This window comes from Aphelocoma coerulescens, chromosome 2 (genome assembly GCF_041296385.1).
Source record: "Aphelocoma coerulescens isolate FSJ_1873_10779 chromosome 2, UR_Acoe_1.0, whole genome shotgun sequence".
NCBI lineage: Eukaryota > Metazoa > Chordata > Aves > Passeriformes > Corvidae > Aphelocoma > Aphelocoma coerulescens.
Genome location: NC_091015.1, coordinates 113,359,720 through 113,936,435, shown reverse-complemented (window position 1 = coordinate 113,936,435; position 576,716 = coordinate 113,359,720). Strand labels below are relative to the sequence as shown.

The following is a 576,716-nucleotide window of genomic DNA, read 5'->3' as shown; positions in this document are numbered from 1 at the left end:
TGCATCTCCCCATAAGCTATAAGTTGGCCCAGACTGATGGCATGCCCAAATTAACATAAAATTTAAGACCTGCCTAGAGCTGCAACACCAAAAATGAGTTAGAGTGCTGCACAGTTCCATAGAAAAAAACCTGAAGAGATGAAACTGTGCCCATAACCATGATGGAAAGGGCCCTAGGAGTGTATTAGATACGTCCAAGCTACAACGGAGAGCCCTATTTAGTCATGCTGATCTCAGACTGACAGCCAAACTACCAATGGAAATGGTGGAGAAATCCATTGATGGCCAATGGCAAGGCCGCAGCACAGAGGTGTGCCCAAAGGTTTTCCACAAAGAGGTGGTAGCTGAATTTGTGGTCACAGATGGGACTAGATTTTGTGTCAGGAGGAGAACTAGTGACAGAACATTGCATCATCCCCTGCAAAGCAGATGATAGGGGTCCATGAGAACAGCATGGGAATCATTTTGTTCACACATACATTAGTACAAAGCTGGAGACTGCTTCTCCTCTACTTGTTTTCATTTATCTTTGATTTGTATCTCACAACTGCAACTTTCTGTCCAGAAAGCGGACGCTTTTCTGAGACATGCTGCTTCCTGACCTCACCCTGTGTTCATTCTGTTTCATCTGCCTAAATTTACTCACTGAGAACAAAGACATCATTGTACACCAGTGGTCCATCTGTTCTAGAGAGCTGCTTCAAGTTGTAGCTAGCACCAGATGTTTCCTAAGGAAGCGTCCTCATGGACAACATTCTGAATATCCTCAGTGAATGTTCAAATGCACTAACTGCAAGAAATACCACCGAGTATTTCTAATAAAAGCCCTTTTTTGCCTGTTTTGTTACTATACTTCCTTAAAGGTAGGATAATAGTATTTCACAGTGAACTGTAACACATTTTCTCATTCCACAGTTGTCTGTTGAAATTTTGAAATATTTAAGATGGTGTTTTATTTCACTACTCACAAAAAAAAAAACAAACCCTTAGTATTTCTTTCTGCATAGAGCACTGTACTGATTTGTCTGATGCCTTTTCCTGGTCTTAAAATCAAGAGTCAAACACGGTTAGAAGGGGAAAAGGGATTTTACCTTGGTATTTATTTTAAGGATCCTTAGGTGCACCACGTCCAGGTCAAATGCACCGAAATGCACACCGCCATGCCCCCCTCCAAAGATCTGGTATAACATTATAGGTTTTGCTAATTAGCATATCTATCAAAAATTCCCCAATGAGAGGCTCGAGTGAGCCCCCCTCCCCAAGGAACCTTCCCCTGGATGGTTCTATCTTGGTTTACAGAATGTGTTCTGGAGAGGACCTTGGGGTATGGGGCACACTGATCCCTAGCTACAAAGCTTCTAAAATGTTTCGTCTCTTAGCTTAACAAACAAGTCCAAGAATGTAGGCAAAAAGCACTAGGAATACAGAAGTTGTAAAAAAGGTGTAACAGGGGTATAAAAGAAAAGGCAAAAAATCTTCATGGCATCAGTCCAATGCTGAGAACCTGCAACAAATTGATGAATGCTCTAGGTTTTTATGCCTCAATGAAGGGTCTGGGAAGAATTCTTAAATTCATAGTCCCAAAACTTTTTAGAACCCACATTTTTCACCTTGCTGCTGTGATACTGCCATTGCTTTCAACAGTTTTGTCATAACTTAGTGGATTTTGCCATTTAATTGTACAAAATTAGTGAAATATGGGCTGTCATCTATAGCCATTTAAATACTGAGTGAAGTCATGCCCATGCAGTTCAAAATGCAGGGTAATGAAATTTTTTTATTATTTTTTAATAGGAAATTAAGAAGCAAAACTTTTTCATTATGCATTTCTTCAATTGCTATTTGCTTGTTACTGAGTTCAATTTCCACTTGTTTAATCAGCCTGTTTCTGTCTTTTGAGGCTCCCAAAAGCTTATTCCCTCAATTGTAAAACATATATTAACTGTCTCCTGAGCCATATCTGTGCCAAATAACCGTTGAGGAGCTAGTATAAAGTCCTTGTTTCATTCAAAGCAGATTTTAAATTTTAGCAATTGTTCCGAATTGCATGGAAAATGTCTCTGAGTTTACTTCCTTTTCCAAATTAATAATTTTCTTTTGTGCAAAGTATTTTTACTTTTCAGAAAGCCTGAGAAATTACAAAGCTAGTAAATGAAATCCAAATAAGCAGAGATTAAGCACATGTTGGTTTTAAAACAGAAGGCAGGTCTTTCTTAATAATTTTATCAAGCTGTCATCTCAGAGTGGCCACCTCCGAGAAGCTGTCAGCTTCACTGGTATAAATGAAGTTGGAACAAGGGAAGATTGCCAAGCACAGGCTGCTCCAAAGGACCATAAGCAACTGCAGCCACCAAGGGGCAGTGGAGTGAGCTTCAAAAGAGTATTCTGGGCACACCCCAGCACTCTCCAAAACTCTGGGGCCCCGTAGAAAACAGAAGTAGTGTTGAACATGGCGGTGGTATAGTGACCATAACACTTTACCTTGTACAAGCAGTCGAGGTCTGGGCCACTTCAAGTGTTTTTAACTCTTCTGAAGATGTATAATATTTATTTCTATTTAGAATTAGACTGCTTCCCTTTTTCCACTGCTGGATCCTGTTGCCAGTTTGGCCTGCTAACCAGAAGAGACCATTGTTAATTTTCTATTCCTCATATACCTTCCAAAATTTTCCCTTTATATCTGGTTTTTTTTTAATATTTTTTCTTTCAGTGAGAAAGAATGAATTGGTAGGCAGACTCATCTTAAAATCATGTTTTCCAATTCTTTAATAATTCCTGTAGTTACTAATAGCCTTCCTTTGAATGTGGATACCAAAACCAGAGATAGAATGCCAGGTATGCTATGCTAAAAGCCAAATGCAAGTCAAAAAGCTTCCCAAATGCTGCATTATCCACCTGCCTATGCATCTAAAGATTACATTAAACCTTTCTCCACTGTAGTGCTCCAGGAACTTCTGATTCACCACAAGCTCAATTTTTTTGGTCCCACTCTTACCACCACTTCCATATTCCTTCCATTTCTGTCTGTACATAAGCCAGAGTTCCATATTCTGGATATCTGACTTCTCTAAATTCACTGATTCAAATCACTTGCATCACTCTTCCACTCTGAGTCTTTCTGTTATTTTTTTCCAAATTTATCAGTAAGAAATCATATGCCTGTGGCCAGAGCATTTTCTTTCAGTATACAAATCCGCATCAAAATTCAAAAAAAAATCCACCAGGATTCCTGGTGTGTAATACAGGAATATGTCATTTCATGTGCATTTTGAAGCATTAACAGAAAAGTAACAGATTTCTAGAAATATTTATAATATATCTTTCTTTTCAAAAAGGTGATGGCTGGTTTTAGGTTTCCACTGCTTCAATGGTTTTTAGAAAAGCACAATTGGAAATCAAGGCTATAAACTACAGGAGCAGAGAGCTGGTAGAGCACTAACAAAAATAAGACAAAAGCTTTGACTGACCTGGAGGAAGGAAGCAAAACCACTGGAAAATGTTAAAAAGAACTGAAGCATATCTTAAAACAATTGGAGAAATTACCCCAAAGTAACAGACAAGCTGAGTTACAAGGAGGAAGAGCACGTGTTAGGAAGTTACATCCTCAGATAAATGGAAATGGAGGATAACTAGACAGCTGCATGAACTTACCACATTTCTACAGATGTTTAAAAAACCTACGCACAGATGAGTGGTTTCATGTTAGTGTACACATTTAGCCAGGATACAAAAGGATTGAGTGTTCATACAACTACACATTACACATCTACTCAGGTCTGCCACGTGTCTGCATTGGTACCTCACTTTTCATATGCCTATTCTTCTGACAGCAGTGTGATGACAAGATGTAGCAGATTCATGCATGTTTAACACCTTTGTGTGCATGTGCACAGCCACACAGTCATCCAAGACTGGACAGGAGAGGTCTGAATGACTTCAGCTAAGTAAAACCTCTGTGGTGAATTGAATTCTTTCTTTAGAGAGTTCTGAATAAGCAGTCATTATGTCATATACTATTTTTGTTTTGTTTTTTAATGGGCAGTAAAATTACACCCATATACCTAAAACATCCTTGAAAAAAGAACTGTATCACCATCATCATCATCATTTCCACATGCAAGATGGTACATTTTTGGTGGTCTCACCCTACACTTCTTCAACCAGTAAATATTTTCCAGATGCATAAGATTATGAGTGATTTAATGGAAGGCATATAATGAGGTCTCTATCTGTCAATTGTTTCATCACTTTGCAAGTCCTGAGGGTATTCGGGAGCATCTCAAAGAGTCCCTTAATAAAATAAAGTCACAATGAAAGAAATACAAGCAAAGTATCATAAAAAGAATTAACAGCTAGTGCTGGTAGATATGCACTAAAAGTGAGGCAAATGCAACATTAGGGAGAAAAGATTACTGTAATATTTAAATCTATATTTGCAGCTATTTTTAAAGCCTTCAAATTCTGGAAAACCCATTATTCACCCATTTACACACAGATGTTGACTTCAGATTGCATTTGTTTTTGTGGGATCTTCTTAGTCCCCCCAAAAAAGAGAAATTTACAATATTCACATTTAAATGCCCATAGAATGTATGTAACAGCAATTTGATGATCAGGATTGAATTTTGAAACAGTATAGTTATAATGTTTCTATTTTTGTGGCTATTCAAGAGACCATGATCAAGCCTATGATGGATTCAATATTTGTTTAATGTAGAAACTTCAACAATTAAATGAACTGCTTTTTTTTTTCAAAAGGAAATACTAGCCATTTCTGAATCTGCATTACACAGTTCCTTCAGTTTTCTGACCTTTACTTGTAGTGTCAAGGAAAACCCTTTCCTTCCATGTATTTATTGAGTAAACTAAGCAGCAGGATTTCTCATCAGATAAAATGGCAGCTGCAACCATCTTCAAACACTTCCCAGAGACCTCCCTTTGTTTTTTTAAGAAAGATTTTAATCACTCCACTAAAATCAGAGCTCTTATATAGTTGATTTTCTGCCTGGATTAAAATTTGTCCTTTCCATGCATGCCACATTAAGGACTTGCCCTTGTATGGCATTTAGATTCACAGATTAACAATATTTCATTAGAGCTACATTTCTTACTTACTGATTTATCAGTATTTCAGAGGACTTGCGTACCTATATTGGTTTTAATCCTTTTGCTTCAAATGAAATTCTTATAGAAAATAATTTACATAAATAGATTCCAGCATTAGATTACTAAATTCCAGAAGCTTTCACAAAAAAAAAAAATATTGTCCTGAGGTGTCTAAGAGTGAATAGAGAAAAACTCTTTCTACAGACCAGATATGAAGCCACTCCTCTGTGAAATCTGCAAAAATGTGTAAATAAATGTGATGTATTAAAAGCCAGGAAGGAATATTGCCTCCATTTTCAGAGAGAACAGGGCTTGAGAACGTGGCACATAAAAGCCATTGCCTAGCTTAGAGTTTGTTGCCTAGCTCATGGTTTATCCCTGCCTATCCCTCAGACTTCCAGCTTGATTTATTCCTGGCTTTATCAACATTAAACCCAGCAAGCAAGAACTTGGAAATTTACTTTGTAAAAGAAATTAGAACTAAAGGGTGGCATGAGAAAGCAAAGTGCTTTTAAAGTAGGAAAACTACTCCAATTAAAAAAAAAAAAAAAAAAAAAAAAAAAAAAAAAAAAAGCCCCAAATACTTAAAAAAAATAGGGAAAAAATAGGGACAACAGAAAATTTATGCCTGGGTTAGTTTCCTGTAAGGCCAGGAAGGCAGGTCCGGCTCTCACCCTGCGGCAGGTGCCGCAGCACCGCTGACGGCGGCTCCCTGAAGCGCCAGGAACCGAAGAGGAGCGCACAGGCGCCTCCCGGCTTGGATGTCGCTTTCTCTTGCCTGTTTCACGTCAGTGAAACAACCAAGAAACTGAGAAACAACTGAGAAACTGTTGGACTGTTGAGTAGGAAACGCTTTCCCCATCACTGTTAGCTTTGGCTGTCTGGCAGCAGGATAGCTCTCCTTTGGTGCTGCAGGTCGAAATGTCCTTCCAGCACGTTTACACACCCGCTGGGCACTGCCTCCAGTGTGAGAGAGTCCTACAAAGGCGACCAGTTCGAGCCTTGTTTCCTATTCTCATCCACCCGTAAAGCTCCACGGGGTTTCCCTCTCTCTGCCTCCTGATAGTGGGTTTCTGGGATACAAACCCCCGAAGAGCAGTTCTTCCCTGAGGACACGTCCCCCCTGCAGGCACACGGCGGCCGCTGACCGCCCTCGCCTCCCCAACAACGGGGAAGGAGCTGAGGCTGCGACCCTCCCGTCTGATGCATTCCCCTGGCCCTCAGTCCCTGCGCTCTCCGCAGTCTCACAGAGAAGCCATTCCCTGCCAATGCCGCCGACAGACCCAGGCGCTCCCCGCGCCGTGGCGGCCGCGCAGGGCACTCGCACCCTCTGCTGGTGCTCTGCGGGGCCCCGCAGGCGAACTTGGAAGCTTATTAAATAGATTTATCTGACCCTCATCCTTACCTCTAGCCGTCATACACTGACTGGCTGGACGGATAAACAACCAATTTTAAGGAAATGGATCAATAAATGAAATTTAATACATGTCTTTCTAAGATATCTCCATTTAAAACCACTTTTATTTAAAGTGTGTTTTTATTTTAAGGTCAAAAGGAAAGAAACTATTCAACATCTGATGTGGAAACAACATCCGGTTTCGAAGACATGGAAAAAGTTTATTTCAATTACAGTTTCCAATTTTTTATTAATAAATAAACTTTATAAGTATTTCCACTAGTATATTTTACCATGACGATTTTATGTTAGCTTTGTTACTTCCAGTTAACTCAGTAGGAGAAAACTACAGGGATAATATCCCAGGAAATTCCCCCTTCTCCAAGTGAAACATACTGCTATGGGTCATAATCTATAGTAGTAAGGCCTATTATAAAAAGATGCCCTAAAGAATTTCCTGCACGCTTTCTGGGACAAATCTTGGAACAGGTGGGGAAAAAAAACAGTGAAATCAGCAAGGTCAAAAGCTTCTGCCTCATCTTTTTCTTTGTCAGAAACATCTGAGTCCTTCTCATGGCATGACTGCATGGCTGTAACCCAGAGAAAAATTCAGCAGAAGCAGAATCTGTAAATGGCAGCTCATATAGACTGACAATCACTTTAACTGGGTTCACAAGTAAATATTTTGCATCCAAGAACACCCCAAGTACAGCACCCTGACACGTAAGCAAGACTTTCATTTATGGAATTCTCTGGTTGACAAACACAAGAATAAGAACATATTTTGGTTAACACTTCCACTTCAGAATGAACATTGATTCACACTCAGTAGGCTCTCTTGTTACAACAACTGAATGCAGGAAAGAGTTTAATATTTTTCTCAGCTGAAATGTATTTATATTTATTTCGAATGGTTATGTTACTAGTTGAACATTTCATGTGTAAGTCCCTGAAAAGCCACAGCATTTCCCAAGTGACTATCATACCCCAAACTGGTTTTTACATTCTCTGAAAGTCAACCACATTTAGAAGTATTTAATGTAAACCTTCAGAACTGACTGCAGTTTGTGCTATGATTGTGAAAGGCTCTGCACAAACAGGAGGCTGTTGTCCTCTGTAGGTCCTGGATTAGAAAGAGTTAAGAGGGTGAGAGTGGAATGGTCTCTACTGTCCCCTTAATTCAGCTCTAGCTGGACTCCAGGAAAAAGATGTTGCTGTTAAGGAAGACAGTCACACTGATGGATAAACGTCTCCATGGACTTTCCTGTAGGGACACAGAGCCAGTTTTAAACACAGAATTTCTAGGCAAACCTTCATAAAGTGGCTGGTTCCAGAAGAAGACTTGAAAAATGGCATCAAAGTCATTATATGTCCTCATTTTTCCTTTGATGTGAACAGGTGCCTCTTTCAGCTTGCCTTTGATGAAGAAGAGTCAGAAAAATGTTTGGTTTTTTGTAATATATTGCATTAGCACTGGTCTTGCCAGGAAGATGTCAATAGTCCAGAGACTGCTACTGAACCAATAGAGTTATAAAGAGGTATTACTAATGCACCTCTCTCAGTGGCATCAAAGCATTTGTCTTTATGACCTAAATCACTTAAATCGTTACAGCCAGGTCAGAATATCTACTATACTGTAAACCAAAAAAGTATTACTCTTTTGGAAATTCTGTTTTACACAACTCCAAATCTCAGAACCTCTTGTGTTTTTAATGAAAATTCAGGCTTTGTGTTTTTATTTTCTATTCTACTTATCAGTATTCCCAAGATGAATGGGAAAAAATAGGATGTTTATACAATATTTGAGTATTTGAATAAATAATAATCTCTACCGCTGCTTGAAAGATATTTCTCAGCCCCAGTTTTCAAAAGCGGAAGAAATCAGACACAGAAACATGATTGAAATATTTGTGTGTATAAATGTGTAATAATTTAAAATTCAAAAATAGCCACTATATTTTAAAAGTATTGAAAAGGACAATCATTAAATTCTATTATGTCAGTAAGCAACTCTGCCAACATGCAAAGTTGAATTTTTTTCCAGGTATGAATATGAATATTTTCAGGTCTTCATCCATAGACATCTGTGTTTTCTGGTGGCATAGCTTTATGATCTTTGCTCGCTATCACTAATAAATGAAAATAAGTGATAGATGTTGAAAGCAGATAATAATGGTTGTTTCATTTTACATTTCAGCCATTTGAGAAGCACTTGGTCATAGCTGATGTCAAACCACATCAAGCATTAAAGAACAGAATGTGTGTACTCAGGGAGCACAGCTCTGTAATGCTGAAAATTAGTCTTTTGTCATGGTTATGGAGGTCAGTGATTTCCAAATCACAGAGGGCAGGGGAACTATGCTAATGCTCATAATTTCTAACACTCTTTTGCTGTAGCCACATTTAATTGACCATTTTGTTAACTGTACTTCTCAGTGCAATTCTCTGGATCATAAAACTGTCCACATGCATTATCAAAGCAAATGAGGCATACTCATGTGCCCTTTAGTTCCAGTGAGTGCCTGTTTCCTCAGTGACCTCCCAACTCTCAGTCTGAGCATCCCAAGACCTACAGCACAGGCCATCATACAAAGCTGCGCTGCCTATGAGAGTTCACAGGCTATAGCACAGGGCTGAGGCCGACAAAGCCAACATCTTCTTGTTCTCCTGCAGCACTGCAGAAATACAAACATGAAATACAAAACATCCTCAGTCAAAAAAAAAAGAGTCAAGTTAATACCTTTTGCTGTGGCTGCTGAAAGAGACAGTCATTCCAAACAGGTTTGGTCTTGAAAACAGAGAAATTCAATCCATCACAAGGGCAGAAGAAACAGTTCAACCTGCACAAGAGCATCAATAGGCTGGTAATGTGCCTACCTGCTGCTAGAATGAGGTTATGAGTATTTAAGTGATAATACAGAATATGAAAGGGAGTAGAAGACAGAAGGAAAGTTTTCCGATATCTATCCTTTTTAATATGTAGTGGAGGGAACTGCAGCTCTTTTGAGGTTATTTTTTTTATGGAGATGGATTATTTCTGCATTTTTGGGGTGCTTTTTTTGTTTATTTTTCTGAGTAAGACCATTTATCTATAGTGTTGAGTAATGGAAGACCTCTTACAAAACATAATGTTGTGTCAGCAGGTTCATGGCTCTATCAAATAAAAGATCAGTGGCAACAGAGCATGATGGGAAAAGAAGTTTTCAAAAGAAAACAAGCCTTTGGATCATGTTACAAAGCCCTCCTGAAGCACACAAAATGGGGTGTTTTCAGGATAAAACTATGCAGGGACATCCATTCAGGACCACAGAAAATGCACTCCTGCTGCTAAGTGAAGGAGAGACTGCAGGCTATAGCCTTAGTTTAGCTAAGCTCTATCTTTTCCATGCCTTGTTTGCTGTCTTGGACCCAGTTATCAGCTCTGGACCAAAGGAACAGCTGCATCACTGGAGACTTTCTCTGGCATTCAGCATTACCTCTCTTAAGCAAGGCACATCTCTGAGCTCAGAGACCTTCTGTCTGTCTCAAAGCCCTTTGAACCTGGATATCTGAGCACATTCCTAACCAATTTTGGTTGGCTTTGGCTTTTGATTATTGACAGGTGAGCAACAAGCACTAAGAACAAATACTCAGGAACACAGGAACACGCAGTGTTTACTGAAATAATTCAGGGCATCTTCCACATGTATTCAGAGTTCAGAGAGTTGTCAGCAGTTGCAGCAAGACTGGAAACGAGAGGGTGGCCTTGAGAAAGGCAAAGTTTAGATGTACTTTCTCAGAAATAAGCAGGTACTGAGTGTATTTGGAGATTTGTGGCTAAAGTGGGTTGTCATGTTCTTACCCAACTCAAATACAACCATTATAGTGGATTTTAAATAACATAATGGCTTATTTGGACATAGAGGCATATGAAATATAAAATTGCTATTCTTGAAATTGCCCTTTACCCTCCCATCTCGGTCCTGTATATGAAACAGTAGTGCTCTGTTTCTAAGTTGGCTTCAAATCACTAGTGTGTTTCTCATTTATAAAATACTTTTTACAGCCTAATTGGGAGCAGTTTAATTCTCAGATTCTCAACTCCTTACTAGACCAGTTAAGAGTCCAATTGACTGTAACGACTCAGAAAGAGGCTCTTTTGGAGCTTTTACAATATGTCATGTAAATTGGTGTTCAGGGACTTTAAAAAATGATTTATATTATATTTAACTAGAACATTATTCACATGATAGGAGCCCCATGACATAATGGACAGTAGACGCTTAGAAAATTGGTCACAGTTTATGGCCTCAAGGCCAATGAACCTTTTACCCTGGAAAATGGTCCACAGTGTAATGCATAAGCCCAGTACTGTATCACCAGAAGCACCTAGAAATCTCAGATGCTCATGACTTGTTCAGTCATTGAATTCTTTCCCTACGCATTTATTAGTGTTTGTGAGTGTCCCACCTAATCATGTTGTAATTATGAAATCATACTTATTCACCATTTCCCTGTGATGACTGGACAAACTGACTTCCTAGACAGGACGTACCTTCGGGGATCCATTCTAAAAGCCCTGTTAAACTTATTTATTTCTAAATTAAAAGGTTCAAAAATTGTGAAGCTTTTCCTGTAAATATAATTGCTACACAGTTTTCAGCTGCAGCTGTCCAGTAATACAGCATGAGTTACAGCTGGAAAAAATATACAAACAGGTTTGATTTTTTTAACTATTTCTAAAATAAGTTCTTCACTATGCCCTGCACTTTGGCACTTGGATGATTCTTAGGAGATGTGTTACAGATAGAGGAACTTTTGCTGCATGGGTGAACTGCCCAGTAGGGAGAGGCAGAGCTTGTTCTGCAGAAACAATTAATACAGATAGCCTTTCTCTTGAAGGGCTTTTTGTCAGAAACAAAAATGGTGCCCGTAGGATTCAGGCATTTGAACTGAATGAGTCAAGATGCCGAGAGGTACCAGAGGCAGGATTTGGCAGGTTCTGCTGCTTTGAAGTGGCAGAACTGGACTTTTTCATTCCATTCCACTACTAATCAACTGGAAGGTTGTCATGGTCTCCAGCTTGTTGGTGCTGGATGGTGAGGTGCTGCGACCTTCCTAAAAGTGTCTCCAAGGTGAAGCTGCTCAGCAGGACCACCACACACTCACACACGCGTGTGCACACACACACGGACAGCTCCTGAGATGGGTCGACGGCAAAGATGCAGGTAGATGTGGTGGTGCAGGCAGCTCCAGCTCCTCTGTCTCCTGAGGAGAACTCAACCAGCTGTGGTGGTCAGCAACCCAAGTTTAGCATGTAACTTTCAGTCATGGTGAGAACCCATGATTCCTTTGTTCTGCTGTTTGCATGTATCCCCTGATTTGTTAATGTTTTTCCCTCCTTGCTTTATGTATGAGGTTGTGTATATTCATTTCCCAAGTTTAATATGTATCAGTTCTAGAAAGTTCTTTGTTCCTTGATGCCCCATCGGTTCTTTCCCTAAATCCCTCCTTTGTGTTATTTCCATTGGTTCCCTTGTGCTCAACCCTGCCTCCTGTCAAGTATCCCATTTGCTGTATCCCTTATCCCCGCCTTTCCTATCCCCACTATAAAATCCCTGGACCCTTGTCAGATCCTTGGCTCTCCATTTCCTCCCTCCATTGTCTCACCTCAACAAACCTTCTGCATAGAAAGAAGAGGCCTCTCTCTCTCCCTTCTTTGCCTCTGCCTGCGTGCCTCCACACCCTGTTCAGGGAGGGCCCCCTCGGGTGAGGAGCGCACCCTCGTCTGCCCGCGCCTTTGGGTGTGCCTGTGCCTGCCCTACTGCAGTTGGGTTGTGGCTCGACCTCCGGGCTCTCTTTGAGCTAGCACACAGAAACCTGACAGGCAGAGTCTTCATATAGAGTTCCATGAGAGTGGTTTATTGCAGCCACACTGGTGAAGGGTTCCAGGGACAAAGACAAAAGACAGTGGAGGGTCCAGGTTTAAGTACGGGAGCAGGGAGAGCATCAGGGACCAATGATCGGAGGGCATGAGGGCAGTACAAAGGCAGGACTAGGGAATGGGAGCCAATGGGGAAGCTCTGAGGGAGAGGCGAGGGGCAAGGGCCAATGGGGGAACTTGGAGTGGAGAACCTTCTAGGGCCGAGACATACAAGGTAACAAAGGGTAGGGTGGCCAACGGGCCAGCCAGGGAAGCAGAACTGGGACGCATTAACATAACAGAACAGAGCATCCTGGGGTAAGCCTTTTCTGTCACCCTAATCTGGGGAGGATCTTTTGGTACTAGGTACTGTCCCACCAGTGGACTCTCTTTCTCCCTTGTACCACAGGCCCAGCAGCCACCACAGAAGATTACATTAAAAAAACACCTTCATCTCTCACTCCTCCAATTCTCCACATCCACCATCTGTTTTGTCTCATTGGATTTTTAATTCTGTGGAGCAGGGTCTGTTAATGTGTAGTAATGGTTCCAGATCTTTGTAGAGGCTTCCAGCAGAACTTAGACCACAATTCATAAACAATAAAATCGGTACATTTTCCTGGGAAATCTTCTTGACATTGCTAGTACTATAAACAAAAGCATTCTTTATCTAAACAAAAATGAATGTTTTGAATACCTGTGAGAAATAAAAAGGAGATGTTATATATTTCCTGTTGTGGGAATTTCAACCCAATCCTCCTCCTGTCATGTTGATAGAAAGTCAGTCACCTATTAACTTTTTTGAAAGCAGATCTAGGTAATATATTTTTTTATTTAAAAAAATGCTAATATCACAACATGCTGCATGTGATCATTACAGTCATGTAAGGCATCCCTAGTTCCAAGGAGGGAGGAATTACCTGCCAGAATTTTCCAATCACTTATTGTGGCAATGTTTTGTAGTATCAGTTTAAAAAAAATACCTGAAAAGCAAAGAAGCATAACTTTGTAGTCCTTGGTCATAGTTCAAATGTGCAAGCATATAAATAAGTTTAGATTTCCTCTGTGTTTCAGATACAGGTAAAGCACATTTACCTGCTCTGCGACACTCAGTGTGCCATCATTTTCTAAAGGAAACAGTCATGAATGCCCAGCAGTAGCTAGAAGCCAGGAAACTTTATAAACCATTCCATGCCAGACTTTCTAGCCTGGTGGCTTCTCTTTATGGCAGGTCAAAGACACAGAAAAACCTAAAACACCAGAGGTACTTTTGAAAAATTTGGCTCATGTAGTATACCGTCAGATTCTGCTGTCCTACACCTCAAAATAAGAAAGGAGGAGTCAAGCTGATGGTGTGAAGCCCACCTTGCATTCAGTGTAAGGGCTCTAGGAGACACAGCATCAGTGCTGCAAGAACAGTCATAGAAGACACCATATTAAATTTACTGCTCAGTGTTACCTTAAAGACTAGAAACAGAAGATTCGATTGAAGCAATAGCAAAATGATGAGTTGTACCTAAGTGCAGTCTGATTTCAGAAAGCCCAAAGGGGCTACCATGCACAACAAAGTAAATGAAAAGTAAGGAAATATTGTTTAGTCCATTCTTTCAAAACAGATATCTTTGGAAAGAGGGTTGCTTATTTTACCACAGAAAGGGCAGAACTCAGAGTATATATGTAGGAAAAATGCTGAAACTAACCTTTTCATGAAAGGTAGCTTTTTCTCACAAGCTGGTGAGCACCTTCTGTAGGGACAATTACCTTAAAGTGTATTGTATTGATCTGCAATATACTTTGCAAATATCAGTATATACCTAGTCTTGCTGCCTACAGCATATGAGGAAGTGAAATAAAAATGAGTCTGGACTTAATGACATGTAACCATCTTGGATGAATAATGTATATATGGTCAATCCCCAATTCTCAGGAGACCATCAGCCTAACTTTAATGTTTGAGACAAGCAACTGTATGTTTTAGATTTATCACTTGAGTCCTAATGCACTTGCCAAAGGACATTAATATTTAAATATTGAAAAATATACTATCAGCAGAAAAATAGGCAGATTTACAGTTAGGGAGGTTTTCTTTGGTTAGCCTTTAACACATACCTTTTTTTTTTGAGAGTTTAGGAAAACTGCTAGTCTTTTAATCTGATTCCATATTATGGAAGATATTTAACTTCCTCTTTTTAGCCAAGAAATATATACAGAAGCCAGTTTTTAGGTAGTTCTGATACAATCAAGGGTCCTGTATGATCTCCCCACTAAATTCTGGTATATGTACATAAGATTTGTTTTAGAAATACATGAACATGACAAACTTCTTTTGAAGTTATGAGACCTCAAAACATAGAAAAACAGAATAATCCAAATCAAGCAATAATTAGATTAGAATCTCTGATAACACATCTGTTACCAAATAAGCAATGATTTTTGTTATTCTTCCTGAATCATCCTGGAACCTGTTAAAAATGTAATGTACTTCCTACAGATTGGATTTGGCTCACCTTTGTGTCTATTTTCTGACTAGTTAATGTGGTACTAGATGACATACTTGGGAAGTGAATTCCCATGTTATTGCTAGAACAGGTAGAGAGTGAGCAGCACAACTGTATTTGTCTCCAGGCTGCCTGGCAGACATTGATTGAGATTTTTTTAGTAGAGACTGTCATTGTTGGTGAAAATATTCAAATTGTGAACCTATTTGACATTTGGTAGTATATTAGGATTCGTGGTAGAGACATTGTTTTCATTTGGTCCATTGCTCTCCAAAGACAATAGAGATTGATTTCACCTTTAGAATATAAATTGTTATGAGGTATTTCTTCATATTTGAATTTCATGTTAGAAAAATGTGTTCCACTATGCCATGAAGTAAAAAGAGATCTTTTTGTTTGTTTCCCAATGTGATGAGTATAGTTAATAAATACTTTTGGATAGCTGACCATTCTGTTCATTAGAAGCTGAATGTAAAGAAATACTGAGCAATAACAAACAATTTAGATCAACTTCAGTGCTGGCTCTAATAAATCAAGGTCTCAGAAAGTTTATAGATGGATTCTGTTCTCATGAGCTGAATAAGAAAATAGGTTTAACAGGTGGCGAACTCTCTTGCCTCACTGTTTTTCCAAAGGTGCTCTCAGAGGGCCCATGAGCAGCAAACCCCACAGCAGATGTTGTTGTTAGGTAGCAACAGGTGGAGCGTGACTCCCAGCAACTGGCTAATCCCCCTTGAAATGACAGAGATGAAGGGATTGAGTGCACTCTCTGCAGGTTTGCAGATGGCACCAAGCTGAGCAGTGCAGTTGGCACACCCGAAGGGCAGGATGGCATCCAGAGAGACCTGGACAAGCCCAAGAAGTGGGCCCAAGGGAATCTCATGAGGTTCAACAAGACCCACTGCAAGCTGCTCTATCTAGGTCGGGGCAGCCTCCAGTATCCACACAGGCTGGGGAATGAACAGATTGAGAGCAGCCCTGCTGAGAAGAACTTGGGGTGCTGGTGGGTAAGAGGATGCTGGACATTAGCCAGAAATGTGAGCTTGCAGCCCAGAAAGCCAAACGTGTCCTGGGCTGCATCAAAATAATCAGCAGCAGCAGGCTGAGGGAGGGAATTCTGTCCCTCTTCTTCACTCTGGTGTGATCCCACCTGCAGTGCTGCATCCAGCTCTGGGGTCCCCAGCACAGGGAAGGATATTAAAGTGTTGGAGCAGGTCCAGAGGAGGCCACAAGATGGTAAGAGGGATGGAGCACCTCTCCTATGAGGAAAGGCTGAGAGAATTGGGATTGTTCAGCCTGGAGAAGTGAAGGCTTCAGGATGACCTACTTGTGGCCTTCCAGTACCTGAAAGGTGCCTATAAGAAAGATGGGGAAAACTTCTTACGAGGGCATGTAGTGACAGAAGAAGGGGGGATGGATTCAAAGTGAAAGGGAGTAGGTTTAGGTTAGATATTAGGAAGAAATTTTTCACTGTGGGATGGTGAGGCACTGGAACAGGTTGCCCAGAGAAGCTGCGGATGCTCCATCCCTGCAAGTGTTCAAGACCAGGCTGGATGAGGCTTTGAGAAACCTGGTCTAGGGGAGGTGTCCCTTTGGAAGGTCTTGCTGCCCATGGCAGAGGGTTGGAACTAGATGATCTTTAGGGCCTCTTCCAACCTAAACCATTCTATGAGTCTATGAAATTTCTTAGACATCATTCAGGGGCAGGTTTATCTAAATAATGTCTGTGGCACTATGCAGTAGTAAAATACTACCCAAAGTATATTAAAAGTATATACACATTAGATATATGTGTGTGTGGATTTTATATAGTTTTACTGAGCACAGCATAGTTTTTACAATCTCCTTTGTCCAGAAGAGAGAGATTGAAGACATCCTTCAGAATTCTTCCAAGGCAGTGAACCAAGCCTGTAGAATAAGATGAACATAGATGGACTATTACTGCATAGAACCTGGTCCATTATTGCATTTAGATGTTAGTATTCACTAAGATTTTAGGTCATTCACCAAGTCACAAGTGATCTCTGTCACTTACCTTTTCAAGGGAAATACTTCCATTTAAAACCCATATTTTATTCTCAAGCTATCCTTTTAAAAATTGTCTCCTTCATAAAGACTCTAGATCAGTTTTCTGAGATTTAACAAGAACATATTCACTACTGAGCCTTTCCTAATAACTTTTATGCTACAAATTACTAAAATGGCTGAAGCCTCCTTTCAAATGTTGAAATACAGAAGTGCAGGGCTATAAAAATTTATGCCATAATAATTTTGCACTGCAAGATTATTTAAATCAATCTAAAATTGATAGGGGAAACTTTCATCCATGAATGTTTAACTTACACCACGTCTTTTGGGAAGAGATGAATATCCACGGGAAGAAAGATGAGGCAATGATTTATTTTATAGCCATTCAAGTTTAAAGACTTTTAAAGATGCATTCTGAAACCCAAAGATTTAGTTACAGGAAAGAGGAATGTCTGGAGTCATCTGAAAGCAAATCTTAGATGGAACTGCAGAGTTATTTTATAAAATAAGCTGAGTAAAGGACAACTGACAATTTTTATCAAATATTTTTCTAGAAAAGATCCAGTTAATAATAAAATTTAAGAATTATAGAAAATTGAGTTTGAAAGGGAAGGTTAAGGTTATCCTGGGAGTTTATAGAGTCACAGAATCATAGAACCATGAAATGGTTTGGGTTGGAAGGGACCATAAAGGTCATTTAATTCCAACTCCCCTGCTGTAGGCAGGGACACCTTCCACTAGACCAGGTTTCTCAGAGCCCCATCCAGCCTGGCCTTGAACACTTCCACTGATGTGGCATCCATAGCTTCTCTGAGCAACCTGTTCCAGTGCCTCTCAGAGTAAAGAGTCCCTTCCTAATAGTCAATCTAAATCTACCCATTTTCAGTTTAAAACTCCTACTCCTTGATACATCCCTACATTCCCTGATAAAGAGTCCCTCCTGTCTTGGCAGGTCTCTAGAACAGCCCTTCATCCAGCTAAAATAGTAGGAGTTAGGCTCCTAAATAGGCTTTAAGCCAAACATTTCCAACATTTAGACTTTTTGCAGCTGAAATTGATCTCAGTATCGTAAAACACATCCTTTACTCCATTTAAATCTTGCTAGCCCAAAAGTTAATAACTTTCTTCATTGCTCAAAGCTTGGAAGAGGGAGAGAAGGGAATTAGACAGGTTTATTGATGACTAAAGAAAAAGTTTTAAAGAAACATAACTCTTCACCCATACTTAGTGTTATTTTTAGACTTACAAGAATAAAAAAACCCTTTTCATACAGTCCAGATCTCAAGACTATAGTTAAATAAGCATAGTTATACAGACACAGATCTTTTAAATAAGTTAGCTGTGTTCCTAACTTGTGAAGTCTCCTGGGGGTTCTTTTTCAGTTCTCAGAAACGTAATGGATGCGTTAATGACACTCTCATGTAGCTTGGCTGTATTTCCCTTTATTAAAGTTATATCATCCAATTTAGGCACAATTCACTCTAAATCCCAAACTTCAAGCTCTACAAAAGGTTAAAAAATGTATTTAGAATAATGAAATCCAAATTACATAGTTTCTCAAAGCCAGTGTGCTTGTAAAATGAACCCTCTCACTGCAGCAGGGATAAGTGAAGCTTAAAATGACATTATAAAGAAAATGCATTTTTGCCCTGTATGGATCAACTATTTTGTAAAATACTCCCTCTCTTCTGAAGAGAGATGGAAACCTGCTGTTTCTGTGAAAAACATGAGTGATTTCACCTAGGACAGCACAAGATGGGGCCAGTGAGGGAAAGACCATATGAACTTTCAAGTCCAGTATGGCACCATCCAAGTAATTCCCAAGTCACCAGAGAACTGACTGCAAGGAAAGGAGATGAAATGAGACACAATAATTACAGGACTTAATGCTGTTGAAATTAAAATCAATGGAAGAATGTCTTAAATTTCCTTTTTTTTTCCTATTTCCTGTTAGTAATTGTTTGTGCTACTTTTGTCTTATGAAACCCTCCTTTGTGTTCAGGCTGGCCAGTCACCAGGCTTTTATTTTGGTGACTCTCCAGTTGAAGACTTGGTTCTGTTTGAGATCCAAATCATGTCTGCCACATTTTGAACAGACCCAGAGGTCTTGCTGTCTTCTTGTGTGTTTTTTAAGCAGTTAACTTATAGTTAGAACTTTCTGGTATGTTTCCTTAAAGTGCATGAGAGAGGTGGGGTCTATATAAATTTTGCATGCGGTAGAACAAGCAAAGAAAAAATTTAACATGGAAACAAGCAAATATATGTGTGTAACATTATATGGGGAAAATGTAACTTTATCAGGGGAAAATAACCTTACCTGAAACAAAGGTAATGAATGAAAAAAGAAATTTTAAGATCTACCAAAAATTTCTAGAGGAATCAGCAAACCAGTAAATTGGACATGAATCTGTAATGAAGTAAGGTAAGAGAAAATTAGTTGTGTCTGCCCTGTATGGAGGATTCTTGTGATCTACACATTTAATCTTTGCCCCTCTGTCATGTTCTCTTTCTGAATCTGGCAAATAATTTTCAGAACTAGAAGGCTCTTTAATAAAAAAAAAAAAAGGAAATTTGTGCAGAACTGCAGAAATTTTAAAAAGGCGATAGGAGGATAGAATTTTTTAACATTGAAAACAAAATCAAGTAGGAAGATTTATATAATATGACTAAAGAACACAGGAAAGAAAAACAAATGCAATTAGGTTTTCTGAGTGTAAATTACTAGGATGTAAACTTACTAGGATGTAAAATTACTAGGATGTAAATAATGGCTGTCTTTGAGGAGAACCATTTATTCCGTGAAGTGTAAGTAAGAATAATTAGAAATCAGGATGGAGAAAAACTGCGGGCAATGCTTTTGACAAGAAGCTGTCCAAAGGTGTGAAAGCCTCCCCAAAGCAACACTGGCATCCCACCCCCTTAACCTGTACATTTGCCCTGGACAAAGCAATTGAAATTGAAAGAACAGCCTTGCTGTTTCAGTGGAAAAGTAACTACCAAGGAGAGTGTTGAGGAAAGTAAACTTCTTATCCTGTCTCAATAGCCCAAGCACAGGAAGACTGTCCACAGACTAGGAAATCCATATCCAGGGCAGCAGAAGGCAGTGCACATGGAAATGAAGAGCTTCATGAGGCAGATCTAGTACCTTCCATGCCTGATATTCTAGCACTCCAAGGCTGAAGTACCCATTACTAGACCAAGGACTGTGGATTGACTGTCCCTTCTGTTTTGGGCCATGCACATTCTTATCATTGGTCTAGACGGAAATTTAAATTTGTATGAAATATCTTTTTCAATAAGATTTTGAAAATGTTGTCCTGAGGACAGTATCAATGGTTAAGCAGTACCTTGCAGCTAACATTTTCAGCAGCACAACATCATTTGTTTAACCTATTGTTTAAGTAGAGGGGGGGAGGGGTAGGTTCTAATTCTGTATTTTTATCAGATACATCCTTATTGGAAGTTTTAAAGCAAGCCATTTTGGCTATGGCTAATGAATGGACTTTTAAATAACTTCTAATGCTAGCTTGAAGCAAAGCCCCCTTCTTCAAATACACATATACTGTTTTTTAAGTGACTAACACTGATTTAAATGGTGATACGAAAATAACAATCTAATACTCAGTATGAATTAATAGCAGTGAAAACAATGTTAGCTAAAATTCATCACAGCAGCTCAGCAAGGCGCCTGTGATGACTACAGAACTACACTCAATTACATCCTGACTGATACGTCGCCTTACAGTGAACTTGGTTTTATATAAGTTTTCATAGTTAGTTGCCCTCCATTAAAAAAAAAAAAAAACAGAGTCATCAAATTATATGTGATAGAGCACCCCAGAGCAGAATGAACATTATGACACCACAAGCAAATTTTATCTAAATATCATAAAGTATCAAAGTGATTTCAGTAGAACTACTTCATCTGTTTGTATCTCCATATGCTCACAAGTTAATGGAGGAGTTATAAGCAGAATATCCTTTGGTTTAGTGCATCTTCCAAAAAGCTTTAATTGTGAGGGCGCCAGTCCTTGAAAGCAACTTGAACATTTATTCCCTTCCAGTCTCCTTCATTCCATTATATTTTAAGTACATATGTGATTTTCATGAACAGTCTTATTGCATGGGTCAGGTTAATCAAAGACTGCCACATTAATGATTAAGTCAAGCATTATTACTGGCAGGTATTTTAATCTTTTTCTAATTGGTTTTAACTGATAAATGACAAGCTTACTCAAAGAGCTTTTATATGTTTTTGCTATGATTTTTATCCAACTCTGCTGTCTTTCCAAGTGTCATTGGCTATTAACAATAGCCTCTACACAGAGAACTGTAAAGGGCAGTTAGTGATTCACTTTAAAATATTTTCTTTTCTTTTACCAAGAAGAGATGTAATCATCCAAATAATTGTATTTATATTGCCTCTAAATCTGCTATTTATGAAATAATTTTATGTTAAGGGACTTTCATTGGGTTTTCATCCATTTTAAAAGAGGTAAAAGCTGAATTAATTCATAGATCTGGCTTTAGTTCAGTAGTAAAAGCCAAAAGAGTCCAGTTACAGAGTACTTATCCAACTCATTGGAGAAAGTGACTGAAGGCAGAAAGAAAAAGGTCTAGCTCTTTCTGACATTTGATACAATTTCATTTTTGAGAATTGGAAGCAAAAGCTAGGCTGCAGTGAGACATATTTCTATACCATATAAATATAATTGTCCTGCAGTAAAATCCTGTGGATAATACTTTGGCTTGTTCATAAATAGTACACCATGTTGTAAAGCTGCATTCATTAGCTTCACACCACTTTGAAAGCACACCAGGTGCTTTCACCAATAGTAAAAAAGACATTCTTACACATCAGATAATGGCACAGCCTCCAAGAGGAATGAAGAACAGCTTTAACAAAATAGTAAATTTAAAAAAAAAGACCATTGAAAAATAATCTGTTCATACATTCATGATATGAACCTGCATCAGAGAGCTTTCTGACAAATAATTGAAAGAAATTGAAATACGAACACACTAACAAAAGAGTTTAATTTCATACAAATGGGGTTTCTTAAGTGGCTGATTCACCGACCCTGTACAACAGGCAGCCTCACAAGTAATCTTTTGCTTCTCTCTCTTTATTCTCCATTTTTGCAGTTTAGTTATCTTATAGTAATGTTGCAAGCTGTCATCCTCTTAAGAACCATGAAGGTCTCTAGAAAGAATTAATATATTCAAGTAAATGTACTGAGAAAGAAAGGAAAGATAGTATAATTTCAACAGCAGGCCTGCTAATGGGACATAATAGAGAGAAGAAATGCAATAAAAATATGGGGAAAGGAAAAATAGAGTGAACTACACCTGTAAAACTAGAGAGATAACTGCACTTGATAAGGCAGACAAAATTCAGTCTGCAGGGAGAGCTAAAAAACAATAGAATGGAATAAAATGGAAGAGTTAATAGCACTTGGAATGCATTTGAAACTAATTAAAGGCAAAAGAGTAATGAACTGTGTTGAAAGCAAAAACTATTAAAATGTGAGGACATTACAAATGGCCTTCTGGAGCTGGCTATTTCATATTTGCAGTAATCACTCTGGCCAAAAAAAAAAAAAAAGCTAGTTAAATGCACTCATTAAAAAGTTAACCTTTAGTGCAAACACAGGGCAGGACTGCAGAATGACATAAAAATACAGATTTGAGAAATTAAGCTAGAGAAATCCAATAAAATTTAGTAAATAATGGCAACCATTTGTGTTATGAAATAAGATCTCGTCACCCAGAAAAAACACAGTAAAGGAAGATCCACTGGACCCACTCAGTATCCAATCTCAGGATAGCTGTTGGAATACAGAAAGGCATATTAGGGATATTAGGGATTGCAGTATACCAGAACAACAACTGCAAAAAGAGGTTGTTTAGCCCAGAAAAATGAAGGCTGGCAGCAAACATGAAAAGAAAAAGGTGGTTTGAAGGATGTTAAATAGGAACATAGATGTTAAAGATGGAAAATAATCATGTAAAGAAGAATTTTGTCTAAGAGAAAGTGGATAATAAGCAGCCCATGAAAATAGTCAAAGACTAGTATCTTCTTTTCATCAAAATGAAATCTTCTTGTAGGAGAAATGAGGAAAAGCAAAACCCAAATTCTGTTACAGTCACCACCAAAAGTTACATCTAAATTATAGTTCTTTTGTCCTTCTTCTGACATTTAGATATTTACCAGGAAAGGTCAGTGTTAGCATATTAATTCCTATAATCCTATTGAAATTCCTAGCATAAGACATTATTGCACCTAATTTTAAACCTCTGCAGTAGGAGTTTCCTTATCAGCTAGTTGTCTAGTTTCATTATTAATGAAGAGAAATACAAAATCCTGGAACAAGATATATCTGGTCAATTTGAGTGTTTATGTGACACAGTTTTCCCCCTCAAAATTGTTATTCCTTTCCTTCTCTGAGAAATGTCCAGGTAAGTAGATAAGATATTATCTAGAGTGTAGAAATGTATATTTGATCCATGGCAGGTACTGTAAGGAACAAAGGACTAAAATGGAAGAACTGTCTAGTCATTTTCAGGGCACCACAAGAAAATTCAGGAAAGATAAACAGAGAAAAAAGTAATTCCTTGTATAGAATCTGTTTCCCTCTTTGTCAAAGTATCTGCTTTTACAGCTGGAGAAGGACACATATTGTTTGTTGTCATTTTACACACTAAGATACTGAACTTGGAAGCACATTGTGCCACCTCTATGACAGGGTGCAAGAGAAAGATGTGAACAAGTGACTGAAGGCTGGTTTCCACAAATCTCACAAATTTGTTTTCCTTGCTGCATTTCCAGACTTAAGTGTCTTTGTCACTAGAGCAAAGACTTCATCATGGCTTTTATAGCAAATTTTTATCACTAGCTTTTAAGAAGCTTGAAACAAACCTTTCTGTGCCAGAAACGGCTCAGCTGATTTAATTTCAAAGCAGAACAAACACAGAACAATATCTTCAACATGCAAGGTGCTGTCAGGAGGTAGCACTTGTTCACCACTTAAGTGAGAAAAATATTATTTTAAATGAACACAGTCTCTTTAGTTTGATAGTTCTTGTTTCCTGGGATGGATCGAGGGACTAGAATCCCCATATGGAAAATTCATTTCACCCCAAAGATTTTCCTAGGAAAATTGATCTCCCAGGTGTATGTGTGAAGATTCCAAAAGCACATTTGCAAATGTTAGCCTAAAAAGTCAAAGTCAAAGAAATTAAAGCAATGTGGTTAAAACTTCCTCTTCAACTAGTTTGAGACAACCCCAGTAGACTGCAAAAGATTCCATGGGCAGTGTTAAAGCAATCAGGGTTAAAACAAACCCAGAAACTATTTAGTTTGACAATATTTCCTAACCAGCTTAATGGGTTTGTGTAGAGGGGATATTGGCTTTTGACATGCAAGCATTTGCCGAGCCGGTTTGTCATCCTCCTATATTGCACTGGCAGATTTCAACTAGCACTGCGTGCTTCAGCACTGCCAGGTCCCACTGCTCTGGTGGCAGCAATGGATTTAAAGACAATAAGCTCAAAAGGCTGGAAAGAAGACCAGTGACCCTGATGTGTCTGGAACTATTTCAACACAGTGCTACAAAATACTGTCCCACAGGGAGAGAAGAAATGCTCACACAACAGAGCTACATTAAGTGAATCATGTACTCCAAGACTCTAAGTCAATTTTATGAAATAAAGGGTTACCATGTTTCCTCAGGAACACCTTGAGATTATTTTAGTGCATATTTTAATGCTTGAGAACGTAACTATTTTTTGTCTGTGTACTACACTAGACAGCCTTGATTTGGTCAATGGCCCCTGGTACAACTGCAGCATAAGTGTCACATAAATCATCACATTTTACAGTGACATATCAGCTCGTGGCAAAGAAAGAAGGAGTCAAGTTCAAAGTCTGCCTGTGGGACACCCTTTTGAGTCTCTGCATAAAAGACCATCAGCACTGTGATTCACACAAGCCTTGGTAGTAAACAAAGGGCTTCCTTTGGTACTTCCAAATTCTGAGTTAATTCAAAGCTTATTTCAAGGCAGCTGCAGCTGAGGAAGGAAGTGCTGACACTGATAAGCAGTGCTGATGGAAAAAAATACATCCTCAAATGGAATTTGAAGCAAAGGACCTTTTTCTTCACTCAGCTGCTGCAAAGAAACTTAGAACTAAGTATATGCAAACCTAATGGGCTTTGCAGAGATTTAGAACTACCAAAAAGTCAAGCAACTCGGGAGGTATGAATCAATCAGAAACAAAAGATTTTCTGCATATCCTCTTCCCCTGTTTTCTATTGCCATTTTCAAGGTTATATATACTACATCCTTATTAACATATACATATGCATAAATTTCAATACTTAAATTGTAATATTTCAGCCATTTGCTAAGTAAGCTTGGATTCTATTCCATCTCACATCCTACACCTTTGACAGAGCAAAGCTTCTTGCGAAAGCACAAGACATAATAAGGAAGTTGACATTCTTTTTGTTTTCTAATTCCTGAACAGGTAACTAGAATGTATTTCTTTTAATCAGCATACAAATCTTAGGTGCTGCTAATTGCAGAATAGCACAAAACAGAAAGTACTAAGAGATCCATGATGATTCTCAGTGTACCTTCCAGGGGATTTTCTTGGATTATTTTCCAGATGAAACCCTGTAAATTGTATCCAGGGTGTTCTTAGTGTTTCCTTACATTTCACAGCCTAATTGGATCAGTAGGTAAGCCCAGTGACTCCTACCTGTTACCACACATTCTGGCATGCCTGGGGTTATAGTGCACAGACCCCATAAATGCAATTTGTTCAGGAAAACCTCAGAGTTCCAACATAACTGCACACCACGCACTCTCTTGGAAGCACTGGACTTACTGTGCTCCCGCTGCCTGAGCATGCACTACGTGTCACTGGAGGATCAGATTTACCACATCTGCAGGCCACCTGTGCTGTGCAAACACAATGAGCTAAAAAGAAATAATAGAAAGCTTATTTCTTAGCCATTTAACCCATGCTTGTGATACTGATGTCCACAAGATTATGCTTGGTAAATGTTTTCAATGTGCTGGGAAAGGGGGGAAAGCTTTAGGTGATAACACACCTTCTCCTGAGCATAGTATAATGTATTGACAGAGGGTAAAAAAAGAGTAAAGGCCTCATTAACACTTCTCAAATGAAGGGCCTTTGTTTTCCATAAAAACTCACCATCTCAAAGTGTGTCACACAGATGAAGTTACAGTATGGAAAAAATACAAGGTTTACAAGATTTTAAAGACAAGTTCACAAGCACAAGGAATTAATCTATGCTTAGGAATTAAGTTGCAAGCAGTAGTTACACCCCTAGCTCCTTTGCAGGTGGAAATGAGAGCAGAGATGCCAATGCTACCTGTCCTGCCCCGTGTGGCTCCTGGGGAACAGAGCCTCGGGCTGCTGCTCAGAGACTGCAGTGAGGAGACCAACCCACCCTCCTCCACTCCTCAGGGAGCCTCCAAAACTGGGGCTGCTGAGGTCCACAACGTTCCTTGGCTAAACCAAATACACACACCCCTCCTTAAATATGTCATTTTCCATACCTGTTTGTGTATTTTTCTCTCTATTATAGAGATCTATTTCTTTTTGTTACAGCACAACAGCTACCAGAAGGCATGAGTTTTATGCACTCCTGTGGTTAGGGAGACTGTGCTGACCATCAACTGAAGCCCCAAATCAGTTGCCATTTGTACAGTCACATAATGAAAGAACAGGCCCTGACAGTCAAGCATAGCAGACCTGAGTATCATACTCATGAATGGCCTAAATGTAGAAAATATTTCTATTAGTCACATGTTTCTGAAAAATTATGTCAATTATTTAGACTTCAACTGATTTCATAAAACTCTCCTTAATTGAATGTCTTTTGTTCTTTGTTAAGAACAAAGGCCATTAAGGCCATGATGTAATTTTGTCCCATGCAAAAATAATTTCTTTTTTTGTAAGTAAAATTTCAGCTTTACTATTTTGCTAATTACTTCCAGGTGAGGAAGCTGAGCCTTTTAGTAGAGAACATGTACCTATTGCCAAAGGTAATTCAGGAGTTCACTAGCAGGCGCAGGTATAGAGCATACAATGGCTAAAATTTCATTTTTAAAGGGCAACATGGAATAATTTTTTAGACTTTCTGAGGCTCCCTCATCTCCTAAAAGTTCAAGTTTAAGGGACTGAAGTGGTCTGTTGGCGATTGAATCACGGACACAGACCAGCAGGGAATCTGAATTGTTTATTCAAAGGAGTGAGTTGGTTTTATACACTTTTCCAAGGCACAGTATTTCCTTATATGGTGTGACCTATCCCATGTTGCCACATCAGCAACACACTTCATAGGGGTCTGCCCTGTGACACCTCCTCCCCCCAGGGCCCAGAGGAGACAAGCCTCTCTGTGCTGCCATGTGCTCCTTTGTGCTACCATGTGCCTCTGCAGGCAGGTTTTACAGCTCACAACCCAATTCTCTCTTGTAATTCCCCATAGTGGTCTGGTAATTTTTTTGAGAAGATTGCGAAAACAACTATGACTAAATTCCCAGGAGCTGTTACATGTGAAAAGCTAGACTTGACAATACCTTCTGAGCTCTCTGTAATTCTTTTATTTATCTGCAAGTCAAACCACCACTGCATCAAAAAGCAAATGCTGCACATTTTTCAACATTTAAGAACGATAAGGGGAAATAGAAAACAGGATTCATTGCACTACTTCTCATGAGGCTTCTATGGTACAGTGAGAAAAAACGTCAAAGTGTGGTCAAAAATCCTATTTCTTGTGAAAGCTGCATTTTAACTTCCCAGTCTAATCTATGCTGTACTTCATCTGGTAGCCGCCAGGACGGACCTAAAAAACAACTTTCCCAAAACCCTGCTTCCAGGTTCTTATTTGCCCTGCAGCCAGCCTGGATCAATGTGGTCACAGGGTGTTTATTTTCCTTTCCTGAAGACAACACCACAGCCTTTCAAGAAATGGTGCTGGATTGTTTGTCTGCCTGGCATCTGTTTTCTAGTGCTGTCAGACACCAGCACAAAGGCACACAGGAAAGCAGCTCACTGGGCATGGAAAGCCACAGCCCAACCAGACTGGAAATAATCTGGCCTGAGCAAAGAGCAGGCGTGCTGGAGGCTTTACCTGTAAGTGAACCAGCTTGCTAAGAGATACCCCAACAGATAAGCAGTGCAGATAGTCTGCAGATTAGTTAGTTACAAGCCTTGTCTTCAGTATTAAAAACACTACTAATAGACACTGCAGATTTAAGCATACTGTATTACACCCAACTATTTTATATGTTATCTTCATTTAAAGAACATGTGGACACAATTTGGAAATTGTTCTAAATCTAGAAAACCCTGAGAGGGTTATGGTGCAGGAGGCATTTTGTTTCCAGAAATTACTGGAACTTCTTTCAGTCATATCCTGAGACATAATAGCAGTCATGTTAAAATGAAATTGTTTTAGCTCCAAAGGACAAAGGTTTAATTTTTATATGAAAAGTGCAAGACACCTTGATAATGCTGTTGAAAGTAATTAAAAGAGATCGAGTCCTGAAGTCTCTGCTCAAAGTTTTCCTGGATTTCATTATGTGTTGTGATACAGTAGTTCTCTAACATGTATTGACTTATTCCCAGTTTTCTTGAATATTACATATTTGAATGCATTTTTAATGTTAACTGCATTTTCTAATTTTGATTTTGAACAATTCTGTATGACCCCTAAACTATAGTTTAGGGATTTCCAATATAACACATTTGAGGAGAACAAGAAAAACTAGAATTAAACACAGTTTCATCAAAAGTACTTCAATAATGTTATAAAAGAAAGCTCAGACTGGTCACCTACCTATCAATGAAATGTGGGTGGAACTGAGTTAGAATAGATTTTTTATAGCCAATTTTTACAAGGCTTATTTAGAAACCCCCATTTAATGAAACAAAACAGAAAAATATTTTCCAGTTCAAACTACCTGGAACGTGTTCTGCAGAAGGCAGGGTATAATTATTCAAATACACATTTGGCCAGTTTACAGAGTTAACATCCAGTGCCATGAAAAGAGCCATGGAATTCTGATGAAGCTGTGAGACCTTGGTTTTAACACATCTCCTGAAACACACAGCACCTCCCACGGCAGCACGCTGCTCAGTGCAGGGCTGTGCAGGCTCAAAGGGAAGAAATCTGCCCCCCAAACCCACATGAATCACCCTCCCAGCACCATGCCTCATGGTGATTTGTCTTCATCTTGGTATATTCTGGGGTTTTTTTACAGCAATATCACAAAACAGAAGCTCCAAAACCTATCAGGCTAATGTTTATGTTTTCTGCTCACAGTAAATGACAAAAAACACAAATGGCTCATTCCCTTTCCTCATAGTATTATACCACATGAAGATCTCAACAGGATACTCCACTGAAAGGATATCCAGATCACACTGGCAATATTGCTGCTTAACAGCAGCAGTTAAAAATTGACTTTAAAATTCTGTCAAATAAGCTCAGTTTTCCAATTCCCATGATTCTGCTTCTTTCTTTCTTTTTTCTTGCTTCTGTATCAGCCCTTCCTAATGCTGACACCTCTGTGCCCCCTCCTCCCCGTGCTTCCTTTCCTTCTTTCCTCTGCAGATGAAGTAGCAACCTCCTTCACCGCCTCTACACACCACTGGGGGTTTCTCTTGGAATTAGTTCTGTTTGCTTTCCTCACACTCCTGCACCGCCTTCCTGAATTTTTGTATCATCTCTTTTTAGAGAACAAAATTCTAGCAGCCTTTATGTTCAGCTAGGGCCAAGAGCTAGAGGAAGGCTCAACTACTTCTCCTTTCCCCTCCTTTTATTTACTCTGTGTGAGTCAGAAGCACAGAGCAGGCAGCTGTAAAACTGGCTGAGGGACTACTGAGGGTTTGAAATCAAAAAATTTTAATAAATGAGACTTATTCAATCAAAGCAACCGTAAGAAAAACAAATAATTTTATTTGAAAACAGTATTCAATATTCCCAATGATGGAGCAATAACAGTCCATCTCTCTCTGTTTTCTGAAACTAGGTATGAACATGTCAAATTTATCCACAAATTAGATAACTGAAGAAATATTTTTCATTATGTATGGAGGATATCACACTTTTAATGGAGAAAATAATTCCATTAACTACTCATCTATGGGCTCCTTGTTTTCATGGCACTGAATTTTTTACACATTATTCCGAATATTGTCAGACTAAAAATTCTGAGAGTGCAAGGGCATACTTCCATTTAAAAAATTATAATTACATCACAAAATTTATTTCTCACCAATAAGGCCTTGTTTTAATGACGTGCACCTCTTCAGCATAGCCTCCTTAGTTTAACACACATTGAGCAATATGAAAAAGGAAAAAATAGTTTTGTCTATTAATCTCAAAAAGTTTTGGCTGCTATTTTTTGTCATTTCTGTAGTACAAAACAAGTATAACAAACACTAATTTTTCCATTGTTATTCCTTTATTGTTATTATTTGCATATGATCTATATTCAGATTTTATTTTCTCAGCTATTTTCTATCACCTTGGTAGCATTATTTTAGTTTGATGAAACTATATATTTATTGAGAACTGACATGGCAGTTTTGTAATATAGTCAATATAGAGGGCTTTTGTTAAATAGCTGTAGTGGCCTGGTCCAAATGTCTGCTATACCTGCATACCAGTGTGGAAGAAAAGGAAAAAAATAAAGATTGTTTGTTTGTTTACTTGTTTCTTAGAAGGAGTGCTAGCAGTTCATGGAAGAAATGTTTATATCTCATTGAATCTTGGATTGAATTGGAAACTATAATTATAATGCATAGAAAGTGTGACCTAATAGCTCCTATAAATTTAAAAAATCTCTTCCTACCTGACTTCATATTTCTGATATAATTGTGAATTTCATTAAAGCTATAGTCTTTGTATATGACATAAAAGTTATGGCATTCCTCGGGCTGGAATCAGGATCAAAAATTCATTATAAATCACCTGATAGTCTCACAACTTTAGTTAAGTAAATTGATGAAAAGTCACCCATCCTGTGAGGCAGCTCTATGAAAAAGCAGTTCTTTGCTCTGTATGAAATCATTGTTACTTCGAACTTAGGTATGGCATTCAGACTGACGGCAAGAGAAAAATTCTCTTTCTTAGGGCAACATTGCCCCCTTGTGCTTTAAAGGAGCCAAGACATGTAACTTTCTGGTTCAGAAGTTAGGAGGTTTGGCTTATCTACACACGAAGGTGTAGTGAATTTTAGTACTTTTTTTTTTTTTTTTTCGTTCTTTGAATTTCCCGTTTAGAAATTTTAAAACAAAATTTCCTTCTCATAAATATTCATTCCCTTTCCAGATGATATATAGTCTCTGTCTTTAGAGACTGCTTGCACAGAAAAAGTTTTCACCACCTACGCTTTTCTATATCTCTAAGTTCCACTATCAAATGACCTGTGTAAAGATACTGGAGAAACAACAGTGGGAATCCACATAGATGTTACATGAAAGTGAAAAGAAAAATACTCATCAAACTTCTTGGGATTTCACAGCTGAAAAAAAAAAGGGCTGAATATTTTAGAAACAATATTTTAATACTGGGCAATAATAGCTAAAGCTATGTTACCACTTAGAAGAGAAATCTTGATTTTGTGCCTCTTTTAGTTTAACACATTAAGAAATTGGACTGCACTCAAAGTCTCCAGTATCAAGCATCATTCTACAAAAAAAGTCTGTAAATATTTCAAAATATTCCAAAAAAAAATGTAGCTGGAGCTATTCTTAATAATAATAGGTACTAAATGTCAACTTTCCTGACGACTTTTTTCCGGTTTCTTCCTAGAGATGCCAGGAAATCTATCCACAAACTTCCTAAGAAAGGGACCCTATCTCTTTTAACACTAGAAATAAAAAGCAAAAACCAGAATGTTCCTCTAGATTAACTAGACTGCAAAGGCAAATTAAAAGAGTGAAAACTCAATGAACCATAGAAAACCATTTGCTTTCTCCTAAGAAGTTGATATACTCATCAACCCAATGTTGTTGGGCTATTTTTAATAAATCTCAATCATCGTCCTTGTGTGGATTTAAGTCAGCTAGCAACAGTAGGCTTCTCCAGGTCTGATCACAATTGTTTTAAACCTTCTCTATCTCAGACATTTTCAATTGGTGTAATTACTGGCATATTTTCATCTGCATAAATCGGAAAACTAGGATCAAAATGTTTTGCACCAGCCCAAACCCAGATAGAGAATTTTATATTACAATACCTGGGAGAAATCTGAATCTTTATAAAACATTTAAAATCTGGGCATTCTCCTAGGCATACAAAGATAAAGTTGACTTGCAGTCACTTTTGTAAATAAAAAAATCTAGCAACTCACCTAGAGTTCAATAGCAAATATTTTTCCTAAATCCACAAAGGGAAAAGAAGAGTCAAAATTGCTTTTACTACCAATGTATTGATATTTTCTTTTCCTCGTCTATATTTGGTCATCTTCAAAGGTGTGTAACATTCACAGCATATTAATATTGACAATTTGGATGGATAAAGTTGATCCAGTGAATAAGTACGCAATAACTTTTTATTTTGGGGGTATGGTTTAATCCTGTTGCTTGAGCCATACCACTACACAGGTACACCTAAATAATTACTTCTCCCCACTTGTTCTTTAGTAATAACAGCTGCCAGTCCACTCTACCAATACTGTTCCTGCTTAGTTTCTCCTCTTTTGCTGCTTAGATCCTCCATAATATTATTGAAGCCTCTAAAGGCAGTGGTTGGATCTCAAAGGCTACTTTTAAATCATTGGACATTACCAAGAAACTTTGCAAATCTTGGAATTAGTTCATACAGAAGACTGCAATCACAAAACTGACATTTATGTGAGCATGAAATTCAAGCTAAAATGGGTATTCCATAACCAAAACAAATTAGCTAATCACCTAATTTTAAATGTGGATTCTAAATTTTGCACATGTATCTAGTAGGTTCTATTGGTTCTCACTCACACAGCTTGCTTCAGCATGATTTCTATTTTTTAGCATAACTTATCAGAGAGCGACAGAGCACCTACATACTGGAGATGAATGCACCCTACCTGAACACAGCATAGAGCACTAAGTTAACAGAGCCCAATGCTTTGTAAATTTGTACATTCTATTCTTAGACCCAGGGTTAGGTCAGAGTATCAGCTACGTTCCTTGTAAATAACCGTACCGCTGAAGCTACAAAGCACCAAGTAAAAGACATCGTTTTAAAACAGAAGCAGACCAGAATTTCTGAGCGTGATGTAATCAATGAGTTGTAAAAACTAAATGCATGTGAAAAATGGAAATTGATTCTTTCAGTCAATTAAGAAGCAACGGGGTAATGACATGCATGCGTGACCCTGTTCTTTCACTGCAGTAACAGAGCGATTACTACGATAAGATGCTGTGATATGGCATATTATGTTACAATACAATCCCTTAGTTTTGCCCTCTGACAACACTAAGTGGTGCACCTCGTGAGCTGAGGTGGACAGACCTGCAGCAGTAAGCTGACAATTCAATAAAGATTACATCATCAAAGCTGGAAGAAAGCTGGGATAGAGAAATGTCCTGAACAGCACTCACATCCAGCCATGGGGGGTGGCCAAACAGCACATCACAAAACAGATTTTTTTGCCTCTCTGACAGAAAACTCCCATTCTGGGTGGAACCGAGAGGCACGAGAGCAAGACTAAAACAAGCCCCAGCAGAATTCCAGCAGCTTTTTTCCATGTAGGATCGTACCCCCGACTTTGGAACCCTGCTGCTGCTCCAGGAAGACTGCAGGGTGCTTGCCGCTCCATCAAAGCTGAGACAGGCAAAGTGCCAAAGCACAACAGGGAGTAATTTTTTTTTTTTTTTAATTTCCTCTCTAAAGCAAAAATAAACACATTTTCTGACACAAGCTTTCAGCATGTACAAGGTTTGAAAACTTGCATCTATCCTACTCTGCTTCCTTTTGCAGAGTTGGTGTGCCTTGTCCTTGCACATCTGTTTGAATTTGAAGGAATTAAATCCCAGATTAATGGTTGTTTCTTGCACACTATAACAAAAATGATTTTTAAAATGTGACATCCAGATAGATTAAATATTTGGAGTTTTACAATACTTAAAATATATCAGTTAATAAAGAACAATATATTACATTTCACTATTAATTATATATTTAATTAATTATATTGCATCATGTTATGCATTATAATGTACAGTGATGTTATTTAGTTTCATGAGACCAATATTAATATTACTTCTTGATAAAAGTAATTGGCTTTTTATGTTTTAAGGTTTTTTAAGTTACATATTTTAAAACTGTTTGTTCTTTAATGTCATTGTAAATGTTATGGTACTGTGTGCTGACAATGTCTAAATAGCTGAGCTATGTTGTTGCAAACAAGAAAAAAAGGCAAAAGAGAGCACTATCCCTCTTTTCATTTTGTGGTGTGCCAAACAGGATTAACTGAGAATTAGGCCCAAAATCCTCATAGTGTCCACAGGTGCCAAATACACATTTTTACCACAAATAAGGTGTATAGAAAATGGCATTTGTTCTTATTAGGTTTTCCACTTTTTGTTGAAGTTGTCCCCAGATGCTTTGCATAAATTACAAGCTATAATTATTTTCCCTGAAGCTGATCAAAGGCAGCTCAGAGAATATAGAGCATGTTTCCTCTGTCTTATTTGAGTACAGGAACGGCCAAAAGCAATCCCACTGCTGTTGTGACACTGCTCCAAAGCAGAGGATTCTAACAATTCCAGCAGAATTTGGCACCTCAGAGGCTGTGGTCACTCACACCCATGGAACAATGAACATCCAGAGAAAAGATGTGTTCTTGAGCAGTGATCAGAGGCCAAGAAGCCACCTTGCTGACACAGAAACATGGACATTCATTCTATAGCTCCCTGCAGCAGCCTTGTGCCCCACGACAACTTAATCCACAAGAACAGAATAAAAAACTGTCTTGTGCACTCTACCTTGGTAGAGGTGGATGGTAGAGTTTTATCAGAGGCTGCATCCAAAAAATAACATGTTGTGTCTAAGGAGATATGGCTTTTGTCTTCTCCAACAAGGTTCTCTCACAAGCTTTCTCTGTACTTGGAATATTTAGTTGTACTCATTCTGCTGCCTATCCCAAGGTGCCTCCAGAGGTATCATCCAGTGTTCTTTTATGTCACCAATACAAAATGACCCCCAGGGCTTAGCGGAGACATCCCTTTCCCTGAGGAAGCTTTTCAATACAAAGTAAATGGTGCAGTTCAGAAGGTTTACAAAATGAGAGCTTGAAATGACCACCAACACTTGCACATCCACCTATCACTGTCAGCTTTCTCTTCTCCTTCAAATTCAGCTGCCACTGGCTGGTTCTCCCTGGCTATTGGACACTGCTTCTCATGTCCCTTCAACACCATTAGCTAGCCTTCATGAAGGGAAAGCCAGCACCAAATGCTGCTTCTTGATTTCATGGTCCAGATCAACCCTTCATCAGTTATTCAGGTTCAGCTCCCTCCTTATGACATTTAACCTAACCCATCGATTCAGCTCCTTCTCTGGAGATGTTAAATTTGACTTGGCCTTTTTTAAGAGTGACATTTACCAAACAGGAACTTAATATATTATCATAGTGGTTAAATCCTGTACAAAAATTAAGTCCTCAAGTGGCATGGTGCTTTTAGTCTTGAACTTGAGAAGTATTCACCTTTGTTGTGGACTTCCTGCATTTCATTTAAACGTGCATGAAAAGACACAGTACAACAATGCTACTTTACACAGACATATGAATAAGATTAACATATATCGGATTTCTGACAATAATCAGTCATTTCAGAGTGGCAGCGTATTCTGGATGAACTGACCTCCTCTCCCTTATTTTAGAGATATTGTGATAGATACAAAGAAACTCTTTCTCTTTACTTGTACCTCAACAATGTTTCAGAAACATCCTGTGCAGAATCTCCTGTTACCCCAAGATTTACCTTGTAAATGCACGTGTCAAGAAGAGATACTGATTCCATGATGATTTTTTGCCTTTTTTTAAACACCTTTTATATACCCTTTTATATAGCTTTTATGTATCCTTAGTGCTCTTAGAATGTATACTTGTAATTCCTTAAATCTGATAATTTAGCATAGTCCTAATATTCTGTTATGCCAGAAGACCAAACATCCTGGAGGCCTCGCAGTTAGGGCCAGAAAGTCCTATGCTATCCTGAGAAACCAAGGTCCTCTCTAGAACACATCCTGTAAACTAAGATAGGCCCATCCAGGGGGGAATTCCTCAGGATGGAGGGATATCACACTATTCATCCAAGCCTCTCATTGAGGAATATTTGATAGATATGCTAATTTGCAAGGTCTATAAAATGGTATACACAATCTACTGTGTGTGTGCATTTCAACACATTCCACCTTGCCAAAGTGGTGCACCATAAGGATCCTTATTAAACACCAAGGTAAAAACCCTTTTTCCCTTAACCATGTCTGGCTCTTAATTTTTAAGACTAGGAAAAGGCATCAATACTTGCTGAGAAATTAAGCAGCCCATTAATCCATCTAAACAGACAAAATTCTAACTAGCATCATTAAAAAGTGCAATATGGCATTATATTTACATGGTGTGCATGGGCATATTTCTGGAAAAGGCTGTGTATCTGTGTTGTGCAGCATGCTGCATAAGATATGTGATCAAAATGAGAGAAAAGTGTGAACATGAAGGGCCATTCTGTAGATGTTTTGAAAATTATCTCACAGATGGCATTTCACTCTGTGATGTAATTTTTTATGCATCAGAAGAAACAAGAGATATGGACAGCTTGGTAGTTTAGAAGTAAAGGAACTCATTGCCTCTGACAAAGGATAATCTCCAATTAAGAGTACAGTCTATCTAGGCATTTCAAGTAGGAATATATCACCCTTCTAAAGAAAATACTTTCCTTGCCATTCACAGCTTGCACTGACTGGCACTGTGCTAGCTTTAGTCACCACCCCACTGTAGAAAAATGCACATGTATAATCCTACCTCCTTCATTCTACAAAGGCCTTTCTCTGGCATTATTTAGAAGAAGAATACACCACTAACAGTATAGAGAGTTGCCATTGTCAGTTAGGATGATGTCGTTTTAGAGAGTGTGTTTGTTGGTTTGTTTGGGTTTTTTCCCCAACAAAACATCATACATGAAACGGTGTATGGAAGATTCTGGCTTTGACAATCAGGATTCAAATGATATCCAGCAACCTTTATAATAGCCCAGTACAAAGGGAAAAAAAAAAAAAGGTTTTTTTAAAGTTGATTGATTTTGAGCTCTCTCCTAATTCTCACTATGGAAACAATCTGTATGTATGAAAGCACTGCAAGTTTATGGCAAGGGATGTAACTTCAGTCTTGAGACCTACACTAGTTTTATGGCTTTCAAAGCCTTCGCATCTATTCCAGCCTCCCACACGACCTTCCAGAACACCTTCGCTTTCCATGTACTATTTTCCTTCCTTTTCCTTTGGCCCTGTGTTTGGAGGCAAGGACTCTGATAGTATCCTCCTTCATTCAGTATCCAAAACCCAACTGAGCAGTACTAGGTTCTCTGTACTGATAACTTGCATATATCTCTGTTTCCTCAAAGGCCCAGCTCTTTGCAGGATCAAGGAAATGGATAATTCATTGTAGCCCAGAGAAACTCTATTATATAAGAACTAGAAAAAGAATAATTCTGTCTTTCATAAAAGAGAAGGAAAAAACAGGGGTTTCCAATGCTACTGAGTCTCCCTTACAGATCTGGAACCTCTTATAGAAATAGTATCAGCTGCTCTCTTTCTACAAGCATACCAGACTTCCAAAATGATGGAGAAAAAAGGCAAAAGAGCTCTGACTACCTCCTTTGGAGACTATGACCATCTGTTTTTCCCAGAAGCAGGAGAGAGAGTTAATTAGAGTGCTTTTCCACATCAACACTCCCAAAACTCTTGATGCCTGTAGTTTCAAGTTCCAAAGGGACCAACATCATTCTAATCAAAGTTGTTGACTACAGTGATTGGCAAGTGCACAATGTCTTCGGCTGCAAAAAGAAGTCTATCACTGCCACAGAGGCACAGAAAAACAACTTCCCTCAGATAACAAACTCAGACAAACTAATTTGCAACCAAAACCAGTGGCCAAAACTAACAAACAAGAGGGGTGCCAATGACATATAACAAGTTACCATTTTGGTATAGCAGTTGGGAATATTGTCACTACATGGACAAAAAAAACAGATGATCCAAAGCACGCACACAGTCACTCATACACGAGGGAGGCCTCTCACTCCAGGGTACCCAGAAGCTCCTTTGCTTCACCCAGAGGGTTAAAGAATCACTCAGGAGTATCCAGAAGTAAAATGGTCACTCAGGAAGCAGGGGCACAGTGGGGGTGAGGGCACTCAATCTCAGGAAATTTGCTTGGGTAGCATTCCACCCTAAGGGCAGAGCTTCCCCTCACAGGCCCACTGCTCCAAGGAAAACCACGCCCAGGGCATTTCTGGCAGGGCACTATTTGCATGTCCAGAGAAGGGCTGTGAAGCTGGTGAAGGGTGTGGAGCAGAAGTCTTGTGAGGAGCAGCTGAGGGAGCTGGGGTTGTTTAACCTGGAGAAAAGGAGGCTCAGGGAAGACCTTATTGCTCTCCACAGCTACCCAAAAGGTTGTAGCAAGCTGGAGGCTGGATTCCTTATCCCATGTAACAAGTTACAAGACAAGAGGGTATGGACTCAAGTTGCACCAGGGGAGGATTAGATTGGATATTAGGAAAAATTTATTTGCTGAAAAGATGGCCAGGCATTGGAATAGGCTGCCCAAGGAAGTAGTTGAGTCATCAACCCTGGAAGTGTTAAAAAAATGTGTAGATGTGGCACTTGAGGACAAAGTTTAGTGGTGAACATGACAGAGTTGTGTTAATGGTTGGATTTGAGGACCTTAGAAGTCTCTTCCAACCTTAATAATTCTATAATTCCATAACCTGGTTGTGTCAAGGCTCATGGTCATACCTAGTAATGGTCCAGAAATTTCTCTGGACTGAGGCTCCTCATGGAGACCCTGTCTGTTCACCAAGAAGTCCTGGCTTCTTCATTCCTGCCACTGGGTGGGGACAGGGCAAGGAAGTGGAGGTCGTGGTGTGTGTGCCCCAGCCGTGGACTGGTGCTGTAAGGGCAGAAATACTGGCATGAAAGGCTGGCAGCCACCACATTTTGGCTGGGGGGTGTGTGCACCTGCCACAATCACAGATATGAGACCCTGTCCCAAGGTCTCCTCTGACTCCTGCATAGACACTGAGGGCTCTGTGAAGAGTTACAAACTTGTTTGAACTTCAGATCTCACCCTCATGCCCAAGTACAGCCATGAGAAGACATCAAACAAGCATGGCCAATGCATGCTATGCATTCAAGCAGCTGGGCAGCTTCAGAAATGTGTCCTAGAGGAAGGAGTGGCAGAAAAGCCCTGGGACCCATCTCTGCCTACATAATACAGGCAGCAGATCAGCAGATGAGGGACCCTTTGCTCCCTAATTGTGTTTTTAACAGCCAGATTTTACCTTACTACCAAGAAACAAAAACTAGTAATTGTAACCTAATTTTTTCAACTCATAATAATTAATAATAATGAAAATAAATGAGCTAAACAAAGGGAATATATTCCACCTGAAACTGATATATTCAATATCTTCGCTAACATCTCAGGAAACTCTCTTGGGGTTTTTTGTAGTGCTCACAGTTAAAAATGTCTAAGACACTTCCCAATGCTGGCTTGGCCACCCATCACTACTATAGAAGAGAAAATGCCTGTGATAGCACAATATGGCTGTGAGAGCCACAGTTCAAGAAATAAAATCCTGAGTCCTGCCCATGCAAGTACCACACTTTTCACCCACCTTTTCCTCCCTGCACACCCTGGTTTCAGGGTGTTGACAGCCTCAAGATCTGCATGATCCTGGACATGAGCACAGTGCTGAAAGCTGTGCACTCCACACCAAGAACAAAAATATGTCCCTTTTAGAGAAGAACGACTGAATTCTACATTTGCATTTAGATAACATTAAGGCCATCATTAAGGCCATTTATGAGTGAATAATGGAATAAGTTTTTGCAGGTTACTACTGCAAGACCCAACCTAAATAATGGTTAATTAAATCTATCTCAGGTTGGACCTGAAGTTGCTCATAATGACCACTAGAGGAAAACTAATATACAGAAAGCAGAAGTCCATTGTTATACAATTGGGAGGCTTTTTTTGTCACTGCACTGTTTTTTAGTATAGCTTAAATGAAATCAGATAGCAATTAGTGACACTTTCAGGTAAAGCAGAGTGAAATTCAGGTATAAAACCCTTTATTAAAGGTAGAAATATGTAGGGTTTTTTAATTATATATTGATAATATTTATCATCCTTTGGGATTTAAATGCCCCTCTGAAGGTACTTATGTGTAATTGCATTTTTTGTCTTTTTTTTTTCTCTTTTCCAAATATAAACATGTAAGTCCCTCTGTATATTCTCAAGAATAACGTTCTGTGCATATTTTCACATCTTCATAGCATCTCTGCTACTAGCACATAAAAATATTAAATATTACCTAATAGCAACAAAAGTTTGTGTTAATGAACTTCCACCATAAGCAGGAATCTATTCAAGATAAACTGTGGCATTCAGAGACACAGCTGCACCTTTATATTGCAGAAGTATTTAATAATAACCATGAAGATTTAATAAAAATCTTTAATAAAAAGCTACCAAACCTTTCCTTTGTATCACCTGGGTAGAACGTCTTTAAAATAAGAACTTGAAAGGTGAAAGGCTTCACTCTAGCTCACTGTAAAGCAGCTACCAACAACTGTCACTTGCAGGATTTCATTTGTGGGAGATCTTCTGCAGAGCTGAAAACCTCTCCTTCATGAGAAATTGTAGGAATTCAGTGCTGATGTCACCTGAAGCTAAGCAATGCATGGGAATGCCTGTTGTCCTGAGGAACATGTGCAGGGGATTAACAAGGCTGTATGACTATTTTTAGTAGTATTTTGACTTTAAGGACTTTTGTGTTCTTGAAAGCTGCCTGGTATTTCTATTCAAATAAGAGAATGAAGGCTAAAAGGAGAGAAAAGCATAAGATGAAGAAAGCAGATGATCCTCTCTGATTACATTTTGTGAGGAGAGGAAAGCTTGTGTCACTCTAGATTTTGGGTTTGGCATAAAGCTGCTTGAAAGGGACAGTCTCTCTCTAGCAAAGACAAATCTTGAGGTATTCAAACTTCTCTGCTGTGTCAGTCCTGAGAAGTGTGGGGAGGCTGCTGAGAATTCAGGTTCCCAATTTATTTCCTTGATAAGGAATCAAAAAACAAATAAGGGTAAGGCAAGGGAAGAAAGGAATAGGAAATTTTCTTCCATGTTAATTAAATTAAACTAGTACTGGGGATCTAGAAAACACAGGACAAAGATATTACTATTACAATTATAAAAACTGCTCTGAGGTTTCCACCATTGAATGGATTTCTCAGTAAAAAGAAATAATTAATTTCACTAGCCATAAAAATCCAAGAACATTTATCTCATCTTCTGTTAAACAACCTCAATATTTTTAACCTAAGACAAACATCATGTTAACATATTTTTATAAAGTCTGCTCTTCATTTAATATTCCTTCCTGCTTTTTCTCTTTGATTTCTACAATAAGCATTGATTAATTATTTCCCTTTTTCATTGCTTTCCCGAGTGTAAGCTATTTCAGTCCTGTTAAGTGGCTAGTCTTGGAAGGAACTGTCAATCCTGATGAAGCCTAATTTAATTTTTTGATTGAGTATTCTGATTTTAACAATTCTGTCAATTTTCACCAAAAAATGCACTGCAGAAAAGAATCATTTTATGAGCCAAATTTTATAATCTATTCCTGCTTATATTGTTGTCCTCTCTTTGTATTAGCTTCCAAAATTCACATTTGAACTACGATACCCAGAGTTCCCTTCCAAACAGCACTTTTTCATTAACCTATTATTCAGTATATTTTTACATTGATTCTCAGTTGAAATGGAAAGAATAATTTGCTTACTATTAAAATGAAAGTTAAAGTTTGTATGATGATCTGTGTGTATGCCTCAGCTCATCTGTTTTCTGTTCTCTTGCCTTAATTTAGTTTTTGCTTTAAAGCAGTAATCTAAAAGGATCTTCTAAAATAAAACCATTTTTCCAATTATTCAGAAGGTTCTAGAAGCCCCTGTTGCTTGCTAAGACTTTTTTTTACAGATCTGCTGGCTGTTCACATCAAGAGCAGAGAGTCCCCAAAACAAACAGCTTAGTCTGGAGAAGTTGTTTGTGTGAAGTTGAAGACTGCATCATGATGAATATTTATATGGAAATGAATTGAGGTTGCACAGATAAAGCATGCTTCCCTGACTTAAAAGAAATTTGGTATGCAATTGATACATACATTATTCACACGCAAAATAGGATCAGAATCTTTTAATAGAAATGTTCCCAAAGCCACGTCCTTTCCCTCTGCCTAGATCAGATCTGTAGCAAGTAGGACTGTTCCTCACAGTAAAAGCAAGCTGTGATGGCTTTTTGCTCTGTGTTTCAGATGGTGCAAGTCACATTTTAAAAGTGTCACAATTTAGTCGGGTTCGGTCAGATTTTCTCGGAGCAAAAAACCCCTGTTCAGAGCACAAAAAGTATTACAAACCCCTGATTTAATGCCATGGGTCAGCAGTTTTTAATGAAATATTTACAAAGATATTTAAAAGAGATCATTAAGAGACTTGTAAGTTTATTATTCAAATTCCTTTAGAAGTAGCAACAAACTAAATGCAACAGAGACAGCAGTAGTTATGCCTCCATAACAGTACATTATGTTATCTGGTAACACTGCTAGACATACAAAACCTCCAATTTTATTTGTTTTCCTACCACTCTTTCTTTCCCTGCTTTATGCAGTACCACAGAAAAACTACCTTATCCCACAATTTGCATTTTCAATCTTTCTAACTGTTTTCTTACTTCATTTGCTCAGAACCTAGTTTTCAAGCAAGCTGACCTACTTTATCTTATTTTGGTACTTGCAGTAAATTCCCTTAAGCTTGTCTACTCTGACATTGCTTAAAATGTCTTCTGTATCCTGGTAATCACTTCTCTTAAAGCAAAAAGGTCTACTATGACTGATATAAGAATGATAATCTATTGGCCCTTCTGAAAGCCAGTAAGATGTTTTTACATTGCAACATTATATTTCTCATTAAACTCTCTGTGAAAATGGCTGAGGTATTTTAGAAGGTAAACCAAACAAAAACATTCATATCAAGACAGATTTCAGCAGGTGCTGAAATTTAGCTGAAATCCCATTTTTGTACAGTTTTAAGCAAGGAAAAATAATGTCTAATAATGGGAGGTACAGGGCAACTTTACTACTGATGTCACTAATGGCTTGACTTTTAATAAACTCATATCAGGTTTTTTCAGCAGGGTACTTTAAGGAGGATTCTTTAAGAGCTGCTAAATTGTTTACTGTTGCAGTGGGGAACATGGAAGGAGTACTCCAAAAAGAAGTGGTAGATGGTTTTACTGCTATCTTGCTCAGATATGACAAGGCGCAAAAAATACCATGGTGATGAGTGAGAGATGATTTGATAAAATTAGGTTTGAATCACTGTTGCTCTACAACTATTACAGTTGTAGCTGAATTCCCACTATAAGGCTTGTTTTTTCCCCCTTTAAAAATCTTCAAGCAACTGGTAAAAGTGTCACGTAAAATTTGTGGTGAAGGTTAAAGTTCTGTGAAAACAGAGTGGGGGGGACAGGGAGAGAGTTTGTATCTATGTCTCTGTGTGTCTCTGTGTTTAGGATGGATGAGTTATAAATCCTGCGATGTCCTGTGAAGAAGATCAAGGGTCTTTCAGTGGTCTTCTGTCTTTGGACAAACTGAGGCTGGTAGGAGATCAGGAGACTCATCTAATCTCTGGACATTTCACATAGATATTTGTTATTGTAGCTGTGCTTACTAGCAAGTTTTCTATCAGCAGCATAGGTTTCAGCCTTTAGAGAGCAAAGCATATATCAAAGAGGAGTATTTTCCTCTTCCTGTAAACCAGCAAGGATACAGTAGGGCAGCACTGGCACACTAGTGGTCATTGTAAACTTTAAAAACAAGAATAATAGTATTTGTTCCACAAGAAGCAGGTAGATTTTTGATGAGTGCCTATCAAAGAAGATAAGAGATGTTTATTATCTGATGGCAGCTGGGTAAATCCTAGACCTTTCATCCATGAGGAAAATTAATCTCAACAGGAGGTTTGCAAATATCTAGTGGTTGTCATGGCACATGATTTTCTACTTTTTTTTTCCTTGTAGCACATAGCTTTCCTCTTTAATAAACCCAAAAATCTTGCAGCATTTTTCACTAATCATCACTGAGGCTCTGAAAAATCTCAAGGAACATATGACAAAACTGTTTAGAAATAATATCCCACTGCAGGTTCTGGATTTATAGTTTCTGAATTCATAGCAGTATTCTGACTAAGATATAGAAAAACAATATGGCAAAACTGTAGTCAGAATATGGATAAACTCATTCACTGACACAGTGACTAATCAAAGCAAAAAGAACATAAACAAATGTCCAGCCCCAAAACAGCTTCTCCTTGCTTTTAAGATCATTGCCTTATCAAAATTCTGACAGATTCATTTAGCTGGAGTCTCTTCAATTACCGCACAGTTATATTTTCAAGGCAACTGCATTTACTATATTTGTTTTAGTTTGATCACAATCATTTCCTGGTTAAAACTTAGAACATTGTATAAATCCCAAAAAGTTATATAGTATAGATAAAGATTGTCAAAGCAAAATTATTATGAAACTGGGAAAAGAAGACAAATTATTTTCATATGAGTGTACAAGAAATGCATAACTTGCACTTCTTTTTAAGAAACAGTAAAGACACATCTTCTTAGGAATAATATTTATAGATTTACTTACTAGACTTGTATTACTCCTTGGAGTAAATAAAGGCATCGCAGGGACATACCCAGCTCCTGCATATGACTGGATAGCACCTCTAATTAGTCATTTTTTAGGTAGAACTATACCTTGAAAGCAAAAAACAAAAAAGAGTTTAAAGTGGTCTACTACAAGTTTAGATCTAAAGATACTTACTTATTAACTGTCCCCACAATTCAAAAAAGATGGGGATGGACTGGAGAAGGTCCCAAAAAGGGCCAAAAAGATGATCCAGGGGCTGGAGAACCTGCCCTGTGAGGAGATTGAAAGAGTGAGATCTCTTCTCCCTGGAGAAGGCTCAGGAGTGACCTTCTTTTCTCCTTGGAAAAGCAAACGCTCAAGAGGAACCTCGTCACAGTATCCTTGTACTTAAAGGGTGGTAACAAAGACAAAAGAGCAATGCCACAAGAAGCTATGTGGAGAAGACAAGAGGCCAGGAGTGTAAGCTGCACCAGGAAATGTTTCATTTCAATGTAAGAAATAATTTTTTACAGTGAGAGCAATCATTCACTAGAACAACCTTGCCAAGGGCATGGCAGAATCCCCATCGTCAGAGGTTTTCAAGATGCAGCTAGACAAGGTACTAGATGATCTCATCTAGGCTGCCTTTCCCACAAAAGGTGGGGCCAGATGAACTTCTGAGGATCCCTTCCCCAGAGAGCAGTCCTGGGCTGTTGTATGATCCTAGGATTCTAATTTCAGTAAATACAATGAGACTCATGGCTAATTAGTGCTACTGAAACACTGAGCCCATCATTAAATCCTGGTTTGGATGACTAACCTTAGAAAATGCTGAGCATTATTCCATGAAAGATTCTTCAAAGAGAAATCAGATCAGAAAACTGCATCCTGCTGACTTTCTCGCTTTAAATTCTTGAAAATCTCATTCCATGGTAATCCGGAAGTAGCGATGATCACTATTCCTCTGGGGAAAGAGAGAAGACAGGCTGCTTACTGTTCTGTATTACAAGTTGTAAGAAAAGAATTATGGAACACTTCTTTCTCAAGACACAGTTTGCTCTTGTAGGTCACTGAAGGATCTTTCAGTGAACATACTTTATGTGACACTTTATAAGGTAGAGCATCTATTTCAGTGTTTGGCAGAGCGGTCAGTTTTTTAAGGATCCTGCCTATACATGGTTGTTAATACATGGGCTGCTATTTCAAAATTACTTACAAATCATGTGATTTTACAGTGCCATTTTTTTCTGCCTTTTCTCTAACCGTGAATGTATCATTCACCTTCCCTGTTACTCACTGAGCATACACTGTACATGCCCAGGAGCAGTTTAGCAGGAGAAATTTTACCTAATCTGAGCTGATTTCACCAGGTTATGACATTTCTTCTACCATTTGGAAAGCAGGTCATGGTTCTGCAAATGCTGTTGTATGCATCGAACTCTAAGGATCACCTTCACAAAACTAAGTATGTCCATTGACATTTGGACCCCAAATATTAAATCCCTAACTTTCACTGTTTCTTTGGGTTTTGGTTGTTGGTTGTTTTTTTTCCGTGGTTTTATTGTATTGTTGGATGAGTAGCAAATTCTCCTTTGTGGTCCAATGACACTGGAAAGTATACAGCCACTAACCCCAGGATCCCAGCTATTTAGTCCATTTAGATTCCTCTTATCCAAATTCCTGTGCTTTCTCAGACAAAAGCTGTAATCTTTCACTCCCAGCCTAAGAAATATTGCATCCTTATGGTCCATAAAGATTTTAAGCCAAGGCAGAGCAGCTCTGTAACAGTGGTGAAACATCCTCTGCTGTGATGTAACTGCTTACATGTTTTGCAGGAAGATTGCAACCAGCACACTGTAGAGTCATGTATTAAAACATACTACAGAAGCAAAAGCTGTGGGGTGGTTTCTCGGAGCTAAAGCATCTGTCTAAATAATTGGTGAGCATTTTGAAGGGTATAAGAGAACAACATCTACAATGTACTGGATCTTCCTAATATTTTCACTGGCAAAATTTCCTTTGTGTGGTGCAATCACAGACAATCGATACTTTCAGTTAAAAGGAATCTATTTATTTTATGCCTGTGTAGGGTGTTGGGGGTTTTTTTCCTAGTGAACGTTAACACACAGCTCACTGCTTGGTAAATACATATTTTATGGGACGTTTGTTAAATCATTTGACACAAATAAAACTGTCACAAAACTAATTCTGCTTCCCATGTCCAGGAACTAAAAACTGTACCCAATTTGCTCTAATTCATTAATTGTAAAGAAGTGTGGGAATTTTGCATCCCTCCATTTCTTCATACTGTGCTATATAAATAATGACATCTATTAACATAATATTGGCCACTGCAAAAAAACAGGAGACAAAACCAATGCCCTAATACAACGGGTCATTACGGAATCCAAAGTGACGCTGCATGAATAAAGAGGTTCATTAATGCAGTCCAGGTTACTGAAGTTGGAGTCTCTAAATTGTGCTAAGGTACACGTCGGTCATAATAGTGAACACACGACATGACCTTTGCTTTAAGATTCAGAGACCCAGTTTCATCCACTAGCCACGTGTCCCTGAAAAAGGACTGCTGAGCTTATGAAGAAAATGGAGGTGCATGAGGCAGAAGGAGAGCCTATTTGAGACACGTAATAAGTAACTTGAATTTTTCCAGGTCTTGTCTTGAGGAGGGCTGCCACCGCCTTGGAAGTGGCTTTCTAGTACCAGCCTTTCCTCCACAGCCCACAGCAGCACGCTGCTGGAGTACTACTGCTGCCAACACTGACTGAGACAACGAGCAAACCCCAACATTGCCTATTATTTTCTCCTACCGTCGCACCCAAAGCCTTCCTCCCACGGCATCCTTAGTCAGCGCGTGGGCGAGGAGCCGCATGTGTGTGCACAGGGGCTGAGAACCGTGTTGTAGCTGTGAGGATGCCAGGCTGGCGGGGGCTGCCTCGGCCTCTCCGGGGCCGCGATCACCGTCCGGGGTCCCTCTCAGTGAGAGGCCTCCGTCTCGGCTTCTCCCCCTGGGATGCCAGGGAAGACTTGTCTGTCAGGGGCACAGCCCTGCAGAGGGGTAGGGGTGTGTGCAGCTCCCGCGGCTCGCACAGGCGGCACGGCGGCCCTTACACGCAGGGAGGAAACAAGGAGGGCGGGAGGAAGCAAGGAGGGTGGGTGGCGTAGGGGGCGAGGGTCTCCCAGGCAGGGCGCGGAGCTGGAGTTCCGGGAGACCCTGGCCCCCTCGGGCGGGGAGGCGCGGGAGGCGGGGGGCTGCGCTCCTGTGTGCGCCTGTGTGCCGGCGCGGCGCCCCCGCCCTTCCCCCGGCGGCGCTGCGCGGTGGGCTGGCGCTGGGGTATTTACGGTAACGTGGACCCGGCGGTGGCAGCTCGGTCGGTGTCAGGTGATCGGCGCCGAGGAGCCGCCGCCACAGCCCGGGAGGAAGATGCAAGATGGCCCAGCGGGGCCGTGAGGGGCTCCGCGGCGCCCCTTCCCCGCCCGCCGCCGCCTGCCCGGCCGGCGGGAAGCGCTGAGGCCAGCGCCGCCGCGCCACAGCCCGTCCCCGGCGGGGGCACCGAGCCATGGGGCTCTGCTACAGCCTGCGCCCGCGGCTCTTCGGCGACGCCGGCGGCGGCGGCTCCATCTCCAGCGCCGGCGCCGCCTCGGAGCCCGAAGCGCCGGCGGAGCCTCACGCCGCCCCGCAGCCGCAGCCTCTCGGCGTCCCGCTCCGGCCCGGTGGTAAGCCCGGCGGGGAGGCGGACGGGCCGCCGCTGCTGCTGCTGCAGAACGGCGGCGGCGGCAATGGGGCGGCCCCCGAGCGGCAGCCGGCGCTGCCCAAGGCCGGCGGCCCCGGCCTTGGCGGCGGGGGGAAGGCGGCGCGGCAGCAGGCGCTGCACCAGCCGCCGGCGCTCCAGAGGACCTGGGAGAAGCTGCGCCTGGAGGAGCGGGAGGCGGAGAAGGAGGCGAGGAAAGTCAGTAAGAGCATCGACCGGGCGCTCAAGGAGCAGAAGCGGGAGTACAAGCAGACGCACCGCCTGCTGCTGCTCGGTACGTGTGTGTGTGTGTGTCTGTGTGTGTGTGTGTGTGTGTGTGTTTCTGTGCGGGGGTGTGCCGGGGCGGGCAGGTGCCCCGCGGGGCTCCCCGGCAGCGCCCCCTCCCCGGCTTCCCCTGTTTTCCTTGGGCACCCTCCATCCCTCCTTTGTCTCCCCGCTGCCCACCCCCCCCCCCCCCCCCGGCCCTGCCCTGCCCTGCCCTCCCCTCCCGGGCGTCTGTCCCCGGGCTCTCCCGCAGACAGGTTTACACCTTCTTTTCCCTTCCTCCTCCCCCTCATCTCTCCTCCCCGCTTCTGGCCCTGGCAGTGGTTTTGCAATGGAGAACACGATCGGCGCTTGTCGGGCGAGGGCGAGCGGCTCCACCCAGGCGAGCGGGCGGGAGCGATGCGGATGGAGGAGCAGCGGGGTCTTCCCGGGGAGAGGAGCCCTGCTCGGGCGGGGGCTGCCCCATCCCCGCGGCGGGAACTTCGCTCAGCGCTCTCGCAACTCGGAAACATTAACGAAAATAATAATAATAATAATTTTTTAAAAGCACAGTAGAAAGGAGGAAAAATGGCCATGCACATGATGTGTGTAGCCTGTGGCTGGTCCTCCTGTGCCGCGTGTGACCAGGGAAGGTTTAATGAGGAGCGGCTTGAGGCTCCCAAATGAGAGGAGTGGTGATGAGCAATAGGCTCCTTATTTAAAGAAGCAGTGAGCGGAGTAATGGGAAATAAGCGGATGTAGGTATGTACATTCCTCAGACATCGCCTCTACTACAAGATGTGTTCTTCAGCTGTTGGCTCTCAGATTTTTTAGGGATGACTTGCCAGCTTTTGTCCCCTCTTCTCTGAGGTGCTACGTGCAGTCTGCTATTGCCACTGCTCTTTCTAAGCATTAGTTAATAGTCCTCTCCAGAGGATTTGTACCAGCTGATACATTTACAGTATGAAAACCACAGGGGTATCTAATACAAGCATCTCATTTCCTGCAGGAAACAGAACAGTCATACTGCAGGGCTTTTTTTTTTTTTATGGGCTGAGCAGAGGGCTTATTTGGCCTCTTAGCTGTGGTCATAAATCTCTGTTTTCTGTTAGCGTGAAAATACTGATTTGCTTTTGCGTTAGCTTGCATTGCCTGTTCTCATAAAGTTGCATGGTACGGAGTTTTGGTGCTTATCTAAGTGCATTCCAGATTTGGGGTAGTCTTGACATCCTTCTTTATAAAATTCTGTTTCTGTTTTACTGGATTCCTTCATTCCCTTTGGTGGGTAAGGGGAGGAGAAAATATGAAATACAGCAGTGGACAAAAGGTATAAGCAATGGTTGCCAGAACGGTAGTGCTCCACTTTCAGAAAACAAATGGGCTTTATTATTACCCATAAAATACCAGCTTGTAGGATACTAGTGCAGCTGGTAAAAAGGAAGGAGGAAAAACATGTAATTCATACTCCATGGAATTATTATTAGTAGTAAAATGTCTCTTCTGATTCTTGAACTATTGCAGTATTTAACTCTTCAATACACCTTTCTTAATGAAATATTAAAAAATTTAATGTTTTTTCCTCCTGAAGCATCTGAAAGTGTGTTGTGACTAGTATGACTGCAGGAAGGCAGAGATCCTGGTTGGTGGCCTTCCTCTGGAGAGCATTGTCATTCCTTGAACAAAAGAATTCTAACAAATAGATACTGTGTGTAGTCTATAACATGGGTGGTTGTCATAGTAAACCAGAGCAGTAAACACCTATTCAGAAACAATACCGTTTGAAAAATAAATAATCTCTGACCTTTGGCACCCTAAAAGAAACTCAACACTCCCAAGATTCCCTGTGTTGAATTTTGTATAAAATTCATGTCATAATCAAAAAAGATTCTCTTGATCTCCGTATTGCTGGGAGGAAGTGTTGGATTATTGTTTCAGGCCTGGCAGATCAGGGTCTGACTTAAATGTTTCATTTGGATGTAGGGAGAGCTGCAGGTGCTTTGTGTTGCTGTTTGAAAGTAGTGGAAATGCTGCTCTAGATAAGAGGAAATTATTTAGAACAGGGAAGGGTTTGTTTGTCAGAGAAGGAGTAAAGCAAAATTGCATTGCACAAGGTAGTAGGTTTCAGTCTTGCACAGAGGAAAAGACTTAGAATGTACACAAAGATCTTTTAGAATAAAGAATATTACCAGCCTGATATTTTATAGCATTTCAAGTTGTAAATAACTGAATCCCTGTCCCTAAGGTCTTCCTGGCAGAGTGAACCTGAAAAGCGTACCTTTGCTAGAGAGAGGAGGAATATTTTTGTACATCAACATGGAGGAAATGCACAGCAGAGGCGAAATGGTGAATGCACTGACAGCAGAGCACCATCACAGAACAAACAAAGTTGAGCAACAGCGTTGGTGTGGGCTTTGTGTCTTTTTTTTAAACACAAGTTTGTAAATAATAGCCTCATTTTGGTTCGTCCTTTTATATCTCATATGTTTACTGGGGCAAGTTTAGAGGATATTATTGAAATTTTAGAGAAAAATACAGTGTATGTTATAAGGAGCTACTATTAGATATCAAAAGGGTATGCAAATAAATGCACTAGTCTAAGAATACTAAGAATGTCTAGAGTCTAAATAAGTAGTATATTAGAAGAGAAGCTTCTATAAATGTTTGAAAATGGCCTTTCCTTAAAAGCACACTCATTCTTTTATTGTGTCAAATGAAAACAATCAGCTTTGTTAACAGCTGTGCATTTAAGTTATGAAGGTATTATGAAGTCTCAAAGGCTTTTTTTAGTGTGTGTTGGTAAATATCTCTCAAAGAGCCTAATCTTGGCTGTCACAGCTTCCCCCCAACTAATGTCTCGTGGTGCACATGATGTTTTGACACTCTCCCCTAACCTGCATTCGGAAGCACTTAATGTGTTTTGTCATAACCAGTGATTGTGAAAGGGGGGGTGTGAGGTAAGTGCCCAAGATCAGCTCTCTGTCTGTGCCTCCCACATAAATAGGTGTTTCAGTATCACGTGGCTGTAGTTGTGATGCAGAGGCTTTACTGGTGTGCTGAAGTAACAGCAAACATGGTTTGGGTCTATTTGTTTTTCTTCTTCTGAAAGAAGAACCCACATAAAATGGAAACTGGCTTTCCACCACAACTGGCTGTTTCTTGCTTAACATCCACTTTAAAAATACAAGAAATTGATTGATTATTGAATTGTTTATTGGGTGCTGTATTATTTGTGGGAGTTTTTATTTCCTTTTATAAGTGAAGTGTTCATCTGTGCAGAATTCTTAGGATGCTTTTAGTAACCCTGAGATGAGGATTTTTTTTAGGCATACGTATTTATTGAACAGATTTGCAGGGCTTGATCAGTTTTGTAGCTTTGATTTCTGTCTTGTTTTCTGTTAGGTCTTTTTTTTTCCAGAGAATTGCAGTCACCTTCTTCTGCAAGACTGTTTTAGCTGCTGATTTCCTAGAAACTGTAGAAACCTTACAAGTCACTTTATAGAAGCAATTTACGTTCTCATTTCCACTCTCGTATTTTAAACTATTTTGTGAGTAAGTGGGGTGAAGGGGAATTGGCTTTAAACAGAGTGTTAACCATTGTGGTATAATTAAGGCTCATGTAATGTTGAAGTAAGCCATAGATGGAATTTTTTTTTCCTAGAGAGCTGTTGTCTTCCAACCTCTGACTCCTATTTTTTCCATTTACCCTGACTCCTGGTTGCTATCCTAACTTTGGATGACTTTCTCAAGCAGAACACATTCTTTTACACTTCCCTGCTAAACTGAAACTGAAAGTGTTCTGAGTAAAAGCTTTTCTGTTCAACAGAAACTGAAACTAATGATATAGGGATTGAGGGAGGGAAAACAGAGATAGTAATTTTCTTCACTTAAAAGGTACTGGAACTACTTATGTGATATTTAAGTAGTGACTTGATAGTGAAATTTAGATACATTTGGTGATGTTCACGTACAGAAGTATAAAAAACATACCAAAAAATGTAGTTCCTCTGAATTGATGGAAATCAAACACAAAGATGCCTTGTCAAGCTTGGGAAACTCCTACGTAGGAGATCCCAGAAAGCTCAGAGGTGTATAACAAAAGTAATGGGTTTTTTTCTTTTCTTAACTATGCGCCTAATGGCTGTTGTCAGAAATAAACTTTTTGTTGCAAAGAGTGTTTCTGGTCTGACGGTGGCTTTTGACCAAAATTGCAGTCTCATATATATTCTGCATCAGCAAATCTTTAAGTTCATCATACATCTTCAAGCCAATTTTTAATCTTAAGCCTAACAAATTTTATTTTAAAAATAACTTTAATTTTAACTTGTATATAGTGTCAACTCATGCTTTTTGATAAGTACCTGAATATAGTTTATCTTGATGTGGTGATACTTTCCCTGTGTCTGCATGAGGTTGAATGCTTGAGGTATTTTTCTCTTGCCACCAGAGATGACTCCCTCCCTGGTCTGTAAGTGAGCTTGGCATATTTAGGATCCTTACAGCCAGCTACTTCTAACATGAAGATAATGAACAGATATTTTCAGGACTTTGAAATCCCAGGCTGCAAATACTGACCAATGTAATAATGCAAATGGATTTTATAATCCCTAATCCTTTGCATAATTTGCATGTCTTTCCAAATGCTCTTCTGCTTTTGTTGTAACTTATGGCATCACAGGAAGTGGGATATGCACTCCTTACAGATGCGGAAACCAGTAGGCAGAAGTCATCAGGACATTTGGGAATCAGTTCTTAACTTGGGGGGTTTTTTAAACCTAAAAAAACTGGAAGCAATCCCTGATTTACAATACTTAGCTTTTCTTTATCTGTAAATTAAAAACTAATTAGATTTAGCCCATATTTAGGTGTTTTAAGTTATTTCCATTCTTTGATTGATTTTGCTTATCTTTAATCACTTCATATTTAAGGAAAAAAGTAACTATTTCATTTTTTCCCTGTGTTAGGTGTAGTAGTACTGGGAGGCCGCTGTGAGAGGATTCTGCAGCTGTTAATTAGAACTTTCGGTTATTAAGCAAGTTTTGTGTATCAGTGTGTATTCCATGAATGCTTATTGGAATGCAGTGTCTTAATTAAGCAAACTTTGCAGGTATGTTCTATGTCATCTTAAGGTCCCATTACCACTGTAACCTCTTGACTGCTGAAATTTTAAAGAGTATGTAAAACTCCTGGATTTGAATATTTATTTTCCCTTTCCCCATGCCTTTTCCCCCCACAACAGTTTAGAAGAAATACAATTTGAAATATTGTTACCGTGTTCATCCCTTTGTACTGCCCAACCCATACACCCAATTTCTTTTTCTTTCACTTTTTCATTTTTGACACAGTGCAACTACAAATTTGGGGAAATACTTAATGGTGGGTTTTTTTTCATAAAATCATGGCTTCCCTCCACTTATTTTTTCAAGTTCAGGTACCATTTGAGCTTGTAAAGCTGAATTAATTTTTTAAAAGTTATTCTTTTTTTTTTTTAATCTAGCAGTCTGTCTGAGCTGTGGCAGAAACCTGGCCTGCCTTCAGCTTACCAAGTTTAGTTTATTTGATAGTTATACCTGTTCTAGAAACATTTTACCTTTGCTGAGTGGTTGTGGAAATTGTTCTTCTTTGTGGATTCTTGAACAGCAGTAGAAAAACAAAATGGTGTAAATAAGATAACAGAGTTGTCGCTTAGTCGCATGTAAAAGGGATAGAATCTTATGAGTTACCATTTTGCACTGGGGAAGTCTTGACCATACCTTTTCTTAAATTCTTTGTGGTTTGGATCTCTTGTAATCTCCAATAAAAGGCTCTTATTAAAGTAGATGCTTGATGGGTTGCACAGGTTAGTAAAACAAGCATAGAGCAGTATTTACTCAGTCCATTGACTGGTGCCATGGTCCAAAAAAGTCTGAAATTGGCCCTTCATCAAAGATACAGATCTATTTTAAGAGATGGAAATGTATACCAGTAGTTATTACTTACTATAGTCTTAACAAAAAAATGCCTTTTGTAGATAGTTAAAATCAGCTGGTAATGGTTGAGATTTGCAGCCTTGAGTGGTTATTCAGCCCTGTGAGAGTTTTGTTGGGTTGGAGTCATCAACACAGCTTTCAATTCCTGGGCAGAAGCTTTGTCTTACTGTGCCATTACTTACAACTGTCTGTCACACAACTGTTCTAGGGGTTTTTTTTAATACTTTGGATGTTTTCTTTTAACTGGTAATAACATAAATCAATAGGTACGTAGGGTTTGTTTGCTTGCTTTTTAAATACCCAGGAGTGCAGAATCTGGGAGAAGTGCAGCCTTGTGTCTGGCCTGTGCACATCATACTTACGTCTTTTCCAAGAGTGGATGAGCGTGTTAAGTACACTGACTAGCATATTTCATATTATCCCTGTAGCACTGTATGAATGTATGTGTAAAACTCCTGTGTCTTGTGATTTGTCTGCACGTGGATATTAAATAAAACTAAGAACTTAAGCTGTACAAAGAAGGAAATGTGTGCTGTTTGGGACCATAATAGGTAAAAACTATGTAAGAAAGTTTTTATTATTTTCTTTTTCTGTGTTCATGTGCAGAAGATCAAAAAATCCGAGAAAAAAAGCTGCCAATTAATGTGTGTAACAGGAGACTAACATCAATCACCTGTAGTGGAACTTCTTAGCTGATAAGATCTCTTTGAAGTAAGACTTGAATTGCTTCCTCAGAATCTGGTGTTTTACATTTGTTTGGTTTTAAACTTAAGTTTGAAGAATTGTAAATCCCACTTAAATGTAAGGTAATGTTAGGTTTCAAGAATAATAAATTATTCCTTCTGAAAATACCATTACTGCAGTAAGTCAGATCCAGGTAGAATTTAAAATTCTATGCTGTTATCTTTATTTTAGAAAAGAATTTACATCATGAGGGAACAACATGCATTTTGCAGCTTAAAGCTGTTTAAAAGTAGAAGGGGTTTTTTTCCCTTAAGTATTTAAAATAGAAAAAAAACCTGAAAAGTCTTTCACTTTTTCTATGATAGACAATACACTTTTAACAGGTTTTATTTTTTAAGAGGACTTCATCCCTTTAAAGGGCAAAAAGGAAGCTCTTCTCAGGCATCAATTCAATTAAATAATCTAGTTGGTCTTCAGAAAATGAGACCATTCCTTCTGTGATTTGGGTTAGTGCATGCAATGGAGATAATGCAGGCATGCAATGTAGCAGACTGAAAAACATCTGTAATAAAAACCTGACAATAAATAGAGTCCTCACTCTCTGTGGGTATCGTTTCCTCACCCCCAGCCTCTCTTTCTTAATTTGAAAATGTGTACTTTTTGATACATATAATATACTCTTTGTTTAATTTGTCATCTGTGGGTTAAAATGGATAAGGAAGAGTTGTATTTTTCCATCAGGAAGAGTGAAGGCTATGTTAACCTGCCAAAAGTGTGGGTGAACACAGATCCTTAGTATTGTGTGCAAGTGTAATTTATATTGAGCAACTTAATCTTTTATTGAAAACTGTCGTGAATGTTGCTGAGACACTGCCAACTCTGCTATGCAATTCTCTTAACTACAGGGAATTAATCATTCTGTGTCTTGGAGCAAATGCAGAATGCACTTCATGATGTTAAGGCAATGCCTTCTTCAGAATCATCTTTATTTTCCCAAATGCCTGACATGTGGAGGACTAAACTACAACAAAAGCAAGTTCGTTTTTTTACTTAGGTGGGAGCACTCATTCCAGGTTCATATTTGAATTCATTTTTCTTGTTGATTGTAGAATCATTTTCTATTCCGAATGATACTTTTTCAGATAGATGTGCACACGTGTCTGTGCATGCACACACAGCCACTGAAGTTCTTGTAAAATGCAGGAGATCGCTCTGAGGAGTCCAGGTGACATAAACCAACCTTCAAGACTATATGGTTGGATTATGTCCTGGCATATCTCGTAGCCTTAAATCTTCATAAGCACAGGGCAAGTGTAATGGATTCTGTAACAAGATTGCTTTTTTTTCATCCTTTGACTCACTGGACGTTTGAATTACAAAATAGGCTTATGGTGTTATCTTCTGCCTGTTCTGAGCTTCCTGTATTTGTCTAATTCACTGTCTAGCAGAGATAGGAACATGATGTTAAGCACTTCTAACACGTGTCAGCCTTTGCAAAGATGTAATTTTTTTTTTTATGTTCTTATATAAACTATAAACCTTAAATGCGGAAGAATATAATAATTTGTATAGAGGACATATGCAGAATTAGTAATCTGAAAAGATATGATTAAAGAGTTTGTGGGAGGTTTTGTTTTTTGGGGGTTTTTCTAAGGTTTTGGTAGGGTTTGGTTTGTTTGCTTTTTTCTAAATCTAATTTTTAAACAGGCAAAAAGACTCTCCTTTCCTTTCTAAGTGGGAGGTATTTACATCTTGTAATGTGTCTCTTTGAATTTAATTTAGTAATTTCATCACCTAATACTAAAAACTGAATAAATTTAAAAATTCCTTGATGTGTATGAGACATTCTTCTTCTTCAGCTGTTCTTCAGAACCTGATAGTATACTATACTATACTATACATGTATATACTGTACATGTACTGTTACATGTAATGATGTGCAACTTAGTCATGTATAAACAACCAGGAAAATGGCATGAAGGACAGGCTATAACTTAAGATGACTTTCAGATCCTTTTATTCATTGGGTCTACTGACTTGTGAGCGTGTCTTAAGGCAGAAGAGTAGCTGTTCACATGTTTTGCTTTTGTTCCTTGAAAATATTTGCATGAATGAGAACAGATGGGAACTACAGGACAGTAATTCTGGTTTAGATTGAGTAGTTGGTCTTCCTTTGATTTAATGTTTTGAAAGAAGAACAGAAATCTCAAATTCTTTAGAGTATTTTCTCACACTTGGGATGGGGTGAGGGGAGCAAAAACACCCCAACCAGCCAACCAACCAACCAATTACCCATCTGTCATGTAAATTCTGATGGCTTTGTTTTGTTTAACAGAGGTGTACTTCAAATTCATATTAATCTGAATTGTCCCTGCAGATGAAATAGCACTGAGAGGGGAACACTAGCTTTTGAAACTTGGAGCAAGACTGGATAACAAGCTGTATTTAAATAACTGCCATGTATTGTTCCTTTTGATAAATACATTTTTCTTCTTAATTTTGGGAATATTTTTACACTTTCTGTGATTCTTCAGTGTTGTAAACCATTTCTTTTGTCTTAATGGAAGACCAGTAGAGAAACACTAGAGTGAGCTTGATGTCATGCTTCCTGACATCTTGCTTCCAGATCAGGAGCCATAGCAGTCCCTCTTCCATGAGGTTCCAAGTGCACCCTGAGTGCATAAAGCTGTTATTCCAAATTATAGTGTTGCTCCCTCCGGTTTTCTTATTCTATTCAGTGTGGCATCTGATTTCATGAGCTTGTCTGTTCAGTAGTGTCTTTCCAACTTAAATACTATTGAAACAGTACTGTTGGTGTGTTGCTCATTTTAGGGTTTGGGTTTTTTAAATGGGGAAACTACAGTAATATTTTAGGGGGCTACATATTCACTCTGAGGGCCTTCTACTTCTTAACTCTATGTATAGAGGTGAAAATGTTGGCTCAGCAGAGGCAGGGGAAAAGAACAAAAAAACTGAAAAAGTGCCTGCAGTATGGTTTGGCTTGTGATATGCAGAACTCTCCTCTATCAGGAGATCCTGGCTCCAGGTGTATGTCAGCTATGTCTTTGAACCACCAGAGGTAGAAGGAAAACTGTTTCACGGAAAAGCTGAAATGGAGAGAGTAGTTTTTTGATACGTGAGGTTGCTCATAATTTAATGCAGAAAGGATCACCTGAAGAGCACTCTTCTCCAAATCGACTTCCATTTGGCAGTAGTCCTTGTCTAATTAAAGCAGATTCACAGATATGTGATCTATCTGTCAGAGACTGAATTAATGCTTTCTAATATGTCAGGAAAAGCTAAAGCAATGAGTAAAAGGTCAAACAGCCTTTCAGATATGCTAGAGAAGGATTAGGGCAGGGAAGATGGGACTATCTTTTCATGCTGCTTCATACTATGAACAAGTACCACTGCTCATGATCCTGGTCCAGCTGTTTGAGGAAAAGGAAATAGGGGCTCTGATGTTCTGAAGTATAATGAGCAGTCGTTCCACACTTGGTCGGACTCCCTATACAATGCTTAAGAGCAAGTACATGTTAATACCTTGTTCTGCTCTAGGGGGAGGCCATTCATCTTAATACTACAGTTTCTCTGGGGTTTTGTGCATTAGTTGTGGCTTGAATGAAGTAACTCCACCGTTGAGCGCTGCTGTGCCGGACATGTTGGAAGTCCAGTACGAGCTGGAGTGCAAAGCAATGAAGTGGTACTCCACTATTGACATTGCCAATGCATTTTTCTCCATTCCTCTGGGATCAGAGTGCAGGCCTCAGTTTGCTTTCACCTGGAGGGGTGTGCAATACACCTGGAACCAACTGCCCCAGGGGTGGAAGCACAGTCCCACCATCTGCTGTGGACTGATCAAGGCTGCACTGGAAAAGGGTGAGGCTCCAGAACATCTCCAGTACATTGATGATATCACTGTGTGGGGGAACACAGCATCAGAGGTATTTGGGAAAGGAGAGAAGACCATCCAGATTCTCCTGGAAGTCGGTTTTGCCATCAAAAAGAACAAAGTCAAGGGACCTGCCTGAGACATCCAATTCCTAGCTGTATATATGTGTATAAACATGTGTGTTTAAAGTTGAAATGTATTAATTTGGGCTTTGAGCAGACGGTATGGAATAAGGGGTGGAATGTCCTGGGGTGATGTTATGAAGCCGCTTTATTCCTTAACCATCAGCTCAATGCCCAAGGACGCTGTGCCTTTAGGATGGACCCGAGTGTGGGGCAGTTGAACGGCCAGGGCTCAATGGCTCGGGGACTCTGGGGCTCTGGGGCTCGGCGGGGCTCGGGAGGGAGTGCGCCAGGAGCACTGTGCTGCCTTTTGGGTTTCTTTTGTGTTCCAGCTAGCTGGGAAAAGGTTCTGTTGTTTTGTTGTTTTTTTTTCTTGTCCTTTTTTTCCCTTCTCTTCCCCTTTCCTCACTGCCTCCCTTCCCTCCTCACCGGTCCAGGGAGCCTGCAGGGGCAGCCCCAGCTGGTCCAAGCCCACATGTCTGTTCCCTCTCCGGGAATTTGTTGTATTTTGATTTTGTTGTATCTCCAGGAATTTTGTTGTATTTCCCTGTTCTACCCTGTTTTGTGTGGTGTTAATAAACTGTTTTTTCCACTCTCACTTGCTGTGACCCACTTGTCTTACTGGTGGGGAAAAAGGGAAGGAAGGACCTTTTCCCTTTGGTGGAGACACTTATTCCGGAGTGTTTCCTCCTGAAGTTTTGTCTCCAAAATGGAGACAATTAGTTTTGCAAGCAATGTCACAGTCTGCCAAGGTTCTGCAGCACCTCCTGTTCTAGTACAGGTAGACTGTGTGCAGGACAGAAGAAATACATAACCTTCTCAAGCCAAAACAGCATAACATCAGTACATCCGACTATGCTGACTGCCCCTGAAATGTAACCTTTTCTTAATAACAGTATTTCCCTTAAGATAAAGATGGCTGGACGAGTGTGGGAGCAAAAGTTTTCATTTTGTTTTTCTGTTCTACCCTTAACTCTTAAAAGTAAGAACTTCAGCTGTTTTGGGATTGTTGGTAGGAGCTTTTTTTCATATGTATTCTTGTATCCTGATTCCCTGATAAAGGATGATTCGATAATCTGATAAAAGAGTAGTTAGAAACTTAAATTAATTGGCTGTTCAGATTATGTGCAAAGAAATGTTGAATTAATCTCTCTTAATTTTAGCTCAGAAAAAAACAAATTGAAGATACTACTGAGTTCCACATAAATAGACAGCATCTTTTGAGTTCAGTCCTTTATTCCCTAACACAGTTCTCTCTAAAGTTAGACTGATAAAGCCTTTGGTATTGGTAGCTGCTTCATCACCTTAAGATAAGCAATCAGACAATAGGAGTTTATGAATAATTAGACTAAAGTCCAGAAGTGACTAGTAAGATTTTTCCATTTGACTATATATGTAACCAAGACATCATTTCACTTCTTCATAGTCTCTATGCTCTAAACTAATAAGTTGCTTGAATTTTAATGTGAATATTATACTAAATGTTCAAGCAGTGTTATTGTTTTGAACCCTAGTTCAGAATAGGACATACTTTGTCCTACCCATCAACTTCAGCTTCTACTGGTTTGTAAGCTGTAACTCACATAGTTACTCCATTCCTTGAAAGAAAACAGTCTGGAATATATTCTTTAAAAGCTAAATGTGCTCATCACCTATTGCTGTTGTCTGAAGTGGGCAGTGCCCGCTTTAATGGTGTTTGTATTTCTTTTCTGTAGGAAGCATTGGTTTTATTTTTTGAATTTGTTTATCTGATGATTTATAATTAGTATATATCCAAGTGTTTCTGAAACTGGCCTATAAAAATCTTTGTACTCCGCTTCTGCTGCTTCTAGAGATATGACCTTGCAGTGGCTCATGGAAGAATACTATTGACTGTACCAGGTTTATCAGAGTTGCTGTTCTCCAACGTTGCTGCTTGTCTACACTTGAGTCTTTTGATAAGCTAACATTATTCACAGTGGTATCTTTAATCAGTGGCTGAAAGTTTACTGTAACCACTTGATGATTCACACTTGATTATTGAAATCCATGTATTATCTGATTCCTGATTCACTTAAAATGTGCTGTATTGATTGTTTGCAGAATAACATCAGGCATACATGTGCTGCTTATTTATAGTATCAAATGTCTTATATTGACATAAGCCTTCAACTTAATCAACTGTGTTTGCTGTCAATATCCCTCAGGCATTTATTTTTAATTAAGGAAATAACTTATTACTGATTCATTGGCATTAGATAGTAGATACCAGTCCTGTGCTTGATGGAATGTGATTTTTCTTAAACTGTGTGTAATCTAACTAATGGGATCTCATACCTGAAAAAATCTTGATTTTTTAATGCCCTCAGGTTATCTCATAGAGTAGCAGTAAATCTAATTGACATTCTTTACACCATTATCTGTTGTGATTTGCAGGACATGCTCAGATCCTTTCTGTAGAGAGTTATCCTGTAAATATTAAGAAAAGAACTGTTCAGCTCACGTTTGAAGACAGAGGGCAAGAATCTCTGTTTAAAGAATTAATTTGTGTTGACACACAGGGCAGTTTGCTGTTACTGTTTTAAGGTAAAGAACCTAACTTGGCATTTCTGGGTGAATGTGAATGTTTTTGTTAAACAATGAAGCTGGTTAACCAAGTCTTGGTCTAGCATGGTGCAGAAGAGGAGGCTGCTATTATGATTTCTTGTAAAACAAATAGTTTTGTTAACTTGAGATACTTTGGAAACAGCAGTACTTTGCTTGGTCCTTTTCACCTCTATTATGTAGTCTGGTTTTAGGGTGTTTGAAACTGTCCACTTCTGTGTCCTTTTCTTAAAAGAGAAACCGGCTGCTTATTTAAATTGATAGTTTCAACAAGCTGAAAATGCTTTATCAAGATCAAGTACTAGGCCAGTTAAATACTTACTGCTACTAAAGACCAGCACAGGAGAAAAAAGATAATCTCATGATGTTGGTTTTTTTGTTTTCTTCTTTTATTTGTTACTGGCTGTGGTCCAGAAGTGTCTTCTGTACCATGTTAGATCTTGCAGGCAGTTGCCTGGACCTTTTATGAACGCTGTCTTTCAAATCAGCTGACTCTTGCTACTTTTTACCTTCTTTGTTTATGCCTGGAAAATTACTTATTCAGGTTTTGAAACAATCTTTACCATAAAAGAGTCCAACTCAAAATATAAAACTCTTAAATTCAAGCATTTAGTAAACTAACACTTTTATTTTAGGTCAGGTTTTTGGTGGGTTTTTTTTATAGTAGTTAGGAAGGGTAACATCTGTTCCAAAAACTGCTTATTGCCAGAATTCTTATATGTGATACATGCTGCAAGTCAATTTTTACTCTAACCTTTTACTAAAATAAAGGAAGAATTCTTACCTTCATAGTCCTCTTCTTTATTAGTAGGTATTTGACTGATGAAGTCTCTGTGAATGCATTGGGGTAGTCTCATTTTTTAACTCATGCTAAATGTGCACTAACAATTATCTCAATTCATAAAATACCTGATTTAGTCTGTCATCCCATCATAGACAGTATGGGGTTTGATTCTACATTTTTTTCAGAGCATCAGATGGCTTGAAAATCTTTCTTGACCCCCATCCCTGGCTGACAATGTATTTAACATTTCAAAGGGTAGCCCTTCCTCTGTGGGTGTTCTGATAAATGCTCTAACTGGAGCTAGGTCTTCTAGCATTTTAATTAACTCTCCACACAGGGACCCTTCCTGTGGAGAAAACATGCATTTTCTTTTAAAAGAATTTCCAGAAAAGATCGTGAGAATAAACTGTGGAGGAGGAAAAATTACTTGTAAGTATAGGAGCAGTTGTGTTTCTGATTTTGCTGTAGTATATAAAGATCTGAAATTCTAAGTCAGTGTAATATGAAAGTATGTAAAACACATGCTTTTACACTGCAAGCATAGTAAGTTTTGCTGTGACTGCAGGAATCCCAAATGTGAGCTTAATTTTGCAGTGTCATCAGTCTGGAATTTACTGCTCAAGTTGGAAGAGGTAGCTGAGATCCAGAAGCATAGCTGAAAATTTTCTTGAGTGTCTGATTTCTCAGTTTGGTTATGGCACGTCATCAAAAGTGCTTCAGAAGTACTGAGTGGTTTTGTCTTCTACCAATTTCACTTGGAGTCAAATGGTCAGCACTGATGAAGCCTTACAAAAGTGTTTTGTTTCATAGTCTGAATGTATCAATTCCTTCAAGAAGAATATTATTTATTTTTGTTTTAGTGGTATTTTTGACACTTTGTACTTGGCTCAGTCTTTGAATATGTATTAAGTGATGTTAATAAATTCATTCATTTATTTTGTTTGAGTTGATTTTATATCTTTAAGGGCACTCTTATTCTGAGCCTTAAAACAGAAAATACAGTATCTTTTGCAAAGCCTGTAAAATGCAGCATGCAACCCCTGACTCAACAGCAGGGTGCTGACAAAATTAAGGTAGATTTCAGAACAGCAGATTTATTAAAATATTGACAGAAGCATTTCTTTTGCTTGTTTTCCTAATTTTCCCTTCTGGTCATAAATGTCTATTGGTATTAATGACAGAAAACTGAGAATCAGCTGGATAGTGTCATATAATGAATATCATTAGGAAGACTCAGCTGTAATGATCAGTAGGGTTTAATTCTACCTATAGTCAAACTGTCAAATGTACATGCAAACATTGGGCATTCCAAACTTTGGTACATGTGCTTTATTTCAACATGTGTTATGTTGTCTTGGATTAAATGACTGACTGCTTTCTTTCTGCATTCCTCATAGTATTCTCATTCCTTACAGCATGTACAGTATAGAATAAATAACAGCAAATGAATGTGACATGTTGACTGTATGTAATCTTTTTTTTTTATGTGGAATAATTCTTACACTGTATACTGAAGTCTTTGGTATCTAGTGGGGATTTTTCCAAGGAGTGGACCATTCATATATTTCCTCTTGTTCAGACAGAAAATGGAAGTAGAAGTGGATCATGTTCAAATTTAAATATCATCTAATATTCAACTATTGGTTTAGATATCTACAGCCTGGCCTACTTCTAAAATTATTTTAGAGAGCTGTTACAATGAGCTGCTACCTTTGGTGTCCAAATTATTATGTTGATATTTACTATAATTTCTGAAAACTGCTTCTCAAATTAAATAATCTTGAGAGTGGGGAAGCATAGCAATAATGCTGCAGCTGTATGGCCTCCTCTGATGGTTACACATCCAAGATGTGAAAGCCCAGCTGTAAAGAAACTGAACTTTCTGGTACTGTTTTTATGTCCCAATGCCAGCCTAATGATCTGGGCCTCTCAGGTACTGGTCAGACAGGTTCCCTGTCTTGACAGCATGAGAATGTCTTCAGGTCTTAGAAGTACAATGTTCCTGGCTTTTCTGTATGCAATCACCACTTCTAGTCCAGTGAAAAATGATAACTGGTAGCAACTGTTGGTATTCTCTTGTCTCGCTTCAGAGAAGCATGAGATGCAGTATAGTGGAGGGTGTCTTGGCAGCAGCATGCCAGGTTGGGATGACTACCCCAGGTTGTCAGGAGATTATCAGACTGCAATGCTGCTGCAGATTTCCATAACTGAAAAGTCTCCATCTGACCAGCTTTGGGAGCCAGAGGCCAAGCAAAGAATGAGTCCCTTACTGCACCGAGCAAAGGTTTCTGAGCCTAGACATATGGACAGCCAAACTCCTGTGAGGGAAAACTCTGTCCCTGCTCCTTGCTGCTAATGCATGTCAAGAGTGCATGGAAAAAAAATGAGGCAGCAGCTCGTTATTGCAGTCAGTAATCTGATTTACCCCAAGATGAAGCAGATTCCCAGTTAATGAATTGGAGGTTACCATGATTTTCTTGTATGGTCAAGTTCCTGCATCATACTCATGGCCTAAGTTTACCATCTCTGGTCATAGAACTGTTTATGTAGTGGTAGGATTTTTACTACAAAGCTTCAGTATAATTATTTGGTCTACCTTTTTTCCTTAGAAAATGTGTGTGACTGTAAAAGTAACACCACAAATATTTCTGTGTGCAGTATAAGTTATTGAACGTGTCATCAGTGGGCTTGATAACAGTGTAGATTGGAAATCCTGTATTCTTTTATTGGAACAAAATGGGATCCAAATCCCATTCAAAAAATGATGCAATTTTATCTTTTTATTTTAGATCACACATCTATTCTGTTGCTCAGTGCTTGTCTTCTATCTGTGGTACTATGCCAGAACTAATGAATCCTGTGGGATCTTATCTAAGCTGAGGTCAGTGTTGGATAAACCATGTCAGTAATTCAAAAGTAACTGAGTCACAGGGTATTGTAACTTCTGGGTATTGCCAGTTGCTCTAAAAAAGCCCGAGGAATTACCAAAAAAAGTTCAATAACTTGTTTACAAATATGGAATAAATTTAGACAGAATTTGAATGACTATCTGAACAGACACTGTGTACTCAAAAAGAAGCTGTGACACTCAAAGCTGTCTCCACCTGTGTTCCCAGTCACCTGCTGGTTCAGGTGTGAAGAACAGTGCTGCTGGATATGAAGGCGCCTGTGTGTGTGACCCTCTGTGCAGTGAAGCAAACATCCTGTGGCAAAAAAAGAGGATACCGTTCTTATTTCTCAAAGAAAACTGTAGCAGCCTCTTGGCTGTGCCAAATGTCTTCTTACACCAGTTTCAACAGTTTATAGGTATTGTACCACCTCTATTTGCTGTTTACTCACCATTTGCTTTGCACTGAATGAAGCAGGATTCTGTAGCTAAACAGCCATGGCTTATACCACAGCATAATTAGAACTGTTAATGCTGTCTTTGCAATTTGGAGAATCAGAAGTAAACTGGGATAGAAAACTTGTGTTAATTTTATTATGAAGGCAGCACTGATTTTTTTTTTTTTTTTTAAACTTGGGGGTGCATGGTAGTTAATTTCAAGATCAGCTCGTGAAATACCGTATTCTGATGACACTTCTGTACAAGACAGAGGCTGGTCTAACATTTTTATAATGGTAACCATTGTTTTTATTTCAGACTGAAGAAAATTCTCAGCTTCCTAATGGCTCTTTAGTAAAGAGATGCAACCTTCACATGGCTTAGTAGATGTTCTTTATCAGTTTCCACATCTTGCCTATGAATGAGAATATGCAAAAGTCAGCTTTTGTTTATGGTTGTTTATTTTTTAGCGCTGTATATTTTCAGTCATCTTCTGCCAAATGTAAGTTAAAACTTCTGCAAGGCATTCTCCCCACTAATGGTAGGAAATAGTTCCTTTTGGGAGGCCAAGTGGTCTTTAAGAGCACTTTGATGGAGTGAGGTGCACTGCATTGGCACTCATTCATCACACCATATTATGGTAGATGCAGATGATGGAACACTGTGGGTTTACCCCAAAAAGGCAGGTGCAGTAGTCATGGACACAGGGGTGTGAAGACAAAGGTCTAGGACCTAATGTTGGATGGTGTCTCACTGTGCAATACTCACATGTTGAGTTAACTCCTTTAAATATTTCTTAAGCTATTTTGTGACATTATATGAGGAAGACTGTTTCTTGCATCTCAAGTCCCAGATAAACCCATTGCCACCAAAACAGTAATTGCAAAGACCACTGTGAATAGTCTTAGTGAAGATCTATTCCACAGGTTGCATTCAGGCTTTGTAGTTAAACAGTGATAACTGGTCCACTGTAGACGTGGAAACAGCAGCTCTGAAGATATTTGTCAAAGTATATTACAGCTTGTGATTTACTCTTCTTCCTACTCCCACCATGCCCCCCTCCAGGTTACACCACATTTGGGATGAAATACATACATTTCCATATTAACACTTGGGTAGCAGATAGTAGCTATGCAATTCAGTTATTTCCCTCCTGTCTCACAGTTTCTCCAACCTGGCCATTTTTTAGCAACCTCTTTTAAGGAGAATCTTCTCTGGTTAAAGGTAGGTACTGAAGATATTGAGAGCTTTAAAACCAGTTCATGCACCCTTCATGTTTTCTACAACTGCTGTTCCTGAAGCCATATGGGAAAGAAGAATGATTGGTGATTGTCCTTGACTTAGTGGAAATGGTTTGAGTGGTGGCGGTATCCAGTGTTACTCAGGGTTATAACTGCATTACCCTATTTCTTGTAAAAGCAGTAAGTCTAACCAGCTTTGTCTTAGACAACACTGGTGTTGATTCAAGGTGCATCTGATTCTTCTTTTGCAAGCTGTTCACCTTTCATCTCTTGAGCTTTCCTCTCACTTTTGCACTGCTGAATGCATCAGATGTAGGTGAGATCACCTTTAATCATCCAGAAAATAAGTTGATCAAACAGACAAACTCTTCTGCTGACTGGCCTTCCATCTGATATCCTGATTTAAACCTCATAGAAGCAATGGAACTCACTGAAGGAATTATCCATTCTTTAGAGATAGTAAGATTCCCATCTGTTAAACTTTGTGTTGTAATAAATCTTAGCCAAGATGTGGTAGATGTATATGATTCTAAAATCACATCACTTTTCAAGACACATGGCTTTACTTCTGTATACACAAACGTGTTGAGCTTGAGGAAATCTTGAGTAGAAGTGTTCCCATAGCTCCATCCTCTTTCTTTTTGAGCAATGTGATGTGCACACTTACAGTACTGGCATGCATATTAACTGCAGGTATCAGTCATTTGAAACTCATTCATAATGAGTAAATAATGAACTTGCAGGTCTCCAGGTGGGTGTTTCTAACTTCTTGAAATCACCCTAACTAGTTTTCTTTAAACGTGATTTTACTTTGAATTTTGAGAAAGAACTGATTCAAACTGAAAAAGGAATGTCAGGTTTGGGGAGAAAAAGTAAAGCTGAGAAACCTTTCCATTTTCTGATGCAGAAGGCATAGCATATTATAACTGATACTTGGATTAGGAAGGTTTAAATACAAATATTTTGGGGATGTCATGTTTCCTTAAAGATGTTGGGAAAGCAGCAATCTGCCTTGGTATTTTTATGAGCGAATGAATAGTGTCATTACAAGTTCTTGTCTTCTCAGGGGATCACACATCCTCCACTACTACAGTTTTGTGTATATCAACTTACCAGCACTATAAATATAAATGTTCTGATGCAGGCTTATTCTGCTACCAAAAGCTCTAGCTGAAGAATTTAAGAGAAGTCTGTCTACCTTGATAATCTATAAAATTACCAGTGCTTTGTTCTTCTGATTTTAAAAAAACTAAGATGTGGTTGTCCTGTTATATTTTGAGAAAACTAATGACTAATTGACTGCTTGTGACTTCGTTGTTGTTGTTGTAAATTTGTGAACAGATTTGTTTATCAAAACAGCATGCATGACATTTTAATGGTGATGTTAATGAAGTAGTGCTACTGTCTCTAGGAATATTGGACTCTTTACCAAAATTTTTATGGTTGTGTGGACCACTAAGAGGATTAGGAGGAGGCCTTATCTTTCAATAAAACTTGGATGCATAAACTGTGTGTAAACATGGCAGGAGGAATGAGAGTGGTGTGGAATCTCAGCTGAAGACTCTCAGCTTAGGACATAGCCTGTTTGGAGAGTTTCCCTGCTCGACTTGTCCCTGACTTCTCCCTACTTTCACCCTTTCAAGGCTTTCAGAGGGGACTAAGAGTGATAGGCTGGAATGGGGTAACAACCCAGAAATGGGACTGACCAGAGAAAGGTTTGCAGTTGAGTGTTGCTTTTCACCAGGTGTTCTGGAGGAATTCCGGTATTCTTTGCATTTTGTCGTTAATCCTCGTGGTGGCAGCACGCACCAAGAGAAAGGGAGCCAGCCGAGTGCTGCTGACCTGGGTTTTAATTAGTTAAAATGAACGTGCTCGGACTTATATTCTTAGCTTTTGTTTCCAGTGAGGCAGCTCAAAAACAGAAGGTCAAAATTGCATCATCTGCGATTTCAGATTTTATGAACTTCTGAGAGACATTTAGTTGGGAGAAATATTTCTTCTCCTCTCCACCCTCTCACCAGCAGGTAAAGGCAGTATTTGTGAAGATCCTGAGCTGCTGAGAAAACTTACATGGCAGGGTTGGAGTTTCAGTTGTCCAAAATGTCATCCAAAGACTATTGCAGTTTTTGAATGGTGAGGGTTTTTGTTAGCCCCAGCATGAATGCCAGGACTCTTGTTGTTCTAGGCACTGCACTGCCTGAGTCTTTCCTAAATTTGCGTACAAATTCAGGGTCTGTCTGATGTATTCCAGTTGGAAGCAGAGAGACAGTGTCAGGCATCCAGTGAAACCTATCAGCACAAGGCAAAGAAAGAAGTACAGGATGTTAGTAATGAGGTACTGATAACCAAATAACTGGAAAGAAAAATCACTAATACACTGGAAAGTTGGCTGCAGATTTAACACTGCGCTAATTAAAGAAGGTAGGTAGACCTTTTGGTATCTGAAATAACCTTTTCCAAAATACCATGATAGGAAAATTTCTTACAGTAGTCTGACTTGATAATGTGAGTGAACAGTTATTTCAGAGTAGTAGTGTTGGTTTGTAAACCAGCACAGGGATGGGTTCATTTCATGTCATCTGCCTGAACTCAGAATCACACATCAGTTTTTTGAGATCTTTTTCATTTGACCAAAATTGTCAGGTATTTGCTCTGTCTTCTGTGTTTCCTTGGTGTACTGTGAAGCTCTCATCATATATCAAACTCTTGAAACCAGAGTCAGTATTACTAAAGTTCATAAATACCTAGAAGAAGAAAATAAGATAGGAAAACAAGCAGCAGTTTATGGAAAACAGGTAAATGTAGTCTGTACACACTTTTCACAGGACTACCGATATCTGACCTTCAATTGTTTAAAACTACTTCAGGTGTCCCTCACTCAAGTAAGGATGAAAATATGCTCTGTTTGCACTGTATTCCAGTTAGAAGATTTGAGACTGGAAAATGGGTAATAAACATTTAAATGAGGGCATTTCCTGTATCTCAGAAGTGGGCTAAAAGGCCAACTTAATGGCTCTACCTTCCTGAGCTGTTTAGGATAGAATGCATTTTAAAAGTAATACAAATTGAAGGGATACACCATTGTGCTTATAGACATCTGCTTCTTTATCTTTTCATCTTTATTTTAGTTATTTGAAGTCTTTTTTCAAATAAATTTGAGAGCTCAAGATGGAAGTCTTTGCAGAGCTAGTTATAGGACCAGAATAAATTGTTACTGTATGAGAATCAGGAGAAGGATTTTTTGCTTCTCATTCCATAAAGGCTGTTAAAATACTACCAGGGAAAAGAACTATATGTTCTCTGTATTCATACTGGTCTTACAGGGAGCATGCATCAAGCCCAACTCAACTAAAACAGGAGAATATTTTCTACTATAAGATAACTTGTATGTGAGCTTAGGCTGCATCCTGTAGAGTACAGGCTCGTGTGTGCAGCTTTTCATTTGCAGTCATGCAAGTTTAAGAGCTAAACCAGCAATTCTCCAGAAAATCACAGTGTTAGATCTTAAAACTACAGTGTTACTCAACAACTAGCAGATCACCTTACCTTTCCATAATACTTATTTTGCCTTCTTGCCACTGTCTCATTCAAGGAAATTTTTGAAGCTCAATAGCCTAGTTTTATGTTGTTAAATGTGGTAGATTTATGAACTTCCATTACCCAAATCACTACTTGTATTGTAAGTGTTAATGATGGGATTGCCCTTTCATGTAAATATAAATATAATACAGTCTACTGACCTTCACTGCTGAAAAAGCACTATTTTATGCAGTGTGGTTATGGAACAGAGTACAAATAAAGTATTCTTTCTTTCTTGGTGACTGAGATGGATATTCTTTTCCTTTGTTCATCCTGTTAATTACACAGTGTAAAGCAAGTTTGTGGGAAGAGAACTTATATTAGACCTATTGGGATAGTTGGAAGTGGGCAAACTGTTGTGTACATAAAGATTTGTGTGTTTTATGGTCAGAGCATTGCTTTTCTTCTACAACCCAATGTATTGCAAAAGCTGAACCACCTTTGGAAGAATGCAAGAGTGTGGGGGTTTTTTCTGTATGATCAGAAAGGGGGGAATGACTTGATATTGTTTGTTTTGTTTTCTTTGAGCATGTTGTTTGTTTTGGTTTTTTGCTGAGAGTTTTGAAAAACCTTTGAAGAACCCTGCAGGGTTCTCCCTGCAGGGCAACGTAAGACTGCATTCAAGAACATATATGGTAGTAGAAAATGCCCTGTCCAACGACTGTCTGACATGCAGTGTCCTAGAAAAAATGACAAGATGTAGGAACTCAGCAAAGCAATTGATACTTGAATTTTGGGACAATTGACTTCTCTGTGAAGCACCTTGGTACATACACTTGGTTACTTATTTTGTAGAAGGGGCTGCTGCTTTGTACGTTGGGGAAGGGAATGGTGGACACTTGTGGTTGCATTAAAACTTGGCCAGCAGTTGGTGCACTTATCAAATAGTGGGGTTTTTAATCAATGTTTGGTGTTGCGTGCAAAACTGAAAGGTGCAGAAAATAAGAGGTAATTGCTGCAGTCACTTATAGGCACTTGTATCTGTATAGTCTTTGGAAGCTGCATGGTTTCTGTAAATGGGCCATAACACTTCAGCCTTTTATATGAAATTACATACTTTTTTTTACTAGCTTCAAAATATGACTTTATTGCCCTTTGATGCTTTTATTTTGACACTGTGCAACATACGTAACATCTAATTGTTGGACAGCACTGATTCATGGTATTTGTAAAAGATAAGTAACCATTCCCAAGTACAGTAGGTGTATATTACACAAAAAGTAATTGCTTAAGAAACGGGCTGGTTGCTTCATCTGTTACATATTTTGCATTTAAAACTTTGTGGTTTTCAAACCACAATGTTTCAGTGGTATTGGCAACATTCAAAGACTAATATTGCTTATGGGTGGAGTCAAAAAGATTTCTGTACAAAATACTGGCAGCTGAGTCTGGCAAGATTCACTTTCCAGACTTAGTAAGCAAATCCTTTTAATTGGCCTATGATGTTATGTCTTTCATCACTTACAGAGTATGTTACCAAAGAGTTAAGGGCAAATACAATGATTCCCCACTTTGTTACTGTACAATAAAGTGACTGTGGACACTTTTTACTTTATGGAGTCTTGCCGTGTCCAAAAATAAGTTGTTGGACATGTTATCCTTTCTTATATGGTGTTGCATGGGGAGGAAATCTGTTCAGCTGCTGAGAGCTTTGGGGACTAAAAGTCTAAACTACATCCTCCTGCAACATGTCTGTCACTAAGTAGAAAATGGTTTTATATATAGCTATTTGACAGCATCTATAAAGTTCTCCATCACTTTCTTAGGCTATTCCTTTGGAGAGGATGAGTTGGAGTAAGTAAACAAAGACTTTGGGTCTATTTTGAAATCTCTGTATAAACATATGGTCTTCTGTGTCTTTAAGATTCTTTTAGGCATAAGTCAGGACTTTAGTGTAAGAAGTGAAAATATTTTTATTAGGTGGGAGTGGTCTTGATTTAGAATTGGAGTATTCTTTTGTCTATGGTACTGATAAATTCAGTTTGTATATCTGTAAAAGATGTGTATGTGGAAGTGTATTGGATATAGTAAACAAATTTCTGTTTAAAAATGCAGTAAAATCCTTAAAAGGCCATCTAGCTGCATCATTTTTGAAGGACAAAAAAATACTGACTAACATTAAGAAATCTGGTTTAGGTTATCTGTGTCACAGTCACTGAGCTCATGTCCTTTCCCCTTCCTTTTTGTTAATCATTCCCTCATGAGCTCCAGTCATCCATTTGGTTCCAGAGGGATCGGTCAATTCTTCCTGAGTTAAAATGCTGGATCTATAAACTGCAACTCTTAACATGTCTGTCGTGCGTCCAGATTTTTGAGACTATGTTCCTTGTAGAAGAAAGAGGATTCCTAACCCCTGACTGAAGAGTCTTTCTAAGGCACAGCATTGCCTGTTACAAAGAAAAAAAAAAAATCCTGGAGAATGTCTTTTTAAAACCGTGAACATACCTACAAGTCTGCTTGTCTCTCTTCTGGGTCGGAGAGATCAAAACAGCTTCCCTTTGCAGCCCTCTTCTTCCATGTAAAATCTGGTGGGGTGTTTTACAATCAGTACACATCATCCTGTTTTCTTTTTTTTTATTTTATTTCAGTTTCCCTGCAGAGGAACTTCTCAGCTCCAGACTCTGCTTTCTAATCTTTTTTTGGAAGAGTGCCTTTTGCAAATCCACATCGCCCTTTGCTGGAGGTAAAGCAGGGGTTTACTGAGCTCTGCAGCTTCCTTGGCACTCCTTCGCCTGTGTTTGAATGTTTGTATTTAGTAAGCCATTTTGGTAGTCTCGTGAGCAGGCTACAGTATTAGAGCATAAGAGGCTGTAAGACAGATCATTAAAATTAGCTACACGGGATGATTTGAGTAATCCATCAAAGTTTACAGAAGCTTTACCTTTTAGAGGATTATATGCACTGTTCCTAAAAATGTTGTGTTTTGGTGTTTTTCTATTATGACAGTACTAAAGCAGTCAGTCTGGTTGTATTTCTCATTAATGTTGAGTCATATATTTTAATAATAGCTGTATGTTTAGAATTTCCTAGGATTTTATACTTTCTAAAGAAAGATGAGGTAGGCGAATTAATCTTTAATTTAATTATGTGGCTATGGGCCTCAGATAAATTTGTTAGATAAACTGTATGTGTTACGAGAGTGCTGTATTTGTCTTATGTAATTATGAAGTTGCTATTAGTGCTTGTTACGAAAAGGTATTTTTAAAGACTTGATGTCTGTAGAATGAACATTCAAATAAATACATGAAAAATGCTGCAGGTACGGTTCAGCAAAGTGTGAAAGTGGATGAAGAAATGGTACCATTTTAATTTTTCTAGGTAAATTTTTCACAAAATGCCTCCCTTTTTTTCCTTTTTTTATGACACCTCCACTTTCTTCCCCTCTCCCCAATATTATAACACATGCATTTCAACTTTTTTTGGATCCTTGTAATTTGTGAACACTTGCACTATTCACACTTCCCACACTTGTCAATCTTCAGTAAGAACGCCTTCATAAGGTAGATATTATACAATTTAAAACATAAAATCCCCTTTACAATTATTTGTAATAGCTGTCTTCAGCTTCACTGGGGTAGCAGCAGTGAAATAGTTCCCACTTGCTGATTTCTCGTCATGTGGCTCTAGCAGTATCCCCAAGTGCATATTTAGCATGGGTGGCTGGGACCAGGAGAAGTGGGGAAAAGGAAGATGTCCAAGGAGCACCTGGGGTTGTAGGAGACAGCAGTGCTTCTTCATTTGGTTGAGGGGTGCTTCTTTTTTTGGTCTTGGAAAGACACAAAATTCACAGTAAATAAATTATAGTAGAGGAATGAAATGAGAGCCACGTAGGTAATATTAAAACCAGAAAAAGTCAGTCTTGTCTTTTTCCAAGGATATTGCTAAGTATGTGCTTTGTTCCTATTTCTTCACATAACGAGGAGGTGAACTGCAAGCAGAAAAGTCTCTTCTGCCTAAAAATGGTGTTTTAAAAATCCGGGTTGGCAACCCTTGAGTTCATTGCAGGTGAGAGAAAATCATCTTTACTGGTATTGGTAAAGTGAGCTCTGTTTTCTGCTACAGCCTGGGCCATTTCTTGTGCTCGCTAGAAATGTGACACTCATTGTAATGACTAAGTGAACTAATCTCTTTAATCAACCAGTCGGATTAAATCCTGCCTACTCAGGACCTTCGGGAGAATAGCATATGCTGAAACCTGTTTGTAAATGTGCAAAAAGGTGCAGTTTATAATGCTTTTCTTCATTAAAATCCATGCCAGTGAATGCAGGTGGTGTTACCCAGCTTCTTCCTCCTGTCATATGCAGCTGAGCAGCATGTTTTTTGCAACAAGGGTAACGCTGTAACCAGCACTGTGGGAATTCAGACTGTGGATCAGTTTTCCCTTCCAGACTAAATGACAGTTAAATGTACTTTCCCAAAATCTTAGCAGTGTCTTATCATAGCTGCAGGATGTTCTTTTTCTGTGTGTGTATGTGTGTGTGTGTACACCCCCTTCTTTTAAATACACTCCCATACCTTTTTACTTCACTTTCTCCACTATTACAGCCCACCTCAGGGGTATAAAAAGGGATTTCCAGAACCAGGTTTCCTATCTCTAGGATCTTCTTGCATTCACTGCTGCAAGACAACTGGCATGATTGATTCTTAGGGAGCTTGAAGGCAGTCTTGGAGCTGAAGGGGAAGTAGGTCTGTTATAAGAATAGCTTAAATATGGCAAGAAGGCTCTGAAACAGTTTTATGTTCCAGAGCACTCAGCACCAGCGATGCAAAACTGAAGGCTTAAGGATTGCGACAGCCTTGGAGAGAATAATGCGTATGGGTAGGTAGTAAGAGGATTTATAAAAGGTCATGGGAGACCCAAGGCAGTCCATCAAACAGCAGTGACTAAGGACTGTTGAGAATCCCTCTATGAAACTCATGCTCTAAATGGCTCTTCTTAACTGCTCTGCCTTCTACCCGGGGTTCCCTGAGACAGCTCAAGATGGGCTGTTAGCAACAAAATTATTCCCATGCTTTGATAATAATTAATAACTCTTATATGCAAGTGTCTGGGCTGGGGTGTGGGGGTAACAACCAAAAATGGCAGTGGGTCATCTGTATCAGGATTTCTTAACTGTTTTTTTGTGAGATGCTGCACTGTGTGAAGGGCTGACCATCAAAACTGCCCCTTAAGAGAGGCACTAGCCTATGTTAAGCCATGTACCAGCTAGAAGATGGGTTTGCATTGCGCTACATGACATACACCATTGTTTGGGAGTACTGGTCTGTGATCAAACTTTAATGTTTTACTGAAGAAAAAAATTTTCTGACCGCCCGAGAATATTCAGTTCCGCCACAAATTAGTATTGTAACTTTTAATGAATGGCTGTGCATTTGCACACTATGTGAAACTGGGGTGGTATCCTTCCATTAATTCCATGAGAAAGCTAGTATTGGTACTGTTACTGACTTTGAGTTTTGAAAATAAAGCTAGGAGCCACATCCAGTTAGCAGCATGATGGTAAATTTCCTGCCTTAGGAAGGACTCTTCTCAGGTACCAGTCCTTTATCACATTTTGGAAAAGTAGCTCATGGAAATAGTATGAAAATGAATGTTATTAAAGCTAGGGTTTGCTTTTTTGGGAAATGGTGTGTGTTTGCAGGCCCTTCATAAATATATGGTATGTCAAGTGCTGTGTTTTTGTCAGTTTTTAAAACTATGGTGTCAGTCGTGGCTAATACTCCTTTTCAATAGGAAATAAAATTATCTTTGGTACACATTTCTACTCTGACAGGTTCATCTTCATAGTCTTACAGTGTCACTTAGAAAAGCAGTAATTTATATAAAGACTGAATAATTACAAACTTTATGGTCATATTCTGCAAAGGAGAAGTTGCTAATAGTCCTCCAAGTTAATAGCTGGGGTTAATGTGTATTTTTTAATGGGACAGATTTATTTTCATGAGAGCCAAAGTTCTCTCTTGCTTAGACTGTGAATTCCATAAGGGAATAGTAAGGAGTTAAGAAGGAAACATGATGAATTGTTGGTCTTTGCATCCAAAAGAGGAGTTAAGTCATGAACTCCTGACCTTGTGATCCTCAATTACTTATCCTGGGTGAGGGAAATCTGTTCTACTTTAATGTTTTTATTAATGTGACTTGGAATGAATGCAAGCATTCCTTGCTCTTAGAATGTGTTTAAAGAAAATAACTCTGGATTAAAAAATACTAGATCTTTTAATTTTTAGTCCAAGTTTTTTTGCATAGGCAGTTTCTAACAAAAAGAGAGAGGATTGGTTGTTGTTTTACAGGGTACACTGAACTTTGACAGTGGTACACTGAGAGCTGATGGCCAAGTATATTAGAATGTTACCTAATAAAAAATATATTTAAGTCACTGTTAGGACTTGCTTCTATGAAGAGCACTGTAAAGCCTCAGTGCAAGGGTTAGCCAGTGGTTGCTTTACCCATCTTCTGCAGGTATAGGAAACCATCCAAAAACACTGCCAATTTTTACCAGATTTCCTACAAAAAGTAGGTTTTGTCTTTATTTCTAATGTATCTTCTCTTTTACCAAAAAACAGAGAAAAATCAGACCCATGTTTTGTGTTCCTAAGTGTCTTTCTGCTAGCCATTTTTGAACATCAGGGCTGTTTCCATGTACTGTGCCTTGTTTGCCTTTTTTATTTGAAACACGGAAAATTTCTGTGAAGTGTAGGAAAAGCAGTGCAGATATGTTTATGCAGCTGCAAATAAGTCCCCACTTTAGAGAACTCATTTGTAGGTCTCAGGGTTCAGAGCTTCTTCAGTAAAATGTGAACTCATATGAGGATGGAAGAAGGCAAATGGAAATGAGTGCTAGAGCGGTACACTTTAGTATCACTGAAAATTAGCTCCTGACCTAGCAAAACACCCAATTTTTAAATCTTGTTTTTCAAATGATAAATCATGCTGTTGTAAAAGCCAAATATATTTTTTGGTGGGCTGTAGCTCAAGGTCTGCTTTAAATTAAGGTTACTTAACTTGTCATTCTGAATGCTTGTGTAATGTTTTGTTAAGTGTTTAGACTTCACAAAGCATTGCAGGCATTTGCTTTACAAAGCTGTGGAAATCTCTGCAGGAAAGTAAGTGAAGAGAGAAGAGGAAATAAAATTGTCAGATCCCGGGATCTGACCTGATATCACCAATTGGTAGTTCCATCGATTAAGTTGCAGATAGGGTTTTCAAGGCAGACTATTGGATTTGGGACTGGGAATCTCATATTTTTGTGTCTAAGATGTCAAAGAATTCTTGTTTGGATTCTTTGTTTCATAATATTAATGCAGTAGATTTACATGTATTTTAGCAAATATCACTGGTCTGAAAGCTATTTTTGTCAAGTGTTGGAAATGTGTTTTAACAATTCCCAAAGATTGCTTTAGAAAAAGTTTATATAGGCTGTCATAACTCACATGTCAGTTAACAACTTAACATCCTTGAAGTCTTTCTTTAATCATTTTTGCATGAAAAACTTAACTTTCATGAACAGAAATAAGTACAATTGTTCTCATCTGAAAAGTCAAGTGAACATAAGCATGAGGAACAACTGCCTGAGAGGCAGCACATCTCTTGCAGAAGACTGCCAGTGTGCTGCTGTGAATACTCAGGGCAGTGATAAGCTCTCCCTAAGTTATTTTCCCATTCATATATTGAAGTTATTGACATTTTCTCACTTTTTTTTTTTTAAAGCGAAAGCAAAGTGTTAGGTCATTCATAACTGCTAATATTGGAAGCACGGAGCTCGTGCTCACTTAAAACATGTGAAGACTGTTCTTCATGTTTTCCTGGTTGATGCCTGCAAGGGCACTTGTTTTTATGCTTTGGCACAAGCAGCCAAAGCAGGCCTACTGCTGAATCTACTCCTGGCTACCCTTTGATAGGAAGCTCCTTACAAGCTCTCTGTATTGCTCTGATTCTGGCAGTCTGATCCTCAGGCATCATCTTTTTGCCTGAGCCAGGGCTGACTTGGTTAGGATGAGCTCTTCTGTGACTTTGCACACCACTGTTTGCACAGATTTCCCAGGTGAAAGGTGATGAACATGTGCAGTAATCCTACTTACATGGTGAGGAAGGGTGGCACATGGCCTGCATGACTGGAAGGCTGGGATATCATGCTAGGAACTGTTTAAACAGTGCTTTGGAGACTGATTTGTAGTTCTGAGGCTTCTTAGAGCACTTGCCACCATCATGTATGTGGATTTCAAAAATACCAATACACTGATGTGCATAGCAGCTAATTGACAGGAGATTTTAGTAGCATAGTCACCTGGAAACTGAATCTCATAGATTAATTATCAACTGTTTGTTAAACTGTGGTATGAGTTGAGTAGTTTGGGATTTTTTTGAGGTGAGTTATATTTATCTAGTTCAGGGCTCCTAAGACTTTCCATGCTTTCTGGTAAGCACTTTGAATTACATGTTACATTTTAAGTATTGAGCTCGTGATACCTGGATATTAGTGGCATGGCTGCCAAGTCCAGCATCTGGGACACAAAACAAAAACAAAAAAACACTCCAAAACAAACAAAACAAAAAACCAAACCAACAAAAACCCAAAAAAAACCCAACAAAAACCACCACACCCCAAAAAGCTGAGATGAGTGCTTGATTTAAAATAATTGCCTAAATTCACACTGAAATCCTATGAAATTAGAAGAGGGAGTATTTTTCACATTCTGTTTTGTTTTGAAGAAATTTTCAATTGCTTTAATGACTTTTGCAGTTCATTAACTCATTCACTACAGCTTTGCAAGGGAGGAGTCAAGAGTCCTAAAAACAAGTACCCTTTACTGCTGGGGTGTCTTCCCCTGCCATGTAGTCCTGGGAAGAGGGGCCCTGGGGGGAGGCACAGGGTTTCCCTGCCTCTGCTCAGCCTCGTTCCCCATTGGTTGTTTTGTGTTCCCCTGTGCGGGCAAAGGACCCTCGGGTCCCGTGATTGCCTCAGTTCCTCGGCAGAGCCCCGGCCATGCGACTGGAGAAATAAACATCTCTGAAACATCTACCAAGAATCAATCCATAGATATTTCTTTTCCACGGGCCTTGTTGTCTGATACACGTGTTGCAGTATCCGCACTGTAACGAATGGTGGTGAATTACGAGCAGAACAATCCCCGATCCCTAAGGACAGCGACTGATTTGTGAGTAAACTCTGGATTTCTCTTCTTGTTTTTGTTTTGCTGTTCCACCTCTAAATTATGGAGGAACCGTGGAATGATTCTTGGCTCTCAGAGCCGCATATGGACATTTATCTTATACTTTAAAAGATTCTTGAACAATGATTTGTAAATTTTAGCTTTGTTCAAGCTCAAAAGGAACTGAAACATTTCCTTTCATGGTTGTTTAAGAACTTTTTCTATGTTTCTTGGGATTTAATTCTTACCAAAGACTTTTGGAACACTGTTTGGACACAGTTAATTTCCGAGTCAAAATATATGCCGATGGAAGAATATTTTCATAAATATTATTTAATTACTGAGACTGTTGAACAATGTCAGCTGTGTCCTGGCAAAGGGAAGCCTGGCTCAGGGACCGTGCGACCCAGGCCACGTGGACTGAGCCCTCTGCGAGCAGCAGTGAGGCAATTCCCGCCCGCGGACGGAGCGATGCGAGCTGCACTGTCGGCAGCAGAGCGAGGCGTGGCGGGAGCAGCGTGACCCGGCGGTGCCCGCCCGGCCCCACGCAGCGCGTGGTGGAGCGAGCCCCGTGAGAGGAGCGGCACGGCCGGCGGCAGCTGGTGGCAGTGGTGGTGGAGCAGAGCCGAGCCCAGCCAAGACACGCGCTGGAGCAGGGCACGGGGGGGTCATCGCTCGGGGGCCCAGCCGAGACGTGGGCGCAGCCCCAGGAAGCGGCAGCGGAGCTGAGAGCAGAGGCGGCAGCACGTGGGGAGCTGAGCGGCACGGCCCGACCCGGCCCGACCCGGCCTGGCCGGCCCCGAATGCAATCCCGGGAAGAGCGCGCAGGCACAAGCAGCCCTGACAGCCCCAGCAGCACTGACAACCCTGGCAATTCCAACACGGGAATGAGCGAAAAAGAAAGCAAAAACTCAGTGAGACAGAAAACAGCAGCCACTCAGAAAAAGGAAAAAATCATTGTAGCCAAGGTTTTAGGAATAGTAAAATGGTATAATATTAAACAAAATTATGGTTTTATAACAAGATGTGACAACCAAGAAGACATATTCGTTCCTAGAACTGCTATTAAAAAGAATAACCCTGAAAAATGTATCCCAAACTTGGGAGATGGAGAGGTGGTGGAATTCAAAATTGTGCAACGTAGAAGAGGGTTACAAGCAGCAGAGGTCACTGGGCCTGATGGTGTTCCTGTAAAAGGCAGTATATATGCTAAAAATCGTAGTCATGTTAGACAATATCGCCATTATAAGCCCCCCCTACAGTCTCCCTTTCCTAGTCCCACCTTTCCCTTTACTCTATATCCTATTACCCCCAGTGTATTCCCAATCCATTTTCTCACCCATGGTTTCCCTCACAAAACCATGCCTTTGCCAATTGTTTCCCCAAAAATCTCTTTCCAATGCCAAGTGGGGGATGAAGAGGGGGAGGAAAGAAATTAACTATTGTTGTTTATAGTTCCAACAAGTACAAGTAGAATAAACCCTCTCCTGTCTCAGTTTCCTCACAAAGCATGCCCGGAGAGTCCTGTCTCCCTTCTGTCAGCCTTAAGGTGTTCCAGAGAATCTGTTTGGACATTTACAGACTCAGGAGGGTGGCTTGTTTTGTTTTGAAACTGTTCTTGTTACATTTATCCAGTTGTTTTCAATGTTACATTTTAAATCTTTTTTTGTTAAAAATAAATGGGTGAAATGTTGCAGTCCCTTCCCCCCTGCCATGTATCCCTGGGAGAGGGGCCCTGAGGGGACAGACACGGGGTTTCCCTGGCCCTGGTCAGCCTCGTTCCCCATTGGTTGTTTTGTGTTCCCCTGCGTGGGCAAGGACCCTCGGGTCCCGTGACTGAGCAGTTCCTCGGCAGAGCCCCGGCCATGCGGCTGGAGAAATAAACATCTCTGAAACATCTACCAAGAATCAATCCATAGATATTTCTTTTCCACGGGCCTCGTTGTCTGATATGCGTGTTGCAGTATCCCCACTGTAGCACTTTACAGCATAACACTTGTTAATTCCCAGAGGAAGTCAGTTTTGTGCTTAGCATGAGGAAGGAAGCCTGCTGGGAAAAACAGGGCATTGTCATTTAATTGGACCTTGCATCATAAAACAGATTCATGAGGGAGAATGGTGTGGAGAGAATTAGAGTCACACAGGTACCCGTAGTTTAGAAGAGTGTGTCTTACTAGTTCTTGTATTTGGATTAAAATAAGCTCGTGAGACATGCTAGATCTTACATCAGCTTGACATGAGCCACCAGAAAGTTTCTTGTGTTGTGCACTGTCACATCAGCATGACCAAAACACTTTCTGTTTCTACTCCTCTAACCTCCTCTAGCATTGTGCTGTCTGTGATTGCCACAAATAAATTCTGTCTCACGGGACCTTTCTGAGCTGATGTTCACTGCTTATCAAGATACTTGTCAGTCTCAGGTCCATAGTTTATCAGATTCATTTCCACTCACTTTTCCATTTGTCTCAGTTTCCTTCCAGAAATAGCCTGTCTTTCTTTGACCAAGTTCTGGCTGACATCACTCCTGCCTGATCTGTCTTCCACAGTTGCCAGTTCTAGGTTCTCTCTACTCTTTTCAACTAATCTGCAGTCCCAGTAACTTTTCTTGTAGGAGCCCCTGCTCCTGTTCTGCATTTTGGTGATACCACTTCTAAGTCCACAATGTTTGAATCTTGCACAGAAGACATGGGGAGCATATGTTTTTTCTAGACTTCCCTGGTCCCAGATGAACTGCAGTTTTGGGAATACAGAAATTCTCATAGGTTGAAGCATTCCACCTAGGGAAAGCAAGTATGTACCAAGCAGGTGCAACATTCTTATCCTTCTTGACTCCACTTCAAAAAGAAAATGCTTGGAAAATTGACTAATTTTGGCAGATTTTCACATGGATAGCAGATGGGTACCATTATCTTAAAGTTTACATTGCCCTGCAGACTTCCAAATCTTGACTTAAAGCCTATGGATGCTCAGACTTGATTATCTTGTGTTTGTGAGCTTTTTGTTTGATTTTATGATGTCATCAGAGTATGCTAAACCAGGCAAAGCAATCTATATTCTCTTTGTTCACAGAAATGACCTGTTTTGGCTAAATTTTCCAAAAAGTTCAGTCTGACATGACTCTCGGCATGGAACATTTCTGCACAGCAGCTAACATTTGGCAAAGTCACAAGCAGTTGATAGCAGGGTCTTATAATGGAAGTTGTCAGGCAATAGAATTAATAGGCAAGCTTGGAAGCACTGCTGCTGATCCATCTCAAGACCTCTTTAATTTGAGGTGCCTAGGTGTTTTCTACCCCAATATGTATATTTTCTATAAAACTTAATGTATATTTTCCATAAAACTAGTCATTCATGACAGCCACTGAACTACACAGTTACATTGCTTATGCAATGTTGTTCATGTATTGCAGGCCTCTGTTCTTTGAGACACCATGAGATTCTGTCTAAACATCATGAATTGTCCCTGCAAGTGTTTTTTTCTGATTTCTGTTTTCTTTATGAGTTACGCCTTTTTTTTCCTAGGGGCACTTCTTTCTTCATCTACTCTGTGTCCATGTCTTGAAAATTTACTTATTAAGAACATTTTTTATATCCTACTACTTCATGCCAGGGCAAAGACATGCAGTGTGGACATGTAAATGCAGTTGTCTGTCTATTTTTTAAAGTCTGAGCATTGATAAGGTTTTATTGACAGACTAAGGACCGTAAAAAGTTTAGGAGCTACTTTTAAATTTCTGCTATTGGGCAGAATTTTAATTTGAATTTTGAATTTTTCAAATTATTTTTTGTAGTTTGGTGATGAATATGTTTCATGCAGTACTGTTAGGAAGTCTGGATTTAAAAGGAGACACTATTTGGGTTGAGATGTCAGCTGTAACTTGTCAATGATGATGACAGCCTGCATATCCTCCTTAGTCTAAGAAGGACAGTCTGGACTGTTTTAAGCCAGGACACAACTTCCTGTCTGCAGAGCAATTTGGTCTTGGAAAATTTCAGGTGTTTGTCAGTAGTTGAAATAATTATCTTTGTAATAAACTTGAACCTGAGCTTACATCCATCAAAATAGAAGAAAGGTCAGGTTTGTTGTTGGAGCAATGATGATTAGGCTTATGATGATGGGCTTTCTTGATTAATTGTTGAAAAGTTCAGTTTGGTTGACATACTGCATACACTGTTATGAAATTCAAAGTATGCTCGGCAAAGACATTTGAATTGCCATGGTTGGACTTAGAGTAAAACAAGGTGTCCCTTAAAATAATAAAAATACAGGGTTAGAAAAGACCTTTCAGATGGACCTCCCTGATAAAGAGCTATATTTAAGCTCTACCTGACAAACATTTTTCCAACTTGATAATCTGCCAGTGTTAAAGATTTTGTTGATCCTCTGAATTAACCTGTTGCAGTGCTTATGTGATTCTTGTAAGTAAGCCTTTTCCTGATATCAAGCTGAACTCTCTCTCGCTACAAATTAAGGTAAATATTTCCTGTTCTCTCTGACTGAACTGATCAGTATCTTCTTTGCAATAGTCTCCTGCATTTTAAAAAGTATTTTGTATTTGTTTCAGGTTAATCTCTTCTATATTAAACGAAATTTGTTCAGTCTTTCTTTACAGATAAGGTTCTTTGTACATGCTACAGTGTCTGGACATTGTATTCCAGAACTGATTTGAGAAAATCTCATCAGTTCATCATGGTAATTCCTGTAAAGTGTATTAAAGAACTTTGTCCTCTACCTATTACTGAATATCCTCCTTTCTGTTAAAAATCTGTATGTAACAATTAGGATTAAACTTCGGGCACTATCCCACCTGTAACTACGCAACCACTCCAGTATTACCTAGATCATCCAAATGCTATGTAAACAGTGGTTTGACCTCTTGGCTCTTGTGACTTAATTTTTGACTGGCATGTTAGAGAAATTGTAAGTGAGCCTATCAAAGTGCAGAATAGAAACTTGAAAGCTTCTTACCCACCTGAACAGTGTGGATTGGGACAGCAGTCTAGTTCACAGTGAGCTTGAATTACTTTATATTGCCAAGCTTGCACAAAACCCTTTACAATGGATTAGGAAATTCCTATGAGGAAAAAACCCCATATCTGTAATATGGATCCTTATCTGTGTTGACGAATCCAATGAGTTTTGAAAGGTAGCAAGCCTGTTCATTTGTTTACTCTATAGTCCTTACATTTATCTGACATTAGTTCAGTTTCAGTATTCTTGACTGGGGAGGGAATTGCAGGGAACTTCTCTTTCCTTTTTTTAATTACACTTCGTGCATAATTGGAGTTCAGGCATGTAATTTTTTTCTTTTAAGGAAGTCTTCATGGTTGTGCAGAAGATTTGGCTAGAGACAAAATATAATTAATTACCTAATATGCTGCTGTTTGTGGTTTCTTGCCTTACTCAAGGTACTCAGCTGGTGTGTGCTGCTTGCAAGTTCATTAACACATTTCCTGCCTTGGCAGGAACCTCAGGCACTGGTGATACCCTTGACCTTGCTGTTCTTCCTGGAACAATTTAGAGTTAAGACTTTTGCTCTTTTCTGACATGCTCACATATATCAGCGTGTCATGTTTATGGCCTGTGGAGCAGAGCAAGCACTACCAGTGTACTCTGGACTCTTCTGAGCTAATTGCCTTTGAATGATTGTCTGTGATTACATGAGCTCGTAATGTTGTTCATGTATTGCAGGCCTCTGTTCTTTGAGACACCATGAGATTCTGTCTAAACATCATGAATTGTCCCTGCAAGTGTTTTTTTCTGATTTCTGTTTTCTTTATGGGTTACGCCTTTTTTTTCCTAGGGGCACTTCTTTCTTCATCTACTCTGTGTCCATGTCTTGAAAATTTACTTATTAAGAACATTTTTTATATCCTACTACTTCATGCCAGGGCAAAGAAAAAAAAATAAACACACAAAAAAAAAAAAAAACAACAAACACCTAGTAAGAATCTGAAACTTTCATGTTCCTTTAATGTTCTAACTGAAATGAAAATAGTTCACCACATTTTTAAAAAGGGCAAGATTTTAAGTAATTTTCTTTAACAGAGCAGTGACTTCCTTTATGGATGAACTTGTTTCACTGCTGCTTGAAAATTCTTAGGAACTTGGCATTGTTCCCTTCTCATTCATATTCCTTGAAAACCTTTTTCTCTCCAACTGATGGTGCAGAGCGGTGAAATGCCATTCAGAGGACTGAAGTCCAGCGTCTATTTTAGATACCAACTTAGACCAAAAAAAATAGCATTGTCCTTCTACAGTAAGGCCAGATCTTTAGATTCCAAGTATCAGAAATTGTTATGTGTGTGTGCTGTAGATTTAGACATTTTATGCAGAAGACTCTGCGTACTCGTTGTAGGACCTTTAGTTTTCACCTTGTATTGATAGACTTTATTTACACAGCACACTTTTAGTAAGCATATTTTCAAAATTACTTTGGAATTGTAATTGAGTCTAATTGAGTTTCCAAAAAAAAAAAAATACAACCAACCAGAAGTCATTAAATCTGTAGGTCTACATATATATAGTGCTCCAGTCTTACCCACTCTGAAAAGGTAAGTGGGTGTTCTTAATGCTAATACATTGTCCAGAAGTATAAGCTTATTTAAATTTTGTGGGGTTTTTTCTCTTTCTTGCAATGTCACCCACATTCATAATGAATACTGATTCTAAGTTTAAAAAGTAACATTAGTATTTGGATTCCTGAACGTAGTATGAACTGCACTTCCTGGTAGGATGTAATGTATGGATCTGTACAGAATACTGTAGCACTGCAGTTCTAGGCTGAAACCAATTTAAAAATAAACTCAAATCCAGAATAGGCTGTTCTTAGCTATACCTTTGAAATTTATTTTGGTTCAGACTGTGTTTACATTGTTAATATCTGTCTTGAAATGCTTAGCAGACTTTAAAATGCTTCTGTCCTTGCTCGCTCTAATTCATTTGGAAGAGCACGTGGCTTTAGAAGAGATTTTTTTTTTGTTGGCTTTTAATTTGGAGGAAAACGCTAAACATATTTTTGTCTATTTTTAATAGAAGCTATAATTATATCAAAAATACCACAATGAGGAAATATTGAGTATGTATAATGGGTTTTTTAATGTATTTACCATATGGTAAAAATGGAGCCTGAAAAGATTTGTACGAGGATGTATTAAATTAGTACAGAAACATGCTAAACTCCTTAAAATGGGTAACAGTAAAAGTCCTTTCTATATTTTCCCAAACCATAATGAGTAACTTGGTGAAAAAAATTTTGCTTGCACAAAAGCACTCTGAAGTGAAATAAGTATGCCAGAACTCTAGAGGATGAGTTCCTCAGTCAGCCTAGTAAGTACAGGCTTCTCAGTCATCATGTAATTTACCTGTTCTTATAACACTTGAAAATCCACAGAGTTAAAACAGTCAGAATTATCAGGGCATGTATGGTAAAATGTGCAACTGTAGTGTTTGGATTATTAGAAAATAGCTGGTTTTCAGATTTTCTGCCCATTAAATTTACTTTTCAATGAGAAAGAGTTATTCTAGGAGGGAATTAAAATTGGGAGTTAGTTTAAAGGGTTTCACCATTTTAATTTTGAAATACAGGATTATCATGATACCAAATACTTAAAATCTAAGAAATTAGTAATCAAAACTAATTTGATATATAAAGAGAATAATAAGTAATGAATAATAAACTATGTTAGAATAAGGAAACTTGATTCTGCTTTCCTAGAATTTTGGACTTGTGAGGTCCAATGAGTTTAAGCTCTTTTAAAATGTGTTACTAAGAGACAAGGCAGTATCCATAACAGCATCACAATCTAGCAAACTTGAAGGAGTTCTTCTAGCATTCAAGAAAGACTTAATCTTCAAAATGTACTCATGTCAAGCTGTGCAGGTATTTGATATTAAAAAAAAAAAGAAGCAAATGTCTGGAAAAGAAAGAATGTGAATATAAAATGCAGTGAAATTTCTGCTGAAGAACATCTATGGCAGACAATTGAACCAGAACTTCAGCAAGACAAGAAAAAGAAATTAGTAGAACACTGCAGAGATATCTGTCTCCAGAAAAACTACCGTAAATGTATTAAATTAACAGAACCAGTTTTACCTAATTAGTGATAAAATCACAGGTTAAAGGTATTTACAGTGCCTAATTTTAGACTCCTGCAATATGATATAACTTTCTCAACCATGAAACAACAACTTATATGAAGCATCTGAAATAGATTCTTCAAAGCAGTAAATGGTTCAGCAGTGTAAGTTTCATTTTCCTGTGTCACCCTTTCCCATTCAGCAATACCTTAGCAGAAATTTCACTCTTTGTTGCCAAGAGAAGGAACACAGGGAGAATCACCACATGCACTGGGTGCCAGAACAGTCTTGCCAACTGGCCTGAAGTTAGGACTCAGCCAAACTGTATATATAATTTAATTTCCTGTTACTATAATCCATAGATATGTGGTCATTTTTCTTATAGTGTGTTCTCTAACCTGTTCTAAGCAGTGTGCTGTCTGCATTTCAGCACAATCAAAAGCACCCTCAGTACTGTCCTGGGGTGCATCAGGCACAGCATCGCCAGCTGGGCAAGGGAAGGGATTGACCCCCTCTGCTCTGTGCAGCGTCACCATGAGTCCTGTGAGCAGTGCTGGGTGGTGCCATAATGTAAGAAGGATGGAGAACTGTGGGAGAGCATCCAGAGGAGGGACACGAAGATGATGAAGGGCCTTGAGGGGAAGCCACGGTCTGTTCAGCCTGGAAAAGAGGAGGCTGAGAGGAGACCTCATTGCAGTTACAACTTCCTCATAAGGGGAGAAGGAGGGGCAGACACCAATCTCTTCTCTGCACTGACTGGTGACAGGGCCAGAGAAAATTGCATGAAACTGTGTCAGAGGAAGTTTAGGTGGGATATCCAGAGCATGGTTGGACACTGGAACAGGCTCCCGGCGAAGTGGTCACAGCACCAAGCCTTTTAGAGTTCGAGAAGTGTTTGGATAATGCTCTCAGGCACGTGGTGTGACTCCTGGGGTGTCCTGTGGAAGGCCAGGAGTTGGAGTTCGATGATCCCTTTAGGATATTCTATGATATTATGACTGTTGGCTCCAAAAAGAAAGGGCTCTTTAAATTTTGCTCTCAGTTCTACCCATGAATGAAACATTTTGATGTTGGGGTTTTTTTTCTCATCTGTGTTTTCCCATCGTGGATGTTTTGAACAGATGGCTTCAGTTTTATGAAATGTGTGGCAGTACCTTCCATTAAACTCTGTGAACTAATAATTGTGTGTTTATATTTGGTAAATTGTTTAGTGTGCTACTTTTATCTGTACAAGGCATCATGTTTCCTTTCTTGAGGAAGTTTTGCCTGCATCTGAAGCTTAAGATGACTTTTTGCATTGCTATCATTGGCATGCACTATTTTTTCTAGATTTCCCTTGGTGGATCTTTATGAATCTCAGTTGTGTTAGTGCCTAAAAGTTTCAAATAAGGATTGGAACTCAGTCTTAACTTGCATTATAGGAATGTGCATAACAAAATTGATGGCTGTACCTGGTTTTATATGTGCCTACCATAGCAGAATCCTTTAAATGTTTCCCCCATATTTTTTTTTTTTAATGTATATTGGGAGATGTTGTTTAGTCATTTTAGGCAGAGGGTTGAAATCTGTATGGCCCATTAAGTGTAAACTTATATTTATGTCTTCTAAACTTATTTTATTAAAATCTTTTTGGTATAGTGTGGAATGGATTTGCACCTTTTCCTTAGAGGTGTACTAAATATGGCTTATAATAATGCACTTTATGTAACTTTCCTGCAAAATAAAAATTATGGGTTTGAAGGAAAAATTTGTCCCATCTTCAAACATGCTCTAACTTTTTCAAATATCTAAGAATAGATTTTGGTGGCTGCTGGTCCTCTGAGGGGATCAAAATCTCTTCAGGGACAGTGAGAAGCCCCTTTCACTGTAGCAGATGTTTCATCTGTCCTCTGTGTGTGTTCTGGGGCTGGATAGTTGTAGAGCAATTACTTTTTTGGAGATTGCAGCCTTTGCTGTGTAATTATGCTGACATGCCTGTTATTGTCATCTTTAACTCTTCCCCATGTAGAAATTAAGCTTTTGGGCTAAAGGATGGATGTGAAATTTCCAGACCAAGTTTGCTCAGTTGCTGCTGCGAGCAGCAACAACTATGCATTCGTGCCTGACTTCAAGAACGTTTCCCTTAGGGACTTCCAAACTTTTGGAAGCTTGTTCAAGCTATGATACAGTACTTCTAATTGGGCTGCCATAAGATGAAAAATTCCAGGCATTTCTGTGCATGGACATAAATCAGCTGTACAGTACAGCTGCAGTAAGACCAGCAGAGGAGGAAAAGCCACGTGCATTTATTTCTGTCCAGGAAATCCCAGACAAGGATGGTAGCCCAGCGTACTCACACAACATCTCCTTTCCAAAGTAGAAATTGATCCTCCTCAGAATCCCATTCATCTCCCTGATCCGGGATGCTAAGCCCCATGCTTTCCTACCTCTGGCTTCTCCAAATTTGAACCCTGTTCAAATGTGCTCTGTCACACGTCACTCTAACCTTATGTTTCCTCCCTTCCTGCTGCAGGTCCTGCTCTCTCTAAAGCAAAACAATCCTGCACTCTTCCTTTCCTTTCCCACTCCCATCTAACTGGTGCCTGCCCAGCACACATCTTCTCTGCTCTCCTATGCTGTTCCTCCCTACTGATGTGCAAACAAGGTCCCACCACAATTCCTGCCCCCACCGGTGGCACAGCCCCATGCCCTGTAGCACTGCCCATATCCCATGACAGAGCCTCCTCCTGTCTGCCCACTCGGAAGTGTGGATCCCAGGCAGGCTGGTTTAGCCTGGCTGGGTGTCTGCAGGCACCTGGGACTTGGGGCAGCTTCTCAGAGCAGGAAGTTTTGGTTGGCCAAATAATGATCCTTATCCTGCTACTCCTGTAGAAGGCTGAGCCCGGGAGGCACTGCACTGGCGCCGTGCCCTTACTGGAGGCATGTGACAGGTAGTGCAAGCACCAGGCACCGGGCACTGGATTGATGAGATCCTAAAATCACATTGTGGTAGATTTTGGTATTTGGCTCTAGCTGGGAAAGGACTATGCTAAGCTGTTGTTATTTCACCTGCTAAATTGTTTAAATTGTGGGAAAATATGTTTCTTTTTGCCTAGTAGAAAGTGGGGAAAAAACAGTGGATTTGCTGTATACACTGCACTAACTTTTTTTATTCTTGCAACTTTTGTTTTCCTGTGTTTTACAAACAATTTTTGGCAAATACATATCACAAGACATCACTGTCACCATGTCTTGCTCATCGCCTGAAGTGATCCACAAAATGATTCCTGTTCAAGGAAAGAGACTGCTAAAAAAAAAAAATTTTAATTGGACATTTGAAATATACTATGGAAACTGGTGCCAGGTGTTTACCTGGAATGAGATTAATTTTGGCAGGTGGGGAAACCTTCAGCAAGCTGATTTGTTGAAGCATGAATTTGAAGATTGCCAGGTCTGCTCTAACATTGACAAGAAGCAAACTTTGTTTCTTCATCTTTAAAAAAAAGTCAAAAAGATAAGAGTGCTCAGATATTTTCTGCCAATAGAATATAATTAAATTAAGCAAATAGTAGAACAAAATTTTTACATGGCAAATTTTTACATGTTCTTGGTGTGCTCTGCAGCCTGTCACATTCTCATAGAAGTGTGAGTGGTATTTTTTGCTTTATCTTCTACCACTTCCTGATATTTTCTTTTCCTGTCCCTCAAATAGCATTCAGGCCTTTCATATCAGACACATATTTAATATAATTTCTTAAATGAGAAATACAGTTTTTCACTAAAGAAAATTATTTTCAAAAGTGTTTTAAAGCTCCAAGGGTCTTGGATCAAATACTCATTCAAGTCTAAAAGCAGCCCTAAAATAGAGTTCAAACTCCATATTTAAATTTAAAAATACTAAATTGAGTAACTTCTTTTTATAGAAGGTATGATACCTAGAGCTTAAGTTAAACTTTGCCCTCTTTATTGCAGTGAGAGCTGCCCTTACCTGACCGTGGTCTAACTGTATTAATATATTAAGCCAAATCTAAAAATACTGAAAAGAGAAGGTAGTTTGGTATACCTTATGCTTTACGTGACTTGTTATATTTATTAACTATATATATAGTTTCTAAATAGGTAGAAAAATGTGGAAAGCAAAGCTTAAGCAGACCTAAATCCCTTGGAGATGGGATTCCAGTGAGAAAAAGATACCCTTCAAATCTCTGTCCATAAAGGTAAATATTCATTAAATATGCAGAAGTAAGACATAGTTTACCCATATGTCTGCTCTCTCAAGTTTCATGAGACTCTTTGAGCCTGGATTTTCAATGTTGGCACATAAGCTAGCAGAATTGATGTTCTTGTATGTTTAGGCTTGGTTCCTCCTTGCCTGGGAAGCAGGAGTTATTAATAGCTATTACTACTAAAATGGTTTGTGATTTCAGGCTATATCAAATGTGTGACTGTCTTCCTGCTGCACTGCATGAGGGACCAAATTATAGGCAGGACTCAGAATGTGCTGCTACAGAGGTTGCCAGATGTTTGTTGTTTGCCAAATTTTAAACAATTACAAAATTTCCACCATATCTTCAGAGCACAGCTTCCTTCCCTGCCCCCTCAGCCAACTTTCCCTCTCCCCTCCCCTTCCCTTGGCTTTGCTTGTAGCTGTGAGTGCTCGCTGTTCCTGTGGATCACAGGCACTGGTTTCTGCTGACTATGAACATTTATTTATTTTAAGGCATTTTGCACTGTTAGGTCTACAAATGCAGGCCAGTGAACAGTGGTTTTTTAAAAAGAAATTTAACTAAAGCCTCTGGAGAGGGGGAGAAATAATTTAGACCTTGAGTATGAGTGAAATGTATGTGTAACAGCACAAAGTTCATAGTTCTTGATAATGAATTGACATACATTTCAAATCCTGGTTCTTATGTGTGTTAAGTTCAGCCGTGCTTTTCTCAGAAATTTGTAAAACAATTTCAGATCACTGTGGTTCTGGTGATACACAACACAAAAGAAGTGGAGAATCACACTGTGTAAGGTACATGACCTTACATGAGGTTTTAAATGCATTAACATTTCTTCATGAATGAAATGATTTAGTGTTTAATTAGAGCTAATATCCAGGCAAGAGGCTTCTAGTATGTGGTGTTACAGAGCCAGGAGGTGGTTGCATAGTACAAGAATTAATGATTACTAATTTTGTAAGCAAATTTACAATATTTTAATAATAGAGCAAGTGCTTAGATGCTATCTCTAAATTCAGAACCTACCAAACAGGTATTCAGCCATACTATTTTTATCCAAGTGTCACTGTTTCTCAAATCAAACATCCATCCAAATACAAACTTACAAAGGGATCTAGAGATGAGAATAGACTCCAGTTGTCCAAAACAATGTTCAAATGTTTGAAATAAGATAAGCTATTTTTGTCTATCCACAGCCCTTCTCTTGTCCACATGTTTGCTCATATTATTTGACCAGGAACTTGCTTTGTGGCCATTTCCATGCTGCTGTCCTTGTATTGTATGGATGCAGTTCCACACAGCTTCTGTGAAGGTGAAGCAGGACTCAGAGAAAAGTCTTCACCTTTGCCCTGAATCACGCTGAAAGCAGTGGCTTTGCTCACTGAAAGGAGTTAGATGACCTACGGAAAAGTTGATACACCAACCTTCAATTACGATCTTAGATCTTCCTGTCCATGCTGAGGACCAAAATAAGATTGTTCTGGCATCCTCTTTGTTTTTATAATACTTACTTGTTGCTGTTTGTTTAGCAGAGTTTGTAGTTATTACTTGAGTATAGTTCTTGTAATTTAATAGTCATCTGTGATAACCAAAGGCTGTTTTTTCTGGGACAACAAATTAAACATTTCCTAGGAAAAGTGGAAGAGCATGCACAAATTGCAAGTTACTGTATTGTATTACATTTTCTAGGTGTGCAGTTATCAGTTACGTTGTTCTGGTTTTGTTAGCCATGAACTTTAGAGATTTTCAGAAGCTTAGCTTTTGTTAAGACCTGAAAGCACCTTGTGGAGAAATATTGGTATCTCATTACACTTTGCGTTGACTGGTTTCAATGTTTTTGTTCCTATTTCTAGCACCTTTGACTGTCAAATAAATTGGATTATTCTAGTACATTTCCCTCCCATTAAACCTTTGTACTTCTTCTAAAGTATTGTACACTCTCAATTAAGAGTTTGGTTTTTTATTGTTCAAGATTTAGATGTTATACGTATCTTCTTTGGAAGTACTTCTATGACTTCTAGCATCTGTTTTGAAACAAGCTTTGAAGCACATATGAGAAATACCTTGCTGTTAGCTATATGGTTTCATAACATAGATGGCCTAAACATTTACTTTGTAACAAAAGTAGACATTATCAACACTATCTGAAAAATAACTACTGGACAACTTGCAGTGTGACCAAAATCCTGAGACTTCAATGTAAGAAATCCTTTGGCTTCTAGAAGTTGGGCTTGCTTGCAGCTGACTGTCAGTGTCTCCTCTGTGACCCAGTACCGTACTTCAAGACATTCCATGAAACTTTTTCCTAGAGCTTGACTGTTGGCTGTGTGTTTGGGTAACAGGAAATCCTCTTCTCAAAGATGCCTCTGAAATGCTCTGGAGATAGTGAGGCAGCAGTGGAATGGTGAATCTACTTTGATCTTCTCAAGAACTGTTTCAGTTGACATGCATGGCAACTATCAGTTGACATGCAGTTGTTCTTTTCCTTCAAATGCATGGGTGTGTGAGAGCAGTGCTTTCTTAGGTAGAAAAACTCTAAAAGAAACAAACAAAATCTGATTTTTTGTCTTCCTCTCTTTTTCCCTCTCTTTGGCAGCTATGATACAAAAACAGAAAACCAAAACAGATAAAAAGACAAAGTATCTGGTGATCTTAAATAGATACATTTTTCTGAAGCTATATTAACTAACTACACACATTATTTGGGGGGGTTTATGAGTGTTTATATGTTTTGCCTTTCTCTTGGAAGCTAACCAAGAGCTTGAAGCTTTTTCACACTTTCAGTGCTGTGAAATCAGCAAGCATGTAGTTCCTTAGTGACTTCTTAAACAATACTTTTTTGTGTGTTGATTTTAATGTAAATTTTTCATTTTTCAACCTTCATAATGCACATCTGGAGCCTTGTTGCTGAGATGCAGGCTTTTGTGTTAGATCCCCTCACTTTTTAAGTGAGTCTACACTAGGCACGGCACAAATGCCCGTGGGACTTAGTTTTAGCTCACAGACCCCTGAGTTACTCAGTGATTGTGGCTTTAGAGATGCAGTGCAACTTGTAGGTGGCAGAGCACCAATAGCTGTGCACAAATGAGAAATTCTTAATTTAACAGTTCCTCTAATTTGGGTGTATAGAAAGGTTAAAATAACATGCACATTGGGATTATTATTAATCCAGAGACTGTAAACGTGGTCTCTTAGTAACCTGATGGTAGTAGGGAAGAAGCTCGGAGTAGAGCCACTTCAAAAATACAGTGGTTGCCCCAGTTGAACTCATGTTGACATTTAAATAGGGTGTCATGTTCCACAACAGATGAGAAACAATGCTTGGCAAGAAGACCATTTCAAGAAGTGTACAGGAAAATGGGTCTACTTTCTCTTTTCCCAGTGGTGGACGAGCTATTTTGGTGCTGGAAACTGTTCCTGTATAAAGTGTATGGGAAAGAAATAACAAAAGTACGCTGAACCTGGAGAAGGAAAAAAAACTATTTCACAGAGGGTAGCACAGAACAACCTTAAGCCTGTACTTTCGTCTGGGGAAACTAAAACCTGGCCGTGTGGCGAAAAGCAGTTTTTCAGAAGACTAGTAACTAAAATCTTAAAAAGACTGGACTTCAGGAAAGATCTCACTTGAAGGAAGTAGGAACAGTAAAAGTAGTAGCTGGACTAACTTTTGCTTCTGCAGGAGTGCTGGTGGTATTCCACAGCCAATTCCTTGGCAGTAGTAGAAACAGCAGGGATTAATTGTTAACTGGTTTGCTATTTGTCTGATTTTAACACACTGCTACCAGAGCAATGAAGTATATTTTGAATAATATAGTAAAGCAAATATTTGTAATATTTTTACTGTTAGCCTAGGTGTGTAGATATATATAACTATTCTATTACCTGCATGTGGGACACAATACTTTAAAACTATATAATTAGCCCATCACTTTAAGTAATAGTTTCTTCAAAGCTGCTTCTTTGTTTTGATTGCCTTAGATACTCAGTCGAGAGACTGGTAATTTAAAACTTGTTTTTCGAAACATACTATTTTCTCCTTGTTTTCTAAATAGATCAGTAGTAACAGTAAAATCTTGGCACACTGTGGTCAGTAGAAGTTTTTCTTCGTCTTGGGCTATGGATCCTATTTTATCTAAGCATAAGATAAATCAAAGCAAGCTATGGGAAAGACTGGCTGGAGAATCCATTTTCTAACTTTTCTTGACAGGAATACTTAGCCTCCTTGATCTTGCATCTTGTGATCTAAGAAAGCAGGATCATTAGTTAGGAAAAGCTTTCCTGAGAGTTAGAAGAGTAAGAATTCCATCTTCAGTGATTTAGAATTCTTTTTCTGTGTAAATGTATGATGTAGTAGCTCATTCCTTTCTGTTTTACACTTCACGACTTCCTTCCAGGAAGCTGATGTTCAGGTGATGAATCCATACCGTGGTAGAGCATCTGTTGTAAGTCTGTGTGGTGGGTATGGCATTCCTCTCTTTCAGGAGGAATTAGTTTGAGCTTGTCACAGAAGTAGGAGTATCCCAGCTGCCCGAGTTCTGCTCGGTAATCATACTGGGATGCTTTTAACAAGATTTAATAAATTTTGACTAGGAGCAGGTAGAGGATAAATTGGTGAGACATCCAAGAGCAGGGCTGTAAAATTGTGAGAACCTGCCATTTAGTTGGCCTGTGGTAAGAGGCACCTTTTTCATACTGATGCCTTTAAAAGCTGCCTGATTTGAGGTTATTTTCACTATCAATGAGTTTGGAGGTTTTTGCAGGTTTTCTGCACATCCCCTGTACATACTGAGTGTTGCTTCAAGTGTTGACAAGCATATTGATTTAATTTTGAATTCTTATCCTTAATTTTTTTAAATAGTTTGTATCCTCTAAAAATCAAAAAGAACCCTCCGTTTGAAAATGTATTTTTTATATTTTCTCAGCCCTGCATAAGGGATAATATTAGGATAAAAAGGGGGAGATTATGCAAAAGAAGTTCAGTAACTTGAAATCTCAGTGTTGTGAGAGTTTGCTGGGTTTGTTTTGAAAGCCAGTCCAATCAAATTAAAAGCAGACAAAACTAAATTTGGTTCAAAGTTGGCTCACCTCAGGTTTCAGCAGGAGATGTGAAAGCCAAGTTTAAATTGGGACAGGAAGGGAGGGAATGTGGTCAATAGCCTTAAAGTTGAGCATTTTAAATAGGAAATCTGTTTATGCCTCCAATAGCACTTGCTGTTCTGACTTGTTTAGAAAAGCTTAAACAATTCAGAACAGTAGAGTTGCTTGAGGCTTTTCTGGCTGGGATTGAACTAAACTTTGTCAGAAATTTAAGCTCATCTCCAGGCTTTGATTCATCCAGTTAAGTGGTGTCAGTGATTCCAGTTTTTACTCAAGGCACCATCTTGGCATTACCTTCCTCGTTTTGCAGTAATGAGCAAACATCAATATTTCCTAGTCTTAAGAATACATTGTATAACTTATTCCATGTGCTTTTCTACGAGTAGGTCTGATTTTATCATAAGTATTAAAATACTGTTTCAAGGCAGTATTAATGAGTGTAATATGGGATCACAAAAAATTTTGGAGGGTAATATTGATGTTGCTCACTGCTGAAATGTGGCAGGATTAGTGTGGCTTATTTTTGATAGGAGAAACAGAAGAAAAAGTGCTTACTCAGAGAGGTGAAAACTAAGGAGAATAAAATTGCTAGATTTCGCTGGGATAAACAACCTCTCCCTCCCAAAACCTGCACAGAATTTTCTATAGGCAAGGCCTTTGCATTATTTTTTTTACTTCTTTTCATTCTTTAGCTTAACCTCCTTCTCCTCCCCTCATTCTTGCACGTCTTCTCCCCCTGTCTCCACACCAAAATGCCAAGGTTTTCAACAGGGCAGTTCTCACAGCACTCTGCTGAACCATTGAAACACTAGTGACTTAAAGTATCATCTTTGCTGGTTCAATAATGCTCCTAGTTGGATAGTTCACTGGTTTATGTAATGCATCGTATTTCTATATGTACAATTTATATAATTTGTGCAATACATTGTATTTATGTAATTCAGGCAAATAGTGGGGACAGGGATTCTATTCAAATTACTGTATTAGAAATTCACAGACTGCTGATGTGGAAGAAAATAACCACATCCTTTACTCAAATAGCAAAACTCTAAATCTGCAACAAACAAATTTGGCAGAAAGAATACATGCATATGCAGTTGGAATTGATACATCCTTAATTTAGTTCATACCAAGTTGTTATTCATACATTTACTACATGTGATGTTCTCAATCCAAATCAGATCTTGCATCTTTGGGGTTACGTTGCAAATTACTGGTTAGAATATTTTAGATATCTGTAACACAGATAGACAGATCTCAAGACTCAGCACCTCTTTCTGATCTGACAGCTGTAATGGGAAGATGTGCTACATGTTAGGAGTCATAGCCCAGAATTCACAGTCCAGATGTGGAGCATTCAGAGGATTTGTGAAGATAGTTCATGGTTTTCTAGAGTGATGAGTTTTATAAAATTCACTGAGAAACATGTGAGACACATACACATGCCAGCTTTGCTCTGTCCCTAATAAGTGTCAGCAGCAGTTTGGACAGTTTTGTGGGAGCACTGCAGCCACCCTCCAGCCCTATTGAATGGTGTAGGGAACAACTGGAATATGTTGGCAGAGCTAGAATTGTAATGTGATGCAGAAGATCATGCATATGTTATGAGAAAGATGTGATTTCATAAATCTGTCAGCTGTGAAGGGGAGATGATGGTGATTTGTAGGCTTAATGAGACGTTTGTGAACAGTTATTGTTAGGGGCATAAGAGTGAAGAAACTGTGGAATTTGTCAGGTATTTCATTCTACAGGGAAGAACTTGGTACATATTGACAGCACTTAGATTTGTACTCCCTGAGTACCAGGACTCTAGCACCAGGATTTTCTTTGGATTTGCCCTAGATCATGAAACACGTTGATAAGGGAAAAAGTTAAAACTGCATAATGGTCAAGGCTTTTCTAAAGAATAGCCAAATTCCTTATATTTCTTCTCCCACCACAGACACCAGCTCTGCTCTCTTTCCTGGTTTTACCAGTTATAATGGCACTCACATTTGAAGAGCAGGGGAGGTGATCTTAAAGAAACTTAAAAGGAAACTTAAAGGAAAGGGTTACTCCAATCTTGAATTCAAGGGAAGGTAATATGGAGCTGACAAGCATTCCTCCCACTAATATTCCTCTTCTGTCAAATACCTATATTATTTTCTTTGTCATCTGGATTCTCTGCATCTGGATAAGGATCTTCTCTCTTCTTTCTTCTTTCCACCTGCACTAAATTTTGCTGCTACTGAGCAGCACCCTTTTTATTCCCATCATTTTTCACTACAGCTTCAATCCCCTTTTTTTATTAGCTCTTTTCTTCACTCTAATTTTCCTGGCCCTGCAATCATGCGTTCATGTATGCAGTTTCTCCTTTTAAAAGTATTTTGATTCTTAAGAATTCTGCTAACATTTCTTCGAAACAAAAACATACAAGTGCCAATTTTAGCATTTTTCTTACCATTTTTCAATTTTCTGCCAGTCATGTTATGTAAACTGATACTGTTGGAGCACAGTTTAAATTCAGTGCCTAGCCTAAATTCAGTTCCATCCTCTCTCCTCAAGTGAAAACTAACCAGCTAGAAATTAATTTGGATGTATAATTTTTTCAGATACACTGTCTTTTAAGCATAAAACATGTGCCTGGGCTAACATTTGGACTTGAAATCTTGTCTTCCCATTGCTTTTTTGACTGTACAGTGAATGCTGTACTCTAAATCCAGGGGAATGTGGTGAGACAGAGAACGTTTTCAGAGTCTAAGCCATGGTTTGAACAGTAACCTTCATATTGCAGGAAAAGAATAGCAACATTTAGAAAAGTTAATTTGGTGAGGGCAAACAAAAAAATTAGCTGTATCTCAGATTTACATATGTATTTAATTACAGACTCTCATGTTAAGAACATTAATGTTAGCTGTTTCCTCTCCTGCCCCTTGCCTCAGTCTCCATCAATGTGCCAAACTTCAGAGCAATCCAAAACAGTCCATATATTTTGCTTTGTTTTCTGTCTGTTGAAGTACCCTTTTAGATAGAAGAACATTATCTGTTTACATATCACTGTGGAAATTTGACTTTGTGGAGACAATGAGGAGGCATTTTCATTTTGGGAGGTTGGCAGCTGCCAAGTATGTTAGAAACATTCTTACTTCTAACCAAGAACAATCTCCAAAGTTTCTCTTTGTGCAATACACTTAATGATGCTTTGTTTCTGGTTAAGCAATAAACACAGATAGATTCCAGCTTGGATGTGGTGGTCTGCTCCTCTGGAAGAGGTAAGGGCTCATCTTGGCAGCACAATTTCTGCAAAGGGAAATAGTGTTTCACTCATTTTCTAGAATTCTTTGAATGTGTTTGGGGAGTAGCGAAGCAAAGACAATCAGAAGACAATTTTCTTCCTGTTTCAAAGGCCTTTCACAAATTTTATTTGGGGTGTCAGCTAAGTACTGAAACAGTCACAGGGAGACTGACAGAGTATTCTCATGATAATTGTGTTGTCTGTTTATCTGTTTTAACAATGGATTTATTGGAAATTTTATGTCTTTATATATCTGTCAGTAGGCAAAGGACATATTTTGGCTACAGAAATCAAGAAAAGGCTGAGGAACTTGGAAAGGGACCAAGCTAGGGGAATCAGCTGGAATATTTCTGCATTGTTGTCATTGGAAAGCCTATATTTTTGGCACAGTTACAGAAAATAAGGACTTCTCTTTTTTTACTTTTGAGACATGTAGTGGTATACTTGCACCTCTTTTTGGTTTGTTTTTTTTTTTTTAAGTACCAGATTTTCTCTTTTGAGTGTCCAAAAGCAGTTCAAATACCTGTAATCCCATATTAAACTCTTATTTCGAGAAGTCCATTTGCTTTTTACAGCTCTTCACAGGTTTGCTTTCGCTGGATCTCAGGCTTGTTTATCTATGCTGATCATCACTTGAACAATTTTGGCTTTGATTTATGTGGTAATTGGCATTTCAGCTACTCTCTCACAACAGTGTTCCCACTTCTGCTTGTTCAGCATCTCACTTGTTGCACATCTTCCCCAATTAATACAGTTCTGAGGTCTGGCCAGGTGCGTATTTCTTCAGTCTCTGTTCTTCTTGATGTGTTGTATTAAACCTCTTTCCATCCCACTGCTATCTGCTTACCTACCAAAGCTTTTTTGGAATTAAAGTTTTGCCTTAAATGCATATTAACACTTGCCTTCATACCTGTGCTCTTGAGTAACATGCAAGCTAGAGCTAAAACAAGGAATCAGTAAATATGTTAGAGATGCCTCTTAAAATGTCGGTAATCTAAAATTCAATACATGGGCATCCATAGATTGTGAAAGTTTGGAGCCTTTCTTTCATGTCAGTACTAGAGATTGTAGAGATGGTATTTGTAGAGACTATTTTGGGAGAGGGGATCAAAAGAATGTTGAAATAAAATATTAAATGGCATCAGGAGGCATCTAGGAAAAATTCTGCCACCTCCAGCCTCAATGGTTGTCACATATTCTTCAGAGATTGAGAAAAAATCTGGTGGCTGGTGAATGGTTTCATTTTTTTAAATTATGAAACATTGATTGATTGCAATGTTGGTTGTCTTCTTATGACCTAATTTACCTTTCATCTTTTCTAATTCAGATCTTAGTCAGAATTGCATAATTTACTAAGTATTGCAAATAGAGATCCAAAATAAATTTTTAGGTGGGCTAGCTATGTCTTAAAAAGAGATGGGAAAGAGAGATGCACTTCGTCAGGAACAGGGCAAGAGGACACAGCCTCAAGCTGTGCCAGGAGAGGTCCAGGCTGGACATGAGGAACAATTTTTTTTCACAGAAAGGATGATCAGGCATTGGGATGGGCTGCCCAGGAAGGTGTGGAGTCACCAACCCTGGAAGTGTTCCAAGAAAAAACTGGATGTGGCACTTAGCACTGTGGTCTAGCTGACGAGGTGGTGATTGGTCAGGGATTGGTCTTGATGATCTTAGGGGTCTTTTCCAACCTTAATGATTCCATGACTCTACGATCTGTGTATTCATAAGTCCATGTTTACATTAACTTGTCTTCCTCAGGTCTGCTTGAGATTCTTCATATGCTGCCTGAAGTCACCTCTGACCCATCAGTTCTTTCCCCTTCTGTAATATCATGCTTTTTAATCTCATGCCCTTTTGTTTGAAAGGAAGTCACCAGGAGCAGTGGATCATAACCTGTTTTTTAGCTGAATGTTGGTTGAGAAAATTGCCATCTTTGTGCATTTGGGGCATTTGGGCTTTTTTAGTCACAGAAGAATTTGCAGAGGACCTGACTAAATTCAAAACAATTAAATGAACTATATTTATGTTCTTAAAGGGAAGTCTGTACCTACCTGTCAGCTCTGAGTTTGCCAAATCATTGTCATCATTGGACACTCAGGTGACACTGGAGAGAAAGGATAAACCCTCAGAGGTGCAGCATGTTGGTAGGAACATTGATGACAGATAAGCTGTGCAGATTTGTGAGAGGTGGATGCATTGATGTCAGGACAATGGACAACATTAATGGCACCCTAGAGCAATGATTTTCTGCTCTTCAGTTCTTTCCATGGTATTCAGCTTTACTATTTTAAGTGAAGAAGTTATTTTTAAGCAGGGGAAAATTGAACAAGAAACAAAAACATTGCATGCAACTTGAGATCCCAGGTTTTTCTTAATGTGATCTACAGCTTGAAGCCCCTTTCATGTGTTCCTCAGAAACCACACTGCTGTGAATGGTGATGCTTATCTTCCAGCTGGAGCAGGCCACATGTCCTGAAGTGTCTGTGGAAGAGTCTTGGACATTAATCCTTCCCCATCAAAGACCGAGTCTGTGTCTTCTGTGGCCAAAATGCAGGCTCTTGCATCTCATACTAGATATGCTTTTGGTCCTGTGAAGGAAATGTGTAACAGCTTGCTGTCCTCTAACCAAAGCATGCCAAACATGTGGGGGAGGAATATTTTTGGACCCGTAAGATGTGTGGTAGTGGAGTCATTTTGGAGGAAGAAGGGAGAGAACTGCACAGAAGGGGTGATTGGAACAGGTCCTTCCTGGTTCACTCCTTGCTCCCCTGTAGGGGAGGAGAGGGGAGGGCTTCAAGGCTGGTGCCATGTGATGTCTTGAACTAGGCTTTTAGAGGAGATATCCCTTCGATGTGCTTTGCCTGCAATTCAGCAACCATACTCATACCAGTATGGCTTCACTGGAACCTTTCCTTTTAAGACAGTTTTAAAGGTGCCTGATGTTGCTCTGGTCTGAAGGCCCCTGTTAATTTTTATCATAAGTAATGCTTTAAAAGAATGATTGAGACATTTTGTGTTGTCAATCTGTAGCAAAATAGTTGATGCCATTTTGGCAGAAGCCTTTTATGCACTAATTTGGGGGAATCTGTCATCTTCTTTCTGCTGTTCTGGGGCTTGAAACTGTAAAGAATGACACAGCTAGTGATCTGCAATAAAATTCAGGTTGGTCTTTCCTTCTTTAGAGAAATTATTTATAAATGTCCTTGTTGCCAGGCACTTCATAACTATATAAGTGGGAGAACCTCTTAGTGATATACCTTAATAGCAGAATTAATGATGTTTGAACTTAAGTCTGTTTGTTGAGACTTCATTAGCTTTTCAGCTGAGAAAGCAAGTGGGGGAAAATGCACTCCAAACACATGAGCTGTGCACTGGGGCACACCTGGAGACAAGCAGCCAGCTAAGGCCCCCGTAGCACTGCTTTCTCACTATTAAACTGCTGTTGTTTCCTTCATGGATTACATCTCTTGTGGGTTCCTTTCACCTTTTAGTTTATGTCTGTGCTGGATATCTTTTGTTGTTTTAAATTCTACACACATGTGATTACCATCAGAAAAGTGTTTATGTGTGTGTGTATATGTACACCTCTTTTTTTTCAGGTTTCTGTAATGTGTTTTCATGACAGAGCATCAAACACATGAGCTATTTTTACACAGTGATGAGTCCTTAGATAATCCTGTTTAGGTTTTGCTTTGATTTTGGTTTCAAACTGTCTGAAATGGGACTGCTTGGAAGCCTGCTAACCACTACACTGTGTTGATGAAGGATAGTCCCTATATTAAACTTCTTAATGTCCTGCAGCACACTTTTTCAGTTTTTTAGAACAAGAGGATCTTGTTATAATCATAAGCATGGAATTCAGTGCTGTGTATTACAGTACTGGATTTTATTTGCAGAAGAGCCCCTTTTTAATGAGAGTGAATTCCTAGTGCTAAGAGGCAAAAATCATGTTTTACTGTTTTTACTACTTGGCATGTCCTCAGACAATTTGTTTGTTGTGCTGGATCATCACGGGGTCTGTTAGATCATCTAATTGAAAAAAAGAGAGTTTGAAGTCCTGGACCATCTCCAGAAGTTGTTTGTTCCACAGCCAAGTCCCTCCTATGCTCGAACTCTGAGGTCATCTCCATAAGTCATGTTTATTATGTTTAATTTATTTCCCTGTTACACACTTGGAATCTAAAAATTTGTAATGAAATACATGACATAAAGTGCATTTTTAAAAAAACAATGTAAACATGTCTCTAAGGTTGGTCACCTGGCCTTCAGCCTTAGGTTGAAGGTTACTCATTTGGTCCTTCAACAGAAACGCACTGATTATCATTGCTTCTGAGATACAGATAACGTACTGAACAATGGACAAAGTTTTTTAAATTGATACATATTTGTGGGGAAAAAAAATCAACATTTGCTTTTCATGTTTTCACATCTGATTTTTCAGGAGCAACATGCTCTGTCTGTTAACATCAGGCCTGCACAGTATATATACCTTTGTTTCTGTTCACAATGTCCCAAGTTCTTTGCTCATCAGCTTTAATCAAGTTTTTCTTGAAAAAGATATTTGAGGGTAGGGTGTGTCTGGTTGTTTTTTTTTTTGTTCAAGATCATTCAAAACCTAATCTGCCACTTAAAAGATGCACTGAGAAATGGGGTGGGACTTCAGAATTTTATATACTGATCTGTGAGCAGGAGTTTTCCAGGAAACAGGAGTCTTACTGCTCCTTTTGAGAGAGATTTTTATGCCCCATAAATCAGGAAGGAGAGTTTCAAAGGGCTAGTTCCTATCTTTATGTAATGACATATTCAGTCCAATTTTCTGAAATGTGTATCATCTGTATCAAAAAGGAAAAGAGACTGCTGCTGACAGCTCCTATAAGCATGAAATTTGGAGGAAGGGGGTTTTACAGTTTATATTTCTTTATATGATGGTTATGAATTGTCACACAACTTTGTGAAATCACCTATATGATTTCCTGCAAAACTGATGCTGCTGGCATTGATTGTTGCAGTGGATGGCAGGTATTGAAGAGGCCTCAAACAAGAGAGTACAGAGCAAAGGGGTGGTTTGCGGGGGGGGGGGCAGGGGGAAGAGAGAACTTTATCAAAAAAGGTATCTATAAGAATTAGAGAATGTAATCTTTCATAAAATGATAGGTTAGTCCTGAGAAAAAGATTTCTGAAGTAAGGCAGTCTTTATAGGCCTTGGATCCTATGGCAGTTGCAGGTACATTCATCAGACTTCACAGAAACTCAGCCAGTAAAGGTGAATGCCCTGTCCACAATTGGATGGTGGGGAGTCCATGAAAAAGTTGATGGATTGATTGTAACACTAACTTTAAATGGAGAGGTAACTTCATACCAAGAGACAGAAAATTTTTGTGTGTGCACATACAAAACAATAACATACCTATTACCTGAGGCTTTTAATTACATAATTATACATGGAGAAGAGGGAAGCTCTTATATGCTGCTTGCTTTTCATTTTTATTTTAAGGGAAATTCAGTCTTACCTCAGTGTGTTGACAGGTAAATGCTAATTTTCATATGTATTGGCATCAGTATACATAAGGCATTTTATTCAAATTTGTACTAGCTTGCAGTTGTGGTAGAATTTAGAGGGGAGGGAATTTAAAAGCTCAGAAAAATAATGCTAAGAATAATGTATTGTCACAATCCCTGTAGTGAATAGATACAGAGTTGTTTACGTTGGAAGCATTTTTCTTTTTCTTTTTATGTGGAGCATCACTGAAGTTGGGATTCTTTTCATGAGATGTTGAAAATATGAATTGCTTGCCCATATGGATTTTCTCATTGCTTGAGCTCATTGGGTGGCTTATGGATGAAACTGAACAACACTGTATTGAAAGAACTATTCCTTTTAGGTGAAGAAAAAAAATCCACTTAAGAAAAAAAGTGGATTCATTAATACCACTAAAAATGATGAATCATCAGCAGAGTTGTTAAACTGCATGCAAAAGCTCTGTCACTTGCTGGTGACCAGCAAGTTTGACTGGTCACCAGCTCTGCACCTTTACTTTCCAAGTTATTAACACATCACTGAGAATTTTGGCTTGCTGCCATGCAATGCAGTTGCTCAGGTGTATTTCCTGCTAATAACCTTTACTTCCATTTCACAGTGATTTCTGGGCACTGATTATTAGATATCTAGATGAAGTCATTGAATCCATTTATAGTCTGTGAAGAGAAATAGGCATTTCAAGGGAGGGATTGATCAGTTAATAATCTAATTTTTTTTTTGTAATTAGATTTTAAACATCTGTGTTAGAATTATTTTAGTTGTGGCATTGCACCCCACATTTGACTTACTATAAGATTTGATCCTTATTGCTGAATTGTTACTGATGATAGAGTTTTGCATAATGTGCACAGTTTTAACTCTTAGTGGATGTAACATCATGTCTTTACTGTGCATAATTATAGCAGATTTTCTGTGTGGCCCACAGCAGAGGTTTCTCTGCTTATCACTGGTATGTTAATATGTTGTATTAATATGTTAAAATGTTCAAGTGAACAGATTCCAAGCATAAACTTGGAATATGCGACAAAAATATTTAAATCTGGGGTCAGGATTTTTATGTGCCAGGTAAATAAAAAATTGTAAATTAAAAAAAAACCATAGTGTACATTTGTAATAGAGAAAGCTGTAAAAATTTTTTTCATCATTTTCATTTTGTATATGGATAATATAGGATTGGTTTGTTTAGTTTATAAGTAATCCAAATACTTCCAGAGTATTTCTCAGTATAAAGAATGACTTTGTAAGTTGCCATCACAATTTCAATAACAAACAGTTGGAACAATTATCTGCTAAGATTTAGTTCTTAAAATCTGATAATAGAATTTTTAAAAAAAACCCTTAATAGTTATGTAGTGTTTGTATTTTTATGTCTGTTGATACTTTGAATTTTTGAAGTGCAGTCTATCCAGGCACAGGAAAGAATCATGGAATTATTTAGGTTGGAAGTGACCTTAAAGACCATCTAGTTCCAACCCCCATGCCAGGGGGAGGGACACCTTCCACTAGACCAGGTTGTTCATGGCCCCATACTCATTCAACAAGTTCACAGCAGCAACATGCCATCAATTGTACATTGTATACTAACACTAATTCAGGATTGCATAGGCAATTGAAATTACCAAGAAACACAGAATTTGGCAGTACTGGAAGTATTTTGCCACAGCACCAGTTTTTTGTTAATCTTTGGCTGTGTGCTCTGTGCAGTTAACAGAAGGCAGCCATTGGCTCATGCTACAAATCACATAAAATTTTAGAGATAGCATATGGAAAGTATCCAAGTTAAACTGGAAAATTTAGGCACTTGACTCAGTGACATCTTATTTTCTTTTCAACTTACCTTCTCACTGGGCATACAGAGAAATAATCTGACTGTTCAGAGAGCTGTAAATAGCAGAGAAGGTAACGGGCTGGGGAAGCAGTATGGTAAAGGCATGAAGGGAGCTTGAGGAGATTCACAGATTAGCAGGAGGCTATTGTTCACTGACACAATAGAAGGAACAGGCTCCAAAAGGTGTGTGGACGCCTGCCATCTTCTGCCTCCTTTCCCTCCACTGGATGGGACTTCCAGCAGAAACAGCAGCTCACCATGATAAAATGGAAGCATAATGAAAGGGAGCTCTCCATGCTCCATCGGTGCCCTCTCTCCCCTTGGACAGTTGCACTGCTCTCTGAGCTGGACCAAGCTAGATACTGGTGGTGTTTTCTCCAGTCATGCTCTTACCAGATCCAGGCTCTTCTGGTGGCTTGAAACTCTTGATTTTTTTCTCCTGTCTCATTTACACATGGCTTGCAGCATCTCAAGCTAGAATTCTTAAATTAGGTGAAACAGTTCAGTTTGGAATATATTAAATAGTTTTCTCTAATCATGGGAAAGCTCTCTCATACTTCTCTGGAAAGCAGCAATATGCCTTTGATTTCTGTTAGGCAAAAGCAGTGGCCCACAGTTCTGGATACAACATTGCCTGCAACAGCCCTTTGCAGTGTTCATGCTGTAGTAGGAAGCTGCAGCCCTTCTGCCCAGGATGGCAAGGCAAGCCGTGGTGTGCTGTGTGCTTCTCCTGGTCATTGCAGGCAGCCACAGTGATCCCATGTCTGATAAATCCTGCTCCTCCTAGTCTCTGATACCAGTCCTCCAGTCTAACCTTCATCCCTCTTCTCTGTACCTCTGCACCTCTGCCAAATTGCGTTCATTTCTCTTTAAGGGAGGTGACCGATGTTGATCATGTTTTCCACAAATTCCTGTAACATTAACATTTTTCTCTTTGTGAGGAAGGCCATATTTTATATGTTCTGGGCCTCCAATTGGGTGGGGAGGGGAGGGCATATCCTTGTTTAGTTTTGATTTGTTTTCAGGGTCACTCTGACAGCTCACGGTCATTCTGAGATGAAATATTTCCAGAATTTAAGCTTTCAAAGGGGAGGACTCTATGACACATGCAAAAGAGCCACATCTGAGATGCATATACAACCCATATTTAGACATTTGCTATATTTTTCATAGTTTCTGCAGCCTCAATAAAATTATATAAAAATAATTACATAGAATAAACTTCTGTCGTGCACTCTGGGCCTTTTACAGATATGAACCTTGAATCCTTCTGAATGTACAGCTGTCCATTCCTAAACACACCATAAATTGTTGGATGGACCACAAGCATTTGAATGGTAGTGAGGAGTTTTAACCTAGCTTAAAGTAAGTCATTTACATGTTCAGACAGAGCATCCTTGTGTGCTTCCTCCAAGCTCTCCTCTTTGTATACAGTGTTACAGTGGTTTGTATTTCTGATAAATAGTTTGCAGGGTTAGCCTTTTTAATAGCTGGTTTTCCCTACATGAGCAAGCAGCACCCTACACGGTCTAAAGGTTAAGAACAGATTTGTCAATGACAATTTATAGTGCTTGATTTTATTTAAATCAAGTGTTCTCAATTAGTGTCCATAAAAAAGAACTATGTAAAAGAACACAATAGTCATAATGTATCTAATGATCCTTAAGTGGCAGATTATGATCATATCTTTATTAGTGGTAGTAACTGTGGTGACAGTGTTGCTGACAGATTAAACCATTTCTTACAACAATGGCTTTTGTGCTGTTGCATCGGGATCAGAAATGCAGTTCCTGAAGATTTGCATATTGTGAAGAATAGGCTGCAAAGGCATGGAAGCATAATCTTGTCATTGTGTTTAGTGATGTGGGTGGCAGATTGCTGTAGCTGATTCTGAGCAGGAAGAGTCTGCATATGGGTAGGTTTAAAGCCCTTTAAATGTTTTAGGATTGGTAGGCAAATTGGTTGACGAGGTAAGTGTTGTTGTAAGTTGTTAAATATTCCAAGCAGCTATAAGCTTTCGAAAACCCTCTCAATGTTTTAAAACATACACTGCAGTGTCTGAGCAGCTGCATTAGCTGAGATTGCTGGATTGCACTTGTACTATTGCTAACCTCAGACTCTGCTGTGATAGTTCTACATAGCATTGCACTGCATCATTGGGACATGCAGATTTAAAATTTAAGGAGGTTGTGAGGCATCAAGCTAGAATGGGTCTCCTTAAAAAACAAACAAACAAACAAACCAGAAAACCCAAAACCAAAAAACAACCAAAACCAAGCCTACAATTATGCAGATTGCACAGAAACATGTCACCATTGTTGTAAGTCTGAAACTTTAAACACAGAGAAAATGTCGCCATAGTTTAGGAAATTTTCTCACATTATGCATTTTTATTGTAAAAACAAACCTTTTGTTTCCCAAAGTATGTGAGAAAATATAGATTCCTCAGTAACTTATTAAATGGCTTGTTCCAAAATGTCTGCAAGTTCTGTGGACTTTTCAACCTTTCCCCCTTCTCCTTTGTGCACCAATGCTTTTATCACCTTTCATCCCAAGTGAAATGATCCTGTGAGAAGTATTTGCTCCGAAGAATCTAATCGATGTTATACAAGCAGCCCAGTAGATTCTAGAAAAAACTTTTGGGTTTTAGTAAAAATAAGATCAGTAAAATCATATGGGTTTGAATTTCATTAACTCATTCTGTCAGAATAGCATTTGAGACTAGCAGTGAATAAAGTGAATAAGTAAACAGAAGGAAAAAAAGAAAAAAGTAGACTTACTTTCCAGGAGATTATCGCACTTTGTTTAAGATTGTTTTTCCCCCTCTCTCACATAGGTGTGAGAAGGAATAGTCATCTATATAAGTAATGTATCTGCTTAGTCTTCATATTGACCATTTTCTCTATCCAGAGAAATAAATAAATTCATGTCATGAAAGCATGAAGTTTAATTGTAACATAAACCTGGTTGTGGAAAGGACCACATGGGTCAACAAGCCATGTCTCTTCAATTATGAGCAAATATGTGAGAGCTATTTAATCCAGAGATCATCTACTTTGTACAAATATACCATAGAAATACTTATAGGAAACTTAAGAGCTGTATCACAAAAGGCCAAGCAGAACATGACTCAACAGGTATTTGTTATAAGCAGATGTATAGCTTTAAAAAAGAGATGCATAAGGAGGAAAATACTGTGGTTTTGTTTATTCACTAAGCTTTGATATTTTATCTGGATTTGCTAGTCATGCAGTCAAGCAAAAGCTGTATTTCTGTGATAAATATTATTGATATCAATCAGGTTGTGAGTACATGAGGCTACCAATTTCTTGGCTACATTATTTCCTGAAGCGAGTTTTTAATGATTGTTCTTGTGTGTAACTGCATGTTGGGATCCTTAAACAGGGTTAAGAAACAGTTACAGAATTCCTCAGTTCATGCTAAGGTAGTTGTATGCAATGATCTTCTGAATTTGTAAGAATTTCCAGTTATATATATATATAGAATACCACTGACCATGCAGGCACTCACAAGAATTAGGGCATACCTGTTTAACCATGTAGAGACTTCCTTTTTTTTCCTGGGGTAGCTAAAACTTAATTTCTCAAGCAGAGAAGTTAAAACAACTGAGAAGAAACTAAAAATTATCTCTAAGTTTATATCAAGATAGAGGGGCAATACAGGAAATCACAGGTCAGATGTGTTTGGCGTGAATGCAGAGACAATCTAGCCCAGCAGAATGTTGTCTAAAGACCAGGGGTGGAGACAGGCATGCTGTGACTGTCAGTGCCATGCTCAGAGGTGTGCCTTGGAGTTAAAGGAGAGGTTAAGGCACATCACACATATGTTCAGCGTCTCTCAAGTTAGTTTTCTTTCCAGTTTTTTGTTCCTGTCCAAATAGTGAGATTGTGATAGTTGACCTGAGCATTTACAATTAAATGCAAAATTTTATATGACATACAAAACCTTTTACAAACTGCAGACAAATGATTTGGCTTTGCTGTTACAGCTGTGCAAGGTGTTAGTCAGCATGTTGCAGAGAATCCAGGACATGCCTCCTGTATAGATTTTACTCCTTTTTGGAAGTGGTAACTTCAGCTATAATTCTAGCTGACTTCTTTATTTATTGATAATTCACTTCAAAATTAGGGCAAAATGAGCATGTTTTGCCTGGCGTTATTTAAATCTATTTAATCCTGAGGACTCTCCTGAACAACTGATTAGAACTAATTTTCCACTGCCTTAAAATGGGAATGTATTATTTTGTTCAAGGTGGGGGGGGGGGGGGGGGTGGGAGGAAGTTGAGGAAGTGCCCCTGGAATGTCCAGCCAAGTGAAATTCTTCATAAACTGGGATACTGACGGAAAAGTGCCTCCTCTTTTGCCAAAAATGTAACACATCCTATAACAGTCTTGCAAATTCATCAAAAGAGGTGTCCCTTTTGCTTATTGCAAATGCATCCGTGTCATTTTGTTTAACAATGTTATTTCATTGTAATATGTAAGAATATTTAAACCACAGGAGGTTACTTGGTCTTTTAAATGCTATTAGGACATTGCTGGATTTATGCTAGTCTCAATCAGCTGCTTCTTCCTCTGGTACCAACAGATGGACATGTGTGGAATGCTGCCATGTGAGTCTCTCTTCATAGATAAGGAATTTCTAGTCAGAAAAGACAAGAATAAACACCAGAATTATTTTATTAATAAGGGTCTAAAGGGAAACCCTGAGCTGATGGGGATGGCCATAGCAGAAGTTTCCTGTTCCCTCTGCTTTCTTGCAGGACATGGATGAAGAGTAACTAGCTTGGATAAGGAATAACTAGCTTGAATGAATGAGGATTGTCTTCTTTCTTTGGTGTAATCATACTGCAAATCTGCTTTTCACCTGATGCTTTTCCACACAGGCTTCCTGAGGAGCATCTGGCTCCCCTTCACAAATGCTTTCTCAGGGCTAAAGGCTATCACTGTCATTTCTGTGGACTGCTGCTTGCAGTTTTTCTATGGAAAACTCTTCTTTCTCTTCAGACTATTATCTTTAGCCCACAGCCTTCTACCACATCACGTCACCTGCTTTCTCCCTTTTGCTCCCTGTGCTGCACAAAGTTAGGGTGGGTTGTGGTTTGTGGGAGAGGAGTAGGCACGGGAGAAGTTGGTTTGTCAGGTGAGTTACATGGTGGCGGCTGCCAAGTAAAGGAGTATGGCTTGGGAATGCGGACAGCAAAGTGTGTCAAGGAGCCAAGGAACTACTCAGAGCATTGCCAGGCCCCTCAGCATTGCCTGACCCTCTTCTGCATCAGTGAATTTGTCCTTAATCCATGGACATTAAGGCGATTCGGGATCAGGTCCACAGTCACTGTGGAAATGCATACCTCATCTTTTCTGGCATCTCTCCCATCCTGCTTCTTAAAACAGATGAGCCCCTCTCAAAAAATTTTTATGACTTTTTTGAGGTCATGGGTTTAAACAAAAGGATGAAGGTTAGATTTTTTTTTTTTTTAGCGTGACATTCACTTCTCTGCGAAGTATGTGCTGGGTTTTTTCTAAACCCTTAGTCAGTATTTTTAATACAGTTAGAGTCACAATTTTTTTGGTTCCTGGTTCATGTATCTTATACAACTCCAATGTAGCCTTCCAGGGAGAGTGTACTATTGTATTAATATTTGACATCTTCAGAGAGAGAAACTTACCAATAATTGATTACCAGAGAGAAAGAATTATTTTTCTTCAATACCTACACAGTTACAATTCATTTTCCTCCTTTTTTTTCCTCCCAAGTTTGATGATGAGGTGGATTAAAAACTCAACCACTAGTGAGTTGCCTATAATGATTTGCAGCAGTAGGCTACATGAAAAAGAGAGGTCAGTGAGGAGAAGCAGAGGTCAGGTCACCAGAGTGTTACCCACCTAGTGCAGTGCCCATACTTGAGGACAGTGTCAGCAGAGAGTTCGGAGCTCCCTGTGAAAGTTGAGGCAGGAAGACTGGCAAGCAGGATTAATTTCTTTACCAGCTGCTTAGTTCCCTCCTATGCTTTTGATTACCTCCATCTTTCCATTTGTTCTTTTTAAAAAAAACTGAACCAAAGCCACGAGGCTGTGTAAAGGGAAGATGGGCTGCAAATGGTCTGCAGGGTTTCTGTATAGAAACTTTCTCCACCCTTACCTAGTGTATGCAAGAAAAAGCTCTGCATCAGTCCTGCTCTGGATTGGAGGGGCAACCAGGTCTCTTGAGCTGCATCTTTAGCAGCTCCCCATTAATTCTTACTGGAGTTTTGTCCCTCCTTACCCAAACAGAACAGGCATGAGAAACAAGACTTTGTGGCAGGGGTGGCCACCCAGTCTGGCTTCAGCTGGGTTGTCAATCCTCCTCTATACAAGAATGCATATATGGCCTCAAGTCAGCAGCTTGTGCTCCCCAACATTCAGCCTGAGGCTCACAAATGGTGCATCCTGAGGCTGGAACTCACAGAGGAAGGCAGGAAATAAAGGTGTCTCCAGTTTCCTTCCAGGAGGGTTTATACTGTATTGTCTGGTTTCACGAGGAGATAGCACCAAGTTGGAGCACAAAAGTAGAAGGCAAATCTCATTTTTTGCACCGATATCCACTCAATGTGTATTTATATTTATATATATGTGCATATATAAATATGTGTATGTATACATATGTTGCCTGATATGAAGGGACAGAGGCTATGTGAAATATCTTTCAGGAGCTCAAGGAGGATCCCACATTGGTTGCCTCAGAAGAGAGGTGAAGACTAGAAAGGGTCTTCTTTCCTTTGTCCGGGATTTTGTTTTTATTCCTGTGTACAGTTTGTACTGGAATGGAAGTTGGTTAGCTGAAGCAGCACTGCTGCAACCTTTTACAGAGCTTTGGCTTTATCTGTGTGCAGAGGACACGTGTTCATATGATAGCTGTGGTTTCTCTCTGGAAAAAAAAATTGTGTCTAAAGGGGGTGAAAATTTCTCTATGGTTTATTATTGTTTCTAGGATTTTGTAGTTCAATTATGTCAGGATAAGTGCTGTGTTTGCGAAAAGCAAAGGGAGGTTTGGGAATATAATTACAGCTAAAAGTTCCTTATGGGCACAGGTTGCTTGTGCATGTCATTCTTGAACTGTGTGATCTTTTCTCAGGAGGAAGAGACCCAAAAGGGTCATGGGGTTTTTCGAGGGGGAGAGAGGAAATGAGAAACACTTTCCCTCTTTTGGAGAAGGGTAAAAGCAGGATATACCAGGATCCTGTAAAATTCTATTTATTGGCACTGAGCCGTTTCAAAGCTGGGAATAAGTCTGCACCAAAAATCCCAATGTTAGTACATGAAAGAGGAAAACTGCTGAGGAGAGAGGGGGAAGAAACAAGGCAGGTTCCTGCAGACTGACTGACACTAGCCAGATTTGGGACTTAGGTCTCAATGAGGTGTTTACATAGGTAATAAATATGGCTACACACATCTTGTGCATCATAAATTACAGCTTCTGATACTGAAGGACTATGAAAATTCAGACCCAGTTAGTGATTTCTAACCAAGCCATTTGGTTTTGAGCTCTCACAGTGCTGTGGCAGGCAGCAAACATGACTGCCCTTCACAAAAGCTGTTCCTCATATATCCTGTGTCTGACAGCCTCCGAAAACAGCAGTTCCCCTGAATTGTGCTTCAAAACCTATCTGTATCTGAGGTGCTTTTTGCCTCTCCAGACAGAAGAATGTCAATAGGAAAAAAAGCAGTCTGTCCTAAAAAAATGCAGCTCAGTAACACTTAGAAAATGCATATTTTGGCCTGGCAGATCCTGTCAATCCTGTGGTGAGTTACCTCCCCTCCCCACCCCCCAGCTCCCCCCACCTGTGTAAGACAGAAGATGAAAACAGCTTCCAGAGCCAAGCAATATCATAAAACAACGTATCTGGCACTTGAATTCCATAGTCTCCTGAAAACTCCATATACCCAAACACAGGTGGAGCAGTACCTGTTCATTTTCTGGGTCCTGCCCTTTTCACCTTCCTCTGATGTGTGCTCAGAGTAGACAGTACCAGCTTCTCTTCCTTGATTCAGTACTTTCCACCTGAGCAAGGGAGCCATTGGAAAAAAAAAAAAAAAAAACAAAACTAAACTAAATCCTTCTGCTTGTAAAATCTAGTTTCTTTTTGCCACATGCATCTCAAGGCTTTTTAGATTAAAATGCTATTTCGTTTGATTGAAGCTGATGGCAATCTCTCTTTGATTTTAGTTGGGACCAGGATTTGTATCTCTCAAAATACTAATTTTTCAATAAGCCGTCTTTGAAAGTATGGGGGACTAATAATATTTGGAGATAAAAGCCTAAAGTATTTTGGGACTCTAGAGTAATGTCCATCCTTTTTCTAGTGTTCTTGTGTCTCAATGTATCAAGCATCACGTTTGAGTAGTGCAGGTGGTTTCTACGCAGGGCTAATTTAGGAAGAGCCAGGTGCTGTACTGCTGCTTTTGCATTGAGGTGCCAGTTTGCAAGGCAAGAGGTTTGAAGCAAGAACGAATACCCACAGGGTTGTCTAGCTTGAAGTTTCACTTTAAGATCTAAAATGGAGGTAAATGAAGGAACGTTTCTTGTCGACATTGTTGTTGTACTGATATTAGACATGTATGTTATCATGTTCGGATTACACATTATCATGAGCTGTTTTGACAGCTTCATTTTCTGGTTCAGCTGATACAGTTCGGAATCTTCAAAGGGAAAAAACGGCCCGTGTGCTACCGTGACAACTTGTGGAAAGGGACATTTTGCTGGTTAAGAAGTCGAGCCAGGGTGTTTGTGCAGATGCGTGCTCTGTGTGTCGGGGTACGCGCGGGCAGAGCCCGGCCGCTCCCCCACGCCGGTGCCAGGGGCTCGCTCCCGGCGCCGCTCCCGCAGGTCAGTCACGATGGCGGCCATCACCTGTGCCAGCCTGGGATTCCAGACCCGGGAGTGCCAACCCTTGCTCTGGTAGCGGCCACGCTCTTCCAGTACCGCCGAGGAACGCGGGGAAAGGTCGGGAGAAGCCCCCGCGGCTCCCCGAGCGCCGCGTCCGCAGCTCCCTTGCCCTGCGGCAGGCCGCGGGCGGGGGGCCGGAGGCCGCAGGTCCCGCGGCGGCGATGCCAGCTCCAGGTTTTGGCGGCAGCAGCGCGGCCGGGGCGCGGGGCCGAGGCGGCCGAGAGGGGCGGGCGGGGGCGGCCCGGGGCGGGGGGCGCGGACCCCGCAGCGCCGCCTGGCCCCGGCCCCGCAGGATCCAGGTAGATCCGTCCGGCTTTTACCTTTCTCCTTCGGCTTCCCTGCGCGTAGGGCTGGTAGCGGGGCTGTTTCCTGGTCTCGCAGAAAGAGGCAGTGCTGAGTTAGGAAGACAAAAATAGACCTTTACAGAGAAATATAGGGATTGTGTGCGCGGTGGGGAGGGAGAGCGGAGAGCGGCACCCGGCTGGTTTCCAGGAGGAGCCCTTTTCTCCCTCTCGTTGCATGTTAGGCATTTTTGCACAGCCTTCTCCCCCCACCCCCTCCCCGCCGGGGCAGGGTTACCTCTGCCGCCTGCTCTCCGCATCTCTGGTGGGGAGCGAAGCAGCCAACTCCGCTGCGATCGGAAAGCGGCCAGAGACCATTTTATGTGAGCGAGCCGGGTGGGAAGAAGCGGAGAGAAACCGTCGCAGGGACACAGGCGGATATAAAGACTTGTCTTCTGCCTCCCCCCCTCTCCCTCCCCCTTGTAAATACTAAATCTGTGAAGGCAGCGATTTGACATCCACCCTGAGCAGCGGCTATGGGGTGTTTGGGCAACAGCAAAACGGAGGATCAGCGTATCGATGAGAAAGCGCAGCGAGAAGCCAACAAAAAAATAGAGAAGCAGTTGCAGAAAGAGAGGCTGGCTTATAAAGCGACACACCGCTTGCTGCTGCTGGGTAAGGAGGAAGGGGCAGAGGTGGGGGCCGGGGCGAGCAGGGCGAGGAGGGGGCAGCAGCCCCAGCCCGCGGGGCGGCGGGCGCAGCCGAGAGGGGAGATGCGGCGTGCGCCTTAGCTATGGAAAATGTAGGCTGCTGTATTGAGCAATAAGCGAGGCGTCCACAGATCGAGCTCAGCGCCTGAGCCACATGGATGCACACATACAGAAATGCTGCCGAGGTGGGAGATGCTGTCGCGTCCAAAAACAAAAAAAAACCGCTCCGATCCCCCCCCCAGGCTGAACCGTGTATCACAATGTTCTCCCTTTCCTTCTTTCTCTTTTAGGGGCTGGTGAGTCAGGAAAAAGCACTATTGTGAAACAAATGCGAATCCTACATGTCAATGGATTTAATTCAGAGTAAGAATTATTGACACTTTGTGGCTTATTTTTCCTTAAATGTTGGAAACAGGTTAACACACAGTACGCTAGGAAATTTCTCCTCTCATCCTCTGTGTTTTGGTGGCTTGACACTGTGTTTTGGGGGAGGGAGGGGAGTGAAAATAAGGAAATTGCTGCCATTGTATGTTTGCATTTTCTCCTTCTGGCCCCTTTACTGTATTTTACACTGTTGCTACTGCAGCGCTTGACAGGCCCCTGTGTAGCAACAACATGGCGACTACTTTTTACATAGAAGCAAATAACCAAATATTGCATCTGTCTGTAATATAAAAATATATGTCAAGTCATAATCAGGATGACACTCAGTGCTGTTTTTCTGGTGCTGGGGTTAACATAAAACTGAAATTAATCTTGCCTATTTGTTAGAAATCATCCTGTTTTGTGAGGCTACATAATTTTCTCTCTGAAAACTCTTTGCCAGAAATCATTATTAATCCATAGCATTCATTTTAGATATTTGTTGGCCTTCAACTACATGTTGTTAATTTAGAGCATGTTTACAGCATGCTGTAGAAATTAAAGAATGACTTCCAGTTCCATCAGGGGAGGCTTTGCAGATGTGGCTATGATTGTCTGATTTAAAAAAATTTATTAGGGATGAATGTGCATTGCTCTTCATACTATGCAAGAAAATTGATAAGGGGAAAATGTATTTGTCTTGACTTTTTTTTTTCTGTTAGTATGTTTTAATGATTGAAGAGCAGATAAACAAGCGATCAGTGAAAAAAAATTAAATGCAAGTGACTGAAGTGCTTTGGAAGAAAAAAATCAAAGTGTTAATATTTCTGTTTTAATGCAGAGAAAAGAAACAGAAAATACTGGATATTCGGAAAAATGTTAAAGATGCGATTGTGGTAAGAACACACTTTATACTGTTTAAATGCTTGGTTGTACTGGAAATTATAAGGATTATGCTCTCCAAGATTGTGATGAGAGAAATCCCATTTTGCTGATCAGATTGGATTATCTTCTATTGATCCTATATCCTAAATTTATCCAGATTAATGTGTTTGTTGTTTTTTTTTTTTATCCAATTCTAGACTATAGTTTCAGCTATGAGCACTTTAATACCCCCAGTTCCATTGGCCAACCCAGAAAACCAATTTCGAATGGACTACATCAAGAGTATAGCTCCTCTTTCTGACTTTGACTATACACAGGTAAGAATAGAAACCACTGATTTATTTTGCTTCAAGGGGGAACATGTTGCTTCACTTTAATTTACTGAAACATTGTGGATTTTTACTTTTTGGAAGATGGTCATGGAAAGATCTTATGCCACCATCGCCTCTGGTTAACTTTCTTACAAGCTTGTGGTGGTTGCACCTGTTTTGGTGGTGCAAGGTTTTGTTGTTATGGTTTTATTTGCTGCTGTTTGTAAATGCTGTTTCTGCATTTAGTTCTCTTCAAATTTTCTGATGCAATCTTACATATTGACACATCAAATAAGACTTTGTTGAAAGCTGATTTCCTACGTGGAATTAGATGCAGGATGTTAGTCTGAGGAGTTACTGTCTACCTGCAGAAAAGGATATAAAAGGAAGTAAAAGACTAGAGTGGCCTCTGTGTTGTTTCCCACACTTACTGCACTTCAGAGTGGAAACCTGCATAAGCAGTGGTCAAGTAAGGTGCTTTGCTTCCTCATGTATTGTGGTTGGCATGAGCAGTGGTTTGCTTGTATGTAAATGTTGCCTTAATTTGATATGGAATAAATGCAGGATTTCTGCGTGGAGGCTAATCTTTTGTAGACAAATGAGAGATACTTTTCAGATTAACTTGCATTGGCATGTTACATTATTTTTATCTTTTTATGTTATTATTTATAGGTACATGCATAGAATGTTTCATATTTTATGCATGACATGAAAGCAAGCGCAGAGGCATTCTGGATTTTATTTTTGCAGTAGCACAGTTTTTAATTTGCCTTAAAATGGTACTGAAAGCAATTTGTTATGGATACAGTAGGGACTTAAAAATATCTTCATTTGTTGGCTAAATGATTCTTGTGCATGAGTTGTACATGCTATCAATGCTGCCAAAGAAGCCATTTACAATAGAGTGTCTTTAGGTTGTTATAGCTTCAGGGTGCGAGGAGGAGAAGGGGAAGAGTTGTTTCTTTATTATATGACTCATATTCTCTGATGTGTGGTTTTGCCTCTGGTAAACCTACCACTTTGAAGGTTCAAGATAAAGAAAAATTATCAGACATCTTGTACAGTTAGAATTTAACATAGAATGCAGATGTTAAAAAAACCCGACTGCAAGGTACACCCACATATTGCATAATTGTTCAGTTGGTGGATGTAAGTTAGTGAAGATGAGAAACTCTTTTTAGAAATGGAATGTGAGCTTGACATGAAGTATTATGCAGGTATTACAGTTTGGAGGCATTTGTTGCTCATTTTATGTGGATTTTTTTTTTTTTGCTTGAATTTTGACCCTTAGATGTTTGAGTAAAAAAAAAATGGTGATACATATACTTTGCAGTTCTCTATAGTACATCTGTTCTTTTGAGTTTCTGGGATAAAAGAAGGCTAAACTGGATTTTCCATGGAGCTGGAGATATTTTTTATTTTTATTGCTTTCAAATTTTCTTTTTTTTTTCCCAGAAGCTGACTATATCTAGTCAAATTTGACTCATGGTTTGGTATTTTATATAGAAGAAAATGTAGCCTTCTTGGAGGGGAGAGGAATAGGACCCAGTGGACTTTGAAGCAATTAATAATTCATTTGAAATCTCAATTCAAAGTCCATTTTGGTTTAAAATAAAAATATTAATGCGTGTTTTTTTAATTAAGTAGGTTTCCTGAAAATACCATCACGTTATTTGAAATAATGGCAATGACTAGTCCTAATTTTAAAGCAAATTAAAAGTTGTTATAAGTTTAAAAGAAGAAGAGAAATGTAGTTCTGGTTTAGAAATAAATACATTTCTGTGTCACTTTCACATTTTCCCTTCTGTTTTCCTCTCAGCTCAATTCACAGGTTTAATATTTGTAAAATGCAAAGTATGCCTAGATTTTTTGGGGCTTTTAAATTTTTCTTGATTTAGAATGTTATTTATCTCCAAGAGGATTTTTGAGCAAGGCAGATTGAAAAAAATATGCTATCGTGCTTCAGGGCTTGATTTTACTCCATTTTAAGTCAATGATAAAGTAAAATTAGGTTTCCAGCTGAAATAACTTTTGACCCATTTAGTATTTTTGGATAAGGACAGATATAAAAATAAATACTTGGATAGTAATCAGTCAGGCATGCTCTGCTAAACATTACTGATTCTGTAATTAATAGCTGATGTATGGAATAAGGCCTTCTGAGCCCAAACCAATACAGTATTTAGCAGCAGACATTCAAGGTTTTAGGCCTAATCATCCTTAATTCAAAATAGTTGCAAAGGAAAAAGTGCTGACTTAGGCAACTCTGGGGCAAATTTTGGCACATTCTATAAAGTGGCAAATGTCACCCCTCTTTGAATGAGGGAAGAAGCAGCTTTAGGGTTTGTAACAGTGTGAATGGTAATGAGCTGTTAAAGACCCTTAGTGTTGCAATTTGGATTACAGATGTGTCATTTTTTTGGATGACATTAGCCATGTAATCTTTGTCATAAAAATCAATGTGTGTTAGTTGAAGATGGATTTCAGATACATTGCATGCCAAATGTGGGAAAATGACTACACCTTACTATGAGTCTTTAAAGAGAGATTGCTGATGAAATGCAGAAATTTCACTGATGGCACATTATGACCAACGCTCCTCAGGCGCTAATTTAAATATATTTGTGACATGTTGGGTGGGCTTGGACAGATATTCTTAAGCTGCATACAAATTAACTAATACACATCTAATTGTGAAAATTATCCTTAAAATAAGTGGATATGAAAATACTGATTTCCTGTGGGTGAAATCATACTCTTAATTGCAATTTATGACTGACATTCCAAGAACTTGAGTAAAGACGGGGACTTCAAATTTAGACTCTAAGAGGTTTTGAGTCTCTGTTTTTTTAAATTACATACCTCTATATGAAATGTAAGCAGAACATTTTATTTAGTAGTGATACAGATTTTAAAACAAATGGTTTTCTCTTTACAGCCTTTTAACATTACGTTAAGAGTCTGTGGAGTGCCCCTCACAGCAGTTTTACTTACTTTAAAAAGTCATAATTTAATCTGGTTAGGTTTTGCTACCTTGATGATTCATTTAGTTGATATGAAAAAAAATATGAAAGCTTTCTGGATTTCTTTTATAATTTTTATGTAGTCTTTCATTACTTTTATAAAAGACTGCAAAATTTCTACAAAGTATTTCTTGGCTGACTGATGCGGTCTAATTCTATAAATCATAAGAATTGGAGCTAGAGTTTTTACAAAATTAATAAATAGAAATAACTCAAGTGTCCACTGTATTGTCTTCCTTGAAGACATGACAGGAATCAACATAAATTTTTGTCTGACTAGATTAGGCATTATCTTTGCTCAAAGGTGGAATCAGCAGAAGTGCTTTAACACTGGAATTGTAGCATGCATGCCTATCAAAAAGGATTTTTTTATTCTTTTTGGCAAAGTGTTGATTGATATTTGCTAAAGTTAACAGGAATTGACCTGCTGCAATTTTAATCCTTTATTGATGGGGATTTCTTTTGTCCTTTGTGAATCAGGGTGAACCTATTAAGGACATATTATGCTGGTAGCTGTGGTGTATTATGTAAGTGTGTGTTTACTCAAGTTCAGTTGTCTTTATTAAAGTTTTTGAATTTTATGGGAACTACAAAGCTGCTTGGTGCATAATCCCTTTACCCTCTGTCTTCGCCAAAAATGTAGCCAAATTAAGTTGCTTTGCATAAAATATGTCTTGGATGAAGCTCATCTGATCAGTTATATGTGGGTTTATAGCAGGTAATGGTCACCTACCCCTGGGCTGTGTAGTCAAGTGTTTGACCATACAAACCAGCTACCGGTGAACGTGAATCATCTGCTTAGCAGAGAACATGTAAACACTTCACAGGTTTTAGGGAGTGAGGAGAGTTTTCAAAAAATTCATCTTCCTTTGCAAAGAATGTTTTAGGGAGGCAAAGTATTTTTTGGAAACTTCGTAAGTAGTGAATTGTGTGGATGCAGTCCCTTGTGCTGGTTTTAGTATGTAAGTTTTAAATACAATTTTTACAGCTATTTTATTAGTCAGGCAAGCTCTTTAATTTAGCTCGTAAGAGTAAAACATTAATGTGGGCATTGACTGGGAAAGTACTTTAGATTAATCAGGTCTGTGGTTTGCTTTACATTTTCAGATATTCCAATTCTATCTGATGACTTTAATTTTCCTTCAGGTTTTCTTCTTAAAAATCAGGACTTTGTATTCATAATCTAAAGACACAATAAAGAAAGGTAAATATTTTTGCTTGGAATTTGAAGTTACATAGACTTTTGTTAAGCATTTCAAGTTTTTTTGATACCTGGTATTCAAACTTGTGTTGATGCCTGGAGGTGGCTGCTTTTCACAGTGTGCATCTCAATGTTTGAAGCAACTGAAAAGCTTGCTTAGGTGAAGTGTAGTGTTGGCCCGTAGAAAATCTTTATCCTGGATTAAAAAAACCATTTGATAAGTATGGTTTATATATGGTTAAACTCGCTTGGGTTGCACAGTTAATGCTGTGACTTTATTTGACCCCAATTTGTTTAAGTTTTCCTTTAATATGTACTGCCCAAAGGAGTTACAAAATAGCATCATCTTACATTTTTTGATTTTCAGATAACTCACAATATTTCCATCATTTTGGGGAGTGTGAAAATATACAGTCTTTTATATTAAAATAACATAAATTAAGGAGAGAATGCAGTGAATATTGCCACTCAAATAGCTTCCCTTGATTTTTCTGTCGATCTAAATTTTTACCTTAGGGCTTTGTTTACCATTTTGGGGAGAATGAACACAAGTTTTTATATCTACTTGTGATGCCGATACTTAACATTACTAAGGTCAATATTAACTTTTTTAAATCAATCAGGCTTTTAAAAATTAAGTCATTTGTGGTGTTTTGTGATATAAGATGCACATTGGTAGTTTTTCACATTTACATAAATGCGTATTTTCCTATTTAAACAAACACAGAAACTATCTGAAAGGCCAGGCAATGGTAAAGTTGTGTAGGTTTGACAACATTATTACTGCCCTTTTAATTGATAACACCTGAAGAACTAATGAAGAAGGCTGTCAGGGAAGGACAGCTGAAAACATGTATGCTGTTACAGCTGTTGGCAGCTCCTTAGTCTTCGTACAAAGGTTAAAATTGTCAGAACTGACACTGGAAAGTAGTGGATATTAGGGAGAAGAAGCAATCATGAAATGTCTTTGTTGCAGTAGCAGTTGTTTTCATGCTGTACACTATCAGTTAACAGCAGATACTGAATCTGAGCTCTTTTCATGTGAAGAGCAGATTCTGCTAAAGCCCAGCAATACCTTTACTTCCGTATGAAATACCTGTCTGCATGCAGATGTAGCCTAAGTGTGTCTCCTTTTCATTAAATCAGCAAACTGAGTCCTGAATGTTCTGATTAGCCAGTGTTAAAGTTACAAGCATTTCATACATGAGATCAAAAAAATACTTCAGTGTTACTTGTTATTTTGTTCTTATTCTCTGTAAGCGGTAAGTTTGCTTTCGATGGATCAGTCAATCCTGTAGTGCTTTCAGAAATAATCAGTCATTATTTTAACTGTGTAATTTCAAAAACACAAGACTGAAACTGGGATCATACTACAAACACAATTTGGGGAGAAAAGAAGGAAAAAAAAAAACCAACAAACCCCAAAACATCTAAGCCTCTCAAATTTATAATGTATACTAGAACTGAAAAATTACTAATTCATACAATGTTTTTCTTTAATTCCTTTATTTTAATTCCTTAATAAATACTCTGACTTTACTGAAAGCAACTGGTGCTTAAAATTGGAGTGGTTTGTGTATAAAGTACAGCTCTTCTGTAAAGATCAGGATTTCTTGCTTAAAATACACAGTTTGTGTTTGGGATGGTGCTTGCTTTAGACAAAAGAGCTCCTGATGTTCAAGCATGAAATAAAGTAAGGTTTTTGCTATAGTAGAACATTATTCTGTAATAAAAGTGTAACATATTTCTTCCTCCCCTTGTTCCAAACTCACTGACCTACAAGAGCTGATACCAATGATAAGTAAAGAATTAAATTTGTATCCCAGGGAAGGAGCTCAGGGATCTACTTAGGCCCCCAACAATTAACAGTAGAAATACTGGGATTGGGAACTATAGGAAATCCTGTACATGGTCACAAATGATCCGCAGTTAATAAATAGAAGTTGTATTCAGAAAAAAAATTAAAAGAAGCAGATATTAAATTTTGAATTTGTTTCTAGCCCTTCCTATCTCAATATTTTTAAGAACACATTCAACTTTGAAATATCTGGAAAAGGTTCACCTTTTTCACAAGTACTTTGCATTTTTTAGAGTGTATTTTTTTCACAGCTTACAGTGTAAAATAATTTCATTCTGAAAAGGCAGTTATTTGAGAAAGTCTTGTGAACAATGCTGCCTGTGAATCAAGTTCAATGTTACATTTAATATTACATCATCACAGTAACACCAAATTAAATGCTTGCTATCTTATGTTGTGAGTCTGATTTCCCAGATAGTGAGGTGGTATTCACACTTTATCCAGCCTGCCTTTTTTATTATCATCACGCAACACAGAGACTTTCATTGTGAAACTAGAAAGATACTATAATTTATTATTATTATTGCTGCTAAGTAAAACAAGTCGTTTCCATCGTCTCCAAACCTGTTGACATTTTCTGGTATTACTTCCAAGTTTTGTACCTATTAATACAAATTAATTAGAGGTTTTTTAACAGTCAGTCCAGCATCAAGTCAACTACTGCAAATTATTAATAATAAATGTCACATTCTGCCTTTTTTGGATACAATTTGAGATAAGAAATTCATATACTTATATTGCATTTTACTAGGATGAAAATATTTTTACGTCTAAATTTGGGTATTATATTTGATGGCAACAGGAAGACTAATAACTTGAATTATCATTTTAAGTAGGAGTGACTGATTCTCCTCAGAGAACCAAAAATGTATGAGAGGATCATTTCTGAGCATTAGAATATTTTTGTTCTTCAGGTATTTTTCAGTGTGCACCCTAATTTTGAATTTTAGAAAGGCAGAATCAGTAGGTTAAAGCCTGGACTATCATTGTCTTTGTCGTGGGCACAGGTCTGTGAAGGACACAGATCTATTTAAAGTGTGGCTGTTTTGGGGGTCTGCTGTTTTGAATTCCTTCACAACTGTGGCTGCTGCCAGGGTATCTTCTGAGAGCGATCCTGTGATGAGGAGGTGGCAGCAGTCCTGTAAGGAGGTAAGGTTTGGAAAGACAGCCAGTGGAGTAGCACTGATCCCTAGGGTTGTGCTTGACAGAGGTATAGTAGCCTGGCCAGAATTACAAACTGATACTGATTCCCAGTCTTTCTTCAGGCAAGAAACCAAATAAATTCTTGCAGTTTTTACCACTACCATTGAGTTGTACTGAAATCTCTGTAAAAGATTTAATTACCAAGTAGTTTATATATTAAGATTTGGCATGAGCATCAAAAGATTGCAAGAAATTCCCTTGTTTTTTCCCCTTATGTGTAAATCAAACTGAATTGTAATGGAAGTAAACGTAAATAAGTGCAAAAAGTAACCACACTCTTAATGAAGACACACTGTCTTGTTTAGGCCAAGGATGATGACATTTCAGACTTTCACAAGTGGCAGTTTTCAGAAGAAGGGTATTGAAATTTTAATGAATTGCCATTGTTTATAAACTACATTTAAAACAGATTTTCCATCACAACCAACGAAAAGGTACACATAGCAGAGTATGTTTCAGAATTGTCTTTATTATCAATTAATTCTTTTAATCTCTTAAGATGAAGATCACAGGTTGATTTGCTGCTTCTGCCATTTTTGAGTGCTCTGGAAAAGTAGTGTATCTACTAGTCAGGAAGAATCTTTGTTTTTTACTTCAGTGACCATGATAAAAGCGTACAGATAATGGATAAATCATCACATGTACGCATCTTGTCACTGAAGCCAGTGGAGTCCTATGGAACAGAGACTATCACCTACTCAAATAATGTTGGTGTCATTGTTTAGAGTTCCAAAGAAGTGAGTGTTCATGTGCACAGCAGCGAAGAACTGCATTCTCTTTTCTTCAGCACCTGATGAGATCACAGCTTCTCTTACTGCAACAGTGTTGAGCATTGCCAGCTTAGACCTTTGCTTGTTTTTTTCATCACCTCCGTAGCTTCATCCATGGCTTGTACTTATTGTCAACAGCAGATTACCTCTTAATGTCAACAAAGACTGCATACACAGACAGGATATTTTCTTTGCTTGCAGAAGGTAGCAACCTGAGCTGAGGAACAGAGAACAAGCTAAACAGTGTGAACAGAAGACTATGTATACCTTGCATACACTGAGGTAAATAGGCTGAAAACCAAAAAGTATTATGAACAACTTTTTCCCCCTGAGGATTTAAGAAGCTCTTTATAATAAATATAAATAGGACTCCTAGGAAGCAGATAAAAGGCAAGAACAATGCACATTTGCAGTTAACTGCTAAAAGTTTCCATAAAACCTTTATGGTTTTGTTCCGTCACCCATGTGACATAATTTGTTTTTCTGTAGTTAAAAGAGATTCAATTCAAGTTGCAGGGCCTTCTTTTAAAAGGAGTCAGGAGGAGAATGTAATTTGTACAACACAGTTTCAAGTTCATATTGCCTTTCACTTTGGAAACTTGTAATAATTTCTTGGAACAGAGCTACCTGTGGTTGTAAGCATGCCAGCTATCACATGAAGCATGCAGATTAGGGTTTCTTGCTTTAAATCAGTAGATTAATTTTGGTTGGTGTAAAGTGTACTCTTGTAATTAATCTACTAGTATTTGTTTTAAAAACCTATGCTGGATGTTTTGAAAGGATATTTATCCTTAGGCAAGAAAAATAATTGGAATTTTTTCTGTTATGTTGACTTTAGAGATGAACTTTGCCTTTTAAATCTTCTAAAAGTAAACATTTTCTGACACTTCTGTCAATTCATTACATTTGAGTTTTCTGGGTGCTGTCAGTAGGACTTAAACATATTTTAATGCAAATAATTATCCCACTGTTTTGAACTGAAATTGTTTAGCAAGATAAAATAGGCTAAAGATATGCAAGCCCTCTTATCTCTGTTAATTTGGTGAATGCTTTTTGATCACGTCCACCCTCACTTCCATAGGATGTTAAGTGACAGAGCTGTGCAGATCATTCTTTTCTTAACATACACCCACAGACTTTCTTTCATAGGAACTAAATAATACCAAATTTAAGAACTGTCAGGTAGGAAAACAAGAAAAGGCAAAGAGTAGTTAACTAAAATAGGGGAAAGTGTGTCCTCGCTGCCCTCTGTGCAGACAATGAACTGCCCCTTGCCTGCAAACCTACAGCTGACCACAAACAGCCACAGGACCTGGTTGTCAGCCAGCTCCAGAGTGCCTTTGGTGCAGGCTGTGTGCCTTAAGGAGTTACCAACTCCAGACAAAAAAGAAACAAACAAAAAAAGGTGGAGGAGAAATGTGAATGAAAAAGCTGTGCAACAAATATACAGTCACTAGAGGAAGAGGTCAGGTGTCACCACTTGCTACCGAAACGGTGTCATTAGTTACTAGATTTTCAGCAGTTATCACAGCAGTGAGGCTTCATGGTAGGATTTGTAGCTTTTAAAATCTGAATGAGAATATTCTTTCCGGCAGGCAGGTGTCCCCTAACTTTAGCATCTCTTTCCATCTCAGGATATCAGTGCTGCCTCTTCCTTTTGGGACAAGAAGACTCACTTACTTAGGGATAGCATACTTTCAGTTAAACAGTAGAGCTTTTCTTTACCCACCCCTAGAATAAGCATTTCTAATCACTGTTGTTATCTGCTGAATTTCTCCCAAGACTTTAACATCAGCAAACTTAACATGCTAACCAACAGGAGAGTGTGGGTCTATCATGGACCAAAAGAGTAATTAGTCAGGGAATGTGTAAGTGAGAAATCATAATTTAAAAGTAATTTTGGGGACTAAAAATCATGTCAGTAGAGGAAGATGGCTGTTGACATTTCTGAGAGCCAGCCATTCAAACCGCAGAGGATCTTCACTGGATTTTGAAGAAATAAGGGATTAAATTTCGTCCTTGGCCTTCAGTTCTACAGAGCAGGTTTTGATTCTTCTCACTGATGAATGAAGGGCTGGCAAGAACTATTATATTCCATAAATACTGAAGTCATCCTAAGAAGCTATATTCCTGAGAGTCTAATCTTGCAAGGGCTTAAACATTTGGATATATATGGACCTAAATGCACAGCTAGTACTGCCAGCACAGCATTCATGCAACTGAGCTTCCGGTTATGCAGTGATATTAATATAAAAATCATAAATACTTTCAATTGAAAAACAAAACAAGCAAATCATTTTTCCCTGTTAATTTTATATTTGGGAGGTCGTTGAGCACTTTTATGGATTTTCTTGGGGGTGGGTAAAGTTGTGTAGGTTAGAGATTGGCACAGAACTTGAAATAAGCAAAATCTTTTTCAGATAAGTGACAGTTCTCTGGATGCTATTAAGCTGTGAACAGTAGGTCTTTTCAATCACTGTGATTCATTTTCATATTGTGGGGTTTTTTTAATAATAATGTCTTTAAAAGGCTTGCTGAACAGTAGGCTGCAGCAGCATAACTTTCTGTGCAGAAGGAAAGGTTTTTTGCACAGTGTCTTAGATAATTTACCTTAAATTGATTTGCACAGCTCAATAAAACCTTAAGAACGCTGTACCAGCTCAGATCACAGGTTCATTTACCACCAGATCTCATCTCTGGCCGTGACTGATAGTGAAACAGGAAAAAGGGTTTAAGGAGGGGACACATACAGTAATGTTTCCCACATTGGTTGTCCTAATCTCTACGGATTTACGGCTGAGGGTTTTTTTGACTGGCAGTGGTATTTCTGTATTTAATAATTTTGGTAGATTTTTCTTCTAGGAATTCTTTTTTTTTTTTTTTTTTGCCCTCCCAGCCTGTGTGGGCTTTTAGTTACGGCAGTGAGTTCTGCAGTTTAAGTATGTGTTGTATGAGGAAGTGCCACTTGATTGATTTGGACGTTTTTGTTTGTTTTGTTGGGTTTTTTCCTCCAAGCCTGCTGCCCACTAGTCTTCCCTAGTTTCTCTATTAGAAATATTTTGTCTTTTCTTCATTGCCCCTCTCACTGCATATCACATACCCTCAAATATTTGTCTTTCCATTTAAAGAGTCTCCTTGATTGGTTCTCACAGGGCTTGTTCCCTGTCTTTGCTCATTCTTGTTGCCCTTCTAGTTTTACTAGACCCTGTTTGCAATGAGAAACCCAAACTACAAACAGCGTTGAAGGTGTTTTCTTTTTCATTATCTAGTCTTTTTTATTGTGGGGTGGGGTTTTTTGTTGTTCTTTTGCTGTTGGTAGGGTTTGGGGAGTTTGTGTCACTTGAGTTGATATCTTTGTATAATTACAGTAGATTATTTTATAATTCCATGAGAACCTGAGCACAGTTGCAGGTAAGAGGAATATGTGTGAAGGCCTCTGTACCAACATTAGCAGAGCCCAAAGGGTACTATTAGTGATAATTATCCTCACCTCGGGTATTTTCAGGTCTGTCGTACATGTTGACTAGTCTGTTCAAAAAATCCATTTCATTCAATTTTTTATTCTTTCATGTGTAGTGACATGTCTTCTCATTTGCTATACTGCCTTGTATGACTTATGAAGACGCATTTTTAAAATTATCTACCATGACTAATATTTTCTTCCGTACAGACGGAGAACACACTTTATTTTTGTTCTTAAAATAGAAAATAAATTGCTCTTCAGCCTGCTTTTGGAGAGGCAATGTTTACAGTACCACAAAGGACATTTGTGCTTTCAAATCTGCTCATAGTTCCTTAATCGTTCATTATAGTTTGCCTGATGTAGCAGAAAAGAACACCATTGTTTGGAACCCTTCTTATTAGAGAAATAAAATGTTTAAAAATACAAAATGCCCCTTTTTTTTCTTCGCAGTTCCTAATGCTGTGTGTCACTAAGAGAAAATGATCTAAACTTTTTGATCTCCCTTGGGGAAACGCTGCAAGTAGCAGAATTTGTTATTTTTATGTCAATTTAGGTCTTACATGATTCAGCACTTGTGGTTTGTGGGAAAAAGCATTGTAGATTGTGATTAAAGAAGCAAAAATAGTGAGGAGTGGCTACTAGAGAAGGCCTCTTTTTACTGCTAAAATACTTCTTTTGTTCACTTTTTTCATTTTTAAACCTGTACCACTGTTCATCATATTTTCTCTATCAGTCGTGACTAGCACATTTCAAAGAAAATAGTCGATTCTGTTTCACTTTTCAGGTTTTTTTGGCGGTACGAAGAATTAAGAACAAGTTGCTATAGGATCTTGGTAATACTAAATCTGTACATTAAAGTCTGTCAAACATGGTTGTCTCCAGCAAGTCAACCAGTCATCCCCTTCTGGTAGCCTCTCAGGAATAAACAGAAAGTCTCTAAGGAAGGGAATGGAAGAGGATACAGGATGCAAAGAAACTGCTTGTAGTGCAGGAAAAATTCTTTGTTGTAGTAGTGGACCACAAACAATAAGTTAACTCATTCTGGGATGCATTAAGGCTGTTGTACAAAAAAGCATGAAGTAATTATGCCGTTCTCTTTGGCAATGGTGAGTCCTCAGCTGGGGTATTGTGTCTAATTTTGGGATTTGAACTTAAAAAGAAGTACACAAATGGAGTCCAGAGGAGAGCGTCAAGAGTAAGAGGAGACAAAGTAAACTGGATATGTTTACTCTTGGAAAGAGAGCACTCCAAGCTGAAGGGGAAAGGGAGCCAAATACAATTTTTAGTATTTAAAAAGCTGTAATTATATATTCTTGTGCCTGTCTTTTCAGAGGGAGGAAATGAAGTTGGGGAGAGGAGAAAATTCCTCTCTTTCATGATGTATGGTAGTCCACGTGTTTGGGATATTCAGCAACAGTGAATTTAATGAGAGCAATCTCACAAATACATGGAGATACGATTGCCCAGTTTCAGTCACGTACGTCTGTATTTTCAGTGACATGAATCACCTTATGCTCAAGAAGTTAAAAACTTCTGAAAATCTGGGAAAGTTTGGAAGACACAAGGTCATGTCAGTTGGTCTTTCACATTTGCCACTTTCTGTTGACTGAGCTTCTGTGGGCATGTTGGTTGAAAGCCCCTGGGACTTCTTTTCCAAAACTAGATCTTCTGTAATCATGTCTTGAATTAATCTAGGACTTCATTACTTATCTAACTAATTTTGTCATGGCCATGTTGTATAAACAGACAGTGATAATTTTTCTTAAAAGTGCATGTTCTCCCAGGATGCTATTTCAGACAGTGTAGCAGACTATAACATAGCATGCACAAAACTCTTCTTGTGCTTCCAAATGTTGATTGTTTTAAAACTAATTCCTGGCAAGATGCACACGAATTCGCTTCTTCTTGTGGAGAGTTACGCACATTTCCTAATTGGACAGGGCCTAAAGTTTTCCTCCCTAAAAGGAGAAAAAAATGGCTGAGGGAAGTAATGTAGTCAGGAGTATAACCTCTAAAGGCTCAAAGGAGCAAAGAGCATGCCTTCAGATATTTTCAATTAAAACCAGCAAGCAGGAGTTTTTGTTTTCATCTGTGTGTGCACTGGCATACATATGTGCATTTAAGTATAAGACTTTTCCTACTTCTGTACAAGGTTCTGACCTATTCAAGGACTAGGACATCAGGTGGCTAACAGTGGGGTGAAAAATCCAGTTCAGAGGCTGTTAGCTGTAGCCCCTGGAGCATGTAGAAGTGAAAATAGAATCTGGAGAATAAAACAAGTTTGTTTCAAGTCTCTGGCATCACTGAGGAGGTTCTCCAGGTGGAGCATGGCAGGTGAGTAGCTCTTAAGTGTTGATGACAGCTCCCAACTATCGCCTTTACAAGGAGGTAAACTTGTGAGTCCTGTGGCAAGTGCCATCCTTGGTAGTCTGCAGGCTTTTTGGAGATGTGCCTTTTGCATTTGTCTTCAGAGGAGGGCTTTGAGAGCAGAGTTAATGCAAAGCTGTTGATTTTGCTAGTGAGAAGTTTAAAGAAATACACACACAGATCACAGTATATCAGGTTTCATTAGTTCTCCTGCTTGTGATAGCAAAATCTGTAGGAAAAAAAGACACAACTTCCATTTCATATTCCCACTAGGAGTAGTTCCTACTTTCCTAATGGAGTGAGTTTAAAGGGAAAAAATGCTGACATGCATCTTGCAATGTTGTTGACTCAAAGGATTGTCACATTGAAAGGCGTATCTTTTTTTTGGTTCTGTAATTGTTAGGAGCGGTGAGCTTATTGTAAGTACAGCCACATGTCATGCTAATACCATTCCTGATCCATGCTTACATGATAAATGTGAACATACTTAAACTTTATGACTTGGAATCCTGGGGGAAATACAAGATAAAAAGTATGCAGTAAAACAAAGGTTTATTTTCTTTTACTTTTTCCCTTTCCAAAATAGAAACAATAAAACATCTTTGCAAGTAGCATAATTAGGTGGGTTTGGTTTGGGGTTTTTTTGTAAAAACATATTGTTTTTCATGCTTCCAGACACCAAGAGGGAAATTTAAAATAAAATATTTAAGCACTTTATGGAGGGTTGTTCTGTGGAATGTCAGGATGTAGTAGGGAGAAAATCCTGACTAACAGTCAGCTTGACTTGGGGGGAATTCCAGGCATTTGCTGCTAGCAAGAGAGCACAGTTTGCTCTGAGCACTCTTTGTTTGCTATAGGTAAGGACTGGCTCAGATGTGTCAATGCTTACTCTCTCTGGGCAGGTTTTTCCAGTGTGGAAAGGTTGGGTTCTTGTTGGGACCCGATGTTTCAAAACTGGAGAGTATATCACTGGCCAAGTGACTTTGGAATTCATTTACTTTTTTGAGATGCTTATGCACATGTGATACCCTTTTCATGTCTCTACATCAATTATTTTTCTCCTCAGATTTTATATTTTAAGCAAGTCATCAGTCTTTGAATCATGTCACTTCTCTGAGAGTGCCTGCTAAGGAGTGCTTACTGTTTAGTTTCATGTGCATTTGTTCCAACAATGCTGCCAGGCTAAGTCATTGTCCTCCTTCCTCCAACCCTCCCCCATCACTGTCCACTCCACTTTCCCATTTATATGGCTGCACTGTGCCCTCAGCTGTGTCCTGGTAAAGCTGTTTGTTTGGCCTGACCAAATGAGGTGGAGGGAGAGGTTATTTTTAGTGCGGATCATTTCCGTGGTTTTAACTGAGGGCGGGTGGCAAAATGGAGAAGAAGAAAGCGGAGATGGGAACAAGCAGTAGGATGTAATGGGAAGGTGATGGCTATCTAAACAAGCGCGCTTACTTCCTCCACCTCTGTATCTATGGGCAGAGATTAGAGTCAGACCAAAAGTCACTGAGAGTCTGTGTGTCAGAAGAAACCCAGTGCAATGTGTTGGTTTTGCTTCTTCTGATGTGAAGACTGACATTCCTTGCGGAGGTTAGGTGGTATAAGAACAGGTCTGTCTTGCTCACCCTTGCCCTTTTGGATAAGTAAACACAGCTACATTCACTGCAGTTTTTTCTGAACTTAACTTTGTGGACTGGAGCTTTAAGGCTTAGTCTGATGCCTTACAAAAGCAATCAACTCTCATTGAACTTGAGTGTACAGAAGACTTACATGGCTGTTTGAGCCTTATGCCACAAGAACTCTTTTCTCTTGGCTTTGTTGTGTGGAACAGTCGTGGAACTGCAAGGCACTTCCACTCTACTACTCTATTATTTTTACTGAAAATATGCTAGATAGGTATACAGAAATCCCATGAGGGGTCATTTGACCACAAAAGATGTGGCAGGGGAGGGTACCTATAGATATATACATTTAAATTCTGTTTCTATTTTCCCATGGCACTGGATCAGCCAGCGTAAGTCTTCCTGTGGTTGTAAAGTTAAGAATGGAGCATTGTTCCAGTGCACACCATGTCAGCGACAGTATGTATAATCAAAGCTATTTTATGAAGTTCACATGGCCTTTGGAGGAGATGGGATGAGTTCAGAGTTCACAAAACAGAAATCAGCTGAGGGCTCCTGAGTATGTAGAAAGCCTGTTTGGCTCAGGTTCTTCAGAAGTCTTAGAAGACTCTTGTTATATATCTTTGTCCTGACCTTGCCCATCTCTTTTTGGGCATCCACTGTTGAAAAAAGGGCTAGAAAGAGCTCTAGTGTGACCCTGCAAAAGCCTTCTTGATTTAAGAAGTCATTTCTAGAAGAGATTACTTGCCGATATATCCCGTATCAGCACTATGCTGATTCATTTTTAAATAGGTTAACTAAAAGAACAAATGAATCATAGCTGTTGATCAGGTGAGTTTTGCCTTATATACCAGTGAGATTCCCCTATTAACCCTTATTTAATTTTTCCACTTGCACCATTGCAAGTGTGAGAGACCACACTGCCTTTCTTGCCAGAAAGCGTGATGGTTTTCGTTCTGGTTTTCTTTCTGTAAGCTGCAAGAGGCTTCTATCACAAGAAAATAATCAACTCATTTCTACCAGCTTGTCCTTATAAAAGGTGTTACGTGATAACGTGAGGGAGCCTGTGGCTGTCCAGAAGGGAAAGGGCTCTCAACAGGAGCAGTGAAGCTCCTGAGGTTTCACAATGTATACACTTAAAAAGCCTGAGGGTCAATACAGATTTTAGCTGAGCTAAATTGTGTTGTTTAGGAGATAAATGGAGAGGAAATACGATACAATCTAATGTTTTGTCTTCATAAAGTCCAGTGAAGTTTTTCAGTTGAACTTTTCAACTCCTGCTAAAAATGTTAAATACAACCTCCAGTATCTGTGCCTGTGTTAACTCAAGCACTAAATTATTTCATCGCTTTTCTCATGGAGGAAAAAAAGAGGAAAAGCAAAACCTCCTTTGCATTTCAACCTGGATTTATGTAACCAGAAAAAATGGAAAGAGACTATATCAATCTTTGCAAAAATATAGACGCCATCTTAGCTGAATACTTAGTATATTAATTATTTTATAAGCTGAGTACTTAATAACAAGTACTACGTGGAGGCAAGCTGAAGGCTTCTCTGCATCTAGCAGTATTTGTAGTTTGTTTTAAATTGCATTACTGCCATCCTTTACCTTAGTTTCCATGTTCAGTTCTCCAAAATCTGAATCCTCTCTTATCACAAGGAAAATGTACCAGTGATGTTTCCTGAGCATGTAAAGAGACACTTGGAAAGGAAGTTCACTTTTTTATTATGTGAAGTAAAATATTGGCATGAGCATGTTTGTCACCAGGTTTGTTACAAAAAAAATCAAGCTGCTTTAGACTAGAATAAAATTGCTCTCCATCTGTGTCTAACAAATTATCTAAAATATAAATATACATGTTCAAAACTAGTACAATGTTATATCAATAGAAGCCAGTTTTTTTACTTTATTCTTCAAAATAAGTGCAAAACAAGAATAATGACATTTTACTCAAAGTTAAAGGTTTAATTTAAGCAGGTTTTGTTTTGTTGTTATTTTTCTTAAGATCAGAAGAAGTTTCCAAGAAAGTTTACAAAGTGGTAGATAGAAAATGTGATTGAAAACCAACCAACTTAGAATTAACCTCTGTAGCCAACTAGAACTGAAAATTAGCAGTGAGGAAGAGAAATAACTAGCTTGTTTGCTTCATTTGTATGAATGGGTGTCAAAAATACATCAAAACCAAACAGAATAAAACTTGGAACTGAATCATCAGTACCATTTTAAAAAATACCTGAAACTTGTGACTCTTCACTTTACGAGTAGAGAATGTTCAAGGAATGTAATACAATTGGTTTGCACCAGTTGCAAAAAAAAAGCAATAATATTTGGGGTTTAATGGATTTATTCTGATTTTCTAAGACCTTTATACCTTGCATGCATTAGTGAAGTGTTTACTGTAAAAATAGTATTTGACCACTACAGCAAATGTGTACACCTGAGTATTGCACCAGTTTTTGAGATGTTGTTTATTATACTGCTTATTTTATTTATAGTGTTATTATATTATCTTTCTGACAGTAGTCTGCAAGAGGTGGCAAAAAATTTCAGCATTAATTGTTGTTTAACAACAGGAATTATGTAGGTTTCTTCCTTTTTTTATGGATACACATAATCAACACTGCATACTTGAGTAATTCATCAGACTATTTCTTGCTTTATTAGTGGTTTTCACAGCATCAGAAAGGCTTTCCTGCTGTGTTTTCCCAACTCTCTCCTGCTAGATACTCTCCTCTTGTCTAGGGGCATCTGCTCTGGGATGGTTGAGGTGAAGGAAAGAGGATGCTGAAGAAGGCAGCCCAATATTTCCCTTGGTTTTCTCTTCTTTCCTTCCTATCCTTGACTTGTCCTTTCCTTCCCTGGTGGGATCTGGGCAGTGGACTCCCCTAAAGATGTCTCCTCAGCAGAAGGCCTCTCAGGAATGGCTTGGCTGTTTCTGCTTTGTGCCACCTGCAGAGACATCATGAGAGGCCAAGTTATATTTTTACCTGACACAAGCTCTCTGACATGAAAAATGAACTTTTGCCCTACATGTATGTGATACTGTCCTGTTGAATTGTTTTCTGTCTAAAGTACACATTTCTCAGTGTGAAACACTTCCAGCTAATCAAAAAGCACTGGATGAATACACTTGGGTAAAAAGAAGCGTGTTGGTAATACAAACCATATATCACTAACATCTGTATTTTAAACCTGACTGAACAAAGTAAGAACAAGTAACTACTGATATTTACTAAAACCTTTTATGCAGGTTACATAAAAGCAAACATCTTAGAGAACACAGTCACTAAGAAATAGGAGATTTTGATTAATTCTTTAAACCATTTAAATGTAGCTTTAAAATCATATGCACAATCTGGGCTGCTAAGCTTTTACTGTCTTCCTTTAAGGTTGAGATTTAATTAAAGGTCAGTGTCACACACATTTCCACAATGCATAGTAAAACCCTGGAATGAAATAAGCCTCACTTGAACATTTGATTAGACAAGATAATGTATTTCCCCCTGGAGTAGTTTGTTATTCAAAACAAGCTCTTTAGGGAAGGAAGTTCACATCAGTTGGTAACTGTTCCTGTGGATACCAAAGAACTTTGTACAGTAAATTCCACTGCAGGTCATTTAGGAGCTGGAAGTGTGTCCCATGTCTAAAAGTATCAAAATGTATTTAAAAAAAAAAAAAAAAAAAAAAAAAAAAAAAAACAACAAAAAAACCAGCTAGATAGCAAAGAAACAGCAGGCTGTTATAGTGGAAAAAAAATAGCACCCACATTTACAGAGACATTCATGTTTTTATCTAGTCAAGAAATTGCACCTTTCTAGTAGATGAATTTTAGAAATGCTGTTTTATGCCTTGTCAAAAAGAAAACAAACAAAAAATTTACTATAAACTGATACCCTTACATGTAATATGGAACTGAATAACTTCCAGCTTTAATTTCCCTGTAAACATAGTTCTAGACTTCAAAATGATTAGCTGTTCTGATTTGTAGATGGCATCTTTTCTTCTGTCATTGACCTATTTGGACCCTTCTTGTCTTCACTCACCACTTATCTTGAAAGTTATAGTGACCAGTAGCCCGTAGTGGCAGCAAGCCATGTTCATTAGGACTCAACTAAATTGTAACTTCTTGCTATTTCTGATTATCCATACTAATTGACTTTAGACAGTAAGCACAAAACTAATGTTTTGTTTTGGACTCTTAAACACTCTCTAAAACAAAGACTTTTTTTGTGGGATGGGAACATTCCATTCAGTTAATAAATGTTTGCTGCTGGAAAAGCAGTTTTCAAACATTTTGCAGTATAGCAATGTCTGCTATATCTCTGGTGGGTGCTTGAGTTTTGAAATCCAGTTTAAATCTAATTTTGACTTTATCTTGGCCATGTTGTTTGTGTCTTTGATTACAGAAGTTTCTGTAAAATAGCCTGCGCAAGAGTTATTGTGTTCTGAGGTTGCTGAAGCTGCTAAAAAAGCTGTGGTTTGTAGCTTAAATTTGTTCTGTGGAATAATGATGATGGTGATCATAAAAGTTTCTTAGATTTGGAGGAAAGGTTCTGCAAGTTTTATGTAGTATATATTATATAATATCATTATAATATATAATATTAAAGAGTGACTCAGTATAGCTATATGTGGATATTATACAAATGAGCTAAGATAGTTTTATATTGTCACCCTTGGTACGTAGTACTAGCCAGTACTATGAGTCAGTAGATAGTCCCCAATGTGAAAAATAGGCATACTCTGGCAGCCAGCTCAGATCTCTATACAATTCCAGCAAGTAACTTAAATTGCATTTCCTCCATTCCTTCTCCTGCCTTTCTTCCTAGCTAAAGCAGAATGGGGTATGTGCTTGACATAATCTGCTTTTGATCTTTACGAGGAGCTCTAAGTGAGTTTTTTCAGTGCTGTAGAGTGTAATTTGTTCTGTAAGTAATGGAGCTAATAAATTCTGATTGTCTTTGGATGTCACTTCTCCAGTGACAATAAAAAGCCTGTTTCTCCTTCAGGTCTATTGCTTGATTCTCCTCGGAGCAGTCCCAGTCCCCTTCCAGGTGGACAAGAGGCAGTGCATGTCAGGGCATTTTTGGGGAATAAGTGCTGGCTGGCTGATCTGACCATGTGTGTCCATCAGCAGCTAATTCAGCACAAACAGGTAACTTGTTAGGATCATGCTAAAAACTTCCCTTCCGTGAGGAGGTGTCAAACCAACCCCTTCCTCCAGCCAAGGGTGGTCCTGTTAGACTTGGAGGCCTTCTTTGAGTTCTCTGCTTTTTTTTGTGGCATTTGTTTGGAACTGGCCAGTGGATTGCAGAGTTAGGTGAAAGCCATGATTGCTTGTCAGACAGGTGATCTGACAGTGTCAGTCTCCACTCCTTAGGAAACAAAGCTGATGAGACAGCATAATTTGGCAGTAGGGCTGAAACAGATTGGTAAGTTAAGCCACAGCTGAAATTTAAATGTGACATGTACATTTTATGTTTATGGTCGCATTTTATGCTTACGGCTGCCAATTACCTTTCTCCTTCAAGACAGTATATTTTTTAAGAACTGTGGAGTGCTGAATAGTATTTTTCATTCTCAAGGAGAATGGAAGGTTTTCTGCTCCTAAGTTTAAAGAAATGAATTCTTATGAACAGGTGGGTGAAGTGATGGACCCAGGTGCAGAATGTTGAGTGCAACATTGCCCCAGTGTTTCGCTGCGTGAGTCTGTCTTTGTTGGATGTACAGACACTTCTGAATAATGTTCTGTATAAAAATGGATCTTGTGTCATCTTTGTTAATGTATCTTTTTTGCTCTTTCAACAAGTTGTAAAATGTTTGTATTGACTGCCTAAGGTTTCATTTCAGTCTTTTTGGGTTTTTTGTGAGAACTTTTCTGCCGGCCTGCTTCAGTCAGGCGTAACACATCTCGATTTCTGTCCTTCTAGTTAGGCACAAAGCTCAAGACTGATTTTCAGCAGTATATGCACATTCAAATTGTACACGGCTAATTTGAGAAGGAATATTTTTTTAACTACAAAAATAGTTTTTAAGTGTATTTTAGATGAGGAAGTTAATTTCCCTGAGCATGCTGTGGAAGAAGATGTTCTATGTCCTGTACTTCATCAAAAGATCCTGTCTTACAGCATAAGTATCATCAACATACAGAGTATGATTTGCTGGAGAGCAGCACAGGATTTGAGGTTGATACCTATCATCACCAGTGCCAGTGAGATCTGTAGTGGCTGTCTCATTTTTAAGGTCTCATCACTTCTCAACAACCTTTAAAATACAGTCATTACAGAAAATAACTTTTCAAATAGAAAAATGACAGATTTTTAACTATTTTTACAAATTTATGAATTCCTACATTTTAATTGGTGTCCCCGTTAATGTCATGTCATTAAGTCCACAATAAGATAGTTCTTGATGTATACATCCACATAAAAAATGTTCAGTTGAAGTGTGCACTGCTAGATAGAAATGTTCAGTGTAGCTCTTTCTTGTGGTTCATAAAATTAATATGAGGGAAAGAGGATAGCCATTGTGAAAAGTTGTTACTACAACAAATGCAGAAGATATGAGATCTAATGATGTGTTAAAAGTAACTTTCAATAGCTGTTCTAAATTAAGAGCTTAATGGCTAAACAGACATGCTTCAAGTTTTTATTTGAAAAATGATTCCACTGAGGTGCAGTTCAGCCATCTCTTTCAGTTGGAAGGCTGTGGCAGCACCTTCCAGTGACAAAACTGCCAGTGGCATCAGGAGCCAATACTTGCAACGTACCCAAGCTCTATTTTCATCCAAGAAAAGGTACACTGTCATAGGTCTGTTTCATGTATTGTGAATTCATCATTGCCTTGGGCTGGCCAAAGTGATTGTGGGTGGTACAGAATACAGAGTTGCGTAGCCATCATTCTCATGCTATGCTGTTCAAAGCAGGGGAAATTTACAGAGGGTTCCTGACAACAGAATGCTTTAAAACTTCTGTCCTGCATGGTACTGATGGTTTGATATTTTAAGGACATTGAAGAGTTTTTAAAAACTTGCTTTGATGTCTGAAATACTACATTAATAACTTCTCTTTTTTTTATTTATTTTGTGATTTAAGATCGCTGTTTTGTAAGTGAAAGTAAATAACCATTTTACAAATACAAGTGTAATGTGATATTGCTGTGTTTCAGTGAATTACAACAGAGCTCTGCTTTTCCTTACTGCAGATAAGACACGAGCAGTGTAGTGCTTTTCAGATTACTGAGCACTTAATGAATTTTGAGATGAGATTATTCAGTTCATAGCTAGGTAGTTTGAAGGTATGCTTTCTTCAAACATGATAGTTCTTCATTAAAAGTTGTAGGTATCATTTCAGTTTTCATATCATAGTCTTAAATTTCTTATGGGCAAACCTTGTTCTGAAAACACTCAGCATAGCTAGAAAAGTGAAACTATTGATTGAAAATGTGAGAAAATCTGGCGATAACATTTGAGAGTGTTTATTCAATACTGTAACTTAACAACCAAAATCCTATTAATATTTGGAGTGATTTACTCCTTCAAGGTGGACAGTGGAATTTCAACTGCACTTAGAGACGGAAAAAGGAAAAGTATGGGGTTTATATGTTTGAGCCCTTATACTGTACCAACAGTGAGTGAGTAGTGATTTGTAGCATTAGTTTTTTGCAGTACAGAATTAGTTCACGAAACATGGAGATGGATTTACACATACATGAAAATCTATTGCACCGGTCTTAGTTTAGCAGAGTTGAAAATAAATACATCAAAAGACATTGAAATACATCTTCCTTAATATGATCTTACTGTAATGGATACAAAATATATTAATATAAACAGACTTTAATGTGTGAATTTAGAAGTCCTTTAGGAAAAAAATACAAGCAAGCAGGCAGTTAAAAATTTTTGTATATGTCCCTAGTAACCTCTCAAGGACATTCCATGTCATACAGTACTTTTTTCAGTCCAGTGAGTGAATAATAAAGTGATCTCCCCCCTCCTATTCCCCTGTCAGCAGGGTTGGTTGAATTGTAAAGCTACATAAATCATTTGTAAGTATATCCTGCCATACTTTATTAATCTCTGCATTAGATTGTAGGGATGCAAACATTGTAAAATATATAGTATCATGCAGGCTTGGGCAGTCCTATGATTGCAGTACAAGAAGAGAGATTCAATTTTATGAGTTTGTATTATTCTCCCACTGAAATGCTTTCCAAGCAGTCTGGCTTATTTTTACTTTGGAAGTCTAATGCTGACTTTCCAGGACTTGGTTTAGTTGCTGCAGCCTCTGGCTATTTTTATTCCACTCCTAAGAAATGTGGATCTCAACAGAAGCCTTTTTCCAATCCACACATTGTCTGGAAAATCTTACATACTATATAAAAGTTAATCTACTTACCTGAAGGTCCAACTTCTTCCTGTAGTATCTTGGATTTCTTCCAGCATCAGCAAAGAAAGGTCATCGTTTGGACCTATCATATACAGAACCATTGTTGAAAAAATAACTCGGTGTTTAAATTTAAACTTCATTGTTACGTATTTAGTTATTGACCTGTGTATCTGTGAAAAGAAGTGCATTTCTTCCTTCCTCTCTCCCTTCCTCTCCCTCCCACCAAGGGAGGTCGGGTCCTCCTGCTGCCTTTCTGCCTTTGTCCCCCATTAAAAATAGAGCTCCTCCACTTCATTATCATTTTCCTGAGCAGCTCAGCCCCAGTGCACTCGGTCACAAGATTCACTTTCCACTCTTGCCAGCATCCCTACAGACTTCTTTGTCCTAGATAGCACTTTCCCAGTGAGACACCAGATGACATAAGGAGATTAGACAAGGGTGACCAGTTCTGTGGCAAGAAAGTGGGAAGTGTCTGGGTTCTGTTTGCGTGGGAATCCTCCTGATAGGCAGAAACTCTTTCCTTCCACTTTGTTACCACCTGTGGGAGAATACAACGAGATACTTTCAATGGGGATAGCAGGTTTTTGCTTGCAGCAGAAATTTCCCTTTTTACTCGAATAAGGGTTTGGATTAGTGCTAGTTTTTAGTCATCTGGAGATTTTCTCAAAGAGCTACTGTTCCTTGGTGGGATTATTTTTTGTTATTCCCCCATAAGGTTGATTTTGCGTTACCCTTATGGTAAATTGTCAGTGGAGTTCGGGGAAAAGAAGGCAAATCTAGCAATACATCTAAGAAAGCCTACCTACTGCTATCAGTCTGAAAGTCTGTGGGCCTCTGAACAGAGTAGGTTGGTGGTGAAGGGAATCAGCATGTCTTGTGAGTATTTATCTGGTTACTCAATTGCCTTTGTTCCCTACAGATCATTAGTTAAAGGTTCAGCAAAATGGTAAGAAATTCAGAACGCAGGAGTATTTTAGATTATCCTTTTTTCAGCTCAGTTATGGTAGTGAGCATTAGACTGGGTGTGGGGAAGGTCTGGTAAGATGTACAGATCTTCCCTTCATGTGATTGATGCACATTTTCTTCTGAAGAAGAAAAAGGGATCTCTTTATTTTAGAAATGTCCCAATTAAGAAAACTGTCCAGTTGTTTTGAAATTCTTTCAGTTTAACTCCACATGATGTACTACCTCCATTGAGGTGGTTGTAATCTTTTTGTTAATACAGGGGGCAAACTCAGATTCAAAAAATATTCCAGCAATTAACTCTGAAGGGATTATGGATAATGTAGATAAATAATCATACTACTAAAATAGTAGTAAGTGTGAATTTACTGAAGTATCAAAATTTCCTAGAGATGAGAGTAGGTTTTTTTTCTGATTTGTATATGGGCAAACTGAGCCACCAGAGGTCACAGAGAATAGTTGGCAGAGCCAGAAATAGAGCTCAGGCTTTTCTACTTTCAGCTCAGTGTTCTTGTCACTGGATACCACCAGATGGTCTCCAGATTATTCAGTAAATAAGCCTCTGCATCCTCCATAAATATTCCGCCAAAGCCAACTGGCTGTGTCTCTCGCTTGCTAGTTCCCAGTCTGTGAGAGTGGCTGACTTGGCAGGTAATGCTGTAGCTGGCCCCATTGAGCAATCCTCTACTCTGCAGGTTCTCTGGTTTTACCAGGCAGAACAATCTCTTCTTTGCCACTGCTTTGAGCAATTCTTCTCTTCATATCAAGGAACTTTTTGGTTTTTAGTGTAAGACTTTTCTGTGTATGCTTGAGGCAAACAATCTGATTTAAAGAAAAATACCAAACTGATAACTGCCTGCAGATGTCAGAAAAGCGTCTAAAGAAATATTTTATCTGCTTTTAAAATCTGGCTGACTTAATTGTTTCTGTGTGCCTTGAAATTCAGAGGGTAGAAGCATATATGCATGCACTTGTGACTCTGTGTGTCTGTGTGTGTGTAGCATAAATACCAGATGGGAGAGGAGGTTCATGACTAAAAAACAAACTGTCTCCTAGTCTCTCTTAAATCACTTTTTCACTTCCTAGTTTATAGGCCTTTTTTTTAATATCTGTTCTGCTGAGGGTTTTCAAGGATCTTCAGTTCTTCAAAATTTTTCCTATGCAGTAATGCGTGCCTCATATAGAAGTGTCCAAACTAACTTTTATGTGCCGCTGTTCTGTTGGTGAGTTTAGTAGCAGAAGTCCAAATGCTGGCCAACAGCAGCTTTTCTCAATTCACACTGCTGCTATCATTGTGCTGCCAGTATTTTGAAAAAAAATTAGTTTTTTCTAAAGTAGACAGTTGGCTGCAGGGTGGATGAGCTGGCTGACTGGAATGGACCTTTGACTGCTATTCCCCAAAACTGGGTAAAGCAGTTGACTGGCTGGAGGCAGGGCTGCCATTCACAAGGACCTTGGTACACTCTGCAGAGCTGGGCTCCCAGAAACCTCCAGGAGTTCAGCAATGAGAAGTGCTGTGTCAAGCACCTGGGACAAAAAGACCCTTGAGTACCAGTGTGGACAGGAGACCAGCTGGCCAAGTAGCATTTCCACTGAAAGTTATCTTGGAGGTCTGAGGGAGACAGAGTCATTGAGTCAGCAGTGTCTTGTGCATACTGAGCACCAGGAAGAGTGTCAGCTGGTCAGGAGAAGATATTATTCCTCTCTACACAGCACTCATGAGACCTTGTCTAGGGGTTGTGTCTAATTCTGCACCCACCCCGAAATGTCAGAAAGCTGCAGCAAGTCCAGTGGAAGAACCACTAACAAAGTGAGGAAAATGACTGAGCCTGGAAAGAGAAGGCTAAGGCAGGATTTAATAACAATCAGCCCCCATTTAAAAGAGACAGGGAGTTACAGAAACAGAGACAGACCCCTCTCAGAGGTGCACAGGGATCAAACAAGAGATAACAGACTCACATGCAACAAGGGAAGGTCATATTAGGAAAAAAAATTCACTGTGGCCAGACATGAACAGGTGGTCCAGAAAGGCTGTGACATCCCCATCCTTGGAGACTTTCAAGATTCAGCTGTAAATGTGATAGGAGTCCTGCTTTGAGCAGGAGGTTGGACTGGGTGATCCAGAAACCACTTCCAATATAAATTTCTCTGTGATTCTATGCATATAGCTGGTTCATGCCAGAAGTGTGTGTCTTTGTGGGGTGACAGACTTTGGAGCACCTGTAACCAGTGAGATTGATCTACATCTTTCCTGCAAAGAAAATACAGCTATATATAATGCACGTCACACAGTCAAGAAGTCTAAAGCAGTAAGCAGCCTGCATATATTTCTTTGTTTTCACCTAAATGTAGATCTTGAACAACTTGAAGATGGAGCTTGTACTCTTGGTTTATAAATTTCCTTGATCTTGGCAAAAGAGAAAAAACAGTTTTGAAACAACATTTGAGTTACATGGATGGAATCACCAACAGAAAGCATCCAGATCAGCATCGAATGAACTGTTGTAACTCAGCTGTGTAGATCCCAGTTGTACAAGAGCCAAGTATAGCTGTGAAGAAGTGGCCAGGGTCATGATGATATAAGGTGGTAACAGAAGGAGAAGGCATCAGCTGGTGTCAGACTTGCTCCCCTGTTTCAGGTAGCCTTGTTGAAACTGTTCCCCGCGGCAAGGACATTTCTTGTATCATCCCACCTGTTGTGGAGGTGTTGGCCACAATCCTTAACAACCTGAAGACAGCTCACCTAGAATTAAGATGCACAGTTTTACAGGGCCAGAACAATATAGTAATCACATACCACAGAAATTACAGGTCCCACTTCAAGGGACAATGTGTTGAAAAATGTAGCATGTAAAGGTGAGAGTTGAGTATTAAACTGGCTGCGTTAACAATTTCCACATTAGCGAGGTCTCCCCAGTGACCTGTCACTTCTGCTGCATTTTTTTCAGGAATGCTTGGTCTCCTCTGTTGGCTGATGGTGTCCTCAACCACTGTTTTTGTCTCTCTACAGTAAAGGAGCCAGGCTACTCTGCTATGAGTTCTGCCATCTCCATAGGCTTTAACTGAAAATTGGAAGATAGGGCAATTTGTCTGTCAGCTTCAGAGTTCATTTGGTTTAAAAATAAATCATGAGATGGAGGTCAGCTGCCTTTTCATGCAAATCGGTGTCATGGTTTCAACTTAATAATTTTGGTACTGTGCAAATTGTTGTTCATTTGTTGCAGTCTGTTCTCAAGTTTCTCTGCCTGACCTCTAGATGCCCCAAAAAGTATATGCAAACTGAAGGGAGGAGGAGGAGGAGAAGGGAGAGAGATGTTTATTGAAAACTCTTACTAGGATTTTCAGAATTTACCAGTGTTGGTTATGCAATTTTAATGCTTCAGTTTTAAATATCCTCAGTAATTGGGTCCACTTAAGATGTGAGGACAAGGTGTGAGCAAGAAATTTTATGAAACCAAATCAGTTGTTCCTTGCAGTGTGTTTCTTTGTAGGTATAGATACATATCACCATGCTCTATGATTATTTTATATATGAAACACATAGGAACAAGAGGTAGGGATTTCCTATCAATATCATCAAAACTGGCTTTGGAATCTGCTGTGTGTTGACGTTGGAAAATGTAGGCTCAAGAGAACAGGGATAATGTGTTTGTGGAATGCTGTCAAGTTTGCTAGCCTTAAAAGTAGACATTTTGATGCATGATACAGACACCCACCTGACTAATTATATTGTCCCCCTGCTCTTTTGGTTGTTTTCTAATGGCAGAATTGAAGTGCAATTTACAAGTTATTTGCAACTTCTGGAGAAGAGGATTGTTCTACATGAAGGGAGAAAGATACAACCCTCATCTACTTAGAAGAATGTGACAGAGAAAAGTGTTTACACAGGCTTATGTCACGCTCAGCTGTACGCTAAAACAGCTGCTTGCTCTAATTTAAGACTAAGAGCATTGACAGTGTCCACTAAAAACAGTGGGCCTATTGTGTTAGCAGTCCAGATAACCAGTAGTTGGCATCTAGGCTACTATTTTCTTTCTTTTTTGTTTTTCTTTTCTTTTTTCTGGTCCTCTCCATGATCCTAGTTGCAGAGCCTTTCAAAAGCAGTTTTCATTTTCGTGTTTTTACACAAATATATACATGCATGCCCTATTTGCCTTACTTTTCACTGTTCCCAGACATTTTTAATCTGAGGCCATAAAGGAAGATGAAATCATAACCTCATTGGTTTCTTCCTACAACATCTCATGGATTAAAAAATCCCCTAAGGATTCTAAATTGTAACCTTTACCTTCAAGTGTTCTTTGCTTTAAGCTCAGATTTTTGGTTTTAGGGATTCACCAGTTAGTGTGAGGTTTTATTTCTAGAGAAATGTTAGGAGCATAGTTTCAGGTATTTTCTTCAGCTACCAAAATCCTATGCCTGATTGTATAGGGTCAAGAGCTTCTCACCTTTTTAAAATGTCTGGTTCTGTTTGGCAGCTGATGCCTCTGGAAAATACACAGGCTGGCTTGAAGGGGAACACTTCATTGAAAATGCTGAGTTCACAGAACTTTTGAGCAGAGGGCACAAAGCTCAAAGGGTTGTTTGAAAGAGATTTTGATAGCAAGGTCTCCTGAATCTGCTTCTTTACTTAGGTCTGCCACATTCATAATTTTTTTACTTCTTTTCCTTGAAAATAATAGAGGTAATGCAGGTTTTTGCGTGGTTTCTTCTTTATTACTGATCTCCAAAGATCTCAAAGATCTCCTATCTAAAAGGATCCTTGCACCCTGCATGTGAAAAAAAATCTGAGGGATTCCACTGACCAGGCTTCAACAAATGAGAATGCTCTGTCCAAAACTTTTAACTCATCTTGAGAAACTGAACTCTCATCTGACTGAAAAACAAACCAACTTCCACATCTCTCTCATTTAAAATAATATTAAAAAAAACTTTCTTAAAAGTACTTTCCTTTCTCTGTGGGAAGGCAGCAATGATATGCTACTGAAAGTCATCCTAACTTAAAGGACCACACAGCCTGAAAAAACAAGTCCCGCTTCCCTCATCCCTTCAAAGGACCTCCCCTGCTTTTTGGGTTAAATGGAAAGAAAATCAGATGGAGTCAGGGCTCAATCTCCAAGGTTTTCCAGTCAAGGTGATCCCAGCTTCTCATTCCAACATCAACATCACATTTTTATTTCTGGAGAAATGCAAGAAACAAGGGAAACCAATCCTTCTCACTCCTGCACATGTAGAAAAAGTAATCAGGAACCCAGATAAATGACACCAAATATAGTATATTATTTTTCAGTTCTCTCAGATGGTGTGGCCCTAGTTGATATGTGTGACTCTTCAGAGAGGGAGGTGAACAACTGGAATTTAAACCATTGTGCAGAGAAGTCTATGGACAGGAAGATACTTTACTAACAGTATTGGTCAGAAGCAGATCAAATCTTTAAGCTGTTGTATTATTCTTTATGTTGTCTTCAAGGGAAAAAAAAGGCAATGCAAAACTCTCCGTAGAAGAAAGCAAAAGAAATTTAGCTGGTGCTTTCATTTTTGCCTAGTGGACTGGTTGCACAAGTTGCCTCCACAGTGTTTCAAGGTTTTCTGATTCCCATAAGGTTTTTATAGTGTAAGTTTGAGGGTTTTTCTCTGTTAGGTATCCTTTTTTGCAAAGTTACTTTGCAGAACCTAAGATAGCTGTAAGAAGTTCCAGTTGATGGAGATGATCTGAACAGCAAATGCAAAGAAAATATTTAGAAAAAAATGAAAACCTATAAGATATTATCAAAAACATCTGAAGAAAAACAACTGTAAATAACAAAAAGAAGTTGAGCAGTACTTTGCTAAACAGCATTGCAGCAGCAATCAAGAGGATCTCTCTGCAGAACTGCTCCAGACGGAGTAAACGCTGGTGCACAGCTTAAACGTGATGTTAGTCTGAAGTTAAACGGTTGGAAAACAAACTCTGTGAGTTTATCTCAATGTGTTCAGGACATCTTTTGCTATGGGAAGTAATCTGAACTGGGTGGCAAGGGAATGCAAAAAAAATTTTTTTTTTACCTAAGAGACAAAGTTCGTATTCTAAAATCAAGTGTTGGACAACTGGACCGTCTGCAGACTCTACCCAGTGAGAGGATAGGTACCCATGAAGACAGAAAATCAGTCTCCAGATGCTTTTTGAAGGCATAGGAAAACTCTCAGTGAAATGTAAAATAAATTTCCCACTACTCTCAGGTCATATATGGACCTCATGACACTCTGTTGCTTTGACAAAACTTAAAAGAAGTAGAGATCACCTACAACTGAATATAAAGGAGAAAATTTGAATCATCTGAGACCATTATTTTAGTAATTGTGAAAAAGAAGAGGAATTTCTTGCCCAGATCATAAAGAAAGATACAGAGATCAGAGACAACACTTACTTTGAATATGTTTGTTTATTTACTTCTTCATGGTTGTGTTTCATTTTATGTTTATAGGACCTTAGTGTTTAAAGTCCAGAAGCAGTAATCAGGCTATCAGTGTGTATTGTTGGGAAAAGAAACTCCACTTCTAATGAAAGTATTTTTTTTTAATCTTTCCACTATAGGAAATAAGTGCAAGGTAAAATGTGTTGGTGACCATTTGAAGAAAAATTTTGACTGTAGTAGTTTATTATGTTTATCCTTATGATAAATTTCCATTTACTGTGAGGGATGAACATAGACGTATTTTTTAGCTCTTTTAAAAGACACTGTGAAAAATGAAGATGTATAATGATGTAAAGATGCATGACGTAAAAAACACTGCAGCTACAGGGCAGTACATTTGTACATAGTAGCACAATAAAAACATGTTTATCCTGTGACATTTCCCCTTATTTCTGTGAGATGATTACTGAGAATTACCAAAAAAAAAAAAATTCAGCTTTAAATCTCAAAACTCTAGAATACAGGAGGTGACGCAGAATTCAGTGGATTGGAATGGATCAGACAGTATCCACAGACAGTGCAGAGCAGATTCTTGCAGAGACCTAAAGCTGCAAAATGCTCAGGGATCCTCCAAACAAAGGAGACCAACTGGTTCTTTAAGGGAAGGGCCCTTCCAGTTTGAACTATTTGCTGTTACTCACTGGTGCTGGCACCCAGACAAAGTATCCCTCCCTCATACATTCCTTTCTCACTAGATATATAATTATTCCTTTACAAGTTGTCATAGTTTTAAGCTCCTGACTCAGGTTTCTTAAATACCATCTAAGACAACTGTGTATTCCCTTCTCAGAAACAAGAGTTAGGGGTAGCCTGCAAGGAGACACAGTTGCTCTCCACTCTGAACTTCTTTTTCACCGTGGCTTGCAGCTCGGTGCACAAGTAGACATTCTCTTCAATAGGAGGTTTTTGAAGGATTTCTTAATGATTTCTATTAACAAGAAGTTCCTTCTTTCGGACTTCAGTGGCACTTTGCATCTGTGGAGTCAGATGGTCACTTCTTTTGAGCCAGGATGACACAGTTGGTTCTCAGCTGCATTTTAAGTGTTACTTCATTCACGTCTCCTGCCACAACATTTCCAGGCTTGGCAAGATTTGAGAGAAAGCTGCTGCCAAGTCAAACCTTTTTACCTCATCTCCACCACTGCAGAGCCTGGAGTGTTGTGGGCAACCCCAGGAGAGCAGTACATGGTGGAAGTGGTTAGGGAGGAGTGTCCTCTAGTCAGCTGTGCAAACAGATGGTGCTGTGCTGGACGTGGCACACTCCTCAAGGCGTGGAATCTACGTCTTGTGAACCAAGTACACAGGGAATCGTAAGATGCCCAGGTAAATAGCAGACTGTTCATGTGGGTGTGTTGTCTGACACACACCTCTGCACACGTGGAAGTGCATGTTCTCTCTGTTTTTACTCAGGCTGGAAAGAGTTGATCTAATTATTTGGAATTCCTGACAGAACATGGGCAAAGTCCTTCACGTGCCTCTTACTGCCCTTCTTTTTCTCCATCAGATACTGCTCTTTCAAGTGATTTTTTTATACTTAAAGCCTGTTCCTCTGTAGGAAAGAGAAACTGGACTTGCTGGGCTTTCTTACAAAGATTTTTGTGAATTAGTGGATTTTAATTAAGAGTTCATTAGAAATCTGTAAGAAGAGTTTTGCTTATTTTGAAAGACAGTTTATAGTTGTTCTGTATTAATGCTAACGTTTTGAAAAGGGGCATCTGCATCCTCATTGTTATTTTTTTATTTTCATTTAGTTATGCTCTTTTTTAAAGCTAGAATTTTGAGTGAGATGGAGTAAACAGTATCTAAGTAGATTAATTATTACAGAAGCTGTTACAACATGAGAAATTTTAGATTTATTCTGCAAGGCACAGTCACATGGAATGGCGCAGCCAGTAAAAAACTGCATCAGGTTTTTTGACTTTATTTTCTTTTCCCTGTCTTCTATAGGTCCTTCTTATTGGAAAAAACCCCAAATGCTGTCTGTGAGCCCACATGTCTGTGACGTGTACCTGCTGAAAGGGTTACAGCTATGGCAAAAGATATTTTAGTCAAGTCTTCAAATAGGAATCAGGCAAGATTGAGTTGGGGTCATGAATACAGGAGTGTGCAGTCACCTCACTGTTTTGAGCAGAGGTTTTGGTAGCATTTCTCATCAGGAGGTCTGTGATCTTTTGCCGGTGCCCATGGACACAGAGCTGCTTCTGCTGCTTCCAGGTTCAAGAGTTCGCCACTGGCATTCACAGTGTGAGGCAAACAGAGTCTGTACTCAGAATTGGTCTAGAAGCTGGCTAGTCAGCTTTGTCATCTGACTTCAAAAGCACCACACTGCGCTTGGTTTGGGAGGGTTGCTTCGTTCATTTTTCCTTCAAGTAAAGGTAGACTTCTTCAGAAATTGTTACAAATTAGGTTTCAAGAGTGTTACACAGTTTTTTGTTTTGCTTTCTGTTTCTCCTGGGAAGAACCTTTTCTTTCAGGCTTTGAAAATGAATAGCTGCAAATTTCAGTTGTTTGTGTACACCTGAAATAATCTTATTTCAATTGTTTCATGATGCCAAATAAGAGTAAGTTTCTCACTTTCATTTTGATTGTGAAAAAGTTTGCTTTGGTGGTCTGCATGGATATAGTAATTTTTAGTGATCATTTAATGTTCCAGCACAATGCAAATCTTTCATTTTTTCAATTTTTTAAAATGTGCTTATGTTTAATTAAGTAGAGCAAAACTTTGTATTCTTTCTCTTTAAAATGGAAACTTAAATCTCTTAGTTTGCATTCTGTTTGTTGTAACATTATTAGCCAAGTACAGATATGGTGTGATCAAGTATGGAGCTATTTCAGGAGCTAAGACTCAGGAAAATTAATCTGGGACAGTTTGCAAAAGAAAAGATTAAGATCTGAGCATAAATTTTTGTGAGTTTAACTTCCCTGGGAGGTGGAAAACTTGGGAAAATCACGTTGCTTGCATCAAATATCCCTTTTCCACAGAAATCCATTAAGTACTGTGGCTGAAGTGTTCTGTGGGATCATTTGAAAATCAGGTGATATATTTGTGTTGATTAAGGGAATCTGTGTTAGGAATCTGAAGAAAACATTGTAAGGTTAGGAATTACAATAATTGCTTTAGTCTGATAAATGCAGTTAGATCAATGAAAGCAATACCATATATGTGCGGTTTTTTCTGCTGCATCCATCAGAACAGAGAGGAGTTGGATAGACAGGAGTTTTTAGGAATACTCTTGAGTCTTTCTAAAATAAATCAAGTCTTTTCTTTTTGTGTGTATCTGTGTGTGTGTGAAAAACTACTGGGCTTTTCCATGGTACTTCTCTGAATGACTTTTTATTGTTTTCTTAATACAATGTAAGCTGGTATCCTTTGTGTGGGTACTGGGTGTTTCTTTTAGACTTGGATGTCAGTTAGACTTAGTGTCACACTTGTGCTTTGCAGACAGTGCATGCTCTGAGAATACTTCATAAAAAACAGTATGTGCCACTGCAGTTGAAGGACACTTGAAACCCGAACATGATTTTGCTGCATGAGGCTATTTTAGTAGTAAAGAAACCTTTGTAAGAAACTGTGGCTTTGTGTACCTACATTTGCTTTCAGAAATTCAGCTGTTGAAAAAACATTGTGCTGTCTTGAGAGGAAAGTCATATGGGAAAGTGCAAGAGTGTTTTTATGTGCCATGACACAATATTAATTTTTTTTTCTTTCCTCTTAAGTGAAGTGTAAGAATAAATATTTGTACTTGGAAGGATTTTTTCCATAGAAGTGTGTTGGACAGATTTTGGTTTTGTAGTAGTGTATTCCAAGTTTCGGAATACTCTGATTTAATATATAATTAAAAATATATATTTAAAAGTTATGTGATAACAGATGTTTCAGAGATACAAGCTACACTTAGCTACTATAACCTGATTTAACTTAGTTTGAAAGGATTACTGCGGCTTAAGGAATTGGTTTCCTGTGGTAACATGAGAACACATGGTAGCATGAGAACACATGTATTACATGCAATTACAACTTACCAGGGATTGTGTTTATCCATGTCCATCTTAGCAATGATGGAAAAGTAATACTGTAGTGACTTACTTTGTTCTTATCATAAAGCACCAACCAGTTTCCAGATGATTACTGTATATTCAGTGTGGATGGGACTCTATAAAAATGTATTATCTGTATGCCAGTTATCACTAATTTTTAAGTAGTATTTTGAAATTGCCACACTTTTTTTCTCCTTGAATTAGTCGTGGCACAAATAGTAGGTTTCATGAGCTGCAGGTGTAGAGAGGTGGGTTTGTATCACGTTTGGAGGTGTCTGTTCTTGCCTGCCACTTACACTGCCGGTGCATTGCCCTCTTGCCGCAGCAAACAGGAGCTTTTGCTTGGATCTTCAAAGCAGCAGAAGGCTGAATGCCTTAACACAGTCCCAGTGGGTCTTCTGACAGTCCACAAATGGCATTCTGAAGTCCACAAAAAAATTATGTTCAGGCTTTAATCTTCGGTATTTACACAGGTCTTTGGGCATGATCAGAAAATACTGTTAACCATATCCAAAATAAATATACTGTAAAGCGAGAAAACTATGAGTAAGCATTCTTCTGTGGATCTTGATTTACAACAACAACAAGAAGTATATATACTTTCAATGAAGCATTCTAATGATTTAAGTCCCTTACAGTTTATCTGTATTTAAATGTTACAAAATTAAAGAGTATGGTTTCATCATTCTAAACATACCTTGATTGTTTATCGCAGTGGGGTATCTTCTTCTGTGAGGTTCCTTATTTTGCAGCCATGAAGAAGCTACTGATTTCATATTGAAGTTGTAGTTCTCCCCTTTTCCATAATGGCACAAATACATCAACAGCATAAGAATACGCATTCTTGATAGAACAGTTTATTTGGATCAGTAAAATTTTAAAGTACTTAATAACTTACTGATTTAAGTCCTAAGTGCATTTGGAGGGGAGGAGGGCATGTTCTAGCAGTCAAGTTAGCAGCTAATACACAGCTAACACAGTTCAGTCAGAACTACAGAACTGATAAATATCATCTCAGTGGTTATTATAAATAGAGCTGCTCATTAATTTTTTCCGTACAGCAGCCTTTCGTCTGGAAATGCTGACTCATTGAAACCAAAAGTTTTTAAGAATCCAAGAAAACTTGGAAGAGTGTTTCCTAACAAAACTCTCTGCTAAATGTGCAGCCAGGGAGAGCTTCCAAGGCAGACAGTCAGAACACTCATCTGGGAAATTCAGGTTTCTGCTCTGCCTGGTTCTCAGTCAGAGGGCAGAGCGAGATAGCTCTTTTCCCAGAGAACTGACAGGACCACCAACTCACTGGACTTGCAGGAATTCTCTTTGGTTTAGATACTAAGGATAGGTTTAACTGATGTATGTTAAGACGTACATACTGGACTTTTAAGCGCATGTATCTTAAAGAACTTGGTTGTGGGAAAAGTGAACGAACTCAGCAGCAATTCATGGTGTTGTCATTTTACTGTCCAAACAGAAAACTAAGGTCTCTCTATAAGGAAAAGGTACCTAAATCCGTTAAAAAACAGACAATCTCAGCTTGCTTGAGCTGATGGTGCTAAAATGCTTCTTTCCTCAGCACAAAGAGTAATAACCAGGAAATAACAAGGTCAGCTATCATGCTCTTCGTCCCTTTCACTTGCTAGAAAACACTTTCACCCTCAGCTAGTTTCCTTCCAGAATCACAGCTGGCACACCAGGGCCTTTGGTTGGAAAAGGGTGGGGTCTTGGCTCCTGTGCTGCATGGCTGGATGCTGATGTGTTGTGCTGATTTGTAATCATTTACATGCTGCATACTTCCATACATGATTCCATAATTTCAACTACTGCTGTATTAAGTACTGTAACAACTTGTAAAGGGTGGGGTGAAAAACGACTGTTCTGGACTTCATTCTTGCAGAGAAGTTAGAAAATTAGAAGAACAAAAGAACATCTATGCAGGGATGTAGAAAAGACATGGTACATTTTTCAGAATGAGGCTATGAGTGTTGGATCTAGGGTATGCTGGGAGGATAATGTGAAAAAATGTAAGAGCATTCCTGTTTCTGTATCTCAAGAAAAACATAGCCTTAAATAAAACTACCACATAAATAAAGTCTCAAGTCTTGTATGAGAAACTGAATAAAAATAAATAATTTATGTTCATATAAAGAATAGTTTCAAAATTCCTTGACCATAGAAAATACTAATTCTTATAAACGGAGTATCTCTTAGGAATTTTGTTGAAATAAATAGATGCCTAAAATGGGGATTCATGATTTTATTTGACAATTGTACCAGCTCCTCATCAATCCTTTAAGGCAAAGCCAGAATCAAGTTATAAAAATCGACCTTCTATTTATCTTTGAAGTTTAATCATTTGCAAATTATCATTCTTACTGATAGCATTCATAATAATCTACTTGTGTAAGCATGTGTGCATTCCACTGGGTGCATTTTTTCAGTTCATTTAGGATGATTAGAAATTGCTGGGTTGAGTATTCTGTGAAAGTTTTACAAAATGTTTGCCTTGTCTTTATGCAAGCGTGTATAGAAACCAAGATATTGCTTACATTCTTCTCATGCAGTGGTGTTACTAAATTGAAAAAATGTCATGTTTAGCTGCAGCTGAATTTCGATTTATTTTGTATTAAATAATTCTAACTTTTGAAATGGCAAGTCGAAAGGGGGAAAATAGTTCAATGTTAAATAATGAAGGAATATTTTTTAATTAGCATTTCAGGAGTGAGATAAAATTTGGCTGTAGAAAGAAAACATAATAGATACATTTTGGCTTTTAGGATTAGTTACAGAGACTATTGCATAAAGTCATTCTCTGTTATCTCTATTGTTACAAAACCAAGGATCATTTTTTAATTTGATTAATGATGATACAAGTTAGAAAGTAAAAATACCTTAAAGCCCAACTGACAAAATGAAGGTACATTAAAATATGTGAGCTAAGGTAAAAAAAAAGCTTCCTTAAAAAACCCACAGCACAGGGAGAGCAGAACACTGCGGGTACAAATGTTTGGGTTTGTTGGGTTTTTTTACAGAAAAAACTTTACTGCTGTTAAGAGTCATAGGCAGAAATGAATGTAGATGTTTTAGTCCCTCTCAACTAGAGTGTTTTCATTAATAACACTTCTTTTCTGCTGCTTTGCCATAGAGGAACTAGAAAGATGATTCTAGTGCTAAATCTCTAAGGTCAAACACCATTCTTCCTGTTACCTGCCATGCTAATTCCAGAGAACCAATGGGTCCTATGTGTACTTTTCCCATATTTACTATAAGGGTGATGCTTAGGGTAGGTGCTGAGGCTGATTTACAGAGCAAAGATTAATTTCCATGATAAATGTTGGAAATCACAGAATGTCTGCATTTTTTTTTATTTTCTTTATTTTAACTACTGCAAATTTTCTCCTTTTTTATCAGCAAGGAAGCAGAGTTATGACATTCTCTACCAGATTAATTGGGTGTCCGATTTGAAATTGTGAAGAAAGAGGAAAACAAATTTTCAGTGACTACATTCACTCTTGACATATTCTGAGATGCTTTTGCTTGTCTCTTGCTGTCCATTTGTTTTCTCCTCAGTACTTTACATTGTTAAAATCTGAAGATAAACCATCGTAACCAAATTTACATATTTGTTCCCCTGCCCTTTAAAATAATCAGAACGTCTGCTGCAGATTTTAAGTGAGTTACACACACTGATGTATTTCGCTCAAGTGAAATACTTTCCACATTAAAACTTTTTGCTGGTTGAGAGGTCTTTAGGATATCAGAAATCGAATTAGGAAACGAAAGGTTTTAGACTGCCAGAGAAAAATAATTTTAAATCACTCTTTTATGTAATACTTTTTTGCAAAATACAGTCGAAGTCACAAGACAGCATCTGTCAGGGCATTTTTATAATTGCTGGAGGGTTAGCTGAGGTGGTTGTAAATTCTTGTCAAGTGAAGAAATTAGTCATTAAAACTGACCTTTTTTCCTTCAAGTTTCCAAAGTTTCTCTTAAGAATGCCTAATTTCCTGTTAAGGATATTTATTTTATTTTCTCCTATTCAGATTATTTGGAATGCTTTATTTCTCTCCAAACTCTCCTTTCTTCTTCTCCTCCCAGCTGTATAGTGGAATAGATAACCAATTTAGAATAAAAAATGACCTCCCATCTACTCCTGATGTTAGAGTAAGCTGGATCTTAACAGTACACCAAGTAAAATCACTTTGAAAACATGTCCCTTGCTTGCGAGCTAGTGTGATAAGGAGAGGGAGCTCCCCACCAGAGACTTCCAGGGATTTTTATTTTTTTTCCTACAGCTTGACTGGAAGGTAAGAGCCTCTTTTCTGGTGCAAAAGATCTAGTCATAGCCTAGATCTAAACCATATCATAGGAGCTTTACAAATAGGAGAGAAATCAAATATTCTGGAGGTTGAAATATGCCGCTGATTCAAAACTTCAGTGTTGCTCAAGTGTGGAACCTAAGACCATTCTTGAGGAGTGTTTCAAAAATGTCTCTTTCTCTAAATGTGGCAATGTTGCATCTGATATTAACTGAAGTACAGCCATGGTCTTCAGGCAGTTTCTCAAAGAGGGTGCATATGTAGATCTAAGAAGATTTTTCCCCACAACCTGTACTTTCAGCATTTAAAAAAAAAGGAAAAAAAACCAGAGCTGGACCAAAACAGTCATTGTAGTGAGCGCATTCCCATCAGGCGTCCTTACCTGTTCTGGAGGATTTGCTCAGCTGAAGGCAGATGGTTGTAAGGTTGTTGCTCCTCCTTCTGCTGTCCTTGTTGGTGGCTTATCCTCCAGAAAGGAAGGAATCATTCCCCCGCAGCACCTTCCTTGTTTGCTGTTTCTCTTTGTCACGTATGCTACCTACCCTTGTCCTTAAGAAGCCAGTGAGAAACTTCTCTTTACAGCTTCTACCCCTTTTGTCAGGCAAAATCTCCAATTAGGCAATCCTCCACTCCCCAGGATATTTGGGTTAGAAAAGCTGATTTATCGTTGGCAATAGCTAATTTGTTTTTGTCCTAGTACACCACAGTCTTAAGTGTTATGATTCCCTTTCATTAGCCTGATGCCTGTAGTTTCAGTGGTTTGGGGAATCTGGCTCAAATATATAACGTTTAATACAAAAAAATTTCATAAGCAGAACTTGTTTTCCAGATCATCTCCAAAAACCATTATTGTTACAGTTGAAAGTTTCTTAGGGAGTTTGTTAGTATTATTGCATAAAAATTTGCAGGCAAACTAACATTCACAGTGTATTTCATATTTTTTTCATCATTCATATGACTATAATTGCTTTTTTATGTTTATACGGGAGAAATATTCTCAATTCATATTTGCACTGTTCTTGAATTGCAAAAAATAACACAACATCTCGCCATATACTTGACCTACTCGTGTTGAATGTGCCTACAGGTACTTGTATAATTTCTGTCCAAAGTGTTACCCAATTGCTCAATCCAAATCACCTCCATGAACAGGTATTTCCACTAGTGTGCTGTACTTCTGGAATGACAATTAGCTTATTACAGTGTTACTTATGTTAAATACTGAAATAGAAGTGTTACCAAAATCCCCCATTTAAAAAGAAATCATAGCAGTAATATAGCAAATTCATAGACTGTGTAGTCCAAACTGTTCAGAAAAAGCAAGATGGAACACTGGAACTGATTGCCTCGATAGAGTATTTAATAGTTTTCAGCTAACATAGAATAGTTAATTAAATGGATAGCAATACACTGGTTTTCCCTCTTTTTATAATTCTGTGGTGATCCAGGTAAGACTGATTGCTTATTTTTTTAAGCAACAGTCTCAAAGAGAAAATGAAACTCTTGAAGAAAAGGCAAAGGCATGCTGTATTTCTTTCAGCAAAGAATTGAGTTGTATGCTGGAAAACATGCATTTGGACTCTATTATGTGCTCGCCCTGGCTCTCTGAGTGGTGTAAGCAAGATATATAATCCCAGATAAATTTAACCATCTGAAAAGTGAGGGTAATGATTCAGTATAGACCTATGACATGCTTCAGTTGCAGCTGAAGTACTTTGTGATCTGTGCTTGAGTCATTTCAGAAGAGCACATCAGTTTTTCTTACTGTTTATACTTAGAAAGAGATATGGAAAACACTTGTTTTCCATGGGATACCAGTATCGAACTTAAATAACTTCCTAAAAATAGGGTGGGTTTTTTTTCATACATCATAAGAATTCTGACTGGTTTTGTAAAGCCAAACAGAATGGGATCTCTTGTCCTGTTATTTAGTGATGTGTGTGGTTTATCTCTGTTAACAAAGTTTTAAGTCAAAGTCAGTTAAAGCATAGTCTGTGCATGTGCATCAGCTGGTGTTTTCCTTGGGCACTGTCAGTGCCCCGGGAAAGCTTGGACCCCATCCCTGTGGTGTCTCCATCTCTCCTCGCACTGCCCCCAGCTGGGCTCCCACCCCAAGACTGAGGCAGGCAGGAAGGGTGTCTGTGCAGGGCGCTGCCTTTCCTGGGCAGTGGCCCTTGGAAGCAGGGAGAGAGTGACCATTTTCAGGGAGCTGCTCCATGTATGTGGGGAGTGGGCGATTGCCTCCGGGGAGAGCCAGGAATGGCCTCTGTTGTCCTCTGGCTCGGGCATCCCAGTGATTTGGCACGACAGCATGGGAGCCCTGAGTAGACAAGAGGTGACTGGTTGGTTTTACAAGCCATTAGGGAACAGTAGTGCGTCCGCAAATAAAGTGCATGCTTTTCTTAGAAGAGTTTTTAAGTTGTTAGTGCTGACACTAAATGCTCTGGATGTGGAAGAACAGTTTGGATGCTGTATATGCAAATAGATGTGCTAATAATGCACGTGCTAATGTTATTTTACAGTACATTTTATTTCTGATTTTTCTTCAGGTCTGAGATAGTAGCAAAATATGAATGATGAGGGAAAAACTTTCATATTTCAACACTTTATCTGTTGACTTAATGTTTTAACTAAAGGACTCAAAGATGGATGTGTCTATGTCTATGGTTTATGACATACAATCTTACATCTAGTTTATGACTTGTAATCTAATTATATGGTCACACAGCAGCTGTTTTCTGGGAGGTGTGTTAGATAATCTGTAGTTTTCTAACTTTGTTCCTGGAAATCTTCATTATGAGCAGGTAAGTGTTAGTTGCTACATACAAATACAGTATCTATAGTAGTAAATTACATTTGGAAGTTGCTGATGTGGCTGTAAATCTGCAAACAGAAATTTCCAAGTCAGGGAGAGGATTGACTCGGCATTTTGGAATGTACCAGATTTATACTGCACTAATGAAGAATAATTTTGTATATTCAGAAGAATGTTGTAATTGTTCTAAAAGTTGCCATTAGCATTTCTTGATTTCAATTACCAGTCAAATACATAGTTCAATAACATTTAAAAACTGGCAGCTATGCATTATGTTTGCAAAGAGATATATTTTGAGAACTGAAATTAAAGAAGGATCAGTTGTTTTTATATGTTCATCTATATATATCAACATATAAAATATATAAATATATATCAAGATATAAAAACAATATATAAATATCAAATTAAAATTGCAAGATGTGGAACTCATGAGTGAGCTTGATAAATGTCACAATTTCACCAAAAGGTTTAATAACCATTTTGTTTTAGTCACGGGGAGCATAATATCTGAAAATGTGGTGCCAATTAAATTACATCTCTTAAATTCATACAGCATATGAATGCAGTGTATCTGCACTCATCTATCAAGGTAGCATAGGTATTCTGACCTAAGGAGTTTTTTCCACCATTGTAATCATGCTTTTTGAATGATGCAGTTAAGCTATCAGATGCTCAATCCTTTGAAAATATTCGCATCACATTAGTTTTTTGCTCTTACACTGCTGCTATTCACAGGTTTGAATTTCTCACACACTGATCAGGTGCAATTAATCCTGCCAAACTTTGTGATATACAACTCATATCTGTGTCTAAGCAAAATTAAAAAAAAAAGAAAAAAGAACTGTTTACAATTTTGCTATAAAAATTCTTGGGTTTTTTTTTAATATGTAGCAACTGTCTTCTTGTGACTGTTACCTAACAAAGATACCTATTTTATTTCAAATAACATATTTATTTAATGATATTCCATCATACCTTTGTTGCTCTCTTCTGTGCACATTGTTGTCTACAGTATTTTTAGGAACTTAATGCAGTTTTCCTTTTGGAAATGTTTAGTTCAGTCATCTTATCTGGAGTAATGGGAACCACTTAGCATATTTGGTGAACTATATTAAGTCAGTTCAGTTATCTGTCCAATATTTGGCATCTATTTTTGAACAAGTCTTCATAATTTATATAATTGAAACATGGCAAATACAACAATACATACTCTGGCTGTTGCTTTACCAAAAACCTGAAATGTATCTTGAATCATGCTAGCCAGTTTACTTTAGTAGAAGCAGATATGTTTATTTTGTTGCTTGCTTCTAAAGGGAAAAGCACTTCTCAGTATTCTCTTGATAATAAGGATCTTGTAGTTTACCAGCTCGTACCACTAGAAGTATATGTAGTGATGAACCAGATAATAACTGTGCATCAAGGGGCTATTACCATTGACTTGTAATCTAAAAGCATATAATAAACAAGATGGTCATGGATCAATTACTGATGATAGAACTATGTTTACTTATGCTACTTTAGGGTTTCCTTGCAGACCTACATTTCATCTTCACATGTGGTGTAGCTATATGGATCCTGTAACTATTGTTAATCAACTGGGGCAATGTGTTTTCCATCTTGTTTCTACTGAAAATGTAGAAAAAAGGTGTTAATAGTTCTTCACAACAGTCACCATCAACAGAAGTGCAACTGTTGTTGTGCTGTTTTAAGAAGCCAGCATTTTCTCTTCATTTTTAATAATTGTTCAAGGGACCAGCAGCCTGCTCAGGCTGTGTTGAGAGTACAGTTCTGCCAGCCTGCTCACCAGGAGCAAATGAGGTCAAAGCCTTGCCCCAGGGGGCATGTCTGAAGATGCTGATGGCCATTGGAGCCTGGCATGGGAGTTACAGTTTATGTACTTTAAAAGTTCAGATTAACATCAGGGTCCCAAGCAGAATGTCCTCTAACCTTGCTGAGGTTTGCTGCAGCCTACGTGTGCTCAGTGAAGTCTTTTTATGTGGGAAACATCCAGCACCCAAGGACAGCGCTGAATACTCAGCTGTGTGGGTAAACATTAAGAAGCAGAAATTGTATAAATACAGTGCATTGAAGATCCAGGTAATTAAAATATTTGCTTATTGTCAGGTTTCAATATGGTTTCTAAAAGTCAATGAACGTGTTAGAGAATTAATTTACATTTGTATAATGATTCTGAGCAACAAAAACCGTAGCTTATGTAGAGGATGTAGGTGTCTTTTAGTTTGGAGTAGAAAAGTAACAAAACTTTGGTTTGTGGATCACTATTCTCCTGTGAAGATCACTCTGCTCTTTATACACATTTTATTATAGTTTCGTGTAAAGAAATCTTTGTGAAAAATCATCACACTAATGAAAGTATAGTAGGCAAAAGGTTTTATTATTTAGTTGCCTTTTTAAGTGCAGCATAAATACAATTTCTAAGCATGGTCCTATAGAAGACAAATCCTGAAAAGCAAAGTTCTTACACGAATTTGCTCATCTTACACACTGAATCTGTTGTGAATTTATCTGTATAAATAGCTTAAAAATGTATATCAAGTGTTTAATTAAATTATATTGTATTAAAAATAAACCTCGATCTTTAAAAGGTAGATAAGAAAGCCACAGCTTGAAAACAGAAACAGCTCCATATGAAGAAGGCATTTATGTTTAACCAAATGTGTCATACACCCAGTGTGACAGATTGAAGTACTGTTTTGAGTCTTGAGTTCTCCAAGTCAATACCTTTTTTTTTCTGGAAATAAACAGCTTTTCCATTGTATATTTAAGTATTTATTGTTTGCTTTAAATATAGATATTGGATTATTTCATAGTGTTAAGGTTTGGACTTCCTGCAACTGATCAAGAATTTCACTTCTAGTGCTTACATACATTTTCTGGTTTGACTGCCAAAAAAGTCTTTGATGGAATTAATGAAGAAAGCTCTTTCCCTCACTAATATATTTCAGCTTGGAAAATTGAAAAGGGTATGGATTAATAAACAATGGATCAGTGAGAAAATAGAGAGGAAGAGAAGCTTGGGTTGTATTTGTTTGTTTAATTTAAAGTAACTACTGGTGATGAACTACCTTCAGTTTTCTCAAAAATTTATGGTTGCTAAAAGGCTATAGTCTACAGTGGACCTGTTCCTGGCATTCTTCAAGGAGATATTTAGAGAGTTCATAATAACCTGTGTGCTTTTCTTGCCCAGCTGTCTCTTTCAGTCATTCACAGGAAGCAAGAGATCTGAAAAGATTGAATGTCTGTGGAATGGAGTTTCCCTAGAAATTCAGAGTGCTTGCTGCTAGAAGACATTAGTTATTTCTCTGTTCCATTCTGAAGTCAATTGGTTGGGTTTTGTAACAGAAGGCAGCAAAAGTCCTTGTCTGACTTATCTTCACATTGTTTCAAGGCCTTGCTCACAACTGGCACATATCCGTCAGGTTTTCTCTCCAGATCCAGCTGAATTAAGTTCGTTCACCAGGTGCAATGTCCAATAGGTCCTTTTTGTTTGTGTGCAACCACTCATCTTGCAGGGAGATTGCTGATGGCCCTGTGGTGGCCCTGGCAGGCTCTACCTGGCAGAGTAGTACCTGAAGGAAAGAGAAGGGAGAGAAGTTGCAGGAAGGTTCCTTGGGGTCTCACCTCCCTTGTTGAGGGTTGGAAGGGTCTAGTATCAATGACCTCAAACTCACAAGTTCTGTGTTTTACTTCAGGCAGTGCTGCAGTTGGTGGCAGTTTGATTTTAATTAATCCAAAGAAATGCATTTCCTACCATTTCTGAGACAAGTGTAAATAATTTCTTTCTGTTTAAGGAGCTCTGGCAATATTTGCCTTTCAAACTGAAGGAATTACCTGGTTTTATTATCTCTCTCAATTCAATTATTTTACCTCCCGTCCTTGCTTCAGCATCATGTATTGAGATTCATTAACAGTTCTTTGGCAGTCACAAGAAACTAATCATCTGTTTACAATATTGATCAGCAGCTTTCATGTTAGATTACATTTGAAGTAAGAAATAATCCTGCAGCAAATAGTAAATAAAAGATTGGGAAGAAAAGGAAGAAGCTATCTTAGACTCTGTAAAGTATTTTTTTTCAGGTACCCTGGAAACATCTACATCCCAAACAGCTGGGCCCTGTTAGTGACTTTCAGCTCTGAAATTCCAACAGAATTTCCCATCCACAAGTTGTCCATTGTCTGTAGTCATCTATATTCGTAAAGACACAGATTTTTATTCCTATGGATACAGATTTCTGTTGACTTCTAAGCAGTTTCTGAGTTGTAAAAATATTTATGGGCTAACAAAAAATACTTAGCTTCTGATGCCTCAACGATTTCATTTGTTACTGCATATGCATTCTTTCCATATTATACATAATAGGATGTTGTTATCATAGTTCTTGAAAATTATGTACTCTTCAGAATGGGAATTGAGAACTGAATACTAAGAAATAAAAATCTTACTTTTCTGAATTTGCTAGCTAAATTTCTTCTAAATTAGTCTGCAAAGGTTGCTTTCTGGGGCTTATCAGCACTAGAGTTGTGGGAACTGGCATTAGAAAAATGTTGAAAGTTACATAAATTGCAGCCAAGATTTACTTACATTTACTTATATTACTTCTCAGAGCATTATTAAGACACCTTAATCTTACTGAATAATAAGATAGAGTAATTCTGCATCCATAAATGTTGCGAGCATATCTTCAAACTATGGGGTTTAAAATTTAAACTTTAAAATATATTACATTCGTATAGTCAAAATTCATATAGTTCATGCAGTTGTATCCAGTCATTTCCCAGAATAGCTCTATAAGGCAACAGCTATCAGGTAGAAAAGACAAAATTTTTCCCTTTTCATAGGAAATCCTTATTCATATACTTGTATCTACACTTGTGGTTGTTAATTTTTTTTAAAAAGTTTCCTGAAACTTAATTTAGGTTAGCCACAGAGATACAATAAAGACTTGTATTTCCTTTTCCTACTATTATAAATATTTAAGAATGAATAAGTTAGTGTGCTGAAGCTAGGTTTTTGCACATGGATAAGGACAGGAAGAAGTGTCAAAAGAAGAAAGATAATGCTGAAGAATTTAGATAAAACTTGGGCAGAGGAGTAGGATGCTGAATAGATCTCATAGCAGCAGGCTGGCTTTTCCATTACTTTCTGATCCAATTTTGAGAGTTGCTCAAGTTGTGGATGCTGCCCCTTTGTCACATGATGTTGCCAGCATTTATTTCCGAATCAAATCTATAAAAGGAAATGAGAGTTCTCTGTCCTTGCAAACCACTTGTCTGGTAGGAAATCACTTTCAAATAATAAAGTGCATATTAGAGCATGAAATAGTTCCTTGCTGTATGACCTTCAAAACTGGTGTAACGAAAACAGTTGAAGCTGGGAGTAGTAGAAACTTTTCATACTGGAAGAATTAGAGGCTGCAGTCCTGTGTTTTTACAGCTCGCTGGACACTTGTCTTCACTCTGAAACTGTATTTACAGAAGCAGCAGGGGTGCCCTGTGGGCAGGGCAGGGGAACTGCCTGGGGACAGGGAAGAGCTGCCTCCCTCAGCGTTGTACTACACTGGTTTGACTTCTTTGGGGGAGTCCCCACCCTCTGAGAAATGACAACAGAGGCAGACTTGGAAGAAGGGCTGAAAACACGCAGGAGGAACTTCAATAGGGGGTCAGGTTCTCAGTGTCAAAAGGTGACAAATAGCACATTTAGATTTATCTCTTCAAAGCAGTGGGTGAGAATTAACTTTGTGATTTTCACTACTTGGTCAAATAACAATCCACTGGAGGATCTCCATTTTTTTTTACAGATTTGTGCCCAAATACATTGTGGCATGGAATAGACAACTGCCTTACTATACAGCTAACAAAAAATGTGATCTAATACAAAGCTACTTGTGATTTAAAATCGGGGAGGATTCACATCCAATTCTGCCATGTTACAGCATGTAAATTATTGTTATTCCCCAGTGTTTTGAGAATAAAAATCTTGATAATATTTCCTGCCATTAAATGCCTCAAGTTCACCACTTTATAATAAATGTCTAACAGCAGCACTTCTCACTTCCATAACAGTCCCTTCATCAAGGATTGCAGAGTCATTTGTACATATTCACTGACTGGATGTTATATTGACTTAAAATTGGGTATGGTGTTCTTTGCAAAGGCCCAGGAGTTAAATGATTGCAGAACCAGAAGCAGTAACAAAAGGGCTGTGGGCTGGTTTGCTATCTTTTTTGCCACACGGACTCTGGTCTGTTTAGTCTTACCTAGTCAGATTAAGATACAAATTTTGACATACAGAATCTGTACATTTTCGTGGTGCCATTATTGCTTTTAATAAACAAACAGCAAGCAAACATCTGCCAGTATGAGTGACATACAGATTATGTGGTTTTCAGTATTTTTTCCAGTTCCAAGGCTCAGTGCTCTACAAAGAAAACTGTGTAAGCAGCATCTTGATAACAGGGATAAACTACCTGCTCCCAAATCTTTGTCAAGTCATTGCATATTTTTCAGTCTTTTTGCATCTTGTTCAGCACTTGCAGATTAATTTCATGCTTTGTCATCATCTGTTGTCCACAAAAAAATTCTCCTTGAGGGAATTGTAACAGTACCTACATTTTTCTTTTCACAAGTGCTTCAGAAATGCAAAGGGCAGCAACATTGTAGGATTGTGTAACGCACCTTTATTTCCACAAATAATTTGAGAGGTGGGGTTCTTTTTCAAATGAAGAGCTTTTATGTGCATTCAGAGAGAGGTCCTGACTCTCCAAAACCAACATAATTTCAAGGAAAAGAATGTGCGTGAGCTTGCTGTGCTTGACACATTTTTTAGGCACTATATACACTAAGTAATTTGCTTAAATTATCTCTTCTGCTTTTCTTAGTTGAGAGCTTGGTGGCCCCTTAAAATAGCAGGAAGGCAGCAACGTTCAAGGATTTGTGATGGCAGACTAAAACTTGAAGTACACAGTTAAAATGGAAACTAGAAGACTGAATCAGAGGGTTTTGGGTTTAGTATGATAAAAGCGCCACTATTTAACAGGTAGTGAAGGAAAAACATCGAACTGTTCTTTGACTTATAATGCATTCTTATTTTCAAAGCATATCTAACCCACAGAGCTGGCCTCAAAATATTACAAAAGCACAAAATCATGTTATTATTTTTGCTAGTATAATCTAAAGACCTTTCAGATCTTTTTTTAATGTTCAACAGATACAAGTTTGAAGCATGTATTAATATATTTCTCAGACCTTGCAGATGAGTTTTGTGGTCTACGAAAGTTGAACTTGTTGATTTCTCTAAAATAAGATGGCAGATGGAACATGTTTCCAGCAGGCATTAATAGAACTGCTAGGGCGATCAGGCTGATACCTCAACTGCACACACTTCTTGGAAATTTAATGTAGAGTAAGACCTTGAAAGTGAAGTCACAGAAATAGTTCAAGAAAGGGATGTAGAATATATCTGTGCTGGTTGCACTCGTGGTTTTTGAACACTGTCAGCGAGCTCCACAATTGATGCATTTTGTCTAATGGTGTCACACAGTGGCAGGTGGTGGTTATGTGAAAACGGTGCTTTTTTGCATTTATAAATGCTGTTTGTTGCCCCAGCTTCTTTCCTTATACTTGCAAGTTGGATAAAATTCTCCTAGGAGTTAATAAACTAATTTTGTTTTCTTGGAATATAAGATGCCCCAACACAGGTTGTGTTCTGTGAAGGTGGTGTTTGCCATCCTCCCAAGTTCAGCTCTAGTGAACTGAGGTTACGCTTAGTGCACATTGATCGTGCTTGAAGACTGTTGCATCCAGCCTAAAAAAAGGCAAAATGTGTACAGTGAAAAGGAGGTAGGTCTGGATGTATTATCCTGTAATTCTCTTCGACAGATCCGAAGTTAGGTTTTGGAGGAGGGTTAGAGGCCAAGCTGCTGCTGTGCCTATCAGAATGAGTCACTAACTAGCAGAGTAATTGCATTGATTATTGCACACCCACGAATTACAACAGAAAATACTTTGCAGGGGGTGGAGGTTGTACTTTTCCTAAAGGTTTCTGTATAATTAATCTACTGTAAGTTCTTTAGAAGCATCTGAACCGTACTGTTGAGCATGGTCCTTGTGTGCCAGTTGGCCACCCCTCCCTATGTGGTTGCAGTGTTTCTCATGCTATTGCTTTGGTGCTAATGAAGGTTTTGACAACACTGCTGTTGTGGAAACTCAAGTCATGTATTCTGCTTTTGTTTTTAAATTGTAACTGTTTGCCTGTCTTCATTGCAGGCATTAGGAGTTTGAGCAGCTGCATTTTGTATATCTACAACAAAACAGGTCCCTTGTTAGGCAGAACATTTCATAAAGGATTAAGGAGAGCTGACTGAACCATAAGGGACACTTTTAACTTGTAAACAAGAGGCTGATTATCAAGAGACTGTACTTGTTTGTGGAAGAGGTAACTGAGCAGGCTTCCTTCTCTCTTGGGTGCTTTACCTGGTACTTCACCCAATCATTAAATCCATTTAAAATTTCTTTGTTGACACAGCCTGCATTAGCACTCAGTAGATGTTTGGGGATGAAGAGCAGTTTCAATAGAAAATTAGTTGCTACACTTGGTAGGAGCAAACCAGTAATACTTGGAGTCACTGGGGCAAATTGTTGCTCACTGTCTCTTGCAGGTTTCTTGGAGCATCAGTTTACAACCACCACAGTTAAACACTGGGTTAGGATTCAAGTTTAAAGTCAGGCTCTCAAAATGAAGACTGTCTACAGTGTGTAGAGACTGCAGATGCTTGCAAGAGAGTCCTGGAGCCACAAAAGTAGTTTTGCTTCATACTGATAAATTCTAGGTGTGTACTTGGCTCAAATATAAACTTTTTTAATTGCCACTCTTCTGTTACTTTCCAAGGCTTATGCTGCAAACCCCAACAGAACACTGATACACTGATCAGATTTGTGGCATCTGCCAGGGCAGCAGACGGCCCCAGGAGCCATGAAGTTTTCCGGAGCATGAGGGGGAGCTCAGCTGAGCTGCCCTTCACCCACAGTGCAGTCACTTCTGATCAACCCCTGGGCACCACATGAAAAAAAGGCTTCCTCACAGCTCAGTGGGAGGTGATAAAAGTGGTAGGTTAGAGTTCTTCCTCCCAGTCATCTCTCCCAGACCATATTGCTGTCTGTCCTCCCCTGTAGCTGCACAGCATCCGGCTGTTTGCTGTTGCTGTCATGTTCCGTGACTTGGGCTGCAGGCCAATGGATCTGGTTCAGTTTTGACCTCAGATTTGGTACAGAAAAGGATGCTTCAAATGATATTGTTTGAATTGCAGAGTCAAGCATGCCACATTTAGAAAACGCTGCAGGTCGTTTGCCTATACACCCTTCATTTGACTCCACTGGGTGTCATCCTTATGGTATTAAAGTGTTCCCCATCAGCTGTCACTCTTTTATTCCACAAAATGTTTCCATAGTTCAGTGGATGGGAGATTGGGACCGCCTGTATGTGTATATATATATACACGTGCCCCCTGCACTATGCATTGGGAAGTACAAGTACCCTGCTCGGTAGGGGAGGCACATACCTCCCTTCCTGTGTGATTTAATTCTCTGGATCATCTTGCACTGCAGTTGTCATTGGGAGTTAGGGAGGTGTTAGGTGGGAATTTTTAATGCGTTGTGTGATTTACTTTTTGTTTGGTTAAGTACATGGGAGAAGAAGTAGTAACTGAAATTCAGAATAGAAGTGATGATTTCATTTCACACCCACAATGGCAGAACGATGAAAATGTGTAACATTTGCCACTTCTTTAAGTGGTTGTCAGGAAATCAGACAGGTTTAATCTGTGTTTTAGATGAGAAATTGTCTTACAGTCCTGAAGCTTAGGAGAATAAGAGCATAAATTTTGGCTTGAGGGAGATCGACTTCACATTGATCTAAGCAGTTGTTTCCATGTTTACAATATATTAACAGAAGTAGAAAATAACAGTGGAACCTTCCACATTCCAGTTTCTGGGAGACTGAAAGGTGACATCAGGATATCTATTAAATGTATGCTCCATCCAGAAGGAAGGCAGAAACAATCTTAGTAGAATAAAAATTGTTTTCCTGACCTAACATGAACTTTTGTGGTTTGCAAAGAATTTAGATGAAAAGTTCTGTCTCCAAAATGCATTAAGATCTGTTCATGAAGATATGTCATTGTTTAATCATCACTAGTATTTATTCCAAATTTAGGCATCTAAAAAGCGAAATAAGTCCATTTCTTAGCTACTTGAAAATTTTTTGTAGGAGTTATAAGAGGGAGGAGGTTTCTAAGGTAACCTATCAATAAATAAGTTTATTTCCAAAATAAGGAAAATTGAATTTCTAGAACAAGCTGTAACTTCTAGTAAGACAAAGTTGAAAAACAGTGCCCTGAGGCTTAGCTTAGTACATTGCATTTGTTACCTGTATTGTTTTCTTGGAATGCTATGTATGGAAATACATTGAATCTAGAAATTTTTCCCTGAATTAGGTGAGTAAAAATATTTTTACAAGACCTTTTAAAACACAGTAAAAATAGGCTATTGTTTATATCAGTGATATCAGCTCAGACTGTTTTTACATTTGTGTACATCTTAGCTTATTTTCTTCTTAAAAAAAAAGTAATTGTAACCTGCTTTTGGCTCTTCATGATTTTTAGATGATGTTTGATTATTTATAGCAAAATGTATCTTCTACTGAGAAGGAGGGTCAGGAATGCAGGGCTGAGGTTTTGGATTGTCTCAGGAAGAGTGGAAAACTTCCAAATAGTTTTATATTAATAAATATTTGAGATGTTGTGTGTCACATCTTCATTTTGGTGACATCCAACTATCACATCAAGGGTTTCTACGGTCTAGTGATCACTATAAATTCTTAGATAAATGGTGTAAATTAATGTGTGCAATGTAAAAAGTACCTGTAATTCATGACACCTGTAACTTGTGAGACCTAAAGCATTATCATTTACTTCTTTAATGCTCCAATTAAAATACTATATTAAAAGTACATTGATTGTTTTGTTTTATATGTATATTAATAGGTGCAACTGTTAGTATGTCTCTGTCCATAAGGAAGAGTTTAGGTGAAGCAGCTGTTCTGTTTGGTCATGACATAGGTGGTTTTCTTCTTTCAGGCACAGTACATTATTTCCTGCTTCTTTTCAGTATACTAAATATTTTTAGTAGATTTTGGTGACTTTGATCTCATAGAAATCAACTGTATGTGCTTGCAAATACAGTGCATCAAATTACCCAAGTGATTTACCGTGTCCCTGTCTTCCTCTGTCCCAGCTGAGGTTTCTTAAAGGACCTGGCTTGTGACTTCTAAGAACTGAAAAGCCACTTTCCAGAAGCCACACCTTTAGGAAAGTCTTCAGTTTGGCCAATTTAGAACGTAAAGCTACTAAGGTCACAACTTAATCTTAAAAACCTTATTTGTGTTTTCCTGACCTAAGAAAACGTCTTAAAAAGTCTTAGCCCGTCTTCCCTTACCAGCTGGAGCAAATCTGAATTCTCTGTCCTTTGAATTACCCTGCCTTTTCCATGTGGCAGGGATTGCCAACTGTGGCTGCCACCCAAGGAGCACCAGAGCAGGTGATGCGGGGCAGGCAGAGCCCAAAGCCCACACCAGGGCCTGGTTGCCATTAAGGTGGCCACAATGTGGCCGTGGCCAGAGGAAGGAGGAAGAAGTGACAAGCGTTGGGATTCATAGGAATGAGTCATAAGGATTGAGGGGAAGGGAAGGTTGTTGCAAGTCTGGTCAGACAAAAGGGTCTTGATTGCAAGGGTTGAAGCTAACATGGTAACTAGTGTCTGGATGTTGTCCTGTGGGGTAGAGGAGGCTGGCATCCAGGTATGTTTGCCATGTGCAGAACCCTCCTCTGTGCTTGGCGATGGGGGCCTTATGCAGATGAGCAGAAAAAATACTGAAGAACTTACAGCAGAGGAGAGAGGGGTTAAAAACAAGCGTGAAAAGTTGGATCATGGTACTTGGCATCTCAAAATGAAGCAGGATTTTTCTGGAAGGCTTTAGTCACCTGGGAAGGAAGGATCGAGTAGCTGGCTGTGTGGGAGGCAATTTGCAGGCAAGTGTACTCCTCTGCAGTAGATCGGTACATTTTAATGAGGGAAGTATATTTGCTCTGTTTTATAGGATTTGCTTTGGACTAGAAGTCTGGAAGTTGTTTTAAATAGGCTGCTTTGAGATAAAATGGTCAGGTGGAAATATTTGAAGCATATGATATGGAAACCTTGTATTTACAAGATATTTGTAGGGCCTCAAGAAGCTGAGCTGAAATGATTGCCTCTTTTTCAGAAGAGATTTTTAAGAGTAAATAAAGCTTATACAGAGGACATAAAAGCAGAAGTGAAGTTAGGAACTACTGTAGCTATGCAACTTTATTTATTTATTTGTTTGCTTGTTTACTTCCTTATATACATTTTCAACTGATCTCAATCCATCCCACCCTGCAGCAAAGGATACCTTTACACTGACCTCCTCCTCATCCCCTCCCCTTCCTGTAGGCCCTGTGGGGCTGAATGGGACTGTTTTTGACATGTTTGTTTCCCTTAGAGATGCCTTTCTGGGTGGGTGGGAATTCCCACTCCCAGATGGGGAGGAGGGGAAGGCAGCTGCACTGTGCTCAGACCCCACACCTGCAGCAGCGAGTGCCTGTGGGAGGAAGGGCTGAGTTGGATATTGCTCCCATCTGAGGGCATGGAGAGCTGGCTCTTTCTGCCTCAGGACCTGACACCTTACCCGCAGTCACTCCTTCCACTGAGAAGGCAGTGCTTTTCTTTGGCCAAAGACGCCAGCAAGTGAGACACGTTCAGCTGATGGCCCAAGTATCAATCAAGCATAAGCTTCATATTTGAGGAATGCTCCATGGTTTCTGGTATTAATCATTTTGGCTTTTCCAATTCTTTCTTTTTCTTGTAGTCATGCTCTCTGTTACGTGTGTCCACCTTCTCCTTCTACTTTAGTTTGATATCTTGTCCTTTCTTGAGCTTGTTTTTTATTAGGGTCGAGCTTGTTTTTTGCTTTTTTTCTGCTGTAGGAACAGAGAGTTTATAATAGCTGTAGCATCACTTCAAAAGGTGGATCTGCAGCATTTAAAACAATCATTACATAAGTCATTAAAATAACAAAGACTGACAAATAAACACATCCTCACCAGGCGAAGGAATAAATTTCAAGGGCAATATAAGCATCTGCCAATCTCTAGTGTTACTTCCTCTCTTCTTCCAAGACTTTCTGCAAAGGTTTTTTATGCCTGCTTTAATATATTCTTTTCTCTAACATTTTCAAAAGTTCTTAGAATGGAATTTTCTCTCTCTCTGCATTGTGTATGGTATAGTTGGGAAAAAAAAAAAAGGCATTTCTGGGGTTATTCAGGACCTCTCTAACCATGTTCAAAGCTTAACTAAATTTTGGGTACTAGTAAGTCCCAAAAATCTTGTGTTTTTTCTTACCCTGAAAATATCACCAGCAGGTCAGAGGCATTGGCTGATGGGCAAAGTGTCACCTATTGGGACACCTCACAGGGATGGCATGCAGGGTGGGGAAACCCATGCAGAGTAAAAGTGAACTCACTGTGCTGCCAAGATCTTTCACTGTGAGATTTGTCTTTTGAGAGAAATTTTTAATCCTGAGAAGATGTGGGGAGAGACTGACGAGCAATTTCAGAAAGTTTCAGAATTCAGATGTTTATGTAAAATTTTGACAAGATCATGAAGTGAATAGTGGTATCACACCCATTTTGCACAGAGCCAAATTGAACTGTGGAAAAGCAATTTGTTAGGCTTCACAAATTTGTGACTAACCAAAGGACTCCGGTGATTTATTAGCAGTGTTGAGGTGTTAAGAAAACAACTTCTGTGTTTGAGTTGACGTATTGCTTTAACAATTTTGTTTGAGGGAGGAAAGAGCCATATAATAAAGGAAATACTAATTCGTCTAAACATCCTTCATTTGAATTTAGAACCATGTAGCTGGAAAAACTGTTACAGTGTCACTTACCAGTAATGATATAACATAAAATGGACTCCCAGCTTTAAAACAAGCTGGATCTTTGAGTCTCTAGAGCTGGTGCTGGAGAAACGAAGGAGCCAGCAGGCAGGGTTGGACCTACCTCTCTGCATACATTGGCTGTGGCTTCACCAGTACAAAGGATGGCTTTGGTTCCTCTTTCAAATAATTCTGAAATAAGCTTTCTGGCAGATATTTCTGGATTGGGTAGCCTGGGGTAGCTGCTAGGAAAAGCACGTTGTGCCAGGCAGCTGTTAGGAGGAAGCAGTGTTGAGCAAAGACTGAAATTCTTGCGATCAAGTTATTATATTGCATGAGAAAATACCAAGTAGCAGAAAGTTGTGTTTTTCAGGAAAAATTGCGCCATCTTTTTAAAGTTACAGGCTGGTTCTTTCTCTGGGAAGCTAATGTTTATACACTGAGCAGCTTTTTGCATCACTTTTATGCCTTTTCCATGACAGATGCATAAATTCAGTTAAAAATGAAGTGAACATGCTTCTAGGTAACTTTTGTACTTACAGTAAATTTTATATATGGACTGGCATGAATTTTGAAGACAGTCTTCATTATATATCATTATTATGTCATGTGCTGGAAACTCTCAGCAGCCATATGTTTTGTATAATTTATTGCAATTTTGCTAATAAATTCTTATAGCTTTTCTTCTGTAAGTGTATAATCCATCATTCTGCAAAGTGTAAAGCATGAGCATTGGGGGAAGGAACAGTGCAGATTGGGGATTGAAAAAATTGAGAAATGTTCTCTTATTTCTTTTCCAATTTTCAGGAGTTCTTTGAACACGCAAAAAAGCTCTGGGATGATGAAGGTGTAAAGGCATGCTTTGAGAGGTCAAACGAGTATCAGCTGATTGACTGTGCACAGTAGTAAGTATTTCTTTTTATGATGTTTATAGCCAAGAATGTGATCACCTATAACAAGTTAGAAAATGTATTTATATCAGTGAGATTCAGGAGTTTTGCAATGTAGGAATTAACATTTTCATTCTCTGCATAGGTGGAGCATGTGTAGCAAAATTAATTGATTATCAGAGTTTGCCATTATTATACAACTTAATATTCTGCCTCAAATATTTCACACCTAATAAAGATAAGTATGAAAAAATCAAATAACTTTAAGTATCTTTATTCTACTCAAGATTGATTTACATAAAATCATTTCAGTTGAAACTATTAAGTTTGAAAAATGTTGAGTCAATCTAAGGAGAATCCTTTGTTTAAAACTGTGAGACCCAGACAGTGCTGAAATTACTCTGTCTTTTCACATTCCATTAAAACTTCTGAGACATTTACATAACCAGATGCATACCTGCATTACTAATATATTTTCTAGGTGGAAAAAATTTATAAGCAGTATTTAACTAAAGGCAGTAGTACATTTGGTATTCTGTCCTTCAAAGTGAAGCAGCACACGAGTATGTAACACAGTCAAAATCTGTAAACAGGTTCAGTCTGGTCAGAAATGTTTTGAGAAGTGTAGTAGATTGTCAAGGTGCAAATCATAAATATATAGGACAGTGATGAAAACCTATTAATCAAAAAATAGTCTCTTAACTCTGCAAGTACTACAAATTCAGCTGTCCTCGATAGTAACACAGGTCTGAATTAGATTTCGATCGAAAATACACATTTCATTTGAACTGCTATTGCGAAAATATATACTCATACAGTTGCTATGTGATGTAGGGTTTTCTGTTATGATTTGTCTAATTGGCAGTATGGTCAGCAGCAATGCCACAAGTCTGTTCTAGCACTCAGTGTTTTGCTTTTCTCTCCTCTCTGCTCTTGGTGCTGAGCCTGAAGCAGAGGAAAAGGTCCATGTTGCTAAAGGACTTGTCACGCTTCTGCCACAGTGGGGAATTTCAGTGTTGCAGGTCATAGTTTATTTTCCCTCTTTCCAGACCATTTTTGGGAAAAAATGATTCATCTGCACATAGAAGCAAGGGAAAATTAGATACATGTATGAAGGAACTCATTTGACCTCAGTGCATTTACCGAAACTTAGGCATTTGCTCACAGTCAGAGTAGCTAGAAATTAAAGCAGTGGTTGTACACAGAGAGACTTAGACAGCTGTCCCAGTGGGTTTCCTCTCTGCCCTCACTCACCACCACCATAGTACAGATCTGAGTTGTGCTTGCTGAAAAGTGCAGACTGACTGTTTATCATATCTATTCACACACTCAAATGAAACATCAGACCAAGAAAATAGAATAATGGTACATATTTAAAATAAGTGAATGTGAACCTTACTTCCATGATCAGTAAGGGTCGATGTGTCTCACAATCCTGCTGTGAGAAAGGGTACTGAAAGGGCCAGACAAAACCAGGAATACACTGAATTATAGTGCCAATGGTAGTGTGCTTTCCCCTAAAAAAAATTATGCCTATCTATAGGCTTTGACAGGAAGAATGTTAGGTCTCATGTCCAAAACCAAAACAAAAATGAGGAAAAAATTTTGATCTAGAATTAAGTCCACTGTCTTGGAACATAAAACTAAGTCCTAGCTTACCTTTTTTCTGTAAAAGGTTAAAGGAATTTTAATAGGGTTTTTTCTATGGCTCTTCCCTCCATATCTTCTAACTGGATTACTTTTTCTTTATTCTGAGATTATTTGTTATAGTAGTAAGTACATTTGCGTAGTTCTTCACCTTTGAGACCCTTTATGAAGTATCATTTGATACTTAAATATTCCTTGAGTGTTATCTCTGCTTTTCATGTCATGATCTACGTGAAAATGTAACAGCTGAGTGACTTCTCCTTGTTTACACACCTTCAGTCTTAGAGCAGAAACTTGAAAGTCAGGAACAGCAGTGTCACAGATCTGAGCAAACAACCTTTTTGTCACAGGTATTGATGATTTAAAATGCTGAAGTATAATCTTGAAAGAAAGATGCTAAAAATGCACCCAACTTTTATCTGCCTCTCTACCCAGAAAAACATTTCTGTGCTAGCATTGGATGGAGGTTTGTCAGGGTGGTGGGGTCACATCCTCCTCATAACTGACAGCTTGTGAGCAGAGGTTGCAAATACAGTTCTGATACCCATACACCAGTTCTTTAATGCACTTAGAAAATACTGAGGGTGAGGATGCTGTTTTCTGGCTCAGCAGGAGCTGGTGGCATTTCTCTCAGAACCTGTCCAGGTCATCTTTAACTGGTGAAGGGCAAAAGGGAAGGAGTGTAATGCTGATACACATGCTTACTGTGGGATTTTGAAACATCTGCACTGTTTCCATTACACTGGCTTCAGGAGAAAGCATCCCTTGCCATCAGCTAAACCCTAATCTTTTGCTTGGTAGTGAAGGAAGAACATTATCAGTAGGTCACCACTTATGTCTAAGCTTAAAAAAAACACAAAGCCAAACCTAAAAAATCCCAGCATGTGTTATAAATATCATTGGACTACAAGTTGGGTGGCTGACTTAAAAATACTGAAAGCATTATTAGCAAATTATAATGTCAGTGGCCAAACTTGCTGACTGTTACATGAGTTACAAATATGGTGTATTTTGGAATAGTTTAATTTGGCTACAGTTCAGAGCTTCTGTATTTTTAAAACTTGACCTAATTTTCTTTATTGCTGTGGGAGAAGTATTTTGCTGGAATCAGAGGTAATAGACACAGAGTGTCTTTTTTATTTCTTTTATTTACATTATGCCTGAAAGTTGATTTTTCTTGATCTTCAATGCCTTTTCAAATTACCAGGATACTGTTCCTTCACAGGAATGAGGATGAGGGCCTGCTTGTCCCTCATTCTCATTCATTTAATCATTTTAATCATTTTAATATTCTTACATGAGTCTTCATGTATCTGCACTTCTTTCATTGTTAAGGAGTACATTTAGTGCACACATCACATTGATGCATCATGTGATACTTGTAACAAATACAAATCTGTGACCAATCCAGAGGTCAGCAAGGACCAGGATTGTTCCTTATCACCAGCTACAAAGACATTTATGTAACTCTTGGAGGGGGTATTATTGCATGGCCATCAACTATCTTCTTTCCTTAATGACCTTCATATATTTCTTCAAGATTAATATCATCAAACTGACACGTTCTTGTTTTCCCTGTCTTCTGATTTAATATTTCTTAAAAGTTAAATTTCAAATTTAATCTCAAAAACTGATACTTGCTTGGAAAAGTTGATTTTATTTAGTTGTGTCCCCATTTGGCTTAGCCAGATTTCAGCAGATTTGTTGTTTATGATGATAAATCTCCCATCTAACTTTAACTTATATGAACTCTGTTTGAACTGTTCTTTTTGTCTAGATTCACATAGTTTAAATTCAGGAAATTCTAGGTCTAAAAGGACTTTCAGATTGTGATTTAGTGCAGTTTTGGCATTGAACTGTCTAGTATATAAACAACAGGCAGAAACATGTTAATTAGAATTTTCCTGTGATTTTAGGACAGTTTTCTAAAAGTTATTTTCCTATGAGATGAATACAGCTCCATTTTTAATATTTCAGTTTCTTCATACTGGTTACCAAATACCCAAATTTTATTGTATTCATGGAAGGGAACCTCTAAGAAAAGTTCTATAAATGTAGAACAGATGAAAACAAATAAAGGTCCAGGTATGATGGCCTTCTGTTAAAAAAAGGACACAGAAAAAAAAGCTGGTGAGTTGATTATATCTTTAAAAACTTCATAAATTTAAGTCAATTAATTTTTGTGGCAATGAAGAGGTATAAAATTTCAATTCAGAACGTCAGTCATCCTTGGGGGATATCAGGCACCCCCAGTCTGGTGACATCTGTCTGTTGTTTCAATAAAGTAAGCATTGAGCTAACTTAGTTTTGGTTACTCAGCTGTCAGTTTGCTTGCTAAAATTAGTTGCAGTGATCCAAAAAGAGGTGTGGGGATGCTTACAATGCTTAGACATTGTCAGGGAAAGGTGGTAGTATTAGAGCACAAGAGAGCTAAGCACTTTGGGAGGGGGAAAAAAAGATGAAAGTAGAACATTCAATTCAATTTTTATGTCACACACAGTTTGCGCAAGGTGTTGTTGTTAGAAAAAAACCCAACTCCTTTCAGGTTTATTAGAAGGTTCCAGAGTTGAATTTTGTCTCACTGAATTCACGTGGAAATAGCAGCATATTTGTGCATGAGTGGCCCTGGCTGGAAGGGTTGTACTCAGCTCACTGAGTTCCTTGGAATAGGAAGTAGAGCAAGAATGTAAAGGAACCCTGCCCTCAACCAGTACTGTGTCCCAGTGTGTCTATCAGTCTTCGTTCCCTGATAAAATATACCACTTCTAATATACTTAAGTGTGAAGGCCTAAATTGGTCTCTGTGCAAACATTTGGGCTAATAAAACTTCATTATGCAAGTTCCTGGGGAAGCAAACACAAAGGATGTTTCTTTTTTTGGCCAAAGAAAATTGATTTTATATTTGAGCTGATAGAGATGGAAAAGACACACATGTTATTTTCCTTTGCAGTTATTCTGTCCAGGAGAAGGGTTTCAGCCAATTTTCTGAGATGTCTGTCCTGGTATTAGGTGGAGTAATTAAAAAAAAACCAAACAACTCTTCACGTTGTTGTCCACAGATTCAACTCTTGGTGCCAGAAAAAAGATAATTGTTTTCTCAACAGCAGCACGTCTTCAAACTAAGCATATTTCTGACTTTCCTTGTGCTCTTCTAGACATAAGCTTTAATTTTTGGCATGCAGATAGTCATCACTAAATTCCCTCTTACAGTCCGAGGTCAGAAAAGCTACCTTGGCATTCCCTGCTTCCTGTGTCTAGTGTGGCATTGCAGTCAGGTGTATTCGTATATTCTTTCTTCATAAGGGGTGGTGAAGTAAATGTGGATGGATTTATGATAAATTAAGCTAAACCACTATTATTATTGTTGCTGTTGTTATCTAGAGAACATTATCATTAAAAGCAGTGTTAATAAGGTAGCTGCTTATTAAATATAGGACAAAATACTTTTTACTTAGGAAAATTAGGGAAAACTATTAATTCTAAATGTTTCATGTAACTGGATTTTAAGAATTAAATTTTTATGGTAATATGGGAAAACCATAATATGATTTTCCTCCATCTAAAATTCTTTTCTGGTTCATATATAAGCAACTCACTGTCATGATAAAGCTTCTTCATTTTTTCCTTTTATGATTTCTCATGCAGTATCACTTTCAAATCTTAAAAATTCATTGCTTAAGTTAGAAGCAAATTTTGTTTGGTTAATTCATGAACAAGTTTTCTCCAGTTACCTGATCTAAACTATAAGCCTTAACCAACCAGTAAATTGTTACTTAATGGTAGAAAAAGAAAAAAAGGGAGAGGTTATATTTATAGAGTAATCACTTTAGCCTCACTGATGAGTCTTCTAAACAGAGGTGGTTGCCAGATAGGACAGAAGTCATTCACCAGTGTGTAATGCTTGTGTTTTTCACTATTTACTAACTAATAGACCACACTCTTGCGAGGCAGAATTGTGGTTTCTTAAAATATGTACTGGGAATTCTATGAAATAAGCTTTTCATGTGTTGCTGTGATTTTTTTGTTGTTGTTGTTCCCCTTTTTTCCTTCACTAACAAAACAAAAATCATTTGAAAAACCAATTCTGTGTTAATTTTGGTAATCAAGATGTGACCATGTTGTTATAGTACTAGTAGTTAGCACTACAGAAATAGGAATAAGGAGCAGCTGGAGAAACCTCCAAAATGCCTTTGTACTTTCAGTTTGGAGGATGAAGCAGTATGAAAACACCATTCACAAATAGCCAGAATGGCATACAGGCATGTACCCCCGTGTTTAAGCCACTTCAGTTCACAAATGGCTTCCATACCTAGAGAAAACAATAACTCTTCTCAAATATAAAAGTAAGATAGCAGATAGTTCATAAACAGAGCACCTTCTCTGCCTTTTAAAAGAAATGTGGCAAATACTTTTTCTTAATAACTAGTTACCTCTGGAGAAACATTTAAGCAGCCCTAGATGGGCTGCTCAAACATAAATTTAAACCATACATTTTCCCACATGCTTCTCTGTGTATGACTGGGTCTGTTTCCTGCAGTTTTAGAACAAGCAAAAAGGTTGAAAGTGGAAGGCAGATAAACATAAAATATCCCTTAACTGCAATTTAAAGGAGTAATAAAATCTAAAGACCAGGCAGAGTTATGACAAATGCATGAAAGTACACTTTGACTCTTTTTAAGATGTTTTATTAGACAGTGTTAGTTTCCTTTGAAAAAATACAGCAAAGCTGGCTTTATTTTGTTGAGGAAACAGCTCTTTCCTCCCCTAGTCATGAAACTTTTCAGTTTTTCCTGAACAACTGATGAATGTTTTTCTTAAATTTTTTTTCCTGACTGTTTGCACACAGGGCAATAATAGGTGCAGGACATTTTGTTGTAACGTAGCAACTCAGCCTTGTTTGGATCCATTCAGCAAATTGGAGGATTGTGAGTAGGTCCATCAGCTGAGCTTGCCTGCATTTAGTTTTCTCTATTAGTATCCTGTATTTAATTTGGAGATATGTTTTTCCATATCCTTTCTGCAGAGTTAAACTGCAGACGTTTGCAGTTGTGTTTGCAATACAACACTTGAGGAGCTTTTCGAGCCTGAGCAAAAGACTGCTGAAGCACCAAGACGCTCGGTGTCACCCTCAGCATATACACTCTTAAAGGATCAAGATCCTTGATAACAAAGAAAGAGCCTTCTGTTGGATTTATTACTAAAAGAGAAAAGACTGTGTTTGTTTTGCATCACAGCAGTGAGGGCAGATGTGAATAGGTACTGGTACAGGGCTGAATCAGTGAACTGGCACAGTGGGCCACTGTGATGGCGAAAATGACCAGACTCTGGGATACTGAGCAGCAGGAAGGGAAGGCTTCTCTGTAAGACTGGACTGCACTGAGGGACATTTTGTTTGAATTTTGCATATTAAAATCATATGTGGTCTTATTTAAACAAAGGAAAGGAAAATAGAAAAGTTAATCAGCATAATTTGAAAGTTGCCTTGAAAGTTTGTCTCTTATCTAGAGTACAGATAACTGCCAATAAAGAGAATCTTAAAACCTGTGTATTCCTACTGGCAAGTTAGAGTACAGTAAATATGCTGATACAGCTTAACTCCAGAAATCCTGATTATGAATCATTGTTCATCGTCAGCATCTCAAAATGTCTTCAAATGAAGTAAAACTGCCGATGTTGGTTATCTAGAATCTGCATGTAGGATTTATGAGTGGATTTCAGAGGGAAGCTGTGGGTCAATCTGTCAGTTGTGGTGTTATTTATGTGCTGTTCTTGCTTTAGGACTCTTTCAGTGTATGCGTGGGAGAAAGAGTAAACTGTGACCAAAGCCAGCTTCATTATATTGCAGGGAACATTGAGAGTCATTTACATTTATTCCACTTCTACAGAATTTAATTCAATCTGTTCATTTACAATTCGTTGTTGAGTGTGTGCTTGTTCTCAGTGGCAGAGACTAGTTGGTTAAAGAATACATCACCTTATTAATAAGTTTATCATTATGTAACATGAATGTATTTTAAGTTTTTTCTGGGGGATTTTTTTTTTTTTACTATGCCCTATAGAAAAGGTGTGTTCCATATTCTATTACTTTAAAGCTAACCTACTGTGAAATGTGTGTTTACATAGTACATTTAATATAACAACTGTATAAGAACTGTGAGCTGAATGCTTTAAAAAGAAAGAAGAGCCCTGAAAATTTAATAACATGTTATGTGAGATACTGTCGAATTATTTACGCTTGAGGTTTGAGTTTTCTTAAATGCCATATGCATTTTTTCACTTAGAGATGGTCAGTTTTTCTTTTTTTCGAGTAGTCAGTTTCACATGACAGGATAAAGAAAGACCAAGAGTCTTACTTCTTCCTTAAGAAACTGCTCACTGGCCAGACTCTGCATACACAGGCTCCTCTGCACTAATATATGTACACAGCCTTGTTTATGTTAGGATCTACAAGAAGCCAGGGTTCGGGTGGTGGTGTTTTTCTAAATTAACGCTGCACTGACAGATTTGGAAAAAGAAAGGTGGTGGAATGCAGAAGTTAAGAAATAAGAAAAGAAAAGACAGTTGATACTGTGTTGAAAAAGTCCAAAGACTAAGCATCTATGTTTGAAAAATAAATTTTACACCTCAGACTAAACCAAAATAGAGTATTGGTTTTATCAGTTTGGTTGTAATCCCAATTTTAAGACAAATCAGACTGGGAAACTAAGCAGTTCAAGAATGTCTCTCTACTTCTCATAATTAAGTTAAAGCTAATTTTGTTCATTTTAGTACAAGACAACAGTGATGCTGCCAGAATTTTTTAAAGGTTTATTTGACTTTAGAGAAATTGTTTCAGTTGTGTCTTTTGTGAAAGTATTCTTTCTGATTTAATTAGAATTGTTTGTTACATTGTGGGGTTCTACACAAAGTTTAATTTGAGGCTAAATTAAGCAGTGGAAAAGAAAATATGTATAAGACATATCAGTAGACATCCTGTTTAATGGACATACCAAATAATAAAATTTTTGAAAGATGATTAATTCTAGAATTGGCTCAAAAATTAGTTGTTCCTCCTTTTACTACTCCCCTGCTAATTTCATTAATTGTAATCAAAAAAGAGAGATGAGTTTAAGCAGTTTTCATATATAAGTGCTAATGCAGGAAAAGGTGAATCTTGGAATCAATTGTATGGATTTTCTGAGAACAACTTTCTGGTCTTGGTTTTCTTTCATGAACATGGCAGGGAGGCTAGGAATTATTTTTTTGTTGTTTTTCAGATATTTGTTTGTGTAAATTAATTGGATTGAAAATCAAAATAACCAAATCAAAATTAGGTACATTTTCTGACCAAAATCTCTTGCTACATTTCTTTATTCCCTGCCTTTGCCTCCTTGCTGTTTTATGTCTTTCTTTAAGAGGGATTCACTACCTTTTGGTTTAGAAGGATGAGTTTGAGAAGATCTGCATTCTGGACATTAATATCCTGAAAGTCTAACAGTACAGATTTTGGATAGTTACTCTTTAGTAAGTTTCCTTCCAACTACATTGGGAAGAAGTTTAATGGTCATCATGGGTGTAATTTCTTGGCCTTCACTTGTTTGTTGGCACAACTGTGTCAGATGTGTAATTGCCGACACTACCATAGCAATTACTAAAAAACAGTTTGTTAAAGAGCAGTAGAATGCTAAAGAGCAGTGTTGCCACAAGGGTTTATTCTGTTCAGGAAATGTAGAAGTAAGCTTCGAGGGTAAAGGAACTTGTTTGTCCAGTATGACTTTTATATTCATTTAGTTGGTTGTCCTATTTCCTTACATTGTCAGGATCTTAGAAACCTTTTTTGCAGCAAGTTTGCCGTAAACTTGATTTTCACCACTAACATCCTGGGTTTGAAAAGCTTTTCTCTAAAGAGGCAGATGCCAGGGAACAAACATTTGCTACATTCTACAGAACTGAATAATAGTAAACTACAGTTCATTACATAAGCTTGTCACAATTGTTTAAAAAAAAGAAGTCAAATGTAGTTTTCCCAAGTTTCATTTTCTCCTAACTACATGAAAGTTTTTCTGTTTGTTTTGGGGCATTTGGTGTTTTTGTTCTGTTTTGTATTGCTTTAACTTGTGTTCTGCACTGGTTAGTCACCCCTTTCCTCTGTGGCTTGTAGGCAGCTCGTGTCAGTAGGGTCTGACGTGAAGGTGGGAGGTTCTCCAGAGGACATTGTGGTGCAGAATGCACAACCAACACAGGCAGAATTTAGCATCTTGACCTGATGGTACTTCCAAAGTAGTAACCAGCAAAATATGTTATGTAAAAATGACAAGGGTGAGACCTCTATTAAAGAACAGTCATAGAAATTCATTGACTTATTTCAAAATACACCATTCTATACCTCTGTCAGGGAGATCATCATAATACGCAGTATGTTGAAAGAATAATTAAATCGTGATTAAAAATTATTTTAGGAATGCTCTTACTAAGTTGTAAACAAGTTATACCTATTTAGAGGACAAAAAGAAGATAAAAAGATAGGATTGTAGGTGGGCGAAGATAATAAATATGGGCTCACAAATAAAGCAAAAGTAATAAAGCAACAAGTCTTTTGGCAGGAATGCAGTCTCTTATATCTCTTTAATGAGGCAAATGTAAAAGGTATGGGATTGCACAATGTTGAGGGGGCTTAGCCTGTGTCCTGATGGAAGTGAGCAGAATCGATATGAGGAGGAAAAAAACAAAACAGCACATAAGATCCTGGAAACAACCAAAAAGAGACATTGCTACTGAGATCTTCTATTTCCACACCACATGAAGAGCACAGTGCAGGTGAATATTCAGAACCTTGAGTAAATACACAGTTGGATTCTGAGCAATTAGGTAGCCTGGCTAAAAGGCATTTACGGTAAGCATGAGTTAAGTATGGCTACTATGAGGTTGTCAGAAATATACAGAAGACCACAAAAACTGAAATATAGACGAAAATGTCCTTAAAAGAGGGGAAAAAATAGCAAAAACTAAATGGTTATGCATTCTGTGAATGTCTTTAGAAAGGAAATAATTGAAGGACAGTTCCAAAACATTTAATTCTAAACCCTTCAGCCTGTGGGTTGGGCTTGAGACAAATGTCTTTATTCACAAGCAAGACAGTTTTCTTCATCTCATCTAGCCTCATTGTTCCATAGAAGATGGGTATTATCTGCAGCAGAAGGCTAGGAGCACAACTACACTTTTTTCCCAGAGGAAAAATAGGAAAGGCTTTCCAAGTGAAAAGTCTCAGTTTCATTCTTCCTCTAATAGGATTGATTCTAGTTGTCTAAATTGTAGGGGGGTCACTGTCCCAGTGACCTGAGACAGGTGCTTCTATTTTAATAAGTGTGGTGCTGTCCTCTTTGCCTGAAATTAAGTTCCCTACAAAAATGTTTGTCAAGAACGGTGGTCTTTAAGCACAACACTCAGTAATTCCCTGTACCTACATAGAAATCCATGAAAACCTGTGAAAAAGATCATGGACTCTTCAGGGGACTTACTGGCTTTCTCCAGCCCTTGAAATGTTGAGAATCACTGATGTTTTATCAATTTTCTCTCTTAAAATGGAGTCAGAGGCATATCTTGCTATCACACTCCTTTGGAGAGATTTTAGCATAAAAGCTGCTTATTTTCTGGAGCTTTTTCACCTTGCATGTGTGTGATAGTTATTGCAACACTGGCTGAAAGTCTTCTGAGCAGAATCCAGCATGTTTGGACTTTGTGTTGCCTTTTTTCCTCTGTTTCAGTGCACAGACCTATGACTTACTTGCGGTCTTGATCTAAATTTGGCGGCTGACATATTTCCCTTTTTTCTCTCCACTTACTAATAACATCTGATCCGTTTCTTTGCTTTACCCTGTTTTGTTTGTTCATTGTTTTATTCTTGACAGATTGACCATTTGCTATGATTTGGGCCTCTGGGCTCTTGAGATAGAAGGTAATGTGTCATTTTTGTCAGTCTGTAGTGGTTTGGTTCAAAATGCTCATTACTATTTACCTTCTGTGAGATAAGAATTAGGAGAAATGCAAAGCAGGCACCAAATTTGAAATAATATAAAGAAGTTTATTAAGAGACCTAAAAGAAGGGGAAAAAAAATCATACCACACCTTCAGAACACTTCTCCTCCCCCCACGTTTCTCACTTCTCCTCCCCCCACCTTTCTCCCTTCTTCCAGTGACAATGTAAAAAGACAACCCTTAAGATGTTCAGTCTGTTTACCACTTCCATAATAACCTTGTTCAGTCCATTTAGAAAGAGGAGTCTCTCTTGTCCATGCTATGAAAACACTATCACAACGAGACAGCCGCCCAGGTTGGTTCTCTGCTCCCATGTGAGTCCCTTCCCCGACTTGCAGCTTTTCCCACAACTGCTTTCGAGGGTCCACTCTTGAAGTTTTTTGGGGTACAATTTTAAGGTTGAGCCATTCAGAAACAGAAGTTCTCTTCACCCATCTCTGGGAGCATTTCATCTCTAAGAACAGAGGCCTTTCTCCTTCCCTGGGAGCAAAGGGTCTTCCTCATCTTCATCTTTAGGACTATCTCTGGGAGCATCTCTAGGAACTGAGGTTTTCTCCTTTCCCATTTGGAGCAAAAGTCCTCATCGCTTCCATCTCTCCCTGTTCAAACTTCTCATGAAATTACAGCTGCATCAGCATCTGCCTATCTCAGCATCTCCTCTTTCTCCTCCCTCAGGTTTTCAGCTCTTCACAGCACTAAAAGGGTTAATCTCACCCAGACCTTGCAGCTGGAATGTCGCTTATCGCTGTTGGTCACATGATCTTTGCTGCACAGCGGGGCAGCTTCAGCTGAATCTTGGCCACACTGGAGAGGGGCAGCTGAGCCGCTCCGGCTGCCCACAGCAGGGCTGTGGGGGGGTTCCACTGCTGGAACAGGGCCCATCGGCTCCGGGATGGCCGTGGCCCGGCCCAGCCTGGCTCAAGCAGGGCCTGGGCCAGGCCCGCTGACCCCCGCACTGGGCCCACAGCCACCTGTCCCAGCACTGGGAACGAGAGAGGGTCTCTGCCTCGGGGTTTACTTTTCTCAAGTGTGCATCACAGAGGCAGTCACAACTTTAAGTGGCTCAAAGAATTGTCCATATTCAAACTGGCCAGCTGATAGGTTCTGTCAGGTCACAGAGGAAGCTGTAAGCACCCCTTAGCAAGGACATCCCTTCTGGAACTATGCTTTGCTAGCCCATGACACAGTCACAGTGAGATATCTTGCATATCTACTTGGGTGTGTAAGGTTGGCTTACCTATCTGCTATTCCTGATCCTCCTTTGACCTTTTTTTAATAATTTCATCCTTTTTTATTTAATGTATCAATGTAATCAGACAAAGCATACCAGCAGGAGAAGAGGAGGAGAAATGGGCATTTCTTTCAGAACAGATGTTTTCCTCTTTTTGGTAAATCCATTCTTCCTTCATGATTCTCAAGTGAAAAGAATTCATCAGAAGCTCTTATTGAAGTATGGTGGAAATTCACAAGTGCTGTTGTGCATAAATATTAAAACTACTAACAAATCAAAGATTAGGCTTTATACGCATTTCTGCTTTTAAAAGCAGAAATGTAGGCAGGTAACATATCTATTTCTTGGATGATAACAGAAATAAAGTAACAAGTAGAGCCTGGCTTCAGGATACAAACTTCCTAGAACCATAATCCTTAAAAATATTTATTTATGTGAAGTCCTCTTTGTCTGTAAGAAAATACCTTTTCAACAAAGGAGCATTTCTTCTCCAGTTACATGGCCTCAACTGAAATTCTTAAATCCTAAATGGCCCGGTTTGATGAAGCACTTGTGTTCATTTCTGAGGAATATGAGGACTCTTCACTTACTTCTCCCTTGCTAAGGGATAAATAATCAAATCCTAGTAGTTTCTCAGAACGAAAATAGAGGAGGGCATTGAAATTTATCTTCTCTTTGTTGTGCGCTGAAGACCAGTAAGGAGTGTGAAGGAAAGGAAATATATGGAATTGCATTGAGTTTCAACATACTTATAACAGGAAAAGCAATAAAAATGCTTCCCACCAACAGTGACATGGGCTGTGGCAGGAGACAGCGCACCACAACCAGAGTGAGTGTGGCTGTGCACAAGAGGGGCTTCCCTTTATTTGCAGCTGTTTCATTGTCTTTTTTATTCCGTGATGGGGCCCCACTTCGAGTCTTGCATTTCTTCCCAGGAGCTGCTCACATGTTTAAACTCAAGACTGTTCTCAACATGTATCTCCTCCAAGTTAAATGTAATACAGTTGCAGGTATCAATTCAGATCTGTGACTCACTCCTCTGCATGCCGTGGTTGGTGCTCTGAGCTAAAAGTGACTTACCAGATGCAGTTTTCTGCAGCAAAATTTTTCTGTATATGCAGCTGTGTGAGCACCAGTGCATGTGTTACATGTGTGTAGGTAATACAGAGTATTTCTCTCCAGAGTCATGACTTCCAGATCTGCTACCAGCTTGAGAGGGTAAGGGCACTCTGGAAACAAGCTGCTTTCCTTCCTCCCATTCTTCCCCCTGCACCAAATGGGGCTCTGCCTCTTAGTTCCTCATCTTGTCTTCCAGTCCCCTATATCACTTCCCCTATACCATTCTCTCTGAGGCACAGTTTATTCTCCAGCTTATAAATATTCCATGGATTATTTGAGGGGGATGCCTTTCAGAAGAGTATGCTGAGATGTGAGACAGAACCAAATCTGCAGCTTCACACTGTAGTCAGATCATGCCAGAGACAATCTGCAGACTCAGAAACAAAGTATGATGGTCCAGTATTGTGTGTATTCCTAGAATATCACAAACAGCAGTGTTTCTCTGTTTTAAATCAAAAATCCTTTCAGGTCACTGCATGACTTTCTGTTCTTGTGCAAGATGGAATTAGGAGTAAATTGGCTTTGGTTTCTTGGAATGACTGTGCCCATGTTGCATTGTGTTCTGTTCACAAAGCTCAAGGTTGATTTTTGTTCTGCTGGTGTAAGTTGTTTGATTATGGTAAGATAAAATGATATGGAAACTGTTTTTTCACTGATCTCATTTGTTGGTTTTACAGCAGACTTATTCCTAAGACCACTTAGTGAAAGTACATAGGTGAGAGGATCTTTTGGCTCTTCTGTGTGTAATACTCTGTTCTATTCAAAGAATGTGACTAAATTGAAAGCATTCATCCTCTGTTGTTTGTTTGGATTATTTTTTATTCCCTGCTCACCGTCCTTTGCAAATTATGGCATGTTGCTTTCTATTTTTCTTTTTTGTAGTTTGAGATACAGTTAGATGCCTTTCTAAGGATGATTCTGAAACTGTGTGATACAATGCACAGTGATGTGAATGGCCTGTTGTCAGCACTGGTTAAAGAAGCTGTGACAAATCAGCAGTGGAGATGAAGGGGGAGGGATCAGTTTACAGCTAGGAAAACTACAATGGCAGTTGTATTGGACAGTCAGTGTTCTCTTGGTGTGTTTTTTATTGCCCAAATGTCAGTGTTTCTCAATAGCTTGCTCACAGGAAAAGGAGTCAAGGGAATTCTCAATGTCCAAATCACAGAACATGTGCTGTTGTTTGAATTCTCCTCAATTTGTGAGCTGCTCACAGCAGGCTGTAATCATGTATCATGCTGATTTGTGGTATCTGTTATGCATTGCTTCAGTTTCTTATGACTTTTGTCTTCCTTATTTACACAGGGGAAGCAAAAGGGCAAACTAGATCAGGAAGAAGAGCTTTGAAATGTAGCTTTATTGAGAATACATTACCTGGTTTGGCCTTGGGTACTTTATACATGTCTTTCAGTTCAGCTATCTGTTAAAATAAAAAGGGTAGTGCCTTTCTTAACACCTTGCAAAAGCTGTTACTGTGTTTGATATTAAAGGTTACTGTGGAGGAGTCATAGGCTTTTTCAGTACAGTGCAGTCGTAGATACCAGTTGGTCTTTCTGATTGCTGTGAAATAATTGCTGGTGCCTCTCTTTGCTGAAGGCATCATTATTCTGTCTAGAAAACATCAGTAGAGCTTCAGTACTTCCTGGTGTTTGGTGTGGTACAGATACAGGTCTGGTCCTTCTCAATTCTCACTGTACAGCACATCAAATGAACTCTGCTCCATTTCACTACAACTTTAGATGAGAACAAATTAAAAGTTTATGTAAGCTGGGATGTGAATCTTAATAGTCAGGTTTAGAGAAAGTAAAATGAATGCAGCCAATATCTTTTAGTTCCACTTCATAATTTAAATATTTCTAAATTTTGTTTAATATTGCAGATGTTTTCAAGTTTTTAGAAAAATATTTATGTTAGAATTAAGGACAAAAGTAAAGCAGCAAACCCAGTTTATCTAATCTGTGATGCAGAGATTGTTGCAAGTTCCTCTAAACAGCAGAGCAAAATTTAGAAAGTGATTAAGGGACATTTTTCCCTAACCAGATCAACTCTATCCACACTGGTAAAATGCACCATGTTGGAAAAGGACTAGCTCATAGTTTTGTCTTTAATGTGCATAAGGACCAGTGTGTAAAATGTGACCAATTCAAACGTCATTAAGAACTATTTTCTTTATCTATAATAACAGTAAAACTGTGTTCAGTATTCAGTGTGTTTTTACTGTGTGCCAAACGCAGACAAAGCCTGAGTTGTTCATTGTGAAATGCAGACACCAAAGAGCTTTTAAATGTGGTAAGTCTATGACCAACATTAATGCTTGTAGAACTGTCGGGAACAATGTAGATATTTATGCAGATATTTTCCAGTAATGACTTTGAGGGTTATTTGCTTTAGACTCTGTAAAACAAACATAGTACAGCCATCCAAATGTCAGATGCTCCTCTTAATAGAAAGATTATCTTCCATGGAGGATGCTAGAGAGGAGCCAACCTAGATGATAAGAAAGCACCCAGTTGAGTTTAGCTCTCCAAAGAATACTGTGTTCAAAAGGTTGCCTGGTAGTTAGCTCAGACTGCATTTCAGAAGCATCAGTGAAGGCAGCAGACCAGCATATCCATTATATCAGCTAGAAGAGTTCATGCAGGAGATGTTTAGATTTCCAGTGATCCAGTAGCCTAGGGAGAAAGTGACCATTCAGGGTTCTGAATTGTTAGATGCAATAATCTGTCTCTAAAATGGATAACTCAGAGTAATCTGTGGTTATTGCGTTTAGAATAGGTACAGGAGGGCATCTCCTCTGCTGGTAAACACAATGCAGGTAGGCAGTGTTTGAATGGAGTGTCCTGTAGGATTGGCTGCTAAGATTATATATGCTATTTAGTTTCCTGCTGATTAAGCTATATTACAGTTTCATCTGCCACCTGGCCATTTTAGGCATGCAAAGCAATAGACCTGAGTGGACTGTGCCTTACAGAAAGGCTTGGCCTTTTCTGAGGTTTTATTGGAAGAGGAGTGAGAGAAGAGTCACACCCTTAATCAACGTAGCTGCATTGATACAAGGGCTGTTCCTAAGAGGGTTTTCCAGAAAGGCTTTGCAGAAACATACTCAGTAATCTCCTCCATCCACAGGCTGTGGTGGGGATGACTTTTTGCTTTCTTAGCAGTGGAACAACGCCACTGAAATCTCTCATCATGCAGCCAGTGCAGCCACTCTCTGCTGTTTGTCCCATCTACTGCAGACAGTGCAGCAAAATCCTGCAGTTAGAGAAGAATTGCAAAAAGTAAAGGGACTTTTCAGAAGAACTGAAAAGCCTATCATTAAGGCTCAAATTACTTTCTTTATTTTGTAGTTCAGAAATACCCTTTTCTAAGCCAGCTCACTCTTCTTTACTTTTTTGTTTTGGTTTGTTTTGTTGGGGTTTTTTTTTGTTATTAGGTCTGTTGCTTGATCTGACCTTTAAAAAAATCTCTCATGAGTGGCCGGGATTTTTATAGGGGAACCCATTCTGGTATAAGAACACAAACAGTGTAGGCATTCACTTTCATGTATAATACTTGATTGTCTTAAAATAAGTATTTTCTTCTAGTTGCTTTGGTTGGTAGTTGAAAGCTGTTAGAAAAAGATCTACATATTTTATTTGTGATCTGATAGAACTGGGAAGGAAAGCAATTAATAATGATAACAACTCTTAACATAAACTTGTTTTCCAGTGGTGAGGCTTATTCTGTTTTCTTTGTCATGCCGTGAGCCATCCCAGCATAAATCATGTTTGTATGTAAGGTTCACATTTAAGCAGTTCCCAGAGTTGTCACTGATTTTCAACCAAACTTCCTATTTTTAATGTGGATTTTCCAGCTGATATTACGAGGTTCTGCCTGTATAGATCTGTGTGTGTGTAGCAGCTAGTCCTCCTGAAAGAACATATTACTGGAAATTCAGATAACTTTGAGAATGATTTCTGAGGGCTAAAAGATATAGCACAAATGGTAACATATTTGAATTACACACTAGTTCTTTATGGGAAGTGCTGATTGCACATTGCAGAGTTGAACCAGCCAACATTTGTAATTCACAAATATTCCATGTCTTATTTTTAATCTCACAGCATGATACACCACCACTGTGCATGCTGTATTGACTTGCTTTTCTTTTGCTGCTTACAGTGTATGAGCTTGGGACGGGAGAGAAAGGAAAGTCCTTGGACCTGCCTGGTGCATCTGCTGCAGCAGCCAGTTTGTTAACCATGTCAGAGCTGCTGCCAGACTTTCTAGTTCTGATGAATAGTCCCTGTTCCCCTGGAACTGGACACTGACACTTAGTCCCAAAGTTACAATAAAAAATTACATTCTCTCAGTTGAGAAAACTTCAAATAATTTCAAAAGGTGCAAGTGATTAGATGAGACGTGGCAATCCTTCAGAGTTGCATGCATAGATAAATTTTGTCTCTGTTTCTTCCCATGCTTGAGCCTGAGATAAACCAAGGCATAGAATTGGTCAGTAAAGCCTTTTTCTGGCCCCAAAGGAGAGAGGTCATTAAAATATCTCTGTTTCCCTTTGCTTCATCAACCCCAACTCTGCAGCAGATGACCAGATGGCCACAGGGCATGTTTTGTAGCTACAAGAGAAATCTCATGGCAAGCAATTTCCTTCTATCAGTTACATCAGACACATGCATCAAAATTTAGATTTATTTCCCAATTAAAACAAAAAAAATCCCTGAAAACTGTGTTCATGAAAAACACTGCTTTATGTGCCAGATGGGAGAATGTGCTTCTCTTTTTTTAGTGTAGGGCAGCCAAAAATTGTTTGTGGTTCTAAAAAAGTCATAGTGTTTGAGAAAGTACAAATCCAATCGTATTGAATATAAAAGTCAGGATTGTCCTTTTCTTCTGGACTTCGTAAGAAATGTGTAGCATTTGGACAATGCCTCCTGTCTGACCTGAGGTGGTGATGGGTGAGAAGCAACCAGCACCCCTCCAAGGAGTTACGAAAAATACTGGCATGTGCTGTTAAACCACTTAGAAATATAGTAAGGCAAGACAATGAATAGGATTGGAGAAATGTGGAAGTTTGTAGAACTGGTGGCTGTGGTTGACCGTGTACATCCACCAGCGGATCTTGTTCGCAGGGGAAGTTGGAAGAAAGCTGGCTATTACTCCAACTTTGTTTGCTCTAAAGGAAGAGGGCCCAACAGAAGGGAGCTTCAGATAGCAGTAGTGGGCATTTTGATGTATATTTTTAGTACAGCTAAGATAACATTTCTGGAAGTGTAGCTTATGTTTAAACCTTCATTTGGGGTTCTTGGTTTGTTTCATTTTCTTCAGGGGTTTTTATCAGCACTTTCCATGCATTCTTTCTTTCCTTTCCCTGGCTTTTCTGGCTGCTCTTCTGGAGCAGCATGCTTTTGTTTAAAGGTACTTGTAAACTTTTTTAAAGTAGCTTTTAATTGACTAGAAACATACTGAGTTCGATCATTGCTTATCAGTGGGAAGCTGGGTCACTTTTATTTTCACGGCCTTTGTTTTCATGGTCTCAGGCTTTTGTTTTCATTCATCAGTAGGACAAGAGATGCAATTGACATTGCTTTAAATGTTTCTCACCTGACCATGAAAGGTGTACATTAGAGATTGTGTCTGAGGTTTTTCCTGGGATCTTCCGTAACACTGCACATGTATTTTGTGCAATGGGACATTTAGATAATGTGTCTTTCACCCTAATTGCCTGGAATTAAGTTCACAAAGCCAAAAAGTACAAGTTAGTTTCTAGCACGTTTTTAAAAGTGCATGTGAAAGATGTGACCTGTCCTGTGTCGCTGTGGGTAGGCCAGAAAATGGTTTTGAAATGCGTCCTGTGTTGCCAACCATTTTACTCATTAGGAGCAGGGGAGGGAAAAGGAAATAAGAAGTGTAGTCTGGCCATATTTAAAACATTGGCATGTTTATCCTGCACATGGTGTTAAAAACTCCATTGTCCTAAAAGAACCGAGAATGCCTTTAGAGGTTGGTATTTTTGGCCATTTTCTTGCCCTTTATCACAGTCACAGCATATGAACTGGGAATCTAAGTAGTCAGCTGAATATACACATGGCTAGGTTATCTCATTTCTAGCTGCCTGCTTTGTTTATCAAGCACTTATGTAACATTCAGAATTATATTAATGCAGGGCCGAGCTTGGTATTCACATGCTGTTATCCTGCTGCTGATAGGGGAGATGAGCAGAGTGGGGGGTGAGATGGTTAAAGGGATGGCTGCTCCTGCTCTCTCTCCTCTCCTAAGCTTAAGACCTCACATCTACACCCCATCTCTCATTTGCTTTCTAGAAATTGCAGTGCCATTGGGACTTCATGCTTCACACTTCCATCAGCAGCATAGAGGCACAGAGCTCAGGCTGCAAAGGCAATAAGTGCCAGACTGTAAACATTGATTTGAATGCTATCAAACTGATTTGGGGTTGGAGATAGACCAGGGATTTTCAATACATGTTTATAATTAAGAATGTAAACAGAATTTCATGTTTATATGCCCCAGATACAAAAAAAAAAAAGAGGCTTTTAAAGCTCTGGTTTGAACTGCTTGGAAATAAAAGAATTCAGTGGTTAGGGTGGAAAGGAAAATGACACTCCTGCAAGCATTAAATCATACCGTTTCCTCGCTTTCTTCCTCTCCCTCTCCATCACACACAGTTGCACACAAAAACTCTGCTGCAGAGCTGCTGTTTTTCATTCTTCTTGTAGACTATACCCTTCTTCTGAACACATATGCATGTAATGGGTTTTGTTTGTCCTTTCCTCCCCCCACCACGGCAGGATGTTAAAAAAAGGGTTTGCCCCAAAAGATTTATTGAAGTTAATAGTTGCCTGTTCAATTAGAGACCTTTTAATGGTAACACAGCACAGTATTTTTTGCATAAATAGGTTGATATAGACTCACTGTGACCATTACTTAGTCATGTAACTCATAAGCAGCTAACTGTAGCCAGCCTAAACTGGTTTCAGGATTCTGTTGGAATTTTTTGGTCAATAACTCATAACCTCTCTTGAGACTTATGAAAATTCCTTTTTAGCCGTGGTAGCTGCTAAGTAATGTCCCTACTTGGATAGCAGTTTAGACACCAATCCTAAAATTGATAGCTTGCATACAGACTGCTAAATTTATGCAGGGAGCCTTTCTGGACAAAGCCAGATAGTTTATTTGCTGGTTTTTACAAGAGAAAGCCTTGAAATCTCTTTCTGCTTAAGCTGCTGATAGCCATCTGAATTTTCCTTAACCTAAAGTTCGTATCTAAAATAAAATCTGAATCCCAATTTCCTTACAGCCTTCATTACTCACTCTAAAAACTTCTAAAACAGGCCTTCCTTTTCAGTTTTGGAATTTTTATTCATTGCTTCAGTGCTTCAAATTTAAACCATTAAAAAAACAGTGCCCTGGTACAGATACCAGACTTCTGCCCTGTTTCTAATTTGGTTTTCCCTTGAAACTAATTCCAGCTCAGCTGGTGACACTCCTAGATGTGGTGCTATGAACGAACATCTGAAAAATTTCTCTTAAGAACATTAAACCCATTCTTTTGTAGAAAGAGATGTAACCACTTGCTTGAACTTACTTTGATTTTGAGTTTTAACATAAACTTGGATTTTTTTCAGAGAAAGCTTTATGTCAAATTTATGTTGAGGCAAAATGTTTCACACAGAGTTGAGTTCTGTGGCAAAGTTTGTAAAATCAGCATATTTAAAATCATTAAAATATGCCTTCTTAAAGGGCATATTTACATGATGACTTCCATGGCACAATGAAGTAGTTTGTATAGAACACATGAAAGCTGTTAGATCAAACAGGAGGTTTGTAATCTTACTGTAATTTGTAAACTAATTAAGATTAGTTTACAAATCAACTTTTCCCCAAACAAGTGGGCACTAGTAGCCCTTTATAAATTTCAGTTCTAAATTCTAGGCATTTTTACATAGCATAGTCCAACTGTCTGACATTTCAGTTAAGTTATCATTAAAGCACCTTAAAAATAAATTAATCATATTAAACATTTTTTGTCTTTCCCCTTAACCACCATTAAACTTCAGGTTAATAATTTAAATGTTCAGTGATGCGTTTCAGGGGGCCGAGTGAGATGAACAGCACGAGCTGTAGAATCGTACGTCGCTCGCCCACTAACGGGGGCCTTTTTTTCTGTGAGTTTCCATAAATTAGATGTGGAGCCAAAGCAAGCAGAAGCTATTTTTAGTGCAGCAGCAGCAGCACTGCAGAACAGAAGCTGGCGGAGCATCACGTGTGTCAGGCTGAATCAAAGGGAGTATCCCAGCAATGTGCTGTAAACAAAACAAGGGCGCTGTCAAAAAACAAGCTTCAGGTACTGAAAGAACCCAAATCAAAGCTTCACGCGAGAGGCAAATGCACCAGCTCTGTTTCTTAGGAGATTTTCCTATTTTGCAAACATGGGAGCTTAATAAGAATCCCATGTTTCCTGGTGTCCTAGTGTCTCACTTGATGCAGTCTTTACCATTAGGCATTTTATTTAGAAATTTTCTCTTTCTGTAGTAATTTTGTCTCTATCTTTTGTCAAGAGTATAATCATTGTCTGAAGATACATAAGTGTAGCAGATGCAGCTGTCTGCAGAGCCACTGCACAGGGGATGTCCTTGCTGTGAAAGCACGGCTTTACAGCATGGGAGATGTTGTTTTTCAGCAAGCAGAAGAGCAATATGAGCAATTACTTCACTCTTACACATGAATTGGATTGACATATTCTTCTATGAGGTTTTCCATTCATAATTAGTATTTTTATTTTGTGGGGTTTTTGCATGAAATGTATCTGTCCTCAGAAATTACACATTAACCTGAGTAAATACTCACTGAACCTTTCAAAGATTAACTTTTACTTAGTTTACTTTGGTTTCCATGTGTCTGCATGCTATCAGAGGCACAAATAGATTTTAACTCAGTAGTTTCAAGACTGTATGTTTGTTACTCAGAATCACTTGCCAAGGCCATGCCATGAAAGCTTATGGTCAGTCTGTAGCATCAGCCTATTATTAGTCAAGCAGTTGAGACACAACCTTTATAAAGGTTAAAAAAGGTGTTGAAAATTTTCATTTCAATTGATAGTTAAAAAATAAACAAACAAACAAAAAAAAAAAAGGCTGCCTCCCCTTCTTCCTGAAAACCACCTGTTCAGGTGATGCATCTTTTGTTGATCTTGCAGGTGCATGTATTTTAATGAACTTCAGGGCTTGAATTTGTTGGGGTTTCACTTCCAGGAGCCTGGGAAATGGGAGAGTGATTGTTGCTCTTACAGTAAATGCAAATAGCTGTGGAAAAGGACTTAGGGAAAAGGATGTCAGCCTAAGCTGAATTATATGATTTCCCTGCAATAGCAGCCTATGCAAAACAGGGTTAGATGAGATTAATACACAAGATGAGATTAATGCACAATAGGCACATCAAGACAAATGCAATTATCAATGCCAGTTGTGTCACTAATGGCACAAAAGAACTCTTGAGTGCAACAAGTCCCTCTTGTTACCTCCCTGCTGCTTGTGACTGGGTTCTTCCCCTGGGCTGGAGGAAGAATCACTCAAGCTGGCATCTGGGTTTGGAAGGAACAGTGGTACGGGCTCCTAGGCTCATCAGCCATGGCATGAGTCCTGTATAGGTGCTGTGAATCTTCTTGGGATTGTGAGTTTAATGGACTTTGATGTCAAAGAGGAACTGTAGCCCCGTATGACCCGTATGACAGTAAATTGTTAAAGAATGTTTCATACACTCTGAATTCATTCAATAATGATAAAGTCTTTTTTCATGGAACGTTTTGGGTAACTTAACACTTGGAGCCAAGTGTTTGTAAACTATTCGTTCAGATGTCAGTATTTCTTTTTTATTTTAAGGCAAGTATTTTGACTTTTTGGGACCAGGTTTTCAAGTGCCCATAGCCAAGCCAAGGGAACATCCAGCTGAACTCAGAATCCACAGTTGCTGCATGGGTTGAGAATCTGAGTGTACCATGCTGCCTTACTGTAAGCTACAATAAGAAGATATGGCCATGAATATCTCTGAATAAACCCCTGAACTTGTCAGTTCCCTCGCACAGAAACACTGCCTCCTTATTCCAGTACCTATCTCTTCCTCCTTAAAATGCAAGCCACAACACATTCTCATGCCTGGTTTTGCTAGAATGGCATCTACCATTGTAACCTCAAAACACAAATAAACTGAAAACATTTTAATTTGAAGTAACTATAAATCACAGGAAAGTAGTTGGTTGTCAGCTAGAATTTTTGTGATGTGTTTAGGTCTCAGAAAAACAGAATTTGTAGAGCAGGAGCTAATTGTGATTTGGCCGATGCTGGTGAACGATGTTGTGCTTTCTGTAACAAATAACTTGCTGTTTATTCCCAGCAGATCTGCCACACTAAAACAGAAGTCAGTAATCACCTACATGTTTGTGGCCAAACTAAGTAGGCTTTGCAGTGCTGACACTGCTTAGGAGAGCTGGGAGTTGTGTGTAGTGCAGCCACCGCATTTCCTGTCCCAGCCCTGGGCGGAAACCAAGGCAGGCAGCAAGGGTGGGGAATCTCCTGCTCGCTGGATGCCGTGCTGGCCTTTCAGACACACACCTCAGTGTTATCAGGAGTAAGCAAATAAATAAATCGGTGTGCCTGTGAGGCATCGTGAAGCCAAGCTGTACGTCACATCCAGCTCTCAAGTTATAGCTTCTATGGCTCAGCTTGCCACTGAAACATCCATAAAACAGATTTTACTGAATGAAGCATAGAGCAGAGATGGCACACTTAGGAAGTAATTGCACTGAGCTCTTAGTGATGCAAAAAAAATTGCAAGTTGGAGTAATAGTTGCTGTGAATCTGCTAGCTACAGGGGAACTTACAACAGATGCTACTTTACTTGGATACTAGGATACAATCTTTCAGTGGGTCAGTTATGACATGTATGTAAACAAAAAATCTATTAAAAGCCGTCATATTAACATACGGCAATATAATTGCAAAGGAAGAAGATTTCTTGGAAATTTTGCTGGGTTAACATATGACTGCTTAAATTAACTTTGGCAGATAGAACTGTTTTAATTAGGTAGTGACATAAATACAACTAGATCAAAGCTGGCCTTATTATATATAGATGCAAAACCTTTGCAAGGATATAATATTTGTAAACAGCTTGTAATAGCTGTAATTTTCTTGTTCCACAGTCTCTGGTGAAGAAGCTGCTATACATGAGTCTTAACTTTACACTGGTTTACGTATTTCAGAAGTTTTTTCCCAGATTTCTTCTCTTGCCAGCTCATTTGCAGGTTGTTGGAATCTTTTGACACGGACTACAGGTGCAATTGCAGCCTGTGTGGACACACCCAGCCTGCCATTAACCTAACCAGTCTGGGCACCTGTGCAGAAAAAAGAATACAGCCCGATTTCTAAAATACAAGGCTCAAGTGCTAAAGCCTTGACATAGCAGATATGCTGCTATCCATAATTGACCTAGCTAATTTAAATTTCAGTAGATGTCTGCAGTGATTCTCTGTATGCCTGTGGATCACCATGAAGATAATGTCTGTGGTATAATTTTCTCAAATACATAGCTTTGTACCTATCCTGTGGGTGTCTTTTTTTTTTTTTTTCTGGAATGTGAGTTTCGTAAGCTCTAGTTCAGCATTTCCTCTTCCTTATCCAAACGGTCTTTTCTTTGATATTTATCTCTTTTTCTTTCTTCATTTCCACGTCTTGCTCCATTCTTCTCAACTCTCATAATTTGAAATAATGATACTGGATTTTAATAATCATCTTTCTTAACACTTTGGGAAAACCCCTCTTTTTCTACAAATGTGTTGTATTTAGGAGCCTCCACGCCCCTTGCTGAGCTTCTAAGATAAATTGCCAAGTGTGCTGGATTTCATTCTAGGAAAGAAGGTCAGGTTGCTGCATTAATTCCACTGGGAGTAGAATAAGCTCAAAGCTGCATGTTTACCTAGAGGCACAGAATCATCAAGGTTGGAAGAGACATTTAATATTACCAAGTGTAACTGTGAACCCAGTACTACTGCTGTAAACCCTAAACCACATCACCCAGGGCCGGATCCAGACACTTCTTAAACACCTCCAGGGATGGTGACTCTACCACCTCCCTGGGCTACCTGTTTCAGTGCTTGACCACTCTAAGAAATTACTTAATCCCTCGAGTATCTGAAACATGGATAGACACCTGTTTCATAAGCTAGACACAGGGCAAAAAAAAAGTTTTCCCCTATGAGATTAAACATCAAAAAAACTTGGTTATAAATACCCAACAGAAGGCAGAAATATCCTTATTTTGTGTTAAATGATTGAGTAGAGCATACAGGTGGTTTTCTGCTGTTATGGATTGTCTTTTGTTTGAGTCTCTGTGCATTTTCTCAGAAATATGTACTTATTTCAGTAACTTTAAGTAATATCAGCTAGCTTGCTTTTAATTGTTACATTCATCATTATATACCACGTATAGGAAGAATTACCTACTGCATATGCAACATGCAGAAATGGAGCTGAGGAGGTGATATTTTCTGAATTGTCATTCATTGGTACAAACTACAGTTCATCTGTTTCCTCTTCCTAAGCAAAACCCTTGCTATCAACAAAACGTCATGCAAAGGGTCCCCTCCCACAGCGTTGTCATGCTTGTGTCATACAACAAAACTGCTCTTGCTGACGGGGCCTCCTCCTTGGGGTTAGGTTTGCCCCCCTGGTCTTAACCTTTAAATGACAGATGAATTAAAATTGAAGTTTCTATCAAGCAGCTGCCTATCACTGATGGATTTAACCACTTTAATGAAAAATATACATATTTTGTGTTATTTGCAGTGGTGATTGTCTGAGTGCTGCGTTGGCACTGATGAACAGTGTTATATGGTAATGCTTGGCACTGCCAGTTCATCACTCTCAGAGGTGCTTTTTATGCTCACTTTCTATTTGTTGCTAGGCTGAGATTTGGTCCTTTTGGCACAAATTCAGTAGGTGGAATTTTAAGTCATAAAGCAAAACAGGTGGGGAAAAAACCCCAGCATAGTCTCCTTAGTGTACATCCAGCAGGTAGTGCTTCCTTCATCTAGTACTTGGCAGGAGGCTTTTTCAGTTCTTGGATCCAACTGAATATCCTTCTCAATGGTCTCAGCTTAAGGTCTCTGAAGAGGATCTTGAATAAACTGCATCCTGAAGTACACACCTCTCTCGGTTGTTCTTTCCAAGATGACAAGAAGTTGCTGAGTTACAAAATTAAGACCATGTTGGCAAGCAGAGGAATCCTGGTCATCAGCAGATAAAGAGTGATATGATCAGGCAGCTTTCTTAACTGCTAGAATTTTTATTTGGATAATGAGTGCAGGTTGCAAGGTGGAAGTAGTGTATTTGGATTCTAACAAGTTCTGTAGCAGTGACAGAAAATAGTACTTGAGCTAGTGGTGAGAGCTGAGGGCCTTTTTTGAAAGGATTGTGAGAGAAGGCATGAACTTAGAACAATAGCGTTTTAGAATAAGACTGTATAATGGAACTTGGAACTATTTATAACATGCGCAGAGATAGTGCAGGTACTTGTGTTTAGTGTAATTATGCTTATGCAATCAGCTTTTTTAGGAAGATAACCATTTGACTAGTTTATTTTTGGAAATGTACTCCAGGGTGCTAAGATGTATATCTATATATCTGTCTTTATATAATTTTCAGCTTCGGTTCTAAATCTGTTTTCTGTATCTGTCAGGAAATATCCTTCTACCTATAAACTGTATGAGGCTGATTAATGACTGATGGCAGACAAATCTACAAATATCAAGCTTTTGGCATCATAAGTGAAAATGCCTTGCTTTGTAAGAGGGGGAAGGGGAGAAATTAATTTCCTGTTTAATTTCTACAAGAAAAACCCACAGCCTGACCAGATGGAATTTCTTTTGTACTATAAATAATCAAACCTTTCCTTCTTTCATGGCTTTTGATATAGTTCTATCTAAACTGCTCCTTCCACAATTTTCTTTGTCCTGCTGTGTTCAGGGATGTTCCTTCAGATGCTCAGTTGATGATGTAAATAGCAGAACAAAACTCTTCATCACCGATAAAAATGTATATCAGTATATATCTCTATATACTCTAAACATGCTGTGTGGCTAGCTGGGGCAGTCCTGATCACTTGAATCTGTGATCTGGGCATAGTTAGAATAAAAGACATCTTGTCTACATTTGGTGCTCATCTAGGTAAATGGGTTTATTAACAATTACAGAGATTATGCACTGCCTAAAAATGATTGGTTGTGGGTTTATGGGGAATGCATTTTTTCCCCTTAAAACACTGCATCTGTATTTCATGTCATGTCATAATTCACTTTCTCAGTTGGGTGTAGTTTGGCAGTATTAATTTTATTTATTAATATTAAAACATTGCTTTCTCATTGTATCTGTCATTCCGTTCCTTTCCTTAACGATTGTAGGTCATGTTTAATGTTAAAATGTCGGTCATTTTAGTAGAAATTATGGTGCCACAGTGCACGGGCTCCTTTGTAAAACTTTTCCTTAGACTCCCTCACGATTTGTACTGAATTGTATTTTCAGTGTTATGCACCGGCATGTCTTTGATAATCAGTGTCTATATGGTATCTATAGTAAATTTTAATTGTAGCCAGCTTATTACCAGACTTCTGTTGATAATCAGTATAGTCCTGTTTGAAGCAGTAAATACAAAAAAATTCTGGTTGGGTCACCAATGCTGTTCTTTTGTATTCTACTTCCAGCACCTCTCCTGTCACGTTTAAAGATAAAGACCGTAGTCATTCAGATTCTCAAAGCAAACAAATTTAACTTAAAAACACTTTATAAAAGGATAGAGGTGGGGTAGGGGTGTAAAGAGCTGAGCTTCTAGAGCTTAATTCACTTTTCTGGTCTTTTTTTTTGTTCTTCTGCTGTAATTAAGCAGGGCATGGATGTTGCATGATGTTGTACTCCTTGCCAGAACAGCAAACATTTTAAGGTTAACTGCTGAAGAAAATCAATTACACTGGGAAACAAATCCTGCATGCATAATTAACAAAACCTTCTTAGCACTTGTGAGGCTGTTCTTCTCAAAAGACAAGTTGGCATTAATGATGGCAAATTATGGGTTTTCCTAGTTGTTTCAATGAATCAGTGTGCAGGTCTTGCTTTAGAAAGCAGTGAGTGTCCTGGGGCCTCCTCAGCTTATGGGCCAGCTCCTGCTTTGGTGTGGTGAATGATACTGCCCGTGGCAGTCACTGGAGAGACAGCAGGCACTTCCTAGAAAGTGACCTAGGCTGTGTCTTTGTTCCAGTGTCCTCATAGGATCATCCACGTTATAATGAGGAGAAGTATTTAAAATACAATGTGCCACACTAGGAGGTAAAGCCGGAGCCTGGCTTGATCCTGGTGGCTTGAGGGAGATTGCAGAGGAGCCTGTCAGTGCTGCTGTTGGAATGTGCACTGCCGGTTCCCTTGGGTCACATGCAGGCCAAACTGCTGTTAGGTGGGCTGGTTTTATTGTATTTATTATATCCTGTGCTAAGCATTGGAAGATACCAGAGAGCACTAACAATCTGTGTCTAAAGCTGCTGGATTTTAGAAAAATTACATGTTACTCTTAATAGCAAGATAATTACACTTGTGGGGAATGACATAGTTGTGATCATTCCCCAGAATAAAAAGCCACCTCTCTTACTTTCTAAGTACAGAGATACCCTGTGTGATGTCACGTGGTGTTGGGCAGTAGTTCTGACTGGGGGGTTTGGAGTTGGGCTGCAGTGAGCAAAGAGTGGGGTTTTCATTTGCTTTGAGGGAAAAACCTTCATTCAGGTTCCAGACATCCAAAATTTTGCACACATTACTGATCTTTTACAACATGTGAGTTGTCCCATTGAATTCCAAGGTCTTGTTGCATTCAGTAGGATTACTTACATCCTTAAAACTATGCTTGTGGATGAGTCTTGGTAGAATCAAAAGTTTTTCTGGCACTGAACTTCTTAGTCCCTCTGTATATCTGAAATATTTAATCATTCTGACATAAGAAAAAAGTGCAGGGAAGCTCAAAACTGCCATGTAGTCAGAATATCTTGCCATTTGTTGGTGTTTATTTTATCTGCTTTTCTTTTGCATTTATTAAAATTCCCTCTTACTTGTAGCTTCTGTGAGAAAACAACAAACTTTTGAAGATAGTGTCTGTTTTGAGGAAAGGGTCAGCAGTTTTTCAGTGCACTTTTGTTATGATCCAGATTAATCTTGGTCATCATTTCTTTCCTACTGGCATGGGCTGTCCATCTGCATAATGTCCATGTCCTGTCTAAAGGGGCAGAGGTGGCCCAGGACATGCACAAAGGGTGGTGGTGGAGCCCATCATACAGTTTCTCAGTGCCGAGATGGGAAGAAACACAAGCACAAGGCATTAAAAGAGGCTGGAAGCATCCCCATTTTCTCACTTCTCTGATTTGGCTTTTGTCCACATAACGTTTTGACACCAGATCTGCTCAGAAGTGCATTGCAGTGCTTGAGCGGAATTTAGGTCAGAGCAGCCCCAAATACAACGCATAACCAATAAATGAAGATGGATGTCCTAAAGATGTTCATTCCTTACACTTCTTGATTTGTTTTTCATTTGTTCTAGGGTTTTCAAGTTATTAGAAATACTTTTAAAAATACTGAAATTCTAAAACAGTAGTCAAAAGTGGTTCTTTTAAATATGAGTATTACTATTTTTCACTTTTTGAATGAGTAGCATTGAGACCTTTTCAAAAAAAAATCTTGCAAAATGGATGAAGTGTCAGTGTCTGCTGAGGTAACAAATGGTTTTTGCTTTCAAAATATCACAGTTATGTTGCAAACCTTTACTTTTTGGATTTACTTAAAATTTTTGTCAATGCACCCCCAAACAAAGTAATGCCCCACAAAGCAAAAGTTACTGTTTTCCTGAAGGAAGTGTAAGCTTTGGATGCTTTGACTTCTAATGCATGATACCCTGTTGCAGTACAGACATTTGTTAAGGCCTGGAGATCAGTATTTATGTGCTGGTGTTAGGACTGGATTATGTCTAATCTAATTAAGGAGGTTACTAACAATTTGGAGGGATTATAAGATTAGCAATTATCTGTGTGCTTATTTGATTAAAATAAATGCTTGCAGATTTGGCTGCTGTACCTGTGCTCTGGTATTTGGGATCAGAAATCCCGTTTGATTGGAAGTAGAAAAAACAAACAACAACAGAACTTCGTGGTTTGATTCTGTTTCTGTGATGATTTCAATACAATGTCTAGTCCCTAACTAATTTTCACTGTATTGCAGTGCACCTTATTATTGAAAGCCCTTTTGAAGAAAGACTTTTTTTTTTTTAGGGGAGGGAAGACCATTTTTAAAAATAATAAACCATTAATTTAAAAATTCAATTTTTAGGTACTGAGCAAAGACAGTAATTCAGAAGGATATTCCTTTACCCAGGGCTGAGGTTTTGTCTGTGACTTTGCAGTTTAGGTCTGGTATCACTTAGTGAAGCTTCCCAGATTTCTTGTTTGAAAAATGTCCAACTCTGTGTTATTGAGCATGTCATCTCATAGCGGAGCCGAGATCCTGGAGGCTGAAGTCCCAAAGGATAAAGGTCCTTCTTCTTCTTCACACCCAACTTCAGATCCTTCTGCCTCCCCCTCCTGAGGGCAACCAGCTCCTCTGAGCAATAGTCTGAAGAACTTTTATATTCGAAATTCAGTTGAATTCGGACTTCCTGTGAAAAAAGGTCTCATCCTTAGAGACTGTCACAAGAGTCGTTCTTGCCCTCAGGACAGGTGCTGGGCACACTCCTTCTCAGACCATATTCCAGCATCTGAGCCACAGTGTCATACACACAGTTTGATGGGGAAAAGAGAACCTATTAGGGAATTTGTTGTTCTAGGCATCCTCACGTTTCAAGTGAGAAAGAAAAAGCAAAAGGATAAAAAGGCATCTACTTTTCTCCCTGAAAATACAAAACTTGCACCTGCCCTCAGAGCCTGACCGCAGGATGAGCTGTCTATATGTCACCAGCTATAAATTGTTACATAAACAGGAGTGATGGTTCCATATGTAGAGAACAAATGATTCCTGGTTTTCATTTCCACAGGTTACATTCAAGCTGGGAATGGTATTTTTAATCTTCTCTTTAAAAGAAAAAAAAGAGAGAAATGACAACATTTTGAAATCTGAACTGACAAGTGGCTTTGGGTTTCTGACATTTATGCCTTATTTGTATATTCCTGTTCGGCCTTTTCCAGCTGCTATTGCATAAATCTTCCACGTTTTTTCCACTAACTGTATGGGTGGAGAAGACAAATTAGGAAGTTCAGCTTCCTTCTCAGTGCCTCTTGTTAGGAGTTTTAGAAGTAGTCCAGGGTTTGAAACTGGCCTCAGGGGATTTATTTTAATAAGTAGGCTTCTATCAAGTTTCTGCCCTTCCTTGCAGATGCAAACATGGTACACAAAGCAATAGCTCCTAGGAAGTGGCAGGGTAACTTTTCAGCTATAAAGGCCAAAGTTGTTCTCACAGTAGCACCATCATACCCTCAGGGGTGGTAATACTGGCCACGATCGTGCAAGGAGCTGCAGCTGCCAGGCTCCCCAGTGGCTCCCTGCAGGTCCTCAGGCTGGCTGGGCCATGCTGCTGTATTGCAGCACCAGCACAGCGTGTCCAGTGCTGCTCAGCCCCCTCCTTTCTGAGTTCTCCCACCTCAGGAAGTAGATGGTGTGGGAGCACTGGCAGCCAACATTTCAGTGTGGAGTCCACACAGGGAGCAGCAAAGATTGCCCATGGTGCCAAATTCTCTGTTAGCCACAAGCCAAGATCCCTTTGCTCCAGCTTTTTGTGAACCAGACCCCGGAAATGACAACCGCCTGTTGGGTACAGGGTAGAAAGATTAAAAACAGAAGCATAACCTAATCTTTAAAGTAACTTGAAGCAGGACATAATCAGGTTGCTGCATAATTACTTTCCTCATTCCTCAAACTCAGGTCGTTGTATGTTGTTTTAATCGTACAAGTGCACTGTGCGCTGTCAGAGTCAAGGAAAATTGATGAGAATGTAAAGAAACAGGGAGTGCAGCATTAGGAATGTTTTTCATAAAATGCTCTATTAATAGTAAACAGTTGTTAACATGACTTCCTCTCAAATGCACAGGTAGCAGGGTTGTAGGGCTAGTTTTTAACACTTAAGTTTTGTTTAAACTCTTGTTTAAATAGCTTATAGCTGCTAAGTGGAATTAGGCCAATTATTAGCAAGCTGGACATAGTCACTGCATTCTTCTCCTTCCATTTTTGTAGTAACAATTCATCTTCTTGCTTTAGCTCCATGTCTTCCTCCAGCTACCCAAGGAAATCACTCAGCCAAGCCGTAGGTGGTGTGACCAATTGCTTGAATACATTCAGTGGTTAAATATATCCTGTTCTAAAATGGGCAGGATAATGGTGATTTAATGAAAACGTCTCAGCAGCAGCATTTGTAAAGGTACAGGAATTTTCTTATGACTCTAATGGTTATGTCTAGCATTTGTATCTGTACTGTTAGACCTCTCTTCTTGATTTTCTTACTTTTACCTGGTAATTTCTAATGCAGATGATCATATACAGATATTTACCAGATACTGTTTTTCATTAACAGCTCCAGAGTGTGTTGTGCGTGGGAATAAGAAGGATAACCCATCTGTTTTAGACTACAATTAGGGAAGCCCTAATAAATTCTAGGGCCTGGCATGAGCAAGTTTGGGAAGAGAGCAAGCTTTGAGTCCTTCCCATTGAAGGTGAATGGTTGCCATGTCCCTTTGCTTTGCTAAAGGGAAGGCAACAGGTCTACCTCTGAATGATGGGTGAAGTGGTTCTGTTGGGTGTTTGGAGGTTAAATGCTCAGGAACTGCTGGAAGGATGTCAGTCCTCATCATCCTTCTGTCCTTTAACTCCTGAGCCATTAATTTTTGTCCTGTTGTGTAAGTTTTCTTGCCTTGAACGTTGACAAGGTGATATCCTATTTCAGTAACTCAGCGAAGAAGCTGGTGAACCACACAGCAGCCCAGCACATCAAAGGATTACTTACAGAGTTGTGTCCAGCATGACCCTTACCTTTTGTGAAGTATGTCCTTCACACAAGGTAAAGGTATGAGAGTGCACTGTTAAAGCTGGAACAAGGATTAAGGAGTGTAGAAGAGAAATGGTCTGTCACTGCACTTCATAAACTGCAATAAGGAAAAGGAAATTTTACCAGCTGTTCTGCAAGGTCGGCATTAAGAGTTTCTTTTTTCCCACTGTGCAGGAAGCTGGTCGCCTTCTTGACTTTCTCATAGAAAATTTTTCTTGGTTTGCACTGATGGCATACTTCAGGTTTTACATGCAATCCCAGAAAGCTTCTTCTCTGGTAGGATAGTTGGTAGGAGCCTTCATATTCCTCGAATGGTTGTTACCTGTAGGAACTCCAGATCCTGCCTATGTCTTGGAGCCTCCAAGACGTTGTCATGAGAGCTGATCCTGTGATCCAAATGTTAATCCTTGAAACTACTGCTGTTCTCCTGTTTAACCCCAGCACTCACTCGGCCTCCAGCCATGTCAATTCTCTGGGTCGTGTCAACACCTGACAAACACGATAGGTGAAAGCAAACAGATACACTCTCATTTTGCTCAGGATTCTAACACACTGTTCCTTTCATTCTCGTGTCAGCAAAAAGGCACAGGTCTGAAAACAGTAATAAACATGCATATGTGCTTTTCCTGGCCAAGAGTGTTCGCCACCCTAAAGAATTCACTTTTCTTCATCTGGGTTTTCAAGAGAGTATTGGCATCCTCTTTTTTGAATCATCTGGCTTGATTATAGGTCTGAGAACTTTTGGCAGCAAGTTCTTTTGCACTGTGTTTGGCCTGGTGCCACAGGTAAACACAAACTTCTCGTGACTTCCTTTTCAGTCTGTGTTTTGTTACCTTTGCTTCTCCTGTTTGGGGATTTTCTGCTTTCTCTTCTGTAGAAAACACCCGTCAAACTGGTTTTTCCATTTTTGCAGTCAGCATAACAGACTTACTATTTCAAACCACTTCCACCAGAGTAAGTGATCTTCAATTTCTAACAACCATTGCTGTTTCTAACCTGTATTTGGCATTCTTCAGGACTCATAGTACTTGGTGAATTTGTGTACACTAGGAAGATATCTACTGTGCAACCATTTTTGAAAACAAAGCCATGAACCAGAATATGTAAGTTGCACTGAAATAATTTTTCCATTATGACAGCAAGATAAACTTGTAAGCAACAGGGGAACTCTGTTTGCAATATCCAGCGAAAATACATTTTGTTAACTTTTGACATCCGCTAGTAATGCTATGGTGTGTATCTGGTGCTTGTAAACCTGATGTATTTTATAGCTTTGAGTATTACCAAGGCTTTTTCCCACAGCTTTTTCCTCAGCTTTCCTGAACATAAAAGTCCAAGTTGTTTTTGAAGAATTCACCAGAAGAGATGGAGGTGAGGTCTTCTATGCAGTTTAGTTAGCGGGACATAAACCTAAGGTTTTGATCTATCATTCTGTCAAAAGGCACATTCTGCAGGTCCGGGTGAGACAACTGCATTCTGCATGTGTCTCATCTGATGTTTCAGGTATTCTCAGGTTCCCTTCCAGCACCAGTCTGTGTAGTTGTTGGAAGATGTTAAATAGTTGTTTCATTCAGACAGTGGATAAAGAGATCCTAATCTGCCATACATCAGCTCACAAAGCAGTTGGGATCCAGATCTCTCTGGGTACCACAATATGAGCTTTCTGTTTTCAGGTTATTATCTGTGGGTCCTCTGTTCAAAATTGCACTTAAAATTGCAGGATGTCCTCTGCGTAGCCTTTACATTGCAGAACTCAAATCTGTGTCTGTATAAACACTCCATGGGTGTATCAATATGCACATAATGATTGTCTGCCTAGGATTATCCACTCACAAGGAAGAAGAAGATACAGTGAATTCAGTGGATTCTAGCTGATCAGAAGGAGGGTCTGCATGTGCCAGTCTAAGCTTCAGATTTTATCAGTGCTTCATTCTTAGTCTGTGTTTTGCAGCAGCTCCACCACTTGCACCCCTGGGAATAAAACATCTGAACACACGCAGTAGAAAAATAATGTCCCTTCTAAAATAAGTAAATAAATTACCTTTCTTCTTTTTTCTCTCTTTGCCTGTCATCTTCCCTGTTCTCTGAGATCCCATGTGGTAGAAGTTGCAGATGATGAGTCTCATTTCTGCTGGAGCCTGTTAACCTTTCTGTGTGAATGACAGTTTTCCAGATTTAAGTCTTAGTCAGTGTTTATGTTAAGAAGAGGGTTAATGATGATCCCCATAGGCCTCTTGCTCAGAAAGCAAAAACATCTGCTAAGCTAAGAAGTGGTTAGTTTGCTAAATTTAGAAGAAAGAAATGCATTTCCCAAAATTTGCACTGCTGCTTAACAAATTTAGGGAACCGGTGGGGGCAAGCAGTTATGGAAGTCATACTGTTTATTCATGTTTTAGTTTAGTTCATCTATTTTCAGTTAAAAGTGGGATTGCTGTTATTAAGCAAAAAGGGGGTATTACTGATATAGCTGAAATGTTTAATGCAATCAAACTATCTGTGCATTTGTTTAGGTTAATAGCTGGACACATGCCAAAGCCTGTGAAGCTTAGAGATGTTCTGCAGTACATACTTAGCAGTGGAGAAAACGAGGTTAAAGTGGATGTCTGCTAGGAAACTCCCTTAACCAAACCCACAGACCATGAAAATTACAGATTTTGGCCATCTTTCTTTCTCCTCACCAAATGTGCCCCCAATTGCCACCAGCAGTCTGGCTTCTTGAAGGAGAGGGTTGCCTGATGAATGGTATATGAGCCCTTGGTTGCAGCCATCATCTGTCTTTGCTTTTAGTGTCTTGGCCAAAGTTGTCATCAGTAAATAGGGTTTAAACTGGAGTTTTCCTGCTTTGTGCGATCACTGGGGAGCATTGATGGCTGGTACGAGTAAAGCCTCTCATGACAGCAGTGCTCTTGATGACTTCATGGTGGCTGGGGCCGCAGCTGGCATCAGCTATGGCCGGGGAGACAAAACAAAATGGGTTACATGCTCCCAGTCAAGCTGCTTGTGCAGCACAGCTTGAGTGTCCAGGAGAGATCACCATCGGTGGCTTGAGACCCTGCCAGTCTTGTTGCCCCTCTCCCTCTGGAGCAAGCTCAATGGATGGTGCTGCTCGGGGGAAACACATGGCTTTGCCAAAGGTTGTATCGCTTGTCCGTGGTCCCTAGCAGGCTGCTGGTGCCCCGCCTCCAGCCGCTGCGTCCCCCCTGGCCCGAGCAGAGGGCTGGGCAGATCCTTTGAACCACAGATCCTCAAACTTCCCTGGGCGGATAAGGAGCTGGCGGTTTTCAGGCATGACTGTACTTTGCTCTCCCTCTTGGTCTGCTGTTTAACCTTTTCGTCTCCTGACACAGCAGGCTCTCCTTGCTGGCGAGCTGGGAAGCTGCGTTTCTGTGGACAAACCCCACCATTTTTCGGCCATCCCCACGCAGCCCTTTGCCAGCCCTGGGCAGCGCAGCACGAGCTCTGCTGGGAGGCTGGCAGGCCGCGGGGAGGTACGGGAGGGAAAGCTGACAAAAGGGATACGCAAGGTAAATTCAGAAGATCTTTGCTGAATTCATGTTTTACCTGTGTTTGGGCAACAACGTCGGGGCGAGACGCAGCAGAGCCTCCCTCCGCCTGCGGACACGGTCCGGGGAAGGGGCCGGGCAGGGAAGGGAAGGGAAGGAAAAGGAGCGGGAGCCGGGCAGAGAGCGCCCCCTCCCGGCTGCCTCCGCCCCCGCAGCCCGTGTCCCGCCCGTGTCACCGCGGCGGGAGGGACGCGGGGACCGCCGCCAAACAGGGGCTTGGTACAGCCGGGAGCGCACAGAGCACGGGGCAGGGGCCAAACCCGTGTGACAAGCCCAGCACCGATCCGTGGGTTCCCAACCCTGCTGGAGGCGGCGCTCTGTTCCAGCAGCATCTTTAGTACTCGTGTGTTTGCTTTGGGTGTTTTCTTCCGTAACAGCTTCTGCAGCAGCTGGTGTTTCAAAACTGGGGCACAGCAGCCGTGAGCCAGGGTGGATCCCAACAGGTCTGGTTCTCCCTTTTCACTCTGCCCCTTTTCGCTGTGCCCTCGCACGCGTGCTGGCTCCTGGTGGGAAGTGACTGCAGCATGGTGTGGAGGGAGAGAAGGGTACTTACTCCTCTGTCACATGGAAGCTGTATTTAAAATATAGTGATGATTTAAATTTGGCAGGAAAATCCTTAGCCGGTAAATTTTGTCAAGCCTTCTGAGGGATTTCTACTGATATTTTCAGCAAATGACTTGGGAAAATAAATCCTTTAGGGGGTTAGAATATTACTGGAGGCTGTTTTCATTATGTCTTTCTCACTTACCAAGAAATGTATCAGAATAGTGTGAGTTTGCTTGAAGCCCAGCCTTGGAGCCTAAGGTATTCAGGTCTTCTCGAAAACAGAAATCCGCAGTTTCCTGTTTCAAATGTTGCAGGAAGAATTAACAGGATTATAATGCCTTAGCTGATTAAAAATATATATATGTGTGTGTATATATATGTAATGGGGGGGAAGGGGGGGAAGTTCTATATTGATGTCTCTGAGAACTGCAGCAGAAACAAAAAAAATATTTTTTTTTCCATTTCACTTCCCTAGAGACTTGGGTTATTCTTTTTTCTTGTGAAGTGTCTGCCTCACCTGTGACTTCATATCTGAGGAGAGTGGAATTAAAAGTCCTAGTTCTGGATGGTTTCATATACATACATACATACATACACACCCACACACCCACACACATATATATATGTGTGTGTTTATTTGAGCCTGGCTAAGGAGTTTGCAAAGCCCTTAATGGTCCATCCAAATTGTAAAGGTTTGCTGACCCCACAGCTTACTTGGAAGATAATTTTGAGATTCTTCACCTGAGAACTTAAAACCATAAGGATTTGCCACTATACCTTTTCCTTTTAAAGAGACAAGCATTTTGAATGGGTTTGATTTCTTGTTTTCCATGGGAATTTTTTTATATAAGGCCATTGAAATGTTAGGGTGAGAGCATAAAAATGGTTGAAGTAGATCAAGATTTATTAAAATGCCTAATTTGGTGTATTGATCTCTGATTTAGCACTTCACCTTTCCAGTTCTTTGGATGTCAAAGTACGCTTACAAATATAGCATGGGTTTTCTGTCTATCATATTGTTCTCAAGACACGATTTTTCTTTTAATTGTCATTTTGTTTGTGGAGTCAGAATATCTGTACAGAGCCATGTAGTGATTTATTCAGTGAGAAAAGGATTTTCATGTACGATTACCTCCTCTTTATTTGTGCATTTATGAATCCTTTTTTCAGAAATTCTTATATAGCTGCTACTGCTGCTCAAATTGCCATGGTTTTTAAAGAGAATAATGCTTATTGATAGTTCCCACATGCACTGGCAGGCACATCTAAAACCTGTACTTTTGTGTTCACAGCTTGCATAATATAAAATTTAGAGATTGCTTGTCAAACTAAGTGTCAGCTGAGTTTCCTAGGAAACTCACTGAAGATATTTATAAAACTACAGATCAGCTTAATAATAGATATAATAATGTCAGTAGCTCATGATTTTTTTTAACTTTATCAGTCCATTTTACTTTGCTTTAATTTGTTGCCAAACCAAACCACTGCATTTCCAAACAGAGCAGAGGAGACCTTCCTTCCAATACCTTGCCTAATTAATTTCTCAAGAAAAGGGTAGTTTCTGCTGCTCTGTGTAAGGAAATGTAAAACACTCTACTGTAAAATTAAGAAGAACCTAAATGCCATACTAGTTATCTGACTGAATCCTTTATAAGTAAAACCACAACTGTGAAATAGAAATATAAATATTGTATCATGTTATTGTTTTATTCACAGTTGAATTGAATGTGTGAGTTTGAAGTTCGTTGCACATGCATGCAAAGCAGTCACTGCATAATTTAACATAAATCCTGAGTATGGGTTTCTATAGAAGCTACATAAATAGAATACCTGTCAGTATTGTAAAAAGGCATGATTCTGTGAAAATAATTTTATCCCTGAGCTGAAAAAAACAGGATCTAAAAAGAGAGTAAGTGATACTTGGTGTCCATTTTTATTCATTCTTCTGTTAATATGTTTTCCTCACACTGATTCTTTGAGACATGAGTGTTACCACAGTTGAGAGATCTTTTTGTACTTTAAGCTCTTTAAATTGAAATTTCAGTCATGCAGACTCAAAATTTGCTGATCTGTAAATATCTATATATGTATAAAATAATTTATGTTTTGTCAGAACATAATTGTTCAAGATAGCTAGGATTAGGTGAAGTTAACGTTCTCTGGAAAGCAGTTTAGAAAAGTAATTTCAGTTTTTCCATTTTAATGCAGTACTGAGAATGAAGTTAGTGTGTTTAGAAATGAGGCAGTACTGACTCCTTATCTTATCTGGAATCCATTACTTGTACCTAGTGTGTACATTTGCCTGTCAGAACTATTTTTTGGTGCTGTGCTAATTAGCCAAGTAAGGAGTTCATATGAAGGATATTCAAGAACTGATTTTCTTTTGAAAAGGTAAGAGTGTAGCTGTCTCTGTTTCGCTGTCTTAGAAATCTCATTGCACACTTAGCGATGTAGTTGCAGAAGTCTTAGGAAGCCTTTCCATCACACACTGGAAAGGTTAATTTTCTATAAAGCTACAAAATTTATCCTAATCTTAATAGTAGCTGCATGTGGATTTATTGGATGCTAGTGATATTCCAGCTTGTTACAGCAAGGTGGCAGGTAAACCTTGTAAATCATTGCATTTATTTTAATACGGCTTACATGCAGACAGCAACCTTACGAGCATTTAATGGTACAGCTGCCGTGTCAAATGTTATTTTTTAAGCCCATGATGTTGGTCAGAGCTGGCTCTCTCTTAGCTGTAGCGTTGCAGTTCAGGGTATTCAAAACTGGTCCTTCTGCTGGGACGAAGTGGAAGATGATTTCAGCTGATAGGTAGGACATCTAATTAGAAGATTTAGCTCTTTCCCAACCTGTCATGGATTGTGTGTCGTGTAACTGCATTACTTCTGTAATTCAGTTACTAAGGAACTTCCTCTGTTCCTTACCATAATTTGCCTGTTGGAAACATGCAAGTGCTAACAACCAAAAACCTCCCTTGAGCACTTGTATAGCACTTGTGAGAAAGGTGTGAGTTAGCACTAAATACTGTGTTTAACCATTTTGGATAAATTCTGCCAAAATGGTCCTGGTATTGTAGACATCGGAGATGTACTGTCTCTGATTTATACACCAACTTCACAAGAAATGTTTCTGCAAAAAAAGCCAATTCACTGTGTGTCTGGCAGGGTTTGTGGTGGTGTTGTATTTGTGCACAAACACTGACTTCAATCAACACTTTTTAAGTAGATCCCTTTCTGTGTCAGCCATAGTCCGTACTTTGGAGCAGACTTAGAAGAACAGCCATGTTAAGGAAAATTACCCTGTGATCAGGACATTTCAGCCTGGAGGCATTTTGGATTTGGGCTTTTTTGCCTTCTTGTTTCATGTCCTTTGCTTCAAGCATGAGATGAGAGTTCTGCTGGTAGTAGGTTGGCACTGAAAAATGCATCGCTCTGCTCTGGTGTCTGCATGAACTGTGGGGATAACTGAAGTTAAACTTTGCGCAGTCAAGGTTCTCAAGGTGATGAAAATCATCTGACCAAAAGGTTCAGCCTGAATACAACTGCTTTCCCATGGTGACTGTAGCTTCCTATAGAAATATACTTTTATATTCTTATATAAATTTATAGGGCTTTTGGCAAGGATGGAGGATTTGTGAAAAGATGCTTTTTCTTTAAAGTTTCTCCCGTATAGTTTTGCTATCAGGCACCCATTGGGTGGTGCCTAACAGTGATTTTTTTTAAAAACCCTGTGCTTAGCCATCACACCTTGATCATCCAGAAAGAAAAGCTGGATATTCTAACTGTAGATACTGCATTTTGTTTCCCTGCTGTAACAGTGGAGGTTCGAAAAGGGAAAATATTGTAAGTAAATACATATGCAGTGTATTTTCTTTTCCTTTCAGTTCATATCCGTGGGAAACTGCTATGAGAATTACAAACAGCTTTTAGGGGGCTATTTTTTCAACTGGTCAGTGTGTGTGACCCCTGTGTTAACAGTGAGTTATATTTTAAGTCAAGAGTTCACTGGTTTTTTTTTTTTTCTTTCCCAGTGCAATTAAGTGGAACATGTGTTCCACATGCACAGTCAAGTAAAATTGAGGAAAACATGCCTTTTGATAATACTGTAGTGGGATGTGTCAGCCAATGGGATATTCACTGCCAAATACCAAATAAAAATGTAGAAATTCAAGAAAGCTTCTAAGTCATACAGGCAGTCTGGGGAAAATGAGCCAGATCTAAGAAATGGGTGGAAGTGAGAGAGGAGAACCTGCCTCTTTTAGCAATAAATATAAAATCACTTTTTTATGTCCTTAAGTGCTGCCATTCTAACACGTATTAGGAAAGAATTAAAGCTTTAAAAATCTTTAATAAGTAATCATAGAATGTAGTTCCCCCCTGTTTTTCTGGTTCTCTTTTCTCTTGCCCTTCCCTGCAGCTGTAAGTCCTTCCTTCACTCTGTGCATCTCACTGAGTTTTGGTGACATAAAGAATCAGATTCATTAACTTCCACTTTTTGTGCTTTAGTTGCAGTGTTGGAGGGCAGCAAGTCAGTCCAAAACTTTTTGTACATACCAACAAGCAATTCTGCTAACATTATTGAGACCATAATTAACATAACATTATACTTGATCAGCATTATGCTCAATAAAGACACCCCTTTGCCACATTTTCTTTATTAAATTCCAAAATCTTTTTTAAGTCTTAACAACCATATGATGTTAAGATCTATGGTTAGTCGTAGTATTTTTTGGTGGACCTCCCAAAATTGTAACATTTTAACTGCATTTTGAACCACTTGTGAGCACTGAGTAATGGTAACTTTTAAAAGTGCTATATTGAAACAAAGTCTGGGTAATATGTTTGTTTGCCTTGTAAAATGTAACCTGCAGCAATATAAGGAAATCATCAGGCTTGTAACTTTACTATTCAAGTTGTGTTTTACTTCTTAGCAGGAGTGTAAACTAGAAAAGGTAGTGAAATGTCTTCTACTAGACAATATTTTACATATCTAAGTGCATGTTTATTTTTCTTCTAGCTTTTTAGAAAGAATTGACAGCGTCAGCATGGATGACTACACACCCACAGATCAGGTTAGTAAAAATAATGGGGCAGGGTCTGAACCAAGACTCCCATTCATCTGGATTGTCTGTGTAATTTATTTTAGTCTTTACTGCAGCTGAAATAAGGCATATGGCAGAATACCAAAATACGGTCTAGCAGTTTAAGTAAGGGATATTAAAGAAGAAGAGGATTTTTGGTGGTGCAAACTTGTCTTCTACTGTTGTCATATGTGGGTCGGTGATTCCTGTAATACATCAATTTTGTCTTCTTGCTTCCTCTTCCTGTTCTGTGTCCCACAAAAAAGGGTGAATGGAACAAAGATCAGAAGGCAGAAACATAGAAGCTTATGGCTTCCCTCACCAGCCTTTGCTACACAGAAGTAATGCTTTATTTCAGTCATGGAGGTGATCCCAGCGAGAGACTTCCCATGTCTATCAGAAGGATTCTTCAGAGGCAAAAGCTTGCAGTGGATCTGTTGTCCAGATTCAGGGGAGAGCACCAGTGGCGGCAGCAGAACTTGCAGACTTGTCTGCAGGTGTGCAGATCCATTCTTTGCAGCCTGTGCCCATCTCCTGTGGGCAGCAGAGTTTCTATTTAAGCCTTATTTGCAGGACAGTACATTTTTTTCCCAGATGCTGTGACACATCTTGATGGAGTGCTCTAGTGACAAACACATTCATGTTAAGGCTGAACTGGGGCAGCCTTGAAGTAAGAAGGGGCTTCATCGCGTTGCCTGGCCTCAGCTGCCTTCCCTGAGCTCAGGCTGTGTGGTTTCCTTTGATGTCTCTTCAGCAAACATTCTGAAGTTGTTATTTTTCAGTGCTGCTATGCCACTGTCATCTAGCAGTCTCAGCCAAAACTGTGGCCCACATCAGCAACTGCAAATACAGGTGGCAGGAGAGAATCCCTGCACTGGATAATTCAGTCTAACCATGCAAGGCATGTAACATGTAGATGCCCTTAAAAAAAACAGAGTTGTCAAGTCTCACCGTGCAGTCAGGGGCTGAAATTCAGAGAAATTAAGTGACTTGCCAGAGATCACCCAAGGAAACATGCAGAGCAGAGCCTGTTCCTTCAGACCTAGTTCAGGTCCCTATCCACAAGAGTGTCCTATAGTCGACCCAGTATAGGATCAATTATTCAAGCACTCAGGACATTTTCAGACCAAAGCAGTAGCACTGGGATTTGCTCCATCTAGACCTCATGGTTTTAGCATTGATATCACTCACCTAGAGAGAGAAGTCAGTGAAGAAAAGCCTCATTTTTGCTTTCATTGTTTACATTAGTGTTGGCCTGTTTGTTCCTGGGAGGCCTTTCTCTACCTGAAGTAGTCTTTCATCACCTAGAAATTTTTCCTGGTACTTCCTTTGAGAAGAAATGTCTTGAAAGACCAGAAAAGGCCCTTGGTATTTGGCAGGTGGAAAACTTTTGCTCTGAGGGGGGGATTCTCTTTTGCTTTTGTTTTTGTCCTGTTATGCTGTATCATTTGCCTTGCTGAATTAACTGGTAAACATCACTAATTTCCTCTCTTCCCTTGCTTTCTGGTTTTTGGGGGTTTTTGTGCACCATAACAAATAAATGTCAGCAAGTGACAGAAAATATAAACATATAAACATAAAAAATAAATATAAACATATAAAATAAACATAAACATATAAAATAACTGAAAGTATTAAGTAAGTGGCCTTCAGCTGAGTGCATGCAGCTGCCAAAGCAGCCATGGTTTGCCTTGGCTACCAGAAGCAGTAGATGGTAGGGTAGGGGAGAAAAGTCAAGCTGTGCCTGCACTCTGCACCACTGGCTGCCTCCTTCCATCCATGAAGGGGGCATCATATATCACTTTTGCCTACTCCCCTTGAGAATTGAGGAAATTATTATTTTTTAATTATTGAAAGGAAGTTGTTTAAGTTGTAAAGTATCCCTAGTTTAAAAAATAAGAAAGAAATGCCACATTTCTGTACAACCTAAATTTGTTCCCTTGTGCTCTGTAATAGAGCTTTAATTACTCAGTCACAAGCTATTATTTCGGTAGGATTCCTGTCTCATTCAGTACAAAAGAGGGCAGAGTTAAGGTTACCTGGGCAACTGTAAATCTGGAGTTTTCTAACATTTGAATACTTGACTTTACAACATGAATGACATTTTTCTTAGTTTTATGTAACTTCAGAATTCATTATCGTCATCACATACCAAGGTGCATGACCATCAAGAACAGGTTTCAGTGGGCAGCACGGAGAACACAGATGGGGTCTCTTGCTTTCTGAGTGTGCACAAACCAAATGCAGTGATCATGATTAAGTTTATCTACCATGTCAGTACAGACAAATGCCAATTTACCAAGAGGTCTGATTGAACTTCAATTAAATGAAACGTCTAAGACTTTTCATGGAAAATAATATTCCAAGCTTTTAAAAACAAAATGGGTTAGAAAAAAAGCCTTACTAATCAGCTTCTGTGTTCTTATTTCCAGGACCTATTAAGATGCAGAGTGTTGACATCAGGGATTTTTGAAACAAGATTTCAAGTAGATAAAGTAAATTTCCAGTAAGTCTATTAGTAATGGTTTATGAATATCATACTAATTTTTAACAACTCCATTCAGATGTCTATGCTCAGGTATGCATGGTATAGTAGGCTTAGGGTGGGAGTGGATGGGTTTTAGTTGTTTGATTTGGCTTTTTAGCTCTCTTTCCATAGGTCCTAGTAAAATTACCTCATACTTTGCAAAAAATAGCTTTTATTAGTTATGTATATTTACAGTGGTCTGTAGTAGGGTTGTGTGTGGCTGCTTGTAAAAACTGGTGCATTGGTATAGCACTGTAAAATCATAAAATACCGCTGGGGATGAGAGCTCACAGAAGTCAGTGGGAATCCTCCCTTCTTCCAGAGGGCTGCAAGCTCTGTGGTTTTTTTGCTGTGTCTCTGTAAAACACCCACAGTCAGAGTGGCTTCTCTTTCAAGTTCTTGCCCAGAAAGGTGGCAGTGCTGACAGGGCCGAGCTGCCTCCATGTCCTCCTCCATATAGAGATGCCCTCTCCCCACCATGCATCAAAATATCCTGAAACCTGTCCTGGTTTATAGTACAGTAGGTCCAGCCTTACATGCCATACGCACTTCTGTGGACTGGGGAGGCCAATGCTTGTCCTTGAAGAGTGTATTTCTCATTTTATGGGTTCAGTAGCCTTCTCCTGGCAGAGCGGGGCAGGTGGAGCAGTGCAGCTGTCTCTGACATGCAGCACAGCATCAGCAGATCTTTCTCCTCTTCAGGGGATATTTTACTGCCTCTGTCTTTGGGGCTTTCAGATTTTTAAACTGAACCCTTGGGCTGTGCATGCTTCGTGTGATTTTTCCTAGTGCACATAAGTGATATAACATCCTATGGCTTTTTAACAGCATGTTTGATGTAGGTGGCCAGAGAGATGAGAGAAGAAAATGGATCCAGTGCTTTAATGGTAAGTAAAAACATTCCATATTTTATTTTGAACTTACTCTCTGAGGTGTGAGCAGCCTAGTGTTCATATCCACACACAGTATCTCACTAGCACAGGAGTCCAGTGTTACAGATAACTTTTTTTTAGTATTTTTGGCCGTTTGGTGAGTAATGGCAGTGTTGCCCTGAAGAGTATGTGCTGGGTTAACAGAGATGTTCTATTCTCTCTCCTTTCTTTCCTTCTGCCTTTCTTTTGTGTGTTCTGCCCAGATGTCACAGCTATCATCTTCGTTGTGGCTTGCAGCAGCTACAACATGGTAATAAGGGAAGACAATAACACAAACAGACTACGGGAATCCCTGGACCTTTTCAAAAGTATCTGGAATAATAGGTAAAACAAACTTCATTTCCCACCTACCCTCCCCAGTTTAATTACAGTTCAACTCTTTACAGAATAGGACTCCCCTTGTTATGGGGTCAGATTGTTTATTCAGAAAACACCCAGGTTGGGTCAGGTCTCAGGGTGTCCCCACGGTGGCACCCCTCCCTGGCAGGGGCCATGGCACAGGGACAGTGCATGCGGCGTTTCACCACTCCTGCCAGAAATGGTGCAGGGCGTGGGGACAGCTTGGAAAGGGCAAGCCACCCAGGCTGGCTGCTACAAGGGACACAGGGGAGACCCTCTTCTGGCGTCACTGTGCTGCTTGGCTGAGACTAAGATCCTCTGAGGCACATTTGATCTCCTCAAACGCAGTGGCAGGAGCAACTCGCTGTGCTTGTTCCTTACGTGGACAGCTGCTCTCCTAAGGGTCATCTCTGAGAGCACAGGGTACCTCTGCCTTGGGGGATAATGCTTCAGATCTAACCTAACTGGGATTGCCATTAAATTGCCATTCTGCCACAGTGCCTGTAAACCATAGGTACGTAACCAAATAGCAACCCAAATGGGTTCCTGGTAGAGAACAAATAAAAACAATGCACAAAATAAGGTAATGAACTTTTCACCACATACGTGTGAGGATGCTCTGCAGTGAGAAGTGATTGAAGGTAGAGTGAAGGAAGAATGTTAACTGCACATCCCAAGGCACATTGTCACAGTGATGGATTAATTGGGGAAGAAAAGAGAGATTATTTTCTTTTCATTCATCAGGTGTCATACAGACCACCCTAAAAGATGGGATATCTGTGTGGATGAACAGTAGCTTAGACAGAGCAGTCTGAGGGAAGGGAGATTTCTAGCCTAGCCTTCTAGCTTTTTTTTTTTTTTTTTTTACTTTATCACAACCAAATAAAGCAGACAGTAATGTCTGGTTGTGAACTGTGGTGCTTCTAGAAAATGTCATCAGTTTCCCAACCTGATATCTAAGAGAGAATTTAGAAAAAAATTTTGAAAACTACTCCCTTCAGCAATGTCCTCTGCAGTTTTTATAAATGTATTTACTGACCCTAGAAATATACCCACCAGCACAGGTGAAGACCTTTTGAAACAATCATTTAGGTCATCTTTCTTTTTCTGTTGAAGCATGTTCTACACTATTCACACTGTCGACACAGGGATAGCCAGTACATTTTCTATCAATATGATACATTTTTGTTGATTAACATGTGAGAGATAACACAAACGTTTGGTTTGTTTTTGACAGGTGGTTACGGACCATTTCTATCATTTTATTCTTGAATAAACAGGACATGCTGGCTGAAAAAGTCTTGGCAGGGAAATCAAAAATTGAAGATTACTTTCCTGAATACGCGCATTATACTGTACCTGAGGATGGTAAGGTTTTTCCCCATACTGGGATTGGACCCGCTGGCATGGCCCAGCCCATAGATCCTCTCCCTGTCTCTCTCTCTCTGCCTCTCACACACACATTCACAAGCACACACTGTTCTTCACAGGAGCTGCTGGTCAGGTAAGGAGCATGCCAGCAGCACGTAGCTCACAGGCACCCCGGTGTGGGCAGGGTCTGAAGGGGTTCCGGCTCCAGAGCACCTGCCTTCCTGTTTGGGAGGCACCACCAGTCCTAGGAGAGCAAAGCAGCCACACATCTCTCCCCCTTGCCAGATGCTTCTGTCTGGGCCTCCCACAGTGCTGAACTTTGTTGGGGATTCATGAGACTTATTTTGTAGCCATTCTGTGTCCTCCAACACTGTAAATTTCAGTTTTAGAAATACTGATGTGAAGCCCAGTAGACCATCAAGGGAACTTTAATGGAGGAAAACCACATCAGTAGATAGGAGGAGAGCTGTGGTGATGGAGCAGTCAGTTTCTTATCTTCAAGAAGTGCAATGATTCCTGCACCACAGTAACATACTGCAGAGATAAACTCTAGTATTATGCCAGTTTTGTACCAGGCAGAGAGCTTCCCAAACATCTCAGGTCTCTGTCTAGCAAAAGTGGTAGAACTTTTACTTTCTGACCACTTGCCTCTGCCTTACCTGAGTGATGCCCCTGGCATGCTGCTTGCAGCCACCTCTTGGAAAAGGCTTTCATTCTCTACCAACCACCAGGAGAATTCTAGGTTATAGAGGTGAAGATGGTGATAAGCTATTTTCAGCCTTCATTGAGGTCTGGAACTTCACAAGTATGATTCTGAGCTTCAGGTGCAGAGGATAAATAAACTGTCCTAAAATCTGAGTTGATCTGGCATCTGTTTTGTGATGCTAAGGGCTTTCAGAAGAAATCTTGTCTCCATCACCTAGATTTCCCCTTCTCAAGCATACACCACATAGACAGAGTTTGAGTGAATTTTCAGCATTTTTTAATAATAATCCAATTGTCAGAAAAAAAGTAGCTTTTGGTATTTCTCAGAGGGATTTCACAGTGGGTATCTAAAGTGATCCAGAATATTCACACATGAAGCAGCTCTCTATTTTTAACCTGTGGTTGTTCACTTATTCTTCAATTTCAGCTGACATTATTTAAGGGCAGCAGCACTGAATTCCAATATGCTGTTGATTGTGCTGCTGCTCTATTTTTACCCCCAGCACTATGGATGAAAAATAGATGTCCATGTTCTGATAAATTCTGCCCTTTACAATATTATGTTTATAAGCATCTGATTTTGGTATCTTAGATGAGAGATAACACTGAAAGGAAATAAATAGGTTATCTCTTCACCCAATTGTTTTTCACACTTAGGGTAAATACAGTCATTGCATGGCCTAGATAGTGACAACTTCAGCTGCCAACAAACAGTTAATACTGACCAAGAAGTTTCCTGCTCAACAAGAATTTAGTCCAAGACCCCTTGATGGGCAATATATCTGAAGTATTCTGCTGACTTGGGGCCTGGAAATAAAATATATTTTTTTATATATGTACATCACAAGATCTTTCAATGCTATCATTTTTTCCAGGTGTCATTTTGGACTAACCATTTTTAAACCCACGTTCCTGCCTGCAGAAGCTTTTTTTCAGGAGACTCTTTTCTGCTGCAGAAACTGAACAGCTCAGCTGCTTTTTCTAGTCATATTTTCTGACAAAAGCTAAACCCTAACTCCCACTTGTTTTATATCTATATGAACAAACTTGTGGATGTGAGTAAGCCTTTTTGTGATATGACCAATGACATTGTTGCAATGATTTCAGCAGTTTTCAGGTTCCTAAAATATGTTGTACGCATAGTCAGGTTTTACAGTACTCTTCATTTTAGAATTACCTCCTGGGAATCTCCTCTAATATTTAACATTTCAATTTCTGTACTGAAGGGCTACTTACTTCCTCCTTATTAAATCTTTTGTTACAAGTAGGTGATTGTTTGCTTTTTGTGTGCCTGATGTCATTTGTTTTTAATTTAACAGCAACACCAGATGCAGGAGAAGACCCCAAAGTCACAAGAGCCAAGTTCTTCATCCGGGATGAGTTTTTAGTGAGTAATTTTCATCTTATGTGTGATTCTATCATAGGAAATGCTGACAGATGGCAGAGTTTATTTAGGGAAAACTTGATGGGGTTTTGCAGAAAGCTAGAAGGAGAGGACAACGTCTGGCAATTCCCTAATTCTTTTCAGCTGCCCATCTTGCAGAACCTTCATCAGTGCTTGCACATTTTTATGCCCATTTCATATAAAGTCACCTGCCATGCAAACTGTTACACAGTAAGTGTTAGTGCTTAGAATGGTCATGTACAGTCCGTGCATGAACAAATAGGCTTTCATACTTTCATCCTGTATTCCTCCAAGGACTTCAGCAGTGGTCAGCCGATGGCAGGAATTAAAAAAAATTAAAAAGGCAGATTTTGTGCTTAAATAAGATTTCTGGTATGCCAGTTAGGAGGTTTGCCTCATCTTAGGACTGGTATCATGGCCCTACTGAGGCGTCATAAGAACACTTCCTTGTCTAGTCACATTTTTCTTGCAGTTAAGGTTTCTTCTGTATCTGGAGCTGAAGAGGTGCTGTTTATATTTTGAAGGTGAAAGCAGTTGTCAGGCACACAATCACAGCCCAGCTCTGCAGTCAGAAACAGGGAGTTTAATCCAGTATCACTTGTGGCTTCGCTCATTCTGAGTTGTTTCCACAGTGCAGAGCAGTAACAGAGACCAGAACCAAAACTCATCCATCATGCCCTACTGGTAGAAAATATATGTGTATGTTTGAGATAACAAACGGAGTCGTTTGCATTAAGAATTTTAAAGTCATTATGCATTTACGAGCATTGTTAGGATTTACAGCTGTTGACGCACCAAGTAAGAAGTAATTAACTATATTCAGACTTTGGGGATTTCCACTTGCCGCCGTAGCCTTCCAGATCCTGAGGAAAAATGTCAGACTGCGCTATGTTAACGTAAGAGTTACCAGAAAAACTCACTTCAGGATAAATCTCTGCTGTGGTAATGCTGGGATGCTGTGAAGCAGATGACGGTATCCAGTCTGGAAGGAGGGCGGCTCTGAGAGATCAGAGTTAAGGGGGAATTGGGGTGAAACTCCCTGCCTTTATCTATTTTCATGATTTAAAAAAACACATCAAGGGCGAGGTCCTTACGTGCCGTGACTCACTGGCATTACAGAAGGAGGCCACCTATGAAGTGGGGAGGGGGCATAGGCACTGCAGCCATATAAGAAACCCCTGTGGGTGCTGGGGGCAAGGGAAGAACTTGGGCTGGGGCCAGCACCTGCCAGGTGCCAGGCGGTCCCTGGGGTTTAGGTGTGGGGCCAGAACAGCTTCTCCCTCATTTCCCTGCAACTGCTGCAGGTTTGGCAGAGAGCGTCTCCTCTGCAACACGTCTGTCTCCTGGCTTTGTGCTTGGTGTGTCAGTGTCATGGAACAGAGGGATGGAGTCATCCAAACAGTTGCTTTGAACTCTTGGGCTGTTGGAATTGAGAGCTTTGCAAGTGACCCCTCCCACAGAGGGTCTGAACAGTCTGTGCATGCTCTGAGGAACGTGCCCATGCTGGAGAGGGCGAGGTGGGAGAAGGCCAAGTAGAAACGGTCACTTCTACTTCCATGGGGTCAGGCACAGAAGGCTGAGATTTCAGAGAAGGAGTGACAAAGGGCACAGGAGAAATACAGACTAGCAAGGATCTGATGGCCTTAGTCAGGTGCCAGGAAAAAAAGGCCTGTATTTTCTACCCATGTCTGCCTTGGCTTTGCTTCATATTTTCTTTCCAAAGTATCTTGATTTATGACCTTTTCCTTGTCCCACTCTGTTAAATTTTCAGGCATGATTCAGAGAAACTTGGGTTTATTATGTTTTATTGTGATTTTTGTCATGGCAGCAGGTCTGTATAAGCCATGGATGTTCGTGACAATAACCACTATGGTGCTGCACCCCTTAAAATTCTGCCTGGCTGTAGGAATGGTTGTGGCAAATTTAAAGCCTGTAATTTGAGGAATTTTAGTAGGAAGTTAAAATTGACCAAGTTTCCAATAAGTATTGCTACACAGTAGTACAGGAGGATTAGAAAGGCAAAAGATGTCAGCTCATGGTTTCAGGGTTGGTGTGGGGGCTGTGGCCCCTCGAGGTTGGGCAGCAGGGCTGGGATCTGTCGGATTTCAGTCAGGGAGCAGCGCAGGAGGGATGGCTGCACCCAAGCCCAGCCAGTGCCTGCACCTCAGGGCTGGGCTGGCAAGGGCATCTCCTGGTCCTGGAAATGTATCCTGTGGGAATTCCTCTGCTCTTCAGCTCAGGCACATCCTTTCTCCTCCCAGAATCTTCCTGGAGGCAGTGTGTGTGTTCACTCCTTGGTGAGGCTGTTCCCCAGCCCTGTTTTGGTGTTTTGCACACAGAGCTCTCCAGCTGCTGATGTTTTGTTTGAATACATCCCCAGTGTGACCCCTGTTAGAACAGTGGCATGACCCCTCTGGTTCCAGTCCTGCTGGTTTTTACAAAACCTGAATCTGGGAGGTGAAGGAGCTGCTGTTCAAACACACAGACCAGGCTTCCTCGTATTTGCATGTCATCCTGACCCCTGCAGTGTAGAGATGCCAGTATTAAATATTCCTGCCTGGAAAGCAAATGTTCTTTCATCAGTGTCCCAGGGGATTTTTTTTCTCCCTGTGAACTGGTGCTGAGTAACACGCAACTATTCAAAATAAGTTTCAAGTAACGGATAAAATTCTGTATTTATCTTCACATGAGAGGACTGCAAGAGCTGTCTGGTGACAAAAACAGACAACCCCCTAATATTTTGAAAATACATCCTTTGGCATGATGTGTATGTAACCGGGTGTCATCAGAACACTGTGGGCAGCTTATTGCCATAGACATGAGTGAAATCAGTGCATGATAAACATAAGCAGACATTTATTACTATTTTCATGAGGGTAAGCCTTGAACTAGGTATTGAGAGTAGCATGGTAAGAAAATAGTTTTTAGACTGTGTATGAACACCCCTGTGTAATCAGTGTTAAATGTCTAATATTACCTAAATTACCTGGGAAAAATCTGCAATTTCTTGTTGATCTAATTATGTAAATCATGGCTTCTAAATGTCTATAGCTTTGCATATCTGTAGCTGCAGGTATTTAAAAGATCAAACCTACATGTAAAATAAATCCTGTGTTAAAAATATTTAGTGTAGCCAGAGTCAGATAGAACACTGTCTTTTGTTGTTAAGCCAGCATAACTTATAGTAAAATTTAGAAAATAGTTATAAAAATTACTTTCCTAAAAACTGACCTCCTACTTTCATGCCATTCCATCTATATTCTGCAAGATAATGGTCTCGAATGGATTTCTATTTATCTGTCCTATAGTAATACAGAACAAAAATTAAGATTTTTTTTTTAATATATTTTTTAAGATCCCAGGGAATTTTAACAAGATAACCATGGGCAAAGTGATGCTGCAGCTTTAAGTTAGAACCTAAAAAGTTGTGCAGTAGCCTTGAGAAAATGTAATTCTGCATGGTCTGATGTTTACTGGATTTGTGCATGCTTTATTACTCTGTGTGAACCCAGCCACTCTGTTGATAATTCCGCCAAATTCTGGGCTCAGTGATGATAACGAGCCTTCAGCTGGCTTAATAGGTGCTCTAAGTGAAAGTAACACAAGAAGCAGAAGCAGCTGAGGATGGCTTTGGTGGCTCCCACACAGGACTCATGTACTGACCCTGTAACAGTGTCCATAATGTTTTGTCATCTTCATTTCAAATTTGTCATTCGGACAGGACCAGACCACAGCCCTCCCTTCCTTTTGTTTACTTACTTTAGCGATCTATATATAGATTTCCTAGAGTTCTTGGTTCTCCGTAAGTCTGTAGACTGCTGAGATGTGAAACCTCTCACTGCATGGCATCTGATCCTTTTTTTTTGCATCCCTCTTTCCACAGAGGATAAGTACGGCGAGCGGAGACGGGCGGCATTACTGCTACCCACACTTCACATGTGCAGTGGACACAGAAAACATCCGCAGAGTGTTCAACGACTGTCGAGACATCATTCAGAGGATGCACCTCCGCCAGTACGAACTCTTGTGAGGGGGATCACCGTGGAACCTGTGGTTTTAAATTCTTTGCTCCTTACTCTTTCTCTTGATACTACCCCACACAGGGTGGAAGAATATACTATAGAAATGTCAGTCTCTTCACTTTGTTTACTTTCAATTGTTTAACCTTAAAGCTGATTTGAAGCAAGTTTGGGTTATTTTCCCTTCATGCTTTTTGGGACTATTTTTGTGCTTTATTTTGACATGCCACTTCTTCGTCATTCCACTAAGCCCTTTGGCTACCTCTGTTCCCTTAGGTTTTGTTTTTTTTAAACTGAACGTGACCTGCTAAATTTTTTCCAGCGGGTTAACCTCAGTTCAGACCGGTATGTCAGCTGGATGACACTAAAGTCATACCTATCCCTCTGTGTGGGTTTCCTTTTTAACGTGACATTGAAGAGTACTTGATGGGTGAAAAAAAAAGATTAATGCACTTTGTATCAGGTTATTAAATACTGTTGAGGAAGTAGACACACAATGTAGCAGCACCACAATATTTATTACTCTGTCACAGTTTTTAGCATTTCTGAGTTGCAGGTCAACTGATAAAGTGACCTCCTCTTTTAAGCCGTTACTGGCACAGGAAGTAGAGTAGATAATGAGAGGAACAGTGAAGACAAAGCAATTTTTCTGGGGTTTTGGAGCTAAGTGTCTCTGCACACCTCAGGCATTTGAATTACAGCTACTTTTCAGCCTGTTGCATCTGGGCAGAAAATTTACCACCCTCACTTATGTTATTTGTGCTGTCCACAAATGATCCTTTTAGTTCTGATCATTCTTGGACAACAGTCCTCTCCCTATATATATTTTTTTGTTTTACTGCTGGTTTATTATATTGTACAGACTGTAAAATGTAATATTATTTTGTACAACTTTATTGAAGAAAAATACTTGTAGAAGATCTTTGTGCCTTGATTATGGCTGTACCTGTAAAATGAGCTAAGATGTAAGTATGTTTTTGATTGCGCTGTACAGCTTGATGTCAACCTTACCTGCAGCAGTGACTGGAGGTAAGAACTTTATCTGTAGAGTTTAGGGGTTTTTTTCTGGTTTATATAAAAATGCTCTTTAGTATAAAAATTATAAATTATGCAAATTAACCACTTACCTTTCCAAGTAAGGTATTACAGTCACCGGATGTTGCAGCAAACATGCCTTTCTCTTTTGAAGTCTCAGCTTTAAAACATTGGAATTCATTCAAGTGTCCAAATTGCAACCTGGTGTTGTTTTAATGGGAACCAAGGATTTCTTGTTTTTTTTTTTTTCCTTTTTTTTTTTTTTGTCCTTTATATTTAGAAAATATGTTTGGTAATTCTTTGGTCATTCATAGAACTTCACAATTGCACAGACCGATTGTGAATGTGTAAAGCACCATTATATAGAGCTCTTCAATCTTTGTACCAACAGCGGCTTTCATTGTGCAAGTAAATCGCGAGAAAGAAGATAAGAAAAAAAAAAAAGGTGTATAAACCCTTGTGTCTGGCCTAAGAGAATTACAAGATGACATTTTTATTTCTCTTTTAATAAAGAGACACATTAGAAAATTGTTTTATTTTAAATATTGTAGAATCAAAATGTGTGAATATTTCTCAAACTTGAATAATTTATGCAAATGACATTCTCAAAACAAGTTGTGGTACAGTACGATATATAAAAAGCAAGAATTGCTGTAGCAATAAGGCATGTCCTTTTTAGTAACTATAACACTGCTTTATATTTTATACATAGGTGTTTTATGTCTGTGACTATATACTTTTCCTGTGTCCAAGATAACCTGTACAAATGTCTAAAATTACAGTTGCAATAACAGAAACCTAGAGAAGTGTTAGATTACATTACTTTATAAGAGTGTTTTACCACACTTCGGACCATTCCCCCAATTTCATTTTAAATTTAGGGAGAGATGAAGAGCTAACACAGTCCCCAGACTGGCATATAAATCAGCAGGTTTTATTAGCTTTTTACTGTATTGTTATTAGTTATAAACCCAAATCAGTCATCTTTTTAAATTCAGGCTACAGACCAATTGAGAACTTGTTTCCAATGAATAGAAAACAATCCCATTTTAGATGCTATAATATGACCATTTTTTTCCCCAGAAATCTGTACGTTCAATTTAGTCATATTTCCCAAAAAGTGAAAGGCTGGGTGGAATAAGCTAATAGTAAACAAAATTCCCAAAATTCTCTTATTTCTCATGCCAAAGAAAGTAATAGAATGAATAACAAAATATAGTATTTTTTTTTAAACTAGCCCCAGCCCAGGAGTTCAGGTTAGAGCTCCCAGCCTCTGCAGGAACATCAGCAGGAAAACTGGTCCTGGTGTGAAGTAGTCCCTCTGTTTTTTCTGGGGTGGGTGGGGAGCAGCAGTGGGTTTGTCCCACCTTCCCCCACACAGTGAAGACGCTGAGCTCAGATTTTATCTTTGTGGCACAGCTGGTGGCCTCTGCCTCCCCACAGAGGAGCTAGTGCAGTTCAAAATGTGACACTACACTAAAGTCAACAGGACTTGTGGAATGTAAAATAACACACATTCCTTTCTCTGTCCATAGATTGAGGGCCAAGGCATAGGATAATGTTACTGCAGCTGTATTTGACCTTCCTTCTTGCAGGAGATCGGCGACTGGAGGGCCCCTCACCACACAGATCTCTGGGATGCAATAGGGCCCTCTTTTTTCAAGCTCATCATAGCACATCTTTTTGAAAGCAGCAGCTTGAGGTGTCACCCTAATTCTTTTTTAAGCAGTTTTCAAGTGTGTGTCAGCAAACTGGATCCTCAAGCTTCTTCCCCTTGTTGTCTGGTAGATGGGTAACTGCAAATTATAGTCAGCTAACAATTTACTGTGTCAGGAACCAGAAGATTTCTTGTCCCAAACCGCAGTCCCTTACACGACACCCTAAAAAGGCTACGGAAATCCACATCTCTCAGTGCTGATGCATCCAGAGTCTGCCTGACCCTAACAAACACAAGTATGACATTTGAAGGGCCATGCAGCAATAAAACAGAAACGTTTCCAGTTTGCAAGATTCAGCCTCCACCAGGGTAAGACACAAGTGCAGACAAGTGATGAGGCTATAGGATTTACATAATGTACAGTTACACTTTTAATATACATATTTGATACAAAAATTATAGCAGGAAAAGGACTCATTTGATTGTCGAATACAGTATTTTTGTACAGCATGAAACGTTCATTTCAGTTAATTATTTATCCTGTAGTAGTCATATCAGCTGTATAGGACTTCTATGGTATGTGTAAATGCAACCTGCCTTCAGACTAGCAATCAAATTAGGTCATTTGCTGGCATGAATATAGTCTGATGTTTGACTGTTCTCAGCTTTGGTATTTCAGTGACTGAATGCAGATGTCTGGCTCTTCATACTGCTTTATGCTTACTGATTAAACGCTGAGCAAAATAAAACGGTGGAGTGAGAAGCTGAACGTGAGCTAGTACCAGGATCACAAGCAGAGCACCTGCTGCACAGTAGATAGTGAAGACTCTGCTCTCAAATGGAAGGAAGCATTTTTGGAGGGAGAAGTCAGTTGGTGTTACGCTGCCCTGGAAAAGAAATGAAGACTGTCACTTTGCTGTGTTACAGTGGGTTCTGAATCAGGAGTAAACACCACAGCTGTCAGATCTCCAATCTCTAAATCCTGTGTTGGGTGGCAAGGGTTGGGGCCAGTTTCCTTGTACCAGTGCCTTCTCCAGGGGGCTGAAGAGTCCATACCTTGCAGTGCTGGGCACTAACTGGAATATTCACCAGGCCAACATTAGCCCAGAGGCCAATCTTCCCATCTAGCATAAACAGAGAGCTGGGCTCCACATCTGATTTGCCTTCAAGAGAAGCCTAACTTTAGCTGTTGTAAATCCACCTGGAAGGAGCCCTTCCAAGCTGAAGTTAGGTTTTGTGAATGTGCCCCTTCCTCCCCCAAGCCCTCCTCCTTACCCAGTACATGCTGCAAAAACACATGTTGGCTAATCCAAATTAGGAATAGGAATTTCAACCACAAAGAACTTTGTTGGGTTTTGGCTTGACTTTGCAGTTTAAATTAAAGTTTATAACGGATCGAGGCTGAGGAGTTAAAACAGTAGTGAAGAGGATGCAACTTTAATTAGTCAACCTCTTGTTTTGCAGTGGAGATACACTGTCTGGCGTGTGCAGAGAGTGTGTGTAGTTTGAAGGCAGCTACTCTCAGGAATATGGAATAAACAGAACTACTTTCAACAACAAATGTTAACAGTTGCATAAAATGAATTTAAATGTTTGGGGTTATCTGCATATTAAGCAGTCTAAACTCAACAGCAGTAAAACATACATAAAAGATTTCCCCCTTCAAGTCACAGACTACTCTGTAAACAGATTGTAGGTTTTGCTTCTTACTCCAAGTTTCTAAGAGTTCTGTTTTATTTTTGAACTGGGGAACTAATTGATTTACCTCTAAGGATATACTGAGCACTGGAACTGCCTGCACAAGCATAACCAACACACTGTATAAAATGTGAACTGGCAATGAGGAGGCAGACTGTGGGCACATCACAAACACTTTTCACTGCATTAATGCACACGTTTGAAAACCATGATCACCGTGCAAAAGGGTTTGAGGTGGATACAGTCTTGTTTTCATAGTTGGTAAATCAGCCAAGCCAAACTGGTCTTTCTACTGTTCAGTGCACAATACTGATTATTTTTACAAGTCAATAGTTTACAATGCACCCTCTTTCTAAGAAAATGTACCCAGATACTAATTAGGTCTTTAACAGCATTGCTTTGTACCACACAGAACATGTGGCTCCCACAGATGTACTTTATAAAGTGGATGCAGTGTACTGAGTGGGTTGGGTGGGTAGGCAATTTTTTTTTTTAATTTTTCGTTTTTACAGGTAGAATCAGTTTTAAAATATAGCTGACTGCCATGTTGATTTATTTATGAAAGTTATCTGACAAAAATAAAAAATTAAAACTTACCATGATGAAACTAGGATTGTTTCTATTCCTCCAACTGAATGACGGGACGCTGATTTCTGGAACTTTCCCTGCGTGCAGCACTTCACAAGCACTATGAGTGTGCCCACTGAGAATCAAACGGGGCTGAAACCACCATAGCAGCTAGAACACAAATTGGTAAAGCACAAAAATTAAGTCACAGCTAAAAAGAAACTGAACTTAAAATCCCTTTTTCTTTTTCTTTGAACAGAGTGAAATTATGGCAACTCTAATATTCTTACAAAGTGCTTTCTGTAAACTTCTATTTTCCAGTAAGAAATGTGTTGGTATTGCAATATCAATCACACTCCTTTGGCCCTGATCCCAAGTACTGGGCTTTTTCTTTTTTTTTTTTTTTTTGTCATACAGATCAGAAGAACAAAGGCAACAGCATGCTGTGGATATCACAAAGAGAAAAACTTCGGGTTTAGTAAAGCAATGCTATTTTCTTGTCTAAGAAAGAATCTTGTACTGACAATCTTTGAGTGAAGACATTTATGCAGAAGGAAAGAAATAATGACCATTACGTTTTTAGGGAATACTTTACATTTTCTTGCAGTTACTAATTCAGCAAAAGCGATGCTTTCAAAGAGTTGGGAAACTGTGGCTTCATACCAGGTGTGTCAACAATTTACACAGCACAGAAAGTACAGCATGCTGAAGTGGAGGTAATGACACCACAGCAGATTTAAGAGTGCCAGGACTTAGGAGCTGTACCTGGGAAATCTGGCAGGACCAAGGCCATGATGGTGATGATCCTCAGGGGAGCAGCTCTAGCAAGCAGCCTCTCACAGGTCTCATTAGACAGGAGCAGCTGTGTTCCATTTGTCTCAGCCAACAGCCTTATCACCATTTTTTAATCTATTTGTATCTACACTCATGTCCCCCTCTCACCCACCCACTGCCACTCAAGTTCCCAAGAAATCAAACCTTTTGTGATGCCTCTTGAGACAGTACATCATACTTTTCTTTAAAGGGGATGTTTTTCTCCTCTGGAGGAGCAGAATCTTCTCCAGTGCATTCAGCATCACTTTTCCGATAGAGAGGGTAATGCTGGGAGTAATTAAAAGCAACTATCAGTTGTTAATGATCCAGCCTTTCTGGAACAGTAATAAATCCACAAAAACATGTCAATGTGTTGCCTTACCCCACCTCTAACACACCTGTAAAAGGATGGGTTCTGAAGCTGGAAGCTTTTCCACATCACTGCATCCTTTGTTGGAATGATTCGGTTTCTGTGAATAAAATCAAGCCATAGAAGGGGTGAAGGTAATTAAGCAATAGCTAGGTTTTAAGGGGTTAGGGAGCGGGGGGTGGTTGTTGGCTTTGGTTTTTTGTTAAGCAGTTTAGCTCAGAGTAGTTTATAAATACTGCCCACTGTATGAACTTCTAAGAGTTTTACTGTGGACGGGTGAAACTCCCCATTCTGTACATGCTGTAAATACAGCTGTGCTCTTCCTGACTGCAGAAAGCAGCAGCAGGATCTCTGCACCAACAAGGCAAAGGAGTCTGAGGGCAGCCCAAGGGAGATAGAGTCTGGCAATTTTTCCACTGGGAGCTGGTTTCCTGATTGACTGCCAGCCCAGTCAGTCATGCTGCCTACTGTGCATCCAGTCAGCCTATGAAAAAGGGAAGAGGAAGGAAGTAAAAGAAGCAATTGGATTTGATGAAAAAATACAATTAAAACACTGCTAGGCTACGAGGAAAGGACTGCAGTAGAATCAGGAAACTAAAGGAATATGCTTGAAGGCTATAAAACAGAATAATATCCATAAATATAAATGCAGGATTATGTATCTTGAGTCAAAGGGAGGCTTACTGACAAGGAAGTTAACACCATTAGTGCAAAGCAACAGTTAATAGTTGGGTAAAAATGGTTAAGAGGGATATGAGGAAGAGAAAGACTTGCTAACAAGTTGCAATGTGAATTGGAAGCAGACTTTTTTGGGGAGAGTCTGGTTCTATCCTGACTATGCTACAGTATCATCATTCCCATTGTGGCAGAGGAGTCACTGACTGTAATCACATATTTAATAATCTCTTACCTGCTGGGAGCAATTCAGTTTGTGAGAAAGTGCCACAAGTTTTGCCTCTGAGGTTCGGCAGACAGCACAGCCATCACCCTCCATGGCTACACTGTTCACTAGGACAAAGCTGGAAAATACCAGGGGTGGACGAAGAGAAGTGGGGAGGACAGGAAGGCATTTCATGTTGTTCATGCACACGCATGGGATAAACTTCATTTTATAAAATGCAAGTGTTCCTAAGTTGGACACAGCTCAACAAAACAGCAGAATGTAACAGCTGAAATCATGTGCTATAAATCCTCCTCTGAGTATGTGTACTGTAGCCATGTCTCTGCCTGGTTGGCTCCTTTATACAGTTGTTAATTAGGTTGCACAATGTACCTTATGCTTCATGTTTACATTTCAAGATTTTTTTCTATTTTAATGAATACTTAAGTTGTATTCTAGTGGAATGTTAAAAGTTAATCACTAAATTCTAAATTCTGAGGGAAAGGAGAACTTGCTTCTCTCCCCACGAAGTTTAGACCTCAGAGACAGAATTTGAGACATTGGATTTCTTCAGAACAACTGAAAAGCAGAACAGCACTGCATTTGGGTGGCTGCCCTGAACAAGCTTAGTTTTGTACTTTGCAGTCTCTGACACACAAAACAGGATTTTATTTGTAATAGAAGGTTTCCCTGTAGATTTCAAATCAACTTTGAACCTCTGCCACAAGATTCATACCCATTTAGTCACACATTCAGCTTGAGATACATCCCCAGTTCAACTGTCTGTTTAAATGACAAAAATGAGCTGAATGCCTTCACTTAAGAGATACTAGTCAATAGCAAAAAAACCTTAATTCTCTTTTAGCAAATTAAGCTGCTTTTATACCACAGATTTGTTGTAAAACAGTTTATCTAGGAACATTTTGTTAATAGTGCAGCTCATTGCAGTTAATGGACACCAGACATACAATCTGCAACTGCATGCAAGAATTCTGCTGTGCTGTTTTATCAAAGGGGACATTTTTTAAACAGTTGAAATACTTATCTAGAGGACCCCACATCTGCATGATAAGCAACAGCTTTATACTGAGCATTCATGAAGCTCAGAGATCTTCCTAAAAGAGACACAACCATTTCCAGACCGGTTCCGAATTTTTAATTAAACTTATAATTTAATTAAATTATAATTTAATTAATTTTAATTACATTTATCATGTTTGCTTAATTAAGGGAACCAGTGTAAACCTGTAGGTTTTGAATCTCACGGTTCCACAAGTGAGTACAGCCCGAGGGCACACGTGACAAACACAGAGGGGCAGTGTGCCTTCCCTTCCTAAATCTGAACCTTTCCACAAACCCACTACTGCGTTCCCTCATCGGGTTCCTGCATGGTGTCTAGAGGTAACAGGGCACACAGCAGGCAAGTGCAGCCGCGGGGACACAGCTGTGAGAACCAACTGCACCGAGGTCTGCTCTAAGCCAAAACCAGCTTGTGCATTATTCCCCCACCTTGTGGAAAAACCGTGGACATGCAACTGCTGTGTTCCTGAATTCCTCAAACAAGGGTTAAGTTCTGCAGACTAAAGCAGTTATTAAAATTAATGAAACTCCTAATTTGTAAACACAGAGGGGGTTGGTTTGTGTTTCTTTATGAATCCTGCTGTTTACAGCCATGGCTCATTACCAGCTGCAAGGAAGTATAAAAGGCAAACCAGAGAAATGGATTCTGACTCCACGGTACTTTTCCATTTAAAAGGAAATTTTTACAATTTGCCTAGCTGTAAGTACAGCTTCCAGCCCATATCAAACTACGGGTTTGTACAAAGTGTTTGGGGTTTAACACATCATAAGGTAGATGATTAAAAAAATTTTTAAAGGCTCTGGGTTAAGCATTCCCATACTATTTCATTAGAAAAAAATTAAATATACTCACTTTATTCCTTTCCGAGTTATCAGCTTTCCTGAAGTAAAGTTGAAGACCTTTTCAAATCGATTTACCTTGTAAGTAGTCATTCTGTGTCACAGAGCAAAAATACAACTGAGGTAAGAAATTGCCACTGGATCTCATCTGACACAGTTGCTTTACAGGTTGTTGAGCATTCATGCAGCTTGCTGCTCCATTATCCAGCTGACACAATCATTCAGGAAACTCACAGGGGTGCTGTGGCACCCCTTGTGTACTCTGGCCCTTCCCATCAGGGCAAGCACCAGCAGAGTGAGGGCACTTACACTCTTCTGTGCTGAGATAACAGGAGTGGAAACACTTTTCTAAGGAGGAGGCCCAAGGAAAAGCAGCTTCAAGAATTCCATGTCAGTGCAGAAGGATCAGCTCTGAACAACCCTTGTACGGTCAGAGAAGCATAAACCTGTTTTGTGCACAGACCTTACTCTAAATTACGACCCTTTCTAATTTGATCATGATCAAAAAGTTTCTGTATAACCACAAAACAGGTCCCTCAGACACAGCACCAGTTACTGTGGGCATGCTGACACTTCACTCCTAGCACTTGTGTGCTCCTTTCACTGACAAGACTCACTCATAATGAAACCCGATGTCGTGATTCCCAGCAATGACCACCAGCTCTGTAGAAACTGGATACTTAAACATTTTCCGAAACCTCCTGACATCATCTGCCCATGCCTGCAAGAAAAAACAAAAGGAGAAATAAGTGCTGTTCCACAGCATCAAAGGGGACCACTGGTTTTGTAGTGGGTTTGCATGGTGAGGTTTTGGTACTGGGGGGGCTGCAGGGAGGAGCCTCCCCCACGTCCCACAGAGCCAATGCCAGCTGGCTCCAAGATGGACCCACTGCTGGCCAAGGCTGATACTGCCTCTGGGATAACAGAATTAGGAAGGTGGCATAAAAGAAAACTCTGCAACTGCAGACAGAGAGAGGAGTGAGAATTTGTGAGGAAAAGCCCTGCAGACACCAAGGTCAGTGAAGGAGGAAGGTCTCTTTTGCATTTTCTCTCCCCTCTCCAGCTGAGAAGTGTTAGGGCAGCTTTGTTGGGCATCCAGCCAGGGTCAGCCCATCATGAGTGTGTAACACAGAAGTACAAACTGAGATGTTTACATTTTGTAAGTTTTATATGAGGGGAAAAACTGTCAAGGTACTACCAAAAATGAAGGAGAATCACATTTCAACTCCTATCTAAAAGACTAGAAACATCTACCAACAGGAAAACTGTGGCAGAATTAAACAAAGCCTTGCATATCTAACCTCCATCATCCATTTCCTTCAAGAAATCTCCATGTTTTGAAACAAGAGAGCTGATGATGTCATACCTGAGGTGAGCTCCATTTTCCTTCATCAAAAACATCTCCCAGAATAAAAACAATATCTGGCTGCAGTAACCATAAGGCAGTTTGGAAAGATCTCTCCATTTGCCATTCCCTGAAAGGAAAATACAGAACCAGTTATCACTGCCTTACCTCTGAATCCTCAGCTGTGAATACACAGCCACAGCCCGGCAATGGGAATGGGAAAATGGCTCCTACACACTGAAATACGAAAATATATTATGAAATTCAAATTAAATACTTACAAATCAGATGTAAGGACAGTAAGTGCATCTTACCTGGTGGATAATTCCACCATGATACAATCAGGACCATGCACATGCAAGAAGTAATACCAGCTTGTTTATTTTTTCATTACAGTTCTAATGAATTGCTGTTTAATGGAACAATGAATTATTGTTCCATTAGCTACTACTAAAAATGAAAAAAACTGCATAAAGATTATTCAAAAAAATTAATAATTACCTTCTTAGCTTATCCAACCAATGTCCTTTGATTTCACCAAGTAGATGTGTATCAGCTAAAATTATGGCCTTTAGGACTGAAGCTGAAGTTTCTTTTTCACTCATGTGAGCTCCACCTTTCACATCTGGCCATCGACATTGAAATATTACCACATAGTAAATTAAAAATTCACAAAATATTAACACTGAGCTGACAAAACACACGAGTTTCAGCAGAAAGCAGAGCCTCCTCTTCAGAGGGAGATTCTTCACAGTGGTTGAGCTAGAACTCAGCATTGCAATACCACCATAAGACAATGGCTCAAGTTCTCTCTCAGATGAAAACAGCTTGGGCTACTCAAAGGATCACGTTGGGCTTTTTGTCAGCACAAAATCCCTGTGGATAAAATACAAAATAAAATATTCATTAGGCCAGCATTCCCTGTGGAAAGCTACCATGCAAGGCCTACAGTGTTAGCTTCTTGTCACCCTGAAAGGTTTGGAATATGTAACTGACCTGAAGAGTAAAGTTCTCCTCCAGGCACACAGATGGCCAGCTGAGCACAGAACTGCACTCGCTCCGACCAGCACCAAGGAAACCAGATTAAAGCCAGCCATGATCTTGGTGCATGATGCTTTTTCTAGAACTTTAAGTGAAAACACTATGAGTGGGGGTCAAAGGTAAGTAAAGACAGAGCTTAGCTTGAACAGCAGCTGCAACAAAGAAAAAAAAATCCATTAGGATTCATATAGAATCATTTAGGTTGGAAAAGAGCCCCAAGACTGAGTCCAAGCCTTAACCCAGCACTGGCAAGTCCACCACTAAACCATGTCCCTAGGTGCCACATCCATACATCATTTAAATACCTGCTAGGATTGTGACTCCCCCACTTCCCTGGGCAGCCTGTTCCAATACAGGACAACCCTTCCAGTGAAGAAATTTTTCCTAGTATCCAATCTAAACCTCCACTGGTGGAATTTGAGGCCACTTCCTCTTGTCCCATCACTTGTTATTTGGGAGAACAGACCAACACCCCCCTTGCTACAGCCTAATTTCAAGTAGTTGTAGAGAGCAATAAGGCTTCTCCTCAACCTCCTTTTCTCCAGGCTAAACAACTCCCAGAGGATATCTTCTGGCACAAACACAGAACATGACTACACCTCATCAACAGCACTGCCACCTTTAATATGGCTCATTGTAATCTCCAAGAACCAAGGGCAATTTACTATCCCAGAACAAGTTTATAGGAGCTTTCCAGGAACACAGGCACAGATACACGGGTAATTAACTAAGGCTGCTTCATTTCTGACAAGAGGAAAACAAGAAACATCTCAGCCTCAGAAAAAAAGAAACTTCACTGCAGCTGTAGAGAAAGAGCTAATGAACCTAAATTAGTGAGGTAACTGTATTTACTGCTTTCTGCTACCTTGGATACCTTGTAACCTAAACAGGGAATGTACCCCTCTTGAAACTCCAGTATTTTTTCTGCTTCTTCTACAGCCCTTGAGAGAAACACTTTTTCAGGGTACATGCCCACAAATAGTATCCCAGCAGAGAGGACAGAGGCACCAGCCCTTACTCTCCAATGAAATGCCTCAGATCCCAGGTCCAGCCTCTCAGGGTCTCAGTCTGAAGAGCACTGCAGGTCTGAAAACCCCACTCTTTAAAGGTAAACAGTGTAGCATGGTCACAGTAAAGGGACTCCAGGTGAGCTATAGAGATGCTGCTTCACAGGCTCAAGAACAGCTTCCAGAGAAATCCACAAAATGTGGTCCCCCACCCAACAACGGGATTGCAATTTTGCTTTCTACAAGAGAAAAATCCTAATTTAAGACTAATATCCAGGATGTGAGCAATTACTGAACGCAGTATTCAGTGATTAGCAGCCCACGTCTGAATTAACTAAATCTGACTACAGCTGTGAATATTCGGTACCTTTGAAAATTTATACCCCAAATATGAGGAAAATTAGGATAAAATTACAAAGCCACACAAAATTAGTGGATTGTTTCTAATATCTTGGCCTCAGTAACATGCAGAACACAGAACAAATTTAAATTGCTTCACTGTCCTATACACTAGCCCATTTGATTTATGTCTCATGGAAACTGAGTAATGACACATGATTATTATATTTTTTTTGTAACCAAAACCCCTATTTGATAATAGCCACTTATTTTCAAACACAAGCTTCCCATATCAGCACTACAAAGTACTTACTCGAGATAAAGAACCATTAGCCTGCACCATGAAACATTTCTAATATGCATTATCAAGCAGCAGCATGATTAATACTTAATTGCATGGAATTCAGTTCTATCTAAACTTGATTTAGCAGGAGAAAGCCACTGACCAGTTGTCACAATTCCACAATATGTGGAACTACACATTTAGACTGATTAACTTGTTTCATATTCATCTCATCTGCCCTTTAACTAGCAACCAAAATAACACCACCTCACTTGTACATCTCACAAGGAGGCAAGATTAAAGCAGAGGTATCTGCTAACTGGCACAGCAACAAGGACAAAAAGGCAAGCAAATTCTTGTCCAAACACACAGTGTATATGGCTTTATCCTGCAGAGTAGGAAGTAGTACTTTACTGGAAGTAGACTGGTAGTCTGAGACAGTCCCTCTTCCAACAAAAACAGTATTAATTTGAACAGAAAATGCCAGTAAGTTGTTTAACTTGCATTAGCCATGTCCAGCAAATAAATAAATAAGCAAATGAAAATCACATCTTCAAGAGCAAACTGATACCATCGAATTAAAAAAAAAAAAAAAAAAACCACAAACCACCATCAAAAGAAACCCACACCAGCAAACCAAACCTGCAATCAGTAGAAAATAAAAATATCGTCAAGGCAAAATTGCCATGTTCAAAAGTCACAAGCAGCAAGAGACACAATCAATGCCACAGAGCCAGTCACTTCCATATACATTCCTCCTCCAGCGTTTCTGCTGCTAATTGTTACTATTTGGGGATTTGTACTGCAGATGTGGAAGTTGCCAGAGGTGCCCCATCTGCACCCTACACTGCCAGCATTCCTGATAGTGAAAGGAAAAGCGGAAAGGGAAATAAAAAAAAACACGAACAACCTCACAGAAAGCCGGCGATGCAGACGGAGCTGCAAGACAGCTCCTACTACTGGCTGAGAGAAATCCCTGCCCACCTCGCTCTGCCACCTGACAGCCCACGCCCGCTCCGCTCCGCTTCCATGCCGTGCCGTGCCGTGCCGTGCCGTGCCATGCCGTGCCGTGCCGGGCCGGGCCGGGCCGTGCCGTGCCGTGCCGTGCCGTGCCGTGCCTGCCGTGCCGTGCCGTGCCGTGCCGTGCCGTGCCGTGCCGGGCCGGGCCGTGCCGTGCCGTGCCGTGCCGTGCCGTACCGTGCCGTGCCTGCCGTGCCGTGCCGTGCCGTGCCGTGCCGTGCCGTGCCGTGCCGTACCGTGCCGTGCCTGCCGTGCCGTGCCGTGCCGTGCCGTGCCGGGCCGTGCCGTGCCGGGCCGTGCCTGCCGTGCCGTGCCGGGCCGGGCCGTGCCGTGCCGTGCCGTGCCGTGCCGTACCGTGCCGTGCCGTACCGTGCCGTGCCGTGCCGTGCCTGCCGTGCCGTGCCGTGCCAGCTGACCTCCGCTGGAGCTGCACAGCCGCTGCTGGGTGGAGCTGCGGCTCCGCGCGTCGCTGCGCAGCGCGTTGCTGCCGCTCCCCCTTACACGGCTCATTACTAACATTAGACTAGGTGCCCTCATCAGAGCTGGAAGACCTTAGTTATGAAAAAAGACTGAAGGACTCCTCACTGTTTCTTGTTCTGCACAACATTTAAAAATCAGCCTATGGACGAGCACAATTACTGAATCATTTCACAACAGGGCCAAAGTTTAAACACGCTACAAGTGTAGCTTTGTACCACAACACTGTGGGGGAAAAGGCTCCAGTGACTGGCACTGCTTTCTTCTCCAGGATTCGTGTTTGTTTTACTTATTAACAGATGTTACAAGCACTTCTTTTTTTTTGCACTTACAATTTTCTGTTATACATGCGATCCTCCTCTTTTTCTTCCATCAAGTTTACTGGCAGTGCAGACTTGCATCACTCCTTTTCTGTTTCCCTTTTCCATCTCTTGCTCAGAACATTATTCAGCTTTAATTTGCAAGTGAGCCAAGAATGAAACAAGGGCACACAGTGGTCTATAGCCAGAGCAGAAACATGGAGTTCTGGAGCTTTACCCTCCCTACTGCCTAGTGAATATGCAACTCTGAACACCTCACATGCTTTGAGGCAAATTTCTTTATTAAATTACACCTACATAAAACTGTCTTAAAAAAACAGTAGGATATGAGAGCCTTAATCCTGCTCCTAGTCCTATCCCTCAGGAGTGTGCATGTGTTTTTATGAAGCTAAAGAAGCTGTATTAGGTTATAAGCAAGCTTAGTGTTTCTACCCTAAGCGGTTTTCACTCAACTCTCCCATCACAATGTCACAAAGGCAGAGATTTACAACTTTCAGAAAAATATAGTTTTATAATGTAACTATGTTAAACTTTTGTGGAATGTCCTTACAAACAAGTTCAGGTTCAAATCCCACAAGGTTCTGCAAGCTACACTTGCAACTGGGAGTTGTCTCTTCTCATTCCAAGCTCACCCTCCCTGAAGCAACACGACATTTCTGCCTTGTGGACTGTGATTTTCTGCACTCCCACTTTTCAGCTCTTCAAATACCAGAGTTCTTCGAGTACCTCACTCTTGAACCAAATAAGAGCTTCTGATGAATTCTTCTTTTGATGATGCAAAACTCTCTGACCCATCTTTATGAATTCACTTTCCAATGCTGAGCACTAAATCCTTCCTTCATCCACAATTTTTCACTATTATTGTGATTGAAGAAAAAATCCAAGCAGAGATTTAGCATTTTTAAGAAACCCCTTTGCAATAATTTAATGATAGATTTAATTTCTGTTTGCATTAGCACATCCTTAGGGCTGAAATGCACGAAGACTGCCAAATCTACACAGATACTTTGATTTTGTTCTGTAGCTTACAGAAAAGGATAAATCGGGAAGCTCTTCAAAATAAAACAATTTTATTATATTCCCATAAACATGCACAACCACAATATCTTATGCAAGTGTGAAAGAGATGGGTTTGAAACTTAGTTGAAGTTATGCAGATCACAGTTTATTTAAAAACATAAACAAAAAAAAAATCAAGATCACAAAGTACAACATTTCTGAGCACTTGTCATATTGAGATCCCATTACTGAATCTACAACATTATCAAACTGTGGTACCACTTTAAATGCTACAGTAAGTATAAAAAATATGTGGACACTCTACTTGGCATTAAATTACCCAGTAGTTACAAATGTGCTGTAAAAGGCAGTCCATATATTACACTTATTTGTTTCAAGCACTTTTCATACTCATTGTTCAGTTTCACAGATTCCTGTACAGCATGCTTTAGATCTTCTACCTCTTCAAAAAAACCCTAGAAAAACCCAAAAATATTCACCTTAAACTTTCTTTCAAAGACATTCTCAGTAAGAGCTAGTCAGGAGTTCGGTTATTCCAGAGTTCAAAGACACTTTCTATATTTTTATGTGTGTATGGCTGAGTTATGCAAACACAGCTATGGTGAGATACCACAATCAACTACAACTTTAGGTAATAATTTAATAATTTCTGCCCTGAACACACAAGCAGAGTTCAAGTTATGTTAAAGAGACTGGAATACAGACTAATAATAGGAAAGATTAATTAAGAAAAGGAAAACATATGGATTTACCAGACAGCTACAAAATGACAGTCCAATATGACAAGGGAATCATGTCACATTCTGATCCTTTGCAAGTGAAGTCAGAAATTGTTGGGAAATATATGGACAGAAGAGTATAATCACCCAAGACTTTGTTTCACCAAACCTTGAATGTTCTAGCTACCAGAGTAACAATGTATCTACCTATAACCATCTATATTTGACATTCTCCTCCCTATTCTTCCAACATGTTTTTTAAATGAACAGCTGCATACATCTTATATAACACACACTGACCTAAAACTACCAAAAAACAGGGCCACTGATAAAAAGCCACAACCTCAGGTTTATGTATCTCTCTCCTGCAAGATGAAATTCTCAGCCACAAATTGTCCCTGATTCCCAAACACAGGGATCTAGAACTCACCCTGGCTCAATGTTCTACAAGTTTCACATCCAATGAACTATCACCCTCTTTTACTGTTACACCTGCAATTAATACCATAACATTATTTAGTTTGGGAGAAAGGACTGCTAGGTAAGAAAATAGATTCTAAACAGAAAACAAAAAACAAACATACAAACAACAACAACAAAAAACCACCAGTGAAAAGAGGAACGAGCAAAAATCAGTTTAAACAATTTGTTGCTGAAAATAAAACTTCATGTCAGTATATTAAACTGAGTCTTCTATAGTTAGGTAAGATCTCATCATCTTGTTACATAACTTTAAGAATTACCAAATGTTCACATTTTCACTTTTTACACCTATCGATCTAACAAAGCCTCTGCCCTCCCTAAACTTGGAGTTTTGTCAGAGGCATAGCTTTGACATGCTTAAGTTCAAGGGAAAACAGTCTTCCTTAGCTGAGCAGCCTTTTAGGACATGAATGTTTTGAGGAGCCATTCATTTCCATCTCTCTCAGAATGCTACACACTGATTTTTTATGTATTTTACTTGATAACAACATATGTTCAGCCTAAAGATGTTTCAGTTCAGGCGGAAAAGTTAGTTTTTCAAAAATCACCTACTGTTAAGCTTGTCTTAAAATAAATTACCTTGTCTAATCCAGCTAACTCATTTTTTAGTGCTCTCTTTTCTGCAGACAACTTTCCATTTTCTTTCTTCAGCTTTTTAATCTCCTTCAACAATAGCTCTATATTCAAATGAAAAAAATGTAGAGTTCAACCATCACAGTCAACGTCCCCCTCATATGAATCATATTACAGCTAAAGAGCTGCCTACCTTTTGTGATATTAGAAAATGATGGTTCAGCTTCTTAAAGTACCTTTTTCATACAGTGATTTATTCTTAAGAACTGGCCCAGCATATTCCCAGGTACTATGAAAGATAACAGGATCTGCCAATTGGATAATCTGAATCTGCCAGATTCTTAGAATGTAGGATTATTTTACTTTACAATCCACAAAACACACATCACATGCCTTGATTACATTTTTCTGATTTACAAGCGGGTCACATCAGCCCTTGCTGACAGCACATTTCCTGAAAATTATGCCTACATCTCATCCATCTCTTTTTATGCTTTGAAGTGGAAGATTACACCTGAAATTCTGGATTTACTTATGTGAGGAAGGATGTGCTGAAACCAGCACCGTCCAGGTTTATCCAATGTTTTAAACCTAAAAAGAGGTTCTTTTTGGTCTCAGTGCCTGAAAATCAAAGAAAGGGGCAGCAAACATTATTACTGAGAGATCTGCATAGATACATCTTACTAGAATAAATACCAGCCCTAAATACAGCCACGCACTCCCACCCATGATTACACCAACGGACCAGTTTCAGAAAAAGAGAAAACAGCAAACATTTTATCACAAACAAAAAAATGCAAGGCTGAATTCTAGATTACAAAATGCCATTTTTACGTAACAGGTTTTCAAAAATGAAAAAGACATTTTAGATACTGCTGGTTGAAGAAGAAGAAATAGCCTGGAGTGGCCTCTAGATCAGAAATGAAATGCATTCTCTCTGCTAGGCATACTGGAAGGAACATCATCAGATACAACTATACCATTACCTAAATATCTACTGCAACAGGATTCCTTCTTTTCAGAAATGTCCCTGTGAGAAGTTACTCCTCCCTCTGGGGTTTGACTTCTTTTTCCAGAAACAGCACTGGTTTTCCAAGAAACCTTTTTGCATTCCAGTTGCTCAATTCTTTGCCTCTGCTCTTGAAGATTATGCTCTAGCTCATTAATTTTAATCTGTCAAAACAATTTTTTTAAATGCATAGAAAAAACACAGTTCAACTGAATACAACTGGAAACATACCCTGAATGCAAACCCAGAGCTTAAAAACTACATTCACCCAAAGGGTCTGAAAGGAGAAAAAACAAAGGACAAATGAGGAAATTAGACTGGTCGGCTGCAATGCTCGATCTGTGCCACAAGAGGCAATACCCACTTGAACTGCTCCTGGCCACACAACCCTACTTTCACTCCAGTTATGATGCCAGACTCCTTGTACAGCAAGCCCATAGACCTTGCTACCCAACAGGAAACTCTTTGCTTTCATTTGGTTTGCTTACTGCTGGATTTCTGAGAAAAATCAGCTCAGGACACGTGCAGAAAAATACCAGGGCTGGTGCAAGACAGGTCACAAGGTGCATATACAATTGGAAGGACAGGTAGGTGGATGAGTAAAGAAAAAAGCAAGGAAAGGGGAGACAGCTTTCTGCTTCAGACACACCAGTGACAGAGTTCACTTTTAAAGGAAACTACAGGCTACTCTCCATTATCTCTGTCATGGGAAACAAAGTAAGTATAAAAAGAGAAGCATGGTCTCATTTCACAAATGTAAGAATTACTTTCCAGTCTCCCTACAAGCTTATGTTTGGCTGTTTGATACCAGCTCCTACAAATTCTACTTACAGTGAGATTTTTAATTGCTTCGCTTTGCTCCTTGTTTGTTTTGGTTTCTTTAACATAACGTTTCTGTAGCTCATTATACATCTGAAGGAGTCTAAAACAGAAGAAATGCATAAATTGCTGTAAACATGAAAGACATCCTTTATGGTAGAAGTGTTAGAGATGCCCCACAGAGATCACTTGGGCTGTAGCTGTGCTGCAGAGACTTGTAACAGAAATACTCAAGATGGCGGTGAATGAAACATGACTGTCAACACAGAAAGAGAAAGCACCAGAAAATAACAGCAAAGCAAGTTAAAAGAATTGTCTGTATGGATGGCAAAGAATCCTTTTTACTCAGCCAGACTGAGGACCCTGCTGTTTTTGTCCAACACACAAGGCCACGCTCCAATTAAACCTCGGTGCAAATCAGTCTTTGAGGGAAGACCCATACACCAGCAACAGGAGGCTGCCAGGGACTTTGCAGCATGTCACAAGCATCATTGCTCTCCCCATCAGCACAACACAAAGAGAAAAAGAACACTCCTAAAGGATTTTTAAAAGTTTCTCCAGTAACTAGTTTCTTACCACCAATCAAGAACCCATGATGAGGACACATGAGGCAGTTCCCAGCTCTCTGTGTTGTACAAAACATCTCATTGCTTCCAAGTGTGTGGGTGTGAGGATATGAGTGAATGAAATCAATGTGAAAATGAGTGGGTAAAATAAATGTCAAATAAACAGATTAGGGCTGTTATCTTTCCCTCTGATATTATCTTGCATCAAGTTCTGCTGTACTAATTTCCTACCATATTTCACAGTATTCAGCCAACATATATGAGGCCCACAATTTAACTGATGGACATGAGCAGACATTTTTCCTATTTTTTCAGAAATTCTCACAAGAGCTGCCATTCATAATAAGTCATGACTGCACACCACAAGCAGGAGATGAGCAATACTGTAGCACAGCACAGCTTTGTAAAAGAACATATACACAGATGCTCGAAAAAACAGCTAGGTCAGGTTATCTACGTGCAATCTAATACAAGGCAGGTACAGCATTCAGTTCAAAGACTAACTTGGACTTCTTCTACATGAGCACCTAACTAGGAACTCAATTCCAGCCCAGAGTCAGTCAGCCAGCCTGCTTATGTAGCTATGTACCTTGCAAAGAGAGTCTGGTACACTGTAAAGGTATTAAAAAAAAATAAAAAGAAGATGGGTCTTCAACAGCCACCTAAAGGAAACACTAAAAACAGGGCACTTGGCCTCTGTGTAAGACCCACAACCCATTTATGTAAGTGGACAAAAAGCAGCCTTTGAAAGGATGGAGCAGCCTGAGTATTTTACACCCAAGTCATAGGCAGATAGAGCAATATTTTACGCAGCTTGCCTAGTTGTTAAAATGTTTCAGTATATTTCTTTCTTAAAGACAAGCTTTTGCATCAGAAAAGCAGTTACAAGAGTTTAAATCTACCATTAATTGGCAAACTACCATAAGTAGTGGTTCAACTCTAAAATTAATTAGACTGAAAAGTAGAACTGCTTCTCTAGCTTATTTCGAAAACAGTATCAGCCTATAAATTTTATATGCACATAACACTGAGCAATATAAAATGAGCTGAGAAAGGTTCCACAAAACAGAAGATGAAACTACAAAATTCTAGGTTAAAAAATCTACAAAAACCATCATATGTGTGCACAAACACATGAAGGAGGTTCCTGGCTCACTAAATTTTTCTCAATGAACTACTTGAGAAAGAAATCAATTTTGTTCTTTGTTCAGCACTATTTTCAAGTTTAATCCAAGATTTTGTAGTTATTTTTAAAATGTGAATGATTTCCCATTGTTTCAAAGGCTGAAAGCCACTTGCATAACAGCCAAAAAAAATCAACTGACTTAACCATGAACATTTTTTACACTAAAGAGAAGAATAATTCTGTGAAGAAGCAGCTTCCAAGAACTCACCTGACACTGTCACCCTCTAGAACCAGATCCTTGCTGTCTCCACCTTTATGCCATAAACAGGTTTCTGTTTGAACCTGAACACTTAATTGAAACAAACACAACAGCTTCATAAAATCAGATTTCACAAATTTAATTGGATCAAACAAAGCAACTGAAAAAGGCCAAGTTATTTTTCAGTTTGATTTTATGGTAGAGGTTTCCAGGCAGGATCATAAACACACCAAAACTTACAGCCTGGAAGGTTTTTGCAAACCGGTATGTAAATCCTGGCAGGACACTCTCCAAACCACTAGCACTACAGTTTTTCAGGTCCTAAGGTCTCCGTTTCTAAACCTTTTTAACAGCATTGATGCTATTCAACTTACCTTTATCTTACCATCTTTTGGTGGAAAAACAGTGTAAAAGTCTTTGCAACAGAGAGAGCATATTGGCTATGCAGGAGTACTACTTTTTGATATTAAAACTGGTTCTTTCACTACAATAAATTTTGTACGAGACACCCCAGACATCCTTTGTTCCTTTACAGGCCTCCAGCACTTTCCACCCTACCACCCTGTTCAAAGACAGCTCCTTAAATTATACAGATCAGATAATGCCTAGTTCATCTTAAGGACATGAAAATAAAAGTCCTGAAATGCTGCACTTCTTTTGATGCAAAAGAGAAATGTTTGACAATTCTTACTCTCTGCTTGTGCCACAGACAGGTGTTAACCGCTGCAGATGCAGTTGTTCTTGGATCTGACACAGATTCTTTTCTAGCTCCTTATTTTTTATGTGTAGTTTTTTCACCTTCTTGACTAACTGCTCATTTTCATCACTGAGCTGAAAAGGAAGAGAATTGAAAAACGAAAAATCAAGGAACAATTTCAAATCAAATAGTAACTAAGCTGACAGCACTTCATACTAAAACCCTCTCCCAAAAGCTTTACTACATTTGTCTTAAGCCATAGAAGCATTTGAAAGAAAATAGCAGGAAAAACAACTGGCTTCAAATTTCATGAACATTTGACTACAACAAAGCTTCTTTAACTTTTTTTTTTTAAAGGTGTCTAATGTAATTTCATAATTCATTAAGGAACGTAATGAATTATGGCAACTGGTTTTGCATTTAAAATTAATCGCAGAGGGACAAAGCATCTAAGTTTTCAGTTATACTCCTAAACTACAAATATCAGCTCTGCAACCAAGCTGGTGTTTCTTTTTGATTTAACCTCACCAGAGACAAAAAGACAGCCACAGCAGCTGAACTTCTTGCGTGCATGTCTGCTGGACCTTGCCTAGCAGTATGCAGTCGTATATATTTGACATATGTATATATATATATATATATATATATATATATATATATATATAAATGTCTTGGGATGACTTTACGATGTGTATCCCCTATCGCTGCTCTACGCCCAGAAATTAATTTTGTGCCTTTAAACCAGCACAATAACATATATGATATTTCTAGTAATATATGAAGCAATATAGAACTATATATATGTAGCAACATATAAGGCAATATATATTATATATAATACCTATAATTATATATTTAGTTATATCTATAACATATACGCACTAGATAGTGTATGTATATATGCAGCATACATATGTGTATGTATGCGCGTATATAGAAGTATGTACATCTATTAAACTACTATATAATATATACGTATATATATATACACACACAAATATATATATATATATATATATATAAAAAACTATATTGCTACAGGGTGTGAGTATACCCGACGCTCTGGGCCAGCAGAAGGAAGGCCGGCATCGAGCCCCGCGTTGCGCTCTCAGCCTGAGCTCGGCCCCCAAAGCAAACCCGGCCCAGCCGAGCCCCCCGCGCCCTCGCGGGCGCTCCTGCGCCGGGACTCCCGGGAGCCGGGGCCGTACTCACTTGGAGGCACCTGTGTACGACGGGCAGGGCCATGGCGAGCGCCGGGGCAGCGGGCGGGACAGGCCGGGACGGGCCCGGGATAGGCCGGGACGGGCCCGGGATAGGCCGCGAGCAGGGACGTCACAGCCCAGCGACCGCCCTGCGCCCCGGGAGCGCAGCCTTTCCCTGCCCCGAGCCTCCGCCTCCGTGAAACAACAGCCCAGTCCCTTCTAAATTGTCCTTAGTTTTATTCGCAGGCTCGCTTGGTGTGTGATTTTCAGGGTGTCCTGCGCAGGGCCAGGTGTTGGACTCGATGATCCTGCTGGGTCGCTTCCCTCTCAGCCTACTCTGTGATTCTGTGACTTTCTGTGACTAACAGGTACCAGCTGGGGGCATTGAGAACTCTGCCAGCCGTAGATTGCACGGATACACCAGCACACGCCAAGGGAGGGATCTCTGGAAGAGCAGGTTCTGCATCTCCCCCATCACAAGAGATAGAGGCGGGCCCAGACATCCCCCTGGCAGCAGGTAACAGCGTGCTGGTAATGCTGCTGCCCGGTGGGGAGCGGCAGCTGTGTCCTTAGTGTTGGTGGTACTTGCTATTGCTACTACTTGCTGAGCTTTGGCTTTTGTTTATAAGTATCTAAAGGGAGGGTGCCAAGAGGATGGAGCCAGGCTCTTCTCGGTGGTGCCAAGCAATAGGACAAGTGGCAACAGGCAGAAACCGATTCACAGGAAGCTCCACCTGGATATGAGGAAGAACTTCTTTACTGTAGGGTGACCACAGACTGGAGCAGGTTGCCCAGAGAGATGTGGAGTCTCCCTCAGAGGAGATACTCAAGAACCGTCTGGACAGAACCATGTGCCATGTGCTCTGGGATGACCCTACTTGAGCAGGGAGGTTGGACCAGATCACCCACTGTGGTCCCTTCCAGCCTAACCCAGTCTGTGATTCTCTGATTTGGTTTTTTTCTTTTTCTGGTATTTTTGGCAGGCCTGGCTGCAGGTCACACAGGCAGAACAAAAGCTTTTCACCCTCAGGACTGGACCTTACAGACACCTACCAACAGCAAGCACTCACCAGCCACAGGAAGACCAGCTATCACAGCAAGACTGACCCAAAGCAGTGATCATTGCCTGCTGGTCTTCCAAGCCTCTGTTATTGGCAGTTTAAAACCTTTCCTGTTCCGCTCTCATTTGCTAGGTCTCAAATCTAGGTCTTCTCTTGTTCTCTGCATCTCCTGTCTTTGTATAAAATCTTGCCTCACTCATTTCTTAAAGCACATCGTATTTCCATCATTTTTTCCTTTTTCTTTTTTATTTTTGTGTCAAATGTTGCTAGATGCCACCTGCCCCTCCATCTTCACCATGTAGCCCACCCAATTGCAGTGCCTGGCAAATTTTGCACACAACCAACCACAGAATCATAGAATGTTAAGGGTTGAAAGGGACCTTTAAAGATCATGTAGTCCCAAACCCCCTGCCATGGGCAGGGATACCTCCTACCAGACCAGGTTGCTCAGAGCCCCACCCAACCTGACCTTGAACACTGGCCAGGGCTGAGGTATCCACAGCCTCCCTGGACAACCTGTTCCAGTGCCTCACCACCCTCACAGTAAAGAATTTCTTCCTAATATCAAGCCTAAATTTCCCCTTTCAATCTGTACCCATTACTCCTTGTCCTATCACTACAGCTCCTAACAAAGAGTCCCTCTCCAGCTTCCCTGTAGGCCCCTGAATACTGGAAGGTTGCTGTGAGATCCAAACAGCCCCAGCTTTCTCAGCCTGTTGTGCCTGGGAAGAGGGTGTGGAGATGACAGGAGCTCACCACTGCCTACTTGTGAGTCCACAGTTGACCAAAAGCATGGCAGGAGACGGGTCAGGTTAGGCTGCAAGTGGGAACTGTAACTGCAATCAGATTAAGGGAAGTGTCACACACCTCTGGCTCCAGGGCACAACCTGGCATCTCTCCTCCTCCACTCTCAACCCCGTCACCCATCCAGTCAACTTCTTGAACTTCCCAGGGGTCACAGTGAAAGGTGAAAGCCTTGTCTATATTCGGCTCAGCCTTCACTGTGCTGAGCTGAATGGACACAAGATCCCAGCTCTGAGGCTGGCAGCAACCTGAGAGTCCATGTGAGGGAAGGATATGCCCGTGGTATTACCTGCTGCCAGGAATCCTGCCTGTGAAGTCTTCTGTAGTGGTTCCATAGAAGCAGCCACCCAACACTGCTAATTGCTGGAGCCTGTAACAAGTCACCTTGACTCCAAATTCCCTGGTACCAAAATTGCTACTTCAGTCAGCTAACATGGAGTGAATTGGCAACAGACAGTTCATACTGTGGAAACCATGAGGTCACTCCTTGGTAAAAGGACAGCTGGATGTAACTAGCTACGGTAGCAGCAAGGAAAAAATAAAATTGGGAGGGATAGTACCCGCCAGCAGGACAATGGTGCTGTAGAGAAAGGTAAGTCCCATTTTCAGATGAAGTAGCAATACCCTGAGATGCAATTACTCGGTTTTATTCTGGCTTATCCAACACAAACAAGGTCTCAGGTGAGGTCCTGAGGAGCCTGTAAAACAGGAATAAAAATTATATATAGAAGAAAATACAGCATATCAGGAGGTGTTGAAATCAGAATCATTTTAACTGACTTTATCTTTGGTTATTGTAAAGGACAGTAGTAATTGTTTCCCATGTCCTCCAGAGGAGAATGAGCAGAAATAAAGTTACTGTCTAGCAGAGGAGACATCTCTCATCCCTTCAACTGGATGAGAGGGAAAATTTCTTGATATCAAAGAAAAATACATGTAGTTCTTCCTCACCATATATTTTAATAAACACATCAGAGAATGATTAGGCATGACTTTGAATACAGGTATACCTAATACACACAGCACAGTGGCACAGAGCAAGTAGACAACAAGTCCCTTCCAGGCCAACATTTCAATGAATCTATGTTACTGATTTAGAAGAAAATGCACTCTGATATATAATAGAGATTCTGATATTTTGCAAAACTTTGTAAAATTACTTCAGAAATAATTTTTCCAGTGACAAAGAAGCTGTAGTGTAAGTGTGGTGGAGAGAGATCAGCACAGTGGAATCCAGCGTATCCTGCATACCAGTATCACACTGTAGACAGTACCAGTAGGATAACAGTTGTTTCCTCAGTGTTGGGAATGTCATAATCACTTTATACCATACAAGGCAAGACCACTTGAATATCAAGGAATAATACTGTACAAAGTGTGTGCAAGGCTCAATAGGACTTACGTTTCTATGGTACCCAGGTGTTTGCTTTTGGGTTGGGGTTGTTCGGGGTATTTTAATTACTGTGAGTGTAGCAGTAAAGCAAAAAGCCCAAATGGATTAATTCAGGACTTCTGCAGAAACTAGAGCATAGAAAAGGCAGCACCAGGCAGCACTCAGAGAGCAACTTAGGTCAGAAGTAGCAGAGAAAACAAGCCCATGATGAGTCTTGGGCCACTTGAGAGGCTGAGGGAGCCAGGCCTGTTCAGCTTGGAGAAGAGATGACTGAGAGGGAACCCCATCAATGTGTATGAATATTTAAAGTGTGAGTCTCCAGGATGTTCTCTGTGATGCCAAGCAATAGGACAAGTGGCAACAGGCAGAAACTGATGCATAGGAAGTTCCACCCAGATAGGAAGAAGAACTTCTTTACTGTGCAGGTGACCGTGCACTGGAAGAGATTGCCCAGAGAGGCTGTGGGATCTCCCTTGCTGGAGATATTCAAGCGCCACCAGGACACAATCCTTTGCCATGTGCTCTGGGATGACCCTGCTTGAGCAGGGAGGAGATGACCCACTGTGGTCCCTTCCAACCTGACTCATTCTGTGATTCTCATGTGTAAAACCTGCAGACTCAGTTTCCCCAGCTCTTCTACCAACACAACCAGTTCTGGGCACACTGCTGCTCTCCTGCTTACCCTGGAGCTGACGAGGCAGCTAGGCACAGTTTTTAAGACCCAAATAGTTTCAAAACTCAGAAATTACTAGTAGAACACAAAAAACCTGGGAAATAGACCAACAGAGCTAAAAGGGAAACAAGAATTCCTGATTTCTGACCTAGAAAGTGGGCCATGCAGCCCCGTTCTTTCCCACTTTTCCATGCCTGGCAGGGGAATTGAAGACAGACGGAGGAAGCAGACAACAGCCAAGTTTCTCAGCTATGCTGCTAGACCTGCAAGGAGTTTGTGTAAGACGCAGATTTTGTCAAACTAGCATTGATCCATCCAAATGACACCAAAAAAAACCCTACTTGTATCTTGATTCTCTTGGGAAAAGCTACAGCTGAAGCTCTTGTTGGTTTAATCATGCACATTATGAGCAGACATTTTCAAAACGGCCATTGATTTTGAGAGGCTCCACTTCAAAATGAGCATCCATTCTTCCAAATTAAAGATACTCGATCCATTTTTAAAATTGGCCTAAGGCTGGTGGGTAGCACTGGCCATCAGATTTTGAAGCATCCAAAATCAAAACCTAATGTTAGCCTACGTGTATACAAAAAACCCTATCATTTATACAAATGATAAAAGACTGATGTGTACTTGATTAGGAAACATGATTCCAAAGATCCTAACAATACAAGCTTTTTAAAAAACTTCTCTGTGGCAGTGAATGTATGAAATGCCACTGGGATACTTTTCACTGTAAACAATTACAGCAGAAACATTTCCCTGCACTATTATTCAGCTCGTTTGTTGAACACATTCTTGTTTCCTTGCATTTTTGTTTTAATGTAGTTTGGTATGAACAAAGACACATTTCATGCTGGCTCACACAAATGAAATTGTCATTGATTCCAGCGGTGCTGAGCCTGCTACTTGCTGCCAAACGGCAGGAATGTGACCCATTGCACTCTTCTTCAGCTACATGTGCACCAAAATCATTGATTTGTCAGAAAACACATAAGCATGGGATTACCTGATGCAACCCTACAATAACTCCCAAGTGTAGCCTTTTTTCTACATCGGCTAAAGGACAATATGTGTCCTTTCAACCCTCAGAGAGCTACCATCCTCATCTGATTTTTCAGGAATTAAAATTTTCCTATAAAAATCTTCATGCCTTTGTAAATCATATACAAATTTCACCTGCCCCAAATTAATCTCTTTTATTCCATCCATCAGCTGTGTCAGCAGTGACTTCTTCCTGAGTCCCTTTCAGGCTGGAAGATGGCAAGACTTAATGTGATTTTTCTGCCCGGTATGTTCTGTGGCACAATCGGGGCTGCCAGTCTCACAGACAAATGCCAGTTAAAAAATCATGGAACAACCTTGAACAAAATGGCCAACATGGGAAAACAGCCCTTTCCACATCTTGTTTAGATCTTTGGTCACAGAGTAATAATCCCATTTGTGTTCAGGAACCCTCCCTGAAACAGGGAGAAGCAGTCTGGCTTTCCCAAGCCTCAGCACAGCCACTTTTGCTAAAAGCAAAAGTTCAGAGTTCAGTTCATGAACATTTCCTGCATATCAAGAGGAAAAGCACCAAGACATGATCGGATTAAAGGTGACTGTTTGCAGAACTGGAAACAAAAAATATTTTCTCATAATATATGAGAAAGTGAATCTTAAAGCTGACAAAATCTAACAGAGATAATACTTATTAATCCAAATCAGGCTGCAGGCATTCCTGTCACAGCCCACTGACAGAAGTTCTGTATCTCCTTCAGTGACAGAAACATCAAGTTATATTGTTTTCAGTGGAAAATGTTCAGTGTCTTCCGTGGATCAAAAAACAAGACTGGCGTGCATGTGGCAGAGACAGTCTGCTGCTTCTTCCTTCAAGGCCAGGGAAAAACACCTTTTTATTTTACACGTACAGATGTGGTCTAGGGAAAAGAATAACAGCTTGGGACTGTATTACCTTGTCATAGAACGCTCTATAGAAAAGAAAAACATCTCTTGCTGTAGAATCAAAGGCACTTGCACCTCAGGAAAGTTCTTGCAGCCATACCTCCTGGAAGGGAAAATTTCCCAGGATGACAGAGCCAGTCCGAAAACTCCAGAAAAAACTGAAGGATGCCGTTTTACCAGTAGAGCTGTCTGTTGGACCTTGAAGTGAGAAAAAATTTCCTTGTTATAACCAACCCCCAGGGTAGATCTTAAGGGAGAGCCTTGTACTGCATGTTTGAGACAGTTTGTTAGTTTGTGGCAGGAGGGAAAATGTGGACCATGTCTAAGCAGTGATCCCTGGGCCTTCTGGACATAAAGAAGAAAAATGGTCAGAGTGTGGCTCTGCATGACAGAAAGGGAACACAAGAAATACCTCATACACCACTCAGAACAGTGTGTTAATCAAGCATTATGCCATAAACGACTCATTAGCAAGCATTGCAAAAAACTGTGCCAGTGTTAAGAATTCCTGATTGTCTCTGATGGAGCAGAAGTGGGATCACCACAGCTCTTCTGGGGAGTCCAGCAACAAGAGAGAGCATCTCCTTAGGGTCTAACTTCCCTTCTTGTAGGCAAAAGGAAAATCTGGGCCAAACAGCCCCTTTTATCCGGTATAAAATCTCTCATTGCAACATTAAGATTACATTAAACTACAACATTGTAGCAGTTTACACAAACAAAAGGCTGCTCATCTGGGTTACCTCTTCAAGGCAAGCTCAAACTACACGCTTTGTGAGATTCCTGATAAAAGCTCTGGGGAAAAGGGCAAGAGAGGTAAACAACAATTTTATATGAGTAATCCAATATAATCCTATGCTGGGTAAAAAAGCCATCTGCATGGATTCCCACTGAAGTGCTTTAATAACAGTGCAGCGAGCCTCTGGCTGTCACGCTGAGGAAATGCTCTTTCGCACTCAGGCTAATAATTGCAAAAGACTTCTTCCTTTTTCTTTTTTTTTTCCCTCTGTTTTTATCAAAGTTGTTATACACTTGTCCTCCCATTTTATTCCCTATTAGGAGATCATCCATCAAATCCATGAAGTGACAAAGATCCGTCAAGCCCGCGAAGTGACAAAGATCCTCACTGGAAAGCATCTGAGGATTCCACGTCAACGGACGGGTAGCTACAGTGAGGTCACCCTCTCTGCAAAACTACAACCTATTTTATGGCATCACTGCAGCCTGCAATTACTGTCGAAGGAGAGAACGGCAAGCTGTCTGCTGAGGCAGAATTAAAGCAATTCCAGCTGCAGCAGCTTCCCCCCAAGAGTGACCCTGGGGTTTGCTCCGAGCAGACCGCAGCGGGGACCCCTGCGGGGCGCACAGCGCGGCCGCGCGATGAACGCTGCGCAGCGGCTGCGGACGGGAAGGGAAGGGAAGGACACTGCCACCCCCAGCTGAGCCACACCTCAGTCAATTAGGGCTTCACACCCCGGGAGAGCAGAAATCCATGACTAGGCTCCCTTTTCTCTTCTGGCGTCAGAGAGAACAGGTTTTCCTCTCCACTGAGCATTCATTGTCTCAGGGAAGGAAGTCCAACATCCACACAAATCTGGCTGGGGCTCAGGAAAATTGAGGCAGACAAAGCACCCAGGAAACACTTGTATTTCAGGTTCATCAGGATGGGCCTATTCCAAATGGACGAGATTAAACACGTGGCGTGCGTGTAGGTTACAAAAGGCATGTGAGAGGAACTGGCTAGCGTTTGGGGTTATGAAAGATCAGAGGTTATGAAAGACCTTGGCAGTTATGAAAGATGAACGGAGAGTCTGATCCAGCAAAGCAGAGAGCAGCCTCAACCTGCTCAGAGGTGAATGGATATTCAAAATCAGCCAGCAGCTCACATGAGGAAGCTCACACTGCCTGGGCAGATCTAGGCTAAGGAAGGTTTGAAAAAAACTTCAGAAAAGTAATAAATAAACAGTTGTCATGGACTAGGAGAATGATAAAGAGAAATATTATCGTTTATAGGCCTTACAGGCAGCTGTATTTTTTTGCAAAATAATTTGGAAGGTCTTAAACTACTAGCTGTAGTCACTGATTTTCTAAGAAGTGTTCTTTGCTGGCCTTCTAGTTCTGTTTTAAATCTACCTGCATGAGCCACATAGCTGCAATGAATCTGTAAAAACCGAGAATAAATATGTAAAATATCATTCAGATATTTTAGCCTCTCAGGTTCAGCCTGGTGACCCTATTATCAATATTTTACCACCAGAAAGAAGAGAAGGTTGGGGAAATTCTACTGTCCAAATGCTTATTTTCCAGACATCACTTAGAAAGAGGACATACTCCTGCTTAGAAAAATATTGAGGAGAGCACTTCCCTGTGTTTGCAACAGTACTTCTCTGTGATGTGTGTGTAACTTTCTGTAGATACCTTCAGTGGGGATACTTGTGCATCCTGCCTACTACACTGTAATTCACACTGCCTGCTTCCAAAACATGCCTTAAACTGCCTTCCAAATGGCCCTGTGGCAGCCTACTAACAACAAATCTCCAGGCATTGAGGCAGACCCGAGGCATACAGGAAGAAACCATCTGCACTACATCAGAATAGGATCTAGCCTGTTTCAGCAATAGGTATAGACTTCTGTTGATGGTGAATTCAGCAACTAAAACTTTGTATTTCAAGGAAAAATACAGAAAACACTTTTGTCATGGCCTGAGATGCTTCCTAGAACGCAAAGCCAGGGTTAACTGTACATTTTCTTTTTTACCAAAGTTAAAGTTGTCTATACTACATCTCGGCAATGTCTATACTTCATCTCACCATGAAATACATTTACACATCTGGCCCTGCACAGAAACTCTCTGGAAGGTCCTGAAGCCACCCTGTGCTATGGCAGCAATAAAAAGTACAAATTTCCTATAAACCTAGAGGAAACTCAGATTAAGGAAGAATCCAGAGCAATTCTGTTCTACACTAGTCCAAATTATATTGCATGTTTGTAGTGTTATTGCACTTAAGGAAACTAATCTTACATAAGAACAAAGCAGATATGTGTTTGGAAGAAACAAGTGACGTAGAGCAATTAGTCAGCAGAAAGATTGACAAACATTTGGTAAGAATTTATTCAACAAAATTTCATCATTTCATACTCGAACCAAACTTTTACACTTTGTGTAGTAGTTAATTCACCTTCTCAGATTTTGTTACCATTTTTTTTCTGATTCAAAATGGGGACTAAAAAATATTTCACTACGTAGAGTGACAGCCTTGCTGTCTTTGTGGCATCCACTGCCAGGGTGGAGCTTAGAAATTTAAAGAAGGAAGTTGAATTCTTGTGCTACAATCCATGAAGTTCAGTCCCTTGCTTTAGAAGGAAAAGGTCCAAGTGTTTTATTTTAAAAAGTGTGTATTATTTTTCTGAACTACATGTGGCAAGTGTCCCTCTCATCCCAAAGTCATCTGTGTCCTAAAAGATAAACAATAAAAGAAAATAGGTCTAGATTTAGGGTCTGTTACATTAAATAGAATACCCAAGTCAATTTAATTTAGCCTGGTCTCTAGGAAACTTATTAATCTTGTGTTCAGAGATAGTAAGTGGTGGTGTTATGCAATTTTCTTCATGCGAACCTGTTTGCCACTAAAGCGGTTCTATTCTAGCCCTGAAAATGAAACTCTCAACCACAAAGCAGGTGCTGAAAGACAATAACAAATTTCATACACTCTCTGTACTTAATGCCCCTTTCAAAATCTACGCTGATGGACTCAGTCCCTGGGCTCTCTTTTTTCCCATTCAATGCCAAGTGTGCATCAGAACAAGTCATTTGGAAAAGCCTCACTCTGACAGATAAAGTGTGTGTTCCCAACACTCACTCGGTGTTTTAAGCACAACAGTCTGGCTGCTCTATTGCATAAGCATGCATTCATCCTGGGCTGCCCTCCTACGAGGCGGATCCAGAATCGCTCAGCTCTGTTCCGTACTCTGCCGGCATGGCAATTTGGCTTATACGGATTCTAGAACAGTGGGGTCTGAATTCTCCTCTTCTCATCCTTGACAAATCCAAAATGACACACGAAGACAAGGGAAAAATGGAAAGGGCCGTGTATTTCTTACCACACACTTGAACTAACAAGCTACTGAACTTTAAAACCAAGCACTAACAAGCTACTGAACTTTAAAACCTGAACTTGCCTTTCCTCTCCCGGGGCCGCTTTTCCCACACTTTTCCCCTTTCATTCCCGAGATGGCCGATACCAGCCTCCAGCTTTTCCCCCAAAGCCCCGGTAACGCCGACAGCCGGGCTCCCGTTCCGCGGGATGGCCCTGGGGAGCCGGGGGCAGCCGAGCCCCCGCGGGGCCGCTCGACCTGGGAGCGCGGCGGCTCCTCCTCGTCCCGGGGGAAACAGGAGCGCCCCAGCCCCAGCACGGCGCTCCCGGCGCCATGTCAGGCGGGGCGGCCGGGGCACGGCCGCGGCGATGGCGGCGCGGCGCATCCTGCCCTCCGCATCCTGCCCTCCGCGTCCCCCCTGCGCATCCTGCCCTCCGCATCCCGCACCCTGCTCTCCGCATCCCACCCTCTCGGCGCGGCCCCGGCGCTGCTCTCCGCGGTACCCCCGCCTCTCCCGGTCCTCCTCCGCCCCCGGGGCTCACCTAAAGTCAGCGCCCAGCAGCCAGCCCGCCTTCCCCATTGACCGCGGCGGCCGCCTCTCTCCGCCCCGCTGCGCTGGGCGGGGCGCTGCCGGGGCGCGCAGTGACAGCGCCGGGCGGTGTGTGCGCCCAGGGCATCCTCCTCGGCGGGCGCTCCTGGGCGGGGAGCCGGGCCCCCCGCGCCCCGCGGCCCCGCTCCGGGCAGCGCGGCCGCCGCGATGAAGCCGTGCGAGGAGGAGGAGGAGGAAGGGCGGGCGGCGGCGGGTGGCGGCGGCGGGGACCCCTGGAAGGAGTGCGCGGAGGTGGCGGTGCAGCTGGCGCGCCGCGCCGGGCAGGTGAGAGCCGCGCCGCCCGCTGCGCCCCCGGCCGGGGCCGGGCCGGGCTGGGCCGGGCTGGGCTGCCCCGCGGCCGGAGGAGCCTTCTCCCGGCGCGGGTTGAGGAAGGGCCGTGCAGGCGCTGGGCTGGTGCGCAGAGCTGGGGAGGGGGAGGAGGGCGGCGGGGCTCAGCACCCGCTCAGCCGGGCCGCCGCCGGAGCCCTCGGCCGCGGGAGGGATGGCGGCAGCAGGGGCCTTATCCCGGGGGGCCCCATACCTTGGGGGGGAACCCATCCCTCGGGGCCACTTCCCTCGGGGCCGCAGCCCGGGGCGGTGGGCCCCCAGCCCTTGGAGGTACTTCCCTCGGGGGCTGCATCCCTCGGGGGAGCCCCTTCCCTGGGAGGCCCCATCCCTCGGCCTCATCCCTTGAGGGCTGCATCCTTCGGGGCCAGCATTTGTTTTCGAGCAGCTTGTGCAGAGAAAAACAACTGTGTCGGGGAGGTTTTGTCTTGTTAGATATGGCAGTCTTCAGAGTGGCTGAAATTCCCTTGCTAGGGACAAATAGCTGTGTGGCGAAGGTCTGTAGTAGCTTATTTCCAATCCGTGTTTTGACACAGCGGATTAGTCATCTCCAGAGACATCCCAACCCCATATATTACTATGTGTAGCAGCAAAATTTTCACCAGCTCTAACAGAGCCAAGAAGTGGGATCAGCAGATTGCTTGAGAAACAGGGTAAAGCACAAACCTCAGCAATGTCTTTCTCTTTTGCTTCCATTCTGCTCTGTTTTGAAACATGCTTTGTACCTATACACTGTGATTTAAGAAGCCCCCTTTTCTATCTTGAGTCCAAGACCCATAACTTTTCCTTAGTGTGTGTTATTAAACATATTTTCTCCTTAGTAGAATACACCCGCAAAGATGAACGGAATCCCAGAGGAGAGGAGACTTGTTTTAATAATACAGGGGCTAAATGGATAATCCAAATCAGGATGACAGGTCATGCTCTCACAGATTCTCAAAACAGGAGTTTCTCCAGCATAGTCATTCTACCAGCCATTTCACAAGAGAGACTCATGGCTTGCTCGAGCCTCCACACCTTATTTCTCAAAATATCAGTTTGTGAAGACAGCTTTAGCCTTCTCCAATCATTTCACTTGCTCAGAAAATCACAGCTGAGCACCTTTTCCTGGAAGAAGTAAACATTCCATAAGACTAATCCTTGAATCCTAAATCACAGGCTGCCATTGCTACCTTGCAACTGGCAGGAATAGCTGCTTCTTTGGCAGGCCAAATTTAAACCAGCCAAGGATGTTGTTTAAGTAGGACTTTGGAAACTGGTTTGTGGGGTTTTTTTTAAATGTTTCCAATTTTGTCATGATAAGGAATCTTTTTTGTTACAAAAGGCATTGGGAATCTGGAAGAAAAGGTGCAGGTAAGGCTCCATTTTTTATGTAAGTGTCAATCTGCTTTCAACTATTGCCAAAAGAAACTAGAACTAAGAACACAAAATGCAGTGTAACATGGGTTTGGTAGGACTGAACTTTTGCTGAAAATTGACTGATAAAAATGGGAGTTATTTTGATCGCCAAAAGCAGTCAATTCCACTAGTCAAGGTCATCTTTTTCTTCTGCTTCTCTTCCCATCCCTCAGACCTTTCTGCCTTCACCTCCATCTCCAGAAATCTGTCTCCCACGGTCCAACTCCTGCCTCCATCCCTGTGTGAAACTTTGCTGCTTCAGCCTTTCTTTTCAGGTGCTCCATTTCTCAGGACTATGGCAGGTTAGGAAGGGTTGGAATCATTAGAAAGCATCTGCAAGAGGCTTGGCACAGAGACCAACCTGAAGAAAGACATGCACTTCCAGATTTTGGATTTCTAGGCAAAGTTAACCAGTAATACAGTTTTCTGATCTCCCCTTTTGGCTTGTACAACTCTTTGGTTTGTATTGCATTGTGTTTCATGACTATAGGTAAAATATATCTTCTTTCCAACAGATAAGCATCTATACTCTGGAATAGTTTCATCTAAACTTAAAAGGCCAATACAGAAGTGATGCTTGAATATGTGTCAAAAGTGCTGTTGCTGGAGTAACTTCTGTTACTAGGTTCAAATCATTGCTTCTCTTGCCCATCCTGTTGTTTAGTTCTTATTACTTTTATGAAATATCACAAGCTGTCATTTAAAAAATATATATATATATGGCTGTTTCATAACGAGAATGGTCATGGTTTTGTAATCTCTGTAATTGACCTGCTTTAAAATTCACTCTATAAGGCCACAAATAACTGTGCTTTTTCAAACTTCTCTTCTGTTTTTTTCTGTGAGTAAACTCTGCTTGCTCTGTTCACGAGAGTACACCCATGGGTTTGATATGACTTTTTGCTCAAGAAAAGCAGGCATGACCAGTCTGTGCATCTTTGATGCTGTTAAGAGCACTGAGTAGTATATGCACAGTTCTCTCTAATTGCAGAATTGGAAAAGCTTCACCAAAATGAGTAAACATGCATCCAGGTAAAAACAAGAGTAAGAAACTGACACTAGAAGATAGTATTCTGAAGTACAAACTTTTTTTTTTTCTTTTTTCCTTTCTTTTTTCTCTCTTTTTTTTCCCCCCCAGAAAACAATTTTATGAGGCATAAGAGACCTAGCAGAATGCCACTAAAAAAAAAAAATTTAAAAAAAATTAAAAGAAAATTTCAACTGGTATTCTAAAAATTCAAGACTTTTTTCCCCTGATGTTTGTTCCCAGGGGAAATTGTTAGGCTATTTTCTATGGAACATGGACAGATGTTTTGGCAAACCAGATTGGAATTTCGTGAATTATTTGCAGGTACTCATGCTTTTTATCTAGATGTTTGATTTTATCAGTGAGCAAATATTTCAGGACAGTATTGCAAGCAAGAAAATCCATCTTGGAACTCCCAGAAGTGTGTGGTGAGTGCAAGCAGTATGGTGAAATGAAATATCTGACATGAGCACACTATCATAGGTGGCTCTCCTGGGAGGTATTGGAGGAAAAGGCATCTTGGCCCTCTGTCTTCTTCATTCTGCTTTGTTGGAATAAATTTCACCAAGGCATTATAAGAGTCCAGGACAGACTGCACTGAGCCCCAGTGGCTCCATTTCCCCCCCTCCATGGGAAATGAAGGAGGGAGCCAGGACAGCCTAGGTCTTGCTCTGTGATGTGCTCTTCATGTAATGGTGTAAGTGTCCCTCACTTTGCATAACCCCCCCCAAATGCTCCCAAGCAGGGTATTAGGATAAAATCTGCATTAGAGGAGGGGCAGCATGGGCTAAGAGTGTTAAAAGGCTCTGCTCTAAATAAACATGCTCCCAAAAATCAGTTGCTTAGAAGTTGCTGAAAAATCTCTGTAATCTAGGGACAAGCCATAGTAGAGGAATAAAGTCTAGTAAAATACATTTACAGCCAAATTACAGCATCTTGGTTGCCAGTTTCATTGTACAATAGGGATAAGGTGCAATCAGCTGTTCCCATTTCATCATCCTGTAGTTCCTTTGGTTTCTGCTTGCCTGCTGCCTGTAACCTAGAGTGAGACTTTTATGGAGCCCCATGTCCTGGAAAGACCAAGCAATTGCAGTAGGTATTCACAAACCATATTGGAAGGCTTCTGGAAGGAGAGGAGTTGAGTGATGCTCTCGAAGTACTCTGGGGCACCAGGCTCTAACACTCCTCTGTAGGCAGGTGACTTTTAGGGATTATTCAACATAAATTGAATTCTACACTGCTCTGAGATGTTTGATTATTTTCCAAAGAATAAAAGCTTTTTCATCAATTATGCAGGAAATGTGATCCTTGTATAGCACTACTCTGGCTTGGATTGCATACCTGTACAAGTTGGTGCAAATGCACGGGGGTCCCTTTTGTCAAGCCCTTTGTAAGAGGCAGAGAATTGGCAGAATCAGACCTGTCCATCCTGCATGCTGTGGGTGAGCTTCCACAGATGTGGTGCCCATTTGTGGCTGGTGACCTCAGCCCAGCACCATGACTTCTCTCCTCCTCGCCTCTTGACATATCACCTGCACAAGAAGTGGAAAGAAGCAGCTCATGGTAGGGCTGGTAAATGCTAAATGTGTCGTGGCTCCTTGGCATGGGAGATGGGTGAGAGGGCCATCAGCCACCACTTCACAGTGCAGGCACACCCCTGGCTACTCCCACCTCCAAAGTGGCTGGAGCCTCATGCTGGCCACCAGAGAAACAGACAGGGGTTAAAGTTAAAAATGGTCGTGAGCAACTGGGTAAAGGCTCAGAAATGAAAAATACTAAATTTGAAGCTGGGTTGTGTAAAGGATTGTACTCAAATGGGAGTGATCAAGTGCCAGAGCATGCAATGAAATCAGCTGATTGCAGAGACATCCGTAGAAGAGAGGTTCCATCTCTATATTTCCTTTTCCAGCAAGGCTCAGGTATGATCTCACTGCCCTGCTGAGCAGTGGCACTGATTTAAATGGCTGCAAAAATCTCAATCTACTATGCATTAAAACATAGAAGTCAAGAACATGGCATTGCTAAGAAGAAATTAAAATCTTCTCTGTCAAAAGGAGGGCATGCCTCATCTATTTCACTATGTGAAGTCCCAAGCAGAAAGTAAAGAAGAGCAAATAAAATAAAAGCTATCAACATAGCAGCTTTTTTTAGAATACACAACTGGGGGTGGTTGGAGTGTTTTGGATTTTGCTTTGGGCTGAAGAGGAGCCCAAGGGCCTTGCTGGAGTTAAACTTTTATGCTTCTATGGTAAATCCTTCAACACAACCACACAGGGCATTGAGAGGAGTAAAAAGATTAAGTGTGGTTAATATTTTGATATACAGTAATGAACTTTAGCAAGACCTCAAACTGAAAAGTACTACCTGCCCTCACAAGCTACTAAATAGACACAACTGATGTTTTACTGCTCACAAAGCAGAAACGTTAGTCCAGATACCGTCTATACTACGGAAATAGTCCACAATATCCATTACTTGTTGGAACAATTAGCACACCCTTCAAATATAATATTTTATACTGTGAAAACCAAGAGCTGAGATGACATTTGGGAATTTCTGCATCCCTCTCCCATGCCTTAATACAGTGGAACTGTTTTCTTTAGTCATCAAATATTTCTCAATGGTTTTAAAATACTTCCTTTGATCAATGGAAATTTAGTTAAGCAATTGAAATATATAAATTTTAGAAGGGACTTGGAATATTGATCTTATTGCTGCTGAGTTTTGATGATATAATTCTAAACAAATAACTGGTGCTTAATTTTTGTTTTGGTTTGGTTTTCTTAATTTCAAATAATTTACCATTTTCACTGGTTAAAAAATAAGGCATCTCCTTTTGCCCCTTTATTTTTCTTTTTAATGAAGAAGTGGAAAGAAAAACAAAACAGAAAGGAAATGGGAAAAATGGGGAAAAGCATTCATTAACTGTTTTCCCATATGTGCATTTGTACTTGAGTTTGTAACAGTAAAACCCTGGAGAATCAGATAAAGACATTTCCAGAAGAGAGTCCAGGTTTAAATCATTGGTTTCATATCTAGAGAAAGCTTCAATTTTTGTTTTTGTTAAATATATGGTAATTCTTTGGGAACCAGAGGGTGGTCCACATCTGAAGTTCCAAAAACCCACGAGAAAAACGAAAAAAACAACTATGTATCTTTGTTGGCAAAGTGGAAACCAATTAAATTTGCCTTATTGTTTATCTTTTAAAGTAAGAGAACAGTGGGGTAGTAGCCCTATAAATTACAAAAAAATAAATGGGTTTCCTTGAAAAATGCTTGAGCCTTGAGGCTTTTTCTTATCTTGTGTGTACTTTTGGTAATTTTCTAAATCATGATGACTGCCATCATCCTTTTATTCCATTAGTTGCATCCCTTAATCAGTCCTTTTCTGAACTCTAAAGAGAGGTTTTTGCAGAGTGATTCAAAATGCTGTATTCCCAAAGAATACTCACTAGCTCAGAAGGATTTTTTTGTCAAAAAATTAGAACAGCCTCTGGTAGAATTAGGCCTACAGCTGTTTTTCAGGATTAGCTATATTTTTTTTCAGTGAAGATATTATTTTAGTATGCACAGGCTGAATGCCTTACAAATCTGATTTATGAACTTCTGTTTCAGATTATTAGGAAAGCTCTAACAGAGGAAAAACAAGTGTCCACAAAGACATCTGCAGCAGATCTTGTGACAGAAACTGATCATTTTGTGGAAAATTTAATTATTTCTGTTCTGAAAGAGAAGTTTCCCTCCCACAGGTGAGTGCCTATAGAAACTATCAACAACCTTTTTTTGTCCTTTACATGCTGCATATCTGACTGGTATTTAAAGGCAACCTAAAAGTCTGTATATCTTTCTTATGTCTATCTTTCTTATATATTAACCTATTACTGTTGGACACTTTCATAGGACTCCTATTTTTTAAGAAGTACTGTTTCCTTATACGTAGTACTTTATATTTTCTATGTTTCTTGATACATGTATTTAATAGCAATGTTTCCCCTGTAGGGACATCATGGATGAAGGTTTCATGTGGATCTCCATGATGTTCAGAATACTGGTCTGTTGCCTATTGTATAAGAATTATGCTAAGGCTATCTATAAAAATATAGCAGAAATATATGCTAGCAAAGGTCCCACCCTGCAGACCTTTTCTGTTGCCATCACACATATGCATTGGCCAGATCAGGACAAGTAAAAGTGTATTTAATCACATTTACCTCATCTTCTATAGTGAGAAGATCAGTGAGAAGCAGGGCTGTTTGTCATCACCATCATTATTTGATGCCTCTTCATAAACAGGCTGTACTACATGGGCTGCAAACCCAAGGTTTCAAAAGTAGATCAGGTTGTCCATTCCTCTTGAATTATTGTGGTCAACTTGAAAATAACAGCCCAGCTCATGCACAGGTTAGAGAGAAGGTTTGTATTAGTTGCCAGGTTTGGTTTGATGCAGAGACTGCAATTGATTTCTCCTTTTCACTTCAATGGATAAAATTCAGTTTCCTGCAGAGTTGGTGCAAAGTCTGTGTATCCCTTAAATAGTGTCCGACTCCCTTCTAACTGTGGGCATCTCTGATGGGGATGAGCCTTGCATTCCAGCACTGTGCAGAAAGCAACAAAGAGGAAGATTGGAAGGGTTCAGCTACTAATCTGATTGTCAGTGATGCTGCTGGGCAAAAAAACCCACCGTAAGAAGGAGCAGAAAGCATATTTTATACTAAATATGGCTTTCTAAATACGTGCTGTGTGTGATGGCATATTGAAGCAGTACTGTACAGCATGATGTGTGGTTCTTGGCTGCAGTTCTCAAGAGAGTGCCAGGCTTTACAGGCCTATTATTTGTGTAATATTCCTTCTACTATTGCTGGCTGTGCTCTTCTCTCATCTCCACTCTTATGTTAGTTTTTTCCTTGAGCAGTCTGGCAGAGAACGTAAAACATACACATTTCACATAAAATGCGAATCACCAGACACCCTCAAGTTACTCAGAATGGGAAGAAAAGTTGTAAGGTCAATGTAGACCTAGGAACTGAAAAATCCCAGATTTTATCAATCCTGTACAGTTAACTTCTAACTTTATAAGTAAATGAAGCAACTGCCATTTCTTCAAGACATTTTATTTTGTTGCTAGTGGTTGTTGGGTTTGGTTAGAATTTGTTCAGATAATTAATGCATTTAGATTAAACAATAGATTAAAACTAAATTTAACTAGACTTGATTAAAACACTTGGAATGGAGAATTTACAATAGCAATCAAGGGTTAAATTAAAGTACAATGAAAATATTAAAAGATAATTTAAATTGTATTCAGTCTTTCCCCTAACCTGGCTGTTGCAAGCAGCACTGAAGATTTCTGTTATTTCTTTTCCTTCTAAATCCACTTGATTCTTACATCCTCTGAATCAAAAATGGACTTCAGGAGCTAGAAAAAATTAAAAGGGATCTCATTAGAATCTGCCATTTGCACTGAGGCACCTATGAGTCTTGAGATACTGGAAATGTACTCAAGTAAAGAGAAATATTAGGAAAATCTGTTCAAAATGTAATTCTGTCCCATGTTTCTTTTTTCTTCTCTCTTCTTGGCTAAGTGGTGTGTATCATCTTCATTCACACTTCGCTCAAGTTTTAATCTGTGCTCACTTTTTAGTACTCTGATGTGCCCCCAGTGAGTCTTTTCAAAAGGATATTTTTTTTGATAGATCCATGAGCTGTGGGTAGGCACGGCCAGACTACCAGGAGCTACTGGTTGCAAAGGGCTATCCCAACATTTACCCTTGCTATTATTACAGAAGCTGGCATCTTTTGTGTTACTTGTGGCCTTAATTCTGTAGACATTAAAATCAGGACACCGCAGTTTAAGACAGTGACATCCAACTCTAGCTTCCCAGCTTTCTGTGCTCAGACCCCCATTAAGGGGATAGGTGAGGGACAGCCCCAGTTTGAGTCTCCTGCACTTGACTGGATATCATTCCTGCTGCAGATTAGGGTATGTTACAGCTTCCCTGCTGTTTCTGCAATGAATTTCAGAGAGGCACCACGGCATGAACAGATGTAGTGGAAGGCTTGGCTAAAATTACTAGACTCATTTTCAGTGGGAGTAAACTGTAATCCAGATTTGAAGAGAGGTCAGCAGAGCTGGCAGGCTGGCATATTAAATTAACTATTTTAATAAGGCGGTTACCCCTCCCACTTCTCAAGCTGTTCCCAGAATTGAGTGTTTTGCTTACTTTGCAGGTTTTTACAGGACACAGAGCAAGACATCTGAAGTTGACCTTGCGGGACTCTCACATTTCCCAGTATTGTATAGCAGCAAGGTGGGGGGGTTGTTACCCTTTAGCCCAGATTTCATAAAATGTGTACCTAATTTGTCCTACATCCATTTTGGAAAAATTGTTCTTGACTGTGAAGACTTTATCTGTGGCACAGCTGTGCCCCAGCTCCAGGTCAGCAGTTCTGAGCTCAGGGACTGCAGTGTCACACTCGCGCTGCAAGGGAAAGGCAAGGAACCGGCTCGTGAAACTTGAGGGCAAACCATCTTACACAGAAATACTCCTGTCTCTAAGGAGGTTCTTATTTCACCTTTCTTTGACTGGCAAGACAGCAGCTATAGTTCAAGCTCCAGCTGGGGAAGCTGGCAGAGGGTTGAAGCAGAGGTACAATTTATGTGGAATAAGGATAATCTGAGGTGTGATGTGAGATGCTTCACCTATGCATCTTCTGCATCCAGCAGCACAGACAAAGCATGATTGGGTTTGGATTCTAATTACAGGATTTGTAAAAGCAAAAGTCAAGTGATACAGCACCAACAAGACAAAGTAGTGGAATATTTAGAACAAGGAGCCTGCAAAGTGTTATGTTAAACTGAGAGTTTCAAACACTTGGTCAAGTCTTTCTTGTTTCTCAGTTGTGCACCAGCACTTTGTCCTTCAGCTGTTTCCTTTAACGGAGATGAAAATAGTAACAAACATTTCCTGATTCCCTCTTTGTACCAGCTGGGGGTCTATAATGCCATCAAAATAGTCTGTTTCTACTTAAGTCCAGGCAGAGTAGCTTTTGGAAAATTCAAGAAGACTCCTCCTGTGCTATCTGCAGAACATTTTAAGCTCATGGCTTCAAGTGTTATCTGGAATTGTTCTGTACAGGTTGAAGACACAAAATAAAAATAGCTGCTACTCTAGTCCTAGGGAAGGACTCTTTTGCAAAAGACATTGTCTCTTTATTTTATCTTTTTTTTTTTCTCTTTGTGTCTTTGAGAGAAGCTTTTTTTGCCTTCAAGCATTTGCAGGAACTCTGAATACCACTACTGGCTGTTCAAATGTGAAACCACCAGCAACATTCACTACTAGCAGTTGGATTCTACTCCTTCTGTGCATATAGAACTTTATGAAAATCTGTGAGAGTAGCACCTGCACATCTCTTACAGCAAGAGACTTGAGCAGTTTATGGGAGAGCAGGGATAATTAAGGTCAACAGGAAATGTGCCAGAACTGGATGTTCGTTTCCCAGGGAAAAAGGAGGAAAAAAAATACTAAAAGAAACTGGGACAGAACAACAGAAGATGACCTCAGATTTCATTTTGTGCCTTGTGCATCCAAACAACAAACAAACAAAAAATAATTTGTTGATTTTTTCTGTGTCATGGGAAAAACAAAGTCCACCTTTGTAAACCTTTTAATTTCCTGAGTCAGACTACTGTAAGAAAATACAAGTAGGAGCAAAATTGTGGATTTTCTAAGAGTGCATTATTTCCTGCTGACTGGATTTGACTGCAGAAGAGAAGCAGGTACAGTTTGCAGTTTATATTACTTACTGCAAGAGACAGGCCTAACCCATAAAATTATAGTCTGCATAAAACAATCTTCTCTTTGAGTTCCAGGGATGCCAGTTCAGATCAATTTCTGCATTCATTTTCATGACTTCCTTAATGGCATATTAGAGAAGTGGATATAGAGTTCTTCTTTTGCATGTAAAAGAGTATGCTGTTGATTCGAGAACTCTCCTCAAAGTCTCTATGAAAGTTACCAACTCCTAAACTTGAAAAGCAGTATGTGTGTTAATATTTATACAAAAATGTTATATGTAGAGAGAGAGAAGTTATCTCTTAAAAACCAGAATGATGGGGTTGTACTTTCCAAGTCACTTATCTAAGCTGATGATCTGGGATACTTGTTTCAACCTTGCACCAAATGCAGGTTTATTGCAGAAGAATCCACTGCTGCAGGTTCAAAATGTGTCCTCACCGACAGCCCGACCTGGATTATTGACCCTGTTGATGGAACATGCAACTTTGTGCACAGGTAAATGGACAGCGGCCTGGGAAACGCATCAAAACCCAAAATGCAGCTTCACACAGCTCCTCCCTTCCTCTTAAAGGTGCTTTTCCCTGGTAGGTTTGTTCCTTGGACTCGCACGTAGGAGTGATCCCTTTACCCCCGGTAGCCGGCGGTGCGTGTGAGGGCGGCTGTGTTTGTGCTGTTAGCCGAGGGCCAGCGGAGTTTCTGCCGGCTGCCTCGCGGCCCGCAGCCCTTGGCTCGCTCCCAGCCCAGCGCTCGCTAACGTGCAGAGACTTGGGCGGCGTGGAGGAACAAGGCTGCGCTGTGAGGACACTTGGCCCAGCGCCTGGGTGGGTTTTGCACATTCCCTCTAGGAGCGAGGGCTCTTTGCTCCCCTTCAGACGCAGGCGCTTCGTTCTTCCTGGGAAGTGCAACCGTTGCGTTTGTGTGGAGTAGCACTGAGAAGGGAGTTGTACATAGATTAAAAGTACCTCCACAAAATTAAATCTCGGGGTTGTTGCTGCAAAAATTACGACTTTTAATTCACCATTCAAATGCTAGAGTTGTAAACTAATGACTATTCGTAATATTTCTACTTAAAAACCCTCTATAGTCTCTGCCTTATAGTTAGAGGCTTAAAATAACTGCAACTCTCATAAAAACAACAAAAAAAAGGCATTTCCTTGACTTTTGGTGCAATTACACAGAATTCCAGGGGAGGTGGGGTGTATCATGTGATGATGTTTCGTGCAATTAGGTAAAATTTCCTCTTTCTAGCAATATTTTCTGGACTTTCGAAGTCCTTTTTAATATATGTTTTTAAGAAGTGAATTTATTTCATTGTTTAGACTGCAATAATTATGCTGTAGTCAAAAGGACCAAATTAAATACGTGATCATCACTTTGAAAAAGGAGAGCATAGAGGAACTGGTTTCTTTTTATATTGGTGTCAGCAGCAAGGTATCTCCATGCTACTTAATTGCTATCTCAGGTGCATAGCTTGAACAAAATGTGCTCTTGAAAGCAATGACTTGTTATAACATTAGTGATTTTATACTGGATAATTCAGCTACACTAAATCAAAAACATCCCTAAAGTATACTGCATGTTCAGTGTAAAAATTGTAATGCCTTCATGTGTTTATTTCTTGCCTTCTCCAAAACTAAGTTAAATTTTTAAAGGAACTGACAAAGCTAAAGAGGCTGACAAAGGAGAAATAGTATAATGTCAAGTGCATTTTGACAAGTAAACTCACAGTGCTCCATGTGGGGTTTTGTTGCCTAAGGGGGGTGCATAAGAACTAAGTTGAGAGATTTTTCAGCAGTACTACTTCATTTCTTATTTTTCACAGATTTCCAACAGTGGCAGTGAGCATTGGATTTGCTGTTAACAAAGAGGTATGAAGTATATTCTTTAAGATGGGCACCTGAGAGTTGGCTAGAAGTCTCGAAACCATGTGGGAACTTTAAATGAAATTATTTTTTTAAAAAAAATCAGTCACTACTCAGGTTTTCCCCTGCTTTTTAAATGCATCTGATCATATTCTACTCATCTAAAATCATAGTTCTGCAAAACTTACTTATGGAAACTGGCAATTAAAAGAGAATTCTATGAATTATTATAAGTATTATGGGATTTATTTGGAGAAAAAGGGAGCACTGGTGTGAGCAAGGTTTAGTTAGACAAACAGTAGTAAGTTCAATTTAGCGCTGCCTCTTCATGATTTAAACATACATCCCAGTGTTCCTGTATTATTATTGCTTCTTTCCTGCTAGCAGTATCTGTGAAAGCTAGCCCCTGCTGCAAGTCAATGTAGAACTGATTTTCTGAGGAGTGCAAAATTATGGGCCTAGTTCATTTAATCTGCATTGGTGTTTTTCTTAACATAGTAAAATAGCTATATTTACCACCTAAGAGCTTGATTATGGTGAGGGTGGGAAGGTACCTAGCCTTCCAATGTGCCATTTTGAGTTTCCTAGCTATGCTCATTCGTGCTAGTGCCTTTTCTCCAGATGTTGCTGGTTTACAGTTTGATATATATCTACAGAATAACTAGTTACTCAAATTTCCAATGAATGTGCCTCTTTCAGCCTAATTCCACAATCGTAAATATATGTATAGCTTTAAGCAAAGCCAGCACGAAGTCTGTGCAGTAACAACCAAGTTTTCAGATGTGCTAGTACCTCTTACTGATTTAAACAGAATAATGTTGTATACTTCTCTGGTTAGACTTTTCAAACATGGAAATTGCAGAGAAACACTTCCATGCTTTTCTGAAATTTATTCATTACCAAAGGTCCTTTTGAACACAACATTTTATTAACAGATAGCTTTCGTTAATATTTATGTTTTCTAGAACACCATCATGATTTTGATGCGGCATATTTTGGGTTATGTAAACTAAACAAAGCTGAAACAAAAGTGAAGAATTATGTTACATCTCCCTCAGTTAAGCAAACAGGACAAGCAGAAAAAAGAGTAAACTGAAAAGGAGCCGAAGTACACGCAGGGGAACTGGCCTGATTATAAGCCTTGAACAGTACTGAAGAAATTCCTGCAGATGCCTCTAGGGAAAGAGTCTATTAATAGTGTGTTCCTCAAAAAACCCCTTGGTTTAGATGGGACCTCAGGAGAGGGAGCCAGGACAGTCTATTCCCTTTGAATTGTCTCTGATGAACACTGAGTGCAGCAGGAAAAAATATGGAGTCTAGAATATCTGAGATGTTTTCTTCACCTTGTGGCCAACTTCTGACACCTCGGGCAAGTCACTTAATTTTTGTGTACCCCTAAATTAAATAATGCTACTACTACTGATCTAGGGGCGATTTTCAGAGCTGACCCTTGAAGTTTGTAAAGTGCTTTAAAATCTTTTGATGGAGCCTATTAAAGTAATAGAAATTTTAAATACTAAGGGTCTAATTCTGACCCGCTTTTCATTGGTAAACAGAATCTCCCACAAAAATTCCACTGTTGCACATTCTTAAGCTTTCATTGAGAGTATTTTTGTCCAAACTCCTTCTCTTGGAGTCCTGTGACTTCAAGAGATTCTCACAAAAGGATTTTGCAGAGAAAGATTTGAGCAAGTGACTAGAGTGTACTGCTTTGATTGAAAAAGCAGGCAAATTCAATGCACCACAAAAGTTCAGGTACCTACCAAAGCATCCACTGTTAATAAAGGCTGTGCCATGACTGCTGAGTTTGGATGCCTGACTGATCCTGGTGTCACAAATCTTTGGGGTCCAGCTGAGGTCAGTGGGGTTGCTTCAAGGAGTAACTGCTCACCAGTGAAAGCAAAGCATTCAGAGTCTTGCCTCAGAGGCCTTGCGTATTTTCAGTAAAAACATTAAACTGAATTTGAAATCAACTCAGTATTTAATCCATTTTAATGTGAACAGAAACTAACTGGGAGTCAGAATTTAGAGGATTTGGAGAGCATTAACTTCTCTTTATTACCTGAATTTTATGTGACCTATATCTCAGTATCACAGTAATAGTAAAATTATTCCAGTTTTTAGCATCAGTATAATCTTTATTATGTGTACCAATTAAAATATTGCTGATCTTTCTGCCATTAGTAGTTGTTTATATTTATGATGAGTAATTTGAGTTGCATTCATTTCTTTCCTTTTCAAAATCTTAAAGCTTGAATTTGGTGTAATTTACCACTGCACTGAAGAACGATTATACACTGGTAGAAGAGGTCAAGGGGCATTTTGTAATGACAAAAGGCTTCAGGTATCAAAAGAGACAGGTTGGTCTAGATTTTGTTAGAACTCTAAAAGGAATATGTTAATTTTGTTTCAGAGTTGTTGCAAATCATCATTAGGATAATGAACATCATTATCCTGATGGAAAGTATTTCACCTGCATGATAATTTTGTTGGTTTGTGTTTGTTTTTTTCTGAAAAATCACAACTTTCCTCCTTTTATTTTTAAAATTTACATCTGAATATGAACTATTTAAATAATCCTAAATTATTTTGCTTCGCAGCCATTGTTTAAAATAAGGAAGAACGTGTAGATTCACCAGTTTCATTCCAGCTGAGCACTGCCATAACTTTTTATAAGCAAGATGCAATGGGACTGGTGAATCAAATTCAGAGTACTATGGTGGCTGCTGTTCACTTATTTTCCAATGAACTTGTATGTCACAGAGTGTATGATGTCTGTAGGCATATGTGCTAACAGTGAATTAAAGGATGCATGCTTCATTAGGGGTTCTTTGACAGCTTGCTCTGGTGTGTGAGGTATGTTTCGATGTACAAGTAGCCAGAAACACTTTGCAAATGCTTTATTGGAATTATTTTATCAGTAAACCAAGTCATAGATCTGTCTGTTTATCTAATGGTTATAGAAAACAATAATTTTGTATTATTTAGAGAAGTTTTCTTTTAGTTAATTAAAATGCAGAGGAGAGCGTAGCACTCAGTTGTTGGTGGAAGCAGACATATGCCAAAAATGTGCACCACTGTACACAGGAGGGAGTAAAAATTTCACCCCAAGGAGAGATTTAATGAGCTCAAAACACAGTAAATTCAAGCAACTTGACATACAGATTTCTTTAGTGCCTCAAGAAGACCCTGCATCAAAATTTCCCTGAAATTTGGAAAGTTTGGCTATACATCTAAGTTAATAGTGAGCTGGGGTCTACCTATTTGGAGAGATGGATTGTAAAGTCAGTGACTAAGATTTTTATCATTGATTATACATCACATTTTTCTCAGTGCTCAAATATCTCATATTCCAAAAAATCCCATACTGGCAGAGACTATTAGGAAGAGCAAGGGGTGCTCCCAGTTGGGCTGGATGAACCCCTGTTGAAATGGCCTCACTTGCTTTTGCAGTCAGAGTGTTCTGGTTTCCAGTTAAACAATGAATAATTTTGGCACATGTCACTTCTGTCTTCCTTCCTCTGGACATCCAGTCTGTGTGCTTGTCTATACCACAGCAAGGGAAGTAGATCTTCTGCCCTTCCAAATGCTTTGAAATTTTCCTTTATTTTGAGATGCATCACTTGGTGGTGGGAAATTTTCACCAGTGAAGCTGGATCTGCTTTAATCTCACTTCTGCTGATGTTTTTAGTGCTTTAAATCACAGTTGCTCTGTAAAAGCTGTGGCTTCAGTGAGATAAACCAACCCTGGAAGCGAGACTGTGTTTCCCTGTAGCTGCCACTGGAACTGAAGTGGCCATGATGTGTTTGGCTGTCATGTCACTTCCTGCCGTTTGTTTTCAGGAAATGGGATTGTTGTATGATATTGATCTACACTTAGACATTCATTGTTCACATTTAACCATCTGAAGTCACAGCCCAAGCAAACACTGTTCTTTGTCAACACCCAGTTTTGTAGAGGTTTGGTATGGGAGTCCACACAGTTATGATACACTTAAATGAAGGATCCATCTTCCCTGTTATCCCAAGTGATCCTTTCTTCTCATGCTCAGATTCATGTCAGGCCTTACATGTGCTAATACTGTAAATGTATTTTCTTCTTTTAATCTTCTGTGGTTGACAGAAATGATCTTTTCCTCATAAATTTATCCATATCACTGTTAAATCTTTTCTACCAAGCCTGGGTTGGTTTTTGTTTTGGCCTCTATCAGAATGAGGAATAGTCAGTAAATTTTATCTCATATCTTGAATTCCTGAAATCTCATAGTGTCTTGTGATCAGCCAGCTCCTTTTTCTAAGCAGAATTCCCCCTTAGTTACCTCAGTCTCTTCATCCAATTTCTAACTGTAGCCTTGATGAAAATTGAGGAGATCCTCAATTAGAAATATATTTAATAACTCAGAAGAATAACTGCCTCAGTCTCAACCTAACTATGACTGGTGTGGTGTGAATGCTTGGTGCATTTCAGCAATGAGATGGGCATTAAATGTTCTCTGATTATAAACTGGGTCTGTTATGCAAAATAATCTAAGGCAGATTGCTTTCCCCATCCAGAGTTTTTAGTAGTGGCTAAACAACAAATACCCTACAGCATGCCTGGATTGGTTTTTTTCTATTTTAATGCAGTCATTTAAAAAGTAGCAGTTGAATCTATGGTCCTACAGATATTTGTGACACTCTGTAACTTTTAATCTAATTACATACGTGTTACTCACCAACCATTTTACCACATTACTTGAATCCATAAGGTTCATCTGCAATACTAAATTCTTTGGTAGGCTGTTTAATTAAGTGGTGTCTCACTCCAGCCTAATTTGCCTTTGAAAACCTCCTTGCTCCTTGTGCTGAGAACTTTCAGCTTATGCAGGTAGCTGTAAGAACTAGGTAGAGGTTGCCTACCTGAATGAATACCTGGCCTTTAGCCCAGGGTAGGGGGTGACACCTGCCATTAGGTGCAGCCCAGTCAGTGCGTTAGCAGCTGCTAAACCTTTGAACTCCACGTTCAGCTGGCACAGCAGGAGCAGGGACACTTGGCATTTGATCAGCCACCTCCACCTACATTGGCACACGCTTGTTGTAGCCTGGCAGTATTCAGATCTCATGTGAGGACTGCTTCAACACCTTTCAAGTCACTGTGAGTCTCTCCTTTGACTGTACACAAGGCTGGTTTCTCCATCTGCTCTAGGACAGCATTGCCTTTGCTGAGCACAAGACAAATAGAACAGTCACAGATTATTATGAATAAAGATACTGCTTTAATTTGTCATAAGAAGGGGTTTTTTCAGTCATAAAGTGTCTTCAGTCTTTGAAATGTCAGAATGAGCTATTACTAGGTGACTGGTGATTTAGGAAGAAACTTTTTTTTCCTCTTACTGGGTTCCCAAATGTTTATAATTGGTTAATAAATTACATTAAAATTCCCTATTCAAGAGCCATCCTGTCTTCAAATGTGAACAGATTAGCATAATGAACATTTACTAGGTTACTGGATTATTTTTAGCTGACTGCCAATATTAGTGAATTTGCCAAAAGGTGACTGGTCAATGAAATAAAACTATGTATGAAAAGGAATGTAAGAATGCATTCTTAGTTTTAAACCTCCTGTTACTTTTTTTTTTAAAGTGTGTTTAGAACAGACTATTTTGTAGAAGAAACCTAGTCTTCCTTGAATTTTTATACAAAGTTGTCACTTATTCTATGAAAATATTTGGGGTAGAAAAAGGGACATGAAAATGGAAAGTCCATTAGTGTTTAATTTGAAAACAAATTTATGGAACCTACCTGGAAGCTGTTGAATTAATGGAAACATCTCCCTACCATTACAGATATCTCGAAGGCCTTAATTTTAACAGAAATTGGTCCAAAACGTGACCCTGCAACTTTGAAATTGTTCCTTGGTAATATTGAGAGATTGCTCAAGGCCCAAGCACACGGGTAAGATGTTTTACAGTACATGTCTCACATTTGTGACCACAAAGTCATTAAAAAAAAGTAATTTAAAAAAAAGACTGAAACAAGTGTGTTGTACACCGAGGTTGAAGTCAAAAGCATTTTCTCCTTTGTGTTACTGTGGGGTGTAGGGTCCGTGTCATTGGGAGCTCCACGCTGGCCCTGTGCCACTTGGCGTCCGGCGCTGCAGACGCCTATTACCAGTTTGGGTTGCACTGCTGGGACCTGGCAGCGGCCACTGTCATCATCAGAGAGGCTGGTGGCACTGTGATAGACACTTCAGGTGAGCAAAATGCCCTTCCTTTTCCACTGACTTTTGGGGGACTGAGTGAGTGGTTGCCTCTGGGCAACCTGTGTCACCTCAGTTCAGTCCTGCCCCTGTGTCTCTAGCTCATTTCTAGCAATATCCTGTAGAAAGGTCTGTACTCTCCACTAGACCCTGGCTGTTTATTCTCTACACACTGATGTAATTCCAGCACAGGATTTCATCACATCAAAGGTCTTCTGAGTCAAACTCATAATTCTGAGTTTCTATGACTTTGAGTAATTTCCTTAAAGCCTCGTATTTACAGTAAGGAACCAGCCCAGGAGATTGGCAGATATGCTCAGATGTTCCAATTAGATTTCAACAGAGACATCCTCCCAGGAAAGGAGGATACAAGTTTGAACATATATGAGTGGAAATTACTCAGAGGGAGTAAAGGGCAGCAGAGTCTCCAGATTATTACTTAATTAATTTAGATGGTACACATCTCGGAGTAATGGTTTAGTGGTGACCAGTACCTGGATACTCTGGAAAGATCTGGTGGATTAAGAAGGGTATGTTGAATGAACTAATTTTTCTTCCATTGCAAGAAGAGGGAATATTGCATTTATTGTTGGCTACTGAACAAATCTAAGCACTCACTGCTCCTCTTGCATACTTTGGCTCTGTACCTAGAATTTTATGAAATAATTTTTTGCTGGAGATTTCCATGTAGGCATTGTTCAATTAGGCTGTTATTCCCACCCCAAAAGGAGCTACGTATGAAGTTGTTTCCGTGTTTTTGACCCTATCTAATTACAGCATGGCTTATATTTAAGACACTTCTCTTGATCCTCTTGTCCTCAGGGGGACCTCTGGATCTTATGTCCTGCCGAGTGATTGCCGCGGGCACGAGAGAGATGGCCCTGTTCATAGCTCAGGAAATACAAACTATTCCCTACCAACGGGACGACGAGAATTAAACACTCACTGTACCGAGTCTGCCCTCCTGAACCGTGTAACGTTTGCAAGATGGGTGTCTTGGAAGGGTACGTGATTGCAGCAGGATGATTTCGTATGTGGAGATTTTCTGTGTCAAGTATTTTTTATAAATTTATTACCATGTGGGAAGGCATAGGGAGATTTTTAAACCTCTAAGAACCGTGTTTCCTTTTTAATATGTATCTCTTTCAGCAGTATCTTTTTTATAAGATAGAGTATTTTACTTGTAGCAAATTAGTCTCAACATTAAGTTGTAATTTCATATCTGTGGGGCTGATATTTAGTCTTTTGTAACATGCAGCTAAAAAAATGGAACTTTATTTTTACAGATGCAGATCTCAGGTAAATGAGCTTTAGGACTGTAGTAAAGGAGGAGTAGTTGAGATGTGTGCCTATAATAAAACCCTTGTTCCATGATACTTAAGAATGCAATAAAAAAGGCATTGTTGTTTCCTAATGACATCATAGCACTGTATCCATAAATGTACATGTATGTGTGTGTGTGTGTGTGTGTATATATATGTGTGCATATACACTTATATGTATGCACACATGTACCCAGGTGTGTATGTGTATGTATATGGGTATCCTGGATATTTACAGCAACTTAGAGAATGCACAGAGAGAAGAAAGCTAATATTGGGAGCTGTTTTCAGGTCATGGTTTAGGTTACGTAGGTGATTCCAGTCGGGGGCCCTCCGAATGGCAAAGAGCAGAGCTGACCATGGAAAATGTTTAATTGTTTTACAAGCTGCCCAGCTGGTTTTGTTTCCTTTCATCCCTCTGCATGGGCGTAAATCATACTATCCTGTAGGCCTCTGTAAGATGCTCAAACCTGCAAACACTTACTACCATAGAGTACTTATAGTTAAAATCAGGAATATTGAACTCCAACTGAGTTATTCACAGTATTAACTATGACACACAGCAGTAGGAGGCCAGCAGAACAGAGCACAGTGTCAAAGAGCTGTTGATTTTAGAGAAGCTTTGAGCAGAACAGCAGGATTTGGCCCCTTACAGGCAAGTTATTAAAAATATGCACTTAAGATATGCTTGCAAAAAGTTGTAAATCACATGCCCTTCTTGCACAACATTGTAATCACACTTTTTGATCAGAAAAACCTGTAAAATCAAGTCACATAGATTTCCTAAATACACAGTTGTTCTCTATCCCTGTATCTAGCCAATAATTTCTATTTAGACTATTTTAAATCATGAGCACAAGGAAAATACAAGTATGTCAAGGAAAGCAGTTGATATGAAATCAGTTCTATTTTTTCATCAAAAATTTAATTAAAAGGTATCTCTTTTTTGCAAGAGTGCAAATTGAATAAAGGAATGAGCCAAAAGAGTTGGTTAAAAATTTTACATTTTTTGTACACTGCATGTGTAGTCTTTGTAAACATGTTCAGATATCTGCTTAGAAGATACAAGCTAAGCAATATTTTTTAAAAATAACCTTGTGTGTGTTTCTTGCAATGAAAAATGTTTTTCACTGAATATAACAGGAAGTTCTGTGTGATTTCTTGATTTTTTTTTTCATGAGAAATACAAAAATATTGACTGTGTGAGGAATATCTAAATCCAACTAAGCATTTAAAAGCTGATGGTTCTTAGCAGAAAATCAACACTTTCCATCACAGTGATCAACATTTTGTCACTGCTCCCTTTTACTCTCTCCATCTCTTTGTACCCCTGTTTGGAAAAGGAGATTGTAAGCCCTCTGGGGCAGGGACTACAGTAGTTTGGCTCTGGGTTTTCACAGTGCTAATAGGATGAGATTCTGGTCCCCAACTAGGCACCAAGGTGCTATAATAATACAAATAATAAATGCTAATAGGCTCACTTGTCTCTTGTTCACTCTCCCCCCGCTTCCCAAGCACAGAGGAGATCGGAGTGATTCCGCTCTGATTCCAGGGTGCTTAGCTCTGGCAGCCGTGGGAGCAGCTGGGGCTTTGCTTGGGCTTGTGCTGTGCCTGTAAGCCCTGTAAGGAAGCTTATGCTGGCAGGGAATCAAGTGTGGGGGAAGCTCAGCCCCACTTCATCCGCTCCCCCTCCTCACTCCGTCCCCCCCACTGCATGTGTGAGAAGCTGCTTCGTGGCTCCAGCGAGGTTTCCCAGCAGCTCAGCTCACTTGTACAAAGAAAGTCTCTGACCCAGTTAGGGCTGCTGTGCCCTGGTGTTCCTGGAGCTCAGCAAAGCAGGGAAATCTGTGCATCCACTTCAATGGCACACGCCAGCGATTTGGAAAGCTGGGAGCCAAGCAAGGCAGGAAGGGAGAAGTGCAGAAACCCATTCCCAAGTTCTCATTTGTTCCCAGGATGCAGTTTGGGTTTTTATTTGGGCTGTAGTCCAAGTATGTTAAACTGGCCGTGTGTGTAGGGAGCAACAATCCTGTCTCCCCCACCTCCTCTGCTGCCTGTGTGCCAGGACAAACATTTCTGAACCCTTCCAGGGGACCAGATGAGTGAAGTGATCTGCCTGCAAAGTACCCCAGTAAACAACAAAGGGATTATTTTCGAGGCACGCTGTTTTCCCAAGCCAATTCAGTCCCTGGCCACCATGAGCGGCTGACTTTAGGCACTAAAGGGGATAGCAGGGGGCAAGCAGGACAGTTCCCTTCACAGATGGTGCCACAGTATCCCAGTTCAGAGTTTGCATCAAAATGCAGCCTTAAAACTATTTCACTGCAATAATTGAGTGAAATAAACTGTGCTGGAGTTTGTCCTCTCTTCCTTATTTCTTGGTAGCCAAGTGAAACTCCACTCAGCATGTGCCCAGCAGCTCTCCCTGTGAGTGCGGGCATTCATAGTGCAGCACATTAGCCAAAAACTTAAATCCCCCAAAATGCTCAAACATGTGGACTCTTTTTCCTGCCAGCTGTTGTAAAATGCTTCAACTGTTTTCCACTGCATACGTTATGGAGCACATAATGTATCCAAGACGGATGAAGATTTTCTCCCTGAACACAGGCACAAAGATGCCTGTCCTCTGCAAAGCAAGTGCTTCCTCTGTAAGCAACTGGTGCTCAGCTTTCTGGAGCTATCCCAGTTCATGTCTGCATCCCTCACCAGCTCACTGGTGGAGAATAACTTCCAGTCTGCTGGTCTGGTCTCAAGGGGTGCTTTCTGGTAGAATAAAGAATGGAAATGGCTGTAAACTCCAGGAAGAGGGTCATTGGCTGATTCCTCTGCAGTGTGTGCCTTGTTGAGCTCGTCAGATTGTGCAGAACAAATCTCAGCATGTTTCAGGTGGGCTGAAGGATTGATATTTTCCCCTTGATTATACTAGTTAATCTCACAGTATTGAAGAAAATATGCATATATTGGCACACTTACCTAGGAGCCCACAGGCAGCATTCTCCATGCTTCATCTAGAATTTGGTTCCTGTTGGCCACAGCTTCAATTAAAGGAATAAAAATATCACTTACCAATTGCCAGTCTGCTGTCAGAATTAGAGTTATGCTGTTCCTTCAGCAAGGTTGGATCTGTTCAATATCTGCACAGGACATGTGGAAGGGGATCTCTGAATAATGAAATGAGACTTAAGCCACTACATCAAATTAACACAGATGATACCTTTTCCCTGGTAACGTCCTATAGCTGCCAAGACTGATTAGTTTTTTTTTCCTTTTTGCTAGTAGGGAAGCTGTGTACAAAAATGTGCTCTGCTCCAGTACTGTATGGTCAAGATTGAAAATGTGGAGAAGTCAAAATTACTGTTCCTCCAGCAGTTTCCATTTTCCAGCATGTCAAAATTAAGTCTTTCATAAAACGTCTCCCCAACACTAAGGAGTACAATAAATCATTCACCAGCAGTGGAAGGAGGAATTTCCATGTTCTTTTAACCCATCCACCAGGCATAACAATAGCACTATAGGATGCTGCATTTAGTATGCATGCTGTGTTCACATAGCAGAAGAACTAATTCTATTCCAAAGAGGAATAACTGTTGACACTAACTCTGGATTTCCGGGGGTTTGCTCCTGAAGTTTTAATTTTAAAAGGCATTACAATGGTGGGTTTGTACTTCTGTCCTTTTCATCCCATTATATTTGTACAGTGAATTTTAGAGTAAAATGGACATAATGTGACCTTTCCCGTCACAGAACAGGAGAGTGTGTGTTTCACAAAATGAAGCTGAAATCTGTATCTCAGCATAATGAATGTTACTATTTCAATGAGAAAGAAAATCATGTGCAATTTGCCTTGTGTACAGTTAGTTGTGAAGTCCATGTGTATCAACAAAGGTACCACAGTGCAGCCTGGTAACAAGGTAGCCAGAGAGACCCACTTCATACAGGTGGTGTGGGAATTGGTCAGTGATCAGAAGGCTCTTTAATTGCAGTCACTTTTATGCAATTACTGAAGTCCATTAAATTGTGCAGGATGCTTCAATGCTTCACTGTGGTACCCTAATAAACATTTATACATTTATCATCCTCTGCACCCTTTTATGCACACTGCCACTGCATGCTCCCTTAACATCACAGCCTACTGCCCTTCAGTTAGCTACTGACTTTTAGTTTTACTAACAGCTATTTTTTTTAGTGGATGCTCAGGGTTTGTGTAATATAGCCATTTAAACTATTGTTTTCCAATTCACTGAAACAAACTGATTCAAATTGAGGTCTGAGTCTTCCTGCCAACACTTACCAGGATGAATTGGATAAATCAGTGGAGCTGTACCTGTTTTCAGGAGAAATAAAATAGCCAACGTTTTCTCATGCAGGCAGAATTTTGTATCTGGTCACAAGGAGGGAAAGCGTCCTTTGATTCAGCAGTGCCTGGTTTGCAACACGGAACATTAATCAGCTCCAAACAGGAGTGTTTTCCTCCTCCAAGCACTTACAATCAAAATCAGTGCTAATGGATATGGCACAATACAATTTGGAAAAAAAATACTATTCATACTTAATACAGCCTTATATTTCAGTACTGATTTAATGCTAGAACAATATTATTTCATTTATATATGCATATATATAGATATGATAGATAAAAATTGAGTCCGGAATAAGTTTTTATTTGCAAATTATTAATGCAAAGGCTCATAAAACTTATCTTTAAATTTCTGAGTCATTGTATCTCCAGCCACCTGTCACAATCAAATTCAAAGTGTTAATCTGTGGAAAGGAAAATATTTGTTCAGAGATGTTTTCTAAGATAAAAAATTTTCCAGACACCTTCTTCGCACAGAAAGATTATGTTAGGTATTAAAGAGGTCAGTAGGGAAGGGATAAACTTTATCACATTAAGCTGGAAACCTCTTAAAGTGTGAAAGGTCTGTGTCCTTTAGCAGTGCTTGTCTTTAAGCCAAGAATATGTGATGGTGGAATTCGAGTTTGAAGCTATTTGAGAAAGCAAAACTGTAAAGGAAAGTGCACTGTTGCTGTATGAGTGATGCAGCAAGACTTGGAAGTACTGTGCCATTAGTGGCCACTTACAGGACCATGAACTGGATATATTCATGATGGAAATACTGGTTTATTCTGTTATGAAATGAATTTAAGCATTATTAGCCAGGCTGCCAGACAACACAGAACTAAAATTGGAATTCCATCTCTTTTGTTTGCACATTATAATAAGCACCTGTTTGTTCTCCTGAGAAACTCATATTCTCTCTTGCCAGGCATTGTTTAAGGTGGGACATGATGAGCAGGACAACCAGATGATGCCAGGGAGGCCAATTTAAAGCAAATGGGACCCAAAACCCCTACTGGCACAAAAGGCCACAATTCCAGTGATGCTGGGGGCTCAGGGCACTGCATGACTGTAACTCAGCAAAATTATCAATTGTCTTTGTTGTGAAATATCAGCTGAGTCTTCTGTGATACAAACATGTACATCCATCAGCTGACACATAGCCAGGATTTCTGGAGACACTGAGTGATTCTAAAGTGTTGCTTCAGGTGGTCAGCATGCCTCAGGGTCACACTTAACATTTTAGAAAACAAAAATTTTAAGTATTTTTTTAATGAAAAATAGTCATTATTATGTACACATGAAGAAACTTAGAAGTTTAATGTTGGTTTGTCTCTGCCTTGCACTTGGTGTTTACTACTTGTAGAATGGACAAGACATGCAATGTTAACAGAATATTAGTATTTTACATTCACTTTTCAAACATAGAAATAAATATACAAGTGCTCACCAGTTTTTAATACACAGTTTCCAAAGTTTAGGGGAAAAGCACTTACCGTTTACTGGAGATTTTTTTTCAGATGCACTCTATCCCTGCACTATTTAATCTACACATAAAACAGCAGTGGGAGGAAGAATTAGTCTTACAAGATGCAACCTGACTTCAAAAGAGATTAAGGCTACTTAATTACGCCAGCATATCCCCCACTGATTTGCTAAGTCTGTAGTAAATCTGAACCTAAGTGTACATCTGGAAATGGATAACAGAACACAAAAGTCATTATAATTCTTGTAGACCTTCCAATAATTCATATAAAATGTTCTTATCTAAGACATCCTTCTGTAATTATTATATTGGAAGTTAAGAATTATTACTTTTAGATGTTTTATACAGGCAAGGGAAAGATGGATTTTACAACTGATAACCTACTCTGAATCAAGAAAACAAAGACCTTATTAACTCATCATAGAAGCATGTGCAATTTCAAAGAATGGTCTCCACCCACTGATACCAGTTGAATTTAAGCTCATCTCCATCATACAGGGATTTCTTAATGAAAGCATAATTTAAAAATACAAAAATATCCACGTTGCATTCTTGTTTGTCTTTTGCACCATTATGCTTTGTCCTTTGGAAACTGGCATTTCATACTGTACCATAGACAAGTTAAAGAGTTTCTCATTATTTTTTAATGAATGCTACAAATCAGTGATCACAGAAATCATTAGACCAGTGTGTATGTTAGAAACAGTCTCAAGTGAAGCTTTCATTTTTAGGAAGAAATATACATTAGCAGTCTTACTATAGTAATAGTAAAAGAAAGAAAGAAAATCTGTGTTGTTCTATGTGTAAATAGCTTTCACATTGGACACACATCTCAGTCTAAGCAAGTTCTGTGAGCACGAGGTCAAATCAAGCTATTGTTGTTCTGAATCCTCCAGTTCCTGAAGACTGAGAAGGAGGCAGTATAGTCAAACTTCACATCCAAAAAGGATGCTCAGATGAGATAAACACAGAATTACTCATACTAGCCATAGAAGAGTAGAATTTCATTAAAACCTGCAATTTGTGCATAGTTCCTCCCTTCTCCTCACTGACAGAAGTGCAAAACCGAGTTTCATTATGGTTGTGCCTCCTTTGAATTCCACTTCCCATTTACTCCTGTAAATCAGACAGTTTATCCTAATCCAGCCTCACAAATTCAGTGTCAGGACTTTGAGTACACTCCCAGGAGTTTAGCTGGCCACATCCAAGACAAGGTGATTTGATCTGTTTTGAAGAAAGGTCTGGAAAAAGCTACAATGAGACTTCTCCCCGTGGGAGCAACTTCAAAGCTGAAGCTCTCCCTCTTGAACCAGACACATACAAATACATGGAACCTGCTGGAGTGCACCTACAAGTGGAGTGGGAACTGGCTGATGTCAATCTGATGCCATTTTTTATTGTCTTCAAGATCTTGTTGTGATCTGGGGATGTACTTAAGCATTGAAAGAAGGTAAATGCCCCTCCTGTCTTCAAGGAGGGTAAGAAGAAGGGCCCTGGGAACAGCAGGCCAGCCAGCCTCACTTCAATCCCTGGGAAGATGATAGAGTAAATACTGCTGGAAACCATTTTGAAACATATTAAGGACAAGGAGGTGGCCAGGAATAGTCAGCATGGATCTATGAAAGGAAAACCATGCTTAACTGACCCAATGGCCTTCTGTGGTGTGATCTGTGCTTGGGATTGCCCCAACCCACATGCAGGATCTTGCAGAGAAATAATTCATTGCCAAGCAGAATGTCACAGAACAGGCTAGGTAAGACTGAAAGGTCAAAACTGAATTTTGAAAAAGAATGTAATTTCTTTCTGAATCTCATGACAAAGATCAAAACATCTTCAGCATAAGTGCTGTAAGTACATTTAATCTATCTCTATCCTAAGCTATGGAAATGGCCAGGACTATTGAACAGTGGCTAACAGATTGTTCCTTTTTTGGCCCCTTCCTTACACACTGGAATCTCTCCACAGCCCACTCACCCAGTGCAAGCCAGTTTTCTTTCTCAAAACCTTACTCAAATTCACCATTCTCATAAAGGCTTTTAAATGTACTTTCACACAAGATCTTCTGCCCTGCTTATGACGGACAACTGCTCCCCACCATTAAAACAAGAAGATAACTGAAATACTGGGAAAGCACATTCCTCTTCTTTACAGCACGTTGTATTATTTATCTAATTAAACTGTCATTTCAAATAAGGATGTCTTTTTATACATTCATGAAGTTGCTGCTGAAGCATCTTCAGACACCATCTGATCTGCAGCCCTGCCAGAGAGCCACCATGACAATCCTCAGCCTGATACTACGAGGCAATGAGGAGCCGGTCCTCCCCCCACTGAACAAAATGGAAAGATTCTCAGTGCAATAAAATAGATAAGATCCTATGTTCCAGTGCTTCCACTCAGAGACATCATGCCTTGAAAATAAGAATTTTAAAAGGAAAACAAAAATCCAAACCCTCAAACAGAAATAAAATGCTTGACACCATACCTGAAAACCTGCCTATCTAGCAAAGCTGACATGGTTTTTGTTAAAAAGACCAGACATTCCTCTAGCAGCGGACTGTTATCATTGCCACAGTTTCCTTCAAGTGAGAGTTTCTCATTTACTATCTTTCCTCTGCCCAATATCATTCCTACTGACAAATTATAGGCCTTTATTATCTTCCTGTTGGCTTGAAAAAATAAAATAAATGGTTTTAAAGAGTTTCAGTTCTGTGCATCCACCAAGAACAAGAGCTCACTCTTAACACAGAGCCACCTGCTGACAGCCAAATATATTCACACATTTAAAAATATTAAATTAATATATCACAAATTAAACTATCTCTGTTCCTGGGAAAACAACAGTTCTTGGCAATTTTTTTTCTGTTAAACTGTATCAAAGGGCTTTGAGGGACAGAAGTTAAAAAGCAGGTCATTAAAAACCAACATAACTATGCAGAAACCCCATTGAATTTTTAAACATTTGTAAATGTGCACAGATTTGAGAGAGATGTTTACTTCTGCTTGGAGCTGTATGAAGAAATGAATGGGGTGCATACACAAGATGGTTCCATCTCTGTTTATTTCCTTCTCAGAGCTGTAGGGAAGCAGTCTGCCAAAACCTGATGCAATTATTGATCCAGCAACATTTGATCCCTTTCTGTTCCAGTCATCCTGAAATGTCTCTGCATCAGGCTCCCCCTCCATCCCTCACCACGTTGCAGCTCAGGGATCGTGGAGCTGTAACTTGCCCTAACTCGAGTTCTGCCCATATACCAAAAAAACCTTTCCTAGGGACTGACTCAGCCAGCCTGGCTTGCCAACAGAGGGCAGCTCTGTGTTGGGATAGGTTTGCGTTCCCAGGCACCCGCATCCACGCATCTGTGGTGCCTCCTGGATGCACGCTGCCACATCGTCCCCCCATCCGTCCCAGTCAGCCGGCCAGAGAGAGACACAGACCGATCCTGCACCTCTGGCATTGATGTGCTGCAATACAGAAGCACAAGAGGAGCACTTTAAAGCGTTGCCCTACCGCTCTCCTTGAGCTCTGAGGGGCATTAATTTCTGATGATGCATCTCTTTGGTTAAGGCTTGTCAAGCAACACACAGTCACTGCACACTTAATGCTTCTGCTCTTTTAAGAGAATGTGAGTCAGGAGAGAAAGACTAAACACAGCATCTAAGACAGAGAGGATTCATTAAAAGGGATCGTGGGTCTACACATACCCACTGTAAGAAGCAAAATGGACATTTGCCACTGATAGGGAAGGCCAGCATCACAGAAAGGTGTGTGCCATGCAGAAAAGCCAAATAGATATGAATATAGTTAATATGTGGCAACAGGGTAAAGTGCTTCAGTTATATTTGTAGAAATAACACGAAATACAGCCAACCCCTACAAGAACAGCAATGAGTTTTAGAACAAAATACCAGATTGGCCTGATAAAGTGCATCTCAAAGGAGCAGCAAGTAGGCAGCATCTGGGAGATCACAGCAGAGAGGGACTTTCACAAGGCACCTGCAACCAAGAACCTTTAAGAACCCATTCTGAACAGATCCAAGCTCCCATGTCAGGAGTCAGCCCAAACATAGCTTGTTCCAAGGACCTCTTCCAGGGGCTGCAGCTCAGAAAGCAGACAGAGCACACATTTCATCTGTATCCCTCACCTCTACACTTTCCCTAAAAATTGAACTTAACTGGCATAGAACTCACAGAGTTGAAACAGGCTGAACTTTTACCTTGGATATGCTTATGGCAGCATATTGTGCATATAAAACCATAGCCTGATCTCTCCCCCAGTAGTTCCCAAGAGTGACTACATCAGCATTACTTTCTTCTTTTTTTATAAACAAACAAAAAACCCCAACCCCAAAACATTCAAAAATGATTATTAGGCCAAAGTTTAGCTGAGAAAACTGTTGAGACAGAGGCCTTGGCTAAGTGCCCATCAAAATCAATAGGAGTCTTTCCCTTTACTCAATGGGCTTTGACTGAGTTCTGAGCGAAGGGGGGGTGGGAAGGTGGTGGTATCTGTGCTGATTACCCACTAACAAAGACGTGTTTGAAATAATCTGCTGCCATCTGTCTTTGTTTTGCTAACCCACTCAGCTGGGCCTAAACAGAAAACCTATCAGCTGAATAGAGACTTAATTACTGAAAGAATGATCCCTTTGCATTTCTCACCTTCCGCAAGATCTACCCCCACTGACCATGTGGGAGATCTCCCTGCATGATTACAGAAAACCACCACGACACTGAGAGCCCAAGGCTGTCACCTACACAGGCAAGGGTGTGTATCAGGCAAGTTATAAAAATAAGTAGATTTCTTCAATCTCAAAGAGCTGCTGTAAGACTCCTGTTGTACTGTTAGGAGGAATGGTTCAGCTGTGACCACAAGATAAGGCTGGCAGCCCCATAACCTCCTCAACGTGTTCCAAAGTGGTGAGCAGCATAATTTCTCAGGGATCATCCAGACTTACTATCAGTGCTCTAGCCTCACCATAAGTGAAAGAGTGTAGTAACTTTGTGCTCCAAAGTGTTGTGACCCACACTCATTGGATCTGTTGGACAGATCATCCAATGGCCAGAATCAAACCCAACAGAGCCACATCTGAGGGTGGGCAAGTGACAGCTGTGTGGGCTGGGACCAGTGGGGGAGGCACAACCAGACCTGAGGGTGGGAGGTGAGAGGTGACAAGGACTTTGGAGCTGAGGTGGCCAGGGGTAAGAAGCTGCAGTGGTAGAAATAAGGGGTGAAGAGTGAGACTATTCAGATCTGGGAACTATTGACCTCACAGCACAAACCCATTCTCCTCCTGCAGCCTGACCCACTTAAAGGCAGTGCTGGGGTGCACCACAAACCCACCCAGTGGCTATAAGCTCCTATTCCTAAGGGATTATAAAAGGTCACTACACACACAGGAAAACAGTCACAGTGTAAAAACAAAAAAGAAAAAGACCTTTTAGAGTCTGAGGGCCAACTGGATATTTACAGAGATGGGTACAGAGGCAGGCCAGCTCTTGTCAGAAAGCATTTAGCTCCTAAGTCAGGCTTGGACTCCAAATTAGGTCTGACAGGCATTTGACTTTGGGCTTGCAGCTTACCAGGAGCATTTTTGTCTAGAGAGCAAAGTACCTGAGCAGAATCTAAAGTAAGTCATAGCATCATTTTTCTCAATCTGTTTCAATCTGTGATCCTTAAAAATTCCCTAGTGGAGCTGCTTTGGGAATTTCACATGCACATAGATTACTGTGTAGCATCTGTGAAGCTAATTCCTGTTCTTGCATGCCATAAAAATGCCTGTTCAAGATCACAGGTGAACCCATGATAGGCAGAAGCACATGGATTCAAATGCAGTGGGACCCTCAGGAAAGTCACCCATTAATCTGTCTATTATTGCCTTAGTCTTTGTTTTGGACAAAAACAAAGTACAATAATTGTTATTTTTAAACGTTGAAAGAATGCCATATAAGACATAAAGATGTTCCTTGTCCAAGAAGATTTTTTAAATCTAGTTTTTAAATTATTTAGTGCAGCTACCAAGGAAGCATGAGCTCACAGTTCAATCTGAGGCTCAGTAGTTCTGGAGCGTTGCCAGGAGTCTGAAGCTCTTCAAGCCCTGCTATAAAAATCATAACATGGCTGTGCAGATATGGGACAATTCCACAGCTGATAGCCTCTCATTTTGTGATGAAAGACCTCATAAAAGAAAATTTCAATGCTTGTAAAATAAAATTTCATATCTGTTCTTGAATATTTTTTCTTCCTGTGGGGAGTATCACTAAACAATAATAAATTGTAAAGATATTAGGAATTAATGAACAAAAAAGTGATTTCATTTTATTTAGTGCTTATACATCTTTGAAATTGCAGCTTCTAAAATATAAAATAAAATATTGGAGATTATCCTTGGCATGATCAGAATAAACAAATATATTTCCAGCTCATTATCTTCAAGAATCTCCTGGGCAATATTTCTCTTTTTCATTACTGCTGTCCCACTGATGCTCTCCATAAGTTAGCTTTCAGCTAAATGCTGCCCGCAAATATGTGCAGTTCATTCACACACACAGTATTGCAAAGGGGGGTAAATGAGGGCAAAGCCTGACCTTGGGATTTTAATAGCCCATCTAGCTATAAAACATCTAAATTTAAATTTGTGTGTCAAAGTATTTCACACCACTGAGACACTCCTGATAGGGTAATTTTTCCTAAGTGTGCAGCATGTGCCCACCCATCAACACTGTCTTGAGCCTATCGCTAAAATCATTGAAAACCAAAAAGAGCAAAATAAAATACCCACCCATGAAATCTCAGAATAAAGAACTTTTTTTCTGGTCCAGATAATTCACTGCAGTGAAAGGTTGGTCTTTAGTTCAAACAGAGCTTTCAACACCAGAATCTTTGCTGGCCACAGAACCATTTCCAGCAAATTTCAGAGGATTTTAATCGGTATCAAAAAATGTTCCCGTCTTCTTCTACACAGCCGTGCAGAGCAGAGAGATCACCTTTAGGAGGAGCCTCATCCCCTTCTGTACAGCTAACAAAAACTCTCACTGGCTCCTGCAAATCTGTTAGATATTACAAAATATGGTTTCATTAGCAAAGATTCTGAGAAAGATGGAAAACAAAGAAAAGCAACCTCATGAAATCTACTCCATAGTCTTTTCTCAAAATAATCAGCTGTACATAAACCCCCTGTGATGGATTCTTGTCTAATTTGCTCTTTAAAACTTTAACTGATGATGCAGTATTGGTTAACACAAACATTAAGAATGAACAACCAAATCTTTAACATAAACAGCCTGACAGAAATAAAACAGAACCAGAGGCAGTGGAGACAGAAATCTGCTGAATAGTATAAGCAGTTTAGAAACAAATATTGTTGTTTTGAGGACACAGTGAAGAATAGAAAGTTGCTTCTCAGTGGAAGGGAGAAGAAACAATTACATTTGCTTGGGGATGATAACATGAGGGCTTCTAACAGAAATCAGGATCAGACTTAACTGAAAGCAGGAAAGGGCAGAAAGATGAGCAGAAGGTCAACTTTTACAAATCTAAGCCAGCCCTTCTAATCTGCTACCTTTGTTTCTCACACTGCTGTAAATGCATCTGTTCATGTCTTGCACTCCCCTCTTGGGTCAAGGAGGGCGAGGTAGAGATGCACTTTATTCTGCATTTATCTCACTGATGTTGTTTGTCAGGGCCTTGAGAAATAGAAGGAATGTCCAAATTGATCCTCAGTGTCTGGACTTGTCCTTTGTGTCATTTGACTCGCCCAGGCAATGTCAGTGTCTAATTGACTTCACATCTTCAGTCAGCAATTGAGCCCAGCACCTAATAGTGACCTAGAGGTGAAATGTTTCTTAATGGACAATCTAATTCTCCTTTCCTACAGGTTAAGCCCCTGTAAACATTAAGAGTTATTCCCTTCCTCTTCAGAGAGTTTCTAAAATCACTGAAGTACATGATTGACATCTCCACTCAATCTTCCCAATTCCCAAACTACATAGCCCATATATCATGTTTTTCTGCGTGTCAGATCATTCCCACTTTCCTCTGAGTTTGTTCCAACCTGACTTTTTTCCTCAAAGGGCAATAAGGCCTGACACTGCAAGCTCACCAACGTGAAGTTGCAAGCAAAACTATTTCAGGTGCCTCCTCCTCCTCCCTGTCAAACATGCCAGATGCAAACCTTTTTCCGTGGCAATATAACCCCTGTGAGAAGTGACTTAATCAAACTTGTTTAACTTGAACTGCAGCGGAAAAGTAACACCTGTGGAGGCAGTCACTGCGCTCAGCAAGGGGACAGTAAGAGAGTAATTTAGCAAGAAGGATTGACACAGTTGCTCAGTTGACTCCACCTCTAGTGTTCACTCCCTTCGGCCTCAGCCACGCACTTTGTCCCCTGCATGATTAGTATTTTCAGTGATCACTGAAGCAAATGTTGCTAAGCATTCTGGCCTCCTTACCTCAGCCTACAGTTTGTTTTCTCTCCCTGTAAGAATGGAATGATTCTGCCTCTTACAGCTATTGTCTTTATACTGGATGTTGTCTTGTCACATCAGGTTTTAATGACATCTCGTTTGATTGCCCTGGCCTGCCAGTTTTGGCACCTGCTACTGGTTTGTACTCTTCCTCAGTAGGTTCTGTGCACACCCCATCTGTATCCTGTCTTGCTCCTGTTCAAAGATGCTTCTTTCTGAGGAGCCCAGCTCCTAGGTCAGTGATTTTACCCATCTGATGGTTTTACTGCTGCTTGCTCAGAAAAGAAAAAAAAAGAATGGAGTATTTGTGCAGCTTGTAAAACTACAGGTAATACCCTTCTCTCCTTTTCAGACCAGGACAGTCTTTAAAAGGACATGTTTTTCCTGTTACTCTTGTACCTCTATGTTTGCATTAGTTAGGCATCTGTGTTTGTATTAGTTACAACAACTACCATGAAAATTGAAGCACTAATGCTGCTGGAGGAGCCTGTCCTTGCAAAACAGTCCCTGCCTCAGAGATGTGGCAGACCTTGCATGTCACCTGGGGGGCTGCTTAGCAGTGGTTGCGCTGGTCAGATGTCTCTGCAGAGACCTTTGGGAAGAGGCACACGGCCAGAGAAAAACTAAGCTTCTGCAAGACCAAAATTTCCACCTCCTGCAGACATTTGTATCCCAGCCTGTTCGGAAAAATCTCTAAAGTTACTGCAATTTCCATATTATTTCTAAGGGACACTCTCCCTTCCACAGACAGAGGTGGAGACAGTCCATCTGACAAAACATCTTCTTCTCCTGTTTTTCTCCCTCCACAGCAGGAAAAGCTGCAGTATACACACAAGTTTTTTGACAGTAGATAAACACTTGTTAAGAACTCCTTAAAAATGCCACTTTGCAGAAACAACATCAGTTGTGCCTCACAATCAACCACAAGACACAAATCCAGGGGGAAACTGGCTGTTTGGAGTCCAGTGCCCAGAGAACTATTTACTGTCCCTCACTTCCTGCTCTCTATGACATACTGTCAGGGACTAATTGCAAAGTGTAACAAAACTAAATACCCTAGAAACGGGGGGGGGGAAAAAGGGTTAACATATGAGAAGGATCCCTACACACCTGCAAGACCTAAGTAGCCAGAGGAGGAAGAGATAAAAGTCTGGGCTTAGCTTCCCAGGGGCAAATTTGTTGGTCTAGACTGTGCTCTGAGGAAATGAGATTTGTTTTATCAGGCTGGTAAGTAGATGCCATCCAAGAAAACAGTTGGCCATGGATCAAAAGAGTTGATTTCTTAATAGCTGATAAAGGTCCCAAAAGCTGAGGACTGAAGAAGACATCTGGCAGGTGTCAGCCTGCCTGCTAAAGAAACCTGGGACAGTAAGAGGTACCTTAAGCGGTCCTTTACATCCTAAACAGGCTGGCTCAGGAAGAACAATCCAGGCAACCAAGTAACTGATTATTCTGACCCCGGAGGTAACCGGAGTGCTGGTGGCAAGGGCTTCTGGAGTCATTCCCTGATCATCCGTGCCAGGGATTCCTGGTGCAGATCCTAGCGCTAGGTCAGGCTGTTGCCTGAGGCAGGTTCTGATGCTCCTGGTTCTGTTTTTCTCATACAATAGTTGCTGAACATCTGTAAGCAACAGAATCTGGTTCCAGAGCCCAAAAGAACCGTGAAGTATTTGTGTCCGTGTGAACAGGAAACACTCCCTTTGTTCCTGCGTAGTAAACAGGAGCCACTGCTCCCCTGCCCGTAGGAGTAACAGTAAACACCTCCACTACCATACACATTAATCTGAGCAGTAAGCTTATTCACAGGCCCTAAAATCAGAAGCTGAGACACTTAATCTGTTGATTTGCTCTAATGCCGGGAGGCCGCAAATGAGATTAGCTTCCACTGTTACTATATTAGCTGTAACTAGCTAACATGTACAGTGCACCTCCCACGCACGCTGAACAAAATCTTTCCTGCTACTTTCCCAGGTAAACCATAAGGCACTTCCCGAAGAAATACCCCTTCCCAAACTGCGCTACCTGGCACCTGTTCCTGCAGCCCTGGCGCCGCGGACAGGTGCTAAGCCCCAGCGGGGCTGTCCCGGCCGTGCTCCCGTGTCCCAGGACACGGCTCCCGGTGCCGCCGGAGGGAGGCAGGCAGGGAGGGGCCGGCGGGCCGGAGGAGGAGTCCCGCCCGCTGCACTTAAGCGCCGTGACCGGCGCTGCCCCGCGGCTGGGCGGGCCATGGAGGTGGCGCGGGACTGCGTGGGATCGCTGCTGCGGTGAGTGTGGGGACTCTCCGTCCCCTTCTCCGTCCCCTTCTCCGTCCCCTTCTCCGTCCCCTTCTCCGTCTGTGCCGGCGGGTCCGGCTGCCGAGGGTGCCCGAGTCCGAGCAGCCCTCGGTCGGCTCCGGCGCTGCCGAGCAGAGGGCGCGGTGCGAGGGCAGCGGGGGATTAACCCCGATGGGCGCTGCGTGGGAGAAGCAGGTCAGGATGCCGTCGCAGCCCTGGGAGCCTGGCTGAGGCTCTGCTGAGGGAAGCACAGGTAGGAGCCCTGCAGTCTAAGCTGCCTTTGAGGTGCAGTGGCCTCTCGGCGCCCGAGGCTGCTGCCGGCTGCGTGCCGGAGGCTGGCGCGCCGGGAGCGGAGCCCCGGAGCAGCCGGGAGCCGCTGGGACTCGGTGACAACGTGACCACAGGCCCGGCTGCACCAGCCGCATCCACGGAGGTACAGCCCTGTACGCTGCTCGGAAATCCATCCTCTGCCAGCTGCGCTTGTGGTAACTCTACACTTCACGTTTGAGCAGGAAAACCACGCTGCGATCAGGCTGAACCCCGAGTCTCCTGACTAATTTCCGACTTTTTTTTTTTTTTTTTTTTTTTTTTTTTGAGTTTTGTTTGGGGGGGCGCGGGGTTGTTTTTGCTTTTTGTTGTTGTTGGTTGGGTTTTTTAAATTTTTTGGGGTTTCGGGGTATTTTTTGCCTCGCTGTTACTGCTGCTGTCGTTTGCCAGCGAACCCTAACCTAAAAACCAATCAGTGCAGTATCCTGGAGCGTGTTGTGCAACATTGGTTTTTCTGAGTGAGACTGAAGACCGTTGCACCACATTCTCAGATAAACATATGGGCATGTTGCAAACAAAGATAAAGAGTGAAATATGTGTACTGGGCTCAAGGCAGGCTTTTAGTCCCTGTGTTCCCCTAAAAAAATTAATTAATTTCTCCCGTCAGCTTTGACACTAGAGTGAATGCTTGTTAGCAGCATATGTGAAGCCCTCTATAACAGGTTGCAGTTATCTAAAACAAACTGGATAAGATGCTAGAGTTGGAAGATATTTGATCTTTCAATTATAATGTATTTTTGTATTCTCCACCAATGTGGGATTTCTCCTTCCTTTAAAGAAGAGCTAGGACTTGATCTTTTCGGCTTTAAAGAGTAGTAAAATAATAGTGGAGTTGTCTGTATTTAACAGGTTACTCAACTTTCTAATAAAACCGACTGCACCTTAGTTCCTTTCCACCACTTGTCTTGTGACTTGGCTTGATCAGCTTTTAAGAGGAAATTATTTTTGGTAACTCCAGTCTAGCAGAGGAATTCCCTGTATCAGGAATTGGTTTGTCTGTGTTTTGAGGACAGCTGCAACAAGAATGGATCTTTCTAAGAGCCCTGAATGTAGGTTGGCCTGTTTGAGCCTATGATCTAGGAAGGAGAGTGGCACACAAAATAAAACAAACTTTCAGTAATAGGCCCAGAAATTCAGGGATTCACACTCTGTTTATCTGGCTGATTTTCATCATCCTGGCTTTTGTCTCCTCATTAGTTGAAACCTCAGGCTGCCCTGAAGCCCAGACTTGCTGCTTCATAAGCAGGCTTAGTTTAAAGAGGATATTGACAGGTCATATCAAAATGTAGGTGAAATGTCATCACTGTTAAATAACTTCTAAAGATTTTTCCTGTTCAGTTACTGTCCGGTGGTGATAATTTAAGCCCTGGTTTATTAATCTCTTTGTTTGTTTTATTGCTTTGACTTTAGATAGTACTGGACAGCAGTGTGAGGTGATTGATCCCTGACTCCTTGAGAAACTTCTGCTCAGAGCTTCAAAGCATGGCTTGTAGAGTTGGCTGGGGGTGAACCCTGTTAGCTCAAGTCCTGCCCATGAGCTGTGCCCCTAACACTTTTCATTCTTTGTCAGCATGTATGTTTTGGCTGTTTCCCTTATGCTTTGTCTTTTGTGAATGACGGCTTAAATAATGGGAAAGAAGAGTTTTCAATGGGACTGATATTGACTGTCCTCACAAAAAAAAGAAGAAAAAAAAAGGCGGTACTCACATGCATATTACTCAGGTTACATTTCTATGTGCAAGTTTACAAATTTGTAAGAGGGAATGAGGTGTGAAGTCTCTTGAAACCTGAGTGCTGCACTTTCTAACGTCAGGGTGCCCCGTGAAGCGGTGTCACCAGCCCCAAGGTGCATGAGCAGGCTTCCTTTCTGAGGAAGAGACTCAGTGATTCAGAATGTGAGCTGCCCACGACCAGTGGAGTGATTGGGGGCCTATTAACTTAGTCAGCAGAGAGATTGGCAAACATGCCCTGTCCTACCAGGCTTCCCTTCTGTGAAGCTTCAATGCTCTGTCAGTGCTACTGTCACCTTGTCCCCCTCCCTCGCCCTCACCCTTCTCCAGGAGGAATAGCACTTATTAGCTCTTTAATTTGAAACAGTGCTTGTTTCCTGAAAGCCAGACTGGCTGCTTGTCCTCACCAGCTTTGTTACAGGAAGGAGAGAGGTTTCCACAACCATGTGTGTATATATGCCAAATGTTCAAAGCCAGAGACCTACTATACAGAGAGGACTAGCAACAAAGGGATAGCATGAGCGAGAACAAAATTGCTGAACGTTCTCCTCCTTTAAAAAAATTGAAGCTCCAATGAAGCCAAGGAGCTTTTGAAGAAGGTAAACTTGGTGTTTAGGGGAAAGGCAATAGCGCAGAGGAGTGCTTCAGAATGAGAGCAGGAAATAAATTATTTGCTGAAATTTGAATCTGTTCAGGCACAAAAATTACATTCTGTGCACTCCAAAAATATGCTTATAGACCAGATAAGAGGTGTGGAAAAGATATTTATTCTTCATGGTCGGTGTGGATTTGCATAAAAGGTGTGACTGGGACATAATTAGTTGAGTAACTTTATACCATTTCATTGTTCTAGGAAGTCCTGTATTCACTCTCTGGCTGCAGATAAAGGCTGCCAGTTCACTCTACCCTCAGTGAAAGTGTCTGAAAACAGATTTTCCTACATAAAGTTGACTTTTTACACCTATGTGGGAGAACAAAATGGGGATGCATCCCTCTCCCACCCCTGAGCAATTCAGTATTAAGGAGTCAAAGGTATATACAGAGGGTAAAGTCCAGGAGTATGGGAGACGAAATATTGCCTGTCTTTAAAAGACTTAGAAATCAATCCTTCCCAGGTGTTGGGCAGAGTGTAATTTTTGGCAAGCTGACTATTGACTTAGCCATTATAATTTGGCAGAAAAGTGTCACTAGGTGTAGATGAGAACAGGTCTGTACCTTGGTGTGGGAGTAGGCTGTTACTGGTGTTATGTGCTTGGTTTACCAAAGATAAATATGCAAATGTCCAGAAAAATCTAAAGTCTCTTTCTAAAAGTGATTGAATTCTTCCAGCCTCGCTGGCAGCCTGCTCCAACAGTATGCATTTATGTGCTTGCATCTTAACTTTACTTTCATTGAACTCCTTCTGACACAAGTCTTATTTTGTGTTTTTCAAAACCAGATGGAGTTTTACAGGCTGCAGATACGATTTACGAATGAATGCCTTGACTCTTTGGAAATCAAGTGTAACTGTTGCAAAGCTCGGCTTGCGTTCTGCCGCTGGGTGTTTGGAGTATGGGTAGTATGTCCAGTCTTCCTAAAGCAAACTCGTATCTTAACACACAAGATTGCTTTCAACTAATTATGTATCTCACTGAGTATTTATCTTGGAAGTAAAGAGAATGATCTAAGTAACTGAATGCAGTAAGAGCTGTTGCTTTTTAAATTCAGTATTATATAATAAATATATAAATTACATTTAAATTACAATCCATCAGCTTCACTGTGATTGTGACCTTGATGTCAGCTGAGCTAGAGGTGTCCCACATCTGCTTGAAGTTGTATTAATTTTAAGAGTCTTTCCAAATGTCATGGGCAAGAGAAAGTTCAGAGATAACGCATCCATAGGGCTGTGTAGTATTTCATTTTGAAATTAAGCTCCAAGAGTCTTAATGTGATCTCTGAACTACTCATATAATGTGATTATGTCTACAGTCTTCCTCCCTGCAGTACTTGACATGGCTGTTTTTGTAACGATGTTGAATTTCTATTTCTCTTAGATCGTTCATATCCATGGGAGCATCTGTAGGAGCAGTAACAAGACAGACCCTGTTCCCTCCTCTCATGCCTGCAGGGCGCCCTTTCCGTGTGTCCAATGCCTCCCGAAGCAGCCGGAAGGGAATTGTTGCAAGCAGCCTGCAGGAGCTCCTCAGCAAGGTATAGTGGACAGTCCCACTCTGAGGGAAACCTACAGGGAAATACAGTACCCCAGAAAGATAACCCACAGACTCCTGTTCTTCTAAAAAATCATTACTGGGGAAGTTCAGGAGAATATTTCAGATAAGCAAGTCTCAATATGAAATGATGGGCTCTCTTTAGAATGCTAAAATCGCCTGGGTTTTTTTCAGACTTTAGATGCCTTTGTTCTAACTGCTGGAATTGTTACTCTGGTTTTGGAGGAAGATGGCACAGTTGTGGACACAGAAGAGTTCTTCAGGTCCCTGGATGACAATACACACTTCATGGTTCTAGAAAAAGGACAGAAATGGACACCAGTAAGTGTTGAGTGCTTCTCTCTCATTTGGGTAGAAGTGGATGGAGGAATGTTTGGGGCTGCTAAAATTGCTGGAAAGAAGGGAGAAGAGGAAGAAAAATTCCCCCGAAGAGGCAAGATGTAAACTCCTTGTTGAGCCTTCCTGGATGAAAAATCAAGTTCACATTTCTTATTGTCCCTTGTTTGGAAATAGATCTGTTGGCAAAATCCACCAGGAATTGAAGTAAAATATTACAAGTGAAAAGAATTACAGGGAAAATACCCTGCTTTTGGAGAAGCTCAGAAATATCTTTTCTCTTGTGCTTTTTTGTAACATAAAGAAAATTAGGACTTTGACTCCACAAAGTCAAAAAATACAATGTCCTTAAAGGTTAGATTTAGACCGTATAAAAATGCCCAAATTAAGTAATATAAAGCAAGTTTTGCCTTCTGATTGCACTAACAGTTTAGTGAAGGTTAGAAAAATGCCTGTGCTTAATTTTGCAAAAAGCCAGAAGCTGGCATCAGAACCTAATGTTAGTCTGCATGCTTCAAGATATCTAAGAACTATTAGAACTGCCTTGCTTTAGCCTTCTAATCATATCAATTCAGTGTTCAATTAGTTATTTTGTAGGAAAATAGTCATCTGTACATTCGTAACATAGAGTGAAACTTGTAACTGTTTTTCCATGAGAAGGTTGTTGCTAGAAATCTGGCATCAGAATTTTTTCTATCAGGTGCAGAGCTGGCCATGGAGCTGTAAGCAGGGACATCATTTTTGTGCCTGCACACGTGGCTCAACCACATGGCCCTGTTTTCTCAGTCTCCTGTTGCAGTGTGGGCAGCCTGTACATTTTCCCCCAAAATACCTCACTTTATCAAGCTCTGCATCTGGGGCATGAGCTCCAAGGGCAGGAAAGAAGTTGCTGCCAGGGTGTGACTCCACCTTGCTCCTTTCCCCTGTCTGGCATGGCAGCAGCACAAGTTTGAATGCAGCCCCTCTTCAGAATGTGCTGACTGACAACAGAGGGACTGTCACAGCTTCACCAATCACCTGGAGTGTAGCACCAGCTCTGTCCTGCTTTATCCAAATATTCCAGGGGCTAATGGGGGTGTGGGGAGATGCTACCAAGCACACCAACTGCTTGTACATGTCCAAAGCTGTTGTTGATAGGGGACCCTGCTGCTGGAGCTTGGAGGCTATCAAAGTAAAACAGGCATACAATTGCTGGCTAATGATATACTGCTGTGTTTAGCTTTGTCTGACTTATCATGACACCGTCTGAGGCTGAGGTGACAAGTACAAAAAGGCCCAGTCTTACACAACTTTATTGCTTCATTTAGCATGCAGAAAACAGCCTGGCAGCTGCCAGGTCGTTAACCTTGAGCAGAATGTGCTGAGCAGAGGACCCCGTGTATCCACTAGATGTCTCTGTAAATATGGGCTCTCTTTACTATTTTCTTCTTGGTTTTCCTTTCTTGAAGCACACACCCTACAGCAGACAAGGGCTGCTTTCAATAAAGGAGGGTGGGTTTAAGGTGGAAGATGACTTTCCATGCTCTCTCTCTTCTTTGCTTTTTCTCTTAAAATCTTGTTATTAAACCTTAGGCCTAATCAGCAGTGATTCCCTCCCTGTGTTTCATTGCAGTAGGAAGAAAGAGATGTTATGAGCCAGGTTTTGAAATGAGTACCTGACTTTTTACAGATGTCATCTTTGTAGTTGTCTCCAAGAGTGCTCATCAGTATTGTGTTCTGGACTAAACAGAAGGACATAATGTCATCCTGGTTATTTGGTGGCCTGACCTCACTGCCTCAGAGAGCAGCCAGAATGCACCAGGATAAATAAATGTCAGGAACACTGTCCTGTGGCTTCAGCATACTCTGAAGAAGCCCTAATATAGAAAATAAATATTCAGGAGGTGCTATGTCACTCTAGAATTTCAGTGTCCGTTTGGAAAACTTCAGAAGCCTGTTCAGGAATAACAATACATAAGCTACAGACCTCCTTTTATGTGTGCTAATAATGTTAATTCTAGTTTAGAATTGACCAAGAACTAACCCCGAGGCTGGAATAAGCAAAACTGCTTCTGAGGAGCTGCACTGTTAATAATTGTCTTGCTGTAGTTCCCTGTGTCATGGTACAAACTGTTTCTCTCTCTTTTTAAATCAGACAAAAAATGGAGTTGTTGCTGTGAGAAAAAAGAAGAAAATGGGAGTCGCTAACGTCACATTTGATCTGTACAAACTGAACCCTAAGGATTTTATTGGCTGCTTAAACATCAAGGCAACCTTCTATGAGATCTACTCGATCTCATATGACATCAAATGCATGGGAGCAAAAAGCATGTTGCGGTGAGTGTGTTTCCACTACTGATCAGGTGTACGTGCTACTGTAAAAATCTGTGTTTGCTATTGGCTCTGTGAAGCAGGTGTGTTTATAAATTTAGTATTTTTGTTATTTCTTACATACCAGCCAATGTGCCGACTATTTCTTCATAAGGTGGACAGATGACTGGTAAAAAGCTTCCTACAGCTTTTTATGATGGAATCTTAAAATTCCCCCAAGGCAAAACTCTTATCGGCTTGTGTTTACTGCAAGGGTATAAATACAGTTTCTTTCTTCTGCTGAGAGAATCTCCTCACATTTCCTTGACTTGTTTGTCTGAAGAACATAGGAGGCTGGGGAAGAAGCTCTTTGAAGAGGAGATTTCAACGGGATGAAGTGAGAGGAATGTGAGATCTAATGTCAGTGGTCTTAACGCTTGCTCAGAGATTGCAGTTCCTGTTTGCCAGATTCACCAGTAGAGCTATGTGAAGGCAAAGGAAAATGGAAGAGAGATGACACTCTGCCCTCTTAATGTGGATTTGACATCTGTAGTGATGTTGCTGTTCTTAAGCCAGCTGGTGTGGTCTCTAGGCTAGCTAAGGGAGCCTGTCGAGGACCACTGTCTCCTGCAGGACTGATCTGCAGTGGGCTCTGAGTTTGGTAGAACTTGCTGATGGAAAATGCTGTCTTACCCAGGGGCAAAATAATACCTGTCCTATCCACTGTTTTCAGCAATGAGTTGAAAGCTGGTGCCTTGTCAAAACCAGCTGTGTTCTGCCCTCGTTCAGGAAGACTCCTGAGTTCAGACACCTTCCCAGAGGTGCTGTTCTTAGATAGTTGTTTAAGCTGCAGCCCCAAGTTTCTCTACCTGACCTTTAGAATTCTGGTTGCGACACAATGGTGTGGTGTTACTGCATTTTATTCCTGGAGGACCAGATCTGACAGACAGATGTGTATGTCATCAGTGAAGTTTTTACTTCACCTGCGTGACAGGTAGCCTTTAGATGAAGTGTTTAAGCAGTCCTTCCTCTCCTGATGCGGATGTGCTGATTAGTATTGTAATGCTGATCTTTTTCGATGTCTTTCAGTCTCACTGACCTCTCCCACTCTACTTGGGTGGTCCCTTCCTTAATCTTTCAGGCTACACTGGTGTGGCTGTAGACAAGACTCCTCTCTGGTCAGGCTGAAGCGATTATCCAGCTACATGCTACACCCTCCTGTAACACTGACTTCATTAGGGTTTCTTCAAAGCAGAGGTTTGCCCTTGGACAGCTGGACTCCTTCAGTTCTTATGTTTGTCAAGTCTCTCAAGCCAAAACAAACTCTGATCTCTGACTGCCTGCCACGGAGCTGAGTATCAGCACTGGAATTTGTGCTGCTAAGGAGAATTTGAAGTAACAATTCTGCCTCCCTGCCAAGACAGAGCAGCTGATGAGAAAGGAGAGGTGCTGGCAAACAGCTGAAGTAGCTGTGGAGTTCTTCTGGAAGCTCTGTTATGTTACAGAGTTGAGCTGTAAGGGAAGTGCCACTGTCAGGGTGGGAAGATAGTCTACTAGCAACGAACAGTGACAGAAGAGATAACCTTGGGTACCCTTGAACACAGCAGTGACATGGCCTGTCTCAACTTGCTGTTGAAATCAGAGACACAGGATGTCACGATCCTGGTGTAGTCCCTCTGCTAATGAGTTCCAGGTTGCTAACTCTGATACTTTGTCCCTGAGCCCACATGCAGGGGGCGAAGGGAAAGGACAGAAAAATGCTGCAGCTGCTCATGAGGGGAGGAGCTGGAAGCCTGCCAGGTCTGACTAGTGCATTTCCCCTGGTGGTGTTTCCCTGTAGTGTCCGACTGAAGGATCAAATGTCCAGTTCAACAAATAACTTGCTCCATGGCTTAAGTGGCAACTGCTCTTGTGTGCAAGTGACACACTGCAGCTGCTCCAAAGCCCAGTACCAGGTGCAGCTTTCTTTACAACTGTAAAGCTCCTTGGCCTGTTCTGTGTGATGGAGGAAAAGAACGTGCTGAAACGGCACGTGTGGGAAGCATGAATAAGGGTACAGTGTCCTTTAAAGGCTTCATGGGCTCTAAGTACAGGGTATTCTACTATTTTGAGGCATTGGATTTCAACTGCAAACCTTTCATGACAGAGGGGTTATGAATGAATTTGTAGGAAGAAGATTTTTGCTTCTCTGCTTCAGTTCAAAGGACAAGTGAATAGAAGCAGAGGGTTCACAGCTGCAGGTCTTTTCAGACAGGAATTCAGAAAATCTTCCCCCTTTTTTTTCAGAAGAGAGACTGATCCGGTTTCTTCATCTTCAGAAACTGATCCCATTCCAGTTTTGGAATGATTCCAGTTTTTTTGTACTGCTTCCCAATGACTCAGCTTCATACCTATGAGTGCCCTCCTAAATTCTGAGGGATGAGACTCAAATGTAGGTCTCAGTACTGATGTCCCTGCTGTTTCTTGCAGAATGGAAGGAAGATGCAGCTACAACTCAGCTGAATAAATGACCATTCAAATACAATTGTCTTTATTGTGCTGTGAGCATCCACAATTTATACTGTTAACCTCTGATGCTTACCTGATGTTATCTTATAGATTTGTACTGATTCTTACACAGCACTATATACTTGAATACTGATTTTATCCAATATTTTAAAAGTAAAATAGTTTTGAACTGAGAATTCTTAAGGCTTGCAGCTTGGCCAGCACTAATTTGCCTGCTTCACCTCTTTTGCTGTTGAAAAACCTCTTATCTGGTGTAATGGGATTGTTCAGCTTCAGATCTAATCAGGTTTGATCTGTGGCTTGGAGATTCATGCAGGGTTGTATTAATGAATGACAAAGGTGAGACATGAGGTGAGTTTATGCTGCAGGAATGCTGCTGGGCTCCCAGGCAAAGTTGTCTTCTCTGGTACTGTGATGGTTTGAGTGATGGCTTTGCAGAAGGCCTGTAAGGGTCTAGTAGGATGTCAGCCTGCTTTGTTAAATAGGTTTTCTGGGTCTGCCAACATATCAACAGTTTTCTGTCAATCCAGTATTTTCTCTAATGAAGGTAATAAAATGACCATCTTCTCAGAATTGAGAAGGAATGAGAGGGGTTTTTAAATTTATCGACTTAACTTGTCATAATGTTGTGGGTGGAAAGGGGTAATGTAATCTTGCTGGTGATTTTCTTTTCTTAAACAAATGACTTTTCTTCCAGGAAAGTGCTTCAGCTAATATCCCATGCTGCACAAATAACTGGACAGTTTCTTCTCTATACTGGAACGTATATGTTGCAGTTGATGGGTGAATATGATGAAGATGACATGTGCACAAGATCAAGCCGGGAGTAGTGACCACAGCTGCACTTCTGATGTCGAATCCTTTTGCTTAAAGACATTCTCTTGCCCAGTTCTGATTGTAATCATGTTATAGCAGGGGGATGTCCACTAATGTGAACTAATATTTTTCCTGTTTGGGAATGCTTGTAGGCCTTAGTCATTAAGTGTTTGATGTTCACAGGCTCTTAACACCACATATAGATGGATACCTTATGTCTAAGAATTTGGCAAAAGGAGAGAGAGGGCAGGTTTTTGCCCCAGCAACTCAAAATGGAGAATAAGTATACTTGGAAACTTGCATGTTTTGTAACCAGTGGAATACTTCTTGCACCAATCAAGGTATTGTTTTGTTCTTTTCGGGGGGGGGGGGAGGGTGGATTTTTTTTTGGTTGGTGGTTGCTTAGGATCTTTTTTGTTTGTTTTTTGGTTTTCTTCATGGCTATCTACTTGTATTCTGAACAGATTGGGCTGTAAAGTGAGGGCAAGGGGACTGTGGGGTCTGTTTGTTTATTTGTTTGTTTTAATCCTTAACAGTGCTGGTATTAGTGTGAAACTGGCATTGAGGTGACGTGTACTTGTTTATTCCTGCTGACAGTGGAACTACACAGTGCAACTTCAATCCTAGTTCAGTAACTGACTCTTCTCATGAAGTCTAATTAGAGATTGTACAACTACTAAGTAGAAGATAAGGATTTAGCCTTACTTCCCTTAAAACAAATAAAAACTTTTCATTATAGTCCTTCATATTTTTCTTCAAATCTTCAGGATGTTCAGGTTATTACAGCTCATACAGTTGAAGAATCTGATATATTTTTTAAATTAATCTGATGTCCAGTTCTGCCTGAGCATTGAATAATCTGCCATGGTTTAATGAATATGGTTTATAGCATACCTCTGAAGCTTTTTTCAGAGGTTAAACCACCACTTCTGTAGTTTGTATAGTTACAAGATGACACTAGGTCTCAAGTTGGGCTTGAGGTACATGTAAGAGATGCTGGATATTTTGTTGCCCTTGGGTTCAGGGGAGAGCAGCGGGACACTATCTGGTTTAGCATAACATATATGTATGCTTAAAAGTGAATATTTTCAGTATTATAGGCTCCCAAGACAAGCTGTATTAAAGGACAAAGAAACGTTTCCTGCAGTTTACTGAACTGTTGCTATGCCCAGCTTTTCAGCAAGCTTTTCCTCAACAGTGTGAAAAATTGGAAATCAAGTAGCCTTAGGCATCTTGTGGCAAAATGCAAACTCACGGTGGTGAAGGGAAAAAAGCCCAACTTTGATTGTTCACAGGTGTGGCTTTTGAGTATGTTTGCTTGCACATGAAGAATTTTAGGAAGGCTGAAAGCTCTTAAGGTGACACCAAATGCAGGAGATGTGTCTGTCCTGACAGTAGGTGCCACCTAGTAAGAGAGGCTCTGGTGCAGGGAGAATGAGTGGGGCAGGGCAGGAAATCAGTGGGAGTGAAAGGGAAAAGACCACTACGGACCCCAGGGTACTTGCCATGCTACTGAGACAGGAATCCTTTTACAGTATGCACCAACTGCATTGACCAGTTGGAGGAAAACCTGAACTGCTAAAAGAGAAGCAGGAAGGTGGAAAAGATGAAGTATCATGGTTGGTGGGATCTATTCTGACCTCTTGGGGTCTGTTCACTTCAAAGGCCACTCATATGTGGGAATATTGCTCTTGCTTTTATCTGCAAATCTCACCCTCATGCTTATTTTTGTCTTCCCATTACACGTGTGGCTGTGCCAGCAGGAGCTGCATCCTTCAGATCACCATTGAGAGGAAAAGCAGCCTAACCCCAAGTGCTAAAGGTACTGAGGGACACAAGTTTTGTTAGGTCTCTGCCTGTCTCTTCAGTTACAGTATTACAAATAAATAGACAGCTAAGAAAAACCCTGATGTCTTTTCCTAGTTACTCTTGTTTCCCATCTACTTCTGAGTGTTTGCTGGAGGAGGCAGAGGGCATACTGCTCCAGATAAGGGGAGGACTTGTTCTTAATTTCTCACAGGGAAGAAGGCCTGAAGCTAGCAGCACTGTCAGGTGTCCTTCAGAAGAAAACAATAAACTATTCTGGGAGTAACGAGAAAGCTTCCATTTCGATAAAACCCCTTTATATTTTATCTGTATTTTTCTTGACACACCCCCTACATAAATGTTTGTTGCCATGTTAATTGTTGGCCAAAGTCTTTCTACCCTGTCAAGGAATTGCATTTAACTAACTTTACAAGGACATGATAATTAACTTTTTCAGCCACTTATTCTATTAAAACAAGGACATCTCTTGAAAGCAAATTCTCTTAAATGCTTCTAAGAATATTTATGTTGGCTATTGTGGGAACACCAGCATTTAAAAAAAAGTAAAACAACCTGAAGAACTCATTGTTGCTTTGAGTTGCTTCTCTGACATCTGTAGTACAAAAGCTTTTGCATGTCTGAACCGTGCAGATCCCAAGTTCCAGCCTACTCTAGCCAGAGGCAATTGTTGCAGGACTAACACTCCACAGTTTACAGTGGCCCTATCTGGGAATGCAGCAGTGATCTGAAAAGCTAGCTTGCTGTGAATGTGCAATGTTTTTAAGCAGCTGCTGCTTCAACAGCTTAACACTTAAAACTTGAGCTGCTGAAGGTCCTGTGTGCAGCAGGCTCCATCTTGGAGCAATTCCCTCTGTTCAGCTGTTTGCATTTTGAATTAAAGTAGCTCAGCTTTGATATTTTCTCAAAATGTGAGAAGTGTCCTGGAAGTTGCATCTAAAATTGTTTCATTTCTTCTGAATCTGGTTCTTTCACGGGCTTACTATTTGGAGTTGATATTTACTACTATACCAACTTCTTTCTGGAAGTAAATTTTGGCTTTGGGTCAAACTGGAGGATTTTGTCATTCTCTGAGTTGGAACCAGTTTGATTATTTTTAAAATTTTATTTACAGACTGCTTAGGAAGCATAGCTTTTACTTCAGCTGTGTAGGACATGCAGCAAAGAAAAGCTTTAGCGTTATCTGCCGTTCAGGAAACGATATACAAGTGCTGTACAAGACCTAGTAACATATAGAGAAACTAAAAGCACAGGCTCTTAACTGCAGGTATGTGGGGAAGCAGCTAGATTTTTCTGCTGGGCCTTTCTAGCTTTAGGTTTAATTCCCAAAAACGCGGTTAACCAGCACTTGTTACTGTTGCAGACAAGGCTGGGAGCAATGACAGGCAGAAGGTGTGAAACGCTTGCTGCCTCCTTGCTTCCACCGACCCTTTTTGCCTGTTGCTTTGCATCACTTACTAACAATGCACCAAGTCATACTCTCTGGTTACCAAAAAAGGAATTTTCACTGAAGTAACAGACCTTGTTGACTCAGGCACTGCTCATGTTCTGCAGACAGAGCAAAGTTGCTTTCTTCAAGACCAGAATGAAGAATCTAATAGCTTTGTGTGTGTGCAGTTTATCATTACTTCATTTCCTTCCTTTCATAAACCTGTGAATGTTTTCTTGCACCTTCCGATTCTTTCAGAAGAAATAGGATTACAAGCCCTTCTGTCCAGGGAGAGAGGAAAAAGCAGGGTCTAAATTCCTTAGATAAGATGAAATATGCTGTAGGAAACGCCATTAATCCCTTCCCTACAGAGGAGGGAAAGATAAAAGCAGGGAAGTTGGACTTTGAGCTGGAATTTTTTCAGTGAAGCGTGCAGAGAGGTAGGTCTTCACAATTTTGGAAATGTTGGTAATTCTGAATTTTAACTGTGAAGGTAATCTCATATGATAATTTGTAACTGGCAGATGTATAATTCTAAATAATTTCAGTGTGCTTCTTCCCTGAAATAACACTTGAACTAAAGGCACAAGCTTCTTAATTAAATTTTTTTAAAAGTTTAAAACCAAAGTACCAAGCATATTTTTGACTTGATGCCTCAGGGGTTATTAGAGGTCTTAATGTGATTAACATACCGCTTCAGTCATGTTATTAGCACATATCCTTGTGGGGCTTAGAGCTTATCACTGCTTTCTCTACCTTACATTGTCATAGATGTAGCTAAGATATTTTTAAGTGTAAGGATTGTAGTTATGCTAAGGGAAAATCTAGTATTTTACTACTTCACAATTTTCAAGCTCAGTAGTTTAACTTGCTGGGAAAATTGAGATGGGTGAAAATAGCGTTCAGTGGTTGCAATATTTTCTGCTGTGTGATGCCAATTTTAAGGAATACTGTTAATGAATAAATAAAATCAAATGGTGGCTTTGGATGTTGTCTCTTATTCTGGAAATGAACACTTATTCCTGAAGTAATCATACTATTAATGAATCTATGGTCTGGCACAAACCGTTTCCAAATGGACTGTGGCAGTGAAGTAACTGGATACTGTTATGTGGCTCTGAACTCTTAACTCTCTACTGCTGACTCACTTTCTGGCCTCAGAGAAACTGTGCAAACTGTGTTTCCATTCATACACAAGGATTGCTTTCCTCCATCTTTCACAAAAGTTGCAAAAGACTACAAAATACTGAGCGCAGGAGATAGAAGGGTTCAGTGACCTCTGGTGTTGTCTAAATGCTGTTAGGATCTCTTTATTTTGCCTCACAAAACCTCTCTGCAGTCATTTACCTAAAGATAGAGTAGTAGACATTTGGCTGCAGGGAAAAAATTAATTTAGTTTAGTGAAATATCATATTTGTCTAATTAAGGTTCAACTTAAGCTAGAGGGGGGTTAGCATGCAAGTGTGATTTGTCTATTGCTCTTCTATCTAATAAGTACATCTTGTATATAGCTTAAGGGACAGTTTTGCAGAGGTTGACTAGTAGAGCAGTTCCCCTCTTGTGAGGGAATCACAGCCTGGTTTCTTGCTGTGGAAAAGCACAAAATAGAACTGTATTTGGTTTAGCGGCAAGGCTTTGGCAGTGGGAATTAGAGGGATGCTGTGGGGGTGGCCTCTGTGTTGTACAGAGCTGCTTCTGTCTGGCTCTGAAATCAAACCACTATCTCCCAAAGCTGAGACCTTCAGACAAGCTGGTGGTGTCTCTGTGGAAATATATCTAAGAAAGGGTAAAAAATGCTGTGCAGCAGCTGTGAGAAAGAACTGAAAAAAATGTGGGAGATAACCTGCAGACATCAAGGTCAGTAAAGTGCTACATGTGCCAGACAGAGCTTTCTCTGCAGCCTGTGGAGGAATATGCTGGAGGAAATATCCCCCCATGGAGGCCCCCCTCCCACAGCAGGTGGACATGCCTGGAAGGAAGCTGCAGCCCTGGAGAACCCATGAATGAGCAATTTTCCTGGCAGGAGCTGTGGCCAGTGAGGGACCTACACTGGAGCGGTCTGTTCCTGAAAGACTTCACGCTGTGGAAGGGAGCCACACTGGAGCAGACTGAGAAGGACTGTACCCTGTGGGAAGGGCCCACAGTGGAGCAGAGGAAAGGGGGAGAAGGAAGGAACAGCACAAAAGAAGGGATGTGGACTGATCATGACACCCACTCCTCTACTGCTTGGGGACAGGGAGAGGAGGTAGATGAGCTGGGAATGAAGGACTGAAGTTGAGCTTGGGAAGAAAGTGGAGGCTGGGGAAGGTGTTTTGGTTTTATCTTTGTTTCTCACCATCTTATTCTATTTTTTGCTGAAATTAAATTGATCTTTCCTGGGTTGTGTCTGTTTTGCTGATGTAAAATCAGCAGTTGGCAAGTGATCCCCCTGTCTTTATCTTGACCCGCAGACCTTTTCATCTTATTTTCTCCCCATGTCTGCTGAGGACATGAAGTGAGAGATCAGCTGATGGGTGCCTGGCAGACAGCAAAATTTAACATACCACAAGCACAAAATGCTGGAAGTAAAAATAAGCAAAAACCCCAAGGTGTTTGTGCTAATGGTGACCAGTAAAATTGGAAACAAATTTTTTGGAGTGTTTTCTGAAAGGCTTTTAATAGTAATGTTTAGAGGGACAAAATCCAGTCATATGCAGGGCAGAGTTAATCTTTGCACTTTACTAAGCTCAATCTCAGGCATGGTTTTTCTAAGGTCACCCATCAGTCTGAATCGTTCATAGTAGGTCTTAATGTGTTCTTGACTAGGAATATTTATTAACAAATAGCAATTATCACTTGAAAAAGAACTTTGAAATAGTACTGTTAGTAGTTTCATAAAACAAAACAACAATTTTAATTAAATGTAACACTAGAAATAAAGCATGTCTTAATAGGCCCCAGAATCAGAATAATGCATTCTATCCAGTTCCAACATAAAAATTTGACGGACCAACAGTTTTCTAAAAAGTCTCCTTCAATAATTAGCATATATTATGTATAGATTAGGTTGGGGGGGGGTAAAGTAATGTAGCTATTGTAACAGGTTGTTTATGGTTCTGTTGTGTCAAAAAATAAGAAAAAAAGAAAAAGCTGAGATCCTCAGACAACAATTTTATTTAAGAAAACAGTAGCTTAATGATGTGTGTAGTCAGTCTATTATAGACACAGAGAAATCTCAGACATCTAAGAAGTCCTTTAAAGTCCTAAAGGTAATTTCTTCTGACACATTTTTAATTACATCATGAAGTCCATAATCTTTTATGTTAAAAACACTTCTAATTACAAAGCATCTTCCCTTGCATAGGTACATGGCTTGGTTTGTTGCTTTATTAAGGAGTGTTTTCAAATGCTCTTCTCCCGTCTCAAAAATCAGGAGAGAATGTACAGGAAAACAACAAATAATCTTATTTAAGTAGAAGGACCACTGATTTATTACTGAGCTAGACAAACAAGTCTACAGAAATCTCTCTTTAATTCCTGAGAAGCTAAATCGCAAATGCCATCATTTCACCGGTTCTTGTACAAAATGTGCTTCATGTAAGTGCTCCCCCAGCTACAGCTCTCCTGCTTTCTTGCCCACTTAGAGAAGTTGTCTAGAAAAGCTGCCTTGAGCAGTTGCAGAATATTGATCTAATTTCCACCCAAGTGATCATGTTTTCCAAATGAAAGTCACTATCCTCCAGAATATCCCGTTTTTTCAGAGCAGATTGATTATTCAACAATAAATCCATTTTACCAGAAATCATAAAGTACTAGGTAGCTGCTGCAAATATTCCAGTCTCCCAGAAAAGCCGTTTCATTCGGATGGGATGATCAAGTTGATTTTCCTCATTATTACAAGTACTTTCTGCAAACTACATTAGGATCAATATTTCATCTTGATAAGAAAAGTACTGTCTCTAATAGTTTCACCACTGTGACTACTGAATTCAGTAAACACTTCTCTCAATTCCTCCTAGTCTTAGCTGGCCCTGACATGGTACCGTGTTCAGTTTTCACAAGAGTTGTGATCAGTGAAAAACAAAGCAGGTTTTGTCATTTGCAGCATCAACTATCACTAAAGGCAGTAGCAATCTAACAGATAAAAGTCACTTTTCTTACTCTGACTTCTATCTCTCCAAAGGTTGTTGAGTTTGGGGTTTTTTTTTTAATTGGAGTGGGGGGATTTTTTTGGTTGGTTGGTTGATTTTGATATTTTGGTCTTTTGTTTTTCTTTCACTGGAAAAATTCCAGCTGCTACATTCTGTTCTACTTTTTCTCTGTGTCTGGTGTCACCACTTCAAGTGCTCAGCTCCTTTGGCTATTTTTCTATGCCTTGCTCTGGTGACCCCTTTACACATGAGACCTGTTTTGTTGTTTCTCTTGTGGCCTTCCCTCACCTATTCCAGTTCCCCTTTGGCCACATTCAAACTAAAAATACTTCATGACTGAGGAGAGAAGGGGGTGGGGTGGGCATGAGGAGGTGGGCAGGTGTTTAAGCAAATGTAAATTAAGAAAAAAAGACATTTGTATCTGTCTTGCTCTAGCTGTTCATGTTAAGTCTTTTCACATAGAAATGATCAGCCTCCTTGTTTCTGTAGCACTTTTAGCATAACTGTCTTCCATACTGTCCTGAGATAAGACGCTTTTGATTAGAGCCGTGCCCTACTCCTGACAGATCACAGAGGCCACATGCAACATAAAGTCCCTGTTCAGCACAGTCAGGACACCTCAATGAAATAAATTTACACCACAGAGGTGTATCTCTGCAAATCTTCCATGCACAGGCAACAACTGTGTCTCCACACCCTTGCCACAAAGCAGTGGCATTCAGTTGTGCAGCCCATGTATATTGTAGCCCCATATCCTCCCCCATTCTGGTTCTCTGCTCAACAAACCTACCCTGAAGCGCATTACTCACTGGGCCAGCAGTGGGCTGAGCCTGGCCCTGGGCCAAACTGACCTCTTACATTCTTAGCATTCACAAGCCTTTAGATCATGAATATGGTAATGCTGCTCACAGGCTGCAGCCCAAGGCAGGGGTGAACACCCTCAGTACCACTGCTGCAGAGTGCTTTTCTAAGAAAAATAATGTTCAGTTCTCTCTGTGTGTGAATGTTGGCTTGATGTCCTAATTCCCAGTAGGTAACTCTGGGAGTACCCTGCCCAGAGGGAGATGGTTCAGCTGCTTTTGTGCATTCAGTATCAGAACACATTCCTTCAGTGACTGCACCCACCCACCCCTGACTGTGCTGAGGACTGTGCTGTTAAAAATAAGCCAGGCTTTGTCCAGTCATAGTTTGTGCTGTGCTGTTTGTCCTAGGGCTTGTGGACTTGAGAGGAATGGTGCTCCTCTTCTCACAAGTGTAATCTGAGACAATAATTTGTGAAGCAGGCTGGGAGTGTTATGCTGGTCTGGGTTGGATATGTGTGACAGATGAGTGGGATCTGTGCTGGTGAGGGAAGGGTGGCAGCCAGGAGCCACTCACCACCTGAGAACAAGGGTGAGGAGGAAAACTGTGACTCACCTGAGAAACCCAAGACCTGACTGGAGCAATTTATAGTCGATTTTAACAGCAAACCTGCTCTTATAGAAGAAGTGTTTCCCACAGTGAGATGAATCACTTTCATTTGGACAGCTACACCTTTCATCTCAAGTACATGCTTTGCTTGGTAAGTGTTAAATAACTGGCACTCTAAACAGGAGTCCAGTCCTTTGTCTTAGAGGTCTATTGTTTTTCTTTTTTCTCAGAGAATAAAACCATGAAAAGTTACGTTTGTGCAATAAAACCCAAATCTATCTTTCCTGCTTTCCCTCCCACATGTTGCAGTACAGATCTGTGCTGCAAGGTGCTTTACTCAAGAGTCTTAAGGAGACTGAGCTGGATGAGATAAGATGATTTAACAACAAAAGACAAGAAAGTGTAGATGAGATTCACTTGGATCTCATCTGCTCAATTCTAAATGATCTGGGGAAAAAGAAGTACTGAACTGGTAAATCTCTGTGATTGTACAAAAATCAGGCTATCAGTTGGACTGAGTTTCAGAAGTATTTCATGATACCAATTTGAATAAACAACATCTGATGAAATTTAATATCCATAGCTGCATAACACAGGAAAAACCAACCCTGTGTTGCCAGTGATGGGATTTAATTTAGCTGTCACAATGGTCAAAAGACATCTTGGAGTGTGAACAGTTCAATGAAGGAAAAAGCTCAGCAGCAACCAAGAGGGCAAACACAAGGCTTATTAGAAAATAAAAACCAGAGCAGGAAGCATCCTATAACACTGCATAAAATGATGACCATGATTTAAATACTGTTACTCCCATTTCACAGACACTGAAGTAGAGCTAGTAAAGATAGAGTGTGATAAGCAAAGACTATCACAGGAGTGCAGGGTCACTCAAACATGGGGAGATTAATTAGTGTAATACTTTCAGCTCAGAAAATGTTGGACACGTAGGGAAAATGAAGAACAGAAACACTAAAGCCTTCTCCTTACGTACAGCTACAATGGTCATAAGGAACTGGTGGTCATTGTTTCTCAAAATAGAAGAGCATGGGGCACCAATTTCAGGTGTCAACTTTACAACAGGAAGAACTGCTTTTTCATAGAACAGAATTCAGTTGTTCATGGAAGGCAATGCTATAGGAGACTTTGGAGGCTGAAAGAGTAATTGGGTTAAAAAGCAATTACATAACATAATAACATAAGGATAGTTGAAAAGAACTATTAAATATGTGGTCCAGATCCTTCCTGTGGTTCAACAAAGGCTTAATCACTGATTGCCAGATGCAGAAGGGCATTTTTGGGGAAACATTACCATATTCTTTCCCTAGCATCCATCACTGACTACTGTCAGGGACGTAATTCTAGATTAGACAGATCTTCCATCTAATCAAGACCAGCTGCCATCAATATACTCATGTGGTCAAAACATGCTTTTTCTCCTGATAGTCTTTAGCATGACTTCTGGTTAAGAGACCTTTTTGTCCTGGTTCTGATGTCTCTCACACTCAAAACACCAGGAGTTCATTGATAAGTTTTGCATTGTATTGGCATCTATTCAGAGCTGACTAAACTCCAAAAGCAAGCTGTCAATATCTCATATTCATTTTCCTCTTACAGCTGTACCACTCACTCACCAGATGATACAGATAATGGAGGGTATACATCCCAGCTAATTTATGTTTTCACTGTGTCCTCCAAACAGCTTGGTTCCCCAAAATCTTTAATGTGTAGAGAGGCTGGAGAGTTGAACATAGATTAATGCCTGCCTTAACTTTGTATTCCCATACTCTTGCTTGTAGCTGTAAGGAAACACTAATCTGGCTCCTTTACTGATTCTGTTGAACACAGAGTGCAGCCCATTCTCTGGCTCTGTTTGTTTGTGTAGCTAAGTGACCGATTAGAATGGAGGTTAAAAACACAGCCACACCAAACACACATTTCTGCCTGACAAAACAGGTAGGTACATGCTTCCCTCTTCTCCAGGTGCTACAGCTATTGCATAAAAACCACTATGACCAACTGTGCAAAAAGTCCTGGATGAGTAATTGCTAACATTGGGGCTAAACATGGGGAGAAACAAAGGGCTGAAAGAAAATATTAATTTCTAAAGGACAGAAAATATGTTACAAATCAAAAGACATTAAGTGCCAGAAAGTGCAAAAGCACCTGTACTCAAGCACCTGAATATTCAGGGCTGAATTATAGTTTTTCATCCATCTGATCAAACAGTGATAAAAGTGTGTGAAAACGCAGCTAGAAACTCTTTTGGACCAGGGGGTGGAATTCCTCCAGTGTCGCTTCACAGTCTCTCAGACTTTGCACCTTAACATATTTTGCCCTGACTTGACTTAGTGACCTTTGCTTTAACATTACAAAGTTCAGACCACATCTTGTGGGCTAAAACAAATATCAGCAGTATCTCCACTGACAGCTACAGATAGCAGCCAGATGAGTAGCATTAAAACAAACCCCTGAGCACTGTGTTTGAGTATAGGTGGCAATTAGTAACACCACAGCTGCCACAGCAACAAGTTTAATGGGCAGGGGGGTGACAAAGCAAGAAACTGTTCGAGAACTGTATGGTAATGGCTTTTCTGGGCAGAATATAAGCTCCAAAACACCTCAGGTAAATGTATAGTCTGGTGTTTGCTTTAATAGACTGTACACTTCTCAGTGTGTGTGTGTCACTTCCCCTTTTAAATGTTTTTCTTGGGTTCTTGAGCTGTTTCTAGACTCATCTGCAGCTGCAACATCTCTGTAACTCATGTGCCTCTTGTAGATTTTGTCACTAGAGAGTGATGGAAAAAGACATAGTGGTGGAGATGCATGGGTACACATTTGAACAGGAGCATGACTTCCCATGCTTGGTTTTCTCAGGAAACCAGGAAAAAAACCCAACACAAACAAAAACAAAAACAAAAACAAAAACAAAAAAAACAAAAAAAAAAACAAACAAACAAAAAACCAAAACCAAACCCAAATTCTTCTAAGATTTTTTTCCCTTTTTTAACTTGTGTGAAACTCTTCAGGCAAAAGAGGAAAGACAGGAACTAGACTGATATTTGGACCTTCCTCTTAAAGGTCACCATGGACTTAGTAGCCTTTACTAGCCTGCTACAACCTGTCAGAGTAAATCTGCCATGTGGATTATGTTTACTGCTCTGGTATTTAATGTAAGTGCTAACAAGCTTTATAACACTGGATAGACCCTTGCTGATATTCTTAAACATCAAAATGAGGCATATCTATCATTCTGAGAAAAGAAAGCAGTAGCTAACATGTTGAATGTTCTGTTAGGGCATGAATTTCTCTCTAGTCCTTAAAAACTCCAGTAAATAGAAATAGTCTTAGTAACAACCCTGATATAAACACAAATGTGTTTCCTGAAAAGCAGGAAGCAGCTTAACAATCATATCATATGACTAGCTAAATATGGAAGAACTTTGCTGAGTTTTTTTCCAGGGCATTATACAAATTTCCATGTGACTGTGTGGGACATGACTGTTGCTTGAGCTGCTATTACTGCAAAATCCTTTTACTCTGCAGCATGGGCATTTTACACATTTTGTCCTGCCTTGTGACATTCATCATCTTGTAGGAATCCATTTCAATTCAGCCTGTGCACAAGCAATGAGAACATGAGAAAGCCTGAAGAAAGAACGTGGAAAGCTCTGCAACGCCACATGGCCCCATCCTGTGAATGTGTGCAGCTGTTTTGAGGCAGCTGGATCTCACACAAGATCAGTGGGAGTATTTAATTTGCTGCTACTATCTGATACCTTGTCAATTCTGACTAATGGGAGTGAAGAACTGCATCACATTGAAGCGCATCACATTGGAGCACCAAAGAGTTGTCAGTGGAAATAAACTGGCTTGGGTTTTTACTAGCTAGAAATGTCAGACTAATCCAGATGTGGCCTAGCAGTCATATCTTCCTTAATCCATATCCCCTCTATCACAAGTGGTCATGCCATTCCCTAAAATGCAAGTGTAGACCTGTTCTAGTATTTAGTGTTTTGCTTCCACACTTGGGAGCAAGATACCTTGAGAATGTAAGTCATGTAAACTGATTGTTAAAAAGGTTGCCTGAAGCCTGAATTTACAAACTTGAGCTAGTGGTTTGTAGCTATTGTGACATTTTACTAATTTTCAGGTTAAATATATTTATTAATTTTTTTAACAGCAAAAGTGAAGTTAAAATTGCAAAAGGAAGTAAACAAGGAACATCAATTAAGGGAGTAAATCTACAAAGGAAATCTTAAGAAAGTTCTTCTCCTATTTTGTGTATGGTGGAAAAAAGTCATACTCTAAGTATTAGATTAACCTATGAAGTGAATAGGAAATAAAAAAAGACTATGAGTTATGAAGGTTAGAGGTCAGTATATATTACAGGTATGTGAGAAAGAGATAATTGAGAGAGCCAAATATAACAAGTGAGAATCCATTATACAGAATTTACAGCGTGTTTCAATATTATTCTAATTATAGAATGAATCTCGTGGACTCAGTTAGATGAAGCACCTAGAGAGAAATTTTAAAAGACATTTAGGTGCCTTAAATTTCCAAGAGGTGTTTAGTGGGGTTTTCAAATACGGCCAGAAGTAATCCATAACAGTTAAGCACATAGGAGGATTTTGAAACACCTAAGTGCCTTTAAAATCCCAGACCAAGTCTGTGGAGGCTCAAGGAGAATATGCAGGCTTCTATGGACACGGGTTATAATGGCACCTCCACCTCGTAAATCAGCTGAACTATTAAGTAAGCACAAGCATGGATGAAAAGGATTTGAAGGTACATTTACATTCAGTGACCAACAAAGGTGTCTTCTTTCAGATTACCAGGAGTAAAACATAGAGAAGCTGCAAGTTGATTCAGGTCTGACTGAAAATTAGAAGTTATTTACATAGCTATAGAATTTGTACATGCAAATTTGTTGCGTAAACTGTTGCTCACCTCCATCAGGCACAAAGCTCTACAGCCTTCTACTACTTCAGTTACTTTGTTTGTGTGGGAAACTGGCTGAAGTTTTGGCCTCTAAATGTTGTTTGACCGTCTGCTGCTCACAAACAGTAGGCAAACTTTTCCAAGAATTCAGAGATTGGCAGTGCAACCTGTAGAGCTCTTCAGAAGGCACGTGGATTAAAAGTTCTATAATACACTCTCATTGCTTCTTTTTTCCCCATTACTGCCTACCTATGTCCAATTTTTCCGTCTTACTTTTATTTTCAAAATATACTTTCATTCAGGTGATTAAATGGGTTTGACCTACTGCCTGGTTATGTGATTCAAGGCTTATCTCCACAAAGAAAAAGGGGCACAAAGGAACAGAGGCAGGTGGAGAAATCCAATAGCATTCCCAGAGAAAAGGAGCCTCTGACCTGGCTCCTCTCACTGAGGGTTCAGTCTGTGGTCTGGTGTGACACCCATCACCACGAATCAATGGGAGAGGCTCCATGGATTGCTGTATAGAGAGGAGTTACTGCCGCGGGGGTTGGGAACCACTAGGGGAGGGGATGAACATCTTTGAGATTGCACAAGACAACTTTTGGGATGTTTAGAGGCAGAATCAAAGGTGGAGTAAGAGAGGATAAAGATGGTTTGATATAGAAAAATAAAAGGGTAGGGGGCTAAATTGACCTGATTGGGTGTAAACCTGTTGTTGGTCAGTATGCTTGTCTGGTTATGCTTTGCACCTGATCATCTCAGTCTGTCTTGTCTTAGTAAATGGTATTTTAATTATTTTTCTGAGTGAGAACGGCATCTATATTCCATGTACATGTGTGTGTATGTGTGTGTATGGTGGCCTGAGTGCCACCAATTAGAGGTGGGAGCCACAAGTCACAGGGGCCTCTGTGTCTTTGAAGGAGCAACTGGAGAGAAGAGAGCACACACATTATGTGAAGCTGTATGCCCGTGTGTGGTCACTAGCAAACAGCAAGCCAGGGTAGGTGGGAGTCAAGTTTTGGAGCAGCCATGAGTCCAGGAAAGATAGTGCAGAGACCAGAGGATCTCTGAGTTGGCTACTGGAAAGACAAGGGGTTCTAAGCCACCTGCTGAATAGACTGTGGTGAGGTCAGCTACTGGTGAGGCCACAGCTCTGGACTAGCTACCAGGGAAACTTGTTGGCCTGTTTGTATGCCTGTGTGAGGCAACCAGGGATCCAGAAGTCAGCTACTGAACAGGCTGAGTGTCCTGAAGCCAGCTACTGAGCGAGGGAGCCATAGTTCCTGTGAGTGCTTGTAGATCTTATTACCAGCAACTAGAGTGGAACTGTAGGCCTCTGGGATAACATTTCCACATGCCAGCAACTGGAAAGGTTTGGGATCCAGGTGTTAACAACAAAATAAGATTAGTGTCTCAGACCATCTATAGAAGGATCTGTACCATGTAGATGTACACAAATACATACTTATTTTCCATTAATGGGCTTCTGTCCTCATCAGCCAGAGGGGGGAACAGCATGAGGCTGTAAGTACTGTTTGTGTTTGTGTGAGTGCTGTGTTTTCTGCCTGGGTCAGTCAGTGTGGCCAGCCATGTGTGTATCTGTATGTGTGTGAGCCTACTGGGAACACACACCCAGCCTTACCACTACCTGAATCTGGGAACCTACTGCATTTTAAAAACTGGTACACCAGCAACAGGCAAGTGGAGGGCAAGTATGAACAGTAAATGGGAGGATTTGCAAAGCGTGAGGAAAGCCAGGCCTGGAAGGCACAGTCAAGGACATACAGACTCAGGCAATGTCCGAGACAACCTCACTAATCAGGCTGCTGAGTAATGACTTGTTAATGGATCTCTTCCAAAAATGTAGATCACACAGAGAAGGACTTTTATTTTGAGTCCTTCAGCAGAGAAAAAGGCACATAGTATCCAGTCCTTCACTAATGGCTGCTTGCAAGGCCAACATGCTGATCCTGATCCTCCAGCTGCTTCCCTGATGTCAGAAAGACATTTGACTCAGCCAAACATAATGCATGTGGGCTACTCAGAGGTCATTTGCAAGATGCTGCTAGCCCTGCTGAAAAACATTTATGGAAAGGTAAGGTTGGAGCTGAGAGCACAGAGTCTACCTGACACTGGTCACATCCCAGCAACATAAGGGCAGACAGGCAGCAGGTGGCCTCCCAATACACAGATTTTGGGTTATTTGGAGGTTGTGTATTGATTGGTGGGGGCTACCTTGACCGTGTTCAAGCTGTAGAGAGCACCTAAAGATTGTTCTCCAGAAGAGCCCCAGCTGGGCCACCTTTCAACAAGTGGATAAGGAGGTTCTGCAGCTCTGGCCTCAGGACTGCTCTTGCACAACAGCAGAGACTGTTAGGGGTCAGACAGCACAGATGTGCATGGACAGATGAATGTCTCCACCAGGGCTAAATACTGGAATAGGCTATATTGACAATGGCATCCCATGGAAGAGCCATGCTGGCATGACAGCAGGCATCCTCTACTTGGGAAACTGTGCAGCAGTTACCCAAAGGGATCATAAAGCAGATTCAGCAGCTGTGGGAAGTGGCTTCCTCTCTGGGGGGGAAAGAAAATCTCCTTTTTCATTAAAAATCAAGACACTTCAAATCATGCATATCCCAGGGCAGCTCTGTATTGTGGCAACATGAGCTCCAGGGAAGTTGCTCCACAAAGACTGCTTGCTATCATTGCTTACAATTTTCAGGCAGAAGCTTTTCTTATTGGCAAAAACAAAAACAAAAACAAAAAAATCAGGAAAGAGCTGTGTGAGGAGGATGGCCCTTTGCAAGGAACAGAGAAGGACTACCCACCCATTCCTTTGGATGCTGCCCCTTTACAGAATCACAGAACCACAGGATCAGTTAGGTGGGAAAAGACCTCTGAGATAACTGAATCCCACCCATGACTAAACACTACCATGTCACTTAGACCATGGCCACATCCAGTCTTTCCTTAAACACCTCCAGGGACTCCACTGCCGCCCTGGGCAGCCTGTTCCAATGCCTCATTACCCTTTCTGTGGAGAAATTCTACTTAAGAAGAATTCTGCAGCGAAGGCTGCGATCTGCGCGCCCGTCAGGGCAGCGGGACACGGAACAGGAGACGGAGCAGGCGGCGATGTCCGGCCGCCACACGGCGAGGGCTCCCGGGGGTGAAGATGCCGGAGCCACGTTTGCTGAGCTGGGTTTGGGGTGAGCAGCAGATCACGGACGGGAGCTGCCGCTGGGGCAGGAGGACCCCACAGGGACCCCCGCTGCCGCCGGGGACAATGCGAGGGTTGGCGTCGCACAGCGGGCGGTGTCGCCCCCTGTCCCGAGGGCGGTGCCGGGCGGGGGCGGCCGCTGGGCTAGCGGCGGGGGGGCGCGGGAGCCCATAAAGCACCGCCCGGTGGGACGGCACCGCGCACAGCCGGGCTGGGCGGCGGGACAGCGGGCGCACGGCGGGGCGAGCGGGGGCGCAGCCATGAGGGAGATCGTGCACATCCAGGCGGGACAGTGTGGAAACCAGATCGGGACCAAGGTGAGCCTGGAGGGGACCCGCCGCTTGCGGAGCCTCTGAGCGCCCAGGGGACGCGCCCGGTGGTTCCCCGGGGTTGTTGGGCACCCCCCCGGGGCTGCTGGACCCCCGGGGCCGGGCTGTGCCAGCCGCTCGCCGCCGCGGCCGCCCGTGCCCCGAGGAGCCGCCGCCGAGCGGCGCCGGGCGCGCCCGGGGCATCGCGCATCGCTCCGCTCCCCGTGACCATAAAAGGCCTTGGGAAGTACCGAAACCAAATGGGACAGGTTTTAAAAAATTATTTCTAAAGCTATTTTTATGTTTGAGCCGGCCAGGCTGCGGTTGAGGAGCGGGAGAGGGCGGCAGAGCCTGCGCGGCCCCTGCGGACGCGGAGCCGCCGCAGCCCGTCCGGGCGCGGAGCAGCGCGGGCGCCGCTCGTCCGTTGGGTTTGAATCCCGGTGCCCGCCCGGCTCCCGCTGCCGCGCGGGCAGGGAGGGGCGGCGGGCACGCCAGGAATCCGGCAGCTGCCGCGGCACCGCCGCCGCCCCCGGCCCGGGCGCTGGGCAGGGCCCCCGGGGCCCCGCAGCGAAGTTCCCAACCCACTTCTCGCTTTTCCTCCCTTAGTTTTGGGAAGTGATAAGTGACGAGCATGGCATTGACCCAGCCGGAGGCTATGTCGGTGACTCAGCGCTGCAGCTGGAAAGGATCAATGTCTACTATAATGAATCATCTTGTAAGTGTGGGACCGGGAGGGGTTCGGGACGGGGGACTCCGTGGGAAGGGGCACAGGAATCAGAAGACGACGGGCTCATAAAGCCATATTGCACATCTGGCCACACTCCTCACATGCCACCAGCCCCTCAGCTGTGCTCGGCACAACAGAAAATATTATCTACTTTCTTCCAAAGTACTAAGATGGCTGGGTGCTGTCTCCCCAGGCACAGAGACATGGCGCAAGGGGCTATCCTTAGGGTCTGGAGGTGGAGGTTTGTTTACTATTTAACATTACGGTACTCGTTTGCTCTTCTAATGTGTGATTACTTCACCAGATGCATCTGGTGCATTCAATTACTCCAAATTAACCTGTTGGTTGTTTGAGCCCGCATCTGTAGTACTCTGTCTTTTACTCTCATGAATGAGAGCGTTGGGCCACAGGTAATAGAGAACTGAGCAGGGATTCATGACTAAGATGCCAAAAATCATCCAAGTCCTCTGAGTCTGTCTGCTGTTGAAAGGTGTTAGCAGTGCAAAATGGGGATCTGGAGTCCTTCAGTCTGTTGACATGAACCTGCAAGTATGAATGTTTCATCTTTTGTCCAGCTGGGGTTAATTCATATTATTTACCTGAATTTCCTTGGACAAATTCAACTTGACACAGGTTGTTTATTTTGTGCTTTGTGGTAGATGTGCTGACTGCTACTGTTTACCATGTACACCAAGTAGCTCTTTCAGTGGAGGAGAATCCTTCAAGCAGAAAAGCTTGTGGGATGTATTAAGGATCGTTTGAACATAAGCACTTCACTCACCCTGCTATGCACAGAAAAGATTACCTACTTTCTTATAAAGAACAAGTGAACCATTTTTTAAAATCAGAAACTCCCTCACATCTATTGCTAATAAGAGCTTACAATATGTATATCTGTAGAACCCAAATTATGTCAGGTCTGTTTTTCAAGCTGAATTGATTTGGTCCTATGGAGCTGGGTTTTTCACCACCATGATTTTCTGCATAGGAAGTACTTATATATGTATGAACTATATATTAGACTAACAATATGAGATATATTTGTGTGTTAAAAGCTATAACTCTGTTAACTTATTTCTGGACATTAAGGGCATGCTTCCTTTTTATTGTAGCCCACAAATTTGTACCAAGAGCAGTCTTACTGGACTTGGAGCCGGGAACCATGGATAGTGTGCGGTCTGGTCTTTTCGGTCAGCTCTTTCGGCCCGATAATTTCATCTTTGGTATGTGGATGTTTCCTTTTAAAAAACAAAGCTCTTCAACAGCTGTTTGATTACCACATGAATGGTCAAAAAGCATTCGATCTTCCTGTCCTGAAGTGATCCTACTGAGAAATCCTAATACCTAACAACGGAATTATAAGTATCTGTAAGCCAGCCAAAAGGTCCCATTAACTGAAAAAGTCATTCTTCTGTTGACCATTCCTTCAGTTAGCAAACTGCTGAAAGTTTCCTACAGTATTCAGATAAAATATATTTGCTTTCCACATACATGAACTCCAGAGGAATCCTGAGGCCAGTTCTTCACAACAAAATGCACGGAAATTCTGCAGAAAATGGGAGTGGGGAGGGAAAATCTCAACCACAAACCAACCAGGCTACTCCTCACTTGAATTCACATTAAATGCTTGAGCACTAAATTGTTTTTAGGCTGTGTAATTAAACTTTTTCAGCAGATCCTTGCAGTATAGTAGCAGTGAAAGAAGATAGCTGTAATATGAAAAACACATATGTAGACAGTTACTGGGTTATTTTGTAGCATAATGAGGAGCAGTCTGAGAGTGTGTGGAGATATTCTGGTTTTGCAGTGTTCTTGCAGAGGGTTGTTTTCACTTTTGCTGCTTTACTTTGGACTTCTGTAGTACTTTCCATCTAAGCTTAAAAATGCACATTACCCTTTCAGAGCACCCTTATGAAGTACAGAAGCATTATCAGTCCCTTTGCTCTAAAGGAGAAACAGCATGTGGAAGTTAAGTGAGCCACTTGCTGAAACGGGAAGTCTGAATGAAAGCTACCATGAGAACTTTCACGTCCTTTTGCTTTCCAAGTCTGCACTAGCCACAAACACATTTCCTCCTGACAAGGCAAGCTTAGGCTGGAACTTAGTTTGGTATGTTGTGTTAACATAAGGAAGGAACAATGCCAGGGACAGCCAGAGGAAAGATAAACATTATTTGGGTGGTATAAAACAAACTTAAGTCTGGGTTGTTGGGGTTGGAGTCAGTCAAAAAGCCATATAGAACTCTTTAACTCTTTGACTTAAAACTTTTATACTATCCATGTTGTTCTCCTGTAAACTCCCTGGCAATGATGCTAAGGGTCTCTTCCAAAGGAGTTGTAAGTTACAACAAGTAGAAGAAAGCTTAGGGAGAAAAGCCATGGGCATAGGCAGCTTTATGAAGTCTGTTTCTGTATTCAGGTTTTTTCCTTTCATTCCCTTTCACCTGCATGAACCACACAGGCCCTCTGAACGTGAATTCACCTGACCTATAGAAATACCTGAGCTGGAGCTTTACAGTTTGGCACACCACCAGTAAAACCAGAGCAAAATCAATTCAGAATGTCTTCAACAATAGTCCAGTTTGCTATAGTCCCTTCCTGCCAAGATAACAATGAACCAACAGCATGTGATCAACTTGTATCTGACAGAGGCCCCTGCCAGCATCAGGCACTGTCCTCCCAACCTGCTGAATAATGTAGAATGGCTGAGCGCTGAAGTAATGATCTTCTGTGTCAAAAGCCAACAAAGCATTTTGTTTTCTCATTTAAAAATCTGGCCTGGGCCCACAAAGGATTTTGTGGCAGAAGCTGGCAGTCCCATACTTGCTGTACCCCAGGCTGTGTGGGCTCATTCCGATGAGGATGTTTTCTAGCTCTGCTTGTATAAACCTGCATGTGCCCATGCCTCCACAGCAAGTAACCACAGGCCATCAATCAGGATTTGATGCAGGTGTATTGAATACAGGGTCACACACTCCAGATACAGGAGTTTTATATCAAACCAGTAAGAGATTTGAGACAGACACAACAATCCTCATACTTTGATGTGTGTATTGACAAGGTAGTGATTTAAAAGGTGAAGAACTGCAGGTGGAATGATCTTGCTAAATGAGAGCAGTAGGCCTCCTGGCCTTCTGGCAGCACACAATTGCCCACCAGGAGCTGCTCTGAACTCTGATGTGTCTCCTCCTGTTAACCAGTTTTCATTTGCACATTTTTGTATTTGTCGTTGTTTTCTTGTGTACATCCTTGCTAGATTTGCTACAGAGATACCACTCCAATTTAATTAATATGAACTGATGGGGGCTACCACAAAATAGCTGTCTGGCAATCAAAGGCAAGTTCTGGAGCAGGGCTGTTCACACCAGGCTTCTAAGTGTTAATGTGCAAGCTACTGATCTCTTTTACCAGGTTTATCTTATATTTTGAGCAGTGAAGAGAGTAGGGGAGTGAAAGAAGACTGTAGGAAACAAGTGCCATTTTAGGGATTAAAAAATAATCACTGTTAGACAAATGGCTTCTCTGCATGCACAGTTCAACCTGAACATCTGTGGTAACCCTACAGTGTGTTGGAGACAGAAATAGTGACAGAAGGATCTGGAGGTGCCGGGAGTGCAGATAAGTGGTGGGATTGCCTTGTGTAGGCTTCTTTCAATCTCAGCAAATGACAGATGCAGAATGCTGGGGAGGGGCTTCCACGATTGGCAAAAGATTTGCCAGGTCCTGAGTTTTGTGGGCACAGGCTCATTTTCCACCATGAGAGTTTAGTCCTGGTGAAATTTGATCATTTTTATGTGTTTGCCTTAGATTTTCAGAGGTCAGGTAGGTACCTCGTTAAGTGGAGGGCATCTGGTAGAGTTTCACAGGATCATGACCATGATTTCCAGGTTTGTGGCAGCCTTGTCAGAGCCACAGCACCTCCAGACTGCGCAGTATTGTCATGGGGTAAGAAGTCTAGAGCTTCCAGGGCTTGTACAGGTTCTGTGTTGTGGTAGTCTTACAGTGCTGTAGAGCCAGTGGTTCTGGAAGTATAAGGTAACTGGGTGTAGAAGCAGGAAACCTCCAATGAAAACACTGGAGACCCTAGCACATGGCTGACTAGTGGAAGAAGTGTAGCATTGCCACAGGAGTAGCTGATAGGTGTCCTAAAATCAGAATTTATGTCCACTAGGAGATAAATGCCTTCTGCATTTTGGAGTGATGTCTGCTTTTTTGTGTGCAGCCTGAAGTGCTTCCCTATCCATGGTAGGGGATCTACTCAAGCAGACTGCAGGTGCTTACAAACATATTTAATGCTGGAAGGATATGACTTTTTGCTTTGCCCAGCTGGACAGGAAGTGCTGAGCTCCCTAGGCTCAAAGAGAGAAAAATATAGCAACATACAGAACAATGCATTAACTAACCAAATACACCATGAGGAAACTGAACATTTATGCAGTGGAAAAAAAAAGTGTATAGTATTTCAAAAGTGTCCCAGCCAGCAGTTTCCCTCGCTCATATGTTTGGCACCAACACAGTGCCCTGGGAATTGAAATCAGACATGGTAATAGGAAGGGAGGGAAAGGTCTTGGGGAACAACACAGAATTTGCCAGCTCTATACTTAATTCTGAAACTATTGCTCTGTCTGAATACCACTCACAGGAGTACCCTAAGTGAGTTCAGTGGTACAATGTACGTGTATAGCAGTCACTGTGAGGAACAGGACTACTAAAAAACTGATTCCCCAATTTAATCCTCCTTGTTATCTAAGCAATAACAAAAGAGTGACATAGCAAATGATCCACACTGTTTATCTTAATAAACTGAGTGGCACATAAAACAAAAATGGAAGCCTTAGGGAGAAAAGAAAGGGCTCATCACTTTTCCGAAATATCAGTAATCCAATTTTGCAAGTCATTTTGCATATCCTGAAGAATAGTGAGTTTGTAAGGAAATCAGTAAAGCATAAAAGGCACTTTACTTCCAAGCTTTTGAAAAAATGTCCCTGAAGCTTCCGTTGATCACTGTTTTCATTCAGGCTAGGTAACCATGAATTTAAAAAGCTATAGTTCCTGATATGACAAGTTAAATAGGATTCTGAAGCCCAGGTTTTTCTTGAATGACTATGTTTTCTCTGTGACTCACAAGAACAGACCAAGAACCTCTCATTTTCATTGAGATATATGTATCGGGGATTTAGCTTTGCATGCATCATGGACCTTACAGACAGAAAGTACTGAAGTATTAAACAGTCATCTTGTGTTTACAGAATCATCAGGATTGGGAGTGTGAAAGTTTTCAAAACAAGGAGTTAAGGCCATCTTTGCATTTATTGAAGGTAAAATGACAACAAAGGAAAAAAACAAAAAAACACCCAAAGGCATTAATGAAAACTGCCAGAGACTATATAAAAAGTTTATGTTGATACTTCCAGAAATATTTGTAGGCAAAACTGAAGACCACAGTTATCTATAGATTTACACAGTTATCTGACAGATTTACAGCAGCTTTTGTTACAGATGTGAGTCCATTTAGCGTGCTGACATCAAACCTTGCCAATAATTTTATATATTTTCTTTCCCTGTTGTATCTTATTTTAGGACAAACTGGTGCAGGAAACAACTGGGCTAAAGGACACTATACAGAAGGGGCAGAGTTGGTTGACTCTGTGCTTGACGTAGTAAGAAAAGAGAGTGAACACTGCGATTGCTTGCAAGGATTTCAGCTCACTCACTCCCTGGGAGGAGGGACAGGGTCTGGCATGGGAACCCTACTCATCAGCAAGATACGAGAGGAATATCCAGACAGGATAATGAATACCTTTAGTGTCATGCCTTCTCCTAAGGTTTCTGACACAGTGGTGGAGCCTTATAACGCTACGCTTTCGGTCCACCAGCTGGTTGAAAACACGGATGAAACCTACTGCATTGACAATGAAGCTCTGTATGACATTTGCTTCCGCACCCTGAAGCTCACCACTCCCACATACGGTGATTTAAACCACTTGGTCTCCGCCACCATGAGTGGGGTAACCACATCCCTGCGTTTTCCAGGCCAGCTCAATGCTGACCTCCGGAAGCTGGCAGTAAATATGGTCCCCTTCCCGCGCCTTCACTTTTTCATGCCAGGCTTTGCTCCTTTGACGGCGCGAGGCAGCCAACAATACCGAGCACTCACCGTTCCAGAGCTCACCCAGCAGATGTTCGATGCCAAAAACATGATGGCAGCCTGTGACCCAAGGCACGGCCGGTACTTGACAGTGGCCACCGTCTTCCGCGGCCCCATGTCCATGAAGGAGGTTGACGAGCAGATGTTGGCCATCCAGAACAAGAACAGCAGCTACTTCGTGGAGTGGATCCCGAACAATGTCAAGGTGGCAGTGTGTGACATCCCTCCCCGTGGCCTCAAGATGGCCTCCACCTTCATTGGCAACAGCACTGCCATCCAAGAGCTCTTCAAAAGGATCTCGGAGCAGTTTTCTGCCATGTTCAGGAGAAAGGCCTTCCTCCACTGGTTCACAGGAGAGGGAATGGATGAAATGGAATTTACAGAAGCAGAAAGCAACATGAATGACCTGGTTTCAGAGTATCAGCAATACCAGGAAGCAACAGCAAATGATGGAGAGGAAGCATTTGAAGATGATGAAGAAGAGATCAATGAATAAAAAAATTAGATGCATCATTTTTCCAGGCCAAATTCTCAGATCTGGATTTCTGATAATTAGGCTTGTAAATACATACTTACATTAAAAAAAAAAAAGAAAAGGAGCATGAATTTCAGAAGTTAAAAGTGCTCTTTGGAGTCCATTTGGATCACTGAGAACATTCAGCATTTCTGGAAATCTATTCATGAGACAAATGTAAGGCATTCAGTTAAGACTTTGGCCTAAGAGTCTGAACATGCAGATTGCTAGTTTGGAATCTTTTTTCCTTAGGGTTGTCATCCTTAAAGCTGTAGAAGAGAAGATGTAAAATAGGCATGAAAATCTACAAATTAGAGCTGCACTATTTTCATCCAATTATGAGTAAGAAAATCTTGTGAGCTTGGAGTATTCATTCTGTACCAAATGTACAATACTGAACTGCCAGAAACAAAATTTATTCATAATAAAAGAAAAAGTTTTTAGATATTCTGTACAGTAACTGTTAACAGTGATATTTGATTCCAGTCCTCTAAAAATAAAATAAAATTGAATAGCATCCTGTCAAGCAGAAGTGTTCTGGGCAGTCAATGCTGCAGAAATATCCAGTGAGCTGCAGGCTAGAGGCTGGATTTGTGTTATGTGACTTCATCACTTGTTGCTGCTGAATAATCACAGATGATATGTATGAAATCCCTCCATTTGTGATGTGCTCTTCATGAATCCCTGGGGTTTAAAGTGACACCCCAACATCTTGCTGGTCCCATCTTCCTGGCTATCACCAGCTGCGGATGCTATTCCTAACTCTATTTCACCCAGCCCACATAGCTGAAATCCAGGTATTCCACATATCATGGTGGGAGAGGGGACATAGGCTGTGTGCCAGCAGATCTCATGACCTGGGTTTGCAAGTTCACCATGCCTATAGATGCTGTGCATCTATTGCTACCAAGATAGCTTAAAACAACTGGACAGGTAAAGGTTAAAGTACAAGAGCAGTTATCCACAATACTCAAAACAGTTGGCAAAATGAAAGATGAACAACAGGTTTATCTGCCCACACTAAAGCCAAACCAGGAAGGTCCCTGCCTAAGCCAGCTGACAAAGTGACTGCTGGGCATTTGCATGCTTTATGTTTCTGCTCATATCAATTAAACAGCCCTTCTCCATTAGAGAGCCTCGACCAGAGAACACTCTGTCTACTTGGAGTCTCTTATTTAGGCCAGTTTCTAGGCAACAAAGCAAGCAAACAAAGGAGAAAACCTCTGGAAAGCCAAACTTTAAATGTTTCAAGAACTCTTGCTTTTTCTTCTTGCTTTCAGAAACATTTTCCAAGGAAAAGTATTGCTCAATACTTAAAAAGGCACTTTACAAACAATGAAATTTCCAAAGGTCCACTGCTCCCGACAAGATGATGCTTTGCTAGTTTGGGATTCAGGGACCGAGACAGTACTTGAGGAAGTATATGAACCAGGCAACTGTTAATCATATAACCTGAAGCTGTCTGCCCAATTCTATTCTACACAGAAATGGAACTAACTAGCTTTAATCAAGTTTTTCACAGAAAGTGCTTCAGAGGTTGAGACAGTTCCTGGAACATGCCAAGCAGACTGGCGTTGGCACAGAGGCAGAGCTTGGGAGGGCCTGGCTGATTGTCTTTAGTAAGATCATAGAGGAGTCAGCAAATTCACTGGGACCACATTCTTTGCAATGTCTAGTGATGCCTAAGGATTTATGAACAGCCATAGAACACCTTCAAATACACATTTTATAAATATGAGTTATGGCTATGTATTAATCACAGCATGAGATAAACTTATAACACAGTATGTATTAGAGAGAAATTACCATGCAGTACAATACAAAGCAAAATCCATTGGGAATAAAGCCATTAACCTGCAAAGTTTAATTGATTCTTTGTAAATGGTTGACTATTTGCTTTGAAAGGGAGGAGAATGCCTTACAGGCTCAGAGCCTGCCATCACACAGCTGTGGCACAGGCTTTCCAATTAAAGCACTAGCATAGTTTCTGCTGAATGAAACAGAATTAACCATCTTACAGTGTGTGAAACTGCATTTTGTTGTAATACAGATTTCATAACTAGGTCCAAGTAATAAATTCTGGTATTACTGTGGAAAAAAAAACCCCAAACCAATGTTTATACCTTAAAAATGCCAGAAATCTTGGCATTGCTAAATAATTGAGTTATTCACTTGGTAAACCAGCCTGTTCCTTATTGCATTTCATACACTTGACTCAAAATGCAGAATGCAGACTATGAAGCTGTGGAATCCAGACCTCACAATGATCCTGCTTTGACTCACCCATTCTTTCACATGTGTTTACTTGCAACTGTTTGATGTGAATTTCTAGAATGTGTGGAGGTGGAAAAGGCAAACTAATGCCCTCTTTAGAAAAAAGAGACAGCTCTTCCATCTGATCCTGGGGGGAAAAATCCCTCCCACCATAATGAACCCAGGAACCTGTAGTAGGAGGATCATCAGAGGACCAGCTTGTGCATAAGCAGTAACAGAGCCCCGGGAAGCACAAACACTTCCTGTTCCTCTTCAGTCAATCAACTCTAATCATCTTCCTTTTTGGAGATATAACTGAAAACTGGTTTAGTAGCAAGTTTAGTGAGCAATTCCTTCAGTTGCACTTCCTTTCAAATAACTTTCTGCCTTTTTCTTGAAAGCTTCTCTTTTATTTTGCAATCTCCATTTTGAGTCCCACCTAGATTTGTTCTTTTTCTTCTCAGATTCCTCACCTCCGTGTTTTTCATTTCCCCTCTAGTTTTTCAGTCTAGTCTCTGGCACCTTTTATTTCTGTGCCTGGCCCACCATCTTTTTTTTTAACTGCTTTGCACCTGGCCACAGAGCAATACTGAGCAGCAGGCTGTCAGGACAAGCCAGACCCCAGGAGGCCTAGCAGTGCAGCTCGCAGTAGTGCCCAGACACAAACACCCGTGTCAACACTAGGTTGAGAAGAAAAAATGGCGAGCTACACCACTGACACCACTTGCAAACTGGGAGTGGGTGAGCTGTTGCCTGGGAAGACAATGTGGCATCAGGATAGAAACTGGAATCTAACCCAATAGGCCAGCTCCTTTGCATGGTCACTCTGGTCAAAGGCAGCAAGGGATCAGGCAGGCCCTCAGCTCACAGTCAGGAGAGTCCTTGCACATGCCACCTTAACCAAACCACCTCAGGCTCTTGCTTTCTATGCACCCCACGATTACTGCTCAGATCACTGCTCTCCATTCCTTCTCTTGCACTTGTATCCCCTTAGGGAAAGGCAGTCACCCCCTTGGGAACAGAGTCAGGTTGGGAAAGAGGGTCTAGACCCGCTCCTTCTCCTGGTGCTGGGAGGAGCAAGGAACTCAACAGCTCCCTCAGTGCTGCACAAGCCCCAGTAGCTGAAGCAGCACTGCTCAATGTACTTGCAACAAAAATTAATCTGGCATTATCGGCAGCCACAGCACAGACCAAACTTGATTTTCTTGATTTATGTTCAACCACCTAACATCTTAAATTTGGGAGTTGAAGGAGGCTAGCAGGTTGCCTAAACAGTTCTTTTTTGTTGTTGTTCTCCCATATCTTGTTTTGATTCCAAAACCCCAATACTGTCAAATTCTGCCATTTTTGGCACAAAATATTAAGACCTACTGCTGTGAGGCTAAGCAAGCAAGTCAATGCTCTAAAACAGAGGCAAAGCTAAAGAAGAGGTAAGGCCATTATCATACACCCATTAATTGCATGCTGCAACAAAACAAGAGTGGAATTTATAAGTAGACACAAACAGGGAGTAAGAGAAATCATCTCCTGGAGATGATTCTTTAAGAGTCTGGTAGTGCCACTGTGAAGAGTCAGGTTAAGGGTTTTGGGGGCTGGGTGGTTGAGTGCTGTGTTTTCTGTTGGTTTGATTTAGCAAGGAATGAAGAAATGCAGAACTCTGACCTTTACTGTATAAGCACAAGCTAGTCCTCAGCACTGGCTACAAACTGAATACCCCAGACAAGTAGAGTTCAGCTAAACTGGGGGGTGAGAAAAGAACAAATGCATTCATGCAGAGTACATGTAAAATACAACCCTAGAGCATAAGCACAGAAATCAGTCACTTTTTATCATGTGTGTGGGACTTGAGTTTTATAGAATTTTACCATTGCAGTAAGTCATTCTAAACTTTGACTCCAATAATTAAGGAAATGAAGTTGTTTTTTTCAGGCTGCTTTCCTGTTTATCATTCTTCAACAAACTCAATAATAGAAGTGTTTAACAACTAAAAATGCCCAGTAAATATGCCCCAAATAGATGTATTTGCTCTGTTTCTCTCATGCCTCTTTACTGTAAAGCCAGGTAACATCACAGAAACAAGTTCTATCATGAAGAAAAAGAAAATCCAAAAGAATAATTTCCATAAATGATTTAACTCAACTTTAGAACCAAGGGTCTAAACTTTCAGACAAACTTTCTCCTTTGTTAGCCTACTGCTTTCACTTTCCAGTGTGTTGCAACATACAGATGGAATCAGTCACTAGTTATCCTCTTAACCTGCCCTCTGACTCATCACCCTTAAAGGATTTTTGGTCCAGCAGAGAAGATTGGTTCATTTTCCTTCCCCACTTAACCAACATTCCACCCTCCAACCATGCTTCCCTGTCTTCTGCTTGGATGGGCAGACAGGCCATTAATTTTCAAACAGCTGAATTCTCCAACTAATGAATCCTTAGCATTCAGCAGACAACCAGAAGCAGATTACTAAGACAACTGTATTCAACTAAGCAGGGGAAAACCCCCATTGCTTTAGGTTAAGAAAACCAGTATGCAACTCTGACAATCTGATTTATCACCTTTGGTTTTGGTTGCTGCTTTTGGTATTTGTGAGCACAACCCTGTTAACTCTATTTTAACAGAGGTTTGTATTGTTCTGAATTCTATACCAAGAAACCAGAAAAAAAAGGGTAAGCTTTGTTCAGAAAAGTACTGTTTTTATTGACTCAAACTGTATTTACACAACACATTCATATGTTCAATATTTTACAGAACTCTGTAAAAAACTGACTGGTAAAACTGCAGGAGCCAAACAGTTTCAGACTTAATTTAAGACACTGAACCATGAGTACATTTTAATATATTTAAGCAAGTGTCCAGTTTCACTGTCAACATACATGGCAGTTCTCTGTAGACAAACTCTAAAATCAAAATGATGTGAAGGGGAAAGGGTCAGATGAAAGAGCTGATAGTTTTGCAAAGCTAGTACTTTGTACAAACCAGACTTTCACATTTGACTAAGTATTTTGTATGATTCTTTTTCTTTTTGGAAACAGGTCACATACAGGTATAGTTTAGATAAATAATCAAAAAACCCTCTGATTTTTGTAAGCTTACAGACGACTGGGAAAAAAAAAAAAAAAAAAAAAAAAAGACCAGTGCCACAAAGTTTGTGCATGAATCTGAACTGTTTCAAAGCTTGAGAGGCTTGGTTCTGGCGTTCCACTGCAGCTCAAATCCCATGTATGCTTCTCCAGCTGACAAACGAAAGATGGCCACCTTTTACCAGTGAACTGAGGATCTCACACATGTACATCGGAAGCAGAACAGCCTTATCCCATCCCAAGAGATCACTCCTCCACCCATCCCTAATACAGTTTGGCTGAATAAATATTTTTTGTTTTGAAGTACAAACTAGGTGAGTTTGTTTTTCTTCCAGAGCTCAAGTCAACCGGGGCACACACTTCACAGTTAAAATGGCATCCCTCCTCTGATCTGCCTAGCGACCTGTTCATCTGTTGTCTCCTCTTTTTCTTTTTCACGCTCTTTGTTCCAGTCTTTAAGGCCTTCTGGTAGTGAAGTATCCTCATCCAAACTTCCTGTACCTTCCACAAATTCTTCGTAAGTAGACTTTTCTGCAAACGGTCTTGGGCCAAGCAAGTCTAGCATGTCACTTTTATCAAGCACTTCCTTCTCCAGTAGTCGCAGGGCAACCTGGAATAGCACAGCAAGTTATGTCACACATATAAAATACCTAAGATGGCTGTCCTGTTTGGAAGAGTTTGTTAAGGCAGTTAACTCAGCATTGATTAACTTTGATAGAAAAAACAGGTTGTTCAGAGTTCACTAGATACAAGATTCTTCTCCCCCTTGAGCATTTAGGGAGAACAAATACAATCTTATTTTTAATCCTGCTTTTAAGATTAAGCAAAGTGCCCTCACTGTGGGTCACTGTTGCTTTTATTGTTGCTTAAGAGCAGCAGCTTTCCACTTCTGCCAAAAAGCTCCTGATGCAAGACATTAAGCTATAGATGAAAACAAGTGTTCCAATGGGGATGGCTCAGTCAGGCTGCTGTTGTATTAAAAGCGAAACAGCACCATAAAATACCAATGTGTGAATACTGTACCAGGGTAGTTTGCAGCCTTGGGTCAGTGAGCTCATTGTTCAGCACAAACCACATTCAGTGATCTCTTTCAGGATGCTGACCTGCTACAACAGGATTTTATGGCTTGTCAGTAAGCCTATTGGATGCCTAGTCTAGAAAATTATCCTTTTGCTGCATCAGGTTTTGTGGCATGAAGAAAGAGAATATGCACAAGCTGCATATATCGGCTGCAGTGAGGCAGCTCACAAGTAGCCAAGGGACAGGAACAGAAGAAGCCAAAGATATTTTTATTAACATTCAAAAGGAACTCAGAGAAAAGAAGTCATATGAACATCCCTGCTTACAAGGGCTTCTTTTAGCCCAAAAGATTGGGATCCTGGTATTATCGTCTTTGGGTTTTTAAGTTTTATATTTGTCTATCACATCTACTAAACCCTACATTAGTAGGCAGACTCTTCCCTCCAACTTTCCAACTGAATATTGACCACATAAGCAAGGAGGGATGCTAAATCATGCTTGTGAGATGCTCAGAGGTGTTCCAACACAAATGGAAGTTTGTATTTACTTAAGTCTTGTGACACATTCTCAAGATTACGTCAAGTGGGTTTTGAGCAAACCTCCTCATATACTTATATCGTCGCTATTTTAAATCTAATTCCATTCAATTCAGATTTTGGCTTACCATCTGGAACTCAGTGGCTAAAAACACTGTAATGCTCACCTTCTCCACTTCTGCTTTCTTCTCAGTCAGAAGTTTTAATGTCCTTTCATAGGCAATGTTAATTAGCGACCGCACCTCTTCGTCTATCAACCTGGCAGTTGCCTCGCTGTAAGGTTTCTCTAAGACCATGTCTCCTTGACGAGGGAGATCAAAGGAAATCTGCCCCACTTTTTCATTCATACCAAACTGAACAATCTGAAGGGAAAAAAAAAATCAAATAAACAAAGGAGAGACAGCAAGATTTGAGTGTATGTTGATGTAAAATATGGCCAACAAAAACGAAAGGAAGAAGTAATTTTGCTATAACCTGATCTTTTCCTGTAACATCAACCCTTCCCTGAAAACTCAAGTCTACCTAAGTTAACAGATGTGTTGGCTTTCACTTATTTCTTTTTATTGATTAAAGTGAAGGACACAAATAACACCATTTCAAAGTAGTTACTAGTAGTTACTAGTTGCATACTGCTTTGCTGTTTAAATACTAAGATATTACACAAAAACCACTTCTGCCTTCCTTAAGCAGTAAAACTCTTCTCCTTTACCAGAAATGTGTTTTGCCATTCAAAATACTTCTAAAGTTTAGCATATTCTATTCACCCATAAAGATAAGGTGACTTAAGTACTAAAGTAGAGGGTCTTGAAGATCTTTTTCTATCAAGTTCAAAAATCATATGCTATTCCTCATCCCAAAACACTCCTCTACAAATGTGAAAACAATTCTTATCTTGCTTGCCTCAGTACTGAATACTGACTTGTCCAGTTGCCAAATATGGATGTTTTAAGTTGCATTTTGCTCCAACAGAGGCAGAAGCAAGTTCAAACTGCTATTTATTTATTCACTCCATGGCTACTATCAATTCAATGGTTACTAAAGCAGCACTTCTCAGTCTAGCAAGATCCACATAGGTATGACAACGACTATTCAGAACTCAAAGAGATCTCACCATTAGAACCAAGCATTTTAACCTGCTTCCTTAAGAAAAGTTTGATAATTTTTTTTGGTTAACATGTGCAAAAGTCTGTAAGTAGACTCATTTTTTTAAACTTAAAATTGAACAAGAGTCACTGAAGATCCCACAGAATTAACAGGATATCATTACACATTCACTTCCAGAACTGAGGCTACAAGAAGCACGCCTGAGACCAGGAAGTAGGTGGGGTTTGGGGATAAGTGCACAGGGGGAGATAAGTATACTCCAAAATGTCCCTTGCTCACCTTATGAGCATCTTATGAGATAAGATCTTTTGTGCTGATGCAGGAAATGTAGTAACACACCTGTGTGTAGCACACAGATACACTTAGGTGAGTCACTGCATTGATAAGATTTTAAATTACTCATCTACATTAGTTAATACGATACAAACACAAACTGATGTCTTAATTCCCATAGCCTTAGCTGACATCAAACAGTGCTTTAATACAAGGTTGTCTGGATTTCAGGTGTGAATCCAAACTGAATCCTCACACTGGGCAACTGTCAATGTAGGATGATATGATCAAATCTGAGCACTAAACTCCGTTTTAAAAAAAGTATACAATTTCCACATGTAATTGAATCCAATTGGATCCAACTGCAACACGTTATGTCCCTGTGGGCAGATGTAGGGCAGTAATCAAAGCCTAATGCATGGATTGCTGTTGTGAGACTGAAATAGAATACTTGAGTCATCAGCATCTCTAAACAACACCACGATGTTTATTCATACAGTGTTTTCTGAAACTAGGCTTTTGAAGGAAGTACCTGATGAAACTGCATCATATCAAAATATTAGTTAGGTTGGAGATAAAGAACACAGTAAAGGAAAGAAAAAAAGTCTCACTTAAGCCCATACCTGAGCATATGCACTCTGGGTCACCTTCTTCAAGTCATCTTGGGCACCAGTTGTAATTCGCCCGAAGAAGATTTGCTCAGACACGCGTCCTCCCAGAGTCATGCACATTCTGTCCAGTAGCTGCTCTTTGGTATAAAGATACTGTTCTTTGGGCAAGTACTGAGCGTAACCCAGTCCTTTACCACGTGGAATAATAGATACCTACAATCAACATTAACAGAGTGCTACAACTGACCAGTGTTAAAAACCAAAAAGCATTCTTCAGTTTTTAATACCACAACCTACACCATACTCACCCTTGAGGTATAATTCAGACATTATTTCCGTTTACAATTTTGCCCCCAATGTGTTTTATCCCTAAAAGCCCTGGCTAGCTCTAAACTGGGATAATAACTACTAGAATATCTGGAAAAGAAAGGTAAGACCACTGTCATATCTTCTCTAAAAACTGTATATCTTTTCAAAATACCATTTTAATTAAAACCCACAATTCCTTGAGAGTTATGTATTGGGTATTATATACTCTGTGACAGACATAGCATTTTTCCATCTCTAGCATTCTGAACAGTTTAAGGAGTTTCCACATTTACTAATGACCTTTCTTCCAGCAATAAATTGTACAAGATTAATTTTAAGCTTGAGATGAGATTAAAAACACAGCTATGCAAAACTATGAATGTTAAAGTAAGTTTGGGAGATTTGGTGCTTTTTCCTTTACATTCAACTTGTCAAGCTGTGAACCCAAAAGAAAGCAAATTGAAACTGAAATTTACCTTTTTTATAGTTATATTCCTGAAGTATACCTGTGTAACCTGGCAAGACTAACTTAAACCATTGATCTGTACCGAAAGTTTCAGAGAAAAAGCAGCTATCAAGGCAGGCAGACTCATGGGAAGATCAGGTCTCTCATTTTCAAAGGACATTTATACTACCCATGTAACAGCTAAGTCAGAAAACAGTTAAGAAGGTTACAAGAAATTAATCAAAATGTACTCTAAAATTGACACACTTGCACTGCTTTTTTTAAGATTATATATTTTAATATCTTCTTAACGTTAGGGGGCAAAAGAAACCACAAAGAAAAAGATGTTGTCCACGCTACTGTTAAAATTACAAGTTCAAATTAGCCTTCTTACCTTCAACAGTGGGTCAGCATGTTCCAAAAACCACCCAGCAACTGCATGCCCTGCCTCGTGATATGCTACTGTCTTTTTCTCCTCTGGCTGGAGTACTTGAGTTTTCTTTTCCAAACCTTGGTAAAATAAATTTTATTAGTAGTTTCAGACACACCTTTCTCCTCTGAAATCCTTTACCTCATTTGGGAAGATGGTGAGCAATACTTGAGAGGCCATGCATATGATCTATGGAAAGAGTTTAAAAAAAAACCCCGAACTTGCAACTTTTAGAAATTTGCATCTTTCAGGTTTCACTGTAACCTTCTCCTTCATTAAACTTGCTAGTTTCAAAGTAAGTTCTTAAGAATATTCAAATATTTAAATAAAACATTTGCACTTTAAAAATCTTTTCTAGACTATTTCAGGCTAGCAGCAGTTAAAAACATCCCTAAATCCAAACAGCTTTTCCTCTTGCCAGTTTGAAGAAATTACAGAAGTGTCCTGATGAAATTTCTCTTTGTACCCCTTTCTTTATTACAGAAGTCAGCAATACAGACAAGATAGTTCTTTTCTAAATCTCAGATGTGTTTAGGAGAGGAAAAAATCCCCCTTGAAGAACAGGACAAAGATTCAAAGCATGGCTTCCTAAACATAAAAAAGGAAGTTGCCTGTCATATTACAATTTTTGAGAAACAATTGATGCAATTCACCTACCTCCAATAACTCTTTCAATTGCTTGCTCAAAATGCTTTTGGTTTATAGCATCTGAAAGATGCCTTGCAGCAATTAAAGCAGCTTCATTACAGACATTAGCAATATCAGCACCTAAAAGCAGAGAAGGCAACAATTACCGATCCTTTTCAACAATTTTCTCTGAGTTTAGCATAAAGATAAGGTTATCTATAACTAGTTTGTTATAAACTCTCACTGACCTTGAAAATTAAAGGTCATGTGCTCTGAAATAGCTTAATTATTCAAGATATATTTAAATGCATGTACTATAGTTATAGGCTTTAGGATTTTTCTCCTAGGTAGACAGCCAGCAAATAAAGTTTATTACCACTGAAGTACTTGTTTGACACATCCCACCTTCCTCTTCTGTCTGCAACAGATTATACTTAAACTACTATATATTTAGCTGCATGCATTTCCTATATGTGAATTCAGTATAGCTCAGATATTGGCATATTTCTAGAAGATATCCTTTCACATTACTGATTTCAAGCCTCCACTTTTTGTTAACACTATTAGCAGAGATAACTTGGTTTAAACATCATCACTGTAGCTGCCAGAAACATTGACAATCAAATCTCACAAAACCAGTTTTATACAGACCAAACACCAGTGAAGAATTCACAAGTGTTGAATTAGGATGGATGTGAGAACTCTCATTACTTGCTTATAATGTAATTCATTTTAAATTCCAGTTTTTTGGGTTTTACATCCAGAAACATAAATTCCCCTAAAGAATAGGCACATAAACTCCACAAAACCCAGGTCTTCTCTAGAAGTCTCCATGAATGCAACAGAGGACAGGACAAACGAAGGAAGAACACACACACAAGTGATAACAATAAGAAACCTCCCAATTGCTTGTACTGAAGACAGAAGAAACTGCCTTTTCATGCCACCCTGACTAAAGCTGACAAAACTTGAAACCTTCAGAAACCGCCTAATTGCTCAAACAGGCAAAGAGAATTTCAGGCTGTGCCAGTAAATACAACGAAATAAAAGGCCATCCAAAAGATCAGGTGCAAGAAAACCAGAATTAGTAGGGAAATCAAACATCTACAGCTTAAATAGTAAATGGAGAACAGTGGCATTAGGAGTCACTTACCAGAAAACCCAGGTGTTAGTGATGCAAGCTTTCTTGCTAGGTTATCTTTATTTAAGACAGCGTCTAATTTCAGAGGTCTAAGGTGAACTTTGAAAATGGATGCTCTTCCTTTTATATCTGGGGGTCCTTTAAAATAAAATACATGGTTTTACTTTTCACACACATACATATTCAAATTGAATGTGTGCAAGAAAGTTACATAGCTGCAGTGACTTCAGCAGTATTCTACAAATACAGGATGATACAGGCGCCCAGGCAAACTTACCAATGTAAATCTGCCTGTCAAAGCGTCCTGGTCTCATCAGAGCTGGGTCTAAAATATCTGGCCTGTTAGTACCTGCCAAAATGACTACATTTGTGGTTGTATTAAATCCTGTTAAAGAAAAGTGATAAAGAGAAAAGCTGTGTAAATACAAATTCTGCAAAAAAAAACCAAACCACAAAATAGAAATAAAGACTGTCCAGTTTACAGGGTCATGTAAGAACTGACAGTTTAAACAAATTATCTTAAAGCTGAAAATATTTCTATTTGTTGCTGCATTGTCCGGCTTTATGTAACAAGCAAGAAAATGGCCTTGGGCTCTGCTCTGTGAAGTACTGTATCAAATCCTGCTTTATCTTCAAAATACAATAATAGATTAACTGCTCAGGAAATTGCAGAACCAGCATGGCTAGCTGTACTTTTTTACAGACAGACTGGTCTTATTGCAAAGAATTTTTTGGCCTATTCAACTACGACAAAGAGTTAGGAGATACAGAATGAGGATTCTTTTTCTCTGAATGAATTTTAGTACAACACCAGGCTGCAGCAAAATGAGTCACCATTCTTTATTTTAGGAAACAAGGAAACAGACACGATTTGGATTTAAGCTAGAATCCAAATCTTGGTTAGCAGGTCTGAACAAGCGTATTAGTTCTTTCCAATAGCCTTGTTATTATAATGTGGTATTAGACATTAAATACTCACCATCCATTTCTACTAAAAGCTGATTGAGTGTGTTCTCTTGTTCACTTTGTCCTCCAAAGTTGCCCCTTCCTCTCTTCCTCCCTACTGCATCTATTTCATCAATGAAGAGAATGCATGGGGCATTTTTACGAGCCAGAGCAAATAAGTCTCTAACCTTAACAAAAGAACAGAGAAGGCATCAGACTGGTTTGTAACTCTTTCAAGTTGGGGGGTGGGGAGGAGGGGAAGAGGCACATCAGTAACAGTAACAATATCCCTATAACTGGACATGGCTCTAAACAAGCATTCCAAAGCTTTTAGCCAGCTCTCACGGCAATAAGCTACTCAATTCCCCTCAAAATATTCATTTGGAAGTTAAATTAACTTCCAGAAGTCTGGAAAAAGTATTCAGGAATTGAGTAGATAGCTGAAATTTTTTTTAGACTTTCATATTTTAAACAAGGCATTACCTAACTACTGTGGTAGTTGCAGCACAATCTGACCTGACTTTCAGATGCAACATAGCAATGTTGCTCTGCTTGCAAACGTATCAGACGGACCTCATTAAAACCAGTTCAGTGAGTCAACAGATCTACAACTGAGGAATCGAACTGGAGCAAACAGGAAATGAAAAATTAATGGATGAATTTTGACCTGAGTGAGAACTATATGCAGCTCAGAGCTTTACTATTTTATATATTAGTGATGCAATTAGAGAAGGCTTTTCTGATGACAAAAAATGTACAGCAGACATGAAGAGATGCAAATTTTGGACAGGAGGCTGTACTACAGAAAGTCACCCAGATTTTTTGAAAAAAGTACAATGAAGGAACAAGATAAACAAGTTTCAGATGCTTCAAGTGAACTATCTTTTCATTGGAACAAGAAGAAATCCAGAATCATACAACTATTTTTAGTGTATATGCATTATGGAAACTAAAGGTTTCCATAATGCATATATGCCAAAAACCACCAAAGAAACCAAGCCTGTGTAAGCAGTTTTAGTTGTAGCACATCCCAATTTACAAATATTCAATTTAGCATCATTAACAACTGCCTTATTTAATAAATTAATAGGAACTGAAAGTAAAACACTCTCTCATGTTGTTTTCTATAGGCTCGATTCCCAGCCAAAGTCGTGTCAGCAGATTTCACTGGGTAAAAGCACTCGCACAGACCAGTACAGAGAGGTTAAGTCCCTTTGCTTTGGGGCATTTCAGGTATCTACTGACAACAGAAGTCTGAGTATCACTATTATTTTAGGATACCTAATACTTTCCCAAATTTTTATTGCCATAAAATACCATCAGTAACTTGTTTATAACACTTAATGTGTTTCTAATGAGCTATTTTAAGACAGTTGAGGCAGAAAAGCACAAAAATGTATTATATATATATTTGGTTACTTAAAACACACAAGCTCCAGAAATCAGTCACTGGACTAGTATTTCAACCAGAAGTTTATCTGTGTGTCCTAGAAAACTCTTTACAGCTAAGAGTTTGAAACTAAAAGAGAATAAATTTCTTCAAAGAAAGAGGCAGGATTTAGAGCAGGAGAGGCATTCCCATAGCAGTGGTCAAATGAGCTACATATTTCTGATCCAGCTACTAAATTTACTTCAGATCAGAGCTTGAAGAGTGCTGTTCTGTGTTCTTAAGCACCTGAAAAGAGGCACATCCTTAATGGCCTGAAACCAGATTCTGAACTGCCGTAGTAACTTTAATAAAAGATACAGCTCTGATTTTTGTGTTTAGATGTGCATCTGGCATCACTTGTAAGAAATCTGAAAGAACTTCAGCTGTAATCAAACTGTTTGTCTCCCAAACCTGACAACATCCTTTCAATAGCCAGTACTGAAAGAAAAGAGCAAGGCCAAAGACTTACTCGCGCTGGACCCACACCAACAAACATCTCTAAGAACTCTGAGCCATTGACTGTGATAAATGGCACATTGGCTTCTCCAGCTGTAGCTTTAGCCAGAAGTGTTTTCCCAGTACCTGGAGGACCCGTCAGAATTGCCCCCTGCAAGAGAAACAGGTATATTTTCCTCATGAAGAAAACATAGTATTAAGCCTATGAAATAACATGTTATGATATTGAGTCCACTGGCTTTTCTTTCACCACAGTCAAAATCATGCAGGGAAATAACGGAAGATTAATCCCTCCCTTAAACAAGCAAAAGGAAAAACAAATCAGATACAACACTGCCATGCTGTCTTAAGAGTTACAGGAACAGTGTTTTCTTTGACTGACTTATTAAACAAGAAAAAGAAAGGTGTGTCATCAGGTGGGCTCCCCTGCCAGCACAGCCAAAAGGCAATTATGTAGTAAGTTAATGCAAGATTGATGCTATACCTCTATGTGCATCATTTCTGGTCCATGTGAACAGATAAAGTATTCCACAAGGCAAGTCTTCTGGCACCACAGTTACACTGCTGGCACTTAATGCCTATTTATTTTTTTTCTAAATGTGAGAAGACACAAGCTGGAAAGCATTGCATATGTAAACAATCCTAGTACAGTTCAGAATACTGAGGACTACTAGAAGAATAAAGTCTAAGTCATCATTCCCCTACCTTTGGAATTTTTGCTCCCAGATCCTCATACTGTTTGGGATTTTTCAGGAAGTTAACAAACTCCATTATCTCTAATTTGGCCTCCTCACAGCCAGCTACATCTTTGAATTTAACATCTATTTCATCCTTAAGGACTTTGGCTGTAGTTTCACCAACACTGAAAAGTCCACCCATTCCACGCCCTGCCCGACCTAAGCCTGCAGGACCTCTTCTTAATGTGTACAGCAATGAACCAATAATCAGAATTGTAGGCAGCAAACTCAGGAGAAATGATCTGTGGAGAAAAACAAAAAAAGAAAAACACATCACAAAAACCCAGCACTGCAAATAACATGTAAAAGATGTTGGTTCCATCATAAACAAACAAATTCAAGACTAATACTCAATTAACTTGAATTGTTTGTATTTCTGCAGGTTGTTCAAATGGGAAACAACCGAAATAAATTTGAGAACAAATTGTTATATTGATAGTTGCTTGTTTTGAAACCAACCATATCAAGTAACATTGATGAGTTTTACAGAGAAAAATTGCTTTACCTAACAAACAGAAGTAGCTTGTTTTTTCAAAGGTATATTTACAGGACTAGTTATGTAAATGGTTATGTTCTCAAAATAAGTTGTATTAAATAGCATACAGTCAGTGTACGCTACTACTTCAAGCAGAAATTTCTCTCCAAAATACAGGCTCTTCTTCCCTTAGGTCTTTAAGTTTTTTACATTTTTTTTCTTCTTTCAATGTCTCCATTCTCCTTTTCAAGGTTACAGATTTTTTGGGGGGTTTTGGTTTCTTGGGGTGTGGGGTTTCTTTATTATTCATTGTCCATTGTCCTCCAGCCTTCTAGCACAGCTCTGTACAAGCCAAAAACCCTAACACAGTCCTCTTTATCATAGTATCTGAGCACTGTACAGATTTTTCTGCGAAAAGGAACAGCTTCAACAAACAGCTCACAAGACGTTCTATCCACACTCCGCAAAAACAAAATCCAGAAAAGAAGCACAGTCATAAATGACCACATTCCAGGCTTTACTGATAACCCACATTTCTGGGATAAAGAGGAAAAGAAGGATTTTTCCCTCTGCTATGGTATTCAGCAGATTCTGATCCAAGAGGGAGCAGCAGTACTTTGATTATATGTAGCTGCTGCTCCCTCCTGTTTCCTGTGGCATTCCTGGGGCAGAGCTATATATATACACACACACACATACATGATGAACAGAAAGGACCAGAGCTGTGGTCAGAAAGAGGGATTCAGGAAGTAAAGGTCTGTACAAGGCTGAAGAAGGCACAGGAACTGACCTATTTTTCGCAGTCTATTATAAGAAGCCTCAAGCCAACATGCAGCCTTTTCACACAAGCACTGTGCTGCCCTGACCATCACTTTTCCCATAAGGGCTCAACAGGTTTATTTATGGACCATCCTTAAGAGCATGCTCCATTATAAAGAAACAGAAAACTGATGCAGGCAGTGTAGAACAGGGAAATAAGAACCTCTACCTGAAGTTGCAGGACTGCCCAGAATTAAGGCCACCACTTTTCCTGCTGCCACCAAGACCAACAGGCAGCAGCAGCTTGGTAAAACACACTGCAGAAATAACCAAAACATTCCCCTCCAAACCCCACACCCAAACACGCACACCAAAGTACAAAGAAGGAAAACGCAGCAGAAGTGGTAAATAAGCCATTTTCATAAATCACATGAGCTACTACACTCAAAGCTGAACTTCCTGATGTTACAAAACCTATTCCACAGACACCACCAGGAGTAATTTTTAAACTGCTCACTTAGAACAAAAAGAAACCAGTTCTTGAGATACATTATTATGTTTGTCTTCTAAGCCATTTGGAAAAATACATCAGGGAAGCACTTTTACTGTCTTCTAAAGTCCAGGTCAATAAAATTCAGCTACAAAAGGCTAACATAAAGAACACGAATCTAGTATTAGAGCCATTATTCCCTAATGAAGAAGCAACAATGCTATAAATCTGCTGTAAATCAGTACTATTTTTCTTAACAATTAAGAGCATGATACATCTTCCAGTTTCTGCTAACAGGCAGGTTAGTGTGATCTACTTAATCACCAATTTCTTGCTTTTTTCCAAGGCCACAAAATTTGACTTATGCGGAATTTTTGGGCAGAAATTGATGCCCAGAATATCTCAGCCAATATACTGTAGTACTAGGATATAATTTTTCTGTTCTAAAGTCTACATGAGCGTCATCTCTGGAGCTCTACTGTTGTGCCTGGCTCTCTCTTGCTCTAGTAAAAAGTCACTGGGAGGAAGGGCTTAAATGAAGAAAGGAGTTATAGTAAACAAGCAATTATATAATAAGAAGCTATATTTAGAGTAAGAGGATATGGATTTCTTCATAGACAAAGTACTGAACAGCTTCTCTTACAGGTAACACTCAAAAATAAACCCAAGCTGATTGTTATTCTGATAATACTGCCACCTAGTGAAGCGTGTGTGTATTACAAATCTACTTCTTTGCTGTAAACACAACCATTTTTTTACCAGAGACTTTTTAAAGCAACTTCTTACCCATCACTCTCTGTTGAGTAGACTACAGGCAATCTGTTCTCCACCTCTATTCCCAGATCTTGCTGCACAGTCTCAAGATTCCGTTCAAAAGTGTCCACACTACCGATATTAAACCAGACGTACTGCTGGGAAAAAAGCAGAGATCAGCAAACTTCACCTGCACTACAAGACAACTTCTTCTAGTCTGGTAATTCCTTGTGCAGGTGTTAGATGTGGACCAAGTTTAAGTTGCCTTATCAAGTGTGGAAATGATGTAAGAGACACAATAAATCTGAAGCCTCCCAGCCTGAATACACTGTATCTGTCATTGCTTCTGCAGAGATGGTAACACCCAACGGTTTGGGGGCACTTTAAACAGATGTAAATCCTGGCATTTTCTCCAGAAAAAAACAGAAGTAATAAACAGATCTTTGCAAGGGAGCTCTATAGTCAGAATAATACAGAGCACTGAACCTGGAAACATAGCAGTCATACAACTTACTGTTTCATCTGAAGGTCTCTGCCCTTCTGATTAAGAAAGGTTTTTGCTTTTCTTAAGAAAAACTTCTGCAGTCTATACTAGCTTTAAAGTAAGCTGTCTTCACAAAAAAATCAGCATGAAATTTATCATAGACCAAAAAAAAAAAAAAAAAAAAAAAAATCCAGACATTACTTTCAAAATGTGTTGAGATCTGGTCTTTCAAGAAAATCCCCCTTTTGCACCATGACCTGCCTGACTTGTCCCTCCTTACCCTAACATTGAAAAAGAAAAAACAGGAGTTTAACTGATTGAGAAATGAAGGCAACTGTTTGTATGTGGGCTAAAGAGTAGGTGTATAAATAAGCCACACTGAAACTCACTGATTAAGTAATTGCTGCAGATTTCACTTTACCCAGGAGGGACTTGCAGACCTTGTTTCAGAAAGACTGCTAAAAAAAGCTCCACCACCTAAGAAGAGGTAACCTGATAAAGCTTTTCTAATGCTTCTTTGAATTTTCCACATTTTCTATGAAATTTTTATTTATTTTTTAATAGGTCTCTGCCACTGGGTATCATTCTTTGAAAAACTTCCACCGGCATTAGTCTATTCCTCACTGTGCTACTAGAAGAGCAACTCCATGAAATAAGTACTTTGGAAACCAACACTTCTTTTTGTTTTCTCAACTAACTGGCTAAAAGCAGTCTGGAACAGAAAATATTCAAAAGTATGTGCATTTAAGCCTGTGATTTTCTTGAGCAGATGGAAAACAGCAGTTAAAAATACAGAACCTTCAGCAATTTCTTGCTCTTCCTATTTAAGCATCTGTATTAAAGAGCAAAGTGCTGGAAAGGAACCACTTGTCATAGTTTAAAGGTATCTATGGTAAAACAATTGGTACAGTAAAATGAGAAATACACAATGTAGGATAATGTAACAGTAATGCAGAAAATATGTTTTAGATTAAGAAATTATTAATGCTCCAGACCGAGTTTCTGCCTCAAACTTTACCTAAAAAGACTGTTTTGCTGCTTCTAATTGTCTCATGTACATGTATTAAAAGCGTTTACCCATTCATGAGGAGACTTTCCAGGAACAAAGACGACTCTAACAAAGCGCTTGTTCACCACTTCAAGTCTGTCCACCTGTAGGAGGAGAAAAGAACAAAACCTGAGTGAAGAGTTACAGTCACTGCGCTTCCACCACAGCTAAGAGCTTCAGATACCAAATGTGAATCTGTTTTCCAGTTAGCAGAATAAAATTAATCATGTGTATGAGAACAGTTCCACAGTCTACAGTTTGCCATTAGGAATCATGTATGTAATCAGGAAAAAAAAGAATACTGGCACATCAGAATTTAGATTGAAAGATTCATGTCATACCCTTTTCTCAAAGAAAAAACCCAATGCATGCCTCAGCAAAAATAATTTATAGTGAAATAGTTAAACAATACTTACTTGTCTCAGTGGTCAAACACCAAAAGCAGTAAGTTATATGACTCCAGACTCTTATAGCAGCTTCCAAAACAAACCAAACTGAGCAAAATGAGGGAAATCTTAACTTTGCTCTTACAATTGTTTTCCCTAATAGAAAGGGTTTCCTGTGCTACCATATTAAACACAATAACATCAATTAGATAAAGAAGTATTTAACTGAGGTAACAGATACCATATAAACCTAGGAACTGTGCTATAGGTTTAGCAGATATATACCATTAAGCTCTCTTTTACAAGTCTCCTCCAATGGTTAGTTTCTTTGGTTTGGCAAGGTCTCTTTACAAGTCAACTAAAGATTTTTCCACTTCTTCTTCCTCTTCCCATAAAATAACTGGTTTCAGCATCTTTAAAGCATTTAAAACCAGCAATGGTTCCAGTATTTGGGCCTGAGCAGCACACAGGTTAGTAAGGTTGTTCCCTGAACTCGCTACATGTGGCCATTTCCAGCAGAATTGAAGCAAAACATGAGCTAAGAAGTCACTCTAGAACTAACCTGATTTCATGCAGCACTACCTGAACCCCTTTGTTTTGAAAAGCACATGACCCCAGCAGTGCAATCTTCTCCCCACCACTATGGCAACCAACAGCACTCAACAGCTACACATTTAGTCTGTCTGAATATCCACACTACATCTTACAAAGACACAAGAAACTTGGTTCTGTGCAATGGCCTACTTTCACAATGCTTTTCTGCAAGGAGGCTTCAGGCTTTGCTCATTGTAACAGCTATACTAATCTTTTTACAGAGTTAATTGTCTTACTCCTTCAGAAATTTATCAGTAAGGGTTTTTTCCACAAGATGTACACAATCATCAATTCAAAACAGGACAGATTGTAAGACAGTTTAGGCAGAAGGGGGGAAGCATACAGAACAGCTCTGCAGAGATCAGTTAGAAAAGAAAGGTAAGAAACACCCTGTTCAGCAGCTTACCAAAGTAATGGAAGGTTAGTTTTGTGCTAACAGAAAATCCCTCTAGGTCTGAAACCTAGAGGACAAACCAAACCAAAGCTTTCCTAATCTCCAGGCAAGGCTACAAGCAGGCAGGGAAGAGAGCAAAGAACTAGTGGCTCCTGAAGTGGAAAAAGCCTGTGCAAGACACAATCTCCTGAACTTCAGGGCATCACCAACCTATTACTCCAAGTGTGGAAAGCTGCCAAGTTCTACAGAGAGATAGGATATTGATGATAAAATTGATTGCTCCAGTAGTGGCTCCAGGTTAAGAAGAAATGAGAGGAGAAAACAAAGAGAGGAGGCTACTTTACAACACAGTCAGGCTGATTTACTGCCCTTGAAGGGATGCCAATGTATTGTCCTGGAAGGGATTCTTCCATTCCCCACCCCTCTCTCCTTTCTGTTCTTGCTGCTGCTTCTCAGATTCCCCAGGGAACTGATTTCAGGGATGAAACAAGCAGAAAATCTTTTCTTTCAGAGGGATGGGCTCATGCAAGTGGTAAGGTTAGGAGTAAGCTTCTTCCAAAGGCAGCTGGCTTGTCTGTTTAAGCCATTCAGTCAGCTTACCTGTACTGCAAAAGCCACACCCAGAGAGAGCGTGGCTACACTGCCCCTTCAAGCCAGCATTCACAACAGCTATGCAACAAAAGTTTTGTCCTGAGCTGCTGTTCCCCCTCCTCTCTTGAAATGACATGAGTCTTCACCCATCTATCCTGAACATCAGATCTAGGAACTGATGAAAATGAAAGCTAATCCCTTTCTCACTCAAAAATTACTCTGAGCCAGTTCTCACTCTACAGACACATGAACACAAGCATAAGTGGGGAGGCAGAAACAAGCCTCCTCAGCACTCTGATGTTTCATATGGATTCCCCTCCCCACTCACCAATCCTTTAGAAAGGTAGTTGTTGACAAAGTCTTTCCAGGTGATTTCTCTCCCAGGGACCCTGAAGAAGAAGTAGTATACAACCATTGTCCAGAAAAAAGAACTTCCAACTACATACATCCGAAACTCCCTGACATCCCATGGAATGTCACCCTAGGAAATGGAGAGGGGGGAAAAAAAATTTTAGAGTCTGTAATACAGTAAGCATATAGCAAACAGCTTCTGGTATCTCCTTGTGGCTTTGATTCCCTGTCCTCAAGGCTGCAACAGAAAATGTCAAACAAAGGTCTGTTTTGTTGTATGAACACACTTCAGTAATTTCAGCTAGAACTGAGGAACTATAGTAACAGAAAATCTTTAAGTGTTTTACAAATAGTAATTGAACAGTTTTGATCTATGAACTACTGTTTTCAGAAAAAAATTGCATGACCTTTCTGCCTCCATTCTAAAACAATTATCCTTGGTCTCCAGGACTGCATGCAAGACTCACAAAAAATAAAGGAAAAAACTAACAGAAAAAAAAAAAAAAACAAACAAGAAGGAGGAAAAATATGTGCACCAAAAGTATTCTTTATATTACTGTACTATCAGGTGCTATCATATTTATGTCACGGGTAATGGCAATAAATTTCAAGAGGAAACTCACAAAGTATTCCATTAAGGTCAGAACGGGTAAGAGCAAACTACATTTAACAGGCATTGTGTGGTCAGAAAGTTTTACAAATTGACACTGAAACAAAACACAAGGCCTTTAAAGGTCTGAGGCTCCACTCTAAGAATACTGACTACTGGCAACCACATTCACACAGCTTAAACTTCATTAACATTCCCGAACCAGAGGTAGATGCCTCTGGAGTTATGCACAAAACAGTTACTCAGGAAAGGCACGGAGTGGGGAGCCACCTAGAGCCAGTTGCTATGAAATGCCTGGTACAGGAGGCTTGAGCAAGATTTAGGCAATCAGAATATGGCCCTAAAAAGCAAAAAACATGGCTAAAGCAAAAAGCAACGTTATTTCATGAAGACAAGACAGTAATACAAAGAAAGATAATTTAAAGTCAAAACCTTCTGTAATCTGGTCCACCAGTTAGTTTCTTCTTTCTTGCCACCTTTTTTTCCACCACTGCCACCTCCTCCACTACTAGTCCCACTAGGTTGTCTGGAACTAGCTTCCTTCGTTTCTAGCAACAACAAAAAAAATTCATTACATCTTATGCCGATCTCACATTACCTTTTATTAGTTATATTGAGGAGATGTTCTGAAAAATTTACTAGTTTGCAATACTACAATAATTAGATTATGTGAGAAACAGCATTTTCCATAGAAAACCAGCTATATAGTCCAGTAAGTGGCAGAGAGACACAGTTATGACCAGAAGAGAGGTCTGTTAACTTTTAAGTGAGGGACAGCATTCCAACAGAAGCATAAAAATAAATACTATTCCAGAAGATTAACATTATTTTGCTTTCATATCATGTATAATAAAAACATACAAATTTGCACTTCTGAACTAAACTGGTACAGAAATACCTTCCCTGAAAAATAAAGAAAAAACCTAAAACCCAAACTCACAATTTTTATGCCAAAATCTAATTTAATGAATACACATCCCACAAAGAACTGAAGTCAAGCACCTTTTTTACCTTTTGTTTCTCCAGGTGTACCTTTAGTTCCATTAGATTTCTTCCCATTGGGAAAATATTTTTCAAATCCTATTAAGAAAGAGGAAAGAAGCTCATAATTGTTTTTTATTCTACAATTTGTCATCACACTTCAGTAGTCACAAGCTGAATGTATACACCAGCAAAGCAGCTAGCAACATACAGACTGCAAAACCAGCTTTGCTCTTGAAAAGCTCTACCTGGTCTCCATAAATAAATCTACATTGACAAGAGAGTACTACATGTATTTAATAACCTGAAGTAAAGCTATCTTTTAACCAGACATAGAGAAGCTTAGTTCAACAGAAAGCTCCGTTGCACAGTGTGAAGTTGAGCAAACCACACTATTCTTTAATAGCTCCTAAAAATCCCATAAATCCAATGTTCCATCTCAAGATTAACAGCTGGTTAGTACAAGAACTTCCTTCCCCACAGACAATAAACCTAAACAGTACATGAGTGCAGTCCTCAGCAAGGTATGTAAGCAGCCTGCTCCATTTCACAAATCAAAGTTATAGTCACCTTTGGGAGGTTGAGAGAAAAGCCTTCTGCAAGCAGCGATTACACTTGCCAAGACAGTGCTTCTGTCAGCAGTAACTCCAGGGGTAACTTGTTCACAGAGCTGAAAAACAAAAAAGAAACATAAAGCAACAAGAACATGCCACGAAAATCTTCAAGCTCTCTACTAGAGACTTGCAGCTAATCAGAGACTACTTTACAACAGACCTTGTAGTAACGGCTGTGGGCCAGAAAGTAAGACAACAGTGGAAAAATAAAAGTTCATCAAATGAGTAAATTCTACAGCAAGGAAATTTTTATTCTCAAGAACAGAGTTTAATCTTGCACACAAACAAAACATTCTATATTAAAAGAGAAAAACCAAGCAGAAAACACTACAAGCTATGAACATTTAATACACATTGATTTCTATGGGAAATATTTCATCATACCAGCTGAATGACACTTAAGTGCAACATTAACTGTGACTGTAAAACCATGATGCACACAGTGCTGAATCATGTTTTATCTGCAACTTTTTTTTCAAATAGTTAAGAAGTTGTAGCTTCGGAACATGAGATATCCTTGAATCCAAAATAAAGGGATATGGCAGACAATGCTTGCATCCAGCTAAGGAACCAACACAGAGGAAGAATCTCAGTTCAAAAAGAAGACCTAAAGCCCTATGTGGGTAAACATCCAGTTATAAAACCACAACAAACCTAAGCCTATAGCACCTTGTTCTAAGGCTGTTTACTGTTATTCATCATTTAAGTGCAATGAGGGAAGTCTAAATATTTAAACTCACTAACTCTTAACAAAATTTTGCTATTGTAGCTGAATACTTTCCAAAAGTGTAAACTGCAATTTTATTAAAGGGAAATCATACCTGATTTTTTCAAGAAGGACATATTTTAGATAAAATCCCCTTCATAAGCTTTTCCAACACTACTGAGAAACAAAATATCCATACCAAGATTTCCCCTGACTTTCTTTCTGTCTCCATTCCCTTCTGCCCCATAAAGGTGCTCAGTCTCCCGTTCTTTTAAATTAGGAGCTATTTACCTTAAGAGCCACAGAAATAGTAAAATGCAAAAAATAAACACCACTAACTGAAAAGCAACAGGTCCTGAAAATGTGACTCTTGAGTATCCTTGCAAGATAGCAAACATCCACCTGGGACTAACACCTCTAGGACCACATCTGTAAAGGAAAGCTCAGTGTTATAGCCAAGGTACAGTGGTTGCAAACAAAACCTATTTTTGCATATTAAAGAAACTTTTGATTACTCAACTGCACACTAGAACTACCCTAGGCATGCTGCCATCATTAATTGAATGCTCTAACTCTCCTGAAATCTTCTGTCTGGGAGCTTCCCCTCCACCCCTTCTTAAATGATGAAATACATTAGACTTATTTCAAGCATCTCTGTAGTTCCACCTCTGGAACCAAGAGGAATACCAAAATTATCTCATTGCTTGCTTTTGCTGCAGACTGAGCTAAGAATTCTTGGGCTGCTTGGTCAAGCCATTCATTTTGCACCTCTCCATGTCTCTGAATAAAATCTGATACTGAAAATCCAAGAGGGTATTTTACTGATTATGAGAAGCATGTGCAGTGCAGACAGTCTGGAGAGAAGCTAACGTAGAGAACAACTACTAAGTCCAATACACTATGGCCTCCAACACAAGCAATTCCATCTGTGCTTCTAGAAGTTTTAGGACAAGTGGGATGCATCCATGTGGGCAATAAAAGAGCTTGCCATAGACCACGTATAGTTCAAATACCAGCAGTGAATGTTGCAGCAACTGATGAAACTCAAAGAAACAACTGGGTTTTCTCCTATGTCAGTGGTCTCCCATAATGCACAAAAATTAGGGACTTACTTCTTTTGCAAATTCAGATTACTTTTTATTTGCAAAGAGACTGGAATATTCAGAAAGCTTTACTCCAACTAAGATAAAGCAACTGCTCATGTTTAAAAGAAAACTTAAAGTAAGCCAAATCTAATTGTCTGGCTGGGCTAGACCAGCATGGGTTTACTACACAATTAAGTTATAGTTTAATGAAGGAGAGAGAAGGATAAGCAGATGGAGCTTTGGGGCAGACCTGAATAACGGGACTGGCTTCTTGTTGGATTGTCTCTACAGATCCTAAATTCCATGAACACACACAGTCACCTGTCAAGTTAATATGCAGAGAGCTGAGTGCTTTGAAGTCGCTTTGTGAGAAAAAGGAACAAATAACTTCATGGCATGTTCAGTAAGTCACCTGACTGCCTCAAGAAGAGACGCCTGAGAGGGGACCTCATTAATATCTTTAGGTATCTGAGGGAAGGGTGACAGGAAGATGGATCCAGGCTCTTATTGGTGGTGCCGAGCAAAAGGACAAGAGGCAATGGGCAAAAACTGATGCACGGGAAGCTCCCCCTGAATAGGAGGAAGAACGTCTTTACTGCATGGGTGACTAAGCACTGGAACAGGCTGCCCAGAGAGGTTGTGGAGTCTCTCTCACTGGAGATATTTAAGAACTCTGTAAAACATCAGCACAAAACCTGATCATACTGATCCTGATACGGGGCCTGTCCCTGGGTTGTCTGGCAGTGGGAATGCCACAGCAAGCTTAGCTGATATAAGCACATCCACTGCCTAAACAGAGAGAAAGCAAGCAGAGCACATTTTGACTGGATGCTGTTTTGGGCTGTCTACCAGGAAATTCTTGCCAAGTGTCTCCCAGTCAGAGGCAAAAAAATTCACTGCATGTAAAATGAAACAACAAAAAAAATCTGATTTTTTCTTTCAGGCAAACCTTGTGACACCATCCTAAAAATCAAGACTTTTTAAAATGTTAAGTTCTAGATAAGCAAAATACACAAAGGTCAGTTTTAGAATTAAAATAACCCATAAGATGTTACTAGTCCAGAGTGCCACACAAACCCAAGATCACAAGCAGAACTACTTAAAAAGTTTACAAAACTCTGTAAGCACAATCCGTTTTTAAAAAACTGAGGCTACACAAAGCAGGAACAGAAAGTCCACTTGCTGAGCTATACAAATAGGATAGAGAATCCGTTATCAAGTTCCAAATCAAAGTAAAATTAAGCTGAAAGTCTTAATTATCTAACAGCCACCAAAATATTACATAAGAACATAATGGGCAGAGGGGACAACACACAAGAAGAAATTGATGAAGAAATTCAACTTAATGCAAGTTACTTTCTACATGGGCAAATAGTGATAGGACAAGAGGAAATGTTTTTAAACTAAAAGAGTAGAGATTTGGATTAGATATTAGGAAGAAATTCTTTAGTCCTAGAAGGTGGTGAGACACTGGAATAGGTTGCTCAGAGAAGTTGTGGATGTCCCAAACCTGGAAGTGTTCAGGGTGAGACTAGATGGTGCCCTGAGCAACCTGGTCTGGTGGGAGGTGTCCCTGCTCATGGCAAAGGGGTTATAACTAGACAATCTTTAAGGTCCCTTCCAACCCAAGCCTTTCTAAGGCTCTATGATTCCAAGCTACTCACTTTTTCTTAAAGAAAGAACAATTTTAAAAAGTAATGGCTTTTATAGAACAAAGATCCTCATTTTGCTGCCTACACAAAAAGCCAGATGCTAGAATGTATACAAAGTCCCTTTCCTAAGATTGATTCCAAATAAGAACTCATTAAATTTTATTGAAAGAAACAAAAATTAGCTTCCTGAGATATCAGCAGCACTGCTGATAGTGTTTTATTTATTGTTGAAATGATGTTCAGCTCTGATCAAACAAAACCAAATTCATCATTTAAAACAAACTACATATTCATGCTGAGAACAAAGCTACTGACATCCTTCTCTGTATTCATCTCACAATTATCACCATCCTAGAGATAAGCTTCATACCTATAAAGGTGTGGCTGTTCACCACTCTATGCCACAGGAAAACAAAGCAAACGTCTCAAGATGCCAATGAAAGACAGAGGAATTAAGCATCTTCCTTTTCCCAAGCAGCAGCATAGGCCTGTCACTCCTCCACTGTATTAGAGCTGTCAACAAGGGTAGTACACATCTTGTAATAGCTGACAGTAAAGGCCATTTCACTAAGAATGAACACACAGACACAATGATTTATCAGTTAATACCACAACAGTAGGGGCAGATCCATGGCACCACTGCACCGTGCAATCCCAGGATGCAAACAATCAGGCTTTTTTCCAGAACACTGACACCCAAAACAAACCGCTCAGTCATTAATTGTTAACATTTCAGTCTCTCACACAGCCACAAACCCACCTAATGCAGATCACCACCCTGAGAAAGCAATGGAAAAACTTTGGAGTTAGGTGGAACACAGCACCTGGGAAACCAGTGGGAACCCAAGAACCCTCCTCTACGAAAAGAAGCTGAGAAAGTTGGGGCTACTCAGTCTAGCGAAGAAAGTTGCATGGAGAGCTCATAGTAACCTTACAGTATCTGAAGGGGGTCTACAGAGAAGCCAGAGAGGAACTCTTTGTGAGGAACTGTAGTGACAGGACAAGGAGTAATGGGTACAAACTGAAAGAGGAGAAATTAAGTTAGATATTAGGAAGAAATTATATACTGTGAGGGTGGTGAGACACTGGAACAGGTTGCTCAGAGAAGCTGTGGACGCCCCAAACCTGGCAGTGTTCAAAGCCAGGTTGGACGGGGCTCTGAGCAACCTGGTGTAGTGGGAGGGGTTCCCTGTCCACGGTAGAGAACTTGGGACGAGAAAATCTTTAAGGTCCCTTCCAAACTGTTAACATACTAAGACTCTATTAAATACCGGTGGGGTGCAGCAGCAGCTCTGGGGCGTCGCCTTGTTTTCCTTCTACAAGACAACTCTCCTGCACGCAGCCGGCTGCCACTTCCAGCCCGGGAAGCGCGGCACTCCAGCCCGCCAACTCACCCATCCACCGGCCCTCGCTCCCGGCCGCCAGGAAGGGCCGGTACCGAGCAGGCCGGGACGGCGTCCTCCGAACGGGGTGAGGACGAGCTGGGGAAGGCCGCGAGCAGCAGAGAGACGCTCTCGGCTCCGGGCAGCGGGGCGCCTTCCCCCGCCCCGGGGCCGGCCGCCGCCGCCACGGCCCTCCCTCGACCCCCGGCCCCCCTCTTCGCTCCTCACCTGAGCCAGGCAAGGCCTTGCCCCCCCGAGCAGGCCCCTCCCGCAGAGCAGCTGCTGCAGCGGGGCCCCGGGCAGCCCCCGGCGGCAGCCGCCCCGCGCCAGCAGCAGGTACCGGTGCGCCATGGCCGCCCGGACCCGCCGTCACCACCGGCCCGCGCCGCCTGACGTCACCGCGCCGCCGCGTGCATTTCCTCTACGTCCGAAGGGCACCCTCCGGCCCCGCCCCCTGGCGGAGGCCACGCCCCCCATGGGTCAGGCGCCACCATCCGGCCGCGCCCAGCGCCGTCACCCACCGGAGCCCCGCCCTCCCCGGGCGCCTTTCGCAGAATCCCGGAATCAATCGGGTTGGAAAAGATCTCCGGGGTCATCGAATACAACCTGTGACCCAATACCACCACGTCAACTAGACTGTGGCACTAAGTGCCACGTCCAGGCTTTCCTTAAACACCTCCAGGGGCAGTGACAACACCGCCTCCCTAAGCAGCCCATTCCGATATTTAATTATCCTTTCTGTGAGGAATTTCTTCCTAATGTCCAACCTGAACCTCCGCTGATGCGGTTATGTCCTCTCGTCCTATCGCTGGTTGCCTGAGAGAAGAGACCGACCCCCAGCTGGGCACAGCCTCCTTTCAGGCAGTTGTAGAGAGCGATAAGGTCACCCCTGAGCCGCCTCTTCTCCAGGCTAAACACCCCCAGCTCCCTCAGCCGCATGTCCTCACAGGACGTGTGCTCCACACCCTTCACCAGCTTCATTGCCTTGCTCTGGAGACGCTCCAGAAGCTTCATGTCCTTCCTGAACTGAGGGGCTCAGAACTGAACTCAATATTCGAGGTGTGGCCTCATCAGTGCCAAGTAGGAGGACAATCCCTGCCCTGGTCCTGCTGGCCACACCGTTTCTGATACAGGCCAGGGTGCCACTGACCTTCTTGGCCACCTGGGCACATTGCTGGCTCACGTTCAGCTCTTGTTGACCAGCACCCCCAGGTCCTTTTCCACTGGGCCACTTTCTAACCACTCTGACCACAGCCTGTAGTGCTCATGGGGTTATTGTTGCCAAAGTGGAGGACCCAGCACTTGGTCTTGTTGAACCTTATACCGTTGGTCCCAGCCCATCTTTCCAGCTTGTCCAGATCCCTTTGCTGAGTCAAGGGTGCGGGTGAGTCAGCAGGGCACAGCCCAGCCCAGCCCAGCCAGCATCACGGAGAAGGGCAGGTTTCCTCACTGCCAGGGCTCGTTTACTCTGCAGTAATGTTCTACAAAGCCTGGAGGTGGGAAATAAGGAAACTTGTCTCTTGTTTTTGCCCCACTATGTAAGGCATCTCATATCAATGTGTTTGCTGTAGAATGTGTCCGTGCAAAGTCTTCTAGGTGAACTCAGGCATTTGGTGTCACCACTGTTAAGGAAACATCACAGTCTGACCATTCATGAGACTTTCTGTCAGTCACATTCCCAAGGCCAGAGAATTTCACTGCTGGAACCGGAGCCCCTTTCCAGAGTTCAGCTTCAGTGAGCCCACGGGTGCCCCACTTGACTCCCCTCATGCAGTCAGGCCAGGTTTTCTTACTGGATCAACCCCAGGTTTCTCAGAGTGTCAAATGTCTCGTTCCACAAAGCAATTTATTCATGGTGCAGTAACACAGAAACAGCCACAGCTGGTGCCTCTGAGAAGGGACCCCCAGCAAAGGAACCCCTTGGCTTTTATACCCCCACAGTCCAAGCCACATGCAAATCTTGCTCTTACTCATGAGTCTTTGCTCCTGCTGTGTCTCCCAGTGTCCATTCACCTGGCACCACCACAGGGTTGGCAGTTCATGGCCTCTTGTCTCAGGCTCCCACTGAGAGCTCATCTACATCTCAATGTGCAGCTTGCAAACAGAGCTACTGCCTCACATGTATTCTTCAACAGTCACTCATCCCTGGGCACAGCCCTGCGCATGCTGTCCCTGGCTGCATGTCATCCCCACAGCTGTTATTAGGGCGTTTAATCAAAATTCCTGGTTTGATTAAACAAAAACCCGGGTAGCTCACAGAATCCCAGAATCACAAAATGGGAAAGGAAGGGACCACAGTAGGTCATCAAGTCCAACCCCCCTGCTCAAGCAGGGTCATCCCAGAGCACATTGCACAGGGTTGCATCCAGATGGCTCTTGAGTATCTCCAGTGAGGGAGACTCCACATCTCTCTGGGCAACCTGCTCCACTGCTCAGTCACCCACACAGTAAATAAGCTCTTCCTCATACTCAGGTGGAGCTTCCTGTGCATGAGTTTCTGCCCATTTGCTCTTGTCCTATTGCTTGGCACCACCACCAAGAGTCTGGATCCATCCTCTTGGCATCCCCCCTCTATATATACAACATTGATGAGGTCCCCTCTCAGCCATCTCTTCTGGAGGCTGAGCAGGCCTAGGTCCCTCAGCCCTTCCTCCCTCAGGAGAGAGACGCTCCAGTTCCTTAATCATATTTGTAGTTCTGCACCAGACCTGCTCCGGGAGCTCTGTGTCTCCTTTGTACCGAGGAGTTAGTGGTGAAGATTTGTTTGTGAGGACCAGGGGTAATGCAGAACTTTTCTCAGGATGCGCCTTTCCACGGCGAGCTGTGTCAGGGGAGGTTTAAGTTGGGTATCAGGAAAAGGTTCTTCACACAGAGCGTGGTTGAGCACTGGAACAGGCTCCCAGGGAAATCGTCACAGCACGAAACCTGACAGAGTTCGAGAAGCGTTTGGATAACGCTTGGAAAACATACACGGGTGTGATTCTTGGGGCTGCCCTGTGCAGGGCCAGGAGCTGAACCTGGATGACCGCTGCGGGTGGCTTCCAGCCCGGGACACGCCGTGATCCCGGCCCGGCCGGCACGCCTCCTACGCATGTGCGCTGCGTCGCCGCTCCCACGGGCGCGGGAGGGGCGGGGCGGTGACGCAGTGCGTGACGCGCGCGCCGGCCCGGGCACGCCCCCGCGCTCCTCCCCGCGGCCGCTCGCGCTCGCCGGGCCGGCGCGAGGCTGTCAGTCAGCCGGGCACCGCCGCCGCGCGCCAGCCGCCGCCGCGCGCCCTCCTTCCCGCCCTTCCCGCCGGGCTCGAGAGGACACACCGGGAGCGGCCATGAAGATCTGGAGCTCGGAGCACGTGTTCGGGTGAGGGGGCCGGGCGGGGGGGCCGGAGGGCGCGGCGAGACCCCGGCGCTTCACCGGACCGGGGCGAGCCGGGCCCCGCCGGGGTGACGGCAGAAATAGGAATGCTGCGAGCGCGGCCGAAAGAGGAGGAGGAGGGAGAATGGGAACGGGCCTCGGCGGTGCCGGTCCTGCATCGCCTCGAGCTCCTTCCTGCGCGGCTGGACGCCGCGCCTGGGCTTCTACCTCGGGAACAGCATTCCAACAGGGTGGAGCGGTAGAGCTGGCCCGACAGCGGGATGGTTTGATAAAGGACTGGGTGTTTAAGAAAAATAACTTTGACACTATAAATAAAAATAAATCCCAAACTACTGATGTAGTCGATGATATATTCCAAGAGGTATGGGCAGAGTGACTGTGTCCCTTAGCTTAGCCTCAGGTAGTGCCGCTGAGGTGCCCAGCAGCCAGCTCTCTAAGTGTTCTTTCCATCAGAGCTTTTCTGATTGGAACGTGGTTCTGACATCCAGTTCCACCTTCGTGTAACGAGGAAACAACAGGGGAAAGTATCAAGAGGTGTGTAACAAGCTGTCCCGGGAGCTGGCGTGGAGGGCTGAGCAGTGCCGGTGCAGCTCTGGGAATGCCACCGCCGATGACTCCCCTGCCACAGGTGTCCTAAAAGTCTTGAAGCCCGAAGAGCACCCTGGGGGATAGTTCGTAAAATATTTACAAAACATCCCAGATGTGTTGCTCTAAATTTCTTTAACTACCTCAACACAACTGAATTCCTTGCGCTGATGCAGGTACTCACTGCTCAACTTCAGCATTGGTCTGGTGTAAGTGAGCAGTGGTTTCTAACGGGAAATATCCGGCAGAGGCTGCTCGAGCGTGGCACAACTCCTGAGTTTGAGATGAGTATCTGTCACCTAGGGAATGCAAAAACTATTTTTATTTGACGTTTTCTCATCAAGGTCTGTGTTAGAACACCCCCATCTTATGGCGTAATGTGTGTGGGTGTAGATAGTTCATTTGAATGGTTAATAAAATATTGTTGTGCCTTATCAGATCTCTGACTCAATCCCTTAGGGACATTTAACAGAATTTTGTCATTTTCAGTTTGTATATCTTCTGTTGATGGAGGTGTATAGTCACTGAAGATGGAACAAGGAACAATCCTCCAGCTCTCCATCTGCTGCAGGAATTGAGGCCTCCTTCTTCTCCTACTTGCTCCGAAAAAGCTTTCTGACACTTTTCTTGTTAGAAAAAGAACTTATTTTTCCAACTTTCTGTTTGTTCTTGTAGTACTGTGATGTCAGTGCCCTTCTGTACCAGTCTATTTTAAGACTAAAATAAAATCCATTTAGGGCCCTAAGTGCAACTCTTAAGTACAAGTTGGCACCCCTAAGCCTTCTTAAGTTAGATACCAATTGTTGAATTTTTAAACATACCTTTAAAGGCTGTAAGGCTGTCATATTGGGACAGTCAGTTATTCTGAATGTAGAAATAATTAGGGACAGAATTTCTCTATTGGATCAAGTCCATGGTTTCTGTAGCCTCCTCTGTTTCAGAAGGAAATATCTGAAGTATTTCAAGAGCTGTGTAGACAGTCTGGCCTTGAGTAGCAGGACTGCTCCCATCCCAGGAGTTGGAGGTTATCAAAATTTGTTTCATAAAAACAGTTCTGAGTAGAGAATCCATAAGTGGAATTCATGCTAACAAGCTGCTGGAAGTGGTAGTGTAGGTGCAGATGCAAGGCTGTGAGCTGATGGGGTTTCTGAACATCTGTTTCTTTATTTTGAACTTCCCAGTCATCCTTTTTTTAGTACAATTTAATTTCACTTTAGCTTCTGTTCCTTCCTATAGCAAAAAAAAAAAAAAAAAAAAGCAATGATTTCCTCTTTAGTTTATTTGGTATGCTTAGAATTACAGAATTTATGGTGGAGTGGACTCCTAGAGGTCATCTAGTCCAGCCCTCTTCTCAAAGCAGGGCAAGCTTAAGTGTTAGGTCAGGTTGCTTTCCTGGTGGAGTTCTGGATTGAGCTGAGATTTCCACCATCTCTGTGGGCACTACTTGGAATGTCACTTCTGTCAGTGAGTGACTGTTGTCCCTTGCCTTCATTTTTCTTAGTCTTGCGTTAATAATTCCTTACTTCAGTCTGGAGAGAATTTATTTTGTCTTCTGTTTGTGTGTCAGTACTTTCTTATTGCCTTTCCAAGCATAACTGTATTCCAAAGGGACTTCTGGGAGCTATGAATGCATGTACCATATTGCACAACCTCTATCCTGATTCAGTATCATCTGAATGCTTGCGATTGAATACAGAATACTTACAGATACTCTCACCCCTTCCTTTTACAGACATCCCTGGGATACCGTGATCAAAGCTGCTATGAGGAAATACCCCAACCCCATGAATCCATGTGTGGTAGGAGTAGATGTCCTCGACAGGAGCCTGGATAACCAGGGGAGGTTGCACAGTCACCGTCTTCTGAGCACGGAGTGGGGATTGCCCAGTATTGTAAAAGCGGTACATTTTTGCAGCCTTCATTCTTTATTAAGGGTGTGATGCACTTCTATGTCATCCTCTGAATTGGAGCTGACTTCAAAGTAAAAGCTGAAATTTGTGTATGTCTGTAAATGCCTTCCAGGCTAGTCTGTGCCATGCTCTATGGCTGATACAATCTAGACAATGAAGTCTCACCACTGATCACAGTCCTCTGGTATCCATGAATTAATTACTTTGTATTTATTTGGGGTCACTGAGAACTTGGCATTTTTGTGTTTTAAGGTTCAGTTTGTTCGTTTGGTACTTAATGGGTTTTTTTCCCCTTTAGATATTAGGAACGAATAGAACACTGACTTACATTGAGGAACATTCCGTGGTAGATCCAGTGGAAAAAAAGATGGAGCTTTGCTCAACTAATGTGAGTGGTGACTTAAGAAGTTTCTGATAATTAGTTCTGGAAGTTGGATGTTTTGCTCTTAACATTTAGATTAGAAATATGTCCATGTCTATCATTAGAGGCAACAATTTACATGTCTTAGATGTGTCTTAGATTACTCCTTTTCTCTTTTTCTTCTTCTCATTATTTAAATACTTCATTATCAAACATTTGTGATTTTGTTTTTAATGCAAGATTATTTCTCAGAATGCATGTAAAATAGTTTGACTTTGAGGTGAATGAGTTCTGCCACTTCCAACAAAAGTTTTAATGTGAAATGCCTTTTTTGTAGAATGTAAATGAAATACTGTGCTATATTTTGGTATCCTGGGAACTCCTAACTCTCAGATTTAACATGGGGTTGTCTGTAGGAGGGCCTTGTCTCTGCACAAGAGACATTGTCTTTCCTGAGCATTAATTTTCTGTCTAGTCCAAGTGGTGTTGTGGTGGTCTGGAAGAGCCTCTCTGAATTGCCAGCCATAAATCAGACTTGACGTTCAGAGAAGGTGGTTGGTGTGTGAATGGGAACTTTGATATAATTTGATCAAGGATAGGAGACAGTGCATCATCCTTTATGGGTCTTTTTATTGACTGTGTTCTGGGTTTTATATTTTGTGTACACTATTTTGACATTAAATTGAGTGCTATTGAGTAGTGCTGCTGATAACAGAAAAATGAAAGGTGGGAAGTGAGGCTTTCAGCTCTGTTTTTGTTCTTAAGATTACACTCACAAACTTGGTGTCTGTTGACGAGAGACTGGTTTACACACCTCATCCAGAAAACCCGGAAAAGTAAGTAGAGATATTTGTGTGTGTCTTTGTGTCTAGGAGACAATTTGTTAGTCCAGTTCAGCTTAGGTGTTAACCTTTCTTTATTCCCTTACAGGACTGTGCTAACTCAAGAAGCAATTATTACTGTTAAAGGCATTAGCTTGAGCAGTTATCTGGAAAGCTTGATGGCAAACACAATATCTTCTAACGCCAGAAAGGTACATCTTTATTCTGTTTTCTCCCTCTCTCCCCCCACCCAATCATTCTTTTTTTTTGAAGCAGTAATTGCCATTGGTGTGTGTTGAATGTTATATTTAATTTCTCTAGGTTTTGTGCACAGTGTTTCAATAGATTTTTTTATAGAACCTCAGCGAGTAGAATCTAATTTCCCAAAGTATGAAAAAGTGTCACTACTAAATCTTTATTTTTCAACTAGAATTGCAGAGCAGAACAAGCAAGCTTCTGTGTGTATTCTACAGCTACAGATAGCATACAAACTTTATTAGTTGGGATTTGGTTTTTTTTGCTTTCCAAAGCAGTTTTTGCTTTTTAACCTCCTATTTCTAGGCGTTAATGCTAGTAGAGAATGTAATGTAACTTCACTTTCAGCCTTTATAATGTGGATTTACCAGTTAATACCAGCATATTTTCTATACTGCTTTTGTCAGTTGTTCTGGTTCCTATCCATCATTGAGCTGTCTCCTTGCCTTTGGCTGAAAGTAATGTAGTGTAAGCAGAGCATATTCTTTGGGGAGGTGAGACTATGCTGGCTCTCCTGGGTAACACTGCACTGACTCCTCTGTCCTGTGCTTGCCTTTTCTATTTGGCTTACAACCATGGAGCTGCTCTTCAGCACAGGCAGAGCTATAGGAGTGCTTATTCTTGGGCACTTTGTCCTGCAGTTCTTTGGGGAAGAAATGCAATTCCTAGAGAAGCATAGGCCTTGCTGCCTAACAGCAGGATGAGTGCTGTTAGGAGCTTGAGATTGGGTTCTGCATTGCTGGAGGGGTTCAGCACAGTGGGAATCTGGCCCAGGTAACTCCTGCTATGCCACAGATCCTGTGCTTTGGCTGGCCCTTCATCCCTGTGAGGGATGCTCCTTGACCAAGCCAGTGTAAGCCAACTTGGTAGGACCAGCTAGATCAGAGAGGAGAAAGCCTCCTTTTCCACCCTTCTGTGTGCTTCTCCTAAATTTAGAGGAAAACATGCTGAAGTCAGGGGATGGGGAACAAGTGATGGGTCACTTCTAGACACTGAAGAGTACATTTACCTAGCTGGGTGCTCTCTGTGTTTGTTTGAAATGGGAGGTATTTCAGTTAAATTACAGTTCTGTTCTGATCAGGTTTCCATTTAAATGTCTGTGTGGGGTGTATATTGAAAGATGGGAACAAACCCTGGCTCACAACCAAACTTCACGCTGACCAGGAGGTAGCAAAGCATTGTCTAGTTGTCTGGTGTGCCAGATCAAGTTAGGTACACTTAAAAATGCTGGCCAGATTCCTCTTGAGGCATCAGTTACATTTGTACATCTCTATTGAAGTCAGACATAACTGTAAATATTTCGTGGTACCTGTTGAGGTGTTGCCTGTGAGAGAGCTCAATTTCTTTTAAAGATTGTTCCATTCTGCCATTTTCAAGGGACACACTGGCTCAAAAGCTTCTTGGAAGTCAGAAAGATCTTCTTGTCCTGTGTATTTCACTGAAAAGTCTCTAGAGATTTTGAACTTGGCAGGAATTTGTAATTGCTGTTACCAACTCTTTCTTTGCTAGCCAGTACCTACTGTGCTACTACCAGCTCTTCTTGCATGCTGTGCTGTGCCTCTGTGCTCTAAGCACTCCTCTTAAACTTCATGACAGTTACTGAAAAATGGTTTTTTGTTCTGAAGAAATAGGGATTTTTGAGATTTTGTTCTGAGGTAGCAGTGGCAGGTGATGCATTATCATTTTTAATGATGATGAAAAAATAATTTGCCATTTGTTGTAAATATTTTTGTGTTACTCTAGGGGTGGGATGCTATTGAGTGGATAATTCAAAATTCTGAAAGTGCTCTAAGCTAGCAGTTCTCCACACCTGCAGTTTGTACTAACTAGTGGTAATGCCAGCATTCTTCTTCTTGGTACAGCATTTCAGCTTTCTAGCAAATATGTGCATGGATTGTTGTCACGTGGATTTCATAAATTGCCCTGCATGTCTGTTTTACACACATTGCATACAGGAATGGCAGACGTGTTCACTGCACTGCCGTTGTAGAGGGTGAGCGTAGCCCCGGTCCAGGCTGGATCCATTATCCCGTGGTTGTGCCACTGGGCAGCCAACTTGCTGCAGCCATGTCTTGTGCCACAGTCTTGCTTATGGCTTGAAGACTGCAGACAACTAGGGATGTGAAGGAGTCCTTCTACCACATGTTTGATCTGGTCCTAGTTTCTGTGATTTCAGTATATAAAGCTGGTATCTCAAGAAAATAATAAATTTGCCAGTGAGTGGAATTGGCATTATAAAAATGAAACAGAACTGTGTTTTGAGGGTATAAAATTGATTTCTTGAAACAGGTTGCCTGACAGGGGTAATCTTTTGCATAGCGGAATTGTATTTGCTTTTCTTCTGCCTGAGGAATGTTGTTGCCCTTCTGAGGAAATCTGTGCAAAGCTTGAAGCTGTCAGGATGCCAGACTGTTCCTGCTTTTCATTGGTCTTGTAGTCATATTCATGTTGGTATGACATGTCCCTGAAGTGATGTGACTATGAACAAATCTGAGCTCAGGGTTGAGAGAACTGAGTGTATTTGCCTCTGTGAGATCTCTGTGCAGGTGGTTTTCCTTCCACTAGTCAGTGTAGCCTGTCCCTGTCATTCCTGTATTGGCTTCTGCTTCAACCAATAAGATTTCTTAAAATGAAAGAAATCCATTTTGCTGCTTTTCCTAGTTAAGAAAGTTGGGCTTTTTACACTGCTTACTTTGAGATCTGTGTATGCCATGAGTGTTTGCTTTTACATTCTCATTCCACTAAGCTTTTATGGCTGTTTTTCTGGAAAACATCAACTGCAAAGGCTCAGCACTTATCAGTCACTTAAGCTCTACCAACAACCTTCATACACAGCGCTTGTTCTGCCAGACACGTCATGCTGCTGACACCTGCAATAATGAATAACACAACGTGCATGCCTGGGGATGAGTGTGCTTGCTTAATGACTTAATGCAGAACTTGTTGTACAGTATGAGACTTTATAGGCAGTCCTCTGTCAGATTTTTTCTGGTAACTGGGTAGTTTCATGGCACTTGGAGGCTTTGCATCTGGTTGAGATTTCTAACTTAATTTCCTGTGCAGAATGTTCCTGAAGTCTTCCTTGTGAGTTTATTCTTAGCTGCAAAATATGGCATATAGTATATGCAGGTCTAAGGAGATAGACACAGACTTACGTACTCTCAAAAACTGAAGGAAATATCTTGGTGCTCCAGTTGAATGTCATAGAATTTTTTTATTAATTTATCTCATCAACAAAGATATCGAGTAAAACACAATGATGTGATTGTTTCAAGTCAGGGCATGAAAAGAATCTCAGTGTTTTTCTCCTAAGTGTTTCCTATGGCAGGGGTGTTTGACCTCTTGACAAGTCTTCTTTGATCTATATAACAAATATAACATCCAAGTTGTTGCTGTCCCAGTTCTCTGTGCCTGTGTCACCTCAGAGAGGATATTCAAACCTGACTTTTAAATGACCAAATGCCTGCTTACTGAAAGATGATTCCCCTCCCTGCCCCGCACTTTTTCCTTATGGAGCGCTCCTCTCGGTTAATTCATAGCTAGTTACAACTTGTTGCTGTGCATTAGCCTGCCCGGGTCTGGGTGATTTTATTTGTGCTTTGCTGGCATTCCCAGGTCTTCCACAGTGGAGAAGGTGGAAGTTACCACCTGCTGAAGAACAGTCACTTTGGTGCTCAAATGGAAGGAGCTCAGAAGTTAAATCATCCCTTCTAAAGTCTTTTATCAGCAACCCGTACTTAAAGTGGACAATTTCAATAATGCTTTCTTGAATATTATTAGTATCTTTTAAAGGCATCTCTTGAACTAATTAACTTAAGCATCCTAGTTCTTGAGGTAGTTTGAGGTGGAGCTGAATCTCGCTTTCTGAGCCTTGACCAAGAGCAGAGCACTTTATTGTGATACCTGGATGACTTTTCTCAGTTTAAGGACTGCCTGACAGTGCAGAAGTAACAATTACTGTTTATTCTATGAGTCCCTGGAATATGGAAAACCCAAAGAGAAACCATGTCAGCCTTTCACTGACCTTATTGAGGGTCCTGAGACAACTGTGCTCCTATTCATAGCAAAACTTCATTTCTTTTCATATTATTCCAGATCCGTGTTTCTAGCCTGGAAGAAAAAAAAATCCTTCAGCTTTGTTCTGACATTCTTTTTTCCTTAGGTTTTCAAAGCTGCTTATGCAGATTTTTGTTCATGCTTAATGGTTTATAAAGGACAACAGCAAGTTCTGGACACTATGAGGTTTCTGTGCACTTTATCACCTTTAATGCATACAACAAAATTAGCACATCACAGTTTGGAACAAAACTTTGTGTGTGGAGGAAGGTGTGCTCCTCCTTTCTATCAGTTCTCTGCAGAAGGCTTGAACACTGGCTCCCCTGAACATTTATGACTTTTTGGGCTCAAACCCTTACCTCCAGAATTCTAGACTTGGCCAGAACCATGTGGCTCCCACTTACTGCTCTCCACTGTTTGCACTTCTTATTCTTAGTAGAGTAGTAGAAGGGAATGTCTCTTGGCTTCTCTTTAAGTGAAAAAAGGCCAGGTATTTTCCTGGTCGGATCCCATCTGCTTGCTTTGGCAAAAGCTGCTATTCTGAGACTGCAGAGCTCTAAAATATTGACTTTTGTTTAGTTAAAGTCCTTCTCTTTATTTTCTTGGCTGTGTTGTGCTGCTGGCTGCATCTCATGGTCATCGGGGTGCAGCTGCTGCAGGGTCTTCTTAAGGTAAAAGGTTTTTGACAGGCTTATTGTCCTGGGTTCTCCAGCTCTTACTGAAGCAATGGCTGTCAGTTCCAAGCTTGAGGCATTTCCATACCTTGATATGAAATGTGCAGCTCTAGTCTCTAATTAGTCTGGTTTAGATGCTGAAAAGTTGCTGTGTACAAATACAGAATTCACTCTGAGTCCACTTCTGAACTCTTGATAGATCGCTTAGCTGCTACTTCATAGCGCACTTGGAAGACTTTCTTTGTCCTGGATCTTCTCAAAAACTCTCCATATAACTCGTCAAACTGCGACACTTGGCTAATGAAACTGAGAACAATACCTGGATTTTGCCATAAATCTGCTGATACTCTTTGGGTGGTGGGAGCAGCAAACAGCAAAAAGAGCAAATCTCTTAGGTGAGGAAGCTTGACTGCTGAATTAGGCCTTCTGCCTCGGCGTGCTGCTGGGAGCTCACACCGGCATTGCGTTTGCTTCTGGCTTAGAAATGCCTTTGCAGTGAAGTTTCCATAAGAAGATGCTAAGAAATCATCAGTATAATCTGGTATCAAACTATGCAGGGCATGGCATTGATTTTAAAAGAAGTTTCATGTCTGACAGAGGAAGAACTATAGAAACATGAGCAGTGGTGGTGTGTCTGTTCTGATCCTAAATTCTGGTATTTTTCTGGCAGGGTCGGGATGCCCTGGAGTGGGTGATCAGCAAACTAAACACAGAACTGGAGGAGCTGAAGTCCACGCGCGAGGGGATCAAACCAGCCATGGCAGCAGCGTCCACGGAAAAATAAAGCCAAATATTTGGGTTCACCAAATAAAACCAAGTAACTGACAGAAAAGTCTTATTTTTCAGACTGCTCTGTAGAGCTCCCTCCCAAGGCTGATCTGCAGAGGTTTTGTACATTTATAAGAATACTGGATCAGCGGACAAGTAACCTCATCCATCATCTCCACAGCAGCTCTTGTTGCCTACTGAAGATTAAATTGACCTGCAGATGCTCTTTTCATTTGAACAATTTATGTTTAACACTGGAAACAAAACATTTAGCCCATTTAAAACAGCCTAAATGTGCCTTTTTAAACAAAGGTAGAGGGCATGTTATATTTACACCATCTCAAACTGAAAAACTTGAAAAGAATGCACGTGTGGGATTAAGGATTTTCCATGTGAACTTTTGTTCTGTGAAGGGCTGATAGGTCCTAGAGCACTGAATTTTGTCTGGTTTGTAATCTGATAATGTCTTATGGCCAGTTAAAGGGAACTACATGAGTCAGAACATGATACTGTAGAATTTGATATTTATCTAGAGGATCATCTTGAAAGGCTACATCTGGTGTGGAGCTAACTCTTAGGTTGTTTAAATGTGCTGCCTGAACAAGACACACTTTACCTCTTAGATGTTTGTATCCAAACAAAGATAAAGTTTCTATTGGTGTTAATAGCCTAAAATAGTTTTTCTGGTGGGGACAAGGGTATAATTTATTTTCCTATTTATTAATTTGTCCTAGTTCCTCCCCTCCCTATGAGGACAGGAGTAGTGATTACTGGAAGGTGCTGGAAATCTCTAAGAAGGGTAATTGAATGCTACTGGAATTAAGAGACTGTGCTGTTCCACTGGTCCTTGCTCTTCACATCATGTCTTAACTGAGGGAGAAGTTGATGCAGTAACCAGAAGAGTTGAAATGAGAGATGAGCAGAAAATTTTAAATCCAAATGATAAGGCTTCATAAGGAGAAACTTTTCATTCCCTGAATGGAGAAAACAACAGTACAAGAGCAAAAAATGGACTCTCCTTTGTGAGTGCTTTCTGTTGACTACCAGTGTAACCAAACCTTTTCAACACTTTTCCACATGGGTACAAAATGGGTTTAAAATCCTTTTAAATGCTTCTCATTGTCTGGAAAAATACTTCAGTAACTGCAGAAACGGTTTCCTATTAAATAAGCATAAATGTATATTGGTAATGAGTGTAGCTGTGTCTGATGTTTACAGAATTGTCATGTTTGATCCAGATGTAGTATATGTTTCTCAGACAGAACCCTCTGTTGGAGCATTTTAACTTTTTGGTGTGCACACAAAATGAAATAAGTGTTGCAAGGATGTTTACTTGTTCAAATGGCAAGCATGTGCTCAGGAAGCTGTTAAAGAGCATGAGTAACTTCTGAAAAAATAGAAGAGTAAAATGTTGGTCACTGTTTTGATCTGATAATTTTAAGGTGTTTGTAGCTTAAGGGAATTTTCAGCATTCATATTCTGGTTAGTTTGAAAGTAAACTTTAATTTGGGTGTAACTAAATTACATGATCCTAATGAATAAACCTACCTAAAAAAATATATCTATTAGTTGAATGCAATTAAATTAATAGTAAATATTTACATTGCTCTTTTTATGTGGACCTAAAGTCCTTCCTATTTTGGAACAGAAATTTAGACCTTAAAGCAGCCTCTGTCTGGAAGATACACTGGATAGCTTTGGTGCAGGTCAGTTGTTGTCCCCTTCTCAGAAGTGATCGCACTTCCTGGGTGAGGAACACTGAAGATGTTCTAGTCCTGGTGCTGTTCTGCTAGGAAGGGGAGGGCAGCTATGGCAGAGCTCTGCACAAAAGAAGGGAATAGTTGGTGGTGTGTGCACATTTGGAAACCTGTGCTGCAGCAGTTCCATAGATGCCTACTGGAGGTGGTGAGACCGTGACTGTCCACAGGGCCAGGAAAGCCTTTGGAGAGGTTCATGTATTGCTTTTGTGTGGGAGAAGAGTTGTCTGAAGCTGCTTCTTGCATCAGAAATGAAATATTTGCTTAGTGTTGTCTTAAGGCTGGCTGACTTGAGCATAGCACTTCCAGCGCTGGCTTCCCAGAAAAGTCACCACAGGCTCTCTGGAGCCGAACTCCTCTGCCACACCCTAAGGTTGGTACCAATGACACATCAGTTTTCTGGGTTACTTCCTTGACACTTTGTCTCCTTCTTGCAGGAACTAATCCCTATCTGCTTCTGTTGCAGCATCTCCTTTCTGTTTCATTCCCTGCTGGTTTTGGGCTGCTTTCCTCCACCATTTCCTGCCACTTAGTAACTATGTGGCTAAATGCTTGGTTTTTCAATCTTGTCTGCTGCTCCACTTGCCAGGCACCTTTCCTACCTGTGCTCAGTCCTCTCCTGCTTTTCTCTAGGCTAAAGGAGAGCAGGGAAGCTTTGGGTAGGAAAAGGATTACTTTCTTCCCAAGGCCCATTTGTCACTCAGCTGCCTCTCGTCTCGGGTGGCTGCCAGTTGTGTATCCATGGGATGACTGATCTTCCTGCGGATGCTCATTTTGCCAGTGTGTAGAAAGGACCTTGCAGGGGTCACACTGGGATGAGGTGGGCTCCAGTGTTTAGCAGATGAAGTGGTTCCTAATTTCCCATAAGCTTTCCTGGGCAGTTTTTACCCTTCTGCTCTCTGCCTGTATTGTTTGCATATGGGGCTTCCATCCTTCTCCCTAGGTCATGTGATTGATCAGATCAATGGGATCCAGTGGGATCTCTAGCTGTCTGTGCTGTGCATAACACTGTTTTTGAAGCATCCCAGTTCCCATTCCCGTTCTTAGACTGTTACAGTCTGAGTTGGCCCTTGAGGCAAAAAACACCCTGCCTTTGGAATTGTTTATTTTTGGCTGCTCCTTAGAGAAACTCGTCCATCTTTTCTTTCTTTACTGGAAATGGCTAAAAAATATTTCTGAAGTCGGTTTTATGTCAGGTGCATTGACTGAGGTGTCTCAAAGACAGAAAGCTGCATGTGAAGGAAAGTGTTAGGCTGCTTGTGGGAGCAGCAGAGTGCAGCTTTTTGGATTGGAGCAGGAGGAAAAGTATGTAGGAGGAAAAAAAATGTGTAAAGCAGAATTGGTGTTAAGTCAGCACTCATTTACTTGGAGGGATCTTGAAGTGCTGGGGACCAAGCAGAAGAAAGCCCAGTGCTTGTAACTGTTGATTAATAGGTAGCAAGTGCCATCTTGAGTAAGAATCCTACACTCTGAGAGTTGAAAGCAGAACTGAAGTAGGATTTTGTGAGAGGGAGGGTGTTTGCAGCAGTTGTTCAAGCTGCAGTTTGTTTTTTCTCAGCTGCTGGGTTGCAATTCAAGGGAAACGGAGTGGGGTGTGTGATGTAGGGAGGTGGCTGGATTTTAAGAATTTGGCGCCAGCACATCAGGTCTCCAGGTTGGATAAAAGGGTAGCTGCTCCCCCGTCCCTGCAGCTGCATCACTCATGCCTCCTGGAAGGAAGAAGCTGGGAATAGCTGGTTCCTGACTGCGGGGGAAGCAGCAAGGGAAGACTGCAGCAGTGGTTCCCAGACTGTGACAAACCGGGCATGTTGGTTCTTGGCCCTGAAGGATTTTAAGATGTTGAAGATACCAGACTCGAAGTAGGCTGGCTTCTGTTTGAGGTCTGCTTTTCGTGCTGGTGCAGGCTTATCTTAGCAACAAAAAGGTGTGAACTTAAGATAGTGTTGTCAAATGGTCTGGTGTGTAATTAATTTGGTTTGTGCAGACTATCCTGTCCTTTTCTTAGTTTGGCCTTGTGCCAATGTGAGTCTTCCATGCTCCTCCATGCTTCTTATTTCTTTTCCTCCATCAGGTCAGCAGGCACGATGGAGGAAGGGTTATATTTGTTGGGACAACAGGCAGTCCTAGTGAAAGCTCCTGTTTTCTTCAAGATTTGCTTAAGGTATGCAAAGGCATTGAGCTGCAGCACGTGGTGCGTGTCAGGAACTGCTGCAGAGCACAAATTGGGCACTGATGTATCTGACAGTGTAATAACCTAGCACTGAGTAAGATGACCAGCCATGTTCCTTGATGTGACACTTTTCATTCAAATCCTCAGGAGGAGCAGTGGTGGGTAGGCAACACCATTCCTACTGTTGCACCTTCCCAGACTGGGAGCTGTGAAGGGCAGGCCTGTAAAGTGTCTATGCACCCTGTGGTGCTCTCCAAAATAAATGCCACGTGCAATTTTAAAAAACACTTCTGGCTGTGACAGTGGTAATATCTAATGGGCTGTTGGTTTTCTGAGAAAGCTGCAGAAAAATAATTTCCATTAGTCTGTGCTGGGTAGGCAGCAGGATCCAGTACCAGGCTCCCTGGAGCTCAATGTAAGCCACACACTGCTCAAAAGCTCTGCAGGGGTCCTCTGGTAACTCCATTTGGGACTGGCAGGCTGCTTCATTTTGCATTAGAACAGGAAAAACTCATCTAAAATCACTAGCCTTGACTTGTGAATAAGACCTTATTTAGCTAATAAACTACCTTCTTACCCCACCATCACTACTTGCCACCTGTCAGAATCATGCAGGTTATGGGCTAAGCCTTTTAATCCCAGTTCCAGGGAGCAGGTCATGCTTTCACTACAGATTTGTTCAGTGAGAAGGCATTCCTGTGAAGCACAAGTCCTGTCCTTTTAATTTTTCCACAACTGAGGTGATTGAGGTATGATTCTCATTTTACTGGAAGGCACCTGCAAGTGAAATGATCAGTAAGGGCTCCTAATGTGGGGCCTTGGCTGGCACACCACCTTCTCTTTTACTTTGCTATTAACTTTGTTTCTGACCTCGTTAAGATCTGCAGCAGCTAAGGTTCAGGGCACTGACTGGCCAAACAAATGTGGAACGTGGCCTTTCCAGCTGTACTCTGTAAGAAACAGTGCCCGTGGTCTTCACAGTTCCCTCAAGAAAGTGACAGCAATGCAGTAATTTTGAAGATCTTTTTATTAGTAACACATCAACAAGAAATTGCATTTCAGTACCACATAACATGGAAACAGGCAGAAGACATTTCTGTTGCCTTTTGCTGTTAGAGCTGATGCCCCCGGTGTCCCTGAAGACGCACAGACGGTACATGCACAGTGACAGCACAGAAGCAGGGGAAGCTCCAAGGGGAAGGGTTTGTGCTTTAGGCCTGTTCATGTCTGAAAAGTGCACCTCCTGTTTGGTTTTTTTTCCCCTTTATTAAAGAAAGGGGCTGGGGAGAGGGAAACTCTCTTTAACAGAAATACAGCTCAAAACCTCTTGTCATTATCTTCATTTTGCTTTTGATTCAGAGGTAATGTTACCACCAGCCCTTCAACAGGAATATGCCCACCTTTAATGTCTCAGCTGAAGTTGGGCCGTGGTCTCTGCCTCTCCTGAAAGCTGGGCCATCAGAGTGCTGCCTCCATAGATCTGTGCCAGCTGAACTGGTGCTTATGTCCACCAAACTTTGGAAGCCAACTTCCTGCAGAACTCACATCAACTCATGCCCATGTCCTTTAATTCCAGATTTAGCAGATTTCTGAACTCAGATATCTGAAATTCAGTTAAACAATCCCACACTGCACTGTCTGGCCCAGGGCCCATCCTGCAAAAGCCAAAGCATTGCTGGCTCCCATTTCTAAGCACTGGTGTCACTGGTTAGAAAAATGCAGAGAGGACCTGAAGCTTAGTGGAAACAGCTTCAGCTGCATCAGAGGCACCAAGAATATGGTTTTTTTGCACTGAGTGCTCTTATGGGTTATTTTTTTTTTTAATCAAATGTATCAATAATCAAACAGGTCTTTTTCAGCTGTGAGTTTACAGCAGTAGCCTGGCACCTTGAAAGACTATCTGCTTACAAATGTATTTTTTAATAAGCTATAGTAAGGTCTATTCTGCAGGGTCTGTTCCAAAGGGCTTCCTCTAGAAATGTTCTACAGCACTCATCTCGCCGACCTTTGCAGACAGCAACAGCTCCTGTCATTACCTCAGGACACAGGGCCTGGCTGGCCTACCTCACATCTGGCACTCAGTTCAGCCAGGCACTGCCACTGCAAAACAGCCTGACCAGGGAAGAAACTGCAAAGTTACTGAATTGGTTTATTGCAAATAAACAAACTAAGCTACTGCCACATAAAATTTGCCATGGCTATTTGACACCTATTTAGCTCCACCTCCTCATTACGCCCCATGACATCTGTTGAGTGCAGACCTACCATAGAAAAACTCATTCACAAGTCTTTGCTTGTCAAAGTATTCTAAAGATTCACCTCTCTGGAATTTGTTTCACCTGGAAGTGGGGCTAATTGTTTTCAAGTACTGAAAGCAGAGGGAAACTTGCACTGCAGGATCCTTTCAGCTCTGATGCTGAGCACTTAGCTCTTCAGCAGCAGCTCTCAAAATTCTTTAAACAGTTTGTAATCACTCTGAAGTTTCTTTTTGCAGCTGGGGACCGTGGGACACAGAGCAGCTCACAGCTTGTGCCAGGGCAGCCGAGCAACATGGGCAGCTCTGGGATTTTTCAACATCAAGGTGAGGGAATGGGCTGCCTCTGCTCTGGGCTGCTGGAACTCACAGGTGCCGCTCAGCATGGGGGTTCTGTGGCTTTGTGTATCACATCAGGCTGAGCTAACACCCCTCTGTCATGGTTCTCCTACATGGAAGTTCTGGGGAATGGTAAAATTTCAGGTACCCAAAAAATCTGGAACACTAGGAAAAATCAGACAGAAACAATGAAAGAGGTTTATAGCTGGAATAGGTATTCATAAACATTTTCAGACTGGCCTGAAGATACACACATACAAAAGAAGAAATAAACCAGAGCAGCTCCAAGTTATCAACATGGCAACAGTATAAAATTTCCTGGTAACATGAACATAATCCATGTGCTGTAGCACCAGAGTGTAGAGTTGCAGCACCTTTCTCTCATGCCTGTGTGCTGTCACTGCTTCACAGATGAGACAGACATTCCTAAAAGTTGTGCAGAGCTGCTGGATGAAGTAAAGCAGGAAGGTAGCAATCAGGAGCTTAAAGTTGGAGGTTCTAAATTAGTTTTAACCTATAGAGCATGCAGCCAGTAATGAACCAGGGAAGCTGATGCTGAACTTGACTGGAGAAAAAGGGATGCTCAGGAGAGAAAAGAGAACAATGTAAGAGTTGTGATAATAATGGTCTCTCCACTTCTGGTTTAAAAACTAAACCAAATCCATCAAAAACCTCTCCAAAAGACTGTCAGCATTTCTCTCCCAGTGATGAGGGAGGGATGGAGGTTTCCCAAAGTCTGTACTACATGCAGGACAAACGTGCTGCCTCAGGTACAGCCTGCCAGCGTTGGAAGAAGCAGCACACTGGTAACAGAGGGAGCTGGCTGCAGATGATGACGAGGAGCTAATCACATCACTGGGGTTACACAAGCAGTTTTTATTGCTATTCTAAGGGTACTTCGACATGTTTTCATCCCTTCATGCAGCCCAGCCAGTGTTCAGCTGTTATGCAATCATTTTCGTTAACAATTCTTTGCCAAAAGAAACATCTGGCTGATCTTACAAAACTATAAGAGCATGAAAAAGAGAGAGACAGAACCTTTAGATCAGCTCCCCCATGAATAATTAACACAGACAAGGGTTATAATGGAAAGGCATTTTATTTTCACCAGGTAACACCCCTCCCTGTATAAATGAAGTAATGGAGAAAGGGAAAAAAAACCCCAACAACCCCCCAAAACACTACTGTCACCATGAACACTTGAAATGTCAGGTCTGAGAGCTGCAGCAAAAGTCTGCTCACATCTTCCATCACCGCCGTGAGGCAGAGCTGGTTTTGCATTCCCCACAACCAGGTTCACATACAAAACAAGACTGATGCTGCCAGAGGCATTTTTAGCTCCTTGGGTCTCCCGTGATATATTTTAACAGACCTTGGGCATACTAATAAAGCTAAAAAAAAGAAGAAGAAAATAATTTTAAAATTCATGGAATGGAGTTCACTGTGCTAGTGCTGCGTTCTTTTCAGCAGTAATTCACTCTAAGATGTGCAAACTGTATTAGGGGGCTGAAAGCATTAACTCTAATAAAAGATAACAGCCAACACACATATAAATAAGACTCATTTCCTTTTTAAAACATCATGGGAAAGTCAATTCCCATTGCATGATTGATGGAGATTTCCTAAATATTAATAAATATATTACAGATATTTACAAGCTTCTGATTTCCCCCTCTGACGCTGACGTGAAGTTCAGCCCGTAACTAGGACATGCTGGGCAGCACCACAGGGTGCTGAGCCAATGGCTGCAGTGGATTTGGGATGCTGGTGCAGGCAGGGAGGAGATGGAAAGCTAAAAATAGCCCACTCCGCAGAGCCAGGCAACCAGCGAGCTGAGCTCCTTCAGGCTTCCCGCGACAAACCAACCCTCTGCTTTTCCTCTTGGGGAATGAAATGCCAGGATAATGCGAAGCAACTCTGCCAGGGAGGAAGGGATGGGAGTGAAGGGGAGAGGCAGCCCTCCACACCATGTTTTCTGGAGCCTGCCACAGCATGTGTCAGCAGCCTGGAGGGTTTTCCTCAGGGAAAAAGGGAGGTTATCCAGGCCATGGCCCATGGCACCTCTGTGTGAGCAACAGGGAGCTGTCTGTACAGCCACTGCATTGTAGTTCAGTGTTTGTGCCCTGCCCAGCACAGCAGAGCCTGCCCTGAGCCAAGGACTTCTGGGAATTCTGGGAAGGCACAGCCTGGATCACAAGGCTCTGCCACTGCCCCAGAGCCACTCCAAGCCACTGCCAGAGTGGAACAGGGCACAGGCATGAAAGACTCGTTTCCCTTTGCACGTTCATGAGTTACTTAGTCCCTCATCCTGCCTGCTCTACATCACAGATTCCTCTCCAAGAGGAAAAGAAATGTGCTGGATGCCCTGCACCTCAGTGGCTTGAGGACACCAGGGAAGCGGACTGTGAGCAGAGGGCTGGGTGACTGGAACATGGCTGGGGCACCTCCATGAAAATATCGTCACAACAACAACAACAGGGCAGATGCAAAGTGAGATTTCCTGCATTTCTTTCCACCTGGTTTCCCTGGTGCACTGTGCAGCAAATACACGGCCTGGTTTTGGCACAGAAACAAGAAAAAGTGCTGATGTGACTGAGATCAGGCGACCCTTCCAGCAACAGCAGAACCTTGCCCACCAGCCTGCCTGTGCTGCTCCCCTGCAATCCCACGTCCCGATCTCCTGCCAGTACTCCGGGTGCCTTAGCATGCAAGACACTTTTCCAGAGGCACCGTGACGAGAGGGCTGTGACACCTGACCTTACATGGGACAGCAAGGAGGGAGAGTCAGCACTGAGCCCTGCTTTTCCTGTTTGCATTGGTTCAGAAAAAATAGAAACTATTTCAATAAGCCCGACATATGCAAAAATTATCATTTTCCAAGGGGGCTTTTAACAAAAAATAAGGATGGCTGACTCCCTGGGAAGGTTTACAGAGACTTTTGCATGTGCTTTTCAAATCAGCCTAAAAGAGATGATATGGATGGCTGCTCCAAAGGCTGCCAAATGGGAGCCAAGCAGCCCTGGTGCCTCCCAGCCTCGGCACTGTGCCTTGCCAGGGCCAGAGGGGCAGTCTGTCTCTTGGGCTTTTTGGACAGAGGAAGCTGTTTTCATTAATACACCTTTAAAACTATGTTATGGAAGTCCAGTCCCAGCTACTTTGGAGCAGTTCTGAGGTATCTCTCATTAACTTGAAGTATAGAAATGTTAATAAATAGATCTGAAACTTTTCTGCTATGTCATTCTATAATACACTGCTATATAGATATTAAATATGCCTCAGGGTATTAAAAAATTTATGAAAAAAGTTACAGTAGTTGATTTTCAAGTATTAATAACTTGGCTATGTTAGCTTGTTTTTAAATACCAAAAAGATCTGGCCCCAAATTACTGACTAAACTCTGGCTATGACTGAATTTAAAAAAAGGAAAGTATTTTGAATATAAAAAAAGGTGCAAAAAAGCATGAGATGTCAGTTAATGTTGCAAAATTGTTGGAACTTCTAAACAATTAGTCTAGCACTCCCTTGTGAGTGAATTAAAAAGGGGGGAAGAGTGAAAAAAAGATTAAAGAAAAAAAAGAGAGATCGCTCCCAATCTGAGACAGCGCTGTCCCAAATTTCAGCAGAACACGAATTTTTACAGCCAAGTTATAAACCCCAAAAAAATGGGATTACTAATGGATATGCTGTCAGACAGAACTATAGCAGTATCTGTGTGCTCCATTATAATACAAATTTACACCTTACTCACTGTTTCCTCTGAGTTACCACGAGAACAATTTTACAGGTATCCAGTTAAAATTAGAAGCCTTCCTTATTTCTCGTCCTCCCCATAAACTGTACAACTTTGTCTACTATTAAAATTCACTGCTACCAGTAGTCATTATCGTACATTCAAGATAGAAAGTAAACTACTAAAACCTGCTCAGGAGACACTCAGAAGGACACTAAGGCTTCAGAAGTACAGCAGCTCGGGGGTATGGCCAACCACACAGGTGAAGAGCTTTGTCACCTGCTTTGCCCCAGGACACTGACACTGTAGAGTCCTGTGCTGAACCCTGATCTCAGAGCAACCAAAATGGTTCCAAAAAAATTGATTTGACCAGAGCTGCTAATGCTGGGTGTCTGGTGTGAGACATGGCCCTTGGCTGCCTCAACGAGGCCGTGAGCATTCCGAGGGTGGGAATGCCAGCAGGACCTACTGCTTGCCACTGTGCTAACACTGACACTGTGCTAGATCTGGTTCTCCATCAGACACCTGTTCTCAGCTCATGATTCAAAGCATGGTTAAAAAAAGATTGGAAGCAAGAAAAGGCTTTCTCGTTTCGACGCACACGTACAAAAGAGGCAACAATTCCAAACCATTGATTTTCTCCCAGCACGAGCAGCTGCCCTGCTGCCTACCACCCTGCACAGATCCAAACACAGCGCTCCGTGTCTCCGGGACCTGCTGGAGAAGGAAGTCCCGTGATCTAATGCAAACCCAAGCCAGTCAAGTGGAACGAAGCAACGGGATGACAATCGGGTTCCAGTGACCTCGCTCATGGATGATGACCTCATGGAGACGGAAGCAAAGCAAAAGGCACGCGGCTCAGATCTCGTTGATCGTCCTTTCCGAGGGGCAGTATTCCGAGGTTCCTGGGGACGACATGTAGAACGACTGTGTTTTCCTTTTCAACCTGGCTCGCTTGTTGGCCAGAGACAGGCTGCGCCGGCTGGAGCTGATGATTTCTGAGATGAACTTCTTGCAGTCCACACAAACCTCCATTGTGCTCCAGTCCTCCATTAATTCTTTGGGAAACTCTTCTTGTGACTTATCCACAGACTTGGACCTTGAGGTCAACCTGAAAGGCAAAAGAGCAGGATCTGCCACGTTATTTGGCAACTTGGGCCAAATAATTTTTCCTGGGGCTGTGGGCCCCAGGAAAAATCACATCAGAAAGGTCTGGATTTAAATTTTCCTTCCTCCTGTCCCAAATTACACCAAACACTGGAGAGGACAGCTTCTGCCTGGATTGGCAACATTGCAGTGTCACTGACTGAGGGTGTGTGTAACATCTATGTCCTGGCAAAAACAACCTTGCTAGTAACTAAAAAAAGCTGATGTCTTTGGCTAATCTACACAGCTTCATAGCAATGGTGATCCATGCAGTGGGTTTATACAGCAGATTCCCTCAAAAAGGAGCATTCCTTTTATATTTAATTTCTTGGATTTGCTTTGACAACCATCTGTGTATAAGATATAAAACCAACAGATAACCTGATAATATCGAAGTGAAAAAATTATGAAAATTGGTGTTATGAAAATAAGGGGGAAAAAAATCTGTGCACTAGACATGACTGAATTCCCATTCAGTGGTGATTTTAGCCTGCAAGATTTATCTCCAAAGAGTTAATTCACACGAGAAAAAGACATGTTAAGGATATTTTTTCAGAGGTGCTACAGAAATACAGCTGTCCCAGACTCATTATTTTTCAGCTGTACTGTGAAAAAGGTTTAAGACACTGTTACTGTTGCTATTTCTAAATCAAAGCAATGAGTAGAAGAGACCTGGCTTTTCAGGCTTCACAGAAGTTACTACAAGCATTAGAAACATTGCCAACTACAAAACAGATGAGAAGCACCTTCATGGTTGATGACCCAGCATGAAACACCTGGGGAACATCTGCAACAGACACAAGCGAGGCCGGGTTGTTTCTCACCTGCTCCGCAGGGAATGGTGGTGACTGGTAGAGGGTTTCTCTGGTCTCATGAAGCTTTCTCCCCTTTGCAAGGTTGAAGGTCCCAGGGAGAAGATGGGGAGGGTGGAGTATGGCTTCGATGGCAGCCGCATCTGTTGGGAACAGCACGGGGAACATGCAGCATCATTACAAAGATTGCAGCTTTTTAGAAAGGCTCAAAACTTAAGTTTCTTTACTTACTTTTTTGCAACACTGTGAGCATACAGGCCTGTGGAAGAAAGCAAGAGCATGAATCAATCCATTGGGAAAAATTAGGTTTAAATCAAGAATAAGGGATTTCAGGTGTTAAAACTCTCCCCATCCTCCCCTTAAACAAACATTTTAATTTTTAAAGCTTCTTCAGCATAGTAACTTCAATCAGAACATGAAGCCAAAAGCAAGGAGAAATGCTGAACAAGATCTACACCTAAATTTAAAAAATAGAAAAAAAAAAGGAAAATAAGCTGGTTTTCCCCTAAAGAAACCTCCTCTGGTAAGTGAGACTGCAATTCAGTGGTTACGTATATCTTCTGACTTACTGTCTCACTGTTAACTTCAAATTTATCATTTTGCCCACAAGTATTCCTTCTCATTCTTCCCTTGCCCCAAGACTCAAAAAATAGCCAAAAAAGTAAATTTAAATGTTTCCCCCAAAAACACATGTTGTGGAACTGTTGACTGGGGAGTCTGAATAAATTCCATCTTGCTTTCCCATAAGCATAAAAGAACAAATGAGTGTTCCTCTCACGTTTAGTCAAGAGTTTCAGTCTAAGAAAGCAATTCTATCACTTACAAAGGAAATGTTTTTGAAAGTTTTTTTAATTTAGACTGTTACAGAACTAAACCCAACCAACAGTATGCAGCAGTAATGTTTGAGGGTTTCTAATGTATAAATAATAATTTTCCCTCTGAAATGATGCTCATTTATTAACAGACATTAAATATTTACCTCTTGCAGAACTGACAAGTGTAAGACCAGGTAAAGAAAGAAAACCTTCTTGTTCGACAGCAAAAGCAGAGCTAGAGGAAGAAGAACAGAGGAATCCACAATGTTAAGCAAAGTCCCACACAGTGATGACTTCACCAACCAGTTGCTGTTGGCAAGGCCACAGTGGCAGTGCTACATCCAGTTCTGGGGTCTGCACTTTTAAGATGATATGGAAAAGAAGGTCCAGAATTGTACCTTCATACATTTAGAACTAGGCCTTTAATTGTTTTGCCTAAATTAAAAACTTGCCTGTTAACTAGATAAATTTGGTTAGAAATAAAAGCAAGCAATTTTAATAGTGGGGTAAATTAATGAAAGCCTCAACCTACTTTGAGATTTGATAAAAGCTCATGACTAAGCTTTATATATCATGACAACAGGCAACAGTTGAATCTAATGAATGACACTATAAGATTCTTGTTTCTCTGCCTTAAATGTATTAAATCTTTAAAACAAGTCTTCATACTAGACACAGGCCTGTAGATAAAATACACAGTGAAGTCAAAATAGACTTGCTGGAGGTGTTCAAGAAGTGCAAGTCAAAAGTGGGAGAAAAGGATGCTGCTTCTACTGGGAAGTACCAATCTCCCATCTGCAGTTTACAGAAAAATGCATTAGTTAATGGGTCTCTAATATTAAACCTCCTTCTGGGGTCACATGTGCCTTGACTTCTCTGAAGGCCTTAATTCCCTCTGTGCTTGATAGTAAGGATTCATACATGAAGAACTTGTCGTTTTCTATTGCTATCTGCAATTCTATTTTCTGGAACAGAAAAGGTAACCAAACCTGCAGAAGGCAGGGGGACAGAAATCACTTCAGTCAATGAAGTTTAAACCAGACACGTACAGATACATTCTGACAATTGCAAATGCTACTGCATTTTTATAGACAGTCTAAACAAACAAGGTGTTTCCATGAAAAGTTTTTGTGTTTCTGGACATAATTCGAGGAATTTGACCCATGTGTTAGGCATTCAGGGGGCTGTTTGGTGGATAACTTTTCTTTCCCTCTAATACAGGGTAAGAAACAAACGTGCAACTGGCCTCCCTCAATACCCTTCAGAGCCTCCACAGACTCAGCCCTACCTTTCCTTTCTTGAGAGCAGTGTAGATGTCTTTATATTGCTGGTACTTCTCCAGCTCTGCCTTCACAAGCACCTGACGGATGTGCATGACCTCCTCCACTGTCAGAGCCAGACATTCCACGGGGTAACAGAACTCCTCCTGGAAGCCAAAACTCCCATATTATTTCAAAGACAAATGGCTTCTTCCAGAGTTCAACCTAGACAACCAGCCACCTGGTTAGTAACTCCAGAAACAGGGGGTTTCTCCCATCAAACTGGAATAGCACTGGCTCATTCATGGGCATCACATGAGTGCCAAACCATTGGAAGTTGCATAAGTGTGATCTAGATGGTCTTATGTTCAGCCTTCACAAAAATGACAGTTCTCTCCATCTTTCCTCCTCAAACCACTTGATCCTTCTCTCCATTTGTCTTTTATTACAAACATTTGTTTCAAGCCAATCAACATTCAGATTTATAATTTGAAATGGAAAATGTAATATGGTAGATGGCATTATTTTATGTATACTGTTTGAGGTATACATAAAATAATTTCTCTGAGACTTTGTGATGCCCAGAGTGGCCAAGGAAAGTTGTTAGTAGCCCATTCTAGCAGAAATTTTTATTCAGTGGTACCACATCTTGGTGCTCACGTGATCAAAATCACACCAAGACTACAAAAAGTTACACCAGTTCAGGCAGAAAAGTTCTCCTTTCTGCCCCAGAAAGTAGCAGTAGCAATTTAAGCTTTACAGAATAATGTTCCAGTATCAAGCAGGTGAACTGGTTACCCAGTGTTGCATTATAAATGGCAGAGGCTCAAATAGAGAGTTAACAGCACAACTCTCCACTTACAAAATCTTGTATCTGTTCTGTGTTGCAGCATTTAGGAGAATATTGAATGCAGAACTCCTGAATTTGGTACCAGGGAATAAAAACACCAACCCAATTTGTAATCCAGCCTAGTAGTTGATTATACATTTCCAAAAGAAAGACAGAAACCTCTGTGGGAACTCCCATTGCTTAATGCTTAGTGAACCTTTTCAGTCAGCCCAGAGGGGCTACTGTGCAGTAATGACAATGCCAGGCAGTGCTCTCTGAATAAAGGAAGGAAATTTCCCCTGCGTACACAAAGATGTGGCTGACAGTTTGGAGATCTCGTTTACAAATTGAAGTGATGAATCGGATTAGTACGGAAATGCTCCATTTCCATGCACTCAGAGGTCTGTTCTGTCTTTCCATCAGATTAAAAAGAAAATCTTTCTACGTTGCAGACCTGGCAAACATTAGCATTTAGGAACCACCACATTTTTAAAAACTGTTGTCTTACCTATCTAGAAAGGGAACACAAAGAAACTTCACTCTGTTTAGGGTACCCCACAAAAGACTAGAATTGAGTTAACTTTGTTAGATTTGCCAGATAAACCTTTGGGGTATGGAACACTAGTTTTCTGGAAAAAACCAACTACATCAAAAGCAGCTTTGCTCTGAGGTGTAAAACTGCACAGCCAAAACAAAGTATCTTCTGTTCCTTATGAGCAACTTTACAGCTAACCAGCAGCTCTCAGCATTTCGTTCTGGGTTCTTCCCATAGCAACTGCCTTGCTATGGGGAAGGCACGGCTGAAGGCTGGGGTGGCGCGGGAGAGGAAGTGGGTGGGAAAGCGGGATGCACACAATGCCAGCAAAACCCCTCGAGTCTGCATCGTGGGAGACTGAGGGAAACTATCCGAGGTGAATGAGGCTGCCTGAATGCTTGCAATCAACCAGAGCTTTAAGTCCTTTAGAAATACATTTCTTACTTGAAGCTCTTCCTTCCCCCTCATGAACGCCCATTCCTTTAATTTACAGAACGATGACGTCGGGGAATACTGCTCCTTTGAAGAAATTCTGCAGATCTGCTATAGGTGTAGAGCACGTACTAGGGGAATAATGTGGGCCTGTTGTCATACCAATCAAAAATGAGTATCATTAAAATAGAAACAGCCAGCAGGCAGCAGGGGAAACATAGAAAATGTTCACATGTTTAAATGCTAATGTTTTAATTCCAGTGGTTACACAAGGACAACAAAATGTTAATGCAACATTAAATGAAAGATAAATAATCTGATTTCAGAAAACTGCTTGGAGTTTTTTTTTCCTTTTTCAGAATATAAATAAGTACACAAGAAAATCTTTTGTTTCTACACTACCTCTAAGGCACTGAAATTAATTAAATTATGCTAAGCACTGGCTAATCTTCATTGAACAAAGATGCTTTGGAGTTATTGCTCAAACTTCCAACAATAGCCTGCACCCAAATTCGGCAGCTCCAAGTGAGAGCACTCTGCAATACTCACATATGACAGAACATGGTAAAGGCAAAATGTGGTTTGAATGGTCTTGATTTTCCAGAATTATACTCAGTACTCATTTTAATATTAAACACAAGCCAGTATGCTTATTTTTAAAGGGGAAAAAAATTATTTGACAATACTATTTTGAACTTGAAGTTTTCATGATCCTCTGGAGAACTGGCCTAACACTGACTATGCAATAATTTTTTAAACACTATAGCTTAAGGTGTGTATGTATAATTTTTTTATGCAGGAAAAGCAGGTAGTAAGAATTGCATATCCATAATGTGCTTTGTAGGTCGTTCTCAGTGTACACACACCTAATAGGTCCTTATGACTAACACATTTTTACTCTAATGCATTCCTTCTTCTCATTAAAGGATGTCACTAGACATTCAAATGAGTTGCATTAGTAAATTGCAAAATGAACAAGCACTGGAGTGGCCTCTAAATTCTGCAATTCACAATTAGTCAGGCACTCTAAACTCTTGTTCCTTTTGCAGACTAAACATTTCTAAAAGGTCAGCTGGGTATCTCAACTATAAACTCTCCTACAAGAGGTTTCACCCTTCCACTTACTGGTTGAGATAAGAAAAAGAAGAAAAAATTAAATTATTCATGTTCAGTTAACTTAGGGGTAAATGAATTACTTTTTCTTTTCAGTGTATTTGCCTTCCCTGATACATGAATATGAACTGTTCTGCAAGTTCTGATACATAAGTGTGCTGAGGACCAAAACAATATGTAGGTTTTTCAACTAAAGCAGATTGCAAATGCCCTTCCATTCTACATAGTGTATCTTGGGAGAAACGTAAAACCTTATTCTTTTCAACATAGTCCAAGGATTACAACAGTTTTGCTGAATTTTTGCTGCAGGATCTTCATGTGCTGTAATATTTAAGGTCTGTCCCATTGATAATCTGGTGATGTTGCATTTTTAGTTTGCTGTCCTTTCAGAACTGATTTCTTTTCCCCGTGAGGTGATTGAAGACACACAAATATCCTACACACATTGAAATCAAAGTCAATCAGGTGCAATGTCCCAGCCTAAGCTGTAATTCTTGCCACAGCTGAGGAAGTGCTCCCCTAGGAGGGAACATGCTGGTGAAGGTGATTTCCAAAGCCAGCAAAAAGAGGCAAACCTTTGTGGGTTTCCACCTGCTGGCAAAAGCTCTCTCACAGAGATAGTACATAGCCCCTGCCACCCCACACATGGCTGCTTCAACGGGATGAGAGCTGAGCAGAGAAGCTGTTTGCATAGTTGAAAAAAGTGGTCTGAAAGTCATCCTTGGAAATAAACTGGTTATCCTAGGAACCTGAACAATAGATAGGAAGCAGAGAAGCGAATGCTGTGTATAAATGAAACCATTAGCTTTGGTCCTCTGGGTCATGAAAAAGAATAATGATAATAATAATAATTTAAAAAACAAACAGACTGCAAAGGCATCCACATGTAAATCTCAGGACACTGAATTGATCTCACTGATTAAGCACCAAATCAGCTCACTACAGCAACCACCAGGGCTGACCCCTCCAAAATCACTGAGCCACCCTGCCTTTCCACGTAGCACTGGCAGGGTGACATGTCAAAAGGACTATGTTTGGCACTTTTCCAAGTTTGTTTCCCCTCCCCACCTACTTGGGCCTAACTCGCTCTGTCTGATGAGATGCCAGTTCACAAAACCATCGTTAGTATGCAAGACAGAGCAGTTTCTTGCTAATCCTGCTAAGAGACTGTAGCAAACCCTGCCTGGTTTCACTGGCATTGATGACTATTTGCTGACAGAGCCTCTTTCACCTTGGAGAGACACCAGGGTCACAGGAGCTGTGATAAGAAATGAAACTCCATCAATCCTGGAGGAAGGGATGAAGAAGTGTGATGTCAAATATAAAATAAATAATACTCTGCCCTTATTGAAAGCATTCACTCTGGGAATGGCAATTTTACAGATGCAACATCTGGCGCAGCCACTGGAAGAGGCTGGCATCCCTCTGGGAAGGAGAGAGTTGCAGAAAGCCAAAGTATGGAACTGGGCCAGTGCCAGCATATCAGAACTCATCTCCCAAAATGAAAAACAAGAGTGTTAAGGGAGGTGTCTGTCACACCCTAGAGGGCACTATTGCCAAGATAAAGAATTGGCTCTCAAGGCATCAAATAAAATAGGTTCTTGTTAGTGGAACATCATTTCACTACTGGTTTCCTTCTTTTCCACTTCAAAGTCAAAACCAAGCTAGGTGACAGTCCTGTAAAGATTTAAAAAAAGAAAAAGACCAAAACAAACAATAAAACCCCCCTAAGCACAAAATAAACTAGTAAAACCCTTCCCATCTGTTCCCAAATTAGCCTGACTTATCTAATGGCTTTTTCTCTCTTTTCCTTTAGTATTTTTCAGGGGGAATGGAATAACTGAATTGGTTTTTCTGCAATGTTTTTTTTTTAATGCATATTTCTAGGCATATGTCAATGAACAGACTGACAGAGGGAGAATATGTATGTGGTCAAGAAGATCCTGGTAAGAACTTGGTTGACCTATTTAAAATAATAGCCTCATGTAAGATTTTAAGTTGCATGATCCTCTGAAATACATGAGATTAATATTACAATGTAGCACACTCAGATACACGATAAGTGTGTAAAAGTGTAAAATGTCTCAGTATAACATAGGACACTTTTTCCCCTCCTCCCTTTAAACTATTTGTGAATGACTCTGGGCCTACCAGAAAATAAAGTCTGGGTTTCCACATACAGTGAGTGCAGCAGGAGGTGACAGGGCAACCCATATTATGTGACAGTGACTTCAAACACATGCTGAAGGAGCCCTCCAGCATGGGTCTGCTGCAATACATCCTGCTCCAAGTTCACTTTGCCAGGAGATGTCCACTTGTGCCATGCATTTATCAACATGTTACTACCTGACCTACACCTGGAATGAGAAACTACATTCTACTTGGAAGGATATAATAAAATCCAGAAGACCCTCTGAGAAGGAAAAGCCTGTTGGGGGAATATTTGGACATATTTTTCCTGATACTGATCAGCTTCATCATCTAATAGGTTTGGATTCCAGCTGTCATCTCTTAGGCCAAAAAAAATGCTCTTCAAAGCCCTTTAATACCACTGCACTACAAGACAGGACAAGTGAATACCCTTCCTTTCAAAACTGATGTGTTTATCGATTTCTCTATTCACCAGCACCTCATGGGGCACACTTTGAAACCCTGCTGGTAGGAAAAGAGACAAGGAACATACCCTGCATGAAATTACAAAGCACTAATCAGTATGTCAGCATAAACGAACCAGGATTTCATACCCTTTGCTGTTTGGACTCTGCTGGAAAACAGTTCTCAATTAAAGCTAATTGATCAAATCCACTGTACTTTCTTTTCAAGCAGCAATACAGGTTTTTGCCTCAGTAACTTCAACAAAGCAACACAGACAAACCTTGATTTGGATTACTGAAAGAGCTTTCATGTGCATAAACATTACCAGGCAAGTTCTTAAGGTGGGAAGAAATCATTCCATTCATCCAGTCATTAACTGCAATACTTCCAACAACTAGAAAAATTCCCCCAAATCCCAAATAGATCCACTGATTTGGAATTGTCTCTATTCAAGTGGAATATCAGTAAGGTGAAGTTCATCTGTTTTGGTAACATTCTGGAACAAAAATCAAGACACGTGGTTTACCCGGAGTCCTAATCAAAGTGTAAATATTTTCTGAGGCACCTGTACCTGGGATTTTGGATAAACATGTCAGAGAGACAAAGTTCAAATCTTGATTTCAAAACACCTTTAGTAGCCAAGAGCTGTCTCTGAATTGAGGAGTTTTCTTTGGGTCATGTTCTAATCACACTGAAGCCAAGTTTTAATTTTCATTATACTCTTAGCATTCCTCTTTTTCTCTCTCCTACCACCCACTCCACTTACAAGTGACCTGGAGCTCTGTTTTGAAGGGGGTAGGAACTGTCTCACATTGGTTGGTGTTTCCTTTTCAATGGAGTGTCGTCTCTGAGGTGGCTGCCGTCTCTCAGGCTGCGGCGTAGACGATATGGGCAAGAACTTGGGAGGCACTAAGGATTCAATCAGTACAAAAAAGTTAGTTCTTCTACGAAGGACTGTTGGGTAACATTGCTCAGTACTTAATCCAGCCACTGATTTGCTAGAATTCCTATAACTGGTGGCTGAAATTACATATCCATACTGAGGTGTTTCAGGATATTATTATACCTATTTCACCATCATGCACAGAAAACACTGCACAGATTACACAGCTCGTTACAAAACCCTCCCAATGAAACTGAAACACTTTGAAACAAAAGAAAAATATTGTTACATAGTAAAACATGCAATAACTGTGCCCGGAAAAAATCCCCAACAGGTCTTGCCCTCTTCCCAGTAAGTATTTATTAGAAATACTGGTGATTGCTAAGTGTCTTTCAAACACTGCCACAGTGGCAGAGATGGAGGAAACATTTAAATTGGTCTTAGGTTAGAACATGTTTCTGTACCAAATTATTTTATTAGATGAGCATAGCTAAGCAATCCCTTCCATTCACTTGTGACTCCCTCTACAGTCCTATATAAACTTCAAGGATGAAACCTTCTGTTTCACAAAGATACCCACCCAGAGTGGAGGCTAATGCCTTCCAATTGTTTATTACATTTGACCCATTCAGCAGGGTTCAGCTTTAGAGGTTTATTCTATTAGCAACATTCAGTTTCAGCTTTCCATTTAGGTTTCAGACAAAGTTCATAGCACAGAAGACAACAGAAGTGTGTAAAAGCAGCCACTGGGCTCTCTCATAACTCACTCTTTCTGCTGCTGGTGCCTTCTTGAGAGGGGTCGTCCACTTGTGAGGGAGAGATGCTGCTGCTACTTCCTGATTTGTGCACTGATTCCTCCTGTGTGGCAAGAGGAAAAGAAACATAATTCCTCAGGGACTGTTTTTAGTTTTCTTACTGCTGTTGAGCACACAGAAACCCCAAGCAATCAAAGATATTTTGGACCATTCAGTCACTCAAAGTCCTGGAAGAAGTCCTGAGAAAAACATTGACTCTGCACAGTAGTGAGCAAACAGAATTTTCAGGGCTGTTTTTCTAGAAACTGAAATAAATGGTACATGATCAGAGTTCAGTGTATTTAACTACTGCACGAAAGAACAAGATCAAGAGAGAGGTGCACGAATCCACTGTAACCTGTTAATTTTTCTTGTTGTATTCAAAGACTTCTAGGGATTTGCAGCTACAGCAGATATGTGAACTCAGCTTTATATTTCACACTAACAAGGAATTAGCACTTAGATTTGTCTGGTCTCCAAAGGAATGAGAGCCACTCACACAAGTGACTCAGGTAAAGAGAAATTAAACTGAATTTGACTGCACTGTTCTCTTATTCCCAATCTGCGTGTGTTTTTCCTTTCTTCTGTATTTAAAAGACATCTCATTCCCTGTGTAAGCATTCTTCTTCTCAACAGCCAAGAACAACTCCTGCAAGATGAAGGAAAGTGAAATGGGCTTTGACTAAAAACCTCTCAGCTATCTAAAGCTTTATGCCACCCAAATTATTAAATCCTTTGCTGTCACCTAAAACCTGTCTTCAGCCATGAGATACCAGCAAAGACACAGATCATCACAGGAGCCTCCCAAACAAAGAGTGCTGAAGGACTGAGCATGAATGCTCTTTACCTCTAATGTGAATGCTTTCAACCGAAGAGACTTAACATCATTTAGGCTGTCAAGATTTACAGATCAAACAAGTGACCTGCTCTAAAATCCAGCAAGTGGCTGAGCTTCTCTCTCACAGATTTCCTCAGCTGAAAACCTCCACTGGCTGAAAGATTGCCTTCTTTGGTAACAGCAAGTGGGAAAGAAAAGCTGGCAGGATCACCCCAATGAGCACCACGCATCACAGGACACAGGCCTCTGCAAATTCCCATCAGGAGATTTGTACTTTAGGCTTAGCTCAAGGGTAGGTGTTGTATGTGAGGACACTGTCCCCACCTATTTGCCACAACACAGTACTCTGCAGGGGGTCTCAAACCAGCTCACATCCCAAAACAGTGTATTCACTTTAACATATCAATTGTGACCCCACAAAACATTTGTGATGGGAAGCTTGTAAGGAAGTTTGAGCAGCACATTGAGCTACATCAGCTGTTTTATTTGCAGGAACCAATACAGTTCAACTACAGAGCTGGCTCAGACAGCTCTGCATATTGCTGCATGGTTGCCTTAAAAGACCAATGGAGAACTTGCATGACAATTGGATGCACTGTTCTTTACAAGGGGTGCAACAGTGTTCACAAGTCTACAGTAAAACATTGAAATTTTGAGGAGAATAGCCCTGTACAAAGGGAACTACTCAACTTTTCACTTTGCAGAAGTCAGATTGTTCTGAGTGGAAGACGAGTTTACCATTGCCAGAGAAGCTAATGAGCCAAGGTGAAGAACTAAGTAAGCTCTACTGCTATTCTAAACAATGAACTGTTGGAGCCAGTGGCTAAGTATAAAAAATAGTAAGTATAAACCAAGACAGGGAAAATGGAAGCCAGGAGGAAGTTAAATTGGACATAAAATCCCACTTAGACAACGGTATTCTGGGTTTGTCATTTCAAATTACTTCTGTGCACAAACACGTGCACTGACAATGTTATTGCTGTCCTACAATTTCTCAAACATAGAAGGCTTTTTTTGAGAATGAAATCTTGTGTAGGAAGTCCTGATGACCCACTGCATGAATTCCTCCATATCTGCACAGCAACTGTTGAGTAATACTGTAGACTATCTGACATTTTATGCTTGAGGTTGGACCAACCCAACATCCAGGACTCTGCACTTCTCCAGAGTACCAAACAATTAGAATTTTACAGTTACTGAGAAAGCTGCAGCTTTAAAGGCTTTACCTTAAAACATTTAAATATATTACAGACATGATTTTTGGCCAGATAGCTGTAGTTTCATTAGGAATATATAATTTTTAAATCTGTATCAGAAGTCACTAGTAGATTGATACTTCTCTTAGCCACACAAAGCAAAATAGCACTTCCTGCTCCACGCCCCTTGGAATCTGTGATTTTAGTGGTGATGCAGAAAAAGCAAGGACAGAAAGAACAATTTATACAGTTTCCATCCTTGCTAGAAAATGGGCATAGGGCTGTATCAGACCTTGCCTTTCACCTCTGCCCAGCTACCCTGAGTATTGGGACATAGCCTGCATTGCAACACAGATGAAAGAACAAAGGGAATGCAGTGGGAAGCAAATGCATCTGCATCACAGCTCATTTGGAGGTCCACAGCTCGGCAGTGCAGGTATTTCCAGCCTGTAATTTAGGGCACAACATAGTCATAATTTCACTCCCAGTGAGTAACTCCAAATAGGTTAAGCCCAATTCAAACTGCAGACAAAGAGGTGGCCGAGTCATTTACAGGCAATCAGAACAACACACACACAGTTCTATGTGCTACATACAAAGTAAAAGTCAGGAAAGAAATAAAACATTTGGACAGAGCAATCTTCACTCTCTTCAAATGTTCTATGTCCTTCACCACCTTGAAAAACTCCAGCCAAACTCCCTTCAATTTATCTTCACTACTTTAGCACTCTTCCTGAGCCCCAACCAGTATTTTGCTAGGCATCTTTATCCTCTCAGTTGCTTCACCAGCTATTTCTATTGACTCAAACTAGTCCAGCATTGGTTCTCTGTGACAGCTCGATGTGGTTGATTTATTTTCAATTTATCTTTTGCTGTATGTTCCAGAGTTTGTTCCATACCACTTTGCTTGCCTACACAATATTTCCTAATCAATAGTCACAATCAGACATTTTATTTTTCCCTTCTACAAGAATCATTTCACATTGCCCTTTACACAATTTTCTTCTACTGACTTCTGCTCATTTTCCTGTGTGAAATAGCATGATGCTTCAGGATACACAGAGGTACAGGCTGTAAGATCCAACTCTCACTGACAGATCTTAGTATTCCTGCATCCTGCCCAGCTTCATTCACATTAACAAACCACATATAGCCTCTATTGTAATTTTAAAGACTGATGAGTGATCTCAGAATGCAAATCTCTTCTGCTTTTAGAACAGATGTGTCAAATTATGCACCCACACAAGTCACCCACAGGATAACCCCAAAGAGGGCCAACCTTTCACAGATCAAGAAAGTATGCAAAGAGATAAATTTCTCCCCACATATATTTCTTCCCAGCCTCCTATCTTTCAGCTTAGACGCCTTTGTAGCCACCCTGTCAGGAAACCCCTCCTTCCCTATTTGCAAGAGAGAAAAAGAGTCAGGGAAGACTGCTTTCCCCAGGCTAAAATTATCCTCTGTGAATAAAGCCTGCCTGCATGAGCTTTCCAGACAGCTTAACTCTCAGAAAGGTCCAAACTCAATTAATAACACTACTGGTCCAGAAGACAAAGCTCATTCTTGAGGATGTAATGTTGGTACTTCCTGAGGATCATATATAATGCAGCTTTGAAGCTAGAAAGCTTTTTAAGGTTTTCTCCTTGTAATGCTTTTTTAAATCTTTAACCCTACACTTAGATTGGATGGATTCAAAATTATTTCTCCGAGTGGTATTTGCTTGTCCCTATCTGTGAAACATTTTTGGGGTGTTAGTTCCCAATTTTATATAGCAAACTAATGCACTGACATTTGCACCAAACTGCAACCCCTCTGGCACAGCTGCTGCTCTTTATTTAACAGCTGTTATGGTGAGGCTGGCCCCACATCTGAGTCCTTTAGTGACAGCTACTGCATGAGTGCCAGAAGGGTGCAGTGTACTTTCCTAAATTCCCAAAAGCATAATTGCTACAAACACACTGTGGACAGATACTGGGCATTTAGGAAAGTAAGTAAATACTGGGTTTAAGGCCAAAATTACCATTTAACCTTTCAAAAGAATATTCTCCTTTTTGGGATCTGATCTAGTATTTTTGAAGTTCTGTGGGCTGACAAAGCAGCCATGGAAAATTCAGATTATAATTTGCACAGTCACTTCTCATCTGATCAGTTCAGCAAACTAAGAAGTAAGATTCAGTTATGACAAATTGAGAAGCAAGTTGTGTCCTGATTTTTTACCTCTGAATCTGAGCTGTCAAGTTCAGCCAACGTGGGAGCCTTAAGGAGTCTCTTGCGTTGCACTGTCACTTGTGTGGCCCCGTTCTGCTTTCCTTGTGGTGCTGGGCCACCGTTCACTACAGAGGCATCCACTAATTTTCTTCCAGCCTCTGGCGTTGGTACATCTACCAAAAGAAACAGAACAATTGGTGTTTGCACCTGAAATGTATTTTGCCTTCTCAAATCTTACTGTTAAGGCAATACACACAAAAGGGGGGGGGAAAACTGTGATAGTTATATCTGTGCAATTGTTCTACTTTTAGTGATTCACTGCTCAGAGAATTGCAGGCAATGGCTTGCAGTACAGAAGCGGTATGAAAGAATGAAGGCAGTGGAAAAAGCAGCATTGCATAATGCTAAAACCCAACCTCAGACCTACACCAATCAACTTTGACAAAACTGCCTGTGTTAAACCCAGAAATACCCTTCCTTCAACGTACAGTCTATAATTAACTATATAACAAAGACCAGAAGAATGCACAGCCATATCTGGGCAAGTGGGTTTCCAGTGAATCTGAAGACAACACCACACAGAAATTAGGAGGTTTAGCATGGAGTAAGCCCAGTTTTTCCTGTGAGGAGAGAATTGCACTTTATTCTGCAGGATACAGAGAAGGAATGAAAATGAGGTAAATAATAAGCGTTCATCAAACACATGCACAGCTCTCAGGCTTGCATGGCCATTTGTATTAAAAACATGTCTGTGAGGTCAGACATTCATGGAACAGCAGAAGCACGAGGCTCCAGCTCTATTTTCATCTACATGGTTTTTACAAGGATGTAACTCCACTGAGTATATTATTCAGGATTTCTGCCAGTGTGCAATGAAGAAGCATCTTGGATAATGTAGGCTATGGGTCTGCTGTGCTTAGCTTAGCTTAGCTTTAGACATTAAGATAATGACCTAGCCTTTGACATTTTAGGAGAGCTTAGAGTTTGGTCTGATAAATCAGTTTTATCCCTGTAAAAGTACAAAGTACAGTATTTCAATCTGAAGAAAATTATGTTGGAGGGACAAGGAAGAGAAGCTTTTAATCTCCCATTTGCATGTATGTCTAAGCATCTGGTCTTTCTACAAATGTGTTTTTCTACTCATGTAATTATAGGACTCCTTCCCCAGCCTTGTAATAACAAAGTACCTCCAGGTATTATAAGGCTAGGGTAATGATGAGTTATTATTCCCATTTTTATACATGGTGAAAAGAGGGACAGAAGGTCAAGTGACTGGTACCTTAGGTTACTGGGAGGACTATGACAGAGAAATGGTATCACCCAGATATTCAACAGTGCCAACAGTGTAAGTACTCACACATCATTTGAAGTTACTTAGATAGTTGCCCTGCTATAAACAGACACAGTCACTCCTGCTACAACACCATTTGCATGGATAAAGCTATCCTTGCACCAGGTAAATCAAAACTACAGACTACACAAAGCACAGCCACAGCAGCAGCTCTTTAACAACATTGTCAACACAGCAGCTATTGAATAAATGAAGAAGAGGAATAAGTTGAATTAATATGTATTTTAAACATTTATCCAGGTTATTGTTAAATGCTGGAAACTGATCTAAAAAGGAGAGGGGCTGCATTATAGTTCCTCTATAAATCATACCTTCAACTGGGAGTATAAGAAAAAGCAATTATTTGGGCTATTAAAGCCATGGTGACATTCCAGGCCTATGAATCTGTGTACTAAAGTGTTATTACTGCCTTCAGGTCCTCCCTACAAAGAGCCGCAATCAAAGACTTAGACTCTCTAACCCTTAGTTCCTATCATCAAAGGCTTTGCTAATGGGTGTCCTGACTACCACAATGGCTTATAGGTCATGGGGTTTTTTCCTCCTAGATTTCTGTAAGTACAGCATGGGTGTCCCCCACATCAAATGCATTCCTGCTCTAATAGTAGCTCAACGCAATCCCAGAAAGGGACAGCAGGAAAACAAAACCCAAACTGCCTCCCCTCCCTGCTGCCAATGCCACTTCTTGACACCTCATACCTAGCTGGCATGTAGTTGATTGAAGAAGTTCTGGGTTTCCTAAATGAGCAAGAGAAAAACCTGTGATTTGTCTTTGGATGGCACAAGGTGGTTCCTGAACAGACTGTCCAAGGAAGCAGCCCCAGCACCACCCACACAACAGCCAAAGGTGGTGCCCCTTCTCCCCTAACCCTCCTGGGTGGGGACTCCCCTGCCTGATGGTAGGGAGGGTGAAGAATGGCCTGTAAGCACTGCTGGACTCGCTGGCAGAATAAACAATGGGAAGGCCAACAGCACTGCCTTCCTGCCAAAAAGTAAAACACACTATAAGCCTGGGGAAAGGAAAAAAGGGGGACACCACCAGACATCCCCTATGGCAGGTGATAAAACATGTTTTCACATCATAAATTGTTTTTTGGTGGTTTTTGTTTGTTTGCTTGCTTGCTTTTTTTTCCCCCCTAGGAATTTAGGCTCAATTTCTTTAGGCCTCAGAAATGGAAATCTCTGGTCCATTTTGAATGTAATTTATGTAGCCAATCACTATCTATGAAGCCTAAACCAGATATATTTAAAGTCAGGCATACATGAGTTGTCCATACATATTGCTGAGTTGCTCATATGTTGACTCAAGTCTTCTTGAAATACCAAAGAAATTTTAGGTGAATCAAGAAGACAATCCAACATAGTACTTGTTTTCAAGGTTTCTTTAGTAGGAAATGTCATTTATCACCATTCTTTCCTCTAGAGAAAAAAACCCAGGGAGTTTTTACAACTTGCAAGTACTAAAGAATAATAGTATAAAAAGACTAAAATTAGAAAACTATCCAATCTATAAAATCCATTTGGTCAATCAAATTCAGTTTATCATTCTTGCACTTACAGCACTGGATACATGTGAATAAGTGGATTATCATAATTTAAGGAAAAGATCGTGACATTTGAGTGACATTGAAACAGATTTCAAGAAAAATACCTTGTTCCTAAATTAAAACCAGAATCTGTTAGTAGATATAGACCAAAAAATGATTAATTTGTTTAAGCTATTTTAGTGATCTGTTCAGGAAACAGAAACATTAGCAGATGACAAAAATAATCGTACATCATCACAACCAAGATAAAATTAATCAGGATAAACAAGTCAGAAACAACAAATAGACTAAATCTTATAAATATGAACATGACAGAAAAAAATCAATGGACAATTCTTAGAAAAAAAACCTAAATTTATTTTTTAAAAAATGGATAATAGTTTACAATCTCTAGGTTCACAGAACATGTAATGTTCTGAAGATGATTCCAATGATATTTAAAAAGGCTTGTGTGAGTAGTAGCCTGGGGTTAAGAATTTATTAGAGAGTCAGACACGGTGGGGGAGTGTCATTTCTCTGTGTTTTCAGGCAGCAAGTACAGTGAACAGTACCTGCAAATTGGATGAATGTGTTTGGTTTCTTTGGAGTTTTTCTCTAAGGTGTCATTACAACAAGCAAATGAAAGAAGGCAAGGTCTTGATTTGATTACTTGATCATTGCATTGGGCTTCCCTGACCAGCCTTAGGAAAGGGGAGACAGAAAAACCCCACCGTAGGATAATATGAAATGTGCCTTTATTTGCATGTAAGATTATGTCTCCTGTGAAACAAGGAATTAAGCAGACCACAAATTACATGCAAACTTCAGCAGTCATGTAACCATATGCTGTCTGCTTCTTAACCAGTTCTCCTTGGCCAAGAGTGATGACAGAAACCTGAATTTTGTTCTATACAGAAAATGTACTCCTCAGGATGATAATTTTTTACACTGAGATTAAAAGAAGGCTAAGATGGAATTGCAGAATTAATATAAGTTTGCTTTTTGCTGGCTATTATGTTGATAACATATTGGAAAATATTACGTAATGAATAAAGGTAACAGAGATGTGTTCCTTTCAGTGGACTTCAGATGCTGAATTCAAACCTGAGAACTAATAAATCAGTCTTTTGCTTTGTTTGCATCTTTTCCTCCCACTGGTCTGAGGCAGACATAATCTAGAAGTCATAATCCCCATGAAATTTGGTGTTAAATGTTTCACTTTCCATTTTCTTCTCTCCCTGCACACCTCCCAGTTGCCCCTTTCCGCCAAAATGTACAGACTGTTTCTGAAATAACAACTTCAAAGCAGCAATGCACACACCTTTGACGTAAGAACTGGAGTGTTAAGAGTGGGAATGACACATCTTTTGAGCTGCATTCAGCACTGCATTGAAATGAAGCTATTTTTCCACTATTTTTCTATTAGACGAAGTGGGCAATGACTGCCCTGGTCCCTAGCTGTTATCTGAGTACCTCTCAGGTAACTCACTACAGGTGGCTACCACTTGCTCCTTCTATTCTACCAGAAGGAAAAAGCAGTGTAAAAGGAGACCCCAGGAGCCCCTCCTCTCCTCTTCAGAAGAACAGCAGGCAGATACGTGGAGCTGGGCCCTGTGACACACCAACTACACCAGCTCGGTGCCAGCAAAAGTCTTCTCAGGATTTTGCATCCTCCCCATTGCAGGCAGCATGAATAATATAAACCTGCACCTGTCCTTTAGCACTTAGCAGGAAACCCTTCTCTTTTTCAGCTGGTTTGTGGGTATTTTGTGACAGCAATTCCATCAAGCAGAGAGCAATGAAAGCAGTGAAAAAGCGAGTGTGTGCAAACAGTGATGAAAGCACAGCACAGCCTCTCTGCCTCTAAAATAATGAAAAAAGTAAAAGCACACAAAGCAACAGTGTCCAAAATTACTGCTTATCTGCTTACTATCAATATCCCGACCCAACTAATTCGCTTGTACTGCTCATCTAGTGTCTCACATCTACCTAACTGGAATCTTTTAATCATCCTGAATTTACTTCTAAGGACACTTTATCAGATCACTTGGTCACGCCATATGATCCTACTTGCTGAGAACCACATGACTTGAAAATGCAAAACCAATCACATTTGGGAGATGGATAAAGAAACCAGGAAGAGTTCTTCAGTGGTCAGTCAAAACTAACAAATCCAAGTACAGTACAGATTGCTAAAGCTACTTCTTCAAAATCAAAATATTATGGTTATGAATTAATGGATCACAAAATATTGTTTGGATTTAAACAAATGAGGATGTCTCAGAATTCTTAGAACTAAAAGGCAAAAGAAGAAACAGACCAACACAGGCAGAAGGACAGATCTGAACATTTCCATTTAGCTGGCCATTGGCATATTCAGTTTTATCTCCTTAAAACTGAAGGAACTTTTGGCATATCTGAAAGTAGCAATACTTTTTGAAAACTCAAGTTTGCCTGTTTACGCTGCTATCTGAGGCCCTGGGGACCATGCAGCTTTCAGTGGAGTAAAATATGATGCCATGTACATATGTAATTCGAATCCCAGCAGACAGCTGTAGTAGCAGTACCATACACCACGAGTGTAAGGTTTCACAAAAAGGCTTGAGCTGCATTAACAGCTTGTCACTGTCTCTGATGGCAGAGCCTGTTCCTTCCTCCCTTTTGCCCATGCTCATCAGCTGCCCTCCTCAGCCAGCTGTGATCCTCTGATCAGACAGTAGGCAGGTTTAAATCACTAAAAGAGCAGAAAAACAACCTGGCAAAAAAAAAAAATTAAGTGTTTGCTCCTGGTTACATGAGTTCAACAAGGTCCTCTTGTGAATAAATGAGCAGGACTGGCACAGAGAAGGGGGGAAAATCACATGCTTAGAGGGGAGCCTGGGGAGGAGAGTGAGCAGTGATAGTCCCTCTTCCCCTCTCGACAGTGGCAAGCTGTTTCCTTGGCTCAGTCAGCACAGGGAGCCACGTTCACAGATGTGTCACCTCTGAACTGTGTTCCCATATTACATAACTGCTGTATTTTTTAAGTTATAGTAATCAAAAACTTCTATATGGTCTTTCTAGTTCACAATATGCCAGCGTTTCAGTCAGATGATGCCTTTCTGTGGGGAAAATAACCAGAGGAGGCTAAAGGATGCATGAAAAAACTGAGGATGTGAACTCTGCAAAAGTCCCAGATGAGATGTTTCTACATGTAACTTGAAGGAGGGGAGGTGGTACAAAGAGAATGGATTTATTTGGAGACTTCTTTGGGAGTCACCTAGGGGAAATTAGGTAAAAGCTAGCTATCTCCTCTGCTGACAAACCTTTGAGGCTGATGTTGAATATTTCCAACATCAACGCTGGAAATTTTGGGCCTGAGCATCCTGGAAAGTTAGTGCATAATGAGGAAGGAATGAATTTATTCTCTGGCTATCAGGCTGTCTGACACTGCTGTCTCCAAAGAGGAACAGATTCATACAGTTGCTGCATGGCCTCACTAATGGCTCCCCAGAGGAAATATGAAAATTGATACTAGATAGTTGATGAAGGGTCACCTGTTGAATCCTCTGCACCAGCTATTACCAGCAAGCCTTCTTTTGCTAATGAGTAAAGAAGGAAGGTTTAGCCTTTTTGTTAGTGAATGTCTTTGATTTCATAGCTTATGAAGCTTTCACTGTAAAGACACTGTAGAACTGACAGTTTCTTTCTAGATTAATATACACAGGTATATTTAATTTAATCTAAAAAGGTAGATGAGTTCAAAGCTAGTTTTAGGATCCTGGTGAGAAATGAAGTACTGCAAAAGATGGGCTAGTCAAAAAGTGAGTGCAAAGACACAAAAAGTCAGATTTATAAATAAATAAATCAGACTTGAAGGTGATGCTGTATTCTGCAATCCTTTTACAAATCTGGACCACCTTATTTTGGTTATTTATTTAAGCAGAATTTCAGCACTCTGATGAATACACTCTGTATTTCAGGTGAAATGCAGATGTTTCCTGTACCAAGGCATCCTTTTGTGGCAAGGAAAATATAAGTATTAATAACTAATTCATCTAAATTTTTTATTTTCACTGACCGTATCTTGGAAGAATCCCTTCAAGTTTCTTTCTTAGATGGGAATTCAACAAACAGATGGAACAAATTTCACAATAAGCACAAGAACCACATCAGTGGTTCAATGGCATAAATGGTGTAGCACATTTTACCTGACAAGTCAAAACTGTAAGACATGCTAAGTGGCCGCATTGCTGTAAAAAAAGAAACAAACACAACAAAAAAAGAAAATGATTCAGCTATTAGAAAAGCAGAGAGATAACGAAAACGAAATATTAACTCCACTTGAGACATTTTGGACTCTTGCTTAAATCCAAAATGTGTCAGACATACCACTGCTTTACTGTAGCAAAGCTCAAAGTCTGAAAACTACAGCAGCATAAACAGGACTTGCAAACAGAGCAATTATATTACTAGTAAATTAAGATCTTTGGAATTCAATAAATCAAATATCAAAACAAGAGACAAATATCTGAAAAATTTAATATTTTAAAATAAAATCACAATGAAAGAGAAACAGGGAAAAGAGAGAGAGAGGAGAGAAAGAGCTGAAAAAAAATTGAAAGCACAAAGCCACATTTCACACAAGTTTCAGTGACCTGAAATAAAGATATTTCTAATTTTTTTAAGCATAATCTCCAATGATTATAATTAAACTAATAAAGAGAGACACTCAAGCTAAGCTTGAGCAGTAATTTTCTTGAAGAGGATGGAAAAAAAGGCCAAACAAAATCTGATTTGTGCTGATTCCTGTTCTTTTTAAAAACCTTAGGTGCACTTAGCTTTTAGATGCATCTGTAATATTATTCTCTTCTTCCTGGGCCTCTGCTGATTTTATTGTTAGATAAGAAAGTGGTCAGATGTTCTTCATTTCTGGAAAGACCTATCTGTATTTCGAATTAAACAGTGTATTCAGAGAGCAGACCCTCAAAATATCCTTCAACTGAAAACAAAACTTCCATGCGCTAATCCAGATAAAGCAGGCCAAGCTCAGTGACAAGAATGTGCAAAAGTGCATCAAAACTGAAATCAGCTTATGTGTCTTACTTGACAGGTGATAAACCTGCAAGCTGCTAGAAAGGGCCTGCAGACACACATACCACTGCCCTAAAAGATGTTCATAAAAAGGTTGTACTGGGACAAGTTTTGCTCATGAGAATAATTTAAAGTGGTGCATGCAGTAGGTGGCTGACTCAGAGCTAAATTTGGGAGTCAGGGAATTTTTTCTGTATTCATTAACTAGACATCATCCACAGGTAACAGCTACAGAAACAGTATCTAAATTTCTGTCCAAACTTAGCATAAAGGCAAATACTTCTTAAAGCATAAGGGTGTTTATCACCTGATGCTAAGATATTGATAAAACCTGAACATGAAACAAAGTTTTCTCCAAGCTCCATTAGCTCCACTTGCTTGAGTCACAAATCCATGCTTTCAATTAAAAGGACATGTACCTCAAGGCTGTGCTTGTCTCGATGGCTCACACTGATGATTTTATGAAGTCATTTGAAAGCTCATTCCAACTCCTCTACTCAGACCTCCCCCTTTGTGAGGACAGTTCAACCCCATTTCCAAAGAAGCTGTAGATTGAGACTGGCCAGGGTAGAGAAAATCTTACCTGTATCATGTGTTGTGTAGAGCAGAGGGACAAAGTCTGTGGCTGCTGGGGAGCACATGCCATAGGTACACTCTTACCACAGAGCAGGAACAGCAAGAGTACAGCCCTCACTCATCCCAACAGTCAAGTGCAGTTGTGCTCCTGACTGTATAAACTGAGCAAAAAGGAGTAACTCTGGGACAAGTGAAGCACACCTTATGCTCCTGAATACATCACTGTAATGTGCTGGTTTTTTTCTCCTTTTTAATAGCAACAAGTATTTCTGTCCAGATGGTGCAAGTGTTCCACATAGTGTTTCTACTTAGATTTATAATCCTTAAGCCTCATTACCCTACATGTTGTTACACTAAATTACATTCAGTGGTCATTTAAACTGTATGGCAGATCTATTTGTGCCATACTGAATGCCACTAGCGTTACTCTATTCCCAATCTGCACAAGCACATTCTTTTTTAAAAGGAACTTTGGGTGTAACAATCATTCCACTTGTGAGAAAGAACAAAACCTTATATGTCAACATAAGGAGAATTATCTTAAAGGCCTTTGGTCTTTTTAGTTCTTCATGCCAGCAGTTAATACATACTTGGAAAAAAGCTTGCATGCATCCACTTTTACACCTCCATTAATATGGCATTTATCCAGTCAATTCACTGGATTTAAGAGGAATTACCCTAATTCCAAAACACAGAAATTTAATGCTTTTAAAAAAGTGAAGGATTAATGGAAGACAGGTATCCCTCACCAGAGGCAATGCCTTGAAATCAGTCAAGAAGTCCTAAGCAGTAGTGGTTCAAAACATCAGTTTTAGAAACTGTTTACTAACTGGCATTGTTGCCATTTATATCAGTTAGAAATGGTAAAGATTCATTAGATCAAGTTTGCTGCCCTTGAGACAACATGAGAGTTCCCAGAAGGAGAACATTTAAAACACTGAAACTGAATGTTTGAAAGAAAAGTAAGGAATCCTTCCATATTTTTATATACTTCCTACATTTGGAAAAAAGTCTAGGCCAGTGAGAAATGTTAATTGCTACAGCAAACATCAACTGAATCCAGACCAGAAACTGGAAGGCCAAAAAAACAATATTAAAAGCATCGTGCTTTTACTAACGCACCCAAGCATTCCCCAAACTCCATCAAGCACTTCAAAAACAATGCAACAAAGCAAGACTGATGAAATTGTTTTCTTCAGAGACAATGGGTTGTCACAATCCACTTGAATCTGGTCCAGTGCCTTCGAGCACATGTGGCAAGCACAAATATCTTTCAAAAGGCGGTGACAGAGAGTATGTATGCAGATTTTTTCCACGCTTTTCAGCCATAAGACTCAACATTTGCTCTTTAAAAATTCAGCTACTTCAGTTTTTCTGATACAGATAAATACAATACTCTTAAAGCAATCTAAGTCACTATGTAGGACTGCATTTGTCATGCTGTTGCCATCAGAACCACTGAACTAATGCAAACTGGTGACTGCTGCATAGCATAGTATTGGTATCATTTCACAGTGGTTTGCTGAAACTACACTGCAGAAATGAAATGCTCTGCAGTGCAAGTCAAATTATTTTCCCATAAAAAGACCTACAAACACATTTTCCATAACTTGGAAAAGGAAACAAAGACTTAGATTCAAAATAATTTCAACAAGTTCAGTAAACAAAATAAAAGCAAATTTTAAATTAAAAAAAGAAGCTGATGATGCTAACAACAGGAAACAAAGAGAATAAATTAATTAAAAATCGACATGTAAAGAGTACTTGCAGATAGGCAAGGTCTACTGCACTAGAGACAAGCACTACCTGTTCCATTCTGAGCAAATCTAACATTAACTGTCATGTGCAACAAGCAATACAATACCATTCCATTTATCTAATACTTACACTAAAAACTTGAATGGAATCAAGCTGAAACATTCAGTTTCATATTTTAAAATATAACTAAGCACAAAGATGGCATAGCTCTAGAAAAGGCTGTTGGTTCTTTCTTTTCCTGAAGGAGTAATTTTGTCTTCTGTGACACCTGCACAGATGTGGCTACAATTGCTGCTTCTTATGTGGGAAGTTTTCTGTGGATGCTGCAGGTAAAAACTGGCCATGTGCTTACCCAGCCTGCTACGCCTTATCTCATCAGGGGAGACTGGACGTAACTTCCTCTCTGCCTTGATCTCCTCCAGGATCCTTTCATGGAGGCTGCGGGGCCGTGGTGGCGTTGGTTTCAGTTTCCTTGCTGAGGCCTTGGGATACAGAGACAATCATATTTACATTAAAAAGTGCTTCCTTGAAAGAAGATTTCACACTTTTTTGGAAAAAAATGTGGAATGCTGTGATGTGATTTTACATGCACTCCATTTCAAACCTCAACATAAATTGAAAGAGGGTTTTATGCATCATGATTTCCCAGAGATAAAGGGCTGCTGGCAATAACAGCTGTTAATTGGTATGTGCAACATGCTACACACTGTTCTTTTAAGGGATCCTGTTCTATATACAGAAGACAACATTTTTGAAAGCCCAGGTAGAATATATCGTATTTACATATTTGTTGGAACCAAACATGCTTTAAAAAGACACTGTTTTGTTAGGAATGAAACCCACTGGATTACATACAGGATTTAATGGAGGTCGCGATCGGATGAAATCCAGGATTATTTCATGGGCACTCTTTTTTAATCGAGGTGGGATGTCACCGTTGACCTGGAAAAGAGAACGTGAAATATATATATTTATATTTATATATAGCTTTGTTCCACACTGGTATTCATGCAGATGACAGAAACTGAAAACTCAAGACAAGCCTGACAGAGCTGCTGTGTTCTGATACCTGCACCAGACATAAAACCCCACCAGTCCTGAGCAGAGCAACAATCCATATGCAGAGCACAGGCAAGCAAAACAAGTATGTAGCAGCTTTTCAGCTTTGCTGATAGCTGCAAAATAACTCCAACTGCAGCAGCTTTAAGCAGCAATATTTAGGATTTTGAAGTGATGAAATCAAACATCAAGGCTGCCATTGTGTCTATAGGAGAAGTACATTTCCTCGCTGTAAATCCCATATTTCTGTAGAAGAGGGGTTGGGTGGGGGTTGTTTGCTTTTTTGTTTGGTTTTCTCCAGAGACACAGACATTTCTTTCTCTGATACCTCATTTAGATGTAAGACTATATACAAGACATCACAGGGAAGAGTCATCAAATCACTATATGTACAGGATTTAAAGAAGGCAATGGAAGTTTTCCTATCATATGAAGAATGTACAAATTGTAAGCTGGGAATAACTGTATGGATTTGCTTAAAAAGAAACAACTGTCAGGTTCAGACTTCACAGAGCAGAGTGCCCAAGCACACTGTCAGGGATAAGAGATCATCCTATGTCATATATAACCTTCTGCCACCTCCTCTTACTACACAGTAGCTGGCTATCAGCCCTATCCTCCAATGTGACAAATTTCCATGACACTATATTGCTTAGACCAAGTGTCCCATATTTCAGATTCTTTTTTCTTTTTAAGGGTCAGTTGCCTTTTTTTTTTTTTTTGTGGGACTCTATTTATACAAATTCAGTAGCCAGAAAACCTATGTAAAGACACGTCTGGTTTGCCAAATCACATACCCTTTTTTTAACCAGAAGGATTGCTGCCATCACAAAAAAGGGTTTAAATGTCCATAAGGTCACCTGAATATGATCCCTAATTGAACTTCACCAATGCCATGCAGCTTCCATACAAGCTCTGCTCACCTCAGACATGCCCTGTTTCCAGGCTGAGGCTGAGTGACAGCCTCCCCGAGAAGATTCATCCCTTTACCTCTGAGAAATCAGATGCAGAGTCCCTCCTGGGGAGCATTTAATTGCTTTCCTGAGGACTCCTTCTGGAGATATCCTACCCCAGACACAGTCCAAACTCTATTTGTTCCACCCTCCTTAGTTTCCTAAGAGTGAATTTCATGTTGCTTGGCAAAGAATACCAAGCTGCTAAACTCTGCAACATGCATCATCTGCTTAAAAATAGTGCAGAAAAATTAAAATGGAAAAGGTTTATACTAAACCGTGATTTGACATTTCCTGATGAGGAGAATACTATTTTAAGGGATGTGATTGATTTCTTCTGTTCAAAGACTGAGCAACTTTTTGAGGCCAGCATGCCCTGGAAGATTGTTAATGAAATGAGAAGTCTCTCTTCCCTGAGCTACTGTTCATCAGATGTCAAAGTTGATAGCTGAAGTTGAGAATTATTACCATCAGAACAGCCGTTTTGTAAACTGATAATCTCTGTTCAAGCCTTGGGGAACAACCCTCTGCATGACAATAGTCAATAAATAATACATGGCTCTGAGCCTTTCACCTCAGGGCACTCTAGGCCCTCACAATGCCACCAGGGTGGCATAATTAGTATCAGTATTACCATCTTATTGGAAAAGGAGAAATGTAGGATTTGCTTAAGTGATTTTCCACAGGATACATGGGGAACTGGTGGCCAAGAAAGTGGATGTTTTGAAGCCAAGAAGCCCCGAGCTGGAGCACCAGTGGCAGAATCCACCTTTTCATACTTGGCACCCAAACAAGATACTGACATGAAAGATACTGAAGGGAAACTTTTATTCTCTCTGTTCACACTAGATCTATTTATTTACTCAAACTAACTCTCTCTGTAGTGAGCAACTTCAAATGCATCCTTTACTTTTACTTAATTAAAATTCATGGCTCTTGATTAAAGTCTAAATCAGAGACATTGCACAGATGCAGCCATGATACATGCAGGGGAAAAAACCACCAAGGAACAAGTTTATGTTTTTTTTTTTTCTCTCCACATACCAGGCTGGCCCCAACTACAAAACAGTATTTGGATAAATACCTCAAAACACAGTAAAACTACCCTAAGTCTTCATGTGTGTAAAACAGCTTTTGTACAACAACAATATGCATTAAAACTGGCAGTGTGAAGAAAGCTTAACCAATTATTATAAAAATCAAACATAAATGTAGAGATCTAAACAGCTAATGCACACAAAAATCTGCATGTCATCATCTACCAACAACCTGCTACCATCACATTTTAGTATATAAATATGGATTTGCAATTAAAAAAATAATGGCAAATGTTACTTAGTTACCTTTGGTTGAAGCCCTAAGCTCTAAAAATGCTGATCCCAAACAAGAAACATTGTTGATAACTTTCACAAAAAGTAACATCACCTATCACTGACATTCAATTATCTTAGCCATTTATTTGTTTGTTTCGCTAAAAACGGTGTCAGCAACGAGTAGAAGAGTGCTATCTTTAAATAACAGTCAACAGGAAACTGATATTGTTTTGTTCTATCTAGAAATTTTCATTTAAAAGGAAATTGCATGGACACTGAAAAAGACAGAGGGGACACACTACATCATTTCCAGAACAGCTCATGATAAAGTTCTGTGGTGAATTACAGTATTGATCAGTAGATATCTATTTACGATTCTGCATTATGCAAATAGGGTAGTGTTTTAGTTAACACAGCTGTTACACAGCATTTGACACCCTACAGCAAGCACAAGGAGCAGTGTCCAAGAGTAAGTGCTTTGGTACTTCTCATCGTGAGGCACTGCACTCACACTGCTGTTCCTGCACATCTATTGCAGAAACAATTTCATGATACCACATGGTAACCACAGTACTTACACAGAGTCCCTCCTCTGAATACCCCTAAAGCACAATTAGGAACTGTAAAGCTCTCTGTTCTACCTAGGATGGCTCCTACACTTCTGTAGAAACATGTATTGAAAGTGTAAAATGAAAAGCACAGTCTCCCTGCTGAAAGCAGCTCACCACAACCAAGTCAGAACTGTGTGTAAGAGAACAACAGACTCTGCAACACCCAGCTGGACAAACTGGTCAAAATCCTGTGCTCACATTCTCTATGGCCTGCTTGAAGCATATGAAACCTTGCTTATGAAAATACTCTCCGTGCACAGCTGTTACTGCAATTAACCTACGTACTGTTAAGATGTTAAGTACTGCAAAGAAATAAATGAAGAAACAAAATGAAAACAAACAAACAAACAAACCCCCTCCCCCCAAAAAAACCCAACCAAAACAAAAAAAAAAACAACCCATGGCCAGGATTCTCAGTGTAGACATTCAAATTACTGGATATTTTTGATAATAATGGCTTCAACCTATATGCTTAAATTCCCCTTCTGCAACATGACCAAGCTAATACCACACTACATGACAGGTACTCGTGAAGAGCCCGAATATGAAGACAAGAGTGCTGGTGCCTACAAAGGATGTAACTGCTATGTAACATAATGCTGAGTTTGGAGAGGCCATAGAAGTACCTGAGAGGCATGTATTGAGTAAGTAATGTAGGAGACATCAGTTACTGTTCAATAAGCATTGCTCAAGAAATACAGTGAACAGTGCATATCTTGGAGGGGTGGGGAAGATGGGCAGAAAGGAGAGCTAATTGTGAAGCACTGTGAAATTAAAATCTGTAGCTCAACACATACAAATAATAAAGAAAAATTAAGCCTGCAAGGTTAATTTAATTATTAAATTCCTCCATTTTCACATGTTGACTCTACCAATGTCCACAGCTTTTAGCTTTTGTGGGAGTGGGTGCTCCATAGGTGAAGAAAGCTATTAAATCTCTCTAAGGTAGATACTTAAAGATTATAAAATTCTAGAATGAAAGCTATCTTGCTCCCACAACAATTGCAGCAACGAGGACTCTTGCCTCAGGATAGAAAGATGACAAATCTGAAATTATTTTCAGATGTACTGAAATAGAAATGCCAACGTCACTGAAACAAATGAAACCAGTTATTTACCAAAAGCCCAGAATCTGACATTTTACATCTTCAAAACATTTCAAATATTTGCACTATAACAATGGGTGAGAACAGGAAGCTCCAGTTACTGCTGTCAGTTAGCACAGCACTCTGAAACACCAAAATATGGTCTAACAGGAACATCTGTTCCTTCCTTAATTTCTACTCACAGTAGTGAGCAGTCAGGGACAGATCAAGCTACTCTTTTAAAAACAGCATCAGATTAATAAAAAGAACACTAAAGATTTAATGTTGCACTTCATTTACTTAAAAAAATTACTTATTACTTTAAAATTTTATTTAACCTCTTGTTATCATTAGTAGGATATGTATTCACACAAGCTACCAAGTCTAAAATTACTACCCACAAATTTAAAGCAATAATTACTTTTTATACAAATTTTGCTGAACATCCATTTTGCATGATAGAAAGAAATCCATCTTTCCTAGACTGCCTTAAAATTCAGATTTAGGATCCTCAACCTTTTCTCCTCTTCTCAAGAACCACAAGGGTTTCTGCTGATAGGAATCCATATAATCAGCTTCAACTTATGACAGTCAGCTAGAAGATGCTGTATCTATGTAGGATAACTAAACTTGCAGTTCTGTGTGAATCCTTCAGGTCCCACACATTCCATGTCAAGCTGCACTCTTATTATTGAACATGCTTTGCACAATCTTCAAGCAGACCCTGCAGCAGGATCCAAATTACGGATTTTAAGGCTTCCAGTAAGAAAGAAGTGATTTTTGTAACATAGTGTCATCAGCAGTTGTCAGACTAAGCCAGCAATTGCATCACAAACAGCCCTACAGGTACTATACCTGCAGCTGATTGTAACCCCAATTTGCATTTATGCCCAGAGTTCACTTTGGACAATCTATATAGAAGACAAGACAGCAGGCCAAAAATAGATGCTTGCAGGGATTTTATACAGAGCCAGAGTCTGGATGAGTGAAGCAGCAGCTGTGCCCCTAAGATGTACCACATAATGAAGGAAATCTCTTCTGAAGAGGCAGGAGCTTGCTTAGCAGAAGATGAATTAAAAGCTAGTCTTACAAAAGCCAAATTAGATGACCCAGGGGCTCCCATTCAAGCAAAACTACTGTCCTGATTGCATACAGTAATTAAGGTCCAGAGGGGACTACTCCTCTGTTGCAGTGGGTAGTAGAACACTTAGCACAGTTCTCTGAATGGTTAGGGCAAGACAGATAACATCATTACCTGGGCATGTATTTTACCCTACTGATTTAACATTTAAGCAACATCTGCTGCAGAAAATAAATACAATCGGATAGTCTAAATCCAGATCTTGATTAGGAAAGTATTTTCAGCTCAAACATAAAAAGCATTAGTACTACACACTTTCTGCCTCTCTCACCTGTCTCCCTCAGGCCCCCCACCCACCCCTCTGATTTTTTTTTGGTGGAATCACAGCTTTCTCACTGTGTGAGGATTTGTCAGGAAAGTAAACATGTGAATACTGAATATTCTATGGCAGTGCTTCCACTGTAACTAATGACAGGTGAAATTAAGTAAGCGTAAGGTATAAATATTGATATTGACCAAATACATGCCTCTGACAGAGAGATTTAAAATATCCTACTAGGGATAAGACCCCCTTTAGATCAGTTGGTAGATGATCAGGAAGAACATCTTAATGTTGAAAAAAAAAATATAACCCTAAAGGACAAAAAGAACAGGGAGACACCAGTAAATATCAAATGGGTTCTCATAAGAAGAGTTCCTCAAGTCAGTTTTACAAGCATCTTTATGAGGATCTAGGAGGAGGAGACCCATGAACACTCTCCAGCTTGCTGTGGCATATTGTCTTGAAAGCAACAATAGAATATGTTGAAAATAACTGAGCTCAACTTCTACAAATGGAAGATTTAAAATTTTTTTACATAGATTATTCCTTGAAAATTCATAACAGGTCATGGGAATGTGAGTTTTCAAACACTGTGATACTGGCAGTTTTCAACTACTGTAGGTCTTCCTTTCCCATCACATTATCAGTCATGGTAGCATTTTGCACTCTGGAATTCCAAAACCTATGTTGTGGCTCAAGATAAATGTTCTCTCCAATAAGAAGAGTCTAAAACAATCTCTCAGTGGAAAGCATGACAGGACTTTTGAGATGACTCTTAAAGTTATCACAAACCCAACACAAGTGATTTGTTCAACCTTATGATATGTAGGCACGTCTTTCAGAATTTTAAATGCCTGCCACATGGAAAACAAAGTACACTACATGTGTTGGTTTCATGTTCCCTCCCTCAATGAACTGTGCAAAGTTTTGATGCCATATAAACCCCAAGAACATTAGTACCTATACGAAATAATAATTTCAAGATTCTCAGGAAAAACAAAAAGACAAAAAGAAGACAAAAAAGGGAAAATAACATTTCAGATTTGACAAACTCCAGTGATTCTCTTGACTTACCATGACCTTCCTTAAGGTATAGCGTTTGGATCTAATATCATCCATCAGCATCTCATAGGGTGTGAGCTGATATTCTATCGGCAGTGGGTTGTACTGACGCTCTTGAACTTTCTTCAGTTTAACACCATTCCGTAAATCTCTCATCACTTGCACCCAAAAACGAGCCTGAAAAGAGCCAGAAATTATATATGATACCTGACCCTTGGATACCACCTCACATTAAACCAAAGTTGTTAATTTTCCTTCCAGGACACCACCAAATATTTTCAGCTGTACTATTTTGCTTTTAACACATCAACCAAACCCCATTTTATTTTATGTAAGTTTATTTTTAACACTCATGAACATAACAAAACTTTGTTGCAACTCAGCAGGACTGCTGGTTCTCACCTCAAGTACAGAAAGAGGATCTGAAATTCTCATATCTGACATCTATATTCCCACTTCAAGTATACTGCAGGCACATATTCCAAGTTTTTAGACTTATAGCTATTACTATATGAATTAAAGCAGTGATTGAATCAGAAACTTTGTTGCCCAGGACTTTCCTGCAAATATCCCAAAAGTTGTTCTTTAAATAGAAATTTTGGAATGGACTCCAAGTCCTAAGATCTTGCAGTTTTGATCCTCTCAGTACTCAACTTATTTTCCTCTGCCTGTAAGAGCACCACACACTGACATCTCCCTCTCATTTTCTGTGAAGCAGAATGGCTGGAGAGAGGAAAGAACAGATGGTGGATAGAAGATTGGGAAATTGAAATCCAGTACTTTTTAAGAACCTCATAATATTCCTCTATAAACTGGCAAGAACAGTACCTAGAAGATACAGTAAGTTACTCGGGCTTAAGAGTTTCCCTGTAGCCTTTTTCATTCATCACTGGAGAAATTCAGCTGCTGGCTCTGCCTACTGCCTGACTGCCCCTCTGAAGGGCAGTCAGCATGGTACCTGTCTAAATGTCATCTTTTTGAACTGCAAAAGCTTCTCCATGAAAACAGGCTAAGGAAAAATATATTGCTTGGATACTTGTATTGTTTCATCTGTCTGCAAAGAAAAGATAAGACTTCATTTAGTTTGAACTTGTCATGAGTTACTATTAATTCATATACTGAAAAAATGCAGAGACTGATTTGAACAGTATCACAGAATGGTTTTGGCTGGAAGTACCTTAAAGCTCATCTAGTTCCAACCCCCTGCACTGGGCAGGGACATCTTTCACTGGACCAGGTTGCTTCAACCTCTTCCTGTGCCTCACTGCCCTCACTGTAAAGAATTTTTTCCTAATATATAATCTGAATTTTTCCTAATACCTAATCTAAATCTCTTTCAGTTTAAAGCCATTCCATCTTGTCCTGTCACTAAATGTCCTTATAAGAAGTCCCTCTCCAGCTCTCTTGGAGGCTTCCTTTAGGTACTGGAAGGTGCTCTAAGGTCTCCTTGGAGCCTTCTCCTCTCTGAGCTGAACAACCCCAGCACTGTCAGCCTGTTGCCACAGGAGAGGTGCTTCAGCCCTCCGAGCATCTTTGTTGCCTCCTCTGGACTCAATCCAATGGGTCCACATCCTTCTTATGTTGGGAGCTACAGAGATGGACACTATTTCAGGTGGAGTCTCATGTGGGTGGAGGTAATAATGCCTTAGTTAAGCTTTATAAAGAAAATAAACTACCAGTAGTGATGCTGAATCACTATTCCGTTGTTGTCTTACCCAGTCAGCATTTTTTAGTTCATCAAGATCCGTGCTGGATTCATCACTTGCCTCTTTGTCCATTTCCTGAATCTTCTTCAGGTTCTGCCAATGAAAAGGAAATGAGTCAATGAATGAACAGTGGCATTACTCTCAAGTAAAACTGAAGCTTAATTTTTAATCTCTTGTATCATGTTGTTCAGGTGTTCTACTGAATGTTTTATGACTTGAACAGCAATACTGTAAAAGTAACTTGAAACACTATTTGAATATATTTCTCTTCCTTGGAAAGTTAACCTTAAGTGCTGGGAACAAATGTTAAGTTTTGACTATAAAAGTACTTCAGATAATAATGTGCTGTAGGAAAAACTACATATTAAAATGTTTACATCCCTAAACTTTTATATGCACAGAAAAAAAACCTTAACCACCCATCAGATCTGTTAAGCTACAACACAGAAAATATTACCAGCTTGATAAGGATCCATTCATACCGAAATTAATGCTTGTTGAATTCAAGTAGCTCATTTTTGTAGGAGAAATAAACAATGAGAAATCCTTTACATTGAATAGTGACAGAATTGAATATATATATTGCAATTAATTACTTTGTATAACATGGGTATAGATTCTGAAATATCAGTAACAAAATCATGTGAGGAAGGGAAACATCTTTCAAAGATGAAAACTGCGACTTATGAACAAGATCAGATCATGCAAATATGGAAAAGATGGTGTGCAAAGGGGCAAAAATAAAAAGCTATCATACCAACAAGAATGCAAAAAACAGTTAAAAGCTACAGCAGACCAAAGAACAGGCAAGCCTGAACAGAGAAGGTTGTGGCTTTTCACAAGTTTTCTTATACACATCAACACCTGTATATTCAAAAGGCTTTTTTTTTTTTTTTTGTTTACTTCTGTACTGAAGTATTTTGGAATCAGCAGTACAAGCAATTTCTCAGTACTCTACTTTTATGGAGAGTTTTCCAGGAAATCTTTAAAATGTTTAATTTGATCTGCTATCTAAGTACTCACTAATATATCTGAAATGGATATTTAAGTCCTCTGCTAACTCCTTTTTTTATTTTATGAGACTACAGCAACAGGTCAGAGATCTGACAGACATATCTACCATAAGTATTTCTATCTTTTAAGCACTTAAGCTCTTCCTTTAATGGAACTGAACAATCAGTCTCAATTCAACTTCTAAGCCTTCCAGAAAAAAATAAAAATAAGCATACTTCTTAAAACTTTTATTTTTTTTCTGGAAGTAGTTCCTAAACCACTAACATTTCAGTGTAAGAAATGGAAGCACTGGAAGAATGCTTAACTTGCACATTCAACAGTGCAAGCATCTACCAAACCTGGCTGCAGAGATAGGACATGTGAGTCAGCTACCACAGAGGTTTTGGAAAGTGACCAGATGGGTTCTTTATTGTCTCATTTATATAAGTAACACAATTGCTTCGGTAGCAAAGAAGAAATACTACCATTGCCCTATCAAAATAAAATACATAATTTACAAGAAGACTCTAAAAAACCATAAATCACCCACACTAACAAAAGCAGATTCATCATGGGACAATGTGGGAACATTTTGGCATGACTTGCAGCATCACAACAGGATACCCAACTGGGAAAGAATGTCTTTATGGAAACTTCTGCTGGTCCTGGCACTGTGGTCAGTCTGACACTCACAGGCAATTGCCCTTCCCAAGGGAAAAATGGAAAAATGGAAAGAATGGGTAACATAAAGGCCTCGCTTATGTGTATTCTGTTATCCAGGGTTTCTTCTTTTCTCTATCATACAGCTGGAGTAATCATTTCAAATACAGTACCTGTGAACTGTAAATTACTTTCTTTCTTGCAAACTGCTAACATCTACTGGTAAACTGCAAAATATAACATCTGATGCTTTTTCCTTTATCTCTTTGTAATCAAAAAGATAACTTCAGTAAATGCGCTCACAACTGTCAGAATTGCTCCTCCTTCCCATACTGGAAGGTACACTTTAATTTTTTTTAAATTAACGTGTTCCAGCTCCTTAACCTAGACTTCAGCTGTTCAACAAGACTGGTGGCAATCACCCATCTCAGCAACCGTGTTCCCTACCATACAACAGTTCCCCAGTTCATGGGGCTGGTTTATGCCCAAAGGCTGATGCTTTTCACTGACTTAAGTATTTAATGAAGCTAGAAGAGATTACAACCCATTTTTCTTAACAGCAGAAAACAAGAAAGGGGGAAAAAACCACCCTGAGTAGCTGAAAGATCTTCCAAATAAGGTAACCATCTAATTAGTTCCTCTGGAACATAGCTAGAGGGGCAATTCCTACCCAAGAAAGCATAGGTGTAAGTGATGCTGGCTACCATGCACTGGAGAGGTGCAGGAGCAAAACCTGCCAGCCAAGAGATGAAGTCTCTCCAAGTGCAGTTTTATGATACAAGTGAGCTGGTACAAGCACAGGTGACTGCCAAAGCTGGCCTTCTCTTACTCCCCATCCCTGTGCTGAGTGCTTGGCTGTGGCCCTGGTACCACAGACACTCACTTTGTAGGGATAGTTCATTCCCTTCCCTGGCACCTGGCTCTGGCCCCTAAATGCAATTAGTGGAGAGGAGTAGAAAATAAAGGAATTTCCGTCATTATAGAACTAACAAAGCTTTGGAAGAAAGCAGCAAGTGCTCTGTGCTTGCAGGAAGTGTTTAGGAAGGCTTTAACTCTTCTACACCTGTCAGGTGCTGCTTGGGAAGGAATAAATTCACTGTGACAAATGATTATGTTTAAACTTGTAGACTAAATGGAACATTAGGGTTTCCCTCCAGCATCCCCAGCCAGCATCAGTGGGTTTCTGCCTCTGTTTCAACAGTAAATTATAGAAACCAACACATTTAAAATACAATAGACCCTTTGTCAGAATTCAACTGTGTTCCAAAACCTGCAAGTAACCTCAGCTGCTGCTGCTGTAACCACTTGCACTTACCCTTGGGACAATGGCTTAAGAAAAGCCATTACAGTATAATAAATACATGGCCTAAATGGATTTCCATTTCAGAAAGCAGAAACATCTTAAAAGGGTTTTTCAAAAGGATCCCAGAACCTCAGACCCATACCACAGACCCAATTCACCTATTACAGCCTGGGCATTCATTTAGGAAATAAGGGTTGGATGTGTAGGAAATTACTGTTTCAAGAGCTTTCGCTTTCCCTTTTTAAAAAACCTTTACAGCATTTGGCCATTTTTTTAAAGGACTGCATTTTGTGACAAAAGCTAGTAATAAAAATATCAAATGTCTTCAAACCTCTTGCTGCACTATTAAAAGCAGACACTTGATTTGCGGCTGCTGCATGGCCCACATTTGAGATTTGCTGCTCTATGCTCAGTGACAGATGGGAGTTTATATAAGACTCTTGTCAGCACAGTGTCAAAGACTCCCTTCCATAAAATACTTTCTAAAACACAGTGATTTAATGAATGTTGTATTCTAAGGAATCCAGACCTGGACTTTGCCTTTCACCAATTGCATAACACAGTCTACTGCAGTTCCCAGTTTATACTCCTAGTTAGGAGTCACTTGTTCACTGATTAAACTGATTCTTACACTGCTGTCTTTGAAAGTAGAAAATATTCTTGTACATCTAGGCTCAATTTAAAAATACATAACATGCACATATGGGGAAAACTGCTTTATATACCTTCAGCTATTCAACACGGGTTTAAATTCCAAGGGCTTAGGGAGCAGCATTACTCTAGGTCTTTGAAAAGACCCAAAACCCATTTAATTCAAACTGAGAATAGGATCAGTTAAATCAGTCCCTGAAAACCTCAAGCTAATAGCAGACAAAGTTCTTAATGAATAGAGGTATGGGCTGATGCACTTTGCTCAGCTCTGGAGAGGGCAATAGTCACCATGCTGCTCAACATAACTGTGTAAGAAGAGGCAAAAAACCCCAAAGCAAGGGCATGTAACACTGAGTGACAGTGTCTGCACCACTTAAGAAAATAAAACCAAATCCACCCCTGCCCAACACAAACCAGCAGCATCTTCCCTTATTAAAGGTCCTAAGTTGAGGGATCAAACTGATCATGATGGAGCTGCAAGCCTGATGACAACACAGGTGCAAAAGTGGAGTCACTGGAGACTTGGAAGTGTAGGCAAAAGTGAAGTTATGAGCTGAAGAGTTTGTGAATTAATTTATTTCTCCAGCTGTGCTCTCTGGAAATCCAAGCAGCAGAGTATTTGACAGCTTTTACAGTCACAAGACTTCTGAGAGTAACTTGGCTAATGACTCTATTTCCAAAATAAGTTAGCCATTAACATTGTTTAGGTACCTATTAACTACCTCTATTATCATATTTTGTACAAATAATACAACAGTATAGCCACCTGACTTTTTTCTTTAGCTGTTTTCCAACTGAATCTTTGTATAGCATGAAACTAGGAAAAAAAGAAAGAAACTATTTCATTTCCATGCATGTACTTCATTAGAATTAGCATGTTTACATTTCATACAGATTGGATTGAAATATATCCAGGCAGACTGAAAGAATTATGTTTTTACATCAGAAAGGACAGAAATGAAAGGCAACATGTTTTAAAAGAACAGTACAAAGATGACAGATTGGGAGCTTTCTCTATGTTCTACCAAAAGCCTAATTACAAGGCACACTGTGGATAACAAAATTATGGATGAGTTTTTGATGAGCATGGATTTTCACTGCAATTTGGATGTAGGCAATTATAAAAATATACAAAGTCTTAATTAGTTTTGGAAGGGATATTAATTTTGATGCTCCAGGATGTACATCAATCTCTAAAACTTTTTGAGACATAAGTCAAACCTACTGCAACTGATCTGCCTACTGGACACATTTCATATACTATGCTAGCCAGCATAACATGGTATTTTTTAGCACCACCTGTGCCAGTTGAGTTTATCACCCAGAGATCTACATCCTACAGGCCGGCATCACCTTTATTGGTACCACTCACAGAGTCACAAAGTGCTTGAAGTTGGAAGAGATCCCTGGAAGTCAGCTGGTCCAATCCCTGTACTAAATCCCCAGAGCCAGTTGTCCAGCATCATATCCAGGCAGCTTTTGGATATCTCCAAGGACAGAGAATCCACAGCCTCCTCAGAAAACCTTTGTCAGTGCCCAGTCACCCTCACAGTAAAACCAGTATTTCTGGCTGTTCAGAGGGAACCTCCTGTGCTTTAGTTTGTGCCCACTGCCTCTGGTCCTGTCACAGGGCACCACTGGAAAGAGCCTGGTGCTGTTCTCTTTGCACTCTCCCCTCAGGTATTTAGAGACATTCATGAGATCTCCCTGAGCCTTCTCATTTCCAGACTGAACAGCCCTGGGTCTCTCAGCCTTTTCTCATAGGAGAGCTGTTTCAGTTCTTCATCATCTTTGTGGCTCTTCCCTGGACTCTCTCCATTATGTCAGTGTCCCTCTTGTACTGGGGAGTCCAGAACTGGACCCAGCACTCCAGCTGTGGCCTCACCAGTGCTGAGCAGAGGGGAAAGATCACCTCCCTCGACCTGCAGGCAACACTCCTCCTAATGCAGCCCAGGACACCATAAGGCTTCTTTGCAGCAAGGGCACATTGCTGACTCGCTCAGCCGTGAAGTGCACGTGGAATATTAACTACAGGAGAAGGCAAGACTGGGCATTAACAGGGAACCAAAGGAGGCCTAGGGCAGATATCCCTTCAATAAAGCAGGTTCACAACGTGGATACAGCCCTGGTGAATCTCCTGTCTGATCCAGAGCAGCAGCATTGCATTCCTTTGCCTGCATAGTCTCTCCGTGTCTCTCTCAGTCATACTGAGCCATTCTGAGCAATGTGTGTGTGACTCTTTCAGATACTTCCCAGCAGGAACATTTGCTTAATCTCATGGACATCACTTATTTGGGCCTACAGTTCTGTCTATGGCCAGGTGCCAACAAAGGTTATGTCAATGACTTTTGGACGATTCTGAAAAAGATGAATCTTTTCTTTTACATGGGTCCATTATTAGCAGATATTCAAACTACCTTGTCCCCTGCCATACACGTATACACTTCCTTCACCTTGTGGACCATTTCCCCCCCAAAACAATTTTAAAAAGGGAGAGAATCCTTTTCTGTGGGATTTTCTTACTGCAATTTTGAAAGCTCACTTTTTGACATGAAAAACAAGCTGTACTCCATCTTTGTTATCAGCTGTAAATGCTTAAACAGCAGGACACAAGAGTTAGGAGGTCTTGGCCCATTAGAAGACTACTGGATAGCAGCAGATGGTACCCAGGGTGGGTCTGCAGCAAGGGCACCTTTCACAGAGCCTAAGCAGCATGCAAATACTGCCAGCAAGCTGAAAAACACCCCAATAAACTTGCTAGAAAAATTTCACATTGCAAAAAGAAAATATTTAGTTGCTTATTTTTAAACTATTGCAACAATTGTATCAATCTTTCTGAACTCTGTCTGTCCTGTGCATTCACTACATTAAATATTTCACACTCTTTAAGAATGGAAGTACCATCTCCCTTTCTGCAAGTCAACTTTACTGCTGACCTTTCATACACATTGAATCAGACTGGAAGTAACCATATGGCATCAATTATCTGACAAAGTGCCTTAAACATTGCATTTGACATCCACTGAGAGGATCTGAACAGCTCACTCATCACTTCATCATTTCTGATTAATACACTCACCCAAATTCATGCCAGTACAACCCTTTGTGAATATATACTATATTTGTTATATGACAGATGATGACTGGGGAGCACGTGACTCCTCAGTATATATCCTAGTGTTAAAACATTTTACAACCTACAGACCAATCTATACCTCTTGAAACCCTGGACTTTCAAAGTCCTGATAAGTTTTTATAGGGCCAAATTGAAAATAGCATCACAGCAATATTTTCCCCTGCAATATTTCCCATCTAAACCTGTTCTAGGCTGCAGCATAAGGTAGGTCAGATTTAGTTCACTCCAAGCAAGTGAATTTCTGCAGATAAAAATTCTCCCTCTTCCACTACAGTGAAACTGCCTATTTAAGCATTTACTGACCAAAAAATATGAACCTCATATACCTGGGAAACAGATACCCAGATGCCACTCAGTGGCCCTAGAAGGAATCCAAGTAATTTCAAAGTAATTTTTATCTACAGGAAAGTTATTTTAAATAATTTCAGAGGATTCTTTCCCCTTTTTGGTGTTTTTAATTTCATTTTGATCTCACATCCACAACTGTATCTAGGTCTGAGAGAATCTAAAGGAAGATCTCCAAATAAAGCTGTTGGTTTTGAAATAAACTAACAATTTAAAATTCCTGGCATCTTTAGTGTCAAACCCACAATATTACACAGTATAATTTTTTTTTAATTGGAACTGATGTATGTGACCTGTTTTTCTCCCCCAGTTATCTGCCAATGCAATCACCACAAATGTATGACAACAAAATTTCCTTACTGAGGTATTCAGTGTTTATCTCCTTTATACCCAATACTTATATGACAATAACAAAAGGAAAAGAAAAAAGGAATTTACTAGAAGAGTATTTAATTGTACTCCTCATGACCTAAGATTCTGCTATGTATTTGCAAGACAGAAGAGCATGTAAACAATAGCACAGCTTTTACTGGCACAAACCTAACGTGATCATATGATTCCTGCTTGCCTCAAGTATAAACTATAAAGGTCATTTTAAAATGGTGCAACAAGACTTACAGCATTCCACCTCATATCTTCTTCATACCTGTATTTTATTTTGTACACTACATTATTTTCAAAATTAAATACCTTCCAAATCTGTAGTTAGATAAAAGCTCTGATCAAGGACCAAGCACATCATAGACTTGAAGTATTCAGATTACAAAAGCTGCTTTCAAGATAATTTTCTTGGTAATTTCTTACATGCCTACTGAGGGACTGATCCAGAGTGAAATCAAAATGAAATCAAAGGTCAAAATTCTGGCCCTGGTTAGGTGCAGTAATAAAAGTCTTACTGATTCACTAGGGCCAAAATTCCATCTACAAGGATTACTTCCTTTGACCTAAATATGCTTTGAATCAATGCCTAATAGCCTGTGAGAGGCAAATGGTTTCTTTCATTTGGGATTAACTCATTGTATGCTCTATGGTGTGAGCAGACGTTGTAGGGTTTTTATGCCCAAAGATAAGGTGATGAAATAATTTGCAAATTCAAAATACCTTTCCACTTTTTAAAATAATTTTTAAAAGATTATTGTTAAGACATGATTTTGAATGGTTATAGCCCACAATATTTTACTTTGACATTGGCAACAGAGATGCCCTATTACTGCTCACTGTGGCCAAGATGTTTGAGAACTATGGCAAACATAATTCCTCTCAGAGCAGAAAGAAGAACTCTGAAGGGTTCTTTGAGCCTCAGCTTGGCCTTTGCAAAAGCTGTTGAGTGAGGTGTTTCCAGAACAGGTCCCTCAATTAACATATCCAGTAGTTAAAAGCCAAGATGTGAAATTAATGATGTCAAGGCTTGGGAGACAGATTTAACATGGAGATCTTGTATCCTGACTGCTCCCTGTACTAGGGGTATTGGATGCAGATGTCCCATAACATAGGCACTTCAGAAAGCAAGTGGCTCTTTAGCCATGCTGACACTGTTAAAATTATCCCTGTATGACACTGCTTCAGTTTAAAAATTGCTTCCACTTTGAATAGGACTGCAGAAGAAGTGGAGATGAAATTCGACCCTGTGCAGCAGAAAAACATCTCAGGATTCTCCCTCTCGGATGATGAGTCTCACCCAGGAAGGAAAGAGCAGCAGCCCCTTGTGTCTCTGACTGGTTTGCAGCTTCCACCATCAGTGTGATAAAAGCTCTCTTGTGCTGCTCTGAGGCTCATCTGACTCTTTAATGAGCTGATTCAGCTCATTAACCTGACAAGGAGTAACTCCTTTATTTTTTGTTTTGCTTGATATTTATTGCATTTGTTCCCGAGAACCAGAAGAAGGAAAACAGTGGGAGTACACGTGCGTGGGTGGAACAGCTCTGCCTCTTTCAGCAGCAAAATTTTTAGGTCAGCCTGTAAAATCTTATTCTGCTTCTTAAAGGTACTGTAGATCTTGAATTACAAATGAAAAGAAAATCCTTTGGGGATTTATTAAGAAAAAAAAATTATGAAAGCGTTGTTACTTGACAAGTTGGCTTCCGTGAAGAAACCAGCTTTAAGAAATGAGTTTCCCTTGCTGCCCTTGCCCTCATCCACCAGTCTTCCAATGTTACCAGCACCCACACCGTTTTAATAGAATTGTTCATGGGGCCACTCCCAGGCCAGATCACTGAGACTATCTGCAGTAAATATCATCCTTAAATCACTCTTCAGCCAGACCCGTTAATTGCAGTGGTTCACAGGATGGCCTTTCAGCCAAGAGTAACAGGCAGTGAACATTAAGTATTGTGACCTGAAGGGGAAAATTTTTCTGTTTTTAAAGTTGGCTCTGCTGTGAAGCCAGTGTGACAGACAACAAACCAATCATACAGCAAAAGGTAAGAGAAGCTGCTGACTGGGGACAAAATACAAGCAAGAAGAATCTCAGATAATTCTCAGCAAAGAGAATTCGCTTATGGGAAGAAGCTGAGGAAGAACAGGCAAAGCTCTGACACTTCATAACATCTCTGAAACACCAGAGAAGCTTTTAGACTCAAATATATCGCATACATGTATGCAGGAATGGGTACATGTATGCAATGTGTTATTCTCCGAGAGAATCGTCTGGTTTACTCCCAAACAGACTAGTCACAATTAATAACAAGTTCTGAGGGATGTAAATGGTTACAAGCCAAAATTAAAAACCCCTCAGCTGAAGAACTGTCCTTCCTGAAAACTACAGATCATCTCCTCAAGCATCTGACATTCCCTATTGGCTGGGTACAGAAGTGATTTTGTAAGCCAAATTCACACAGTGATGAGCTCAAAAGCAGAAAACCTTCTCAGAGTGCTTACCTCTTTTGCACTTTTAATTTTGGCCAGGAAAGTGTAGAGCTCCATTGTTTCAGCAAACAGAGCCCGACACACTGCTTGATAGTGGTTGGGTGCCTCTGATCGCGTTGGCAGGTGGGCAGCACACAGCTAGGGAGAAAAATAAATAACAGGATCAAAACAATGCCCCACTGCTTTCATTAATGGGACAGAGCATGAGGTAACATGAAAGTGAATGCAACTGAATATCAAGGGCACAAGCATCCATGAGACACTTCAGTTTAGTCAGAAATTGGGGTGTATTTTCTAAACCTTCTGTTCCTATTTATTTTATGAGAAGAGTACTATAGGAATAGTAAGGGGACTGGTTGACCATGTTCTAGGAAACCACAACACTGCCTTTTCATAACCAAAAAAAAAAATAAAAGGACAACACAATTCAACATAATTGTCATAATTGTGAGAACAAGCCATCTTGCAGTACCAAATTTTGGGGAAACATACTTAAGTCAAACCAGCTTTAACAGTAAGTGTTAAGAGTTCCTATGAATGTGAAAGAGAATTGTATCCCTACCAGTTTATGAAAGGATGGAAGGTGAAGCAAGGAAAAAAGTACAGTGAAATCATCAAGCTGAAACTCTGATCAGATTTATTTCAAGTAGTACAAAGATTTTAAAAATCAGCAAGAGCTATGGAAGCACAGGCTTATTGCCTTACCTCAGACTTTCATGAACATTTCCAAACACAGACACAGCTAATGCAAAGGAATACTAACAGGTGTTTTCATACATGCTAAACTTGAAAAACTCTGAAAGCCTACTCAAATCACTAGCAATCATTCAGAGTTACTGATGAACAGTATTGCTTTTAGAGTAAAACATGCAGCTCCCGTTTCCAACAAGAGAAGTTTCACTGAAACCAGCCTTTACATTTCAAACTGAGAACCTGAATGGTATGAGCAACATCCAGCTTCATGAGCATCCAGCTTCTACTATTGTGGAATATCTCAACACAGATGCTAATAGTTGTAATATCATTTTTCCCCTAAGTCAAATCCATCACCTGCAAGTATTCATCACAGAAATATCGGCTGAAAACAGAAAGAATAAAATAACATCTGTAATTTGTTTCCTAAAAACTTTTAAATAAAAAAAAAATCCCAAAGCTGAAACTTGAGTATCCATATCATGTATCATACTGGTGTACATGTAAAAATAAAACAAAGTCTTAATCAAGGCCTTAAAAATTTGTCTTGTTTCTGTGGTTGTATAGTAACTATTTCTTATATATATAGCTAATTCAGATCTCCAGAATTAAAGCCTGAGAAAAAAGCCTCTTTAGCAGAAGAGCCCTTAATTAGCCTAGTGGCATCCTTGTCTAAATCCCTCCTGTTGTTACAGTGAACACTGTGTTTACAAGGGGCACAATGCATGTAAAGCTCAGGCTGCTTCTCCATATTGCTCTCCATTTGATTTAAATCCATACTGCCACTAAAAGGTGTGGTCCTGTGGCCTCCAGCTGTACGAATCCACAGATGCCCTTATGCTGGCACAGGAGTTCGTGCCCTAACTCAGAGAGGATTCCTCACCCAGACAAAAATTAACAATGTGAAGGAAGTGGAGCAGGAGACAATTACTCTTCATGGCACAGACACACATACAGAAGTGCAGGCAAAAAGGAGCAAGGAGAACGTGCTGCCAGGGTGGGAAAAGGGAGGAAGGGCTGAACAATTGTGTTTGGGTACAGTCAAATTTAGACTGGCTCAATCTCATTGACAAGTTGCTCTCTGAGAGCACAGGCCCCTTGCTATCTTTTATTTCTTCCCATCAGAATAACAATACAGAGCTCAGTGGTCAGATTTGGTCAACTCCTTTGATAAACTTTTACAAGCACAATTTGGACTCCTGCAATCTCCTGATTATGTACCCCTATGTATTTATCTCCTTTTAGTTGTAAAAAAGGATATACATATGGCAAGTTTATACATATGTGTGTGTAAATTTTTATTCCTTCCTATGTATTTTCCTTCCACTTAGGAAATGCAAGGCAGCCATGTTCACGAAACTGCCCTTGATCCCTACACTTCAAATTTTATGTTGTTTTAAAAAGTTCAAAATTTTCCAAAATTTTCTTACACTCTTCAAATTTATTTCTGGATAATCACAAGGGCATACTTGACATCTGTCTCCCCTTTTCTCCCCATCCCCCTGCTTTTTTCCCATTTTTCTCCTTTCCTTTTCCCCCCTCCTTTTTTCTCCTTTTTTTTTCCCCCTTTTTAACAAATCAGATCATCTCCTTTGCAGATAAAGGGAGATAAACCAAAACAGATGCATGCCTAATGTGTGCAGTAGTGATAACACATACCAAAAAGATAGAATCTATTAAAAATTTCCCTTAATGAAAATATTAGAATATTAGACCAAATTCTGAGTATGGTTGTGTTCTTTTTTCTCAATAATGAATCATGTCCTTACTTGCCTTACTGTGTTTTCATTTTCTGGTTATTAATTATAGTACAGATAAAAGGGTTTCATTCTAAAATACACCACTTACAAGAATAACAATAATAGCAGCAGCAATTTCAAAAAAGGTCATAAAATGGTATAAGTCTTCATACCTGAGAATAAAATTTTATTATTGTAGAGACTGCACATAGGTTTTTAAGAATCCCTTTTTTCTTTATTCGGAGGCGTGTTAATTAGAAACAATTTGCATCAAATATTGAGAAAGTTAATGAAATGCAGCAGTGACAAGTTCAAGCAGGGAATGGCTGTAATATTGATTCTATTATTGAACACAAAGGAAAGCAAATTAAAAAAAAAAAATCCTGCTTGCTGAACTTAAGTTACAAAAGCAACCACATAAAACCTGACCATTTGCTTTGCAACCTTTAGGCTGCAGGTATTAAAAGAGGGCCAGCAGCTCCTACTAACTTTCATGTTCTGAGAAATCAGTCTCTGAGTGATCTTTTATTATGTGAAGATGCATTGCATAATAAAACTCCTTGTGGTAATATTAAGTCAAACGACTTAACATGAATTTTTTTGATTCGGGAAGGTAAGCCTGAAGAAAAAGGAAAACGTAAATAGGACAGACTGGTTTTTTTTTCCTCCTTCATTGTAATATATTGTACTTGCACATAGGTTCAGAATGCATGACAAGCTGTGACTTCTGCATGAAAACATACACAAAATCTAGGCAGGCAAGGCAAATCAAGTATGAAACGTCACTTCTAGCCTGAGTTCAGGATATTTATCCCTTAAAAAAATTTAAAATCTTTAAGTTCATGGTAGTAGTGTTTGAAAAGCTATGTTACTGTAACACACAACAAAAATCCCAGTGAGAATGTTTCAATAACTGAGTTATGAAAGGACAGCAACCTAATAAACTCCTCCTCTTACCATGTCATAGTGGTTGTGGTGCAAGAAGGATTAAGATCACATATGCAGTCTTTTCCAGTCATTTTGAAGTTGTATGCTTATTCTGACACTTGCCTTTTCATCCCTCATGATACAAGATTCCCTCAGGGGAATGAACTCAAACAGCGCCCAGGGCTTAATACAAGGGCTGTTTGTTCTGCTTCCAAGAAGTCTCAAAAAATATGGCTCAAAACAGATTATGTGGTCTTTGCAAACTGGTGAAATAATAAAAATATTATCAACTACTGACACATTAACTAGCTCAGTCTGTAAATATTTCCATTTGCAATCATTGTGAAGAGCTGGGATTTAAATTTTTTTTTTCCTAACTGAGCCTATCCAAAACCTCAGCTTGACCCAAAGCATTCAATCTTTGCTTAGATCACTAAGAAGATTAGAAGCTGTTTCCATCCACATCCAGGATTCACAGGAAAAAAAGGCATTATGTAAATATCATAGCTTTGCCAGTTCCTCCAACTTCATCCTCAGTTGACTAGGAAACAGGGTGCACCAAGCCAAAGCAGCGCTAACAGGAATCACAATTTAACCATCTGAAGAGATCAAACAGCACCTCTTGCATTTGTTTGGATATATTCCAGCAAGGCCTCCATAAAATTACAAAAAATACAACTGACTCATCCACTAAAATGCAGGTAAGTTTTGAAAAACATTTTTGGCTAGATACATACTGGAAGCTTCATCAAAACACCTGGGCTGCTGGAATTAAGATTTCAGAAGACAAAAAGTGTTTCCACTTGTAATCATCTTGGGCAGAGGGCCTGTATGAATGCACCACAAAGAAGAAAAGGATTTCTTTTTCCCATGGGCCACAAAGACAGGCCGTTGATATTATGCAAAACATATTACCAGCCTGCAAATTCCAGGCTTGTTAAGTGTTTTGAAAGCCTTGGAGTATTAACAGAGACTTAAAAGATGTACTTTTTCTTAAGCAACAAGAAGAAATTACTTTAACCAACAGATCACTGAACATGCAACTGTACTAAGCATTTGCCTCATCCTCTGCTGTATGGTACTGCAACAGGTTCACAAAATAAAACTCAGCTTGAGATGCCTTTTCAAGTCAAGGCTATTTTCTGAAAGACTTTATCTCCATGAAGATAAACTAGAGTTTATGATTAGGCTTTATATATATATATATATATATATATATATATCCTTTCTCATATGAATATGAACTTCAAGAAGCCACATGCCTTACCAGAGAAATCTTACCAAGACAGTACCTGCATATTTGTAAAACTCAACTAAGCATTTTGCTTTGCACTTTATTACCTAGAATAGCATTGAAAGATGAGCAGTTCACAGGAGTGTTTTCTCATGAGTTTGTAAGATGTTTCTGCCTGCTAGGACCATGCCTGTGCATAGTACCCAAAACTTAGGCACAGCACAAGTTTTGAGGTGGCTTTCCCAACACTTGGAGCCAGTTCACCTGCTTCCCAGCACTACAGAGCTGCTCTCTCAAACACTCCAGGCAGAGATTTGCCCCTGGCTCTGCTACTTGTAACTGCAGTGGGCCAAGGACTAGCTGATCCCTCTGATAAAGGATTCTGGGGGAATACTATCAAGGAAAGACTGCATTAAGACAAAGGGATGGGAGCAGAGTTAGCTCTTAATCCACAAAGTCAGTTAACAGAAAATACAGAAAGCATTCACAGAAAGTTACTCTTCACCTGCAAAAGTTTGGTAACTTTTAAATTGATATTTTAAATGATCTTTTGCAACTGCCATAGAATGTCCAATTGCTTGATGTGTGAGCCCCTAGCTAATTTTGCACGCCTCAAGGAAAAGGTAAGTTTTGTGGAAATTGAAGCAAATTACTAGTACCAAGCACATCCACCTTGGTATTTAAGTGCTCTCAGCACTCTGGTAAGGCCTTCCCTTGTGCTGGTATTTGTTGTTTTGATCATCGCTTTGGGGTGGACAAGAGAAGTACTACAGGGTTGTCTACTTTCACAATTTCCAAATTTAATGTTTTACGTGATGCTCCCCATAAAATGACTTAATAAAGACAGTGCTTCTTTACTGATTTTCCTTTCTAGTATGAAACTGCAAATGCAGCAGCAAAGCTATTGTATTTAGCAATAACAGGTATAATTTGATGAAATAGTGGCCTTGGTTGGTTCTCTCTTTCAGGACTATAAAAAGGATACAACCAGGTAGCTGCTGAAATAAAAGCCAAAACTGCAAATGGGAACTAGATGATGCAAGGATTGAAAACAGTGCTTTGCATAGGATTTTGATCCTTAAAGAAATGTCCACTTGTCTGTATCAGATAATCATAATCACTAACTACCCTCTGCTTTGCAAAGTCTAAGGATTAAAGGCCTTGAGCAAATTATTTATATATATGCTGAAATGTCAAACAGGAATGGACTAACAAATGTTTACAAATGCCCTCCTGAGTCAAAACTTAAGTCAGCATGGAAGTAAAGCTGAAAGACTCTCGTCACGTGGGTAGACTGTGCTGGGAAATGCTGTTGTGTGGTTTTCTATGCTGTCGTTGTTCTAGAAACACAAAGCAAAACACAGCATTTCAACAGTGTTGAGGATGAAACTGGTGCACAGCTAAGGACTCCCTTCCACTATTTTCCCCTGAACAGAATATCTGCCCTGACACTGTTTCCTTTAGGTACCAATTGCATTGAGGTGCTGAGCACCATGACTCATTTTTTTTCTTAAAATCTTAACATGACATAACTATTTGAAAAGTCTTAACTACTTTTCCATGCTCTTAGACTGAATATAAGCAGTGATGAGAATCTTGATAAAATTTTAACAGACAATTGCAAGACTAACACCTCACTGAACTGTCTCACCTATAAACTTGAACCTTACCCAACAACAGACAATTAAAAGTGAAGACAATTTGTAATCTGTTACAATTATATAATACCATCTTTAGGTAAACAAGTCTTATAAATATTTAACATAGTTACAAACACTTTTGAAAGTACTTAAAACTTACACTGGTGTTAGGAAAAGGAAAGCAAACTCAGTATATGTTACTGACTACATCTCAATTTTTAAGCCAAATCCTGTATTTTTCATGCTCAGTGAACCCTATTCTCACTCTCTATTAGCTTTCTAAGAATGAAGACCTTGACTATCAAAACAGACTTTAAATGAAAGTCAACCTATGTTTTTTTGAGACAATGATTATTTCCACTGGACATTTTTATATTAAGTTTTCAATGACTGACTAATTTTATGTACTAGTGCAGACTTCTTGACAAAGTTGCATTTGTATAAATTCTCATTTCTACTTGAAAGCTATGAGGGTATTTCTACCACTCAAATACAGCCCCCTGCATACAGCTGTTTCTGGATTATGTGTTAGGTGTATTGTTACACTGTCTTTACACAGTGGACTAACAACATCCTGCTTCTCAAAGAGACTTGTCTCAAAAGAGCCAATTAAGTGAAAACCAATTCTGCATTCTCTCTTAGTTTCAGAGAAACTGTGCTCTGTTGTTTCTTAGCAGGATAATGGAGGAATTAATAATATAAATATGCAGTAATCTGAATTTGCTAGCTCTCATTCTTTGACTATTCAGTGGGACATCAATGGGATTATTCATGGGCAAGGGAAAAAAACCTACCATTTATATTTTTCCCATTTTTTTTACATGAAATGTCAATCCCTGCGACATTTAGCAAAACCACTAGGTAGTCTGTCAGCAACAACTGTTTTCTAAAGCCCTCTGGTTCACAAGAAGACAACAGTTCATTGGGCAGCTCTCATCTGTACCACTCATGCATCTGCATTTCATGCAGGAGCAGCAGAGTGAAGGATGAGACGGAGGCATCTGGCTAAGAAAACCAGCTTCAAAAGCAGAGTAGAGGGGTAGATGGGAAAACATGATAAAACTGGATAATTAAAGGAGAAGGGGAGTGGCTGTGCATATTCACAGGGCTACCTGTAGTTATTTTGCTAACAGCCCATTAAGCTGTGGAACCACCCTTCACATTATTAAATAACTTAGACCTGAACAACTGCTAGCAAAGAGCTGTACCCCTGTCATGCCATTTTGTATGTTTGTCTGCCATGTTTCTCAGGCCCTCTTTAGGGCTGGAAGGTGCCTTCTACTACTACTGAACTACCTGCTTCTATTCAGGAGAAGAGTTGGTTTTGTACCAGGATGCTTGGCATATGCAGCAGAGAACGAGGGCAGGACAGAAGCCCTTCTTTCTTCCCCTCTCCCCAAGACCCCACACAAGCAGATAAAGCAGCTACTACACCCAGGCTGCTGCTTGAAAAAAAAAACAGAGTATCTCAGGAAAAACAGTAGAAAATAGTGAAGTTTTCAAACAGCGTAAACGAGAAAACAATTTGATCAAAAGGTACCATAAAATGTTGGGGAATGACTCTCAAATCAGACACCAAATCCCACTGACACACATAGAGAAGGAAGGGGAGAGTACTGCAGAAGAGAGGCTGTACCTCTCAGCTTTTGAATAATGCCCATCAATCTCATCACTACAGCTGAGTTTGTATACTTTCTAATTGAGAGACAATATATTAATGTAAGGCAGTTTATTCATGAGACACTTACAATTCAATTAAAATATATCAACTAAAATAAAAACATTCCCTTTCCTTGGCAGCAATTTACAGTTCACTTGCAAAGCTTTTAAGTTTATGTGTGTGTGGGAAGCTTGTTTGTTTTTATGTAAGGTGCTGACATTTTTCTCAGTAGGCATAATAATAATAATAATAATAATAATAATAATAATAATAATTTGCTTTCATGTTTTGTCCTGAAGCATGACTTTTTTATTTCTATCCAAAAAACCAGATTTCCAGCTGCATAACCAAACAGACAGCATTACTAAGCATAACAAGCTTTTAAACTTCACTCCCAACGAGAAAATTGAGTAACTTCTAACCAGTCTCATTTTGCTTTCATTACACCTCAGTGTACGGAAAGCTATTCTACTCCTTCAGGTATACCTACTCCTTATTTGTAGTACCTTTGTCAGGGAAATCAGGTCTTGGAATGCTGATTGCATGAAAAAGGCCTACAGAAAAATTCTTTCTCTTCTTGTTCTAGGCGAGTATGCTTAAGACTTTTCTCTTAAAATTTATAGCCACTGAATCTACATTGCAATTGTCTTATCAAGCATATCAGTTACAGAGATGTTAAACATACGCCACTCTAAGATACATAGGTATGAACAGAATTATTTAACCACAATTTATTGATTAAATTGATTAAGTAATTTTGATTCAAATATATATCCTTGCTTATTCAAGCAGAACAGATATCCAATAAATCAGAACTTTAAAAGTGTTATTTTTTCCTCAGTTCCCTCTGTTTGTAGTGGTGGTGCCCTTTTTCGTCCTTTTCCTTACACACACTTCATTCCTGGAAATTGTCTCCAGTATGGTAATTACTAGAAATTGAATTACCTGGAGCCAATGGCTTTGACATACTCCCTGTACACAGGTGGGATTAACCACCTGTAGGGACTGCAGATGGTGTTTATACTGCCCTGAATGCTCAGGGGCTCGAGGGAAAGACAACTTTGCTGCTTTGCCTCCACACGTTTCTTGCCAATGGCAGCAACCGGAGTAAAAGCACCACTCTGTCAAGTATTCAAGGCCACTTCATGTATCCCAAACTGTGCTGAGTCTGCAATGTGGGGACTGTAGTTGTGCTGCTGCAGCTCTGTCACAGCCTTGTAGTCCATGCCTGCACATATTCTTTCTCCCTTCTCATATTAGGAATTACGAATTTTATTTTGTTGATGCATCTGAGATCAATGCAAAGCCCACTGAGCTGGTCAGGAATCTTTTCTGATATGGAAAATAAAAAAATTCTGGATCAAAACCATCACTGACCAAATCACATATGATGCTTCAGCACATTTTCCCTTGCTCTGTTGGTCCATTTGCACTTCTATCTGCTCAAAAGATCTTGGTCTCCATATGAACATTTAGGATGGGCAACTGTAGTGAATTATTAAGCATCCTGCAGTAACTGACAGTTTTCTTGAAATCTTAGGTCCTGAACTCATAGGAATAGATATGAAACATAACCTTCATTATTTTTAATTGAGAGATTGTGAAGATTCTAATACATTTTAATACATTAAAGGCTGACCTCTTGCTCCAATCTTAAAATATATTAGTTTTCTCACATCATAACTTCTTGGGGGGAGAGCAATGAGTCTTTGCTTCCAAAAGAGATGACAACACAGACCTCAAGACAAGATGGGAACCCAAAGATGGACAGCAAGAGAGATTGTCTCTTGCTAGTAAACTACATACAAGAACATTTTTCCTCTTCCTTAGGGCTTGACTGTTCTCTGTAACAGTTATCTTGTTTATTTCAAAATATGCCACTTGTAAAAGGAGGCCAACCTATGCACCTAGGCCAATCTCTGACTGCAAAAACAAGCATAGTTTGTTATATTTTCAAATAAACCTACTTGTACTTTTAAATGCTGAGCATTCTTTTGGAAATGGATTTACTTGCACATTCAGAAAAAGATGCATTGGAAAACATATGCATAGTTTAAAGTATTTGAAGAATCTTTCCAACCCTTATTACCTTGCTTTTAATTAGCATAAAAGTAATTTTGCACTTTAGGTTATTTCAACCATATCAGATAAGTCTTACCATTCTTATCTGAGAAGGAACCTTGTAGAAAGAAGTATATTTCTCAGTAAAAGGGATGTGTCCTCAACAAAAAAACCCCAACAATACGAAAACCCCACACACCACAACCCAGCTACCAGCCACCTCTTCATCAAAATCTTATTATCTGAGGGGAAAAAGAGAAAATGGAGGGAGGCAAACCATTTTTCTAGTTCTCCAGTCAAGTGCTGCATGACTGCTTTGTTTTCAAACACAGCTCTTAAAATAATTAAACTATTTTGTGCCAAGCACTCTAAGGACCTGCACCATAGGTACTTATTTACCTGTTCTCAGTTACACATCTTGAAAGATATATCTCTACAAGTCAGGCAGGAACTCCCAGTTCAGTTCTTCAACTTCAAAGCTACCTTTAAAACCCCTGGCAATTGCAGAGGCATCTACTACACGTCCATTGAAATAGATGCTTTTACATGATAAGTCTATCAATGCCTTCTAAAGCAGAAATATAAAGGAATTAAATCTCTGGAAGGTAATTAATACTGTAGTGACCTCAGTACACACAGAGTAAGGTTATCAAAGGGGTGATCATGGTAGAGCACTCTGCTGCATGTACTCAAAGACCAATTGTTACTCTCGGACAACTCTTTTCTATACTAACATTTTTTCATGATAAAACCACTTTTGAAGGCTGAAAGTCAGGGTAGTTATATTTTCAAAAAACGAGTTCAGAGCAAAGTACAGTAGCTAGAAATGCAAGTATATACATCTATTTCAAATATTGCTACCTTCAGCAAGATGAAAGCCAATTTAACATCAACTTCATACTGAACATTATAGCAATGGATAAAGGGATATACCTAAGACTGGCAAAGTGCCTCAACTGGAGTTAGTCAACAGCTCTGAACCGAATTTAGGATGTACCATCACATCTACCAAGAGTCTGGTGTAAAACTGATGGGTGTCAAAGCTTACAGATTGTTCAGTCTGCAAAGATAACTTAAAACATCACTCTCTTGTCAAAAAGCCCAAAATGGTTTCTAAAGGACTTTTTGCCACTATCCTTAAGTATACATCAGTGTCCCACAAGAAAGACGGCTTCAAGAGGAACCTGGGGGAGGCAGGGAAGGTGAGGGGGGCTCAGATCCCTCAAACTCTGCATGACACTACAAGGAACTGCAGCAAAACCACTCTGCTTGCAGCACCTTCATTAAAAGGTCTAGATAGCTGCCAAATTACCCTCAAAGAGAGGTTATCTTTATCTGTCAGACTGGTAAAGAAAATTAATAATCTTTTTATTGTGGTAGGCACATAAGACAATAGAGGTTTGTGGGGGGTGTCTAGTTATCTTGCTGGTCATCTCCCCTCAGCTGCTTGCTGCCCTGCACCCAGGCACAAGCAATACCTGCCCAGAGATTACAAACCTCCTCAGTTTCACCTTCACAGCAGGAAGTGTCCTGAACACAACAACGCCATCCTGTTTTACCTGTTCGCTTGACCACAGAGCCAGGCTGAGGGCAGATGGGTGCCGTCTATCTCCTGGCCACCAGGAGAGCACCTGGAGGGAGCAGGCATGTTCCCTCTCTCCCTCTCCCAGGTAGGAAAGCAAACCCAACCGTAGTGTTCCGAGGTAAGCTTTTTTGTTTTTTAAAGGCTTCTGGTATGGACAGATTTCAGCACTTCTGCTGAAGGTGACACCATGAGGCCAAGTGTCTCTGGCAACCAGACTTCACTGGAAAGTCCCCGGCAAAGTGCCTTGGCTCCAAACACAGTAGGCACCATTACCAGGGCAAGAAATTGCAATAAACACCCTCCTTTGCTCACCAGCACACTCAGATGTGAAAAGGACTGACATCACCCTTTTAAAAGGAGCACAGTGGTTACTTTCAAAGTAAAGCTGACCACGTGTTGACCTCCAGTTACACTGCCCAGAATGAAAAATCAGGACAACTGTTTAAGACACCAAATGACATCACTTTAATTAATGAAACCTGTCTATCAACGTAATTCACTTAAACACTTGTCACGTTCAAAGCTGCTTTAAAATTACTTTGAAGGGATTTACACCAACTGTCCCCAGCTTTCTTCATCAAGCTAAGGTACAAGAATCCCTTCACTTTCTATATGGGTTTATAAGAAATTAAACACAAGGGCAAACACAAGGACAAAAGTAACTTACTGAGTATTTTTATTTCCAAAAGTGTGTTGCCTGGAAAACATATTCCTTATTTTTTTTACCTCTGAGCCATTAAAAATAGTTCTAAGTGTGACATGCTGCTTCTGTCCAGACATGGAAAGACTTGATAAATCTTGCTAATAGTGGCCTAAATTTCAGGTTTTTATTTGTTTTTTTAATATCACATGTTACCACAGAAGATTTTTTTAAAACAAACTCTATAATTCACTTTCTTCACTTAACACTGTCATGTTTTTAAACATCACCTTACAATCTTTCCTTTTTAAAAGGTGGATTGAGGATAGTGATATCTTACATCTACCTATGTAAATATATGTGACTGTATAAAATACATGTATGGGGGGCTTGTTACATATAGTAAGATATAATGGATTGGTAGATGTGAATTGATTAGAAGAGACCAGTTCGTAAAGAGATTTGGCTTCATGAGAATTTTCTGATTTAAAGCAAGTGTTGCTCTTAATGGTCACATCAAGAAATCTTGGCATGCCAAAAAGGAAAAACAAATACAATTGCTCATTAAGACCTTCTTGTCCCAACTCCAAGCTTGCTTTGTCCTAAGAGAAGGCAAAAAAATTCCAAACCTAGTCGACCCACCCCAAAAAACCCCAACCATACAACTCTCTTTTGGCTTAAATCAAAGTACCATGTTCTTCCCTGCCAACATGAATGCAATAACTACAAAACAAATGCCTGTTTTTTCTAGTGCTTAAAATCAAGTTTCTAGCCTCTTTCTCTGAGATGCAAATAGATAAATAACAACAAAACAAAGGGTTTTGTTCTCTCTTCAGGGCAGAGGCAATAAAACGCCTCTGTTTTCCATTCAACCAAGCTTCCGAAAAGTCTTCCTAGTGCCTTCTTTACAGGCTTTACACAAAGCAAACTGAAAACAGCATATGAAGCTCTGCCACTGCGTGCAGCTGCCTGCCCTTAGCACAATCCCTGAGCTCCCTGTCCTTGTCAATCCCTCAGCTAAATACTCCTCCTTAGAGGGTTTAGGTTGGGTCTCCAAACAACAACTACTCATGGTTGCTACTAAGCGCTGTCAGTTTGCTTTGCCTCCTCACATAAAACCCCTGAATTCCCATGCCTGCTATCTTTCTACAGCATCCAGGCTGCCCTACACCTTCCCTTCAGTAAATGCTCTGCCAAGCTCAGTAGATTCAAGGAATTTATCTCTTGGGAACACTTTATTCAGTTGCACAGATTAGTGTGAGTTTTCAGAAAGGCTGCTAGGTTAAAATCTTCAAATCATTCTCCACAATTCCGTATACCCAACTTATATATGCACAAGCTTTGGGATGTATGGTCCAAAGTTTGCAGTGAGGCAAACCTAAAACTACGTGAGAAATGCACTAAAGCCATCACCCAAAAGAATACTGCTTTTCCCATTGTATTGTTTCACTTAAAATATTTATAAATCAATCACTTAAAACACACTCGGGGCCATGCATCCTGCAGACAATAATCTTTTGAAAGCTACCCCTTAGGAGTGCTTCAGTTACAATACTATTTAAGAATGCTGGAACTACATGTTTTAAACAAAAACCTACTGTAAAAAACCTTTTACTAAGAAATGCAAAGTATGCCCTGTCTTCAGACCAATCTTTGGGATAAATATGATATCCTGCCTTTTAGATGCGGATCTTTAGGGGTCAGCACAGTCTAGCAGACACTGTTTATTTCTTTGTACCAAACGGCCTTATCTCACTTAAATATTTTTCTAAAATACAGCATGCAACAGTACACTAAGCAAAGGGGAGCAGAAAATAGCACAATGGGAGCACAGTAGTCAAGAGTATACTAAAAAAATCACATAGATAAAAGAGAGATATTATTATTTTGGACAATTAATGGTACTTTCAAATCAATTCTGTGAACTTTCCCCCAAATGTTTAATTTCTTTTTATACTGTTACTGGCACTGAAATAAATGCACCAAAAGAAACTTTGCCTCAAGCCCAAGGCTCCCTCTTGAATAATTCAAAAGCAAGAAAATCACAGTGGCTTAATTAAAGGGCCCTCCCTCCATTTCTTTCTTTTTCCCATGTTGCTATTACAGGACAATATGCCTCTGTAAGGAATTAAGTAATTTTGTAGCATCTATGCTGCTTCCATTTTCTTTGGCAATACAATTATATTATTGTAAGTGACTCTGGACTAGCAATATTGTCAACTGAAATGCACATAGTTTTTTACGTAACTGCGATCAGCGAGATAAACTTCTTAGCACACTCACATTCCATGATTTATATCCTGGCAAGAACTAGAAAAGGCAAAACATCCACAGCCACTTTTCCTCTTAACCTCTCTCCTGAATAGGCTGATGGATTGTGAGGCTCTAACACCTCAGAGAAGTTAGAGACTCCAAAGTTTATAGCAGACAAGCACTTGGAGACTCTGCCACTGGACCTTGTCTTTCAGCCTGGAAGGCATAACATATTTTCCCCCAGCTAAATCAGTCTGGCTAATTAAGAAGTTCTCTCCCCACCCTATAAATCCTGCCTCTCTCATGCCCATAGAGCACCAGAGGTACAAGAACACCTACAGTGCCTATTTCAAACAAGAGCTGCATATGCACAACATAAAAACTGCAGAAGAAAGTTCATCTGCTGTTTTGAACATGGTCAGTGAGTGCAGCTGCTGGGAATCTTCAGCACATAATACTACATGAGAAAACTGCCCATCAGTTTTGCATGTCACTATTAACTTACCTGTCTATGAAAACACATATCCCACACACAATATTAGTAATGCTGGCAGTCCTGAGAAGCCACACTGGATATTTCCTATGGGTTATCCCTTATGGGATGCTGGCATTACATGGAAAGCAAACGCTTGTACCTTACAGACACGATAGAAGATGTCAAGCGAGCCTGTGTAAGAATGGCCTTCACTTTTAAAGTAGCTAAAGGAGCCTGCGGAGATAAAAAGCTACCGGCAACACCACAAACATCCAAGGCTGCCAAGTCTACATGGGTGGAAACACTTCTGACAAGATGAACCTTTGCCAAATCCTAACGTAAGACAAGCTGCTGTCCTGGCTAATTTTTCTGAGCAGATCTACTGCCTTTACTAGGCTGACAGTGAATCTGAAAAACCCATCATGGCCTTCTGTGCAGTTATCAGTTTTAACACCTGGAGAAGAGGGGAGGTTAAGAGTTGGAGAGGGAGACTCAAGCAGATCCCTCCAGCTTTGGCCAGGCCAGGCAGCATTGCTTTGTTGAGTGCTGGAGTTAAACTGTAGGACAGAGAAGATATGGGTCCTTTTTGTAATCGTGGCTCTGCTCTTTTCCCACTTTGTTATGGGTCACTACAGCTTTACTGTGTTAATTGACCATTACCCTGATTTCCAGTCATTACTTAGAATTTCAAATTAATCTGATCAAACAGAACATACCTTGTGAAAGTAAACACTCATTGATCTCTTCAGTCTCCAGGGTATATTTTAGGTAGTGCAGGCTCACACAGATTCTTTGATACTTGTATCTTCAGATACTTGTATTATTTCTAACAGAATGCTTTGCACGTTTTAGAACTTGTATTTTTTATGGGATAACTGGAGCTCTCTCGTGACAGATTCTGCCTTTTATGCATTATGGGCCACCATTACCACCAAAGAATCCTTCCACCTGCACTAAAATATGGAACTTTATTTTTACCCCCATATAAATTATTTATAATAATTACAGCATAAAAGAGACATGGGAAAGAAGTCCCTGGCCTACTGTGCCTCTTTTAGATGCATAAGGGCCACACACACATTTCAGGTGTATTCTCCCTCCCCGTACATAAAAGTAATCTGAACACCCCATCTGTGTTTCCTGGTTTTGTTGGACAACTAATTGGATTCCTCAGACTATTTTAGACCTTAGACAGGTTATACCAGTATAATTATGTGAATTATGGGCACAGGGGTTTTTAACCAGTGTAGATGTGCTACTGTGAGACATAAATCATTGCAGAAAAGGTCATTTGGTTTTGTCTCCCAGGCTGGAGTAAAACACTCCAATCTATCTAAGACCACACTGATGGAAGGAATGTTTCCAAGAATAATTAAAGTAAGGAAGACAAAAAGTTCTTTTTAAATGGAAAGACCAAGTCTTGAGGGACAACTTCCTTGCAAGTACATCAGGTATAAGCCCTTCATATCAAAGCCCTATTATTATTGGTAAATACTTTTAATACCAGCAACATGGAGATATTGCTCATATGTTATGAACTCTCAAACATTGAGAGAGAGACACTCAAACATGCAGAGAGACACTCCTGCTTTATTTTGCACAGTCTGTCCTCAGCTCAGCTCCATGGGCCTGCACAGTACAGGAGCTTCAAACACTGACTCCTTCCATGACTCAGCCAGGAACACTGTTTTCTCTTCAGTTGCACCTGCACAATTGTTCGTGGCACAAAATAGATGAAGGAACTGATTAAAGAACAAAGGCAAACAAATAAACTTTTGGGATGCTTTGACTACACATAGGTGACACAGATCCCAGCAAAGGTGACAGCACAGACATGAGAAACACACTGTGTTTTGAATGAATAACTATGATGCACAAGGCTTGCTTGGACAAGAGAAAAAACATGTTTACTGCATTTCTAAGGCAACTCCAAGTTCCCTCAAAGAATGGTGAAACAGTAAGAAAAGGCCTGTGGATGAGTCCTATTCAGTCAAGATCTCCTGAGCACAGGAGATAAGCTCTCATCCTTGTGACTTCACTGCTGAACTCAGAATCCCACTTTTATCAGTGCAGCACAGAGAGAAAGGGTGGCCAGGATGTGTGCTGATACAACCTACCTACCTGGTCAGAGAAGCACCATGAAACTTCATCTTCAGAGGCCCAAACTGCCCAGGGGCATCCACCCGAGGGTGTCCTGTCATTGCATGATATGGGGCTGTGTTTACAAAGTCACTTTGGGAGATTTTGGGGTTTCTTTCTAGCTGACAGTCCCCAAAGAGTTAAACTGCAAAAAAGGAACAGCCAAGGGAGAACCTGCCTTCCTCAGAACTTAAGAGGTACAAAAACTAGATGGCTTCAGAGACCCAAACAGATGGGACAGGAGGTTCCCAATATTACAAAAGGGGTCTCAGACAGCAGGTCTGTGTGACTGAAGATCCATGAGTGGAAGATAATAATTTTTTGTTCAAGCCAGCAAGTACTGTGAGAACAGAAGTGAAGAAAACTGAGGACTTCCAACCCACTGTAATTTCAAAGGTTTTCTAAAGTGAGATCCACCAAGATAAAGACCAGCACATAAACATGTGAGTACAGAATCCAAGAGAAGGGAAAGGATCAATTGTCTTTTTTGAGCATGAGAATTTTCACAAATGGCCAATGATACTGCATTCCTTTTTAATATAAATGAATTGGCAACATCTGGAACTTTCTTTAGCATCTCAGTAAGTTTCCAAATCTTCACCAGCTTCACACAGAGTTACAGAGTACCCTGCAAGTTGCTTGTTTTAAAATGAAGCATAAATACTGTTTTGCAGGCCCATACAAAAATGCTTAAGCCAGCCCAGCCTTAAACTGAATTACACTCACAGAAAGCTGCACCTTACTAAGCTTGGACTAGACAAAATTATGGGCCTTTGAATTCCAGTAACATGAACTCTTTAACTGTCTGTCATAAACAAATACCCTGACTTGTTTTTAACTGCATTTTCTGGTTCCTCTCTGACAGGTTCCCATATTATACTTACATGGGGAATATTAGCATCTATATGATAATAGTCCTCAGACTCAGAAGGGAGTCTCCAAAATACTTAGATCTAAATGCAGATCTTCTTATCCTGCCTATAATTGCATTGAAACAGGACATACTTTTCTTTTCCCCTATAACCCTACCCATGCCATAGATGGTTGATCTGTACTACTATCAGAGGACTCAAAATAAAACAGAGGCAGATCAATATCACCACTCTAAATTTCAGTTCCTAACAGCTGAAAGGAGTCAGTCATATCCTTGAACTACCAAGACATATGAGTCACCTAGACACACAAGTTTCTCATCTCATGATCATGCCAATGATTAAAATAACTGAAATGGGAGAGGAGTGTTTGAGGTTGAGAGAAACAATTCATTCTTCCTCTTTGCAAAGCACAACCATCATTTTCTACCAATAAAAATATTCCAATCTGCGACCTTGTTTACATTTCTTATAGCAAGATAATACAATACTGACCATGCAGCTCTGAAAAAAATTTTCATACAAATTAAGTCAGCATGGAGATTTCTATGTATGAGTTTTGTTTACTATGGGACCTAGGTCACTCATTCGTCTTTGTGAAGCAGCAGTTGCATGACAGTAAGTTTTTGGTCAGAATTAACAAACACTATTATTGAACTACCTAATAGTGATTATTTAGGTAAGACCTGGGACTTGAAGCCATTGAGCACCAGAGACCATCCACCTGTATTTGTGTCCTAGACAAGAAGGTGTGGCTTAGCTACAGATAAGATTCCTGTTAAAAAATTGAGTTAACTTTTGGGATGAGAGGTGAACGTAAGTAAGAGAAAGATACTGGTTCAGGAAGGGTGCTGGCTCCTTTATGTACCTTCTACAAGACCTGCAGAAAAAGGCAGTGAGGCAGTGACAGAAGTTACTGTCATGGCTTGCAGGTACAACTGACAACACCTCTACAACACCTCTGTTCTGCAGAAGGGCTGAGGTAAGCCTAGCACTGGCAGTAGCAATTTGGCTATGATGATGTTCAACTCTGGAAGAAACAACAGGGCTAGGATGGCAGTTCAGCCCAGCAAATATCAGCACAGAATAAAACTTGCTGTCAAAGCCTTATGTGGCTACATTTACATCTAGAATTAGAAAAGGGTGTTGACCTAGAATGATGCGTAATACCGGAACTGGGTTTAGGGTTGGGGCTCAAGCCAGAAGATATTGATAAATTGCAAGAAAGGACCTCTGGGTTAACATGAAAAATGTTGTTGGCTTAAACCATCTGACTGCAGAGATCTGTGGGATAAGAAGTGTGATAATGTGAAGATTAGGAGTGGAATTAGGGTTTGAGCATACTCTGGAAGAGGTTGATAAACTGCATCATCTTGTTTCAGTATCAGGGAGAGCCCCATGCTGTGATAAAGGTGCCACATGACAGGACTTCCCACACCCTTAGCAAGCCCAACACTACCCAGCATGCCAGGCCTTCTTTGTCTATATTCTCTGTTGACCAAGGCTTCCCAAGGTGTATATGTGCTGTCAGCCTGATGTGCTCCTGATCCCTTGGGATTTCTGTGTATGTACACCTGTGTAAATGCACAGCAAACCCGGCACTGCCAACAGATTTCCCATACCATCCACACAGTGGATGGGGAGGGGGAGAGGGACTCAAACAAGGAAAGAAAAACAGAAACAACAGAAAACATCTGTCTGAAAATGTCCAGTCTTTACTGTCTCCATTTCTCCCTTCATTTGCAGCAGGGCTGACACATCGGAAATATATCAAAGACTAAAAGCTTCTGGCAACCAATGTCTCCTCTCTTCACAGATGCATTTTTAAAAACAGTAGGTCAAGTCTGGGCAGCAGGTTGGTCCTGCCAAGGAAATCAGAAGCTAAATCAGCCAAATATACCAAGTAGCAGCACAAAAGCTTGTCTGTGTCTTCCCCATCGGCTTTGCCAATGATGATCTTGGCAGTACTATTTAGCACTTACCCTTTTCCCAGTTCTTGGGAATCAGTGTCTGCCACGTTACTCAGCATTTCCCAGGCCAGGAGCAGGATTCAGGACTGACCTTGCTTTCTTCACATTACAGAAAAACCTGACACATATCTTAACTACCTCTGTATTTTACTCACAAAATATGCTCCCCCAAGTTAGTGATTAATGGTGAAAAGTTCAGTCTTAGTGGCACGCAGGCCTTGGACCAGACAATGACAGTTTTTGGAGAAGGAGGAACAATATAATCACTTTTCAAGGACAAAATCATTTCCAGACTGGAGACTACATAGTCAAAAACCTTAAAAATCAGTAGCACACAGGCCATCTCTACCATTTTCCAAGTTTGTGATGTAGAGAATGCAGGGGAGGCAAGCACAACAGTTCTCAACTCAACAAGCAAATCTGCTTCAGCATTCACTACAAATTGTGGAGGAAAAAGCTTCACAGTGAGTCTTGCCAAGAGGGACTTAAAAAAATTGAGCCTCATGGTCACAAGACCACACACCACTGTTGTGAAACAGTCACTGGGTAAATAAGGGTGTAGCCTCTAACATTTTACCACTGCTGGAGGGGAAAAAAAAAGAGAAGGCAACATGCAAAAGATGGTCTTACCCCTAAAAAGGTATTAAGCCAAGAAAAAAGGATCTTGCAGATCTGCACTCATGTCAAAAATATGGCAGAATGGCTGCCATTCTAGTACTGTCAATGTAGTAAAAACACTGAGTAGGGAATAAAGGTAATTTGCAGAATTAAGGCTGCAGCACATAATTTAGGCAAAAGCAACAACAGAAATAAAACAGAATTCCAAGGGATGGAGGAGTAAAAGTTAGGATGATGTACAAACGACAGCTGAACTTCAGTTTACTAAGATGAAGTCACAGAAGCAGTATATGTTCAGAATGATATAAAATTATTAACAAAATATGAAGAAATAAAATGTAAGATGCTGATTTTAAAACATACAAACAGGTAGGTACCTCAGACTAGCAGAGATATTAACAAAGCCAAATGAAAAGGATGGCATTCCATGGCCTTAACCACTGAAGAAACCTGTTGAATTTTCTTATTGCTTTTGTGTTTCAGGGACATGTACACCAGTGTACCTAAAGCAGCTCAGCAAAGTTTTCCACACTTATCTTTTATTGTTTGCAGAAATCAAGTGAAGACCTTGCAAAATAATCACTTCCACAAAGCCACTGTGGAAGCTCTGTGTATAGAAAGGTCTTGTCTGCCTCTGCACTAAGCAAAACTTTCTCTTAACAATCTGACTTAGACTGTCACCAATTCACAGCCTTTTGCCAAACTGGGAGGAAAGGAGGATGTATCCCATCAATCTTCTACATTTCCTCAACACTGTGTGCAGCAGTTTCATGGGGGCTGAGCAGGGTGCTGCTGGCCCCCTCTGCAGCAGGTAACTGGGTATCAGGGAGCAGCAGAGGGAGGAGAGAGCAAAGCACCCGTGCACAGCGAGGGCTCCGACTCAGCAAGGCTGGCGGTGGCAGGGGCTTGAAGGGCAGAGCAGTTCAGCCAGCTGGGCCCTCCCCATCACAGGGGAGCAAAAGGCCATTTCATTTGTTTCTCCCTCTGGCCTCTGCTTCTCTGAGGGAGGGAGAAAAAATAAAGGCATTAAGCATTTAGCATTACTTCTGATGCAAGGAGGATGCAAAAGCATCTTAAAGTTACTCCCTCTCCCAAATCCTTAAATCCTAGGAGCTTCTCTCTACTGTTAACCCAGCAGAACTGAAGGGTTTTAGTGAGGTCTTTTTTCTGAGTGCTAATGTGTTCTGATGGGCTATTTGGAACATTCTTCTAGTCTCAGCTTCTACCCTGACACTTAATTTCTGTGGTGCACTTAGATATGACTTGCATTTATGAAGAAGCACTATAAATGGCTCGATCCCCTGGTACAAGTTAGCATAACGTTTTCCAACCTGTATTAAATTCTCAGATAATTTATGAGTAAACCAATTATACAATTTTTTTTTAACCATGCTTATTAATACCTCTGGCTGCACTAAGAGCTCATTGGGCTCTAAAACATGCACAGAAGATTAATCTGTACAAAACAGATGGTTAACACATTTAAATGATTATTCACAGTAGCCCAGATAACATTAAAGAACTTGTCACAATTAAAATTCATAAGTTATATTCCCAAATTTCGCAACTCAGGTCAAGAACTGCAACCATAATGATCACCAGTGAAATACTGTGTCCTGACTCACTCCATACAAGTAAGCTACTCTTAATAAAAGCACTCCTGTGCTTCAGGAGGGGAGGGTGGCAAGCAAAGGAACTGATAAGAAATAATTACACTAATAACCTGCTAATGAAAAGGTGAATTAATTGAAACACACCATGAAGTATCCAAGATTACACAAAGTAATTCAACAGATGTTTACACTGGAAGGCTGACTATCCAGTGCAGGAGTTAAATCAGATTGTGATATTAATGGCACATCCAATGCTAAAGTTGATCATGGATTTTCTGTTCCCTACTGTCAAACTTGAAATAATACTACATGTCATTTTCACAAGCAAACCATTTGAGAGGACCACGGAAATCAGAAAATGACACAGCCAGTATCACACAGAACAATAACACAGGAAACAGAGTTGATTTTCTCATTGACAGAACTACCATATAAATTGCCCACTACTGTACCTTCATGACATCTTTATAGGAGTGAATGGCCTCAACTTCCTCTTTGTCATCATCATTGTCATCCTCCACTCCTTCATCCAGAGCATCGTATCCTTCATCCCTACTCCCATCTGTTTCTGTGGCATTAGTCATGTAGTCAATAAGCTGCTCCAGTGGGGGACTTAATTCCCGCTCTTCATTGTCCTTCAAACCATAGTCCAGGGCTTTATATATAATAATCCCTAGTGATTCAATAACCTGTAAAAACAAAGAAGAAAAATATATTAATGCCATTTACATGAATGAATAGGTCAAGTGAGGAACAAGCTTTTTTGGTGTTTGTATAACAAACTCCGTCACAGAGAGGGCAATAAACATCAACATCAAAGAGAAAAATTATCTGCTAATACCTACAGTAGCACTTGAGTAATACAGCATAGAACAAGCAAGAGCAGATCATACCACATACCTACCACTTTCTTATTTCAATACCTGAAATAAAAATCCATCATTTAAAAACAAAGCAGGACCTTTTAAGGTTATTTTCCCTTTTTTCTTCTGATATTACAAACCTCAAAGTAACATTACTCTACTTTGTAAGACTATATTGCACTCACATGATCTTTTTTTGTGGGGCAGGTGGGAAGAAATTAAAAGAAAGAATAAACTAACATAAGATACCTTCCTCTTCCCACAGCTTAATGACACTTGGAAACTGCCCTTCAGTTTCTGCATCTCTTCATTGACCTGTGAGGCATCTGGACACAGCTGTGGATGTCCCAGTATTACCCACTGAGCACTGGGACAGCAGCCCACACGAACTCCTTTGCCTGTTGCACAGCTGGTGGAGGCACACATATTCCACTGAAACTACCAATGACTGTATTTCATAGTGATGAGGTAGTACCTCAATTTTTCATTGAATTGAGGCTTCTTATTTGTGCTGTGTCAAGAGCAAAGCAAATTGATGACCTCTTACTCAGTGTGAGCTAGGAAAAGATTGTCATGACCATCCCACAATGCTAAATGCACATTTTGTCTCTTGGCATTAATTATTTTCCTTATGAGCTTCTAGAATTTTCAAGATGTAAAGAGATGGCATTTCAAACTGAGGAGTTTGAAAATGGGTATTAATGAAGAGGGAAGGGAAAATGGGATTGCAATAGTAAACCACAAGAAGGTAATGTCACTGCTGGAAGATCCTTGTCTGACAATGGAAGTAGGACTGGAGCTATTGCATGTAATCTCTGATCTTCCTTGTGTGTTGGGATAGATAGCATGTCACACAAATTAGCAGACTCCAGTGTAGGAGTAGTAGGCACAGCAGCAACTTTAATAAGAGGAGCATTTCTAAATATACCAAACCTTGTCATCAAATGCCATTTTCTCTAATCTGCCCTTCGGAATGATCCTGGTTGACACACTTTTTACTGCAGAGTTTTGAAATTCTATTTGGGTAAATAGGACAACACAAAGGGATTCTTAAAACATTAAATTTTACTCTATCTGCTTACTTATTTCAGCAAAACAAAGTATTTTTGGTCTGAGAGGCTGGAGGTTAGCAAAGACTTAAAATCGTTTCCCATTAATTTATCTAGACAGACAATTTAATGATTGCTGTAGTCTGACAGCTTTACACTTGTGTACTCCATTCCTCTGTTGCATTACTTTGCAGTGCAAATTCACTTTGCAAGACAGTGGCTAATAAACAGAAAACAAATTTAAAACCCAATACATAAACCTCATTCTTTTATAATTTATTTCCAATAATTTTGGTAACTTGGTTCAATATAAAAATTTTGCATGTGCTATTCCCTTGAAATGTGTTTATACATATTTATTTAAAAATGCAGTTAAGGAAAGTGATTAGGCAAATTGGTGAGGAAGAAAAAACTGTAATAATTTTTTCAGTTCAAAGAACAGCTTCTGACTTGGGAAATGCTATTGAGACAGGAAAGTATACCAGGGAAGCATCGCTGCTTTCTTGCTCAGTTCTCATTCCCTTCCCCTGACTTCTGCCATGACCCACTTAGGAGACAGGACACAGACCTTAAAAACAGCTCTAACAGATTAAACTTATATTTGCAGTATATCTTGCTCACTTCTTATGGAAGCTATTCTGCAGTAACTGTCTTGCAAAACTTGCATTGTTAAAAAAAAAATCTGAAAATGTTGAAGTCACACAAAGTAAAATATATGAATTCTAATGGTAGACGTGTTTCCTGTAACTCAGGTTCTGAGTACAATTCCAATATAAATCCCTTCAGCAACTGAAAGGGAACAAAGAATAACAGTTTGAAGGAGACTGAAATGAAAATGAAGTATAACTGAATAATCACTTTGATACTTTGAGCACCTGGGAATAAATACAACATGAGTAATTTCTAACTTTAAAAAAAGTACATTTGAAAGGGCTTAGCATACATGAAGACTGAAATGTCCAGATCAGATGCAAAGAAAATTATGTCTTGTGCCATGCAGTGATGGCTACTGAACAGAGTTTCTGGATTTTGCTATCAACACTTCAAAAAAATAGAAGAGGGGATGGATAAAGAAAGCACACTCTCTGCCTTCTTCTGTTTGGGAAGAGGATTAAGGTACTCAAAAGCACCGTGGCCAAAACTGGATGACAGCGGCTGCCTTCTTTGATGTATCAGCAGTGGGGCTTTTGCAGCTCAGTAATATGGTTTGTGCATTTTTAGGTACTATGAACAGATTTCCTAATACATGCAAAGCTGACACAACACGAAAGCCTGTAACAACACCAAGTCAGAGCTATAGTTCAGTCTCTCAGCTTCTTATTTAGGAGAAGGGATCAAAACCATATTTACTCATTGTCTGTCTGTATCACAGATTCTTCTTGCTGAAAGACAAAGCAGCAAACAACTTAACTAAGTAACTTTGCCTTGAGTTGCATTAAAACTGAAACCATTCAGCACTTTCAGTAGTATCAGTTTACCAAGGATCCTGTAAACCACACAATTGCCGTATGAATATCAAACAAAAGTCACAGAATTGTCAACACATCTTCCCATGGATAAAACTACTAATGCAACTTCATACAAATGAACTTTTAGGTCTATTTAACTAGAAGCAAAATACACAAGTCAACTGATTACTACTTCAATGCATGAGTGCTGTCACTTTGCCTGTAATATAAATCAAATACAAACAAAAAAAGGAAAAGTTGAATGGATGAATTGATAAATAAGTGGGGCTTTTGAGTTGGATAATCAGGGACTGTCACTTTTCATTTTTTTTTAATATCAATTATTTACAAAGAAATCACAAGTTATAAACTGTACTGTTGGCCAGCCAACAAAATAAAATAAAAACACAAAATAAAAACTTCTGGCACCTAACCAGTGACAAGTACTGACATAGTTTTCAATTACACGTGAAAACAGAGCTATATTAAGAGAAACAAGGGTAAGAATGGACCTAGTGAAGCTTTTTTAAACCACAGAGTTGCACATTGACAGCCCAAAACAACTGCATGACACTGAAATAAGTGTCATCACTAACAATAAATAATGCTGCTCAATTCAGGTTAAAAAAAAAAAAAAAATCTACCTCTTTGAATTTTAGAACTCATTTGTTCCTCATTGACTGAAATTTCAGCAAATGACCTGACCTCTGGAAATCAATCATTGGATAAATAAACTTAAAAATAAACAAGGAAGTCTGCATTATTAAGCTTTACACCTTCTCATCAAGTTCTTTTGAAAGTCATGGCTTCAGACCAAAAAAAACCCCAGCACAAAAACATTTCCCACAGACTGAACTTGTACTTTGCTGTGCTGAAATCATTAGTGAAAGGGCAATTTTGTCCCACCATGAGTATTCCTGCAGTTTCTACACCAGTCTGGACTCATATTATATAGTGTTTTTCTAATAGATTGTGATAAAGTTGCTGGAACACTTTGACTTTAAAAACAATGTGAAAACAATACCCACACACTCCTTTTACACACGTGGCAAAACCAAAACCCAAATTATTCAAATTCTCTTCATACACAAACACTGCCTGGAACTTTCCATTCCGTATACCTTCCTCCAACACATTGAGGCATGCTTCTTGGACAGGGGTTCATTAGTGTTATAGGTCTTTCATATGACCCAAATTATGCCCTTCCGATGAACTCTGCCCATTTAACATTCTTGAACTCTTCAAATATACAGCCTTTGTACAGGAACCAAACAGGTTTGATACTTGCAAAAGTGCAATTATTGCAAGTACTTCACTTGGAGAAAAATCCTTTTTCCCCCTCAACATATGTATCTCCCCGAGAACAGGCAGAATCCACATCTCACACACACACAATAGGGCACTGTCTGAGCTTTCATCCCCTTCCTAGGCCTGCCTCAACTTTTAACCAAACAAAGCCTGAGGATAGGCTTGTACTTATAGCAGCAAAGGACTGGTTTTCAGCTCAAATGCCTGTCCCTCCCTAAAGCTCTCCCTTCCTCCAAAAGCCACTCAGGTTTTGTGTCCCTAAAATTGGATTAAAGCCACTGTAAAGCTCCAGCTCCTAAGGTGAGTTAATTAACTTTGTATTTTCCCACTTTTATGAATTCCATTAATTTTTATTAAAAATGTGAAGTACAATAATTATTTTAAAGTGCTTCCAGATTTTACCTAGATCTCCAACACACTTAATGAAGGAGAATCATTCTGCCTCATGGTAAGAGTACTCAGGGCTGGCACTCCGTAGGGCAGAGCTCCTCTCCACCACCAACTCTGCCATCACCCATGGTATTAGGCAGCACTTGGTCAATCTGTAAAGACTAACCTGTCCTAATGCTGACTTTAACTTAGCCTGCCATGAATTCAACACAGTGCTTCTGACACCGTAACACATGGCATAAACACAGACACAGACACCCTTGAAGTCAAGAGTTAGGTATCTTAAATTTTCTATGACATATTACAAGACAAACACACACAAGTTTTTGTGCTCAGGTTCTGTAATATAGTCCAAAGGACTGGCATGTTAAAATGTTATGAAAAACCAACTTGTTCCTCTCCAGCTAGCTAACAAAGCGAAAAAGCTTTCACTCTGGGTCTCACTTCCACTTGTAACAAAGTCATTCGTTGTTTCTTCAGCATTCAATTCTGGAACTGAAAAAGACCAGGCTTTTAGGAAAGGTGAACAAATAAAGGGGTTAGGATAACCCCCACGTGAATTTTTTTGGTTCTTCAGCTCATCCCGAGGTGCCCTACATAACTCTCAGGAGCGCCTCATGGAAGAGCACGTCTAAATAGGACGCTGTGAGAGATGCGCTGCTGTCGCTGCATACTGCAGGTACATTAATGGAGTTTTCACCAGAGCATTCCCAAGTGGAAATGGGGTAGCATTACCCAGGTTTAATGGCAGGGGACACTGCTAAATTTAAATATGACCTTCACTAAATTAGAGTAACTTGCAACAGACTGTCAAATGAGAACAGTGAAAAACTTTCAAGTGCTTCCAGGAAAGCAGCAAGGATTTGGACTATTTCCAATGAATCAAATGAATCACTCATTTCCAAAGAATATAGACATAAGATACAGCATTATTTAACTTCTGGGTGATGCTGGTTTGCTACTGAAATAACTGAAAGGTACTGCTTTCTGCAATATAATGAGCCTTGTTTTTGAAAAGTCAAAGCAGTAATGAAAGCAAAGAAAAAGAAAATCAGAGTATTAAATAAATCCTTTTCATGACATTCAGTCTGGTTTAGATACATTCAGAGTTACGAAATTTTCTCTACCATATTCAGAGATCTTTTTCAAAATGGTTTTATATCCTGAGTCTTTGAATGCACTGAGTGGGCAGAGAGACCTACTTACTGAATTCTTTGTACTATTCAGGTGTGTGTTAAAGAGATTCAGTGCAAGAACTTCTGATCAAAGACACAGAACAAGCCTGAAACATACAAAGGGGATACTAGCTTTTTTCTGTTTTGGTTTGTTCTCCCCAAAGTGAATATGTGAAAATTGAAGCAGTTAAATGTTGTTGGACACAGTTGCCTCTAGGAGTGCAGCAGTAAGGTAACTGTAAGTTTATTAAGGATCAAGTGTAATACAACTCTTCAACTTATTCAAAGGTTTTGATAATTATAACCGTGGTTTTTAGTTGTTAAAATTGCACTATAGATATTATGTAAGGAGAACTATAATTTATTAGCATAAATAAAAGCAGAATTTTTTCTATTCTATCAGTCTTAATTTACATTTTATCTGCAGTGTTTCATTGTAAACACAGAAACAAAACTGTTAATTTTCTTCTAGCTTTTGTTCAGACATTATAATCCCCAAGATCATGACAAATGGTTACTCTGTCACTTTTGAACCACAAAATTTATTCAACCTGAAGGAATTTCACCATAGTGTCAGTTCATACCCAGAGAAAAACAAAATTAAGTACCCTAATTTAACTGTGGAAGCTTCAGTAATGGCTGAAGCTTCAGTAAAAGAATTAGATGCAATAATTAAGTAACACAGATGGTGAAAGTCATTTGAAAGTTCTTAAATACACCTATATTCGTATCAGGGTTTCAACTACAGGTCATGTTATCTTGATCCCATTTAAATAAGGAGAATATGTTTTTTATCCTAAGTTAAAGACAGAAAATCCAATCATGTCACAAATTTCTATTCTAGTTCTGTTGTCTTTTATTTTAAATTTCATTTGATAAAACATAGCTAAACATATACATATCGCTTTTTATAGAAATAGAAAACAATGAGGTGAACTCCCCAGGTGAGGGAACAGAAGGAGCGAAGACTTCACCTGACTACCAAAAACATAACCAGGCCACAGAAACACCAGTGGGTTCAAATTGTGTAAGAGACAGAAATTGCCATTTGTCACATCAGCCTTTTGAATAAAGCTTTATCTAGATTACATGAGGGTATCAGATTAACTGCAGCAAAAGATTTTGCAGTGAGAGAGAGAAGTAAGCAGCTCAAGGAAAACTGGCACAAAGGAGAGTGAGACTAGTTCTGTAGCTCTGATCCTGAGAATTCGTGTGTGACTGGTTTAAGTTTGGCTGACATTGCACACCTGCCAATGGTCTGTCAGACAAGACATAGAAGACAGATAATAAAGACCTTACAGGAGCTTTGGTTCAGTTCAATTTACAGCAGTCACGAAGCAATGCAAAATCAATGCCACTTTTATTCAAAACATCACAGTTCAACTACTCTACTCAGAGTCAGTTTGCATGAATTTTTTGGCCTACCCCATGGCTTTCATGTCAACCACTACAGTTGCCTGCTACAGGCTTCGCCCCCATTTAATTAATCCAAAAATTAAAGTGAGTAAACACCTGCTGCAGTATAAACCATTTGTTCTCCTCTGAGTCAAGAACTTTCTCATGTATTTTCCCCAAAATTAACGACTACAAAAGCCAAGCAAACAAAATATCAGTACAATGAAAGCTATTCTTTTAAATACAAATTCTTGATTAGTTAGAGTTCTACATTTGCATGTACATCTTATAAGCTTTCCAGCAGCAGCTCACAACAGACTTTATAAAAGTTAGGCTGGTTTCACCATATTTGTCAGGGCTATGCCTGCATTTCAAGCATTTCACAGATGATGAACTTCACAGAGACAGATGAAGCACCTGAGCAAGTTTACACAGAGTAGGGAACATGACAACTCGTCTGGTTTGACTTTAGCTTTCCTCAAATCCATCTTCCTTCATTCCTGGAAAAATATGTCTTTCTGCCTCCTAACAGACTTGTCAGTCACGTTGTCCCAATTCCAGGATTCCATGCATAAAATCAAATATGTAAAGGAAGAAGCCCAAATGCAACCACTCAACAGGTCCTTTTCAAAGTGATGTGCCACAAAAGAAGGCTGGTATATGCTGCTCCTTTCTAGTAACTGGAATATTCATTAACCACACACAAAGCAATACTAATTTAACACTGCTTGTCTTAGAGGTACTGCATATTAATGGCGAGTCACATAACCACCCATAAGGTTGTCCTTTCTATCCATGCCAAAGGAGAAACTTCAAAGACGTCTATGGGATGTTGCATTTATCATGTAGCCACCTAAGACAAACCATGCACAGCTACCTCCACTATCTTGTGGAAGGTCACTCAGCCATATCAAGGTTTCTTTCCTAAAGAAACTGATGGGAATTCACACGTACAGCCTGTGACCAGAAAGGAAAAAAATTGAGACTCTTACTGAGAGTTTTTTATTAGTCATATGTGTAAGGGAACTTCATCCTGACATAAGGACATACCTTGATTATGAAATGTGAATTTTCACATGGACTGTCATGAGTCCAAGGAGTTACTAATGGGCCAGACACATTATTCATTTAGGTAACGTATGATCTCTGTCATGCAAAATATTATTGCAGGCTGACAAAGCCTCTGCAAAGCTCCTGATTTTATGAATATTCTTCCATGCCCTCTTCCCCATAAAAAGCAACATTGGACACAAACATTTGGGTCACTCAAATACTCCTCCAAAACTGAATGCCTAAGTGAACATAATATATCTGAGTAATGAGCAAGGGGAGCTACTGCAAAATTACCTTCAAGCTCTCAGAATGGCCTTATTGGAAAGACTGATATTTGCTAAAATAATTCAAAGAAGCACAAGTAGGCACTGTTGACAAATTATCTACCTATAAAAAGACATTAGCTTGACATTATTTTTTTCAGGTCTGAAATTCAGATACAATCACAGCATGGAATGCTGAGTTACCCTACACCAAAGAGCAACAGAACGTGTGGCTGAAACTCAGCGAAAAGCTCAGCACCTGCTCTTAGGGCCACAAAACCCCAGAGAATCCATCTACGAAATGGCACTCGCAGATTTCTATTCCCTTCTGAACAATGAAATCGCCACAGAAGAAATCCATATTAAGACACACTCTATCACAGATAAATTATATAAAGCATACAGTTTATAACCTCAGGCATGAAGTACCTTAGCACAAGATATTTCAGCACCTGTCAGTTCTCAAAGTCATCTAAGTGCTGAACTGTGACAGTTTATAATCCTTAATGGAACAGCCATATTCCTGGATTGTAAATTGCTGAGCATTGTGTTAGTGCTCTCTGCCAATAATGACAATATCTATGTATTCTAGTACAGTGATGATAACAAAGATTTGCTTTCAGTCACAGGTCAAAAGTGTTATGCTATTAAAAAAAAAAAAAATATGGATTTTATGCTTAGCTAATAAAAAAAAAAAAAAAAGGCAAATCAACAACAACAAAATCAACCTCCCTAACAAAACCAAAGACAGACTGTGGCTGTCTGCAGAAACCTCTATCACACAGCCAAATTTTCTACAATGCTCAGCACCTAACCTTTGAATAGAACACAGATATTATCCAGATAACTTATTTAGTTGCTTAGGTGGCAGCCAAGTTATGAGATATCCAACAACTGGTAGAGAGGGATTAATTCCAACACCTCCATCTATGTAAGACACACAGGTTCTTGGGAACAAAAACCCCCACCAAAAAAAGCTATATGTATATCAACTAAACAGATTTACCACCTCAAAAATCTATAATAAAATTATCTGCTCTATTCAGTGCATTTTGCACTGCCTGGGAAACTGCCTGGGAGTCTCATAAATTTAGGCCTAAAAGGGCCAATCCTGAGTTGCTCCTGTGCTGAGACCTTGTTAATGGATGTGCTAAAGTTCCTCTACAAGCCACTCTCCTTGTCCTCAGCCCAAGAAAAAGAGAGGCAGATAAAGATGTATATCTGAGGTAATATGGTAGCAAGGGGAAAGGAGAACACCAGGACAGTGACCTGTCACATCCACAGGAGCTCTAATGCAGTCCTACACAATTCATCCCTGGATCAAGGATTCACAACAAGCTCCCCAAAGCTTTCTCACTGGCTTGTAAAGAACAGAGCTGAGCTCAGGTGTACAGGGATTATAAATCCCTTTGGATGTCTTATGTTTTGGAAATGAAAATAGTGCTGCAATATTACCCTGTCTTTCTAACCACATTATTACCCTTTAAATGACAAAAAGAGATCCCTACCCAGAAAAAGTAAGTCAAGGCATTATATTCATACTATGCTGAGTTTCCTGATTTTTTGAAAATATCACACTTTTGGGTTAATATCAACTAAAATTAAGGGTTTATAATGTCCAGGTAAGTGTTGTCACAGCACCTCTAAGTCAGAATACAATTTCCCCCACAATTTTCTTGATGCAAAACAGCCAAAGACTTCAAATCCTAAATTTAGTCACATCTTTACACTCCCAACCTCTCCAGCAAAATAAGCTGCACTGCCCTTCCAAAACACATCACAAAGCACAGACATCACCTCTTTTATCCAGTAGTGGAGCTAGTTTCAAATGTAGGAAGTGTATGGGGCTGAAGGTCTGTCCTGTGGGGTTTTCCTCAATGCTCTTTCCCTGTGAAACCTCACACTGGTCATTTCCCCTCTCCTATAACAGTTTTAACACCTGCTATATGAGGATATTGACCCATTTTCAAAGCTTTGGATAAGAAGTGTTGTGCAAGTCTAAATTATATTTCTGCATGACATGCACACAGACTTAAACACAGCTGGAAGTGCTTCTAATCATCCAGTTTTCCATATGACTTTTGTTCCCGATAAAGTAGAGGAAGGAAAAATGAAGAGAAGTACACGCCTGAGGCTAATGGTTAGGCTTATCAGCTGGGTGCAATGCAACACATAAAGCTGCTTTTCTCTGAGAATATAAAGCAAGATGTAAGAGTGGCTTATTTAAATGTAAGTAGCACTGGTAGCCAGAGAAAAGTTACTAAGGTTAGAATATCAGATTGTTCTAAACTTCACAGGAAATAAATTCTGACAGCATCATCCCTTTGTCTTGTTACACCAATGTAATTATACCTACCAGTCTACACTCTAGAGAATTAATGTCTTGAAGCTTAAGAAATGGGGAAAAGCAAGGCTTTAATGATTTTTGACACTGTGGCTTTAAATTTTGATCCTTAATTTAATTAAGTGTCCCCAATTATTTTTAATATCCTTTAACATTTTAACATTTTACAAACTCTACCATATCCACACAACCTCTTGAGAATACCTTTTCTAACACACACAGTGTGACAGTTCATATTACAGCTCAAAAAGAAATCGTCTGGCAATTACTAGACCAATCAAAATGAAAAAAAGGTTGTTTCTTCAGATAGTTCTCTAACAAGTGGAAAAATTTTCCTAGAGGGAATAAAAAAATTTAATTAATTAAAACCAAAAATAAACAAAAGCACCCCCGCCCCCACCACCAAAACAACAAAAGACCAAAACACCACAAAAAACCCAACCACCAAACAACAATGTAACAGCCAGAAGGTCCATTAAAGATAAAACACCAAATTTTGCTGGACTTCCATAGGAACCCCAGTTTTGGAATAGGAAAAACATTCCCGCCTAGCCAAGAAACAAGTTACTTAAAAATAATGTCCTTGGACTGGAGAGATATTCATTTGATTCCATCAGAGAATCTTTTTCTCTTGTTCTCTTATTTTGTAGCCTCCCAAAAGTTTAAGAAATCAAGAATAAAAGAAAAGCATCATTGCATTACAAACACATGCCTAGATTTCTCTGACTAAATGAGCACAGTCATCAATACCCTTGAAGGAGTTAAAGATCTTCAATTAAATCAGTTTGAAAGAGCATCTACTCAACTACCTCCAGGGACTGAAACATTCAGTACTTCAAGTGGCACTGAACAATTTATATCTGTGAATTCCGAAGCAGAGAGTGACAGCAGAACCTGGTTTCATTTTCTTTTCATTAACCCCTTTGCAGGGATTATTCACACCAAACAGGCAGCGACAGGTAAATGTTACATTATGCAAGGACAACACCTCCCAAGGGAGAGAAGTCTTTGGTGAGGATCAGCACCACGAGGAAGTGTTGGACAAACTGCCATGACACAATTTCAGAGAATGCTGCTTGTAAGGAATTACTCCTTGCCAAACCAGAGGAGTGGGTGGGTGTCATCCTCCCTGCCCCGCGTACCCCTGCTAACATCACAGGGCTTGTGTTGCCGTGTGGTCTGACAGCTGACTTAGCTGGGAAAAGTCACATTTCCCTGACCAGCTCAGGGAAAAAACAACCCCAACCAAAACCCCAACAAACCCAAGCCCCAACTCCCTGTGCTTGTGCAGATGCACCCTGTGCTACCAGACATCAGTGCTGGCTTTAGGGCAAAAGAAAGCACAGCACAGAAGAAACTTCAAATCTATTCCTACCCATAAAAGAAATGTCTGTTTTAATTGGAAGAGCTAAAATTAGCCTTAACAAGGAGTGACTGCATGATTGCTTGCCATAACTATTTAATATATTTTGATAAAATGTGTGGTGTAATGTAATCCTTGCTCTAACAATTTTTCTATGTTTTTACAATATGTTGTCTTCCCTAATCTCCAGTTTTAACCCATGAACATTGATTTTTACCAAATACTTGTTATGATAGATATAGCTAAGATGGGTAGGTTGAGCAACCTAGGAAAATGCAGGAGGTTTTGCTTTGTATAGTTAAGATTAAAAAAAAAAACAACCAACCAACCAAAAAAAACCCAAAAACCAAAAAACAAACAAAAATCCCCCAAATAAGAAATGTTTGGTTCTTTTAAAAATATGATATTAAGATGAATCAAGTCACCCAAAAGCAAAACACAATAAAATAAAAATGTCTAACTCAAATTATAATAATATTTTAAACTAAGATTTATTAGTAAGAGAACTCCAATAATGTTAAAGAGATTTCAAAGTGGAGTAAAACACACCAAATACAATGTGTTCTTTTAGATTTTTCTTTAAATTGAATTAAATAAAATCCCATAACATTGAGTTTCTGAGGATTTTTCCATTACACTCAAAGGTGTTTTTATGGAGTAATATGTGACATTCCAACAAAGCCCAGGTGCAAAGGAACAAGTAAACAAGATAGATAACCTTCCCTGATCACTGCTGTTATCTAATTAAGCCAACAAAAGTGTTCTACCAGAAGAAATTAAGCTTTTCTCTGTCCTAGAAAGCTCTCTATTTTCAGATGGGAATGAATAATGTTTACAATAATTTTAAACACATCTCCCAGCTACAACACCATGAACTGACCAACCAGTGGGACTGTGTGGCTGACCTAGAAACTTGTACAAAAAAAATTATTTTTTTTTTCCCTTATGCATAAGGTACACCTCAAACTGTAGATTATTGCTCAGTAGAAAGCATGGCCTCAGGAAGAAACTTCCTCCAGTAAGCAGAGACTTCTGTAGCTGCTGCTCTTACGGGAACACTACATGAAATCTGTGTCAGGCAGGATTGCCAGCAGCCATCACAGGATAGAGACCGTAACAATTCCAGAGGAATTTTTAACTGAAGGCAAGCCTTAAGATTCTCAAAGCATATGTGATATTCGCCCACATCTCTCTAGTCATTTGACTGCAGCTAATTTTTCTGGACTGATTTACAGATGCTTCCTCCAAACATACCTCACCCTACTAGGAAACGCCCAGTGAATTCTCTATTGCAGTATTTTATTCTTTTCCAAAGAGTTTCTTTAAAAGAACAATTGTTGAATGTTAACATTAAGCTGTCCACAACAGACCACTTGTCACTGCTTTCTAAAGAACAGCAGCCATTAAACCTAGGAGAGGAAACTTGTGATGACTATCAGACCTACCAGATGTGCTACCAATTTACCAATTTTGCAGTATTTGTTACTGAGGGCCCATTTCTGTGTCTCTTGCTCAGACACACTTCTGGACTGGATCTGTTAAAAAAAAAATCTTTCTGTTCTATACCTCACTAATTAAGAAGCAACTGCATACAAATTGTATATGCATACAAATTGTAACAACTGTTTCTGCATTCATCACCCATCTGGTCATGAACATGTTACCATGCAGAATGATGTTTTCAGGCTTACTGTGGGTTGCTAAAGTGAGGAAGCACATGCTTGGATAATGCACCCACAGTTGGCAGAGGGTAATGGAGCACTTCATTTTTCATGCAAAATGGGCTTTTGTTAACCTTAGTAAAACAGATTTTTGACCAACCACCTTCTCCCTTGGGGATCTCACCCTAATGTTTACACTGACTGATCAGAACAATACTTTTGAAGTGAACCTCCCCATCATCCCTCTCTGAGCTTCTGGCTTGCATCATGGAGTGCTGTGCAGAATGGAGCTCCTTTTGGATGAAGCTAAAACAGAAGATGAAATCCGAAAGCTCACCTAAGGCACTCATTTTGCCAATGGCACACTCAGCCTAAGGCTCTCCAAAGAGAACTCAGCTGAAATAAAGCAACTGGGATATGTATTCCATGGACACAGGGTCCTCAACACACACTTTTTTGCTCTACAGACTTGCAAAATGCTATTTGTTAATGCAAAAGATTGAGTTGAGACTGAAATGTCATAAATACCCTGAATGCAAGACTAAAAAACAACCGAAAAGTTGTAAAATAACCACAAAACTATTAAGCCAGTACAGAAAGAGTAACAGCAGCAGCCAGTACCTTGGGCCAAATTCTGTAACAAAAAAGCTGTGGTTTTAGTTGGGCAGCTCAGATACACTTAGGTTTTTTTCTTGTTGGTACAATATTGTGCAACTGAAAGTAATTACCATCAGCGTAGAATTACCAGGGGAATGTAATAACAACCATAATGTAACAGATCTAAAATATAATTTGGAGCTTTGGATATTAAAAGGTGAAATAACACAGGTACACCTATACTGCAGTTCAAACTTACACCTGCTACCCACTTTTCCTCACCCTATGTGAAAAAAATCCTATGCAGACTAGGCCATGAATACTTTAACCTAAGTTTAAAAAAAGAAACTAAAAACTAATGGGGAGTCTAACACTCATGACAAGTGTTGTGGGGTTTTTAAAATAAATACCAGTATACACACTGCTCAGCACTCTATTTGTCTTCTTTCAGGACACCTATGTTTCTGACTGCAAGTCCAATTTTAATGGGACTACAGATAATGAAATATGGACAAAAGGGCTAAGTTAAATGCTCAACATTTACAATATCCTGTGAATAAGGTACTGTAATTATAATCTCCCAAGTCACACCGTTCCCATACAACATTCTTTTCACCTGTGTAGTATCCAGCTTGACATCAGGGATGTCCTCTCTGCTTAGTCCCTCTCTGCTGAGCAAGGACTGTGAGATGGGAGCGAAGCAGGACAATGGATTCACCACAGCCTGGCCATTTCTACAACCAGAAGGTGCTTACATCTTCTAGTACCTCAAAAAAGGGATTCAGGAAGGCCAGAGGGGTTCTGTATTCTCTGAACTCACCAAATCTAGTCCGTCTTTCCACCCCAAGGATAAATTACTTAACACTTTTCAATTGGCAGCTGAGAGAACAGCAGCTTCTCAAGGAAAGCCAAACAAGGACTGCAGTTAAATTCTCAGTTTTGCTTTGTCCTCTGCAAAATGAAACCACGACATTCACAGCCTTATAACGGTAGGAAAGGAGGCATATGGAAAGAGCTATTAAGATGAAGTGACATGCTCGATTAAAATACATTAGTTATGATATGATACAATATGATGTGACATATGATAGTGGAGCAAAAATAGTCAAACAATAATAAGCACTTTCTTCACTACAACAAGTATCAGATTAATTTGGACATGAGATAATAGTTTTTAATGTCATCTCACAGTGTTTGATCTCTCTGCTTTTCAAAAATTCTCTGCTTTATACCACAGATGTTGCAATAGGTTAAAAATCCCATACAGACAAAATGCCCACATTTTCACCTACGTGACCCTCACCTCAGATAACCTGCTTCCTAAAGGAAATGTGTAATCTCAAAAAACCTGCACATGTGGGTAAGGAATAGGGGAGCTTTTGAGGGATCAGAATCAGGGGTGGGAAAGGGGAGGGGAACTGCAAGGAAACAAGATGCTTAAGAGTACCTTATACCTCATACAACCACTCACACCTATGTGAAACTGCGCTGTTGAGTCTCTGTGAGAAAAAAAAGGATCAAAAAGCCAAGTGAAAACTGATAACCTGTGTGAAATGCACCTGAAAATACAGCCATTAATTGTGATACATGGTCCCTAAAGCAAATGGCATTGGGAACACAAGTGGATGCAGTACTTTAAGCCATCTTATTGCACAGATCTTTACGAAGGAGACCCATCTCAAATGAGCATTTATTCCAAAGGGGAGATAACTTCTGAGCAGATCAGCATTTGTCCAACATCACCTTGAACAGTTTGCCAGGCTGAATCTACATTACAAGATTACTATAAAGGCCTCTAATGAGGACTTGACTCACAAAGCAGCATTGATGTACAAGTCTACACTACAAGTAGTTATTGTAGTTAATTCACAATGACCAGCCTGTGAGATGCAATCTCAGGTGGTCTACACCTGTTCTGCAGGGCTTTGGGCTGTCAAGGTCAGATATCTTGAGCTGGTTGTAACCTGAACTCTGGCAGAGTTCAGAAAAATGCAGTTGAAGAGAAGAGAATGCTTTAGTGCCTCCCAAGTATCCTATTCCAATAAAGACAAAAGGAAACAGAAAGTTTGTGTTGGCTACACAGGCTTGTCTCTGTCTTTTTTCCTTCCCTCTCCTGTCCCCAAACCCACAGGCATTGTTAGATGTCTAATTTTAGTTTCGGATAGCAGATGTATTTTTCATAGCTCCTCCAAGCAAAATGAAATAATATAAGGGGGCTTCTTAAAATTTTAAAGGGCAGAAAATAGTCTGTTGAATCTCTTGCTGTTACTGTTAATTATAGACACTAAACAGATTTAATTAGAACCAACCAAACAGAAAAACATATGTAATCTATGCCTTTGGCATAGCATGAACCAGGCAAGGGGCAATGAAGCAACCCCCTGCTGGACACTTTAATTATTTATTTTAAAAAGAATACACAGATCAGGATTCAGCAAGGGTATTTCTAGTAACTGCTATAAGATCATTGTTATTAAGGTTTTCAGACAGAAGAATGCCTTGACATGATACATGAAAACCTTGTTATATGAGCAGAAGAGATTTCCTATTATGATGGAATGGGCAACACTAATTTTGCCATTTCACAACTCTCACGTGCATGAGTTCATAGGTTTTATTTTGGGAAAGCAAGAAGTAAGAAAAGATGGTTTGGGAGCTAACAAAATGACCTTTGTCAAAGCATTACTTTAAAGACACCTGTAAAATTGCAATCTTCAACCCAAAGCTTAAGCCAGTATGAGGCTGCTGCCTTCCACATGGACTGGTTTATCCTTGGCAGTCTCCCTGATGTTTCTACCCACAAACACTTCAAAAGTGTGTGGTCTTTCGCCCACCCCTGTGCTTTTCAACCCATTCTTCACCTTGTTTCATCCCCTAAAGGGAAGAACAAAGACACCTTGTGCTAAGCTCAGGCAACTTTTTGCTGGTAAAACTTCAGTCTTCACTGATTGGAAGACTGGCTTAAAACATACCTGGGTGCCCACAGCTTTGGTTTCAGAAATGACTTTTCTTAGCTTTAATAAGATCTTCTACCATTTAGTCACAGCAGCCCTTTATAAGTATCCAAAGCCCTGCTGCACATACTTAATACAGTTCATCCCTAGATTTTGTAGCCCTCTTTTCCAATAAGCCTCAGTCGTCACTTAGGTGAGAACGACAGAGGCATTGAACCCCCAGAGCTGAAATGGAAGGAAATCAGTGAAAGCTGCATGCTCAGAACTTCAAGTGCTCTATACTGTTAAGTACTCTGAAAATTGGGTTCTAGGTATTCAAAATGGGACACCTAAAATTAGATTATCTGTACAATAAAATGAAAGCATTTTATGAAAATACATTTGTAAAACCTTTTGAAATTACAGTAATTAATATAATGGCTAAGCCCATGACAGAGCCAACCCTTCTTTGAAATTTGAATTCAATGCTGCAATTATAACATAGGATGACTCTGTGAAAATCCTGGGGAAAACCTGCAGGATGATGCAAACACTGAAAGGAACCAAACTGCTCTTGCAAAGCCATCACCGTCATTATGGGCATTTTCAGTTTGTGAACTCCTGAATTTACATCCTTAATAAGCTTTTCCTTTCTTAAACGTGTGTGTGTAGCATACAAAGATCTTCCTTCAAAATGATCTTTAAAATACACAAGTGCACAGCCCACCTCACTGATGTTTTGACTGTGCCCACACTGTGTGCACACATGTGAGAGCACACGCGCACAGGCACACACAAGGACCATTACCTACAGCACTAAACCATTTTCCTGTCTATCCCCTCCTATGGCTTTGAAGCTAAGCTGCTTATTTTAAAAGAGTTGAACCTATTCTATTTACTCTGGAAGCTTATTAGAAGAAGCAATTTTACACCATAACTGTTAGGGGAATAATTGCTTTAAAAAAATAAACCCAGACAAAATATAGGTTTGTCTTTTTCTGAAGACCATAAGATGTTCAGCCTTCTATCTAGTGCCTGGGTATTTCACAAAGTAGAGACCAAAGGTGTACTTCAGTAGTTTTATTCCTTTGGGAGAAGCTACTGTGGAGGAGACAGGCAGTCTCTGTGATAACGCTGTCAGAGCCCATTTAGGGCTTTGAATACAGGAGCCCGATTTGGAGCCGCACCCAGGATGCCACCGGCGGCCAGCACAGCACAGCACTAAGTGCTCCCTCCAGTTTCCTCCACACAGTGAAACTGGCATTTGCCCCCTTCATGTGGGCTCTTAGTTGTGCAACAGTGAGCTACAGGCACCATGCTTCAGCCCTTCTCAACACCACCATTAACTACAGCCAAAGGAGCAGTCAAGAGGAAGGGGTTGGGAGCCCCAACAGTACAAGGTACCAGACGTTAGCCATCATCATTTGTTAGCAGCTTGCTTTAAATTAAAACTAATTAATTTAAAGAAATGATGCAAGCTTTTCTTAACTACCAACTGCTAGCACCACCTACAAATTTTAAGCATTAGGTCAGTTGCATAGAGCTTATGAAAATCAGCTTAAGCTTTTCTTAATGCTTTATTATAGCAAGTCTTCTTTACAAGTGTTTTACAGTGTGATTATGCAATTTTAAGTTCAAGCACAGTTTGAACATAAAGAAGTTCCATTTATGAAATGTGACTTGCAATGGTATTACATGAAATTAATTGGGAAAAAATAATCACCTAGAACACAGTGATTACATTTTAGAAATTAAACCCTTAGCCAGTTCATAGCTCTCTAGAATCAGGGAGTTCATAGCTAATATATCTAATATACTGCTGTTCTTGATGTTCCCTTTTCTGTCTGGGTTTTTAAAAGGAACAGTCATAAGGCCTGTTAAAATATGAACCTTTAAAATTCTACTGCTCTTTCAAATTAATGATGCCATACAGGGAACAAAGGAGCAAGTATTTCTAAACACTAAAGAGATGTAAAATGTTTTTAAATCAGCTCTTAATAAGATCATGGATGAAGATGAACTTCAACACCTCTCTGTAGATATATAGGAGAAAGATATGCATTTCAATCAATATGGCAAGCTGAAATGAGATATATTTGTTAAAACAGAATGGCTTCCTTTTTTTGCACATGCTTTTACTGTGTACCTATGCAGGTAAAAATATTCTGCAGGATTCCATTTCAACATCATTTCAAACACTTTTGCCAGCAATTGCTAGGAAAAAAAGGCAGGGATGATTTGGTATGTCTTGTTCCATTCAGAGCTGTTTAAAGTATTTAAAATATTACAGAATTTTATAAGATTAGAGTGCAGGATAGTAGGAGAAAGTAATTTTGGACATATATATATATATATATATATATGCAAATATTCTGCCTGATAAAAAAAAAAACACCTTAACATTAATGTTACAAGTATACAGAATAGACAGCACCAAAGAGGACTTCTTGGAGGTTTTCAATGAGACTGTTAGTAAACACACTCAGTAGCAGCACAGGAATTTTGCTCTGTGCCTGCAAGGGCAGAAAGGTCAAGTATACAAAGCTCCATTTTTATGAGCAGCAAGAAAGAAGGTTAAAGAAAAAATCACAAAAGAATTTTTTCCCCCTCCTTGCTTTCAAAAAAATAAAGGATCAGAGAAAAGCTTGGTTAGCTTTTAACCAACACCAAGGATTTTTTTGTTCATGTAAAGAAGCATTTTTGGTATAGTAAGTACCTCTACTATTTTGCCTCTATACTAAAAAACAGTAAATCCCAAGAACATCTTGAACATTATCAGTTTAAAGAATTCGAAACAAAGGAGGAACACAATATCAGAATAACTGCCAGCAAAATGAATTATAAAGATCTTTCATTTTTAAAAGCACACAGGCCTTCCTGCAGAATATGTTCCTTTCAAACATTCTGCTTTCACAACATGACACACTGTTTCCATGAGCATTAATTCAAAACTATTGATGTATCTCACATGTCTCCACTTCTCAGAGCTCAAAACCTTGACAAAGCAACCCAAGAAAGTCTCCAGAAAAGAAAAAAAATTACATGGCTGCTTACAACAGATCTCAGATAATATGGGAGAGTCTATTATACTGCATGGTTCAAAAGCTTAGAACAGCTCCTCATTCTCATTTCACTTTTAATCATTAAAATACCCTGTATACATATCATAATAAGATTCTTATATCTCCGTAAGGCCACATTTCAAAGCAGTTTGTTCCCTAGACCAGGGTTTGACTGTGAATAGGCTGCTTCCTTTCTGTTCAACTTTACAAAGTTCTGACATGTTCCCTTCTTATGCTTCTTTCGCATCCTCTGCTCTAATTAGCCCTTTAGTACTATTTGACAGCCCTTAAAATAGAATTTCTTGAAAAATATTTTAAAAAATCATAAAAACCCAAGAGTTAAAAAGACAGGAAAAATAATCCCTGGGTGAGAATGTCCTAATTTCCTTTATTTTAGATGGTTGGGTACCAGAGCACTTGCCATTAGAAGACAGGCAGATGGGCCTGGCCTTCTTCAAGGCTGGAAAAGAGAAAATTTTGCTGTGGGAGTGAAGCACAGCCTGCTGATACCTGCAAAGTAGTCTTGGAGAAGACAGAGCCGGACTCTTCACTGCATTGCACAGTGTGGGAACAAAAGACCATGAAAATAAAGTGAAACAGGAAGGGTTCAGGTTAGATACACTCAAAAACCAAAAAATCACCTGGAGGACAACAAAGCCCGGGAACAGGTTGTCCAGAGATGTTATGGAACCACTGTACTTGGAGGTTTTTAAAACCCAACTAGACAAAAAGCCTTGAGTAACTTAGTCTGAACTGAGAGCTGAACACAGGCCCCTTCAGACCTAATGGTTCTGTTTGGAAATTTTTAAGCAAACATTCCTCTTCAAATTTTAATGTTGCTGTTGCAAAGGAAGCAGCAGCTTGCCTAAAGCAATCATACTGATGGCCACAACCTCAACAGCAGCAAATACAGAAATGAGGAATTTCCTTTCTCTAGAAATACGGTGATTAATCATCACATATTTATGGTTAAAGAAAAATAAAGGCTGTCCCTTAAAACCCACGTCTTAGAGGCTTTATTTACATGTCAGTATTTATTAGGTTTTATCTTTTCTTAAGATGGAATCTTGCCATGAGCACAAGTTCATGCACATGCATGAAGTATTATTATCTCTTTTATGGCATAGGTGCTGTTGTAATGCATTATTTTAATGAAAATATAAAAGTCATTACATATTTATGTATGGTTATTTTGGAGTAAAGCTGTTTATGGGATCAGTGTTTGGTCTGGCTAACAGAGAATAAAGAATTCTCCTGACAAACTGATTTAAAATTTACACATGATAATTCATAATTTATAAACTGAAAATTTATACAGTCTTTAAAGTACAGTTTATATCCAATAGTGCAAAAATAATTCCCTATAAAATGTCTCCCCCCTTTTTTTAAGAACAAATATAAGCGGTTGATCCCTGTATTTTTTTCTACTGGTATTTTAAGTGTCCAGATGATAGCAATGTACTATGCAGAATCTCCAAACACTGGGCTAAATTATAATATTGGAAAGTAACCAAACATACCAAAGAACTAAAAGTCACTAAAATCTGTAAGATCCAGAACCCACTCCTGGCACAGTAACTCCTTTTGTCCCATCTGATTAGGCTGCCTGCTGGGCAGTACCAAACATAAATCCATCCATCTTGATCCCAAAGGGAGAAGACCAACTTGAAAACATTCAACTTCAACGGAAGATGGGATGGCATATCATATTTGAAGGAAAGCAACTAGAAATAAACTAGATATAATGAGAAACAGAGCTAGGAAGATTCTGGTATATTCAGAATTCCTGAATTAGGTAGACACTTTTAACAAAAAGATGAGTATTGAGTAATTTGATAAGGTTTTCCTCATCTGAACAATTAAAATACTTCAATTGACTCACAGAAGTGCTGCTGTTTGACAGAGCTGACTCTCTGAAATACATAAACTCATACTATAAAATCCTGGTCACTCTCTCTTCTCAGTAATTACAGAATGCATGAGATGTCTCCCCCAGAACAGCCAGTCTGTACCAGCATCACCAAAATATTATTTGTTAAAAGCAGAAATTATGCCAATATATTCTGACTTTGCCAGATGAGGGTTCAATTTCTGGATAAGATCCAGAAGTGGTTCATATTCTGCGCCCCCAAGAAGAAGAGGCTTCATCACAAACACATTATTTTGCTGTTCTTTATGTCAATTTTTGTAGCATAAAATGGCTACCTCTTCTCCCTTTTTTTACCCCCTAAAATATTATGTTTACTTACATGGTATATTTAGCTGTATCAGATGAATGTATGTTCTAGGCATTCCTTGGGATTTCAATAAAACTTGCATTGAAAACTTTTTAGTGAAAATCTAAAGACAAACCCTTAAAATACACTTTAAAAACCCTTAAATAGTGGTTCAAGACAACTGATGATGACTGTAGCACAGCAGGTAGAAAACTATCTGGTCGTATACTACTAAAACCTGTTCTGTCTTGAGCCACATTTGTAATTGCACTTGAAATATTAGCTACTAGTTTTTATGATTTCATCAAAAGACTCGTGCAATTTAGTCTGTTCCTTACAGTTACAATTCCTGAATTGTGCAACAAAGTTTAGGGATTTTTGCTTGCTCATTTTAAAGTGGGGATTTTTTTAGCCTTTAAAGTTCAAGTAAATAAAAACCAAAAACCAAACCCCAGGAATCCTAAAAGGCTTGGGGCTTTAGGGCAGAAATTAAAGAATTCAAACTCAAGAATTTCTGAGGAGGGAAAAAAGAGTTTTCTAAAGCCTGACCCAATTTCAAATGCTTCACTTTTATACTACTGCTTTGCTTCGTTTCAGCTTTATTATTCACATAGTAACCATTATGTAACTTCTACTCTAACCACTGCAGATTTTCTAGGGAGGCTTAGGATATACAGGCTCTATACACATTTTACACCACTATTATAAGTGCTAGGGAGAAAAATAAAAAGAAGGAAAAAAGCCAAACTCATGCTATCCCACTATCAACATTCATGCTCCTAGAAACAGTTTCAAACAGCCGTCAAATCCTACCCAAAATGAGCAGATTTAGTAGCCATTACCATTATAATACTTTCCCAGTAATTAACTAAGCAAGGCCAAAACACTCAGTATTACAAAAACCAGGCTTACTGCACCCTGTGTTCTAATCACATGCAGCAAATTCACAAACTTTCAAGCAATTTACTTAATGTAGCATACAAAATAAAAGCAGAAATACAAAGAGAAATACACCATTCTTCAAAACCCATTAATGATTCCAGTTTTTACATTAAACCTTTCTTAATCTTAGCTAGGTTTTCACTTGTATCATGTCCTCAGACATAGACCAGGCAGCTCTTTATTGCACCTAAAGGATTTCAAGAACTAGAAAATATCATCAAGAGGATAGAATATTTACAGCAGAGGTGGTTGATCTATTGCATTACGTTTACCCAAAGGCATGAAAGGCACCACCTAGAAAGCAAAAGATAAGGATTCATATTCCTTATTAGTGCTCTTTTTTTGTTGTTCTTGGTTTCTTTTGTTTTTTGTCGTTTTAAACTCTGAGCAATAATCTTCTTTCTTGGTAGGGAGAGCAAGAACAAAGAGGAGCAGCACAGGAATAAACAAGCAAGTCGACAGGAATAAACAAGCAAATCAACCACTTTCCTAAGAAGAAACCATCTAGTGGGTGAAAGGGGATGGCAAAAATTACATGGACTTTTTCCCTGCTTCTGTGTAGAAGGGAGAATTTGACAAGATTTTTAAAAGTCCCTTCTATCTACATGTTTATGATTCTGTGCTTAATAGAGCTTCAGGCTGTTATAATGACCAAAGTCTCCAACACCGAGTATGCAAGATGTCACAAGACCCAAGAAATAGAATGTTTCTATTGTTCTGATGAGACATCAATATTCTAAAAAGTATTTCTGCCATTCCTCCTAAGAGGCAGACAAAATTTATTTATAGCAGGCCATAATTCTCTTAGAAGTTTATCCACCTTGCAGAATTTCATGTAAGACCTGCAGTGTTGTGAGATTTCCCACTTTCACGTTCGGCTGCTAACAGAAGAAAAAGAAGCTTCATCCTTGGTGTGACAATTTTTGACTTATCAAAGATACTGCATTAGCTTTGGGTATGTCTGTCAGCTTGGGCAGGCTGAAACCAAGAGCCAGGTACTCCCTGTGGTTACAAGTCCTAAGTTTTGTGGGTTTTTTTTTGGAAACGGTGGCAGTCATACTCTTTCACCATGACAGATCAGAATTCCTGCTCAAACACTGAAACACACTGCAAGGCAGTATTTGAACCAAGAGTTAGTTATGTTCCAGAGGGAGATATGAGGCATTTATACATCTAAGGTGGTCCTTTTAGATTAGATATTACTGCACACACACATATATATACATACCATATAGATGGTAGCATCAGATACATAGATTTTAACTTTTAAAAATATATGTATATTTGAGGCTTTTCTAAGTACCTCCTTTCTGGAAAAACTGCTTGCTCAAATCCAAAGCATTGCAATCTCTGCTTCACTGCCTTGAAGGCAGCCCAAATACATCAGTCAGCTCAGGGTGGAAGGATCTCAACTACGACTCATTGGTTGGAGGATTTCTGCCCACTCCACATCAATTAGGAAATGATTCAATTACCCTGAAGAGTAGTCCTCTTGCAACATAGCTGCTGAAAAAATATCTGTATGCCAATTCATACTCTACCCAGTCTCCTTGGTTCACAGCTTCAGTCAGGGTGCAATATGTAGATACTTTGGTCCAAAAAAATTTTTTTTATGTAATAAATGGGTGTATTAGGTTCTTGTTTTTAATGAAATTTCTGTATTTGCAATATAGCAGGACCTAGTCAGAGGAGCCAGAATGGTAGAGAGATGTGAAAAAGGTGGCATCAGATGATTATGGGATGCTCACTCTGTAGAATTTCTTAGATATAACCAGTTGACTAAGTAACAGATTCTTCACTTTTCATATTCATTCAATACAATTCTTTTATTCATAGAGCAGATGTAGCTCAGCTAGAAACTGCCATTTTCTATACTAGGCTTTTCTGAAATACTGTCTTAGTAATTTAGAAAAGGAAGATTTCTGATGTTTTCTGTTCCCTTACCAGCTCAACAAGAGTATCATAAACAAATCTATCTGACAAATATTCCTGTCTGAAGACCTCCAGAGGTACATGAAGTGTGTGTTCATTCCTCTTTGGGGAGCAATGAAAATGGGCAATGAACTGCCTCCTGTGCTCTGGAGAGTCCAGCGTCAACTCTGGTATTAAAGTAGGGCTGGTCTTGACTCATACATAAACACAATGGAAGTTACAAGACTGAGGTTTCTTGAAAACAGCTCCCAGTTTAGATGCTGCAAGAGGAGAGTGGACATAGTATTGACTTTGTTATCCATCCTTGGAAAGGTCAGGCTTTAACAGGTCCTGTTTACAGCAAGTGAAGCTCTCTCTTTGCAAGTGATATCTTCTCTTTGGGAGAGAAGGGACACAAAATGTATTAGTTTGCTTTGAAACTGTGTTTACAGTACTGTGTGGTAGTAACACTGCTAATGAAAGCAAGTGGAGGGCACATCCAGTATCAGATGAGATTTAGTATTTATTGTATTATTTTTTGTTGGCCTGAGAGTTTAAGCCTGCTCTTTTCTGACTCATAAAGTAAAAAGACTTACTTAAAGTAAGTCATAATTTCTCTCCTCAGAAGTTACAGTAAAAATATTTCTTTCTAAATATAATTTGCTATGAAACAATTGAGATGTTTGGCTTTCCACAAAGGAATTTCTCTCAATCACAAACAAGTCTCTGACCTTCAAGCAAACAGGCACAATGATCCCAGTAATAATCTAAATTTATATTTTGACTAGCTCACAATGGCCACATAAATCACACATCAAGGGTGGGAAGATGAAAAAAATGGATAGGCCACAGCCACCCAATTGGCCAGTTGGTGGCTCTTCTGTGGATATTGGCCCTGTCATCATGGCATCTTGACTGGCCTGGGAGGGGATGTGGATGTAAAATACTGAAACAAACCTGGAATTAATTTCTCAGGCACTGGGGCATGCTCATTCCTGTCAGCAGTTAGGGTATGGTAATGCACTGGGACAAACACAGGACAACTCTGTGGTATTTACTTTGATACCCCACTATGATATTCTCAAAAAGGATGAGGCATTAGAGGTATGCATTTTCCAGATCATTCATAACTTTACCTAAAAAACTTCTGTATTCTGTGTAAACCTGTACTCACAGGCATGTGTTGGCAGCCACTGCTACAGGGAGAGAAAAGAAGTGCATGCATCCCTACCTACAAAGTTCAGCATTTCTGTGTGCCTATATTTTCTGTACTGGTTTTTTATGCTGTGATCAGGGAAAGAAAACACGCTTCCCTGTTTCTGAATGAGTAAAGGAACTCGTGTGAGGAAGCATTTAAGGGCAGCCACCTCTGCAAGAGGAGGCGAGTCAGGAGCACAGGGTGACCACAACAGAGGCAGGGGCAGTGCCCTCACTGACCAGGGACGCAGGCACAGATACTCAAACAGGAAAAGCAGAGCAGGTCTGGTGAGAGAAACCAGGGTCAGCCACAGTCCATAATCACCAGAGTCATCCCACAGTGACAAGGCAGGTCTGAGGCTTGGCCAGGAAAGCAACCCAGTGGGTCAGGTCCAGTGACGGATGTGGTTGGGCACAGGAGAAGTTGCAGCATAGTTCAAGAGACAAAATGCAAAGGCTCAGCTTAAATGTTCCTCCTGAGAAAGGAGGAGGAATGCCTGTAACAAGGCTTCTTCACAGCTCTGACATGGCTGTTTCCACAGCTGCCTGATCCAAGGCTACTCTACCACAGCAGAGCTCGCTTTGGGCATGGGCCACTATACCAGTGGTGTGTGCAGAGGATCCTGGCATGGGGCAATGTGCTTTGGTACCAGGAAATACCAAAACACCAGCAGAAAAGTGTGAATTATTCTACTAAATATATTTGGCAAATATCAGAAAATAAAATACTACTGAAAAAATCAGATGTCTGAAGTCAAGAAAAGGAACAATCCAGTGCTCACACATAACCTAAGATATATAAGACATAACCAAAAGATATATGGACCTTAGAAAGTTCACTTGTGAGAGAGCTGCATCGGATTATCTTTTCATCTTGAATTTTTCTGACTTATGAGACAAAATAATAGTCATGTTCTTCAGGAAAAGAGAAGCTTCGTCCTAAAGATTTGGCAATTTGCTCACTACACTTGTTTCATAACTGTCCATGAGACTACTCACAAGCCCACATTGTTCATTTTTGTTCTGTTCATTTTTTCATTAAATGAAGTCTATTGTATTTGGGAATATCCTGGAAAATGCTTGTAATCAAGTCATTGATGGTTTTGTGGGAGAGAACAATGGCCTTTTTAAACCAATATTGTTTATGAAACTAACACCAATTAGGTCCATCAACAGTAACAAATAAACAAGACCTTCCTTTAAAAAAAATTACACCAACTATTGCAGAAAATACTGAACACAAACATGGATGTGATTTTCACATCCACAAACCAGTCTTTGCTATTAAGTGACTGTGACTCCTGCACTGCCAGACTCATTTTGGGTCACACAATCCTCCCCAGTGCACACAGCAGGGCTGTAGCAGCAGCATCCTCCTCCCATTTGTCTTTTGTAAGGACCTCTGACTCTCTTAGAGACACTAACCTCGTTAGCCAACATGATGGCTCATTCCTCCTAGCCATCTGACCATTGTACATGCCCAGTGACACTCTGTGAGTCAGCTGGCAGTCTGTGAGGCCAGGGCAACAATTCCACCTCCTACCTGAAACCTCCCTGCACCATCTCTGACACCTCATCTCCCTACGCGAGGTCAGCGTGGGCATTTCATGCTATTAAAATATTTCAGGACTCCCATGTGTTAGACTCTCTCTCTCTCTCTCCTCTCTGAACTTGGAAAACAACCAAACTTTCTTTCCATCAAATACTTGAAGAGGCTAATGCACAGCTAAAATAACCCTGAGTCAGAGCATTTAAGAAGCAATAAAAAGGATTGATTTACACACAGGGATTTAGTCTTTTTTACACAAATTATTTCATTATGGCAACATGAGTGAACAAGCCACCAAAGTGTTCCAAACAGCATATGTTTAGGCTGGTTTAACAAAATGAGCAGCTAAGAAGACATTACTAATATCTGGGAAATACTTGCTTATCTTGAAGCCTTCTTATTTTAAAACTGAATTATCTGTATAGGCATATACATGAGCAAAAGGTTTATAGCACATGTTACTTGTTGCCAGGCAGCTGCTTTTCTGTAAGAACCATTAAACAATCTCAGGTATGTAAAATCTATACAAATAATCCCTGTCAAAGATGTATCTAAATTTGAGACATCCACATGGAAGGAAAAAAAGATGTATATACAACAAAAGGAGAAAGATCCAGGATATACAAAGAGCTCTCAGTTTATGTAGAAACTGTCAGGGCTCATACGTTTGGAAAACATTTCATCACGGGCTTCACTGCAGGTAAACAGTGATACAATGTAAATCAGAAAATGAAATATATCCAGCTGTCTAATAACAATGACAGCCTAACAGTCTTTTTAAGATAATTTAATTACACTTGAAAATGGCTACGTTATGGTAACACATGTTGGGTATTTTAAACATTACAATCCATAAGACTCATTAAGTAACAACAAAGTTTATGTAAGTAACATTAGGTTCAGTGAACAGAAGTCTCTTCTAAAACTTGTGATCAGTCACAAGGCTCTGTGACTCTTGAAATCATCATTTCACTTAAAGGGAAACTGCTTCCCCCTGCCCCAGATATTTGCATATTCAAAATGAGCACATATCTGCTTACCATACCTACTGAACAAAAAACTACCAAGCCTCACTTCACTTTTTCCTTGTGCAACACACAGCAATTCCTGATGTTGTTTCACATGCCTGCAAAACAAGCAATACCATACTGTTCCTCACAGGAAAACACCAATGTGTCCACTCTGCTTTCTTTTGTCTACCATTTCACCATGACAAAAAATAAATATAAATACATATGTACAAAGACTCATGTATGTTTTTGCTTGCTATGCATGATAAAATATGAGCTTTTTATTGAGAAAATAATAATAATACCACATTAGAATTATTTGCAAAGTTTAAATAAGATCACTCGTCTCTAGCTTTAACAGTACTCCAAGAAGGAGCTCATGCCTTTGTCTTTCATGTTGTGCTGCCACATCAGTGCTCTGCTCTGAGCACTAACCTCCATGCCCTCAGTATTTCTCAACCTGCAATTCAAAACAAGTGGTGGTAGATTAAAGACAAGACAGAAAGAATGTACTCATACCCATGAATTACATTTTCAAGTAACTACAGCTACCACTAAAAAGTTATTTTTCTGTGTTTGGGTGGGTGGCTGCCTGCATATGTGTTCTTCACAAGAAGGGTGGTGAAACAGAGGCGCAGATTTCCTGAAGAGGTTGTGGGATGTCCAGCCCTGGATGCCACTAGGCAAGGTCCTTATCAACCACATTTAACTTGAAGTTAGTATTGTCTTCAGCATGTTGGTCATCCACCCCAGATGACCAGAGGTCACTTCAAACGTCCCTTCTAAATATATTATTCTGTGATTCCATAACATTGTAACTTTGGCTGATTTAAAGCCCTGTCTCACAAATTCACAGGCAATAAAGTCCAGAGGCCTTCATGCACGCGAGGACGCAGAGCCCTGCACAGGCCCTGGCAAACAGCACTGCTGCCAGAGTTGTCAGCAATGCCACACAGCTTAATGAAGCTGCAGAGCTCCTGGTGCCCATGCTGAAGAAGTCAGTGCTGGAAACCTTCCCAACATCAACTCTAATGCAGCTAAGGCTCATGAAATAAATGGCAATCAGCAATGCCAGCATGACCACAGCAAACAGAATCTGTCTTGGCACAACACATTAGCCATGACAAAAGGATTTGTCAGGATGGGAAACCCACACAGTTACTCACTCCATAGTGAAGACAAAAAATCTGAGACATAATATAAAGAGTTCAGAGCCATGAATGCTAAAAGACAATTTTTCACATTCAGAGCAAGTTATAAAGCTCATAAACTTTGTGTATCCACATGAAAAACACAATTACACTGTCTGTATAGGAACAGTTGTCATAGGATCTTCAGTGTCTTCTCATAAATAACATTGTGATTAACAGGAAAACCAACTTCATTGAAAGAAGCACTAGTAAATATTGCCAAAGGTATAAATTCAGTAAGATGTTGCATCGTTCAGTCTCATGATACAAGAACCAGATTGTTTAGCATCTTATGATCTAGGAGTATTCTCTGCAGGCTGGAAAAGGACAATGCCCGTTTTTCTTGACCCTAGAAATCCTGCAAGACATTCTTAAGTCAGCCACTGTAATGGAAGAAGATGTGGAAATCAGAGACTCTGTGCAGTAATTACATTTCTAAAATGGACTGTGGCAGTCCATTATTCCAGGAGTTATTCCTCCACTTCTGTGTCAAGAGGACGCAGTGCCCACAAGAGTCCTGGAGGTGACAGGCCAAGAACAAATTATAGACCCAAGGTATTAAGGGAGATACAGCACCTATAAGAGTCAACTGCACATTCAGAATCCTGACTCTCTGCAGCTATAGGTGTTGTCAGAAGGTGCAATGGCAGCACCTGTGATGCTCAGGGCAGCCAGATTTAGCAGGATTTGTGGCTGAGAACAACTGTTGTTGTATCCATTCATACCTGATTCTTTTGCTCATGCTTTTTTTAGCTCAGGATACCCTCATAAGATCTGCAGATGAAATCCTGCACTACAATGCTCAGGACTCCTGACATTTGCAGCCCCTGGGGCCATGGCAGAACTGGGTCAAGACAGGGACAACAATGGAATTAGCCTGGAACACAAACAGGACCAACATGGTTTAAATAGCCACCTGTCACCTTTACAAGGAAGGAGTCTGCAGATGTGGGCTTTGCTTCCTCTGTTTGTGGGATTTGAATCCACTGACAGCTGTACACTTAGTTCCAGTTCCTGGAACTCTCTGGAGCAGCAGAGATATTCTGTGTGTGGGGGGATGACAAGAAGAATGCTTTGAGGAGCCTGTTCTTTGGAGGCAGATTGCAGCAATTTAAAAGAAAGCAGAAAAAAAGAGGCAGACTGGGATCCTCATTCATAGAGGAGCTAACGAGATCTGGCACTAAGAGGTGACAAGCAAAGTAATTAGAAAATAATTATTTTAAGAGAGAAAGGGATGCCAAAGAGTAGAAGTGAATCAAGATAATTTCAACGGAATGAATCATAAAAAATGTACTATATAGTTCCTGTTGTACTGGGTGACTGAGAGGGATGGGCATGCTCCTAACTAGACCTTAGCAAGATCTTAACTAGATCTTTGTCCCTGTAGCCATTAAACAGGGGAAAAGTACAGCAACCAACACTTTTCTGTCTTCTATTCAGAAAGCTTTTTGAAAATTTGCTTTCACAGGAGCTTTATAACATCTGTAATAGGCCATGTCAAACAAAACCCCAGTGTCACATAAATGCAAGCAGTGGTGAACAACACCACAACAAAAATACAAATGCAATTGTCTGTTAATTCATAATGTTCAAGTTTCCATGCCAGAAAATGCAAGACAGTGTGAATGTGTATGTGCTCCAGTGCCTGCTGTCTGCTAATATCCATCCATCTATCTAGATATTCACACAGACGTAAGATTGAAGAACCAAGATCTCCATACATATACAAGCCATGATTTCCAAAAACAAAAGGACTGACACTGCCAGGACTGACAGGAAAGTGCAAGGAATCTTATTAGTCTGACACTTTGTGTTTTTATTACAATTGAAATGCTAGAACAACACCAAAATTCTGGTTTACGCTACAAATTCACAGTGAAGTTCAGGGTAGATTTAATGATTATATCTTTGTTCATGATACAACTGGAAGAAAAAATTTTATCAGTCCTCTGAAGCAGATTTTGTGAAATGAAATTCTATTTTTAAGACCCCAAGCTTGCTCACTTCTAACATAATTCTTTTGTTCAACTTCTTTGTCCTACTACTTATTATTATAGTAATACCACACTGCAAAGCTACATATTATTTCATCCACATTTAAATGACAATAGACCACATTTTTTTCACTGCCTTTCCAAACACTGCAGTAAAGAAGTCTCCTTATTCTATATTGGTTCTTGATGCTTCTATCCTTTATTACTGGAATAATTTCCTTTTACTCACACCTAAATATGACTCCCACTTCAAATTCCCCATGTTTGCTTTTTTCCTTCTATGAAACTGTTCATTTTTATTTTTTCCAAACATTCTATATCTGTTTTGAAAAGTTTTTTCTGAGTAAAATTTGTATACAAGAAATTTAGGGGTAAGCTTGTCTTCTGTGTAGGCACAAAGCTCAGTTTATCTATTTCCAAAAAGAGAACAATAGAAAGTCAAGTCTGATTTTGTACTTGGATGGCAACATCTAGTATAACCCTGAAAGATAAGAAGTTTATTTTTAAAGAGAATGGGCTACTACTTCTACAGAATTTTAAAGTACTTAAGAAGTTGACACAGGAAATAAGGAAAAGCCTAGCCGTAAAGTCAAGTCCTAGTTATCTTGATGAAATGTCTCTCAAGGGAATTAGTAATTTCTTGGCAGTAAAGCAATGGGCTTGTTATTTTGGGCAGTACTTAAAATCTGAAGAAAGATCTTGGGGTTTGTGACTAAGACTTAAACAATCTAGATTCTATGCTGGCTCCACCATGTAGTCCGAATGTCACACCGGGCAATTTGCCTGATGTCTTCAAACTTAATTTTTCTTTCTTTAAAATGAGAACAACATTTTTTCTCCCACCAAAATATTCATCTTGCCTGCTTTAGTGTCCATACAATTAAGTCACTGGGGCAACTCACAGAACCACAAGCTCATCACGCACTCCTTTACTCTTGGTCTGGGTTTTAAACTGTGAAGTCTGCTACGACATTTGCATATATAACTAGCATAACAAGACATAGAAATCATCTGAAGGATCTGAGAGTTGCAGGCAGGCAACACTCCAGGAAGTTCTGAGTCCAGGAATTAGAGATCTTAACTTTTAAATAAACATTTTTCTTCTGTAAGAGAATGAAGTACTTCAAATTGAAAAAGAATTTTGCTATAATGCCTCTAACTAAGTGGTAAAGCTCTCCTGATCACAATGGCATGATTTTCTTCCTTTCATTCATACAACAATCCTTACCTATGTTTTTCAGATTAACATTTTATTTCTGATCCAGTAATGAGTCCAAAACATGAAAAACAAATAGTATTCCAACACATTTTCCCAGTGCCAATGCTTTAAATGTTACAGGCATAACCATGCAGCTGATTCTCCATAAGTACACAGCATTACTGTTCAAATGCCCTTTATGCTGTGCAATGGAAGCACCAGACTCTGCATGAAGAAACCCAGGTTCAGCACTAGCTCTCTACCAGATCTGAATAACAGCTGACAGAATTTTGAAGCTGGCAGAATTTTGAAGAAAAATTTACAGTGATAAAAAATTTGTTTATTAAATAAAATCACAGCAAAAGTCCTTGAGTACATTCAGTTGGTCAATGAAAGCTAAAACTATTATGATAAAGTAATGCTGGATGTTATTATTCTGGCCAACAAAGTTCATTAAGGACATTATTTCTGTCATTGGACAGACATAAAAAAAGAAAGAAGAAAAGGGAAAAGAACTATTTTTCTTGCCTTACTAGTTGTAGATTTAAAGCAAACTCCAACAGCAAACACTACAAAATTATAAACAAGAACAGCTCTTTGGAAAATTACAAGGCAAAAAGGTGGCCAAGGACCTGAGACCACAATTACTTCACTATTTTCATGCAGTTTCAACTGTGTTTATTTTCATCCATGCCCAGTGAAATGAAACATTTCAGGAAGACTTAGGAATTGCATGGAGCTTTCACTCTGAGAATATAAGTGACATACTCACATACTAAAGGACAAGCAACATGCTCAGAAAAACAATGTAATCTTAGATGCTACAAACTATATCCAAAAGAAAAGTATTGATTCACAACCAAATAGTGAAGGAGTTTGAAATATGTAATCTAGAAGGATACATGCATGTTTTTCTCATCTATGTTCTCTGAAATATTTGTAAGAGCTTCCCTTCAAAGCAAACAACACATGGCACATCTTCCTAAACAAACAGACCAGATGGAGCAACTTGTTTACTATGCAGTGAGTGTTTGCTTCAGATCTACAACAGTAGAAAGAAGATAGCCTGAATGTGTAGGTCACAGGTGAAGCAAAAAGCAACATATGGCAATCCCAAAACCACAATGCAGCCAGAGGAGAGTCTTTCAAAAAACTCTGAAGAAGTAATTGCCATCATTGCCAAGAAGGGAGTAGGTAGCAGGCAGTTTGCATTAGCCAAGACAACCCAATACAAAAAACCACAGAGCCTGAATTATCATCTTGGCAACAGAGAAGAGAGGGGTGCTTTTAGCAGACAGCAATTAAGCATTTGGCAAGCATCTGGAGGAAAGGAAAGGGTGCAAGTCAAAGATAATGCCAGTATCACAGGTCCAGATAACAGAGGAAGAGAAAGACACAATGAGAAACACACAGCAGAAAAATAATGAATTCAGATAGCAGTACATCATCCACTAAGACCAACACAAGAAACAAGCAGAAAAGCAGAGATGTGTGAAAGGACACCTTTGGAGCAGAGAGTCATCTCAACAAAACTGAGAATCATCAAATATTGTGCAGAGGCAGTAACACACACCTGCAAAAGCAGATGATTAACTTTTTGGTTAAGAAGAAACGGAAATAAAGGAAGTTAATGAATGAACTATAAGATATTTTGAAAGAAGGCAGGAGGAGACTTAGAAGTGAAGGTATAATACAGGTGAGAAACAGGGACTAATAGGTGGAAGAGAAAAACTTGTCAGTTTAACAGAGTACCCTTACTTTCTTAAATGAAGCAGGAGTTAATCTACTAAGTATGAACAGCTTGCCTTGTCCCAGTTAGTTATTTAACCTTCACTTCTTACTCAGGGTGAAGTACTAAAAGCATTACAGGTGCTTCATAATTACCACTAGTTAATAGAAGAAAGGGCCATGATGAAATACACCCTTAGAATTTAGGCTAATTTTATCTGTGTGTTTAATTTACCCTCTGCATTTCCTTTGGGTAAATAGAAGTATTTTGCTTCACCTGCTACAGCACACAGCAACACTAAATGCTAATCCAAGAGTTCAGCATGGAACATCTTTCTTTCCTTCATGCTATTAAGAAGAAGTCTTGGAGCTTGCTTTGTCTTCCCGTGATTGACATTACAGACATGTAACTGGCAGACAAAATCAAACAGCTTAAGAAGAAAATGCTCACACTGGTGGGTCATGGGGAGCACAGAAACTTACCATTTGCTATAAAGTTCACTTTGGAACAAAAGCTCAAATGAATTGCACTGTGTCGAGTCAAACAAAAGAAAGTACAAAACTAACAAAACCCCCTTTTGCCTCAGTGAGCCCCAAGACCAACTCAGGATCCTCTCTGCCAAAGAAAGCATGCAGTGCTGCACACTCTCACGACTCAACTGCAAATCTTGCTTTGTTTAAGGTCTCAACTTCTCAGGTCAAGTGATTTAGATAAAAAACTACATGTTAAGTGTTCATGTGAAGAAAAACATTTAGTCACAGAAGTGCAAAGAAAAAAGATATAGTTATTTGAGTATGTATTAACTAAAACCTAGAAACTAATCAAAAAAACCCCATGTTCTTTTCAACAGACTCTTTTCTGCTGATTTGACTGTATGCTAGAATAAGCCTTATGATATTTGAATGCTCAAAGACAGTGTTACAGCGAATTTCTGAACCTGCCCTGTTACGAACCTACTGAAAATGTGTATCTTACTAAAATTCCAATTAAGCTTTACTCTTTCCCTGGGCAACCTTGAGAAATCCTGTGAGGGACACCACATTTCTCGCCCCCTCTCTTGCAATAAATGAAGCTTCTCCATGTTCACAACCAGAGGACAGCAGTTCTTCTTGCTTCCAGCAGAGAGACAAAATAACAGAAGGCAGCAAGAGAGATTGAAGACTAAACAAAGATTAACCGCACTGTCTACTTGTTCATTTCCACATGTTCATCTGCATTAGGTGAGCTAAAGCTGCATTTAAAAAAATCCTTTCTTACAGCTTTACTTTCCCAAGTATAAATTGCAAGGGGTCCTACACATGTGAAGTATAAAATGACTAACAAGAATTTAAATGTTAAAATATTATCTACTTCCTACAAGAATTGTTTAGCTGAACTAGATCAATATTTCTAAGCACATCCAAAGCAGGAATGTTAGAATGACTCAGTAAGTTATCACTTGAAAGAAGAGCACAGGTGTATTAAACAAAACAGGTGGGAGCACTCTGAATTCACCTTATTCATAAATAACTATTTTTCTCATTTTAAATCTCTTCACATTTTGAAAACAAACTTACTGTCTTTCAATACTTACCTCTAAATTTAAACTAACATGTGCTTTTAAATTGGGAAACCAGCACGTGGTAACTGAACTGCTGAAGTGAAATCAAGTGTTTAGTTCCCTTGAGTTCCTGTCTTCTTTGACCACTGACCAAATTCAAAACTGATTAACAAGCAATTAGGCTATCTTAGCTACGTTAAAATTAGTAATGGACAATAATATATGTTATTGTTGAAATAATGCTGCTTAGATTTTCCAGGAACTTTATGTTAGAGAGCCTCTAAACCCAGTCACACTGAAATATAAAAAAATGAGACATCAATTAGAAACACACAGACACAAAAAGTCTATTTGAACAACTTTCTCTCTTAAGATGACTTAATAATCCAGTAAGACCATAACATTTTACAAAACAAACAAAAAAAAAAGATCCAATGCTCTTCATAAAACACCGTGAATATCCACTTCATTCAAAGGAAGTTACTCATGTCCTACAATATCAAAAGTAGAATATGGAAGAAACAATGCAGCACAAAATGAATGCAATATTATATTCAGATACTTAATCTGCTGACCAAAGTGCTCCTTTCTCATCTGAAAAAAAAAACCCAAAACATACTAAAGTCTGGTTTCCCTTGGCTTACCAAAAATCAAATACCAAACTGAACCTATTCAGTACTCCTAAATTCATCACTGCAAGTGTAAGTGCTGTGTGGACCAAAGTGGTGCAGGAAAAGAAGAGCTGTAAACAACAGGAAATCTTCAGAGACTGAGCTGCTTTGTATGCTTTTCATCTGTCATTCAACCTACATTTTATGTACTTTATTCTCATCACCTGCGCATCTCCTGCACTTTTTACGTTGTGGATGTTGAACTTCTAATAGAGAATAGAGAAATGCAGGAATAGAAGGTTTGAGCTGGAGTTTGTCCCCTGCAGATCAAAAAGCCAATGCTATCAGGTCCAACTTATCACTGAAACTGAACTTACTGAACTCCAGGGTGTATTTTGTCTCAGTTTCAGCATTGCCCTAGGCAAAATCCCTCAAGAAAAAACAAAGAACTTCCTCCATGCAACCGCACTGTCATCCACTTTTATTCATCCACAGAAAGCATACTCCTTATGTTATTGTGCTTTGATTATTAACCTTCTGGAAATTAGCAAACAGGTAGGAAAACACAGCACCTCTAACAGAAAATTCATACCTAGCAGAGTTCATAGACAAACAATGTCATATTATCTCAGAAGCCTTCAAGAGATTTAGCAGATCAGAAACGTAGTTGTGAATTCTGCAGCCTAAATTTACTATAAGAAGACCAAAAAAAGAAAATAAAGTATGAGACACAGCATTCTTATTTCATACTGATACTCTAAACTTGTCTTTTATTATACAGAACAACAAAGAAGGACAACACAAAGAGCCACTAAATTGTAGGCACTCAAACAACATCTAAAGCTTAATTTTTTTCTTGCAGTTTGAATGAGCAATCCCATTAGTCTCTTGGTCTGAACAAACAGGCAAACACATCCACTGGCACTGGTTTACTCAAAAACCAGCACCTTAAAGCCAATTGATATGATAGCTATCAATGAGTACATTTGATTGCTGCCATAGGTATGCCTCTGATTAGATGGGTATCTTCTCAAGCACAATTTCATAGACTTTATATAGGAAGGGTTCTGCAAAAACTAAAGAGCGGTAAAAATTATCTTATTCTTCCAAAACTCTGAGTCCTCTTTCAGACTCATATAATCTATAGTTGCAGACTTTTCCATCTCATCCCATGAAAAAAAATAGGCAATTCTGTAGTTACCAAAAGTCAAAAAATTCCACCGAAAACAAGCCCCCAAAACTACCAAAACCCCCAAAACATCAAATAAACATCAACACCACTTAACTTAATGCTCTATGCTCTATTATTTGTGGGTTTTGCAGGCAAAATGTTCCCTGGAAGAGTCCAAGTTACTGTAAGACCTAGTTTTCCACCATCCATTATCTGAAATTGTCGGAAGACCAAAGGCTGAAACTGCCTCTGAACTCTTCCCCAGTCGATTGAAAGGCTTATCGGTGGTATCACTGGAATGAAGATTTCATCATAAATCCTGTGTGACTTCAGGGTGTGTAGATTAATAAAGGCACATCATATACTGCAAAATTACAAAGCCTTTACAAGGAACAGTTGAATTCTCTTAGAGAACTCTGGACAGATGGCAGGACTTGACTATCACTAAATCAGCTTAGTCAAATACATTATTAGTTCTCCAGCCCAATATTTGCTGTGTATTCCCACTGAAACTGCTGAATGAAAAGGGCAACGTGTCAAGCTTATAGCAAGTAAAAACCAGAAATCCATTTTTCTCCAAGACTCATCTCCACCCAGTGTGCTAGAAACTTATACAAATTATAAAAAACCAAAGCTCCTCTTGCAGCTCATTACAAAACACTAAAGATCAAAACCTAAACTCTACTTTTTTGTGTGTTTGCTATTTAATCAAGTGTCTGTTAAGCTGCTTCCTTGAGACTATGGAGCATTTCAGGAAAATCAGGAGGTCAGACTGACTGACACAGAACCCCCACATCAATGAACAAGCATAATGGGCTTTCAGGTATCTAAAATAACAGGTCCCTCAAAGGCTGGAGTGCAGCTTCTCTGCGAGATAATTCCATCAGCAAGGGATGAGTGATTCACTTATCAGAACTGCCACATAATGCTCAAGCACAAATTAATGCTTGCAAGAAAAGATGCATGATTCTGCTTTGGTTTCTAGAAGGCAATTCTGAGCTCTTGTTAATTTTCCTCTTAAAAGCACAAGGAATCAAAAGCTTTCATAGAATTATCAGGTTTGTAACCAAGCGTTCACAGAGAAATTCTTTTTTCAGTACATGACGAAGACTTATTTTGATGGAAGTCACATGCATTCATATTTTACTAAAAGAAATGATTCTCAAACATTTTTGCCTGTCCTCTGTGCAGTGACATTTCTTCTCCCTTGTCACCATAAGTTTAATGCTCAGGGAGGAGAACAAAGTGATTATTACTGTGCATGACAAGGATTGTTTGCTGTAGCAATTACTCCTCAATCAGAATGTTACTTTTGTTTACACTCAACACAGATAAAAAAATGAACCCTAGATATTACCATATGCTAAATATACATTTTACACTGATTGAATTATGAGCAAGTAACACACTTTAATACAGGTGTGGCATGGCTTTCAATGCAAAATTATGACACCTCTTTTGAAATCCTAACACTCTCTGCTATTAAATACCTGTTCTCATTTTCATCTGCATGAGAGAGGTAGTTAATTTTATTTGCATCAATACACTGAAATAACAGGTATATTCTCATTTGTACGACAGGGCACACTCTATTCTTATAACCTGCGTATTTATTTCCCTGAATTATTACCTAAAATACAGTCAATGCTTCGAGTTTCCAATTAAAAGGTTAAAAAAAATTAGTTCCACAGACAACTACTGTGATTTTCATTGTATGTTAAGATTTTTAATAGAGATACTGAGGGCTCATGAATAGAATTTGCACAGAGAGTGCACAGTCTCCCTAAAACATTTCTACAATTGATTCCTTCTGTGATTTGACTCTCACCATTGTTTGGGACAGGCTATTTAATTCCCTCCTGACTCTTAAACAACGTGAGAGGTTGCGTGTCTCCGTGCTAGCACACATCCTGGTTAACTGCATTAATCACACACAACAGGCCTGTGCTCAGTTAGGTGGGTCTTTTCAAACAGATGGCAATTAAAGCCTCCTACATATGAATCACTTTGCATTCACAGAATACTTTCTATATGAGCACTAAATATTTACAAATGAGGCTGGCATATTTTATATAATTTCACCACCTCGGCTGAGATGACTGAGGAGCGCTATCATTATGTACATAACAGAGTTAGAGGCAGGTGCAGATTAAACAAGGTCACCTTATTCCTTACTCCCATCTTCCTATTACGGCTGTGGCACCTGGACTCTGAACTTGACACACCACTCACTTTGCTGGTTTGAAATAAAGGGTGTAGCAATTCCAGATAGTTTACAGGATGTTTTGCAAAAAAAAAGTTATGATGGTGATTAGTTAAGATTTTTAGAAGTTTCCCACATATCCTAGTATGGTCATTTAGGCCACACTCTCTTCCACAGGAATCAAAAAAGTGAGATGAGCTGTCTCTGCTCAATTCCTAGTTCTGAAAAACACCAGCATCATCAACTTCAAGTCGAACTCTGCAACCCCAAAGGAATTTTGGAGGAGGGAAAAGCGATTGACTCCACAGCCTCCTTCAAAATGACAAAGAGAAGAGTCAATATCCTAATGGTCACAGTGCTGCTTATTAGAGACATTCTAAAATGAAGCCTTTGTCTCACAGGAACCTCCAATCTGCTTTTTTACTATCAACAAATATATTTTTAGAAGATCAAAATTAGAAAACTCTTTTCCCATGAAAGATGAAATACAGCATATTGAACTGACTCTTACTATATAATTTCATTTGAAACAAAAACACTTCTACTTTCCCCAAATGAAGTATTTTATGTTTTGTTAAAAATATTTTAACAGTGGTTTATTATCCGCATTTATAGTATTAGGGCCTTTGATTACCTTCCTTTTAAAAAACACAAAGCAAAATTGTAAACAATATTTAGTATGCAAAGCATATGACACACTAGATTATAATTTTTAAATAAGGTACTAGATTTGTGAACTGAGATTTTACAAATCCTGAAACAAAAGCAGGATGTGTTTGTTTAAACCAAACCACACAAAGCAATAAAATGTGCCTACTTCCAGTTTCTGTACTTCCATCTTTTATGAATTACTCCTTACACTGTATCCTGCAGAAAGGACATTTAATACTTGAAAAAATCTGGATAGCCTTAACATTTTACTACTTGTAGTTGAATCAGCTGACCTTTCATTTTGTCTTTATAACCAGCCATCATCATGCACAGTTTGTCTATGAATAAACCACTTGGTAACAGCACTTTGTCACCTTCACATATATTATTGATGAGAAAGCTGACAGCCTGCCTATTAAGATGCTCCACTTGTCCCATCTCCAGGCTCAGCCTGAGGTACGGATGGAATAGTTGAAGTGAAAACTCAGTTTTACATTTCAAAGAAAGTTCAAAGGCAGTGAGAAAAGGCTGCCCTGCAAAGGACACAGAAATTGTATTTATTGCTGGAAAAGTTTATTTGAGTAGACTATATTATCTACTCTGTATGATAATAAAAATCAGACCATGAGTCCACATCTTGTTCAGTTAGATATTCTACTTAGTTTTGCGTTCAGTCTTGGATTTAATCTATGAATCTGACAAATCAAACAATTACAACACTAATCACAGCTTAGTATCAAAAATACAGATTCAAATAATGGTCAAGATATAAACCAAGCAGATTCAAGTGGATTTGTGTTTCTATTGTTACCCCAGAAAGACATAGAACAATATTTCTTGGGCCCCAAAACATTGCCAAGGTGATAAATTAAAGGTCATATCAAAAGTACCTGAAATCAGGATGCCTTTAAATGAACAAACCCTGAGATCACTTGTACTCTCTGCTTCCATCCAAATTCTCACATTGCCAAAAATCACCAAGCCATTCCATAAACACTAAGTATTTATTCCATCACCTATTAGTCCTTTCTAAAGTAAGTATAACAAAGTAATTTATCCAAAAGAAATTACCTAAATTAAATATTCTTTAAAATACCTATATGTTTTAAAGAGATTAGTATCAAATGAGATTACATTGGCTGTATAGCAAATCTTTAATCTTGGTTTTGAAAAACCACACAGCCTTTCTTTCCTGTATTTTTGAACATGAGACTAAATATCCCATGTTAAGACACACTTATCAGCTGCCAACGAAAATCGTAAATATAATACACAGTACAACTTTGCAATGATAACTCCACACTGTAAGTACACTACATCTACTCCCTAAGTTAATGAAAAAGAGCTAAATCAGCACTAACCAAGAACACAAAATACTTCTCTTACCTCCATTTCTGTGCAGTATAAACGGCCCGATTTATCTGTAAGAAGAAAAAAGAGTTTTCAGACTAAGTAAGAGACGGTGGAAGAATAAAACTAAAAACATGAGTCACTTCTCTTTTTTGAGTAATTACCAAGTATTCTTTGTCTTACTTGAATCACACATTTCAATAATGTTTTTATTATATATGCATCATTGTATTAACGACAAGAAGGCCCTACCCTTTTTATATGGATCCTTTACAATACTTGATCTTAAAAAGACGTGTCTTTACTGCCTGGCTTCATTATTTAAATCGTATGATTGATGTTTGGCCATGGAGGGAACATGAAAACATGTTGGCTTAAATTAAGCAGTAGCAAATAATTATTTCAAGAGAATAAGCAGCATTAATTCATAAACTAGGGAAAAGCCACTGTTTCATCTGATACTTCTGGGATTTCAAAGAGTTCAACAGAAACACGAAGTTCAAGCAAATTAAAGTTAAAACATTACTGTACTATTTTTGTAAGTTCTACTTGTCAATTTTTGCATTTCCTCCAAGTTCAGAGACATCACTTTGGAATTTGTATAATAAAGAAAAATTAAGCTTCTGAATTGTTTCATTAAACAGAAATCTCAATTTTCTGAAACACAAAACAGTTTTATACCAAAGTGGCTTGACAGCTTGGCAAAAAGAAGACTGAAATTTCACAGCACATTAGGGAAGTATCATGTCACTAAAAGCAGCAAGTTTATAATTTTGTATTAATAATCCTTATCAAAGTAGAGTGAAGGAATCCTGACAGGATGATTTCCTTCTGGAAGAAAATGTATTCAAGAAAGTTAAGAATTCCACAGAAATCTATCCATTTGAAAGGGGACCTCCCAAAACTTTAATTTCAAAACACACAGATATCAAATTTTAGCTTCATTGCATTCACATGGCTGGTTTAGAATTTGCAGCTTTGGACTCAACAGCACAGAGCCAACAAAACACATTACATAATTTTGAGACTTCATGTACTCAAAAACTAGAAGAGGATGCATTCACTTGACTGTGCGTACTCTGAGAGTGCATGTTCAGGTGATGATTAGGAAGGATTTACTGCAGCAGTTCAGAAAAGCCTGGGATTTGTATCCATAACTGGAAGGACTATTTTATCAGACTGGCTGACAAGCCCAAGGAAGCTCAACCAACTGGCTGGCACAATGTTTGCACAGAGGAATGATTGCACTGACTTCATATGACAAATGTGAATGGCATGCAAAACACTCAGCTCTGGGGAAGAGTCACCTGCACAGAAGAAAACTAATTTTTCATACTGAACTGGTCACCTTCCTTTTGAAACTAAAGGTTAAACACGTCCTGAATGAATAGGGAACACCCTCCTAAAGGAGTGAAAGTTGTTTACTTTCCTTTTGAACTGTTGCCAAAGCAAGCTGAATACTTAGCACTGGTGTCTGACTTCAAAAGCAAGAGCAGAAGAGTGACTTAAAAAGGCTTTTGCATCACATTTTGTCTTTTCAAAAGGACTGGTACCTCTGGTTCATTCACTTTCAGATCCACATAATAAATTCTTGGTGTTTAAAATGGTAACATTCACGTGATTGTTACAAACTATAAACAGGAGAAATGTACTGAGAATGTTTTTTAACTGCTACAATTATTAGCAGATTTATTAATGTTAGGGGCTACTTCTGTGAAATCAAATGACGGATAACCAAAACATTGTATCTTGTTGATACAAGATAGCAAAAGATTAATTCAGAGAAATGTAGTCAAGATAGGGGAAGAAAAAAGCACATCCTGTCTTTCAGAAGACATTACTTCTAAAAAAAAATTAGTACTTCATTAAAAGGTGCTAATTTTAAACCTATAGCAATGCAATTAATACAGAGGGCCACCAATGTTTGCAATCACTCATAATTTAAAATATCTGGACTTGCATCTCCTATGGTCTAAGAGAACAGGAGCCAAGCTGTCCTCTAGATCCTCTGAGTAGCACCAAGTACCCACTGCTTCACCTCATAGCAGTGCTGAGATCCTATGAACATCCTTTTAGCAGAAGTCCCAAACAAGTCCTGAAGCAGAGAAAACAAATAAATCAGTCCAGACTAAAACAAAAAAGACAAAACTTGAATTTCTGAAAGTAACAGCAAGAAGCTTATCTTCAGCTCCTTTTATAAACTTCCATGAAAGCTGCTCCCCAAGGAAAAGCACTCAAACTCTGGAAATTTCCCTTAGTTCATATATGGTACTATCAAAATTTACTACTGCTTTCAGAGCAAATCATAACTCATTTTTAGCTCTATTATTAAACTCAACTATTTATTCCTACTTACACCAGATTAAAAAAACCAATAGTATTGTCATGAGTGCATGTGCTGGAGCAAGAAGGGGGAATAACAAGTGTCTCATGCACCCAGACAGTAACCTAGCTGGTGCAAGCTACTGAGTTACAACATTTTAATACACACTGCATTATGGTAATTATTAGCCATACCATTCCATATGCCTCTGTATCCTGTGTCCAGCTGTACACTGAGCAGATTTCCCAAAGCTATTTGCAGTCACTTGTGGACTCCCTCCATCAGGAATTTACTACATTTCTGAAGAGATCATTAACAATACTATTAATGCACTTACATGTATCTATCAAGACTGAAATGAATTTGCTTTTATATGGCCCCTGCAAGTCAATTTATTTAAACTGACTGGGAGTAGAAATTTCTTCTCTCTTCAGCTGACATGACTGAAAAAGCAGTAACTCATAAATGTAGCCTAAGGGTCACACTTCCTTCATTTGCACTGGGAGAAAGAAAAAATTCCCCATAAGTCATAGAACAACCTCTGCAAGCAGGATGAAGTGCTTCTCTGGTAAACAGGTGAGGCCTTAAAAAACTATTTCAGCTGCTGCTTTTTAGCATAAATGCAGGCTTCTCCAGACTTCAGAACCATTCAACTAGATATTCATCTGTGCAGCATTTTTACCACTCTTACTGCCTAAAACTATTCCACAGTAATCTTCCATGACAGCTTTCAAATAGAAGCTTAATGCATTCATTACTAGTAAACAGTATAACTTTAACTGCCAACTTCAGTTTATAGACAAGCTACAGTTTGGAAAATTAGAGCATTTTTTACTCTCAGCTTGTTGAAATGCAAAAAATGAACAGTTTTTGCAAGAAGGAAAGTGACTTACTTTGGAGGTTTCCTGTATTTCCAAAAACAATCTCCAGAGGGACACATTTGCCAGAAAAAAAAAATAAAAAGAAACCCCAAACCTTCACATTCATTTTTTGTTCTTCTAAATTTCTATTGGAAAATTATTCTTCTGTCAAACCCTCAGCAAGAGGAGTCACGATAAACTTTCCTCAAGCACTGTCTCATCCTTCAAGGAGGGAGCTCCCTGTACTACCAATGGTAAGAAGCACACATTTAAGACTGAGTTTTAATAACAAAATAGGTAACTCAGTATGTTAGAATGGACTGACACAGGGTATTTGTAGGGCAGCACGTGGCATGTGCCAACCCATCTGCACTCCTCTATCTGAAGAAAAATCAAGCTACAGCGTTGACTTTAGTGATGTGACACCACAATCACATGGCCACTATTTCAGCTATAATCAGCTGCTCTAAGAGCCCTGCAGCTCAGAGCATCTCCCTAGCCTTCCTCAAGTGTCTCAGACTCCTCTGCTCAGATCCACAAGCATTTCCTTCAAGACAGCTTCTTCCAGAACTGAAATTATAAGCACTGATTCTCTGGCAACAGTGTGGCTGATGCACACATGGACAACAAACCTGGAACTCCTTTTGTGTTAAAGATTAATATTATAATTAAATGCCACAGCCCACTTCTACAGGTTTGGAGTGAAATCAAGCTGGTGTCGCTACAATAACAGCACTCAAGTTGCCTTCAGAAATGACAGACTCAGCCTGTATGTACTGGAGGACAGTGGAAGAGGAGGATGAAGAAGAACATAAGGATTAACCTAAGGAAAGGGAGCAAGGAAGAACATGAGAGTCACTAACTCAAGTTCCTTCAGTTGAACGGTCTTTAATCATGCCCCCCAAATTAACAATAAACTGAATTTGTATTTGCTTTCTAATTTTTACATCAAGAGGCACTGTAGCTACAAGAGTGAGCTTTTCTTTGCTCTTAAGAGAATGAGGACTCCTCAAGTGAAAAAAAAGTTCAGATTCACATTTAAACATCAAATTGCAGAAACTGGAGTTTCGGCAACTTTGGAATTACCAAAACCTGGAGATTTTGTAACTAATCTAAAACTGATCAAGTCAGTTACCAAAAATGACAAGTTCATCAATACAACAGTCAAGATGAGCACCAATGAAAGGAAAGGCGATGAAAGAAGAAAGCAAAGGTAATCATGCAACAGAAGGAAAAGAGATAAATACGCAAAGAATGGGATTTGTAATTCAATGAAGGGAGAGGAAAATACTGACGTAGGAGGAGTGAGCCAGGCTGAGGACAGACAGTGAAAACTTGTATGATAAAAAGAAACAGGAGAAAAAAGTGAAAAAAAGACAAATAAAGGCAAAGGATATCTTAGGAGCAAGACACATCAGGATGCAGGGAAGAAAGTCAAAAAGAGTGAGAATATGAGGAAGTGGAAGGAAGCAGACTGGATTAGGAGAGGTAATCAGAGACCCCTCAGAGCAGGAAGCACAGAGACCCAAGCTCTTAATAAAAATACTTAGGCTTTGAGGATCAACATATCCTTTCTTTAAACTGTAATTAGAAGGTAAAAAGAAATCGGATGACGTTTTAGAGCTTGTGGCTTTTTGGATATGACTCAGATTTCTGTATCAGACTACAGCTGATGACTTAGTAATTATATGTCCCATTTTTCTGCTTAGGAAAGAGAAAGAAAATACAAGGAAAATTCTTAGAGAGGTTTCTAAACCAACAGCAATCAGGACTTTCCTTCCCCGTGCCAGTCTTTTTTCATGCCTTCTTTTTTCTCCATTCAACACAAAGTTACTCCTCATTTTGAACAGTCATAAGCAATCTTTTTGTCTATTGCACACAGCAAGGGTAATGACTAAGAGGTCTTCTGTGCTAATACTCTGGAAAATTTTGTAATAAAAATATTTTTAATTACAAATTAACAAATCCATGCTACCTTAATGCTACCTCCTAAGATATAATTAAATGGTTGCTCTTTGTCTTGTCTCATTTCTATTCTGCACAAGGCTGTGATCAACATATGATTTTTCTGTGTTCCACTGCTCACTCTCTTTAGCAAACCTGTAAGTTTTCCTAGGGATCACATCAATTTTTGTTACTCTAAGATAAATACTGTGATAGTTCTGCATCTCCAAATGCTGCTGAACTCCATTCAGAGCTGCCAGTCTCTTCTGTAGATGCTTAAATACAGACACTGCACTCACTCTCCTCTGGCCTGATATCAACCCTTCCACAAAAAAGTGTGAATTTGCAGAGTTCATATGTCTTGATTTTTATTTTTTAAAATTTCTGTTTCTCTGATCATTTTCTAATTTTTCCTGGAGCTACCCAACTGCCTGCTCATTCAACAAGTATGTGTGCTCCTGGCAGAACTGTGACTGCATTCAAGTCATCAGCAGTTTTCCCCCATAATTTTTGATGGATCCAGAATTTCAAGCAGGTTACAGCTTTTCTAAACTGATAACTCAGCACTACTGCATCTGTTAAGAACTGTCACCAGCTGTTAATAAACTCTCTCAAGTAAATGAAAAAGGAGTTCTCTTTATTGTTCTCTACCTCAGCTATGTCTTTGCAGTCTTGTATTTACACTATACAAAGTGACTCATCTCCTTTTGTTCCTCTTAAAGTGCACAGTAATAAAACACAGTAATGCAATCATAGTTGCATGTGTCATGCAAGCTGTTTTAAGGTTTTATCAGGAATAGAGCAATATTTCTCCTTTTTGGATCTGATGTTGTAATGTGATAAACTAATTCAGAAATAAAGAGTACACACTCCCCAGTTTCCTTTTAACAGATACTAAGAAAAAGCTTCTCCACTTCCATAAAGATATGTTAATTGCCAACATGGATCCAGGATGTTACATACCTTTAATCCTCTTTTCACCTGCAACATTCCTACTGCACTCTTGGCAAACACGCTCATGCTTGGGTAAGACTCATGCACAGCTCTGCTGCTATGCGGGTCATTCGCGCTGCCTGTCGCTCTGAATCATCCTGTTCAAGGCACTCTCTTTCTCTCTCCCCCTCTGTCACATCCTACTCTGCTACTGTCTTCATTTCCAAAGCTCCTCTTGTGCTCCCCCAGTCCCACCCATCATCTCTCACTGGGCACTGTGGGGTAAACGATGACCTCCAGCCAGCCCTGAAGCTGGACTCCATTATCTATTCCCACCCCCCCCCCCCCAAAAAGCACCTTTGTTCTTTCTCCTGCAATGCCCCATAGGGACATGGTATTAACTCTCTGCAACATTACAGCAGATGTCTCATTTTTCACTCTTCTCTTCAACTGCTGTTAACAATGACAACTAAAATTCCATTTTCCTTTCTACAGCAACATTTTTACTACATTAGCCAAGAAAACCTCCGTTAAAGTACAAATGTCTTATCTTTTACTTTAAGTCATTATTAATTTCAGGAGCCCACAATTCCTCTAAGTTCTTCTTTCGAAGTTCAAAGTTCAATGTTTTCCTTAGGAACAAATGCAGTTTTCAGACAACACCATATCAGACTTCATTTGTTCACTGCATACTTCCCATCTTCAACATTTCTCCATACAAATATAGGTAACTAAGGTCACTTATCACTGTTGGCAATTTCCTTCCGTTTCTTTTGTGCAGGCATTTGAAATACACACTTTTTTTTTAACCAAATACATCATTTTGTTATGCTGAGATCTTTTCTTTGCTTATTTTGTCCTCCTCCACCAGAGCTGCCTACATTAGGATGCCTAGCATCTGCTGATATTCACAGAGAGCCCATGTAACCCCCCAGTGCACGGGATGCATCCGCATAAGCTACAACTGGAAGCCTTCCAGTTCATGCTTATGTACTGGGAACCACACTGATGACAGAAAGCCTGGCATAAATAAGGCCTAAGCTTTCTCTCTTCCACAGATCAGTAGAGCATGAAGAGATAAAACCATCAACTCACCGAGGCTCCTCTCTGCTGTCTAGTACTATTTTTTTCCTACCCTGATTTCCAATATTAAAATACCTATATAGGTATCTGTCTTAAAACTCTTGCACAAAAATGTAAGGCTCAATACATTGAGACTTACTATTTTTAAATACAGATATTTCTGAATACCCTTGAATTAAATTCTAATTCTGAACATAATTAAGTCTTCATCCTAAACTATTTATTTTAGCAGGATTCATAAAAACACCTCTTTCAAAATTTAAATAGCAAGAAAGGCTGCTCCCATCCAGTCAACAAAATTAGAAGAAAAATGGTAGTACATTAATTTTCCTCTAAAAATCATGCATATTTTTCCTCAGTGTTCCAGCAGGGACTGACAGATAAGAATGTCTTCATGCACACAAGTTGAATTTGCATCTATTCGTCCTGTTTCTCCACTCTTGCCTTCCAAAACCTGGGCACACAAGGACGTAAGAGGGACATGGAAGTCATTAAAACTGCCAAGACAACATAAACTATTCTTCTCCAACATGTCTCACCCTGAGCCCTCCAAGTCCTGTGAAAGCCACCATGCAGTCAACTTTTCTGTGATCTTTTTGATTCAAAGCCAGAATACTCCATGCATTATGCCCTCCTGCTGAACGCCTGGCAGAGTTCCAAGAGAAAAATCTGCATAGTACTTGCTTCTGGTAAGACCAGCAGTAATTTCCCTGTGTGCTTTCTCTCCTAGGGCTGGAGGATGAGGCAAAAGAAGGGCCACTGACGCTACCCACAGTTCAGGGTCTCGGGAAGGAGGGAAGGCCGAGGAGCGCCACGTTCAATGCCAGCCCTCAACAGCCAACGGCTGGAAGTGAGCCCGGCGCAGTGTTCAAAATACCCGTCCTTGCCACTTTCTGAGATCCCCATGGCTGTTCCTCTTCAGGAGCTCAGTGCAATGCCCAAAGTCTGTGGCTGCCTTTGCTGAGACAGGGATCTGGCACCAGCAAAACACACAGGGAAAACCCACATTTTACCAAGCCTGCTCACCCCCAAAATTGTTCTGTGGGAAGGAAGTGGCACAGCCCTTGCACTGCAAAGCAAGAGCTCCTTATCCTGCTTGCAGCAGTGACACAACCCCAATGAAACAGCCTCCTGCGCCCTATGGTATCCTGGTGCCACTGGATCCTGGGCATGATGTCGATCGCCAGCTCTCATGAGGGTTTTCTGCTCCTGCATCTATCATTTCATTATTGCTTCAAGTTTATAAAAACACGTGTAAATGTGGTTCTGCAAGAAGAGAGCTTGGAGGAGTCAAACCACATGTTTACCCCAAACATTTTAGCTCATTCAGAAGTTATTTTTTATTGCATCTGGCACTTTACTGGATGCCACCATTAGCTCTTTTCAGATAAATTGCAAGTAACAAAGACTGCTGAAGTACCCAGTAGTTAAAATATATTCTACACTCTATCTCCAATTTCATCATGGGTATTTTGAAGCAACCCACACTTCTCTGGTATTTAGATGTCAGACAACGAACCATACTAAGACAACCACAGTGTGCTTTACTCTTTTTTTGCATATTCATGCATAATCTTTCTTTCTTACTTTGGTTCTGGAAAAGCAAAAAGGTTTGCACTGCTCTGTGAAAGTATCACTTCATGTGCATCTCTAGAACAAACTCTGTGACATGGCTGTGTTTGCTCCGGACTTCGCCCTAGCCCCACTGACAGGCGTGACTGATCACACCGCTCGCCACAATCCTGGACAAAGCCCGAATGTTCACTACCCAAAGACATCATTCTTCAGGGATTCCTTTATTTGCCTACACAGGATTCTGTTGTTTACTAAAACAGAAACTAACAGCCAATATTTGTTCCCGTGAATTATCCAAACCTATGCACCAACCTACACCTATACATTTTTTATGTAATGCTAGAACAAAACAGCTTTACAGCTCACAGCGTTAACCCGAAGAACCCCTATTGCTCTAACAAACCTCCTGACACAGGCATTTAAATCTAAATTGTGTGAAATACAAAGGCAGGAAAACAATTAGCAGGAATCCTTCCTGATCCTCCTCTTGTCAGGGATTCAGGTGATATCAATGGTGACATGAAAACGAACAACTGGGTGGCATTTTCATCCTTCATCTTTTTACTTCTATTTAACCAAAACCTATTTTTTTTTCAAGATAACAAAATATTAATAGATCACACAGATAAAACTGGAAAGATCTGAAAATCAGTCTCTGGTTTTGTTTAAGGACTGGGATTCAACTCCAAGGGCATTTTTCTGCCCCACTATCAGTGAAACTCATCTCTATCTCAAGGACATTTTTCTTCAATTTCTATGTATTGCTACTCGGAATTTCAAGTATTGAGCATGAACCGGAAAACTGTTTCACAAGAAAAGTATCAGCTGCTTTGGAAAAGTACCAGCAGTTTCTACATAATCAGTACTTCTTTTTAAGACAACTTTAATTTGTATCTTGAAAGGAAAATTACTGTGACCATACAGCTTCAGGGCCTGTGTTAAGTTGTACTGCTCCCCAGGCCACAGCACCAGGGCATTGGTTCTTCCTAAGCTTTCACTGGTGCTAAAAGAATACCGGAGCCTACAAACAAATACCCATTCCAGAGGCTCAAGCTGTAACTGGCTGAGGAAGCTCATTAATCATCACCCAAAGAGAATGAGCAATAAGGAAAAGAACTGGAACATCTCAAAAGATACCAACGAGAAGCAAGCCTTCTGTCAGCTCCTCAATATTCATATAGTGAATTCCCAATATTCGCTGTATCACATATAGGACAATTTCCAGTGAAAACCTGCTACAGGTTTCACAAATCAAAGAACACAGAAAATCCCTCATGAAAGCTTGGAGGCTGAGTGGCCTCTATTTCCAATGTCTGTTCAAAGTTAGGTAGATGAGAAAGGCCAGGGGCAGGGAGAGGACCCCAGGAGGAATCTTGCCTCTTTTCAAATCCAGGCACCTACCAGCCTGCGGTTGATGGAAAAGCGGGTTCACTGAGCATGTTTTAGGAAGGGACAGCTGGCAGAAAAATCCCCGCCTCCCCTTTTCTATTATACACACTGGAGGGGGTACTCTCCCTGGGATAGCTCCCGCCTCCTGCTTTCCTGGGAGGTCTTAGCAGACTGGTTATCTTTGTTTAGATATACATACACACTCTCTTAAGATTCCCAAGATAAAAGCACACACTTGCGGTGCTATACAGAATAATACATACATTAATAAGGTGAAAAAAAAAAGAAAAATAGACAGGGCTGGAATATTAAAAAAAAAAAGTCATCCATCCAAAAATTTAAATGTGGTATCCACATACACAGGTTAGCACATGTTGACTAAAACATTTTCACAGTAAAGCTTTAGCATAAACTAAATGTGCTGGATATCAGTGAGGGGTCTGAACTTTATACCCAAGTATATTCAACACTCTCCTACAGCCAGTAAAGATATACTGTAAGAGGAAATAGGGTAAATCCACCAATAGCAAGGAAAAAAAAGCAGCAAAAGAAAGAAATACATAGTAAACGAATGTATTTCCTACAGTAGGAAAGAGAAAAGAAAAAGTCTTGATGTCATCTCAAAAAACTATAACTAAAAGCAGCACACAAGATGAAATACAGAATTCTTCAATGTGCTTGTGACATGCAGATACCTTGGTCAGGAGAGCATTTTCCTGGAATTTCTGGGTCTTGATCTGGCATTTAATTAACATTACAAAGCCCTGTTTTTTAAAACTATTTTAAAAGCACACCAGATCACATTTAAATGGAAGTCGTTATTAGACTCATTACAATTGCAGAACTAAATTAGGTCACTTCTTCCACTAAATATATTTTGATATTTGCATGTACCACTAGCTCCAAACTGGATTAGTGCAAATCTCTGCCAAAAGACTTTTCAGACAGGCACTGTATCAAAAGGCTTCATTAAACTGTAACACCAGGCATAATATTCATGCTCTAAATGCTGAGGGCTCCATTAATCCCATTTTGTGAATTTACCACTGCCTTCTGATTCACACAACTTTAAAATGCCGAAGCCTCTGTCTTCCCGGAAAATTCTGTGACGTTGAACGTGGACTAGGCTGATACTGGGGAATACCATCATGTATGTGATAACCGACCGCATCCCTCTGCTGCCCATCTTTGATTGCGTCTCAGAAATCGAGCTTTACTTGCAACAAAAAAATACTGCTTTCCACATTCAAAATCAGAAGCTTTGAAAGGCTGAGAAACAGACATGCGCCCTCGTTGTTCTTTCCAATGCAAAATACGCTTTCCTGGGTATTTTAACGAAACAGATGGTAGGTGCTAAGCCCCTGTACACGGCTTTCTCGCTTACTTAGTGTCAGCACACATCTAAATGGATCTACTTCTAATAGGTGCCTTTTGATGCCAAACCGTTCCGGGAGCCCCTGCGGGATGCACGGCACGGCCGGAGGAACCCCAAGAGCAGGGAGCCCGCAAGAGCAGGCGCTCCCGGTGTGCGGATGACACGGGGTTGATCACGCACCAGGAGAGACGACGCAATTATAAAACACTGAACCCGCATTCGCCTGCCCGTGCCCGCACGCAGACGATCGCATCCCAGGCGACGCGTTCTACCTTTCCACGCAGGGCACCGGGATGCTGCAGGGACACACACACAACACGCACACACACGCAGACCCCCCACGGCCCCCGGCACGACCGAGGAGCCGAGCGCTCGCGCACCGCGACCCTCGGGCGGGAAGGACCGTCACCTCCCGGACAAAGGCTGACGGAGACGGGCGGCCGCCCGCGCCCGACCCCCGACTGCCGCCGCCGGGAACCGCGCGGGGTCGGCGCCGGCGGCGGCCCCCCGGCCTTACCTGCGGCGGGCGGGGGCGGCCGGTCGGGCTCGTCCTGCTCCAGGGTGACGGCGCCGTCCCGCCAGACGCGGAGCTGCGCGGCCGCCGCCCCGAGCCTGGCGGCGGGGGTCTCTCCGCGGCGGGCGCGGGCGCGCAGCGAGGCGCAGCACTGGTAACACACGGCCCACGCCTGCTCCTCGTTGATGGGCTGGTTGTAGAGCCGGAGGATCTCCTCCAGCAACAGTGCCTCCGGCTGCCCGCCGGACCCGCCGCCGCCGTCCTCCTCCTCCTCGGCGGCCGGGCGGGAGGCGCCGGGCTGGGGCTCCATGCCCTGCGTCCGCCGCGGTGCTCCTCGCTCAGTGACCGGCCCCGCGGCCGCGGCAGCGGCTGCTGATGCTGCTGCTTGCGCTGCTGCTGCTGCTGCTGCTGCCTGTGCTGCTGCTGCCGCCCGGTCCCGCCGTGCTCATCCTCTCCGCGCCGCTAGTGCCACCAGGCCGCCGGACGGACAGCCTGGCCCGCGCGGCAGGCAGCAGGAGCCAGGAAACAGGCAGGAGTCAGGAGGAAGGCAGGCACAGGATCGGCGCCCGGTCCGCCCGCTGCCGCCGCCGCAGGGGAAGCGACAGCTCATAGCAACGCAATGGCGTCCTCGTCCTCGCCCGCCCCCGCCGCACGGCGCCGCCCCTGCCGCAGCGCCCCCTGCCGGCACGGCCGCCATGGCGGGCGCGGGTAGGACGCGGCGGTATTCCCTCCAGGGCCGCCACGGCAACCAGCGCCTGGATCGCCTTCCGAGGCGCTCGGCTTCCACCTCTGACGGAGACACGGACAGCGATTTGGTGCACTTATCCCAAAGCCCTCGGGTGTTGGTAACCACCACCCCCAGAAACAAACAACTCCCGGCGGGACGCAGGATGACATTCCCTGCACCCCTAAGCGCTAACACTGACACCAACCCGCGCCATCACGGATACAGTGAAACATATTAGCAGGTCCCGCTTTCACGACAGGAGGGCGAGTGGCTTTGAACTCCAGGCTCTGCCCTCACAAAGCAAACACTTCCTCCGGGAAAGCTGCATCCTCAGCAGCAGCATGCTGGAAGTGTCCAGGGTACACAGAGAGGCTAGCAGAGTTGAACCAGCCCAAACTGGAAAGGGAACAACAGGGGAATCGTCTTCCAAGCAGCTGGGAACTGACATCCCTGCCCCTGAACACACCTGGGCACCAGAAGGGCACAGCCCTGCATGCCAGCTTCGCCCCAGGCAAACGAGCACTTTCTCGCAGCAAAACATCAGACTACACAACCTGGAGCTCACACCGAACACGCAGCGTTTCTCTCTTTAGTGTTCCACCTCTCACACGTTAAAGGAAACGAAAAATCTCCCGTTCGCACCGGCTCCACAGGGACCCGGGAAGGTGCGAGGGACAGCGCTGGGAGTGCCCCCTGCCGTACAGGAGCGGTACTGCACCTGGGCAGGGCCCCCGGCACCGGCTCCGGCTCCAACCCGCCGGCTCCTCTCTTCCCATTCCACTTCCAGCTCCCCTCTCCCCTTTCACTTCCAGCTGTACTGAACGCCGCTGCTTTTTTCCTCTTTCCTCTTGTGTAACATACAGCGGCGCACATAAGGCGCAACTGGTACTTAAATAACGCTGTTAAATTTGGCGATATTCACCATGCAATATGATCCAGCCTCATGCTACATTTAGATACAATTAAATCGGGGGAGTAAGTGTACCTGTGAAGCTTTCATCAGCATCCTGTATGCTGTGTAATAGCTAAATGAATACATTTTGATCTTTCAGGTATGAAAAGAAAGATAACACAAAACCAGACTTGTAAAGTTAGCAGCAGGGCCAGTAAGCACATAATGTACTATTAGAGTCCTAAATTTAAAAACTTCAGTGCTGCTGTAGGAAGTATTTAACACTTCTTCAAAAAAAAAGACAAAAATAGTGTCACACTGCCACACTGCTGATTAAATGTACATGCAAAATGCCAACATTCACTCCAGCTGTACGTGTTGCAAGCTTCTCTAGGATCAGGTAATTTTTTTGGCTCCAGCACCAGCAGAAAGAGCCGCCTCTTTCTTAAAAGTAGAACCAAAGGAAGTGGTCATGAGCTATCACTGACACAGAACGGCTTCTACAGAAGAAACCAAATAGTTTCAGATTTTCCAACCTCAAGAAGAGATGCCTGGAGTCCACATGGGGAAAAACCTGAGAAGTTTGGTATGGAGAAGTTCAGTAAGCCTAACTGTTTGCCTTTTGCAAAGCATGAAGACTTAAAGATACTCAGCAAAATCACCACCTACAGGTTTAAGACAGACAAAATCAGAGCCAGGTAATTAAGTACAGATCTGATCGTCAGAATTAGACAAAATCATGAATGGTTGTCAAGCAAAATGGCCTGGCTACAACTTCTACCTCAGAACCTTCTTAAGCTAACATGAGGAAAAAGGCATCAGGTTAAACTACTTTATCTAACTCATCATAGCTATTCAAATCTTCAGGTATCCGTCTTAATATATATGTTAAAAAATAAATCCATAAATTATTACATTCATAGATCTTCAGGTATCCAAGACTTAATATATATTTAAAAATAAATCCATATATTATTAAATTCAGAGATTAACCAGATTACCTTTATCTGACTGTTCTCAGAAGCTGAATGTAGAAGCTACTGCTAGATCCATGAGAGGCAGAAATAATTTTTGTTGTGCAAAGGACACATGCTTAAACATCAGCATTTCTGGATCTCAGTCACTCACAAAGTACACCCTGTACACTATAGGGAAAGGAGAGGTAGAACAGAGTCTCTTACCCTGCAGAGGTAAAGCAGACCTACTTCCAAACAAACTCTTACACCAATTCAGAACTACAAAAATCAAGCCAGTATTTTTTGCACACATTTTAGTAACTTGACCCACATTCCTATAAATATTAAAAGCAAATTTTATTACAAAGAATAAATTCTCTTTATAAATACAATCATTACTGTGTACACAATCCCCTTCAATACACACACGGTGGTGTTCAAAACCAGTGGCATTTATATAAAATACTATATTCGTTTTTTTAATTGAATCATTTTATACCCACATACATTACTTTGCAGTTCTAAAAAAGTATGAATAATTTGGGTTTTTTTTCAAAGGACAGAGCGGTATTTACAAGCAAACATGATCCAAACAGCACACGCAGATTCAGGATATGTAAACACTCGTACACGAACTGCAAGTCGCACTTGGTCTCCCCTACAACAGATTATTTCTTCACAAAAAGGAGACCTATATGACAAAAAGAAACACAGGAGTAACAGATAATCCTAAAATATTGTTAAAACTTTTAAGTACATAGTGCAATTTTTTTCACATGTGACTAGCATTTAAGTAACGAGTCAATCATGAGTCTGTCATTACAAATAATAATATTTTTCTATAGTGCAAGGGCTGTTGCCTTGGAGGAAAATGACACAACCGCTGATCACTTTTAACAAGTGCAGAGAAATCAAATTAACTCCTCGTTCTTCAGTTTAATCCACAATAAGTCTATCACCACTGAATCACCAATGTAACCTAAAAGCTCTGTACCCCATGACTTATTACATATACCACACAACTCTTCTTCCAGTTCTAGCCTAAGGAGATTAATTTTCTTTAAAATTCATTATTAAAAAGATGAGTTGCAATTAGTAGCTAAGGATTACCATTTACTTTTAATGTATACCTGTATCTTTACATTTAGACTTACCGAAGACATGTGGCAAATGCTCTCCTGGCATTTCTGTGCACAAAATGGATGGGAAACCCTTTGAAGGTGTGACCATCAGGTACCGCTCTCCTTACGGCATCCTGAAACTCTTCATTTCCTGCAGAGACACCTGTTGTGCGTTCAAGCTCATAGGCTGCTAATGCTGGTGACAACAGGTAGGAGAGCTGATCATCCCAAACAGTAGAAAGGCCAAGATCCTGGGAGGCAAGCCACAGAACAATGACAACTGTGCAGAAGGTACATCAGGATATGCCTAAACTTGCCTACTGCATAGATCCAAATAAATCCATAAGAATCTTTATATTGATAGTTAATGGCAGCGAACCCATGAAGCAGAGTGAGATTTGTACATTGACTCACGCCAACTGGGAGAAGCAAACACCACCACCAGAGGCAAGCAACACCACAAGTATCAAACATCTATCAAGGAATGAAGTTAAACTATTAGACTTAAACGTAAGACCAGCAGTGTTGAAACCAGATGTTTGAGCTACAGTACCTCTGCATGAAATATAAGAAGATATGCACAAATACACAGCGAAAATATGGAAAGGATCAACTAAGATTCACCTGACATTTTTTCAAATGTCTCATGGAAAACCCTTTCTGAAAAAATGATGCACAACAGCTCCCCAAAAAACAAAGGCACCTTCTTTCTATCATCCATCGTCCCCCCACATACATGCACTTTCCTGCTACCATCCCAAACACAAAGAAGTAGAAAAATCTACCATGTATGTATTCAACACTGCATGAGACTCATACTCGGAGAATTACTTTGCCACTCTACAGGTTGAGCATCGTGTGGAGAGATAAAAACAGAAACAATCAAAAAACCTCATTAAAAACAGACATAAGCTAACAGGGACTTAAAATATCATTGCTTTCATATCCAGCACAGGAAGTATCATTTCTGGCACATTACGCCTTGTAAAACTCCTGGTAAAAGACAAAACTAACTTCTAAAGTATCTCTGATTTTGTAAAGCAGTCAGAGTCAGATCACGAAAGCTGAAAGCCTGCTTTTATCTAGGGACCAGAAACATTTGTGCTGGATTGGCAAAGCCCACTAACAGCCAGATTTGATGTTCCTGACACTTTAACAGACCACTCATGGGTGGTCTGCAGATGCCAGTAAGCTGAAGATCACAGACCCAGAACAAGGGGCAAAGGCAGGGTGGGGGGAAGAGCCCACACGTGAGGCTGCAGATCACCACTGCAAATAATAAGTATGATGTCTAAACCAGCTCCTTACAGTCTTCTCAAACATTTCTTCCAGTTATTTCACTTTTCACATTCCACATTTCTGCAAAAGCTGATGGAAAACACAGTGCAAAGATACAAGTGTGTGAACTAACAAATGGCTACCCAAAACAAGCATACAATTAACATATGAACCTCTATCACCAAGACAGATCACTGCCAATCTTTCTCACCTTTCTGTGTTCAGAGACCAGTACCCTCAGCTGCACTTCTATCTCATTGCTTGTTACAGCAGCATCTACTGTAGAAGCACACAGAGGAGGAAAAGGGGGAACTGAAGACGTTGCTCCAGGAGGACATACAGATTTTATTGCTTCTCCACTCATGGGTTTCCATTTAGATTCATTATGCAGGTCAAACACACACACCTCCACGGCATCAGAGGGCTGACAATTTCCAAAGAACTTTTGATGGTTGAAGATACAACCTATCGTGCGATATGGATACAGTGGCTTGGGTTGTTCAACTAGGGGAGGGTCATCAGGGTTGATAGGTCTGTGGATGTACCTAGTCAAAAAGATTCAATTTCTTATTAATACAGCTTGTTTCAAGGCAAGGTAAAAATATTTAGATGGGACTGATATAGCCATTTTACCTTTAAAAATACAAGCCAAGTTTGTCATCAATTTTTCCCCCCAAAATGGCATTCATTTACAGAAACATAACTGTACATGCTTTGGAGGCATAATATACAATCAAATAATACATAATTTTTAGTCTTTAGATCTAGAAAAATAAGCTGATTATTCAAGCACTTAAATTTTGAAACTATAAGAACATGCTCATACAGTTTCCCTGTTATTTATCACATTTGGAGAAATACATCTGCAAATGCTAATCACAGGATACACAAATAGTGGCAAAACAGAATTGCTTGTTTTGAACACTGGAAAGAACATGTTCCTTTAGTACACCAAACAACTACATGTGCCCTTCTTAAACGACTCAAGCAAGAGAAAAACTCAGAGAACTTAGAGAGATTTCTGCAGGGGAGAAAAAAGTAATGCAACACTGATTCCACTGATGAAACCAAGAAAAAAATATGGGTTCCTAAATAATCATGTCAGATTTCATCTCCTTTACAAGTGATGGCAGTGATAGCATTGATGGCAATCAGCTGCCATAAGACACAAAACAGTCACCATACGGTATTAAAGACACTGATATATTACAAACTGATGAGACACTTCCCCTCACGCTGAAGCAGTTATTTTCCAAGCAAAAGCAGTAGACAGAAAAAAGATTCAAAGACAAACATCACCTGGATTACACGACAGGGTATAAAGATTAAAAAAAAACCACAACAGCAAAAATATCCTAAACAAACCTCAATATAAATTGTTGTTTTCTTATATTCTTTTTACTCACCTATGTCCTGTCAAGCTCTCCCAAAAAGTAATTGTTCCATCAGATCCACAAGTCATTACCCAAGTGTGGGGGACTCCTTTTGCTTTTGTTCCAACACACACAAAAGCTTCCAATCCAAACCCAAGAAGAAGGCTGCACAGAAGGTTAGCATGGTCTTCACAGTCACCCTAGACAGCAAATATTAATAAGCTGTTATGAGTATTAGACATGGATAAAACCTTAAAGAAAGAAAATAGTGGTATTTCTCAAACCACCATTTAAAAGTCATGTTACTCTATTTATCTAAAGCATGTACCAAAAGTCAGGATTTTACCATTTAAAGTAGACAAGTTTTAGTTTTCTGTAATAGAATAAATCAGTTAAAAATGCATGTTCTAATGACAGATTGTTGATATTGTTTGTTCAAGTATAGTGTACAATTAATATCAGGAAACATTTCTTATGGTTATAAAGATACCTTCAAGTAACCCAAAACCAAAATCTATTGACCTGTGACAACAAAAACAATGTTCCAACTAAATGTAAAAATATATATAAGGTGAATACCTAAGGCAAGACTAGAAATTACACAGTATTTTCACACAGTTAGGAAAATTTTTCATTTAATAAAATCTAATTCTACTGGTATTTCACTTCCTCGAACGTGCTGTCTAAGTTCAGACAGTTAGACAAAGATAAAACCAGGTCCCCCACAGACCTAACAGTAAACCAGCTGGGAACCATGCACAGCTGCTTTCTTCTTCAGTCAGAAAAACATTTATCTCATAAACATATTAATACCACTGATAATTCACAGAAAACAATTTCCTAACACAAAGTCTAATATCCTTTGTCTCTTGAGCTCTTTACAAATGTTAGCTGTAAAGTAAGAACAAAAATCGATCACACAATGAAGGCTTCATAACACAAAGTACAGCATTCAGAAGCAGAATAGTAAGGCTCTTTAGTCAAATAACTATTCAGAATGTTGAAAATGTAAAATTCAGAGTTCTTGGATGTATCAAGATAACACAAGCTTCCCCTACCATAGCATCAAAGGGAAACACGCAGAAAAGTAGGTTCAAACAAATCTGCAGTGAACTTGTGTTATTTTAATAATGCCATACCACTTTCCACAAGAAAAGTAGTAACGATCCAGCTGGTGTCTCAGGGACTAAATTCAGTTATTTTCCATACAGCTTCCCACTTCTGCCTTGAAGGAACACCCTTCTCTGTGCCTCCAAACACAGTGGTCCTCAAAGTCCCTATGCCATGTCCATCTGAAAGCCAGTGGGTAGCCAGAGCTGCCTTTACACGGCACCTATGCATTATAAGATATTCAGGGACAACAGCCAGTGCCTGTTCTGTGTGGTCTTGAAGGCAGGTCTAAAATATGGAATACAGCTCCTGCTGCCATGAAGACATCTTTTAAATGCAAACGTAACAGTGACATTATTTTTGAAGGCAGAAGTATCTCCGTGGCAGTGAAAAGCACTGACCACTCCAAAGAGGTATCCGAAGTGATCACTGTTACTTTCACTCATACAACAGAAGAGCTATAAACCAGAAGAGTTACAATTTATTTCCCTTATTATAGTCATATGATACAAATGTCAGACCACCAAGAACTAGGCTGAAACTTTAAAAGAAAATCCCTATCTTGCAAAAATGGAACATAAAGATTGTCAGTATATTTTAGGCCATCTATTAAAAAAAAAAAAGAAACTAAAAAACCCAAACAAACCAAAACATCAAAACAACAAAAGAGACATGAGACGAAAGAGACTTTTCCTACTATTCCTGGATTAGTCCAAATTAGTGTCCTGCACAGTAGCAGGGATTCATTGGATGATAATGTGTTTGTAGAAATGCAACGGGAGAAAAGCAAATTCAGCGTCAAAGAGATACATTGAGGAAGGGACCCCAACTACAGCAGTAAAGGAAGTTTGCTCTAAAGCCTTCTTGTCTACTATTTAGCATCTGTTTCTCTTTAAAAACACCTCAAACACATGACTGTGACAGAATCTTCCAGAGCTGATTTTAATCCATGTATTCGCATCCTGCTTTGAATTCCTGATTTCGGTTAGAACAGGGCACCTGTTCGGCAGTGCCACACAAGGGGCACTGTCACGCACCTTGTTCCTGCATAAGAAGGCGAGGAGGGTGCACCACTGCTCCTGTTTGCCGCTGCCCCCGCCGATGACCGGGGCTCTCTCGTGGCCCAGGACGCTGACGAAGCGCGCTGCCTGCCGGGGCGTGTCCAGCAGCCGCCCCGCCCGCAGAGGTCTCACGTAGGAACACACCGGGCGGTTCACCCCGTTTTCATCCTGGACACGTCAAATGTGGTTATTTGCCAGCCACACGAGCGTCGCAAAATGTTAAGATTAACTTAGACGTTTTTCCTATGGGATGTATCCTCCCTGGAATAAGTATCACTCAAAACCAGTAAGACATAAAAGTACCCCCAGAATTAGGACACAAGACCATCAAGACAACTCATTTAGAGACATCACAGTTAGATTTTATTCTGGCTCTGTCACTTACAGGGCATTCTGGACTAAATGTTCAAACACCAGGAACAGCACAGGCTGAAATTAATTTTCTTAAATGGGTGAGGAAGTGTTCATGTTCTACACACTATCAATTTCCACATTGTCATCAAGCATAAAAACAAGCCAGAACAAATCTCACACCAAATTCCACAACAAACCCAAAAAATCTCCCCCCAAAACTATTAAACACATAGCGACTGATTCTAGAGTTTTAAAAGGTGTCTATTTGTTTCTGAATTTGAATACTCTATCTCTTTTCATAACATCAAGCAACAAAAATTACTCAAAATGAAGTAACCAGATCTATATAAATTTAAGCAATAATACTAAGAATTTCTAAGTTCTTGGAAAAATGAAAAAATAAGATGACCTAAAAAAAGGTCTGTTTTATTACATGCTGCAGGCAAATGCTATGATTATCGCCTATTAAAACTATTTCAAGAAGCACAGAGCTCTTCTGTTCCTCACTGGGCTAAATTGGTACTTTTGCCTTCATATATTTTAAAAAGGGATCAAAGCCTTTTAAATTTCTGCAGCTTCAGGAAATGATGGTCTCTTATTTTTACTGTAGTTACATACTGTCCCTGTTATGGTCTTATCATGCTTTTCCAGCAACCTGGTGGAAAAAAAGCAGCATTTATTTGAAGCTGACTGGAATCCTGTTGAAAACTATTTCACAGCTTGAAAGCAATAAAAAAAGCCCTACAGGCAGGACTTATTTTTTAATATAGGCTCGTATATATAATGTCTGTTTCTGCATTACTCATCGGAAACCGGATGGTAACTAAATTATCAAACTAATCTAATAAACTCATTTCTGTTCCCAGAAAGTTTTACTAAGATTTGCTATGGCCCATGGGAGACTCATAAAAAGCTCTCTATAGGTACTGAGGTAGCAGGAGCCTAGTTCCTATTCTATTTAATTATAGACTTGTTTCTCTTTATACCCTGCCCTGAAACCCTTATGCCTTTGTACTGTTGGTCTCTTTGGAAGGGAGTTTGTTTTGTTCACAGCAGCCCTCGTGGTGCTGTGTTTTAGATTTGTGACCAAAACAGTGCTGGGAACACACCAGTGTTTTAGCTGCTGCTGAGCAGGGCTTGTACAGTATCAAGGCCTTCTCTGCTTCTCATTCTGCCACCACACAGCTGTAGGAGCTGGAAGGGGACGCAGCCAGGACAGCTGACCTGCTCTGACCAAAGGGATGTTCCTTGCCATATAGTGTCATGCTCAGCAATAAAACCGGTGGGGAACAGTGTTTTTCTAAACTTGCCCCTGCTTGGAGACTAACTGGGCATCTGTCTGCTCTGGAAGGTGGTGAATGACTCTTTGCATCACTGTTTTCCCATTCTTCCTTTCTTTCTTTCTTTCCTCCATTTATTAAACCATCTTTATCTCAACCCATCAACTTTTCCTTGCTTTTGCCCTTTTTAGTCTTGCCACCATCCCACTGGGGTGGAGTGAGAGATTGACTGGGTGGGGACTCAGCTGCTGGGTGGAATTTGGAAGTTCACATCACTCAAGCACACTCAGGGCACAGCCAGAAGGGAAGTTGTTGCCTCACCGAAGAAGAGGCAGAGATTGCTTCAGGACACTACTTTGAGATAAGAAGTGACTGTGGTAGGAAAATTGCTACTATGCAGGGTAAATTCATAGCATGAAAAATGCAAGGATCATACCATTCCTTTTACTGAGGAACAGTTACTGAGGAGCACCTGACACAGTAATTTATCAGACTCCTGTAATTATGACTGTAGCTGTTGTGTGACATTAACCAGATTGCTTTGCAGCCCACACGGAGTTTAAATACTGTGTGGATCTGTTCTAATAGATCTAGGAAGTCCATTTCTTGTAACTGTTTTATCTGGTACAAAATTATTTGCAATAGTTGGTACAGATCACCTGAGTCTCTGCCACTTGTGAGTATTCAAGGAAAAGACCAGACTTTTTCACTTCAAACACTAGAGGCAGTTGGAGCAACCCTCCTGTCTGCATCATGCTATTAAGCTTCAATAGACAAACAGAAATTCAATCTTTACAAATTTAATTCTTTTGCATGATACAGCACATTTATCCCTGACCTGAACATAACCACATCATAAATCTGTACAGACTCTGCATACACATGAAGTTCAAAATAAAATAAAAAGATAACATAAAGAAAGGATTGGTCTATTTGTAAAGTTTACAAACCTGTGCAAAGATCTTTACCAGCCTTGTGTTGTGGGTAGGCCTGATCTGCAGATATTCTCTCCACCACTGTTTGGCATACACAAGAAATAAACGTTCTTTTTCTGCTGTTTTCTGACGTTCCAAAGTGAACTGTAGGTAAGAAAAACAAAACCAATTCTACACATACTGATTCCAAACAGGAGAAAAAAAACCATAATCAGTAAGTACATTAACACCACATCCTGGCATATGTAAAATAAAGCTTAATATTTTAAGTGTGTCATGCAAATCCTTAATATTTTTAAATGGAAATCCAATTAAGAAAAACCTCAAGTTGCATTTCTTGTTTGTAGGTTCATTTATTAGGCTTGACCAAAGAACTGTTATTTTAAGTAATGCATTTCTGCACAGAAGAATTGCTCAGATTTTAATGTGCAGAAGATTTTAATCTGCATGTACCTTCAGGCCAACATTTACTGACTTTCCAAGCAGAACAGCTGACTTGAAATTGCTGTTTCTCATGGGAAAGAGCAAGGAAACATATATACTACCTGAAGAAAATTAGGTGTATTGCATTAGGTGTATTGCATCTTTCTTTTTTCTTCAGAGGTTCTGATACAAGTAATTAGAAAAAACTAAGGAAGCAGTATTTTGAGTAATGTTCAGTATAGACAAAGTCGTTTAAAAAAGGTAATTACATTTACATTTAATAATTAAAAAAAAAGTATGAAACATTAAAAAACCCCACAGCTCTCTACATCTACAATTCTATACTGAGCTTCCTCCCCCACAAACAAAAGAGTAAGTTAGCCCTCCCAGAAATTACTTACTTGAGTACTAGTTATTTCTGAAGAAAGTGTCTTATTAAGCTGTGGATACATTTCCAGTCTGATGTTTAAAACACCAACAGAAACCTTAGACTCGGTACCTTTGAAACAAAATAAATTTTCATCAGTTCTCTCATATTCAGTTGGCTTGGATTATTTTAGCCAGGCAGGGGCAAATGATTAAAATATGTATGTTGGCCTTATATATAATCACAAAAAGTAACAAAACTTCTTTAAACATCAGCAAAGTAAGAATCTTTATTTAAATTTCAAACTCAAATGAGCCTGTAAGAAAGCATAATATGACAAAAAAAAAAAGCACAAGTGTCTAGATCCAAGACAATTATCCAAGGCCCTATTTGTAGCCAGTATTGGGACATGGGAGATGAATGGTATTCTAGAAATGTCTAGAATAGAAATGTAAAATCAAGTCAGAGAATCACACACTGTAAATGTGCCTATTCCTACTGATTACACAAATAGCTCAGATTTAAATAGTTGGAAATAAGTGTAGTTCGTCTTCCCCAAGACAGAGTTTATTATGAAGGACCCTAGCTGTCATACAAAGACATTAATCAACTTAAAAAACCTCCCCAAAACAACAACCAAACAAACAACAACCCCCTCCCAACTTAATGTTGTTGCCTAATGCTTAAAATTAAGCATTTTTAAGCATTAGGCAACAACAATAAGAATTACAAAACAGATCACAGGTAGGACCATAAGGAATACAAGCAATGGAAGCCTTGCATAGTAGTTTATCTATTTATGAGATGGCAGCATCCTTTGATGTTCTTGATGCATTTTGTACAATGACAAGATTTTTAAGAGCAGAAAAAGCACTGGATTCATTGGATTGATACTTTATTACTTGGAAAAAGGCTAATGAGAATTAAATTTAACTTGTTCCATCACCCATCCAAGAACTAAACTCATTTGCTATGCATTTCCAAGTCATTATAGAAAATTAAAATCAGAATGCCTGGGTTGGATGGGATCTTAGAGATTACCTAGTTCCAATCCCCCTGCCATGAGCAGGGGCACCTTCCACTAAATCAAGTTGCTCAGAGTTCCATCCAACCTGGCTTTGAACACTTCTCGGGATGTGGCATCCACAGCTTCTTTGGGCAACCTGTTCCAGTGCCTCACCACCCTCACAGGAAAGAATTTCGTTCTAATATCTAATCTAAATCTACTCTCATTCAGTTTGAATCCATCCCCTCTTGTCCTGTCATTACATGCTCTTGTAAAAAGTCTTGTAGGAAGTCATGAGAGCTCTAGTCTTTATTCATTAAATCATAATATCCTAAAAACTTAGGCTGGAACTCCTGAGGAGAGGACTGGGGACAAGTGATACACAAAAATACAGATGTGTACTAACTGCTAAGCACCTAAACCAAGCAATTCAGAAAACATGCTTCCAGCTACTGGGATAAGTGGGAGCAGAACAGAGATCCCTTTCTCCAGCAGTTGTTAGTTTGCTATGAAAGGCACACAAGCTGAATTTTACTCCTCAGTGCACTGATCAGATAAACTCCTGGAGATGAACTACTGGATTTTTGTTTGGTTGGTTTGTTTCTGACAATTTATCCAGATTTTGCAGATAATCAATAGTGGGAATTCCCAGACATGAGGACCATTATTACATGGGATCTGGAATACTAAGTTTTAGCAGCTTGTTAACAGAAAAATCTGACCATTAGGTCTTCAAGGCATTTTCTAAGGACACTTTACAGTTACTTCTGAATTGAATAAAAAGTGAACTAGATCTAAAATACTGCTTTAAGCTTGTAAGAAAGCTCAGTACCAAATATTTTAAGTCATTATCACATACTTATTGTTTATCCTTACCTACACCCAGGAGTTCCACAGCAACATTTGTTATGCCGTTCTCTGCAGCCAAGACAGACCTCCACTCCAAGAAATAGGATGCTACCAGTGTGGTCTCACCAAATGTGTCTGTTTTGATCAGAACTATATGCACTGGGTCACATATAGATAACATAGTGGTTGCATCCACCATCTTACTTCCGTCACCTGCCATTATTAAACCAAAATAAGACAGCAAGAATATTATCATCCCAAGTTCTCCTCAGAATTGAAAGAAAGTATGCAACAAAATGCAATGTATGCAATGGGTATAAAGAAAAATCTTGAGTGTAGAAGCGTAAGTAATGGTCCCTAAACTCAGTTTAGGACAGAGCTACAGAAAGATTACAGTTAATTTACAGAGAAGACAAAAAGATTTTTGTAGTTGAGTACTGCAATGAAACCAGTTCAGATACACAAAAAAATTAAAATGGAATTAACATTTAAGAATGGATAAAGTTGGTCAATTTCAAGTTATTTTAGAGTGAAAAAGAAGGAGAAGAAACAAGAGCAGAGAAAGATCTACAAGTGGCATAATCCAACACAGTAATCAGTTTCCTTAGGAAAACATCACAAGAAACAGGAAAGAAATCCACTAAATAATATCACACATATTTCACAATAATTCTTAGGTCAGAAAAAATCCCAACAGCATCAGCTTTAAAACCACAATACTCCTTACCTAGGCTGTCCTTGTGTATTTCAAGTAGAAAACCATCCTGAAAATCTGGCTCACAGGCACAGGGTACAGGTTTGGAACGGTAACGCTGGTTTCGAAAATGTAAACACAGAGTGAAGGTAGAACAGATTTGCCCAGGCAGAGGCTCTGGTTCCTGAAGATGTTCCAGAAAAGCTTTTCCACCCAAAACCTGAAGGTAAAGATACCTCCGTGTTGGGTCAATGTTAGCTGTAAAGCGTAGCAATAAAAATGAAGAGACTACAAACAGATCTTAGAAAACTTAATTTGTTATATATCAGCTAACTATCAGGAGACTAGCAAAAAAATAAACTTCTCTGAAACAAGTGCTTAGGAGAAAGTGATTTTTAAATATATGGAAGGTATCTTAGTGTAGAATAAATGAAATAATAATAATAAATCATGTTTAATGCAACACTGATTGCTGCTGCTTACATGAGTTTACTCCCTGTGGATAAGCAGAGGAAACATCCACCTTTATGCCAGTTCATACTGGATTACTAATTCAGAATGCAAAAATCATAGACCTCAAATTTGTTTCAAAACTCTGATTGAAACATTTAAATAAACAAGAAACATACTTTTTTTCAAAACTGGTGGTTCTCTGTCAACAAAATGTGTTGATGGTTTTGGAGCCGAAGTCCTCTCCTTTTCGTTCACATCCTGGAATTACAATTAAGACTTTTTAAGGAGTCAAGGGATGCAACAGTGCTCTTACCACAGTTTTCCAAAAATTAAAGAATCCTCCATTTCATATGAATGCCATTCCTTAGGTATGCTCTCTTCTAAAACTGAACAAATATTTTCAGTGAGATATTATCATCAAACCAATTTCAGCATATGCATTAATCTTCTCTGCTCCTTTAATGTCACAGATAAGTAATGCCCTTACAAACCTCCAGAAACAACATATTTTCACTTTGTCAAAACACCACGTGCTGTTTTGAGGAATAAGCAAAAATACTTTCCCTCTTCAAAAGCTACTTACAGTTACAAATTTAAGTTCCTTCATAACATCATCAATGATTCCTCGCTGTCTTAGGGCTTTTATCAGATCTTCCGTGGACAACTGCTGATGCTCAGGCGCCAGCTCTTCTCGTATAGTCTCAGCAAGAACTTCTCGTATCCTCCCATGGACATCCATCTGAAAGAAAATTCATTATATGTTACAAACACCAGCTCTCTGTGTGGCAGCAGGTACAATTTGACAGGTAAGTCTGTAAGGTTAAGGGTGTTTTCCTAGGAACACAGAAATAACGACACCAAAATATGGATCCTTTCAGAACTAATCAAATGAGCCACTATCTTACAAAAGCAGCTCTCCCAGTAAAAAAAGTTACAAGCCCATTAAACTTGAGCATTTTCACTGCTCTTCAACAGCAACCCATCTTGAACTTCCCTCCTTACAAAAAGGTCTGCAAATCCATCAGTTACAAAATGGTTACTCTTCCAATTTCTTGTATCCCTCAAAATTCAAGCTTAATGTATAGTTTCTTATCTTTTAAGGGAAAAAATACTCTTTTATATACTTGTAGGTAAGGCACAAAAGTAGCAGATCTTCCTTGCAAGCTTTTCCTAAGTTCAAAGGGAAGTCTGAGAATGTCTGCCCATCATTTGAGCTGTGAAAGCAAATGGATTTATAGAGCTGACTCCCACACTGGAAGGATGTTAAGGACACAGCCACCGGGACCTAAAATAGAATCACAGAATGGTCTGGGTTGGAAAATACCTTAAAGATCATCTCATTCCAAGCCCCCGGCCATGGGCAAGGACACCTTCCACCAGACCCGGTTACTCAGAGCCCCACCCAGCCTGGTCTTGAACAATTCCAGGGATGGGGCATCCACAACTTCTCTGGGCAACCTGTTCCAGTGCCTCAGCACCCATCACAGTGAAAAATTCTTCCTAATATCTAATCTAAACCTGCTTTCTTTCAGTTTGGATCCATCCCCCCTTGTCCTGTCACTACACGCTCTGGTAAAAAGTCTCTCTCCATCTTTCTTGCAGGCTCCCTTCAGGTACTGGAAGGCTGCTGTGAAGTCTCCACTGAGCCTTCACTTTTCCAGTGAACAATGGGCTGCACAATCCCAGTTCTGTCAGCCTTTCCTCGTAGCAGAGGTGCTCCCTTCCTCTAATCATCTTGGTGGCCTCCTCTGGACTCGCTCCAAGAACCCCGTTCTCCTGTGTGACAGGTGGGAATACTCACCACTGCACTAACAAGAGATACCGGAGTTACAGCCTCCGTACCTATTTCCCCGTCAGTTCAAGACCCTCGCTCAAAAAGCGACAAGGAAACGGCAGAACGGCGCCTGGGAACCACCTGCAGCGACCCAAGTTGGGAAAACAAAACGGGGCGCGCCTCAGCGGGCGCTGCCGCCACCGCCACCCGCGGCGGGGTGACACCGGCACGGGAGCCGGCACAGCCCCCGAGGGCCAGGGAAAGTCTCTCCGGCGCCGGGCCGCGGCGCCAGTCCCACCTTGAGCAGCTGCTGGTGGATGATCTGCTTCAGCTCCGAGGCTTTCTCCGGCGGCAGCGACATGGCGGAGCCGGCAGGGAACGAGCCCCAACCGCCGCCCAGCGAGCGCGGGCAGCGCCGCCACCGCCCCCTGGCGGCAGCGCGTGGGCACGGCGTCCCCGCCCTGCTTCCTTCCCTCCCTCCCTCCTTATTTCCTTCCTTCCTTCCTTCCTTTCTTCACTGCCTCCTGCCCTCCTCCCTTCCCGGCCGGCATGTTCATTCCGTGCGACCGCGGCGGGGGCTCCGCCGCCCCCGACTTTAAAGGCTTCACTCTGCTCATGGTGAGTCACGCTCCTGCTTCCCCCTTCTCCCCGCCATCGGTGGGTTTGAGGGGTGGCTGCCCCGGGTCCCTGTGCTGAGGGATCCGCTCCGCTCCTATGGGACGGGACACGGGGGGCTCTGGTGTCTCTCCCTGCCCTGCCCGAGGGTCGTCCCTGGGTGCTTGGCCGCGGGATAAGCCGAGAAGGCGCAGGGCAGGCGGTGTGTGTGGAATCTGTGGGGTGTTCTTCCGAGGAAAAGAGGGTTTGGAGGGCTCTGTCTGCAGCAGAGCTTAGCGCGGTTTTCTCTGTTTCTGTCAGCTTCTCCCTCCTCAGAACCCGGGGTTTGCCCCTGTCAAAATGATCCGTGCCGAGCTGCAATAGCTATATGTTATTTTAGAGCAATAGCTATATGCTGTTTCAGAGCTATAGTTACATGCTGTTGCTCTAAAAATTAATGCGCCCTATGTGCATTTACAAGACTTGCAGCACCCGTGGGTTGCCACTGCAATAAAAGCTTGGGATTTTTTTTCATTTAGATGCGATATATAAATGTTTCCAATGTAAAACAAACAAAACAACAACAACAAAAACCACAAACAAAAAAACCAACAATTTCAGCTATATTTAAATCTCGGGTTGGGATTGTTTTAGGAAGTGTTTTTATCGCCTTCACACATGGTGTGACATCAGTGTCAGGTCATGTGCCCGAGGTGACGATGTCAGTGTGGGACGAGAGCTCCAGCGCAGGCTGCGGCGGGGCAAACCCCATGATTTCTCCCCCTTTGCTGGGTTAGCTGCAGGGAACCCCATCGCTTCCCTGGCAGGGCTGCACAGCCCGGGATGACTGTGCAGGCTGCGCAGGAAGTAATTCCCGGTCAGCTGACAAGCAGCAGGAAACACATCACTGCCGTGCTCCTCGCGTGGCACCGGCGGGGAGCTGGCTACCAGCCAGGGGTGTGGGGCCACTCAGTACAGCCGCGACCTCCTTCACTTTGTGTCAGCGTCAGATCCGGTCTCTGTCCGCAATGGGCAGCAGCAGCAGCAATTCGTAGATTTGATGGTAAATTAGAGGAAAGCAACCGAAAGTTTTATTGTTGTCTTCCTGTAATAGTTTCTTTGGAAGGATACAGACTCTTGACTTTCTCTTTCCGTGCCATTATATTAGGTCGGTCTATTAGGTCATTGTCTGCCCCGATTGACGACAACCCACAGCAATTCCTATGAAATGAGTTCAAGGGCACCCTTATCATTTTCATGCTTAAAAAAATGAAAAACAACCTACTCTTGTCTGTGGGTCAGTCTGAGATGTAGAGGCTTAATATGTAATACCAGCGTTGTCTTTGGGCGTCATGTGAGGTTTGCCAGTCTCACATCAGTTTTTTGAGTGGCTTTTATCTACTCTCCGTCCAGAAATGAGGGGGAAGAGGTAGATTTCCAAGGTTTTCTTTCAGTTTACAATGAGACAGGATTATTCACAGAAGTGGCCAGGATGTTTTTGTGGAACAGGGACCAAATTCTGTATTTACCAATTCTTCTGGTAAGAAATGGTTATCTTTGCCAGAGGATGAGCAGCCACTTTTAGAAGTCATGTTTGACCAGATTTTAAGGAATTTAAGCTTTCAGTATTTGAAGAGCACCTTATGCCATCCATAAAGTACCCTGTAATTTAGCACATTCTGTTACTTCAGCCAGCAGTGTCCGTGGGAAATGTTGGTCAGCTGGCAATAGATCTGGTGATTTCCACACTTGACATGACTAAAGTTGGTTACTTCTACACCGATTGCCTGGTGCCAATGGTTGGAAATAACCCATATGCAACAGCAGAAGAAAACTCAACGGAGCTGAGTATAAACGCTGAAGGTGGGTATTGAATGCTGAGGGTATTTTGAGGGGCATAAGATGCAAGAACATCACATTTACTTTTTTTGTTGTTAAATTTTGCTGATGTGCTTAAATTAAGGTCAGTAATAACAACTGCAGAAACCTACAAATAGGAACGTATTTATACTTCACAGAGGAAACTGTTCCTGTTATTTTGGAAACCCAATTTGACATTTGGAACCAGTAAGAAATGTTGGATTTCAGCCATATTGCAAAACTCTCTGCGGTGTTAATCCAAAGCAATATCAAGTGTGCACATACTTAAAATAAATTATTGGAATACAAGTTGAGTTTCTGATTTAGAAGGATACTTATCCACTCTTCTTCCTTCCTACATACCTTTGCCTTTCTCGCACTCCCCCTACAAATGCTTAGTTTATTTCCCTACACTGATGTTTGCATTTAATTTTTTTTTTACCCTCTTAAATCACAGAAATCTCAGAATAATCTGTCCATCTTTGCAGAGATTATCTGAATCATTACAGGAGGCAAATCTTCATATATCTTTCATAATTCAATCCTTTGAATTTAGTACAACTGAAATTAGGTCTGATGAAAATACAATGCACAGAAATATGTGTTGTTAACACAGTGGATGTTGTCAGGCTTTCCTGTAAGAATTGATAGCTGAAAGGTTTACTATCCTGAAGTTTGTAAATGGGATAATGCTTGATACATTTAAACCCAGATCGCTTTCTCAGTTTCTTCTTAACAAGACTTAATGATTTCTTCTTCTAGTGTACTCCTTACCTTCAAATAAACTTGTAGTTCTGCAGATCAGATCACCTTTTATAAAGGTATGTATGTTCATTGATTGTTCTTACTTCACTGTTTGGTTTGAATAGTTCTGCTGGCAAATAGTTTAAGTGGCCTGGCAAAATTATTTTTCTACTTCATGCTTTAACACCTTCTGCAATTGGCACGGTTTTACTGATTTCTGCATTCATTGAGGGTTGAGGTTTTGCTTTTGTTTTTCCAAGGCCCACAACAGCTGCCTGTGTTGGTAGATTTTAGTGTAAATATCTCCTTAGTTATTAAGAGTAATGAAAATAAAAAATGGTCTGGGTAATGTCTGTTTATTTTTTTCCCTTACATTTATTTTTTTCTGTGTTCTTTGTAATAGCTTTATTTTTTTGTGTGTCTTACCAATTATTTCTGTAGTATGCTATATCCATTTAAACTGCATTCATTACGTAAAAATGAAGAATTTAGCATTACTGGACAGTGGCTGTAATTTAAAATAAGCAGAATGCCATGCCAGAAAAAAATTTTGTGGTGCAGTATTTTAGCAGTTCAAACTGTGGAAAAATACTGTGTAATCCTGCCATCCCATCTTGCCCTAAAGCTTTTTCCTTTGGTATTAATGGCACACAAAGCAGGTGGTACTGTTGTTGTTGACATGGTCTTAATGCTAATTCTTATAATTCTATGTGTAGTTTTGATTAAGTAAACAACCAGGGCAGTTCTCTGCTTTTTAAAAATATATCTGGTGCTGAAGACTAAGTGGATATGAAGAATAATTTACATCGCTGCTAAATATAATATATAACACCTAGTATTGTTAAGGACACATTAAATTTTTCACTTTTTGTCTGTGTCTTTGCATAAAGAACAAGTACAGGCCATTCTGTGAAACCCTGCTTTCCTGGGTGAAGAGCAGCAACTGTGCCAGGGTTGTCCTTCTGTCCAGCAGCCACGCGTACCAGCGCGATGATGAGCAGCTTCTGGGGTATGTTTGTGTCCCTAAAAGACCTAAATGATGTTTCTGGGGTTTTTTGACTGACATACTTCCCTATACTTCCATGTACTTAGTACTTCTCACAGGGTGCTTTTGCTTGCATGTGTACATAGGTCATAAAATGCTTAGTATACTATTAAAACATGATGTTATACAGGATTAATCTCTGAATTTTCTGGGTTACTACTGTCAAAAGTTCTGATCAAATGAAAAGCTGTAAGCAAATTGCACTTGGCCTGCACTGCCAGGCAACAGAGCCTTGGTTTTAACTTGTGGCTGCAAGCAATATCGGGGATTAACTGCTGACATACAGGTCACAGATTACATTTTTAACAGTTGATTACAATATTGATTCCTTTCCTACCTCTTCTTCATCATTCTGTTTGTGGAAGGTTTTCTTTAATACAGTAAGTTGTCATTCCTTTTTGTTTTTTTAACAGGAAGTTATCAGTTATTATTTGTCAGGAGGCAGCTGCAAGGTTGCAACTGCAATGTATTTTTACTAATATTACCCATTTAAAAACCAAGCATTTCTTGCTGATTGAAGGGCATCATAATTGGTGATTTAATGAAAAACAAATAAAATCTGTATTTCTGCAGTTGTTATGCTCAGGCTCTATAAATGTGTAGGGCCACAAAGGAGGTTTAGATCTATGCATGTTCCTGATGTAGTGGTAGATCCATACAATTGCAGGATGGCCAGCTAATGTGGAATGAAATGAGAGGGACTGATTGTTATTTGATGAGGTCTGAGTCATAAGTTGTGGTAATTTAAACCCCCCCAGCTCCCTCAGCCCCACAGAACAACTCCCTTATAGCAGATTTACCAAAGAGTGAGAGTAGTGCATTCAGACAATACTTTTAACTTGACTGAAATCTGAATGTATTAGTAGTGTAAGCTTATTAAAAATAGTGTATCATGGTGAAGTCCAAGTTTACCCTAACAGATTGTGAATTAATCACCTCCTATCTGAAGGAAGAAAAAGCATGTTTTATTTGTAAATTATTTTAACAACTATAAGCAGTTCCCCTATTTATGTGCTTCTGTATTTAGCACTTGTCTGTTATTTGAGCCCCTAAAAGGTGGGTACCTACATTCTATTTGTGGCAGAAAGCTGAGTAGTTTGTACAGTTTTGAGGCCACAGACTTACTTTCTAACTTCGACCTGAAGAGGGAGAGAATGTCAGAGCAATTCTTCATGGCAGATGTGAGGTCCTCAGTGCTTGCACCTTCTGTCTGCCACAAGTGGTAACTGGGGTAGTGTCTGTCCTTGGCAGACTGAAGGCATCCTTGACTTGTTCCTAGCACACCACTGCGCTACCTGCTCACACCTGATCTGGAGAAAGCAGTTGGAGGCCGCATGCAGGAGTTAAACTGGAAAGAAATGGAAAAAGTAGCAGCTTACCCTGGAATAAGTGATACAGACAAAGTTCTGCATATACCTGGAGGAGGCATCACAAAACTGTTGTTCACTGAGAGGTGAGTTGCCTAAAGAGAAGCACAGAAAGGTATCAGAAGTCTTGTTTTTAGTACTTGGGTAAAATTATCTTATAAACTGCTACATTATAGGAAAAGTCCTTTTTACAGAACAGGGCTTTATAGGAATAGAACTTCTTTCAGGTCAGACCCATAATTAAGAGGAAGAGAAGTAGAGAATCCTGTGTCATAAAGTTAGAATAAGATAAAAATATAAGGGAATGGGCTACAGGAAAATAATAAAGCCTTTACAGTTATGATCATGATCAACCTGGAATCTGATATTAGGCAAACCACAATTTGTAAATAGTACAATTCCTGTACCTGTGCTACTTCAACTAAAACTGTTTCCTGAGGCAAATGGTTCCAACATCAGTTATACAAAAAAAACCCAAAAACCCACGAACAATTCTGAGCACTAAGAATGAGTTAAGATTTCAGGGCTAGCAAAAAAATTAGATGTGGGGGTTTTGTTAAAAGGTGTGTGTATCAGAAGTTGTGCTGAAAGTATGCCTGAGTTTTTAAATTTTGGATACTCATTTATAGCACAACTATGTAGTTCTGCAAAAGATGTGTTGGATCAGGTGTAAAATTGACTTTTATTTTTTAACTATTACTTTTGACACCTGTCCACACTGTTTGCATTCAACAGCAGCAAAGTTCCTAATGCCATGCTTACCTTTATACTGACTTCAGTGTGGAAACAATACATAATTGCAAAAGAAAAGACCTGCCAGGATTTGGGGGAAAAAAAATTAAAATCTAATCATTAATATCTAAGTGAAAAAATGAGAATATTCCAAGTAAAGTAGTGACATGCAGCCTGCAAAACTGCTGGTTTCAAATACACAGAAAGAGAAGGAGTGATTGTACCAAAGGATGTGAAAAATGCCTCACCAGCACAAAAATGCTAACCAAGTACATAAAAGAGGCCTGAATACTCTTGCAAGATGTAGGATTCCTGCCTTGCAAAGTAAAGAAAAAATTCAAGACTAAGAAAAAGAGCATGAAGTGTGAAAATGTGATCAAGAAAATCTGGAGAGAAAAAAAAAATATATATATATTTTTCCTTTTTGGTTTTTGCTTTTCACCAGATACATGCATATTGTTGCTGCTCTTTATACATAAATATAATTGTAGATCTCAAAATGAAGTACAAATGCATGCTCATTTTTGTTGCAGCTGTTCAAAGGGAATCCAAATGGCAGTTCTTCTGAAATTTTGCTCAGAAGGAGACAACATCCCTGATGCATTTGTTCTTGTTAACTATCTTAATGAATGGCTCCAGCTAATTAAAACTGAAGTAAGTAATGTTTGATCTAAAGTTCTTGCCTCCATATATAATATTCATTATTTGCATTTTTCTTCAGTCCAGATGGGTCCATTTTGGCTCTTGGTCATCAAGAATATGCCAAATTAAATATATATTTTGATTAAAATCTCACTGGGATTTTCCCCACCTGAAAAACAAATCTGAACACCAGTTCTTTCGTTTGACAGGTGTGGGCAAAAATTGTGTAAAGGTTTGATTGTATTCTCTCTTCCAGTGCCCTTCTCTAATGCAACCCACCGTGACACTGACACTTGTACTACTGCCCATTATTTTAATACCCGTTCCAGAGAGAGAGTTACATATTTACTACTTAAAACTTAATTATTCTGGGTTTGTTGCAGAGCAACAATTCCACAGATCCTTCTTCACAGTGGAAGATACCAAGTTCTTGGCGCTTGCTTTTTGGCAGTGGTCTCCCACCTGCCCTCTTCTGATCAGCTCTGAACTCGCTGTGAGTCACACGTGCGGTCGCAGATGTCCCTTGAGGTAGTGATTACACAGTAATTGCCAAGGAGCAGCAGCTTGCTTTGGTGTCTACATAAATGCTTTATTTAAGAAAAATTCCTTTTGTGTATGTGAGTAGCTAAAGAAATTAAGATAACTTTTGCAAACTCACCAAAGAAATATGTTTTGTACAGTTGTTTATTGAGTAACTTTGGTTGGAAGTTTTTTCTAATAAAATATTTTTTAAGAAATCTTTTTCCCTGGTTAAGTGTTACTGCCATGGACAAGCTTATGGTGCTCCTTCTTAATGCAGCTGAGAACTGAGAGTGAAGTGTAGGCATGGGTTTTCTTGGAAGATAAAACCCTCCACTGCCATGTCAACTGTGGATCTTTTTTTTCAAAACTTCCTGGTGAGTTAAGTGAAGGTCAGAAGTGATCTGGTTTTGCCTTCTTTTCCCAACGGTGTTGTGGTAGCTTCAACTGGGGAGATTGCAAGCAGTGTAACAGCCTGTTCTGTCTTTTCTGTCTACATAGAATCATAGAATGGTTTGGGTTGGAAGGGATCCTGAAGATCCTCTAGTTCCAATCCCCCTGCTGTAGGCAGGGACACCTTCCACTAGACCAGGTTGCTCAGAGCCCCAGCCAAACTGGTCTTAAACACTTCCAGGGATGAGGTATCCACAACTTTTCTGGGCAACCTGAGCCTGTGCCTCACCACCCTCACAGTAAAAAATTTCTTCCTAATACTCAACCTAAGCTTGCTCTCAGTTTGAAGCCATTTCCCTTTATCCTGTCACTACATGCCTTTGTAAAAAGTCCCTCTCCAGCTCTCTAGCAGGCTCCCTCTGGGAACTGGGAGGCCACGATTAGGTTACCCCTGAGCCTTTTCCAGGCTTCTGTTCCATTTCCAGAAGCTGTTAAGATGCTGAAACTAAAGCTTCTAGGTCAATAAGCTGCCTTAGACTGAACATGAATACAGTGCCCTATAAAATAATTGGGGAACCTTGCCTGCTATCAGGCAGTCTGGTATCTGTGTATTTTACAGGTTTAGTCTGAGACAGCAGTTACATGATGGACAGTTCACATGTTCAATGTTTGTGATGGTACCTGCTGCATTATAGTATTTAGCAATGTGTTCAGTTTTGATGTTTCGGAAGTGCTTGGTCACAGCTGATTTAAAAGCAACTTTGTATCATGGGTGCAAGATGGTCAGTTCTAGAGTTGAAAAGTGAGAATTAACCTAAATATATTTTTAGGAGTTCCCACACGTATCCTGACTAATAAATTGGCAAGTCAAAATGCAGATGCAGTCAGGGAATGCAGACAAAAGGCCATGTGTAGGACAGGGCAAGTCTGATAAGCCTAAAGCTAGTTGGAAAAAATAACCATATTCAAACTGAGCCAAGTGACTATGAGGTATATATAGAGCAGGAGGGCAGATTAAATCTTGAGGAACTGAAGGACCAGACAGAAGCAATGAAAGGGGTGTTACTTGCTTTGTAGTATTTTTAAGTGAGCCACAGATATTCAGTACCTCCTCGAGAGGCACAGCTGAGTGAAACCTTGAGAAGGGGAAGGGAGAACACTGGGAGGACTTTGTGAAAGAGAAAATCCTCAGGGCTTTCTTGTTCTCCGTGGAGAAGGTAGAGGGCAGTTGGATCCTTGTGAGTGGAACAAGGACGCAGCTTCTGCAGGGCCGGCAGTTCCGCGGGCAATCACGCTTGCCCTTGGCCCCGAGCCGCTCCTGCCTCCAGGGCCCGGGACAGGCGAGCGCAGCCCCTGCACACACCAAAACCTTCCTGCAGGACAAGGCCGCGCCTTTGGCCTGATGTTCAGATGACTAGGAAAAATAAAACCACCTCTGCATCACTGCTCTAGAACATGGGGGAAAAAATGGCAGTCAGTAAATAATAGCTTTTTCATAGGTGTCTCGGTTTGAAAGACAGGTGTCTGCTAAGGAAGGCAGGAGCCTCCCTTGGAGTGGCAGAGATAACCCCTTTCCCTCTGAGTTATTATAATTTTGAAATCAAGGATCTTTAGGCAAAGATGTGGGAAATAGGAATAACAGTTCTTTACTATATATATATATATATATATATATATATATATATAACTAGTCAAACAAAACAGCAACAACTATGACAGTAACAGCAAACACAAACCCAGTCCCAGCCTTCTCGGCTGTCAGGCTATTTCCCCTCGGGTGCAGTTCCACTCGCAGCCGACAGGGATCGCTGGTGGCTCCCGGTGAGCAGGGCAGGTGCGATGGCTGCCCCGCAGCTGCAGGGGGCGCTCCGGAGCGAGCTCGGGGAACACGCGGCCGCTCTGATGCCCTGGGATCCCGGGGAAGGATGGAACAAAGGAGCTTCACAAACCGGTGGGCAGCTGGTCCCGGTTCCCGGAAACAGCAGGCTGGACTGGTAGGCTGGAGCGGCAGGCACAAACACAAATCCCGGGTGGCAGACGAGATGTATCCAAAAGGGGAACCCCCCGGGGCTCCAGGCAGGCAGGGTAAGCACGGCTACAGCGTAGCGAAGGCTCGAAGCAGCAGCGGGGCGGGCGGCCACAGCCCAGCCTCCAGCAGGGCAGGGAAAAGCAGCTTTGGGATCCCCGGTGTTGTTCCCAGCAGAAAGGAAAGACGCCGAAAACGGGAACCAGCAGCTCTTCTCTCCGCGGCTTCTCTCTCCAGACGCTGAGAGCCAACTGAACTGCCCGCCAGGTGAGAACAAAAGCCTGGACGGGCCCTTTTGTCTTTCTTAAGTATGGCTATCTCCTCTCAAGTATGGCCATTTATCTCCTAGCAACATGCTATGGGAAAAAATTCCTTTAACAGAAAAAAACTAGGACTAAACTGAAACCCCAACATTATCCACCCCGAATTTTTTTCCATACTAACATGTTACATGAAACTTAACTTTTTAACCATATAAATACAAGCATCACCTAAATTATATACATATGTACATGCTGATACTGATACAAGTACAGAGCCATGGGTAGTTCACCCTCAAACAAGGTCCCCTTGCGGTATGCATCGGGTCTCTCCATCCCTTTGCATCACCCACCAGGTACAACCTGGTCCCTGAGCAAAAACAACCCCACGGATGGGTTTGCCTTTGCTCAAGGCAGACTTTACCCAAACAGTTTTTCCAAGCATACCTCTCATGTGCACCACTGGAACCTTATCCCCATCTGTTGTTTGTAGGGGTTCGGATTGGGCAGGGCCGGCTCGGCTGGTGGAGCCTCGGGTGTTAACTAACCAGGTGGCTTTTGCTAAATGCACCTCCCAGTTTTTGAAACTCCCCCCACCCAGCGCCTTCAAGGTGGTTTTAAGCAGTCCATTACACCGCTCAACCTTCCCAGCTGCTGGTGCATGGTAAGGGATGTGGTACACCCACTCAATGCCATGTTCTCTAGCCCAGGTGTTTATAAGGCTGTTCTTGAAGTGAGTCCCATTGTCAGATTCAATCCTCTCAGGGGTACCATGCCTCCAAAGGACTTGCTTTTCAAGGCCCAGGATGGTGTTCCGGGCAGTAGCGTGAGGCACAGGGTAGGTCTCCAGCCATCCTGTGGTGGCTTCTACCATTGTGAGCACATGGCGCTTGCCTTGGCGGGTTTGAGGCAGTGTGATGTAATCAACCTGCCAGGCCTCCCCATACTTGTATTTGGACCACCGCCCACCATACCACAGGGGCTTCACCCGCTTGGCCTGCTTGATCGCAGCGCATGTCTCACAGTCATGGATGACCTGGGAGATACTGTCCATGGTCAGATCCACCCCTCGGTCTCGTGCCCACTTATAGGTGGCATCTCTGCCCTGATGGCCTGAGGCATCATGGGCCCATCGAGCTAGGAACAACTCTCCTTTATGTTGCCAATCCAGGTCTATCTGGGACACCTCTATTTTCGCAGCCTGATCTACCTGCTTGTTATTACGATGTTCTTCATTAGCCCGGCTCTTGGGAATGTGAGCATCTACATGACGGACCTTCACAGATAGCTTCTCTACTCGAGCGGCCATGTCTTTCCACTCCTCAGCAGCCCAGATTGGTTTTCCTCTGCGCTGCCATTTTGCCTTATTCCACCTTTCCAGCCAACCTCACAGAGCATTGGCTACCATCCATGAATCAGTGTAAAGGTAGAGCTTTGGCCACTTCTCTCTTTCAGCAATGTCCAGAGCTAATTGAACGGCTTTGAGTTCAGCAAATTGGCTCGATCCACCTTCTCCTTCCGTAGCCTGTGCAACTTGTCGTGTGGGGCTCCATACAGCGGCTTTCCATTTCCGGCTAGCGCCTACAATTCGGCAGGAACCATCAGTGAAGAGGGCATATTGTTTTTCACTCTCTGGTAGCTCGTTATACGGTGGGGCTTCTTCGGCACGCGTCACCTGCTCCTCTTCTTCTTCAGAAGATAACCCAAAAGTCTCACCTTCTGGCCAGTTCGTAATTATTTCCAAGATCCCAGGGCGACTTGGGTTTCCAATTCGGGCGCGCTGCGTGATGAGGGCGATCCATTTGCTCCAAGTAGCATCGGTGGCGTGATGCGTGGAGGGAACCTTTCCTTTGAACATCCACCCCAGCACCGGTAGTCGGGGTGCCAGGAGGAGTTGTGCCTCAGTTCCAATTACCTCTGAGGCAGCTTGGACTCCTTCATAAGCTGCCAAGATTTCTTTCTCTGTGGGAGTGTAGTTGGCTTCGGACCCTCTGTAGCTTCGGCTCCAGAATCCCAGCGGTCGGCCACGAGTCTCACCAGGCACCTTCTGCCAGAGGCTCCAGGACAGACCATTGTTCCCGGCTGCAGAGTAGAGCACGTTCTTCACCTCTGGTCCTGTCCTGACTGGGCCAAGGGCTACGGCGTGAGCGATTTCCTGCTTGATCTGGGCAAAGGCTTGCTGCTGTTCAGGGCCCCAGTGGAAATCGTTCTTCTTGCGGGTAACCAGGTAGAGAGGGCTCACAATCTGGCTGTACTCAGGAATGTGCATCCTCCAGAAACCTATGGCGCCTAGGAAAGCTTGTGTTTCCTTCTTGTTGGTTGGTGGAGACATCGCAGTGATCTTATTGATGACCTCAGTGGGAATCTGACGCCGTCCATCTTGCCACTTCACTCCCAGGAACTGGATCTCTCGGGCAGGCCCCTTGACTTTGCTCTTCTTGATGGCGAAACCAGCTTTTAGGAGAATTTGGATTATTCTCTCTCCTTTCTCAAACACTTCTGTTGCGGTGTTCCCCCACACAATGATGTCATCAATGTACTGCAGATGTTCTGGGGCCTCACCCTTTTCCAGTGCAGCCTGGATCAGTCCATGGCAGATGGTGGGACTGTGCTTCCACCCCTGGGGCAGTCGGTTCCAGGTGTACTGCACACCCCTCCAGGTGAAAGCAAACTGAGGCCTGCACTCTGCTGCCAGAGGAATGGAGAAAAATGCATTGGCAATGTCAATAGTGGCATACCACTTCGCTGCTTTGGACTCCAGCTCATACTGGAGCTCCAACATGTCCGGCACAGCAGCGCTCAGTGGTGGAGTCACTTCATTCAAGCCACGATAGTCCACAGTCAATCTCCATTCCCCATCAGACTTGCGCACAGGCCAAATGGGGCTGTTGAAGGGTGAGTGGGTCTTGCTGACCACCCCTTGGCTCTCCAGCTCACGAATCATCTTGTGGATGGGAATCACAGCATCTCGATTTGTCCGGTACTGCCGGCGGTGCACTGTCGAGGTGGCAATTGGCACTCGTTGCTCTTCCACTTTCAGGAGCCCAACTGCAGAAGGATTCTCAGACAGTCCGGACAGGGTGTTCAACTGCCTAATGCCCTCTGCCTCCACAGCAGCAATCCCAAATGCCCACCTGAGTCCCTTTGGGTCTTTGTAATAGCCATTCCGGAGGAAGTCTATGCCCAGAATACATGGGGCCTCTGGACCGGTCACAATTGGATGCTTTTGCCACTCCTTCCCAGTCAGGCTCACCTCAGCTTCCAAAAGGGTCAACTGCTGTGATCCCCCAGTCACCCCAGCAATGGATACAGGTTCTGCCCCCACATGTCCCGATGGCATTAAAGTACACTGTGCCCCAGTATCAACCAATGCATCATATTTTTGTGGCTCTGATGTGCCAGGCCATCGGATCCACACCGTCCAGAAAACCCGGTTCTCCCGTGCCTCTTCCTGGCTAGAGGCAGGGCCCCTCTAGCCCTGGTTATCATTCTTTCCCTGGGCATACATACTAGAGGTACCTTCGAGGGGATCTGACATATCATCCTCCTGTCTGTAATACCTGGCAGCTCGGTCACGGGAGGCTGAGGCTACTTTCACCTTAGCGGAACCCCCTCGGTTAGTGCCTCCCTCCTTGAGTTCACGCACCCGCGCTGCCAGGACAGAAGTGGGTTTCCCATCCCACCTTCTCATGTCTTCCCCATGCTCAGGGAAAAACACAGGAAAAACCACAGCTCAGCTCGTGGGGTGTACCCTCTCTCTCTCGCAGGGGGACGACGGGCTCTGACCTGGGGGCCTGTGACTCGCACTGGTGCCACACTGACCTTCCTCATCTCCTCCATCTCCTCCCTCATTTCCTTCCTCATCTCCTTCATCTCCTCTTTGAGGTCCTCGACCACAGCAGAGACATGAGCTTTCAGTGGACCATTGACCATGCTGTCATAATTCCTGAGCTTGTTGGCAACAGAGCCCACTGTTTCTCAGTTATTGTCAGCATCAATGGTTGCAATGAAGGTGGTGTATTGCGATGGCCCTAGTCTTGCCAGGTTCCACATCATCTGTCCTGTGCACCTGACCTTATCGGGGTCATTACCGTGCTGTCCATCCCTCCCAAAGAGTACCTCTAATACTGCCACCTCTCTTAGCTGTTGGATCCCTTCCTCAAGTGTCTTCCACTGCATTCTATGATGGTACTCCTGCATTCTTTCTTTGTGAATGAACCTTTCTCTCACACTCATTAAGAGCCGGTCCCAGAGAGAAAGGGGCCCTGGCTCCCTCACAAATACCTGGTTCACACCTGGGTCCTGGGTCAACGATCCCAGATACCTTGCCTCACCACTATCCAATTGCACACTTGTGCCCATGAGGTCCCAAACCCGAAGCAGCCAGGTGGTATAAGGCTCACGCCCCCTTCGCACAATGTCATCTCGCATACCACGGAGACTGTCGTACGAGAGGGACTCAATGATGATTTCTGGCTCTGGCTCACCTGCTGGTTGTGAGGGCCCTGGTTCCCCATCATCATTAACTGGTCGTACTGATTTGGTCTTACACTTCCTCCTCTGCACAGGGGCGACTGCTGCTGGCTGTGCTTGTCCTTGGGGTTCAGCTGAAACCTGGGTGGTTGTAACATCCGTGGGTTCCACTGCTGCACCGTCAGACTCACCCTTTTTGGGGCAGGGAGAGGTTTTTTCACTAGCTGAGGAGGTGTATTCCCTTAGCAATTGGCATATCCCCTGGTGCACCTGGCCCATCTCCTGGCGCACCTGGCCCATCTCCTGGCACATCTCCTTGCGCACCTGGCCCATCTCCTGGCACATCTCCTGCATCCCTTTCGCCAGTACCCCCACCCATTTCGGGTAGTCCATTTCTGAGGTGGGCTGTTGGGCGGTATCTGGCTGTGGGGGAGGGTCTCTAGTGTCTGGGGCTGTGTCAGGCTCTGGGGCTGAATCAGGCTCTGGGGTAGGATCTCTAGTGTCTGGGGCCGTGTCAGGTTCCGGGGCAGGATCAGGCTCTGGGGTAGGAACTTTACTCTCTGGGGCCATGTCAGGTTTTGGGGCAGGATCAGGCTCTGGGGCAGGATCTCTAGTCTCTAGGGCTGGTGTCTGGGTAGTTATCCAAGCCAATCTCAACTTATCCTTGAATGCTAAATAGAGTAGGCCTACCAGCAGCAGGTGGTTAGTATTCAGAGGGAATCTAAACCCTTCGAAAATTGATGGGGTGGGTCCAAATAACTGGTTGAGGGGTTGGGGGAAAACTTCCCCTGGTGTCATTTCCTCACAGAAGGTACCATTGTTAACATAACCCCAAAAACATGCGCTCAGTGTGTGATAGCCATTTATCCACGTGCCCACATTCCGGAGGAAGTTAAAAACCCATGAATTCCTCACCTTCTCGACCCATAGCACAAGCTGGATAACAGCAATGGTAGCCTTAGTCAGAGGACCCATATTCAAGTAAGGAGCTGCAAAGGGGAAGAATATAGCCACGGCCACATGCCACCCAAACCAGGGCAAAGTAGACCACATAGTGCTGCCTACCAAGGTTCCTATATCCAACACACCAAATTAAGTTATCCAGGAACTGTTATTCCTTTTTCACCTCTCTCTCTTAATGCCCTCAGGCCCCACGTTGGGCGCCAAGATCTGTCTCGGTTTGAAAGACAGGTGTCTGCTAAGGAAGGCAGGAGCCTCCCTTGGAGTGGCAGAGATAACCCCTTTCCCTCTGAGTTATTATAATTTTGAAATCAAGGGTCTTTAGGCAAAGATGTGGGAAATAGGAATAACAGTTCTTTACTATATATATATATATATATATATATATATATATATATATATATAACTAGTCAAACAAAACAGCAACAACTATGACAGTAACAGCAAACACAAACCCAGTCCCAGCCTTCTCGGCTGTCAGGCTATTTCCCCTCGGGTGCAGTTCCACTCGCAGCCGACAGGGATCGCTGGTGGCTCCCGGTGAGCAGGGCAGGTGCGATGGCTGCCCCGCAGCTGCAGGGGGCGCTCCGGAGCGAGCTCGGGGAACACGCGGCCGCTCTGATGCCCTGGGATCCCGGGGAAGGATGGAACAAAGGAGCTTCACAAACCGGTGGGCAGCTGGTCCCGGTTCCCGGAAACAGCAGGCTGGACTGGTAGGCTGGAGCGGCAGGCACAAACACAAATCCCGGGTGGCAGACGAGATGTATCCAAAAGGGGAACCCCCCGGGGCTCCAGGCAGGCAGGGTAAGCACGGCTACAGCGTAGCGAAGGCTCGAAGCAGCAGCGGGGCGGGCGGCCACAGCCCAGCCTCCAGCAGGGCAGGGAAAAGCAGCTTTGGGATCCCCGGTGTTGTTCCCAGCAGAAAGGAAAGACGCCGAAAACGGGAACCAGCAGCTCTTCTCTCCGCGGCTTCTCTCTCCAGACGCTGAGAGCCAACTGAACTGCCCGCCAGGTGAGAACAAAAGCCTGGACGGGCCCTTTTGTCTTTCTTAAGTATGGCTATCTCCTCTCAAGTATGGCCATTTATCTCCTAGCAACATGCTATGGGAAAAAATTCCTTTAACAGAAAAAAACTAGGACTAAACTGAAACCCCAACAATAGGGAAAAAAATGCCTTTCACAAACAAGTCTGATTGTTCTAACCCGATCTCTTTAAAGGCTGTCATTACACACGCCCTTGTCCTTTCTCTCTCCTTTCTTCACCTTTTTAAATACACTTTCCCAGCAGTAGTCAAGAACTGGGGCCTGTGTAGTAATAACCAAACAAGTGCACTGGTCAGAAAGCCAAGATTTCTGTCACAAGGCAGCACTCAATGAAACCTGACAAAGCCCTGGGTTTGGAACTCCTGTATCTTAATCTCCTTTGCCGATTCACCAAGTTGGCTGACATCAACTTTATTCCAGCATCTCAGTAGCTGAAAACCATTTACAAGCTAAGGGCAATCAGCATTTTTATTAGGATATTCAGCTGTCTATGCCCCACAAGATAAACTAGTTGCGTATGTGATAGCAGCAGGTAGACTAATGAAGCACAGGCACATTTCCAGTAGTCATGCAGTGTGTGCTTACTCACAACCCCAAGAGGGGGAAAATAATGAAAACCTAAACCACAGCAAAAGGTAAAAGGCATGAACAGCTGGAAGCCTTACGCAAAGATGTCCCAAGTGGTATAAACAGGCCCTGTTCCTGTAATCAACAATAGCAGGGTTCATGGCAGTGGTTTTGGCAGAGCTTGATCTCTTGGTATAAACACTCCTGGTTTCACAGCTGCACCAGCTTGAAAATGGAAACTGAATCAAGTCGCAATGTTGTTTTCTCCTCCAACATAGGCTCAGAACAATGGTAAACCTTGTAAAGAAAAAAAAATTTGGGCAAACCAGACTGGCAATTTAGACTATTTCAGGACAGTGTCAAGTGTGTCTTTAGCTCAAGTAATAGCATTATGGACTCTCTGCTTCAGCTTCCTCTTCAAGTTCAACACAACTCCGAATATGACTGCTTTCATGAATAGGCCTCAACACCAAATTCTGCTAAGATTTCAGACTGCTGCCTTTTTTAGCAAAAAGTGCCTGAGTTGGCTGAGATTTCCCCCCTCTTCCACACTTCACTTTCAGTAACTATATGACTTGTACAAAAAACTGTTACAAAAATATACGAAGTGCAAATCCCATGTAAAACCCCACCACATGCCAGTTTAGACAGTCATAGTAAATATATGGGAGTTTTGTGAGTTAAGGTTTATCTGAAGCCATCAGAGAACATGTGCAGAATTGAGATCAACTCTGTTACCAAAGGCACAGGGCTGGAAACCCTGCTGACCCCATTGGAAGAACTCCTTTAGACAGCACTGTGACTTACCCATTTCCAATCTATCCTGACTGTGTCAAGGAGAACACTGACAGAAGGTGGGAGACGTGGAGGAAAATACCGTACATACAACACATGGCGATGGCACAATCCAAAACCTGTTTAATTACAGACACCATTGACTTTTGTGCACTTCAGTTTTGTTCCTCAGCTCCCGTTAACTACACAGGACCGTGGGTCAAGAGAGGTCAGGTTGTCCATCTTTCTTCCCTTTAGAGCATCAGCAGCAGAACACTTTCCCATCACAAAGTTACTCTGAACATTTTGTGCATATTTTATAGCAAACATAAAAAGGATTACCAAACTGACTGGTCAGATTAATAAAATAATATTCTTAGTGGTGTATTACAAAAGAAATGTGCAAGAGTTCCTCCTAAATCAAACTACAATACTTAGCATTAATGAAAATACTTGCATAAAGCGCACTCTAATAATTTTACCATCTTCCATTTAAGACAGATATCAGGAAACCTTAAGGCAAAACCCTTCTTTTTCTACAACACACACTCTTTAACAGGTTCTCCCTAACATAACGCGCACACAACAGCACATCATCAAGTTAAAAAAATATTTAATGCTGCCAAAAAGTATAAAAATACAATAAGAATGGCAGTACAAAACAAAATATTTCCTAATTTATTTCTTTTACATCTTTCTACATTAATACAGGCATTATAAAAACACAAGATGGCAAATTATTTCATTTTGCAAAGTAGCACACGCTGCTGGTGGTCTTCATCCCCTCGGTGCAGTTTATGCTGTAAACAGATAACTGAGGTCTTCTTGGCACTTAAGAGACCTCACTTTTTGTTCCCGAAGAGGGGGTTCATGTCTCGCTTTGCATGTCAATAGTTTGCAGTTTATAGCTGCAGAATATTCACAAGTCTCGAAGGCTTAGGTGTCAGTCAGTCTCGGCCTGCGACATACAACCAAAAGAAAGTCACCGATTCAGTACAGAATACGGGGATAAAAAGCAACAGCAAAAAAAAAAAAAACCAAAAAAAACCTAAGAACTGACAGTGGATTTGCAGCTCACTGTCAACACCAAACAGCTTCTCATGTGTTCCCTGGAGCAACTACTGCCTCTGAGCAAATGCTCTTGGAAAGCCGTTGCTTTTCCAGAAGGTGTTTCCATGTTACAGTATGAGCACATCCTTGCTGGAGAGTTTCAAGTACAGGTCTCAGTCCAGCAAACCACTTCCCCACACCTTTAACCACAAGCACTGCAGAAGTCTCCTTGGGCCTCAGTAGGACTATGGCAGGCTGCATCTCAGAACACATCACCTCTCACGGCTTTGTAGGCCAATCCTGCTACAGCGGCACAAAAGTAACTGCCTCTAGGCAAAGATTTCCTGTAGTGAGAAAGACACCCCAGCACTGGACATTTTTTTCTTAGGCAAGGCAAAGCTCCACTCCGAGAGTCTACAGAGAGACCTTGGTGTTCACAGCACCACACCCCCAAGCTACTACAGGTAAAATGCGTCTGAGTTCTGCAAGGACTACACTGATTCATAAAGCAGCTTTCCTCCACCAGTTACGACACATTGAAAGAGGGCTTCCAAATATTTGTCGTTCCAATTTAAATAAAGACTCAGACAGAGATGCAATTTCGAACACGTTTATTTTTTGTACATAAAAATGAAAGACTGACTTAAAACTTTGGGGGCAAACAAAAAGGCCCAGGAAGACTACTGTGTGTCTCATCACCTTTGCAAGTACAGTCCTCTGGCTTAAGCCACTTGGCCCTGCAGAAGACTTCCTCTTTTGTCATTGTTAATTTAGTTTCTCATGCAGTCCTCAAGTGTCTCAGGTTTTACTATAATGCCAAACAGCAAACTAAATAATTTGGTTTACATTCATTAAACATAAAGCTAACCAGGCTTTTTCATTGCCTGCATGACCCAGTCACACATACATGCATACATATTTATGCCTCCTCCCTTTTCAGGGGGACATAAACTGATGTCAGTAAACCATATTACTCGAGCTTTAACAGAATAAGCTACGTTTCACTGGCAACATCTCACTCCCATAACAAATCCAGAGGTTTATTTCCAAATTGCTATTTCACACTGAATTAAATTATTTTACTTAATACATTTCAAGGAAAATACAGATGTACCATCACTAAGTGGACTGTCCCTGCACCAAAAACACAAATAGGAAACCTAAAGAATTAATTCCAAATTTGCAAACCCCTTGCAGTGGAGGTCCAAATGTTTGCTAGGTATTTTTTCACGAACACGTGCATGATTTGTACACAAGTGTTTATCTGAGACTCAAACATTGTTTAATCAGAGATGCCCACTATGCATCAAATATTTCGGCTGATGCATTTCCAGAGAAGAGGGGAAGAACAAAACATAGTAACATTCTGAATAGAGCCCAACAACATTTTAGAAGTAGCATGGGAGCAGCCAGCAGCTTGCCAGAAACTGGGGAGGGGGAGAGGAGTCAGAAGGCATGTCCTTCAATTTCACCCTTTAAGCATTTCCTATGATAGAGGTGACTGGGATTGACAGTTCTTCATTTTGGCCCATATTTGCTCCTATTTAACATCCAACCTGTGCAAAACTGCTGCAAATTTAAATCCTACAGAATAACGAAGTACCACAAGGGCTTAGTGTGTAGCACAGAAAACAATCCTCCAGATTTTAGGTTTTAAGGATTAGTGATGGACCAGAAAGAAGATTTTTATCTGAATTATTTCCTGGAATGTACAAGGAGACCAATCATTTGATTTTCCTTACTATTCTCATACTGTCATGAACAATTCACTGTTCAAAACAGTTTTGTCCAAGGCTTGTACTGGTTCATCCTCCTTAAATTATTAACAGTTAAAGACTCCCAAGGTACTTGCAATCACAGAACCAAACCAAACTTTCACAGAACAACTGCTGCATGTGCAAGTCCTGCTTTATTGCATCAAGAAGGTAACAGAGTGTGAGGTGATCTGAATTGGCTGCCCCCTGCCCCACCCTCAACTGAGGAATGCTTACTCAGGATCAAGAAAACTGAAAAGCCAGAATTTAGAAGATGGAACCAGGAAAAAAATCAAGTGACAACTTGACAAGTTGCAATTAGAGCTCAGTGCCTGTAAGATACTGGTAGCCCAGGAAATCCTTGTCATGCCAAAAGAAGGGCAATAAATGACAGTGTGGTATCAGTCTAAGTTTCGCCTGCACTTTTTCCTTAGCTGCTTTTAAGTATTTAGAATAAAATCTGGAATATTTCTATTACAAAAGCATTTAAATTACATTCCATGTATTTTTCTATAACCAAAATATCTTTATAAGGCACATACATTTACACCTACTATCAGTTGTAGCTGATTCTGAAAAACCTGTCCTCAATTTAAAGGAAAAAAAATCCATTGACAGTCTTCTTGCTGGCTAGAAGTTACTGTGGTTGTAAAAATTGTGAAATGTCTTAAAATACACGAGCTGTGTGCCTGTGCTATGTCCCAGCAGTCAGCAAGTAATTTTGCTATTTGAGCTGGATGGTTGGTCAGCAATGCCATGGAACAAATTGTCTTGTCCTACTGATGCACAAGTTCCCAAATCCAGTACTCTATGAAACTACACTTGTTTTCCTCATCGGGACCCTTCAGCATTTGTTTGCTACACAAACAGCGTAGTCCAGAATAGTATCAGCTACTGCAAAATGAGAATTTTAAAGAGTAAACTGTACTTAGCTTTGTGTAGTAAATGTCAGAGTAATTGGGCCCCATGCCTCGTATATGACTACGAAGCTTGGATGTACTGGAAAACTTTGAAGTCAATTCCTTTGAATAAGGAGCAAAGTAATCATCCAGCTCTTTGAGTATTTTTCAGCAGTAAATCCAAGAAGTGCTTTACAAAATGGGGGAGGGGGATGGAAGAAAACCCCCAAGACCCCACACCCAACAGAAAATGGAAAGAGGAAACACAACTTCTCTGAAGTCACCCAACAAGGCAATGCTTGAATAAATAAAATTCACATTTCAAAATACAACCCAATCATTATTAGATTCTAACTTGAACAACAAGCTACATTCAGCCACATACCATCTCTGTATTCAAAAGTAATTTAAAGGGCAGAAAATGGTTTGTGTTAAATTACTATATAGGAAGTGTTATTGCCCAAGTAATGGAAAGGGAGTGCTCAATAATTTTAAAGGAGCTGTAGCACAGATATTCCCAAAATATTAGTCAAGTGTTTTACTAGCACATCTCTCTAATACAGTGCTGGGGAACCTGAAAAGCAGTTCTAGACTTTGTGAAGCTACCAAAATGGCTCATACAGCTGAAAACACTGGGTATGGCAGAACACTACCAACATTTCTTTTCTATTAGAGCAACCCTTGAAAGTCCAACTACAGTTTCCTTTGATGTGCTTTCTACACCTATTACTGATGAATTAATTTTATTTTTTCTAGCAATTAAAATCTATAGACACACAAAACATTATGTTTCACATTTAATGGAATGTCAGAACTTGAACAATGTTGGCCTTCAAACAGTAGCTGAAGTCTGAATTAATTAACATTAATCAACAGTATAATTTGCAGTGGGAGCAAAGTTCTCAAAAGCCTTTAAAAAAATCAAAATTCTATGTCTTACTTAAATAATGAAAACTACAAAAAATAAATAAGGAATGCAAATTAACAGAGTAGAAACTGGCAAGTGCTTCATCAGACCCCTAGCTGCTCATTTCAAACGGGAGAGTCAAATATGGGGAATGGTTGCACTGTTCTTTTCATGCACAAATTATAATTACATTTCGTTTCAAAATGAAATTCTTTTGGTCAGAAATTTGTACAAACTGAGCTTTTAAAAGTACAGTGAACTACAAAAAGATTAAATATGCAATTATAAAATATATTTATCCTAGGTCATAAGAATATAAAATGTTTATGTTCATGTCACTAGTACATTACACATATTTAAGGATAACTTCTTTGCATTAATAATGTAAATGATACAACACTGTTTATTGCTTATGTCAGGCATGTAAATTTAAATCCAGACAGCCTTCGGTAGCTAAACCTCCATGGTTCAGCATTTGCTGAAGATCTGGTAGAACACCATTTTTAAAAGTGTATAAACAGTTGTGGCAAGCTTGTACCTGCTCATATAAACAAAAACCATCAACTCTGGGGGCAGCGGTTCATTTTTCTAAGTACCTGCAGGGGAAAGTCCTGAGATGTCGACACGAGATCAAGTTTACATCACTTCTCTATTGTATGTAACAGTCTGTACCCATTCCAGGAATAAGGAGTTTACGCTTAAAGTCACACCCCTACTCATTACCTTCCAGCAAAATTAGCCGTTGGAGAGGTCACACTTACTGTTTACTTACAAGGAATGTTATTGAAAATACATTTTCCAGCAATAAGCACCAACTAAAATCAGTGTACCAAACCCAATCTTAGTGAGAATAGGTTTCCAGTATAACCACCTTTTTCTTTTTCTTTCAGTCTCATTTAGCTTCTGCTTCATCTGCTGCAGCTTCTGTGCTGTGTTCGCTCTTCTATCCTCCCGCAGTCGTTTTCGGACAGAACTTAAAAAGAAAAAAACGTAAATCTTACACTGAAGAACAGGAAAAAAGGCTATTATCATATCCAACACTTCCAACAGTTAACCCACCAGTAGCATATGACAGCAGTATATAAAATCCAAACCAAGCAATCTTTTATTATGTTTTAACCACCTTAATGTAGAGAGTTTCAGATAGTGAAGCCCCATGAATAAGTAAATGACAGATGTAAAGATGTACATGGTACTTCATCTACAAGTTCAACAGAGAACAGTTAGTTAAATTATGTGAGCTGAGGCTTTCACCCCTGTCTCTGCCCCATTTGGTGGCTGAAATGTTTTGCATGGAGGCTGCTTTTATACACAATGCCAGGTATGATGTACAAGTGTCACAGTACTTACACGGACTGCAGAGTTCACACCAGCCTCAATGATACACTGACCCCAACCCCTACTCACAGCTGCATGCAGCTTTAATAGTACTCATCTCAGGATGTAAACCAGATCTTGATAAAGGACACACAATAAACCAGAGTTCGGTGTGTTACACTAGCAGGACCACCTCGTAATTCTTGTCTCCAAAAGTGCCCTCACAATCTCTAAGACAGCATAACTCTGACACAAAAACCAACTTTCTTTGACTTCCAACACACAGCCACCACTCACATCCATACCCTCACTCCTGCTTGTGAGGGGTTCCTTCAAACATCTACAGAATTGCTGTCATTCTCTCTCAAAACACTCATGAATACACAGAAAGAAACCATAGGGGCATTTGGTGAGCCAGCTGTTATTTCGGAATTCCAGCTTATCTACACAGAACTGCCGTGTCCCATCTCAGGCTGCAGCCCTTTGGGACAGACACTGCCTCCTTCTGTGCACCACATGGCTCAGCTTGGCACAGCCCTGGTCCAGTTTCTGGATCTCTGGCCATGGATCAACATTTGGCCACCCGCATGTTGGAAGGCCCAAGTGACACACAGTGCCTTCCAGCTGAGGCACCAGCACTCCTAAGAGAAAGGCAAATTCACCTGGGACAGCTAAGCCACAGGAACCTACTCACAGCAGGCAGATTTAACACGAACAGAGGCTAATACACGGCTCCAGTGATACAATTTCAACCACTATACAGAAAGTGGTATGTGATCAAACCTTTGTGTTTCTGAGGAACCCTGTATTTTTTGAAACATAAGTTAGCATTGTATTTAAAAATCAGTATGAAATTATGCTGGACAATTTTAGGACCTCATTCACACTGCACAATGGAGTTCACTGACAATCTGTAAGAAAATGCTTTCAAAAGTGTGAGGTCTAGCTGGTTCAGTTAGAGACATTTGCTTTTCTTCTCTTGACCTCTGAACAGTAAAACCATATCACAAAGAATCACTGAGGTTGTATTTTTAACATCATTAAATAAGACAGTCAAATACCACGTGTCCTCCCTTGCTACTGCAGAAAGATCTTGAAGGTTTTTTACAATAAGAAAAGCAGACAGTAATTCAACCTTTTGAGAGAGTGCATCTGCCTTTTAAAAGTTTATCTTGCCTACTTTTCAATGTTCCCATCTGTGATATCTTGAACTTTAGTGGACAGGTCACTGTTTATTTTCTCCATTTGATCTTTGTTCTCCAGGCCTATGCTGTTCCCATTGTACTTCTCTGTGGTTATTTTGGTTGGGTGTGGAGGAGACTGCTCCGAACTTGGCGCTTGGTCCTCCTTAGAGAGCTCCTTCCACCGTTTCTGAAAACAAGGAGAACATATTTCAAACATTCCCCTAACATTAAAGGGCCCCCTTGCCAAGATGTCTTCCAAAAGAAGAGTCACAGAAGTAGATTAAAGGAACTACCAGATCAAGAAAAAAAAATTGCTAGATGAAGAAATAAAGTTAGGTCAAGATGTGTCTCGTCCAACAACCATGAATGATCCTTTTTTCTGTTTCTCTGGGATGGTGCCACTGTGAAGGCATGAGGCCACTATCTCCAGGGTCTGTACTGTCCACAGCAGCTCCACAATTAGGAAGCATCCTGTCTTAAAAATCCTGTGCTGTCCAGCACTTCCCATCTCCCTCTACTTGCTACAGGCCTGTGCTGTGCTCTTACCTTTTATGGCTTCAAAATACAACAGGACCTTGTATGCAAGAACTGTATATAAAGAGAGAACTGGGAAACTTTAACAAAGAGTTATCTATGCCAGAGTCATGGTCTACTATTTCACCTAGTGGCCCATTAGTCCAGAGATCTACTGCATCATAAAACAGTTATTCACCTTGTTTTGAGAAGTAATCTGAAATGAGATGGAAGAAAAAAAGAAATTGCAAGTAAACCTGTTTTGCTAGATCTCTGTCCTAATGATAAATAGTCTGAATGACTTGCTGCAACAAAACTTCATGCAGAAAAGAACCCTAGAAAGTGCACAGGAAGGAAAATAATCAGCCCTAAAAAACAGTCACTTATTTTCTCACACAAATCAGCCAGTGCCTTTAAAGGCACAAAATACCTTGTAGGAAAAAAATCAGTTACTTTTAAAAGTCTATGGCAAGGTAAATGAACTGAAAACTGACTCTTCCCAAAACAAGTTGTAAGATTCCTGTCTGTGGAATGACTTCACAACTGCTGGTCTAAACTAAATATCAAATTCACAGAGTGATATTAAAAAACCAGCTACTTATAAATGGACTGCTGGCAAAATGAGTTTTAACAATGAACCAACTCCTCCACTGCAAATGAAAGTTGTGTTTGCACATTTACTGACTTCCAAAATCCAAGGAGATGTCAGAGATAAACATTTGGCTAATGTTAAATTAGAGAGGCGTTCAGTAACTTCAGGCCCTCTCCATCACTAGTAGCAGAGAGGAGTGAATACCTCTCACATTCTGAAGAGTACAACTGTTCCTTATGGAATAAAAATGACCTAGCTGACCTTAAAAGGAGAAATTTGCTTTTTAAGTACTGCCAATTGATTTTCTGCATATAATGCTGAGGCCTAAAGAGAGAAGCACCAGGACAAATGCCTGCACTGCAGGAAACACTGGTTTAAGAAAGGTCATCGGAACAATCATAACAAGAGAACAAATGAGAAGTGTGCCTTCCTAGGCATTCTCTTACTATGAATAAATAACACACTTGAACACGACAAGCAGTATTCTGAGTTGACAGTGCTCCCTCATATCCCGAAGTAAGAAATCCTGTGATCTAGATGGGTAAGTGTGGGAACCAGAACTGCTCCTTTTGGAGCAGTTCTTTTTCAAAAAAGGAAAGCAGAAAAATGTTACTGGACACAATACCTCATACCACCAGAAACAGCTTCCAGAAAATGAAGAGACTAAACTGCTGTTAGTCTTAGGATGAATCATGAAGTCTTCTAGACATAGGACACAGGTGTCAGACTAGCAGCACACTATCTAGGTGTTGATTAGCAGTTGTGCAAAATTATTTCTTTATTTACACAGCAAGTCAAGAAACATTTGTTAAAGGGAAGAATCAGACCACTATCGGTACCACAAAGAAAGGAAATGTGTTTTGGCTTATCTGCCCTATTCGTGATTTTAAGAAATCAACAAAATAAAAAAGCCCTAGCATATGAAAGTAGAATTAAAGGTGTTTCAAAGCCTCTCCTCCCAGTTCTCCCTCCCACCTAGCCCCAGCCACTTAACACAGCTGTAAGCTGTTATGTCTGCAAGCCACACTGATAAAACAGTGACATTTGGTAATCTCTTTGCACCCAAAATCATTGTATTTGGCTAGACTGTACTAACTGTAACACAAATTTTAAAGGTTTTTAAGAAAAAAGGCAACTTTAACCAAAAAATGTTATCTGTAGCATCAGGCAACTTATCTGCTAGGAAAATACACAGCAAACATCAAGAGATTCTTAAAAAGATCCTTGTTATTTTCAAAGTGATACTGGGCATTACTTTCACTTTTCAGTATTGAAAATACTGATTGAACTTTTTTTTTTTAACATTTGGACAGAAAAATTATTTTTATATTTTATCTAAGAGGGGACATATACACAGGGTTATAAGTTTCATTTGATAGAAGGCACTGAACAGTGCCTCCTAGGCATCTACTAAAAAAGGCTAATTATTTAAATCTCACAAAATTACATGTTCTAAAATAATCTGGAGCCTATTTTTTACTACTGTTGCAATCTGCTGTTCAAATACATGGAGCTAAACCAGCTATTTACCTGTATAGTTGAATCCCCCATTATAAATTTTGCTCCTTCTATTACAGCCATATATGAAAATCTTAGTTGATCAGGAGTCTGAATAAGTCCCATTCGGTATTTTCTCATATCCAGTAATACCTTCTTAATATCTACAGAAAATGGGTCTTTTTTCTCCATCTGTAAAGCAAGTTACATTGAAAGTGTCAATGGTATATAAAAAATAATTACAAATAAAAATTAGTCATAAAATTCAATCTAAAAATTAATTTCTCCCTATTATGCTTCTATTAGTAATATGGAAGATTAACATCTCAAATGATTTCTAATTTGTTTTTGAAGGAAAAATGCAAACCATCTAATGAAAACTTACTATGAACAAATCAAGGATCATGTATTAAACAAATAAATTAGTACCCTAATACTAAGTCTTAAAATTAAGACATTTAGATATGCTCAATTTTATTCAGTCTTGTGTTCAGACTTTGAAATAGGACTGTAAGAATCAGAGCCGTAAAGTAGTATTTCCTACTGCTTCTGAAAAGAACAGTAATTCAGACTGACTATGGCAGATGTTCCCTTATTTAAAGGAGAATCCCTAACCCAAGCCATGCATACACTTGTCCCCACATTACATACACAGGGTGTTTTTGAAGTATACTTGCATCAAAATATACCCCAATGTTTTTCAGAATGTATAAAACCAAAGAAAAACTGAAGTAAAAAAAAAACAACAAAAAGTAAGTTGAGAGGATCTAACCAAACCAGAAAATGTGTCTCTTGTACTTTAACTGAAATCCTATTTCAGTTAAACCTGTGCTGTCCTTTTCACTATTACCAAGCACAAAGAGAAAACTCTGTGCCTGGACTTCTAAGTCCAACAAAAATTTAAACTGATTTAAAATATTATTTAACATTCAAGGTTCACTCACACCATGAGCAACTATAGATGATGCAGTTCACTAAGTAATCAAAAAATCTATACATCCATGTGGCACTGGAACTGGCTGTCAAACCCCACCACCCAGAGGGCTGCACAGCAAGGAAATTCTGCACTGCCCACAATTACACACTGCATGAGAATCAGGGGCATGCCTGAGTTCTCGTCCTAGTTCAGATAACAATTTTTCTGCATCCTTAAGAAAAGGGCTCTTGAGCAAAAGACTTATAGATTCAACCATCTCAATATATATTCACAAGCTTTTTTCATATTAAAACCCAACTGATCCTCAACCTTTTCTAAGCACATCTTAGGTAAAAGGAAAAGAATGTTTACAATTTACTTTCCAGGAAGCTTTGAAAATATGTAATGTACTTCAAGATGGATTTGTAAATGCATTTCAAGAGCTGTGTTTTTGCCATCAAAATATGTGAAGGGAAAAAAAGCATGCTGTATTAATTTCAGTTTCTACTGGAATGTCATTAACTTCAATGCTTTTAAAGCCTTCTGACCAAAAAGCCCATATTGGGAAGGTTGGCAGGGTGTCCGGAGAAAGAAAGAGGTGACAGAGAAAATGCAAACACTTACCAGAACAAGACAAGTATCCACTAATGAAAATGTGCCAGAACGTCCTATTCCTGCACTGCAGTGAACGACTGCAGGTCCATGTTCGGGACTCAGTGAACCAGATTCTCTGACTTTAAACAGGAAGTTCAGGAATGAAGCTGGGGATTCAGGAACTCCAAAGTCTGGCCATGTAGTATAATGAAAATGAGAGATCATCCTGGACTCACCACTCTAGAAGTGAAAACAAATAAACAGTAGAACTAGAAAGCATTCCTCTTTGGCTCAGTTAGCGCACATTTCCCCAGTCCCAATCAACAGCTATTTCCTATTTTAAACATCCCATTAGACAAACAACCCAGTAACTTGCTTCAAGTTGGATGACAACCAACAGTGCAAGCAGAAGCAGTTTTATCTGAGTCAGTAACTTTCTCCTTTGTAATCATTACCACACACATTCTTTTATTCTTCTCAAACTTCCACTACTATGTTTGATTTGCTTTACTACTTACTCCCAAATACCCTTCTTTTGCTAGCAATAATGCAGTTCAATGGCTGACAGCAGTTACTAGACAGCTAGAACTAACATGACTGAAAAAACCCATGTCAGCATTGTATACACTCTGCACTCTTGCTCAGAGCAAGTTTTAACGCCAAGAGGTATTACATCTCCTTTATACTAACCACATTACTGAGAGGAGCAGGAAGCGTTCCTTCCTGGAAAAGGCCTATAAAAATCCATACAGCAGGATGTCTAGCAAGACTTCTGCTGGACATATTCTTGTTTAGTAAAAAAAGGAAGATTCCAAAATCATACAGCTGCTTTAGAACCACTCTAGCAGAGTTCCTTCACCTAACATGATCAACTAACCCCAAGTACTGAAATGACAGCATGAAAGTATGTATATAAAATCTGGATCATACTTTTATGGAACTCACTTCAGACCTGCTGTTAAATGCTACTCCTTGCCATGGTGATTCTGAGACAAAATGATCACTGATTTTAGGTCAGGAATTTTATAAATATTCAGTTATTTTTACCCTCCCTCCATTACATCCAATTTTCCACACAGACTGAAATCTACATAAGCTTTGGCAAAGTTTGAACACAAAAGGATTTAAAATATCAATGTATTCCAGAAAAGCTATTTTTCTTCTTCAGCAACAGTAAAATATAGCCATGAAATTAAAATAAATTCTACTGTTCTCCATCTGCTCAGTCTGTTTCAACTTCTTATGAGAGACAACTTATGAAATTCCTTTGTGAAACTAAAATAATCCATTTGATGGTTTCTGCAGTAACAAAAACACTCTCCCAATTTGTCTTTTGCCTTCAATGTCTGATACTGCAAGACTCGCCAATACTTTCACAGAAAACAGTGGATATTAACAGTTGACTCCAGTCACTCTCAAATGCACAGTTATCTTCCAAAAATATTTTGTCTTTTGGCTAGGTGATCAACAAGGACAACAAATTGTGATCTATGATATTGGGAAAATGAGTTCACATAAAGATTTTATGTGGGAAAAAAGAGTATCAGGCCCCAAATTGTATAAAGATACTGGGGCTTCCCTTTGTCTGGAGCAAAGCATTAAAGAGTTTGCATTCTCTTTCCTACTGCTCTTTTGTACCTAATTTTTCAAGTTAGCAAGCTAACTCACAAATCAACTGAAATGACCTGTTTGTTTAAAAATCATGGAGATATATTTTTCGTAAGAAATCTGGAAATAACACTTAAACAATTTCCTCTATTTCTAAGAAAAATAATTAATCGCTTTAGAAACAAAATTAAGAAGAAAACTTGAGAGGTGAGCTAAAGGCACGTGCTAAGTAAAGGTTAAAGTTAATTCTTGTGAATCTAGACAGTCTCTGTAGGTGGTAATTGATACTCCCTACTTCAAGATTCTGAAAAAGCATTCCAGATGAAAGCATCCCTTACACCTCAAGAAGGCAAAAATGCCCTTTTTTGTCATTTGATTTTTGTAATCTCAAAAAAGGTGACTTGTAGGGTTTGTTTGGGGGAGGTTTTGGGGAAGAGCGGGGAGGTTGCATGTTTTTTTTCCCCCAATCCCATCCTGTAACAAGCACTGGCATCCTCTTCCTGAAGAAAAAAAATCTATGGTCAAGTGTCACCCTAATTGTATAGTAATCCGAAATAGTTATTTCTAAAAGAGAGAGGAAACAGTGCTGTTGTACATGTCACTCTGCCCTAACCCACAGAATTACAATTTTCTTTCCTTTCTTGTATGAAGACTTTATCCAGCCCATGATTTTCCATCCCTTCAGCTCATTATAAAAATACCTAGTCTCTTCATCTCTCTACAAGAGTCCCATTGCAATGCACTGAAACCAGCTGGTCATCTTTGAATTCGCAATCTCTAATCCTACAGCCAAATCCCATTTGAGTATTTCAAACCTCCCACATTGCTCTTTTAAACAGAATGGCTCTTTCAAGTGGTGCTTGGCAGTCAAGCTGTACAGCTAAAACACTGCCTTTGTGTGGATCTGTACAACCCCTTCTTAAACAACTCCCAGTCACTGGGCCATGCAGCACTTACATGAAGTGATGTGGGACTGTTACGAGAAGAGGTTTGGCTTTTTGGTTCACAACTGTTGAGGGACAAAAATTCAAATTTCAATAACAACTAATTTAATTTGAAATGTTACCAGGAAACTAGCTAATCTTTTAAAATAAAAGTCCCTGGACTTCAAGACTCAGGAAGCAATATACAATTTTATATGTTATACATAAGGAAAATATTTCTGCATGATAACTGAAAACCAGCTTGTTCTATGGTAACCACAATGCAATCTTCCAAGATTTATTCCCCAAGACTAGCTACCAAAAAAAAAAAAAAAACCTTGAATAATCATGGAACAACATTTAAATGACAATTAAAAAAAAATATCAAACCATTCTAGTGGAAGTTTTAGGAACTACTGGGATAAGCTTTCCATAAATAACAAAGATAGCTAAAACTGATGAACTTGTAAAGCTACCACCACACTGCACAGCTCTGCACTGGCTGCTGGAAGTAACAGCATAATCAAAGGATGATCAAAGCACAAGCTCCAAGTTACAAGCAGAGATCCACATGAGGACTTGAGCAGAAAAGTAATATGCCATTAGATTAGCTTCCAGTGAAACAAGCCCTGCCATAACCTTTTTACAGTGACTATCCAATCACTCAAAACAAAAAGGTACAAAAATCTTAGAGTAACTTCAGGTTGTTCAGTCACCTGAGAGTATGAACATAAATAAAACACTACCCAAAATGCTCAAAGGTTAAGTTGGTGCCTTCAGTGTCAAGTAAAACAGATGAAGACAAAAAAAATGCTGGTCTGTCAAGTTTCACCTTAATTTCATAATTGAAGTGCCACTGAAATGGTCACATATATGAAGATATAACACACCTACAACCCCACAGTGGTCCCATATTTAATGAACATGCCTTAAGTTCATTAACAACTAATTTGATCATATAAAAATGAGAATGAATGCTCTAGGGGCACTATTCTACACACTGAAATTCGAAATCATAAATCAACTTCTAACAGAGCCTCCTCTATCTGTTCATTCATGATGGACAAAATGTTTTCCAAATTTAAATAAAAATGGCCCTGAGGATAAAGGGGCCAAATAATCATCACAGACATTCTGGTTCATCCACAGGATCAGCTAGTGATGGTCACTATGCAGTCTTGCATTACCTTAATCTGACAGTCACAGCCACACAGAAGCTTGGTACTAAGTTGAGAATCATTTTACTAATGGGTCTTTCCAAATAGTTGCTATTTGTCGAGGATTCAAGATGCCACTTGGGATTTATTAATGGTCCTTACTCTGAAGTAGCACACCACCGTTGTCACATCAAATTTAGTTCTTATCTCCTAGTCCCTTCTCCTCCAACAAATATTTTCTTTGCAAACCTCTCCTACTGCTGTATTCTTACTTTCAGGAACCCACTCTGAGATACATTCAGAAAGGTTCCTTTTGCAATTCCAAATTCCACTGCTCCATTTCCTCATCCAAGCAATCCCTGGTTTCCCTGAAGATCTGACGGTCATTTGCCCTTGCATAGCTTGTCAGAATTCCCCAGTACCTATGTAATAGTATTGCTTATAAGCATTCATTATGTGTCATACACAAAGTTGTGACATTAAAAAAAAAGCTAAAAGCAACAATAAATAATAATATAAAAATACATATTCAACACAAGGTGGAGTCTTTCACAAGTTAGTTGTCAAGATCTAACAATTTTCCCGCAACATTGTCACAACACTTACCAACCCCATCCAACAAAAGGTTATTCTACAGAATTAACAAAAGGCTCTCATACACCTGACTATCACTTCTCCAAAAAGGTGGGAGACTTTGCTTCAAATCACAGCCATGCAATAGCTTCATGCATGATTACAAAATTTTCACATGAGCACAGTATCTTCCCTCTATCCTTATTTTTCCAGGAGGCACTGGTTGATGGAAGCCTTTACAGTAAGTCTATATTAAGGGAGAGTTCTGCATCTGAGTTATTACAGTAGAAATCAGCACTCAACTTTCAGAAGAGCTGACAATTGACACCAACAAACCCATGGAGGATACACAATGAACCATGGTGGAAAAGCAGCTTCAAATGCCTGTACTCTAAAATGCAGACTGGATCAGGTAAAAAAATAAGGAAATTCTAAAATAATTACAGCAAAACAAAGAACATTAGGAATCTTTTCAAAACTTTTGGACAGATACCAATAAACACCATTTTCTCTCCAAAGCTTTACTGAACTGTGATAGCCCCAAGAAAAAAACCAATTTTTTCCTAGAACAGATAGAAAAAAAAAAAAATCAAACCAACAAATGCCTTGATCTAATCCTAAAAAAGAACAACCCCCCAACCCCACCTGTATTTCTAAGTAATCTTTAACAAAAGCAACAATAAAACCAACCAAATATTCAAAGGTTGTTTCATTGGTAACAACATAACAAACACTTTACTCTTCATACACCCATATCTTGTTTATGCCTTAAAGAGATTTGCTGCACTAAGACAAATTTACTTGAGCTCAGAATGGCTGCATTATAAAGACAACCTTGGTTTTCTGTTTTCAAGGAAATACTACAATTTAAGTATTCTTGGAATTCAGAGTATATTTTGTTCATGAGTCATCCTATATTCCAGGCATTGAGTGGCTAAATGTCTTACACTCTGCCTCCACCAAAGGCCCCTCCAGAATAACTTACATAAACACAGTTAAGCTCACATTTCAAGTTACTGTGACTACTCAGTTCCCACAAGTTTTATGGTATAATTATCAAATTCTTACAAAAGGCTGCATTTAATTGACAGTGTTAGTCTAGAAACTATGCAGCTTTTTTTGCTTGAGTAACCAAGTATGTTCTGCTTCTTCTAGCTGTTTTATGTAAAAATTATTCTTTGGAGTTAATATTCATGGACCCTTACCACAGTGCTAGAGAGTTAAAATAAAAATTCATTACAGAAAGACTGGTGAGTATTTGTGAAACTGATTTATGTGACATACAAGAAACTCTGTACAGTGCTGACAGACCTGCACTGCTGGTCCAAAACAAACCCAGAAATTTAAGTGTTCAATAGCTCCAACTCAAAAGTCTACTATAGTATATACATTGTTCTGTTCCTTGAGGCATTTCTGCATTTTCCACTTAACATTATGTTCAAACATACACATGTCATGAAAACTGCATCCTTTGAAAATAGGAAGTTTAGAAGTAAGGGCCAACATCAGCCAAACAATTCCACGAAGAAGCCTTTTTGGTAGTTAGGAAAACTTGCCTCAGGTTTCAAAAGGAAGAGTTGTTCTTTTTCAAGCACTAGCTTGCCAGCATTACCCGTCTTTCTTTTGCCTTTGCTGTCAATAAACAAACTACTAAACAGAAATTCTTCAGGTCAGCAGGACAATATTTCATAAAGCTCTTCTACATGGAGAAGACCAAGGAACAACATGCCAGGTTTTATCATGTTGATCTCATGAGGGAGGTTCTGAATTAACAAATATTATCTCAAAATACTATCAATAGTTCCTATAAATTCAAATATTTGGGAACAAATATATCAACAGTTGTATAAAACAACATGCAGAACGTCATCTTCAAGATTTCCTTTCCCAAATTCTCTGACAAAAACAACCTTGAAAACTTGCCATACTAGCACTTTCAATTAATATAAGGCAAGATTTATGGGGAGAGAGAGAATCTTACAAGACATAGCTGGAACAGACAGACAAGCTCTTCAATCCTGTCTTCTGCTCTGAAACAGAAGCAGCAAATTCCAACCCAAGCTCAGGCCAGGAACAATTTTTTTGAGCTTAACTTGGTTAAATTGTGAAAATGCTTAATTTTTTAAAAGAAAAGGATGGTTGGTCCTGTGGAGCAAAAGGGGAGGTAAGCAAGAGGAGATAAAGTTACCTATCTACAGGTGGTAATCATCCCTCCCCCCAAAAACAAGACATCTGGACTAAATCACACAGAAAACTCAAGTTCCACTAAAAAAATCAGTAATTACTCAGTCGGGTTTCTGATATTCAAAGGAAATCAGAATTTTCCACTCCTGTGCTACTCCCTTTAGTTAATTCTTAACAGCTCCTCTTAGAATCACCACTACCATCATTTAGAATTTGGCACGTTAAGCTACTGCCAAATGGAAAATACAAGTATACAAATGCCAAAGATGTTATCTCTCCTAATGTATAGAGTGAGGTCTAACTCACTCGCTTATTTCCACACAAACATCTTCAACATTCTCAGAAGCAAAGTGCATTAAAATTTCCAGTGTAAAAGCACAATCAAACCTGAAGTGACATGATGCTAAGTGGTTCTCATGATACACTTAAGGCCACGAATAGGAGCTGTACAGACTGAGAAAAGCTTACGTTGATATTTTCTAATTGCAGTAGATGTACTGTGTAATAGGATTTGACGTCTTCAGACACTAGCCTCACACGGAAACCTGTTTCACTGAATGTCATAACTTCCTCTTCTTTTGTTGGCCAGTATTGTGCACACTTCACCTAATGGATTTTTTTTAAAGAAAAAGAAGGGAAAAAAAAGAAAAAAGAAAAACCTTGTTAAATATCCTAGTATCTTGGACTTTTGCATGTGCAGATTCTGAGACCCCACTATTCAATAGAGTAGACTCACGTACCTGCTCCCACTTTGAAGAATTCTTGAAGTCCATAATGTTTACAGCCAAGTTACTACAACTGTTTCAATAGCTATTAAGCATTCCAGCTTTATGTCATTCCAGCTTTATTTCATCACATGGCTAACATGTTTTGAGATACATCTTAAGCCTTCTCCCCCCTCTAGTTCTCTACAGGGAACTGAGATTTCTGCGCAGCTATTTCAGCATTTCCCCCCTTTGTTTCTGACTTGCACACCTTCACCTTTACAGAACTCATCTATCACACCCCGTTCTCCCTAGGCTTGCTGAATACTGGAAGGTTCTAGTGAAACAAAACAGTCAACTAACAAACCAATGCAAAACTATTCTTTGTCTTGTATTCCTCTTGCTCTGCATTCTAACTTTCTGTAGGAAAATTTTTGCACAAGAACACACGTGACTTTCTAACAGACCAGTCAATTTTTTTCAGTAAATCATCTGCCCTGAATAAAAACCATTAATGTCAAATTACATACATTTATAACTAAAATCTGCAATGCTTTTAGACACAGTAGCAGAAAAACTCCACTATAACAGAAAATGTGTGTATTCTGCATGTATGCCACCAGTTCTAAAGAATCAAAAATAACTAGATCAGTTTGACAGTTCTTGGGCAGCAGTCTGCCTTCATTGTTACAGCTAACATCCCTATATAACAAATACATTACTTGTTTTCCCACTTTCCATTTTGTCCTAGGACTATCTTACACTGCCTCTACTCCTCACCATTTCTATCTGCACATCCTCCTTCTCAGAATGTTACTTTCACCTTTCTCAATGTACATTTGTTAGATACTATTTTCACCAAACTGAACTGTATGCCTTAGCTCCCTCACTTCCCTGTTGTATTAAATACACATTATGCTGCCCACCAGTGAGAATGCTTGTTAGTTCTTCTAACGTAACAAACATTGCTCAACTGTATTAAAACTGTGCCTTATTTTACAACTCAGGCCTAACGTCACTTACCGAATCTTTTTCAACAATCCTGTTCAGCATGACAACTGCTTTGGTTTGTTGTTGCCATATCATTAGCCAAAAATGACAACATGTATTAGGTAGTGGACCCTGTGTAGTAAAGAATACAAAAATGGGCATGAGAATGTATTGGCAAAGCAGTGTTTGAACACAGTTAATAGTTCACTGTGGGAAACAGGAAAAGGTCTTCCTCTTCAGTTTAAACAAATTATTAATAGAAAGATAGAAATGGCAGGCAAGAAAGTAGCCACACTGCACAGATCATTCTAGGACTTAAAAGGGCTGGGGTTTTTTTAAGAAAAGAAAAAACAAAAACAAAAAAAACCCCAACAAAACAAAACAAAAAAAAACCCAAAAGAACAACACCAACCACCAAAACCAAACAACAAAACAGCAAGAACTTGGGGAAGGGATATTTTGGTTTAAGCATCAATACTACTGTGCTGTTAGAAGAAAAGCTACTGCAGGCATGCTCAGAAGGTACAAGATGTATTAAGGGGTAGAAGTACTGTTGTAACCTATTTACAAAAGAACTGAAGAAAAGAGCAAGAAATATTTGAGAAGCTTCATATGCAGTAAATTACTCATACTTCAATATTCCCTTTAGCTTTTCTTAAAACTTAAAATAATCTGTTTGCAACTACATCACACTAGCAGTTAATAAGAGATAGTTGTAATTCACAGAGACAAGAAACCATCCAAATACAAATTACAACTGTACAAATCCTCCTCCCTAGATTCTCAATCCCTGTAATAACCCAGCAATTGTACTACTTACCTGTGTTAAAATATAGTATCTCTGGGCTTCTTCTATGACCACTAGGCTGGCATTGATATAGTCATTCTCTGTGTTCTGGAGTTTTACACGACTGTGATCATCTAAAATTCAAAGAAAATTAAGAATTAATGATGCATCCATCTCAATGAATACTCTCTAACAGGCAAGTTTAGGTCTGACAAGCAACTAGAACTAAATTCTGTGTACTACCCAAACAGCAAACTACAAATATAAGTGAAACTAATTTCTCACATAACTTTGATAACTGTCCCATTCTCCCCTCGGCATTCCATCAGAGTAACTTCAGGCAGCTATTAATAGAAGCTGCTCAGAAAACTGGAATACCTATTTTTCTTTTAAAAACCCCAACCAAACAAAACAAACCTTCCACACATGCCAAAAGGTTCTCACAGTCATCCCTCTACAGCTGCTTGATTTCCTAATCAACAGCAACACAACTCACATCAGGCAACACTGTCTTATCACACTAGATGACTCCACTACATGATTTCCTAAAATTCCAAGATTTTTGGTGAACTGCAGTTTCAAAGGTTGAGGTAGAATCATGAAGTTAAGCTCACACAGCTAAAAAAAAACCCAACAAAATCTAATTGCAGTAATTCAAGCCAGGTTTTGATCAATTCAATTTTCCCTGTCAGTTACTGTCTAATATTACAGAACATAAAAATACTAAAAAGGCACATGCAAAACCCAGAAATATTTAAAAAATCGTCCAATTAAATGAAGCCTAATCTAACTACATGGTTTCATCTCAAAATTACACAAGCGAGACGGACAATTCCCCTTTTTATGGCAGAGGCAAGCAAAGGACTGTTTAAAATTCTACCATTAATACAAGAAAGATTATCATACTGTCAAACTAAAATACTGCATAATAAAAAGTGATTGTGGTTGTTCCTAGAACCTTTTAGTATCTGATTTATGAACCTCTAGGAGACATCTAGGTAATCAGACTTGTTCGCAGTAAGTAATCCTTCAGCCGTTGATCAGTCACTGCATTAAATAAACAGCACTTTCAGTTTAAAATTTGTACACAACTACAGAAATGAGATTCAACTGACTGTAAACCTCCTGAAGCTCAACACCTACCAGACTAAGAAGAGTAAATAAAAAATAGCAAACTAAAATGAATTTAAGAAACTTTAACATAATTCAGGAAGAAATGGAAGAGATTCTATAAGGAAATTAACAGAGTGAATTGCTATGTAATACCAATTTTTAAAACCAAATTCACCCAGTCTAACCCACAAAACTCAATCAGGGCCCAGACTGCTGTTGAAATGTCAATCCACCCATCCTTGCACCAAAAGGCTCACTTCCTTCAGACAAACACTTTGGGAAACACACACAAAGCCATGAGCTTTGACATTAGCAACTACAAGTATCACATTCAGCACAACTACAATAGCTGAACTCACAGCCAGCCTGTACAGCACAAGGCTTATCTCAGAAATCCATAAATATAAACCTGGATAGGCAAAAAGCTGACAGCAATCAAAAAACAGTTACTGAATTAGACTCTTGTTCTACAGACTCCTTGTATGATTTAATATGAATACTTTCCCTGTGTCTGGAAACCTGGGAAAAGTACATTTACTACATTTTGATCTGCCTTTACATTCTCCCTCATCTATCTGCTATTGGCAACTGCCTAAGATGACCTTGCTCAATTCAAGTAAAGAAGTCAACAGTAAAGTAGAACTATTTTGCTGTTGCTGAAGCAGTCAAATTTGGGGTTGTTGCCCTACCTCCTTTAGCTCCTAACTTTTATATACAGTCACACATGAACAAGCAGAGAACAAAAATATGCTGAAAATTTATTTTTGATATAAAAGCATGAGAAATATACTGGGCTAGTCTGTTTTCATTAGCATTCCAGTCGTAAGGCAACACCATTCTGACGTTCAGGAGTCTTAAAAGATTTATGATACCTCTGTGTGAAGAAAAAAATATTATCAAAGCTGAGACACAGCAAAATTAAGATGCATCTGCATTTGAAAGTAAAATACATCTCCTTGTATTATTTTGCCACAATAGGAAAGCATTACTTTTTCCTTTCACGTATCACTTTATCTGAAATGTTTCTACTGGAAAGAAACCAAGACCTCTGTAAATATTACATGTCATTTGCCAACAGGAAAAACTTAAGATCTTGTTATAGTAAATCACACATACCGGTACCAGTGTTCTCGGAAAGGTGACGCAAGCAAGCACTGTTAACAGTTTAATACCCAGCAGCAGCTGCTGCACTGCTGCCAGGGGCAGATAACTGCAGCCTCCAAGGAGGTTTCCTACTTTAATCCTTACGTTCTCAGCTTCATTTTTTTCCTTCTTATAAATTCTGCTTTGTAAACATGACAAATAAAGTTCTGCAAGTTGTTTTGTTTAAAGTCCCTTTAACAGCTAATTCTATGCACAGACAGAGCCTCCCTCTCTCTCCCCAGCTAAAACAGAGGAGATCCTGCAAGCACTCTGGCATGCAGTCCACAAGACAAAGAAAGCCACTAGAATATATTGATTTCCCTTCTTTCAAGGGATGAGGTTCTTAAAGGACACAATGACCTAGAAACCTCATTCAAACCCTGGCTTGCTCTTCTGAATTAAGTGAAGCAAGCCAACTTTTGACAGTGAGTTAGCTGTAATGTATTTCCCGTATAGATATAATTTCCAAAGTACTTAAGATTTATATGAATGATAAACCCATCTTTAAGATAAGATTTATCTTACGTGTTGCCATGCCTACAGCAGCTAAAATACAGTACTCATTTTCTGAAGTGCTAATTCCCCTATTTCAACAAACTATGCAGCCTGAAAAGGAAGTGGAAACCTTGAAAATTATTCTCATTCTGGCTCCCTGCACTGAGAAAAAACACTCCCAGAATGACCCTGTCTGAGATAAGCAAACTCTGATTACCCATTTCCAGTGAAACCCCGTCACTAACAATACTTCCCATGCCTCAAATAATGTTATGACTTCACACCGCCCATCATCACTCCCTGCTTAACAGAAAATGACAGATCCAGTTACAACCAAGACACAAAATGTTTGGCATTTTACATGATGCAGTTCTTGCAGTTGGTTAACAAAAGGTTTTCATTTAAAAATAACTGTGTTTCTAGAACACTGTATAACTTCAAAATTATCTTTTATCCAAAAGATGTCTCTGGTCCCCCAAATACAGAGCTAGTAACAATAGAGGAGGGAGAAATGCTACTTAGTGGATTAAATGAAGTCATAAATAAAACATGCAGCTGCAAGTCATCCCAGTGACCCTGCCTGACCCTTTCCTGCCTACCAACAAATCCCCTCCATTTCACTAATCTAAATCTAGTCTATCTGAGCTGCTAAATTATTCAAATTGCAATACTCTGTCACTAGACTTACAGTCTCAAGTTTCAGAGGTAGCCTATGGCAAGGAAAAAGCAAAATTACTTTTCCTCACCACCCCGTCACCAGTTGTAAGCAATGAATGCCATCATATCAGTCATGGCCTAGCTCATGACTGAAATGTATTCATACCAAAATATATGTGTCACTACTGCACAGGATCCTTACACTTGTAAGCAGGACTATGGAAATAAAATCTTAAGACACATTTAAGTTTATATCAGCATGTGCTATAAAGTTCCCCTCTTCCCCAACCCCAAAGAAAGAAGTATCTTCAAAAGCAGCACATTGAGTTTATTTTACAATGTTTCACATGGTAAGATGTTTTAGAGTATCATTAGATAATGTCATAAAAATCATCAATGCCAGCTTCTAATATGGACAAGAAATGCAGCAGGGTTATTTTGGGCTGAACATCTCTCTGTTCTCAGCACATACACTCGAAACACAGGACAGAAGAAGAATATTCCTACAATGGTAATTAATCGGCACCATGTGCAAAAGCATTCAAATCAGCTCCAACTCTGTTCCCTGTAAAGCACAATACTCTTCATGTTCCTCTCCTGTACTCTATGCCAGCTGCAAGCCTATGGTTCAAAGGTCTGACACAAAACCTACTCAAGGCCACAGGAAGAAAACGTGAGAAATCTCTACCTTGCAAGATCTTCCAAAAGCAACATGATCTATCAGGGAAAAATGCTCAGATGTCCCAGGTTCTTGAGCCACACACCATATTACAGAGGAAGGCTGAAGAGAAATCTGTGTAAACCCCCATCTACCCTCCAAAAGCAAAAGGAAAAAAAAAAAAAACAAACCAAAAAACCCTGCCAATTTTGCCAAGGGGATTTCCTTCTTGCCTGTAAATCTGGAAACTCAGCTCTAAAGGTGTTTACAGTCAATCTGAGACACCAGACTCCTCTGATAACAACTAAGGATAAGATTTAGAAGGAAAGTTAATTACAGAAATCTTTGGCGTTTCATTAAAATTATTAATAAAGAACAACAACCTCACAAGTTACTTTCCTCTGTTAACAACATTTTATGAGAAATGGTTTCATCTGTCCGGAAATGACTGGCTGTCAAACCAAACCTATTTCAGATTAACTTCCTGTTTCAATAGTACTATGAAGCCAAAATACTCCTCTCTCTATTCCAGACTAATACCAAACTATTAAACTTCTATTTTTTTTTCAGCTAGGCAGTAACTCTTGAGGGCTTTTACCAAACCAAACTTATATATGCTACAGCTCTTTAGCCAACAGAACCGGACACTAACAAAAATACTTAAGAAACTGGAAACACTGTGAAACTCAACTGTAATGGGCAGAAATTATTAGCCTTTTCCAGCAAACAGAAATAAATTTTTACCTAGAAATACATGTAACAGACACAAGTTTGTTTCAGTGTACTTGTGCCCGGTACTGCAGTTCAAATGGGGCAAACCAACCCAAAGCATTTTTTCCTGTACTTGTAATTGACATATTTTCCATAAAACAACAATCTTTGCATTTCCACTACATCAGATTTTAAACTGGCTTGGCTGCTATCACAGTTAACAAACCATTTTCGCATTGCTTTTGGAGAAATAAAATTCTTTCTTTAAATTATGTCTTACAGTATGATGAAGTAGCTAGACCTTAAAAGTCCAACAGCTGGTTCTGAAGGCTTTTGACTTCTAGAGAATATTAGTATCACCCATTTTTCATCTAAAAGGCAGCAAAATTTGCAAAGTGAAGGATTGAGACATCAAGATTGTGTGAGACTGAGTCGTCTCACATTTCTGCAACACCAAGTCCTTGCATACATGCACCACAATTAGATGTGTTCACCACAGTGACCAAACCATGCAGCTTTTATCCCAGCTGCTTTGAAATTTAGCTACTGCTACCTTGAAATCTCATTTATCACATACTCCCTTTCAGGTCTCTTTCTCCTCCTCTCATCATTGTTACTGAACCAATTATGAGTCATATTTGAAAACACAAAAGTAAAATTCCAGAGGAATCAACTAGTTCAAACACAGTGTTTTGCTCTGTTCTCCTCATACAGCTTTGTTCCTAGTGCCCAGTTCTGCAAGCTATCTAGGTGGAGCAATTCAAACCATCTTTCTTTCATAAATGCTAAAAACTGACACATTCCTCATAAACTTCACCATCTTAGTTCATTCATTATGTTATAATTTACGTCAGAGTGTAACGGCTCTAGCCCTTTCCTGAGCCTGACTACTACTCCAATACTAGATTTTATCTATCTCTCTACTTTTGCACTGGGCCCAGGAATTAATACAATCTATTTTTTTTTTTTTCCTACTGGGTAAACATGTGTTTCAGAAGCAGGCTTTGCCATGACTAAGGCAGAGGCGTTTGATGCTCTTCACTACTGTAAAAGGCATGCCATGATTAAGGAAAATGCTGAGCTCCAAATAACTGCAGGAGATGAATGCAAGTCACATCTGTAAGGTATTACTGGAGGCATTATTAGATGCTATTTAAATAATGCAACGTATTTTTATCTATTTTAGAAACATTGTTTTTAAACAGAAAGAAAAAAGCGCAAGTACTTCGAAAGTAAATTTTCATTTTCTTTGTATAAATTAAATCCATGTATGGGAGGAAAGTAAATGCATGGATACAGCTTCTGATTGTATAGGATGTTAGACCCAGGACTAGAACCTGCAACTTCTGGGTTCAAATCTAATTTCCTGCCTTCTCATCTTACAACCCCCATTGCAACTTAAGTATGAAGCAGAAAGTGAATAAAACATCTCCTTCAGCACCGGTAAGATGCTGATGCCATGCTGTACCAGGACAGCAAAGCTGGTTCACCCAAGTGCCTCTGCACAAACATGTGTCCCCCAGAGGCCTGTCTCCATTTCCTGAGCCTACAGTGAAAGTCAGTGAGCCTTGACACAGCAAGGAGGCCACGCACTGGATTCCTAAGCTCAGTTTCATCAGTGTGCAGCAGAGGGGCTCAGCACCACACCAGACTGTGGACTATTTGGTGCGAAATCCACTGTGCCACGGGAGCATCCTGGCAGCAGTCTAAGGAGCAGCACGCAGCACCACATCTGACTGGTGTGACTCAATCCAAGACCTTTCCATGTCATTCTGAGAAGTGCTATGCACATGCTGTTACCACAACTTTCAACTGGAAACAAGGAGCTCAGCACTTCTCCAAATCTTAGAATAGGTATTCAGATCAGGCTCTTAAACAAAAAGTCCCAATATACCAGCAACCCTTCAAAAACTCTAGATCCAGAAACAAGGTGGCTTTTAGGACCCTTCAGTATTCTGGGAAACTTCAAACATGTTATCTGTCCCAGTTTTATTATACTGCAAAAAAATTAAAGCTGTACAATTTTTTTTTCCCCTATCTGTAGCTCACATATCTTTTTGCAATAATTTTGGCTTAACAGTTTCTGAAGTAATATGCTGATGAAAAGAAGCCCACAACATCTCTGTAGCAGAGAAGCTGATCTAAAAAAAACCCTCGTTTCACGTGAGACATAAGATCATTATGTCAAAAAGACCATTTTACGGCAATTAGCAGAAGTACAAAGCACTCCATACCTTATTTACCACATACACAAAACCAACAAAATCTGAAGCATTTTTTAAAGCAACAGTAGAAATTGAGTGGCATTTATCCACATCACCTTGTAGATGTGCAGAATCACTCAGTCCAAAAAGAAAACACTTCTGTCAGTCAAGGCTTATTAACTTAACCTCTATACTCATTTTTTACAATAGATGAAGCACTACTAAAAATAATTTCCCTATGAGAAAAATATCTCTAAAACATTACTTTGCAGCTCACAAACATTTACCTATACACTAATACCTATGACTTGCAACCATCTCTCATTCACCATTCAGCACAATGAGTTTAACCTGCAGACTTTTCTTCCTCCTGTTATACACATTTGTGTATGTATTACCAAAAGCCCCACATTTATCACAGGATACATGCCTACAGAAATAAACAAAATGCAAAATTTGCAATGACCATGATTTATTACCCCAAATATTTTATTGTTTGAAGTCAACAGGGTAAGAGAAGGTCTAGTAAGTTTACTGCAATGACTGCAGAAAAGATACTCACATGGACTAACATCTCTGTATCTGTTTCGATTTCTGTTTTCTGGATATTTTGCAACTCTGTGAGGAAAGTCAGTGGATTTATGTCGGATTTCCTTAAAAAGACAAAAAAAAATTGACTTATAGCCAGCAACCTGATTAAGATTACTGTTCTATACATACTATTAATTAAGCAACATTATTAATAACTAACATTTTTTTAAACCGACTTTTACTGCCCCTAGTGTCATTTTCCCTCAGAAGACATGTCTCATCCATGGCCAAACTGTTACCACTTAGATCTTCCTACATTTGGCTAAAACCACCAAACATAACACAAGTAACTGAGACATCAGGATCAAAGGGCAAAAAACCCCAAACCCCAGATATTTATTATGTTTACAGTTTACCTCAGAGTAGCACATTATCTCCCAAAGCAATAAGGACTCAGATGCAGCAGCAGTATTATGCTGGCTCCTTTACAGCAACTGGTAGCATAAAAACCCACAAAGGTAAGTGAACTAGTTAATGATTTTATGGCTACTATTAAGAGCCATAGGATTATTCTTGGTGGTTTGATGGCTCATCCCATACAGCTGTAGTTAAACATGAACCAATATGAAGAATTCTAGAGTCACAAATATCAATGTGAAATCAAAGCCTGCTTCTCCCCATGCATTAATACAAACCTTTCAATAATCTATGAGACATTCAGACTCACACTATTTTAAGGACCCTACTGTTCACATGTTCTGAATGTTCTGCTTTATTAATTTGTTGCCTGAGTGCATCTTTTCTACAACTTCACTAAGATATACAGAATTATCTTATGTAGAAAACTGAAAATAGCCTTCAATGTGTTCTACTCTGTCTTTACATCTCTGTACTGACGCCGTCTCAGCAGAAATGTTGTACAGTACAGAATTAACAATATTTTTCTTTGAATTCTCCTTCTGTTTTTAGATTATGTTGCTACATTTGATCATTATACCCCAAAGGGCATTTAAACTTCTTATTACAACTGAGCATTCTTTGGTCTTCTCAATGTTCCCACTATCTTTGTGCTCAAACTTCCTAAATAGTCTAGTCTATTCCCAGACAATGAACACAGCCAAAATGGGCATCAGCGGAAATATAACGTACAAAGGAAAGCTCCAATTTGTACCATTGGTTGCGTGACCTTTCTTTAAAATGTAGTGCCAACCTGTAAAGAACATAAATCACAGTGTGGAACAGCAACTGCCAAGAATCAATACTCCACATATTTGTATAAAAATCTCTTTCTGTTGGGTTTTTTATTTTGATACAGCAAACTAGAACTTCTCTAGTTTACATGGCTGACAAGCTTTGGGAACTTGCACATGGAACAAATGGATTCCTTCACACCCAAGTTCCCATGAAAGGTAAATTTTGTATTATTCTTTAACAGGATGCAACATATTTTGCTTCTTAAAGCACCTGCATTGTCCGTGCACAGAAACAGACCTATACTTTGGTAAAGAAACACTAAAATAGCTGGAAATACTACTACAGTAATGTGGTGGGAGGGTAGGCTTGCTAAAAAGAATTAAACTTAAGGAAGTATAATGACTAGTTCTAAAATCAGTTTTCCCACATAATATCCAGCCATCACACAGAATCACAACATGTCCTGACCTGGAAGGGACCCACAAATATCATCAAGTTCAATTCCTGATCCAGCACAGAATAACCCGAAGAACCACACCACGTGCCTGAAAGCAGTGTCCAAACCCTTCCTGAACTCTGGCAGGCTTGGTGCTAGATACTACTTATTTGTAACACAGATATATCCAAAACTGTAACATTTGAAATACTGCAGTAGAGATAGTGTATTTGAATCACATACAAATCAAATAAATTGCTAATTTAACAGAGAAAAAGTGTAATTTGAAATCAGTAAAGAAAACTTTGGGGTTTGGTTCTCTTTCCTCATTTGTGAAAGAGTGCTACAAAACATTGCTGGCTTAAATAACTGGTCTAGGGATACCAGCTGATACATAACGTCTGTTTTATGGAACTGGCTGTTCTTGGAAGTTCTTAATCTCTTTAATAAAAGAAGTGCAAATCCGGTATTTTATTAAGTGGCACTCGCGCAGGGCCCCCACAGCACACGCCGAGCTGGCCACGGCAGCGGGAACGGGCGCCGAGGAGGGACCACGGGTGCCTGAGGAGCCGCACGAATCCGCGGGGGAAAGAAATGGAGGGAAGCCTTGGCCAAATCCGTACTATCGGGCACAGCTTCCCACACCTCCCGCAAGCCGCGGGAGTCCCACAGCGATTGCCCCGGCTCGGACCGGGCCCCGCTCGGTTGAGCCCCGGGTGCAGCGCCGACCAAGAGCCCGCGCACTCGCCCCGCCCCGCGCCTGCGCCCCGCTGCCCCCTTCCCGGGGCCGCCCCGCAGGCGCATGCGCAGCGTTTGCCCACGGCTCCGCTGCGCGCACCTGAGGGCGAGAGTCGTGTTGGCCCAGCGACTTCCGCTCTCCCCGCTGCTGAGGCGGCGGTGGTGCTGCACACCGGGCACGGGCGCTGCCGGCCCGCGGGGCTCTCTCCCCCCCCCCTTCCTCACTCCCTCCCTCGCTGTTGCTCCCCGGTTGGAGCCGACCACGCCGCTCGGCTCACCAGATAACGCGCCTGCCAGTCGTTCGTGGCGTCGATCTCTTGGAACTCCTGCTCGATGGCGGCGGACATGATGGCGGCGGCCGCCAGGGCGCGCGAGCCTGTCCGCAGGAGGCCGAGCGGCGAGCTCGCGACCGCTCGCGCGCAGCCCCCCGCCTCACGGGAGCGGCGGGCGCGCACATACGCTCGCGACCGGGTGTCCCGCAGCCGGCGCCGGGCGCATGCGCGGCCGCTGCCCCGCCCACCGAGGGCGGTGGAGAGCACGCCTCCCCGGGAGGAGGAGGCGGGAAGCACCTGGGGTGACGTCACTGGCCCGGTGGCGGGCGGGAGCGCACCCAGGTGTCGCGGGGGCTCGGCAGGGCCGGGGGCTTCGGTCTCCAAATGGCCACGGAGCGCTTGTTTTCACAAAAATCACGGAGTCGGTCCTGTTGGAAAAGATCTCCGATATCATCGAGTCCAACCTGTGGCAGAACATCACCACGTCAACTAGACTATGCCACTGAGTGCCACCTCCAGGGACAGTGACGCCATAGCCTCCCTGCGTAGTCCGTCCCAGTATCAC

At 40.1% G+C, this 576,716-nt stretch overlaps 12 protein-coding genes across 28 annotated transcripts; 6 read left to right on the top strand and 6 right to left on the bottom strand.

The window, feature by feature from the left end:
- Positions 1-48,360: 48,360 nt before the first annotated feature.
- On the top strand, positions 48,361-231,978 carry GNAL (G protein subunit alpha L). Of its 5 annotated transcripts, XM_069004405.1 has the most exons (13): positions 117,463-117,531; positions 118,017-118,188; positions 118,514-118,586; positions 119,428-119,482; positions 119,669-119,788; positions 177,101-177,198; positions 220,450-220,504; positions 222,946-223,019; positions 223,869-223,927; positions 224,176-224,296; positions 225,549-225,679; positions 227,707-227,774; positions 231,676-231,978. In XM_069004405.1, the coding sequence occupies exons 2-13, from the start codon at positions 118,050-118,052 to the stop codon at positions 231,820-231,822; spliced, it is 1,140 nt and encodes a 379-aa protein (XP_068860506.1). In that variant the 5' UTR covers positions 117,463-117,531; positions 118,017-118,049; the 3' UTR covers positions 231,823-231,978. The 5 variants fall into 5 exon arrangements, with proteins under 5 accessions (XP_068860504.1, XP_068860506.1, XP_068860507.1 ...); XM_069004403.1 differs by lacking the exons at positions 117,463-117,531; positions 118,017-118,188 and adding an exon at positions 48,361-48,968; XM_069004406.1 differs by lacking the exon at positions 118,017-118,188 and having other exon boundaries at positions 117,467-117,531.
- A 93-nt stretch (positions 231,979-232,071) lies between these two features.
- Positions 232,072-245,825, bottom strand: MPPE1 (metallophosphoesterase 1). 5 transcript variants are annotated; one of them, XM_069004414.1, is made up of 11 exons: positions 245,751-245,825; positions 243,093-243,222; positions 242,598-242,972; positions 242,118-242,226; positions 241,369-241,472; positions 240,765-240,845; positions 238,862-238,970; positions 237,980-238,051; positions 237,747-237,869; positions 236,799-236,939; positions 232,072-235,390 (listed from the first exon to the last, which is right to left on the bottom strand). In XM_069004414.1, exons 3-11 carry the CDS (start codon positions 242,870-242,872, stop codon positions 235,208-235,210), a joined length of 1,197 nt encoding a protein of 398 aa, XP_068860515.1. In that variant the 5' UTR covers positions 242,873-242,972; positions 243,093-243,222; positions 245,751-245,825; the 3' UTR covers positions 232,072-235,207. The 5 variants fall into 5 exon arrangements, with proteins under 5 accessions (XP_068860515.1, XP_068860511.1, XP_068860513.1 ...); XM_069004410.1 differs by lacking the exon at positions 245,751-245,825 and adding an exon at positions 244,156-245,664 and having other exon boundaries at positions 243,093-243,289; XM_069004412.1 differs by lacking the exon at positions 245,751-245,825 and adding an exon at positions 244,156-245,664.
- A 1,811-nt stretch (positions 245,826-247,636) lies between these two features.
- Positions 247,637-255,184, bottom strand: LOC138104979 (centrosomal protein of 290 kDa-like). Of its 3 annotated transcripts, XR_011148341.1 has the most exons (8): positions 255,067-255,184; positions 253,849-253,988; positions 253,167-253,247; positions 251,219-251,309; positions 250,365-250,551; positions 249,385-249,482; positions 248,753-248,814; positions 247,988-248,058 (listed from the first exon to the last, which is right to left on the bottom strand). XR_011148341.1 is itself a non-coding variant. In XM_069004415.1 (7 exons), the coding sequence occupies exons 1-7, from the start codon at positions 255,097-255,099 to the stop codon at positions 247,930-247,932; spliced, it is 759 nt and encodes a 252-aa protein (XP_068860516.1). In that variant the 5' UTR covers positions 255,100-255,184; the 3' UTR covers positions 247,637-247,929. The 3 variants fall into 3 exon arrangements, 2 of the variants coding, with proteins under 2 accessions (XP_068860516.1, XP_068860517.1); XM_069004415.1 differs by lacking the exon at positions 248,753-248,814 and having other exon boundaries at positions 247,637-248,058; XM_069004416.1 differs by lacking the exons at positions 248,753-248,814; positions 253,167-253,247 and having other exon boundaries at positions 247,637-248,058.
- Positions 255,185-265,119: 9,935 nt separating this feature from the next.
- On the top strand, positions 265,120-287,046 carry IMPA2 (inositol monophosphatase 2). The gene is given in 11 exon segments (XM_069004408.1): positions 265,120-265,399; positions 265,402-265,629; positions 265,631-265,726; positions 265,728-265,898; positions 271,999-272,132; positions 276,570-276,674; positions 278,002-278,047; positions 280,293-280,401; positions 283,867-283,975; positions 284,122-284,273; positions 285,102-287,046. Coding segments are annotated over 11 exon segments (1,308 nt in total). The 5' UTR covers positions 265,120-265,357; the 3' UTR covers positions 285,218-287,046.
- Positions 287,047-302,052: 15,006 nt separating this feature from the next.
- Positions 302,053-316,621, top strand: CIDEA (cell death inducing DFFA like effector a). The gene is made up of 5 exons (XM_069004402.1): positions 302,053-302,157; positions 306,260-306,416; positions 306,608-306,754; positions 308,904-309,085; positions 312,264-316,621. The coding sequence occupies exons 1-5, from the start codon at positions 302,120-302,122 to the stop codon at positions 312,394-312,396; spliced, it is 657 nt and encodes a 218-aa protein (XP_068860503.1). The 5' UTR covers positions 302,053-302,119; the 3' UTR covers positions 312,397-316,621.
- Positions 316,622-329,534: 12,913 nt separating this feature from the next.
- On the top strand, positions 329,535-337,558 carry TUBB6 (tubulin beta 6 class V). Its single transcript, XM_069004401.1, has 4 exons — positions 329,535-329,653; positions 330,251-330,359; positions 331,484-331,594; positions 335,951-337,558. The coding sequence occupies exons 1-4, from the start codon at positions 329,597-329,599 to the stop codon at positions 337,012-337,014; spliced, it is 1,341 nt and encodes a 446-aa protein (XP_068860502.1). The 5' UTR covers positions 329,535-329,596; the 3' UTR covers positions 337,015-337,558.
- Positions 337,559-341,952: 4,394 nt separating this feature from the next.
- Positions 341,953-366,191, bottom strand: AFG3L2 (AFG3 like matrix AAA peptidase subunit 2). Its single transcript, XM_069004400.1, has 17 exons — positions 366,012-366,191; positions 360,915-361,014; positions 360,375-360,443; positions 359,796-359,911; positions 358,731-358,883; positions 356,467-356,541; positions 354,939-355,060; positions 352,397-352,670; positions 351,705-351,842; positions 349,841-349,994; positions 349,139-349,246; positions 348,874-348,999; positions 347,751-347,861; positions 347,058-347,173; positions 345,922-346,122; positions 344,089-344,283; positions 341,953-342,975 (listed from the first exon to the last, which is right to left on the bottom strand). The coding sequence occupies exons 1-17, from the start codon at positions 366,132-366,134 to the stop codon at positions 342,733-342,735; spliced, it is 2,424 nt and encodes an 807-aa protein (XP_068860501.1). The 5' UTR covers positions 366,135-366,191; the 3' UTR covers positions 341,953-342,732.
- Positions 366,192-368,979: 2,788 nt separating this feature from the next.
- On the top strand, positions 368,980-380,186 carry PRELID3A (PRELI domain containing 3A). Its single transcript, XM_069004399.1, has 6 exons — positions 368,980-369,140; positions 371,473-371,641; positions 371,949-372,038; positions 372,777-372,847; positions 372,942-373,044; positions 378,488-380,186. Exons 1-6 carry the CDS (start codon positions 369,109-369,111, stop codon positions 378,599-378,601), a joined length of 579 nt encoding a protein of 192 aa, XP_068860500.1. The 5' UTR covers positions 368,980-369,108; the 3' UTR covers positions 378,602-380,186.
- A 3,364-nt stretch (positions 380,187-383,550) lies between these two features.
- On the bottom strand, positions 383,551-511,801 carry SPIRE1 (spire type actin nucleation factor 1). 3 transcript variants are annotated; one of them, XR_011148340.1, is made up of 18 exons: positions 511,201-511,801; positions 499,238-499,272; positions 456,288-456,524; positions 433,729-433,854; positions 423,773-423,856; positions 422,070-422,234; positions 415,427-415,513; positions 414,924-415,053; positions 404,300-404,463; positions 400,022-400,112; positions 399,138-399,280; positions 396,352-396,525; positions 392,897-393,034; positions 391,773-391,843; positions 391,025-391,052; positions 390,806-390,936; positions 389,639-389,946; positions 383,551-386,496 (listed from the first exon to the last, which is right to left on the bottom strand). XR_011148340.1 is itself a non-coding variant. In XM_069004396.1 (17 exons), the coding sequence occupies exons 1-17, from the start codon at positions 511,505-511,507 to the stop codon at positions 389,694-389,696; spliced, it is 2,364 nt and encodes a 787-aa protein (XP_068860497.1). In that variant the 5' UTR covers positions 511,508-511,801; the 3' UTR covers positions 383,551-389,693. The 3 variants fall into 3 exon arrangements, 2 of the variants coding, with proteins under 2 accessions (XP_068860497.1, XP_068860498.1); XM_069004396.1 differs by having other exon boundaries at positions 383,551-389,946; XM_069004397.1 differs by lacking the exon at positions 396,352-396,525 and having other exon boundaries at positions 383,551-389,946.
- A 2,303-nt stretch (positions 511,802-514,104) lies between these two features.
- CEP76 (centrosomal protein 76) lies at positions 514,105-528,294 on the bottom strand. 4 transcript variants are annotated; one of them, XM_069004391.1, is made up of 13 exons: positions 528,149-528,227; positions 527,878-527,991; positions 526,660-526,815; positions 526,253-526,334; positions 525,657-525,881; positions 524,957-525,142; positions 523,109-523,206; positions 522,300-522,428; positions 519,692-519,883; positions 517,578-517,744; positions 516,383-516,716; positions 514,927-515,144; positions 514,105-514,463 (listed from the first exon to the last, which is right to left on the bottom strand). In XM_069004391.1, exons 3-13 carry the CDS (start codon positions 526,813-526,815, stop codon positions 514,325-514,327), a joined length of 1,926 nt encoding a protein of 641 aa, XP_068860492.1. In that variant the 5' UTR covers positions 527,878-527,991; positions 528,149-528,227; the 3' UTR covers positions 514,105-514,324. The 4 variants fall into 4 exon arrangements, with proteins under 4 accessions (XP_068860492.1, XP_068860493.1, XP_068860495.1 ...); XM_069004392.1 differs by having other exon boundaries at positions 527,919-527,991; XM_069004394.1 differs by lacking the exon at positions 527,878-527,991 and having other exon boundaries at positions 528,149-528,294.
- Positions 528,295-528,336: 42 nt separating this feature from the next.
- PSMG2 (proteasome assembly chaperone 2) lies at positions 528,337-535,571 on the top strand. Its single transcript, XM_069004395.1, has 7 exons — positions 528,337-528,468; positions 530,136-530,307; positions 531,067-531,125; positions 531,939-532,057; positions 533,373-533,546; positions 534,726-534,846; positions 535,218-535,571. Exons 1-7 carry the CDS (start codon positions 528,400-528,402, stop codon positions 535,308-535,310), a joined length of 807 nt encoding a protein of 268 aa, XP_068860496.1. The 5' UTR covers positions 528,337-528,399; the 3' UTR covers positions 535,311-535,571.
- Positions 535,572-545,968: 10,397 nt separating this feature from the next.
- PTPN2 (protein tyrosine phosphatase non-receptor type 2) lies at positions 545,969-576,384 on the bottom strand. 2 transcript variants are annotated; one of them, XM_069004390.1, is made up of 10 exons: positions 576,158-576,382; positions 573,543-573,633; positions 566,033-566,133; positions 565,246-565,344; positions 563,987-564,124; positions 557,104-557,313; positions 555,597-555,755; positions 552,958-553,148; positions 551,332-551,433; positions 545,969-546,808 (listed from the first exon to the last, which is right to left on the bottom strand). In XM_069004390.1, exons 1-10 carry the CDS (start codon positions 576,224-576,226, stop codon positions 546,787-546,789), a joined length of 1,182 nt encoding a protein of 393 aa, XP_068860491.1. In that variant the 5' UTR covers positions 576,227-576,382; the 3' UTR covers positions 545,969-546,786. The 2 variants fall into 2 exon arrangements, with proteins under 2 accessions (XP_068860491.1, XP_068860490.1); XM_069004389.1 differs by lacking the exon at positions 545,969-546,808 and having other exon boundaries at positions 547,495-551,433; positions 576,158-576,384.
- Positions 576,385-576,716: the final 332 nt, after the last annotated feature.

What these genes read in the sequence shown, in the direction of transcription:
- GNAL (XM_069004403.1), top strand. Translation starts at nt 48,503, where the DNA reads ATGGGGCTCTGCTACAGCCTGCGCCCGCGGCTCTTCGGCGACGCCGGC. An exon ending in GCACCGCCTGCTGCTGCTCG is followed by an intron (nt 48,969 to 118,513) that starts GTACGTGTGTGT and finishes TTTCTCTTTTAG; the next exon opens with GGGCTGGTGAGTCAGGAAAA. An exon ending in CTGACTTTGACTATACACAG is followed by an intron (nt 119,789 to 177,100) that starts GTAAGAATAGAA and finishes TCCAATTTTCAG; the next exon opens with GAGTTCTTTGAACACGCAAA.
- MPPE1 (XM_069004414.1), bottom strand. Translation starts at nt 242,872, where the DNA reads ATGCTGAGTTCTAGCTCAACCACTGTGAAGAATCTCCCTCTGAAGAGG. An exon ending in ATAACTCGGAAAGGAATAAA is followed by an intron (nt 238,971 to 240,764) that starts GTGAGTATATTT and finishes GGTATTTTCCAG; the next exon opens with CTTTGTCCTAGTGAACAGTG. An exon ending in CAGAACCCATCCTTTTACAG is followed by an intron (nt 237,870 to 237,979) that starts GTGTGTTAGAGG and finishes AATTACTCCCAG; the next exon opens with CATTACCCTCTCTATCGGAA.
- LOC138104979 (XM_069004415.1), bottom strand. Translation starts at nt 255,099, where the DNA reads ATGGCCCTGCCCGTCGTACACAGGTGCCTCCAA. An exon ending in GTCTGTGGCACAAGCAGAGA is followed by an intron (nt 253,248 to 253,848) that starts GTAAGAATTGTC and finishes GTTTCAATTAAG; the next exon opens with TGTTCAGGTTCAAACAGAAA. An exon ending in CTGTTGCAGTAGATATTTAG is followed by an intron (nt 249,483 to 250,364) that starts GTAATGGTATAG and finishes ATTTGAATATAG; the next exon opens with AGCTATTGTTGAAGGAGATT.
- CIDEA (XM_069004402.1), top strand. Translation starts at nt 302,120, where the DNA reads ATGGAGGTGGCGCGGGACTGCGTGGGATCGCTGCTGCG. An exon ending in TGCGTGGGATCGCTGCTGCG is followed by an intron (nt 302,158 to 306,259) that starts GTGAGTGTGGGG and finishes TATTTCTCTTAG; the next exon opens with ATCGTTCATATCCATGGGAG. An exon ending in AAGGACAGAAATGGACACCA is followed by an intron (nt 306,755 to 308,903) that starts GTAAGTGTTGAG and finishes TTTTTAAATCAG; the next exon opens with ACAAAAAATGGAGTTGTTGC.
- TUBB6 (XM_069004401.1), top strand. Translation starts at nt 329,597, where the DNA reads ATGAGGGAGATCGTGCACATCCAGGCGGGACAGTGTGGAAACCAGATC. An exon ending in CTACTATAATGAATCATCTT is followed by an intron (nt 330,360 to 331,483) that starts GTAAGTGTGGGA and finishes TTTTTATTGTAG; the next exon opens with CCCACAAATTTGTACCAAGA. An exon ending in GCCCGATAATTTCATCTTTG is followed by an intron (nt 331,595 to 335,950) that starts GTATGTGGATGT and finishes ATCTTATTTTAG; the next exon opens with GACAAACTGGTGCAGGAAAC.
- AFG3L2 (XM_069004400.1), bottom strand. Translation starts at nt 366,134, where the DNA reads ATGGCGCACCGGTACCTGCTGCTGGCGCGGGGCGGCTGCCGCCGGGGG. An exon ending in ACTACCTTTCTAAAGGATTG is followed by an intron (nt 356,542 to 358,730) that starts GTGAGTGGGGAG and finishes CTCCTCCTACAG; the next exon opens with GTGGACAGACTTGAAGTGGT. An exon ending in GCTTTTAGTAGAAATGGATG is followed by an intron (nt 349,247 to 349,840) that starts GTGAGTATTTAA and finishes TTTCTTTAACAG; the next exon opens with GATTTAATACAACCACAAAT.
- PRELID3A (XM_069004399.1), top strand. Translation starts at nt 369,109, where the DNA reads ATGAAGATCTGGAGCTCGGAGCACGTGTTCGG. An exon ending in TGGAGCTTTGCTCAACTAAT is followed by an intron (nt 372,039 to 372,776) that starts GTGAGTGGTGAC and finishes TTTGTTCTTAAG; the next exon opens with ATTACACTCACAAACTTGGT. An exon ending in TATCTTCTAACGCCAGAAAG is followed by an intron (nt 373,045 to 378,487) that starts GTACATCTTTAT and finishes TTTTTCTGGCAG; the next exon opens with GGTCGGGATGCCCTGGAGTG.
- SPIRE1 (XM_069004396.1), bottom strand. Translation starts at nt 511,507, where the DNA reads ATGGAGCCCCAGCCCGGCGCCTCCCGCCCGGCCGCCGAGGAGGAGGAG. An exon ending in GCCGCCCCCGCCCGCCGCAG is followed by an intron (nt 499,273 to 511,200) that starts GTAAGGCCGGGG and finishes TTCTTCTTACAG; the next exon opens with ATAAATCGGGCCGTTTATAC. An exon ending in GCTCACAGTGTTGCAAAAAA is followed by an intron (nt 390,937 to 391,024) that starts GTAAGTAAAGAA and finishes TGTTCCCAACAG; the next exon opens with ATGCGGCTGCCATCGAAGCC.
- CEP76 (XM_069004394.1), bottom strand. Translation starts at nt 528,211, where the DNA reads ATGTCGCTGCCGCCGGAGAAAGCCTCGGAGCTGAAGCAGATCATCCAC. An exon ending in CAGAAATAACTAGTACTCAA is followed by an intron (nt 522,429 to 523,108) that starts GTAAGTAATTTC and finishes TCTTACCTACAG; the next exon opens with TTCACTTTGGAACGTCAGAA. An exon ending in TGGTAAAGATCTTTGCACAG is followed by an intron (nt 519,884 to 522,299) that starts GTTTGTAAACTT and finishes TGACGTGTCCAG; the next exon opens with GATGAAAACGGGGTGAACCG.
- PSMG2 (XM_069004395.1), top strand. Translation starts at nt 528,400, where the DNA reads ATGTTCATTCCGTGCGACCGCGGCGGGGGCTCCGCCGCCCCCGACTTT. An exon ending in GCTGAGTATAAACGCTGAAG is followed by an intron (nt 530,308 to 531,066) that starts GTGGGTATTGAA and finishes TTCTTCTTCTAG; the next exon opens with TGTACTCCTTACCTTCAAAT. An exon ending in GATGATGAGCAGCTTCTGGG is followed by an intron (nt 532,058 to 533,372) that starts GTATGTTTGTGT and finishes ACTTGTTCCTAG; the next exon opens with CACACCACTGCGCTACCTGC.
- PTPN2 (XM_069004389.1), bottom strand. Translation starts at nt 576,226, where the DNA reads ATGTCCGCCGCCATCGAGCAGGAGTTCCAAGAGATCGACGCCACGAAC. An exon ending in GGATTGTTGAAAAAGATTCG is followed by an intron (nt 564,125 to 565,245) that starts GTAAGTGACGTT and finishes AAAATCCATTAG; the next exon opens with GTGAAGTGTGCACAATACTG. An exon ending in TGGGGGATTCAACTATACAG is followed by an intron (nt 553,149 to 555,596) that starts GTAAATAGCTGG and finishes CCTTGTTTTCAG; the next exon opens with AAACGGTGGAAGGAGCTCTC.